The 544,293-nt window shown below is 38.4% G+C and overlaps 3 protein-coding genes across 9 annotated transcripts; all 3 read right to left on the reverse strand.

The window, feature by feature from the left end:
• Positions 1-22,644: 22,644 nt before the first annotated feature.
• Positions 22,645-98,949, reverse strand: nrp2b (neuropilin 2b). Of its 2 annotated transcripts, XM_089133314.1 has the most exons (17): positions 98,112-98,944; positions 89,859-90,033; positions 77,067-77,248; positions 66,073-66,300; positions 63,825-63,980; positions 62,790-62,959; positions 59,511-59,666; positions 48,856-49,000; positions 47,334-47,683; positions 45,783-45,927; positions 38,549-38,626; positions 36,380-36,523; positions 33,846-34,111; positions 33,624-33,720; positions 32,153-32,185; positions 26,169-26,231; positions 22,645-24,549 (listed from the first exon to the last, which is right to left on the reverse strand). In XM_089133314.1, exons 1-17 carry the CDS (start codon positions 98,179-98,181, stop codon positions 24,245-24,247), a joined length of 2,763 nt encoding a protein of 920 aa, XP_088989440.1. In that variant the 5' UTR covers positions 98,182-98,944; the 3' UTR covers positions 22,645-24,244. The 2 variants fall into 2 exon arrangements, with proteins under 2 accessions (XP_088989440.1, XP_088989441.1); XM_089133315.1 differs by lacking the exons at positions 22,645-24,549; positions 26,169-26,231 and adding an exon at positions 26,474-29,939 and having other exon boundaries at positions 98,112-98,949.
• A 33,273-nt stretch (positions 98,950-132,222) lies between these two features.
• On the reverse strand, positions 132,223-437,399 carry pard3bb (par-3 family cell polarity regulator beta b). Of its 5 annotated transcripts, none has more exons than XM_089133316.1 (23): positions 437,140-437,399; positions 436,480-436,737; positions 423,031-423,132; positions 347,114-347,297; positions 332,862-332,941; positions 317,682-317,758; positions 299,115-299,198; positions 292,539-292,664; positions 290,845-291,233; positions 287,008-287,147; positions 286,756-286,884; positions 270,242-270,427; positions 263,868-264,038; positions 257,584-257,716; positions 250,658-250,751; positions 250,059-250,147; positions 226,177-226,386; positions 220,094-220,319; positions 197,090-197,206; positions 195,106-195,387; positions 177,710-177,830; positions 141,953-142,029; positions 132,223-133,635 (listed from the first exon to the last, which is right to left on the reverse strand). In XM_089133316.1, exons 2-23 carry the CDS (start codon positions 436,594-436,596, stop codon positions 133,281-133,283), a joined length of 3,489 nt encoding a protein of 1,162 aa, XP_088989442.1. In that variant the 5' UTR covers positions 436,597-436,737; positions 437,140-437,399; the 3' UTR covers positions 132,223-133,280. The 5 variants fall into 5 exon arrangements, with proteins under 5 accessions (XP_088989442.1, XP_088989443.1, XP_039539147.2 ...); XM_089133317.1 differs by having other exon boundaries at positions 177,710-177,827; positions 299,115-299,201; XM_039683213.2 differs by having other exon boundaries at positions 299,115-299,201.
• A 47,659-nt stretch (positions 437,400-485,058) lies between these two features.
• On the reverse strand, positions 485,059-515,011 carry fn1a (fibronectin 1a). Of its 2 annotated transcripts, none has more exons than XM_039683174.2 (46): positions 514,667-515,011; positions 514,329-514,454; positions 514,041-514,178; positions 513,806-513,937; positions 513,190-513,324; positions 512,726-512,884; positions 511,147-511,344; positions 510,847-511,029; positions 509,965-510,141; positions 508,148-508,303; positions 507,928-508,056; positions 507,578-507,721; positions 505,149-505,270; positions 504,838-505,006; positions 504,464-504,649; positions 504,214-504,342; positions 503,760-503,849; positions 503,461-503,661; positions 502,063-502,341; positions 500,599-500,862; positions 500,407-500,501; positions 500,099-500,267; positions 499,920-500,006; positions 499,336-499,527; positions 498,587-498,859; positions 496,829-497,020; positions 496,651-496,740; positions 495,585-495,851; positions 495,370-495,486; positions 494,478-494,642; positions 494,207-494,362; positions 493,957-494,070; positions 492,951-493,220; positions 491,714-491,901; positions 491,238-491,325; positions 490,978-491,157; positions 490,787-490,876; positions 490,428-490,616; positions 490,193-490,282; positions 488,893-489,347; positions 488,155-488,293; positions 487,902-488,069; positions 486,543-486,668; positions 486,350-486,456; positions 486,144-486,260; positions 485,059-485,863 (listed from the first exon to the last, which is right to left on the reverse strand). In XM_039683174.2, the coding sequence occupies exons 1-46, from the start codon at positions 514,794-514,796 to the stop codon at positions 485,795-485,797; spliced, it is 7,440 nt and encodes a 2,479-aa protein (XP_039539108.2). In that variant the 5' UTR covers positions 514,797-515,011; the 3' UTR covers positions 485,059-485,794. The 2 variants fall into 2 exon arrangements, with proteins under 2 accessions (XP_039539108.2, XP_039539107.2); XM_039683173.2 differs by having other exon boundaries at positions 510,847-511,032; positions 514,667-515,009.
• Between the last annotated feature and the right edge of the window lie 29,282 nt (positions 515,012-544,293).

Consider the following 544,293-nt stretch of genomic DNA (forward strand, 5'->3'; position numbering starts at 1 on the left):
AGTGGTCAAACCAAAAAAGACATGAACATGAAGTCTGTCAAGAAGTCTTGTCAAAATCAAATCCATATCCCCTCGCATGAAGAAAACAGTCAGCTCAGATGTTTGTTCTTCGCTTCTGTTCTTACACATACACCTTACCTCACATTCTCATCCTGTAGAAACATTAGTCTGTCACAGATAACACAGAACACACTCCTGACACCCATTCAGAGTTCACCAGCGCTGAACACAGAACTAGATATGATCTCATCACATCTTGTGGTGTGGCCAAACACAAAGGGCCTTCCTGTCAGGAGTCCGCAAACCGTCCTGTCTGTGCGCAATACAAGCAGATAAGATCTCTTCTTATTAACACATTCAATTTAAACTACCTCTGAAAGGAGAAAGGAAATGCATCTATCTGTCAAATGGCCATTCGGCTGTGATTGCAATCGTAGATCTGCAGTGCAATTGTCATTGTATAAAACAGAAAATGGCAGCACAGATGTCCAATCTCAGATCACAGTAGGTGATAAAAAGTAAACCCCCTTTACAAGAGTTGTTAAAAGGTCATTCCATGGACCAAGAGCATTTTCTCTGGAAAGGGTTGAATGTTGGTCATGCTGAAGGGGTCTTTATTACCATCACCTATGCTTTACAATATTTTTAAAGTGTAATTAATTCGTCTGATGGCAGTCATTACTCCAGACTTCAGAGTCATATGATGCTTCAGAAATTCTTTGATGAATAGTAAGTTCAAAAGTACAGCATTTATTTGAAAAAAACAAACAAAAAAAAAACAAAAAAAAAAAACATTGATTTTACAAAATAAAATGTATCAATATAATGCATCCTTGCTGAATAAAAGTATTAATTAATTGAATAACTTTTGAACAGTACTGGGCATTGAGTTTAACAAATGTTATCAGGAGGCTGTTTACAAAGTTGTTCCTGACACAGCCAAGAGCAGATGTTCATTCATTAGAATAGAAGTGCATGTGTGAGTCACTGGGGGGCAGTCTATGTCTGTGGATAACACTGTTTGCAAGACTGTATGACTGTATGAAGTTCAGCAGAAATCACAAAGAGCTTATGGTAAGCTGGGGAAAATGTCAAGCACTCTCTTGGAACATATTCATTCATGAAATTATACTTGCTTCAGGATTGCTTTAATGACAAAGGAAAAACTCTGTCTGCTGATATTAACCATAGCATCCTAAAACAATGAGTGTTTTTAGAGGGAAAATAGCTGATTACAGCCATAATGACTGTTTGTGAATCAAATGCTTCTCCGAGGAGCTGGAGACACAAGGAATACTTGGAGGTAATTAATGGAAAGAAAGCATTCAAATTAGCTCTATACTCATTCATCATGAGTGCGTCCATGATCCCAAGTGAGCCATTTGACTCTCTTCAAAAACTTTTGTAACAAAGGCAAAGAACAAATGGCTGGAGATGGTGGAGGAGAACTGTGATGTGTTTGTTTATTTGTATGGGACTTTCAGTTCAATTAATGAGTTATTCTGCTCAGATTGGGAGCTGTTTCAATCAGCTGTGGGCCGAGCACTTCTCTCAGAGAAACTTGTATAGGCCTTTTATACTGGCTTCTTTCTCATCACACATCTGTTCTTCTGGAAGAGCAGATAGTTTTCATAAGCGTTCAACAATGAAGAGAAGAGAAGGAAAACAAAGGTGCAGTAACATTTACTGTTGCTCAGCAACTTTCTCTGGCGAAATCCAGTCATTTCCATGGAATTAGGAGTTTCGGGTGAAAAAGTTCCCAACAAAGATTTTGAAGTGGGTTCAAGTTGGTTACATGTTGTTCAGCACTTGGTTTGAAAGGGACTATGTGAGCTGATAACTGGACAACCAGTCTTGTTTCACTCACAAAAATTCCACAGAATTTCCAGACTGATTTCATGAAATTGCGTGTTCGTATTTCCATTTTTGGCGTGCTATCAACAAGCATAATCCCTTTCAGCGTGTTTATCAACACTGCTGACTTAATGTTACGTTACATTACCGTATACGTATATAAATATATGACCTACCTCAACCCCGTCCCTAAACCTACCTGTCACTGGGGTTAATAGCATTTATAAGTCTTCCCCTACCACCTAGGAAAAAAAAATATCGCTCCCCAGATGTAGATAGATCTACATTTTCCTTCGTTTCACTCGGACATTTAACAGCATGTATATACACGCGGAATCACTCAGACATTTAATGGCGTAGACATACATGCATAGACGCGGATACACGTGGAAAGCTCAAAATGTGTATAGATAACACGCAAGGTCCAGCGATCAGAAGTTGAAGCCTTACGGGAGCTGCCATCTTGTAGCAGAACTTCACATGCGTTAGCATTCCTATTGTCTCCCATTCATTTTGGAATCAGAATCTCTACAATAAGTCAATCCACTTCACCAGCTAATTACTCATCGATCAGTGATATCGCCATAGATATACAGCGACCGCAAAAACGGAAGTTCAAAGACAATATTCTAAAGATGACGGCGCCCACGTTTCTCTGGTGCATATAAGGTCTATTCCAAAAACAAGCTTGGCCATTTTAAGCTGGTATGACTAGCTTTGTTCCTGATTCAAGATAGGCTACCGATTTAGGCTAAGTCAATCGCTAGACCGGTCAACGACTAATTTGGATTTTCCAACAGGGATTAGTGCATAAGAACAGTAGGCTACCATGTAAATACCATGGCACATGAATATGGTAATCTATGGTAATATTGAGCCTATGCCATTCTAGACAAAAAATAAATAAATAAAAATAAATAAATGCACTGGATGGAAATAACGCTTTTGAGATCAAATGCTCCAGTCAGTAAATGTGTGGTTAGGCTACTATTTAGCTACTTAGATTAACCGGTCACATTATTTACAGTACAGGTAACACGACGTGCTGAAAAGAAGCTCAATGCGTTACTTCCACACAAACTGCCAGCGCGCTCCCACAGGACAGACTCTAGAAGCCGCTTCATTCACGTGTCACCGGTACGTCAGATTTGGCCACCACCGGGCTGGACTCTGAGGAGCAGACACTGTACCTTTCAAACACCATCGCGAGCCTCCAGCTGCCACCACCGCAACTCGGCGCAGCTCCCTGTCAGTCTGCGTGAGTGACAGCCGATCCCCCCGCGCGACGCTGATTGGCAGTGCCCGCATGGCTGATGGTGATAAAACTGGCGTGCATGCTGTTTGCGGCCGGGTGCGCGCGCTCTTCCCGCTCTTCTGTGCTGTCACTCCGCCCGCCAAGATGACGCTGCTATTGAATCCCGCCCGTTAATAACAACAATGCAATACACAGTGGGCCAACTCATCCGCATTGCATTTCCCCATCTTGTTGATTTGTTTATTTATTCGTGAATATCTTTCAGTTAACTGCGATTTTAAAATCCAAGGTGACATTTGAGGAGCACATTTCAATATGTCAATAGCCACACACATTTCACATGTCAATAGCCATAACTTCGCAATGACAACCCTGAGACAGATTGGCCCTTTGAGCTTCATGTCAGTCTTCATTACTGTCTCTACACTGAATTTTCTCACAAAGGGACAGCGTTTTTATGTGCAGCTGATCTCTGGGCCTAATTTTGGTGGAAAACCTGTGGAATGGGTTGAAACAAAACGTAAACGCAAAGCACTAAACTCTATTGTACACAAATTTGTAGATACCGTAAAAAAGTGTTTTTTAAGAAATATTTTTTAATTCAGACACAAATAAATTGATCTCAAATGACAGATTTATACTGATACAAAAGATTTGTGTTTTCAAATAAATACGTTTCTTTTGAATGTTCTATTCATCGAAAATATATATTTTGATTTCCACAAACATGTTAAGCACAGTTAAGGCTCAAAAAAATGTTCATCCAAAACATAGACCTCTAGCCTATATTGAATCAATAATAAATTATAAATGTGTTCAGCATTCTGCAACAAATATTTTTTCAGATTTTCTAGATTATTTTAAGTCACACAGGGAGTGGGCACTAATTTAACATGGCTTTGGCTTTAGTGGTGCAGGTATGACATCACTTTGTAGGCCAAAATGCAGAAAAGAGTTAGCATAGCACTTCCAGTTTCATCACCCCGAAGTAAATGGGATTTTGGTTAAAATGGCTGAAATAAGGTCTGTGGGGAACACTAGCTCAAGACACTTTCATGTTTTACTGTACAACATAAAACACATCAGTATTACCCCAGTAGTGTTTTTTTAGCCTAAATCTGTTAGCTTAGGTGTCTTGAAAAAGGTGGTTGCTAAAAAGTGGCTAAATACGATAATACGATAGTGGCTAAATAAGAGAGGATATTCCTACAGCGCTCGAATGATGTCCGTGTCTCTCAGCACCATACTGTAAGCCTACAGCTGCGTTTGAACCACAAAGGCAGACAAACTTCGCATGAGACAGACAGGATTTCATTCAGACTTAACTGCCGTTCTAACCGCCCATGAGGTACTAACAGCAGGACAGTGGCTGCGCTGACGTATCTATTGTGTTAAAGATAGTTCCCAGCATGCTGCTGCTTTGGAGACAAGCATCCACCATTCTTCTTATCTGTGTTTGGCTCGCTCACATCCTCCAGGATATTGTTAACAATTTTGATGTGACACGATTTCTTAAGATTTTTCATTTTGCCATAAAAAGTGTTTTGGCTCCGAGCAGAGGGTTCTTGCATTACACAGATCCAGGATGAGCTCCCCACATATACATTCAAATCCTATCCATATGAGGAAATCATCAAAAAGTGCTCCCAGATCAATGTACAACAAAAGGACAGCTTCTACCCACACCATGCTTTTTCCTGGTATACTCTTCATCTGTGACAAAGTGGTTTCCCGCTTCTGTTTCCATAACAACCGTTACTGAGTGTCGATTACCTAAAAGACACAGAGATGAGAGGAGCTGCAGCCTTTTTACAGGACAATTCAACAGTTTAGACTTTAGAGTATAGGTGAGACAGCTAAAAACACCTTGAAAGACTCGATCATGCATGAAGCATCCAAGGATGTTCATCATAGTGCAACACCAACTTTCCCATAACATGACCCATAAGATTAAACAATCCGAATCTTTGCAGGAATTTTACAGAATCCCTTTTTTGGTGCTTTTTGGTGGCCACTCAGTATTTCATCCCCCCCAGAGATATAGTTGAATAAAAGAGAGAACTCCTGATCTAGAAATAGTCAAAATAAGTTTTGTGGGAGATATTAAGGTTGGTGTCACCCGCGGCAGGGTTACTTATAAAAAAGCTATAAAAAAGCTCACAAATGAGATTTAAGTACACTAAAAATGAAAGAAGGCTGAGTGGAATATGACAGACTGAGAACAATCCCTTCTGTCTGCTTGCCTTTCCTCAGGCAAGGATTAACCAGCTTTAACAATATCCATATTCCATAATAAAGCCACCTGACTGCTGTGAGGAAGGCAGATCTCTAACCTCTATATCTCTAATGTCATTTTTCCTCAGGTGCATGTAGTCAAAAACTATGATTAATTTTAAATTTGATAAGCCCCCCATGGACACGCTGATTGACCTGTCTCACTTGTACATAGACTTTCGGTGAACTTTCTCTGAATTGATCATGAAATGAAAAGCAGGATTTTTGCTAAGAGAGACATTTAGTGCAAAATGTCATGTAAGGGTTACATACAAAAAAGAGTGCAAGCAGGCAGTACATTTTCCAAAGTCACAATTCTTCACAGTTCTATAGAACATGATTATAATATGCTTTTATGATGTGCAGGAAGTGCATGAGGAAAAACAAATCTTGTTTATTTTCAAATCTTTTATATTTTACGAAAAGGAAACATCTAGATTAAAATGGATGTTGTAAATTAAATCTTTGCATCACGTTGTTTGTATCATATGATATACTAGATACGTTTCAATTTAATTAAAATACAGAGTATTTTTATTTATTAAAATAGTTTTTATATCGTAATCATTCATATGTTTGTTTAAAGATATTTTATGTTTAAACTACTCTTTGTTTCAAATATCATTAATTATTTATTAATTTGCACAGTTTTTTTTCAGGGCTACACCACATGGCATTTTGGAACTACCCTGTCATAAAAAGGTCCTATTATCTGATATTTTAAGAGACTGTATCATTGACAGTCATTTTTATAAGAAATAATAAAACATTAAGGTTTCCTATATTTCAAGATTGTAATGCTTTTAATGTTTTCTTTTTTTATGCTATCAAAACCGCCAGATATTTTTTTACTTTATGCCTCTAAAAGCAATTTGAATTCAGAAACATGATCATCATACAGGTTGAAGAGTTCTATTTGACTGTCTGTAACAACAAATCTGATTGCCTGTCACAATCACTCATGTCATTCACCCTATAATAAAACTAGCTCAAGCACAATAGGCTGTATTAATATTCCAAAAAGCTGCCAATATTTAAACACAAAATGTATTTTTCTGATACACAAACTGTTTGTTTAAATGTAGAAAATGACTAAAGCAGATTTTGCTGCTTTTGCATCCGGGTGTTGCAGTGTTATGCTGAGTGCAGTTGGAGGAAGTATGGGTGTGCTTATTTTCATTGGTGGTTTCTGTGGAGCTTGACTGCAGAGTCCCAGTAGAGTGTTCTACAGAGCTGCCAGACGTGGCAAGAAGTTGAGTTTCACACATGAACACCATCCAAACAATTAGTCAAGTCCCTCTAGGGTGACATGTTTGTGTTGCATATTGTATGATAAACAGGATGTCATGTGGTCAGAACTATCATGGGGGTGTTTGTAGTGATCAGAAAAAAAAATGTCTTTAGGATAAATCACACATTCCTTGACAACAGTTTTATACTCCAGTGAGAAACAATTCTCTTAAATCCCTCTAAGCAGTGCTAAAAAATTCAATATGATCCTAACACAGCCAAATCCCTTCTCATTTTCCAGGAGTGTGGATGCTCCAATCCTAGATTCACCTCAGGGGTCTGTTCCTAATCTCACCCTGACCATCTGAGAGCATGTGAAACACCTCCATTAGATCCAGTCTGACCAGGAGAAAAGCAGACCCCCCTGTGCCGGTCCTAATCTCGGGTATTATGTCCAGTCTGGCACATCCTAGTGGATATAACACGGCCAACAAAGGGCCGAAATGCTGGAGGCATTTTCTTGAACATCATTCTTTTGAAAAAGTATGTCCACTGGCCTCAGTGATTCTCCATGGGAAACAAATTACCTCAAAATCACAAACATGTCTTCTGGCAGCACGAGTCCTGTCAAGTCAGTTAGTCAAATCACTGTTCAAAGACAGGCACATGGAAAGACCACAAAGCATTCTGTCAGAACCGTGCTTTTAATGTAAGGCACCAGGACCTTTTTTTTGATCGGGCCAGCTGCGAAGAATGGTGGTTAGCGGATGGTATGAAAAGGGCAGGTGCGTTGGCAGGCTGGGAAGGACAAGAAGGAGAGGAAAGAAGAGTGAGAGAGAAAGCAGCTGGGGCTTTCTGTCTGGCCTTATGTGCAGGGTGTGTCTTTGGGAACTGTGAACTAGGCTGCACTAAACAAAACACACACGAAAAAAAGTCCCTCTGTTGGCTTCCTCAAAAGTTTTATGAAGAGGAGGTGATCCTTTATCTTTTGTTCCAGGCATCCATAGCAGCGCTTCCATGAACATGAAAATCCTTTTGAGAGGGCACACCATGTAAGGAGTGAGGAGAAAGGGGGGCGGAGACGCTGGAAGCGACAGAGCTGAAGAACTGACATGCCGGAACGGTGAATTATTCCCGCCATCCTGACCGGCCTGAGAAAAGTCTGCTGTCTCCTCTCTCTCTGCCCTTTTATTTACCACAGACATGTACCAGCCCTCTTTGGCTTGCACATATAAATATTTAAAAAGCAACTGCTCTGTTTCATCAATCTGCGAGTCAGTTGCCATTACAGCGGGCTACATGCGGATTTGCCCTCGCTAATGGACAACTAAACAGGGGTGCCGCTTCAGGGTCTCGTTCTTTGCTTTCCACGCATACAATGACGCGTTCGTGTTCTCAGGCGTGCACGCTGGGTGAACATAAAGACAGTCCGCCCTCAAATTAAGACCTGCAGCTCCATTGCTGTTAATCCTTCCTCCCCCTCAGTGGCATGCCGTGCCAGCGCGCCGCGTAGACCTTAATAAATGTGCCGACGGTGAGCTCCAGTGAAATGTAGAGCTCATAAGAAACCAAAGAGGCTAATAAGTCAGACGCCATGTGGATTTAGTGTACAGCACACGGCGCGGTGGGATAGAGCAGCCACATATTAGAAATGCCAAAGAAATTGTTCAAATCAATCAGAGAAAGCGAGTGAAAGTCTAGAGAATGGAGGAAGAAACAATACATTTTGAATGAGAATCTTAATTTTATTTGATGTAGCCTATAAAATATCACATGCCTATATGCACATACAAAAAAAGTCATTATGTTCCCAGTCTACTTTTAAAACCGAGTCATGCAGATTGATATTAGATCATTGTATTATAATGATATTGATGAAATGTGCTGTGAATGAGGTGGCTATTACAGAGAGAGTAAAAAAAAACTAATTGTATGAGAAGCCCTCACAAGACTTGACGTTCAACGAGGTGCACAGCCATAAACTTTTGCTTTTTGTGCTTGGCAGAAGGGCTGAAGGGAACTAATATTTATGTCCATAACGAGTCTCATTGCACAGAACTGACAATACAACTAGAAATATATGCTCTCTAGTTGTGTAATATGTGTGCACCTACAGGCAATGCTGTCAATGGAGGAGTTGTACATTTTGTGTCCAATGCTCTTATTTCTGCAGCCCTTCAGCAGGTCATCGCATCAACATCACAAGCAACATCATCACAATGTTGTCATAATTGTCAATGTTGTCATAATCATCAAATGTTGTCAACAACATTCCACAAAATTTCTGGGGGTCCTCATTGACGAGTCTCTTAAGTTTAAGTGTCATATTGACCATCTTGTAAATAAACTATCAAAGTATGTTGACTTGTTCTATAAGATCAGACATTTCCTTCCTCTGTCTGCTCTTCTCATGTTGTACAAAACTCTCTTTGAACCACATCTTAATTACTGCAATGTGATATGGTGCAACACCTTTACAAGTCATCTTAAAAAACTTGAATCCTTGCAAAAGAAAGCCATTCGTGCTCTGTCCTTGTCAGAGATAAATTCCACCCCATCGGCCCTTTATTCTATGGCTTTGAGTTACTTAGACTAACTGAGCTAAATGAATATCATAACTCCTCTCTTATGTTTCAAATTGTAAATAGGCTGAATTCTAGATTGAGTAGTCTTCCTATCTCCAGCCCCCAGCACACATACCAAACAAGAATCAAACCACTTATAATTGTAAAATGTCGCCGACATGTGCACGCCAGTATGAGTGTTGTCTGCGCAGATTTGGAACAGGATTGATGATGGCCTCAAGGTGTTGCCCTCTATCTCCAACTTCAAAAGACAATTAAAAAATAATTTAATATAAACCCATATCTAATTTAATTTTGAATGACTTTTTCTCATGGATTACTGGGTTTTATGTGTATGTATGTTTTGTTATAGTACATCTGTGTGCAATTTCTAGTTATCTGGCTACAGGTGGTAACTGTGTATACCTTGTCTGTATCACTACCATTTCATAAACCATGGCCCCACCTATAAGCTTTTTTATCTTCTTTGGAGACCCATTCACTACTCAATGTATTCTGTGCCCCTAACTGTATTATTGTAATGTTATAAGAGGTATTGTGAATAAACAAATTAAAAAAATAAACTAAACCCCACAGAGCGTTAAATGCAGTGCCTAGAACAATTAGGACAAATAAGATGCAAACACACAGTTGCATGCATGCATACACTGTCCTATTATCATATCAATATAGATTTCTATTTATTTAATTTGTCTAATTTAGAATATCCTTCACTGGGCACACAGTGAGAGAATGTGTAATCTCTGGCTATAGATGCTCACCAAAGTGCCACTGTTTATTAGATGTGTTGTCATTATTGTTGAGACAGTTTAATGGAGCCACCTGTGGGCAGCCCTGACTCATCTCAGTGGAGAGCTAACAAGCCACCATTTGCCATGTTATTCTGCTAATGTTATATTGTCCTGCGCAGCCTATTAAACCCAGTCCTTTACTAAAATGTATAGTTGACAGTTTCTATTAAAATACCTTATAATAGCCTACACTGTATTTTATAAATTATACAGTCATGAGCCAAAACATTATGTGAAGTGAATATCATGGATCATCTCCTAAAAAGGCCACATTTTAAGGTCTGATTAGATTAAAAGGTAAGCAAATAATCAGTTCTCATAATCAGAGTGTTGGATGCAGGAGAAATGGGCAGGAATAAAGGTCTGAGCGACTTTGACAAGGGCCAAATTGTTATGGCAAGGCGACTGGGTCAGAGTATTTTTAAAATTTGAGGGTTGCTCCCATCCAGTAGTGGTGAAAATTTACCGATAGTGGTCTGGGGAGGGACAAATCACAAACCGGAGGGTTGGTGGTTCAATCCCCGGTTCCACCTGACCAAGTGTCGAGGTGTCCATGAGCAAGACACCAAACACCAGCTGCTCCCGATGAGCTGGATGGCGCCTTGTATGGCTGACAGCGCCGTCAGTGTATAAATGCGAGGCAAAACGTAAAGCGCTTTGGTGGCCATTTGGTCTGTTAAAGCGCTATACAAATGCAGTCTATTTACCATTTATATAACACTGTGCAAGTGGTTTTTGTATATTTTAATCCAAAAACCTTACATTTTGGACCTTTAAATGTATAACAAAAATAAGATAACGGGCAGGCTGTTCAGAATGTCTGTAATTTCCATTTTTTTGCACATGGATTATGCAAAAAATATTGTTTGTTTACTATTCTGTTCTCGATTTATAAGCAATATAAATATTTACCAATTTACTGATTAATTTAATGTTTTAACAGAGACTGACCTCTGCCTGTGGTGACGGTTTGCTGTTTGACAGCTGCTGTTTTGATTTTAATCTCTTGTTACTAATAATGACAACCCAGATTGTGAGGTTTGATCCTCTTGTCTGGCTGTCTGGGTCAAAAGAGTGGTTTGATTTAGAAGATAAAATCCATTTCTATGGTCTGTCTGCCACTGTTGCCAGGCAGGATGGAGCCATTCTGAAGTTACACAAGGAAGCAAGACTTGAGTGTTTACTGTCAAAAGGCCATAAGTTATCTTGCACTCTTGGATGGGATCAAACACATATCACAGGCAAGTTTAATCACTCAAGAACCAACTGAAGGGTTTTGAGCCACACTCCATCAAATGACTTCAGCCTCCTCAAAACCCTTCAGTTGGTGTCACCATAAACCATAACTGATGTATTTTTTCTGGATACTTACAAGGATTCTCTATTCAACATATATTGACAATTAACTGTTCATTATACATGAATATATATGTTGGTCTCGACTTGGTCTCGGTCTTAGTCTCGACTTGGTCTCGGTCTTAGTCTTGGTCTCGATACCCTCTGGTTTTGGTCTCGGTCTTGGTCTCGACTTGGTCTCGGTCTTAGTCTTGGTCTCGACCTTGGTCTCGGTCTTAGTCTTGGTCTTGTCTTGGTCTTGATACCCTCTGGTCTTGGTCTCGGTTTAGGCTGTGTTGATTACAAGTCTACTCTCAGCCGATCAGCATTATTTGTGGTTATGGCTGATGTTATTTTCCAGTGGTTCCAAAGTAATCAGTCACATGGCATTTATAGCTCAGGCTCACAAAATAAGTGGTCACAAAGTAAAGATGGCAGCATCCAGATTGTGTTACTCTAGTGTTGCATATGCTAAGTCAAGCAACTGCCATTGAGATGAATGGGCATGTTAACGGAAGACAAATCAGTTGGTAATGGCCTGTTACCAGCAAGACGTCAGCTAGAAACTCTAGCAACCATGTTTCAGTCCTGGTGCTACAGTAAATCTAAAAATTCCAAATTTCCACATGTTCGTACTGTACTGTAGTTTTTAATGGAAAATCACATCTGTGTGCAATGTGAATGATAAATCACCTTTATTTCTATCGGAGCCACTGAAGATGGCTTTCACAGACCGGTTGTTGGCATCTGGTCTTACCTTACTGAATGCCCTGGAGTTTAATTAGCAGTGGAGCCACCTGGATCTCTCTACGGAGTGAACATCTGAAACAAAAACAAATTCAGGTAGAAAAACAACCTGTTACTGCCTGCTGCTTTATCACACAGGAAAACACGAGAGGGAAGGAGGGAGATCGAGGTGCACATCTGCTAGAGTTTAATAATACCTTTGTTTTACAGGTCTGTTTCAGCTAACATGGATAGTGTTCTGTAACATACATGCACACACATCTTCCTCCTACAGAGCATGTAAATTAATGGTCACGGTAACAGCAGGTCTGTATAGGGGGAGATGTCTGAGGAAGTTTGTGTGCAGTAGAGGGGAGCATCAATGTGTGTTCACCCCGAGGCTGTGTGTGCTGTCTGCATACACTCTTAAAAACAACTCAGAGGAAATTAATGGGGAAGGAAATGAATTATGTCTCCAAACAATCGACCAGACACCGTGTTACCAAAGACTGAGAGAGTCTGCTCATCGCATGGTAAAAAAAACTCTCTAAAACACACATGTACATACTGACTGACAATTAGTGTAAAAACTGAAATAGAGAAATGAGACGGTTCATGGCCTGTAGTTAAAAAACTGAGGACATTTTATATGCCACACTGAACTCTTTCTCTCACTTTCTGAGAGTGAACAAATTGGATAGGTGTTATAGCACATGTGTGTGAAAACACCTTTCTCTGCCTGTCTCTCTCTTTGCTGATAAGTGTTTGGTGTGTGAATTCACCTATGGTAAGGCGAAGACGGTGTTGTATTCAGCAAATCAACAGGATAGTACACTTGTTGAGTGCAAGATGTGTCGAATTTAACCGTGTAGGTAATGAAGCCACAGGAGAATATGCAGTGGACCCAAAAAGGTATTAGAACACCATGCCCTTTCAAAAAGAAAGCACAAAATGTTGTGGCTTTAGCTAAAACTACTATCAGGAACTCTCAAAGGATTCACAAGGGGGTTCTAGGTGGTCTGCAGAAAATAAAAACAGAAAAACAAACCTTTTCTTGGTTTGTTAAAATGGCAATATAATCACTATAGTAAAAGTATTTGGACACTTGTTAGTGCATCATGTTGTCATGTGATGTAAATCTACACTTACTTTGATAGGACAACTGTGTTAATATATATATATATATATATATATATATATATATATATATATACTGTATATATTATGCTATAGCTTTTTATACAATATTACAATTCAATGACATTTATACATTTTGATTACTGTATACATTTTGATACTGTAAATGTGTGATGGTAAACACTATCAAAGGTTCATGGGTTAGTGTTTATGGTGCATACCTCTGTCTGCATATGTGTGTGTGGGCTGTAGTCTGAGCAGCTGGGGCCGTCAGTAATTCCTCCTCCTGAGGGGGTTGTTATTCTGCAGTTTATAGGACCATGCAGCGCTCTATTCCCTGGCTGAGACACCACCACAGAGGCAGAGATGGAAAGACCACAGAGCTCATATGCCATTCCAGAGCAATCACACACACACAGACACACACACACACACACACACACACACACACACACACCAGCGTCTTTACTTTGCATACTGGAACTCATGCAACAGACACCACCTGCATACACACATTCACAGGGGCTAAATGAAGGGCTTTGATAGGCTATGATTGATTAAACATGTCTAGCAGTGCTTACTCACTGAATGAACCTGAGAGGGAAAGTAATGATACCCCTCGATACCCACTGGAGCTGGCTAAGCTGCCCTCTGGGTAATGGTAATGTTTTCCTCTTGTGTTCCCATGGCCTTGCTGAAGCAGTGGAATGTTAAAAATAAGCCCATTAAAAGGTGGGGAAACTGCTGGGTGAGGGATGGGTTTGTGTGTGTGCACTGTGAGGGACAATAAGTAGATATTCAAACTCTGTTGAACCTTTTGCAGCTGTTTTCATACACACACAGGGCCAAAAATCTGCCATTCTGGTGGCTTTATAACTCTGTAAAACACTGGATTTTTTAAATTCTGTAAACAACCATGTGAACAGAGATGTGTGTCCTTAGCACAACTAAAGAACTGACAGAACTGTAAAAACAACAACATTTAAAAGGACTTGTATGTAAAGCATACTATAGATTTTGAATGAAATGTGTGACGTACTGGTTGTGTGACATCATCAGACATTTGGCATAATCAGGACCCACAAATATTCCCACATTGCATTATTGTACATTATAATCAACATTATATATGAAGAGTTCAGATGCAAAAGCCTCTAAGTGCCATTTGAAATTTTCTTCTAGAATGATAATTTTTATCAAGCTTGTATATTTAAGTTCAGTGATTTCACTTAAATGGCAATGATAATTACCTATTAATTGTTATTTAAGTGAAATTACTGAACTTAAATATATAAGTTTGATAAAAATCATCATTAAAGAAGAAAATTTCAAATGGCATTTAGAGGCTTTTGCATCTGAACTCTTCATATAGTAGTTTAATGTAGTACTGACTCTAAAACTCTGAAAACTTGATTTTTTTTTCCTCACCCAGTAATTTTTATTTTGGGGGACTATCCACGATACATATTGTCACTATCCACGATACGTATTGTTGCATTTTTGTATTGCGATATATTGTGGCACGATATTTTGTTACACCCCTACTAGCTTGTCATCAAAATTTATTTTCTAGATATTACCAATCACTTGGCATCACCAAGTGTGCCGCACAAGCCCTCAAAAGTGAACCCAAAGCCTCTCGATCGTCCCCCTGTGACCGGTCCTTAGGTCATAAACCCTGCCTCCCCATGTTATTCAACGGGACGTGAGACCAACTAAACAACTAAATTACACTTCACATATGCTTTATCCAAAGATAGTTTCTGTCATTAATTGTAGTTTATATCATGTTGATGTAATATCAATAGTTTGTTTTTAAAATAAGTTTGTTTTTAATTAGTTATGTGATGCTAGAAAAACGGTGCTGTGACATCATGATTGACAGCTGTGATTGGCAGGTTCTCTATGCCAAGGCAGGTTCTCATATTTTTTCATAATGTCGACTATGTGGTTAGTAGTTGTATTTACCTTAATTTAAAGAGGTACTGCAATCAGCAGACATAATTGGAGAGGAACGGAGCAGACAGAGGCCCCTTAATAAAAGTGCGGGGCGTGTGCTTGCGTTTGATTCAGGGAGAATGAGGGCGCGGATTTAATTCCTGCTCACGACTACGCATGTCTGGTCCCGAAAACGCAAGTGCGCAGACTCAAGTCCCAAGATGTCAGCGCCATATCGGGACATTGGCGGCTTCAGTTGTCTCCGATGGAAAAGAGCGAAGGGGCGACGTCCATCTTTTTTTACAGTCTATGATCGTCACCCAACACGTACATTATTGAGGACATCTCAGAATTCGATTGTTTCTATACCAAAGAAATTGTTTGTCGATTTAGCAAAGTCTCACGCTTGGTTAGAATACACTTCACAAAAACACACTGCCTTCACTGCTTTAGTGGATCTTTTCTCTCTATGTGTCATCTGTCAAACGTTTGCATTTCAAATGACAATTTCTCTGTTGCTTCTATTTAGGAAATAATTGACAATCTCACTTTGCTGTGTCGAATATCTGTCTCCTTCTTTCCAGCCATTCTGTATTCACTCTATTTCCTATAAAACTGTCTACCCAGACTTTGATGTCTAATCCAACTATCTCAAGGTAACACTAACAAAATAAAACATCACATTATTGATGCTGCAATTACAAAACTGATCTAGCAGCCCTTTCCTCACGCTCTTATTCACACACTCACATATTTACACTTACACAAACCTTATCATTTCTCCCAGTGAGACGTGAATGTGATTATCTTCTGAATAGATAATAAGCACCAAAGATGATTTATAACGCCATTATCGATGGAGGCATCAATATACAGTAATCATATTTCATAAAGTCCATTCCCTCACGACAAATGAGCGTCCAACTTTCACCAACAATATTAAATGATCGAAACATCCTGAATAATTATTTTCAAAACAATCACTGTGTGGAAAGCGAGAGAGAAAGCATTTTTACAGAAATGTAATTTGATTTTGCTGGAGGCAGATGAGTCAGAGGCTTTCGGAGAGCGGCAGGAGAAAGACTGAGTGCGAACAGCTCGCAAAAGACATCTCTAATTTTCTGACAGTTGTATGACTGGCCATTTTTAACCTGCCTTCACCCCTTCCCACATCTCCTCATTTGCATAGGGGAATAATAACCCAGAGATGTGAAACTACAGAAACAAATATGACGGTTGGTGTTAATATCACCTTGGCCATCTGAAACATAATTGCAGCACGAAGGGAAACGTGAGACATACAAAGGGCTGTCTGATCTCAGCAGCAGTTTGCACGCTGTTGCCAAATACCTCAACAGCGGCAGACAGCACATATCGCGACGAGGCTAACACTAGCTTTCATCAACCCAAACATGCCACTTATGGTGTTTAAACAACCTTTATGGAAAATAGCATAGGTCCTTCTGCCCAGTTGAAGGGAGAGGTTGGTGGGTACTTCGCACTGACATCTCCCTAAAAGGGGAGGGGGGTGCAGTAGAAGGGTAAAAAAAAAAAAAGACAGGTTGTTGCTTCGTTTTGTTCAACATGACGGTAAATCTGTTGTTAGGTAGATGTTTACATGAGCTGAAGCTAAATAGTTCTTCAGGTAGAATAATAACAGCCGCTCTCAACTGGTAATAAACAAGCACATGCTCACAAAATGAACTCAAAGACACCCTCCCTCAAGACGATTCTGGAACCTTTTGGTCTTGGAACATGATAAAATAGAAGATCTGAAAGCAGGTGTGGAATCTCTTCACAAAAATATGATACGGTCCATGTTCTTTGCCATCACATTTTCCATTCCAAATGAATTCAGTGTGGAGACAGTCAGACAATGAGAGTCAGACTTATTTGCTTTTAAAACCCCCCAAAAATAGTGAGGAAAGTTCTTTTTTTTTCTTATTTTAATTGAAAATGTTTCTCACTGTGTGACTGTGTTCTCACAGTCAGGCTCAAAACTGCCATTTTTTAGTCACAGATGTTTACCTACAAGATGTGGAAAATTACCATTTTCCAGGTTTGACCGACACTTTGCCAACATATAAAAGAATTACCAAGAGATCCTATTTCATTAGCGATATATCCTCTCACATCTATGATGGAAGATAAGGTGAAGTACCTCACCAAAAAGGAAATATCTGCGGCATATGCGAGTAATGAAAGCAGATCCTCTGAATTGCTTGAAGACAAAAAAAAAAATGCAGAGAAGTGCTCCAAACAGATGTGTACTCACGAAATGTTTGAATGGCTGTTGACAAAATACATGTCATTTAAATAATCTGTGCTTATTAATAGTTTTAGAACATTTACGGCCATCTTCGAGTAATTTCTCAAGTGCTTTTAATGCAGATTGTTGCTCCATTATTTGCTTTAAATTTTATACCGAACCTGAATGAATGATTTATGATTGCATGCAGGTTATTGCTTTACTAGTATTATGTTTTACTACCCCTAAACACAACTTTGAACAAAACAAACTGTCAGTTGGCCTGCCCTTATGAAAAATAAGTTCATTCAAGTGTGCCATTAGTATACTTCTTTTAAACTAAAAATAAGAAAGTATATTTTCAGTTTATTTTTCCTATACTTCTCAGAAGTATACTATATGTACTTCTCAGAAATATACTTCAAATTACACTTAAGTGTACTTGACTTATACTTAGAGAAAAGCAAGTATATTTGTCCTGTTCTTGTACTCAATCTTTTGATCCAGAAATACTTAAAAGTATAATTAAGCATTCAAAGTATACTTGTATAAGTATTACAGTAAAAAAGTAAACTACTAGTATACCCATAAATTCACTTGCAGTACACATGAGATACATAATTATGAACTAGTTGTGCACTTACTGTTACACTTATAGTACACTTAAACATATACTTTTATGTACTAAAAGTGGGCCAATTTAGTCCCAAGCGGTATTAAAATAGTACACTTACAAGTTTACTACTAGTACATAGTGACATTAGTATACTTACTACATAATGTATACTTAAAAATATACTTGAACATTTCTTAAGTATACTACATTAAATTAACTTGAAATATACTTCTTTTTCGTAAGGGTGTCCCTACCTTAGTAGACGGTCCCCTCTGTCATGACAACTTTCAGACTGTTTGGCATGGTAATGGATATGACAATGTTGATGTGGTCTTGGTGGATAGATCTGCCATGCTGCTGTTATTGCTTCTGCTGGTACCGCACTGGCTACTGCCAATACAAACACAACATGCTGCTGTAAGCAAGTAAAACATGCTGCTGCTGTACAAAAAAGCTTATGAATTAGAATTACCCATATCAGATGTTGGTGGAGCTGGGGCGGTTGGAGGGTTTCTGAGAGCACGCTGCAACTGCTACAGAAAATGCTGACCAGTATTTGAAGGTTGAGCACACAAGCTCATTGGCTACTAATGCATCAAAAACCAATCAGCTGTGCCGTTTAGATGTGAATGATTCGATTGCAAACGAGTTAAGGACCTATCACCCTGTGCCAAATAGAGTTTCATGACATAACTTACTGTGTTTATACCAGAAAACAGAAATTAGAAAGGTAATTAGTTATGTAAGCGAACACTACTTCAGCACTGCTGAACCTGTTAGGATTTGCTGTCCTGCCAAAACCCATTTTCATGGTAACAGATGCTTCTCTAATTAGTGGATGTCACTTGTAGGATTATGGGTAATACTTTTTTGTAAATAAATTCAGCAGTTAAAAATTAGTATTTTATTTTAAGTTGAAATAAAACTGATTTATTTATTTTACAGTATATAAAGAAATAATATGCATTCAACAATCAGTATCACTAAATACCCCAACATAAAGCATATAGCTTGCATTGATTTTGCATTAATGACTGGCTAACTGCTCTCTATTTCATTTTGATGGGGTTCACCAATTATGTAACTTGCAAATAAATTCAAACTGGACATTAAAAGCTGATTTGATTTTAAATATTTATGTTGGGTGAAAGAGACTTCCAATTGCACAGTTTTGGTGATGGACCACGTCATTTTTACAAACTATACACACAGAGCATCTGTCCCCTTTGCAGGTTTCTTGTCAGTGGCGGCTCAGTCCGTCTCCAGCCATCTGCCACTGGGAAGATGTTTGAATCTGATTCAAACGCTCGTGACAGCTCTCTACACATCCTGGTCTGTCTACTGTGTAAAACATTCAGCTGCTTCTCAAACTCATGAGAGCTATACTCTACTTTACTTTTAGCAAGAAGGCAGTGCAATGATTATTGCAAGTGCAATGCAAGCATCTCTTATGACAGCAAAGATGTTTAAGTTGAGAGTATTTTGATCTTTTAAGGGTTCCTATTATGCACCATTTTTACAAGATGCAACACAAGTCTCTGGTGTCCCCAGAATGTGGCTGTGAAGTTTATTATTTATACAATTAAAGTTTTAATTTCAGTTAGTTTTTCAATAACTGTTGTTAGTTTCGTTTTGTTTTTAGTTTTTCATTTATGTTGAAATTTCTACTCTATTTCAGTTTACGAAAAGTGTTTTTTGACCAGTGTTTTCATTTACGAAAATAACCTTGTCTGGAACAGCATATTTTCAGACACTACTTCTGATTAATGGGGATTATGAAAATAGAGTGGGTTGATTTTTACCATAGGTTGGTTGTTTACGAGCCCGATCTCATGAAAGTTCGTATAGCCCAAATGTCATTTCTCGTGGCATTTATACGGCAAAAACAGTTTTTGCGTGTATATGGTACGCGTTTTTCGTGTGCATATGATACACACTTTTTGGCGTATAATACGCACAAACTCCCCACCCCCCTCCCCCCTAAACCTACCCCAGGGTTTTTTAGTGCGTAGCATAAGCACACAAAAAAACATTTTTGGCGTGTAAATGCCACGAGAAATGACATTCGTGGTATAGATACGCATCTTCATGAGACTGTGTTGTTTTTTACACACACCATGTAAAAGCGAATTTTGCATAATAGGTTGCTTTAACATTACATGCTGGGCCAGGAACAAGAACAAATTAACAGGAGTTGCGGTTATGGCAAAATTCTCTGAATATAAGCAAAATCATTTGGCAAATCCCAGAGTCAGACATATATATAACACAGACCAGCCAGAAATGAATGACCTTTGTAATGAATAATTTCTTTCAATGCCCAGAGCTACAAAGTATATTAGATAATTTATAGATAATTTATTCTCTGCTTTTTTATTGAACCATTTAATTTTTAATGTATTTCATTGATCTTAGTGGGGCTGTTTAAACAGAGCCCAGTGTGAGCTGTAATGAGAGTATTGGCCCAAGACCGCTTTGGTTTCTGGGAAAATTGTCACAAGAAATAGCAGATATAAACAATCTCCCCAGTAATACTAATGCTTGGAGTCCAATTCAAGATCTTCTCAACCAAACAAACCTAAACATCATGTATTTTCAGAGAGTCTACAAGACTGAGTCAGCAAAGACTTTAGCCCTGATCACACTGACAAATTCCCCTGCTTCATTCTATGCCTCTCGCTCTTCCTTGATGGATGGTGGCTTGCATTTCTCAAACGTGGCGTCGCTGTTAATGAGGAAGGACGGCAGGCATCCACATGACAGCACATTCCTGAATAAGCCACATAACTGACGCTTTATGATATTATTTGGTTGGGGGCTGTCAGGATCCAGAACAACATAATTATGCACATGGATCATTAGTCAAGTCAACATCAAGCAGGAAACAAACAAATGTGCCCTTGTATCTGCAGGGATCTGGGTTTAGTCAGATATGGAGACCACTGCTGTTCTGTGATGCACAGCAAGCTGCACTAAAATGAGAGTTTTGAATGTACTGTATGCATAACTGAATATCTCATTCATGTGGTGTGATGCTGTTTCTCTATTTCTGTGTTAATTATTTGCTATGTTTATGTTTGAAGTGAAAGATCACAGTGTTAAATTTAATGAATCATTGAGGTTTTTTTTTTTCTTTTTTAAATCTCTGTCCATGTATGGAGGTTATGCGTTGGATTGGATTGTGTGTGGTCTAGTCAGTAGCGCTGTCTATAAACTGACAGTGTTTTGGAGAAGTGGCACTCACCTCTCCTCTGTCTTCCCTCAGCACAGCTGCACGGTGAGGTCGGGCGCTGAATTAAGACTGCAAACAGATTTCAATGGATTGTCTGAGATGAGCTGAACTTAAATGGGACTGAAATGGAATTGATGTAAAATTTACCTCACCAGTGTTTTGAGTTTTTCCTTCCTGCAGGATCGATGTGCAGTGAAACTCAGTAGAGCTGGAGTAAAGAGAATAGTGTGTGTAGATATATATATGTAGATGAAGAGATAGATACTGTATATAGACAGATATCATCAAATGGATTGATGATAGACAGACAGATAGATTAATGAATTAATGATATACAGAGACAGACAGATAGATATAGCAGACAGACATACAAAGGCAGATAGGTAGATAGATAGATAGATAGATAGATAGATAGATAGATAGATAGATAGATAGATAGATAGATAGATAGATAGACAAACAGACAGACAGAGAGACACAGATAATGATAGACAGATAGACAGAGCGATAGAGACAGATAGATAGAGATAGGGACAGACAAACAGACAGATTGATGGATAGATAGACAGATAGAGACACAGAAAGATAAATGGATTGATGATAGACGGACAGACAGACAGATAGATGGGGCGATAGAAACGGACAGACAGATGGATGTATAGATAGACAGACAGGCAGACAGAAAGATAAATGGATTGATGACAGACAGACAGACAGACATATTAATGGATTAATGATAGACAGAGCTAGACAAATAGATAGAGCAGACAAACAAAGGCAGATAGATAGACAGACAGACAGACAGACAGACATAAACAGATAAGTACTGATGATCGACAGACAGATAGACAGATAGATAGGGCGATAGAGACATATAGATAGAGATATGGACAGACAGACGGATGGATAGATAGACAGAGACAGAAAGATAAATGATAGACAGAGACAGACAGATAGATAGAGCAGACAGAAAAAGGCAGATAGATAGATAGACAGACAGACAGACAGACAGACAGAGATAAGTATTGATGATAGACAGACAGATTGACAGATAGGGCGATAGAGACAGATAGATAGAGATAGGGACAGACAGACAGTAGAGACAGATGGATGGATAGATAGACAGATAGAGACAGAAAGATAAATGGATTGATAATAGACAGACAGATAGATAGGGCAATAGAGACAGATAGATAGAGATAGGGACAGACAGACAGATGGATGGATAGATAGACAGATAGACTCAGAATGATAAATGGATTGATGATAGACAGACAGATTAATGGATTAATGATAGACAAAGAGACAGACATATAGATAGATCAGACAGACAAAGGCAGATAGATAGATAGATAGATAGATAGATAGATAGATAGATAGATAGATAGATAGATAGATAGATACAGATCACACCAGTCACAAGTATCGTTAATCATACTTTATTAAATAATAATAATAATAATAACAATAAAAAAAGAACTTTTTTTTCTGTACAAAGTCTACAAACAACAATTTTTGAATGTTCTGACCAGTGCCGGGATCTCCATGTCTTTTGGTGTTTGGCCTCCTGTCCCAGACAGACGAGGTAATACTATCACAGCTCTGCAGCAAAGCCAAAACAGGCCAGAGCTCCAAGGCACTTGGAAAAGAGTCAACAGAGTCCAATGAACACCGAGCTGAATACACACAATCTCTCCATTTTCACCGCTCTCTCCCCCAACAACTGAACAATCCATGTCTCCGGCTGATTTCCGCACTCCATAATAAGACAAGGCCCCTCTCCCCCCCGAACCACAAGTCAACAGAACTCCCAGCGTGGCCCTGGGGAGCGAGAGGCCAGTGGAGGTACATTTAGAAATGTACAAACATTTCCCCCATGTGCATACTCGTTCTACCACTCTCTTCACCTCTAGGTGAAACGTTCTGTGAAATTCTCACCCTTCTCCCAAGCTTACACCAAACCTGGTCTTGTTAGCCTTCATTCAGCAGCCCAAAATAAACCATGGAGTCAACAGACAGATGAAATGAAATAAAGCAAGCGCAAGGCCTGACTCCTCCAAGCCCCCAGTGGCTTTAAACCCAAGGACTGTTGTTTCATAATGGCTCTCCTCCAAAATAGTTTGCTTAAGGCTCAATTGTTTGTACATGAAAGTGGCTTGGGGATTTTCCAGCTCCTTCACCAAAGTCGCTTTGCCAGCTTGAGTCTTTGTTCCTTCAAGAATAGGGTACAGAGAGTAGGAGAGAACAGGAGATGCTCTCACTCTCTTAACACTCTTTAGCTCAGTCGCTCTGAATCCTTAGCAATCCATAGGTTGCGATAATTTAGTCAGCATAGTCTTTAACGCTATGCTTAGAAATCAAACAGTAAAAAGCAAAAAAAAAAAGGAGAAAAGAAAAGACTCGAAAGACAATCCTAATACTTCAATCTAAAAGGATTTTTTCTGAATGTAAAACAGTATTTTCTTTCCTCGTTCTCTAATGGCCACAACAAAAACATTATGCTACAGACAGACTGAACTTATGTATAAAACATTCATAAGAGGCGTTGACACCTCCAACTGGTTGTAGAAAGTGGCTAAGAATGGGATGGGAACTTAAGCAAGTCAGCAAAAAGACACGAGTCTAAACTAAAGCAAATGTTTACAATATTCTAGGCCAGGGCGTTCACACAATAGAGGCCAAGATTTCACAAGGGATCTGTCTTCTAGTCCTAGTGCATCTCTCTCTCTTCTATCTTCCATTAAGCATTATTAGATTGTATTTTTCTTTACAAATCTATAGCAATATACATTTCTTTAAAGTTCTTTTTCATTTTTGTAGCGGCAAGTCATTAGGTTGATATGTGTTGATCATGCTTCACTCCCGCTGAGCTGTCCATAGGAAGCCTCTACGCTTCCAGTGGTCCTTCCACAATCCCGGTCAGAGATCAGCCCTATATTAGCGGTGTGAGGTCCATTCACAGTTTTGGATCAGGCCGGCACCAGTTCAAAAGCGGACGGAGCGTCTCTCCCGATCGACTCCCTTCAGGCCTCAGAACAGCAGCGCTGCTGGTTGATCTTCACCTTGTGCTTGATGCCGTCGTACAGCTCGAAGTTGTAGTTCTCCAGTGTGGTGGTGTTGCGAGATGACAGGCCGTTGTAGGAGCAGGTGCAGTAGAGCAGGAGACCGGCACACACCGCCCCCAGCAGAACGCCCAGGGAACTCATGACAATGATGGTGACCAGGATGGGATCAAGAGTGTACAGCCAGGCGTTGTCTTTCTCAGAGTACCGCGTCACCGGAGGTTCTCGTGAGGGGTTGGGCGTGGTCCAGGCAGGGAAATTGAACCCTGGAAACAGGAATAGAATGTTTATCAGTTAATACATTTTGCAAGTATCAATGGGACCTAAATAGTTTTTGGATAAAAATAAACAGTAAGCTCTGAAATAAATGCAACTGACTTCACATGCCATTCATTGCAAAAGATCATTTACTCAATACTTTTGCCTTGTAACATACTTAAAATTTGTTACATTCAACGGAGTAGCTAAATTGTGTTGAATAAGACTTGTTTTCTATTCAGTAATTCAGGGTTATTCAAAAAACAAAAAACAAAACAAAACAAAAAAACCCAGTAATATTTTGAAATTTTATTGGAATTTAAAATAACTGTCTTCTATTTGACTATATTTTAAAATGTAATTTATCCCTGTGATGGAAAAGCTGAATTTTTAGCAACTTTACTCCAGTCTCCAGTGTCATACTTGGTTTAACTTAAAATAAGTGACCTTGTTATTAACTTAAAATTGAGTTAATACAACGAAGGAGATTGGTTTAATCAACAGAAACACAAAATATGTTATCTGAACCACATTGTTTATCTGAGTTTCATTTCATTATTTATTTATAAAGCACATTTAAAAACAACCCATGGTTGACCAAAGTGCTGAACAAAACAATATAGCCAAAGACAGAAGTTACAATCTATATAAATACAGTTGATTTGAAAGTTTTATTTTTTAAATCATGATGATCCTTTATTCTAATGAGCAGATGTCTAATAAAAAATGATCATGATTTTAATGGTAAAAGACTGTAAAAATGCTACAGTGAAAAACTGTTAATTGGTTAACCGAACCTTTCCTTACTATATACCGTAAATAACTGTGATAGATCTAATGGTAAATTTCATGTAATTTTACTGTAAAAATACTTTTTAAAGTGAAAATGAACAACTCATTGTATAATTTACAGTAATAAGTTAATTGACAATTGACAATAAGTTAAACTAAATTGACATTCCCACAATTCCCTGCGTGACACCACACTCCACACTTGATGTATTTTTAGTTGAAATAACTTGTGTCTTCATTGTTTTCTTAGTCTTTTTCTAATCAGTTAGGTACATTAGGGTTTTATGTGACATTTCATGTTAAATTAATGTTTATTGCCTTTTTAAAATTTCATGTGTTATCATGTGTGATGGTGTTTAATGTTTGAGTGAATGACACTGTGCAGCTTCTATATAATGGAATTAAGTTTCTTGTGGAAGAACTACGTGTGATGAGCTTCCATATATCATGTGACTCTCATTATTGCTGTGATTGATGGATGTCAGTACATTACAATGGTATGAAACAGAAATTAAATAAATTTTAAAGTTAAATCTGTAAAACCTTATTACCGTAAATTCTTGCTACCGTATTTTATACAGTAAATTTCTGGCAACCACAGCTGCCGGTATTTTACCGTAAATTGAACACATTATTTTTAAAAAGTGTATCTAAGGTTGGAAACAGCTGTGCTGCTTAATATTCGTATCTGTGATTAAAAAATATATTTTTTTATTGCAATGGCCAGGCATTTACAACTGCATGTGTGTACATACTTTCTGTTTCTGGTCCAAGACATTTGTGTTTATTATTAAAATAGACCAGTCTATGCTTGAAGGTTGATGAATAGATTTACCTTGACCAGTGCGCTCTCTGCCATTGAATAGACGATTATTTCCAAGGTCTTCAGGTCTTCGCTCTGTTTGGAAGACAAACACAACCAAAATGAAACACCCAATGTCAAATTGAAAAGAGGCTACATGAAAACAAGCTCTTTTGGTACATTCCAAGAAAACAACGTGTGCATTGTTGTTGCATGAGCCAGTAACAGCAGTGCAATGTAAGTGCACAAAATGGCCAACATAAATAGCAAAAACTGTACAAACAGCTTCAGCGTCTGTCCATCAAATACCCATAAAAAAGAGCACAAACCACTTTAGCTGCAGTTTATAGAAAAATATCACTTTATTGTAACATTCCATACAACATTTTCAATACCACGAAATTCAACAGGCTAAAATATACCTCATACTGTATGTATTTAAACAGGCTGAAAATGCTGCGTTGTAGAGAGAAAAGAAAAAGCTTATATAGATGGCAGGGTTTAAGCCCCACATTCACAAAGGACAAAAAAGTGCACAACCACAAACCCACCGGAACTTGATGCAAATTATGCATAATGTCAACATAATGAATAAAACAAATCATGTCCAGCAAACATGAGTAAACACTTCAATGGACCGAACTGATTAATCAAGTTCAAGATTTGTAGCTGGAATAGTTTACCTGTTTTTAAGCAAACATATAGAGTATACAACCTGGATTTCTTTCTTTTCTTTTACATTAAAATGCATTTTCTCCAGACGGACACTTTAGACATCGACCACCTTTTCCTGTCTCCGTCTCTGAGGAGGGGTGAGAGCATATGCTGTTTTGTGCAGGTCCTATCAGAGACAGACTCTTGGCATCATATGGGCCCCCTCTGAGTGCTTTTGCTCATTAATATCTTTTGAGAGACGGCAAAAAAAAAAATTCCAAGCAAGAATGCTTACGACAGGCTTAAAATGTAATCTGGTCCATTTACCTAATTAGAAATATGAAATGGTTCAAAGAAACCACAGTAGATTTAAAAATGTATTATGATCAGCTGACAGGTCATTTTTAAGCAAGTTAAAAATAAATAGTTAAGAGAAAAAAAATGAAAATGAAATGAAATTAATACATTCAGACTACAAAACACCATACAGAATCACCATTGTTTAGTCTGGGTTAAAAGTTTGATATAAATTCATACATTTATCATACAGGCATATGAAACATCCATGACAGAAAAATGCATCTTGCTCAAAACAAACCAGAACACGTGTCAAATGTAACTAAACGGTATAATTGCTCAAGACGAGACGAGACAATTTTGACGCTAGTATTGTTACACATTCAATTGTGGCGAGTGGGCCACAGAAACTCAGAGAAACGTGTTGCGTATCACAAATTCTGCCTTAAAAAAGTGAGAGGTTTCACAATATGGTGGTGCAACGGAGACCACATGACTCAAAACTGAACTGAACTGACGTCTCGCAAGCTACTGTGTGTCCCATCTCCCCAGAACATACTATACTGTATAGAGGATTAGGAAAAGAGGAGACAATGCTCCAACAATGTGCCAGGGTCAGGTGGTCTCTCTGGCTGTCTGCAAGAATCTTTCATGTGCTTTTGTGTTTCAAACAAACCCCTTCAGACCCAGGATTCTGCAGAGAAGGTCTATATTTAAAGCAGGCTTTTCTTTGATCTCGCCTTCTATCTCCCCACACATTCTTTCGCGAAGAGCAGATAAACGGGCGAGAAAAGGGCCAGCCTGTCCGTGATGGGGGATTATTTTCACCTATTGCCAGATGGAGGACATAATAAGATATCAGGATTTACTTTCTCCTTTCATCCCAGTTGCTTTAGATGAAGCCAAAATCGGTTGTGGCTGCCTGACAGATGCTTTCAGTAATGGATGAAGCCTCTGACTCTTTATGTGTAAAGAGGAGAATGTTTTGTTGGGGGAATTTCCATCCTGAGCTCTGATGGCGCCTATTTTTATGTGTTTGTCAGTAAACACAATGTACTTGGACAGAACATCTCAGACCATACCATGTTTTTCTTTTTTTCGGAGGTATACACCGCTACGTTTCAAGTAGCACACTAAAGAGGATTAAGCGAATACTTGCAGCACACAATTGAAGTGCATTTTAAAACAATCTCCTGCATGTTTTGATACATTAAAGAAAAAAATCTGAAGCAAGATTGTCATATGCAAATAATGCTAATAAAACAAAATGCTAATTGTTTTTTTTTTTCCCTGTCGGCTGTGTTGTTTAGTGATCCAGTAAGACATCAGCGGGTGTATTGAGTGACACTATAAAAGGCGGACTTGGGAGATGGGCTTCAGCTAACATGCTAACGTGCCAATTCGCTCCCTGAAGCAAAATCAGCTAGCGAAGCACTCCTGCTCTGTCTAACATTTGGCAGATTTACAAAGCTCTCGGCTTCTGTTCTTTTACAAGACTATGTGTAATGAAAATCTCTGGGGGAACAGCACACAAATACACATACCGCTTTAGCGTTAGCTACAAAAATAAAGTCAGTGCATCAGTTGGCTGCATATACACTTAGGTTGATCTCGGCTGAGCATGAACACGAAAGGATTAAATAATAAATGAGAACAGTGATCGGCTTGAACTAGCTCAATGCCACTGAAGCGTCTTAAGGCCAATGTTGTATCAGTCAGTCAGCCAATCAGAGGAGTAGGCTGGCTAAGGCGGGGTCATGTGACCTTTGCATATAGGCGGAAAACATACTGTGTCTCTTCAGACGTACTGTAAGTGCCAAAGCCCCAGTGACTTTCAGAAAAGAAGAGTTTATATATAGACACATATTGACAGATACTCAAAATGAACTCTGTGAAAAAGAACAAACATTCTTCAAAATGCTTTTAAGAAGCTTCATTCAATAGTCAAAGAAGGTACCAGGAGTTTTAAAATTCAGTACATTACGTGGTACCTAAGCCTTCCACACGTATCCTGATTCTCCAGCTAGAACGTTTGTCCCAGAGTGTTTGACATTCATGCTTTTGTTTCTTTGAAGCTTCTTGTCAAACTCCTCGAGCCTCAAGTGTTCCAATGAGCACATGAGATGCGGCACACATGCAAGGAACTGTTTGCCGGTTTTCCTTTTTGTTCCTGTTTTGATGCCTCACTCCAGTCGCTGTTCGCAGGCTCTCCTCTGATTCTGGCAGTGCTGCCGAGTTTTTTTTGACTGTACAATAGGATTGGTCATGAACAGGAGATTAGAGCTTTCATAGTAAGGTTCCCATCCACACACACAGCTAAAGAGCGAAGGAGGAAAGGGGGTCTCTGCCAGTCAGGATTTTGGCTGGATGTCCCTTCGGCACAGCAGATCTCCTCCTTTCCAGCACCAGAGCTCCATAAAAAAGTCGCCAACTCAGGTGCTTATATCTGTCCACGTCTTCTTCGCCTCATCCTCGGCTTTAAGGGGGCACCACGCAGGTGTCCCTGTGAAATAGTGGGATGAAGAGAGTCGTCGGTGTCTTCTCAGCACTGTGAGCAGGGCTCTTGCTTCTCTAACCTAATCGTTAGCATCGGCTCCACCCCAGGTCTGGCGAGACCCCCGGGGCCACTGCCAGCGTACTGTCCAGTGTACGTGCTCTGGTAGGACACAGAGTGCTGGCTCTTCTTGGCCGCCAGGTGGTAGCGATGGCAACACAGCACCATGACCAACGTGATGCAGCCCAGGAGGAAAATGGCGCCACCTCCGGCTATTACATAATACCAGTAGGTGGGCATGGGCTGCAGGGACACTGTCGTGTCCACAGTGGGGTCGCTCCAGCCAGGTGAGGCTCCCCCTGGTGGAGAGACACAGAAGAATTGGCTTGGGGTAGAGAGGCATGCAGACTGCATAGCTTCAAGCCATCTTGGATTGTATGTGAATGATTTTGCTCTGATTTGGTGCTGCATACAAACAAAACAAACACAGACACGCAAATGCACATGCACGTCAACGCCTGCCAGCGGCCCCTTCGCAGGGACTCGATAACTGTTTAGAGAGACTTGTGTCCTTCTAAATCACATTAAGAATGCAGACATGTGTTTCATGGGGTGTGAACAGATGATACATCTCAGATAGTTCACTTGAAATGTGCTGATGCATTGTGGAATCTGTGCTAATTTCTTATGCAACCAAATGTGAAGGTCGTAAAAGCATATTGTGTCATAAAACACCGGCTGATGTCAGCACCTTCTCTCAGCCGTTCTTTTGTAATGCCTGTATTTTGGCGATTGTGTGTGTGTGTGTGTGTGCGTGTGTGTGCTCTGTAGTTTTTCTTTCTGGGAAAGTTTTGTTTTCTTGCATGCATGGATCTGTGCCAGCTTCATCTGCCTCAAGCCAAAGTCTTCCATGAACCCAACCCAGCAGTGCATGAAAACTGCTCACCCACCACATGTGTATACACACACACACACACTCACACACACACAAACCTCCACCAATCTCTCTTTCTATTCCCTCCATGTCTTCTTACTCTCGTCTATGCATAAACACGCATGTAATCTAGGAATTTTGACTGCTATGGGAAAACGAATCTACTTACACTGGGAATCATTTCCACTTCAATTAAGAAAAAGGGAGTTAGTTACTAAAGGAATAGGATATTAGTGGGCTTGTGTGCTCCACAATCATTTAAAATGGAGTGTATGAATATTATTCCACTGCAGCTGAATCTGATTGACCGCAATCATGCAGCTGTTGGGGAATAAACATATGACATCCATAGCAGCACAGCAGCTCACACACACACCACCAGAACAATGCTTACACAAGGATGAAGTGTACCATCAACATTAGAGTGCTTTGCTGTTCTCAATGAACTACAGTAGTAGTAAATTCGGGAATGTCACCCCAGAGGAAAATGCTACTGCTAAGATATTGCTCTTTCAAACATTGTCATTGTTTAACAGCTGTATATTTATTTTATTTTAAATATTGTTTTGTTTTTTGTTTTTTACTAGTGTCATATTAATTTTCATCATCTTTTGTATATTATTGTTTATTCAACAGGTTATAATACAACTAAGGCAGGTTGTTCTGGGGTGGTCGGGGAGGGATTGAAAATGAAAAATACAATCTCTGTTAAAATAATGGCATTTGTATTTGAAATAAGTAAATAATTGAAAAAAGAAAAAAAAAGATATTGCTCTTTCATTGCTCCGGAGACTAAAATAGTTCTAAAGGAGCTCACAGAGATCATTTCTGTCATCTTTGTCTCAGATGTTTCTTAAAAATACATAAGGAAAATGATGTGTCTATTTTTAATTTTACATTCTGACCTGTGAAGCACCTTGAATAGCCATTTATTTTTTTGTATTTAAGGTGCAAAACTAAAAAAAAAAATAGGATTTACTATAATTTACTACTACATTGGTAAATATTATTATTATTATTTTCTAATAATAATAAATGAATAATAATAACATCAAGTATTATATACTACTGCTTTTATATTATTATATACTAATGAGACAATTTTTAAGGTACATTACGATTACAGAGATATTTATGCGCATAGCATGGCTTATATAATTAGCTTTAGGAAGAATTCGAGTTGTTATTGAAATGTCATGGGATGACATACGAGGGGTAAGAGACCAACTGAATCTATATGCCACATTTGATGATGTTTAGCATGATAACGACACCATATTCAGTAACACAGCACATGATGTGAGGCTACAGATGCATGCTGGGATTCAGCCCATGCTCCAAATGTCCGTATGACAATAATGATGGTGAGGACAATAACCATGATGACGGCAATGGTTTGGCATCAAGGCACCAACGTCACTGAACAACTAAACACATAAAATCGGTGTTGAATCTGACTCATTTAAACTTTGTTGTGGGATTGGAAACAGACTGTGCAGAATCCCTGTGCGCTGCTGGTGTGAAGCTTAACCAAAAATACAATGATTATCAAAAGCCCTTTAGGTGATGCAAGCTGCTAGGCAACAAGCAGGAAGCACAAACATTGGCACAGGAAATGACAATATGCCAGAAACTCACCAGTCATTTCAGGGGGGAATGCAGCGAAGGGTTCTGAAACAAGAAAAAAAAAATGGATTAAAAAAAGAAAATGGCACAAATAAAATATATTCACATAAATGACAACAGTGCAGTGGAATTCTGACATATGTGACTGAGTGTGATTAATATCATGCGAGTAAAATTCTTCTTATTCTTCGACAGAATAAATTCTTACGCACTGTGAATTCCACCCTTCTGATTGGCTAAATATATCCTAATATCCCAGGACACCTGTTTTAGTGATATCTAGGGACATTTCCTGAATTATATTCATATGTAAAATTATTAACAGAACTCATATAACTTGAAAAACTTTAACTCATCATAAGGACATTTTTTTGAGAGGGGTCTGAAAATCACAAACACAGGTTAAGGAGAAGAAATAAGATAAAAAGAGTGAAGAAGGGAGGAGAATAGGATTGGGCTGTGTGTCATTTAGCAAACTGTGCCGCGCACACACTTCAGACTGCCAGAGAAACAGAATGCCAGTTCAGAATGTTTGGAATGCAGTTGCTTTAAAAGGGAACTCTGCAGAGAGGCAGGGGACAGATTTGGCAGCGACGCAGGGGCTGGCCAATGCACAGTGAACAACTTTAATTAATAAGAGAAGTCCCAAAGCAGGGGGCCTGTGCACGTGAGCGACGGAATGACGGCTCACATCAATATCTTGATTCATAACTAATCCTATTTTTGCTGATCATTGTTTAAATATAATATGTCCTCAGAGGAAAAGCAATGTTTTTGCTCAGTAAATAACCTTCACAGCATTGTGATTGACTGGCCGTGTAGCGAAGTGCTTTGTTCGACATTAATGTCTGTTCTGTGTTTGTGAAAAGCTACACCGTAGAGAGCAGGCCTGACTGGTTATTCCCTGGCATGGCTCTGGAAAAGCTCTGTTTACAAATAAGAGAGGAGAAGGAAAAGAGACTAATGAAACATAGATTGAGATCAGAGCCCACAGGGCGAGTGTGGCCTAGTTTTCAGCTTTTTGTGTGAGCCTAGCACTTGAAAAACACTTTCTATTCGATTCATTTTTTCTTGGGCTTGAATGGGAAAAGTAAAGGAAAAGCCACAGGTATGAGGTAAGAATGGACCGTTTGGTGACAGGCAGGGTCCAAAATGATGTTTTGTCAAATCAGCCAAATCAGAAATATTTCCAACCAGCCCAGAAACAATTTTGCAGTTTAAATATAAAATAAAAAAATAAGTATTTAAAAATATATCAATATAAAAAATAAATGCAAATCCCTATGATAAATGGACATTTTTTTTTATGTATTTCAGACATAATTTAAAGAAAGGTCCCCTTTGTTTACTCGTCAAGGCATATATTACTTGCATCTGGTGCTTTGCATGTGTTCATTTAGGTCCATGGTGACAAATTTGGTGGGTGATGGTTGAAAGAGAGAAATAAAGCAAGACAAAGAAAGACCCAGGTGTTGATACTTACGTGTACACTGCTCAAGCTCGATGCTGGAGCTCATATGAATGTTGTCAACCCAGATGTGCCCTCGACTGCCTCGCTCAAAGAAGCCCTCGATGACAACCTTGCAAATTAAACAGAAAAGAAGGAGAATTAAAGACTGTATCTTTTGATTAGCTTCATTTCGATTGACACCATTACTGGTGTTCCTTCGTTACTCTCGGATTTCTATTGGATGAGTATGTGCACCTGATATTCTTTGGGGGACTGAGGCAGGATGGTGCGGCCTTCCCTCCACATGGGCCCCTGGTCTCCTTTCAGTGCCCAGAGCAGCGTCTCCTCCTGGTCATCGTCCCGGAGCAACACACGCAGACTGTCCTGACCTTCACCCTGAAGCTGATAGTAGAAGAGCAGACAGACAGGGCGGCGCTCGGGTCCCACCGATGGACTCATTAACCGTGCGCGCTGCGGCTCTGACTTAGGACTCACCTCGACGTACAGGAAATTCCCAAAATCTGTAGAGAGACAGAAACAAGTGCTGATGACATCTTTTGGTCCTAGAACAACATTCTTTCTTTTTATGTTCCAAAAACTTTCCAACCCTAATCATTACCCCTAAACCAAATCTTAAACCCTACACCAACCAGGATGTAGATCCAGGAACATGTCCTACTTATCTACTTAGTCATATCACTGTAAGCCAAATCATTGTTCCCCCCTTTTCTGTTTCTTTCTTGCCGTAACATTGCACTGAACAATCTGGCATGTTTTCTTTTATGTTGCTAAGTAATAAATAATTGAACCGGAAGAAAGCAGAAAATCATCTCAGACATTAAAGCATCCCCCCTTTAAAAGGAAAGAGTCCTTACAACGCAATCTCTGTCAGATTCCACTGTGGACGTCTCAGTAAAGCAGGAAAAAATGAATGGGAGAGGACAGAAGAGCGGAAAACAACACTCAGAAAGAAGGTTGGGAAACAGTGATCAGACTGGACAGCGTGGCACCAGAAATTACGATCATTACCCATGCTGCCTCGGCTATAATTCGAATGGTCTCACCTACACTGAAATGGCATAGTCATTTCCGTTCACCCTACTTTGACATATTTCTCATCCCAAACTTATTGAAAATACAGCACTGAAATCAGAGATCAGATCAGGCTGTCGCTGGTGTTCCTTTATGAGATGCCTACATAGATTATGCATTTAATTAAAGCAAAAGAACTTCTTCTGTTTGATCTTGGGTATACAGTACATATAAGAAAAATTAATTACCCTTTCACGGGGAAAGTTCACCGTAGCATAGACACTTTTTGGATTAGGTTGATGTGCCTGTGAGGTAACTAGAGGGCAGGGAAAGGTACTTCTGGGATTATTGTTTTTAAGTGGAACCTTCTACACCTAGAGTTAATTAGGCTGACTGCGCATTAACCCTTTCTGGCCCTCTGTTTTTCCGTTTCCTGGTTAAAACACGGGGGGTTGAACACTCTGGAATGCTCACAGTGCTGTTCCTGGGATCTACACGGCTTACTGTGATGTTGGATCGTTTTATGGGAGAGAGCTGTGCTATAAAGTGAATGAATTGAGCAGCTCTTGTCCAGGGATGCTGGGAAGCCAGAAACATGCTCCATATGCAAAAACATCACTGGCATAACTAAGTCCGTTTCCACATTGGACTTTGTGACTTTTTATCTTGTAATTACGATTTTATATTTCTTAATGCGACTTCAAATCGATCTTTTTTATTATTATTTCCTTTACTGGGAAGAAACAGGCTTCCATATAAAACATCTACTCGAATCTGGCAGTCAATGGAGAAAGTAGCTTGACCCCTTGATCGGTATAGACTCTAGCTACAGTACTAAAGCATTTCATGCAACAATACTAAGCATACTATGTGTACTTGTGTTATGAAATGCATTGAAATACCGTACATTTTTGGAAACCAACTTCGTGAGAAATCGAGTTTGAGTTTATAGAAGTTTTGTGTTAGGGGATCTACAGTGTTTGTTTGGAGTAGGTTAGGAATGTGATGTGACACCACTGGTGTTAAAGAAAGAAAGAGAGTGTGTGTGTGTGAGAGAGAGAGAGAGAGAGAGAGGGGGGCGAAAATCTTAGGATTGGGGGTGCAATTGGTTTGGGAATGGTTAAAACAGGACAGGATTCTTTCCTCTTTACTGCTGGATAGCTCTTTAAAACTTGACATATGGAAAAGAGTGCAAGATTGTTTTAACAACCTCACAAGACAGAGTACTCCAGGAAAGCAGTGAGGACATGGAGAACTGTGTGTGTGTATGTGTGTGCAGAGTTACTGAAGCACTCATCTTTTTTTTCACGTAGGGTTGATAAAGGTCAGGTAAGCTCAGGGATGTGAAGAGATGAACAAACTCCCAGAGGAAGAACGAGGATGGACTGAGAGAATGACAGATACTATTCCCAGATTTAAACCATCACATTAATTACACACCAGTAATGAGACGGATGGATGGAAAATGAGAGGTGAGCGCATGTGTGTGAGTGTGTGGATTCATAAGGAGGACAAGGGTAAAAGAAGGTCAGAAAATGTATTTTGTGCAGTACGGTCACAGTTGGTCACCATACAACACAATACTTCCTTCTGACCATCTTCTGCTGTCCCTGTTTATTTTCCTAACAATCCTTATTAATCAAGCACATTTGTCTTCTGGAAGTTCCTGATATTCCCAATGCTATACCAAAATTCCCAACGTTTTTGTTTATGTTTGAAGAGATTAGTATGTAATACTTTTATTAAGATGCACTTACTGTCAGATCCCAGTGTCAGGTCCAGACTAGGACTAGAGGAACTATACAGAGACCACTTCAGATCAGACATGGGGTCGTGGGTCCATCCACACATACTCTGCTCAAAATCACATAGACCACCCAAAGATGACAGAGTGGTGGGAGCTGGGAAGAGAGAAAGAGCAAAAATACTCATTTTCCATGACCTGTTGTAGGCTCTCCCATAACACACACATACTATATTTGTCCTATGACTATGTGTCCTACTATGTATTTCCTCATATATATATATATATATATACACATGCATACACTAGGATTATTAGGAACACCATACTAACACTGTGTTTGACCCCCTTTTACCTTTAGAACTGCCTTAATTCTATGTTGCATTGATTCAACAAGGTGCTGAAAGCACCCTTTACAAATGTTGGCCCATATTGATAGGATTGCATCTTGCAGTTGATGGAGATTTGTGGGATGCACATCCAGGGCATGAAGCTCCCGTTCCACCACATCCCAAAGATGCTCTATTAGGTTGAGATCTGGTGACTGTGGGGGCCATTTTAGTACAGTGAACTCATTGTCATGTCCAAGTAACCAATTTGAAATGATTCGATCTTTGTGACATGGTGCATTATCCTGCTGGAAGTATAGCCATCAAAGGATGGGTACATGGTGGCCATAAAGGGATGGACATGGTCAGACAATGCTCAGGTAAGCCATGGCATTTGAACGATGTCCAATTGGCACTAAGGGGCCCAATGTGTGCCAAGAAAACATCCCCCACACCATTACATCACCACCACCAGCCTGCACAGTGGTAACAAGGCATGATGTTCTCATTCTGTTTACGCCAAATTCTGACTCTATCTGAATGTCTCAACAGAAATCGAGACTCATTAGACCAGGCAACATTTTTCCAGTCTTCAACAGACTAATTTTGGTGAGCTCTTGCAAATTGTAGCCTCTTTTTTTCCTATTTGTAGTAGAGATGAGTGGTACCCAGTGGGGTCTTGTGCTGTTGTAGCCCATCCACCTCAAGGTTGTGTGTGTTGTGGCTTCACAAATGTTTTGCTGCATACCTCGGTTGTAACGAGTGGTTATTTCAGTCAAAGTCGCTCTTCTATCACCTTGAATCAGTTGGCCAATTCTCCTCTGACCTCTAGCATCAACAAGGTGTGTAATGTGTGCAGTAGCATCAACAAGGTGTGCAGTAATTAAAACAATTAAATCACATTTCTTTCCCATTCTGACATCCAGTTTGGAGTTCAGGAGATTGTCTTGACCAGGACTACACCCCAAATGCACTGAAGCAACTGCCATGTGATTGGTTGATAATTGCATTAATGAGAAATTGAACAGGTGCTCTTAATAATCCTTTAGGTGAGTGTATGTCTCATTTTACATAGACAGATTCCTGTCTCACTGTATTTATTTCCAGTTTCTACATTAAAGATTCCAGTTTCCTATGTGCATACATTTTTGTCTCACTGTATGTGCACAGAACTGTAAGAGTCTTACTGCATATAAAAGATTGCCTTTTCACTAAATGTGCAAATTCTTGCTTCACTGGAGAGATTCGTGTCTCACTGTACATTGCAGTTTCCAGTTTCATTCTTCGTAAGAGATTGCTGTCTCACTGTACGTGACAGATTCTTGTTTAACTGTAATGTACAGTATGTGCACAGATTTCAGCATCACTGTATGTGCACAGACTGGCCCTGCTGCTGGTGCTGCTGCTTTGTTAACATGCAGACACTGACAGACTCCAGTACAGCCTCATTTATATGGAGCGCTTTGCCTCAGCATTTAGAGGGCCATCCATCCAAAGGCATGCTGCTAAGCTAGTTAGCATAATGTTAGAGTTCATGCTGCGAGCCTCTACTCATCAACACATAAGTGTGTAGAAATGGAGGGGCGGCAATCTGTTATTAGAGCTCTGGGAAAAGCAAAGCTGCAATTACACAGCAGAGTACTGTAAATAAAAGTGCATGTGTGATACTAAAATTGCTTATAAAAACATTCATTAATGAAACCTGCTCTACTAGATATTCCCATTAAATCTCAGCCAAGTATTTTGTAATGTACATTGAATCGATTGGATATATTGATATTCACTCTACAGCGAGATCTGATCTTGTGCACTTTAGTAATATTTACTTTAAGTAAGGTGCTCTGTTTGATTACCTGGTGTCCTGTGGGCAGTACTTGTCACATCCTGAAGGGGAAGGGTAGGCGTAACAGTGTCAGGAATGGTAGTAGATTCTAAAATAAAGTTAAAAAAAGACATTTTAGAAATAAGCCTGAGCTTATGAGAAGAAGATCATTGTACCAGTGCTGATGAATACACAAGTCTCCCTAACTAAGACACACACGTATAGTGTCTGGCAAATACTCCTAAAATAAGAAATGACAGAATAATCATATATGATCGCACACAGGCATGCATGCACACCAGCATCTGTCCCCCAAAAGTGGCCACAGCCACCAGACACACATAAACCAGGCCGAGACCATTAAAAATGTGCACATGCACCACATGCACACATTGCGTGTTTACAATAAGAGAAATATTAGAAAACCACAACTAGAAAAAAAATTCTAACCATCTGAGAGCTATTTCCTGTGAAGTGCTCTATAGAGAGAGAGAGCATAGATTATAGCTTCATCACCACTGCCATTCCACCTAAGACAACTGCAGTTACTGTACTAGTTACCCACAATGCATTTAAAAGTGAAACCATTGCTGCCACAGCTATTTTCCATGAGTCACAACACATGACTTCCAAAGACATTATTCCCTCCTCTGACTGTCTCTCGCTCGATTTCATTTTTTTACAATACAGTTGACTTCTCCAGTTTTATTTCTCTCCACGTCTCTCGCCTATAAGTGACGTGAGTTTTGGCCAAAATGACACAAGCCAGACAGCGACAAAACAATTGCAACAGCGCTCTTACATGGTTTCTGCGGTGATAATTTGTTACGACGGAAAATGTTAAATCAGCCGTTGCATCTCTCTTCGTTCCCTGCGGGGGATCAAGCGAAGGAAGATTTAGAGACAACGAGGCGTAAATGAGTAATGATTGTCAGCTCTTAAAGTCATTAATGTCATTACTCTTAACAATTCCCTGCTTAATTGGCAAATACGTGAGTGGCGTAACACTAATCATGTAGACACTTTAGCACAACATGAAAAGGAGAGGCCTACTGTAATATTAATATGTTATTAATTTCTATAAGCGGGTGCATACATGAAAGGGATGCACCAGCTGGCGGCTTCTGACATTAAACTCTATTAATTTTCTGCCCTTTACAAATGCAATTAACCTCCTGGGAACTGAGAACTCAGTTAGGTAACACACCTTTCTTTCTTTAGTCTCACAAACATAAAGTATGACACACTCTTGTCGTGTCTAATATGCACCACTGTTCAGTAAGAATTGTTTTTATTTATGTTTTTTAAGGCTGCATTTATTTGATCATTAATGTGATTTCTATATACCCTATGTGAAATATGCTGCTAATTCCTCCTTACACCTGAAGCTCCAGCTATGGATCAGAGCAAGACATGGCAATTGATTTCCAATATGCTCTAAAGCCCTATTGATGCAGCCAATTGATCTGGATCCCAGAACTCTCTGGGCGTTGCCTGAGATTTTATCCACAGACTGATAACACATTAAGGCCACGAAATGTTTACAAGTCTCAAAGACAGACCAGACATTTACAAGCAAGGGCTGGTTTTGGGGTCACTCCTCCTCACCCTGAAGGATTAGCTTGTTTTTAACCTCTGTATTCAGGGCACAGAGCGGAGTTAGCCCTGTTTCAAGCCTCATGGGCCCCGCTGAGCCTTGGCAATCCCTGACTCAGCGGTTTATATAGCAAGATGGAAAAAATGTTCAATTACATAGAAAGCCTTGGAGTAAACATGCCCCTGGCAGGCAGACCGGCTGTACTTCAGCAGCTGACTAAGATCTTGAGCAGAGACAGGATTGCAAGGAAAAAGAAAGACTGATGTGTGTTTGGGAGATTGTGTGGCGTACCAAACAAAGAACAGGAGTCAGACCGGACCAGAAACAGTGAAAGTGATCATCAAAGTTGTTGTGGCAAATTATAACAATGTGTTCATGTACACAACCATATTAAACGAAATAGTAAGCATGCTCCAACATGCACACACACACGCACAAAAACGCATACTTAATCTCTAATCTCTGCTTATTCATAGGCAACCCAATTAAACATTTCCAACTTGAAAGACGAGGCTTTTGGCCTCCAGAATTCAAAAACAAAGCCATTTTCCAGCGGCACTGAACTAATTAAAGCTTTTGTCTCTGTTTCTTTTGAACACAGAAAGTAACAGAAGGTTTATCGTGTTATATCTCAGCTAGTAAATTCCCCAAATACAAATGCACTGATACATACTGAGTTCAGACAGGCCTGTGCTTGGCCTCTGATAAGGACTTTCATCACGAGCTCAGTTATACCAACAAATCATCTCCAGAAGATAGATATCTAATGTGCTTTACATGCCTAGAAATATTCAGGGCGAAAGTGTTCATATTCACATCAGATGTCCTCAGAGAACCCTGCTTCAAAAACAACAACGGCGATTTCAAAAAAAACAATCTTCAACCGGCCTGATAGAGAGTGAAAGCTTATCATAAACATTTTAAATCTCTTCAAAACAGTTTTTAAGTTTATACACTGCACTTAACCATGGCTAGAATGCTATGGCGGGTTGTTTAACGCCATATAACCAATCACAAACCTTCATATTTCTTGGCTTATTAAATACCATATGTAATATGTAATGAATGTAATATGTAATGAACAAAACAATAATTGGAAGTCACAGTGTCAATTAGTATTATGTTTCAGAAAATCTCAATAGATAGTGAACACAAAAATGAAAATTCCAACCCAATCTCATGAGAAAAAAGTAGCTATACTACAAGACAGAAAAAACTAAGTATAAAGGTCCACCCCAAACTTAACTAATTCACTAAAACATTACATAAAATAGTTATGAATTGCCATGAGAGTGTGTTGGAAGAACTCTGTCATCACTTGCTCACAGTCATGTCGTTCCAGACATGCATTTCTTTCTTTTTTATGCGAAACACAAAAATATGGTAATCTGAAAAATGTCTGTTTTCTTTTTGTCTGTAAAAAAGTCAAAGGGGTCCAGTATTGTTTTGGACTCCATTGACTGTCATTGCTTGGACAATAACAGCTGAAATATTCTTCAAAATATCCTAATATCATATCTGTTCTGCAGAAGAAAGAAGCTTAGGTTTAGACAGAATTGTCGTTCAGTTTCCAGTAGGAGACCTGTACTATACAAAGACTACAGTACAAAGACTGAAGATGTGCAGTATGGAAAAAGAAGAGGGGAGGAGTGGAGATCAACCTAAATATTTACACTGGGAGGATATGAAGAATGACATGTGGGCTTTGTGGGTAAATGTCTGTGTGCAAACACGGGTTGTGTAGGGGGACTACACTAAACAGAAACATGTGGATGAGAACTACAAAGCGCCATTTCAACTAGATCAGGGGAGCAATTGTCCTTCAGCTCACATGCATCCATCCTGATAGAGAAATAGCAAGGAAATATGGTGAGGGAGACCCTCGGTTTTGGCGAGAGAATGAGGTCGAGCCAGAGAGAAATGATTACACTCTCCTTGTCAAAGATGAGAAGAACAGGAAACAATATTCCATCACATCCCCAGCTGCCCCGGCAAGGAACGAAGAGTGGAACGCTAAACCACACCCACTGTTGCCTTGATGGACAGCCACAGGCCCTGAGAGTGATCAGTGTGACTGTGTACTGCACATCCTGACAGTAACAACATATACTAAAGATTCTATATCAAATAAACGCTGTTCTTTTAAACTCTCTATTCATTAAAGAATATTGGAAAACAGTAGTACTCAATTGTTAAAAACAGTTATTTTAAATTGCAATCATATTTGGCGATTTGTGTGAGAATATTTCACAATATTACTGTTTTTGATTAAATGAATGTAGTGAAAATAGAGACTTTTTTCAAAAACATGAAAAAATACAGACCCAAAACTTTTGAATGGTAAAGAATATATAATTCCCCCCAACCCTTGCGACTTTAAAACCTTCTTGGCTAAGGCAGTTAGCCTCTGTATAGCCATTCCATTCACAGCTGTTGTTTGAAGTCCTTGCTGTCTTCTATGAATTGCAGTAACACTGTGCTCCTGAATCTCAGCATCCTCACTCAGCCCGAGCGGGAGAGAAGTTTAGCCGAGCCTAGTCTCAAAGGGTTGCATGCTGTGTTGAAGGCATCTCCCTCCAGCTTCTTCAATTTTGAGATGTGCTGCACCCAGCAGAGGTCACTGTCCTCACTCTTTCTACCTCTCTCTCTCTCTCTCTCTCTCTCTCTCGATGTTGGGTCCAGCTTGACGTTGAGTCCAGTAATGAATAATAGACAAGGGTGCCTGATTGAAATATCTAAAGTCCCTCTGTGTCTTCCACAGTCTTGCTCACACAAGGTCTGTCTGCCACACCTCTGTTTATTTATTCATCAATTCATTATTTCTCTCCTTTTGTCCCTCACTCCAAATTTCCTTCCTCTAGGAGAGTGATGGGATTTGGGAACAAAATCGTTGCTTAGCTGTAGCTCAGAATAACTCCAGGAATGTATGACCTTGGTTTATGTGAGTTTGCACAGTATACAGACGTAGTATGATATAAGTATGTAATATGTATCATCAGACTGTCATTATGTGAGCAATAAGGTATGAGAAGCTGTGCTGTATCGTGAATAAGTAACGACTGAAGAGCGTTGTTAGGCATGGTGCAAAGTGGAGTATGCACACAATAAAAATATTAAAGTAAAAAATATGTATTAGTGCAACTTTCATGAAGTAAAATCACTAATAGCCTTCCTTCCACTAGAAAAAAAAAATAGTCCCTGACCGTGAACACCATCAACGTTCCAATGTGTACCGTAATATGCATGAAAGCTCAAATAAAAACAACACAGGATGGAACTGCAGTGTTGAGCAGTGATAAATAGAACCGTTGGGTGAAGCGGTCATAGCTGTGTTTTATCATGAATAAAGCACAGCTATTGACCAATCAGAATCGAGGATTGGAACTAACCGTTATATAAAATCAAATAACCCCTGGAGATCAGAACTACGACACAGAGTATATGACTTTACATTATCCTGCTTATTACAAGGCTCCTTGCCAAAAAAATGGACAGTAATATTAATTTAAAGTCTAAATTACTTTAGCATGTCAGAAGAAAGAGACTGTGGAATGATATGAGAGAAACTGGTTGCTGGGGACAATAGTCAATTATACCGCTGTGCAGTCATTATATAAAAATTCTTGATCGCAGAATGTCACAATCGACCAACCAGAATCAACTATTCCAGAGCGCCATGTAATCATAACTTCTAATAATCTCTCTTTAAATTAAATTAAATGTGTGCATGTGTGTGTTCAGTCAGTAGACGACTATGAACGCGGTGGCAGATGTGTGTGATTGGCGTAAACATCTCTGTGCAGTGAAGTGAGACTGATGTAGCCCTGTGAATATTTAACGTCTCTCTCTTTCTGCGAATCCCCACGGCCGCTCAAAATCAGAACAACAGCAGCCCCAGCCCCCGAGTCCCTCACCCTCGCTCCACAGCTGCAAACAACCACAATTTACAAAAGTACAGTTTGCTTTGGAGCACCGAATTAAGACTCACTCAAACCGTAGGTCTGTATGTTTTTTGTTGTCAAACGGCTCCTTTGAGGACCGGTACTAGTGATCACCATGGAGGTGCTTAACAGATGGTAGGAAACGAAACAGCCATAATGTCGGGGAGCTTATGTACGGAAACGAAGAAAGTACAAAAGGAAAATACACACAAATCAAAGTCACATGTAAGTATGTGTAACACGGCTGTAGCTAGGGGCGGTGTGTTTATTATTTTCAATTAAAATCTGACCGTAAAATCTAACAGGATGAGCCACATTGAAGTTGCTGCCAATATCCAATGAATACACACACCTGTGACCGCACATCATTTGCATATAAAGTTGCTAGAGGCTATGTAAACAGCCTACAGCTAGGCTAATGAACTTTATTACTCACCGGATGAATTGATTATCATTATATAATTAATCTGCTTTGTGACATGTCCAAAGTCATAGTGTAAAAAAATATCAAAACAAAACACTCAAACGCAGTTCTATATGTATTTTTGTTGCTGTCAAATGGCTCATTTGAGGACCGGTACTGGTATGGATGACTGCGGATGTGCTTAACAGATGGTAGGAAACGAAACAGCCATAATGTTGACATTCCCATCCAAAATTCAAAGTCACATGCAAGTGTATATAACTCAAGTGTGTTTGTGTGTCTCGGGATCTGTATGTGATTAGATTTACTGTGGAGATTAGGAACTGGAGCTGTAGTTTCAACAGTGAGTGGGGTAGATTGAGCCCCCTGTGTCTCGAACATCTGGTGCGCAGTTGTGCACTGCGGAGCCTTGCCGCACTGTCATCGCATTCCCTCACGCAAACATAACCGTGTGTACACAAACACAATCGGCCGTCAGTCCATTTTTCGTCACTCATTAACTCACTGGCTTTGATCCATCCCTCATTTCTTTCTTCCGCTTTGATTATAGTCTCTTTCTCTCTCTCTTGATCTTTCGCTCTTACTCATTTATGGCCCATAGGCTCTGTAAACCTGTGCCAGCATCGCACCAAGAACCGCTGATGACACATGAAGCTTTCAGCCCGGATCTCATCTTCTGCCTGCAAAGTGCCACCAACTAACCCAGAGCCAGGACCGGCTCTCTGTCTGACTTTTCATCATGTATTTTTTCCTCCTGCACTCTTGCCATGCTAATAAACCTGGGCACTCAGCCCTGAGGCTTCCCCTGGCCTCCGCCCACATCGTCCTTTCTAGCAACTCCTCTAATGCTCCTTTGCCCCTGGCGTTCCTGGAGACACAGAGCCATGAAGACAGCCCGTCGATTTCTGCCCCTCGGCCTGCCGCTTTATAAAGCCCAGGCCAGGTCCAGAGGGAGCAGTCGTGTGTCCTTTTGGCTGATCGTCACGCTGTGACAGGTAAAGGATTCAGGAGGAGGATATGTGAAGGACATCGGGGACAGAGAGCAAAGATGGAAGTGCTGCCATTAGCCAATAAATGCACACACCTGTGACCGCACATCCTTTTTTTTGTATTATTCATTAATGTGAAGTTTCTACAGGTAATGTAAACAGCCTGCAGCTAGGCTAATGAACTTTATTACTCAGCGGATGAAGAGTTTATCGTGAATATTATTAATCTGCTTTGTGTTGTCTAAAGTCAAAGAATAAAGAATGAAAACCAAAACAAAAAATACACACAATAAGAAAAAAAAAACAGGTCTTACCAGGCAAGTCACAACCCAGTATCTCCAGTCTCATTCCGATGCCGGCGGGCGACCACCTCTCAGGATACACGCGGATAAACTGGGCCACAATCTCCTCGAAGCGACGGATCTCTGGGGTGTCGTAGTGTGTGTTGCCCTCAAAAATCTGGTGGAGCAGAATCACAAAGGCACTTTAGTAAAGCTGTCTGACTGAGAGGAAAGCTAGTGGATATTCTCCGTTTTTGAGAAAGTCTCTGACGCAGCTCTGCAGCTCAGGTTTTAATTAACACCACCGTGGATGATTTCACTGGAATGTTATCAAAGCTTGCGGCATAATTGAATTCTGCTCTCCGAGTGGGAGATTAGGAATCTAGAAGTGAAATGCTGAGTCGCTGAGATGAGCAGGGAAGAATGAAGTAAGTCTGTTAATAATCTGATTCTGGTGAACTGTTCATTACTGTAGCCTTTTCAACGACCCACAATATTTAAATTAGCAAGATTAACTAATTAACCTAATTCAGCTCCAGTTAAATTCATCCCTTCAGTGCTCTGCTGGTAAAAGCAGAATATACAATGCTTAAGATGGGCGTTGACTTAACTTACTTAACCAGCTCTTGACTAAAATGGACTACCAGGTCAAACCCAGGTTCACCCAGCTGATCAACCATCCAGACCAGTGTTCCTCAAATGGTTGTGTTTGAGGCTATGTTTACACATAGCCTTACGTTGCGTTGCGTTATCACTTTTTATTCTGCGTTTAGACGAGCGTTTTGGGTGTGAAATCCGCGTGTAGATGGTGACGCAAAAGTCTGTGAAATTCAAGGTAGTATGTACTCCAGGTGGCTAAGAGTGCATACTACAACAACACGGAGCCCGCGCCCCTGCGTACAACCTTCACAGTCAAGCAGACTTTTCCGTTTTTGCCCTTTACATGGGAACGTGGCGGTGGAGCGTTTTTAAGAGTTACACTCTGGAGGGTGGTTTCACTTTTATGCGGTTTTAAGCCCCAAAAACGCCGTCGTCGTGTAAACGAAAGGCACATTCGAAAAAATATTTTTACGTTTTCACCCGCGAGCGTTCTCGTGTAAACAGGGCCTAAGCTAAACTCAGCAATCCTGAACTAGACCAACTTGAACCCGACTGGACCAGTTAAAAACTATGTTTCACTTCTAAATATCACTTTAACTCTTTAACCCAGGGTTCCTCAAAGTCGGTCCTGGATTTTCCTTTGTCTTGCAGTTTAGTTCAGACCCTGATGAAATTCACCCATCTGCAATTTTCTATTAACCTTGAAGACTTTGATTAGCTTGTTCAGGTGTGTTTGATTCAGATTGGAAGTAAACTTTGCAGGGAAGGAACCCTAGGGAACCCTGCTTGAACCTGTTTCTTAACTGATTAATATACCATAGTTTGGAAGCAGATTCAAATAATTAAATAAAAAACACTGTAATTCAGACCCAGCTCTCATTTGCTCATTTTCTAACCCATGATAACGACATTCCCATCCTTGGTTTCATTAATCTGAAAAACTTGATTGTTATGATAGCACAAAAAATCCAGTTTAGCTCTCACCTTTGGGAAATTGGTTTTGGAGTCGATGATGTAGCTCCAGTCTTTTCCATTCAAGCTGTGGGACAGTTTATACTTCCGCACGAAGGCCCGGTTCTCGGCACTGGTACTGCCGTCCACCCCGCGGGCCCCTTGCGTGATGATACCCCGTACGGTTTTGGGGACTCCCAGGTCCACCTGCAGCCATTCTTCACCGGCCACGGGCTGCGCGGGACTGGGAAACCATCCTGAGCGGCTGGCCACCAGCCGGGCGGCACCTGTGGCCCCGTGGATGTCCCTCATGGAGGAAGCTGAGATTTGAGAGTCTGGCAGGATGCCGGAGAGCATTCCCTGCATCTCGGAGCATGGAGCGTCTGAACGGAGGATGGACGAGAAGATGAGTTATGGTGAAGCAAAGGGGAATTGACATTTTAAGGCTGGAGAGATCAATGTTTCATGTTGTTATGTCATGAGAGAGGCCTTAGAGAGTAAATAATAAATAAACAGAGCATGTGAGGGTGTGTTTTTTTTTGGGTCTACGGAGTGGGTGTTTGTGTGTAGGATTTATTACAGGAAGAATTTCGTGTTCCAGGTTTGTTAGGTTCACCTCTACAGAGTTAAAAGCAAACCCACTCAGCCCAAAACAGCCATTCTCTGGCTCAGCTGCCACAAATACAAAAGCTACCACAAATAAATGATTGATTTTGGCCTATGGCTTAAACACAGAACAAAAGAACAGGAAAACAGGCTGGGGCATCTGGTTCAAGCCCATCCTAACAATCTCAGTTGAATTACACCCAGAGGTACACCCACACTCCTGACAGAAAGAGCAGTAAAACACAGATCGAGGCTAGCGGCACGAATGTGATCGATGGCTTCTCAGGCATCTTTATAGGCTTGGCAGTGCCTGATATCCCGCGAGCCGAGCATCACTCTTTTGTGGGAAAGACAGGAAGGGCAGCGACAAGCCTCACTGAGAGCAGCAGCTTGTTCTGGGCTGGATGCCCGAGGGACAACGGCCCCCGCGGGACTGCAGTAGGTCTAATATGGAGGCCAGTGGCGTGTCCGTACGTCGTTTGTGTCAGTGTTGAAAAAGACCCTGTCTCTAAAAGCGCATTTGTCCTGCTCAGTGTCGACGAAAATAGGAGCGAATCACTGTTTAATAACGTAATGATGGAGTGTGATGTCTCTGATAACATCAGTGCAAAAGCAGCTCACCTCCTTCTTCTGCTGCAGGACATGCTAAAAAAATTAGGTGACTGCTATCTCCCCATCTCCATAAATAACCAAACTCAATCAGGACCTTAAAGAGCTCTGATAAATACACATCTGAGTTCACTTGACAGGGACACAGTGGGCGTCTGGAACAATATTTGTCACGTGCTGTATCTGTGGGCCTGCTGCATATCAAAGTTCACGAGACACTCTATCTATCCATCCTTCATCACTCCCTATCTACATCAAAATAGTTTTCTTAAGGGCTGGTGAAACATTTTAAGTTGTGTTTAGACTAGGAAAAAAGTTGTGGGGTGTGAGGTTTACTGACCCGTGATTTGACAGCCGTAAAGTTCGAAGCGTAAAGCGATTCCACTCTTCCATGCCTGAGGTCGGATGCGGACAAACCGAGCTAAGACTGGCTGAGGGATCCGGTTCAGGACCACCTCTGAGGGGTCTGCGTTTGCATGGAAAACCTAAGGGAGGAGAGAGAGAGAGAGAGAGAGAGAGAGAGAGAGAGAGAGAGAGAGAGAGAGAGAGAGAGAGAGAGAGAGAGAGAGAGAGAGAGATTTACAACTATTCAGGAGATGGTTTGGCAGAGGCCACTCATTCAAAACAAACTAACCTCACAAACAAGCACAAACTCTCACACAGTAAGAGCTTCTTTACAGGGGTCAAGTGAGATTGTGACCTTAATCGCTGTCAAAATACACACACCAATGACTACACACATACTGTAGATGCCATTGTTAGCATAATAAATTCAAACTTGAAATGCTGTTTCCTCCAGAATGAGTTAAAGACCACAGAGATGGATGAGAAAGTGTGGAGAGTGTTTGAATCAGTTGTCAATTTATGGGCTTGAATATTGTCACATAAATACATAAGACCAGGCGCTACCACATGTTTTTGGGCGTTATCATCAATTACATTAGTATGTCAGATGGTTAGTATTTCAGTAGGCAGTTCACAGAGTATCATAGAAATATGCCATATGCTTCAGTCACTGCATCTTGGGATGGTGAGGATGGACAAGATGACAAGCTCTGATAGAAAATCAGAGACGTGGAATCCTTCTTCCTCAGAGAAGCGAGGCTCTGTCAGGATCTTTGTCTCCAGAGAGAGGAAGTAGGAAAGAGTAGAAAGACCAGAAAAGGGCGAGTCCTGCTCCACTGCACACACAAAAAAACAAAGCCAGGACCCTAAGGACCTGACCCATCTCAGGATCCAATGACATCCGGGCCAGCTGGCCTGGGTCAGGTCCGTCCTAGGCTGGCTTGTGCAGAGAGCGAAGGAGGAGATTAAAGGCGGATTAGAAAAATGAGAAGAAAAAAAAACCTTCCAACCTTTGGTAAATCGCCTCAATATATCACAAAATAAAAGTAGGAAACTATGAACTCAGGACCTGTGGTCATTAATCATTGTGTATATGTTTAGTTAAAAGCAGTGGAGACCTGGGGAAATTGCTCAATTTTTCACATATCCCATCATAACTCACAGATTGCTACAAATATACCTGCCATCTTTTGGCAAATGAAACATTTATATGTGGCAATATTTATAAAATAAATAAAATATTAACAATAGATAGATAGATAGACAGATAGAAGTGTGTGAGGAGAGAGAGATGCTTTAGAAGAATACGTAAGTGTGTAAAGCTGTTGTCAGCAGGAAGACGCAGACATGCATCGCAGAAATCTGCTTTTGTTTAATGACCTCATGATGGAGTGTGTGACCTTTCCCCTTCACTGCCTCTGAAGTTTTTCAACACAGCACAGTATGTGAGAGCCAAGTGGTGTGTGTGTGTGTGTGTGCCTGTGACGACTGGGGGCAAGCAGTGTATAATATATCATCTCTTTAGTGTGTGGGAGAGTCTTATTTCTCACGATTCACTGACATAACCTAACACACACCCACTTCTGAACAAAACAAACGCAGCTAGATCAAGAAGCCTGTGAAATATGAAATATTCCGGATCCATACTCATTGCAGTTGTATTTTTTTGTATAATTTATATACTATAAAATTCTTTATTCATATATGAAACTTATTTTATTATATATATATATATATATATATATATATATATATATATATATATATATACCCCCACACTATAATTACATCAAGCGTCATGTGGTTTTACTATTACTTTTCTAACCAGACTTATGATCGGCAAAAAAAAAAAAAAACTTGTTTAAAAATGTTTAAAAGGACAAAAGTTTACTGTTGTCCTTTGACTGGATGGCTCCCTTTCCTGGCTTTTGATTATCCAACCTGTTTAATCCAAACCAGCAGAAAACTATGAGCTCTGAGACTACAGATAAACAGATGAATATAACACATGGGATTTGGGACAGAAGGAACACTGGTCATTATGGATAAAATTCCAAACACCAAGAAGAGAGTATTAACCATGAAGATGCCAAAATGATCAAAAAGCACAGAAGAAACTAAAAGGCATAACAGGATTGAGCAGTCCAATTACTGCGAGGACGTTAGGGAGCAGGCTGAGATGAAGCTGGAGAACTGTGATTTCCCATTGGTCCTCTAAGACAGAGGAAAAGGGGAAGCGAGAGGAATGACAGAAATGACAAAGTCTCGGATTCTGACAGCGGCAGTCAATCTAAAGTGGAGGTGGAGTCCAATACTGCTTCTAGCCAAACATACTGTATATTAGCGATATGAAACTATACGTATGTTGTTCACTTCGCTTTTTCCCACACACGTGCTCACCTGCTAATGTTTTCTTTGCATCCCTGAGCTACACTGTCCTCTGACTGGTGTTGTGTTGACAGACACACAGGTGCTGGTAATGACAGACTCCCACACACTGAAACAGGAGAACTGCTGTCAACCCTGCTGTCACGGGCCGTCTACTGATACAAGCCCACCCTCGCACCCGTTCCCTCTATTTTTTTTGCCCTCACACCGTCATTTTTCCTGTTGTTTCTCTCTCACTATGCAACGTAATCGTTGATTGATGCACTCTCTGTGTGTGCAGGCATGCCTGTAGCCAGAGACATAACAAATGGACACTGCCGTCATCGGAAGGTTTATGCTAAATTACTTTCATGAATCATGCATTTGCGTCCGTTACTTATATCACGTTCCCTCCGGCATGGTTGCTTGTGTTTCCCAGCATGGGGAGTCTGTGGGGAGTAGCAGGTATGTGCTGTCTGTCTCAGGTGACGGTGTTTTGTATGTGAGTGCGGTTCTGAGTATATTTGGTGCTATATACAAGCAGACTTTTTTTTTTTACATTTTTCTGCTATTATGCAGAGGGTTTTTACACATTGTAAAATGTGTTAAACAAAGCTGAGAGTATTCTTATCGGCCGATGAAAGCATTATCAAACTAGCTAAATTTTGATATAAACAATATTAAAAACATAGACCAAAAAAGATCTGGGAAGCGTAGAACTAAACGTCATACAAAATCTTCACTCTCATCGACTGCCGCCTCTGTTGATACGCGAGTTGGAGTTTTGATGACAGAGAAAATCCTATAAGTAGAGATGGGCAAGTTGATTTTTGTTGTTGTTGGACACTAATGGAATTAATTATAGTGTTATTTATACATATCTTAAGCTGAGGTAATCAAACGGATCCATGTCGATAGACCTTGCATCTAACAGGTCATCATGCTTTTGCCAAGTACAAGACATGTTTCTAGATCAACATATTTTATTGATCCTGGAACAACATTCCTGTTCGAAAATGTAATCCTAACCCTTACGCTATCCCATTACTCATCCCATACATGAATAACACAGGTGTAGAAGCAACTCTGGATTGTAAGCGTAAACTTGACGTAAACTTTAAAACTTGTCTCTCAAATATGATTATTAGATTGTAATGTTGTTCCAGGATCAACAAAGATGTTGATCCAGGAACATGTTGCACTTGGTGAAATCACCATTTCCGCATCTAACACCATTGTGATATCAGTACTTAGATGCTAGCTAAACAACTACTGAATGCGCTTTTAATATTTAACTCTTTCCCTGCCATTGACAGAGTTTTCTTTCAAAATATGAGACAACGCTTCCCCACCATTGACATCATTGACATCATCATTTTCTGGCTTTCCGTGTTTTCACTGTTATACGGTAGGGGGCGTTACACATCTTCTGAAAGAGTACTAAATCTTCTGATTAAAACACAGGTAAAAAAAGAAGCAGAAACAATTGATATCATATATACAGTAAACATATGCATATTTTACATAACGCGATCATCCACATTAAACAGCATGAATCAAAACTGCCTAATGTTAATGAATGAAATGCCGAACCAGGGCGAGCTAGGACTGTGAATCTTTGGGGGTGTTGGTGGATTCAGTCTACTCCATCTGTGTTTTGATCTCCAGTCTACTCCATCATCGTTCTGAACCCCATCCAGATGTACTCTGACAAAAACACAAAATTTTGCTTTTTTTGTTTTACAAAACGAGAATGCATTAAGAATGTATTAATCTATAATACATGTTTTTGGTTAAAAGTGGAGGGTCTTGACTGTCTGTTGATAAATTGCATGTTCTGATATTCCAACAACAAAATATTATGGGGGTCATGAAATTTTGATATAAAAATTTAGTCAATATACATATAATATAAAATCGACAGTTACTTTGCAATGGTACTGTTTCAGAAAATCTTTGGAAACCTATGGAAAAGCCAGTCTTTTTTAAAAAGAGGAAAACTCCATATCCCATGTCCGATCAAGCACAGCTTTAGTAAAGAATAAACTAAAGAGAATGTGTTACGTTCATGGGTTGAAGGGAAAAGATGGATCTGAAACTGATCACAGAAGAACAACCAGCAAAGCATTTTGAGCTCTAACATCTACAAGAGGGTTGGGGTGATGCCTCCCTGTTTTCATTTTCTCCTTCACTCAGCCTCTCTTATGTTCTGACTCTGTGCCCAAGTGAAAAATGACTGACAGGAGTAAAGTGTTTCCTCCTAAATGTTAAATGCCTACTGACCTGATGTCAGCAGGACAGGCCAGATTTTGTCTGATGCAAGAACCATTGATGCAAATTCAGAGATTTTCAGGAAATATATTCAGGAAAATACAAACCTTATTTTATTACATTTTCACACATAAGTATTTATTTTGCTGATTATATTCACTTAAGATATACAGTAACCTACTGTGTTTATATTTAAACATTCACAGTAAAAACTGGTCTGCCCTTGTCTATTATTATATCACGCAATTCAACTTGTTAGTTTTGCACAGTCCTGTGAGTTACACTGATATTTAGCCAAACTTAAGGTGCACAACTTATGACTAAATAAATCAGGCTGAGACTATGAGAAATGGTTATTGAAATGTTGTACGTCATGGAGATGGACTTCTGATATGATCATACAACACTTATATATATATATATATATATATATTCATATTTTTATTCACACTTTTACAGCTCAAATGCGACTGGTGGCCATGATTCAATGTTCTTGACGAACACCAAGTCTGACATAACAATGACAATAAAGTCATAAAGACATTAAAAAAAATGTTTCAGTGCAAATCTTACAAAAAACACATGATCTTAAATGTGTTTTTTTCCCTATTTACACAAAAGGATTGTGCCATATATCTGTGCAAAAACAGGAATCTGTTGACAGCGTATATGGCCGTAGTGCTGCTGGTCTGTCTAGACAAACACACACACATACCGATCAATGAGGGCAGATGTAGATTAACTCTAATATGAATTATTGAAAAATTACGTCTGACAGTCCAGGAGTAGTACTGAAAGAACTCCTTAGAAATCCATCATCGCAGGATAACGTGTATATTGTGCGGGAATATTCATGAGGTGAAATGGGGTCCTCAGTGGGGGCCAACAGGGCAGGTTCGTATAGTGAGTAGTTCCTAAAAATTAGTTTGAATTATTCAAATGTCTGGCACAAGGGCAGCCTACTGAAATAATAAACACCTCCCAAAGTGACCCCTCTGTGAGGTTGGAGTGTGAGGACACACACACCTCCTGTGAGATGTTGTCACTGTTAATACAATAGAATTTATGGTCGCATAAAAGTGGACACGCTCTCCCACAATGCCTGACTGCTCAGGCAGGGTTACAGAAAGCCACACAACCGCACTGGGGTCTCGGGAGCTGAAAAAAAGGTGCTGTGTTCCCCGCCCTGCCCATCTTTGCCTCTGTCTGTCTTTTTGTCTTTCGTTCTCTCCATCTCTCGCTGCTTTGCATTGGCTCGCTGCCACAAGTTTTCCCTCAGACTGATGTGGCCACTGGGAAATGTGGTCAACGTTCACAGCTCTGGTCGAGTCATTACTCTCTCTCTCTCTCTCTCTCTCTTGCCCTTCTCCTGCTCTCTCCCACACCTTCATGGCCAGGATGAAGATGTTGACAGAGCAGCCGGGCTCCAGTTGGCTGCAGGCCAGTGCAGGTTCAGCCTCAGAGGAGGAGAAACACAGAGAGAAACGCACAGCAAAAGTTCTGTGACAAATTATTTTATAAGTACAAATATTCCATCTAGTCTCTAGATTAATATGAGAAAAACTGCATGTAGATTAGTTATACAAGAATTAGAACATTTAAAAGAGCTTTAGATGAGGTATGTGTGCCTATGCTGGCTCGGGGTCCCTGACGGCCATATACTCTGCTGTCATATGGTTTTGACTGATAGTTTGCTTGTGGCACAACAATAAGGGGCTCAAATACCCGAGGCCTAATTTGCTGTGTTGGTGCCATTCACTGATTGCCATATGACATATGAATGGAGCTGTTTATTGTCTAGAAAGGCTTGTGATAGGTTATGAATTTTAAATACTGGTGATACCTTTGGCGAATACTAAGCATGCATTAAAAACTTAGGTGATTTAAAATGCAAATCTAAAACATTAAAATCCCTCCAAAAAAACAAAAACAAAACAAAAACAAATTTAGTGTGGAAGCTCATCTTGTGGATTACAATGTATAAAGTAAATCCTGTTCAGAGGGAAAAAGTGTAGAATATTGATTTGGTTCCTGCTTTCCTCTTAATTCCCAGTCTACATGTGTGATTGAGTAGGAGAGATTGGAATGTGGAAACCCTCCTTCCTCGCTTTACCTTCCCTGCTGTGTTTCAGAAAAAAAAAGAAAAAAAAAACACTGGAAATTTCTGTTACAACACTTTCTCCTATCCCGGCAACATGTACACAAACAATTGTATGTACAGAACCCCTTTTCATTTGATCTGATCTTGATCTAGTCCTATAATCAGGAAATAAGCATTTTTGCATTTATGGTTCGATCCTCTCAAAATCAATGTTTTTATTTATTTATTTTTTATTTATTTTTTTTTAAACAGGTTTTTGGTTAAAGGTCTGTGGTTAACAAAAGCTTCAGATATTTTTTGATTTTATTCTATTAAAATAAATATATTAGTAATAACCCATTAGAAATAACCCGCCCGTTCTCATTCCAAGGCGTCATAAACTGACGCTTTTGCCAATGCATATACATCAACACACATGGCACCCTTTAGCGTCAATATGAGATGCAGGCGCCTAGGCGCCTCCTAGTGGTCTAACCCTAACCCTACCCCAGAACTAAACCTACCCATAACCAAAGCGTGTTATACAGACGCTAAAGGGTGCTATGTGCGTTGGATGTATACGCATTGGCAAAAGCGTTAGTATATGACGCCTTGGGATGAGAATGCTTTGTAATAACCCAAATAACTTGCTTTTGGCAACTGTATTTAAGTGTCAATACTCAAAACATGAGCAAAACGTGTAAGAATCATACACTTTTGTTGGTCACAGATTATTGTCTGCTGTAATCCAAAAGCCAATGGGAAAAAACTATTTCTGTCAAGGGAATCAGCAAATGTGGGGGTGTTTTGGAAACTTGCTCGGAAACGTGCATAATTTTTGCAATTCTGCTTAAGTTTTGGTGTAACTAGCAGCGTAGAAACGATACACTGCTGCTTTAAGTCAACTTGGAATCAGTACACAGTAATTGGAAGAACAGATGATATATATGACCCTCAGAGGTGTAAATGCTTCCTCTAAAACCACCATTTGTCACAGTGGATGAAAACCACATTTACACAACCCCACTAAAGACAGGTAACTGTGTATTTTTCTTTGAGTATGTGTGAAACGGTTTCCTCAGTTCACTGAACATCTTCAGCCTGTGCTTCATGCAGACGACTCGACTCAAAGAGCATCTATTCTCTAGTCTATGACATCACAAGGTTAAACCCTCAGTGGCACACTCCCAAAGAACAGTGGATTCCTCCCGGGATCTTGCAGCGGTCTTCCATTATCCACGCGCTCCATGTGAAGCGGAGGAATGCACAGACACGGACGAATCTGTCAGTCTGCTGTTTTGATGTCCGAGTTGATGTCATCTCCCATGACAGCGTTCTCGGCTGCTTCGCCTCAGGATTTTACACGTTAACAGACATACCATATGCTCTCTCTCTCCCTATAGAAACCCCTTGATGGTATTGTTAAATAAGCAAAGAATTTACCAGACCTTCATAATGATCTCGGTCAATGACCAGGCTGCTTAAAACGACCATGCTGACCTTAGGAGCATGTGTGGGATCTAACATGATGGACACGCTCATTTTCCCCACCAGTGGAAAAAGGATTGAGACCTTTCGACCTCCTTGCAATTTGAAACAGTATGTTTGAGAAAATAATTCTGTCATTGCATTGATGGCTTTATCCGATAGTCTCAGGAGCAAATGTGTGGAAATGTGGGATTGGCTGTACATGCATGTGTTTCTTTGTTTGTGTGTGCTGTGCTAGGTTTCCAATGAAAGAAATGTGAATTTGTAGCTCTGCTCCAAAGCTAGACAGTATTTGACGGCATCATAGCTGCCCTCCCGATTAAAAATATTTGATATATATACTATTCCAAAACGTATAAATATGCATGTGGTCATCTAAGATGTGTGGTTTTTGGCGTTGTATCACAGAGGTTGCAATCCTATAAATCAGTGCATTAAAAGTTTGGGATCGGCAAGATTTTTAAATATATTTCAAAATGTCAATTATTTAATGGCAAAGATAAATTTTCAGCATTATTACTCCAGTCTTCAGTGTCACATGATCTTTCAGAAATCAATCTAAAATGCTGATTTACTGCTCAAGAAACAATATTAAAAAAATATTGAATTATATTGTGATTTTACCTTTTTTTGGATTCTTCGATAAATTGAAAGTTTAAAAGAACAGTTTACTAGAATTAGAAGCATTTTGTGACATAGATGTCTTTACTGTCTGAATAGATGTCTTTACCTATCTATTTAATGTGTCCATGCTGAATAAAAGTATCCATGTAAAATGCTCAAGCTAACTAAAAATGACCTGGTCATTAGCGTATTAGTAGTTAGCTTAGCAACATGATATATATAAAAAACTATTTTTGCTGTGTGTAGAGTGTTTCAAATCGGTCACATATGATGTTACCCAGCTGCCTCACACTGTACCTGCTTTTATACACTGCAAAGGTTTGGAACAGAGCTGTGTGTGTGTGTGATCATCTTATCAGATCTGATTTAGCAGTGACTGAATGAGTGTGCTGCAGGTAATCTAGTAGTGAACAGAAAGAATCGCCACGGCGGTTTGAGAAGAAATTAAGTCCAGCACTGCTGATAACACACTTACGCCACACACACTTACAATGAGACTATCAGCCACCAGCCTACAGTGATCTCTTTAGCAGCTCTTCCCGTTTGTCCATATTAACACACACAATCTGTCAGTGTCCTCTGGACCAGGGACACACACACACACACCACCATCATTCGAGACCGATTAGAACCTGAGGTGGTGCTATCAAACCTAATGATCAACACACAGCACTGAAAAATAATAACCTGTCTGACTCTGAGTCCGCTAACATGACACTCACATGCAAAACTGTTTAAGTATTGCAAATTTACATTTTCATTTCAACGCCGACACACCATTTCCTGTTAATCTATATTTTGGTATTTGGCAGTATTAAAAAAAGCCATGCGTGAGCGCATTCAGTCTGCATGACAGGCATCTTGCTAGATAGCTGCTGACATAAAAATACATTTCTTCAAGGCATATGAATAAATGGTACATTATTTAATAGTACAATTTCCAAATGGACACTGATCTGTCACGTCTCCCATAAGGCGTGAATCTGCCATTTCGACACAGCGAGACTTCTTAACAAAGCTTAGCCCAAATGAAACCAAAGCCGTAAAAACACAGAGCACATTAAGGGAGGTCTGAGCTCAGAGATTTTCGGGAAGATTAAAGCCAGAGGCTATTTCAGCAGGGGGTCTAGGACTAAAGACCCTAACGCCAGTTGGTGGTGCCCAGGGTTGTACAGTATCAAGCAGGTTATTCTCAGTTTCAGCTGATGTTTTTTTTTACAGCTTCTTCCAAAACCATCACACTAACATCAGAGCTTTCACATGTTCCCCTGTCATTTAATCAACTCCATACACGATTTCCAGGGGATTTGTTAATAAATTAAGATTAGAGGAATGTACCACACGCGACGATTAGTTTTACACTCTCATCTTTTTCTGACCTCCCTTTACTTTCCTATCACTCAAACTTGGTTTTTGGGTGATGACGTCCTGTCTAATTTCTCCCCATCAGCCTGAATATGAAGACGCTGACGTAAAGAACGTTGCCATGAACGTCTATTCTGGTTCAGGCTGGTTTATGCATGACCAGCATAATCTTTCTTGTGGAAGTCTTGGGACTTAAGCTAGTTAATAAGTTTGAGGGGAACACTAACATTTTAGCTAACCCACCCCTGAAACTATACACAGTTTAGAATACAGGTAAAACGAAATAATATTTTCACCTCTAGTCATTTCAGATCTTGTCTCGTCTCTGAATCTCAAACATGTGTGTGACAGTACATCACACATTTCTGATAGATAACCAGTACAGGAAGAGAGAGAACAACTGTCTGCTTTATCTTTCACACATTCTCAAATGTGCCATTCCCGTGTGATTGTACCTTGTGATTTTTGCCGTAGCGGTAGATCATCCAGTCCTCTCCATTAGTGCTGACCTCCAGCTTAAAGCTGGTGACGAAGTAGGTCTTGAGTGTTTCTTTGGAGACGGCACCCTGGGTGGCGATGCCCGTCAGGACCTTCAGAAATTGTAGGTCCACCTGAGGAGGAAAAATGCAAAATTGTTATTAAATCTCTTTTGTGATTAAGGGAACTGTGACAGGACATTTTGTTTCTATTAACTAAGTAGTCCCGCCCACCGTGAGTTCTCATTGGTCCAAAATCCTGCTTAATATGACTTCCGATTGGTTGTGATTGTGTCATGTCACTCGGCAGTTTCACGACTAGTGTGGATGGATGAAACGCTTGTCGCTTAGAATTAGAGACTCGAACAAAACCCTAACCCTAAATATGAGCCAAGGTTTTAAAGTTTTTAATTTGTTTTATTTTAATTTTTCAGTTTGTACTTGTAATCAAGTTGCCATTAGTTTTAACTATGCGACTGTTTTCGTTTTTCCAGTGTTTTATAATTTCAGTTTATTTAGTTTTTATTTTCAGTTTATTCAGTTAATTGATATAATTTAACATTAAATCTGAAATAAAAATCTACATTTGTACAAAATGTTTCGATTTAGCTGTTGTTTTCTAAAGCAATCCGCACTAAAACCGAGGAGTGATAGGAGGGAGATAAGCCAGGAAAGCAGAGAGAGGGATGAGACAGAGGGAAGAGCTGAAAGATAGATGGAGCTGTGGGAATATGAAGCATCACCTCCCTGCAGATCATGGGCGGCAGCGAAGGTGTTATCAGAGTCTTAAGATCAATCACCTGAGCTCTGATCGATACTAACCACCTTCATTCAACTCTCCCTTTCTCCACACAGATTATCACCCTCCCTTGCTCTATGGACCCTCCCGCCATGATGATGATGATGATGATTGCGGCGCGAGAGCCGCATCCCTGCCCGTCCGCCTCCACCGCAGTGAGGTCTTTAATCAGGCATTCAGCTCCCGTCCTAGAGGAGGGCTGTTACCCATGATCCTCGGCTCTCCCTGCTCAGCGGGATGTCATCCGAACATGAGCGGGAAAACTGCAGCGTTTGTTATCTGTCAGTGAGACAGGTGTGGCTTTCACACACAGATGCAAGCACACACACACATAGTGCCTTCTGTAAAGCTGCTTAGGGCCACGGAGAAACACACCTAGACAAAAAAATCAATAGAACCCAGTACTGCTGCTAACTATTTATTCCTAGGAAAGGACCCTCATCAATCAAGTGGCTGTTACCATCAGAGCAGGCTGTGCATCATCAACCCCTGCATTCGCCCAGAGACCAGAACAAGAGAGAGAGAGACAGAGACAGAGCGAGAGAGAGAGAGAGAGAGAGAGAGAGAGAGAGAGAGAGAGAGAGAGAGAGAGAGAGAGAGAGAGAGAGAGAGAGAGAGTGAGAGAGAGTTATGCAGTCTACCACGTCTGAGAAGTGAGTCCCTGATGCATAGTAATAAAAAGACAGGGAGAGAAACAATGGGAAAATGGCACGCAAGATGTGATGAGATGTTAAAGAGATGTTCTGGGTTCAAAACAAGTTAAACTCTCTCATCAGCATCTGTGAAATCATGTTGATTACCACAGAAAATAAAATTATGTCGTCCCTCAGTAAAAAAAAAAAATAAAAATTAAAAAAAAAAAAATAAAAAAAAAAATATATATATATATATATATATATATATATATATTATTGTTGGAAGAGTGTCATGCAAAAGTTAACAGCTTTACCATGGTCATAATATTGAGCTGAAAAAATTATAACTAGCAAAATGATGGTGGTCAGTAAGTGATCTCAACAGTCATATTTTAATAGAATAGAATAGAATAGAATAGAATAGAATAGAATAGAATAGAATAGAACAGTCATTAACATTTAGCCCCAAACTGCAAGTGCCTTACAGTTTTAATTATATTTGGCAAATAAAAATAAAATAAAATAAAATGAAATAAAATAAAATAAAATAATTTTTATTTTATTATCTATTATATTTATTTTCTTAACAATAGATTGATGCAAGAATGACATCAGAACCCAGAAGTCCTGGGTTCTTCCTTTGAGATTTTCCTATAGGGTTTTATAATGTTTTTTTTTTTTTTTTTTTTTCATTTTATGTGTAAAATAAAGCCTGTGGTAAACATAACTTGACTATACTTTGACGTTTTTATTTCTACAATGTAAATTACACACACCCATAGCGAAAATGTTTTTTTAGCATATTTTCAAGCAGTTATGTACACTTTTAATAAATGAGATAAGACAGTTTTGATTGTGAGAATATGCGGATTACATTGTAGAACAAAACGTCAAAGTGTCGTCAAGTTATGTTTACCGCAGGCTTTATTTTACACATAAATTGAAAAACCACATTATACAAACCACAAAGGAAAATCTTGAAGGAACCAGCTGCAAATTCGACTTCGCCATACCTGCACCACTCCATGGGCTGCAACTTGCAAGTGCCTTACAATGGCACATCATTCCTTCCACAGATGCTTGTATTACGCCCAGAGCATTCCTTTAAGGTACCTTGATCAGTCAATTTACCCTGGGTGATTTTAATGATTATCAATGATACTCGAATCTCAAATGCATGTGCACATCTAAAACATAATGACGCCTCTCCCTCTGAACACACACACACAACAGAGCAGAGACGTCTGAGGTGAAGTATGGTCCTCGGGCATGTTGGCATTTACGACAGCTGTTTGTCAAGATGGATGTCTGGGCCGTGGACCCTGAGAGCGAGGGAGTGATGTCAGGTGTTAACAAAACACAACAGCTGTGAGCTCTACCAGAAGCCCACAATTCAGCAGCATCCTGACACAAATACGACACACCACTTAAAGTAACACCAAAAGTAATCAGTCTCATTCAAAAGGCCTGGTGTGGCACCTAACCCGAGCGGCATCCTGCCAGAATCAGAAATCTTAAATCTGTCAGTCCATTCATAAGCCTTTTCGAAATTGTAAATATGTTTGCAAAAGAGCGACGGGAACTTGCTCCTTAAGGTGATGATACACAGGTCAACTTTTTGAGCAATGTTGCTGTCAACGGGCAACCAGATGAGACACATGGCCCATGACCGATCTAAATTATCCAGAGAGAAATTAATTTCAATTTCAATTTCAATGGGAAAGTGCCCAAGCAACAATTGCTAGGCAAGATTGTCCTGCAACATTGCTCAAAAAGTTGCCCTGTGTATTATCTCTCCCTTATGTGGATGTGCAGAAACCTTACCTGGATGTATTCTTTGTTGCTGTCCTCATTGGGCGTCCATGCATTGTCTTCAAAGTTAAGTCGAGCCTGTCTTGGAGACCATCGGCCATCATAGAAGCTGGACGATGCAGAGATCTGGTCATCGCTGATCTTGCCCGTCTCCATGCCAAGAGCATTACTGCAATGGAAATCTGAGGAACACAGAGTTTTCTTAGAATGTCCTCATATGTAGTTCGTTTTATAAAGACACCCTCTTAAAGGGGTCATGAACTGGCTTTTTAAATTTCTTTATATTGTTGTCTGAGGTCAACTTATGACGTTCGCTAAGATTTTACATTCAAAAACATCAAAATGAATTTGGCTATTTTCTACCCTAGTTTTGAGCCTAGCTCATAAACGCTGGGTTTTTATGGGTGTCTCGCATTGAAGACATGGAAGTAAACGCCCACTGCTGTGAGTGGATAACAGATTTGCATATTATAATGAGTTTCAACTAAGTCATTGGGGCACATGGGGGAAATTGTTTTGAAAACTTCCAATGTTGTAAAATGGCAACCGGAATGATTCGCCTATACATGTTTGACCCAAAGTCCGTTCCCGAATCGCAGGACAATGAACCAACAACACCTCAAATACAACGGATACTTCAGCCTGTGCCAGCGTGGTAAGTTATTGTTAATTGTTTATGCTACTTCTAAAGTATCTTATTGCTCGGTAGCTTGATCCGGTTTGTCATCACGAGGTAGGCCTATGTTATTTAGCTATGCGTGTAATGCACGAATCGGTGGGCGGGGCTAAACCACCGTGTCGTTTGCTGTGCCTGGTGTCATTAAAAGCTTTTATTGGACTAACAAGGACGTTTTTAATTCTGAAACTTACAGGATATTCTTATAATATGATGACCTCTTAGATGTCAAAAGCTCAAGGAAAATTTGATTTCTCAGTTCATCACCCCTTTAAACAGCTTCAATGTAGTTAGTTTCTTTGTTACTAGCCAACCAAGTATTCAAATTTCAAAAGACTCTTCAAAGTAGAGAGCAAAAAAAGATCACATACTGTCATTGACCTCCTTGAGGGTCATGTTGTAGCGGGCGGAGAATCCATCTTTGGCCACAGCCATGTCCGTATGAAAGGACAGAGAGAGGATACCAGTGGACGACTGTATTTCAGAGGGGATTTTGGTACCGCAATGTCGTCCAATCAGGGGTCCCACTGCAAAACACAAAAATGGTTTCTCAGTGTTGGGATATGAATGGGTCTCATTTTGCTCCAGCTGGCCACTCATAAGACTAGACTGGTTATTATTTATGTGTGCCTACAACCTATACAACAGCACCTCTCTGAATTCTGGGACATTTATCTGTCAGCAGATGTATGTGATTTAGTTTGGTCAGGCTGCAAAGCTGTAGAGAGGCTGCTGTCTCACAGTAATGAATCCATCCTCCACCCTGACACACACACACACACACACATACACAGAGACTCCTGGATGGGTGAAATAGCCTAGTATCAATCAAGTACATTGATTTTCTTCTCTTTTGGAGAGGAAAGGGCTTTAATACTGCAAGTGCTTTCGAACGGTAGGTTGAAATAACTTTCCCTCTTGTCTTTGATGGTGTTGATGATCAAATCAGGTGGCTATTGTACATAACTTTGATCAGGACTCCGACTGTGTATGTGAATCTTGCTTGTCGAAAGTTGCTTACAGTCTCCCTAAAAATTATATTTCCTAAAAGTAAATGTAAATGAAATCAGGAAAATGTAAAAATAGATTCATTTTTAAAGCAAGAAATATAAAAGCACATTCGGTTACACTTTATTTTACAGTGTTATTGTTGCAGTGTAATTATATATTTAAGTACTGAGTAATCTTAAGCAACTACATGTACTTACTATATGAATAGGATTTTGTTGAAGGTTAGTTGCATGTAATTATGCATAATTTACTGTTATTACTATGGTAAGTACTGTACATGTAACATATGTAACAAGGACACTGTAAAATAAAGTGTAACCACGCATTCAAAATATTATGATATTAAGTAGTAAAAATATATGGATATATGTACTGTATATAGCATACTTTTAAGCATAGCATAGCATATTTAAGCATATTTTCCACTATATTTCCATATTTCATAAAAAGTAGAGCATATAAGAAAAATGATAATGATTTAGGAACAATTAAGCATTTTTCCACCTCATTTTTCACATTTTTATAAATAAAATCAATTAAATGTAAAAATAGGCTTCTCTTTCATGGCGAAAATCTATTAAACATAAATAATGAAAATATTATAATATAGACTATATTATAAAAGCATATATTTTTCATAAGGCAAATGATGGTGCTCAATTGAACATATTTTCCACCATATTTTCATAACAGTAATGCGTAAGGATATGGTAGTTAAAAATTAGACACATTACAGTTTAAATAACTTTTTTTTTTTTTTTTGCTTTCAAATAACAAGGAATATAATCTTGGTCAAGCTGCTTAGAGTTTATAGACCACCTTTACTGTTGTGTTTTAGTGTCTACAGTTATAGTGCGTCTGATTAGATGTGCATGTCCAATGCTACAATATGAAGCTTTACCCAGAAGCAGAAGGGCGAGGGTGGGGGCAGTACGGGGGTCTCGGGGCTGAAGCATTAATAAGACAGCTGGGGGAAAAGAGTGTATTCCACAGCTCCCCGTTCCAGACAAGGATTAAATCCTATTGCAAGTGTTATTCACGCCCCATTTTCACTTTCCTGATAAAGGTTACCATGGCTGCTGTTACACCCCGTCCCCCATCTCCTCCACCCCTCCGTGCGGAAGAGTACGGGTGCCGTGGCTTTTTGGCCCCGCCTGGCGCAGATAAGGCAAAGCAAGGCCCTGGGCTCCGCTTTCATCTGCCAACGCTCGATACTAAAATAGCTCCAGCGGCAGCCGCAGTAACAGCATGACAGCAATGCTCCTGAGTTTCATACTGGCGGAGCTGCTAGGGTAGCGGCCAACGGACGGGTGTTGCGTGTCACAGGGCAAGAGCGAACAGCTGTATAGACTGGTGGATAAACCAACCAGATGGCCCTTATAGTGTGATATTGAACGGTATGTGGATTAGAAATCATTAAGTGACCAAATTATGCACGGCAGACACGCAACATAATGATCCCGAAGCAGACAATGAGGTCAGAGGGAAATGGGAAATGCAATCCTCTTAAAGTCACGGGTGGTCTGGACTTTGGAAAACCACAGTCTAATCCAAACCCCGACTGTAAATCCAAACAGAATTCTTCGGGATTACAACATCTAGACTTACCCTGCGGAAGGCCATCCCACACCTCCAGCCAGTCGTACTTGCACTCGCCCTCCGAGCCCTGCAAGGGGTCGTTCTCCAGGTCGAAGGTCAGGAAGGTGAGGGTGACATCCATGTGAGGAGGGACGATGATGATGAAGGTGCACTCTAGATTGTGGGGGTATTTGTCAGGGAAGCCGGGCGACTCGATCACACCTGACGGACTGGTGAAGTTTCGGGAACAGTCGGAGCCTGGGGGAAGAGAAATCAGAAAATCCATGAAGACAGCAGCTGAAACACACTGTTACATGTATGTTTGAGACATGATGGTTTTGTATTGACCGAAACGTCAGAGAGTGGACTTGTTCTGGAAGGGCAGCAGAAGCACATTACTTGCTTTCTTATGTCAATCTCAGACAGGGAAAGAGACACACTCGGTAAGCTCTCTGAGAAAAACATATTGATGTGAACGAAAACGGGAACATTCATCAAAGCGGAGCTTTAAATCTGTACAGAAAAATCCTTCATCTGCAAAAGTGCTAAATTAGAATGATTTCCCATCCCTGCAGCTGCTGTCAATATTCATTTACCGCTACAGTCGGAGATAGCGCTCAGTGTTTCTCATACTGCACGTTTGCATCTACTGTAATTAAGGATGGATTTCAGTGAAACAGACACGTACAGTAGTAACGTGGTTGCGCTCAGGGCAGCAAAGAGCATGTTAAGGGGCCATCTTAAGACATGAGACTTATAAAGGTTCACATATTTGAGTCCCCACTCCCCACCATAGCATATTTTATAACATTTAGACCATTACTATATTTTTGACTTGGATATATATTAATGTACTATGATCATATGTTAAAGCTAGCTACATTTTTGTTTTGTTTCGACATGTTTTTATTCAGCAATCGAAACTTTGTTCATCAGAATTAAGCTGCGGTCATATTTCCTGTAGTTTGCCAACTTTTTTGTCCGCATGAAGGCAATTTTTTTCCCACACAGAATTTGCAACAAACTCAATTTGGTCCAGCTGATTCACGGCATTGACAGATAGAAAGCTGCCATATTTGAAAGTTACCTCTGAGCTGTATGCATTGCTACACTGTTAACAATGTACCTTTCTTCACTGCAACATTTCACTACTGTGTCTATAACTTTTCTGACAGAGAATTTCATACCAAGCTAAATCTGGGGAGCTTTTTGGAGCTTTACAGTATGAATCAACAAACAATTTAATTTTATGAAAAAGAGCAGCTTGGACATTCAGCTAAAGATCTCCTTTCGTGTTTCACAGTGGAAAGAATATCATAGTTTGCAAGAATGTGTACATTTTGGGATTTTCAATGTGCTGGCCAATGTGGGCCGGCCCGGTACAAATATCAAGTATCAAATATATATAAAACAAAGACAGAAATCATAATATTGCATTTCATTTCTACGCAAATGGATAAGGGAATCGATCGCGCGGCCGACAAGGTGTGCATTTCGTGTGAATGAATGTGACTGTCCCTCCCTGATAATTTGTTTGGTCTGCTCCGTTGCGTATCTTGAAAAACGCCCCCTTTCACGTCCTGGAAAAACACAACACAGACAGCCGCGGCGCGCAGATGAAAGCCGACTCCCTCGCGTCGTCACATGTGTCGCGGGGAAAAAAAGCTCCATTTGAACACAGAGAGAACTACAGCCAACTGTTAGCTAGAGGTAGCTGTGAAATTTATGTGTGAAATGCTTCAAATTAACAGATTATACATTTGGCGCGAAGAGTAGCAGTTCAACAGGTAGGCCCTACGCTCTGAAGGCGAAAGTTAGCTCCCCTTGACTAGTGTTGTGTTATTTAAAATAAATGTTTAAATAGCATATAGTTTTGTATTGTGTTATATTTTTATGCTATAAGTGGTGTTAAAAATATTCTGCACATTAATGAGCCAATTTGTTATGATGTGGGATGTGATGGTACGGAGGCCGAGAAAGCTCAACACGTTGTAACTGAATGAAAACGCATAGAATAAACACCTGCAAGAAAACGTCTTCATCAATTTCACAACACACGTGTGCACCAAATACTCACAACACCACCCAAATACAGAAACGCGCAAGTAACATAGACCACAATGGAAATCTTTCCAGGGGAACCAAATAAGTGACACTTACAGCTTAAAATTCTACTTTATGTATTTATTTATTTTTGCAAAACGTACAGAGATTACATTTTTATGACATACAACTTGTTTACAATATTCAAAATGTATTAACAATATGTTCAATGTCATCAGAATACAAATGAGAAAAGAACAATGAGCTGAAAACTCAACTAAATAAATAAAGATAGAGAAGAAGAACATGAAGGAAAGATATTTAATCCATTACACTGTAAAAATTGTTTCATGTTATGTTTAGTTTTTTCATAAAGAAAAGTTTCATAAGAAATATTAGGTAATGTAGGGTCCAAAGTTTTAAAGTTGAGACACATATGCACACATATTTTAGCGCTTCGTCACTTAGGCCTATTTGGTTTACCTGGAAACATTTTCTTGCGGTCTGTGTTATTTGCAGCGCGTTTCTGTATTTGGAGCACACGTGTTGTGAAACTGATGATGATGTTTTTTTTTTTTAATTTGCAGGTGTTTTTTTTTTCTATTTGCAAGTGTTTGCTTCAGTTGCAGCACGTTGGGCTTTCTCGACCACCGTACGGTGGGCTGCTGTGGGCCAGAAAGTCCAGGGCCACTTTTTGGTCCCAGTCCGCCCCTGAACGTATATATTGATTCATGCTGGGTTTAAGCCTGTGCTGGCCAGTGTTTGGCTTTGTCTCACAAGAGTTTCTTGTATGTACATGCACAGTCATGCTTCACCTTCAGCAGTGAAACACGTCCTACACACCAGCCTTTGACACCATGCACAGCATGTTAACGTGTAATGTCACCTCTTCAGAGGGATGCAGAGTCACAGAGCTCATGCTAATGCACACACCTCGACACACACATGCAGTCAAGCACATTGAACCCCATGATATCCTTCCTGTAATCTCAAAGGTTCTCTGAGGCACATGAAGTGCCACTTGTATTATTTAAAAAAAAAAAATCCTAGTGCAGACCTTAAGTGAGAACTTAAAAGAGATCTGTTGACAGGAGCTGTGGGGGCAAAACATCAGCGGATCAGAGAACAAACGTTCGGTGATCTGTGACACTGAACTCCTCAATAACTGAAACGCTTTAACTATTTCTGCGCTTGCAGAGCAGCTGCGTCGAGTCGAATCCCAACTGCACTGGCTGGGAGTGACAACTGTGTTTCACATAACCTCAAATCACCTATACACATATCTTCCTTCAGTCCTTTTGCAAAATTAACAGAGAGCTATTTAAAGTAAGAGCCGGAGACAGCAGTGTAATGTCTGAGGCCTTAATGACAGGTCAGTGACCCCGTGTGGACGGGTTTGGACCTGTCCTTGAGACTCACAGACATGCTCACCCTTTGAGTCTACAGAGACTGTAAGATACTGCAGTTTTTAGCCACATATTTTTAGGCCAAATGGTTGTGAGTTTCCTCCCAAAATTTACCCCAGTAACATTTAGTGATGACATAATCCAAACCTTGTTTTTGTCTTATTCTAAATCACAACGCTAGACCTATAATAAGTGTTTATATTCGGACTATTTCAGACCACGAGGGACGCCAACCACTGAGGAGTAGCCCAGTTGCCCAGTGCATGAGTCGTCATAGACATAAACAGAGAGAAGTTGCTCCAGTTCTTCACAATGTTCCGCAAGACACATGCAGATTTGTTTATTAAAGGCTAGAGCACCAACAGTTACATAGTGTACATTTAATAACCAAAAAGCAAATGTGGTGTGGATATACAGTATAGGTGGTCACAGAGGGATTGATTGAAGCCACCTCAGAGTAAAAACTAAAATAAAAAAGTGATTTCTCGTATTTGAGAATATTGTTCTAAAAAAAAAAACTGCTTACTCGAACACAAACTTGAGATATTACAATTATTGTAACAAAAGTTGTAATTATTTGTTAGTAAATTTTTAAAATGATTTATTTATTAAAATAAGTTAATGAATTAAGTGTGAATTTTCATTTCTTTTTTTTTTTACTGCATTCAGATTTCTCCTTGACACCCCAATACCACATACACATTTATTTTTCATAATTCCAGCTTTATATCCAACAATGTGACTATTTTATTAAGTGCATTAGCTCAAAAAGTTGATCATGTTGCCAACAAGGTCATGGGGTAAAATTGTATATACCTTGGATTCAAATGAAAGCATTTTGGATTCCTTTGGATGAAAGCATCTGCCAAATGCATAAATGTAAATGTGCACTCTAAAAGGCTGGGTTGTTTTAACCCAATTTTGGGTCAAATATGGACAAACCCATCCAGGGTTACATTTTTAAGTTACATTTGTAACCCAATGTTTGAGTTTGTCAAAATTGGGTAAAAACAACCCAGCATTTTTTAGAGTGTATATTCCCCTTTTTTGTTATTTCTTCTGAGGCGTAAACAGTTTTAGGAGAGTTTTAGGGAGTTTTAGGCTAGAGTTTTAGGGAGGTTAAGATGATAGACGAGGATGCCTGAAGCCCTTCTTAAACAGGGTGTAGAATGACCAATGTGCTCATGCACCCAGCGCTCAGTGCAGGCAGCACACATGAAATCAGGGCCTGTCTGGCACCCTAGCAGCTGAGAGAGAGAGACAGGTCCCAGAGAGACAGCAGGCCAGGGTTAATGTTACATCCTTGTGCGCTAATACAGCACACTACATCTGTTCAAGGCCTACGTGTGTGTGTGTGCGCGTTTGTATCTGTCAGATTCACATCCTCTGCAAAATGGCCTTGCATTTCCACTAGCACCTGCTTGCACACGTCAGGAGTTGAATGTTATTTCTCTTCAGCACAAAGCTCTCTTTCCTTATTGTTTCTCCCATCTGCACTGATCAGTGATATAAATACCTCATTACAACAGTATGTCTGTGTGGGTGAAACGCAGCTCTACAACAATACCCAGTGCATCTTGACACAATGACAGTGACTGATCAAGCAGTCTTATCCCTGTCCTCACTGGTAGCCTAAAAATCCACTCAAATGCTCAAACAAACCTAAACAACAAAAAGGCAACACCATTTTATATGTTTCACCAATGAGTCTACTCTGAAGCCGTTACCAAGAGTTTTCTCATCACAGACATAAAGTGCGATACAATACAAATCAGAAACTAAATTTAACTCCACAAAGGTTGTTCTTTGATGGATTGGGAAATTTTCATTTAACCATCAATTTTGTCTCATATGTGTCTCCTAAATGAAAATGACATATATTCAGATCTATTAAATGTGAAGAGTTTATTTATATATATTTAAAGATTTTAGATTTCCTTCCGCTCTGTGACACTCAAATACTACATAAATACAGTTGCGTGAAAGCATCTAGTCTGGCACGTTTGCTCCATTACTGGGTCAGATGTGCTGTCAGACTGCAACGGCGGCATTAAGCTTTACTACAGCTTATTTCTCAGATAGGCTGTGTGTGTATGTGTGTGTGTGCATGAGTATATCAGAGCGTATGAGACCCCAGCCAGTCATGCACTGACCCCTCATACTCACGCCAGCTCAGACAGTATGCCAGACCCCCGCTGAGCCTCTACTGTACTGGGCTGCGGTATGCATGAGTGACCCCGACGCCATCAGCCTTTTTGTTGGCTCTCATTAATTCATGTTTTTGAGCATGGTAAAAACAGTCCGCCTGCCTGCAGAAGGATGGGGAAACTCTCCCCCACCCCTCATCCAGTAGGGGAAAATCGCATCTGGGCAATGCGTTGGAGGCTCAGCGCTGGGATTGGCGTGCTTGGCTGGGTCTGTCTGTGGCCGGAGGGAAATGGGGGGGCTGTTATTAAGGAGCGTTACTGGGTAGAATAGGAGTGTTTGTCATGGATGAGTGAATGGGGTATGTCTGTGTGTAAGAGAGATTACAGTAGTGTGTGTGAGGTGTGCTGGCATGATTTTCATCAACGCTGATTCTATACGCATACATGAGGAATATGCCGATTTTGGGAAAATAACCAGGAAAAAAATATAAATAAATAAAATAATCCATACATGTCTTTTGTAAGTCTTTTATAGTAAAATGGTAGTTTAACAGCGAATATACACTACCGTTCAAAGGTTTGGGAATGAATTTGATCTAAAATACAGTAAAACGGTAATATTGTGAAATATTGTAATTGTCATTTTCTATTTGATAATATTTTAACTTATTCCTGTGATGCAAATCAGAATTTTTAGCATCATTATTCTGGTCTTGTGTCACATGATCCTCCAGAAATCATTCTAATATGCTGGCTTGCTGCTCAAGAAAAATATCTGATTGTTATTCCTACCCCCCAAAAAGATAAGAAAATATTTTATACAAAGATTTAAATGACAGCAAATATACAGTATATTTTTAATACATTTTATTATAAAATGTAATCTTATATTTTGGTGTGTTCCTCACAAATCTATCATAAGGCTTCAGAAAACTTGAAATATAATGCACACATTTTATGGATTACTTTTGCCATTTTGCCCATTGTATGAAAAATTGGAGCATAAAATCTCCACTTTTGTGTTCCATTAACAGCATAAAAGCGCAAGGAATGGCATGAGGGGTATAATGACTATCCATTTAAGTTAAACACAAATCCTGCACTGCACTTTTTGATTTCATTGGTTTCCTTAGGGGTTTCCAGCAGTCTCTTTTTTATCTGACAGATTGAGATTTCAAGAAGTTCTTTTTTTCCTGCATCACAACAAAATAAAACGTTTCATTGCTGTGATCTGATTGGTGAGCATTCCAGGGCATCAAATCATCTCTAGGGCAGTATCTCCATCCATTAGCCTCTCAATTCTGACAGTAGAAGGGATGCAGTCACTACTAGGCGAGCATCGCTATAGCTGTAGGGCAGTTGTACTGTGAGCTGTAATTCGCTATTCTGGAAATCCACTGATGAAGAGATGATTGGCTGAGAGTTTTAGATTGTAACTGTGGCAACAGAATCAAGTGGTTAAGGGTATGGTTGAGTAAACTAAGAGGTTATTATGAACAAGGTTCAGATCTAAGTCAGTATGTAAGGTCACTGGGCTTTCTAACACCCTGAATGCAACAACTTAATAAAGATGGCTGATGCTGACCATATAAAAACAAGAGTCTCGTTTGGGGTGTTTTCCCCTGATCCATCCCTACTTTTAGTTCTGCAAGATTGGATTCCAGACTGAAGCTCCAGCTAGATGAAGAAATAACACATCATTTTGCTCTCAAGGGCAGTGGCTGAAATCCCAGAGCGTAGTGGCACAGGTAGCTTTTGTGCGGCTCAAGGGCGACAAGATACTGATTTCCTGTGTGCAGCAGGAGGTGGAGAATTGATGCAGTGTTTCTTCCCAGCAGGCTGTGCAGCGCACGACAGACACACCTCCAGGCTATGTATTTACCCAAGATCCCTATCACTGCTAGAGAAAACTGCCCTGGCCACACCAGGACACGTCCAGTACATTCACCAATATAAATAAACAACACTTAGCCTACACTCTGGGATTCTGGGATGCGTTCCAATTGCTTCTGTCTCGTTGAATTTTCCTTCATGTTTCCCTCTCTCTTTTACTAAATATTTCATCTTTGATCCTGTTGTCCACTATATATATGGTGGACAACAGAACATTTAGTTTCTCTATGACTCGTTATTTGACTTGTGAAACGACGTGAAATACAATACGTGAAATAGATAAACATGACTCGTTATTTTATGCATATATATATATATATATATATATATCAGGATCAGAGAGTTTGATTTAAAGTCATTATCGCTGCATCCAAAATGAAACACTTCTCCTATATAGTATGCAAAAAACAGCATGCCAAAAGAGTATGCCGAATACAGAAAAACGCATCAGAAATCGCATACTTCTCGACTATTTGGTTGGCAAAGAACAGTATGTGACAAAATAAGTATATCCGAATTCACAGTACTCATAAAAGAGTAGACATGAGGCATCTGAAGAGGCTTTGTGAATGCCAGTAAATTGACATTACTGATGCTGGTAGGGTCACATGATAATGACAACATGGCGGATATGTCCAGATTATATTCATACTACACACATTCATACTATATTTTTCAATATTTTTCAGTATGCGATTTCGGATGCAGCCCTTGAATTCAAAAAACAGTATGCGAAAAGTACCCAGATGACCTACTACTTTTGCAGAGATTGTGAAGTGCTCATTTGATGAACACTTTACTAACCCATGAGGCCACGGGAGAGGATTTATGAAGGGAAGTGAAGCGATGCAACTGACGCTGGCAGGTCAGGTCACGTGACAGTAATAACATGACGTTTGTAGTACGTCCAAATTTCATTTATACTATATAGAATGTACTTTTTGAACGGTTGTGAAGTTCAAATTCAAATGTAGTACTCAGACAGTAATGCGATTTTAGACACATCGGATGTCCCTTCGAGCACTCTCAAATTGTCAGAGGATATGTATTAATGACAAATAGAGGTGTTCATGTGAATCGTCAAGTTCAATTCAATTCAAATTTCACAATACATATTGTTTCAAAGCAGCTTAATGAATTCATTTAGAGCATAACATATCGCCGGCGTTGAGTCGTTTCTTTACAGGTGTCGAGTCGTTTCTTCAAGTCATTGAGACATATACAAACACACTTAATTGTTCAAATTCAGTCCAAAAAAATCTCTTTGTCTTTGTTTTTGAACACGCACACATTCACACACACACACACACACACTCCCACACATTTTCACACGCATCTTCTGAGTATAATGAGATCTTATTAATGCCATGGCAACTGCGAGCTTCCACACGCCAACGAGTCTCATCATTTTTGCTTGTTTATGATAAAAAAAACCTGCAACCTGCCGTTGTTATAGCGTTCATCACTGTCTTTGTTCATACCTCTGCGTTGTGTTAGCCAGGTTGCTATGGAACTCTCACACTATCAGATCACACTCAACGGATTGTCATCACTTCCTCCGTAAAGCAGGAGGTGTGGGGCCTCTGTTCGCAATAAAGCGCTCACTGATATCTGTCAGCGTCGGGTGTCCACACTAATGAGCGAGTTTAGCTTGTCATCTGCCGGGTGGATCTCATTAAGGATGTGATTTTGTGTTTTAGTTCCTCAGAAGCAACTGTCACTCCAACCCAGGCCTGGCCCTCCAACTGCACACTACTAACTGGTCATTTCCGACCAATGTCTTCCTCCAGCTTCATGACAGCTGTTCCGCATGAATATCCCAGTACACTACTGTGGTGAGCTATGGAGAGACCATCACACATGTTGTGTTAGTAACCCCAGCTGCCCCCCACACCCACCCAGCCTCAGGGGAGGGTAGATCAGGAGTCAATTAAAGAGGCATTCTCGGAATGCTTTCAGAAGGTTGAAAAAGGAACAAGGGACGTCTCCGCGCTGTTTATTTTGCCCGCCAGCAGCCGCCTTGATCTGAATTTGTGCCGGTGCATGTTGACCAGGCTCCGTGAAGGAGAGAGAAATCGTACCATGTCAGAAGGCACCAGGGGTCAACTACAGTAAATCTGGTGGCTCTAAGGGCGTTCACACATACAGTAGCAAAACCCAAAGTGATTTCCCTGCAAAAAGGTTTAAAAAATGTGTGCTTTTTTTCAGCATTATTTTATTATTTCACTATGTAATAATGACAATAGAATAAGCTATGTTAAGTTATGGCCAATTGCGCAGACAATTAATAACATCAAGGTATCCAGCAGTGGGAACACGTACTAGTGACCACAGTTGTGCAAAATTTGGAATTGAAGAACTGGCCTCCTTTTAAATCAGGAATGGGAATTTGAATTGGCCACACCCCACAGGAGGTTGAATTGGAATTTTAATTAGAAAAAATATCACAGTTAATGCATTCTGGGAAATGAAGTGTACCTTCCCTAGTTTACAAAATTGCATTTATTAAATATGATGAAACATGTAAAGGACAACATTTCTTAGAGAATTTTAAAAATGTAATATAGCCTACAGTTTTGAATTTTCCATCCATCCATCCATCTACCTACGAACCTATCTAACTATTATCATATATAACTACAGTAGTACTACTATAACTAGTATCAGGCCTGAAAGGTTTCTTTTTTTTCTCTTTTTATTCAAACAATACTGTTATGGAACCATTCAAAATTTGTCTAGATGAACCTTTTTTAGTTTTTCTTTTGTTTTTTCAATTCTTTTAAACTTTACTTCCTTACATTCATATCAAATTCAAATTCTGCATCCTGTTTGCAACATCCATTCAAATTCCAATTCAGGAACTGGAAAAGCATTCTAAATTCAATTCTGAATGGTGCATAACCCTGTTGGTGAAAAACAAGATAGTGACCTCCGGCGATAAAATCATTCCAGAGGAAAGGAGATTATAGTAAACTACTGCATTAACCAATAACCCATCACAGCCTTTCCCTCCAATCCATAAAAGCCATTTGCAACTTGTCATAAATGGTAATCCTTTCTTCCGGATTCTAAACTCTCCAATCAGAGCCTTTCCCTCCAGTTTACAAAAAAAAAAATCTACACCTTTCCACCAAGTCATAAAACTGGTGGGCTGTCAATGACACGACACTCACCAATAGGGACTTTTCCCTCCGATTGACAAAAGCCAATCAACACTTCTCAGACAGGTGGGATTTGACACATTGCAGCCCATGCAGTAAGAAGTGGTGGGTAGATAAAGGAAGAGGTGAGGTACATGTTTCCTGTGTGAAAGGGAGAATTTGTGATACGTGTTAAGAGGAAATCCTGCTTGCTTTGCAGGCTCAATGGACCTACATGAACTCACCCCCATGCTGTAAACACTGTGTTAGTACAAGCGCTAAAACAGAAAACCCGTGCTTAAATCACACAGGAGAGATGCGTAAACAGCAGACGAGGCTTTGACACAACACAATATTTATGGCGAAATACATCCTACTGGGTAGCACCCGCTTACCTGTCTTATAGATTTCATAGCGCAGCGAAAACCCTGCCCCCTGGTGGGCGTAGTCTGAGACGAATTTGATGTGCAGAACGGGGCCTGAGGAGATGATCGCAGGGGGTGCGATGTTGCTGCAGTGTCTCCCCAACAGATCCGCGCTGTCTGAGTTACCGTCGCGGATCTCAATGAAGTCATACCTATGGAGAAAACCGAACACAAAGACGTCTATTCACGTTCGAATGCATGGATAACTATCAAAACGAAAGTTTATACAAGTTGTGTCATTCTCTGAACGGGTCTAGACGCAGTTGCATCACACCATTATAATGTACAAAGTGGCGGCATAAGTGCATTTCGCCATGTCACGACTTGATGAACCATTGAAACGATTTTGAAAACATTATTTTAAAGGGCACCTATTATGGAAAATTCACTTTTACATGGTGTTTGAACATAAATGTGTGTTGGCAGTGTGTGAGCAAAACCACCCTAGAATGATAAAAATCCATCCAGTAGTTTTTTTACAATCTCAATAAATCATCTGCACTGCCTCAGAACGAGCTGTTCTGAGATCCAGGTCTTTGTGACGTAGAACGGGAGACAGGGGGTTGATTGACAGTGTGGCTGTGGCCTAGACCCCGCCCTCGGTGATCTGTACACACCATCCTTCATTGTTTCAACGACGACAGCCGGTAATGTCTCTTGGAAACGTAAATTAATGTTCTGTCGTGGACTCGTGGGTTAATCCTGTTGTTGTGGCTTAAAAGTTAATCCTCAAGTGTGGATTCTTGTCTACTGTTTGCGATCCACCGTCACCTCCAGTAACAGTAAGTGTATTTTATGATTTTTGAGCAAATAGTCTTTTCAGTCAATGTCAGCCAATTCAACAACAAATGCGTCTAAAGTTATTGCCGTCGTAGGATGTCTGTGTATATAATTTAAAACCTTGTTTGTATAGTGTGTAACCACACGTTTATAAATATATATATTTTTAAAGATATTGTATTAAAAACTGCATATATGTTGGTGTTCTGTAAGTTAGCCATCTTCTCACATTTGCCACAGAAGCACCCGTATGACAAGCTAAACATGATGCCACAGGTCCCTGCATAAATGTAATTTCGCTCGTACGTAGCAAACTTTATCACAGAATGTGTATGTAGTTTCAAAAACTTGCGCTAGTGTCTGTGTGTGTGTGTGTGTGTGTGTGTGTTGGACATCCATCATTTCAAATGGGACGCTATTACAACTCTAAAGTACATAAAAGTAGCAAATAACCATACCGAGACGTACTGGTCCATTCTCATATGTTTATTCTGCCGGAGTCTCTTCATGCTATTTATATATTCCGATTCAAACGTACGGCTGAATGACATTCAAAACGGCGCGTCTCTTCACTCTCTCAGTACCGACTGCCTGCCATAGGTATCAAGTTACGCCCTCATCCAAAGGCAGGGCGGGGATATGCAGCTCATTTGCATTTAAGGTGGAATACCCCCTGAAACAGCTCATTTTTAAGCAGGCCCCAAAATGACATTTTCAAATGGTTATAATAAATTAACTGTGGGGTATTTTGAGCTGAAACTTCACAAATACATTCTGGGGACACCTGAGACCAATATTACATCTTGTAAAAAGGGGCATAATAGGTGCCCTTTAAGGTAAAAAATCTTACTTAGTGTTGCTTTAAGTGACAGCAATCTAAATGTAATGGGCATAAAATATTGATACTGATACAGATAAATAAAACATTACTAATGTTGGTAGCAATGTTTAATGCACTCCCAATTTGAGAGCAGTCCATAATAACAGTAGAGAAAGGTGTTCCCAGATCTTTGCATTACTGTAAACACAACAGATGGAGAAGACACAACACAATGTGTGTTAAAGGTACGACTCTTCTGTTCCCCCACCCCCTACTTCCTCTATTAACTCTCGAAACACTAACAGCCTTGGAAGAGAAAATTACAATGGGATTGTAGTCAAAAGGTGATTGATCTAAATTAACTATATGAAACTATGTCAATTATTCACATATTATACTTTCTGCCTACTAAATGCATTCTTTCTCTTTTAGCAAAAGAGAAGGTGTATTATCTGCTCTCATTTGAAAGGTGAATCAGAGTTTCTTTTTAAAATATTATATCAGACAAAAGGGATTCTGGGTCCAGCTGGCAGGCAGCGACAGTAAAATGCGTTGCTACTTAGCACAGCGCTGTAGTGTTAATAGGCTGAGGTTTATGTAGCTGTACTAGCAGAAGAGCGTGACTCCACACAGCATGCTGCGCCTCATTTAACCACCAATTCAGCAAGCCTGTGGACCCTCCGAACATCTGTACCCTTCAGCGCTGGAGAGTCATTGTCTAAAACACTGATCCAACTCAAGAGACGAGTGCACAGACAGAGAAATCAATGAGCCTCGAATTGGAGAAACTATGCTCGCCTCTGACATATTTATTCAGTGTGGTGTATTCCTAAAGGGCAAATGCATTGCTCTGTCATAGTTTGGGAGGCATAATGGAGTTCTCTGTTATGATTTGTTGATGTACCTACTCAAGTCTCACAGGTTTCTGCTAAAATTCCTAGAAATAGACAAACAGGTTAACTTGACTACAGTAATATTTTCAAAAAAAAAAAAAAAAAAGATATAGACACCCCTGTTTGCTTGTTGAGTGCTTGTTTTTTATGGGTTTATTTACACTACAAAAAGTTTGGTTTCAGTACATTTTTTACATGATTTTGAAAGAAGTCTCTTATGCTCACCAAGGCAGCATTTATTTGATAAAAAGACAGTAAAACACTAATATATTACAACCATTTGAAAGAACCATTTTTATTTAAGAACGCAATTTATTCCTGTGATGGTAAAGCTGAATTTTCAGCATCATGATCATTCAGAAATCATTCTGATATGCCTAATTTGCTGCTCAAGAAACATTTCTTATTATCAATGTTAAAAACTGCTCTGCTGCTTAGCATTTTTTCACCAGGATTTCTTTCATTCAAAAGAATCGCATTTAAAAAAAATAATAATTTTGCTGTCTCTTTTGATCATTTTAATTAAAGAACAAGAAGTATCAATTTCTTTCGAAATATCTTACTGACCCCAAACTCATTGATATGTAGCTATAATTACTATACTGTAATTCAAATTAAACTGGCCACAGTTTATAGGAATCTGAACTGGAATTTGGAATTAAATAAAAGTGGAAGTGTTCTTCCATCCTGATCCACTGTAAAACCCAACAAGCTGAGCTAACTCATTTCATTTGAGGAAACTGATTGCCTCAATTCATTTAAGTTTATGAAAAACAGTCATGAGTACTCTGAACTTATTTTATTCGAGTTCACTAAAACAATAATATTTCTTAAAACACAATTAAACTTTACACTGCATGTAATACTGCATATAGATGAAACTTTACTTTATTGAGTAAAAACAGTATATCAAGCCTGTAAAACATTCAAACTTGAAGGAGTAGTTCACTTTTCAAAAAAAAAAAAACTTTTGCTGATAAATCTCCTCCAAGATGTTCATGTCTTTCTTTCTTCAGTCGAAAAGAAATTAATTTTTTTTAATGAAAAAATTACAGGATTTTCTCCATATAATGGACTTCATTGGGTACCAAACGGTTCAAGGTCCAAATGACCGTTTCAGTGCAGCTTCACAGGGCTTTAAACGACACCAGATGATGAATAAGGGTCTTATCTAGCGAAATGATCACTCATTTAAAAAATAAATAAAAAAGTTTAAGTTTTATAAGCACAAATGCTCGCCTTGCTCTGTTCTGTGATGCACGTTCGTTCGTGACTCTCCTGTTCGAACTTGTTCATCAAAATGAACAAATCTTATTTCAAGTCATTTTTGAAATGACCAATCGTTTTGCTATATAAGACCCTTATTCATCGTCTGTTGTTTAAAGCCCTTTGAAGCAGCATTGAAGCTGTCATTTGGACCTTGAACCGTTTGGTTCCCAATGAAGTCCATTATATGGAGAAAATGCTGGAATGTTTTCATCAAAAACCTTCATTTCTTTTCAGCTAAAGAAAGAAAGATATGGACATCTTGGATGACTTGGGTGTGAGTAAATTATCGTCAAAAGTTTTTTTTTTTGTTTGTTTTTTTTAAGTGAACTAGTCCTTTAAATACTTTAAACTTTCCAACTTTCAGCCATCAAAGTTTGTCTCGAGTGTACTAACATCTTAATTCCTTCAACCCTGTCTGTTTGTCTTCTGTTTGAAAGGTTGTGGGGTTCACAGAATCTGTAAGAATAAAGGAGGATATCTCAGGAGCTGAAACCACCAAACACTCTCCAATCAAAGATTTGCACAGCCCTCCTCAGAGCCTCTGATAACATGTCCCACCTCAACTCGCACTTCTGTCTCTTTCCTCAAAATGACAGGACACTCTGTGATAAAGAATGAAAACAGGCAGCGAGGGAGAGATGAAAGTACAGAGTAACCATCTGAAAGATGCCAGCAGCTGTCTTTAACCTGCCTCAAACACACACCAGCACCGTCAAATAAACGTCTTGACACATAAAACACAACCACACAAACAGTATTCTGTTCCTTTTTAGTGAACTTTCAGATGCTTTTCATTTCAAATTAGCACAGAGTTAAAAGTTACTCTCACTTTTTTTATGATTCATCACAGTCACCAATTAACTACGACACAAACCCTCTTACAAAAACAACATTCACCTAACACTGAGGACACATGCTGTGTGGGACCATTGCAATCACATGGGCGGCAAACAACAACACAAACACTGGCTTGTTTCTGCAGTGGATGCGAGGGTAATACGATTTTCATGGATCTTATTCCTGAATGTTGTTACTATGGTGAATCTGTTTGGGGTGAGAATGCTGCCATTGTTGACTGACCTGAAAAATGTGTTCATACTACGTAAAAAACACATTTTTGTGTGTCAAAGACTGATTCTGTTTTCTCTGTTGGCCACTTATCCACTTGTTTTCTTTTGATCTGCCTTGTTTTCACTCTTACTTTGCACCAGCAAACTAGGGTAAACACAGGCTTTGGCACTCTGAGCCTGTGTATGTGTGTGTGCTCTCTAAATAATGTGTTTGACTTGACCACGGCAGAGTAAGTATGTGCAGATGTACCCCTCCTCCACCATCAGAGACGCATGGTAATTGCTTTTCACATGTTGTATCTATGAGCAAGTAATTTTTCAGCTCAGCTCTTTTTTTTTTATAAAGCACAATTAAAACAACATAATGTGGACCAATGTGCTGTACAATCACACAATAGACAAATAAAATATACTTTCAGACAAACAATGACTAACAACATCTGTTAAGAGACTCTTGCCACTTAGCCTACTGAACCAAACGCTAATTCAATGTAATGTAATTTAAGGTTTCATTTAAAATAACCTAAAGAAGGATCCAGTCACCACTTAATTTCAACCTGGTACTTGAAATTACTTATTAAGCATCAGACGTTCCCTGCAGACCCAGGCACAGTTTTGCAAACACATTGTAAATTTTGACTATTTTGATTTTATCTGGATTTTTTTCCAATAGCTTTTCATCAAAAACCACAGGGCATATTACACTTACACAGATACTGGACAGCTACAGGCCAGCAAACTTTTCTAATCCCACAACTATAGAATAACATATAACATTTGCATTTGTACCAAAAAAAAGTAATATCTCTGACTTTTTTGTTACTTACAAGAGAAATCGATTAAGATTCACTCCAAGCGAAAGGAAGTATCTCCCGTTTGATTGAAAGTGAATAATCACAGGCTTTGTCTAAAAACCTCAATCTCACCCAGTGGAAGAATTAAAATGCTGAAAGTGCCTCTAAAATATTAACTGCTTGTCCGAGAGCATTCCCAGACCGTGCTCATCTACCATTTGTTTGGTCGTAAAACCAGGAAAGGTATGAAGGAAGAAACAGAAGTGCTGCAATCTGAAATGTCAGAGAGAAATCTGGGACGATGGCCACAGAATCAACCGTTATACTCACAGATCTAATGGAATATTGTACAATGCAAGCATAAACACACCAATCTAACCTTCTCATACTGTATCTATATCCTTCTGGCCTGTAAGCATAGCAAAGCCTGTAATGATCATAACAGATGAATGATGTGATATGTGTGGGAGACCTGTGTGACCCCCTTGAGTCCTGTCCAGCTTCACACCATCCATCGATTCTTCATTACAGGCGGAAAACGGGCATTGATCAGAAGGACCCCTGGGGAGCCGCACAGAGTGATGATATCATCCGCTACTGTTGGTCTCACTCGAGAGGAAATCTAGCTGTGAGGTTAGACGCGCCCATTTGTCAAATCTATCATGGAAAAAGACCCACGTGGAGAGACTGAGGGGGAAGCTGCTGTGTAAAATTGTTCCTTTCATAGACGTTCACGTCAGTCACGAGCAGGCTAGTGCGTTCACACAGGGCTAGCATACTGTAGAATCACTACTGTCGCCCGTGAGGTTACTACAGGAACAAAGGCAGCTGTCTCCGTTCCCCAGCTGGAGACGGTGGGGTGTCCCGGGGTCTGTGATCACTGCTCTGCATGTGCCTGGAGTTGAGAGGTCTAAAAATGCTCTCGAGCGATCATCCGTTCGCATCTTCTTCATCACAGAAGACAATACAGAGACGTCAGCAAATGGAAGGCCTTGGCTCACCTCGTTGTAGTAAGAGTGTGAAGCTAATATATGAAGAGTTCAGATGCAAAAGCCTCTAAATGCCATTTGAAATTTTCTTCTAAAATGACCATTTTTATCAAGCTTGTATATTTAAGTTCAGTAATTTCACTTAAATGACAATTAATAGGTAATCGTCATTGCCATTTAAGGGAAATTACTGAACTTAAATATACAAGCTTGATAAAAATGGTCATTTTAGAAGAAAATTTCAAATGGCATTTAGAGGCTTTTGCATCTGAACTCTTCATATATATACATATATATATATATATATAGTCTTGAAGCCTCAGGGATGTTATCACTCGACTGAATTAATAAAATACCTGGGATGAAGGAGAATGGAATATCCATTCCTTATGTATTAATATGGTGATTATAGATAATATCAAAAACTGGAATACTGTGCCCGAGTGAGTACAATAGAGTGTAAAGTGTAGGGAAGAAAAACAGATAAAGATGAAAGAGAGAGATAGAGAAAGAGAGTGGTAAAAGATAGAGAGAAGCATGACTTTAACCTGCTCAGCCCTGTTTCTATACCCATGTCATTCCGTAGAGCATGCAGCTTTGCTGATTGTATTACAGATATATCATGATAAATCAACCCATGCTTATTATATTTATTCCACAATAATCTATTTATAATTTTTAGGAGCGGGACACATCTGATGCTGTGCCGAGGAGGCGTGGAACAATCTGATGAATTAGGGTGAAGCTGGTACCATACGACAAGTGAGATGGTGTCTTTCGTATAAGCTCTGAGCGGTACCTGTAAACCTGGATAAATTTACTTTTTTTACATTGTGTCCACCTGATGTTTCAGAGAGCACTGGTTTTCATCACATTCTCTGGCAAAAGGATAGTAACACAATACTACGTCCAAAGATGAGCTACAGACATAAAGTATGTTTCAAAAGCAGAAAGCATGAGTAGTGCACTCAAGATGCTGACAAGATCACCAGTACAGTTTATGAGTGGGAAACAGACAATTACACTGAACAAAATTATAAACGCTACACTTTTTTCAACACCGTTTTTGCCCCCATTTTTCATGAGCTGAACTTTTTCTATGTATTCAAAAGGCCTATTTCTCTCAAATATTGTTCAGAAATCTGTCTAAATCTGTGTTAGTGCTGAGCACTTACCCTTTGCAGAGATAATCCATTGACAACACAGGTGTGGCATATCAAGATGCTGATTAGCACAGGTGTGCCTTAGGCTGGCCACAATAAAAGGCCACTCTAAAATGTGCAGGTTTACTGTATTACAGTATTTTACTGTATAATATTTTTTTTTTCATGTAAAATGTGTGCGTTCTGTATTGCAATGCTAGCTTAGCAACATGCTAGCTTGAGTGGAATGTCCCATGCTGCTTTAAACACAGACTGCCTGCAAAGTGGCATTATTTCCTTTAGTAGCAAGTACTGTAACAACTCTTCCCACCTCCTGTCTCTACAGAACTGGAAATGCTGTGGAGGAAGTGTTTGCAGTGACGGCGTGGCTGGACTATCAACACTGTTTACCGCATCTATGTGTAATGAGAGAGTTGATGCTAATGTGGAAAAAAGCAATGATGAGAATTGGCCTTGGGAGATGAGTCATTTTAATCAGACACAATGTATGATGGGGAAGAAAGAGGGATCAAGGGAAGGGGAAATGGAATGAGAGAGACTAACATCAGTGATCATCACTATGTTTCATTTGTACCAGGATTTTGAACTAATCAGTACTCAGTCAGCTACCTTTACTAGAAAAACAATAATGGTGAACCAACTTCAAGCCAACAATATATCAGCCTATAAACCAGCCTGGGCCAGTATGGAAATTCATGTAAGTATGATCTGTTCTTTTCAGATGGGTGGAGGAGGAGGAATTACAAACCAGGGAGTTAAAGGAGAAATGAATGGAAAGATAAAACATAAGGGTGTGGTGGCAGACGAGCAGACTAAACTTCATGAGGTCAAAGTAGAAATCATGTGGTGCAGCCAGTTTTCAGCAAAGTGTGCATATAAACATCTGTCAGTTAGGAATGCCTGGATATGATCCCTGAGCTGCATAATTATATCTGACAGGGAAAACGCTTCAGGTTAAATAAATTAAGTATGGCGCTTAGCTGCTGATGGAGCCAGTTTGTGTCCAGTGGAAAGATACTGAGCTGTTACTACCTCGGGATCTACATGGATCAAATAAATAGTCTGCCCACAGTGACTATACCACAATATGTGTGAAGGGTGAGAGCTTACGATGCATACAGCACTATCACATCACACACATCCAAAACAAGAGCTGTTATAGTGGTATTCTCATCAGAAACGACTGACTAAATCTAAATTAAATGATTTCATTCAAGTCAAAAAATCTAATTTAATATAACTGAATAATCCTTTGTACATTCGTTTACAAGAACAAAACTATATTCACGGGTTTGCTCAAGCTGTATGAAGGCAGGGTTGAATGGTTGTATAGTCTAGTCTAGTGGAACTGTCTCATTCCACCCTGCCCTCCGTTGTGAGTCTCGACGACGGAACTGAATGGTCTCTCCAATTCACAAAGAGTTCGTAGAAACACCTCTCCAGTATGGCGTCACGTGGCAGTTTTCTCTTGCAATGCGAATGGAAGAATCAGAGGCGGCTGTGTTTAACCATGTTAATGGATAGATCATTTTACAACTTATTTATTAAATAAGTGCTTGTGTTTAATCGGCATTAACAATTGTTAACATTAACCCCAATGGAAGTCGATACTCCCAACTTTGTCCTTAATTCATCTCCCTGGCCAAGGGACAAAAACAATAATCACTAGAAACAGCAGGGAACAAGTCGGGGAGTTTAAAGTAACAAAAGATCTAGGGAGATGATTTTAGCCAAGAAAAGTCTGGCTTTGTGTTAAACAGAAGATGGTGATGTATAATTTGTGCATTTACGAGGCTTAACATTTACAGATCAGACATAACAGTAGCTTCCCCCATCTTTGTTTACAGCACAGAAATCACAGGCTGTAAATAACCATACTTAACCTTTATGTGGTACAAATGGTTACAAGGCTTCAGATAGAGAAAGAAAGGTGGAGAATAGGGTCAGTATAGTGATTAGCTTAAATATATATATATATATATATATATATATATATATATATATATATATATATATATATACGCATATAGTGGCGCCTACAGCTGTACCACTGTACTATGAGAATGCCGACTGACCTGAGAACATTTGCGTGCAAATATTTCAGCAGTTGTATCCTGTATTTCTGTTGATTCCAATCGTTTGCTATTTAATCATTGTTTTGAGCCGATTTCTTACTTTTCAATGAATTAGCCAACCATGTTTGCAAAATGTTATGAATGGATTCTCATTCATTTGGAGCGCTCTCTTACATAATCATCTGAAGCGATTTCTTGTCAGGAAAAACAAACAGACAGTACAAACAGTGTTGGATGAAGTGGATATTAACCAAAAACAATTGAAACAAAAGGCTATTTTTGAGAGTTGACTTTTTAGAAAATGTAGCTACTGCTGTGCCACGTGTATAATAAAATAATAAAAAAATATATCTAAACACACTTATTGTTTATTGCTTATATGAAGAGAAGAGACTTTGAAGAGACTCATAATGAATTTGTAATCCACAAATAAAGTACAATTTCAATATCACTAATCGAACATGTTATTTGTCCCTCCCTACACAGGCCTATACTAAGTATACTTAAAGTTCATCCAACTTAGTACACAAAAGTTCACTAAATACACTTAAAGTTATGCTTTACTACAATTTAAAAATATAAAATTAACTAAAATATACTTAGTACAAAATTAGTTGTTTCAAATTGTTTTACTCTTAAGAAATTTCTAATTCACATTTAAAACACATTTGGTAAAAAAAAAAAGAAAAACATAAAAAAAAACAGTTTAATTCAAAAAGAAAAGAAAAAAAGAAGCAATTTTGTGTTTAGTTTACTTCCCCCAGCTGTACCTAACACATACTGAATCGGGACTTAGTTTGTCTACTTAGTAGACAATAGTTTGTGTACTATTATAACTATGTATGTGTGTGTGTGTGTGTGTGTGTGTGTGTGTGTGTGCGCGTGTGTGTATAGCCATATTGTATGTCTGTACAGCCACATAGTCTATAGTGTGTAATAGCAATTTTGAAATTGAAACATATTTGTGTTCTTTAAAACATAGATGTGTTAAGGAAATTTCAAGATGCATTATCTTCTATACAAATGGGTCAATGTGACGTGTGCAAAAGGACAGAATATTATATAATATTGATTGATTCCTTTTATTGTCCTTTTCAGGAAAGGTATGTTCAGGAATGTTCTGTTCTTATCAGAAATAGATAAGTTTGCTTGCACCAAGAGCAAAACATGTATTTAGTTGTTTTTGAAATGACATATGTGTTTTATGTGTGTGTATACATAGATGAGAAGTGTTAGAATATAGGGAACTGAGAACAGTGAACGTACAAGGGGCTTTAGTCCGAAGATAAGAAAGGGAGGGGTACATTTTGGAGGCTGATCTTTTTGGATAAACTCTGGAAAGTGAGAAGATTTTTGCCCGTTCTCATATCAGACTCTGTCTGAGTGTGAGCTGCCTTTCTTGCAATAAATAATACTTATGACTTTCGAGATCTTCATTTGTTTTTTAATTGTTTTTTAAGATCTAGGTAAAGAATTTCCACGACGAGTGACACCCAGTCAACCACCTACAACACTAGCATCTAGTTTTGCGAAGACAAACAGCACACACATTTTTTTTCAAAAGATGTAAAAATCTAGTCTGAACATTAATATCGGAGCAGCAGATGGATGTGAAGATGGAAGGTTAAAAAAGAGACATCTGTTTTAAGTCTTAGATCTGGTTGTGCTAACCTGAGAACTACTGGGAAACTGTCCACTTTCCTCTTTTCCAAATGTAGCAATATGTCTGATTCAATATGGAGTTCTGTTTACTAATGGACGCGCAAAGAAATCCCCAGTGGGAGGAAAGCACGGAAAAGGATGTGTGATGTAATGGAACGTGTTGCATCTTCTTTCAATCAAGCCGAGGTGGAGGGAAAAAGAGAGACGAAAATAACAACAGTAGGCTACTATCCCGTTCTCAAACCACTAAGGGGTAAGCAAAGTGCTGGAATGAAACATATCAGACTTTCCCGTCTCTGTCTTTTGATCTCTCTCTCTCTCTCTCTCTCTCTCTCTCTCTCTCTCTCTCTCTCTTTCTCTCTCTGTGCTCACTGGAAGTGCTCAGACACTTTCAACAAAAGCTTCTAAAAAATTAATGCTCCAATTTCAACAAAGGAATGTCAAAAGCCATCCCATAAATCTCTCTTTAAAAACACTTCTATGTATAATTAATACGCCCAAAATGATAATAAATGCCAAAAGGACAAAGGGCAATATTCAGTGAGAAGAGTGAGAGAGCTGAAAGTGGCAGGTTGTGACAGGCTTTGTGGCTCTGCCGAGAAGGGTTTGTAAAACATGACTCATGAATGTCAGAGTCTTCAGTAGCAGCTGTTAATTCCCCCCGAAATTCGTCCCACTTTACGAAACACGCTTTAAAACAAATCCACCCAAACTGTGAAAATACAGTAAAACTCCATGTACCGTTATAATCCTGACCACGTTCTGTGCATTTCTGCTGCTGTCCAATAGAGGGAGGAGTCGACACAGCTGCCGGTGAAACACACGCTGAGAGCTCAAGCCTGGACGTTTTCATGATTCCCAGAAATGTGTGTCAAAGCTTTGTTTATTGTATATTTAATTAAAGTGAAGAGAGTGTGTGTAATGTCGACTAGAGCCAGACTCAGCGGGGCATCACGGAAAGGCCCAATAATCACTAGACAAGAAACATAAGCAGTCTTTTCCAAATCAACACATTTTAATGAAACTTCTACAGTTATGACTTATATTACGCATCAGAATATATTATATAAAAGAAAGAGAACAAGATTGACACGTAGCCTCTTTTGTGTGTTCGAAACGGACCCTTATCAGCGTTGTTACTGCACTGCACCGACTCTTTGTTTCTGCTTTAACCTCATCACATGGCTATGATGAATATAGTTTCATAATCTCATTCAAAAATTAGCTGTGTAGGCCATGAAGCTCACCTGCAATCCAGTTTCTCAAGCTCAAAGTGTGGGTTGAAGTTTAGGACGATGCGCTGGGACGGTTCGGGTGCCGTGATCACCCATCGGCAGTTCTGGTGGGGCGGATACTCCAGCGGGTAACCGGGTGTTGTGATGTAGCCTGCGTCACTGGCGTCCAAATGCCCACCACATGGCTCTATGGAGATGAGAGTTGAAAAATGTGATTAAGCTTCACTCAAATGCTTCAAATGCACTGTGAACTTATATTTGTATTAACCGAATCACATTAAATCATATTTTTGACTTTGAATGCTACTCAATGGTCGGTTCTCAAATTAATGAAGTGATTAAGTCCACGGCTCAACATGACACTGGTGATTCTAATTAAGACAAAGGAAATGGCTGAGCTCTGCTAGTCAATAAGCAAAGCAGTCATGGCTTACGAACTAAAAGTCTTTGTTCTGTGTTCGGATGTATAATACGAATCAACACAATCTGTTGTGTATGTCCCAGCTGTCAACTGTATCACTGACAAGCAATCTGCAAACATTAGGACACAATCTTCAGTAGTATCTTCAGAATAATAACCAGTCTATCACACAGGAAAAACTATTCAGTGACAGGAAGTGTGTCGGCATAAGGTCAAAGGTCAACCCAATGCTGTGAGGAGTGTAGTGATCAGCCACAAAGACGTCTTTCTGTGTGGAAAGCACATAGATAGTGCACTCATGCGCTCTCTCCCCTGCCTGTGTTTACCATTCTCTTCCAGAACAAGCCCTCGGCTCCCACAGCTCAAATAATTGATATGACTCTCATCCATTATTGCTCTGATCGTAATATTGAAGCACAGCTGTTTAACCTCCGCTAGAGTGTCAGCATGCACAGCTGTTTAACCTCCGCTAGAGTGTCAGCATGCACCGAACACACATGTTCGAGGAGAGGCGATGTATGAATGTTTTAAGGTGCGGAAGCACTGAATGATTCAAGATGGCTTCAAGAAGTTGCTTCAGGATATTTTGAAAATAATGTTTCATTATATAGACAAAAGCATTCGAAACATTCTTCAAAATATCGTTTCTCTGGGTTCAACACAACAGAAGATATTAAGTCATAAACTCTTAAATATGGGTTTTCTCAGCGATGCCATAGAAGAACCATTTTTTCTTTAAAAAATAATACTAAAAAACATGTTTTTCTTAGCGTGAAGAACATTTTAATAATCTAAAGAATATTTTTGTGAAATGGATAGGTTCCATGGATGTTAAAGTTTCTTCATCGAACCATCATTTTAAGAGTGTATGTACAAGTATAAAATGACATGGGGTGAGTCAATTATGACACAATTATTGTTACACAATTATGATTACAATCATATAGGTAGTGTAAAGCACAGTCACCCAAACTTCAGCAAATAACAGCCATTCTATTCAGTGGGAATGTGTGGAATTCTGTGGTGGTGATTCCGTGTGGTCCTGCTCAGCGGTTGCAGTGCACCATCAGCAACCCAGCAAGCAGGAACACACGGCATGTACTCTGCTGCATTTACTTGAAATTCACAAAAAATACACCGCAACCGGAATGCACGGAGCTGATGTTCTAGCGTCACACATAGTGGCCCAGTGGGGACGCTGGGAAGGAGTTCAGAGGAAGTGAGAGCTCTGATTGACAGTTTGAGGTCTGTGGCTGGTTTCCACAGCACTTTCTGCGAACAATTACAACTCATCTGTATTGCACACTTGATCTCTCACACTCAGTCACCGACTTTCTCACCGTCGGAAAACAAGATGGATGTGGTGAGATGCGACCTCTTCATACCTTCCAGATTTACACTGCATTCAAAGCACTATGCAACTAAACCTGACTAAATGCATCCTAATTCTTAAACTCAGCAGGCCACTCACCTCTGCTCTAACATGGCGTCTCGTTGAATATTGACTAGGGCGATTACATCAGGTGATCGCAACAACAGAATTTCAAGTGGTGACATTTTGGAAAGCTATGACGACAACTGAGGTGTGTAAAGGTAAAGGTCTGGCAACAGAAAACATGACTTCAGGACACAATAAATCAAGTCATGTACTACCAAACATTAAAAAAAGATTTCTGCATATACTGTTGTACACTTTAAAAAAATGCTGAGTTGTTTTAACCCAATTTTGTGTTATGGACATAAAATATGGACAAACCCATGTAATTTAAAATGACTGGGTTGTCCATATTTTACCCCAAAATGGGTTAAAACAACACAGCATTTTTAGAGTGTATATTAGAGATTGGTCACAATGGTCGACTTCGCTACTCAAGTAGTTGTCTAACAACAGAACACTTTTTCTTGACTACTTTTTTAAAGAAAAATATTTAAATGTTTCAATGACATGATTACATTAGCCTATATATATATATATATATATATATATATTAAAGACAACTTTTTAAAAAGTTCTATCGACGATAAAAAAAAAAGTTTTAGATTTTCAACCGTTAACATGTTTTGCTTTAGCTGTTAAACAGTTTACATCTCTGGAAGTCTTTAAATACATCCCTTCAAAAGCATCACCGCTACACGGACAAGTCATGTACTTGTCCGTGATACAGATGGTCGTCTTCGTCATTGTTTCGGATCTCATGCTGTTTCTGAGTGTCCCATCACTGCATTTTTAAGTCAGCATGTCAAGTTAAAAATAGATCCAAACCCTGTGTTCTGTTCCTGTTCTGTTGAGCCCATGTGTCTTTATGTAAATGCATCCCATCAGAATCTGAAACAAATCAACTAGTCATTCAGGCAACCGACTGACTAGTTGAATTTGGAAATATGTAGTTTTGCACCAAACACACTTCCTGCCGGCTACAGCAGAAAAATCCCAGCATCATCACTTTCTCATAAGTTCCGGGTCGATTCGTTTGTGTACCGTATGCGTGTTCTTGCAGAAAGAGGAGTAGGGTCGACAGGCTGATAGGTCTCATTAGGAGGTGTTCTTCCTCCCTAAGCACTGGACCTCAACAGAACCGGCCTGACAGTGCAGAGATTCATTTCCACTCTGAGCAGGGAAAGCGACAGATACTGCAGTAGTGTTGTGTTGCTGTGTGTGGTGGCCTCATGAATTATAGTGTCTGTACTGCTAAAGGAGTCTATCCATCTACAGTCTCTGCCACATGCTACCCCAGCAGTGCGCTGCCCTGAAGACTGGGCCGAAGTCAACACCCAGCGTGTGTGACTTTGGTTGTGTTTGCCATTCTTGTGGATGATTTACATTTTCTGTGCACCAAATACAGATGAAGGTGGTGTCTTGGGGAATGGAAACATTATTTAAACTGAAAACATAGAAAAGGTTGTTGGTTTTTCAAATTCCCTTTTAAAAGTGCACTGCTCATCAAAAAGCTTTCCACACAAAGAAATGAACAGCACTTATGTTTAAAATGATGTCTGCTCACATGAGATTAATAATAAATGCTAATAAAAGCTTACATGAAACAGGTCGCCTCAGACATGTTGAGATCACATGACCATCGTGCAACCCTTGGTTATGAAACATTTTTAAATAGTCTTTTAAATACAACTATCATTTTCAAATAACAATAACTACTAGGAGTGTTGCGTTTTAACGGAATTAACAATAATCATGATATTTAAAAATGAAATATTGTTATTGTGTTCACTAGGGACGTTGCAATATAATGGCGATAAACCATTAACCATAAACCATTAACCATAAAATGAAAAGTACACAGAGTTAAACTTATTTTTTAAATTCATACTCGATGCCAGAGGGCGCATATACTGACAATCTTCGAACAGAAAGTCCACAAGCGAGAAGTAATAAAACATAAAAGAACTTATTATTTATATTTAATGTAAGATTTTTGTAGATAGTACGATATATTGACATCCTAAATTACTTTGGCCATGATAATCATGTAGGTGAAAACCTGATATTGTGACAGCCCTTATAATTACGAACAGTGTATTTCTAAAATAGCACCAACTAAAAAAAAATCCTACATACATGCCACCAGGTGTCAATATAGGTCAAAGGCAAGTGCCTTACCAGCCAGCAAAACAAATAAAAAATGACCGTGTGCACTGCAAATTGAACAATAATAGTTGGATAAATAAATGAAAGCTGTCCAAAGTTGGGCTCAGTGTTGGCTTGCCCAAAAAAAAAAAAAAAAAACCCTGTGAAATTTCGCCCCACACTACAGTAGTATGGCCCACTGTTCAATAGAAACTAAATCTACTAACAGAGTTCATTCGATTGACAAAATGAAATCTTGGCTGAACCAATCAATAGCTTTGATTGTTGCTCAAATCAATAGTATCTTCCATCCTCACTTAGCATAAGACTCAGCACCAAAATACTCACTATTCGGCACTACCCCAGTCAGCTTGGGGTTCTGCTGAGTACACACAACAACAGCCACACATCTCATCCTGTCAGGGCTTCCGGTGTCGGCACTTTGTCAGTTCGCACAACCCCTCTCCTCTCTTCATATACGAGACGTCGGTCTCACCCCGCCTCACTTCCTGCAGGATTGAAGAGGCTGCCGGTGGATAGGCCTGCCGCCGGCCCCCTCGCTTTAGGGCCATAAGTAACTGTAAACGGTGCTGAGCAGGTGGGTGGGGGAATGAGAATGGAGCTGCATTATTTATGGGTTTCTTGCTTGTTTTGAATTTCATCCCGATAGCACTGTTTCAGCACTTTTCCAGCGCCTGCCACACGAGAGTGAGTGAACGAGTGCCTCCGCATTTGCTGGAGCGAATACAAATATCTGACCTTCTTTTAGCTGATTTACAGGCCCATTTTCTGCTGAGGGAGAGCTAATATTACCCATTACACGAGACGGAAAATAGAAGAAAACAGAGCAGTGAGCAGACATGACAACAAACCGATGTGATTTACATAATAGCAATTGTTGGTGGAGATCCTGTGCATTTACTAATTCAAACTGATTATATATATTGCAAAAACTAATGTGATGTCCATCACTCAAAGTGAAGCATGTGTTACTGCTTGGACGCTGTTGATCAAGAAACTTTACCAGTGTTTCACCAGAGGTCACATACTCTGCAAAGGACATCGGAATACATGCAATCTGAAGAGATTAGACATGGAATGCATCGCCTTGGTCTCGTCTGTGCCATTGGTATCAAACTCAGTGTTAGAGAACAGAGGATTGTGGTACATTGAGTACCCTAAACACACACACAAAGAGGTTGCCAGAAGTCCACATCTGCCTTTCATCAGCGTCAACATTCTAAAGGGCTCAGAGGAGATGCTGCTGGACGAAACCTATAACGCTACACACACACACACAAAGTGAAGCTCTAACAGACTTAAAGCAGGTGACACACATTAAGAGCTGGATGAACCACTCGAAAGTAAAACTCAGTACCAATCGCCTATAAAACCAAAGATGCGCGCATGGAAAATGAAATAAGCTCGGGGCCACTGAACAGCAAAAAAAAAAAAAAAATGAACATGACAAATGGGCTTAGCAGGGATCAGTTGAAACTTTAAAGAGATCCCATTTACTTTGTGCGCCACGGAAAACAACCAGCGCCAGGAGAGAATTGCTCTCATATTCCCTCTGAAATTCAGAATGACACGCAGCGGTCTCTATCAGGATACTGATGTGTGCTAAACCGCTAATGCAAAGCAGCTACCCGTTAAGTTTGCCCCAGTAGCTGTAGTTTCTCTGGGGTGTGTTGAGGTTCTGCGGGTGGTCAGGTGTGTCTGCACAGCTGCATAAGCATGTAATCAATCGCAGCGTTGCCTCCAGGCGCAGGTGGCCAAGGCTTTGCCAACAACACGCTCATTGCGCTCGTACCAGTAGGCGCACCAGGAAAATATGGAAGAGCATCCGGACATGCTGTCTTTCAGGCTCAAACATGTAGATTCACACGCATCCGCATGCTACCACCACACGTCTCATCTGCTCTGCAGCCACGGGAGAGGAGCTGGAAAATATCAGCGCCTGACTGGCGGAAGTCAATACGGTTTATCATTTTCACTGAGTGAACGGCTGCTGATGAATAGCTGATATTTAATCGCAGTGATGAGACACTTAGAGCTCTGCCGTTCTGTCTTATTACATTCTGTCCGCACTAGAACAAGAGGCTTCAGCCCCCCCATCGTCTAGAGTGTGCTGAGTCCAGCTCCCTCCATCAGGGCTTCCTGTCCCAGCAGTAGATGGTTAAGCCATTCTACCTCTCTCAAAACCATTCATCCATCTGATTCAGACTGTCTGAAGCTTAACAGGACTAATTAGGGCACTGTTGTCGTGTTGGAGAGATAGCTGGGCTTTTAGAAGGACCCCTGTGGAGAGCTCTCTCTTGGATCAGGTGCAGATCCTAACGCAGATCTGTTGGGTCTGGCAGCACTGTCATCGACATTTGGTTGGAAAATAAAGCTAACGCTTGTCCAAAAAAAAAAAAAAAAAAAAACTTTACTGGAGGAAAAATGTTTTGAAAGAGTAAAAAGGAAGCAACAAATTACTTCAAAGGAACGGCTTGCCTAAAAATTACACTTCCGTCTTAATTTATTCACCCCCATGGCTTTCTAACATAGAACAAAAAGGAGATGTTTGGCAGTCTCCATTCACTTTCATTGTATCAAGTAAAGATGCTATAGAAGTGAATGGTGACTGAGACTCTCAGTCACAAATGTTCTACCAAACATCTCCTTTTGTTTTCAACATGAGGGTGAGTAAATAATGACACAATATTTATTTTGGGTGAACTAATCCTCTTATAAGTAGGTTATATCGTGTGTTCCTCACAAAAAGTAAAAATAAAAATTACTCACAAGTTAGTCATGTTAAGATCTCAGTAAATCTAATGAAAAAAAGTAACAATTTTGTGAGGATGCTGGCAACTGCATATTGTTAAATTTATAGTAAATAAGTATAGAAACATGCAGAATTTCCAACAGAGACTGTAAAAAATAGTTACAAAAATCATGAGAAATATATAAATATTTGAGACGCATGAATGGTCACGTACTAGCCTACCTAGGCCAATATGAAAGCAAAAGGTGTAGAATACTACAACAGTAAAAATCCCCCTTTAAACCGTTTTGCATTAGTTTTCACTCAAGACAGAAACAAGTCTAACAAGAGACCATGTTAACTTCGTAAAAGCTAAGTTATCATTTATGTATCAAATAATTGCCAGATTTCGAGGTTAGCAGCCTATTCCACATTTTTTCCTCAATGGCGAAAATAAAGTCACCGTTACAGGATTTCTGTAATAATCCTGATTTATCAATGTATCGGTGATTGAAGTTAGTTTTACCAGTCTGGCATATTAATTAAACTCTCAGTAAAGATAGTTGGCATGCAAAACCTGTCTTTCAAATCGAGGAGCACCAGCGAGGAGAGTAAAAAAAAAAATCAGATAAAGTATTAAAATATGAAAACCACAAATTTAATCGAGCCTTCACATGTGCAAACATATATATTACAGACTGCAATTTATATTTTCATTATATTCTGTATTTGCGCTAATATTTTTTAATGATAGTCGTTGAAGGTGCCTCAAGTGCCCGCGCTAGCACAAATACAGTCGTCAAGACTAAGTAACCATGACACGGGAACACCATGACTAGAAAACACTGTAAATTATGGGTTAAGACTTCATAAGGTAAAAAAAAATACATATAGCCTATTGTATGTTTAAGGGTTTGTTTGATTTAGTTAGTGGTCTGAAGAGAATCTGCTGCGTAATTTACTCCGGAGTTTATCTGTGCGTTTTTGAGGGTGACAAAATACCCCGAATGCTTGAAAACCCAAATAGATTGTATTACACAGCTAATTAGAAAACACAAAGAAGTGCTTGGAAAATGTGCGGTGGAGTCCAGTATGAAGCGCGGCGTTTGACGGAGCTCATGCCGAGCGCGCGTCGCCTCTAGCGGGCGAGAGACTCCCAGCACACGCGGTTAGCTTTCACCCATTATCACACTAAAACCTGCTGAAACTAGTACAAAAGAAGCTCGTCGTTTTGATCATTTCATTTCAGTTTTCTTATTTGATCCCCTGTTCTATGGTTTAGTTAATAACAAGTGTTAAATATGGCATAATTGCCGTTTTTGTCTGTTAGTTGTAAGGTAATAACAGACCTATAAAATTCAATATGACCTAAAATGTCTTAAAAATTAAATATATCAATAATATGGTCCCGTGTCTTGTGCAATTTAATAACACAAACATAAAATGGAAACATGTACTGATTCAGAAAAAAAAAACAAATAAACAAATGTCAAAACAACAAAAACTTACCCTCCTCTCCATAAACTAATGCCGCACACAAAACAAGTAAAGATCCACAGAGCTTTGTGAATAAATCCATCTTTTCTGGGTGAACGTTCACCCAGTGCGTGTAGAGGAAAAGCTCAAGTTCTTGTGATGTTCTTTGAAAATGTTCTTGTCCACTGATGATGTATCCACTTGTGTCTTGTGTCTGATAACAATTTCTGCCGCCTGCTTTCTCGATATGTTTCAAAATGCTGGATGCGTAAATTCAACCCAGACGTGGCCCTTTAACATTTCCAGATATATCCTAAACAAAAGCAGCAACAACGAAAAGCGTCTGACTTTAAAACTAAACAACTTTCTGTTTAAAACCCAGAGTTAAGACCAAAACCATATTTTGGCTTGATTTCCTCGAGCTACAGCAGCGCGTGAGTGAGTGAGGTGAGCGGCGCTTTTCTCTCGCCTTCAAATTCAACTGACATGAAGCTTTTAGCCGGTCTCGTCCCCACAAAATCCACCACCAAAAGCTCTATCTCGCATTGGAAACACTGGCCACTGCGGAAAACTGTCAGGAAAGTGCAGCTCTGAAGGAGGTCCTCCGTGCAGCGAGTCCGTTACTGAAGTCTTGTGATAGAGATACTCCACGCGCTGTCTCTTTGGCACTGCGCGTCTCTGCGTTTGAGCGCTGAGTCTTCTTGCTCGGCAGCAGCATGTGGATGTAATAGTATTAAGGACGGGCGCAGCTATCGCATTACAGTCAGCACCTCGGCCCGCCTCTCCAGTCTCTGATTAAAGACCAGCCACTAGTCCCACAGTTACGCTATAAAAAGGCGAGCGAGGGAAACACAAGCGCCCACAGCCACACGGGCTCGTCAAACGCTCGTGGCTGTGCGAAACCACAGGCTGGTTTTGGAGAGGTTCTTCAAGGTGGTATACGATGTGATGTAGGCTATATATGCTGCTTACAATTGGTCACTGACAAATGATGTCCAAAATAATAAAATCCTTTAAAATAAAAAGTTCTTAGCAATACAATGTTTGTATTGGTGTTATTTTGACATATTTTGTGAAAAAATGTTAATATATATATATATAGTTGCACCACCTAGACATTTTTAATTATCCCACAAAGTCTCACAGGAATGTAAAAACAACATAACCAACATAGAACATAAAAGAGGTCTAGAATAGATCTGAAGAAAAAGAGTCACATCATTGACCGAAATATAGCAATTACGCAAGGGAACGAAAAAAAAGGAAACTGTTGTAATCATGATCATTATGTATAAGCTGTCATTATGTCCGACTGCTTGGTACATGATTGATGTTAGAAACTTAACAGTTTTGATGCCCTCCAGTTGACTTTAAGAAGAAAAGTGAAAATGCTGAGTTGAGCCATGCATTAAGGCAATGTGCATGGTAATGTGTGGCTGAGATTGAATTAATGCAAATGCTTTTGACAGCAAGCCAAGGAAAGATCAACAAGGGTATAGGGGTCAAACCCTGAGCAAAAATACAAGAAACTGAACAATCCAATAGTAAACGTTCCATGACGACAGATGTTTGACAGCAACTAAAAACATCTGTTTTTCTTTCCTCGTGACTGATGCACTGTTGAAAACAATCGCACACACAAACTTTCGGTTAAAATAAGAACAAAAAGCAGAAGTTTGTGGTCGGACGTGTGGGACACTGAAGGAGAAGAGAAAGCAGATCTTGGGAAGAGCAATGTCCCTCTGGCTCTGCCCATCCAGAGTCCTTTAATTTGGTCCTCTGCACTCAAAAACACACACGAAGACAGAAATGAGACACTAAAGTACAGCGGGAGGTTGGGGTTTAGAAAGAACGGCTAGAATCAACCTCACCAACCACACTGTGCACATCAAAGCAAGGAACCGAAACTCATGTTCTTGTGCACAGCTCTCTATATATCCACCCAACATTGGGCCAACAAGGGCCTCAACTAACTATAGTGGCTTTAATGACATGGCATTACCCAGCAGATCCTGAAATAAACTTCCCCATCTTCAACTATACTGCACACGCGCTGCACACACTGACAGCAGGCAGCTGTGGAGGAACGGGGAAGTTTTTCTTAGATTTGATGCCTTGTCAGTTTCAGGTCATGTCTTCTTGAAGTCAAATGGTTAGTCATGTGCTGTGCCACGTCTGAGCTGTTAATTCTGAGAATCAAGGAGAAAACAGGAAGCGAGGACAACTTGATTGTTTTCGCAACAATGGACTTCTTTTCATAATCACAAACCACTCAATGAGATGATTCAGAGATCAGGTCGCAGTGCTCTTATCTCTCTGAGAGTGCCGACTCCATCTTTCGGCTCTTGAGACCACTGCACTATTTGACCTGGAGGCTTGGGTCTGTCAACAGTAATGCTTGATAAAGGTTGTTCTTTTTACACAGTCTTCAGAACAGTCTTGTGGTGTCACCTATCACGGATGAGGTCAGAGTTTGGGTATAGTGAGGGCTGGTCTTGGATCAGGGCGAAATAACAGCTTCCCTTTGAAGTGTTGACAGGCCTGGCCTGTGCTGTCCACACACACCTCGACCCACAGCAGACCTGTGATCATCCATCTTATTGGCTAATGCCAGGCTGAGCATGAGGAGATCAGTGGAGAACAGTGGAGCCTCTGTACGTGGTGGTGGGGTTATCCACACTCTCAGCCTCACGGGGGAAGTGTTGAGTGTGTGTGTGTGAGTTCATGATGGCCATACAGGGCGGAAAGTCCCCGCTGCGGTCCCAGCAGTGGCTCTACTTCATCTTCTTACGCCATTTGAGCTTAAGTCCTGCTTGAGCCAAAAAAGCAGCCACTGCTGACACATCTGCTTGTTTACAGGTACCACTGTTGCCTGGAGGTCTGGAAGGAAGAAAGTACAAGAAGAAAGTTACAGAAGACATATTACGTTACATTGTTCACAAACAACGAATAAAGGAATAAACAAAAAGGGTAAAGTAAAAATCTGTTAAGTGCTGTAACAATCAAGTAAAAAGTAAATTTTTTGCACTTTGAATCTACTTAAGTCATGTTATAATACAGAAATTCGAGTCATGAATAAAAAGAAGCATTTTCATAAAATATTTATAGTTAAATATATGTATATATATAAATGAAGAGAGAATAGAATTAGGTTAAAGAAATGCTCTACAACGCAAAATTGTCAAGAGGTGCAACCAGCAAGTAAAACATATAAATACTTTATTTATTTGCTCCTTGATAACACGTGAGTTACTCATGAATATCGAGACATTTTCTTAAGGTGAATCCATTTGACGTGTACCAATTTGTTTTTATAAAATATCACAAATTTCATCACAGTATGTGCTATTTTAAAATAAGAAAATTAAGTATCATAAACAAGCCTGTTTTTTAGATACTTTCACAAAAGTGCTCTTCAGCCATGTTTGACAAATATCATTTAGGTGAATTGAGTGATCTAGCTGTAGTATATCTCACAATCATTTTGCTAATGTACATAGGGGTAGCACTAAGAAGACATTTAAAAATGAATGCGACAATCCCGAAATCAGTAAGATAGCCAGTAAAGGGATTTAAGTGCTGGAGTTACGCGATTCCTCAGTTTAGTATTAGTCAGCATTCCTACAGCTTCATTCTCAACTCTTCGTAAGTTTGAAGGAGCTCTTTGGTAAGCCAGCCAAAACACTCCTGCAGCGGTCAAATGCACGAATGAGTTTCTCACTGTCAGTGGGACAGTGAACTGCTCTAGACATATTGCATAGATTAACACCCAGATCCAATTACTCTTGGTAAGCAAGCCCTGGGGCTAAATAGTGTACCACAGCTGGAACCCGCTCTCTGCACATATCCAATCTAAAGGAGAAACACAAAAAAGTGCAGGAAACAACAGATACACAGAACTAAAGTTGAACCAGAGTCAAATCTGTTTACTATGGATCTGAGCATCAACAAAAAGAAGCTACCAGTGTTTGAATGGCAGATGAATAGCGAATTTGGTGTCTGTGGTCTCCCTCACAACTCTTATCAACTGAAATCGCTGACTGAAACAGTGAGGTTTAGTTTAGTTCACGCTTCTCTGGTGACGTGTTTTGACTGTCTCAGCATCTATTTTGTGCACACAACGTGGATAATCTTCATCCGGTAAACATGTCAGCTGTGTGGACAGTGGGGCGCACTTCACTGTGACCAAAAATGATGCTAGAATAGCTAGTTCTGCTAAAATGTTGAGAGGCAGCTTGTTGCCCAAGAAAGTTACTATGACTGGGTTACCCAGCTACCCATATTTAATTACCAAAACTTGGTAAAACTTTATTTTAAGGTGACGTAGATGCACGTAATTATGCATGTTACAAGAAACTAACCCTAAACCATTACTCTGTAGTAAGTTCATGTTGTTAAGTGATGTTACTCAGTACTTCATTTAAGTACTCTAACTACATCACCCTAAAATAAAGTTAAACTCGGAAACTATAATTTCGGTTTCAGTGTCTCAGTAAAAAAATAATTTTGGTGCATCACTAATATTCACTCATGCAAAATGTATAATAAAGACTTTTACTCATATTGTTCCGAAGTAAACAAGACAAATCACAACCTTGCATTACTCTTTCATGTCTTTCTAAATAAGTAATGCAGCCACACGCAGACAAAAGCACACACATTGATATTCTCACTCATTAAACTCACCTTTGCACAGAAGAACAGTAAATTATTATATCAGCAGCACATATACACTTGGCAACTCTCTAATGTGCCACTGTAGCTTTGCCTATTTACTGGGGACAAACACACAGCTCATCAGCCTGTCCCCATCTTCAGACGACTCTTTGAGTTATATCTTGCTTTTCTGTTTCACCCGCTGCCCACACACACACAAACATTCACATCCAGTAATCACATCCATCTTCTCTGATCTGCCTGTTTGTGTACAGAAGTTGCGCTGGGTGCAGTAAACCTAAATCTGAACGCTGTAGATCTTAGGTCCTAGTGTCTGCAGGAGCGGACTTTTATTCCCCTATTTACTGCTGTGTGTCAGCTGTGGCCGCCTCCGGCGTGATTATCACTGCAGGTTGAAGCTGTGTCCTGGGGTTCATACAGAAGAATAGTGGTGGAGGAAACTGTTCTTCTCATTATCCACAAAGCCATCCAACTCCCACATGGCCTTTTCGTCTCCATACGCTCACATTCATTTAAACCAGCCTGAAGATATAGCTACTTGCCAGCAGGAGCGGTGTGTGTTGGTCCTCGCTAATGTAACCATAAACAAGGGCAGAATTGAATTGACCTAACGTGTATATAATGTTTAAGAAATGATCAGATATTTTGATCAGAATTCAGTAAATCCAACATAGGACCTTCACAGCCGTCCTTTTATTTGAACTTAGTTGTCTTCAGATCCAGTGCAGTTCACCTTTGATCCATGAGGGGGCAGGTGTCTGCCAAGGGAGACAGATGAAAGCATGGCAGGATCAGGGAACAAACAGGAGAATTAAAGACTATTGATAAAACACTCACATCAAATGAAATGATAATGTGGACGTTCATGCTGAATCAAAAGCATAAAAGCGATGGGACGGTGTAATTTCAGTACTGTTTCAACCAACAGCAGGCTGAATTTCAGTCGTACCACAGAGGAACGAGAGACGTCCTTATTAAATAACAATATAATATCTAAACTTGATGAATCACAGTGACAAATGATATTCAGTCGTCTCTAATTATCTTCACAATAGCTCATTCCTCAGTGCGTTGACACCCTCCTCCAGAATACGGTATTAAAGGCAGCCTGCCGTATATCTGTAAACACAATTTCCTCGTCTTTGATTTGGGACTTCATTTTGTAATAACTGGATATACCCATCTCTCACATAAATGAAATTAACTGCTGGCAATTATTTGTAAGGGACTGAATGAGCTGTCAAATAACCAGAAAAAAACAGGTAAAGTGCCTCTCTAGGTAATAGTTGTATACCTCTTAATCTTAGCTTTAATTACACAACTGCAGTATCTCAGAGCCATGAAACCCATATTCACACACACACACACACACACACACATACACACACACACACACACACACTGTAATTGAAATGCCTGGGGTGAGTGCAATTGCTGATGGGTTTCTCCCCTCACCTCAAACACTGGTCACTGATAAGCCTGGGGGTCAGAGGTCAGGGTTTCTAACACTGATAAGGACGTCTGTGGAATCCCATGGAGGTGATTATGATCTAAGCAAGCTTGGAGGCCAGGGAATGTGATAGAAACCTTGATCAAATACGGAGGTCTCCTCCCTCTTACACTACTTAGTCTCCTATGCCACTGCTTATCTACAACTCAGCATGAAAGAGATGTTTGGCCCTCCAACATTTTTTTTCCCCCTATTGAGTTTCTCTTAAATTACATGTTTGGAACTAACATTCCCTTCTGTGCTGAGGTCATTCAGTTGTTTACTGTAAATACCACAGTCCAGTAGAAGCCAGCATGATGGACAAATAGGGGATTGTCCTCAGTGAAGAACGTCTCCGGGCTTTCCCCCATTCTCTGTGTCTTATCAGAAGCAGACCTCAAGGAACACAATCTGGAGTCTTTATACAAAGACATCTCATTGTTTGATTGGCAAACTTTAGTGTTCCTGTTCATTAAGAAGGGGAATGACTTTATTGGCTGGAGGAATATAGAGTGAAGCTATTTGGGCAGAAAAAGCCTTGACAGCAAAGTCTTATTTCACAACATACATCAGTGCAGGAACTACAGAGTGCTTTGATATCAGCACTTTTGTAATATATTCTTTGAGTTATGAGTATAAATGAGGGGAGTTGATGATTGTGCGTTACTGTTTGAGATTAATATTTGCAGCGGTACCCCAGGCACAGCAAGCTTGCAAATTCGTACTTTCCCAGTCAGAAGCCTTGCGATCGTAAACATTTGATTAATCAAAAGCAAACACGTAAAACAATGCAGTATAAACCGAGACAGTAATCACGTGATTGCATAATAAATGGCATGTCAAGCGAATGTTGGAGTGATGCAGCGAGCACATTTCTGCTGTGTGTTCATTGCGTGCCATCAAAGCGAGTCACCATTTGGGTAATTAATTTGAGTAATGAACACAAAATAACACACATCTGCATTTTTTTCTTGTTGGGTCATTTTTCTCTGGTCTTATGAGATGCAGTAAAATGAAATGTAATTGAAACACATGGAGTTTTACCCTGTTGCTGCAGGCTTTACATCACTGCGTATCTGATAGATTACAAAGCACTTTGTCAATTCTGATAGTCAAATCACAATTGAAATGAATTGAATAATTAAAATTTTCTAATAAATTGTTTTGATTCTGCCAAATGTTGCGGTAACTTTTTTGAAATTAAAAAAACCCTATTTCACTCATGCTCTAAAACATTACATGTAAAAAAAAAGTCTTGGCTCACTTGGCTGTGAAAGTTGCTAAATATTTATAAATACAAATGTATGGAATTTCAGATTTAAAAAAGCGTGTCAAATTAAATTAAAAGCAGTTTTACAGAGTCTGCATTCTGTGGAACAGTGATCTTAAACCATTTATTGAGGGTTAAAAAGAATGCCAATGACAATAAGACAACAGAATATGCATGATAAAAGGGCACTTAAAAGTAATGATTCACTAAACAGCATTGTTTAAGCTGAGCAGGGTGCTATGACTCTCTGAGCATACAAAGAATGGATAAAGACAGGAAAAGGAAAAGACTGAGGAAAGACTGCTTAGGATAAATGGCGTGATCGACTTAGTACCCTATATAGAAACAGAGTAAGTGAAATAACTTCTAAACGTCATAGCTTTCATATTTTAGACTTTAAGGATTGATTTAAAGATGTTAGTGTGGGCTTGAAGCTGAAAAAAAAAAAACAGGGCATGATGATGGTAATTGTGTGTGCGTGTGTGGGTGTGTGTACTTGGCCCTCAGATTCAATTTGCCATTGGAGTGTCAGTGAGATGGTTCACTGAGCATCTGATATGAGTGACTGATTAACTCAAGCTAATTGATTGAGAAGCGTCACACTGGCGAACTAAGATGGAGACAAGGGGGTCAACATCTGCTGCTTTCCCAGAAACCCCCCTGCTTTACCTTATCCCATTACCCCTCAAAACCCTCTGCTCTAATACCCACAAACCAAACACACACACACACACACACACAACTCTGGGAATCCAGCAGCCACAGGAAGTGATGTGGAAAAACTGAAGGTATGATGAAAATTGAAAGCTATAGCATTAATTTTTAATTAGATGTGATTATTTTTTGTTTCTTTTGCTGGTTTTGATCCATTCAGACAGACTGTGATTAATGTGACCTAGTGAGTAAATCAAAGCCTCACTGAAATGAAGAGCTATTGATTATTGACTTCAGCTAAACTAACAAAATGTATCAAAATGACCTTCATTCGGTGTGGGACTCATGCTGGATTAGTCTGTGGAGATTATTAGAGACAGAATGGCTGATAGTGAGGAGGTCAGAGGTTCTGTTTGAAGCTTAAATAATGGCAAAAATACAGTGGATACTTAAAAAGTCGCATTTAAAATCTCATGAATGTAAAAACCACAAAACTGAATCCAAGTGGCATTTTCAAACTAATGATGCTAGAACTCTCTCTGAATGAACTTTTCTGAGCCATTTTTCACTTTTAACCAGCTGACCTCAAATGCAAATGACACAAAATTTAAATAAATATGCTGTGTTTCATTATATGCTAAAGTTTACAGCGTCTCAAAGTGGCTCGGTTCAAAGTATGCTTCTCCACACAAACTCCATCTCTGCTTCTGTCATTTACTCTTCATTTACTATCCTGAGTAAGTCCTGAGTACTATCCTGAGTATTATAGTGTCCAGTTAGTGTATTATTGTGAGTGAACGTCTTCTTGAACAAGGGACTTGATCAAGACTTAATCAAGTCCCTTGTTCAAGAAGACGTTCACTCACAATAATACACTAACTGGACACTATAATAGGGACTGGCCTTGCTAGTACTGGGTTGGACCCTCTTTGCCTTCAGAAATTATTTACGGCATAGATTCATCAATGTGCTGGAAACATTCCTCATTTGAGGGCCATATTGTCATGATAGCATCACACAGTTGCAGCAGATTTGTCAGCTGCACATCAATGATGCGAAACACCACATCCCAAAGGTGATCTATTCGATTGAGATCTGGTGACTTTGGAGGACATTTGAGTATAGTGAACTTATTGTCATGCTCAAGAAACCAGTTTGAGATGATTTGAGCTTTGTGACATGGTGAGTTATCCTGCTGGAAGTATCAAGAATGTGTATCATTCTGGCATAAAAGAATGAGAACATGGATCCATCATGCCCTGTTACCACTGTGCAGGCTGCTGGTGGTGGTGTAATGTTGTGGGGGATGTTTTCTTGGCACAATTTAGGGCCCTTAGCGCCAATTGGGCATCGTTTAAATGCCACGGCCTACCTGAGCATTGTTTCTGACCATGTCCATCCCTTTATGGCCACCATGTACCCATCTTCTGATGTCTACTTTCAGCAGTATAATGCACCATGTCACAAAGCTCGAATCATTTCAAATTGGTTACTTGAACATGACAATGAGTTCACTGTACTAAAATGGCCCCCACAGTCACCAGATCTCAACCTAATAGAGCATCTTTGGGTTTTGGTGGAACGGGAGCTTCGTGCCCTGGATGTGCATCCAACAAATCTCCATCAACTGCACGATGCAATCCTATCAATATTGGCCAACATTTCTAAAGAGTGCTTTCAGCACCTTGTTGAATCAATGCCACATAGAATTAAGGCAGTTCTGAAGGCGAAAGGGGGTCAAACACAGTATTAGTATGGTGTTCAATCCTTTAGGTGAGTGTATATTCTTCACTATAGGGAAGAAAAGACAATAGCAAAAGACAAACTTAAGTTTCACATGATTTCCGTCAAAATTACAGTTAGATGGCAGAACTAAGACACCCGGAAATATACATTCATTTTTTATTGATTATTGTTGGGCATTGTTTGCCTTTCTTAGATCTAGAATAGAGAATAGACAAGTAGGAGGGTGAGGGAGACAGATTGGAAGGATACAAATGTGCAACCGCTCTGCATGCTGGAGCACTGCCCACTGGCTCCAATATCATTGCATATTGTATATGAACGAACCTATATTGGATCTTTTGTGCAGCCTATTCACTGATATATTTAATTTTGCTCTCATACCCATTTAATCACTTAATAACTTACCCATGCACACAAACACCTACTCAAACTAGCCTCACACCATCATTACCCACAACCAAGAAGTGTTTGCCTGTCATGCTTCAAACAGCCATGGGAGGATTTGAGTATTAGAGAAGAATTTAGCCTCTGCATTCCACATACACAGTTTCACAATCAAGCTCACACAATCACACGCACACAGATCCCAATATAATTCCATTTAAATCCTCATTGCTTTTGTGCTCTTCTGCAAGGGAGCATAATAGTCACATTATTGGCTAAAGGATCTTTGATGTGTGGACGGAGGGCTCAGTGAATGGATTCGGCAACAATCAGTGTGGTGAGCAGGGAACCTGGGGAGGTTCTCAATGCACGCTTTGATGTCCTTCTATTAGTTTAGAAAAGTGTGTGTGTGTGTGTGTGGGGGGGGGGGGGGGGGTTGGTACTAATACTATGGTTTCCATAGAATGGGAATCAGTTAGGCTTTCAAAAACAACCAACCAAATATATGGGATCCAAAATAGCATCATCAACGTGGTCCATGCAACCTGTGCATTATATTACAAGTCTTCTGAAGCCAGATGATTTTTTTTTTAATTTTTTTTTTTTTTTATGGAAATCTTAAATCTGCCATAACTTTCACTGGCACATATTTATGACTTCATAAGATATGGAACATGTCATATGGTCTTCTTTTATGATATACTTTTATTTTGCTCTGCGCTCTTTTTGAAGCTTTAAAGTTTCACTTCATTATAACTGTATGGAGAAATTCTATTATTTAAACCAAATGCAATATTTTATTTCTCCTTTTGTGTTCTAAGGATGAATGTAATTCAGCCATTCAGGTCTGGAATGACAAAGTGAGTAAAATGAATATGAATATATATATATATATATATATATATATATATATATATATATATGAAGAGTGCAATCATTTCACTAAGTGGAATTACTGAACTTAAATATACAAGCTTGATAAAAATGATCATTCTAGAAGAAAATTTCAAATGTCACTTAGAGGCTTTTGCATCTGAACTCTTCATATATATATATATATATATATATATATATATATATACATATATAGCCTATTTGGGTGAATTAATCCTTTAACAAGATACAAAACACCAACCCTTCAATATGCAAACCATAAATAAATATAATCCCTGGTTTTGAGCTGTGTTTGTTGCAAATTCAAATAAAAAGGAAAAGATAGGGAAACATTTCACACAAAGCCACAGATGCAAGAACTCCAGTATTGTTTGTCAAGAAAGTGAAAGTAAAGCTCAATTTCCATAAGAAAGGTGGCAGCAGAGAAGGAGGTACTTGACAGGTAGCTAATACACCAACTGAAAGAGGTCTGATTTATTTGAAAAAGGGAATGAGAGCTTGATGAGCTTAGGAAACCAACAGCAGACAGTAATTCCATCCAGTCTTTGTCTTTTACCGCAGAGTCCGAACAAGCTTCTTAAAATGGCACAATAGATTTAATGAAGCGCCTTTGCACACTCTAACTCTATTCTTTTATGGCATAAGCAACACCACAAGTTTTATAACAGCGCTGTAAAAGGCAGACAAAAGACAAATGGCCATTGGTAAATTACTGCGGTCCTGGGCTGAGACTGGGCACTGTAAAGTGGAGGGGGGTTATGAACAGAGCCGGAGAAGGGGAGGGTGGGGTCAAAAGAAGATGACAGCAGCCGAATCCAAGCACGCCCCCCTCCTCACTTCAAAAGCACACATGCACACACATGGCTTTCCAACTCCATCAGCTTTAATGAGTCCTGATTGGACAACATGCTGAAGCTTTTCGGGTCAAACATCAGTCTATCTTCCCATCTTTCTCTCTCTCTGAGCTTCATTACTCTCATCAAGACAGAATTCAGTGGAACGGCATCTCCAGGCATCTCTTCTAAAAAGAGTTACCAGAGTGTGAAATAACAGTGCAGATGCCCAAATACAGTGTTTTGACAGTTCTGGCCACTTGGAAAGTGATGTTTTGGGTTTCAGCATTGAATTGTTACTATGAAAATGTTACTGCTCAGACTGGCTGCTATGAAGACTTAATGGACTTCTCAGTTGTATTTAATTGAAGTATCACCTTTATCTAAGACATTTCTCTTTAAATTCCTCAGGAGAATTCAAGGTAATAAGGTTCGACACTCTACAAATTTGGTAACTGTAGTTAGTGCATTAAAATCATGAACTAATAAACCTAAGTAAATGCAAGTTAAAACTGTCCATTGCATTTTAAATAATGCAGTATCTGTATAACATTCTTTTCTTTTTTTTATTGGTCCGTGATGACCTCCAGGATCTTAGCAAATAAGCACAGGGTGAAACTTTATTAAGATCTCATTTGAAATGCTTTCTTTTCCTATGGATTTCAACATACGGTGAGAAAAGTCCCTGTAATTGTGTTTCCAGGTTTAAGCAATTTGGGGACTTCAACAGCCCCCTACTAGTCTGAGCACCCAGGGTAAAGGGTCAAAAAAATAAACAGAGCACCTTCCCTTATCAGTGATCAGAACCACCTCCCTCCAAACACACTCTCACGCTGAGCAGATAAAGCAACACACACACCTCCCACTGCATCAACACTGAGGGGGACTGTTAGTTAGACACACCCTTCTACTGTAACGCTAGATCATTTTAATGTCAAGCAGTCCGTGATGACTAATTGATAGAGTGTCGTCTGTTGTCTCGAGATCACCTGTAGTTGCCAAGTTACTAACGGCAAAAACAGACAAACCCCTTCTCTTTGACAAGACTGTTGGCGTGTGTGTGCAAATGGCTGTTAATTGATGCACACCGTCCTTTGTTTCATAATTCAAGACCTCCGTCATTATTGTGCCATTCTGAGCACAGAGTGCATCCACCCCGCCATAAACAAGCAAAATGGGCACTTTGAATAGCCTCATTTTATCATGCTGACAAGCTGTGCATGTGTGCGCGTGCATTGGGTATTGATGTACATATTTACAGAGCGTTTACGTATAAATAATTCATAAACTTTAAACAAATGTATGTAGGAATCAGACTGACTTCAGACTGTTGGGGATTACAGATTTAATTCACAGCCGCCTGTACCTGACTGCAGCGTTCATTGGACAGAACCATGTTGTTTCCAGTCAGTTTGGAGAGAACCGATACACAACAGATGTGACATTCAACTTTGGTATCCATCGGTGAGGTGCGTTTTATCTACAATCAAGCTGGGATTGTGTGTAAGCGCATGCCAGTGTCTCAGACAAGTGGTTTGGATGGTGGAGAGCTGCCAATTTGACACCACCAGGTGAGCACCTGCGTAACTGACAGCAACTCTAACAAGTCAATTATCGTCCCATGTGAGAAAATGTCAGGGTGGCTCTCGTTCCGGACCCAAACATAACCACGCTGCATCAATATGCACTTGACGTTCAGCCGATCTGTCTGAGATTTTGCAGAGAGCGACAGAGAAATGGCTTTCCCTCAAACACATAGCCAGACCGATGCACAATTGATCTGCGGCTAAAGAAGAGCATCTCGGTAAACAGACACAAACAAATAATTTAGACAAGAAAGACTCACTGCTTGAGCTCTTACTTCTCCGGAGAAGAGGAAAGAGAGACAACAAAAGAGAGGAGGATGGGAAACGTGGTGAATAGATGCTTCCGACTCCAACGTTAAGAGGATTTCGGTGGCTGGGAATGAGAGGAGATATTTGAGGAGAATTACCCTGGAATATTAAAGCGTTGACACACTCCCTCAGACTAGAGCTTCCAGGGAACCAACACACACCTTTAAGAAGCTTAGCGACTTGCCTAAATCCAACACACACGCACAAACACACACCGAAACATCTCGCAAGACTGCGTTTTAGTGTCTATGGAGAGATATGAGGTCTTTTATAGCAACCCTGATGTGTTATTTTATGTGGCACATACATCTTGGCCCACTGAGACAACACAGAGGGCGAAAGCCAAATCTCACTGTGTCAGAATGAGGCTGTTGTCCTTGCGCAGAGCCAAACGTACACTCACGCCACACTTATCTTGATCCATGGCACAGAGGGGGAAATAATGTTATTTTGTGACAAAAGCCAAAGCTAGCAATAAAAGACGTTTTTCATCCGCCACTCGAAAGACCGGGCTTTTTCTGTGTGGCGGGGAGATTGAACAACATCAGCTTGTGTTTTGTTATCAATAGCTGTATTCATGCTGACTACAAGGCTTGGTGTACCCGGCTACTACTGGTGTGCTGCCCTGTAGGGTGGGCTGGGATGGGGAGTCAGATAAGATGGGCATAAAAAGGCCAATTTTCAGCCCTGTTTGCCAGGCAGGTCAAGGATGCTGTTTGTTTGAAGGAGGGGTCACTCGTCTGTTGCTGTGTGGACACAGGAACACAAAACAGAGCCGCCTCTGTCCTCGGGTGTTTGGAAAAGATCTCTTATCTTTCTTGGTTTTGCAATTTGTCCAAGCCCAAGTAGTTCCAACCTGGATGACCTCCTAATAGAAAGCACATGGAATTTATTCTCACCTCTCAGGCATTGCTCTATGCTAAATCTTTGAAAAGCAGTCCTTGAAACCCAAAATCCTGAAACACTATTGGTAGTAGGTGTCTGGATCAAATGAGCGGTCACATTTGGCAAACTTTTGCTTTTCTCCATTGTCAGCAATCTCTAACGACGATCAATCAACCTGTCAAGGTCTTTCGGTTTTCCTGCAGTTTCGAAAAAAAAAAAAACGGTTTTAACCCCCCCCCCCTCCCTTTCTGGTGATTAGCATTAACACTCTACTTACTGAACTTAAGACTGTTCAGCAATTGGAAAAACATCTATTATGCATTCATTAGCACTGAGGCGCTGCCAAGAAGTGGAACTTCCTATATTTATACCTTGTCACTAACTATTTGTAACACGAACATGGAGGCAAGTGCTACATTAAAATTTTAACCATAATCAACATTTAGGTCAGTCTCTACACAATTATAAAATCAAATTTTCAACAGGGTTGAAGAAAAGATACATAAAACACCATTTCAACATTAAAAGTGCATTATATAGTTCTTTAGCAAATTAAAGGTATTAAAGGGTCACAGCACATCTGGAAAGATGAATGTGTATTTAAAATGGGCAATTTATGTAGAAGAAATGTGAAATTATTTTTGAATTTGGAGCTTTCTGGACTGAGAAAAGGCAGAAAATGTATTTTTGGCTAATGTGGATGAAAGACAACAACTCCCAGAATGCACTTGCTTCAATTCCCTAGGAGGCCACACGCCCTAAGTCTGCCCGAAAATATGTTTCGAGATCGCCCAAAATGTCCGGGATTCGGCTTTTGCGTTTTACAGTCGGCATTCATCATGTTTACTGTGGCGAGTGAGGGGCGCGTGGAGAACGACGCGAGGCCGGTGGCGTGATTACCGATGAGCGACCCCTGTGAGACGTAAGTTACCGGTTTCGTATCTCTCACAGATGAGCGGGAATTTTCTAAGCAATGTTAAAACACACATCAACCGATCACTCACTTTTTTAGCATTCATGTAAACACTACATTCAGATTCACCAATCAGAATGAAATCAGTTAGATTCAAAACAAAAGCTGTTTATGTAAACAATGCATGGTGAGTGCAGAAAGCAAAAGCTGAATCCCAGACATCGACGGCCGGACATGTCCGGGAAAAAGAGGACAGTAACCCCTAAAGTTACTACTCAACTTTCTCCACAGAACAAGAGCATGGTAGCTTAGTTTCCATAAACAAAATATAAATATGGCTGACACTATGTGTAATCCCAATCCTCCATAACGCATCCATCTGCATATTCAGTACCTTTGTCCTTATTTTCAAAAGGTTTCTGCCGGTGAAATCAAACACACTAGCACTTATCTGTGATAGGTCTGCTAGGCGCATTAGGTCCAACCCCCTATGGGCGGGTTTGAAAGGGTGGGATCTAGTGCTTGTAGTCTTTACAGAAATCCCCCCCTCTTACACTTCCTCCTGACGTAATATGGCGATTTTTGCTTCATTGTAGGAGGAAGTGAAAAAGGTAAATAATGGATTTCTCTCGTCTCAGGGGAAATGAGAGAGTGTTGCACGACCATTCAATAGTATGTCTGGGTTTCTAACAATGGAAATCTTAATGCAAATGAGTGGAGTGTCCCTTTAGTACAATGCCACTATGGTGTTAGACGCATGCACTACCATCTATCGACGAGAAATATTTGTTCGTTTTCTGGCTTCTAATCTTTTCTTGGTTCTTTGGGCTTACAGGTACTGATTCTCCCATTGTCTCAGCAGGTACAGTAAGTGTGTTCCGTCTTAATATCTCCAAATAACACTGCTCAGTTATAATCAAGTTTTTACATAGACGTTATCAAGATCTGTAAGTCAGACTTACCCCCAAAAACAGAGAAAAATAACAGAAAAGACTGGTGGGTTTTTTACGTATTTACATGATATTTAAAGAAAAAAAACAATGTTTTTCCCCACCTGAAATCAAACGTTTAAAGTGTGTGTAAACATACTTAACATAATAATTCTGTATTTGTACTGTCTGGGTATACGTTACACTTTATGGGTTTAGTTTTACTGTTTGTTTTAAACACATTTATTTTGAACACTCAGGTCTCTAGGTAGAGGTTACAGTATAATAAATAGAAGTCCACGCAACTATCCACAGGTCTTAGGCTATATGAAATGTCATGGAGAAATGTCACAGGTACTACTGTTAGATAAGCCAGACAATCCATGGTCCCTATCTTTCATCAGTAGTAGGAGGCTTATTAAAATGGCGAAGAATCTGAGGCTGATTATTAATACACTTTTTCTTAATTGATTGGTGTTGCCATGGTGAACTCTGGACAAACCGTGAGCAATCTTCAAACCTAAATTTGCTTTCAGCAATTAAAACTAAACATATTCAAACACACACACACACACACACACACACACACACACACACACACACACACACTCACACGCAGAACAATTGAAACACTCTCACTTTGAGCAACAAAAACACCACAGGCCCTCCCCCTCACCTTCTCTTTAATGAACGTCATCAAGGGGGTAGAGCAGTGCCAATATTTTAAAGGTCTTTTCAATAGTTCCATCTCCAACTGCATGCGATTAGCTGTAATTAGCTTATGCAGATTTTGTGTGCAGCTACATGCAGATGTTTAGAGGAGGTTGGGTGCAGCTGAGACTGATGTGCTGTGTTATTTGATGGTAGAATGACCCATCTGTGTCATATTCTCTTATTCCAACTAGACTCAATATCAGGGCCTCAAATGTTTTGGGAAGCTCTCGATACATCAGCAAAGCAACTGAGGTGCCTGGCTCATTTTCTTCTTTAAAGTGCCCCTATTATGCTATCAGAAAGGTTCCTAATTTTGTTTTGGAGGTCTCCTACAATAGGTCTACATGTATCAAGGTCAAAAAATACTTAAATTTTCTCATAATATACATCGCACATCACCTCATTTCTCGAAGAGTCTGAAAATGGTTAGTTCGAAGATAAAACTCTCTAAAAAAACTCCTTTCTGACAGCCTGCTGTGCTCTGACTGATTCTGTTCACTTTTCATAATCAACTACTTTAAATAAAATAATTCAAATTTACAACAAATATTGCCCTGCAATGCAATCTGTATGAAACCCTCCTGCCTCAGTTAATTATCGTTAACGCTTTGCATATACGTTAATGTGCTGAGGCCAGCTCCAAACAATTCATGTCCATCAACATCCCACGTTTTTTAAATTCAGAATAGACTAACGCCGTGAAACAAATTGTTGTTGATATAAGTGCAATAATTCCAAAGAATGTCAAAAAAAATGAGTGGTATGAAGGATGATCGTCTTACCACACATCCCTTTTGTCAGCACAGTTTAGGTTTAGAGTCATCATTGTGACCTTTGACCTTTCCCAGCACACAGTCTGAACCAGTGTTTCTCTGTTATTCCTGGTGCTTCAGTGAAGCAGATCTGATAATGGGCCAAGTTGGACTCATACTGGTTTAAACTGGTCACAGCCCAGTGCATTTTACTGCCTCTAACTCATCACCTGTGGAGGGTTTACACAGCAAGCTTTGAAATGAGCTAGAGCGGACCATGTGGGTAAAGACTATGAAAGCCAACAAAGGTCATTTTGTGAGATGAGGAAACCAGCCCATTTGTATGGGAACTGACCACCACATATGACGCTTGAGTAGTCCATGTGACTGAATGCTCTTGGCCATCCAGAAGGGCTCAGAAACTAGCCTCAGAAAACAAAACTAGGGTTCATTGATAAAGATGATACAGAAAGGATGCATTATGATTAATAATAATAAAAAAAAAAATATATAGAAATTTACTGTTCTCAAAATTTGTGCCGAAACATTGCCAAAACAACGTGCTGCACATAATGCAATGTCATAAGCAGTCTTTAAAGTCACGCCTGCCAGATAGATTGCCTGGTAGCCACCAGCACTCCTCGCTAATCCCTTGCTTTCCCATCAGGAACTTCAGTTCCTTTAACCTATTGCCTGGACTCATTTTTGCTTGATCACTTTCACCTGTCTCTCATTATCTGGTTTAGCTGCCAATATAAGCCCTGTGTTTTCAGTCATTCTTTGTGAAGTCTTGTATGGGTCAATACTGCATCTTTGAGTGCTGTATGGTGTTCTTGTGTCATGGTTTTTGATCTCCTGCCTGGTTTCTTGGATTATCCTGTTTTCCTCTGTTTTTCTGCCATGTTGTGTTTTTGGACAACGCATTCTCATCCTTTAGTGTCATATAGAACGCGATATGACAAAACGGCGCTATATTACGCACATGGCACCCGTTATCGTTAATATAACACACGCTGTGATGGTTAGGTTTAGGTGTGGGGTAGGGTAGTCTCATATTACGCTAAAGGATTTATGACGCCTTGGGTTCGCTTGTCATATTAACGATAAAGGGTGCCACGTGCGTAGTATGGTGCCGTTTTGTCATATAGTGTTCTATGTGACGCTAAAGGATGAGAACGGGCTGTTTTGGATTATCTGCACTGTTTTTTTTTTTTTGTTTGTTTTTTGACTATTTCCTATTTTATGGTTTATGATTCTGGATATCCCCAATAAAAGCTGCTTTTGACTTCAATCCAAGTCTCAGAGCAGTTTGTGATACTAAAAAATATTCTATACATTTTATATAAATCTTTTAAATGCTTTACACTAAAATCCAAACATTTAAAATGACTAAGATTGTTATTTCTATCAACAAAATAATTATTTCTTTTATATTAGAGTAAAAGAGGTGAAAATGCCTGAATATTAAAAAAAAGACTCACTATAATTTATGATATTTTATGACTAAAACAAACAAAAAAAAAAACTGATGATGACTGCTTTCAATGTATTTTCCCATGACCTTCCAGACAAAATGTACCGTTTCCCCCCAATAGGGTCAGGTGGCACAGAAAGTCTCCATTAGAAAAGCCAACTTTGTCAAGTCAAGTGTGTCTTTTCTAGCCTTTCCCTGGAAACTCAAATGGGGCAAAGTGATTTGTGTGTGTGAGACTGCGACTGGGCTGAGAGATAAGAGAGACAGCGAGAGAAAGAGACCTACTCGTCTGCTGACAGAGGAGTGAAGTGTCACAGTACGGCCTGGTTCTCTCAGGACAGGAAATGAGGACGGGAGGGGATCCGAGACATTAGCACGCACAGTGCTGATTCACGGCAAATTTCACCGCTGTCTTCCTCTAGTGCTGATAGCGCTGCAGAATAAAGTACTTTCCTGACAGCGTGCAGGGCCTGGGATGGCTGGGTATGCAAGCAGATATGTCTGTGCCAGAACACAACCTATGCTGCATGGGGAATTTGGGACAGAGAAGCCTCAGAACTTCTTTGGCATGAAGGCAGAGAAGCACACAGTTTAACAGAGTGTTATTCAATGGGATAGACTCAATCAAAACTTTATTTATCAATGGTGGAAATTGTTCAGACGTTGTTAACATGGACTAACAGCGCCGGGAATACATCACAAGAAACTGAATAATGCCAGAGGCTTGATATGATAAAGCAACATTTTCAGAACAAAAACAACTCAACCTGGCATGACCAACACAAAGCGATAATCACACATAAATAATTTACTCTCATTACAATCTTCGTTTTGGCAATATTTGGCAATATTTTTGCTAGTGTGGCAATACGATTCACAGTATTAGTTGATGGATATAATGTTGCAGCCTGTATGTATAATATTGTGTTGCACAACTCCAGCAAACTTATTTTCTGTTTACAATAAAATACTTCATAATATCATATAGCATACTGTTTAAAACTTTGGGGTCGGTTACAGTTTTTAATGTTTTTGAAAGAAGTCTCTTATGCTCACCAATGCTGCATTTATTTGATTAAAAATACAATATGAGCAGTAATATTGTGAAATATTGGTACAATTAATTTGTTTTCTATTTGAATGCATTTTTAAATTTTCAGCATCATTACTCTTCAATGTCATATAATCCTTCAGAAATCATTCTAATTTGCTGATTTAATGCTTAAGAAACATTTTTTATTACCAATGTTGACATTTTTTTTTAAGTTTAGGTTTGAAAGTTATATAGAACAGCATTTATGCATATTATTTTGTAACAGTTTAATGTATCCTTGCTGAATAAAATAATTAATTTTGTTCTAAAAATAAAATATATTGCTTGCCCCAAACTTTTAATCTGTAGTGTAAATGTGAATTGATTGTTATAATTAATTTATTTAGAAAACCAGATTGTGATGGTATAAAGATGCTAATTCATTTTTTTTCCTACTTAAATTCTTAATTAATTCAAAAACCAAACCCGAAGTAATTCATTAAAAATTGAGTGCATTAGCAGACCAATATTCAATCATTTGCATAAAACATGCCAAGTTGAAACAGCAAGCCAAATGTAAACCTGCAGAGGAGGAAAAAAACCTTCTGGAAAAACTTTCACACTTCGAACTACAGCAAAACATTGTAAATTGGCAAACTACAAGGTGTGTAATATTGTGTGTGTGTGTGTGTGTGTGTGTGTGTGTGTGTGTGTGTGTGTGTGTGTGTGTGTGTGTGTGTGAGATAGAGACAGAGTGTGTGGGTGTGCATGTGTGTGCGTGCGTGTGTGTGTGTGTGTGTGTGTGTGTTCAAACATTACAGATGATGAAGCTATCACTCATTTGGCTGGTAAAGAATAATTCAATCTCTCAGTAAAGTGCTAAAAATGAGAGGGCCACTCAAACAAAGAAAACACACTCAAGAAGAAAATCCAATTGAGAAAATTGGTGAGGACTGAAAAAAAAATGTCTAAGGTGAGAGTAAAATAATAAACATGACCCTGTCGTTTATTTTTACTTTAGACCTCAATTAAGTCTAATTGCATTTTTAATGAGGGTGACATTTTTCAGGCCTAATGAGACTTGCAGAGGTGAGGGCCCAGTGCCTCAAGAACTCTCTGTGTGTTTGCTGTTGGAAACCTCATACATCTCCCCTTTCTAAGAGGATTGTGCCTCTCTCTTGCTCTCCCTGCACTCTCTCGAAGCAATGTTTGTTTAAAATTACAAACCTGGAATGTTTCAAGGGCATTAGGGATGGCTTGTAGAGTAACCAAACACCCAGTAAAACAGATCAGCAGACTGTCTATGCATTGATAAAAAGAGAGGGCGAGATTTCAAACATTCTTTAGACTGTGAAAGAGAGCAAATAGGGGAGAAGAAAATAAAAAAACGGCATTAGGAGTTAAACTGCTCATAAACGAGAAACCCGAGATGCTGAAATGCAATCTGTGTCCAGGTGATAATCATTTCTCACAGCTCGGGCGTAATTACTCACATCATAGAAGGGTCATACGATCCAGTCCTCTGAGGAACGTCACATGGGCATTACACTGAAACATAAGAAACCCAAATAACGGTCATGAGTTGCTAGGGAGACATACTGAACAGTGAGACATTACACTTTTAATTCATGACTGGAGAGAGGACAGGCAGCTCTGTGTGAGTGAGTGAAGATCTAACGGAGGAAATCAGCAACTAGAACAGTCCAAGGAAATATATGTATTGCTCTGATGTTTCTCATTTCCTGTACTAACATCAGAACTTATCCATTGATTTAGACACATTAGACACTTTTTACAACCTCAAAGGTTCATTTTACGCCGGAGTTCTCCTTTAAGATGATAGCGGTATAAAATAACTTTGGTCCCACTTTATATTAAGTGGCTTTAAGTACTACTTACATTGAAAAATAAGTACAATGTACTTATTGTGCTCATGTTGTATTGTAAAACACATTTGGTGCTATTGGGGTGTGATATAGGTAAGGTTAGAGACAGGTGTGGTGGTATGGGCAGGTTTAAGGGTAGGTTTAAGTATAAAGGATGGGTCAGCTGTGTAATTACAGATGTAAGTACATAAATAAGTTACAGCTGTAATTACATGCTGGTATTTTTTAAATATAAGTACAATGTAAAAACATGTACACAATAAGTTCATTGTATCAAATTATTTGTTTCAATGTAAGTACATAGTACTTAAAGCCACTTAATATATAGTGGGACCCATAAGAGATTTGGGTAACACAAGTCATTTAATTTGATCTAGATTCCTTTTAAATACCAAAATTGTTAAATCGGGGCAAAATCTTATTGACGTTGGGGTAAATCTGAAAAGCATGAGAATCAAGCCTAAAGACTGGTCCACATTAAAATAGTTTTAAAATCTCCCTATGACCAAGACAGCACATCACACACTAAAAGATTTCATTCACAGACAACCAGAGTCCCCACTGAATACGGGAAATCTCACAAAATCTCTCACAGTCAAATGTGACTTTAGAAGTCGTTTTATGTAAATATGCTGGATATTTACCATGTGATATTGGTGTGGCCCTGACGTTCTTCCGAGCAGATTCAGTCATAAAACACCTCACAATACACAGGAAAATCTGATGAGGTAATCTGTAGAACTGTCAAGATAATCATAATTGTCAGAAGGGGAGCACTGGGTCTAAAATCATCCCGATTACCTTGTAGTGTGTGGGTGCTTAAATCCCCACACCTTCCCCATTTAATCTCATTAGTTTCAGCCCTGAACCTGGGGATCCACCATTTTGTGCACATTTTGTTCTTCTTCCTTATTTAACACACCTGATTCAGATCTTCCTAACCTTGTTAGGAAATGTCCATGAACTAAATTGTGTCAGATACGAGACATTACAATATGTGCAGAGCAGTGTGTCCCCAGGACCAGGATTGAAAATGGTCTATGACAGGGGTGCACAGTCCTGGAGATCTACCTACCTGCAGAGTTCAGATCCAACACACCCGTGTGTAATTATCAAGCGCTTATGACTTATTATAGGGAGACGAGAGGGTCTGTGGCTCTTATTCATTAGAAAAAGTGTAACGCTAACTTGGATCATGTGAGGCACCTCCTCCTATCATATGGCAGTGACGTCTGTCCTCCACTATAGTCAGTCACAGTTTATGTTACACACAGTTTCTTTTTGGATTAGAGTTTTTGTCTTGCAAATATTCTATATGTGATGTTATATTGCTAGTAAATGCACAGTAGGACTGCAATGTGTGTGTGTTTTACTGAGCGGTAAAAAGATTAGAAAAAAAAAACAGATTACTTGAATGTACACTACAATGTACATAAACCAAATATAAGATGAGATGTTTTTATAAGATTAGATGTTATATAACCATTTATAAGATTAGATGTTTTATAAGATTATATGTTATATAACCATGTATAATTTTAGATGTTGTTATGTACTTTTCTAATAGAAAGCACAAAGTAAAAATAACAATTCGGGTTCATAATGAAGAAATAGAGGAGATGGATGGGTTTAATTTTGAAGATTGTTTTAGATTCACAAATTAAATTTGATAAACATAAAAAAAGCTTTCAAAAATGGTAAGGATTAACCTAAATAGTTTTAAAATTATTAGACAATACTTAATTAGGGCATTTGTACTGTTTGTTATTACAGTTTGGACTCAAACAAGTGAATCACTATTTAAAAAAAAAAAAAAAAACTTGAAATGTTGTATAATCGGGCACTAAACATATTGGATAAAAAGCCAATTAAATGGCAACACTGCCATATTTTTTTAAAAAAAATAAATATGCATAGTTTTACAAAAAAAAAAAAATGTCATAAATAAAAATTGATTTTTAAATGTTTGCACAATAGGGCACTGTCTGTTAAAGAAACAGGATGATACAAGTTGAATCACTAGGAGTACAGCAGGTGCGAATTGTATAGGATTGATGTTGCCAAAATGAGATATAAAGTCTTTTACATTGAAAGTAAAGTGGTGTTTCAAAATAAACCAGAACTGCACGCATATTTAAATTTAATGAACGTTTGTTTTAATTAGTTATTCATGCCAGGGTTGGAAGCATCCTTAGGTAGCCTACAGTTCATTTAGGTATGTTATGTGTATGTGTATAAATTACATGCTGTGTTAGTTTTATTCTATGATTAGAAGGTTTTTTTTTTTTGGTTTTTTTGTTTAGAAAAGCCTTTAGGGATCCGAGATGCAAATTAGCTTATACTCTCGATGTGCAATCCATATTTTCTAGTTTTCGACTGGAATCATGTTTTTTTTTTTTTTTTTTAAACTTAATACAATAAATACATTTGAACCTGTTCATTAAAAAACAGCTTTATTGGGCATACATAGCATGTAATATAATTGTTGAAAGTATACATTTGAAGAGTTCAGATGCAAAAGCCTCTAAGTGCCATTTGAAATTTTCTTCTAAAATGATCATTTTTATCACGCTTGTATATTTAAGTTCAGTAATTTCACTTAAATGGCAATGAAGATTACCTATTAATTGTCATTTAAGTGAAATTACTGAACTTAAATTTACAAACTTGATAAAAATGGTCATTTTAGAAGAAAATTTCAAATGGCATTTAGAGGCTTTTGCATCTGAACTCTTCATTTATTTATTAAAATCTTTATATTTTGTTGACCTTCATTCATTAAAAAGCATTATCATTATTATTTTCCCCCAACAAGCCCCCAAGGTATTCCTACCCATCCTGTGAGCTTCAATAGGCTACAGCAGATTTATTTCTGAATAATCTGTAAGAACTTTCAGACAAAAACAGGATCACAAACATGTAAGTTCAGCAAACTTCCCTGTGAGATGCAGCACAGCGACATATGGGCCCTCTCCAGGGATCCAGGATAAACTGTGCTGCAATGCCTCCAACTCAGACCTGCTAACTGAAACATGCACGTTAACAGCAGGAGAGATGGGTGGCGTAATATGAGAGAGAGAGCCAGAGAGAAAAGAACGCCAGTAAGTCTAAGCGCCGCAGTGCTAGGTGTCATGTTGTTTACATTCACTCGGACACGGCTCTGCGTGTTCTCACCACATATCTCTCTGAGTCAACAACAAGATGGAGCAGTCCCATGTCGCACAGTGTTTCACTTCATCTGTCTAATTGTTTAAAATCGGCCATTTTCCTTCTCCAAACATGTAAATTAATCTCTTTGAAAGGGGGTTTTGAGAGATGAGCTCTAAAATACACTCAGCCAAATGGACTAGACCTGTTGAATGCCCATTACAACCAAATTCCACCAGTGCTGTTATGAAACCGAGTGACACTAATTTCTGAAATATTGTCCGCAACCTATTTCTAGCTTTTTTCCCCACTGGCATGGACTGCAAATGGATATCAGAATACAATAACGATCTGTCTGTTTGGTTTTGCAGAAAGGAATGTGTTTAAATATGCCAGGATATAAACATTTTTCAGATTTTGAGCCAGTTGAGCATTTATGTAAGCAGGAACCAATTATACTTTGCTGCACAAACACTCTGTCTTGGTGTTCTATAGTCTGACACTTCAGACACACTGAAATTGCATTCATACTCCAACTATTTTGTATTCCTGTTTTCCACACCATGTTCCAACATGAGCTCACCACACTATTTGCAAAGAGGACCGGAGAAGGCCAATATTCTTGGCCCTCTCAGCCACCAATCGGGCCAGAGAGATCTGACCCACGATGCTGTGTAGGAGGTTGCCATAGAAACTGTTTATGACAAGATGGCAATTGCCGTCAATGATATTTCTAAGGACACCCTGCTAGAAACCCCCCAAACCCAGCTCAGGAAGTGTTATCTGTACACGTTTTAACCAGAGAGGATTTAAATTTACACCCTGTTAGCAAGCAGGATAAGACTCTCCAACAGAGCGGATTAATGCGGAGAGTGCGTGAGAACGACAGAGACTTGCGCCGTCTGGCTCCCGCACGGAAACACGTCAACACCATCCGTTACCACAACGACTCCATCTCCTGTTCTCTCTGCGGTTTGAACTGAGCCAAACCGACGGAAGGAATTTATCCTTTTATTTTGCCCATTTTTTATTTAAATATGTATTTATTCCGTTATCACGAGGTACCACAAAACAACACATGTTGGTAATCTAGGCTGTAAATTATGTGGTGTAAAATCCCTTTTCTGCATTTTCTCACCCAAATAGCTGTGTGAAGAACGTAAGCGATCTTCCAGTGGCGTAAATTGCGCGTTCTCTGAGGGTTGCTCGAGAGCTCTGTATCTGTGAGGAGCAGATCTAAATGGCTTTGCCTTTTCAAATCACTCCGCTTGGACACTTCAGTGGTTTTGGATTAGGCTTCAACTTCCCTAATGCAAAACCATTTAAATGCTAGCACATGTCGACGCAGACTATTTACACCGTCACTAGCAGCTGAAGAAATTCCAAGCTTTTTCTTCAAATAAAATTTACTCTCTGGAAATGAATGCCTTTTTGACAGTAATTGTGAGATTCAAGTACAGGAGTACGCAGACAGAATGCTCCCTAGACAGCAGTAACTGGGTGCAAAAACAAAGCAATTAGCTGTAGGCTCCAGTTGGCGAAGCGTTGCTCTAGTTGCACCGTGACCGTGACGTGCGTGATGCAGAATGGAGCAGAGAAGAGTGCTGTGATCATGGCAGTAATATCCAATCAGCCCAAAGACATAGATAAAAATCTTTGTCCTGTTCAGGATTTCCTGGTTTTAAGAGGCAGATACTTAAATGATCCCAACATTTAAAAAACTGGAATGCTTTTGACGCCATTCATTTGCTTGTATAGCTCAAAATACAAAAGCAGATAACATAAAAAAAAACGTATGCATTTAAACATTTATTTTGTTTAACTTGCTATGATACACTTTAAAATAAAATTGTTGTAGAAGAATTTTATTCACACATAAGTAGCTAATAAATGTTTAAATCACAAACAAACAGCAAATAACACATTGGGCCCTACTTTAACCATCTAAGCGCGTGGTCTAAACCGCAGGGTGGAAGTGCACTTAAGGCGTGTCCAAAGATGTGCGCATGGTGTGGACCCGCTTATAGGTGCACATTACTAACAGGTCTTTTAAATAACAAAAAAAAAAATATATATATATATTGCGCCATTGGCTTTAGACCAGGTTTCAGTTTGTCAGTGATTTCAGTTGGTCAATGGCGCAGTCAATTTCAGTTGCCTTAAGATAGCAACGCGCCTGGCGATAACAATGCGCCTGAACACACCTCGTTTTCAGACCATGGGTGGAAATGCACTTGCTATTTAAATAATGTGGTGCAGGAAGTAAAAATGCTAAGTGCGTCAGGCTGAAACTAGTAAAAGACACTTGCATCATGCTTGGTGCTGCATTGCGCCGGGTGTATGATAGGTCCCATTGAATTAAACATTAGAAAGTAAAAATCTGAAATAGCATTTTTTTTTTTTTTTGTAAAAAAGAGATCAAGTATTGAATCTTACACAAAACTGTGCACTGTTAATCTAAACCAAAGGCTTCGCCAAATACGGTCTTATCATTGGGAGATTCAAGGGTCAGTGGCTCTACCATTGGAGAAAGCATATGGCTAACTTGGATAACCAATCACATTACAGTCTTGACGTCATTGAATTTCAATCATAGCTGCGCAACAGACGATCCGCAGGGTGCAGTACATAAAATATCATAAAACTGTAGCAATAATTAAAGACAGAAAAGATTAAAGAAAAATAACATCATACACCACAACAACAATCAACTCATCCATCATGAAATTAGTAGGGGTTTAACAAATCTTTTATTTGCCTTGGAGCCTGATCATGCAGTGCTTTAAAACAAACAGTAACACCTTATTTTGGATTCTATATTTTACAGGGAGAAAATGAAGAGATAACATTACAGATGTTATATATGTGATATCCTGGTATTAGTTAAACATTTAGCTGCAAGGCATGCAACCAATGATTCACTTATGCCTAAATATAAGGCATTACAATAGTCCAAGTGTGTAGAAAAAAAGCATGCAAAAATAGTCTCCAAATCTTTGCTTGAAAGAAAATGATGTGATTTGGCCAAAACATCCGTTTCTCCAGTGACAATTCTTGAGCCAACGTAGCGACGATTTCCAATGGGGAAAATACATCAAATTGGTAATCAAATTAATTAAATTAATTGGCTGAGGTTACACTGACTGTTTCCAGCACATTGCGTCCTTAATTAATTGAGGAAGCTATCGCTTCAGCATTTAAAATATACAAGGGAGATTGTGGCCTTATCTTAGTAATTTTGTGAAGAGCAAAAAACAGGAACACCTCTCAAAACACAAAAACAGGAAAAAGGAGGGATTGCCATTCTAACAATCAAGACAAGAGAGGTGAAGAAAAATGTGAACTTAGTGATTGAATGAATGAATCAGCCAAGAACAAACTAGATGAGATCAGACTTGATTTCTGAATACAGGTCAATTTGTTCCTGTTTCTTTGCATTTTGAGTGAATGAAGCAACTTGCCTCTGTGACTCTTTAGCAATCATCGGGCAAATTCCCTCACAAATAACATCAGCCTTGATGAAAGTGCGAGACGTGATGAAAGCTTGCTCGGTTTAGATGCTGAAAGTCAAGACACCACATTCATAGTCATACAACTATTTCTCCTTCTGCGATAAAGACCATTTCAAATTACTGTCTTCTCACTCACTATTCAGCTTGTTGTTGGCCAAATACTGTGTCTTAGGTTTTTCTCAACACCGGCCATGACCCTGGGGACTCTTTGGGTGAACCTGAATCATGAGACCCTTGGCAGCAAGCCTAACCACAGGAAGTAAAAAGCACAACAGCCTTCAGCTACTCTAGGAATGTGGGCCAACCTCAAGAGACAAAGGGAATATTGTATTCCTGAAAGGCCTAATAGAGAGGGAAATGAAACTATGCCAGAAATCTCGCTCTCTTTCCCAAGCTCTAATTCATTCTTGCTCTCTGGCCATTCCTCTGCACCCTGCACAATATGTCTAGGTCAAGAGTGGGCATGGCAGGGAACCTCAGCCAGAAGGGAAACAGCTGCTCCGGTGTTTGCAAGCACCATTAGACTGATACGAGGACAGGAAATGGAATTTATACCGGCCAGATGCAACTGCGCTTTAATAAGGCTGAGCCAGGCATCTTAATACTGTGTCTATGACCTTCATGGAGAATACATTTTCAGGGCTGTGGTATCAGTGATACTGTCGTCAGAACCGGTTTACACTCCTGTGAGCCTTACAGCGCAGCCATCGGCTCGCTATCAGGCCAGCGGCGTGATCGTGTGTTCTCCGTATCTCCAGGACTTCTGGGGTCTACTTCCAGAGGAAATGAAGGAGAAATGTGCATCAAGAAAGAGAAACAATGGTAACGTTTAGACAAAACGTTATGCCACAAAATTTTGCCCTCCATTCTTTTTGAAAATAAGTCTTGATATTCAATTACTGGAATATTTTTAACACAAATGTGTGATTTCTTTTTGGATTATTTTATCAAAAATACCTGACATTAGACCACAACTTATGTAGATATTATATTTATAATTTACATGAATTACTTTTTTGAAATAGTAGTTGAAATTAATTTTTGTTATGTTTTAGCTTACTTCAAGGGCATCCAAGATGTAGGCGTCTTTGTTTCCGCAGTAGTTTCAATTTTGATATTTTTTGGTCAAACCGTTCTTGTCTATCAATCATATAATGGAGGTCTATGGTCACCACCTCAAAGAGCATGCACAGAGAAGTGTGAATACTATTCGTTTTCTCACACAAACCGCTCGTTTTGTGTTTGGGCCATCAATGTGTACTTATATTTACAAGTCATTAAATCATGTTTAATTTGTACTTCTCTGTGCATGCTCTTTGAGGTGGTGACCATAGACCTCCATAATGTGACTGATAGACACAAACGGTTTGACCTCAATATATCAAAATTGAAACTACTGCGGAGACACAAAGACACCTACATCTTGGATGCCCTTGAGGTAAGCTAAAACATACCAAAAATTAATTTCAAACGGAACTATCCTTTTAAAGAAACATTATTATGTCCCGACACAAGGAAAAATACATTTACTTCTGAATGACATTTCGTCAACACCATGAGATATTTGTAAAATAATAATAAGGAAATATTTAAGTCAATCTTTATCTCGAAAATCCTTTCAACATTTCACCTTTTCAACAACGTACTGTAGCTACTTCATACAATAGATGTGTGATATTCTGTAGTAACAATTCAATATGGGGCTGAAAATCAGACTCAGAGCTTCTTGTGGTCTCAATTCATTCGTTCACTGAAGTGAATAGATTTATAAATATTTGACATTATTTTTGTATCGGAGACTGCAAAAAAGCACAAAAAACAACTATTTTGTGAGAAAATGGAAGAAGCAGGAGGTTGTACCCAAAGATAAGTGAATACCTCTGAACAAGTTGAACTGATTCAAAATAATTCCTTACGCACATAATCTGTTATTTTGTCAGGCTGTTTTGTTGCTGTACTCAAGAATCTGTGTCAAGTCAATGTGACTTGGGCTTTTGAAAGTGTTTGTATTTACTGAAATCTCACAAAAGACAAATGTAAGGTTTTAAGCATCAGTAACTACAGTACAAAAGCACCGCTGGCGACACTGAACATTCTGCTCAGAGCTTTGGAAACGTAAAAATGAGGGTTTTTATGCTGCCGTTAAGCTGTAAAGCTCGAACAGAGGGACGAGAGGAAGCAAAAACTCCAGACTGTCTGTCACAACTGTCATAAATCAGATTCCCAGCATGTATTCACACACAGACAAAAAGAAGAAAACATTCATACGCTTGCTTCTAATATAAAGTAAATTTCCAAAGGCACATAACAGTTCTCAACAAAATTTCCACTGTCTCAGAAGATAAAATCTTCAAACCAAAGAACTGCTTGGGTTGCAAATACATCAATCCAGACACTTTCTGATATTGAATTAGAAGGAGAGACAGATTGTGAGAGGGAGGATGAAAAAACGAATAGAACGAGAAAAAAAACAACGCTTCAGTATAACGTGTCTAACATTAAGCATGAGCCTAATCACCTTTTTTTTTTGCTTTATAAAATTAAATTAGTATCAAATTAATGACTCGTGTTAAAGAAATGATCCGTAGGCCTCTGAACGTGTGGCATGAATGACAGCGCAATAATTTGATCGCAGTGCGTCAAAGTCATTCTGCATATCTATGGGAGACGCTTCTTCACCACCAAAACAAGCAACTCGGACTCTCTCTCTTTCTGTCCTGTCAGCCATGACAGCGCGTGCAGCCACGCTAAATATAAATGTATAATTACAGCGGACTCAAATGCTAATTAAAACTTTGCCTAATAATAATTTTCAATAATTACACATCCCAAATGGATTCTGGGAGAGACCAACGTCTAGGCAATTATGGCGGTGTACTTTCTGCCTCTGAGATAGGCTAAATTAGCCATCCACACACAAGAACAACGAAAAACTCATCGCAAACCACAGACAAACGTTGAACAAATGATATGGGAAATTATTTTCCCATAAAAAAGGAGACAAGGACATGGAAACAGGAGAATTATCATTGTCATCATTATCATCATTTTAGATCACATTCCAATTGGATATAAAGACAATCGGATTTGGACAGACAGTTTGAATTTAGCCATAGTCAACTACTTTACATCAACATTTTAGCCATAGTCAATGCTTCATTTACTCATGTGACTGATGCTGTGCCTCTCTCTCAACCACAAACATTTTCTTTCATCAGTTTATGCACTCTTCTCTTTAACTTTTGGCAGTCTATAGAACTCAATTTTTTTTTCCCGGTGCGACCGATTAATACAACCATTTTTCAGCAGCCAAATTTGCGAGTCGGTTCAGTTCAGTGGCATTGTTTACATTCAGTTTCTCCAAAATGGCCGATTTCCAGATTGATGACGTGTAGTGAAAATCCTCTATAGCAAGCCTCTCCGAAAATCGCCTACCCGACCCTTAAGGGGGTCACACACCGGGCGCGCAGTGCCGCGTTGCGTCGCACCACGTCTAGAACAATTCACAGGTATCGCACACCGGACGCGCACATTCTATTCGCACGAGCTCAGTTTTGAATCAACTCCTGGTAGAAGTCAAGAGCTGCAAGATGAGTTTAAACTGGATGTATTATATATTTTTTATGTTAAGTGAATAAAAAAGCTGATTTTTGAACGTTATTAACCAAGTAAAAGTGTCTATCACCTTGTTAAGTCTGTTATTTTGTTGTAACGTTATCCGTTGTCTTGGCAACTATGTTAGTTACAATAGTATTTATTTAGCTAGCGTTTAGCCAACCTGAGTTTAAATATATATATGGAGCACCCCGATGATATATATATATATATATATATATATATATATATATATATATACATATACTTTCCAAATATGACTATTCAAGCTGTTAGGAATTAGGAAAATTAGGAATGTTAAATAGGCTTAAATGTATATTGCAGCACAGGGTGAAGTCAGTATGTACATTAACGACGATTTGAGACAAATAAATGCAAATTTAATATAAAACTATGCAAATGACGCTCGGTGGCGCGGCAGGGTTTTGAACACGGTCCTGAGCCGTAGCTGGGCGGCGCGGACAGACGCCGAATGACGCTGCCGGTGTGTGTACACACATAGAGAATAATCTGTTCGAATTTTGAAGACATGGCGCTGCGCAACGCGGCGCTGCACGCCCAGTGTGCGACCCCCTTTAATCTAGCCCACATTGGTGGAGTTTCACTTTTGTGCTTGCGAGGCACCTACCGGCAGACATGGGGAGGATGGGATTATTATTCAAAGCTGCAGTCCGTATATTTGGTTCCATTTTTTTCCAAAATACAAATTTGAGAAAATATATAACCAGCCAGTGTCGAAGTACAACTCACGTAAAGTTGATAATTCCATTATTGCTGCATTAGGGATTCCAATAATTTCAGTTGTATATTTGCACTTGGCTCTAAAATCTTACGGTGAATGTGTCGTCATGTATGTTGATTTCCTCGACAATTGAACATGTAGTGATTTCAGTACTGCTTGGTTGTTACATTGACCTTGAGTTGACAATTTATTGCTCAGCAGCCAATGGCGTGCATTTGGGATGGAAAAGGGGTTGTGGTTGTGAAACCTGCTTAAAAACATGTACGTTTTGTAATGTCATTTGATGCCACTAGTGGTCTCATATGACTCCCTTTAGCAAATGCCATTACACACACTAATATCTCTTTCTCTCATTCTCATTCCTCTTCTGCACAGAGCTCTAATTAATCCCGAGCAGATAATGTGGTGTGCGGCCTTTGTAATTATCACACAGAACTCTTCATTCTCCAATAGCCTGAATTTCATCTCAAATATAAAAATTGGACCATAATCACAGATGCATATCACCTCTTCATCTTAATTGATAATTACTGCTGTGTTAATTTGCAGCCATCTATTATCACACATGCAGGTTTTTATCAGGGGGCTGGGAGATAAAATTGAATCATACTGGAGGACTATTCATCTAGTTCAGTGATTCACTTCAGATATGCAGCAAGAGGTAAGTTTCAAAGTTTTAAAATGACAACTATGGTGACTAAATGTTTCAAATGCATATTTATTGAAAATGTGTTATATAAACGACAACATTTTATAGTATTAATGTATAAAGTGATACTAGGTGCACAGATCATTCTGTTTTGTAAAAAGTTACATAGACGGTTCACATGATTATTGCATTCAAAAATACTTATTTATTATGTTGCCTGAACTCTGAATGCAGAGAGAGTTTTGTGTACCGAAATACATGTGAAATCATTAAACATGAAATACTATCAAAAAAAGTAAAGAATCTTAAAACAAACCCCATTTTTGTAGGATAAAAAGGCAGGCATAGGTGTGGATTCAGGTGGGAACGCTGAAAGCCCAGGAAGACGTGCGGTTCTCATCCTTCCTCTGTGTCAGAGGTTCTTTTGACTCTCCTTTCCTTTTCCTGAAAAACAACCTCTTTTTCTTCATCTTCCTCTGTTTATATGACTTCACATTCAGGACAATTATCATGAGTGATACGATGTACTGTGGTATTTTTCACATAATATTCTCCATTTACTAAAATACTATGAAATATTATGAAATAGTTGTACTTTCTGTTTTGCATGATCAAATTTGTGTAAAAAAGTTAATATTCTACGCTGCAGTTAATAGTGACACATTGTTTTGCAACTCATACAGTGGCTTAATATCCTTCCAATAGAAGACTAAATTCAAATAGAGTATATGGAGTGCTCTAAAATAACGCCCTTTCATCCTTAACCGTGCAAGCAGACAAACATTAGAATACATATACCACAGTTTCAAATTACCATTGTAAAGATTGTACAATAATGTGCCAATAAAAAAATGGTGCTGGAATGTATTAATAACTGGATCTAGCCGATCATTTAAAGGCCAACATTTAACCTACAAACAAAAACATATGGAGAGACCGTCTGAGGGGGACTGAGCTACATTTGAATCAATGCTAATATGTAGCTTTGGCTATTGTTAGTAAAAAACACGTAAACACATTTGTAGGATAAATGTGCCTGTCCAAAATGGTGTGCACACTGGTGCTTGCTCGAGAAACATCGTACCCAAGGTAAAAAACAAAGGGTGAGGTTAAACAGCTGCCGTCATTGGACTCTTCTGTCTCGGGTCTGAGTGTCGTGCCTCTCCGTACGTATAGCGCTCTGGGCTGCTGTTGCGGTAGCCCCTGCGGTTCATGGTCTCGAAGCGAGGGCCTCGTAGGGGTATGGTGGGAGAAGGGGGCACATCCTGCCGGAGGGGGCCTCTCTGCTGCGGAGGAGGGTGATAGAACCCTGAGTCGTTCTGCCGAGGGTCCACCGGGTGAGGGTAGTTATCCCTGGGAATGTAGCTGGGGTGGTACCCTGACTGTTGGTTTGGGTAGTGCGAGGGCTCCCTGTGTCCGGCCCACGGTTGCATTGGATACTCAATAGGTTCGACTGGTGCTCTTCTGCAAGACAGGAAAGTTAAAGGAAATAAAGTTAGGATCTTGAAGAAGATGGTCAGTGTAAGCATGACTTTCCCATGATCAAACATGATTTTAACACACAATGAACACTGTTTGCATTAAGCAAGTGAGTGATCGAGAAGGTACCTATGAAGGGTGCTTCGAATTAGTCACTTGAGTTTCTCTGTTAGTTAGAATGCTACAGTACCTTAAATAGTAGCTACATATCAGTGGCGAGGCCAGGAATCTTTAAATGAGTGGACATAGGTCAAATAGGGTGGACCTTAAAGCCTACTCTTTACATCATTTTACAATACATGGGGATACAAATAGTTTGACAATTAAGATTAGATAAACGTGATTTATTGTAAGCCAAAATTTTCACAAAAACGACACAATGAAGGGAAATAATCATAGGTTGAGTGTGTGTAAAGCTGAGTCTTTCCCTGGACTAGCATGGAGTTGCTCAGTCAAAACACTACTTACTACTGCTTCTGATCATTTTTAGAGGAAAAGCTGATCATAACTGATGGTCTAGAATAGGTTTTCCCCCTAATAGTAGCATATTGGTAGCCTGGCAAGCCAGACCTATCAAGATGTTAGGTCTGGGAACTCACAATTGGCATACCTCAATCCGGGGGGCGGGATAAAAGGTTGTCTTTCAATATCCCTCTGCACGCCATAGGATAGCGCTAACCAACCAGAGCAATGAATGGCTGTGGCTGAGTGAGTCCCATGCATTTTCCCCATGGTTTTCCCTCCAGCGGAGCAAGTTGATATATTATCGTATCCGGTCGTCAAAACTCTGAACACATCATCCTTTATTAAGAATAACTTAAGTGACATTCTCTTAACTACAAGTCATCCGAGTCCCAGCCGAAGTCGAATCGAAAGACCGCTGATCGCCAGCAGCATCTTGTTTGTTTTCAAGTATCAGGGAAATCACCTATGGCAATCACGGCGCAGAACCGTCACAACTCTGCCGTCATTGTGTTAAGCCCGCCCACCAACTCTATACACGATGTGATTGGCCGGACCAGAGTTTGGTTTTTCCACTTCGAAAGCCAACGGAGAGTTGCTAGACCACACTTTGCAGCAAAACAATTTTTCCTGCCGCTAAGGTGCGTCTAGATTTCTAGGCTAGCATATTGGTGATTTGACAAATGATCCAGTTCGTATCTGTGTTTGCGCTCTGGAAAGCATCAAAGGTTTCTATTTACAACGTGCTTTTGTGTGTTGAGCAATGTATCCAGTCACTAGGAGCTTAAAGAGTTGGATCTGCAGGTTGTACAGTAAAATGCTGCAGGGATAAGGTGCCTGAGGTTGAATAGATAATACAGTAACCCCTAATCCGACCAGTGGCATTTTGTGGAGAGTGAGAAGGGACGGAGGGAGGGAGAGAGTGAGTGAGTCCTGATATCATGATCCTGTGTTACATATGCTGAGGCAAGCGTGACATACCAAGGGCCTGCAACATAAACATTTTAACACGTCTCAAGCAGATACAAATCTGGGACAGGGACTGACATGCGGTCAGGATCCCTGGAGACGGTAGACAGTCGGCCATCTCTGGTTTCCTCACACTGGCTGATTAGGGTATATTCTACGCTGTAAGGTGACACACTGCACCATAATTCAGCAAGGGGTCACCTTTCATGGCACAATTCGCATTTTTCCGGCTCTTGCGCTGCTTTGCTCTGAACACAGAGTTCCAGAGGCTTTAGCTGGCAGTTACATTACACCTCGGCTAAAAGACGGCCAGATTGAGGCCGATGAGAACGAGAGCGAAGACAAAAAGGCAGTGGGCAGTACGATCGCCCGCTCGCGCTGGGCTGCTGAATCGGCTTTCTTCCTTCCACACTTTATTTGATGATTATAAAGTTTAAAAGAGTTATTTGTAACATTATAAAAGTCTTTCCAGTCACTTTTAATCCATTTATAATCCAACTGATCCCAAACTTTTGAATGGTAGTGTATATATTTTAGCTTTATATACAGTATGGTGACCTATAGGTAACGATTAGTACGATCGTCGGCTTTTGCTGTAGTGCCGAATCAGCTGTCTTCCTTCCCCCCCTTCCCATTCTTGTCATACCTCAGGCTAGTATCAATGACAGCTTCGGCATGCCAGATGTCTTAAGGAGCCTGGATCGTTGTGTTCGACTTTCCAGACCATCCCCATTAACTTATTTACAAAGTACGTGTACGACGTGTCTGTGAACAAGCTTCCCGTCTGACGGCTCTCCGTAGTTTCAATTAGCTACTTTTAGTGCAAGACGGCCTTGTGTATGCGTTTCACACATATTGCGTTACTCCCACTGAATGTGCGTATCATCAGTCTGAATGCCCTTGACGGAAAGCGCACTCTTTCGCTGTGGTCTGGCTTCTCACTAAGGGAGGGTTTCCTGAAGACCTGGAGGGCAAGAAAACAGGCATTCCAAAAATCATCAGCATCCTCTTAATCTCTCCAAAGCTGTGACCACCCATACAGCGGGACAACTGGGCGTCTGGATTCACGTACTCCCTCCTGACCCTCTTAGTCAAACATTCGCATATCATTGGCTGTGACGTCACAGTCTCAACAGTCTCAGATAAGCAGTGTGTGTTAGCAAATTGGAGGCCAGTGAAGGCCAAAATCATCATCACTGCTAGAGATTATCAGCTTTACCACATGTGATGGCTTCATCCACCTGGTTCTGCCAGCTAACATCAAGTCTAGAACATTAACAATTAATCTTTCATGAACTTAAACCTATAGTCCTCCAACAAGCTAATACAAAACACATAGCCTACAGTGTTGATGAGGCTAGGACACAAGAGGCCTAATGGGGTGGAACATGTTCCACTGTGAATACAAGCAACAGCTGGGGAAACCAGTGGCACTGTCCATTTCACTTTCCATGAGCAGGGTACAAAATAGGGCCTGAAACTTTTTCTTTATTTAAATGGTCAGTGTATGGAGGTCCTTGAACTTCAGGAAATATCAAATGTTAACCTCAAAAGAGATTTTTTATGTTCTATAGGTTTTCCTATATTTGAAACACTGTTGTAATCAAATTTCTCCATTTTCCAAGTCATTTGCTTTATAAAAATGTTCATAAAAATGTGGGACATTTCTGGTGAAATTGTAATTAGTTAATATTCTATAGAATATGGCCCCTGTCATGCGCCCACCGTTTTTGGCTAATTTCACCCGGACGCAGTTATCGTTTTCACATCCTGTGCCATGTTGTTTAAATAGCAAATGCGTTTGTATTAATTTTAAATCTTTTTGTGTTTTCAACATTATACGTTAAGGGGTGCTGTTAAGGCATGATCATGATCATCAACATTAAACAGCCTATAAGTCAAAACCGCCTAATGAATGAAATGTCGACCCAGGATGGTGTATAGGACTGTGCAGCTTTGGGAATGTTGATGGACTTGATCTACTCCATCTATGTTTTGATCATCGTTCTGAAACCCTTCCAGATGTAGAACGACAAAAAAAAAAAAAAAAAAAAAAAAAAGATTTTCTCAGCTTTTTGCTCAAAATGTTGCCTTTTTTAATGAAACTTACCCACATTCAAGTGTTAATAAAGAAATGCAGGTTTGTTTGTTTAAAAGCAGAGGGTCTGTTCTTTCTTTTGATATAATGCTTATTCAGATATTCATACAACAAAATATTCTTGGGTCCATGAAACTTTTGTGAAAATATGAGGAAAGAGTTAAAATATTTTGTAGAATATATGCCCTACTTCTTTAATTTTGACCCCTCATGATGCCTCGCCTTTAAAAAAAAGAGAAAGCTGGGAAAACAGGAAGAGGCATCAAGTTATTTGGAAAAAGCATGTAGTCAGAGGATCAGTAAACAAGTAAGGAAGTTTAGAAACATTAAACCCATTATTTTCTAAGTATCTCATGGCAGTAAATTTACTATTCAGTCCGTGAAATCCTGATTTTTTCGTACTAAATGTGTTATAGTGGTATGTGGCCCACTGGGAAACATTTCCCTCCTGGTTTAAAGACTCTGGAGCTTGGTTGGGAATTATAAGACATTCTTAAAGTGGAGTTATTTAAATGGTTTTGGGGGCTCAACAGCTGGGAGCAGCTGTTTAGAGCACCATGGACCTTAGTCAGGGTAGACGGCATATTAATTGACTTGAATGAAAATGAAGCTGTGAGGGATAGTACAGGCTGTTCAATAAGACATACTGTCCTACGGCGATGGGTCAGCTGCCAAATAAAAGATACATAACTAACTGAATAATATATATATATTTATTAATGCAGACAAAAAAAAAAATCTGCATCGGGAGGAGTTGGGAAGTGGTAAATAAAGTCTCAAAATGAACAGATAACCACTTTGTATTTTGTCTTGTCTTGTGTTTTATTGGTCAAAATGTGCCTATAAGAAGATGTAACCCTGTTTGTATTGTAATGTTGTACTCCTGTCACCTATCAACCTTCCAAAAAAAAAAGTCAAAAAAAAAAATCCTACGTCAGCTTCAACCTTTAAGCGCCACAAAAAAGACAAAACCTACCACATACAGTACCTCAAACATTTTGAGCTTTACAAAACCATTCAGAATGATTACGGCATGATTCTCTTTTGATAGCCACATGGATATAAACAGTGCAGACTAAATTAGTCCCCTGGGAAACTCCTGCAACGTAAAGAGCTTAAAAACAAAATGATCCTCCTTCACCGAATGAACAATGAAAGGTATATTAAAAATCTGCCGCCAGTCCTCCATCACGCAGTGAGCAGATGCAGGCAAAATTATATTCGGGGACTGTTTTACCATTACTTTCAAATGGTGATGACAGCCATAAGCCAGCGTGTTTTACATAGAGACATCTTCACTGTCTCAGGGTCTTCATATCAGCCAAATTCCAAAGCGAGTAAGAGACTGCTGTCTTCATCTGGGCTTCCTAAACACATTAAGCATTTATGAAACTTGAGGTAACAAAGTTTCCCTCCTAAAATGAGATTTCATTACCAACTGAATGACTCTTTAATGACAGAGAAACAAAAACAAAAGAGCAATATAGATAAAGTGAGAAATAATGAACGATAAACGCTTCCGTCGTCCATCACCAAAGAGAAAAGAGGGGGAGAAAAAAAACAGAAGGTGCCAGCTGCTCGTTCCTCAAACCTTCATCCTGGAACATCAACTGCGGTGTTTGATTGGTGAATGTTGTCTAGAGAACGTCTGTTATCTAGTTTTTTGGCGTTTTCACTGAGGACTGTCATGTTTTGCTGCCTGTTAAGCTTCTCGCTTGAGGAGTTTGTAGCTGACACTCATTTTTTGACACGTAAACACTCAAACCAGAGTATCCTAGCTATCCTGAACAGGAGCAGCCGTAAAATAACAGCCATGTTATGGAGATTACATCAGAGCTCCTATAGTGCACCTGGCTGCAGAAGTAACACCGTGGACCATCTGAAGGTCATGCTGTTTATTCAGCTGCCCTCGGGAATCACGCACCTTACAGACACATACACAAACACACGGCCTTACTGACCCCTGGCCGTCATATAACACTGGGTTGGCTCCCACGGAGAAGACATGTCCTGGAAGGATTATTTGGTTAGAATTCTAACCTTAAATTAGGAGTGGAGAAACCAAACACAACATTCAGCTCTCATAACAAACTTGGTTAACAAGATAGGTGTCTATCCATCAGAAATGTTATTGTACGGCCTAGAATGTAAATTAGGAATGATTAAAAACGGATTATTTTGCCACATCCAATTGAACTTCAACCTTAAATCGACTGCTTCAATATCTGCAGTAACTGAAGATTCACATCACAGATGGCTTTGACAAAAGGGAAGTGAAAATGAGCAACTCTTTTACTCTTTCTCTTTTACAACACTCAGCCTTGAGAGTGTGAAATGAATAGGCGTCTGTGTGCATGTGGGAGAACTGTATGAAAGGTGTGTGACGGGTGCTACATGTCTTCAAAGATGAGTCAGGCGGTTAAGTGGTCTCATTCTCGTGAAGTTTGAAATAGATCCGTGGATTTTGCAGATCCTGCATCTCAGGCTGAGAATGGCCAAGCATGAATAATACCTCTCTGAAACCGTGCCAAATGCCCAGCTATTCCAAAACCTTGAAGCGAATTCGGAGCGCTGAATGAGTAATGATTGAGCGCATTTGCCGTAGCAAGTGAAACCATCAAAAAATTTCCGCCAGCTTCATTTAATCATTAGCCTAATATTCTCCATCTGCTACCTGCCCAGTGTGGTAATGGACGCCGGAGTTGAACGGCACTAAATGAGGTTCGCTCTGTTGAAGTCACGCTTTGCGTGCTTGTCCTGCTATTGGCTGGGACACGGTCTGGGCAGAAGCTTGCAGTTTGCAGCTTATTGGACACCTATGTGCTCACCTGTGGGAGACTTCGAACAGCAATCAGCCATCATGTCTTTTTGATGCCAACGACAATTTACAAACCTGACGCGCCTCGCAGGAGGATGAAAATTTCATGAATTTCAGAAGGAGACTAGAGAAGGAAAGAAAAGGCAGGGGGAAAAGTGAGAAATCGGACGACAGGGTGAGAAGGTCCAGCCTAGCACAGATGGTGGGTGTTGGTTGCCAGGGCAACATTGAACAGGCAGAACAATGAAAATATGGCATTATTTTCAGAGCTCTCATCAAATGTAACCTTCTTCCCTCATCATGAGCTCTTTTTTGGCATTTGCAGCATTGAAACTGACAGCTCGCTGGCTAATATAACAGATACGAGAACGATTTACTGACATTTATTCAACAGAGTCTTTTAAGCTTTCCTACGGATTGACAACAGCCGATTTTGCACTCGTTTAGACCGCAAACAAACTAAGATGTCTTCTAACAGAGAATTGTACCAGACCACTGTAACCAGTCTAAAGAGGTCTGGAAAGGCTGACCATCAGAAAAGCCATTTAGCGGGGTGTTTCTTCGTTTTTTTAAGAAAGGAATTGGTTAGTCTTAAAGCGAAAAAATAGGATGAGGAAGAATGAGTGATTGCGATTGATTTGTCCTCTACAGAACAGCTCCAAAAATGTACCTCTTGACCAGAGTTCATCGAGATGGGCCACCATCTGTGCATTCATCACCCAATTATCACTAAAACGGTCCAATGAAAGCCCTAACACAATGAAACACAACGTTGACTTGCCAAGTTAATCCAATAATCTGGAAGCAGGTGGTGAATGGACCTTCTGATTGGCTGATCTCGAGCTGAGCACACTGGGTAATTAGTGGGCGTATCAATGAACTAATGGTTATAATTAGACACACACGGAGGAGCTGCACACTCTGGTGACCAGGCCAACCTTCAGCTGACTGCGAAAACCAGTGACATCGGCGTGGGCCGGGCACAGATTTAAAACTCTTCCAGTTCGGGATGGCGTAATAATGAAAGCGAGGGTCTGCCGCTGGCGTTTTTGGCCCGGGTTTGGCCCCTTCTTTGCGTCAGCACAAAAAAACACATAATACCCTAATGAATCTAGGGACTAACAGAGGTGAGGAGCGTTATTTAAAAAGGAAATGGCTTTGAAAGTAGACCCCGGGGTGGTTGATACTAAAATCTGTTGCGATAAGCCATTTTGGAGGAGTGAAATCTTAGTTCACCCATGTAATGATGCTGCAGGGAAAATGATAAATACTTTATAAGTGTTTTAGCATTTTATTTCCATTCAATGAGTGCTATTAAAGTGCCACGCCAACACTTTTAAAAGTTCATCACTTGCAAGTTTTACATTTCTTAATGTGTCTCATTTGTTATCATCAGGTATCTGTATATAGTCTTCTGCAATCATGTGATGACAGATCTACACTTACATGTGCCAAACTCATAAACCATGACCCTCACACTAACACAAGCGCTGTTTACACAGACCAGAGAGGGCAAACAGGCTGTGGACTTTACGAGCCAACATTCACGCCTGTGCGCTTGCCTGTTTGTTTGCGCTGGCCGCCGTGGTTGGTCGGACTCTGCAATCATGGAAAGACGTGATTGAGACCGATAGAGGAGAAAAAGACAGACAGAAAGAGGCAGCCGTAACTTTAGACGGCTCCTGAAATGTGCTCTGTGATCAGGTTACAGAGCTGCGACCGCATGGCCGTCTCCCCGGAGAGGATCAGGTGAATTCCCAGGATAGGAGGGCCTCAGAAGGCAGACACTCCAGATTTAATTATATGCATTAAAGAGGATTATTCAGCTCTGCATGAGAGAGACAGATGACTACCTGCTCTCCCCCTCTCTTTCTTCACGCCTTCTACTTTTCTAGCTTTCCATCTCTCCCCGTTTGGTCACGAAGGATGCGGGATTAATGAGTTGATGTTCTTACCTGGGCAGGGAAGCATACTGTCGCTCGGCATCCTCATATCGTGGTGTCAGTCTGGGGTCAGGGTTTCTCACTGGCATCTGGTAAAGGCCAAGAAGAGAGCAGAGTGAAAAAAGAGACGAGGATGTTTACATGACACATCATATTATATTAGACTGCAATACAGCTACTGCAGTATACACATAGGGGGTGTGGTGGTGTCAACAGGGCAGTATACAGTATACACAAAGCATGTTGTGAGCAATTTTGGCTACTCCTGACAATCAAATCAATAAAAAACACAAAAGTAGCTGTAAATAATGCTCAAGATATCACAACACTGGAATGCATTTTATAGTTGACCATGATTTACTGTACATGTTACATTGAACATTGCACTACTCTTGATCTTCATATATTTTAAATTCTATAACTTAATTACATATATTTACATGAGAAAATCATACTGGTTCGGTAAGATTTTTGTTCCACACCAAGGTTGCATTTATTTAATAAAAAAAATACAGTAAGAACAGCAATATTGTGAAATATAATTACAATTTAAAATGAATGTTTTTGATTTATGATTTTTTATTTTTATGTTCATTGTTTCTATAATGTATTTTATTATAATATATTTTATATTTATCCCTGTGATAGCAAAGCTGAATTTCAGCATCCTTACTCCAGTCTTCAGTGTCACATGATCCTTCAGAAATCATTTTTATGCTGATTTGCTTCAAGAATCATTTATTAATAGTATTATTAATAGTTAACACAGTAGCTGATTAATGTTTTTGTGTAAACTGTGATGCAATTTTATTCAGGGTTCTTTGACGCATAGAAAATCATTTATTTGAAATCGAAAAGTATCATTATTTGTCTTTACTGTCACTCAATTTAAACTATCCTTGTTAAATAAAACAATTAATTTAACTTAATTAGTTAAAAATCTGTAAAGATAGCCTACTGTTCAAAATAATGTATCATTTTACGTAATTCATCATGCTATCTTAAGGTACTTAGAAATCAGATATACAGTATATTTACACATACAATCATCAAATTAATGTAAATGCAATTAAAACAAACTAAATATAACAATTTAATTATTATTTAATACAATATCTTATTTCATTGTTTAAGGTCACTATTGTGCCTGAAGAAGAACTAAGCCAATAGTTAGACAGATATAACAGCATGTAATAAAACATGTCAAATGTCTGATTCTAACTGAACTGATAAACAATAATATATATATATATATATATATATATATATATAGACAATTGTATCCCCACATTTAAAATACCTCTGGAATTTTTGCCATGTTAATTTCTGACACTCCACCTAAGCAGACACCAATATCTGTCATGTCACATTACTGTAGAGTTCGTTGTAAAGCATGAATTATCATGCGAGCGATTCATTCAAAGCCACATTCTAGACCAGCACTGGCCCTGTCACTCTCTCTGCATTCATCACAGAGTCACCTTCCCCCTGAAATACCTGCTGTGCCCTGTAATCAAGCCATGAAAGGCAGTGTGATTTGGTCACAAAGGCTGCTTATTGGGGGATTTAGTACTGGGAGTCTTGGGGAGGGGGTAAAAAGCCAGATCCCAGATTAAGTTTCTGAAAACAGGATGAAGTCTAGCAGTCCTCCAACCCTCCTGGACTAAGCCTGACTCAAGCTCAAGGAAGAGCCAGATTAACTGTGCGCATTACATTAGCAAGATGAGCAATCTCTTAAAAGACCGCCTAAACCTCCTCTCATTCAGCATGCAGATTTAGGAGTATCTCCTGTTTCCTTCCTCTAAAGGCCGACGCTTTCAACGGGATTTCGTTTGCAATCATGCTGCTTAGAGTCTGTATAAAACATTTAGAAGCAGCATCTCCCTTACAGCGCGACTTTACCCGAAAAAGCAGAAAGATGACAGAGGATAGGGACTGTGAGAATTGTACCCTGACACATATAGGCAATTTAATAAATTATAAATACTGTCATATAATCCATGAGGAAATTATTCCAGTAGATTTAGCAGGGCCTGACAGATGAAGGTTGGGGCCATTATGGAAAACTGGCTGCTTTTCCGAGGGCAATATGTGTGAAATTGTGTCATCTGTCTCAATGAGCTGATTTTAAATACACAGCTCGCCGTGCCACCACCTCTCTCTCCACCGTCCTCATAACGGCTGCCCTCCTGCCTGCATATTAGCCACATTTTTTCTCTCAGCCCCGAAAAAACCGGAATGTCTTCAGGGCTTCAATATATATGATGAAAGGACAGGCACACATTACCTGGAAAAAAAAGGATAGTTGATTGAGGGGCCAGAATGGAAGTGCTTCTGAATGAAAGAGGAAATGATCTCAGTTTCAAACAGACTCGCTCTATCTTTGCCTCTCCTTCACGCACGCAATGAACTCCATGAGCAACCGAAGTGGGCGTCTTTGAATGCTGATGATGGTGAAGATTACCATCATGTCCCTGGAGAGTTAAAGAGGAGAACTTATCTCCAAATGGAGCAGATACCACTATTTGACACAGTAGAAATACAGACCTTGGTGTTTAAAGTTCAACATTTTATGATGCTTTTTAGAACTGAATTAAGAATATCTATTATCAACATTTCTCTTGACTTTGTGCGCCATTTTGGATTTTAATTCAGCTAGTAAACTCGTTTGGTATCCATCACCACAGCAAAAAACAAACAATTTCTTTTTTGTTAAACAAAAAACAGCAACAAACGGGTTAAACAAATTTTCACTTATCTGTGAAAAAGATTCTGACATATGAATATGAGTAGGTATGTATGACTAAGTTAATTGTGATCGATGTGTGTGTGTAGGCACAGAAGCCAGTGTTTGTGTGTGGTGTGTGTGTGTGTGTGTTTGCTCAGGGGGCAACGCAGGTCTCTCTCTGGAGAGTATGCATTCATCCCTCCGCTCTGAGCTGCACAGGGCTCATGCATATGTAAAACGTAGAGATGAAATCAGTCTGATTTTACAGTTCACTGCGGGCTAGGTAAACAAATGAATGCTAGGAGGGGAGAGGTGGAGGATGGTGTGCTGGAAGGGCAGGGTGGGGTGTGTGCTGACTCACATCCTCAAACAGGCATCACCCCAGGCCTCATTAGAGTCACCTCACCTGCAGGCGCCACTAAAGAAATCTCTAGATCTGACCGCGCAAACTCTCACCCGCGACATTATCGAGGGTTTGCTCAAGCCGAGCGAAACTCGCAGGGCTGGAAATGGCACTTGTTAAATGTTAATAACTCATAAATGAGTTTATTCATGAAGAAACCTTTAGCGGCACAGATTAATCTGTCCTTTAAATGCTCTTTTAACTGACGTTGAACAAAATACGCTTTGTGATCAGCCTCCATAAATGCTAGGTACCATCAATACATTCAAATTGTGCTAACACAAGTCATACATGTCTAGTGGCACATAATGATTGATAAAGAATGTTAAATATCAAAACACAGCATACCTGGTTCTATGCGAAATAGCAAAGTTCAAGACATATGCATCTAAAATTCATGTTAGTTTCAGAAGGTATATACTGTAAATAGCAGACGTTCAGCTCCAGCAAAAAGACGCAGTGGTTAAATCCATGCTAAAGGCGTTGATTACGAATAATTACGCACAATTGTTGTCTTTCTCAAATCACACCTATCTATACAATCTTATCAAGGCTCAAAACCCTGACTTTGTCTTGCATGATCCTACAAAGCATCATCCATCTTTCTCATTTCCAGGCCTCTAATCACTTGTAGCTTCATAATCTTCCTCAAAAATTCTCAAATATCTTTTAGTCCCATCTTAACAAGACACCCAAAAGTGCGAAAAGTGTGTCATGAAAGTAAAAAAAAAAAAAATCAGGCCCAGTGGATTGTTCAGCAATCAGTCCCCATGCAGTACTCGACCTGGGGTGACGATGGGCAGCAATAAACACCGTGGCGTCTGACTGACAGACACGCTGGGTGATGTGTGTCAGAGCTAAGCTTCGTAATGACGGCCATTGGAATGGCATGGTGGGAGAGCAGACCGGTGCTGTATCCTCCATCCCACTCGTCCCTGCTCCTTCAAAGCTAATGGCCTACAGAAAGCCATTTCACGGCGTGCCGAGCAGAGGAGAGGAGAGATGAGAGGGTAATTCAGGCGGAAGAGACTGACACAGCCAGTCGTAAAGCGTCCTCCCCATCACTTCGTACACTGCACAATCCATGAGCCATCAGCGCCATTACCTGGACCTCCGTTTGCCCCGACCCACCCGTGCTGAAACTTAGTTTGAGGTATTCATACCTGACACAAGTCTAAAAATGGCAGGCCTTAAAAGTCAACATGAAGTGACATTTGAAATCATTTTCTTCCATAATGCAACATATATCAGAGTGAAGCAGGATATTTAACAAGGAAGGATTGATTTTATCATTCAGAAATTGATTGGATCATAAAAGCAAGCTTTAGAGAAAAGACTTTTTAACATTAAAGCTGAAGGTTAAATGAATAGTTTTGTCATCATTTTCTCACCTTCATGTCTAAGTTGTACAACTTTATTTCTTCTGCGATACAAAACAAAAAAAGATTCTCGGAAAAATTTGGTTTTGTCTGTACAATGAAATTCAATTAAGCCAACCTTGTTTTAGATCATTCTGGCTTTCATTTTATTGGCAAAAAAATCTTGAAAAAAAAAGTTGAAATAATGAATGTTGACTTTTTTTTAAGTTCAGGAGCATCTCCACATAATCCCCAATGATCCAGACCATTAATTGCTATTTTTGGTGTAACTTTTATTACATACAACAACTAGCATTGAATTTAGTTGAAAATTAAAGCTGCATTTCCTAAAATAGTGCTTGCCAACTGATTATCATTAAGCAATGCTTAAATATGTGAGCTGAAAAAGAGGTGGAGCAAAGCTTTAACATTCAGAATTTCATTATGATTTGCATGGAATAACAATTTTTGGTTACACTTTATTTCGATAGTCACTTTAGACGTTCTACTAATTATAAGCAACTTTTCAACTACATGTCAACTAACTCTCATTAGAGTAGTAGTATATTATAGTAGACTGTTAGGTTATGGATAAGTGTTAGGCGAATAGGAGAATAAGTTTACTTGTAGTCGCCAAGTTACTTATAGTTAGTTGAATGTCTGTTGAGGGACCAACAAAATAAAGTGTTAGCAGATATTAAGCAGACAGTCTACTAATACTCTAATGACAGTTAGTTGACATGTAGTTGAAAAGTTACTTATAGTTAGTAGAATGTCTAAAGTGACTATCGAAATAAAGTGTAACCATTTTTTTTAGTTCAATGTATGGATTATGCATAGCATAGATGACTTTAGAAAACAGCAAGCGTGCTGGGCTTTATGGGTAAAGACTGTTTGAAATGCTCTACGAGTGAAGGTGGAGAATATGCTGATGTTTTTTGACAGACCATATTTAATCTAAGACACGCTGTTCTGTCATGTGAAGGACTGGAGCGATATTAGTATCTGCATTGATAAATAGGCTCCATTACTCCATCATGTTCAGGACTCATAAAACACAGTCAGCGACAGGAAACATAAAAAGTCAGGGGAAGAAAAAAAAACTACACTGCAGACAGCTAATAACATCCAGCTCCTTTGCAATTTGTTAAAATCTGGCTTTCGCTTTGCAAAACGACAAGCTGCGGTGAAAAATGGAAAAGCCCAGAGTTTGGGCTACTTTTTCAGCTGACTCAAGTGTTTCGTCATCCATCAGTGGCCTGTGCACAAGTGTATCTCGGGCAGTCATTACTTATGATCAGACATATGATCATTTCCTGCAAAAGACATGAATAACCAAACATGTCAATTCTAACCGAAGGACGATCAGTTATTCCACTGAACTGGTCATATGAATACTGACAGCGCTCCAAACACGCACCACTTGCTTGTGGGAGTACGGGAGAGAGATGTGCAGAGAAGGATATGTCTCAATCTGTGATTGCACATGAGAACAGAGTCAGATCTGGCATAATGATGCAAGCATAACCAAAGCCCTCACTGGAACAGGCTGGTTCCCTTGGGCTGTAGTGCTGGGGCTTGCCTTCTAAGTATGTGGTATAGCGGGGGAGAAAGCCTGGGTTAGGTGCAAGATATAAATTGGAGTCAGTAGCAAAAAGGAAATCAAGTTTATGATAATATTTGTCATCATTTACTGACCCCCATAATTCCAAACATGTTTTATTTTCTTTCTTCTGCAAAATGTAAAAGAAAATATTTTGGAAATCAATCTGTTTTGGTTAGCATTGACTTATTGTATAGACAAAAACTTCTCAAAATGTTCTAATGGCTTGTTTGGTAATGCAGGTAATTTTGGTAATGTAAGTCCTGCAGGGGTCCATGAATAGACTATCATAAATGTGCCCAAATTAAATGTTCAATGCAAGGATACATTGATGAATCAATACATCAATACTATATATTTAATATGATTAGGAAGGTTTTTATATCAAATCAATTTTGTGCTTTTAAATTTTCTCTTCACCAAATAATCCTACAATAATCAAGAAAATATTAAGCAGCGCAACTTAAGCCGTTTTAACATTGATAATAATCAGTTTCTCGAGCACTAAATCAGTATATTGGACTGCATGAAGGATCATGTGACACTGAAGACCGGAGCAATGATGCTGAAAATTCAGCTTTACCAACAAATGATTAGATCTAAAAAAAAAATAATCATAATAGAAAACAGTTATTTTAAATGGTAATAATATTTTACAATATTACTGTTTATTTAATTTTTTTTACATTTATATGCAAATATATGAAAAAGAAGAACAGTGACAGTTAATACTATTTGTTAATGCTTGATGTTAACAACATATGTTATTTTGTTACTGAAAAGTTTTTAAATTGAGGGTGAGAGAACACTGGGTCTGAAGTTGAAAAATTCCTTCAAAATCCAAAACCGTTTGGCTTGAAAAAGTGTAATCTCAAACACCAATCTCTCTCTCCACAGAAACACACTCCAACGCATCCACCCACATCCAATCAGCCAAAACCACAGGCCCTCTTCTGACTGTTAATTGAGTTTAGCCAAAGTGCTGCCATTGCACAAGTGATGTGAGTTATAGATTATAAGAACCTCTCACACGGCCATCGATTCCACACGGCCCAGCGCAGGGCCAGAGAGAGCTGATGTGAGCTGAACGCTGCTTTGAGGATCTCTACCATTTAATTAAGAAGAGGAGAAGGTCAAGGGGCAGGTGTGCAGCTACGGCACTAATGCAGTGAGGTAAATATTTGTACGGCTTGTCCATGAATTAAAAGAGAAAGCGAAATGTTGCACTGCTCATAATGCATGCTGGAACTGGAGTTGAGCTGCAAATGATCAGGCCCTTCTACTGTAAAAGGGTCGCTCTCATGATAATTTGTTACAATTGTACATTTTGGCAAATTAGAGGAAAATTTGTACAATCTCATTTTATTTACATGTTTACATATGATCTGCTTGCGCACCACTGGCAGTTATGTTCAGGATGGACCTTCTTGATTAAGGCTGGCATACACTTATACTTAGGCCCCAATATACTTCAAGTGAAATCGAAGAACTGACGGGATGGCATTTCGAACAAAATCAGGCCGAAACAAAGTTTGGTTTCGTTTGGGAGTTTGAAACAGCTTGAACTTTTCGAAAAAAATAAAAAAAAATAAAACTGCTAAACACCCTTGTAACCATTGGTCTGTGGTGATTATTAGGTAATAGGTAGGTGTGTGCTGAAGCTCCGCCTTCTTTCAATTGAAAATCATTTCTGATTCATTTGGCCTGTTCAATTGGTCGTGGTCAGATGTCCGTGAGTGAAAACATGAACACACTGGAGAGCTGTTTATAGTAGAAAATAAAGTAGTACTTCTGATGAAATAAGACACTGACACGGTTTTTCATGTTTAATACGATAAAGCTGCTTGATTTTAAGCTATCTATTGTATAAAGTGATATAAATAAACGTGACGTGACTTTACTGGCCACTCCTGCAAAAATCTCCATGATGCTATGATCAGATGGTTTTCAGATCAGATGGGTGGTGTCAGAAGTTCGATAACAGTATATCGCTGCTCACGTATTTCGAAATTCGTTTTAGCCCTAAACCAAAGAATGAAAAAGAACTTTTTGAAATCTGAACAGGCATCCTATTATTGGTGATGCTGTAAATGGTTACATGGGAAAAATTGGGCTTCATACACTACACAACTGAGGATCACACACTACCAGACTTTCAAGTCCCCCTGAAAACAATAAACTCATGCAGAAACATTTGACCTATGGGTAGGAGTCGTATGACAAGTGAAAACACTGTTCTAAAATCAGCTCAAAATATTTGAGGATTTGAAATTGGTCAAATCAGACTGCCTAAAATCTTACTTTCGACAAACAGCGTTGACTTCTACTGACTGCAAATCAGGGCAAAAATATGTGTAAAAGTGTATTAGTGTATTATAAACTTTAAAGGTTTTTCTAAAAAAAATGACATTTCTGTAAAAAAAAAAAAAAAACGTGTTTCAAGAAAAAAATCGCAACCATTAATCGGATTAAAATGGTTGTTATTTGCTTTTTTTTATTACGGATTTTTTGCACAATTTTTTTTAGCCACCATCTGGGGTCCCACTTTATATTAAGTGGCTTTAAGTACTATGTACTTACATTTAAAAATAAGTACAATGTACTTATTGTGCTCATGTTGTATTGTAAAACACTTTTGGTGCTATTGAGGTGGGATACAGGTAAGGTTAGGGACAGGTGTGGTGGTATGGGTAGGTTTAAGGGTAGGTTTAAGTGTAAGGGATGGGTCAGCTGTGTAATTACAGATGTAATTACATAAATTAATTACAGCTGTAATTACATGCTTGTATTTTTTAAATATAAGTACAATGTAAAAACATGTATGAACACAATAAGTCCATTGTATCAAATTATTAATTTCAATGTAAGTACATGGTACTTAAAGCCACTTAATATATAGTGGGACCCAATCGGGTAACCAAAAATAATAACGTAAAGAAACCTGTCCAGAGTTTTGACAAAAATGTCAATGCGAAGGAATGCGATGCACTTTGAGAGGAAACGCTAGCGCTCCACCTGACGCAACCTTCTCGGCTATGATGGAAGAATTACTTGCATAGTGCATTCATGGGGAAGAAACTTGGGAGGAACCGTAACATACTGTCTATAGTACTCAAGACGACCTGTGATTCTTCACCGCAAAACTCACTTGCACCTATCCGAAAAGCTCTGGAACTCATTAATACAACTTTGGAGTCAAGCAGCGTCTGGAGTCTATGCGGTAACTGCAAGGTCATGGCCCTAAAAGCTGTCATATTTGTCATTTTTATAGGTGCCATATTTTATTTAAGAGATGCATAATGATCACATTTGAGAGTGAAAAATAACCAAAAGCTTGGTCTGTTCGTTCCAAAAAGCTATGGTATGACTTCATACAAGTAGAATTGACTTCTTTTATGTTGCGTTCATAGTGCTTTTGTGTTTTGCAGATAATAATTTTATATAATAAATATATCAGGATGTGGTGGTGAGACAATATTTATAGATTGCCCTGTCTAGACATCCAAGACAAAAAAGACAAGCATTTCCCACGTACAAATTTCCTCAACAATGCTCATGAAGGGCAGATGCATGTATTGTATCAGCAGTTGAATCTTGATTGTGAATGCAGCTCTTGTTATACGAAATCCACGGAGCGTTTTTGATAGGGCTGATAAAACAGAGCTGGCGACTCAAGCACCGACCGGCTTTTGGAACAAAAGTAGCCTTCCTGTGGCTGTGTCAGCCTGGGTCATCCTCTCTGTAAAGAGCACCTGGCCCTTAAAAACGGACAATGCGAAACATGTACAATGCTAATTCAAGTAAGGTCCTAAATGGTGTGGCATTCCTGTCTGTCTTCAGTAAGAGGAATGATAATTTTTGTGTTTGACCTTTGGTCTTTCTCAGCTCTCTCTCGCTCTCATTCGATCGGCATCAGCAACACTCAAACTCGTTCGAAATGTCACGAGGCAAAAGAAGAAAAACAAACTCATTCATTCAAGTCCACTTCTATTTGCCGCTCTCCTTTACTGCAATAATTGCTGTGGCTTGTGAAAAGCCATCAGTTTCCAACCCTAATTAGTGAGGCTCTTAACAAATTCTCTCCAGCCGTCCCTGAATACCGTTCCCACTGACAGCCATTGTGACGTCCAATAGAATCTTACCAGGCAAAAAAAAAAGATCTATTTGATAGCTTTAATTTTTCATAATTTTCTCTAATGAGGGTGCATTGATTTTAACTAGGACATGAACGCTACGAGGGAAGAGTGGGAGCTAACGCAGTGACTTCTCGCGCTCGCTCTACTGAGAATCCAACAGTAGAGCTCAGCATTTTGTTGTATATGCACTATTAAGTCACTTCATGACTTGCAATGGTTGCATTGAACAAACTTCTACAAATGCTGTCTAGTTAACGTAGAACTGTTGTGTGTTTGTTTGCTTTATATTTAAAAATCGTACCCACATGCCAAAAAGCTTGCATTAATATTCACGATATTCAAATCACGATTAATTACTGGATAATCGATAACCAATTACTGTATAGTGGCTCAGCTTGTTTTAATTTGTCTACGAGACATAATAGAGGGAATGCATTGACACGTGACTTTCCCGCGTGACAACCCCCCTCAGCCTGACCGAGTGGCAAAAGATCTGCTGCGTGTCTGGATTCAATAGGGGAAAACTGCGGAAATGCGACTAAATCGAACAATTTTATTAATTTAAACTAAATGTTGGACTCAATATAGCGTTCCTTACAACTTACTAAAGATCCAGTGATCCATGGATATTGACATGCAGCCAGGAATCGTGTTGCCTGACATTTATTGCCTGATTTCAACACCGGGGAAATAAAAGCAAGACCTAAACATAAGGCAAATTTGCCTGTGAACGCTTTATATAAATATAATATAGGTAGGTCTAAATCCGGGTGATCACTTATATCAGTGTTATATCCTATATATATCATATCGTCCAGCTCTAAAACTTTATACGTTTTTTGGTCAGTGTTAATTAAAAAAAAACATCCAATAATGCAGAATATGCAATGATAAATATTTAATTGATGAGCTGTTAATGTATTTAACAATACAAAATATACGGGTATGGTTTTACAGCTAAATTCAGCATATTGACACAAAATGATAACTGCAAATCCACCTTTGGCTGACTGGAGTCCAGTTGTTTCTGTGAATTGCAGCGATCCATTTGCTCCTCTTTCCATAGCAGTCTCTAAAAATATACCTCCGATGTTTTGTCAAATCTAGTTGTAGGCCTACAGTCAATCGCAAAGCTCTTTCCCACTTTATTTGTGTGTGTTGTGTTTGTTTTTCGCGGTATTCACGCTGAACACATATACAGCCAACGGTGACGTCACGCGCATTCCCTCTATAAGAGTCCTTCACACAAAAGAAGGTCAACAGGTAATTTTTATGGTGCGTTTTTGTTATTTTTGGAGCTCAAAAGCCCCAGTAACCATTTACTTTCACTGTGTGGAAAAAGTTGCCCGTATATTCAGCTCAAGAAACACTATTATTATTATTATTATTATCAATGTTGAAAACAGTTGCGCTGCTTGATATTTTAATGGAAACTGACACATTAAGTTTTTTTTATTACAATTTGATTAAATAATATATTGGAATTATTTGATGCCAAAAGAATTTAGTTAAAATAGAAATCTTTTGAATGCCTTTCCTGCCATTTTGATCAATTTAATGTATAACCTACTTGTTAATAAATCTTACTGACCCCAAACTCTTAAATGGTACTATGCAATGTCAAATACTAATGCAAAAGCTAGAATACAATAATGACCAAAACATTTATGGTTAAATGTTTGTAAATGGTCATTTGAACACGTTACCTTTTTTTCAACATTTCAAGTAAATGAATTATGAACAGGAATTAAAAATGAGCAATATTACATTAAACATGAATTAAAGGTATTTTTTTCGCCACCAGGCTATGCTAACCTCTTACAATAACAAAGGTGTATATTGATGACGTATATTAAGCGGAATTATGGATCTTAACTGCCAGCTGCATTTGAGTGTCTTGAATGTTGTTAGTTAGGTTGTTTGTTAGCTGTATGAGACTAAGCTAGATTAACATTAGAGAATAACATACAGATCATATTCTAACATTTCATCATGTTGAACTACATAACATTGATTAGTTTAATGTACATTTGCTCACCTGTCTAATAAAGTAACATGCAACATTCGCATCTCGGTCAAGTCAAAGTTAGTCGTGGACGAGGAGCTCTTATCTCTTAGTAACTGTATTTTAGACATACCTAATGTATTGACAAACTGAACCTTGTAGTAAAGTGTTACCAATCTTTCTTTAGAGTATCCTTGAAAAGAAGAGAAGTAGTCAACACAATATTTCCAAAAACTTCAAATCTACTGTACATCTGAACGAGTGTCAGAACTAGTCTTCTATATGAAGTCCCTTCTTCTTCTGAACTGAAATGTCAGGCATACCTCAGGGATATCCACAGGAGTGAGCGAGTGTGTGGGTTTGTGAGAGGATGTAATGGAATATGAGTGTCTACATGGTGTCAAAAAGTGGATGTGAGTATACGATTAAGTGTGAAAATGTGTGTGTTTAGCAGTAGGGAAACGGGTGTATCTTTGAGGCCTCTCTGTGAAGTGTGCTGAAACTCCCACATGTAATTAGAACAGTTTTCCTCCTACTTTACTTTCTTCCACATCCACTTAATTTTAGCAGCCGGGGTTTGTTACGTAAAACCTGGGAGAGCGTCTCAACACTGTCAGTTATGGAAGCGCTCTCTCTCTCTCTCTCTTAACAGCGCACAAGAAGATGAATCCGAAAATTATAATTACTTCAAATCTCGTATCCGTATTATAGTGTGATAACAAAAGAGTGTGTGTGGACCGAACGGGGGCTGTTTGTTTGCGTTTCCACTGGAGCGCTGATCTTCAATCGCAATCCACACTCTTGAGTTAATGCTTAATTTGAAATGTCAAATCCTTTCAGGATAAAGCCGGATAAACAGGAAAATAGGAAATGTCACATACTCAAGTCCCCGACACTCAGGCAATTAACCACATTAAAGGTCAATAACCAAATGCGTGCTGCTTTTAATGACTACTGCCTCTTCACACATCATGTTTTTTAATGGCTGCCAATGTCTATTTTTATCTAGCTTTTCTTTTCAAATGGCTACTCAAGGTGCCGATAAGAAATGTTATGTCTAGTGAGCAAAGCTCAGTGCCACTGGATACCTGGAACACATTAAATGACCTTCTTCTCTGTGTCTCTGTTTCCATTCTTATGTTCTCAACTCAAGGTTCCTTTAAGATAAATTACGAAGCCATAAATAAAAAAGCGGGTGCTGACATTCTTTAAAAGTTGGACCAATTTTTTGCTCTTCCTGGGAATTTACCTTCCTTTGTTCTCTTAATCCCTGCCAAGAACTTTTAAGATGGGAAGTCTGGAAAATGGGGGTCCTATCTGGGTGGCAATGGCTTAGAGAAATTATCTCCAGTCCTTAAACCCCCTTTTCTGTTCCACTTTCCACCTCGTTTCTGCCTTATCGCTCGTCCACCTTGAGTATTTTCCAAGGACGACCCACAATTTGAGAGGAAAAAAAACTTCTAAAAGCCAGGGCCTTTGAAATCTGATTGGCCCAGTGAAATGCATCTCTCTTAAATTACAGAGCTTCTCTGTTGTGTGTACTTTTTTTTTTTACAAATAGAAACAGCTATTTATATACTTTTGGATTTGGTAGAGTGTGATAGCGCTATCATGTTTGCACACAGATCGCTGTGTAAACGGTTCTGTACAGATATGTCTTAACTCATGGGTAGTCATGGATAGATTACAGAACTTAAAGGAGGATACTGCTAGTCTGCTTTTGAATGTGCTACTGACTTCCTTGTCATCATTTATTCATACAACTAAATAAAGATCATGTGTATGACTGACTGACTGACTGAATTGTGAAAAATGTGCTGGACGCTCTTTTCCATGCAGCTACCATGGATGGGGACTGGAGCTTTCCAGCTTCAAATATAATTCCAAAGCACCATAAACAATCATAATAGCAGTTTATTTGACTTGCAATTTATTTCACTCCTTCTAAAGCCATACAAGATATTTGAGTAAGAAACAGACTGAAATTAAGGTTGTTACTCGATGAATATATCGCCCTTCAACTGATGTGAAAGGATCACTGAGTAAATCATTTGTGATTGTCACTTTGACCAGTTTTCTGAAGAGTTCATTGAAAATATCAACCCAAAGAATGATTTATTCATGCTTGGATTATTAACAATCCAGTATTGCTACTTCGCAGACAATGTAAAGAGTTCTAGAGAAAATATCAATAATACTGTTTGTTCCTCACACAAATTAATTATAGAAATATAAATAAACAAATCTTTTCCCAAGTTAACTTGTTCATTTCGTTCGTTGAATAAACCAAATGACACGAAAAAAGATTCGTTAATTTTGATAAACGAGTTCAAACATGAGTCACGAACGCGCATCACAGAACAGAGCAAGGCGACCATTTGAGCTTATAAAACTTAAACTTTGTTTGTTTGTTTTTTCAATCGTTTCGCTTGATAAGACCCTTATTTATCGTCTGAAATCGTTTAAAGCCCTTTGAACAGTTTGCAGTTTGCACTGAAACCGAACCGGTTTTGAACCGTTGAACCGAAAAATCCTGGAATGTTTTCATCAAAAATGTCTTTTCGACTTAAGTTTTTTCTAAAAACATAAATTATATTTATGTATTGATCATGATGTAGTTATTATTGTACCAATTTTGACATTTAGGCAATTCAGAAAATATAGTTTTGTTAAATCTCGAGTATTTAAGTCATTTAAAGATAAAACAACAACACATGATCGTAAAGAATACTTAAAATGTATCTTAAAAATTCATACTGTATATTATGTGCAAACAAATTACAATGAGGTGGCTGTTTTGCAACATGGTGGAGATGTGTCGATAAAAAAGAAAATTAGTGAAAAAAGTAAACGTGCACACACACACACACGAGTGAGAGACAGAGAGATATTATGAGAAATGAAGAGAATGAAAAGGAAAAAAGTCTGTCTGTGGTTTCAAATTTTGTTGGGTATATGGGACGGCCTGTATTAGTGTGAGATTTCCCCGGCCTGGACATTTGTCCCAGTCCGCCTCTCTACTTTTCTGATACATTTATGTTGGTTTTGAATTATTGTGGAAGCTTAAAAGATCACCATTAATTATTGTATAGAAATGTGTGACCAGCACAGTCTTCAGAATTTATCCTCTTGCTCTTCCACAGAAGAAAGAAAGGGAAAATGAAGGTTTTCAGTGTATTTCTCTCCAGGTGGATTCCTTCTGTAATCAAATCTAAACATTAATTATGTTTTCCGGTGTATATGTTTTCACACAAATGTTTGTGAATATTTGTTTGAACTTCAGCCTGAGACTGACATTGTGAGAGCTGGAAGTCATCGTGTGTGCAAACATACATTTGGATGAGTGAGTGTGTGTGTGTCGGTCATGTGTCCAGACGTGTGTGTGTGTCTGATAGGGGAGCAGCTGGCTTGGCAGGCAACTTCAGATGAGGGTATAATGGGATGGAGGCTCTGCCTTGCTCTCTCCTTCATGGAGATGATTGCTAGAGAACACTTGGTTTCGAACCAGCACCCCGTGCAACACCAATTCCCAAAGCTTCCCACCGCTGCAGCCATCAACGACAGAACTCTATCTGTCAGTCTGTGCACCTCTGAAAATCACCTGTGTGCCACCTAAATCCTGCATGGAAGACAGACATATCCTACAAATCACCAGTATATTTTAATACAAGAGTGGACATTTTTAGAGTTATCATGGTTAAGGGATTTTGTTATTGATCAATATTCCCAAGATCCAGAGAATGCAGAGATGCAGAATGCAGAGAAAGTATAGCTACAGTATAACTACAGAAAATAAAATAATTACAACAATAATAATAATATATAATGATGAGCCAAAACATTATGAGCAGTCACAGGTGAAGTGAATATCGTTGACCATCTCCTAACAAGGCCACATAATAAGGTCTGGTTAGATTAGAAGGTAAGCAAATAATCAGTTCTCATAATCAGAGTGTTGGATGCAGGATAAATGGGATAAAGGTCTGAGCAACTTTGACCAGGGCCAAATTGTTATGGCAAGGCGACTGGACCAGAGTATCTCTGAAACGGCTTGAGTGTTGGTCCCGGTCAGTGTTGATGAGAATTGCGTCAAACTAGCGACAGGGTGTTGGGCGTCCAAGACTCATCGGTGCATGACGGAAATGAAGGCTATCCCTTCTGGTCCGAACCAACACAAGGTCTACTGAGGTACAAGTCACACAAAATTTAAATGATGGTTATGGGACGAATGTATCGACACAGTGCATTCTGCTGGGTATAGGGCTAGGTAGTCGCAGACCAATCAGTGTCATATGATCACCCCTGTCCATCACTGAAAGTGGCCACAATGGGCACATGACAGTCGAAAATGGACCTTAGAGCAGTGGAAGTTCGCCTGGTCCAATGAGTCCGGTTTTCTTTTACATCATGTGGACAGCAATGCAAGTATGCACCATCTACCAAGATGCAATGTGGGACGACAACAAGCCGGTGGAGGGAGTGTGATACTCCGGGAAATGTTCTGCTGGGAAACTCTGGGTCCAGTAAATTTGACACGTGCCACTTATCTCATTATTGTTGTTGACCAGGTACACTCCTTCATGACAATGGTGTTACCTGGTGGAAGTGGCCTCTTTCAGCAGGATAACGCACCCTGCCACACTGCAAACATTGTTCAGGAATGATTTGAGGAACACGATGAAGAGTTCAAGGTGTTGCTCTGGCCTCCAAAATCCCCAAGAATTCAATTCAATTGAGCATCTGTAGGGTGTGTTGGACCAACAAGTTGGATCCATAGCGGCTCCACCTTGCAACATACAGTACTTGAAGGATCTGCTGCTAACTTCGCAGTCGGCGCTGTTTTGGTAGCATGGTCATGATATTTTGGTTCATCTGTGTATGCCATTTACAAATCTTTGTCACATTTCAGCTATTTATTAATGCCTTTGAGTGTGGCTCATCCAATCAGATTTCACACATCCAGGAAGATGTAAATGTTAATCATGTGTGATACATTACTAAAAGGCTAAAGAAGCAAAAACAAACATGTTTGTTTAATAAAGAGATGTTTGGTTTTCTTCTGCGACACATTCTTGACACATACAGCACCAGCTGCAGCACTGAAAAGCTAAAAGTCCATGTTTTTAATGTGTCAGGGGAAATACTAGGGTCTTTAAGGATAATTGCTGCGTGTTCTCTTGCAGTGTGAATTTGTGCAGTTCTGACACTAAGCGTGGTTAGGCGCTGACATTCAGCTGTGTTGTAATCAGCAGCATGACGTTAAGGTGCATTACTGTCCATTACTGAAAGCCATTTAGTGCTGAACGCAGGCAGAGAGGGAGCTGAAGGAGGGTTACTGTTGTGCTGAACACTACAGAAGAGCAGGTTCATAACTGCTCCCACCGAGACGCCCATTTTAGAGGAAGACATCTAAATTAGAACGGGTCTTGAAAAACTCGTACATGAAAATGAAAGAAAATTGACTGTCGCAGACTCATTATTACACAACTTTTGAAATAACTTGATTTGTTTTGTCCAGTGGAGTGGAATGGTCCCCGAAGCACATCGCATGATGCTAAACATGTGGTGGTGGTGAGGGTAAATTCCTCGTGGACTGACTTTCACGAATTCCTCTCGTTTCATGAACTCTGGGTGGCATTAGACTCTTTGAAGATCTTGAGCAGTAATCCATGGATGTAACCTGCACCCCTCATTTTTTTCCTAAACTATCTCAGATCTCCCTAACGCTCATTAGCCAGGCGTAGAAGGCTGAACAAAGCATAGCTCCCCTCTCTCTTCCTTTCCCTGAGGCTCAATGGAGTGGTACAATTCATTCTGCGAACCCCCTAGAAATGATACAGGTCAACCCTAAGCATGAACCGCTGAGCACGACACCACTGGCCGTGAGTAAAGAGAAAGGCTGTAATGTCTTTACTTTCTCTGTTCAAGGGTCAGGAGGTCAAAGAGGTGTAGATGGTAAATTTGTTAAGAGGCATGGGGCAGACCTGACCAGTGAACCATCACACTAACACCGGGAATGCACAGCAGGCCAATTAGCAGAGAGCCTGTTGAGGAATGCAGCTGACCACAGCTGTCCACTAGATGACCAGGGCTCACAAAGCTCTCTGAGATGAAGCTCCTTTTAAGGTGAATAGAAGTAGTAGAATAGTAAAGGCCAAGAATGATAACTATGAAGATTACTATATTAGCATCCATACCAGCAGACTATATAGTTCTGTTTATTCTAAGAGCACACTGCAGTTTTGTTGTCTGCTGCTTTAATTGTTATACAGTAGTTGTGGTGTGGAGACTGCTATTCTTTTATGATTTTTTGAACACTATCATTATTATTATAGTTTATCGTTATAGTTATTGTCCTTGGTTTGAATGGGCCTTAAGTCTGAATTTTGAAGACAACATTAGCTTTGTTTCCTAAAGTTGTGAATTAAACGCGCAAAATTGGAATGTCGCATAAAACATGCGCATACTGTTTCCATCCCATGAGTTCAAGAGAACAAAATCGTCTCTTGCCACAAAACATCTGTAGAATAAATGAAAGTTACTGCAATCGGGGAAGCCACTGTGGCTCTGACGAAACACACCAACTGTTATCTTGTGTTCGTATGCCTGGTTTTTGGGAACACAATCATGTGAGACACTTCAGGGGCGTCATTTTACCAAATTATTCTTATGAAAGACTTTGGCTCAGGCATTTCAGAATAACTAAAACATTTGAGATGATGTTCAGTGAAATTGGTCTGCTTGTTGGTCCAGTTATCAATCACACTCACTGTTGAGGTAGTCACATGACTTTTTTTGTTGTGCATCGAGGGATTTATTCAGTAAATATGTTTCGTTTATTAAAATGAGCTATGCACGTTTATAGAATTTATACACATTTCCATCCAGCGTTTTTTACATTTTTTTTGTAATGTGATATCCCAAAATTTGCATAAAAATAGGTGGCTGGAAACATGGCTACAGACAACTCGTCTACAAATGAATGTGAATCAAACAAAAATGTCATAATGTACTCATTTACATTTACTAATTGTCATGTCATTATAAAATCTGTATTTCTTTGGTGGAACACACAAAGTTCCCTTCAAAACAATATTTGAAATATATCTATTGTAAAGACATAGATAGTAGACTACTTTTAGATAATCTATAAATCTTTAAAATGTGACTACTACCTTTTTTTTAATACAATATGATCCCTAAAGTTCTTTTGTGATTAATAGAAGAAAGAGAATCATACAGGTTTGGAATGACATGACGGTGATTACAGATTTTTTTTTTTTTTTAAAGAGCTTTTAAAAATGGGCCAGTTAATGGACACCTCTTGGATTGTGAAGCAGGCCGAAAGCTGCGGAACAGGTTTGAAGTATGACGGCATTTACAGTATTTGAAATAGAAATATTTTGTAGAATCTAAAATGTCTCATTGTCACCATTGAATTTGTTCTCTGAATAAATGAATGGCACTCAACAAAAGAAAAAAAGAAAGAGATTGATAACAAAGAGTGGATTAATTAGGGATGAAAAATCTTGTCCACAATTGCTTTTGAGACAAAGCTGACCGGAGATATGTAAAATTGAATCAATGCAATTGAGCTTACTCAAACACCGCATGCACAATGGAGAAGCTTGTATCTACTCAGTAAATAAAAGGCAAAATGGTCCACACTAAAGGTCAAATAGCACATATCCAGGGTAATGTGGCCATGCATCCTCAGATTGAATTTCAATTTGGGATTTGAACAGTAAGAATTGATTTCAAAGGTTTTGAATAACGCAGCAATTATTACTGACACAAACGCATTTTGAACATTGTTACTGGCTCTCTCGTTACTTTGGCTCTGAGAGTTGGCACTTCAGCTGCTGCTATGGTAACTCTAGTCTGCACAGAAGCCCAGTGCGTTGCTCCTAGCAGCAGGGCTCTCAGAAAAGCCTTCCGATCTGTTACACCGGAGGTCTTCAATTCTGCTCCTGGAGGGCTACTGTCCTGCAGTTTAGTTCCAACCGGCTTCAGCACACCTGCCTTTGTGTTTTCAAGCCTTCCTGAAGGGCCTGATGAGCTGATTCAGGTGTGTTTGATTAGGGTTGAAACTAAACTCTGCTGTACAGTGGCCCTCCAGGAGAAAGATAGAAGACCTCTGTGTTACACTATCCGTCCAGGGCCAGTCACAGAGATTTGACCTGATAACACAAATTATTAGCTGGGAATGAAAGCTTACTACTCCGTAAACACAAAACCAGGCAATGCAGGAGCATTTGTAAGTGGTCACTGTGGGTTTTGCTTTCAAATAGATGGGAGCTAACCTTTTTCCCTATCATCATGAGGATGCTGTTTATCTAAAGCATTGCTAAACTTGAATAATCATATTGGAATTAAAACATATCTAAAACACAATGCACGTCACAAAATGACGGACATCTGCCTGGTGACGTTCTAACATTTGTCAGTGAATGCTTTAGAGATGTAAAGCAGATGAGCAAGCTCTCTAAAAATGGCATCTTCTAGATGAACACACGTCATATAGACGTCTTTGTAAAATTCATGTGCGACACTATGGCTAGATGTGTGCCACAAAGAGGCTTGGCACAGTGAGTCTATCATTATACAGGCATTGTTTGGGTATGACGGTGCATCCAAAGAAAACTGATTTATGAGCTTACAAGCCACCTTAATGTATATTTGAAGATCTAAAAGAAAATCAATTGAGCTTGAGAGGTAACCACACAAAATTGTGTGACTACAGAGCCAATCATGCAAGTCAGTATTAAACAAAAATGGATATATTTATGAGGTAATCATTCCAAGTGCTCCTTCAAACGGCATTTTCGATTTTTGTTCCACTAACACTGAACTGTATGCTACCAGAAATGAACTTTTCCATGTAGGGACAATATTTGCCCCATAGAGTTGTTTTTCAGAGATATTTTTTTGCTATTAAGAAAACATATTTACAGGAATTATATTTCTAACTATATAAAAGTATACTGTGGCTCACTCTTTTATGTAAATACTTAGATCAAATAATTTCTCAACCAGACTAATTACACAACCATTCAAAATGTAGGGGTCAGTGTTTTTTCAAAGAAATTAATACATTTATTCTTTGAAGACTTTATTGAAACAAATATTTTCAACATCAAAGTATCATATTTTGCACACAAATATTAAGGAGCACATCAGCTTTCAACATTGATTATAATAATAAATCTTTCTTAAGCAGCTAATCAGCATCTTATGATGTTATGATGCTAAAAATTTAGCTTTGCCTTTACAGGGATAAATTACATTTTAAAACAGATTTTCTTTTTCTTTTTTAAATTGTAATAATATTCGACAAACTTAGTTTTAGTCTCAATTTTTGTGTCATTGTTGCCCCAAGCTCCCATTAATTTCGTACTGTCATGCACACAGGTTTACGGGATATCATACAGTAGGTAGTGAGTAAACATCTATGCTGCATCAGATAGACAGGACATAACACATTTTTCAGCTTTCAGACACAGCTACCAGATAAAGAAAAAAAAAGATGATGAATTGCAAAAGAGATCACATATTTGACTGTGTGAAGAATTAGATTCATGTTTGACTCTTTAAAAAACATGAAAGTCCAATCGGGCTCCTGGAAAGAGTGACCTTCTTTGAGAAGAGAGATAGAGAAGTGGAGCTTTTGCGATTTTTCCCCCTAATGAAAAGAACAAAGGCAGAGGAGTCCTGTGTCCTGAATTCTCATTTCTTCACTTCAGAAGCAGGGATAGAATGAGAGCGAGCACACTGTGGGTGTGACTGTGTTACGGCAGCGATGAGGCTCAGCCTGAGAGCACCATCATTATTTAGCTCAGTAAATGAGAGGAAAGGCAGGAGCTTCAGGCCTCTCATTACACAGAGCAGCAGAGGGCTCAGAGTGAAATGCGCTGTGGATATTACACACTCCTTCCTCCAGCATGTCAGGTTATTCACCTACAGATTCTGATACACTGGCCGGCAGCAGCCATAACCACCCTTGTGCTGGACAAGTCGCACTGGAAGTGCCAAGTCAAGAAAGCTGAAGCCAAAGTCTGACTAAGACGTGTGATGGAAAGAAATTCGAATGATTTAGAAAACTAACTGAAGGAAACTTAACAAGTCACAAACTTCCACTGTAGTCATGCTTGAGTCAAACAGCATATAAAACAGAACTCATTACTTCTGTAAATGCCTATAGATTCACAAACCAAGCAAACGACAGCAGAAAAGACGTTCACAGCTGAGTTGTTTAAATTACAAACATGTATGTTCTTGCTCAAAGATTAAAACGTGGGTTGTGTATACAAGCACATGATGCCTGTAATGAATCCAAATGCCATTTGAGTCTCTGAAATTACTTAAATCAACATTCATGGCACTCAAAATGACTAAGATCACTGTAAACTAAGATTAAAGTCCATAAATAAATGCAAACTTTGAGTTAAGCTGAAAAAGGCTACTAATACTTCCAGGCAGTGCTGTTAGTTATACTAGTGTAACGCTAAAGTATTCGCCCTGAACCGTCACGGTTCGGTGCATACAGTCAGATGACAAACACAGTCACTCACAGGTGATCCACACTCCAATCCAGAAGGTGCAGTAATGCAATGCTGTTTGATAACTGCCATAATAGGAAAAAGAGCAGAAGAAGAAGAGATGATCTACAGTATGCACCAACCCAAAACAAGTTCAAGTTCAGATGGCACGCAAGAGCTTGCTATAGCCTATATATACATTAAGTTTCAATAAATTTTTGTGACACGCTCCACAAACTTCACGGAAAGGAAACAGGTGGCAGCTGGAAGCGGCATCCTGTTTGTTTTCTTTATTTTGCAAAAGCACAATGTTTTGTCTTTATTGTGAGTGTAGTGCACATACACGAGTATTTAAAAAAAAAAAATAATTCACTGTTATAATGAGACAAACTCATTTGGCATTGTGCTGATTTGTGTCGTGGAATTCTCACTGCTACAGTCCAGTAAAACTATTTGAAAATCTGGAATCTGAGGGTGCAAAACAATCCAAAAATTGAAAAAATCTTCATTAAAGTTTTTCGATTTTTCTGCATCCACTCAAAAAAATCGATAGTTTTGACCCATACAATGTATTGTTAGCTATCCCACAAAAAATACCCGTGCGACTTGTGATTGGTTTTATGGTCCAGGGTCACATATGTGATGCATGTGTAAACATAATGATAAAAACAGTATATGAATAATGAACTACATTATGTTTAAAATCATTTTAGACCAAATACAGCATGCCACACCACTGCAAAATGTGAACTACCATTGATATAGTTAAGATCGGTGGTGATTCCATGTGGGAGCTTCTGCACTCTGAGCTGATCTACAGTAGCTGATCTGGCCACAAGGGCCACAGGCAGAGCCAGAACTTTTTAATCAGATTAAACGTTGCTGATGAGGTGCGGGTCAGTACTCTGAGCCCTAGTGCTGAGCGCCACGCGCTGGGCTCGAGGGTTATCACAAGCTCCCCAGACATGTTGATTGGAATCGGGCAGCGGGCCGCTCTGGGCCATGGGGAGGTTAGATTAGAAGCGCACTGCAGCCTGCACATAGAGCCTTCTGTTTTCATAAGTGATTTTCTCTCCCCTGCAGTAGATCCACCAAAGTCCCTCTTATAATCAGACGCAGATCTAACTTCACTGCTGATGAAAGCCAACGGGACACACTGCAGCCTTTCACCAGCTTTTGACCTGTATTAACGGGGCAAACCTAGGATCCGTGAGACTGGCTGGATTAAACTCATTGAATGAATAAAGCACTTTATTCTTGATGGAATTATGCTACGGTTATTTAAACAAAGGACAACGAGCATTTGGTTGCTGAACCACCCTACAGCAAAGTGCACGCTAATGCAGACACCAGAGACATTCTAAAGGGAGTGACCACTCCTACATTACATGAATGTGAGAAATCTTAATGCTCAATATGGCAGCTGTAGCCGTTTTATTTTAATGAAATAGCCAATCAGCCGTTGTTTACTCTATGTAGTACAAGGGTTTTCAAAATTCATGATGCCAAGGACCACAAATACAATGATTCCCTTATGAGGGACCCCACTGATAAATATAAAGTAATCTCTCTCTATATATATATATTTGTGTAAAAGACAAAATCAAATAATTATTTACAAAATTAAACAACTCTTTTTTACACAGCCACTGACTTGTCTTTAAAGCTGGATTAAGCTACATTATAGCCCTACATTTCAACCCGTCGAGGCCGACTTATTTACGCCGCTAGGGCCGGTCTTCGGGCCAATTTTCACTTCATAGCTCACACGCATCATGCCTGTTTTAAGCTTCTCCTCCTTTTCAAATTTTATACATTTATTCATTAAGAGATGTGCTGTGCTGGTGGAAACAACAAGAGACCATGCTAACACGACTGTCAAGACTGGCTCGCATGGTGTTTAGTGTTCAGCAGTTTTACACCTGGTCACTTGCGTTTTCTCTGATCACATTTCTGATTTGCTAAAACGGTTACATTTACAATTGGCCACATAAATGTGTCTCCAACAAATATAAATCCGATCTGTAATTGAGTTCACGCCAATGAAAGCAACAAATTTATGAGCTGCATTTTATTTATCATCACCTGGAACGTGTCTCAAACCACCTCCTGAAGTGGTTTGAGTGATCTGAAATTAAGTGACCCATTGTAAAAAGGCCCATGGAAGAATTGAGGACTGGATTCCAACCTGTGTCCAAGCAAGGGCCGTTGCGAGCAGCCTGCCTTAGCTCATCAAAAATACTTTTACTGTGGTGGTGATAAACGTTTAAACTTACATTGTGATATGCTTGCTATTTATGTTTTATATATGGCTTTTATTGTAGGCAAGTCAAGTTTTTATTTGAGAGGGTAAATTGATCAGATTGATCCACTAGCCGCTTGGTAGTCACTTTAACAAAAACGTTACAAAAAAAAGAGAAAAAAAAATGCTCCAAATATTTTTCTAAATTTACTTTAGAAATGAAAAGACATAACTACTTTGCAAAAAAAAACAAAAAAAACAACAACAACAAAAAAAACAAACAAACAAACAAAGAAAGATATTTAATGGCTGCAAATGGCTGTAAGACGAGGCTTGAGGGTCTCACGCCTGGCTAGAGTCTAGATTTTAGGCCCGTGCAGAGTGTGCATTTAAACTACATGACTTTTTAAACACAGATTTTAGTTGACTCTAATTACCGAAAAATCATAGCAAGGCTGCAGATTTTATACATTTTTGAAAATTAAATGAATATTTCATAGTGTATGATTGGCACAGACTATGAATCCATTAAGTCCAAGGATATCAAACACCAATGATATTTTGAAACGATTTTAGAACATATTCAGTTTTTATTTGTCATGCGTTTCCTAGCATCGTTTGTGACAGAGAGACTTGAAATTCAGAAAGTGTGTGTGTCCTCGGTCATTTAATGTGTGATGCCCATTTTTTCTCTGTATTCATTTAATAACTAGGTAAGTGTATGATGCCTAATGTTCTCTTGTAGTGTATTGTAGCCCTAAAGGAAGAATTTGAGAAAAAGCAGCTTCTCCAAGGAAGCGAAGAAGACAAGAGGACATCAGACCTGGTTTTGTATAAAACCCTTCACACGGATCTTCTTGGAATGAGAGCAGATTCGACTGCCACGTAGTCAATGAACAGATTCAAGCAGCTCAGCAAGGTTAACCAAGACTATAATCCAATTAAAATTCCACAATTATTACAGAGCACATGCCTCTGTCTCTTTTTCTGTCTTTCTTCCAGCCTAGACAGTCATCTGATCGATTTATCCCTGCTTTGACCTTACAAGGCAAAAGTCTGGAGAGGGAAGGCCTTCAGCACAATTTCTCTTCCTCTAAATTAAGTCCAACTTGGTTTGGCTTGTCTTATTTGGAAGGCTGTTTCCAATAGCTCACTATCTTTGGTTTGGCTTCTATCTTTTATCCATCTTCATTGGTATGTCCTTTTGTTTCTGTGTTTTTCTATTGGTATCTGTAATCCGCTTCCAGACCGCATCTCCTAGAGGCTAGAAAACGGCCACAGAGAAACTCTACTCCCCAACAGCAAACACCGACATCTGCAGAGGAACCGCATAAATCGCGTCCCTCAAATGGCAATGGTCCTCCTCCCAATGAAACCAGACCAAGAATACATGACACATCAACAACAGCCATATGTCTTATCAGCATGATCTAAACACACATCATAAATTATAATCCCACGGTCTGTAATTGTGACATGGCCCACACCCGAATCAAAACTCAGACCCAGTCTTTAATCAGACAGAAGATTTGAGTGTAGCATGTTCTCACGGGCAAGAGAAAGTGCTGAGATCCTGACGACTACGCCTCTGTGGTGCTCGCAGTGAATTGGGTGGGTCTGTGAAAAGCCTGATGGTTTTAGTCTGGTTTTAATGACCATGAGAACTTCATACATCCACTGCTTTTACACCTTACTGTGTCTAAAATAGAGTTTTGACCTTCAGACAAGCTGAAATAAGATTTTTAGGACAGGGAAGGACAAATAATGCCTAAGCTGTCTCAACAAAATTGACTTTAGTAAGTAAAGCTTTTAATGACCAAAATTATCTTCATTCCTGAGAACGTCCATATGGACAACAACATGTTTTGAGAGATAGTTAACCTTAATTTACTTACCCTCATGAAGCGAAAAGTTGAGTGATTTGTTAATTCAATAACTGCTGTGACCAGATTATTGAGTGATCGAGTTGAACTTGAGAACTGCATCACATTTGTTCTATTGACTGCATTTCAATTGATCGATTGACTGATTCATTTCTACACAATGACTTAATGATTCAGTGGCGGTTGAAAGTTAACAAAACACTGGATGAGAAGATTACCAGTGCATAACCCCTTATATCGCAGTATGTTTCTCACACACTACTTTCATATGGCTTCAGAGGACTTTGACTGTAGCACAAAAGTCTTAGGGACTATACTTTTATGGTGCTTTTTTAATCATTTTCAATCTATAAACTAAGGTTATATGGACAATATCTAAAAATGTCAAACATTTATTGTTTCATCCACAATATAGAGAAAGTTATACTGATTTAGAAAGACATGACAGTAGGGAAATATGTTTTTTGTGTATAACTCATCCCTGGGTGACCTATCTGGCAACACATCTTTGCTTCTTATTTCTTTGTCGAACAAATCTCTGTCCAACAATAATGTTTGATCAGCACTACATCTTGTGTAGTGACAGATCAACGTCACATTGTTAATTCTCTGCTTCTGATATCAGAGAAATGTGAAAACACAGTAGGTTAGTGTCTCCATTGACACATTCCTAGACACATTCCTGAGTTCTCTGAAATTCATAAAATGTTCAGATTAAAAGGAGAAAAATAAAGTCAACCATCAACATAGCGTCTGAAATCCTTCCCAGACAGGGCATTGTCCAAATATAAGCTGTAATTCCACATGTGCTCATAACATTGTTTTTTTTATTGGGGGGTTGACTGTTCTCTCAACATCTCAGGAACCTAAAAGCGTTCATTCTCCTACATTACCATTCCGGGTATTTTTGTAACTTGAGGATATGTGCTCAACAAACTGAAGCTAAATTCATTGAAGTTTACTTCCACTGTTCCCTGGCCAAGTTAAATTAAGGTTATATTGCTTGGCACACCGTGGTCCCCATGTATTTTAAACTTGAAACAATACACAGGCACAAAGGCCTTTGAATTAACCTCCTCTGTGGTAGTCTCCCCAACACCGGAGACATCAGCACTTTTTTTCCCAAAATATGTCAGGACAGGAAGCATAGATGAGAAACAACAGGCTGACCAACCAAAACATCATCTCAGACTTATTCATGACATATGGAAGAATAATACAGCTGGAGTCAATTAGAAAATATCAAATGTCAAAACAGAGTATTGGACATCACCTTCTGTTCTTTTTAGAGGGTAAATTGCAAAGTCACTATTATAAATCAATTGACTATGTCTTACAGCATAATTGAATAACTAGAAGTCCGAAAGAAATGGGAAACCGTATCACATTAACCCAGGTGAATTATGTCCGAAAGGCAGACGAAACCTCATCGGTAGCTATCATGAGCCAGACGCCCCGCTTTGATGTGACTGTTCCACCAGATAAGGTGGAAGCACCATGACATTGCGCCTGAGTCAACATCAAGCTCACCTTCACCGATAATTCACGGCAGCTCATTCTGCACCTGAAAACCCATGAGGGCTCTTTCACCCTCAGGCTGACAAGTTGAGAGAGGATAAGGAAGGTTGGGAGGAAGTTACAGTCTTTTATAGCCTTCCCCTCCTACTTTGATGCTCTCCGTTCTCCCTGTGATAATGAACTCATGTTGAGCACTTGAACTCGGTCGTTCAGTCATGCGCGTTGATGTCGATAATAGAGCGTGAGCGATTACTTCACGCAAGTCTGGGGCTCAGACTCCACAGATACGGCCGAGAGACAATTGGACCTGGTCGGCCAGGGGGAGACACGGGATCACGCCACCCGACTGAGTGTCTCCTTCGCACTAGATGTGCATTCTGTTAGGTAGAGGGTCCCATTAGGCCTGTCTGGGAAGGTAATGGATATCTGTAAGGTTGTGACCTCTGTTCAGACATAGTTACATCATCATCAGAGGGGTTACTGAGGCTCCACATCTGCCCCCGAAGCTGCACACAAGAGGGAGAGAGGGAGAGGATAACAAAACCCTCATCTGTCTTTATCACTTTCTGTCTGACGCTCTGTGATGTAAGGCGTTTTGAAGTGAAGACCGATTGCTGTGGTAAAACAACATGCTGTCTGAGACTATAAACAGGAGTGTGGGGATTAAACCGTGTTGCTCTGATCCTCTTTGAGATAAATCAAGTCTGCTGAAACATTAGTGGAACGTCGCTATAATTCAGCCCAAATTTGACAACATTCTTCAGCTATTTTTAGAGCAAATATTTGTTGGCTTTATGCCACTTTTATTGATAGAGATGATGAGCCAATGACAAACGAGTGTCCAAGATAAAGAAAAGGAAACACTAACAGCAATACTAAACATTTAAACAAGTCTATAAATTGGAGTAGAGTTAAACCACTCACACAAACAGGATGTCTCTTAAGACTCACTTGGAGAGCAGAAGCTGAACAAGTGCAAGTCTCCCATGATTTGTTTGCAATAATTTACCTTCAAAATGAGCTAATTAACAGACCATGGTCCAGATCTAGAGCCAAGACTGGTTCCATAAGGACAGTCCATCATTTGTCATAAATTCATTTAATTATAAACAATGATTTTTTTGTTGAGAAACTGAGTGTCTGAAGAGGCTTATATATCATGAAAAATGCATTTGCACAGGAATCATAATCACAGGAAACAGTGAATCATTTTGATATTTCTGCATCTTGACGATTCTCACGCACATTGACTAGCAGACATACAATGTACACTACTCCTTTACCACAAAAGTTCAGTGTAGAGATGTTTATAGAGCCGTCTTCTGTCTGTCCAACACCCAGGTTCACTTACAAGGCCAATCATTTTAATATGGCCTATCTTGGAAAAAAAAAAAAAAATTGTAATAATGTGCAAGAATGTAAACTGCAGTTAACAAAAAAAGTGTTTTCCCTCTTCAAAACGTTTTTAACAATTTGGCCAATATGATATCCTGAATGTATTGGTGTTACTGCACAACAAGCTGGATAAAAATGACAACAGCAGGTTGTTCAACTGCCTCACTTGCCAGAATGCAGGAAAAAGCCATTAAAGTCAATTAAGAGGAAAATCAGGCTAGAAATGAATTATCCAGCCCTCTAATCTCATCATAGCCATGTGGTCATCAAGAGGGCAGATTATCACTCGCAAATTACAGCAGAGTTCAACTACTCTCCCACGGGTGGCCATTTTGTTTGAGGTCAAGGTTAAAAACGAAAGTTAGAACAGTTTCAAATTCATTGAAAGAAGAAGAACAACTCGTCATTGTTTGAGCCAATTTTGTGGTGGTTGGGATGCTTTTAGTTTTCTCTGCATATTAAGGCGCCACAGGAGAAAGTATTGTGGCATCCAAAAATTACACTTCACCTAGACCCTACAAAACAAATGTCACAAACATAACTTCCGATACACTTCATTAATAGTATAGCGAAGCCATTCAGGAGTGTATGATAAATAGTTTTTAGTGCCAGTACGGACATACAGTACATATTGCCTCTATTGATGAATGAGAGAACAAAAAGTCCCCTGAATGCAAAACACAGTTCATTCAAAGAAGACAAAATACATTCTTTAATTTTTACATCAAAAACAAATAGTGAAAACAGTTTTATTGGAAAATTGCCCATACTGTTTATTGACCATAGCCATATTTTAAGAACTTGTGCAACAACTTCTCTGGTTTCTCATTGAACCAGTCCCAGATGCATGATAAACAGTGGCTTTTTCCTCTATCCATTGTTCAAGCACAACAAATATAGATTTCCCCCTCAAGAAAATCTGAATGGCACTGGCCACTCATTCACACAGAATGAGTGACAGCCACAGGACACTTTCATACATTGTTTTGCTGGAAAATTTTCCAGAACCATACTGTTGAGTTAGAAACTCTTTGGTTTTGCCAATGTGGAAACATAATCTGATTAAACATTCAAACTGTGTTAGTTTGTGGTGGGTAGTCTGAGGATGACCACATACTCTGGAACAGTTAGTTTCATTAAATCAAATAGAAGTAGAGTGCATTTCATTGCCCAGTCCCAAAAGACGCACCTTATAAAGACTTGAATTACTCTGGCTTTCAGCTTTAAGAACAGTTGTGTCAAATTTCCACATTCCAATTTAATTTGAATGGCAGTAGCTAATATAATTCAAAATTGCAATTTGAATTTAAGGATGTAGAATATACACTGAAATACACTGAATTTATTAACTAGAAAAGCAAGACAAACTTTGTTGGCGTGACAGGTTTTTAAGTTTTGAAAACGTATTAAAGATTCAAAGTTTGAAGGAATACAGGCTTTAGTATAGCCAGACGGACAGACAGACAAAGATAGAAAGTCAAAATTCAAAAATTGAAAGAGAACCATTTCTTCAAACTGAATTTCTGATTGTGGTGTCTGTGAAGTCCACAACACCACACAATGTCCCATTTGTCATTTTGCAGTCATTACTTCACTCCAAACTACTACCCAAATGGCACCCTAAGCATTCGGCACAGCACTCCTCCCAGTCTACACATGGGCTGACTTCTGTAATCAGATGTACTGTAAGTTACACAGCCACTTATATGGTGAATCAGCATCCATTTCCACCTGGCAAAAGCACATAAACAGATGTCTATGAGGTTTGTTTTAAAAACCAATGCGTCTGGACATTTAAGGGGAAAGCTAGACCAGATCTTCCTGACAGCCCTCCAAGAACTCCGTATCTGGCTTCTAACTCCCTGATGTTGCAGAGTTTGGGCTGCAGGGTGGACGCAATGGAAGGGCTTACTGACTTATTAGGGTTTCCCCATGTCTAATGTCTCATTCCCTGCTTCAGCTCCATGGATGGCCCCCAGAGAGGAAAATATGACAATGGTTGGCTTGGGTTTGTGGCAGAGCAGTCATTCCAGCAGACAGGAGCCTAAACACTAAAGCTGCTCATTGTTAAAGCCCTCAGCTGGGTCTCACGACACAATGTTGCTAATTTCGATACCTGCTTTTACATTTGAACTGGGATTCAGAACCAACATCAAAGGATCACACCACATCCTGTCCCTCTTACGGCCAAATCAACCTTGACTTTGTAAGAGCTGCTACCACGATACGCACAGCAGTACCACGAGATCTGAGGTCAAAATCCTGCTGAGGAAAATAGGAAAACACACAAGGGATGGACCACATCTTGCTCAAACCACAACTGAAGAAACCCAGTGAAATCCAGCACCCGACTGGAGAATATTAAACAAATATTCTCTGCTAACTTTTCAAGGAAAATATTTCACCACTGGCAATGGGTTTTAAGAAAGTGTGACTTGAAAAAATAAGAGTTACTGGAAATCTGTGTATTTTTGGGATATTTTCTCATTGTGTGAACAGAAGATGCAGCTGTTGACGTGTGCTGGAGACGGACCTGGATTGTGTCCCAGCTTAAGAAAAGGAAACAGCGGCTGTCCTCAGAGCAAGAGAGAGTAACTCTGACAGATTTGTGAGGTTAGTTTCTCATGGACGGAATCATTTCTCTCAGGGGGAACGAGAACGAGAGCGTGAGGACAGTCCTAGTAAATACTGCCAGCATTGACTCCTGGCTGATGTCTATCCCTCATTAGGACTGAAGCAGTTAGGCAGCAGTTGGGAGAATTATCATACCATATAAACAGTCACAAGACTACATATATATTTTTGGATGCTATTTAGATGCCTCTCTACGGCTCATTGGTTGCCTTCTCATGACTGATTCCACAAAGAGGCCTTTGAAAACATGAACAGCCTTCTTTTTTAACCCTGAAGCCCATTTGCCTACATTTTTCACTACAGAAATTGTTCATGGAGACATTAAACACTGCAGGCAACAAAAAATACAATTGTTTGTTACATAGATAGTATTACATACAGTAGTATGGCGTGCATCTTATCTCAACATCTGAGGAAGGGGCAGCACAGAACCCGCAAGACAGTAATAGCATTTGCCTTTAAGCCTTTTAACTTCCTGTTTGCTATCTTTAGACTTCCATATAAATGTATTTATTATGCATTTATGCATTTGCCAGGCGCCTTCATCCAAAGTGACTAGTGCATTCAAGGTATATGTTTTCATATTTTCAGTATGCCCTGGAAATCAAACCCATGACCTTGGTGTTGTTAACAGCTGAGCTACAGGAATGATTCCAAGATGGCACAGAATCGTGGGTACAGGTAACTTCTAGAGGGCACACAAACACATTTGTTCCAAAACCTTGTGAGCTGCCTGTGTAAGCAGTATTTTAAGGCATCATTTTAAGCCATTAAAGTCACACTCCCAACATGAAGAGGCAGCATAATTATACCGCCTACTAAGATACAATTCATTTGACTAGATTCTAAGGAAGCATCATTCCCATTATTTTATCAAAGATAGTCTTTTTATTTTTATTACAATCTGCATTTTTTGGAATAATAATATTTCCGTTGTTAAAATGAACTATTTTACCAAAAGTTTGAACATGCTATCGTTAGCTTATCAATATGCTAACATCAAATCTGTTTGGATGCTGCCTTGGAAGGTTCTTGTGGCAGCAGACAAACAAGGCAGCTCACTGGGTCTTGGAACAAACCCATTTTTATGACACAAATACTGACAAATGCCAAGCCTTAATTTCATCTGTACATCAGAAGTACTCACAAGTGAACTTGCGGTCACTGAGACCAATACACCACAGTCATGCCTGAGCAATGCAGTCACTGAGTCAGCACTGAAATTCATGGTTTGGTCGAGCAGTCATCAATCAAAGTCTATACATACTCTATATCAGCCCTGCAGTAGTCCTGTAACACACTCACACAGAACAGTAATGAACTAGTAAACACTGCAAATCTCCCCATATATATGAAAGAAAAGGAAATAGTTATGACATCAGTGCTAGGATACCCTGGCAGAGAAAAGCTAAAACATTTACTAGAAAAAAAAAGGCCTGTAAGAAAACCAAAACAAAATGATTTGCTAGAGTGGCAATAGCTGAAAGGTTCTGGTTATGGAACAGTCCAACAAAAGACATCCCAATCCAAATCTCTTAAACATTTCTCTCTGTTTACCGGGAACATCCTTGAGGGTTGATGGAGTGAGATACGTAGGCTACATAAATGTCCATAAAAGGGCTAAATCTGAAAGCAAACGAGAGGCAGCTGTAACAATAGGCAGTCATAATGTATCTGTCATGAGGAGTATTATTTATATCCGTGGTGCAGACTACATTGCAGTCACAGAATAGGGTGTGGAAACTTCAAGAGAGAGAGAGAGATTGTGTGTATAGTCACAGGATATGGCAAATTCTCTCATGTTCCCTTCAGTCAATCGTCATTGTTTCCTGGATGCAATCTTTAGGTAGTTCCAAACCGTTTCATCGTGCGAAAACTGCAGCTGATAACTTTGTTTTGCTCTGACGCAGTGTGTGTTTGTTTCCTTCAGTAGCAGAATAATTAACGCTGAATAAATAGATAAATAAGCACAGACGAGCAAACGAATAAATGCAGTGTCGACCTTAATGAGCAGGCTCGTTAGATTGGGTGATTGCTGTTTGGAGTTAGTTTAATTCGATCTGCCTCTCTAATCCCACAGCCTGCGATGCTTCATTGTTCACCGCAGCTCTTACAAAAAAAACAAACAAAAAAAAACAGACGTTAGCTCATTTGAATTTGAGAGGTATAACTATTGATCTCACACAAAGGGAATTACTCTGTGTTCTAAGTGAAAACAAATTACGCTGGTTTGTCCCAATCCTAATAATGAAAGGCACCAATGTATTTTGTGGAAGTTTCTATGAATACTGACATAAACGTTAAATTCTCTATTGGCTGAATCAAGGCAGTATAGAAAGATACTGGGGCAGTAAACTCCAATCAAGGGAAAGGTAAAGGTTCAAAATCAACTTTCTGCCACACCTACCAATGGCTGCTGTAATGAAAAGTCATAAAAAACAGTCATACATAAACACAGCGCCTAAAATGAGCACTTGCCAAGCGTAAGAAATCATCCGTGTAGGTTAGTATATGAAATGGTGTCAATGGCCAGTTGGTAACATTTTAAGAATTCTAACAATGCAATGTTGTGAGATAATGAAAGTGAACAAACGTGAACAACGCTCGCGACAGTTGACGGGCCAGCGCTGCATCATCATGAAAGTTTAAGACTTATCAATTTAAATATTCAAGCAAAAACGAGAGATCAATTAATTATTCGCGTGCTGTGAGGAAAGCTTTGTGAGCGGAAACATCCGAAGCGCGTGCCCAGAAAGCCGCATGTCAGATAGTGCGTGGATATTGAATTGAGCTCCCTTTAAATTCTTGCACTTGAATGGTCAAATTCACACACAATTAAGTCAAAATGCCCACCTTGGCGGGTATGCTAGTAAACATAGTCGGTCACGGCTTAAGTACACGTAAATGTCAATTGTCAATTTTTTGTGGTATCTAAAATGTTGGTGTCAAAACTGCCTGAATAAATTACAATTTAAAATATGTTAAAAGTTATTCTGAATTGTAATAATATTTCACAATTTATGTTTTTTACTGATTTTTTATCTTCTTTCAGCATTTTTTGTTTTTGTTTTAAACCCTACCTACCCCATATTTTTAAATGGTAGTGTATAAATTCCATTCCTAATTCAATGGTATAAATAAGCTGTTCTGTTGATAACTGACTATTCAACTTAAACCAATTCCTTATAAATTTACCATCCACTGCTGGGTTTTAAATTACTCTAAAACAACTTTGACATCCATTGGCACCTCGAAAGTTGTAATTTTGGACCCAGTGTGACGGTGAAAGTGCGTTTTATAAGTGGTGTGAGGGTTTGATGTCTTACTCTGTGTTGGTCGTACTCTGGTCCTCTCCGTCGGGCCTCCAGTTCCTCATAGGATGGAGCTGCTCCCTCTATACGAGCCTGAAGATACTCCCTCCTCAGCTGCTGGATACGGTCCATACTGCTGAAAAAATTAAATAAAAACACAATCCACTTAGCATAATAAAGAAATGTGATGGTATGGCATAGTGGCTAAAGATCTGGGCCGGTAACCAAAAGGTTATAGGTTCAAAACAGACTTTCCCTAGTCACTTTAGATAAAAGATTCTAAATGCCTACTAAATTAAATGTAATTATTCAATAATTCAAACAATAACATTATTGGCATAACATAGAAGTGGTTTATCCCCATTCAGTCAATTAGTACTACATGGGTGGCGGTTAGTCTACTTAATTGTTGAGTTGAGTTTTTTGTTTTTTAAGATGGTGTATTAACATACCTCAACTTTTAAAAATAAGTCTTAAGATCCTTGCGTTCAGTTCCACTTAGTGAAGCTCCAACTATCCCTTGTGACATTTGAACCTCTAATCTTTTGCTTACCATGCTAGATCTTCAAAGACTAGGCCCCACCACCTCCTTACATCTGCACATAGTCTCCTACGCATGAATACTATTTCCTGATGTACACATTTATAGATCTACAGTTATACGCACAAGATAACACAACCGCTCAACCCTGGCCCACTCACACCCATCCAGAACAAAGAGCCACTATTGATTTGACCAATACATCATGTGATGGATAAAAATCAAGAAGCCCAGTTTATCAGACTGCTGATATGTCCGGATTGTAACCACTTAAGAACAGTGCGGTGGCCCAGGCTACGGCTCTATCATCGCCACTTATCAGAAACAACACGGCGATGGAGCTAAAGCAGACAGAAGTAATCAATTCTGTCAAAGATAATCAACAGCCCTTTGTTACAGGCCACTTCATATGTAGCAAGAATCAACTAATCTCACACACGCAGAGAAGATTCAGCATGACGTCGTCATTTCGAAAAAAAGAGCTCCTGGTGCAGTATAAAAAACAACACACAGAAAAACCAACAATCAGATATTATATAATTTAAACTTAAAATTGAATTGAACTAACCCTTTAACATTTGGAGCACTGAAACTAAAAAAATTGAGTTAATACAAAGAAATAGATTAAGAAACTTAAAACATTGTTATCTGACCAACATTAGTGAATCTAAGTTAGTTTCCATTTGTGTTCTACAGAAGAAAGAATGTCATATGTGATTTAAAAGACATTAGGTGGGAAAATGATGGCAGAATGTTGATTTTTGGATGAACTATGCTTTTTATTCCCGTTCTACTTGTCCAAAGCTCAATAAACATCTCTGCCTTTCCAGAGACAGCAAAATGATGCCCTTATCAAACGTTCAAGAGGGGAATGTGTGATATTTCTCTTGCTCAAATATTGTGTTGTGGCACAGAACTGTGGAAGTGTGACTTGGGAGATAAAGTCCTGTCAGTCATCTCACAGCTTCTAATACACAAACACCAAAATCAATCTCTCAACGCTCGGCTAACACAAACACAACCTTTCCACAACTGTTGCTTCCCATTGTCAACACACCAAGCAGAACAGCCATGTCCGCCATCAGTGAGGGGTAAATGCAGCGATCGGACGCTGTGGGTGAGGATCCTATCATAAACATCACGCATCAGACAGTCATTTTTTTAGGACATCAACCCCTAGGGCTCAATGCCAGATGCTATTGTACTATGAATGTGCAGCTGAAAATAAACGGCAACAGAGCATAATGAGAGGGAAACGCACAATACGTTAAAAGACTGTATACACAATAGAGAGATTGTTTTGATAACCTAGATACAATATTAAATAATAGTACATATTGGACAAGCCACCTCACACATGACTTATTTAAAACATAAGTAGTAGCCAAACATTAGCCGCTCAATCTATTGGTAATGTAACCAATTATTAAAAAGTTTGTATATAATGAATATTTATTTTGTTTGTGTAAGTTTTTTTTGTTTTTTTTTAAGGAGCACTTCACCCATTTCAACAATAAACTTTTTATGAAAGTGGATCATATATGTAGTCGAAATGAATTGGGTGCCACCTTGACCGAGAAAAGACAGAAAATAACCGAAGGCCGCATTTGTATGTAAGACAACAACTCCCACAATGCACCACATTGGAGAGCTCCACAAGCCACACCCACTAACATCAGAGAAATCACTCTTGCGTCTACAAGGCTAACGTTAGCTGGTGCCAGAGTTTAAAATTAATTTCACACAAGATTTCTAGTTAGTTGGCTGTGGCGAGCAGGATGAGGGCGAGGGGCGTGAGTGATAATGAAAGACACCTGTGAGACACACTGGTCCCGCATCTCTCATGGAGTAACGGAGCCATAAAAGGAGGAGCGAGGACGGCAGATCGAGAGATGAACAGGGCTGATTTTATGTTGTGTTTTGTTTCTGTTGTGTGTAACGTTACAGCAGTCGTCAATGAGGGGCTGCTGGCATATGCTTTTGTTTTGTATTTGTTCATTTAACTACTACAATGTTTAAATGTTCGCCGCCTCCTTCTTCCCACAATAACGAACCCTGTTAACGTTACATTGGCAAACGTATTAGTGAACTCCTCGTTTGTATTTCTTTCTACATAGTGTATTACTGCTTGATACCTGGATGTTCAGTCAGGCGAAACTAGGATGGTTCACATCACAACACAAACGTCCGTATTTATAGTCGACAGAATGTTGAAAAGGGACCATCAAAATAAAGTGTTACCGATATTGCTTTTGATCTAACAATTGTGAATATTGAGAAGTATTGTTCATTGTTAGTTCATGTTAACTAATGTAGTTGACTCATGCTAACAAATGAAACCTTATTGTAAAGTGTTATCCTGAAATAAAGAAGTTGAAGTACTAAACTTCCAAAAAACAATTAAATAAAAATAAAATTACTGAAACTAGGCTTAAAATGCAAATAATAATAATAATAAATAAATTTAAAGAGAACTAGTGCAAAATATTAATAAATGCTAATAGTATATAACACATATTAAAGTAACTTTGATTGGTCCAAAATCCCACACAACACAGATGTTTTTTAAAAAAAAAGGATGACACAAATTATAAATATGAGTGCTCAACATGTAGTGAAATCTCCCTGAAGAAAACAGACTTATTTTCACAATAAAACTAAATTTATACAACTACAGAACAAGTATACTTTCATCAAAAACAAGTGTGGACTGACCACTCTATAAAATTCCCTCATTCTCCCTTTAGACGCAGAGACAGTGGAGGGATTAGATTAAGACAAAACAAATTAACATGTCTTTTTTTAAAAGCTGGTTAGGCGGACAGCGCGAGTGCCAGGCATTCCAGAGGGATGATGCTGTGGGAACGGGCCAGAGAGCTGCGACCCGGCGGCCACACGCACGCTCAAGCTCCTGAACCCGTACAGTGAGGTCTCAAAACAAACCAACCGTCTATGCAGAAACACACACAACAAGAAATGTCCCACCATGGATTAATAACACACTCCCACAAAAAAACTAGCCGACCTCTCTCCATCAAACACTGTCATAAACAGCCTTTTTCATCGGTTTTTCTTTCAGGAACAATAAAGATGCCTGTGACTCAAGCAGGCCTAATGTTGCTGCTGCAGTCCCGGAGGTGTTCCTGTTAAGCACACATTCAGACACACAAACACACTGCTCCCCCCCAAACCCCCCCCCCCCCCCCCCCCGTTTCTCTTGGCCACGCAGCATGCCATCAAATCCAACTCATGTTGTTGTAGGTCCCTGTCCAACTCATTTAAGTCACATATACATGGTAACACTTTACAATAAGGTTTCACTAGTTAACATGAAATAATAATGCACTGTACTTCTATAGCATTCTATAGCGTAATTTCAACATTTACTAATACATGATTAAAATCAAAAGTTGTACGTGTTAACATTAGTTCATGCACCGTGGAGTAACATGAACTAGCAACAAACAGCTGGATTTGTATTAACTAGTGTTAAGAAAGATTAAAAAATACAGTAACACATGTTTTGCTTATGGTTAGTTCATGTTAGTTAATAATTTACATTAACTAATGAAACCTTATTGTAATGGGTTACCATATATATATATCAAACAAAAAAAATCTGTACCTAACAATTAGTATTTTCAGCTACAAAAAAACAATGAACAATTTGGTAACATATATATTGTTGTCAATCCACTGTATATTAACAGTTAACAGACGATTACGCTCCTTTTTAAGAAAAAAAAATATGCAGATTTTTATTGAATGTGTCAATTTATGTGAATTTGAGTGAGTATTTGTCAATTTAGTACAGTATGTTCATATCTAAAAGGTTCATACTACAGGATAGCGAGCTATGGAATTTAATTACCCCTTTCTCAATTTCTACACCGAAATGCACACAAAATGTAAATTTGCAATAATTCAATTTTAATAAAAAACGTGAAACGTGAAAAGATATCTTTCACTCTACTTTTCTTGATCTTTGACAATTTAATTTCAATAATTTGACACTGCCAATGCTTAAAACAAATGTACCGTAAAATTGAAACCAATGAAGAATCAGCATTTTGCCAGAAAAATCCAAAGTAACATACTAGACATTTTAAGTGTTTTTCCAGGGAATCAAACCCATGACCTTGGGGTTGCTGTCGCCACGCTCTACCAGTTACACACCCCAACATGAATGTGATTATTGATCGTATTGTGCCATGAACGAATTGTGGCATTTTCTTTATTATTTGTGTGTTCTTGTTGTAACCAAGGCCATGTAGTAGAGAGAGAGAGAGAGAGAAAAACATAATTGGGAAAAAAACACACATTATATACCCTCAATGAGTTACGAACAACATTTCATTTTCACTTCAGCATCAACCATAAAAAAAGCCACACACACACACACACACACCAGCAAAACAAAGATGTGGCCCTCTACATGGGAGAAAAGCTCTGAGGCATCAGGGCAAGAGTTGCAGTGCGGCACAGATCAGGGTGGACCGACAGAGGTCAGACAGACAGAAACTCATCTGGGGGAGGCAGACGCAGAGTTACGCCCCTGTTACAACCCCTCCATTTTTCACTTCTCAATCTCAGCGATTGGAGAGCTGAGAGAATAGAGCGGGAAAGTGTAGCAGCATCCATCTCTCCACCACACTCCCTCACGGCTACTTTACACAATTTATGAGACACATAGCACAGAAACGAGAGAAAGAGAGAGAGAGAACAGGAGATGAAATCACATGCAAGTCTTGATCCAAATCTGGTATTGATTGGAATAGTGAATGGGTCCATAAAAAAAAAAAAAAAAAACTAATACATAAAATATTATGACCTTTTACAGCTAAATTGAAATTGACTACAATGGTGAGCGATAGCATTATGCATAAAAACCTGCTGCGGCGGTTGTCCTTCACTTTAATGGTGTCTGAAATGGGCCGATGCTGTTGATTTCTTGAGTGTGAGACTCTTTGTGGGACGGCGAGTAAAACTGCAGGTCTAGACTAGAGCGCTAATTCACAGCACAAGATCAGTAGGATCATGTCTATACAACTAGACAAGCAAAAAGCATTGCCACCTTCTAAGTCTTTCTGGGAGAGGGGGAATAAAAGCGAGCAAATCCATTATTATTAGATAATAGAAACTTAAATCTGTGTTTAATCATGTTTTTGGATATGGAGACAAAGAGACCACAGGAGAATTATAGCATCGCTAGGAAATGTACTGGAGACCAGTGGTTTTAACACATACATGTATGCTCTTTATAATATTGCACACAATAATTTTTGGGTGCCTGACATGAAATAAAAAAAAAGTGCTGTGATGTGATATAACTAAAAAAAAAATATTAAAACTTTTTCCGATTCTTTTGAAATTATTAAATATGCAGAAAGCACATTTAACATATTTATAACATATTTGGCATATTTATACTGTTAAATGTCACACTTGAAAGCATAACTACAGTGTCATTTAAAAAAGAACATTTGAAGGTAAAGTGTGATGAAATATGCTAGTTACATGATCGAAAATAGACATGTACATCTGAACCTACATTTATTTAAATGAATGATCACAAAAGAATGGTGTGCACTTCTTTTTCTCCATTTCATTTTATATGACTTTACATTTCACCACCTAGAAATAAAATGATTATCAATGATACAGATCATTTTTCACCCTTTGTCGGTAGAGCACAGTAATTTTATCTCAACTATTTATTCTAAATATAAAGTTCATTTATCCGTTTATTGCATTGACCACATGAATGATGATACGTGGATGCAAGACCGCAATCAGCTTCAAGCGAAAACATTTCAAATATAAGGATCTGAGAACACACAACAGAATAAATCAGCTTTGCTCTAAAGGTATTTGGCAGTTGGACAAACCACATACACACACACACTATAAAGCACCAAATGCGGGCATTTATTTTCGGCCTGTGGATCCCAAGCAAGCCATATCCCCTGCAGTGCCTGGGCTCTGTAGTTATGCTTACAACACTCCATCATGCAGCCATCATATCCAGAACGCCTTAATTACTGCTGCCATTTTGACTGAGCACCCTCCTCACCCTCCAAATGAATAACACCATCAATGTTTAATAAGGGTCCTGCTCTAATCAAAGACACAGGCACACACCTCTCACTCAAATACACATGCGTGCACATACACTCACCCCCGAATATACACATAGCCTGCAGTTCCAAACATAATCATAAACTCAGCTGGTCACGCACAGAGGGAACCCAACATTAATATGGCCACAGGCTATGAAACAAGGGGAGGTGGAGGAAGGGAGAGTGAGAGAATATGTTCAGAATGGCATATTACAATACTAGCTATTTACTATGTTTGCAGTGTGTATACAACAGTTCTGTATGCATGGAAAGGATGATCTGCAAAATATTAAGGAATAGCAATCACAATCATTTTTAAGTGTGACAAATTAGACCTACCAAAGTCATATTACTTGATATATTAGAAAATAATAGATATGTCTACTTGTATACCATATAGGCACGTAGACATTTAAATGAAAAATGTATCTTATGCTCAACAAAAAATAATATTTTTAATTTGAATATATTTTAAAATGTGATTTATTCCTGTATTATTCCAGCATTATTACTCCAGTCTTCTAATATGCTGATTTGTTGCTCAATAATTTAAAATCAATGTTGAACAGTTGTGCTGCTTAAACTGTGATTCAGTTTATTTTATCGATGATCAAAAGAACTGCATTTACTTGACATATAATCATTTGTAATATTATGTCTGTACTGTCACTTTTGTTCAGTTTAATGCATCCTCGTTGAATAGAAGTATTCAATTATTTAAAAAGACAGCAACAACTACCAACACAACTTTTGGAGGGTACCGCATACTACAATAGAGATATTAATAAATTGATTTGGATTCAATGAAATCCAGGAAACATATGGGCGAATCATTAGGTTGCCATTTTACAACATTGGACGTTTTCAAAAAAATTTCTTCCATGTGCATCGAAGGGTGAGTTGAAACTCATTATAATATGCAAAACTGTTATCCATTCACAGCAGTGGGCATTCACTTCCAAGTCTTCAGTGCGAGACGCCTATAAAAACCCAACATTTTTCAGTTAGGCTCAAAACTAGGGTACAAAATAGCCTATTACTTATTCATTTTGATGTTTTTGAATGCAAAAACCAAGCGAACGTCATAAGTTGACCTCAGACAACAATATAATAAAATTTAAAAAGCCAGTTCATGACCCCTTTAATGTCAATATTTTTCAATGGGTCTTAAAACATGGACATAAGAGAAAAACCACTGACGTAGCATATTGTTTGAAACGTTTATTGCAGATTTGAAAAATGATTATAATAAAAAAAAATACCAGATCGTATACAGTGTAGTATACATGCACACCATGCAGTAAGCAGTGAGAAGGGTTCAAAAGAAGGGGAGAGAAGTGGTGGGCGGCAGCGGGAATCAAATAAGGGCACTGGCTCTCCGGATAGCGTTTCCTCTGATAAGCTGAACCACAGCACCTGGTGACTAAGAAAGGCTTAATTTGCACTCTGCTCTTTCCCTCACAGAAGCTCATTCTACAGGAGTGTTACAAGAGAAAGTTCAATAAAGGGTAAAGATATTTATTTTCTCTCTCTCCTAGTGGCAGGGGAGCACGGCATTAACTACAGCCAATGGTATCGATTCCCTTGGGTCAGCGGCGTGTCTCGGTGTAACTGCGACGAGGGGGGGAATTTAGTGTTCGGCAGCGAAACAATAAGAGTTGCGATTTTATCTATTAATTTCATATACTCAAGTGACTGGGTAGTTGGCCGGCATCCCACGGAGCCTGAGAGATATTAAATGAATGGAGTCGTTAATAACAAACTAAGGGACCTTGCCGTAGTTAGATAGTTCAAAACTATCGGTCCTCATCATGTTGTTCTAATCTCATATGACTTCTGAACTTCTGTAGAACATTAAAGGAGAAATTTAGCAGAATGTTAACTTTTTCAGAGTTTTTTTTTTTAATTGCCAGTCTCCGCCAGCGTTTTTGATATTTTCACAAAAAACACATTGTCCCCAAAAAAATTTGTTGTATGAATATCTGAACATGCAATATCAAAAGAAAGAACAGAGCATGCGCTTAAAAAAAAGCTTAATGCGTTCTTTTTGAATGTCAGAAAAATCATGTTTCTTTTTTTTTTTTTACTAAGACTACAAGGTGCTATTAGAAGATGTGTAATAGCGAGTCTAAACAGTCTGGTCACCATTCACTTTTATAATATGGAAAACCGTAGCATGAACATTCTGTTAAACATCTCCTTTTGTGTTTCACAGAAGAAATAAAGACATAAGGGTTTGGAACAACATGAGCGTGAGTAAATGATGACAGAATTAGGCAGAAACACGCACACCATGTGATATGTGAAGAAGATCTCAGTTCTTTTATCCTCCATCTCACCGCATTCACATCTCTCTGTTCATCTAGTCACCCCGCAGTGAACAGTTTCCCCTCTTTGTCTCGACAAAACCCCCTGCCAGGTCTGAGGGCGGCCTCCCTCTCTGTCTATTAACCGTTGTGTGCTGGAGAGAAACTTCAGGTCAGCAGATCTTAAGAGATGGATAAATGATGGTTTAAAGCTGAAGGGGCACACATAAATCCAACAGGCATGTCTGCTTTGGACAATACAGACACAGACATCAAGAGAAACACCGAAGAGAGCCATAAGGCACAGAGCAATCTATTCCTTCATCTTTGAAATGGACCAAAAAACACTGTCGGTCCTAAAAAGCAAGACGTGCTGCTGATTTACACACTGTAAAACGAGAGACATCAATTTCTGACCTGGAGAGCAGCAGAGCAGGACATAAACGCTGGAATCAACACACAAACACACACCGAGTGCGTATGTCAAACACACTGAGGGCCGTCGGGGGGAATCTTGATGTAATCCCCCAATTTGATTCAGAGAAGCTCATTAGGTTGATAATCGGCATTCTTCTGTCAATCACACGCTCCCAAATCAAAAATCAATTCAATTCAAGCACTCTTTATCATGCCTGTTTAACACACATTATTACCGTATTATCCCAGGCCAACAACGAGAGCTTGAGTGGGTAAGCACACCTGAGAAACCAGAAGAAGAAAAGACATTGTAATCTGAATTCACTAAACATCAAAACGCTGAGGACACAATGATGCTTGAGAGATATGGTATGAAAGGTCATGCAACACACCGAGGCATGATTAAACTCACAATATATGCCAGCCTCAAACACATCATAAGCTATGTTGTCTAAATTTGTGAAAAAAAGAAAAAGAAAAAAGAAAATACTTTTCTCAAGTGCTACTTTTTAATGAGTCAGTCAAAAAGATTTCCTGGCCCTAAACTATCCAACAAATCAGCATTAAATCTGTTAGTGTCAAATGGAATAATTCAATCATTCGCATCAGATGAAAGAAAGTCCACCCTTATTTCCGCAACCTGCTTTTGAAATATGACCCACTTCATTCGGCAAGAAAGACGAGCAATTGTGAAGAGGACCACAAGGCTGCGGACGCTGTAATGGACATATCCATGTTTGGACAAGGAGAGGAAAGGACCAAACCTATCAATTTCCCACAACTCTCCCCTCGAGTAATTTTGCGACAGGCTTTGGCGGTCTAATTGGTAGACATTTTCAGAAATTAAATTTGACAACAAAAGATAGCAAGCAATGACAGGCCGGCTCCTGCGCTCCCTAAGCAGAAGTGACGGCACTTTTTAGATGTCATCTGCAATCGAGGAAATAATTTGAAGTATTTTGGCTGGTGTAACATTATTTAGACAGGCCATCAATGTTCTGCGACCCCTCCCGAGTCCTCTCGTTTGCAGGTGAAGCTCAATTTGTGCCTGGACTGTTTCATTAAAACACCAATCACACCGGCTAAGCCTTTGTACTGCAGGCAGAGTGCATTCTGGGTAGGCAAACCTGTGTCTAAGAATAAGACGGTAATCAAGTCTTCTATCCTCACTTCTAAAATTGTGCCTCAGAAAAAAAAAAGGTGTAAAATGAAAGAAAATAAAGCATTTCCCTTTCAGTCCAATCAAGCTGAGATGGAATAATGAGGAGAATATAATTTAAATCAATCTGTGATTTCTGCTTTTTAGAAATAAGCTTTCATATCCTCCTGTTTCCAAAAACAGAACGGCACAGTATGCAGTGGCATGACTTGTTGCTAAGCTACAAGATGCATCTAGAAGAAACCGCTAAGTGAATGCTTTGTGTGAGCGCACACACGTGCGCTTTTGAGTGTGCACGCTTTTTTTTCTCCTATACGTGCTTCAATGGGAGAGAGATGTGGAATTGCTTTTCTTCAATGAGTGACAGGCAGGAAGTTCTTGAACAAATATGAGAGGAGGAAATGCAGAATGAAAAAGGGGAAAATAGAATGAGGGAAGTGCTTTGAGAGGAAGAGAAAAGATCAGGGGCGGAACGCATGAGTAGCACTTGTCCGGTTCTCCAGATTAGGCCAGATGAATCATAAGGACCCAGAGAACCCACAGACCAGAAGAAACTTCCTCTATACGCTTTTATTCTCAGTCTTTCATCGTCTATTCATGTGGAGTCTGAACTTTAGGGCACACACACAAAAACTGCACAAAAAGATTTCAAAACGAACAATGAACCTCTATGAACTTTACATCGTTTTTTTTTTAGGCGAAACCAGCTTTACTTCTTTGAATGCTGATCAATTCATTCAGGTTTTCAACTTATTTAGCAAAACAAAACAAAAAGTTGCCATCAGAGAAAGTGCAAATCTTTGGTAAATTAAAAAAAATCTATCTATCTATCTATCTATCTATCTATCTATCTATCTATCTATCTATCTATCTATCTATCTATCTATCTATCTATCTATCTATCTATCTATCTATCCATCCATCCATCCATCCATCCATCCATCCATCCATCCATCCATCCATCCATCCATCCATCCATCCATCCATCCATCCATCCATCCATCCATCCATCCATCCATCCATCCATCTATTGTATACGTGTTTGTACATTTCAATAAAATATTACAGTAAGTCCATTTTTTTAATCTAAGTTAGTTGTCAATTTGGCCTTTTCTAACACAGTTACCTACATTTCTTTCAGACACATTGGAAACACATTAAATCCTCATTGAGGGAGAGATGGTGAATGAGAGAGCCAGAGAAGCGGTGTCAGGACAGGGAAGGGTTTGCAGATACGGGGAGACACTTAAGGGAGCGGGCTGGCACTCTTTAAAAGCAGCCGAGCGCGCCTGCAGCTCTCATTCAGCTCAGCAGAATGGCTGATTAATTAACGGGCAGAAAAGCACTCCAGCACTCACACAACCAACACTAAAAGCTTTTCTTTCTCCATCTAGTGATTTCTATAATTATTTTGATGGTGAGGCTGCGCTCCAGGCCCCAAGAAAGCAGGGAAGGAGGAGGTGGAAGGTACATGTGGAGATAGGGAGGGGAAAGAGTGGCTCTAACAGTGTGGCTTTTTTGGGGGCCAAATTTTTCAATGAGGTATCTGGGCACAATGGCTGCTGATGGGGGACGCAAGTAGACATTGGTAACCTGTGGAGTAGCTCTTGATGGGTTTGCACTGACCCTGGCGGGGTTACATTGAGGATTGGAGGACTGTTTGCTTAGTGCAGTGTGGGGGCTATTGTTCTCGAGCACATCCAGGACACGGCATTCAAACGGCGAGGTAGAGTGCCGAGACCTTGTAGACCATTTCTTCCTCTTATCTAACCGATTCCCCACTTTATCCTCATATGTTTGTCTATAAAAGTGTTTTTGGAGATGTGGAAGGAAAGGTTGCCAATCTCCCGCTCTCCGTTAGTCTATATAGAACTCAGTCGCCCCTGTGCAGATAAGCGAGTCACCTGTCTCCCCCTTCCCTCTACATCTGGAGGGAACAATGATTATTTTTTAATTGGAGCTGAGCAGAGCTCTGGAGAGTCTGGTTGTTATAGTAACTTTCTGTGTCGAGTGTGGCGGGTCTCTACAGAGCTGAAGGAGCAGTTCGTTTCTTCACACAGCCATTGCCAAATAGCTCCCGCTCCCTTCTCTCTCATAAGGAGAACCTCAAGAGCCCCTCACTCTTTTCTCTCACCACATTCCCCACATCCTTCACCTGCCCAGAGGAGAGAAAGAACGGAGAGAAGGAAACAAATGCCTTTGGTATTGGCTGTTTAAATGATATGTGATTTATGTCTCACAATAATTGAAATAAATAAAATTTATTGTGATGACAAAGCCGAATTTTCAGTTCCATTACTCCAGTCTTTAGTGTCACATGATCCTTCAGAAATAATCCAGATAATGATAATATCCAGATAATTAATGCAAACTCTTATATGTCATTGACACTTAAACCATGCACTACGAAGTTTCTTAATGCTACTGGGGAGTAGCTCAGTTATATTTACTTGCCAATGCCAATTTTAATTGCTTTTGTTACTTATTGAGTGGACCCAGGAAATACTAACGTAGAGGGATGTAGCTTAAGAAATTTTCCTTTCCTTTCCATTTAAACCTCAGCTTCAAAACGTCTACATCAAGTGTAATTGCATCTGAAAGATGCACTACAAGTCTGGTCTTGCCTTCAGAGACTAAATCAGTTCACAGGTTAAAATTGTGCTATACATAACTGTACTGAAAGAAGAGACAAAAACTGAGAGAAAAAAAATATCATGCACACAATCTTTTACAGCAATACGATTCTAGCAGAACAGTCAGTTTAATTTATTAAATAATTGAAATATGATATAATGTACTACACAGACATAGTTCAATGTAAAGCACCCTCTACAGTCTGTCAAGGACATGTATGGAAACAAAGTCGCAAAAACAGGTCATTAACACTGCATACATTTGCATACATATCAAAGTTATTCACAGTCTTTGCGAGCAAAGTTATCTTTCACTCACCCTTATGTAGTTCAAAACTTGTAAGACTTTATTTCTAATGTGAATCATAACAAATTATATTGTTAGAGGTTTTTATCTCCATACAATGAAAAGTAATATGTTGCAGTGTTGTTTTAGACACCATAGACTTTCATTGTACGGACACAAAAGTTCTGCAGAAGAAATGGTTTTGAATGACACACGAGTAACTGACTATATTTCCAGTTCTGGGTGAACTTGAAGGGTCAAAAGAAGATTAAAATGGTCTTAAGAAGCTTTAAAAAATAAGTACTTTATATTTTATTATAAGTGGACATGCTACAAAGAGTACAATACGATGTTTTAAGTCACCATGACATCAAATTTTTGCATCCCTCATTATCTTTAATCAAAATAACTTCCCCTCCCTCTTCTTTGATATGTTTTCTGGCACGAGAATGGGACAACCTGTCCTTCTCAAGAAGACATAACAAAAACAGCAAATGACAACCATCCAACAATCCAATCATTTCCACATGGTCAAAATCAAGTCCTGCCCTACATCGTTTCCTGTTAAAGAAGCTGTTTCACTAGGATATACATCAAAAAAGAGAAGAAAACACAATCACAACTCCCGTTTCATGTCAACTTTAAACAATCCATAAGGTAATATATATATATATACTGTATATACATACTGTAATAAAACAGTCTAGATGCAGAGAATCCTGTTGCACTTCACCACTGACCATCCAGTACAAGCCACTACACATATTGAGAGACTTTTTATGACAGTGGTGGGCATCAGGCTGCGTGTTAAACTGCCTGTCCGTCTAAATAACCGAGCCGTTTTAATGACTCTCAGAGGATGCTTTTAAATCAGACACAGGCCATACAACAGAGCAACTCTCCCGTTTAACAAACTCTTCAAATGACACGAGAGCGTGCTCACGCTGACTCCAGAGTCACTGATGCTATTCTCATTCACAATTTACCCATCAGCAGCCTATCAGCGTGAATTCACTCAAAATACTCCCCCTTATGCAGGGCAGAAATGAATATGCAGCGCTATTCAAACTCACACCGCGTGGCAGAGTGCAAAAAGATAACAGTGGGGAAATAAACCAGACTATTTTTCAATACTGAAGCTATCGGAGACACACGGCCACAGAGTCAGACATTGTAAGGTTGTACAGACTAGTTAACTAGTCCACTTTATTGCTCTGCCATGACGCTTTAAGCTTGACGTTGACTAGCCGCTGATCATGGCCTATAGAGGGCGCAACAGGATAGTAAATCTTTGAAGTCCACTTTTACGCTCCATATATTTCATTAGTTAAAGGCACACTATGCAAGAATTTAGTTTAATATAACAGATTCAATGTAATTGCGGTGGTAAACAAACTCAAATAGGGCGAATCATCCTGTTAGTAAAGCTTGGGGGGGACGCCGTTGGAAAAACCATCAATGCAAGTTTGAGAGGAGCGCACCCGACAAATCTTGCGAGAATGACAACATGCTTTACGACAACGACGTCACACACATAAACAACAACATTTGAAGGACGAAGACACTTTTCAGACGTGATACATCAATGCGATACGTCAATGATACGTCTCGACAATGGAAAAAGCTAAGAAAACGCGGTCGGAAGAGACTAGGAAAAGGAAAAGAGAATCTGACCACGTGTGGAACCGGACAAGAGTCCGAATCGGTCGGGCTTTCACTCGCCGTGAGCTAAAAAAGCAGAACTGGATGCAAGAGTGATGCTGACCTGGATGTGTAAAAGCGCCCCCTACCATATAACAGTGTGATTTATCAATAAAATTGCTTAGAAACTGAAAAGTTCTAGCATATATTTCTTAGTCACTAAATCCCACAGCTTTACTATTACTAGAGAGACGCTGCCAGGTAGAATTAATTCACATGCAAATGCTCTCTCATGCATTCATTTAAATGTAATCTTTACTGTGCTACATTATCTATTTGATTTATAATGATCAGAAATCTGTGAGGAATATAACGCCCCAAAGACAAAATAACTGTTACAAATAAGCTGTTATGTAGGAGCGCTGTTTCATATCCCATTGCTCTGCACAGAACAAACCACAATCAAGTCTCAGCTCAAGGTTCAGGCTTATTTGTTCATTAATCACGTCATCAGCGACTAGTCAACATCAACTCCATTTTAATCACATGAATGTCATTCGACCCCAGATAGCTACTACACCTTTGTCTCCATGTGGCATGCATCCTTCCCTTCAAGTTTCCTTATGACATCTTCACCCAACTACTGTATCTGACCAAAAACTGACCCATCATACAGAGACATTCCTGTTTTAAACGAATCTCCTTGTGACTCAAGGAAAATGGACATTCAGATATACATAATGTACAGGAACATGCCAGTTACTTTTGCATCATGCATAAGAGAGAAGTTTTCACTTGTATTTGTCAGTGAAAAACATAAGTTATATGTGCGATTCATTTAAAAAAGGAACTTAAATTGAACTTATCTAAATTCCAAGGCTAATGTACTTACTTCACCATAGGTGGACGCCACTGAAACATATATTGATATATTTCTGATGCTCAATCAAAAGAGTAGAAGTGCCACACGGCAGTGTCAGAGCTGAAGACTGAGCTTGTGTGTCCAACAGGAATGAGAGAATCAATATTAGAGCAGCTACTCTGTCTTCAGGTTATGAGAATTACGAATCAAGGCGAGGAAGAACTTGTTATTAAAGTGTGTTATTAGGCATTATGGGTTCTTTACGGTTGCCGAGCAACTTACTGTACTAAAATAGCATTCAAATAACAGGCATCACAGGTGTGCGTCTATCAGATATTATACAACAGATTCAAACTTGACGCATCCAATTTAGAATTGTTAAAACCAAGTAATATTATTTTTATAACAATAAAAGAAGATTGCTAGTATCTTGGCAAGTAATCTTTCTTTGTTGATGCGCAGAATGAGTAAATTCATTTGAAGCATTGGGTTTTTCAGTCTTTTTTTAATTTAGTGAATCTTTGCTTAGTAAAAGTAAGTTATTTCAACATTTTGCTGACACCAAACAATTGAAAAGAAGTGTATTTTAGACACTACAATGTGGCTATTTATTACTTGTACCACGGTGCTGTTGAATGCTTGACAAACGTTGTAAGGCGTGCAATTATTTTCAGGGAAACGCACGGCTAAAGTAGTTCCAGGCAGTTCTTGACCGCATTACAGTTCCATATTACTTCGCCAAATGATATCATTTATTTTTAAAGGTCCTAACAGACTATAACAGCAAAAGAACCAAAACCCACTGACCAAGCAAATAAATACAGTAAACAATAGGATAAAAACAAATTGTTTCCATGTTTTTTGCAACATTACGTTTTACTATGTATGGAAAGGACATTTCCTTTCTCCCACTCAAACACATACACACACAATACGGACACACTCGCAAATAAACGAGTTGTCGGCGCTGCTCTGATGATTTTTTCAGTAAAATAGTTGAACAACTTAAAAGCTACATGACATTTCTCACTAGCGAGGTAATAACGGCGCTGTTCTTGGAGCAGATAAACTGACAGTGGAGACGCAGCTGTCGAACACTGTTGAGAAACGCACAGACACTTTTCTTCAGAACTGCTTTTAGATATGAGATTAACTAATTTAATAATTGATGATCTTTAAAACAACACTGAATCAATAATGAATATATGACTTGATCTGAACAAAACCACTGTTTGAACAAAATCACTGAACAAAACCACTGTTTTAAGAACTGCAGTACAAACACTCTGTAAACAGATGAGGACTGAGAAAAATACACAAGACTGTACAATTTAACTTGAATCCTTCAGCAATCAACACAATCCCGAGGAAATCCACTCACTACATGCACTTAGGCTGGCTTAAGCAGGTTTTTTCAGCAAGGAAATATGTATATATGCATATTTACCTGTCTGCAGCAGTAGGTGGAGGGCTTCGTTGTTTGTTGACTTTGGCATACAGGCCGTCCAGAGGGTCTTCTGTGGACGGCTCTCTGCTGTGGGACACTGGGGGCGGGGGTCTCTGCGGAGAGGGGCTGCGGTTCCCGTATAGCGGTTGGGAAGGTGATACGCGCTCCCTGAAGTTGTTGATGCGGGCGTAGTTCGGGTCCAGGTCATCATCCTCCACGTCAGGTGGGGAGAACCGGTCCCGAATCTGCCGTTCCCTCAACTCCTGGTGCTTAGCCTCAATTCTTTAACATAGAATCAGTTATCGTATTTTTAGTCTGAAAGGGGGGATGTGATCTAAAATTTCAATTCTGCAAATGAGTAAACCACACAGGCAATGAGAGCGCAAATGAAAGCACTTGAACTTGAATCGTATTTACACTTTCAAGTACCGCTCCAAAAATACAATCAACTGGAAAGGTCAAGAAAGACCTTTCGGACACATCCAGCTGATTTTCCCTCTCCCTCTTTTTCCCTTTCTGTCTCTCTCAGGAGCTTCAACAGGCTCAGTCAATAAAGTCTCTCTCTGAACAAATGCCACTCTGGAACATATGGAGGAGAACAGCACGGCTCCAGCTCACACTTCACACGTTTCCAAGTCCAAATAAGCCTCGGCAAACACCACACAAAATAATGACAGCAAAAACATCCCTGCGTCTCAGCTAAATTTATCCTTTTCTCCTGTCTTTTGGCAGAATATACACGACACACCGAGAGACAGAGATAGAGAAAGGACGAGGAATCTATTGCTGTGTGCCATCTCAATAATGGACCACAACAAGCTGTCAGAGTGAATGAGATGGAAAGGGACGAAGATCTGAACCTGTGCGATAAATGTACAGTCATCCGGTCATCATCACAAAATAAACTCTGACAGGATGAACGAGACATTTTAAGTGTCTTGAATCACTTTGAAGGGATTTGTTTTGTGATAATGACCAGATTGGTTTGAGAAATTATTATATTATTAAGAAACTATAGGGAATTGATAGCCTGATCAATTTAATTTACTCATATTCATGCATTTGCCAACAGCTTCAATCTGCAGATGGTGCACTTAAGCTATACATTTTATCAGGATGTACATTAATATATTACATTTCTTGGCAACTGCAAACAGTCTTCAGTTAGTCTAATGAAACAACCCTATTATTCATCAAATTGTTAATTGTGATTATTATTTTTTAAAAATGTACTATTTATTGAGTGTATTAATACTTGTACAAACTGCAAGCATCACAACATCATTGTCACAGTTATTCATCACTGAAAGATTGCATAATATCAGAATGACTTTCAACAGATGTTGTTGGTTAAGAATATAAGTCAATCTTTCTTTTTTTTTTTTCAGATGCTATTTCAATATTTTTTTTCAATTGTGCAATGTGTTTCTGATGATGTGTTCTTGTGTCTCTTATGAGAAGTCGTCCTCTCCTCTGAGTCTTGACTCCTCCTGAATTTATTTTACTCCCAGAGGACTTTACTTGCCACTGTTTCTGTAAGGTAGCTCAAGGGATACGTAGGTAGCAATTTAGGCATCACAGTCATGGTCAAATCACAAAGGCTGTTTCTAAAGGTAGGTAGGTAGCATAATTACCAATGCCTTAAAATACTAAAAAAAAGAACTACTTAAAGTTTGCTGAGAAGGCTATCCCATAATACAGTGAGGCTATATACTATAAATATACTATATATATATATATATATATATATATATATATATATATATAATTAATTTAAAGAATTAATAATAATAAAAAAATAATAATCTAATTAAAAAAATGCACTATTGTACCTAATAAATGTGCTATGTACACTCCATTCAAAAGTTTTTAGAGCGTTTCAAATCATTCACTTACAGTATGAGGTTTCATCTCTGTTAGGATACAAGACAAGGTTTTTAGTTGTGATTCATGTGGTGTGGGGGTGTAATGACATCAGTCCTACCTTTCTCTCTCTTCCTTCATCCTCTCCAACTCCTCTTCACTCAGAATTTCTGACGTCTGCTTCTGTGCATTCATCTTCGTCTCCGTCTTGTTTTTTTCTTCTTTTTTCTTTCCAAATCTGAGAGAGAAAGAAAGAGGGGTGGTCATAGAAAGACATCACTGCATGATCACTGTTTGCAAATTACATTTATCTAGGAAAACAGCTAGTATACAGTAAATGTGTGTGTGTGTACTCTGGGGAGTTCCTAAACTGCTGTAGGGGCCAGAGCGTGTCAGTAGAGATGTTCTGTTAACATGCATCATTTCTGCACCAGTGATTGAGTCCTGCACCCGTCTCCATCTTCTTTGCTCATAGAAGGTCATTTCTCATGTGTGTTCTTGTGTCTCAAACCCACTGCCGCTCAGCCGAACAGCATCAGCGCAGTGTATCAATGTCACAGTGAGCAGAGGCCATGGCCTCCAGCTACACACACTGGGACACGTCAAAGAGCACATACACACACTGTCAGAGGAAATCACACCAGTGTCCTTTAGCAACGCACATCCGGTGCACACTCAAACACAATGATGTGATCTGATCTAAATTACACATCTGCACACAATGATCATAATATGAAAATCTTTGCAATACATTCAGCAATGGTGAAGGAGTATTTGAGCTTGACAGAGTCCTACTAAGCACTGCAGGTGGCAATTATACACGCCATGCTATCACTTAAACATAAACACAGACTCTTTTTAAATTTAAATTTCATATTTTATACATCAGGATTTTATGGCTCATATAGTGTGATATAGGAGAATATGGAGCTCATACTTGAGTAAGGAAAAAAAAAAAAACATATCTATTTATTCAGAGGCCCAAACTGAAAAAAAGCAGATGCTGATGTTTTATGGCCAAAAAGAATATCTATAAAATCTAAAGAACTATATACTATATCTCAAGAATACCATCTAAGATGATATTTAACTGCAGTAGTTTTTATTGTTGGGGTCAAAATATGTACACATTGCAAATACAATACAATGCGATGTACAAATAAATATTCCTCTAAAAGCCATGTATCATATTTGATACATTTTAACATGTTTTTCCATTACTAACAGTATAAACTATACATCAGATGACAAAAGGCATGTAACATGTTTTTTCAGTCAAGCTGTTGATCGTGTGTTTTTCTTTGTGGCTTTAGAAATTTGTGAATCAAATACAATACAGCAGGCTATCTAAAAAAGAGACATGAATGAATAAATAAGATGTGAAGGCACCAATGAATGATGAATGAATGAACGAACGAACAAAACAAAAAAGTTGAAACGAATGAAACAACAAACTAAAATGGAGGAATCACTGAACAAATTAACTAAACAGTTCAATTAGGGAGTGAATGAACAAGCAAATGAATGAACTAATTGTCTAAATAACAAACCAATTAAGGAAACAGTAAATTAATCAAGAAACCAAATAACAATCAAACAAATGAATGACAGAACAAACTAATGAAGAAATGACAGAACAAATGTAAAAATCATAAATGAGCGAACAAACAAATTAAGTATCAATGAATGAATGAACAAATGGATGAATGAACAAAGTAATGAACCAAAGAATATAACAATGAGCGCATGAAACCAAAGTAACACAGAAAATCAATTAGGGTAACAATGAATGAACAAATAAATTAATGAATGGAAAAAAAATATAAAATAATTGATGGGGGGAAAATAACAAATGGAGAAACTAAAATGCGTATAGCCAGTTTCAATCGTCTAAGGTGTGTGTATCTCTCACTCTACAGAACCTTTGAGTCATTTAAAGCAGTGCCCTCAAAAACTAGAGTTTAACACTAACACAGGAGGACTGTGTTCAGATGTTGTGGGTATTTCCAGAGGGCACAGAGTGAATAAAATGAAAGGAGTAGCAAAATACATAGGTGATTCACACTAGCCTGCAGCTCAGTCATCCAAGCCTCATCTAAGTCAACAGGTCTGTCCAGAACATTTCCCTTTTTCACTCAGTCTACACCCATTACTCAGCACTGAAGCATGGTGGATGATTCACTGCCCGTCAGCGCTCCAACCTTTCCTCTTGTTTTCAAACAAATTCCAAACAACAAACGCTATGTAGCCAAGTTGCTGATTGACACTGCCAGGAGAAGATGATTTTGAGAGAGGAAATGTTGAGATAGGAATAACAATGAACTTTCTGCCATCCAAACCAAAAGTTCGGGAATTGAGAACATTTACTGGGCATAAATATTCCTTATTGGCCATGAAACTGTATATTGGACTGAACAAATATTAAGATATTAGGACATATTTATGATCAGAAATTCACTCTGCTTATGTTTCATAAATGAGGGCCAATGATCATTTAGTTGGTCATATTGCTCAAATTGATTAGGTTACATCACCTACAACAGATAAGAGATGAGGTTTTGAGAGACAAAAATAAACGCATGTTCTATTGGGACTTTCCATAGACATTATGACTTTTACACTGTTCAAACTGTATATTATAACCTCTTACACTACCCCTACCCATCACTTAATTACATATATAATATATTGTAATTACAGTTTCCTGCAGAAATCATTCTGATAAGCTGATTTGGAGCTATATATATATACTGTATATATATATATATATATATATATATATATATATATAAATATATTACAATCAGTTTGAAACGTCCTTGATCATAATAGGCATATGTCATGAAAAAATTGAAGACCGGAAGTATATCTTTTAGTAGGGATATGGCTCTTCCGGTTAGCTTTTTACAATGGTGGAGTCCGTTAGATACAGCTAGACCAAATCTCTCCGCAACCTGCCTGAAGTCACATATGACGATGTGGTTCGGATGGTAAATGAAAACTCTCCAAGTGGGAAAGCGTGAAAGCTGAGGTCTACCTCGGATGGTTTAGACATTAGGGCTGATAATCTAAATCCTTATCGAGAAATACTGTTGACCGAAAGATAAGCACAAAAGTAAGACAGAACATCAAACATTACAGAACATGAATAAAATAATTATACAAAATTCAAAATGAATTATTTTAATCTTAACAGAAATATAAAATGAAATTATGGGAATACCTAGGTAGTAAATGTTTCAGGGCTCTGGAACATCCCTTGAAATGGCAGGTAGAGATGTTTTTATTAAAGCGTGGTGCTAAATATTATCCTAACAATCTGCACCAATTGGCGCATCGTTAAAGCGATTTAGTACACTGATAGTTTATAAAAATTGAGTGTAAAATTGCTTAACAGAGAAGTCAAGAGCTGCTGATTGTTCCACAGTGTTAAATTCATCACGCGGCAGTAAACTCTACAGGGGGTGAAGGCCTGCGGAGAAGCCAAACTGTGCTGATCATTACCAAGAAATACATCACGGCTCTCTCTCTCTCCCTGTGCCAAACATTCATTTCCTCCATGTCTAATTAAACTACCTGCTCGTAGATTAAAAAAAAATACAGCGTCTTTCTCTCACGTTTGCCTGTTAATTCACTCCCCTTCTGGTTCTCTTTGCTACGTAGGACTCTCTCTCTCCCTCTCTCTGTGTAGGCAAATCTGTATCCTCTCTGGATAACGTTTCCCTGAGGACTGAGGGAAAAGAAAAAGTCTGGGATTTAATCTTTTCTTCAGAAGATATGGGGTGAGTGAAAAAGGTGCTTTAACAGTTTCTCACTCTGACCGTCTTTAACACTTATGCACAGCAACACACACACTCACACACACACTGACACCACAAATATACAGCAAGGTTTATTTAAAGATAACCCAGATGAATGGAAAGAGCTTCAAATGAAGCGTAAAGAGGAAGAGGTTGAGATTCAAACATCTGCAGTACACAAAACTGAAAATAAACACACATGCAGATAAACACAATGACCTCAAACACACACTCGCAATGCTTCAGTGTGCTGATAAAAGGGGACCCACGGGGCATGTCTGTGTGTGATCTGAATATGATGGTATGTGGGGTGAGAGGCAGTTCACATCAATCCAAAAAGGAAAGACAAAGACAGCAAGAAAAACATGAAAAAGCTCAAAATGCTGCAGGGTAAAACTCTAAAGGCCACTTTCCCAGACACTGATTAAGCCCAGAACTACAGTGAAAGGCATAATCACTGTTGGAAATGTTTCAGAGTGATCTATGGCCAAGGAAGCACTGCTAACGGGGTAGGCACTGAAAATAAAAATGGTGCATAGAAACAATTTTCACTCAAGATATTGCTAGTATATTTCAGTAAGAAACAGCAAGTAACATATTGAATTAAACACAATTTCGAGAAATACTGAAACAGTATTTTCTTGTAAAACAATAATCTGTTTTGTGTGTGACTTAGAAAATATTTTTTGAAGTGTAGGATTTTAGGGAGGACTAACAGTGGAACGATTCACCCAAAAATCACCCCAAAGTCATTATTTACCAATCTTTGTGTTGTTGCAAACATGTTTAATACAGTAAATACAGTACATGGACACAGTTTTACACTGTTTTTTTTTCCATACAACAAAAACGAGTATATACGACTATTTTCCAACTCTTCTGATATCAAACAATAGTTTTTTTTTTTTTGTGAAGAAAATACTTTATTTAGCTAAATTCTTGCCTTTCACCATCTAAAATCTAAACACATATTCAAAATCGATGCATCAAGATGCCAGCCCATTTGATTACTGTTCTAATTTTATTACTGGTTGTTTACTAACCATTAATAATGTTTTAAATTTATATCAGTTAGGTTAGTATTTTCGCTGTAGTATCGAAATTGGAATAGAGCAGAGCTGAAAACCATACTTACAAAAGTACAGATACATTATAGCGCAAATGACTCCAAGTTACAAGTCACCAATTTCAATACTAAGGGAGTTGAAGTATTAAAGTATCTGATTTTAAGCATTTCGCTCATACTCTATGAACGTATTGGTATCGGACTCATTCTGGAAAAAGCGGTATTGGTAAGTGTTCCTAGTAACAACACTGTGACGGTCTTGGCATTGGTAAATATGAACGCCACACCTTTTCAGGTGCTTTTCTCAATTTTTGGAGGATGCTTTTTTGTAATCAAATTGTAATAAAGTCATACAGGTTTGAAACAACAAGGTAAATAATGATAATTTTCATTTTTGTGGCTAAACAGTCCCTTTAAGCATTGATTGTTTTCAATTCTTGTGAGTGATGGTGAACATGAGCTGATTTAAGCACACCTGCAGACCAGAGCAAAGCCATCTCCACTTTAATTATCTCTTCCAACTGCCTTTCCATATTCATTATGTGCTATTCCACCGAGACACACACAAACCTACACACTCACACTTTCAGGAACACTTGCACACACTTACAAACAGGAAACAAACACACACACATAAGCAAAAGGAAACTATGAAACCGATGAGAGAGTAAGCTATTCTTTTTTTTTTTTTTTTAAGAAGGACACATATTTCTATTCATTTCTCTCCATTTTTTTTTTTTCTGTTCAATTCTTTGGCAGTCGGGTCAAATTACAGCGGGATTCAGGACCCAAATAAAATAAGCTCTGGCTGAAGTGATGTCACCACTTTGACCTTTCCGAATGTCTGCCGTTCCCAACAGGGCACCGCTGAAATAATGAGACTTCGTTACCATAGCAGCTTAATAGGTGGCAGTTGTAGAAACTGAATGAGCCAATCAGAACAGAGCAATGCTAAGTACCTTCTAGCTGGCCTGAAAAATATCCACTTTAGCCAGCGAACATTCCTGACACGTCAAGCTGTTAATGGACAAAAAGTGCAAATGGGTGTTAGGCTATTAAGAACCTGGCCTTTAACAAAAGGCGGCTTGAAAAAAAAAAGGCAAAAAAAAAAAAAAAACACTTCATACATATCAATACAATGTATAAATGATAAGGAGACGTTGAATGGGCCAAGCGTTCTGATTGGCAGCGAAGCATGTTTCTGAAGAAGACTGGGTTGTTCAAAATGGCCAATTAGCAGCTGATTCTGATGAATTCATTAGCATGTTCTCAGGTAATTAGAGGAAGCGGCTGAGTGAATACTAAATATTCAACAGGAGAACAGACACTGTGCCACACAGCTCGCCGTGTTCCTCTGAAGAAGCTCATTAGCATAAACACACACACACACTCAAGTACCCATCTGCACTACTGAGAGACTGTTTCACACACACATATATATATAAATTCACACCTCCAAAATAGCCTTTCCATTATAGGAAGAAACTGAGAGATAGGTAAACACAAAGTCTTCTATTAACACACAAATTAACATATTCTCAGTGAGAAATACATTCCTCATTCATAGTTCATGTCTTTAAAGACCCCATGAGCCAGTTTGATGAATGCAGTTTTCTAGTTTCTTTTTCTATATAACTAATACAGTAAAACCTCAACAGTATGATTTATGAACAAAAGCAATGGCAATCATTTCCAGTCACTTCATCTGCAACCAATTGATTGTGGGGACAGGAAGTAAATTAAAAGCGTTAGCAAAACCAAAAGACAAACGGACAAACCTTAACTTGTGACCTGACATTGCTAGTTATTATACCAAGTGGAGTGTAATTTATTGGAGGGGTCATTCTTATTCTAGAGAGAATAGAGTGCCGAAGTTACGACATCACTCTATAGGGCAAAAGGCGGAAGTGAGTTAGCATTTTAGCACCGGTACCCTCGCTCTAATGTCTATGGGATTTTTGAATGGGTTTTTGCTAAATCTCCTGAAATAAGGTCTCTGGTGAACAAAGCCTCTAAATATTTTCACGTTTTGATCTATGACATATAGAACACACAGTTATAACCTGCTTGTGGTTTTTTAAACTTTATTGTGACTGATTTTGTTTTTAAAATCTTTATATAGGCTACAAAATGTATCAATTTTGGATTAACTTGTACAGATTGTCTTGATAGACAAAACGTGTAAGGGTCACAAGTCTTTGTTAAATACAGATCTTATTTTTTTGTGATTTTCCAAAAGTCTATGGGGAAAATGGATTGCTTTTCGACCGAGGGAACCCATGCACCGCTAGTTTCCGAGTTGTCCTTCAAAGTGACGTCATCACTTCGGCACTCTATTACACTGGAAGAACAACAACTACATATTTATTATGTGAAGGTCACATTAAATGGTCTTGGAAACCTTTTGCCTTGACCATATTTTCCACTAATACATTTTTATTAGTTAAACATAATCGCAGATCCATACTTTCAATGTTAAAATATGAAAATCCAAGTCTTCTGTTAGTATATTAACATACATGTATATTCTTATATTAATATATAATATTACCGGCAAATAGGTTTCTGTGTTTAACGGAGGAAACTAGGTGATGAAAATAAATTGATAATGGTCTGTTTTGCACAGGTCCTATAATAAAGCCAGAGGTGAGTGGTGAGAAAAAATCTCGATGTTCATGTTTAATAAATATCTCAACAGTCTGTCAAGCCCTAGAGTTAGATTTGAGAAGAAGTCAAGCTTGTCTGACAGTCCAGTGTTGGAGAGAATATATATAGATCTAAGCAAATTCTCTCTTTCAGTGCCAAGCATAAAAATGGCCAAAGAAAAGGCCTCCTGGTGTCCATGCTCTCCAGGCCAGCAGGATAACAGTGCTTAAAAGTAAGGGGAGCAGGGCAGGTTCTGGGTTAATGGCACCCCTGGTACAGGGTACGAGTGTGCGGATGGCGGGGGTTGAAAGGGCAGAGGGAGGAGAGGTGGGATCCAAGACTGTCAGCCCATCTGTTCAGCCAACACACAGGCGGAGAAACAGGGAAAACAGCGTGAAATTTCTGCTATCACTACTGCCACCATGCCAGGATCTTCATCAAAGAGCAGAGACACTGTGAGACACAAGACGACATGGATTGATGGAAAAACAAATGCAGCATGAAAGAGTGAAGGAAGTGGATGAATAGACAATGGAGAAGTACAGAATGAAAAAAAAAAAGTTGGGAGCTGATGCGCAAGTCACATGAAGCTAAATATAGATGTAACTCATTTGAGTAAATCCAGCTTTAGAACACCAATCCTGGGAATTGAATGGACAGTCCACCCAAAAATGAAAAAAAAGTCATTATTTTCATGTTGTTCCAAACTTGCATGACTTTCATTCTTCTGTGGAACATAACAACCAATTTGAAAAATGTTTCCATTGACTTCCATTGTTTAGACAAAAAAATACAATGAGAGGCAAACTATTTGGTCGTCAACATTCTGCAAAACATCATCTTCTGTGTTCAGTAGAAAGGTTTTCATTCAAGTTTGGAATGACATGACGAGGGTGAGTAAATGTTGACAACATTTTCATTTTTTGGGTTGGACTATCTCTTTAACATGTTTTATAAAACGGTTAGTTTCAGTCCTTGATTCTGATTGGTCAGTAGCTGTGTTTTCACCCAATGGTTCTATGTATCACTACACAACACTCCTATCAACGTAAAAAATATGTTCTTATTGATATTATTCTTTGAAGCTGAAGTTGAAGTGAGTGTACCTGCATTTAAAGTATATAGCATTTTCCTCCAATCAGACATTCGTTATAAAATATATGTTTGAATGTTGGCTGCGATATCTTGTCCACTTCACTTCGTGCCAAACAACACCCTTCAGCGGTGACTTGTTTACAATACAGTACAGACTCTCGTACCTTTTTGTTTATTTGCATCTAACATGTCTTGGAAAATGGCCTCAAATGTTGCGCTTTTGTGTTTTGTTTATACTCGAGATTTGCCAAAACGCTCAGTTAGTAAAATACCCATCACTATAAATTCAAGAATGACTACTTTATGTAAATGTGATTGCCAATCCCAAAACATTGTTTCTACATGCTGAGCCCTGGTCCACATGTGAGTAATACAGGTTTGAATCAGAACAGCAACAATATTATAACACCCTTATTTTCTCAATGATTTCCTATTTACTATATCAGTCCAATAAAAGGCAGAATTCTAAAACAAAAACATAAAAAGACCTAAATTAAGATAAAGAACAAGAAAGGAACAATGAAAGGGCAGATAATGAAAGAGATCAGATAATGAGTGGATGAAAGAGAAAGATGGGACAATGATCAGATGAGGGACAGGTGGACACTACTCACTCCATAGAAAGTTCCACACAAGTGCTCGTCAATAGAAAAGAAAAAGGAAAAGAAAAAAAAGAAAAAAAAGAAATCTGTTGTCCTCACATCCTCACAAACATAGCCTGCGGGGTTTCTGTGTTTTTGGCACTGGGGCCCCAGAGGGGAGGTTACAGATGCCAGGGGCCAATTTTGACTGATGTCATGTGTGTGCGTCAGTGAGACCACAAAAAAGCCTAATTCTGCTTCTCTTCATACTCCTCCAATCATCTCCATCAATGGCTCTATAATTAAATCACAATTAATTACTCTATATGGGAAGCCTTCATTAAAGCCAGTTCTCTGACAATGCTCTAACAATCAGTGCAAAAAAGAAAAAAAGTATGAATTAGGATGTCTGTTAAGGTTGTATTATGCTTTTGAAATATCCTCATCCGCAGATTTTGTAATTTCCAGTAATTTTACACTTCAATAGCAGATTCCACGCCTGTTTTTGACAGCGAACACAATAACGTGGGCCACTTGTGTTCACACAGCCAGAAAGACCCCCAGGTCACTGAGCAAGAAAAAAGAAAAGAAAAAAAAAAAAAACAACAACAACAAAAAGACTGGAGAGTCTGGGACTTGACCTGGATTACATACACTCAAACGCAGCATGCCACAATTCATTAATTCCTGTCATTTTTTTTTTTGATTGTTAGTACAGCATGGTGTCTTAATCAGTCCCCATTCCAGTCATCTGAATATTAACACGCCAATCAGACCAAAGGGCTTTTTGGCAGCAACAATACACAAACCACATACCGCTTATTCAAAGTGTGTCTCTCTGATGTACGTCCGTGAAACAACACTTATTTGCTTTGTAATATATTTTAATGCCACGCTATCCATTTTATAAATGTTCTTGATCGTATTGTAATTGATCGTATTTTTATTTATTTTTTTATCTTGTAATTTTTAATCAAAATGCTGAGGTTAATTTTTCAGGCTTAACTCTGAAGAAGACGCATGGGCATCATTTTCTTCAATAAAATAATTTGAACGTTTTGTGCTCCGGTTCTGCTCCTAGGCCTTGGGTTGTTTGAGTTGATTCCTGTGTCCTGTTCTGTGAGCGCAAACCAGGCTGAAGCGCAAGTGATCCCTTTCTGTTGTTCAATTTTCAGGCTCACTTTCAAATCTGCATCCATTCAATAACCAAACAACGGATAGAACGATGTGTTTCTCGGATGTACAGTATGTCACAATGTGGTGGAAAAGTTTTGTTGTGACTTCCATTATATTGTGACTTTAATTAAAGAAAGGAGAGAGGACAGAAAAGATATGGAAGCAGGCCAGGTTCAAACCCACATTTCTCAATTGAGCACCACAATTCGATCGGCCTAAAAAAACCCACACAGGCAGAGCGAATTTCTGTGTAAATCATATAAAAACTATTATTAGACAAATCATTGATTTAAAATGATGTAAGATTTTATGTAAGAATTTGCAAGAATTGTTTCATAAGTTCCAATGTGTTTGGAGCACCTCTAAGCCACAGCTCTGACTTTTAAGAGCATTCTTCCACTCAGCATTCTTTTCGTATCCTTCCAGGGGATGAAACAGAATTATTAATGTTAATTTCCTGTGTTGATCAGAGGCGGGACAAGAAAGAGCACCCTCATCTGGCCAGATCAAAGGCAGGGGCAAGTCAGTCTTAAATCACGCCAGACATGGTGCAGAGGACCCTCAAAGCCAGATCTGATCCACAGCTTTCTAAACTCTCCACTTCAACAGGAGGAAGTGTGAGAGATCACCCTTCCCGAAGATTGATCGCAGGGAACACCTCTTTTGACTTGATTAGAAACACATGGAAGTTGAAGGTCTATATGCTTACCACCTTTCTCGTTCCATTTCTTTCACTTTATTCTCCCAGTCATTATTTTTTTTTTCCATCTTCCTTTGCAAAAGAAGTGCTTAACCTTTTTTGCACAAGAGATCTAGGGTGAGATTTGCTTTGAGCGTCTGGGGTGAGTAATGGTGGAGGAAGCCAATCAATACCTCTTTGCCTGATGACGGCCATTCAGGGTGTAATTGCGTCGGGTGCATTTTCCTCCAAAGGAACATAACTGCCCCTTTCATCTATTCACCTTTTAGTAGACTCGACCATTTTTGGCTTTGTCTAACCCCTAATGGCTCTCAGACCCGTTTTGTCTTCTGACAGGTGCTTGAGCGCTATAGATGACAGAGGTATTAAACTAAGGACACGCATATGCAACTCCAGCAAGAGCTTCTAGACGACCTAAGGTCGGGTTGAATTACAGGAGCCGTGGGAGTCAAGGATTGTCAGCCAAAACCCCAAAGGCCGGTTTGTTTCTCTGAGGTGTGAATGCGGTCATGTGGTGACATCCCCGATACATCTGCACCAGCTGTCTGCGCCATGACTGCCTGTCCTTTTGACGCCAAACCTCCCACTGCAATAGCACCAGCCGAATCGCATGAATACATTATCGGCTTTCACCACGTCAACGTCACTTCATCGCACCTCGTCAACCAAGAATCCTGCTAATTATGTACAGACACTCTATGGTGTGTCTCCTGAACGTTGTGGAGGACAACTGCACATTAAAATGTATGTCAGAGGCTGGCAATGTTAGCGCACATTAACAAGGCACTGCTGTTCGGCTCTGGCCATCAGACTTGAACTGTAGAGTTGATCGGAGACAATCTGCTCATGGTATGGAAGAGAGACAGAGGGAGGACAGAAGGGAGGTGGCGGAAACACTTGTCTGGATCCGTACGGTGGGCGGCAGGAAGCAGAAGGAAGCAGGGCTGGATGAACAATGGAACAGACTGGCGAGCAGAACGGCTCCCCCCTGCTAAGATCCCTGGCTTCTGCTCTTGGTCACCACAAATCTTCAGAACTTCGGTAGAACTTCTCCCAGCGTTCTTCATTTGAGACTGAGGATACTTTCTCCAGTGACTAGCAGCCTCGCTCTTTTCAAACTGTTCTTCAGTGTACTTCTAAAACACAGACAAGGCTGAGGTGAAAGAAAATGTGTCCTTATTTCTTATCGGGCTGTAAAGGCTCCACCTAGGGATGGGACGATAACTGGTTTCACTATAAACCGTGAAAAAATGTACTGACGGTTAGTATTACCGTTTAAAATTTAATTATCATTAAAACCGTGTTTGATTATCGCGATTTTAATAACTCACTGAATCCTGTCGGCCAGTCTGACGCAGGCGCGCAGCACGCAATATTTTTTTAAATTACTATTCGAGAAGGAATGGCGGAAGGCAGTGACCGTGCTCAGGAGGTTTTTCAGCCTTTTAAGAGGACCAAATCTGAGGTGTGGTCATATTTTGGGTTTTACAAAAGTCCTGAGGGAAACTTGATCGAGGATGGTCACCTTGTCTGCCGAACAAAAAGTCACTACAATAGAAACACTTCAAATCTGCCGAGTTGTCTTGTGTGATCATCACCCGAACGCAAGGCAAGTTAACTTTGACCTCAATACCAAAACTACGTCTGGGAAACAATTGAGCACGAAATGTTGTTTTGAGTTGAAACATTTTATGTCACTCACTTGAAATAGACGTCAAGCTTCCGCGAAGAAAAGTTCGTAGCAAGTGGCTTTGAGCCAAAGACGAACGAACAACTTCAAACAAGACTATTATTAAGAGTGATATTTTAAGGGATAGTAAAGTATAGATACATCACGTATTAAACCGATTTAATTTTTACCACATAATTACGGGGACATATTGAATTGACAATGAGATTAGCTAATGTTTTAAATCTTACCTGTTTATGAATTCATTTTGTAAAACAATCGTCCAGACAAGATATATCACACCAATATTATCAAACTATGTAAAAAATAAATCAACTCTGATTTCATTTTTGCAATACAATCAAAAACTGGAGACGCAAGACGGCAAGTTGTATTTGAATGAAACAAGAGCGCGCGTCCGTTGTGAATGTTATGGATGTGCGCTGTGTAATAATGCGTTGCTATTGACGACGGGCATTATAAAGAAGCAAATGCCATAGAATAGAATCTTGCTTACAAAAACTGCATAGAGAGACTTGTTTTATTTGTTGTTTGTTGATTTTCAATTATAAAATGAAATTAAATGTTTTCAGTGTGAGCATCAGTTCTTTTTGAGCACTTTCATAAATTTTTTACAAAAACCGTGATAATATTGATAATCACGATTATTTTGAACACTATAATCGTGATATGAAATTTTCATACCGTCCCATCCCTAAAGACATTTTCCTCAAACCAAATTCTGAGCTGCAGCACATCCCTCAAGTCTGTTGTGCATTATTAATGACATAAACAGCAAAAAATGAAAGAAAGACACAAAGGTCTGGAACAAACATGGACAAATTTGTGGACAACATATCCTATTAGTTATTAGCTGATTATAAATGTCTTATTTATCAGTATTGGCCTATATAGGATATTTAATTGTGCATACATTTCCCATAATGCTACATTTATATTACCTTTGAAGTCATCTACAACTCACTAAAATATAGTAATAATTTAATAACACTATTAAAAGTAGCAAAAAAAAACATAATTGTTTTTAATTTATTGATTTGTTAAGTTTATTTAGACCAAATAATACATAATTGTAATATTTGCAAGTTATCGGATATAACAAAACAAATTATCGGCTCATCTTTATGTCAGTGCATCCCTATCTATAAATATTAATATGACTGTTTCCATTTCCTGTGAATTCTATTGATCCTTACCAATTGATTGGTTTACACTTTATTTTGATGGCCCTCTTTCCACTAACTATAAGTAACTTTACAACTACATGTCAACTAATTCTCATTAGAGTATTAGTAGTAGAATAAGTTTACATTAACTGGCAATGTTACTTTTAGTCAGTAGAAAGTCTGTTGGAGGACCATCACAAAGAGTTACCATTGATTCACATATCATAATCAACGCAAGTTATTATTTCTATAAACTGTCCAAACTTAGATTTAACTCATCTGACTGTGTCTGAGACTTAAAGCTTTAGTAGTGAGAAAATTGCTACAACATGGTACAAAAACCAACAAGAAAAAAGTCAGCGAGGGTGAAAATGCTATAGATTGGCCATAATGCTTCATAATGTTCCAGAAGCCCTCCATGGACTCTGAATTTGGGAAATGTCATAACCTGAATCCAGACTGAAGGTGGAGGTAAAACCCGTGAGGTCTAATCATACAAGCAGCGCAACACTAATCTGCCATGTTCATTAGGACTCGGGCTGTACATCATTAGTAGTATCCACAGAGCACCATAATGGCACAAATTACACCGTCATCCACAGCTATAATCACCCCACTTTCCACAGCCATTAAACTGTGCAAAGAAAGCCTGAGAGTCCACAGAGACTGCAAATACAGCCCAAAAAAGGCAACGATACACATTTTAGTGGGTTCGCTACATTTGGGATTTGTGAAATATCTAAAACCGTCTCTATATTGTCTACATGGTGATCTGCTCCATAAATCACCAAACATACATTACAGAAACGAAGCACAACATGTTGAAGTTAAATTAGGCTAATAGATTCTGATGGTTTCGCAAGACCTTGTTGCTCTCAAACTTTTTGATTTAAGAACCCTATTAGCCGAAACTATATGAGGTACCTGACCTCCACGGATCTAATGGTTCTTTCATTATGTCTTGTTGAATAGTTACAGTGTCACAGCTAAACCTAACAAATTTACAATCGAGACCAACTAATCATCAGTCCCTAAAGAACTGTTAACCCCTGCAGATGCAAAACCGTCTGCGACCATAAAGCTTCTGCCTGCCTGTCCTTTGAACATGAAAAATTATTATTTGTTTAAGAAAAAAAAAAAAGATTAATGCTTGTTCTGAATTAAAATACACAGCATTTTCAGTGATTAATCACTTTAATAATCGAAAATGAGTTTCATTTAGAGCTCAGGTACTTCCAACTCTCATTCGCATACTGTATCTTAGCCATCAGGATACTATGAGGTCATGTGCTCAGTAAAGTAAAACCTCTTTGTTTATACAGTACAAATAATGGAAATACTTCAGACGTTTGTGGTGCTAGACAAGTCTGGGGCACCATTCAGGCTTCAAGTACAGACTCTCCGAGCTACGTGGCAAAGACAACTGACCTCATATACACACAACATAACAGGACATGACAGGTGCTCGGCATGTTTTTGATTACTTGAGGAACATTATGAGAATATTCAACCACAAAGAGCTTTCAATTTCCTGTTTAAAACGAGGAATATGAGTTGAGAAGATGGACTTCAGAGAATTTCTCACTTGGAAAGGTGCAAATTAGCCTGAGATTACGCTGAGTGATGACATAAAAAAAAAAAAAGATGGAAAAAATGGGTAGAAATTTTCAGAACTACATTTTTATGATGAAGAATCTCATCGGCAGCCTGAAAGCATAAGAAACACAGTAAATTCTATACGGCACATTATGCCTATGATTATTAAACGATTTCCAGAAAGAATAAAAGTGAATGTTCTTGCAGCTTCCATCTCTTCCCATTCATTCCCACTTAATCTGCCATATTCTTCTGCTGATTGTTACCTTTCAGAGACTGGTCTAAGCAAGCCTGCCACATCTTCACTCTTTAATGTAATCAAAGGCAGAAACAGGCCCATATTGCAAAAAAGGATAAGTCGGAACAAGAGGCTTAGCACATACTGTAGGTGCTACAGATGGAAAAAAAAATAATAATAATAAAAAGAAAAGACCCATTCAGCAGTGGGACACACAGACCCAATCACATATTCATGCAATTTTCCATTCATCCAATCATCTTAATCAGGACATTGCATCTAGGGAATCATAGGGGAGATGATTGAACTTCCATTAAAGAGGCCTTTTAGTGATTCATATGTAGATGGAGGAGAGAACAGCAGCGGCCTGTTAGCTACTGTATTCCTCCACTCGAACCGCACGAATGAACCTCTCAGTGATACTGTTACCATGGTGAACTGAAGACTGAGACGACCATAGCCTTTCAGAGAAATAAACCTATCTCCAGATCACAGCGCTCGTAAAGGTGAGGTGGGCGCCGGCGTGGGCAGCTGTCGCCATTGACGACTTACATGAGCATGGTTTTATACTCCTAGTAGGGATTTTAAGAGAGGGAGGCCGGTCCTTGATCTAAATTCTAGACGCCCTATCATCTGATAAAGAAAGACCAGCAACGTTTCTCACATTTAAAGTTGCCTCAAGAGATATTTGGTCACTAAAGTGATGCTTGAAAATGTCATTGCATTGATTAAAAAATATCAAAGTGGCCTCTGAAACCAGGTGTAACCACATTAACAATGAACATCCACTAACGTTTGACAAACACAATGTGTCACATTGCTTTTTGTGAAATGATTTGCTTGGAAAAAACATTTATTAAAAACTAAATAAATGACAGCTTATTTATACTTTGATATATAATGCAATGACATTCATTCGTTTTTAAGCGTAAGGCAGTCTGAATAGGCAGTCATGTGTCTCTTTAGAGCTCTTGATGTGCAATGGTGTCAGGTTTTTGCTGATGAGTATCAGACTTTGTTGTTGACTTGATCTAACATACAAACATACAGCAGGAAAGACATTAGGAAATGTGTTAATTGAGAGAGAGAGACGAGGGACAAGGGGGGGCTGTCACTCCGTCAGCAGGTCTGTGAGGGAGGGATGAGGTAAGTTGCACCATCTGTGACTCCGACACTTGTTTCAGAAGCTTTTAAAGGCCATTAGCACTCTCACTAAAGGTCACAAACCATTGCCCTCACACACACACACACACACACACACACACACACACAGGTCAAGCCCATGCATACAGGCATATTCACATACTGTATACATAATCACAGATGTACAAACATGCACATACACACAATAAATCAATCTCAAGTCTAGCTAAATATGAATTTGACAACAGATGAGTTGAAGATGCCGCCAGCATGTACCTGTCAACCTCACTGAGCATCATCCTGGTGGAACGGTCCCTTTGCAAGACACAAGTAAAATATGACTATGACTCAACATTACTCCAGTGACTAAAATACTCACAGATGTGACAATAAATAAATAAAAGTGACAATTTAAAATATAGGTAGGAAATCTCTATTTGAATCCATTGTTAGTGTAATTAGATTGCATTGTTAGTGTAATTGAAAAGTTCTTCCTGCACAATTTTTGACAGACATAGGCATACACACTGCACCTACATTTTGTTGTCACTTCACCTTCTGGTGTTCAATCCTTTTCTGAACAAACACACTTTAGTTATTTATAGGAGTGACAGACACAGTCTACAGCCAAAATAACTACTCAGGTAGTGATATTGGATTTAATTCAATTCTATGCAGTAGTGTTCAGAACCAAACTGAACAACTACCTTTTAATGGTGTATATAAAATGTCATATTGGTCATTGTTAATATGTTCTTGACTGGAGTCTTTGAACGCACCTCAGTTTTTTCACCATCTTGCGCAAAGAGTGTTGCATTTTCAAAACACTGCGTCAAATTAAAAGTTCAACTTAAGACTTTGCTTATATCTGTTTTCGAATGGAAGAACAAGAATACAGGTGAACACCATATGGCAGTGCTCCCTTCACTATTTGGCATCGTTCAACTGAATCATTCATGTTGCACACAATAGTGAAGCCACATTCACAAATGCATCTTTTAAGCTAATTTATTCAATAAATCAGTTGACTAGATTAACGAATCAGTCTCAAAAAGTCAAAATAAGTTAAGTTGTATAAGATTCAACTCATTTTTAGGTCAGTTTCATGTAATTTAAGTTGAAATGACTTAAACACCCAAGTTGATTGTACTAAATTTAAGGCAGCAACTTTTTTCTTACAATGTTGAACCAGTAGGTTTTAATAAATCAGATTGTCAAATCAGTCTCAAACAGCAAATGAATAACTCTTATGAAACATTATCTTGCTTAAATACTATTTTGAGTCTTATTAACAGTGTTACCAAACATTCTTCACAAAGAAAAGATCCTCTATCACGACAGCTGTGGTGGAATTCGCTGGAAGGCAAAATGGCCAAGAGATGTGAGGAAAAATGAAAGGAGAGAGGCAGAAGAGTGAGAAAGAAAAGAAGACAGCTGGTGACAGAATGGAGGGAACAGGCCTGCTGCAGTCTCTGTTAATGGCAGTAGCATTAGTAGTGAACACTTGTTCTCTCTCTCTCCTCTACATAAACATCCACTAGGAGAAAAGCCCTATCATTACACACACGCAGAAACTTTCTCTTTCATTCTCTCTTATTCCACCACGCACTCCATCAGTATCTCATGGTTTTCAGTTAAAAAAGCTGACTTGGAAACCCGCTAACCATCTTATTCTGGTTTTATTTTTTTATTTCCCAAAATGGTACAGCACTGCCTTCAAAACTGTTTATCAAACATGGCTGTTCGAAGAGACACCCTGTTAATCTTTCGCGTTAAAAGGTAAAACTGCAAGCCACATTCCTCCCTCGCCTCTAATGGGAGACAGTCATATGCTCGGTCACAGTTTTACATGCGAGCCGAGATGCTTTGAGGAACAGCAATTTTGCTGAATTGCTTCACATTAAGGTTAATTATGTAATATTTCATTTCTGATAAAAAGTCGCAGAGTTGATGAGATAAAAGTAAAGTCTGGAAGTGTTTAATGCGTTCAAAGTGATGGCCGAGATCTGACTGCAGGAAAGATGAATAGGGAATTACTGCAAAATGAGTAAAAGTAAAGTAAAAAAAATAAAAATGCTGCTAAACACTTGTGGCTATGAGGTGCAAAGCATTGTGTGCACTGTTATATTTGCAACTGCAGGTCTCAAAGAATTGTGTGTGTTAGCCAGTGTAATGTCTGTGTGTGTTTGTGTATCACAGCAGTAAAATGAGAGGCATTTGGTAGTCCACACGGGCCTCCATCTGTCTGCAAGATGTAAAACATCCTAATGGGTCCCATCCTCCACCTGAGGCTATACCTTACCCTCCCATAGAGCTACTCCATCTTTGTCACATACTCACCCACACAAGCTATACAGTTCTATTTTAGTGCTAAATAATCACTACAATATTTTGTAGTTTTGTTTGTCACACCACTAATTTAACACTTAACACACAAACACATGTATTTAAATGTTCTAACACTAAATGTACTGTACACACAGAGGTAGGGAACACAAAGGGAGCTCAACTCACTGATTCCAAATGGAATCTGATGTTAGCATGTTGCTAAGCTAAAATTGTGATACAGACAGTGAGGATAAACATACACAGAAGACACAAGCACTGGGTAAAATCAACGATTTGATTTGATCAATACTGTACTTCTCAGCATTTAATGAAATAATTAATATCAGTAAGGGCCTATATGATGCTGTCTAGGTAGGTAGCTCACATTCAGCATCAGTGTTAGCTTAAACAGCCATGCAACTGCTACATGTATAATGCTATACCCACACAGTAAAGGGTTTTATGTTGCATCATCTTACGTATGTTCATGTTTATTGCATTATTAGTGTTAGGTGAGTTACATAATGTTTTTTTTTTTTTTTTTTGTATCTATAACACCTTTTTTATATTAGTGTTTACCTGAGCTTGTGGAAAGGCTATTTTTGACTCTACTTCAGCATGGGCCTTTGAATGCCAAGGACTGAGATACAGCGTGACATGAAAGGTTGATTTTCCTCTTTTGTCATATGTTTATTACAGAGCTACAGGGCACTATCCTGGCTTTAATGTCCCAGATTTGCAGCACTGACACACAGCTACCACCAGATCAACATGGCCACAATCTGCAAAATGGACACTAGCCAGTGACTCCCACTGGGTACTAAGTAGTGGCCAATAATATTGTATCTGAGCCAGGCAGCACAGAGAACAAAATACCATCCACACTGGCCAGCAAAAGATTTAACAGGCACATATAAAACAGAAGAAGAAACTAAGCCAGAAAATAAACTAGACAGTGACAATGTCTAGGGATTCTGACCTCAAATAAGACATTCATATTTAGTATTAGAGAACCCAAACGGTGTTTATAGCATTGGCACACTAGACAACACGATGGCTGACATTCAATTGTACAAACTGAAATACCTCTTTCAGCATCTCATTAATTAAATGAATAAATCACCCAAAAATGACCATTGCATAATAATTAACTATTTCCAAATTGTCTTCTGTTCTTTTTGGAACATGTAAAATAACAGCATACGTGTCGGTAGCAACATAAGGATGAGCAAATGATGATGAAAAGAATATTTAGTGAATTACCTATCTCTTTAAACACTGTGAAGGAAGATTGTTTCATCATTGAGAGACACTTCAGGACACTTGGAAACTGATTTACAGTTGCTGGGGCTAGAGGTCATGGTTCTCAAGGGGTGTACTTCACCTGCTCTTAACCTTTGAGGCCAGACATCACAAATACACATAATGCTAATTGAAAAGAGCAGCCAATAATTGTTCATCGATCTACAGAATGCTTGAGCTCTTTTAGTCCCTGGTTGCATGTTAAAAATATAAGGACAAATAAGGGGTCATACAAACGGAATAATGTATTAAAAAAATCTGTTAAAGTTTATTGCGTTAGCCCTTGATATTCATTAGAGCAGGTCACTTAAAGGAATAGTTCACCCAAAAATGAAAACTATCCTACAATTAATAACTTACCCTTAAGCCATCTTAGGTTTATGACTTTCTTCTTTGTTTCTCCTAAATTATGGGGTAATTTTCACTTTTGGTTGAACTATTCCTTTAAGGTACAATGGCAAAATGAACTACAGTATGTAGCCTATAAGTGTCTGTGGTAACCTTGACAATCTGACAGTTCCAAAGAATAAAGGTTTATGCAGACACACAACCTCACAATGAAAGTCATGTAAAGCAAAGACTCATCAGTTACTTTAGACAAGCATTGTAAAAATAAAAAAAGCTATGCAGGAATGCTCACAAACTTTTCTATCAACACATTTTCAGTCCATTTAATCCGTGTATATTTGGCCCATGCAGGGTGACAGGGCAATCTTGCAGGAAAGGATTCTGGGTTACGTCAGCTTTAACCGAAAGCTGTGTCAAATTCCATGGCACGCTTTGCCACCAAACGCCTCTTGAACCCACATCTCTAATCCCCGCTGCCATCCAAATATAAATAAATAAAACTACGGTGGTTTTCAATAACCTTTACATTCCTCACCCCATCAACCACTGACAAGCCAGCACATAAACGCTTATCTCCTCAGAACAACGGTGCGCATTAGAATGACTGCATGGGTGCGGGAGGAGAGCTGGCCGCAGTGGGCGCTCTGGCAGACTCTCGACAGACACAGGGAAGAGGAAAAACAGTGGGATCAGGCCGAGTCAGATTAACAGAAGCGAGAGCCACGCCGTAGCCCCCACTTCCTGACAAGTCGAGACGGTTCACCTTGAGAAAGACACCAGCTGAATCAGGTTCTCCGGCTGTTTTCCCTCTCTCTGCCATTTCTATTTCTCCCTCTCTGTTGGAATATTCGGCATGTTGTTGTAACAGCATGGTGTGCTTTTCAGTTTTCCCGGCAGCCATCCAAATTAAAACAATTATAGAGCTAATTGCCCGTTAGGTGGAGCCTGCCGGGGCGTCCATGCTCTGATTTGTAGAATCAGTCATGCGGGTCGTCCTCCACTGTGATGGAGCCGCCTGGTCTTGCTGGTGGTGGAGCCAGTGCCGGCCGGCCAGTCGATCGACGGGCAGATGGGCAGGGGTTGGCACAGGTGCCAACCGTGATGCAAATAGGCCTGGCACTGATGCAGAGTGAAGACAGGGGAGATTGAGCGCTGTGACGCAGAGACGGCGTGCCATATGGAGCTGGAGATGACTACTCTGTTTACCAGCGGTCAAAGTCGGTTACACACACGCAAGCGGGTCGAGACACTTTCAACCACGAGCATGAGCCAGCAGAACGTCCCAACAGTAACTCGAGCCAACATTCCGCCACACGACACGTGACCCAACGCCACAGCTTAGCGTGTGTCAAATTAACATCTATACTGACCTTTACATTTGTGTGGGAGAATCTTTTAATCAAACCACCCTCAAGCATAAAATAATACTTCATATGACAACGAAAATCAGATTCAATGATTTACTCACCTTTATGTTCGCTCCAAACCTGTATGACTTTATTTATTCTGCAGAATACAAAAGTATATTTACGAATGGTGCTGGTCTCTCTTTTGAGTTTTTAAGCTTCAAAAAGGCCGCAAAATTTTAAAAGTCATTATTTACAGGACACTTGTCCTAGCTCTCCTTAGAAGTCATAAGTGAAGCAGCGACATTAGATTCTTAAATGAACAGCTCTTTTGAATCGGATCTCTTCAATGATCAGTGAATTTAATGAATTGTTCGTTCTGCAAAGTGGCTCACCTGATTCTCGAGTCCAACTCACTAACGCAATCCATTCGCAACAATTAACAGGCTCACTGGGAAGATAATCATTGAATAACAACTTAACATTTTGGACAATTGGTCACAAGAAAAATGTATTCAGATAATGAAGACTTGAAATAAAGTACACAAGTCAAATGGGCCGTCTTCATGATATTTTGATGGTGCTTTTCTGTCTTTTTGAAACTTGAAACCTTCAGTCCTCATTCATTGTACTTGAATGGGGAAAAAAATGTGACCAAAATATCTTTCAAAGCATCTCCTTTTGTGTTCCAGGGAAGAAAGTAAGTCATACTTGTTAAAAAAAAAAAAAAATATATATATATATATATATATACACTGTATATATATACTGTATATGTGGGTGAGTAAATGATGACAGTATTTTCATTTTTGGGGAAACTCTTAAGAGAGGCACAACACACCAAAGACAGAAGAGGAGAGGGACAGACGAAAGGAAATACAAACACAAAGAACTAGGGTCTTACCTAAGCAACCCGAATCCTTTCTTCTTGGTCTTCTTATCCAACTCATCACCGACCTCCTCTGGTTTCTTCTTCTCTTTCTCCTTTCCTTTGCTTTTCAACTTATCTTTCTTTTTGCTTTTGGCTTTCTTCTTTTTGTCTTTCTTGTTCTCCTCATTGTCTCCCACACCTTGTCTGGAGGAGCCACTAACCGGAGTGTCTCGTCCAGAGCTCTGGTCGGACCCCTCATCTGTTTCAATACAAGCGGCAAACAGAAAATATGAACATATAGTTCCCCACAATAGGGCAGCATAACCAAAATATTCGTATTTATTGCACATTTCTTCTTGTTTATTTAACAAACTGCATAAACATCTCTACCACGTCATAAACGGCATAGGAAAATCTCAACATATTTCTATATTCACTCAGTATTTACCTTCAAATGGCCTAGTCCTAGTGTCTCAGTATCCTAGCCTATATCTCAGTTGGAGTTGAGGAAATATAAAAGATCTCTTCATAGATATTTTCCAGCTAATCTGCCCTGGAGCATCATAAATTATCATAATCTAGAGAAAAAAGAAAGAAGGGATGCAGATAACTGGATAGAAAGAGAGGGATGAAGAGGAAGAAAAAGATTAGCATTGGAAAAAGTGGGAAAAAAAGAGGCTTGGGTAACTGAGGAACCTGCTGACATAACCATCTGTTACTGGCTATCCACTGTGGGGCACTGTATGTGTGTGTGGCGATCAATTGTGGCTGCATTATGTGTCTGCGCTCTGAGATTTGTCAGATGGTGGCGGTGGTGCTGGGAGCAGATGTACGTTTACCAGGCTGCCTCAGAGAGTGTGATAAAAGAGAGATGAAGAGACGTGCGAAAAAGCATCAGTCTTTCATAAGCCTCACAGCGGCCATCTTACTAACCCTCCACTTGTAGCTCAGGGGAGGGTCCAGATAGCCCTGTACACTGTGATTTATTGATGGCTAGTTGTATCTTACAGGCCAACATATGACAAGAATACAATTAGACCGTGAAGAGACAAGTGAGATCAGGGCTGGAAACCGAAAGATTGACTACCGGTAATATGTTTTTCAATGACCGATATTGAGGCGTAGGGAGCAGGGTGACCAAAATTTACACTTACAAGGGCAAATTATACATAGAATTGCCAATAATAACTGAAACATGAGACAATATTTCTCAAAAGCTTTTGACAAAGTTGGTGGCATAACTGATACGAGGCAAACATACCAAATCTTGTAATACGCCAAGCTGATAAATTGACCAATTGAGATTCAATTTGCAGTTCTTTGGTTCTTGTACATGCATTCTTCCATTGATACAAATGTATCAGTAATCAACAGTGTAGTCAATATATCTGAATGTATGACTGTTATGAGCCAGACTTTGTGCATCCAAACATAACCATTTTAGTCCAAATTGTAAACAAATTACTCTAATGCCAGTTTAATACTACACAATGTTTTTGTTACGAGACTGTATCAGATTATGCGATTTTGACAACTAAATTCTTGTCGTGTCACGGACAAGAAACATGTCAGACTACACGTTACTTCCTGACCAATCATCACTTGCCATCTTTAACTACGTGTGTGATGTCATAGAGAAGGTGGAACTAGCGACTGACATAGAAACAAGAGTGTAAACACTACCAAAGCGATGTGTTAGCGTAATGCTAATCCCAGACAGCAAACTGACATTGAATCAACGTGGAAACGACGTCTCTCGTGACATTGAAACAACGTTGATTTGCTCATCGAATTAACGTTGAACCAACGTCAGACGCGGCATTCTTCAAAGCTAAATGAATTTGAAAATTGGTTTGCTTTCATAACGTTGAAACAACGCGTTGATTTCAAGTTGATTTTCCGTTAGTTTTGAAAGAATGACGCATCTGACGTTGGTTCAACGTTAATTCGATGAGCAAAACAATGTCAGATCAACGTTGTTTCGATGTCATATTTCCACGTTGATTCAATGTCAGTTTGCTATCTGGGATTCCAGTTGCTGAAGCTGCTATTGTTCACCACATTTATCTTTTTTCACTCTGTCATGGTAAACCTTGAGGAAACATTATAAACTCAGTAGTATTGTTGCTTTAACTCCATGAATCTTTCCTCCATCACATAATTTCACCTAGCAGCTCGTTTCGCCATGTTTGAAAGCTGTGTACAGAAGAGATTGAGATTTTGTAGTCTGAACCAGGCATTAAGAGGAGTTCACAAGAAAACTTCTCATTAAATATTAAAATCAAAAGCATTATTGTTTTTTAAATAAAATGAACGACTTTTTGTTCGACTCAACCAGGAGGCCTCAGCAAACTTCCAGGGGGGCCCAATAAGTCTTAAAATGATTTTAACTGAATTATATAATAACAATGAAAATATTAACACAAACACTAAAAAAAAAAAATAATAATAAATAAATATTTGGGGTTTATTTATTTCTACTACAACAGACCCGAGATGCATATCAGCTTGGTGCCTTTGAATATTGTTTTAGACAAATGGGGAGCCTTGGGTGATTTAATAAATAGTAGAAGAAAGTAACTTTTATGTTAAGTAAGTTAGCCCTGTAACTTTTTACATAGAAAAGGAAAACAGGAAAGTCATGAAAAATACACTTCTATTTCTTGGTGATAAAGAATATATTGCATTCAATATGACTCTGAACCAGTTCAGTCTTAACCGACAGAGATAAAACAAAATTTTAAAAACCATGCAAAACTCTCTGAGCCTCATCTACACAAACGGGTTCGAGGACAAGTCGGTTCATTCGAGACTTAGTCCAAGGCCAACAGCAGCATCCGTTTCCCCATGGCCTGATTTCTACACAAACAAACACCGATTCGCTGTTTAAACCAGCATTGAAGCGGGAGGCTCGGTAATGACTGTACAGCCGCCCTATTATTCGGAGATACAGAGGAACCTCAAAGGCCCGCTCCAGCTCCCACTTCTCTAATATGCATCAGAAAACTCTTTTGTTCGGACCAGTGCAAAGGCTTATTGTAAATATCAATCCGCTGAATACAATGCTAAACGCTGGTGGTGTGTATGTGAGGGGGAAAGGATAAAGAAAAAAAGGGGAGCTATTTCCCATCATGCTCACGTCTCAATATGAAAAAAAAAAAAAAAAACTTAAAAAGCGCAGGGCTTGATGACTTAAGAGAGCAGTACCTATGCTCTGAAAGCCTTACATAATAAAGCTATAATGACACTGCAGTGAGCTCAAAGTGAAATAATAGAAACCATTTCAAACGGAAATAAATCCCTTCCTTAAATGCCTCTCTGTTTATCATATTCACTGATGTATGGCCTTTGATATTTATATGGTTTCTTCTCCATGCGAGAAAGCCTCTTAGTAGACAGCATCGCTTTGATTTTTTTCTTTGGGCTGGTGGTGTAGTGGTTAAGGCTCAAGGCTCGCAACTGGAAGTTTCAGGTTCCAACAATGAATACATAAAATCTCATCATTTGCCATTGAATTACATTTCTTTTTTTCAAATATTTCTTCCTGAAAAGTATTCAAATAATCATTGAATGTAGCGTTCAGGAACTGGAATTGTTAAGAGAAACTATTTCACAAAGATATAAAGCAAAATCAGAATGTTTAGATCTGTCAGTGAAAATATCTGGTTTAATATCTACTTGAAAAAAAATCAAAATACCTGATTCCATAAACCTTTCAAACCTTGGTGATTAGTTCTTCCTTAAAAGCATTCTTTATTCCAGTACGAAACCTTGTAAGTATGACCGTTTCTTGGTAGACTAATAAAAACCTGCAGCCAGACTCCTGGAGTTGTGTAAAGGCTTACTTACTTACTTATAGAAGTGTGACATACCATACAAAGAAAAAAAAGAAGTGTGCTTAACTGCACTGAATGTGGACTTGTAGTGTACTTCAAATCTTAAATAGCATATTTAATAAAAAGTGTACTCACAGATATTATATTAATGAAATACAATGCCACTTAAGTGTAAATAGATAACCTTTGAGCACATGTTAAAGTAGATATTGTAATAATGTCAAATTAAAATAATATTTCAAAACCTGTTTTAACATTGAGTCATGCTTTATTGAAGTTACATACTAAAGCACATGTTAAGTACTTGATTATCATTTTATCTGGATTGTTTTTAGTCATTCTATATAGCTTAAATGTACCAAATTGCAACTTCATCATTGCAAATGTTTAATTAGATATATGTTTAAATACATGACATACGTGTTTCAATAGAAATTACATTATAGTATACTTTAGATTACAACAAATGATGTCAGTACATTCAACAGTTCATTTTAACCACATTTTAAAGACATTAAAATTAATTATGAAATAAAATATAAAGATGTCCTTAAGTACCATTTAAGTGGGTCAAAAACACTAAAAGGTCAGCTAACTGAATTTAATATAAACTAAAACATTTTAATTTAATATCAATTAACATGCAATTAAGTGTCTGGAAACATTACATTCAGTTAACACTTGAGTATATTCTTCAGTATTCTTTTTCATAAAAAAGTTCACATTTTAAAAGTATGTTACTTGTTTGTTTTCAACAAGGGTATGTATGAATAGATTGAGAAGCAATAGCATATGAATGTAAATAATCACACATGCATGCAAACACACACACTTTTTATGGAGACTTTCCATAGATATAATGATTTTTCTACTGTACAAACTGTATATTTTATCCCCTTACACTAACTCTACCCATAAACCTACCAATCACAAAAACCTTTCTGCATTTTTACATTTTTAAAACACATCACTTAGTCTGATTTATTTGCTGTTTTTCTCATGGGGGCCAAAAGATATCCCCACACGGACAAGGATTTCGGATTCATCTTTGCTGGGACATTTTGTACTCATTTACTCATACGGTTTACCTGGACCACACACACACACACACATAGGCAGATTATCCTCCCACAACAGGGGCAATAATGAGAAGTGAGTGGAACGCTGTGTGCCTAATTACTATCCTCAGTAATTAGCAATAAGCTGCCGATGTTTTCTTGACCAGAAGAACTGGTTGTGCACACGCAAGTGTATGTGTGGTATCTCAACACGATGGAAAACAGCAGATGTTTTCACACGTCCTTGATCAAATGAGAAAATGACCTGCTAATTTGTGTCAATGAATTTGTTTTTAAGCTATGAACTCTTAACTAGGTCATCCTGAGTGGCACAGTTGAACCACATCTCAGATTGAAATTTCAGAGAAAGTCTCACAACAAAGAGATCCGGTTTTATCTCGATCTCCATGAATAGGGAATTTCGATACTGAATCAGGATGTGAGTGTGGATAGGACAGGATCTTCAGCTGTGGCGTATCTGTTCGCACTGACCCTAATGAACAACCCTTCTCCTCTCTCACACTCTCTCCTTCTTTCGCCACATGTCTGTAGTCTGTCGTCTCGCGGAAGGGCCAATTAGGCTGGTGTGTGGGAAGAGGAAGCACATGACAGGGACAAAGCCAAACACTTTACTCTCAATTACTCTCCCTCAACAGGCACACACTGACTTCACTCACACACATCCTCAATCACTATACATACTGAGTTAGCACCTGTGCATAAACATGTTCAACTACAGACATCTGTGAGTCAAGGAGAATCAAAGTAACATGTTGAATATACCTGAAGCGACTGTACATGTCTTTAAAAGTCTTACTTTTTACTTAAATTACTATTATTTTATATCCTAGCATATTTCTATTCTTTCTCTTTCGATTTACACTTATTCAGTAGTTCAGGGTCAGAGTAATATATTTTTTTTCTTTAAGAAAGAGATAAATTAATCATTTTATTTAGCAAGGATGCATAAAAATGATGTGACAGTACAAACATTTATAATGTTACAAAATATTTCTATTTCAAATAAATGATGTTCTTTTGAATGTTATATTCTTTAAAAAACTATTAGTTTCCACAACAATTTGTAGCCTATACAGTTTTTTTTATGATCATTTTCAAAATAATTGGTATTAAAAAGTGGCACAAAATCTGGTGCTACGACGCACTGCACCTTTAAATCTACTGTGGTTGACAGTGTTGTTGCTGCATTGTGGGTACTCACCATCATCATCCTCTGGTGGGCCGTCATATGATTTGTCGATTGCTGCGCGGAAGCTCTCGTTGCAGCCACGCCCTCTGACCATGTGTGGGCGGGGCCTGTGGAAGGGCAGTAGCTCGTTCCTCTTGGCCTCTGTCATGGCAGTCTGCAGACTCTCTAGAGAGCTGGACTTCTTTAGGCCTAGTGTGGGTCCCAACTCCATGCCACCGCTCACTAAGACAAAACAAAGAGGAAAAATAAGAACACATATGACAAATCAACAGCCTGCCAAAAAAGCCTTTTCTTTTCATTCTTAACATCTTCTCCACAAATTTCTGCAATCAATACAGGCCAAATTAAATGTTTTCAGATCATTTTAGTTTGTCATGTAAATTTACTAATAAAGAAATGTTAAAAGTTAAAAATCTCTTATTGAATTGTTATTGCAAAAATAATAGTAGTTAAGCCAAATTGACAGCTTTTTGTGGCATAATGCCATTACCACAAAAAAGAATCAACCCTCATTTCTAAAATACGTACTTTTTTTTAGGGTCAAAGTCATGGTGGGGTACTTACAAACAGTAAATCGGGTACATTTTTGGAGGATTTAACCTCCAAGCGAGATTTGCACATTAAGTGTTTTTATACAACTATAACACTTATTTGTAAAAAAAACATGTGCATTACTTGAGTTGTAAAGCTGGTTATTTTTTTTTTCTATTTACAGCCTTTAAAGGGTTTTAGGATTTATGGTGTTGTAAAACTAGATATAACTTCACAGACATAACATTTGTGATGTATATTTTAAATCTTGTGGCTGTACTAAAATGTGGAAATCAACATTTTACAACACATGTTGTCAACTGAGCTTAACTTGTAGTAAACCTGCAATATTCCTTTATCTTCCACTGAAAGAATGACATTTGAAACAGAAGTGTCTGCGATGAAACCATTGTGTTAATAATATTGTAATTAAAAATATCAGTAACCAGACAGTTTCTAGTCCCATTGACTTCCATAGTAGAAAATATATATATACTATGGAAGTCAATGGGACCAGAAACTGTCTGGTTACTGATATTCTTCTAAATATCAGAAAATCGGCTGAATGGATGTGAAAACGGTAAAACCCAACTGTTTAACTCTGGGGGAGTTGTAAAATGAGCCTATTTCCAAAAAAAGTGGAGTATCCCTTTAGCTAAAGGTTTAAAACTACATTTTGCAGCTCAGCAATCACTGGTATTTGGAAACGTTAATAGTTCTTTGTGAAATGCTAGCTCATTTGTTTCTGTGATTTGATTGCTAATCAAAGATGGTGGGTCAATAGAGAGTAGTGGAGCGTTTCCCAAAGGCATTCTGGGAAGAAGACAAAGCAAAACGTTAATAATGTTTGAAGTGCCAAAGGTGGATCTTTATAAGGCCGAGCATATATGTGAGTGTATTGTGTCCGTGATTGTAAACACTCTCTCTCCTCTAATGAAAATGACTTTTTAAACATGCGTCTCCACAGGGAATGATGGATGAAGGCTCAACCCTGGGACTCGTTTCTCCATCAATCAGAAGCATCTTCCCTCTCTCTCTCTCTCTCTCTCTCTCTCTCTCTCTCTCTCTCTCTCTCTCTCTCTCTCTCTCTCTCTCTCTCTCTCTCTCACTCTCACTCTCACTCTCTTCTTTCTCACTGCTTTCCAACTCTGCATACCTCCATCCTTACTTTCGTCAACCCCACCCTTCTCAATACATCTCCTACACCCAGAATCATTAGCTAAAGCGCTGCAGCTCCTAGAATGCATTCATGAATCAGGAAATCATTGTATCGACAGGTGGTGCGCCTCACTGGAATTCCAATCAGTCTGGCCTGCTGCCGGCACTGGCCCCCTTTTTGTTTGGCTAATGGTCGTTTAAATGAAAGTGGAAGTGGGATCAGTCGTTTAATCTGTGTGGCCTCCAAACTGCCAGGGTAGGCCAGACGAGATGAGCCCAGCTGCATGCTTTTGGCTCTCAGGATTATGACACAGGAGAAATTTATGCACATATAAGAGAGAGAGAGAGAGAGAGAGAGAGAGAGAGAGAGAGAGAGAGAGTGAGAGAGAGAGAGAGAGAGAGAGAGAGAGAGAGAGAGAGAGAGAGAGAGAGAGAGAGAGAGAGAGAAAATGGCATGCGTAAAGACAGGTAGGCGGACGGAGACGAGGACACAGAAAGTCTCCATGTAACATTACAACAGATGACAAACTTTGAAGTTTGACAAGAAATTAAAGTCCATGAAAGGATGACAAAGGATTATACGTGGATATAGATGTGACTCGCTATGGATGGATGTATGCATGGATGGATGCATGGATGGATGCATGGATGGATGCATGGATGGGTGCATGCATGGATGCATGGATGGATGAATGCATGCATGCATGGATGCATGCATGAATGCATACATGGATGCATGTATGTATATGGTTGTATGGATGTATGCATGGATGTATGCATGCATATATGTATGGATGAATTGATGTATGGAAGGATGTACGTATGGATGGTTGTGTGGATGTATGTATGGATGGTTGTGTGGATGTATGTATGGATGGTTGTGTGGATGGTTGTGTGGATGTTATGCATGTATGGATGGATGGATGGTTTTGTGCATGTATGTATGAATGCATGCATGTATGGATGATGTTCGTATGGTCGTCTGGCCTACCCTGGCACCCTTGTTGTGTGTATGCAGCATGATGGGTGGATGGATGGATGGTTGTGTGGATGTATGGATGGATGGTTGTGAGGATGCATGTATATATGGATGGATGTATGGATGGTTGTGTGTATGTATGTATTTATGGATGGATGGATGGGATTTTTTTACCACTTTTGAAATAAGTTGTTTCTGCTCATCACATTTTTTATTTAATTTTATTTAATTTAAATCTGCTTTCATTGGCCCAAACTCAATGTGTTTTTTAAGGTTTTTTTTTATAATAAGGTCTAACACAAGCTCAAAATATGTTCAAAAGTGGATTACAGAGGTTATCTTCAAAAAAACAACAAAAAAACAACAACATCATTATGTATTCTAATTGATTTTTTTTTCTCAGCCTGTACGTGGGTCTGATTAAAGCACGCTAGTGTCCCGAAACACACATGTAAAATCTTCACCAAGCAAAAGGTTTGGAGTCCTCCAAAGAGAAGACCTCTCAAAAGTTGCTTAATTCCATCAGCAGGCCATGGGACAGAAGTAATTACGTTTGTGACACTAACTGTGCTCGTACAAAGATCATAGATGTACAGGATAGAGTATACCTTCAACTGTGAGAATGAGCATTAAGAATGGGCCACAGCCCTGACAACTTGAATTATTTTGAAAGAACAAGTTTCACTTATCAAAGGCTAATCCTGAAGTTTAACCAGAAAATACCAAAGCAAACCACTCTTAAATTGGACTTGAGCACACGGCGGTGGTGGATCATAGGGAAATGTTCATTAGCAGCAGTACGGAGCGTCAGGGAGTCGGAGAGTTCGCTGCAGCTGAGCCCCAGTCCAAACTCTGGATTTGTGCAAGAGGAGGTTTATAAATAGCAGGCCGCTGATGTACCAGCCAGCGTGACTGAAATGTTCTCTGTACGAGCACAGTTAGTGTCACAAACGTAATTACTTCTGTCCCACGGCCTGCTGATGGAATTAAGCAGCTTTTGAGAGGTCTTCTCTTTGGAGGCCTCTAAAACTTTTTGCTAGGAGGAGAAGAGTTTAAATATGTGTCTCGGGATACTAGCGTGCTTTAAAAATTAAAACATATAATAAAGATCTTTTTATGACAACCTCTGTAAATCCACTTTTTTAAGAATGATAAAATGTGAAGATATCTTGAGCTTGTGTGAACCATAGACCTTATTTTAAGCATTTAACCAAAAAACAAACAAACAAAAAAAAAAAACCTTCACAGAACACATTGACTTTGGGACAATGAAAGATGTGCAAAATTGCTAATTTAATTTAGAGTTTTGAGACTCATTCCTGCAGCAAATAACTGCCCTGAGGCATTGATAAGATGGCCGCCAAGTGAACTAACTTTGGCAGCTTCCGAAAGCTTTATATATGTTAGCCCATCTGTCACGGAATCAAAAGCACTGGATTATGGGATATCAAAGGCATTGAATAGCTGCTTTTCCACTGTCGGGCTGAACGGTTCTCATTACGCAACCGTTCCATTCTGTGCCGATCTAGGCAACCTGGTACAGTTACGGTTACATTTTCCACTCTGGAGCTAATAACCCCCGCTCTTTGAAATGCAATAGAAAAGTGTCAGTAGTTGCCTTGGTGTATATCATTATGGAGGATTATCAGGTATTTATTTTAATTGTATTATTAATTTGGGATTTGCGTCGTTTACATAGAGTGCTAAGCCAGCTACAGAGAATTTAGTAGCCAGGCAACGGACAAGTCACCAATTATGAGTTGTGACGTCACTTCATGGATTCTACCAGAACATGTTTAGCGCGGTTAGGCAACCGTGCAGATGATTCTGGTCCGAGAACAGTTTGTAACCGTGCCATACCAGGCTCAGGTGGAAACACAACTGGAAACGTCCCTTGACATTCAAAAAACTGTTTGGCCCGACGGTGGAAAAGTGGAAAAAAGCTGCTATCAAACAAAAACAAAAACAAAAAACAAGATGTCACAATCATTGGATTAGGACGTGCCTTGTCGCCTTCCTGTCGCCATATGCAGCATTTTTCAGCTTTCACAGACACTATAAAGATAGATATGTTGAGCGAATCATTTGATAGGTCAGCCGTCTTAGTGTCAGGTGTGTTCTCCTGTCACACTCTTATGAAACACTTACTCTCGGTTCATAAATGCAGTGTTCAGGAAGCAGCGTTTTGTAAGTTATACTCCTGCATACCTCATGTTCCAGAGTCTGTCAATCAAACTCAATGGTGTATTCAGGCAGGAAGAGAGGATAGAGACACATATGCCAGTTACAGTTCAGACACAATCTGACATTCTACACAGACTGTTAACCCCGTTCTCCACCCCACCGGATGGCATTCCTCACAACAGCAGGTATTAAAAACCTGTAATCCTGGGCTGTTAGGATATTTTCGCAGCGAGAGATGTATGGCTTTAATAATTGCTTACGACAGACCTTTAAAGGCATCTCATAATTACGGATCACCTATATTGGGTTAGCGTTTGTAAAGGGGTGTAGCAGGGGTCGTTGGCTCTCGGAGATTGATGGTTGTGGGCGGAGGGGTCTGTCACTTTTTGAGTGCAGGGTGATGGATGGTCACTTGCACTGGTAACCAGCACCCACAATTAAACCTTGTCCTCATACCAGCACTAGACAGTGAAACCCTCCCAGCCAGAGCTCTCATCTTATTTTGATGTAATAAAGATCGTATCGATCAATCAGAAACTCATTATGAGCTCGATCACTGTAGGCAGGGCTGGTTTTGAATGTGTGAGCGTGAGTGTCGGGCCCCACAGATCTAAGAGTGTGAGCTGAGCTGACAATGTTTCACGAACTGGACTCAACCAGGGTGTGGGATCCAATAGGGGGCCTAAAAATGTAAAGGGGGCCTTTAAGATGAAAGGATTTAAAATCCCCTGTCGTCAATAATTGTATCCATTAAAACTCATCTTCGATCACCAAAATTACTACTGTGAAGATTTAAATATCGAAATAGTCTTCCAGTGTGATTTCTTGTATATCTAAATATGTTTAGATATTCACAGTGAAAGGTAAAACTTCCGAAATCTCTGTAAACAATGAGTGACATACACGCGAGAGAGATCACTTACGGCACATGCACAGACCGAAGCGCCCGTGCCTTCAGATCACTTGGACGTGACTGTGATTACAAGAGGTAAAAACGATATAAATACTGTTCATTTTCCCGCTCATTTAGTGTCTTAGGCCATCAATGTGTACTTACATTTACGAGTCATTAAATCACGTTTAATTTGGACTTCTCTGTGCATGCTTTTTCAGGTGGACCCATGGGTGAACCCCATAAACCTCCATTATATGACCGACAGAAAAGAACGGTTTGACTTAAAAATATCAAAATTGAAAATACTGTGGAAACAAAGACACCTACATCTTGGATGCCCTTGAGGTAAGCTAAAACATATCAAAAATTAATTTCAAATGAACTATCTCTTTAAGGTTGAGAGAATGTAGTAATTGACCAAGTGGATAGATGTACATACTAAAGAGTAAAGGACCCAAAACTGATCCTTGTGGAACAGCCGTATAAACAGAACCAACTTTGGACCTATCCACCCATAAAAACAAATTGACTGCGGTCAGTGAAATAGGACTTGAACCAGTCAAGAACAGTCTCTGATAAACCAAAAACATGTTCGAGGCGAATGAATAATAGGGCATGGTCAATAGTGTCGAAGGCTGAAGTTAGTCACAGTGGTAGCTGTGCAATTTTTGAAATCCTGATTGATGGGGCTCAAATAGTTTATTTTCAATTAAGTGCTTGTTTAGTTGTGCTGCAACCACACCCTCCAAGATTTTTGACAGAAATGATAGACAATTTGAGAGATTTTTCACCTCAGAATTTTGCTTAATAATGCTGAAAATTCAGTTTAGCCATTAGGAAAAAATAAATAAATAAATAAATAAAAATAATAATATTATATATATATATATATATATATATATATATATATATATATAATTTGATTAAAATAGAAAACGAGCATTTTAAATTGCAATAATATTTCACAATATTACTATTTCTACATTATTTTGAATAAAATAAATGCAGCCTTGGTGAACATAAACTTCTTTCAAGAACATTTGGGAAAAAAACAAAAAACAAAAACAAAAAAAAAAACAACTTTTTGAAAGGTCTAGTTGTAGTTATGCAAAGCTCTAAAATACTGGTAGAAATTGTGAGTAACAAATATTTTCATAAATCAAGTGGAGAAGTCATGGGGCCTTTGAATATTGTTGTGGACAATAGGGGGCCTTTTAAAGTAAAACATTAATTAAAATGAGATTTACTGACACATTTCAGTTTATTAAATACAAATTCTTATTTTGAAACTCTAAATATGTCATTCATAAATGATTGACCAGCAGACAAATCCAGATTCAGTTTTAGTGTCTGACTCTTATAGTGACTAACACATTGTTGCATTCAGTCAAAGTCTGGAACAAAGCTAACTCAACAATCACATGTACAGTACACACAACACTGCAGCATATTTACAATCCACTGGCTAACAGAGACGAATGAATAAAAGTTAGACACCAGAAGAGGTGACTTCATCTGGATGTGTCTAAATTCATACAAGTACACCTGGGGAAATACACTAACACACACAGAGAAACAAACAGATGGCTTTCTACAGCATAAATTAATCTATCAATTCCAATTCAGCGAAATATGGCAGCTTTCAACTTGAATCAACAACAAACTCCCTCTCAATCGTGTACAGAGATTAGCGTGCGGGCACACTCAAATGAGACAGAGAGAGAGAACAGTGTGGCATCAGTGCTCTCAACAGGCCAGCGCTTGGCAGGGACTTGTATGTTTTCAAAGACAAAATTACACAAGAGACAATGAGCAGCACAGTCTGCAACATTTAGCCACATTTTCCTCAAGGCTTTCTCCACACATTTTTTGGAAAGAACTATCTTTAGGAAAATGTACGTCTGTCCTTTTTATTGCTTCTCTTTGACAGTGTAGGTCAATATGTCCCTCGCATCATCGTACACGACCATTTAAAAGTTTGGTGACTAAGATGTATTTATTTGTATATATATATATATATATATATATATTTTTTTTTTTTTGATGATAAAAAATTTCAAATAAATTCTGTTCTTTTGAACTTTCACACTAAAATGCATCTCTTCAGTTGACACACACACAGAAGATATGCTTTGGAAGAATATACCTGTTGGAAAGAAACCGAGAGATGTAAATGCCTGATGTTTGTTAAAGAGGGGGTTCTGGAACCATCCCAGCTCCTGACTGAGTGATACATGGAGAGAGGGAAACCACTCGATGAGAGCCAAAGAGAGAGAGACAGGAGAGAGAGATCTTTGCTATAGACAGTAAGCATTTATCTGTCTCTCAAACAACACACATGCCTATCTCCCTCACTCTCTCTCTCTCTCTCTCTGTGTGTGTGTGTGTGTGTGTGTGTGTGTGTGTGAGAGAGAGAGAGAGAGAGAGAGAGAGGGAGATAGGCATGTGTGTTGTTTGTGTTGTTTGCATGTATTTCATGCATTTGTTTACTGATTCATTTACTGATTATTTGTTCATCGCCTATGTAATGGCCAATGCTTTGGCAATACTGTATAAGTCATGCCATTAAAGCTCATTTGAATTTGAGAGAGAGAGAGAGAGAGAGAGAGAGAGAGAGAGAGAGAGAGAGAGAGAGAGAGAGAGAGAGAGAGAGAGAGAGAGAGAGAGAGAGAGAGAGAGAGAGAGAGAGAGAGAGAGAGAGAGAGAGAGAGAGAGAGAGAGAGAGAGAGAGAGAGAGAGAAAGTAAACTCCTGACTCAGTCTTTTAGCATTTGGAGGTAAAAAGACACAAAGACACACAGTTTAAAAAGCACTTTTTCAGCACACATGCCTTAAATACATTTACAATGTTGTGTAATGCATATGCAATGGTTCTCAACCACATTTTCAGACATTATTGGGCATTTAGCAGCAAGAAAAACTAAAAACAAAACAACCACTGAAACTTAACACCTAACACATTTTGGTTTTGGCTCAATAATTAAGTTACTTTTTTTACACACGCAACATACACATCTCTGCTACAAATTAACACCTAAAAGTTTTATTCTAGGACCGACCATTTTTGTACTGTTGCACTGAAAGTGACAGAAGTGCAAATGTTACAACTTATGCAGGGTTAATTGTAACAGACAGAGAGGGTTAGTTGTAACACTTGTGTGTAACACACATAATTCAGTACTTTTTTATTTGTATAGTTTGATATTGTTTGTGCATCTGTATAGATAGATATCCATACATCCATCCATCATCCAATCATCCTTTTATTATAGATCAATATCATGAATAGAGATATAGAAAAGGGCTGCAAAGTTTTGCAATAAATAATTGTAATTGTAATTGAATTAGATTTGTGTGTGGTAGCTGCATGTAAAATTATTATTAATAATAGTAATAACAGTAATAATAATAGAAATGAGCTTAAAATAAAAAATAAAGGGTTTATTGCATTAAAAACAGGCCATATTTTTAATAAATAAACAAGTGATCAATGCAGAGTAAACGACATTTTAAATTCCAACATTGTTTGTGAAAGTCCAACAAAGTTAAATGTATAAATTAATGCTCAAACCTGAAAAGTTTTCATTTGATTATCATTGTACACTTGTTTGTAACACTGTGCTACAACTAACCCCGCTGTGTATTACATATTTTAAGCCTAGCAAACAGTTGCTAGGAATTGTTTCAAAACAGCGCTATGTTTGAGCCAACAAGACAGTGATTAAGGCAATTTAAAGTTAGATATGGAAACGTATACACCCAACTCAGAAACCGAAAAAAAAATAATAAAAAAAAATAAAAAAATATATAATGAAAAAAATGTACTTGCATGGTGTCAAAACACTCGGAATATTATCAAACCTTCCTGCACATTCGCGGGCGACCGTCTTCTGGCAGTGAGAAAAAAAGAGTGAAAGACAACCTGCTTGATCCTGACTAACTATGTAAAAGGTCTGTGTTACATTTAACCCCGCGTTAGGTTGTGCCCTGCCCTCCCCTATTTGCATTCTTTAAATCTCCCTGCTTTCCACAGACCATCTTGAAAAATGATTTTGGGTCATGGCCAACTTGAGAACCACTGCTCTCAAAAATCAAAACAAAAAAATATGAAAAACGAATGCAATCTTCCACACGTAGAGATACATCAGCAGAGACAACATCTGAAACCATCTCCTCCATCTGCAATACAAATGATGACACACTTGCGCACACAGCCTGCATCAAGCTTTAATTTTTGCCAATTCAATTCCACTAAACTCCCTGGTCTGTTTCTGCTTATGTTCTTGGCATAACGGTTAAAACCTCAGACAGATATCCAGTGTTTTTCCAGTGGATCTGCAAAGAAAAACAAAAGCAAGGAAACGCATCTGTGAGCTCCCCGCTCGGGTCTTGTCAGCGATTTTCAGTTTGCTGTGAGATGAATGACTGAATAAAACAAGCTGTTTAACGCTAAATGATTTACGACAAACCTCTCAAACACACTTAGTGCTACAGGTTCAAAGACGCTGATGGCTGCATAACATTGAAAAACTGGCCAATCATGGTTTAGAAAAACGATTTGTCCAATCACATCGCTCTTCTCAATGTTGGGTTTTCCCAAAACTACACACAAACTTATCAAATTGCAACCAATATTTACTTTGTTTGATGTTGGATGCCTAGAATTGATCAAATTAGAATCAACATTTACTCCTGAAGGCAGGAGGTTTGGCACAACAGCCTGTGTTATTTGAGCATGACAGCACTTTCTTTGTACAGTATGTAAATCATTAGCAGAAAGAGAAAGCAGATTCGGTAAGCGAGTACACAGGACGTCTGGTTTTAATTTCTATTGTCTGTCTGACAACCTCATTTGGGCCTTACTGCACACTATTGCTTGACACCAGATGCATTTTACACATATGAAGATGATCAGAAAACAAGGGTAACAGTTCGTTAAGACTCCATCTACAATACAGAGACACAAAACACTGGAGTTCGAAAAGATATAAGATGTTAAAACTCGAAACTATTTGTTTAGAGAGAGCGGAATGATATTTTCACTGGTTTCTGACTGGTGCGGTGTGTGACCTTCCATGTCTCAGCGAGGGTCTGGATGAGCGGGGAGTTTTGAGTGGTTTAGCCCTAAGCTCTTCAGACAGAGATGGATGAGGAGTCAAATTCACAGGCGCAAACATTCTGTTTAGTGTTGCCTTGAGCAGGTGCTGGATATTACTTTGATACACACTGCTGTGCAATAAAAACTCCTGGTCCCAGGCCTGGTCCTGAACATTTACACTTTTTTTAAAAATTTATTTCTCAGAGAGAGAGAGCTGGTAAGTCCCGCCCATCCGTAAAAGTGGACCTCTAGGTTGAAAAAGCATCAATGCAAGTGAATGAGAGAAAATAATTATTTTCTGATCCAGTTTGAATCGTGCCATGAATATGAACATATGTTGTCTTGTGATTTTTTTATATCATTTCTCATGTAACGAGTTTGACAGTATTTGTATGATTCTTAGGCTAGCACTTGTGGAATAGACATAATGAGAAAGACTACACGTCGCATATGAGACGTCGCGGCATAACACATTTTCCCTCCACAAATCACGGTGCGATAATCTAAGGAATTAGATCGAGATGCCTGTTTGTTTTGTACCCAAATGTCACCCTTCAAACAATGGTTTGTTTAGCGGGATCCGTGTGCTAGTTGTGGTGACGTATATCAAACGCGTCGAAAGCAGCGAAGTGATGTGCTCTCACACAAAGTCTAACCGTATGAAAATTCTACCAGCTAAATTGTAGCATTCTTTACACGAAAAATTATCTAATAAATTCACAGACAACATATGTTCACATTCATTGCAAAATTCAAACAGGATTAGAAAATAATTATTTGCACTGACGATTTTTCAACTTAGAATTCCAGCGGGATTAGCGGAAGGGGCGGGACTTACCAGCTCTCTAAAAAAAATGAAAACTCCTCATTTACTCTATTCCATCCATACATTTAGATTCACACTTAGGGCCAGTCCCAATTCTAACCCTTACCCCTTCCCTTTCCCCTAGCCCTACCCCTTCGCCTTCCCCTTGACCCTTGAAACAGAGTGGCAATGCGTAGGGGTGAAAATATTCCCCTAAGAAATGGGACACCACTACGCCTCCGTTAAACGTCATTATAAGTCGTCGCTAGCGCCTACGTCACAGGAGATGCGCCGATGTTTATCACAACTTCCAAGATCCCGTCGACAGCTGGAGTTATCTCAGTCGCGTGGGTTACAGCTATTTTCTTGCATCTTGTGAAGTTCGCAGGAAACAACGGAGACGACGAAAATATGTTGCGGGACTATCGTTAGCAATTGTAGCGATTTTTTTTTTTTTTACAAACGTTTCTGTGAAGAAACTGACCGTAAATATGAACACAATATTGAATGTAACATAAAGCAAATCATTATTTGTCGTTATAATACTTATTAAAGCCACAAATACTTAAATTTATGGGTCTCCTTTGTCGCTTGGGCAGCCAGCCCTGGGTTAGCAGTGACACTTCTCATACCCCTTCGTTTGAAGTGTGCTCCCGAAAAATCTTCGTTTGAAGGGCTATCTGGCCCTTCACCCTAGCCCTCCCCCTCCAACCAAAAGAGAATTGGGACAGCCCTACCCCTTCACGTGGACGCGCAAAACGGAGGGGAAGGGGAAAGTGAAGGGGTAAGGGGTAGAATTGGGATTGGCCCTTAGTAGTTTCAAGATAGTCTTATTTCAAGATTTATTAAATGCTGAATAACAACAATTTTTTGGTTTGCAGAAGTATAAACTTGTCTTTCATCACAACTGCTTCAGATGGCATACATTTAGCAAACTCGGCGTGAGATGCATCATGCCTTGGCTTCATTTCTCCGGCATATTAAAAATCACAAGAAGGAGAATACAATATCTGACATTCAAATTTTCTAAACAAAGTGTTCCCTTGGTTTTGGCAAAGGATGAGTTTTCCATGACTGGAAAGGAAAGTTGGAGTGTTTGTTCTGGACCAAAGACTGCTGTGGTATTGGGGTGTGGAGGGACCTGTGGTTTCTGTATTCAGGCCAAAGTAGAAGGAGAATAGGTTTCCCAGGGTGCTTTGCGCTTACATTATGTTCTCCCTGTACTTCTGGCAAAAGACATCACACACACACACGCGCATACATAGTCTGCTAATAGAAAGTAAGACGCTGCTACGGCGCTCAAGAGCTGAGGCTTAAAAGAGAAAGAAATCTCATGCTCCTTCTCCTCACTCTTTCATCTGCACTTCAGTGCAATTAAGGAGGAAGGAGAAGGAGGAATGAAGAGGCTACTCAGAGGAAGTGGATTCAACTAGCCTCATACACTCAGACACAGACAGAGAGAGATGGGGAGCGGAAGGAGGGAGAAAAGGAGAGCTGGTGTCTAGTGAAATATACAAAAGCCTGCCAGTCCTGTATATATGGATTCATCTCTGATGATATGGACTTTGAATATGTAAAAATGTACCTTGAAAGTGACTCTCTTCATAGGCATAAACTCCACATAGCATACACAAATCGTACGAATTTGAACTTGAACCCAATGCTCTGGGGAAATCTTTCGCCCTAACAAGATATTCCTGATTGCGTGGATTGCTATTAAAACTGAAAAAAAAAAAATAAATAAAACTTGCTATTAAAACTGGATTTCGCCGGCAAAAAAAATTTTACGAGGTGGCTAATTCGTAACAATTCATACGACCTCAGTCGTACAAATTAGTACGATTTTTGCTAAATCGTACATATTTTACGAATTGGCCAATTCGTATGAATTCGTACGAATGACCTACCCCTGACCCCGCCCCTAAACATAACCGTCACGTGGGTTTAGACAAATCGTATGAATTCGTACGAGTGAGGTCGTACGAATTCGTACGAATTAGCCACTTTTTAATCACTCGTACGAATTCGTACGAATTGGTCGTGAGATAGGGTAGGACATTCTGTAGCAGTACGCTCTAGATTCACTGGAACGTAACCAGTTCAAGTTTGTTTATTACTGGACCACCGTAATGGATACAGGATCATATTGGCTACCATCCTATATGTTATTATAGATTTTTGGCACTGAATAAGTACAGGGAATCAAAACTTGTGAAGAGAAAATGTTCTCCTTATTGTGTTGGACTGTGTCCCGCATCTGGTGGCTGGATGCAGATTATTGCCTTGAGCTGCTTGGCCAGAGAGAATTATGGGAGCTCTCGGAGCAGGAGGTGTAACACAATTTTGATGGGAATTGGATTCTGAGGCTAGGAATCACGTGTGGGTGGGACCACGACTGCCAAGAGAGGCTGGGGCACAAAAAGAGGGAGGGAATATGAGGAGTGATGGGGAGAGAGCACAACGTGAGAGAAAGCAGGAAGGAGAATGGGAACCCAGTGCCGAGAAGGTTTTAGGGAGATTAAAAGCCCAGAGCGAGGGGCTCTTAAGACCATCCTGCTAATTAAATATGTCAAAGCTCATAAAGACGCATTGGGGCCTTTTCCCAGAGCCAAGCTTTACCAAACCCACCTAGTCAGCAAAGCCTTCACATCTTGTCAATAAACATTAGTCTGGGCATCAGTAAAAATCCACAAAATGGATTGGTTTATTAAACGTATTACCAATCTTTTTTTTTTTTTTTACTACAGTCTCTCTAAAGAAAAAAATGCATATGTCAAAAGAGAGTCTATCCACAAGTTTCCTACACCCCATGAGGCCTTGCGTCAAAAGTGGGCGCTTGTCTTCTGGTTTGAAGTAAACGAGCGAGAAGTGACACTCATTCATTCATTCCACTAGCGATTAATCATTAATATTTATACTAAAATGTATTATTTAATGTGTTTAACTTTTTATAAATTAAAAATGCAATGAAAATCCAGAATACAGCGTGTTTTTCCACGATGAGTTCTTTATTACAAGAAGATCAAATTGTGGCAGTTAAACTGGACGTTCGGTTATGCGCTGCGGTGCTCTGGACTGCAGCTGCGAATCGGCGTTTCTTTAAATAGAGACCCTCGTTTGTTCCTAAATGATAATAAAAAGAATCATGTTAAATAAAACCAAAATCACGATACTCAGATCCACAAACCTGTGAAGATCTGGTGCAAGGAGAACCGGTTCGGATGCCTGGTTCGAACTGTAATAGGCAATATTGTGAATATGACTAGAAAAAACACGTATACATGAGCATTCAGTCTTTTTTAGGGCCCCGTTTTTGGTTTGTTTACCTTTCTTTGGTCCGATTTGCATTCACACATCATTTGAACCACACCAGAGTTCGTTTGGAAGTGAACCGAAACCCATCTTTTTGGGGGGCTCGGTCAGCTTGTTTATGTGCACAACAGGGTCCAGATGGCAGTGTTCACGCTTATTCAAATGAACCACATTAACATAGAAATCGCATCAGTTTTTTTTTTTTTTTTCGAAACCAAACACGCCAAGAGTGAACACCCAAAAAGAACAAAAATGTGCTGTATTGAACATGTACTCTATTCAATACTATTTAAAACTTTTCCCATAATCTAATGCTAACGTAATGTAAACCACACACAAATATATATATATATATATATATATATATATATATATATATATATATATATATATATATATATATATATATATATATATATATATATATATATACAGTATATACACATGTTTTATTCTACCATATAAAATACATCAGTAATACCTCACTCTTGATTTTCTTTAAGTTTGTATGCGTCTTAAAATAGTTGGTTGCTAACAAGTGGCTAAATGAGACTACAGAGGTTGTCTGGGACATTAAAGATTATCACAGCAAATAGGCAAACTCATCTACTCACTAGTCCGCTTTTATAGCCAGTGACTGTTTTACATAAACTACTTGGTAAAGTCTTAAGTTAGTTATCTATTTATCAAATAATTCTACCTCAAACTTTCCAATTTTCAAATTTTAAATAGAGACCAAAAGACTTGTCTGAAGTTAAGTGGTAGTGATTTTTTATTTTATTTATTTATTATTATTATTATTTACTTCAGGCGATTGTATTTAGTCTTCAGAAAAAAAACATCTTAACTTCTTCTTAAAAAGTTGTATTCATTTGTGAAGATTACCGGTATCATGAACAAAACTTTTGTTGGTCACATAACATATTTTCTGTAATAATCCAAAAGTCAATAAAAAATCCTATTGAAAACTGATCATTCAAACACAAAGATTTCGAGGGCAATATTAAATTCATGAACATGAGCAATGGGAGCAAAAACACAGTAAAAACAGTAAAAATGGTCTTCTTCATGGAAACTTGTACACACCTGGAAAACAAATGCTAGCATTGCTCTCCTATTTTATATCATCCTGCACACTTCAGACGGTGGAACATTTTACAGTCGGAAGCTGAAGATATGAAATAGGAATGTCCCACATCCGACTTTGAATGAAACACAGCTTATAGCCTCTTAACAGGTCAGATGTTACATGTGTTCTCTGTGGGAGACTCATATGAGAATGATGCTCTCCCATAATACAGTCTGAATGAGGATAGAGTGAGAAAGAAAGATGAGAGTGGAAAGTCCCTAGGCTCAATCTATCATCTCACTCATTTCACTGTAACAGTGCTCAGCCCAGAGGTGAAGGTCACAAAATGGAGGAAGAGCGGGAGGGTGTGGAAAGGAGCAGTGAGGGATGAAGGAAGTAGACATCAGAAGGTAGTGAGCATCTGGTGAAAACATGTTCTATCGTCTCATGGGCCACACACACACACACATGTATGGTCCACTTACTGGACTGTGTCCATCTAGTGAGCGGCCAACATAGAAAGCATGTTGGCTATTCCACTCACTTCTAAATAGCACTATGAGACCCGGAAATGCAGCCTAGAAAGGTTCACTCGGTTTCGAGACCTTCATAGTCTCATCACAAAACACTATAATAAAGTAAATGTTCACTGGTTTACATTAAGTTTAACAATGTCAGAGAGACCTCCTGGACAAAGATTGTAATGGATTTTATTTAAAGGAGAGGCAAAGTTTGTGATGTTTTACCACCATTCAAAAGGAGCTTCGGGCAGTACACATGGTGAAGTGAAAGAATCAAGATGTTATGTATGAAACCCTTCGGTCTCCCCCTATTCGCACATCACTCTCTCTACTCTCCAGACCCACACGGCCTGCATGCTCTCTACAGGGGTCTACATGTGGCCCTCAGGGGCCAATCCATCAGACACAAGCACAAAGGGAACAAGTCTATCAGCAGGGCACTGGAGTCAGGCCGGACACAGCTGTGGGCATGAGTGTGTAAGTCCACTCTGATTCAAAGCAAGTGAGAGTGCATTCATTACCTGACTTCTGACAAAGCATACATGCTGCTTTCATCTACCATTTGGGGAGACAGATGCACTCTGGGATGAAGTAGGCCTCCTCACTCAGGTTACATATTAATCGCTACTGGCAATTAGGGTTAGGAACAGATCTTATTCAGAGCAGTTCCCTTTTTATGGAACATGATTTATAACATTTAAGACAAGATGATGATTTTAAAATGTCTTAGTGATTCCATTGTGAGCAAAACAAAACAAAGCAATAATAAATAAAATATGCACTACACCCGGGGTATATCTCAGATATGAGGGTTGAATATGGGTCTGTGTGTGTGTGTGTATGTGTAGGGGGGGGGGGGGGGGTTCATGGATACATATACATGTGTGTGGGCAGCATATGCTCTTTCCACACACCTGGCGGGAGAGAAGATTGCTTACATCAGGAAAAAAAAAAAAAAAAAAAAAAAAAACACTGCTTCCTCTTTATTTCCATACACTTGTAAACAAAGTAAAACCACATCACCAGAGGGCATGCTATTCATTTCAAGTATCACCACCGGCCAGAGAGAAAGAGAGAGTCTGTCCTGTCGCTAACAACTTTTGCTCTCAAGTTCTAACCACAATCCCCATTTAAAGCCAAGACCGATATCAGTGCAACCAATCTAGCATCAGCACTGTTCGGATAGCCACTGCTTACAGCCAACTTTAGGGCTAACATAAAACTTTACAAATTCAGCACACATTCAAACTAACATTATATTTAAAATAAATCATAAATGAAACTCCAACACCCTAAAAATCCGTCCAAATCACTAAAAAAGGGAGAGAAATGATGGCTTTGGAGAGCATGTATGGTTTACATTAGCCAACTAGTTTCTGTTCCAAACCTGCTACCCCAGAAGTGACTTGTGTACGCGTCCAAATACAAATACTAGGGCTGGAAATTGGCAGAGATTTACAGTAATTATTGAGAGCTGGGCTATAGGGGTTTGGGCCCTGTGACAAATATGATATGATGTTAAATTGAGGCAAGTGATAGTGGCAGAGGCAAGGGTAATCCACAGAAAAGGGATTTGAAGGGAGAGAGGCAAACGCCGACAAGCTAGCAGAGGCCTAGCACACAGTAATGGGTTTTCATTACATTGCAATCTCTTTTAAATAATCCTATTCATTTTTCATGAGGTCAATTTTTTCCAGCAGACGAGAGATAGAAGGCCAAATACGGCTCTCAGAGGGCTGTGATCCGTCATGTGATGACAGATTGCACAAGCTTAAAAAAGCTAGCTTAAAAACTGCTTGTGTAGATACACAAACAAACAGACAAACAGACACAAACTTCACATACTAGATGCGCTCAGAGATTTGGATGCATCGGGGTCTTAGTGAAAGGAAAGGATTTAGACATTTAAGAAGAACAAAAGCAAATTGTGGCAAATCAATCAGAAAAAGGGTGGAGGGATAATTATTTCTTAATTTTCTGTTTCAAATTGTGTGAAAGCTTATTGACTCAGCTGCAACTATAACTTGAAGATGTTGTGCGTGTTTTCTGGCACCAGCGATTCTGGGTTTGAAACAATGTGCTATTGTGTGGAAAAATTGGCTTATCTTTTGTTCTGACTACAATGATGTGCAGGGAGCTTTAGCCAATCAGCTTACAGAAACCAATGTCACGTCCCACAAAAGTTTTCACACAAATGCAATTTTAGACTGAAATGTTTCTCTCTCTCACCGGGAGAGATATTATTTGGAAAGGATATTGTTTCAGAAGCATTCGGATACATTTACAATACATGCCTAGTGAAAAAAAAAAAAAAAAAATATTAAAATAAAAAACTGACTTACCCAAGTCAAAATATCCTGATATTATAGTATTTATACACCATATGATAAATAGTCACTAGGGTCAAAGGATTGGTTACACCAATATGTCATCAACCAGGTCACAATAGTAAGTCTGAACCATTAGAAAATTAATAAGTCAAATTAAAGGTATAGTTCACCAAAAAATATAAATATGTCCTCATTTACTCACCTTCATGTTGTTCCAAACCTGTATGACTATTTCCTCTGCGGAACATAACACAATAATTTGAAAATTGCCATGAGGGTGAGTAAATGATGACATAATTTAAATTTTTTGGGTGAACCATCATTCATGTTCGTAGCACAAATGGTGTGGGACGACATTTGTGTGATTTTAGACCAATAGGATTTCAGTGGGTGGAGCTACCGGGGACAACAGCAGAAACAGAGACCTGAGCCTCCACCAAAATGCAACAAATGGCATTGAAAGTATGAAGGTGAAAATAAAGACTGTCTGTTGTCTAACCAAAGTGTACCGTCCATCAAAGAACTGTACCGTCTGAAGCACATTCATTGTACAATGTCCATCCCTTTTAAACAATTATTTCCTGTTTTTCTGTTCGGCTCATTTCTAAAACAGAATGAGGATAATAGTGTTTTCCAGCTTTTCAAATCTAATTCTGATTCCAGAAACAGGGTTAAAACAATACAAAATAGGTCAATGAATAATGCTTCTCAGGAAAGACATTCACTGATCGAGCAAAATGTATTCCTACTCGGCTAGTGCGAACAAAAGCTCAGGAGAATAACACACTATGGCCTTGGACCTCCACACAAAGATGAAAGACAAGCATTTAGGACAGTTTCTGATCAAAGAAGCCGGGAATAAAGAACTCTGAGTGGAAGTATTCATCTTGAAGTGCAATTGTACGTGAACATGGGGATGAAGCATTTTCTCTGGAGAGGCTAGTATTAGGTTAATGCGAGAAACGCTGTTATGCTAGTACCTAATTTACTCACTGCAGCGGTTATTCAGACTGAGCTATTTCTTGTTTTCGTCTATTGAATGATCACATACTGTATATAAGCATTTATGCAATATGGTTGGTAATCAGCATAGGGTTCCTGATTTGATACAGACTCACAAGTTCTTGATTCAATTTGTTTTGATGGAGATTTACTACAAGGTGGGAACTATACACATCATTTTTAACAAAAAAGCTCAAACATCCATCAAAGCATATATATATATATATATATATATATATATATATATATATTAAAAATAAAATAAATAAATCTTTACCCAGCCCTATTTAGAAATACTTAATTTTATAAGGTTGTGGTGAAAAAGTCAGCCATGGCCAATGACCACCATAATGGGCATCTATACTGTAGTTGCGGATGAGTGTCAAGATCAGGTAAGAGAAATAACAAATGGCTCTACATCCATTGTTCCTCCATGATGTCACATACTGTATAAACCCGTCACATTGTTTTAAATGAGGACAGTCTTTTGCTGTGTGTTTATTGGAAAAAAAAAAAAAAAGACGAAACACACATACTTACTTACACCATCCTGATAATGAAAGCCAATCAATTGTTGGCATAGTCGACTGCCGGCATCGAAACATTACTTTGCGAGAACCAAATATGGAAAACTAATGAAGTGTAATTGAAATTCTGCTGCATCCAGCATTTTACGAGTGTGAAATATTTCTCATTCAGTGTGTTATGGGAAAAAGCCGAGCTAATAGGGTCATCCTTAGCTAATGTGTGAAAATGTGCTGCACTGTTCAATTCTCATGGTGAGCGTTCAATTTTTAGAGCCGTCGCACCCATCAACCCAGTGCAGAAAATGACTTGCAAAAGCGGCCGTCTCATTTCTGTTTTAGTGATCCTTCATTCCTCAGAGGCAGTCATCCAGTGGACGCTCTTTCCTCTCTCACAACGTCTCTCTCTCTTCTCGTCTGCACCTCCAGCACCTCTATAATCTCCTCTCTCGCTCTCATTATTCCTTTTCTTTCCTGCCTCCATCCTGAGGGAGGAAAGGTGGGAGAAGACTGTCATTGTTCTCCCCTGCGGCTCTTTGCAAAAAAAAAAAAAAAACTTGATAAGACACAAACCAATGGACTCCATTAAACTGCTCCCTGTCTGAATATCTGCTGCAGGTATTGGCGTCATAAAGCTAGTCTCCAACATTTGGCAGACTAAAGAGAAGAATAGGGGTTGAGACATGATCTGAAAATTGTAGAAACTGGTAACTGGTGTTTGAACCAAAGTTATGGTCACCCACAAGAAGTTATGGTCAGAGTTCGCAAAAAAAAAAAAAAAAAAAAAGCACAAAAAGCAAGCCTGGGTCATAATTGTCAAAAAAAAAATGTATATATATATATATATATATATATATATATATAATTATTATTATTACATTCACGTTGTTTTAGTACACATTTTATTAAATACCGTAATAAAAAAAAGTTCTTATTAAAAATTAAATTGATCATGTTTTGTATTGATCAGTTGCATGGAAAAATGTATGTATACCACACACACAGACACACTCAAAGGATTAGGTTTTTTTTTATTGATTTGTTCTTTGTAAGTTTCGTAAAAAATCGCATAGCCACTCCAAAACAGTTACTGAATCTTCAATGGACGATGTAAACCGGGACAATTTACTTTATAGCCCCCATCAACACTTACAAAAGAAGACTGGTGTACTTTCTACACTCTTCATTAATGAAGTTACTGGCCTGACAACCGGTCAGGAAAACAAATTGCCACTAAAGCAGTCATATCAGCACATGCACCATAATCAAAAGCCATTACTGCAGCTGTAAACCTAAATCTAGCCTACAGGTTTATATCCTCACGGCTATTCCTGCTTCCCAAGGAACCCAGAGAAAAAGACGGTGGCATAATTCACTTGATTTCTTTCCTTTTAATGTGCCTACGCTCAGGTGAATATGAGCGTACACCAAAAAAATTCAATTAAAAAAAACTATTCAAACTTTATATTATTCATGAACTAAAGGGGGCTCTCTTTATTGGTTATGTATTATTAATACCCTAGCGCTCGTATCAAAGACGATCCAATTTCATATCCAGCACTTGAAACCAAATTACAGTGGGCTTTTTATTCATAGTTGAATTGGACCGTGGGTCTTGCTCAGGCTGGCCATTGTGCCCACTATAGCTACAGTTGCCACGGTCACATGAGAGCAGCCCCCGTCCGCCCTCATCATATTGAGCTCTTCAATACTTTCACTATTGTTTTTTTTAAAGCCATCATGTGACACAGATGTGGTCTGTAGCTGTGGCTGATGTATCAGATATAGAGCGCCGCTGATTAGATTTTCAAGGTAATGTTGGAACACGAGAGATTAATTGTGTTACAGTGAGGAGGAACATTGATTCATCCCCCACCATGCACTTAGACAAGTCCGTCCACATTTCACATTGAAGAGATTAGTAGAACATGGATGGTTTCCTCTCACCTTAATATGATACATTTAAAATATATACTGTTTTATATATATGGAATCCACTTAAAGGTACATTATGGAATTAAATTTGTGTCAAAAAATATTAAATATACCATTTGAAAGTTTGGGGTTAGTAAGACCTTCTTTTTTCTTTCAAACATGTCTCATATGCTCTCCAAGGCTTCATTTATTTGACCAAAAAAAAAAAAAAAAAAAAAAATCTGCAAAAAACAAGTAATATTGTGAAATAGTGTTCAAATTTTAAATGACTGCTATCTATTTGAATATGTTTTAAACTGTATTTTATTCAGGCTTGCAGAGAGGGAGCAGATCCGTTCTATGAGGAACTGGAGGCCCGACGGAGAGGACCAGAAGACGGCCCACTCAGAGTAAAGGCCCATTCATACCATGGATGATAACTATAATAATAAACATCTTTCTAAATATACAAAAATAGCAGAGTCCACACCACAACTATAACAATGACGGCACAGTGAAACGATATTGTTGGAAACACTTTCAGAAGGATGAACCATAAAAACACTGACAGCCAATCAGAATCCATCCTGCTTTAAGAGCTCAAGCATTTACAGTGGCTGATGACACAACGTCAGTGAGTACTTACAACCAGGCTTGCGTGACAAAACCAGTCCCGTTGAAACTATCTCAATGGCTTCATCCCGTGGACTAAAGAAACAACCCACGGTGTAAAACTAGCACAATTCCCTGAAAAACACTGAGGACTTGGCAACACTGCATAGAATAAACTGTCTATAGTTATAAGTTATCTTTATAGTTCAAGTTCTTGGTGTGAATGGACCGCAATACATCAAACATACACACCACGCATAAAACACACTCATCACACAGAGTCCAGAATTTACACTCAACAAACCTCAATGGAAGTCGAGATTAGAGAACATTAAAATCAGCAGGGGCTGGTACATTTATAAGAAACAGGTTTAAGTTGAACAATTCATTATCAGCAAAAGCTAACAGAAAAGCAAAAAGATCTCTTTGACATGAACAAAACAGTTCAAAAGTTTGGGGTAACTGCATTTATATATATATACTGTATATATATATATATATATATATATATATATATATATATATATATATATATATATATATATATATACAGTAAAAAATATTGTCAAATATAACAATAACTATTTTCTATTTGAATACATTTTAAAATGTATCGTATTCCTGATGACAAAGCCTTGCTGAATAAATGTTTTAATTTCTTTCAAAAATAAATTACTGACCTCAAATGTTTTAAGGATAGTGTACACTGTATAGTAAATAAACGTGGTAACTTATTTGTTAACATCTTGGTTACCTTAAGTTTCAAATTTTTGTTTAAGAGTTTTTTGGTGAGTGTAATCAGTGAGTTTGGTGAGTTTTTTTTTTTTTTTAAGTATCCTTTTTGTCATTTATATTGATAGGGCAGAATAGAAATGGCAGAAATGTAGAAAAGTATAGAAAAGGAAAAGATGGAGAGAATGAAGACTTATGGAGAAATTGCATAATAACTTGAATGTCTTACCGAGATCCATGCTCTTAGAAGACTTCACATGATTCTGCTGAACTCCGTCAGTCAAAGAAGTGTCAGCTGAATGAAGACCTGAACTCAGACTGGAACACACACACACACATTTCTTCAGTATCTCTTTTCAACAGTATGGAGTCACTGCTTATAACAAGGAATAGGCATTGTGTGACTACTCATTTTTACTAGTCACACAGAAAAGTACTGTAGGTAGTGGGTCAGTGTTTACTGTACGTAAATCAATCACCATTCCATATATTCCTCTTGCACTGTAATAAACTTTTTAAAAATTGTCATGCCTCACTCATAAAGTTGACACTTAATTAGTTAGGATGGGTTAAAATAATTGAAGACTGTGAACACTAAAATTAACTCACACCACAGTATTTGGCATATAATTCAAAACACAAATGTTTACATAGCTATACTGGGATACAGTTTGTTGACAGAGGAAGTATCCTCCTGCTTTCGCTATGCATTGACAAAAACTCAAGCCACGTGACCAAGTGGTGTCAAAATGAATCGACTAAATGAAAATCCCTACAAGGAAAAAGAGACGTGTTTGTCAAATTTGGTCCAAGGCAAATCCATGTTACCTCTGCTGAAGCTTCAGGCTGTCCTGTCCATGAGGATTAGCTGCGAAGCCTTCATCATCCCCCTCCTCCATGTGACTGTATCCCCCATTTGAAACTGTGAGAGAATGAGCAAACCACAGAGAGAGAAAAGCAATCATTAGAGCTCTGTGGAAATATTATGCAGGCTCATTTAAGAGGGGTCTGCTGGGGTCAGGCCAGCGGTGGAAAAAGGTGACAGTCTGGCTCCAGCGCTGACACGGACAGACAGAGATGGAGACCATTATCAGCTCCAACACACTGCAATCTCCACTCACCTTTAATGATCTTACACTCCTATGATAATGGGACTGAGGCTTCGGATTGACTTGATTTTTCTCTAAGCTTGGTTAAGCTTGTAAGAATGTGTGTGCCTGACAGAGACTGTGACTCTATAACATATATATATATATATATATATGTGTGTGTGTGTGTGTGTGTGTGTGTGTGTGTGTGTGTGTGTGTGTGTGTGTGTGTGTGTGTGTGTGTGTGTGTGTGTGTATTTACTATTATTGGTACATTTATTCCTATTTTTCATCTTTATCCTTCTTAATTAGTCTTGTTTAAAGAGATACTCCACTTTTATTTGGAAATAGGCTCATTTTACAATTCCCCCAGAGTTAAACAGTTGGGTTTTACCGTTTTTGAATCCATTCAGCCGAATTTCTGATGTTTAGAAGAATATCAGTAAACAGACAGTTTCTGGTCTCATTGACTTCCATAGTATATATTTTTTTCTTACTATGGAAGTCAATGGGACTAGAAACTGTCTGGTCACTGATATTCTTCTAAATATCAAGATCGGCTGAATGGATTCGAAAATGGTAAAACTCAACTGTTTAACTGTGTGTGTGTGTGTGTGTGGGGGGGGGGGGGGGGGTAGAGTATCCAATAATAAAATTGGAGTATCCCTTTAATGCTACTATTACTGTTATTTACTAGTTTATTTATTTCAAAAAGTTTTTTCAGGTTTTTTTTTTGTTTTTGTTTTTTTGTTTTTTTTTTGACAAGCACTTCACTTTTCCAGGTGAGTCAAGAGTCTTTCTAGAGCTGGCCGCCCGGCCAAACTGAGCGATCAGGGGAGAAGGGCCTCAGGGAGGTGACCAAGAACTAGATGGTCACTTTGACAGAGCTCTAGCGTTTCTCAGTGGAGAGAGGGCACATGACAGCCCGCCTGGAGTTTGCCAAAATTTGGCAAAAATTTGGCACCCGAAGGACTGAAAGAAACAAAGATTGAACTCTTTGGCCTGAATGGCAAGCGTCATGTCAGGAGGAAACCAGGGACCACTCATCACCTGGCCAATACCATCCCTACAGTGGGCATGTTTTTCAGTGGCAGGAACTGGGAAGACTAGTCAAAATCAGGGGGAGGATGAATGCAGCAATGTGCAGAGACATCCTTGGTGAAAACCTCTTCCAGAGCGCTCTGGACATCTGACTGGGGCGACGGTTCATCTTCTAACAGGACAACGACCCTAAGCATAAAGCAATGATAACAACGGAGCGGCTAAGGGACAACTCTTTGAATGTCCTTGAATGGCCCAGCCAGAGCCCAGACTTGAACCCGATTGAACATCCCTGGAGAGATCTGAAAATGGCTGTGCACCCATCCAAACCTGATGGAGTTTGAGAGGTTCATCAAAGAAGAATGGGAGAAACTGCCCCAAAATTGGTGTGCCAAGCTTGTAGCATCATACTCAAAAATACCAAAGGTGCTTCAAAAAAGTATTGAGCAAAGGCTATGAATGATTATGTACATGAGATTTTTTACAACTTTTTAAAACAAACTTCTTTCACATTGTCATTATGGGGAATTGCTCATAGAATTTTGAGGAACATAATTAATTTATTCCATTTTGGAATAAGGCTGTAACATAACAAAAATGTGGAAAAAAAATTCTTCAAATTTCTTGTCTCCTTGCTGAATAAAAGTATTATTTTTTCAATTGTTAATTCATTTTCTTTCAAAAAATTGTCACAAAACAATGGAATTATATGCTTATACTCCTATTTTCACTATATGCAAGTACATTTATTTAATGCTAATAAAACCTACTAAACGGAAAATGAAATCCACTAATGAAAGAAGCGAGTTACATAGTGATTGTTAATGAGTCTATATATTTGTTTGTGTGATATATATATACTGTGTTGGCAACAAACAGCACAACAGAATGTGTAGAGGAGATGAATGACACAGGAAGTGCAGTTAGCAGGATGATGCAGTGATTGTGCACTCGGTTCATGTCTCATTTCCTTAAACAGACGACACACTACTGTTGCCTGGCTCTCTAAAACCACCTGCTGCAGAAAAAGACACAATGAGCTGTTTCTGAATGTGTGTGTGTGTGTGTGTGTGTGTGTGTGTTTATAACTCAAGGACATTTTATGCGAATTACCCAAAACTCTCATTAGTTGATTTTGTTTTCAATTACAGTATCTAAAGCCCCACATGACAAAGACACAAAGACCTTATTAATGTCTGTTAGGCCAAATAGTGCAGAACCAAGACAAAGGCTGGAGGTCTTTGTCTGAGAGCCACTGATGTAGAATTCAAAACAAATGCCTCAGATTCCCAGACACTTAGCAAACGCATTTTACATACAATCTACAGTGCGAACACAGTCATGAACAGTTCTAGAGATAGACTGACCTTGTAATCATTTCCTACTTAATTTCCCAGTCAACTGCATACAGAGTGTATGCTGGCTGTGTAAAAAATAAAAATAAATAAATAAATAAAACATGACAATAGTTAATTTTGGGGAACTTGGAAAAAAAAATCAATAGTCCAATAACACAAAAATGTACGATTTTTAACTTCTTCCGGTATGGTTGCTGGGATATGGATAGCACGTTGTTCTCTGTCTTCTTGATGGAGTGTCTGTGTTTTGGCGAAGTGGAGCTGGATATCGGTCCTGACAATCACATAGATCAGAGCGCCCCACCCAGCAGAACTTCATCATTACTCATCAGATTGCACTGGGATGACTGCTTATTAGTATTATATATCTCATCTGTTTGTGTGCTGCACAACTGCCATAATACATCATGTGCACAGATGCATACGTGCGCGCTTGCTCACTCACACACATGAACATGCACACACTTGAGAGATGAACTGATGTTGGAGTGAATGGAAAAAATGGATGTGTATTGCACACGAAAACACGTACACACGTTTGCAGCCATACACACCCACGATTATTTATCTACTAAAGTGTGGCGTAGCCGAAATGAAATAAGTTGTTCCTTCAGAAGATGATGGATCAATGGCTCTTCCAGCTAAAACAGGGTTATTAATCCTAAACGGTGTGGGCTACCAGACCTCTAGCCCTGCAATAGCAAGACACATTCTTATGTAAAACATTAACTGAAATAAAAGCCATGTTTCTCTCTGAGAAGGCTGCGTATGAATCTATTACCACAGGCACTGGACAGATTTAATATTTCACATCTGCACACAATATTCATAATGACAGTAAGCGGAACAGAGGAGATTTTGTTGCACGAGTATTACTATGAGAACATTTACTGTTAGAAAAATTGTTTGTGTTAAAAAAATGTAAATTCTCAGTACAGCAGATGTGCTAACTGAATGTTAAAGTCATCAAATTTCACTCATTTCTGTAGTCTGAAGTTACTTTACAAAACATGACCATTAACTGAACCTAATAATGAAAGATACTGTTTTTTTTTTTGTTTGTTTGTTTTTGCATGATTGATTTGAGCGACAGCAAAAACCTCAATTTTGTTGGGGATTTGACATATCCCAGAAATAATTTTAAAGATCGCTTCACCTGGAAAATATCAATTGTGTCCAAACATCAGATACTGTATGTATCCCAAGCATACATGCATTCTAAATCAGAAATATCTTAAAAGACATTTTCTAAATTTCTATTTAAAAAAAAGAAAGAGAGATGTCTCCATGATGTACATGTGCTGTTAGGGATGTTGCCAAAAAAAATTAGATATTTCAATCTTTTCCTATTTAAGTAGACAGGAACTGGACTAGCATGGCTAGAAATAACCAATGAAGGGAGTAGTCAAGATGGCCGCCGAGTGAGATCCAAGACATTGACAGATGTCACCACAAATAGCTAGTTTTCAACAGAAGGCATGCAAGGAACTAGATATAAGTGAGCCTTTCAAGCAATTATTCGAGTTATTTTTAGAGCTATGCATGTGCGCAAACACATTTAGCTGCCCATACATTCCAATCAAACACGCAACATATTGTCTTTCTACCTCTTACTTCATGTTTTCTCTCCGTTTTCCTCTGAATGTATATATATATGGATATAGTAGCAATCGTTTGGTACCATGCATAAAATACAGATTATTATTATCATCTGATACATCACTGCAAGTAGCGGCACAGTACGTTTTGCTAAGGATGTCAAGAAAGGGCAGAGATAAAGCAAATAAACAAAAATATTCCTAATTTAAACTCCCATAAACTCAAAGTTCATCTTCTCATGAAGGCGTTAGAGGGCAGAGAAAAACTCGTCCCACACCAGAGATGGACAGAGTTCAGAAACAGTAATATTCATATCATCCCACACTTCCGCCCTCTCCTCAGCTCCCGGCCCACTGTTATCCAGGGTTATAATTAGAGCGATTCTCTCGAGAAGCACCACTTCAAAAGCAAACACAATACACATACATATGTACGAAATCATTAGCTTTCATTTACAGCTCAAACATCTACCAGTAAATTACTTCCCTCAGCCCAAATGGATATGCCAAAAAGAAGAAGAAAAAAAAAAATTCAGCACTCTCTTGATGAGGGCATTATGCATTTTAAATTGTTTGTTACGCTATGATGCGACGGACTGCATTACTGTTGCGCCTGTGGAAACATGGCCCAGATAAAGCACGCATCAACTTAATGATTTCAAGGTCAGGGGCGAGAGAAACCAACGCAAACACACAATCAAAGCACGAGCCGAGGGCTTGGTTTCCTTTTTTTCCCCCCCGCTCTCCTTGCTGTCATAATTTCTTTGCTTAGGAGACAACCGTACCTAGAACCACTTCCTGTCAGAAAGGAATATTTTTTGAACTCCATATTTATGAATGTGGGAGCATCGGTCTATCAAGGAAATAAACAAAGGGCAGAAGCGCAAGGTGTCAGGGAGGGGGAGATATGAATCTGATGCAGCTGATATTAGACTATTTGTTTTATTTCCTAGAATTGTGCTCACTGGGAATCCCAATGAGTACAGTGTGTGCGAAATGCGTTCCTCTGGAAAAAGCGGCAGACGAGTAAAGCAGGCAGCTACTCTAAGCCCCTTTCTCTATCTCTGCCGGTCTTTAGTTGTGTTGAAATCCTGCAGGAGGAGTGTTACTCTTTCATGTTCGGTTAAAGGGATGGTCCAAACGACAGGCTATGCACATAGGCATTTCACATGAAAAGAATTGCAAATGTGCCCCAATTCTCAGACGAGTTAAACTTCAAGTTCTTAATACAGCTGTGATAAAAGGGTCTTTCCAGGCATGAGAGCGAGCGAAAGAAAGACAAAGAAAGATAGCGCATGTATGACAAGCACACTGTATCGTTAGTGACAGACATTCATGTACAAACATATTTCCAGTATGGCACATGGACAGACTCAGACAATTGCTCTGTTACAAAAACGGTATTTAAAAAGGCTTTAATATGTTTCAGCTCTCATAAGGCAACTCAATCTATAGAATGAAACTGATTAAATACTGTTATATATATTATGCCTGCGCTGATAAGCAGATGATTGGCTTTCCAGTGGGAGGGGCGGGGCACGTGCATACAACCGCCATCTTTGGTGTAACGGGTTTTCTGTAAATAGTTGTATTGAGGATTGAGGAAGTGGCATGTCTCTATATAAATTGTCTCTGTAATTGATAAATGACCAATAATATAACAATTTTATAAAATTGTGCCTCAATATATTAAAAATAAAACATTACAATTTTAAATCAGTAATTTTAAACACTGCAAATGACACCAATGGTGTGAGGACCCTATTGGAATTGCTTTGTTTATTTAAAATGTAATTTATTCCTGTTATGTTTCATGATCATTGCTAGCCTGGGAAAACCCAGACAACTTCCGGCAAATTTAGATTTGCTCTGAAAGTTAGTCTGGCAAAAAGGTCCTTCAAGCCCATTTCCAATCCTTCAAAATCGCGGCCCCCAATCAGAAACGTTGGGGCGGGCTTTACTCGATGACGACCGCTGGGATTTTGAAGCAGATTTTGTAGCCTACATTACAAAAAAGGATGCCGCCGTCGAACATCACTAGTTCAACTATCAACTATCGCGTCTGTTTTAAGCGATTTGAATGTTTCCTTTTTGTTAAAAACCGAGCAAACAATACCACTCGGAGATGTTTCTCCGCCGGCCGCCACTCAGCATACGTTATCTCCTTCATCGCTCTGATTGGTTTTAGGTCTACCCGCAACATCCGTTGGTGACACCCCTCTGGAAATGATTTGTCTATGACGCTTTTCCAGACCATAACTCAGTTACAACTGAGAATGGTCTGGTTTTAACCAGGCTAGATCATTGCTCCAGTCTTCAGTCTCACATTATTCTTCAGAAATCATTCTAATATGCTGACTTGCTTCTTAAAAATCATTTTCTTAAAATCATTATTACCAATGTTAAGAATTCTTTATATGTATGCTTTTCATTCAGCACATGCTATTTTGTGTTCAGATATCAAAAGTAATATTTGTTTTGACCACATTAAGGTCAAAATGAAAAGTCAAACTTTATCAGTCTAGCTGATGAAAAGGCAATCTGCAAGCAAATGCGCTGCAGACGACAGAAATACATTAGCACTAGATATCTGGGTGGCCTTCCCCTTGAAAGTCTCATTCCCGCACGGACCGACTGTGAGATAAAGACACAGCGAGCCCATCACTCACCCGCACATCGCTCATAGATGCTGTTCATCACCATGGGGGGCTGAGCGCCGCCGTCTGATTGGCCGAGGTGCCCTGCCTGTCCCACGCAGCTATCAAAGGATCGATTGAGAATTCGCCGTGCTTCCTGGAACTCCTGCGAGAGAAAATGAGAGAAGCAGTGTCACCGTATCGATTTTGCTTGTGAATTATGGAAACAGAAGAGGCAAATCTGAGCACAGGGATAGGTAAAGACTTTCAAATAGCAGGCCGATCGTTACGCCGGCTTTGGCATTCATCACAAAACAAATACCACATTGAAACTCAGGTTTTGGAGGAAGAAAGAGAACAAAGAGATAAAAATGGCGCAAGAATCTGCTCCTGGAAGAGCTCTTAATTCATCTGATTAGTCTAGATGTCAGTGGCATGAAGGATTTAAGCCACTCGCACAGATGTTACAGATTTTCTGTCTCTTTCCCCAAGAGAGAAAAAAAAAAAACCCAGAATGGTAATTCATTTCATTATCTTGCCCCCAGGCCTGAAGCGCCACTATGAAATATGTTAATTCGATTGGCAGATTTGGAATGCTGGAGAGAGGCAGGGTGCAGCGCATCAGATGGGTCTTCTAATGGCCTGTTCGGATACTGTGGATCATTAGGAAAGCAAACCGCTCACATAAAATATTGTAAATAAAGGTGTGTGTGTGTGTGGTTGGACCTGAGGGTATGAAGGTCTGAAAACAGCAATTATGGAGAAGGCCAAGAAGTCATGTCTCCACTGGAATAGAGGGCACCTGTTATGTTTAAACATTCATGTTTTAATGTTAAGAATTGGCTGAGGTGAACGGGCAATATGTAGAAGGCTAAAGGCTGGAATATACTTCACTTGCCAACTTTTAAAATGAGCATCATACACAAAACAAGTGTAGAACAAACCAGGCTTTCAAGTCGTTCTAAACACAAACAAGCACAGAAACATGCACTTCGCTGGAATAAAATGCATGATGAATTAAATTGTTCAAACATGTCTGACTGGATGGAATCAGTCTGTGAAGCAATAAAAAAAAAAAAAAAAAAAATCAGAATTATACACTACCTGATTTTCTGTGAAATCCGACAACTGTGACTACTGGCTCGGACTTTTGGAAACTAGCACCAATACATCCAGACTGCAAAATTGAACGCTAAAAGCCCAGGTATTTTTAATTTTCCACGTTCCACTCTCAAAGTTTACTCAATCGCAGATGAGCGCAGATGGATACGTTCGACAAGTACAAAGAAACAGGAACCAAAACAAAAACAATGGAAGCTTGAACAATGGATGAATAATATGCTGATCTGATTACTGTTTTTGGAAAAGCATGTTGTTTCGACAAATTCTTTGACAAACTCTTCACAGTATACCACTGTGCGTATTGCCACCAAGTGGACTTTTCCGTCTCAACATTCAACGCATACAGTCACAAAAATTGGTCTGCACATGGACGGCGTGCGTAGACCATCCCGGTGACAAAAATGACATCACACGGTCAGTGCACAGACCGTTGCGGAAACCAAATGGCTGTAATACTGTACAGAGATACTGGACAATAGTGTTGTGTAGAACTAAATCAGTAGTGTTTTGGGTGCAAGAAAGCTTGACTAACATCTTGAGTGGACTTTGGGGGAAAATCAAATGGTAGAGAAGTGTATAATATGGGCCTTTTAATGTCAACGACAGTAAGAGCAGGTCTGTGGAGGAGGTGGCCTGTGGGGAACAGAACGCAGGCTTGCCAGGAGAAGAAACAGTGATGGCGACTAAATGAGATTACAGGAGGGGATCAATGAGGATTCCCCAGCCAACTTTTCCATTTCCCTTATAATATTTATCAGGATAAAAAAGGAGGACACAGAGCTTGCAATTTTGAGAGGATGCGATTCTGAAAACGCTGCTGAATCAATAAAAATTAACAGGAACTTTTGGGGTTGAGGAGAGGGAGTGTAAAACGTGTTTTAGGAGGTTAATGCTGTGGATGGAGGGATGCTGGGATGGGAATGTACTGTAGTTGCGCTGCAGTTTAACCAGGAGCTCAGAGGTCCAGATTAGCCATTTATTTCCTACCTCATCCGGACAAGAGCACAGTCCTTTAGTTAAGGCCAGAATGCACCAAGTTGGGACAACTGTCAATGTGTGATGTGACAATCACAGCCCAAAATAACATATGTATTGCTTAACATACAGCTATTTGGAGTGGGATTTTGGAGCAATGAAATTTCACTGTGATAAAACAAAAACAAAACAAAGCAAACAACGCCTTGAAGTTCGCAGCTGAATTCAGAATTGAATTGAAAATGCATCGTAAGCTAAGTCAAGGAACCAAAATTAAAATGTACATTTCGAATGAATAAAACCACTGTAAATGTAGAACTAGGGAATTTTCTGATATACTTTTACAATTTGTATATTATGAAATAAAATTGTCAATATCTATCTTATAAAACTGAAAATGTGTGAACATTTTGTGATGCTGTGTAACCAAATTATTTGTGGCTGTATTCAATTTAACAATAATAATAACAACGCATAATTTGTTAATATTTTTGAGCAAACCTTAGTGCTACTGATTAATGAAATTCCTTTGCAGTTTCTTAATTATTTTCCTAACTTTGTCATTCCAGTTCAACTTCCTATAAGGTGTGGCCTGTTCAATTCATATTTACACTCATAGAACACACCATGAACAAAAAATAGAAAGATAACTATAACAATAACTATATTAGCATACACAGCCACAATTCTGTTTACGTTCCATTTACTATAAATGAGCCTGCCGCTTTGAATGCTTGAGGTCGAGTGAATTCTGATTGGCTGTATTTCTTGTTCATCGTCTGAAAAAAATAATAATAATCTGAAAGTGATTCCAACAATATTACAATAATCTCGTTATTATTAAAGCTGTGGTGTGGATTTCCATATTCTCCTTGAATTAGAACAATTATTAAAATGTTATCAATATAATATGTCCTATCAACGTGGCTTTATATTCATAATTCTGCACAACCCTACTGCTTAGGACCGCGTTAAACTGAATGAACCAGCACAATTTGGGTAACAATCTGTCTGTGTTTGTGGTCTGCTGTAAGCTTTTTGTGATGAGAGGTCAACCAGTATTTCATTTATAGACAGGCTGAGAATGACGCAAAACGACACTGGTCAGAGGGATGAAAGGTATGTCATTTCCCACAGCCTCTATCTTAAAGTGTTCACCATCCTCAGACACTGCTCTCTCTGTCCGTTACCCTCATCTACAGCCCTCTGCTCGAGGTCCCATCCACAAAAACTCCTCAGACTCCACTTACATCTTATTCAGCATCACAAAGCGTACAGTTCAACATGCTGTGAAAGACAAAAGTGGCTTGGCAGGTCTGAGCGACCGCCTGCAGCAGCAGCAAACTTCACAGCGATCCTCTGGCACAGTCTCTAGGGCACAGATCATGTGGGCTCTCCCTGGGCTACTTTTCATTATTAATGCCCACGCTGTAATGAGATTATGACAGGGTTGTTTAGATGGCTCTCGGAGAGAAACAGTGAGAAGGATTGATTAGATCAGACTGTGGTATAATAGTATTTAGTCTGCAGAGTGAAGAGAGATGACACCGCCATGGCACAATTCCATAAAAACATTATTACCGGTTTTATTACCTTTTTCCTTTTTTTTGGATTTAAAAAAATCTGAAATAAATATAAATGAAACTATATATATATATATATATATATATATATATATATATATATATATATATATATATATACTGTATATATATACATATATATATATATATATATATATACTGTATATATACACACACACACACACACACACACACACACACACACACACTCACACACATACATATACACATATACATATATATTATATTATTATACTAAAAATGACTAAAAATTATATTAAAACATTGATATATATATATATATATATATATATATATATATATATACACACACACACATACTGTATACACACACATATACTGTACATAAATGTACATTTATTTGAAAAATAAAATAAATAAATCTAATTGTTGTAAATAAATAATGTATCCTATTTTTATTTATTTATTTTATTTATTATGTACCAATATTAACATCCAAATGAATGAAATTATTTAAATCAGAATTTTGAATAATTTCACTGAACTGGCATGAAAATGCACTTACCAACTCTAACTCTACAAAAACTGATGTTTAAATGAGAGAAACTATTTAATAGCCAAATAAAAAAGTCATTAAAATCATCACTATTTTCGCCACGTCACTTATTTTTAAATTACCAACAGAATGGTCTCAAAAATAGCGTAAAAATTCAATACATCAGCCAACTCTACCTGGTCCCATATCCAAAAAAGCTTTTAGGTACTTTTTATTTTATTTTATTATTATTATTATAGAAGAAAGACTCAAGAGCTGTTCCAGGAGCTTTCAAACGAGGCAATATCTGTTTTTTTTTTTTTTTTTATCTCTATTGCTTTCCTCCTACTCTCCTTCCTCTAACAGTTTGCCTGCTTTTTCATGAATTTTCTTAGAGAATTAGCCAAACCTGGACTGGGATTGTGAGTGTGCATGAAGCCTGTCTTTGATGTCTCTAAAAAAGTGCCCATAATTAGCCAAGTTAGGTCAGGAGACATGGACACAGCATATTCAAGCTAGAACACATCAGCATGTGTATTCCCAGAAGCTCACAGAGACACTGGAGAAAAGACCCACAAAAAAGTCTGTAAAGAATTAAAACTGGCTCCAGGCTTGAAGATAACTTTTTAGACTTTATTTATTAGAGCTAGAAAGAATAAAAATGCTACAACAGGCCGAAATTTATTAAATAGTAAAAACCACATAATATAAAGAAATAAAATCTTAAACAATACATCCTCTTAATGCCTTGTGGGTGTAGAAACTAATCTCCCATTTATTACAGGATAAAGCTCTTATTTGTGGTACAAAAAGCATGCTGAGCAATATTTCACCGTCAGTCCAATGCTAGTTTCACCTCAGGACCAAAATTCCATTCTCCTGCATCTGGCTTGCATGATCTATCGATCTGAACCCAGCGACAAGCTCTCTGGTCCTATACAAAATCACAATCTGTCCCCCATCCATTCATGTTTCTTTTCTTTCTCCCATCCACCAACTAACATCTCATCCCACCTCTACACACTAGGGTCAACGGCATCCCATCGGCCCTGACTCGATTCTGCGTCCCATTGGCAGCCATGACGAGGGCATCCACAGCCCATAAAGCATAATAAACATGAATCTTTATTTTATGAGAACAATAACACCCTGGCCTGGCCATGCCCATTCCTCCCAGCCTGTCACTCTGAACAAAGAGCCCCCAGTAACCATCAATCCATGCGGCCAGAGGGGCAGCTCCTTTGTGTATCCTAATTACACACCACTTTAGAGCAGTTGGAGGCCTTGGGGTGGAGTGTGTCAGCACGTGTGTGTGCATGTGTGAGATATAGAGGGAATCCTGGGGTGAGCATATGGCTGCTCTCGAACCCAGGTGCAGGGGAGGAGAAAAGGCTAAAACATCCCGCTGGAGGCGAATTCCACCAGCACAGAGGAAATGATGGAGAAAGTTTAAGGATGTGGAGAACTAATGGCAATTACCAGCCATTCTGACTAGCTTTTATGACGTGGCGAGCATCTGTCTGCACCCAGTCTTAAATCGACAAACGCTTGTCAAGTACAAATCATTAAAACACAATCATGGATTATTTTTGTCTAGATAGACGTATCAAAATTGTTTGAATGACTGGAAGCTGCTTTATGGTGATATTAACAAGCATCAATGTGCCAGTGAGGTAGAATGGAGATTTCAACTTTATTGTGAATGAGTTAAACAGTGTCCCAAGGAGATCATCAAATGCCAGTAAGCATTTACTCTAATAACTCTAACAAAATCTATTTTCGTGTGACATATTAAAATGAAGAATGTATTTATATATGTACACTTGCATGCCATCTAGGTGGATAACATTTGGTTAACTTTGGCAGTTCCACCGTTTGATACGTTTGGGTACATTCATTCTTAACTTTCGTAAAAAAATTCGTAATTTTTAATTACATAAAATCAACATAAATACACTATGTGCATTTTAACATACCTGATGCATGCTTTTGACAAGATTTTCAAATTTCTTGACAAACATTATTTGTCACTGACCCAAACACCGAAGCAGGTTTAAGCCAGGAGAAGAAAAAAGAGTGCTACGATCAAAGCTAAATGTGTTCTAGAAGTAAGTACATACCTGGTTAGGTTGTACTAAAGCACGGAGCACCACCAACTGGATCATTCCTCTCAGGTTCCCCTCCATGGACATGGATCTCCGCAGGGTCTCCATGGCTTCATGGTTGGACTTCCCCAAGAGCGGTTCACCATTGACAGCAATCAGTTGGTCATTGATATGTAGACGCCCATCCTAAGCAAAAAAGACAGAATCAAAAGTCAGAATCTTTATTTAGTGTCACAAGACTATTGCCAACAGTTTGAGCTTTGACTTCAACAATGAATCAGACCAGCAAGCTTCCATTTATAGTTCAACCCCAAAAATGAAAATTATGTCATCATTTCCCCCATGACATTCCAAACATGTATGAGTGGAACATATTTTGAGAATATGTTGATCATACAATGGAAGTCAATAGGGTCCAATATATATATATATATATATATATATATATTCATATAAAAAAGTCAGTCATAGCTATGTTCCCATCCACCTACTTGTATATGCATTTTGGGATATCACATTAAAAAAAAAAAGAACTGCTGGATGGAAACAGCAAGATGCACATAGATTCTAAAAACTGACTTTGAGTAGGATACATTTCTTATCCAATAAGGGCAAGTACATGAAAGAGAACTTAATTTCCTATAGTCTCTATCTTAATGTGTTCACCATCCTCAGACACTACCCATTACACTACATCAAGACCAGCGCTAATATACAGCTAGAATTGGGGCTCTTTTGTCCATCAGAAGACCTTGACAATGTCCTACTTTCATCACATCTCTGATGTATTTCCTCACATTCTGCAAAACTCTCTGCTCTCCAAAGGCATATTATCCTCGGTTGAGGCTATAGGGGCATGCTGTCAAGGAGTAGATTTCCCTCAATTCATAAGCTCTGTCTCTCTGGTACAGTATAAGCACATTATAAGGCATGCATATTACATGGCATATAAAAAGCTCTAAAGTTCATTACAATTAATATTAATTAGTGTTTTCACTGCAGAGGCCTGTGATCTGCTTCCTCTGTCTCCGGGTGAGAGAGAAAGAGAGCTGAGAGTCACATGAGGGTTAACGCAAGAACTTGCAAAATGCCTCAGATGTACAAGCAAAGATGCTGATCATTAGTGAACCGTACAAACTAAAGATGATGAAGTAACTATGCTTGATATCAAGTAAATCAGAATGTTTGCTGTGACTCCATCCACACTGAAGACTTAATCTTACCTTTAATACAGCAAAACGCACAATTTTTAACCACAAAATAGATATTTTTGATTTTGTTTAGGTTCCCCATTTATCTAATCCTATGAAACTATGCATAATTGAATAATAAATAAAAAAGACAGTTCAATAAGCTTTAACACTTGAAGTGCCAGAATTCCAAAACTACTAGAACGGCCACAAACGGTCATTTTGACCGTTAGATTCAAAGTGTTCATTTCTTTGACGAATAATTTTCGTAATTATTTTCGTCAACCACATTCTTTCAAAGACGGAAACGAGACGATAACTAAATAAAAACTAGGTTTGAATGACAAACTATGACGAAAATGAGAAGCGGTCAAAAGGCTAATAATAATAATAGGACTAGCAGAACTGTTAGTGAACAGCCCATGCAGCAAAACAAACAGCGCAGGACAGGGCAGCAGAGCTCACCAGGATCATCTGATATGAATGGATCCGCCGTGTCTGATGATAGCAGCCGTCTCTTTTTCCTTGATGTGAACTCTGACTCTGAATCACTCTCTGATGATATATAGCCTATAACGTAAGTATTGATAACTGTAGTCTGGTTTTGTTTGCTTATTTCTGATCAACAACTAATGTAGAAATTATTATATAGCAAACACCGCTACAGAGGTGACAGGACAGACTATTGACAGTTGAGAGAGAGACCACGATCAACCGCGGGATATTTAACAAAAAAAATATCGCGAAATTCAGTGCGGTCAATATGACCGTCTATGGCTGAAATAAGTAAATATGTTCATTTGTTTTGTTTTGCCTTACGTTTACGTAACTTAATTTATATGAAAATCATTTTAAATGAAAATACAGACAATTTTAGGAAAAGTCAGGTACCAGCAGGATTTTATTATTTTTTTCAACAAAGTTATTGTAGATATAAAATTCAAAACGGTCAAAATGACCGTTGTGGCCGTTCTAGTGTTAAAGGTGACATAGTATGCCCCTTTTCACAAGATGTATTATAAATCCTGTATTATAAATCTATGGTGTGCCTAGAATATTTCTGTAAAATGTCAGCTCAAAATACCCCCCAGATAATTTATTATAGCTTGTCAAAGTTGCCCCTTTTTGGCAGTGACCAAATTCACACCGTTTTCGTGTGTGTCCCTTTAAATGCAAATTAGCTGCTGATCCCCACCCCCGTTCAGAAGACAGCCGGTCATTTTACAGAAGCTTCGGATACTCCAGCAATAACAAATGTGAATGAAATGTGGATACATGGATGTAGTTGTTGTGGAGTTACATTGACTCCTCTCATCGACTTGCATGTACTGTCATGTTCAACTTTAACACAAGTCGACAGTTCCCTGAGATCTTTATAAGACAGCGGTGTTATTTTTTGGCCAAATAGTGTTCTGTTCTTGTCTCTGCAGCCAACAACAGAACAGTTTTCATGCTTTGCTTGAACTTTTGCCATTGCGTTAGAACTAGTTACACTGTTGTCGCTTGCGTAAACCAAATGGCAGCGTTGTGAAGATTGAGGTGAGGCGATATTATAATAAGATTCCCTTCCTACATCAGAAGGGGAGCAAATTCAGATCGGCTTGATTTTTGAAATGCATGCAGAGAAAGGCTTACCAATACAAAGTTACAGGGTTGTCATATTTTTTTTTTTTTTTTTTTACGTTTTTACGGTTGGTAGATGCACAGGGCACCCGATTATAGAACTTAAACACAGAAAAAGTCAAATTTTCATTAAATTTCCCCTTTAACTTCAAATAATTGATTATGCAATACATAGGCTATATCGCAGATTAAAAACATTGGAGCTGGAGGTAGGTTTTGAAATCTTTATAGTCCATGTCATCACAATTTTTCTATGGGAAAAAAAATAATGGTATTCATTTTCCAGACTGTCGTGCCCTATAGAGGTATCAGAGTATCACACTGTTAATCACAATTTACAGAAATAACACACCCACACAAACTCTATGAGCCCTGGCAGTGTGCACTTTGTGCCCTTGCTCTCTGTAAATGAAGGAGATATGCTTTCATTACAGAGGCCTTTGGGTGAAAAGATGTCCTGTCTTCATGACATTGGAGTCACAGAGAATTAAGGATCCTTATTAAAGCCATGATCTAATTTTCAAACTTGATTCTGTGAAATCACACAATCTATCTGCAGTCTGCTGTGCTCTTTCTTACATTCTTTCTCCACTTAAATGTATAATCATTTAATAGAGGCAGTATTGATATTCCTCAATCATTTTGCTTAGGGTTTGTTTATTAACCATATAATAATCATATATATCATACTTATACAAAAAAAAATCATCCAGAATGTCTTAATATGCAGATGCATGCAAGCAACCAAAAATCAGCCTTCCTTCAGGAAATCCAACCCTGTAGTTAATTTTGCTTATCTATTATACTCAATGCTGAATGTCTGTAATACACATCAATGGTAGATGTTTAGAAAATGGGAGCACAATTTTAACCACCAATTCAGAACTTAAGAGAACAAATGTAACAATTTAATAAATAAAACCTCATTGCGCTCTCAATTTATGCAGATTGGGCACCGATTTGGCAGTATGGTGGCAATATATCCATGTGTAATATAACTAAAGAGTAACAGTTCAAATTTTTAATTCATCTCCAAATGACCTCATTACGAAGACAATGAGTTTAAGTTTAATTCAAGCTATTCTCTGCATTATCTAAAGTCCAAAGTAGAACAGGGAGATTTTGTTCACCTTACTTGGAAATGTATACATAAAGCCTACTGGATACAGATTTGTAGAAGACTAACTTATACTCAATACATGATGTGACCTCAATCCACTTTATTTTTTTTTTGTTAGGTATCGCTGATAATATTGATTCAGAACACACTGGTCTTCATGCTAGATCAGAGAAATATACTGCAGGGCCAAAAAGTCAGAAATGACCAATTTGGAAACACAAAATTGCAGCTATTGTCAAAAATTACTACACTCAAAACACTACTACACTCAAACAAATAATAATGATGTGAAACAACTCTTCACTGCATTTACAGTATACAATAAGTTTTAAACTCCCTAACTTTGTATGATGTTTAGGCAACTAATCTAGAACTGAAAGCTACCCACATTTGAAAACTCTTTATCTGCTGAAATGAGCCCAGGGGCAAATCAATAGTGCTGAAGGACAGAAGGACAAGAGAATGAGACGCTCAAGGACAAGTTCAGTGCAAACTAACTGCTGTTTTACACTGCGTTTCCCTCAGTTTTGTAAGTGCAAGCCAACAACAACTTTGCAAGTAGACGCTGCTGTTCACCCCAACCTTTTCTTGCCTTCCCACTTCGGCTCTGGGGAGAAAACGCATCCCACCCACAGACTCAGGACGCTTCCAACTCATTAATATGGGCTTGGAGAGTTTTTAATTAGCATTAATGTGCTGGAGCTAACACAAGCAGCGTTTCTGAACTCTCTTACTGGGGACTGGATAGGGAATTACAATTAGAAGTGTTCCACTGTGCTGGGACTCAAGTATGAGAACTCACGTGCATCACCTTGCAGTGGCTCTCTCTACCCCCGTCTGAACGGGATGATCTGACTCTAAAGCTTCAAAGTGATAGAGATTTAAGAAGTTATTTTCTTTCTACACAACCCCCGGAACCCAAAAGCGGCTTTTTTTCAACCTAAAGGCCTGACAAAGCAGAGTGAGAAGATGCTTCAGTTAGGTACAAATCAAACCCTTATCTTCACAAGTAAACTTCACACACTCGCACACATAAATGCGAATGCTTTGGGCACACATATATACAGTACAAATCCACATATATGACAAGCGCATTTTCCCATGGCTGAGTTAAGCAGTAGCTGGAAGAATTTTATAGAGACTGGTTTGAAGAAGATCAGCTATAAACATTCTGTTACTTATTCTGTGGTAAAGGGGAAACAAAACCCAGAGTGTGCAGACTTCTAGTCATTTGAACACCTGCAAAAAACAACATATAATCGAGATTGTTATTTAACCAAATGGGCACAACCAACCAATCTGTCGTCAATACTATGCGAATGAATGTGAAACTGGAACATGAACAGGTGCAGCTGAAAAAAAAACATGTTAGTACAGACAGAAAGATGAGCCTATGGAAATACTCAGCACCCTGCTGACAGTCCCGATCCCGTCTGTTAAGGTCAAATGAAACCTGATTTAGTGGAAGGGACAGAGGTCAGAGGTCAAGGGAACCAAAACACATGCCAAGAGTAGCTAACAGGGATCATGACCTATTTACAGTCTTAACTCACAACCCTGAAGCCATGTGTAACACTGTGAGGACATCTATTAGGCTGTCATCAGTGTCTCCTGTCATATAGAAAGCATATAAAGAAGTGGTTTGCTTGCATTATAGTTATAAAACATCAGTTGTGCTCAAAATTAAGTTTGGGGTCTGTACAATTTATTTATTTTTTTATTTTTTTTCTAAGTCTCTTGTGCTCACAAAGGCTGCATTTATTTGAACTAAAATACAGTAAAAACAGTAATATTGTGAAAATTGTTATAATTTAAAATAACAAATGAAATTACATTCAAATAGAACATTTATTTATTTATTTATTTATTTATTCGTGTGCTGGCAAACAATATTTTCAGCATCCATTACTGCAGTCTTCAGTGTCACATGATCTTTCAGTTACATTCTTTATTATTATCAATATTGAAAACAGTTGTGCTCCTTAATTTTTTTTTTTCCTGGAAACTTTTGTTTGTGGAAACAGTGATGATGAATAATGTGTAATGATTAATAAAGAACAGCATTTATTTGTAAACGTGTTTTTTGGTTGGGTTCGTAATTTGGGGGTTAGTAAGTTAATTTTAGTTTTTTAAATGAAGCCCCTGCTTTTGAACAGTGTATATTTTAACACTATATTTGGACACTTTCTGGCTCTCACTTGTTAAACATGTTCAGTGTTAATGAAAATGAGATTGGGACTCGATTGTCCTTATGCATGTAATGAAATTCACACAATTTAAGTGTTTGGGGCCACTGTACATCATGATTATGGCTTAGAGGTTAAAGGTATGGGCTTTACGAATAAGGGGTAGGTTAAAATTCATGACCCACCACTGCAATCCCATGAAAAAAACAAGTGACATTTTCTTTCCCGTTTTGTCATATGCATCTGCCCAATGTAAATGTGCTGTTTTACCTTAAAAGCTGCTCCTCCATGGATTATGGACTTGATAAAGATGCCCAGGTCCTCGCCGGTCTCTCGGGACTTATTACCTTTCAGGCTGACCCCTAACCCAGCTGAGCCCGAGTCATTGAGCGGGACCTCAAACATCAGCTGCTCCTTTCCTTCCTCAGAAAGCAGCAAGCGGGCTTGCTCCTCTTTCTGATGGGAAAACAACAATGACGAAAGAGAATGAGACGAGGAAAAAGACAGGTCATTCCATTCAAACATAAAAAGCCCACTATTTTAGCAGAGAATAGCTCAACCTTTTCATGCCTCTTTTCTGCCTGTGATGGCAATGGGGTCATTTAGAAACATAATCCATTCTCCATTATGTAGTCCACACTCTCAGCTCCCCACTGCATTCTCCCTCCCGCTTTTCCCCATTTCCTTTTCTTTTCTCTTTGTCTGTTCTCTTGCCATAATGATGCTAAGATTACCTGTACATCTCTTCAGCGAAAGTTTGTTTTAAAATGAATGTTAATAAAAAGGGAGGGAACATTTTTATTATTATATCTATGTGGTAAAAATAATATGTCGCCACGGGAACAGGCTTTCTTTGCAGAGAAGAATGAAGAAGAGCAAATGAAGGAGAAAATGGTTTTGAAAAAGGTCTGAAAGTAGTAGTGTTTGATCTATATAATGGCATAGCATAGTAGTGTCAGTTAGAAATACATAATAAGAGAGAGAAAGAGAGAAAGATGTTGACGCCAAAGTGTCTAACAGTGTTTTAATGGTGCAAGTGGAACATCCAAAATCTTTCTCTGGGCATCTCGAATCTCCCGGTCCCAAAGAGCATGTTCGATGAGACTGATGTTGAAAAGATCAGTCACGTGAAAAAGAAAGGACATACATTTTAAATTATATGGTTTTACATACAATATTAGAACATAATAAAAATCATCTGGTTCTTGGTAGGTCATAAAATGAGGTAAATACAACCTCAAATGGACAACACCACATTACATATTACACTGTCATTATTTATTTAACAAAAACAAGGCCAAAATAGAGAACCAATGGGTGACAAGCTAAGTACACCCTTACTGCTTCCATAGGAATTAAGAGGGTAAGTAGCAGTCAGGCGCTGCTGACCAAACATCTTTGATTAACAGTACTCCTGTTTACGGCCTTCATTTGTGTGTTAGTTAGCACAATGCCAAGGAGGAAAGCATTCAGCAATGATCTTAGAGAAGCAATCATTGCTGCCATCTGGGAAGGGTTATACAGCCATTTAGAAACAATTTGAAGTACATCGTTCTACAGTGAGGAAGAATATTCACACATTTAGGACAGTTGCCAATCTTCCCAGGAGTGGATGCCTCAACAAATTCACATCTGTGCACTGTTCAGAGAAACTCCAAAAAACCCTAGAGCTACATCTCGGACCGCAGGCTTCAATTAACATGTTAAATGTTGAAGTTCATGACAGCACAATTCTGAACAAGTATGGTTTGATTGGAAGGGTTGCCAGAAAAAGAACACGGCAGCATGGCCTAGGTTTGCAAATTTGCATCTGAACAATGTCCTTTGAACAGAAAAGTCCAAAGTGGAGATGTTTGGCCATAATGCACAAATAATCCACGATTGAAAACCAAACACAGCCAATCAGCACAAACACCTCATACTAACGGTCAAGCATGGTGGTGGAGGGGTGATGATTTGGGCTTGTTTTAAAGCCACAGGAACTGGGCACCTTGCAGTCGTTGAGTCGACCATGAACTCCTTTGTACACCAAAGTATTCTAGAGTCAAAAGTGAAGCCATCTGTTCGACAGCTAAAGCTTGGCCGAAACTGGGCCATGCAACAATATTCCTAAAAACACCAGCAAATCTACACCAGAATGCTTGAAAAAGAAACAAATCAAGGTGTTGCACTGGACCACTCAAAGTCCAGACCTCAACTTGGTGTGCTTGCGCACATGCCCACAAACCTTAATGACTTGATGCAATGTTGTAGAGAAGATTGGGGCAAAAATTCATCAAGAACAAAGTGAGAGACTGATAGTCATACAGAAAATGATTAATTCAAGTTATAGTGGCTAAAAGTGGCTCTGCAAGCAACTAAGTCACAGAGTGTACTTTCGTTTGACACCCATGGCTTCTCCATTTCGGGTTTACTTTTGTTAAATAAATAATGGCACAATGTAATACTGTTGTATTTACCTATTTTTTAAGACCAGATTAACATGTAAAACGAAATGTGTGATAATTTTGGCTAATAACTCAGACTTCAAAAGCATAGAAAATAGCCCCTCATTCCACCAGACAGTACAAGACACATGATGCACAAGCAGTAGTGTACATTATGCTTGAACTTACAGGAACTGTGAGGACAGTAAATATTACGAAACATTATTGCAAGAATGAACAGGATTGAGAAGACCAGCTAAGACGGAGTATGTGTGGGTCAGCAAGGCTTGGTTTATCTCGGTTTACTGTGGGATTGCAGGTTTTGAAAGTATTAGTGTAAAGCACTCACAAACAAACACACACACACAGACACACGACTCAGCAACTCTGTGAATTTCTGTGAAGACTGAAAAATACAGCTGATTGTGTGTCATATATAGAGGAATTGGAGGAAAAGGCGATGGGGTTTAGGGAATTTAACCCTTAGAAGATGCCCTGAATGCCCTCAAACTAACTTCCAAATGTCAGAGTGACCAAATTGTACGGTACGTGTCAGAACTGTTCAAACACACACATCAAACTATATATATATATATATAATTATTTATGTACCAAAGGCATTTTCAAATGACCTGGATACAGGTGTGAGCGAATTTTCTGAATAACCACCCTCTCATTTGTTGATCAACACATGTGTTTGAGTAACTAAACCCAAATGAAAGGCAGCAAGACCATCCATGTGAATCCATAATGAAGACAAATCTCTGGGATCACAGCAAGTCTATCAGCTGGGGAAATCATAGGGCTAAAGCCTGCTGTGTGAACAACTAGCAGCGCTCCTGTATGCTAACAGTCGTGATATTTCACAGCGGAGCCCCCTGCCAGGACCCTGCTCTGAATCGAAATGCCACATCGCATTTCCTTCAGCCATTTTCCCTTGGCTAGAAAAAGGTTTATCAGTCAGCATGTACCGCAGCATAAGACATGTGTCTCCAGAACAAGTCTTTCTCCAATGAGCTTTATTGTTTTAATCATTGTGACAAGCAAAGTCATTCAAACTGCAATTCTGACAAAGGGCGTAAGTGTTTGAATAAGCACCATCTATATGTCTTAGGCTTGCATTGTCTAATCTGCATATGCAACATCTGTTCCTCCGCCGTGAAAAGCGTCTTAATGATGAACAAGATGTATGATGTCATCAGCCGAAGCAGATGGATCACCGTCATCTAAAGGTACAGCAGCGAATGATATTCTGAGGGCTTAAAGATGAGCAGATACGCAGCTGTTCGTTCAGGAAATCACACTGTCTCTCATAACCTCTCGCTCTCTCTGTGTCAGTCACTCACAAACACATGCAGACTTCAGGTCTCTATTGTTTGAGGGTGAACAGACAGGTCCCTAAGAATTATTGTGCTCCAGGGAGACAGGAACAGGAAGTGGGGAGGTTCTCTAGGGAACAGGGATGCCATCAGACCTCTGCGGTCTCTGTGAGTGAGCGTTATACAATGGCTAGAGTAAACAAAGCTTGTAAGACCACAAAAGACCTTCTGTGGAAAACTATCTGTTACATGTGATGTATAACTTATCCACCTGGGGAGCAATATTTTTTTCTGATACTCATTGGGGGGGATTGCAGGAAGTGCAATGAGGTTTAAAACAGTGGACAGATGGATGTTCTTTTCAAAAGAGACTCATGCCAAACCAAAGCGGTGGCTTGGAAGGGATATCTTCATCAAGGAACCATGCAATTACGGCCAAGGACTTGGTTGTGTTTGACCACAAAAGTTCTGAAAATGCAGACATGGGAGGATTGTGGGAATGTGTTGCAAAATCAGAAGGAAATGTCTCTCCGATCATCTGATCAACAGAATATTCAGAAGACAAAATTCTATCTTACTTGTTTGCATTATTTTTCTTGCATCTATTAAAGAAAATGCATTAATAAAATATACCAAATGTATACATTTGTATGTGTGTATTAAATGATTAAATGTATAGACTTATTAAAATGCAATCATAGCTGAATTAAAACATTTATTTTTTAAATATTAATGTATATATATATATACATTATGAACAATTAAAAATATTAATTAAAAACTATAACACTATATCAATAAAAAATAAAATAATACTGCTTTATGGTCAACATCATTCTTATGTCACTGACCCAAATATGTATTTAGAAAAAAACAGCACTGCAACAGACTGACATATTCAGAATTACCATGTATTCACCTCTGGAATGCAATGATTTACGAATTACCCACATTTGGATACTCTTCTGTCAATGCCCTGTGCAAGCGCCTGCCTTTCCCATACAGAATTCATTGATAACACTTGCTCATGTTCCAACTCAGCTCACACCAGTGCACATCTAGGGTTAGCCAACCTCAACACTTCCTAATGAGAATGTTTATGTGTCAGTCCCCTTAATGGGCTACAAGACTCAGCAGTCGTCCACAGGACCGCTGCTATGACCAAATTCATCAGTCTGAGCCGAGTGCTGCTGTTAATGACCAAGTGAGAGTGAGAAACTGTCCCACAGGTTCGCTTTTAGATCAAGGGAAAGAGATGCACAAACACACAGACAATCTAAATGCTGAAATTCGTAAAACAACGTACACTACTTTATGGAATTATTCTTACAATGATGATTTTGCCATTGGCTATTGCATCAGCCACTCATGTAGGTCTTGTACAAATGACAACACGTTTTGCTTATGGGTGATAGTGTGCACTTGTCAAGCTTGAATGATATTTCAATCTCACTCCGGTTAAACATCCATTCTGGATTCCCTTTCTGAATAAATTTGCCAACGTTTTTTTTTTTTTTTTTTTTCTTGTGGTTTCTGCATGATTGGCCCACAACTGTCAAAACTCGTGAAAGACAAACAAGCTCAGGTGTCTCATTAAAGTCTGTCTCAGATTAAGTTTTACACCCACTGTATCAAATGAGTTTAGCTGAAAAGTGAATTGCAAGAATAATGACCCCTCTAGCAATATTCATTATAATGCCAAAATATATCTTTATTTCTTTGGTGTCGATAATAAGGAACACTTGAGAAACAGAGCTCTAATAAGTGTAGCTCTTGTCACCTACTATATATATATATATATATATATATGTAGAGTTCAGATGCAAAAGCCTCTAAATGCCATTTGAAATTTTCTTCTAGAATGGTCATTTTTATCAAGCTTGTATATTTAAGTTCAGTAATTTCACTTAAATGACAATTAATAGGTAATCTTCATTGCCATTTAAGTGAAATTACCGAACTTAAATATACAAGCTTGATAAAAATTATCATTTTAGAAGAAAATTTCAAATGGCACTTAGAGGCTTTTGCATCTGAACTCTTCATATATATATATATATATATATATATCGGTGCTAGATTGGTGCTAGACACGGTGCTAGATTGTCCCATCCATTTCCCCTCAATAGTGTTCTGCAGAGAATGATTCAACCCATGAAGGGGGAAGGAAGAATGAGGAAGACGAAACATGGTAGCAAAGACATCAACCTTCACTGTTAGTCTATCTGTCATTGATTTGCTCAAAACTCCCTCCTTTTGTTTGCCCATAGGGTCTCGGCAAATCCGGACTCAAGGCCAGAGAGAGAGAGAGAGAGAGTGTCTGTGTCAGACACTTAATGCAGCATGTAGTGAGACAGCAAACACACACTGAGCTTTAATGGTCACTTTAGCTTTATAGTGTTGAACAGACTGAAAAGACAAAACAAAAAAAAAAAACAGGCGTTTTATCGGAGTCTGGTAACAGCATAGAACAAAGAGAGACTGTTAAAGAGGAAGTGAGAGAGACTCTCCTAGACAATCAATGATGCGATGTTAAACAAGAGCAGAATTGATTCACTTGTTGTGCTTGGCATGTAAAAAAAAACCACAGTAAACATTTAGTTCTGACAGTGCTGAAGGCCTGTAGCTTTGGCACATAACGCACAGTCATAGTAAGAATCGAATTTAGTTGCACAAAGGCGACCAATTATGCAAAATTCACTTTTACATGATGTTTGAACATAAGTGTGTCGACAGTGTGTACACACAACCACCTTTTAAATGGTAAAAATCCACCAAATCTTCTTTTTGGAAACCCCATAAATCTTAAGCAGTGTGTCAGAATAAGCCTTTTTCAGATTCTACATGTTTTAACCGTGATCTTATGAGAACAAAAAATACACTACCCACAATCCTAAGTGTAACAGCAACGTCTTCTGACTGATCCAACTCGCTGTTACCATAGAAACACGTCATGAGCTGTACACAGTCCGCCATGTTTGTCATCTCGCCAGAGCATTTAACTGCAGCATTCAAGTAAGAAATGTATTCTTACTAAAGCTACTAAAATTATTCAATCAAGAACAGTGAGTGATTTTTATTTTTATTTTATTTTTTACTTCAAAAGAGAGAAAGGAGCATTATTCTAATGTTCTGCGGTATATCTTCCATCTGAAAATAATATTTTGGTTTATCTAAAAGAGTCAACTTTGGTTTCTTCAACTTTTGGTTTCTTTAGGGAATTTTAAATTGCTTTATCAAACATTTAAAAGAAAAAGAGGAAATCATGTACTTTCCCCACACAAACAGCACATGCATCTGTATCATTTCGCTCTCATAAGGCGGAAGAAAATTCCAGTGGTCTTCTCTGCCTGAGGGCATTTCTGTTCCAATCCGACAAAGACGTACATTCAACTGAGACTAATTGCATTAACCAACAGCAAGAAGTATAGTGCTGTCATTCACACAAAACTGGAAAAATAAGAAATAATGTATTACCCCGAGTCTTATACTGTCTCTTCATAATTGACACAGTATTAGATATTACGCAAAACACAATCCAACTACATAAGTGAGTGCAGCTGGGCTGGTATTAGTTGCAGCAGGTCTGTAAGCACTGCAAAAGCCTGGATAAACAGAGCTGAGAGCCGACCGACCGGCCGGCCGGCACGCTGAGGATCTTGAGGGAAAAGCAGGATTTAATGTGAGGGAGTGTAGGCAAGCTGCACTGGTCAGACATGAACTCACTGAGACATACGGCCAGATGGATATCTGCTCGTCCTGAGCCGGTGAGGTCATACTGATGCCAGAATCATGCCAGCGTGCATCCTGACAATACTTCAACTAGTTTAATGAAGCACAGTGTTGATAAAAATATGACAAACAAATGCACGGCTATATTAACAAAGAAAAAAAAAATACTGTTGAAAATAATCTAATAATAGATACAATCTGGGAATTGAAGCGTTTTGCTTTCAGGTTAATTATCTCACCTAAGCAAATCCTATATTATAGTAATCAGATATATTGTATTACAAAAAACAAAAAGTATGATTAAAATGTGCTCTTACAACATATTAAAACACAGACAATAAGTAACTCAGACAAAAAAACAACAACACCACAACATCGTGTTGCAATAGTCATAAAAAATCATAATATTATTTCAGGAGATCAGGCATGGCAAAAAAAATAATTCAATTTAAAAGATATTTTAACAAAACAAAATATATTTAAATACCACGATATTTAAGATACTAAAGATAATCTAAAAACTATGAATCAAACAGAAAACTTAATAATCTCTTTGTAACAGAAAGCTACACTGATGTGTTCACGTTTTTTTTTTTTCCTACTGGATTAACCATAGAAATTTTACACACAAAACAGCACTTATGTTTGACTGCCGCTGATCTATTCACAGAATTGTGAAAAAAAAAAAAACAACAACAATAAAAAACAAATGCAAGCTGATCTGCAAATGTAATTTATTCAGAGAAAAGCAGCTTTTGTGTGTGTGTGAAGCATGCAAAGACTCAAATTATATCATCAATAGGAGTTCACTTCCATGATTTAGAATGAACTGTATAACTGCAAACCATAGTTCACTGCACACCAGATCAGCAATTTCCAGAGAAACCGAGTCAGAAAAAAATCTTCCACACCAACTAAACGAACTCAACATGAACCACAAACTGGTGTGAAAGCACTATAAAAGCTCAGTTGTTTTTTTTTTTTTTTTAGTAGAGCTTAGCGGATCCTCTGTAATGCTGATTCGCTTTCGCTGATAATCAAACCCTGCTCAAAAAGCACATGACTCCAGCCCATGGTGGCTTTTATTGAGTGTGGATCAAAGGCCCAGTTCTGATTGGGGGAAAAAATGTGTGTGTATATAATATATATATATATGTGTGTGTGTGTGTGTGTGTGTGTGTGTGTGTGTGTGTGTGTGTGTGTGTGTGTGTGTGTATATTGCAAGAGGGAGCTCAGGTCATTGTGCTCTACATCTCCAGCATGTTTCTAAAATGATTATTTCACACTCTACCACCTTTCCGCACTGAGCAGGTGGTGAATTGAGCGTGTATGTTTGGGGTGATGAGATGTCTTTGTAGTACATTCTGTACATGCATTAAGAGAGAGCAGCAGATGGTAGAGGAAGGTTTGGGATAGAGTCATGCCACCATTAAATATATACCCACTATCACCCACACCACAGCATCTTCAGTGTTGGCGGTAGGATGGGGCTAGATCTTACAATGGAACTGAATACACTGAGCTGACTTCAGCTGAACAATGACACCATTTTTATTTTTTGACCTGCTTCACAGTCGAACTGAACTCTGTTTGCATCAGTGAATCATTATTTTCCTGTTGATCACTGTAAAGCAGCTTTAAAACAACCTATATTGTATAAAGCGCTATAAAAATAAAGGTGACTTGACTAAATTACACAGGCGCCTTTGACCATTTGCCTCATCTGCTTTTACAGCTCCTCATACCCAGTTTGTTTGTCTTTTTAAAAGAACATTAACTTTTAAAACCACGTCTCAAGAACCTGCACTCTTTTCTAAGTTGTTTGTGTGTTTAAAAGCACAAACACAATATCTGTTCATTTAGTAGAATCAAACTTAACTCTAATCACAGGTTTGCTAATGAAATTTAAATCAGAGATGCTATTAAAAAAATCTTAAAGGAATAGTTCACCTAAAAATGAAAACTCTATCATCATTTGCTCGCCCTCAAGTTGTTTCAAACCTGTATTCGTTTCTTACTTCTGTTGAACACAAAGAAATATGTTTTGAAGAATGTTGGTAACCAGACAGTTGATGGATCCCATTGACTTCCTTAAGAAAAAAAAAAATACTATGGAAGTCAATGGGATCCATCAACTGTCTGGTTACCAACATTCTTCAAAATATATAACTTGAGGGCAAGTAAATAATGACAGAATTTTATTTTTTAAAGGAGTAGTTCACTTAAAAAAAAAAAAAAAAAAAAAAAAAAAAAAATTGCTGATAATTTCACCCCATGTCATCCAAGATGTCCATGTCTTTCTTTCTTCAGTCGAAAAGAAATTAAGGTTTTTGATGAAAACATTCCAGGATTTTCTCCATATGATGGACTTCAGTTGGCACCAAACGGTTCAAGGTCCAAATGAGAGTTTCAGTGCAGCTTCAAAGGGCTTTAAACGACACCAGACGATGAATAATGGTCTTATCTAGCGAAACGATTGGTCATTTAAAAAATAAATAAATAAGTTTAAGTTTTAGAAGCACAAATGCTCGCCTTGCTCTGTTCTGTGATGAGCGTTCATGACTCTCCAATTCAAACTCATTCGTCAAAATGAAAATATCTTGTTTTGAGTCATGACTCGAAGGGTCCTAGATAAGACCCTTATTCATCGTCTGGTGTCACCGCACTCACACTAACAATTTCTGATATACTTAGAAACTAAATTATGTATTAAAACAGGAATGATGAGAATTTTAAATATTGAGAATGAGGCTTAAATTTATCACCTACAAAATCATTGTAATCCTATGTTAAACTTTGAACATCCCTTGAATATGCAACATTTGTCCCCCTCTCTCTCTGACTTTTACTTAAAGCCATCAGCATTTCATTCGACTTCATTTCACCAATGGAGTACATACCCTGATCATAATCAGGTTTCAGCATCAACAAATACCCACTGCCTTTCATCAGGCCCAATTACCTCTTCACTAGGAGCCGAATACATTTCCCCATTTAATATGAGGTCTCCAAGAGCCATGCGTGCGATGGCGAGAGCCTTGTGTGGAGTACGATAAACCTCTCGGCTTACGGCACACATGCTAAAGTGCACTTTTTACCCCATGCATGCATATGGAAAGGACCATTCACCTTGCAGACCGCAGCATCATTAAAGGCAACACAGGGGTAAAAGCACAAACACTCACATAACCTCTTAAACAGAGACATTTCTATGACCGCTCCGATGGAAGCCGACGGCCACAAAGGCTAAGAGTGAAGTTTGTCCGTGAGTAAATGGATTCTGTTTAAGTGGAGATGAAAGCAAACCATTGAGACGAGGACGCTGTAAAAGACTAAGGGGTCTGGATTGACGTCCGTAACCCCGCCACTCAGGAAGCGGCTTTATTTACTCGTAAAGAGGCCAAGACTGGAAACCAGGCCTCGTGGGCCCGAGACTTCAGAGGGCTGCTGATGCCAACATCAAAGGTTTATTGAGGAAGTAATGCAGGTAGTAACAAGAAGTTCTGGATATGAGATTAAGTAGCGGAGAGGCCAGCGTCCCGGCTGGTTCCACTTCCTCGGTTTGTGTAGGACGAGCCAAAGAGGGGAACGCTGTCACAACAGCATTATCGCATGTGCTAACCGCTCGTCTTCACAGCTGGAGTTCTGGGAGAGATAAGGCTTTGTCAGGACCCTTATTACCCAGCCTGGTGCCATTGTTAGCAGGCTGTTTTGAAGTACACAAAGCCGCCTGTTTGAAGGGGTGCGAGGGTCTTTTGTTACATGCTCCGCACTTCATTTTTAATCTGCCTCTGTCGTGCAAAAACACCACAAACCGAACAGGAAATGAGTCCTCATTCTTTCTCTTTTGTTCATAGAGTCATATCTAATATCACTATTACTATTTCATCCAGACAAAGCTCTATCCCCCACCGGGCGGCCGTGCTATTGGAGAGAGATTATGGCTGACTGTGCGAGGGGTGTGTGAGGTCCTCGGTGTGTGGCTTTTGAAGAGCGGAGGAAGGTCGTAAGACTCTTTCTGCAACAGCTCACCTGGCAGATTTAGAGCGCCCAACCCACCTGCCGATTCTCCTTTCCCCTCTTCGCATGGGCCAAACTACCGTCGCGTGTGTCTTCAGTGAGACATCACTGCACATGGTGCCGCAAAGCAAGTCTTCATCACTCTCAAGCAAACTCATCCTGTCATTCCATTCACATGGCATCATCTCTATCAAACTCTTCTATCTCTTGACTGTCTGAAGCCTGTCATCTGCAGACTGATACGACAAGAGCTCTATTCATTGGCCAACGCAGAAATCTAGAGTGCAGGGTAGCCAATAAAATGTAGATATACGCTACTGTTCAAATGTTAAAAGAAATTAAAGTCACCATGAAATCAAAATGAACTTTTTTTAATGAAATATTGCAGTTTTTATTATAAATTATTTGTCCGTGCACATCCAACGATCCAATCAGTTCCCGATGGACAAAATCAAGTCTCGACCTGCCTTATTTTCTCTTCTCGAGAAGCTGTTTCACTTGGATATACGTCACAATAAGATAGAAACACGACTGTTTTATTTAAACTGTAATATTCAGCAAGGACGAATCAAAGAACCCTAAAATGAAACTCGTATCAGTTTCCACAAAAAATATTAGCTACAACTGTTCTGCAACATAGATATTAATAAGAAATGCTTATTTTTACTGAGCAGCAAATCAGCATATTATAATTATTTCTATTCTATTCATTCAAGCGTATTCATCATTTTACAATGCTGATGTAAGACATCTGACTCCTTAGCTGTTATAGGTAAATAACTGGAAGTATAACAATGCAGTAAATTGTAAAACTATTTGTGGTACAAACCAGTGTGTTTTTAATTACAACAATAAATTAACATAATATGGTAAGAAATTCTAGTTTGTTATATCAAGCAGCATAACAAGCTGTTTTGTACAGATTCAATTTAAAGGTAGATGATGATACCAGATGTATTTATTTTCTTAGTTACATACTTTTTAATATTTATATATATATATATATATATATATATATGTATAACCTTAAAAGTGTTTGCAACCTTTACCTTATATTGTTTCTGCTCTTAATGCTCTCGCATTCCTCTCTTTGCAGCTTTGTTTCTAAGATTGACAATGACAGCTTTCCCTACCTTCTGTCACCATCTTTTTCTTCCCTCAGCCCTTTCCTTCTCTCCACCTACCTTTTTTTTCATTGTCTCATCATCCGTCACTCCTCTATCAGGGTTTCCATCTCCTTTGCCTTTTTTTTACATTTCAATCACTCGCTCTTTCAGCTTTTGCTCTTAAAATGTATCTACAGTCATCTTTCACTGTCTGTTAGCTATTCTTCCCATACATTAATCTCCCTGACTACCATATCTCAGTCCAGACAGTCCAGTCACACACAGAGCTGTCATTCCATCAGTCACAGAGTCAAGAAAACAGTTTAGAAATGCAAAGCTCAATGTTTGTCGCCTGCAAAATCCAGCGATTGCTCACTAACCAAGTAAAATCATTACTGTCACCACACATAAGGTGCACAATTTTGTACATTTGGGAGGCCTACGCGTTTATTTCAATCCACTGAAGGGAATTAATCTCCTGTGTGCAAGCAGAACTAGTGGTTTGTGGGTAATGAGTCGCAGTCATGCTTCAGACCACTGCATACTAACTAATCAGTGAGAATGATGCAGTGAAGGGTGCGTTCAACAGCATGCAGGAGTGTCATAATTGAACAGTGAGAATTTACTAGAACAATGTGCAAACAATAGTGAATTTTCTTTAATAAGGTGAAATTTGATGTAATAATTTACCACATCACCATAAAGTGGCCTTCTTTGGGAAATGTGGGTGATATTCTACTAACCAGCACACATGGAGAGGACAGTGAAAAATGCTCACAAAATATAATCTGGATTAAAGGTGCAGTTATTTTGAGAAATGATGATCGCTAACATTTGTATTTGTATTGTGTTTAATTTGACATTATTTTTCAGAAATGTATGTCCATTTATATATAACTTATTGAAAAAAAAACAAAAAAACTAAACTTTTCAAATGTGCCATTGGTCTAACCTAAATTTGGAGAGTAAATGTGTTTACATGCATCTAACATGCAAGAATAAGATGGATATATCAGATGCATATGTGTGCATTTATATATAACATATATAACAAACATACTACTTTTACTTTGAATGTGATTAATCAAGATTAATCGTTGCTCAGCGCTAATTTAATTATAAAATGTAAAATTGCACATGTAAAATTATGTTTAAAATACATATTTTAAATTGTAATATTTCACAATCCTGGTATTACTATATACTGTGTATATATATACAGTATATATATATATATACAGTATATATATATTTTATATAATATATACATTTTTTTATAAATAAATGCAGCTTTGGTCAGCATGAAAGCCTTTTTTCAAAAACATTTTTGAATAGTAGTGCACACACATTAACATATATATAAACAATAATTTTTAAATGTAATTCATTACTTCTAAATTTCACTGTAAATTGTGTGCAACTCCAAAGACTTGACTTTTATAGTGCAAAAAGCTCATAGTTTGCTTAACCCCAACTATTGAGTCGAAATTCCTCTCATGCTGCAGTGAATTTATCTAAATAAATACATGAAATATGTTGACAATGGAGGCTGTAGCTCATTTCCTTCATGGGGCCAAAGTTTGAGTGGCACTGCTATGGTTACAGCCAAGTGTGCGGGGTTCTCAGCATTTGATTATTTACAGAAAGTGCTGAGTGGGGCAGAATTTGGATGATTGTGGATCGACGGGCACTAAGCTGAGGGAGATACAGGAAAAGCCAACACACAGCTGCACAGTTGTAGTGCCTGACTTCACACAGGCCCGCATGCTCCAGCACTTCCCGTTGGAGCGCCCTGACCTCATGCGCCACTTCCTGCCCAGCACTGAATCAACAAGCATCGATAAGAGCAGGAAACCAGTCTACAAGGTGGGCAGAAGGGTGTGTGTAAAGAGGTCAGCGCTCCGGCGGCGGGTGCGTAAGTCGCCAGGTTCATCAGGAAAGATATCAAAGAGACAAAAACAAAGGGAGGGAAAGTTGAGGGGAGAGAGAGTGACAGGTGAAGACGTCTGAACATCCGAACAGACAAAAGCTAGCATACTTACACGTCCTACGAGGGTTGAGACAAAGGCAGGAAGCTCAGGACTTCCCGTCCTCAAGGCTTGAGGAACTACAGCGTGACTATGATCTTCCACGGCTAAGACAGCAAAAAGAGCTCAGTTGGGCTTTAGAGACAGGCATGACTGTGCAGAGAAATGTGTCCTCAGAGACACATGATATCACTGCAAATGACCCAAATAACATGCCACTACATTTCCTGTTGGACCTTACAGTCTCCAATGCAGTCTGTGCATTGTCTTAAAGCTCCATTATCTATTTGGGGTTGTTTGATTCAGTGCTTAAACATCTGAAATGGTCAATTAAAGGCTGTGGGTTCGAACCTGCAGTGATGCAAGACACTTAAACCGGAAACAAAAATAGACATATTTTGAATATTCTTTCATCATTTTTGTCCATCCATTGAAAGTCCAAGCAAACAAAAAGGAATCCTAAAAGTAATCCGTATAAATCAAACTTATCAATCAAGTTTAATCCAAGTTCTCCAAAGAGATCATTCATTTATATGATGTTTTAATTCAGGCTTTTATTCACATTTAACACTGATCAATGCACATACATATACACATAAAATATAGTAAACACAGAAGCTTAACTGAACTTGCTTGACGTGAGAACAATTGGTGTTCTTTCTCTTAAAAAATATCTGAATTTGTCTTCCAAAGATTAACTAAAATGAACCAGGTTTGGAACAAGGAGAGGGTGAGTTGTAATTTTTGATAGTAGAATCTTAATTTTTGGATTAACTGTCCCTTGAACATGTAATTTCTCTAGAAGGCCTGTCACTATAAAAACGGTGTAAACAAAAATATCATCAAAATTCTAACAATGTGGGGAAAGCTTGAGAGAAACACAATCCAGGAGAAAGATTATATGAAAATGGTGAATAGAGGTACTGGAGTGTGTAAAAAGTGGAAGTTTAGAGTAGAGACCTAATTGCGGAGTAGTGGGGTTGCGGGAGAATGAAATGACTTGTGGACTCCCACAAAATAAAAATCTCTCAAATAAAAATATCTAAAAACAAATAAATTATTATTAACCTATTGCACAAAAGCAACAGGTTTTACAGGCGCAAACATAAGCCCTGGTCTGAACCTTGTCAAGCCTGCTGCTGCTGCTGCTTCTGATTGCTTTTAGAGGGAAAAGTTGTGCATAACTGCTGGTCTGGGATCAGTTTTCTCTGTAAAACTAGCTTATTGACGAAGCTTTTGGCAAACAATCCAATGCGTATTTGTGTTTGCACTCTGAAGTGCGTCAAAGGTTTCTATTTACAACGTTTTGCTGCATTGAGCAATGTAACCAATCCCAAAAAACATCTGTTGATTTCTTGAACACATTGGCTAATCAGAGGTGTTTAAGTTTAGTTTTTACCTCTCATTGTATCAAATGAAATTCTAGACACATATGTAAATAAATAACTAACTGTGCAGTGTAAACATCGTCATTGATTATAACGGAACTGTGTGAGATCACGATTAACTAAAATGGGTGAACTTTTTTATGAGATTACAAAGGGAGCGCTCTTTGCACGCTTTCTGCCTTGCCAAATCACACATGGAGCAGCCAACGCTTGTTTTCTGTTAAAATGAACCATGGTTTGTGAATGTGGATGCATTAATAACAAATCATTTATCGGGAGCGTTTATGCTGGGATGTGTAGGTTGTGGCTACAATGAAAAATCCATCCCACACAGGTTTCTTGTTTAGAGGCTGAAAACTCGTCAGTGTTTCCTGCAACATTACTTTGAAACTACAGCGTCATGCTGAAACCGCATCTTCCTATTGAAATCCCTTTGCAGGCTACACACATACACACAAAAAAACAATCAAACAAGCACTGGAACCAGTGCAATCCAACTCACATAGAAATTATATAAGAAACACTGCACCATCTTGCACACACAAACCAAGCCACTTGCAGTGTTCATTATTAGGGTGTTTGTTTTGAATATTCAAGCATTGTGTTTTGTGCAATTCGTGCACTAGGAAGGAAGAAAAGACCAAGAGAGGAAAAGACTTTAAGAAAGGTTTATTAGCAATGAATAGGAAGAGGTGTAGATGACTGAAGAACTGATGACTGTAGCGCTGCATTAGATTTACTGTAGTTAGACAGAGAAGACTCTTACCAGCTCACGTGGAAGGAACATGTCTTCCTGTCTGGCCACAACCAGACACACACTGTCCCCATGTTTAGTACTGCGTAACATGGCCACCAGTTCCTCTTGAGAGCGGCCTGTAATGTCCACACCGTTCACCTGAACACACGCATGCACACGTTTCAATGGATTTCATATGCAACGTCACACTGATGTGAAATAAAAGAGTTTTTCCATTTAAAGTAGTCTCGCATTACTATCTTACACTAGAACGAGACTCACTTCTAGTATCCTGTCACCAGACTGCAGGCGGCCATCTTTGACAGCAGCTCCTCTTGGTAAGATGTTTTTCACGAGGATGGGGCCGGGCCCGTGCACTGAAGAATCTCTGGTCACAACGGTGAAGCCCAGACCTTCAGGACCTGCGAGGAGATCAGAGTTTAAAACGATTGACATTCGAAACCCAATTAGTCTGAAATAATGCGCTAATTTGTGTGTGAAGCCTATTCTCTACGCAGTCAGCACGCTTATGCCAGCGAGGAGTCTGTGAAAGAGCCCACCATCTACAAAGATTTACGTCATACTTGAAGTATCATTTGGGTATATTAACAACTGCTGTGTAAAAGAAAAAAAAAAGAAATGTAATACTTTTATTCAGCAAGGACGCATCAAATTGATCAAGTAACAGTAAAGACATTTACAATGTGACAAAATTGTATTTCACATAAATGAAATGTAGCCAGCACTTCATGCCTGCATTATAAACAACTCAAACCTCAAATAATCATTAGACAGTCTCTATAAAATCCCTCATAGACTATACTGTACATTGGGGTGGGTCTGTCAGAGGCCTGTCAGGGAGAGTCGGGCTGATAAAGGCTGTCCTTGTGCGAGACTCAGATTAGAGTCCCCTGGCTTCAGAAACTGAAGTTTAATTTCACACCTTAAGTTTAATATTACCCTGTAGGTATTGTGATTACCATTGTTGGTATTTTCTTAGATGTATCCATGTGTCTATACTCTGTTTTATTTTACCTCGTAGGTAATTGATTACCATTGTTGGTATTATTATAATTGTTACCTGAGTTCATGATCATGGTGCGTATTTAGGATATGTTTTGTTTTGTTTTGGTATTGTTTTGCCTTGATGAGGGAGAAAGGGTTTCCCTTCCTTCCCTTCTCATGTTTTCATTTATGTACTTATATTCAGAATTGCTATCGAGTATTATGATATTGTGTAAGGAAGTAATTATTATTGTTTTGTTTTTCCTGTTTTTGGTAACCGGGGTGGGTTCAAATAAGTTTGACTTCTATCCACTCCGTTTCGAGCAATAGATTTAGGTTTGGTTAAAGTCGATGTAAATATTATGAATTTAAAGGCTTGTACAGATTAACCAAAATGCTGCGCATTGCCTTGTCATGTGTAACTGTATATTGCTCGAAATAAATAAACAAACAAACAAACAAACAAACATATGAGCACATTTCAAAAAGGCGGAGTGACAAGGACATGCAAAAAGAGATCCAGAGTGAATGTATATGAAAGACCGAATCAGAGACTTTGCGCAAGCAAACATCGAAAGCGAGAGGGAGAGATAATGTTAAAAACCATACGCATTTCTTAAAGCAAACAACACCTTGACCCACAACAGAAAGGTCATTAGACATATAAAAATGACCTCCCGAAACTGACATTTACACTCTTCAGATGAAATTCAACAGTTCCACAAATCTTGGTTTAAAAAATAAGCATCTAACAAGAAATCATGCGTGTGATTCCTTTCAGCCCAGATATTAGAGGAGGCTACTGTCTAACACAGGTGGTGGTCCATTTAAACCGTGCTGCCGCCTTGACCTGTGCATATTGCTTCTTACGGCGTTCTTGATGCTGTCAAGGATGACTGATAGGTAGATTAGAGAATGGGCTATAGCCCCCCGTGTGACACGAGGCACGTCTTTGGTCGGATATTTCCGGTCCTGTCCCTGAGCTCAGGGATAAAATGATGGACAGAGCATGTGGGTGAAGACACTAAAGGGTAGACGGCCTCAGGGCCAGTGGTTGTTCTTTAACACGCTATGCATCAGACTTCAGAGGACAATACATATCGAAGCCAGTTTGTGGAAAAATTGACGGCATTTTTTTGCTCGTCATTTAGCACAATCGTTTTACGGTCAGCACTTTTTTGTTCCAGCAATGAATTTATATCATCATTAATGGCAGAATCAATAAGAACTTAATAGACTTTGCAGCCTGAAATTATAGCTTCATTCATTCGGTTAGACTGCCAAACCCCCCGACTACAAATTTGACCAATGTTAGAGTGAGGGGAGAGAATCATATTAAAAGAAAGTACATTCATTTATAAGATCTTGAAGGAATTCCATTGCTCAATATATATATATATATATATATATATATATATATTTAGTTTTAATGTACTATGTAAGAATTATGTTTTATTTACTTTTTTAAACTGGGGCCCAAGGACAAATAAAAACAAAAATAAAATAAAAATTAACTAAAACTATAAAAAATTTAAAATGTTACAAAAAAAAGTCAGTAATCTCAGGTCTTACTACACTGTTAAAAACAAACGAAAAGAAAAAAAAACATGTTTTTTGAGTAACACAAATCCTACAATATTTAAAGCTACAGCCGCAGTTTTTCCTCTTTATCGCCATCTCTGTTCGAAATCTGCAATTGTAGTTATTCACGGAATTGTCAACTTTGCGCGAGTTGTACTTCGACATGGCACAGCGCGGATGAACATAATGTTTGAGGAGAGTGTGCATCTGTCAGTCACCACGCCAGTGTGTCATTCAGTATGATTGTTATTTTTGGAAGTATGACCAACATTATAATTTTCACCAAAAAAATGTCATCTGAACAAGTAACATCCATGCATTGAATAAAACATTGTTTAAATTGTGTTTAAACATGCATATGTCTATAAAAGAGTGTATATGTGTACAAAGAGAATCACAATGCTGACGAAACTTTTTTTAAATAAAAGTTGCTGATAACTTCTGAATTTGAAATACCGCAGTGGATCAGTTGCGCACTATAAACGCAGCATATGTGAAAGCACTATAGCGTGTGCTGCCCCTGTACCTCACACATGTAACACGTCACGTCTCTGGCATAGACTATAGTATTTAAAATAGCACGCATATGCATTAGTTAGATTCTCAATTTAATTTACAGAGTATCCCTGCAAAGTTTAGAGACTAAGATTAGTGTGTGTCTGGGTGGGGGGTGGACAATGATAACATTCATTGGCACAACCATAAATTAAAGATAACTTTCTTAAACCCAAATTGGAAAGTGTTTGAACAATGTTTGTCAAGCTTGTTCAAAGAACCATGAACCATTATCGCACATGCACCTGTGTAATAGTCCTTCAGACGCTAACAGTTTACAGGCCGTTATGGTTAGCGTTACAAAAACTTCAGACACTAAATAGACCTTTCTACTGACTCGGTTCACATCTGCAGTCCTCATGCCTCCTGCAGCAGGACTCTGGCATGTTCACGCTGGTGATCAGGGACCCTGGACATCTCTCTCACAGTGTTTTTTTCAGAGCAATAAACTGCCCAATACAGGGAGACAAGAAGGACCATCCTTGCAGTGCCAAACCGCATGTGACCATATGTCCCCCCAGAAATGTTCAAGAACATGCAAATGCCTTGGTTAAAATCAAGCAGGAACTGCCAAATCTGCAGATTTGAGGATGAGACCCACATAAAGCAGCTGGTGGACACAACAGATAGAGACACAGATACAGCTATTGATTTTGCTCAGGGACTCATTATTTCTCTAAATGCCAGTGAAATTTGTTTAGTTTATGTCTCAGTAGTTGAATCTTTGATGTCCACACAAATATGTAAAATGCTTGAAAAGCAGCTTGTTTTTTTGCTTAGTTTATATGTACACAGATACCAAAATTGTACATCAATTTATTGTTATTCATTTAAAATTTACTGAATAAGAAATGTGCAGTTGCCAGGAATTTATTGGCTGAATGAGGCATTTATCCTTTAGTGAAAAATCTGAATGCAGTATTGAATTTAAGTTGTCAACAATTCGTTTTTTACAGTGTATCTTTCCCAGTTGTTTACCTTTCTTAAGGTCGATTCTGAGTCTCTTTCCACCCTTTTTGTTTTGGATTTGAAGAGGTGAGGGTCCCAAGCTGTTTTTTAGGAGGGGGCTTTCGGCATTCTTGCCTCTGGGGGTGGGAGAGAGGCTGACGGGTAATGGAGAGCCCAGAGAGCGACTCTCAGGACTGCTGCTGGACTCGGCTTGCCATCCTGAGGAAGACTCCACAGGCCTCACCGTAGGCTTCACCTTCAGCGGCGGAGGGTCTTTCGTCCGTATGGATGCATCAGGGTTTTCGGAGTTGAAGAGGTGGCCGATCAGAGTCTTCTCAAAGCGTTCTTTATTAAAAACTGGAACAACTTCTAAACGAACGATGGGTGAACGCATGGCTTGACGGAATATTTCCTGTGCTCTGGTAAAAGACAAGGGAGAGAGAGATAAGGGACACACGATATAAAAAAAGCAATTAAGAGACAATCATTTTTTTTATAATTATTTGCAGGTTATTTGATGAAATAAATGAACCTGGAAACTAAAAAGGAGGGAAATTGTAATATAGTGAATAGTCTTGGTTTAGATAAAACTCACTCTGACATTTATTCTGACAGCATAATTGGGGTTATGACTAATGAGTCCTTCGCATTACAAATGACAAAGCAATCCACCTCCTTCATTTTTGCTCGACTGATTTAATTTTAAAACCGTCCATCCATCCTGAGCCTAATAAGATTAATGTGACCTTCTACTAGTTAGAAGTAATTCTCCTAAGCAGAAATATGTATATACAACGTATGCATAAATGTACATAATGACCATGGAACAACTGGGTAATGTTTCAATAGGTATGGAAAGATCTTTAGACTGAACTTAGTTAAGTCTATACGAGGAGCATTTTATGTTCCTTTCTATTATGTCCCGATATGTAAAGCCATAGAATTCAATAGTATGTCCTTTCTTTTTCACATGACTGTATATGATGGATGTATAATCTTGTTGATCTGTTTTCTCTCTATCTTGAGTTTGCTATGAAACATGAGCAGGCAACATTTTTTTTCTCCCTCAAGGCAAGGCATTACCAACATTATAAAACCCCATAGGAAAATCTCAAAAGAGCCAATGGTGAATTAGAGTTCCTGGTTCTGATGCCATACACCACTGTTTTTTTTTTTTTTTATTATTATTATTTTTATATACAAATACAATTCAGACAGCAGAATTGTGAACTGTAGTGTATTTACATACATCATTTATCTATTTTATTTGGTGACACTTGTAGTATAGAAGTATCAGGCTTCTCTGAAACTGACACAAATCTAACATAATACATTGAAAACTGACCCAAAACCAGATGATTTGTCGGGCCCTGACGGCTTTGGTTTGGGTAGCAGATCTCTAATCAGCATGACAGTGTGCAGTAATGCAGTGTAAGAGAAGGAGATCTGCTATACACAGCAAACAGAGCTCAGCAAATGACCATGACGGCTGAAAGGGCTCTGAAGCCATGAATTGAGTGTTTTTCTCCTTTTGAAACCAGTCCAAGAGTTGACCGCCACAAACAGAGCACAACAATGGACACCATGCTTGTTTTTACAACCATAACATGAAAAAATAGGTCTAAAAACTAAGTTACACGACAGGAAGGAAATGATGTCAGGAAGTAGAGACAGAGAAAGCAGACCAGAAGGTGAAGCAGAAATGCTTCAGTTCAGAGACTCACTGTGAAAAGGATTTGTCCAATAATTCAGCATCATTAATTTTAACGATACACTCATCGTCATGAAAGATGCCTTCTCTTTTCGAGCGACTGTTCTCCTCCACGCCTCGAATGTGCAGGCCTAGAGCCCTGAAAGAGAGCAAACCATAAATTACCAACAAAATAGAGCACAGCACCAGCCAGCCAGCAAACAGGATGCACTAGTGTAACATAATAGAACAACAACACATGACAAATACTAATAATTACACAGTAATTGCATAGTGATTACAAAAAGTACTATTCAAGTAATAACATCAATACTGTCCACACAAGTGTAGTTCTGAAATGGGGAAAAGACTATGCATTTGGTCTGAGTACATCACACTGTTTCATCTTATATATATATATATATATATATATATATATATATATATATATATATATATATTAGTGCTGTCAAACGATTAAAATATTTAAACACGATTAATCGCATTAATGTCATAGTTAACTCACGATTAATCGCAATTAATTACACATCTCTATCTATTCTAAATGTTTCTTGATTTCGTTTTGTCCCATTATATTTTTTTTCTAATTTTAATGCTCTTATCAACATGGAAAAGTGGGTCGGCTTGCAAATGTGTATTTATTTATTTATTTATTATTATTATTATTATTTTTTTATTGAAAACAACATTGGCTTATACTGTGTTCAAATTCACACTAGAATTCTCACTTGGAGCAAATAATCTCTCACACAATGTAACACTGTCCATCAATAAAAGGGTGAAAGAAATACCGACGAGGTCCTGATATTGACGAGGGGGCGGAGATCACACATAACACTTTGGTCTTGTCAGTGGAATTTGGCAAAATGTCAAAGTATAATTTCCATTCAGAATCTTACTGGCATCCATTTCGGCGTCCCGCGCTCATCATCCACTCAAAACGTAACGTCAACCAACTATTTGGCCGGCTCATAAGCCCAAACGAGTGTGTGTGGCGTGCCTGTTGTTTTGTTTCCGGTCTAGCTAGATCCGCTTGCGCTTTGGTCGACGAAGCAACAAAACGTCCTCGCGCAGCACAAGCCATTGTAATTAATGGGTTTCATAGCGCAGCGCACGTCGCGTCCTGTTGCAGAAGCATGTGAAAGAAATCGACAAAATTTGCTCGGCCAAAAAGACTGTTAATCGCACGATGAAAAAAATAATAAAATAACGCCGTTAAAATGGGTTTGCGTTAACGCCGTTAATAACGCGTTTAACTGACAGCCCTAATCTATATATATATATATATATATATATATATATATATATAGTAAAATGTATTTTACTTCCTTGCTATTTTTCTTTCTTTAATCTATATATCCATCAATCTATCCATCCTTCAACCAATCAATCAATCAATCTATCTATCTATCTATCTATCTATCTATCTATCTATCTATCTATCTATCTATCTATCTATCTATCTATCTATCTATCTATCTATCTATCTATCTATCTATCTATCTATCACTTAATGTATCTATCAATGTATCCATCAATCAATGTAGCTATCAATCTATTTATCTATATATCTGTCCATCCGTCCATCCATCCATCCATCTACCTATCTACCTCAGCTGTATAAAATATCAATAAAACCTTCTCGCTATTTACAGACTGAAAACCATTAGGTTTATGTTTTGCTTTATTGTCCTCCTTTTGCCCTCCTGAGCGCAATACAAAACTCACATACACAGACCGCTTGGCAAAACACAAGACAGCAGCACTATGGTTGGCAGTGATAAAGGCTATCAGGCTGGAGAAACTCATAAAGCAGGAGAATGGCAGCATGTATTAATCCCCCAGTCTTCATCCGCAGGCACCTCACACGAGCCCATTCAATGAATAACACATTCATGCATTACAGTGGGCCACAGCAGTGTCTGGCAAATTATAGAATATACCTTTGCAGAAATGTAGATGGAGATTTGGGGAGACACACTGGACTGAAATTGTTTCTTCAGTGAAGTGATATTTGACTGGAGGGATAAAGGTGAAGTTTTGGGTGAGTGTATGAAAGAGACTAAGCATATTTGTCGTCTGCTACTGACAGCCAGCAAACACAGCAGGAACAACAATAACTTGTGTGTGTATGATTCTACTCATCACTAAAAACATTTGCATGTCCACAGCTGCAGTTTAAAATCATTACTCCAGTCTTCAGTTTCACATGATCCTTCAGAAATCATTCTAATATGCTGATTTGGAGCTCAATAGATATTTCTTACGGAAGCAATAAGGTACGAGAGGTTGTTCTGTATCGTGAATAAGTAACGAATGAAGGGCGTTGTTAGGCATGATGCGAAGCAGAGTATGGTAACCGCTTTTATAAAACGGTTGCCGCACAATAAAAATATTAAAGTAAAAAAAAATGTATTAATGCAACTTTCATGAAGTAAAATTTCTAAAAGCCTTCCCACCGCTAGAAAAAAAAATAGTCCCTGACCGTGAACAGCAATAACATTCCAATGTGTAATATGCATGAAAGCTCAAATTAAAACAACACAGGAACTGCAGTGTTGCGCAGTGATGCATAGAACCATTGGGTGAAGTGGTCATTCAGTGTACAACATCTGTCACTTGGCTGTATACCCTTTCAAAATGTGCACCTTTGTACCTTATTTAACCCTAAAGAGTGCATATTACCTTAAAGAAACATATCAATACCTGAAGTATTAGTAGCATTTGAAAGGGTACTGCCCCAGTGACAGCTTTTATAACTCTTTTGTACTATATTTTATTACATCACATTAAATTCATGAAAAAAATTATATAAAAATGTATCTAAAGATGAAGAAACAGCCTAACTCCAAGAATACGTTACCACTGCATCTTATTCAGCATTTTCAACTGGTCCTCTAGTAAAAATGAGTAGTCACAAGCTCTAATATAAACTAATAACGTCTCATATTATCACCTCCAGACTAAACAAAAAGATCAATAACAAAAACAAGCATGCGGAAAAACTTCAATAACACACCGGAGGTCAGATTAGCGGCATAGAATGCGTATGAAGAGAAAGACGCATGGTCTGGAGCGAATTACCCTTGTGTTGGTGTAAGACGCGAGAGTGTGACCTGCTAACGCTCAGGAAGGATCTCTTCACCCCTCCATTAGATGTGCTAAAGGCTTCCCGTCCACATGAAGTCACTCTGCATTAGCCAGCAGGCTTGTTTACGTTATCGTTAGCCTCTCGTTTGGAGAACATTAAGGCTAGTCTTAAGATGGGTTGACCTTTGACACGCAGAGAGAGAGAGGGGGCACGGCATGTCTAAAGGAAACAGATGGAGGTTACGGCCTGTGGGGGACATGAGTAAGGGGGATGAGGGAGAGAAACGAGAAGAAAAAGGCTCAATCCTACAGGGAGATATCTGTCTTTATTAAGACTCCTGTGCTGTCTCAGTCCCTCGTGACTCTCTCTGATGACTCAGTTTCGGTCAGAAAGAGAAAGACTTATTTAGTGCATGACAGACAGTAGAAGCGCTCGACCGTAAAAAACATCTGGTCATTAAATGAGCCATAAGTTCAGGTGAGGTGAATGTTAGCTGAAGTAACTCAGAAATTGCACTTTGTGATTATGTGACCTCCAATAGCCTGTCTTCCACCGGCCAAATCAGGACAACAATATATTCTGCACAAAAACTCCAAACTATATACGCTAATGCAGCTAGGAATGTAACAGCAAGTATGCTCTGGTCAATAATGATTAGAAGATTATATTCATGTTCTATATTCAATCTAAGCAAACACACAAGGGATGGGAGGTCCAATATGTTGAACTTTTATAATGACAGGGTGATTTTGTGAAAAACATTTGCACACGTAAATATTGTATTAAAAAATAAAATGACTTTCAGTTGCTATTACTAAAGTGCACTTGCTTGAATAACACATAATATATACATTTATACATATTTGTATTAATTCAGCAAGTCTGTTCTCTACTTATACTTTTTTTTCCAACAGACACTGAAAGATCGATATCAGTTAACCACTAATTCAATATAAATATTGAATATAATAACCGATATTTTAAATCTATACTATTTTGTTTACATAAAAAAGTTATACAATTTAGTTACGGTATACAATATTTAATAACAGTAACAGTATAATTTACTGAAAAAGTATGAAGCAGCACAACTGCTGTCAACATTAATATTGATAAATATTTCTTGAGCATCAAACCAGCATATCAGAATGATTTCTGAAGGTTCATGTGACAATGAAGACTGGAGCAATGATGCTGTAAATTCAGCTTTGACATCATAGGAATTGATTTTCATACTCAATATATAAAATAGTTCGCAATTGTACTATTTGTGCTGTGTTACTGCTCAAATAAATGCAGCCTTGAGCATAGAAGACTTAAAAAAATATTACTGACAACACATTTCTGAACGGTCGTGTACTACAAACTAAAAATAATAATAATGCTGATATGGCCATCAAAGTACAGTACATCAAAAACTATAGCTGGTGATAAACAATGGAGAAAGTATTGTGGCAGAACATGTAACATTTAAATCTAAATTTGCAGAAACTTCTGTTTCGCAAATGGTCTCCCCCACCCTTACCGCTGAAGTACTTAACTTTTAACCCCTCTAACTCACCCCTACAAAACGCTGTGATGAGTTTCCCTGAGCCAGCAGCAGTCGATGCTGACCCCACAGCCCTGCTCCTGTCTTCAAAGAGAGCTGCGGGTTTATATACTGCTGACCCACTGGAAATACCAGCTGATGACCACAGGATGCCCAGCTCTCTACCACAGGAACACACTTTCACTTACTCTCGCTACCTGTTTCCCCCCGAAGTCCACAACATCAGCACATGAACTCACATATACTGTGGCTGTCCATATTTTTAAAATGCCTATTCAGTGTTCAACAACTTGGCTTGGATGAACAGTGAACTATACAGGTGCACAAAGAAACCAGATCATTTACATACAAAGTCTTAAAGTCACAATGAAATCAAAATAGACAACATTTAACTTCTCAATGCACATTTATGTTAGTTTATTGTTCAGGAAAAAAAGGGTTTGCCTTTGTGATGTTTTACCAAAATGTAGATTTTTTTTTCTTCCTTCAAAGAAACTTTTGTTCTAAGTTAAAAAAAAAAAAAAAAAAAAACATATTAAATTAAAATGATCAAAAACAAACAAACCAAAAAACATAATTTAATAGAAATTTAATTCAATTAAACAAGTAAAAATAAACAATTTTAAAGTAAATAATTACAAAATTAATAATAACTTTTTTATATATATTTTCGCCTGCCCTGTATTTTAATAAATCTCCTGATATGGACTTGAAAATTAAAATAATCTTTTAAAATTAAAATGTAAAAAATCTATCCAGAGATATAAACAATGCAATTTTACTGCAATTTATTTGAGCGGCAGAATAAAATAAGTTAAACATAAATATATAAATGTATATATATATATATATATATATATATATATATATATATATATATATATGAAGAGTTCAGATGCAAAAGCCTCTAAATGCCATTTGAAATGTTCTTCTAAAATGATCATTTTTATCAAGCTTATATATTCAAGTTCAATAATTTCACTTAAATAACAATTAATAGGTAATCCTCATTGCAATTTAACTGAAATTACTGAACTTAAATATACAAGTTCGATAAAAATGATCATTCTAGAAGAAAATTTCAAATGGCACTTAGAGGCTTTTGCATCTGAACTCTTCATATATATATATATATATATATATATATATACATGGAATTGAAAAAAAGTTATAACAAATAAATAATGCACTAAACTAATGCAAAACACACATACAATATATATGCATGTATATGTTATGTAATTTTTTTTTCACCCCACAGAATCTTCTGTTCTGGGTTGTGAAATTAAAATAATCATTTAAAATTAAAATGTGACCCCTCATTTGCTTAGAAAGATTAAATACATCAGTTTTGGAATAATTCAACGACCCCATGAATAATGGATGAAATTCAGAATATCTTTCCTATTAAAAAAAATGAAGTTGAGAGGAGACTGTAGAAGGGTTGGTCCCATAAATAAAATTCTTACAATACATTACAGTCATGAACTAAGATTAGCTAATTGCTAATCTGCTGCAGGTGGGAAAAAATACAAACAAACAAACAAAAACACAACTATGAGTCATCAACTTGGTCAGTTTTCCCATAAAAGAAAGACTTTAAATTAGCATTTCTGCTAAATGTTATGTTTGACAACCTTAAGTGGTACACTAGCATATAGACTATATAGATCTAAAATCTAAAAAGACTATCACACCCCACTTCTGGTTCATGACTTCAAAAGCAAGAGAGCAGCACAGAACATTCCCCCAATCATTCCCATAACATCCCCCCCCCCAAAAAAAAAAAAAAAAAGCTCTGACTGAATGCAGTGGAGCTTTAGATTTCTCTACTGCACATAACGGTGCTTTAGGTAAGACATGCATCATGAAGAGAGAGAGAGAGTGTGTTTGTGTGTGTATGTGTATGAGGAGGAAAGAGAGTGAGAAATGTGCAGTGTTGAACTAACCTTCCGCTGAGAGAGGAACAGTACGGCACCACGTGTATTCCTAGAGGCCCTTGTTCTCCTGAAATCTCCACCGTCTTTGTGAGGCTGCTGCACACACACAAAAACATAACCCATCAGTCACTTTATTAAGTCGTCAGACAGCACAGCATAAACCTGTGTAAACTCACTGTCTCCTGGCCCTCAGATCTCCTACACACGCGGGTGCCGAGCCGCAGTACATGTCTGTGAATTAGTCAGCTCCCTACCACATGATACTGTTTTCCTACATTCCCTGCTGAAATAGTTTCCGTGATATCTGCCTTTCTGACTAATTTTCAAATGTTCCTTTTTTTTCTGTTTTCCCATATTCAGCAGTTAATGTTCTTGGCATGTGGTGTGATGATATAGAAGGAGTGGAAGTGGATAGCTGTGGACAGAATGGTCCGTTTCACTGAGGCAGCGATCATCCGCCTTTAATCCACAACTAATAGCTCTTCATGAAGGAATATTTGCAGAGTCATACATGACTGAGTACAGTTAGGATGGAGGAGAGAGAGAGAGAGAGAGAGAGAGAGAGAGAGAGAGAGAGAGAGAGAGAGAGAGAATGACTTTGTAAACATGGTACATCAAACTCGTATAGACCCCTTTTGCGCCGACGTCACAGTTACGTCACGGCGCTAGCTGGAGGCAAAACAAAGTGAAAACTGGAGGCGGTCAATGCAAAACAGCACAGATTCGGCTACATAATAAGGAGCTTAAATAATTGTTACTATTGTTAAATGTCATCTTGTTGTGTTGTTTGGTGCAAGAATTGATGAAAAATGAATATGCTGTATCTGGAACTTTTATTTCTAGAAAATATTCACATCATTAAAATCGCACTGTAATGTCACTCTTTACATTGTCGTGGTCTCGGCGCTGACTCGGCAGAACTGCGGATCATACACACAAGTCTTGTACAGGACCATATAGGCATCTAAAGATTCATATGCCCTCAGTTTCTCTTTAAAATCGGTTTCTCTATAAGGTAGGAGTAGAAGTCAGGCCACTCAACCGAGGTAACGTACGTTAATCCTGTCAGATCATCCATGCATTGAGTGAGCGTGTAGGCGGCTACAGGTCGGCCAATCTCGTTCTGTCCGTTAAAAATAACTTTTGGAAATAACAATCCTTCATGAAAACCACAAAAAAAAGAATAATCATTCTAGGTTAATGCATTATTTTTTTTATCAACACTTGAATGTGGGTAATTTTCTTTAAATAAATAAAAAAACATTGAGCAAAAAGCTGAGAAAATCACATTTCTGCCAGACTAATTCAGATCTGATTCAGGACGATGATAAAAACATAGCTCGTCCTGGGTCGACATTTAATTCAGTAACAGTTTTGATTTATATACCGTTTAACGTTGATGATCGCATTATTTTACATTTGCATTATGTAGATGTGTGATAGCATCCCCTACCGTATAACAGTGAAAACACGTAACACAGTCTCATCCCAAAAAGTCATGTAACTGACGTTTTGGGATGTATTTTGACCATACGTCAATATCCGCCTTTTTAGGGCCCCCTTAAACGTCGGTAGATGGCGATCCCGGGCCGTCATACAACTGACGCTTTACCTTCAACGTCAGTTAGGTGACGGGTTAGGTTTAGGGTTAGGTTTAGGTATGGGGTAGAGTTAGGATCCCATAACCTCATCTACCGACGTTTAAGGGGGCCCTAAAAAGGCGAATATTGACGTATGGTCAAAAGACGTCCCAAAACGTCAGTTATATGACGTCTTGGGATGAGACCGGGTTGAAACACGTAAAGCCATAAATTTCCATCAATGGCGCGGAAATCATTGTCTTATAAATTATGGTAAGTTGTTCTATTGCATTATGTTGTTTTTATTGGACCACAAAAGGATTTTTTTTTTTAATACCCCGCTTGTCCATATAATGGCAGTAAATAGCGACCAGCATCAAGCTTTTTAAAAAACACACGAAATTTTTACAGAATGATTCCATGTGACAAGTGCCGTAAATTGCTAGTGTTCTTGGGGTAAACGACAGGGTATGGTGAAAAACAAAGCAAAATTTCACATATTATTTAGTTGGACTTGTGTGCAAAGCTGCATGATTTGCGCAAATGTGATCCTATTAGCGCCACAGTTTATCCCAATTTGTCCAGAAAAACCAAGAGTTAAGAGAAAGATTGATAAATGGGCAACATCTTTGAGGGATGGGTTGACTTCTTTGGTCCATCAGGTGTGAGTGAGCATGAAGTGTTATAGTAAAACACTGCAATTTAAAGAATGTGTGAAGAGTCTCTTTTCCTGAGGCCTTTACTTTCAACACAAACAGGCATTTAGACCAATAATTTACCAGTGCGTGTGTGTGAGGTCTCAATGACTTCAGCAGGCTGACCACACACACACACACACAAACATAAAAAACACCCTTCCCCAGGCCCCTGTTTGACTTTCATTCTTTCATTTTCCTGAGGTATGTAGTGCAGATTGTGTCTGACTGTTATCTAAGAGCCTAATTGGAGAAAGAGCTGAGACTGTTGAGATGCTAATGCAGGAGAGAGCTGCCTGCCCAGAGCTCAGAGGACTCAACACCGATAATCTACCACAGCACAGATAACTCTGTCCGAGAGAGAGAGAGAGAGAGAGAGAGAGAGAGATGGGGTTTAAACACAATCACCAAGAGATGGAAACTGCAAACAACAACAACAACAAAGACGGGGGAAAAAACTGTGGTAAGCATGAGTAAATCCTGTGAAGTGCAGTTTCATCAACTCACCAGAAGTTTCGTTAATCAAGGTCGGCTCAAATAAGACATTTCAAAGAGACTCAACTCCTTGAGGAGGGGTGAAGGAGACCTGAAATAATTGGGGTGATCAGCACTCTTCTATTTTGCATTTCCTCTTTTACTCTCCATTTCCATGATCATCCAAAGATGTTATATTCTAGATTACATACAGTGCACTATCCACTTATTCTTTGGACTATGAGCCATTTATTGTTCAAAGTGAATTTCATATTGTTTTTTGTCATCCACCTTCATGGCCTGATAGATACACTACACAAGGAAAGCTGCAACGGTTGAAATGCAAGTACATAAAGTGTCTAACATCCCACACTTTGCTTTTTCCGGTTCCTTAAGTGCATCATCCGGGTATTTGAAGTGCACTTGTTGGAATTTTCAGTGTGAACACGCTACTCACACTATCTATACAAAAGGCCAATTGGAATCAAATCATTCCAATTGATAAATCTGGATGTAGTGTTTACATGACCGCTAAATTAAGTGATTGGGTTGATGTGCGTGTTTGTCACAAGATACAACCCAGAAGATTTTTTTGACATGCGTTCACTGTACGAATATACAGAGATTCCCACTGTTTGCGCATACTAACCACTCTTACATTGCTTTTTTAATTTTTTTTCCTTTAAGAGCAGACTTAATATGTATCTATTTCGGGTCCCGATTCGGAGGCGACGAGTACATGAAGCTTTGTACTGTTCTGCTTGTATTTATCAAGCAATAAAAACCCTTCACGCACCCAAAACAATGCGTCTTTGGATGACAATCCGAAACAAGGACTGATGGGATGTTTCCCATACCTCATAGACAATGAGTAGGAAGAAAATTTTAGAACGACACAACAGTCATTTATGACAATTCATTCAACAAAAACAACAGCTTGTTTCACGCGTACGTCAATCGACATTTGTAGTACTTTCCAGTTTCGGTTTTCAATCCAATCAATAAGGTTTAAACCACTCCTTATAATCTGAATTAAATCGTAACTTTAATTCCAATTGGAATGGTTGCATTTAACTTTTATTTTTACAGTGCTACTAGTCCAATTATAATCAGATCAATTATTATTATCATTATCAATAATAATAATTATCGAATGATTTAAGGACTCGATTCACACCAGAATTCAATGCAAGCATGATTCAAATCAGCATAGTAGAATGATTCCTGAAGGATCATGTGATACTGAAAATTGGAGTAATGGCTGTTACAATTTATATTGTATTTAATAATAATAATAAAAAAAAATGTCCACCATATTCCATCCTTAGATTATCTTCTATGAAAAGGCTACAATTTGAAGCAATATGGCCTAAATGAGGGACAGCATAATGAAGTCGCCTACCTTTTGTATCAGCCTACCAATGATACTAGAACTTTGGAACAGAGCTCAGAACCCTAATTTCTTTCCTCCATTACCTCACTCCTACTTTTCCTCTTTAGTTAGTCCAGCATCAATAGGCAAACAAATGAACGGTGGAAAAAAGCATACCACATCATCTAAAGACGAGGACCGCGGATGAAAGGATGGCTGTGAAGCAGGAAAGGGCCACTTGAGCAGGTGTCCTCTTTATTTACCTACTCTCTCTTCAAGACAGACAGAAGGTACAAAAAAGGGAAATAAAAGGCATATAGGAATAAAAGAGAGCAAATTACCAAAGCTCTCTCGTCTTTTCAACTCGCCATCTTCAAAGTGCTGAGCTTCACCAGCTTTGCACAAATAAGAGCTGTGGTTCAGATTAACAGTCTCTCTTGTGATTGTGTATGGAGCCGAGTGTGGGTCCGCTTTACGCGAGTTCCTGGAGAAACATGCGATATTTCTCTTCTGAATGAAGGACTATTTGAATACAGATGCCGTTTCTTTATGCGACGGCTATTGTGTTGTGGATTCAGGGATGTCTGATGTAGGCTGGAGAGGATTGAGTAATGGAAAAAGTAAGTGAAGAGGTGTGAACAAGGCTGTGTGTTTACCTGTGAGTGTTTAACCCAGAGTAAAGCTCCCCTACAGGGTTGAAATAATCCTCCTATTCAGAAGGACTTTAATTCGGCCTCACAATCAGGGATCCAGTCACTCAACAGGGGTGCGGAAAGCACTGCATGTACTACCTGCTCTCAGTCCTCAGTCTCCTGCGACTAATATACCAGACTCACAGCATTAAAGGAGGACTAATGTTAAACCTGTTTACCATCAGAATATATGGAGGTGCAGACAGAACTTACTTAAACAGCATTTTGCAAATACACAACAATTGGGAAGTCACTTTAGAGTAATATTTCATCTCAACAAATACTCAAGAGAGCAGTCTTATGTCTATTCACTGCATCTGTGCATTAATTTCAATGGTAACGGTAATGCACAAGCAATGTGTATTATTCCGAACAACGTACTAGTTCACAAAAAAATACAAAAAAAGTCAGTTTTCACTCATCCCCTATTACATTCTAAAGCTGTTTGGTTCTTTCAACAAACAAACTTTCAATACAAGATGAGTAAATGGAAACTGAGCCTGTCAGGCTCCAAAAAAAGACCAAAATAAGCACCATAAATGTGCTAATTTGAGCTATTTTCCCCAGACATACTACAATGAGGAAAATAAGTATTTGAACACCCTGCTAATTTTGCAAGTTCTCCCACTTAGAAATCATGGAGCGGTCTGAAATTGTCATTGTAGGTGCATGTCCACTGTGAGAGACATAATCTAAAAAAAAAAAAAAAAAAAGATACAGTTGCAAATAAGTATTTGAACACCTGAGAAAATCAATGTTACTATTTGGTACAGTAGGCTTTGTTTGCAATTAGAGAGGCCAAACATTTCCTAAAATTTTGTACACACTGCAGGAGGGATTTTGGCCGACTCCTCCACACAGATCTTCTCTAGATCAGTCAGGTTTCTGGCCCGCCATGTTGTTTAAGTAGCAAATGCATTTGCACCCATCTGTTCACCCATGGGCGTGCTGGTCTGAAAACGATGTGTGTTCAATTGTTGCATTGTTGACGCGTTGCTATTTTGAGGCAAATGAAATAGACTGCGACAATGACCAACAAAAACCTGATCTAAAGTCAATGCTGCAGTATTTTTGTAAAGGGCGCATTAGTAATGTGCGCCTATAGGCTGGTCTACAAAAACATGCCAAATATTACACATAAAAGGATTACAATGTAAATAAGATATGTAAGATATGGTGGAATCCAGCTTGTCCCGTAGATGGTCTGCTTGCGCGCTAGAGAAGCGTTCAGTCTTTCCGTTTGCGAATTCCACCATGTAAATAGCAATCCGCCATAGCGTGAGTGCAACTGGGTTTTAAAGGGACTGATAGATGAGAGACTGATTGGTTTATTGCACTTTTAGACTATTGTGCCAGGTGCACCAACAATTCTTCCCATCGTTAAACTAGCAAAAGTGGATATGCACTTGCGCCATGCGTTTTAGACCCTTGTTGTTTACATATGAATCACAATTATTAAAAATCACTACCTAGCTAATAACCAAAAATAGCTACATTTTGTCATAAGATCAGGTTGCAAAGCCTTCGATATGACTTTCAATAAATCTCCACAAAGACTCTGCAAACCTGGAGGCCAACAAATTAAAAAATTCCCCAACCTGAGATCACAATCGGAAGTCTGAGTCTATCATTCGAGCCGCAGGATGTATATAAGGCGCTCACTGCCATGCTGTCAGTCAGACTCTCAAGCTCAAGCTCAAAATGGGGCTCTCAGCGCACCCCCCATCACCGTCATCATCATACCACAGTATCGATCTGACGCGCCGTTGACACCATCACAATGTGGCTCTAATCCACTACGATACTGACCGCTGAGCCCCAGATTACTCTTTTCATTACTTCAATTACCTTTCACTTGAGAACAGCTCTCGGTTAATTGATTCAAGAGAGATTGCATGCTTTCTATTAGAAAATCTTAAGCACCCAGGTATAAATCTTGTGGCAGAAACTAATACAAGGCAAATCTTTGATACTGCTGTTTATCTTTGCTGAAATTAAAGTCCCAGAGGCAGCGTGTCTGAAATGTTATCCCGCAGACTGAATCGAGATCAGTTAAGAGGAAATGCGGAGTTAGACACAGAAGTCGAGCTCAACGCTGATGGGGTTAGAGTTTAAGATTTTCTCACTGTCTCTCTGATAAAGCGGATGGTTATCAGCGGGTCTGTGTGTGATTGGCAGAGAGGGTGATGAGAGGATGATGATAAACGGGTGTCAGTGTGAAAGAGGCCCGAGGGGTTGACAGCACGGAGTCAACGGCACAATGGCACAGCAGATAAGAGCGCACAGATGAGTCTGTGGCCCGTCAGAATGACTACACAGAGAAAGACAGATAGATGAAGGGAAAGAAGGGAAAACAGACAGAGGGAGAGAAACAACAAAGGTGGAGAAGTGAAGTGCTTATGGAGAAGGGGCCTCAGTGGCAGACGCCAATGACACAATAAGATGATGAAGTGATGGGAGATGGCAATACAACAGCCAGGTGCAAAAAAGCCATATGAGACACACATACAGAGGAAATATAAAACAGTCTGAGAGAAATGAAGAAAGTGAAGAGGAAAAAAAAGACGACTAAGACTGTGATGGTAGCTTCAGACAGACTGATAATAACGAGTTGGAGACATTAAGTTTACTACTGAGCATTGTGTTTCAATGTATCTATTCAAAACTCTGATTCCATTAATTATTTGAATCATTAAAAATATACATTACTACAATTAAAAAAAAAAAAAAAAAAAAACTTTTGCTGATAATTTACTCACCCCATGTCATCATAATTTACTCACCAAGATGTCCATGTCTTTCTTTCTTCAGTCGAAAAGAAATAAAGGTTTTTGATGAAAACATTCCAAGATTTTTCTCCATATAATGGACTTCATTGGTTAATTTAAAAAAATAAATAAACAAGTTTAAGTTTTATAAGCACAAATGCTCGTTCTTGACTCTCCTGTTTGAACTCATTCATGACTCGAACTCGAAATGACTCAAAAATATTAGTATCCATTATATGGAGAAAAATCCTGTAATGTTTTCATCAAAAACCTTAATTTCTTTTCAACTGAAGAAAGAGAGACATTGACATCTTGGATGACATGGGGGTGAGTAAATTATCAGCAAAAGTTTATTTATTTATTTTTTTTTTTTAAGTGAACTAATCCTTTAATATCTCAGTGGCAAAGCATGTCTAGCGGTTTTCCAAAGTTACTAGCCACTCAGCATTTTTACTGGCCACAATTTTGACATCGATACATGCGGGAAAACTGGCATGTACATATTTGTAATATTATCTCATAATTTGACAGCAGGTATATTAGGCTGCTGTCACTTTAAGACCTGACACACGGACCCATTACACTGCTACAAAGGTGTTTTGTTTTTGTTTTTTACCGTAAAAAAAAGTCTATTCATATCGAGCTTCAATCATGAAACACAGGCAGTAAATATCAAGGTAAATCATTGGTAAAACAATTCTCATGTTTTACAATTCTCAACTGTCGCACTCAATTCAAAGCAACAATTTATTTGAGAATAGATGTACCAATGATTTACATAGAAATACTTCATGCTTGTGTTTCATGAATGAGGTCCACTGAGTAATTTTTTGTCGTTGTTTTATCACAAAAAGTGAAACTGCATCCCTGGAAAATGCATTCCTGTAGACTTTATTCAGAGAAAGTTCACTTCGCAGCATTTTTTTTAAGTCACTGGGAAAAAAGGCCAATAAGATATAAGCTTTCAGGGCATGATTTAAGAAATTCATTATTATATTATATTTATTCCAATTTGTTTCCAATTTTTCAAAAACTCTCATTTTGCGCTTCACGGAAGAAAAAGTCTGATGGCTTTGAAACGACTTGGGGGTGAGTGAAGTATTCCTTTAAGGTGACCAACCATAAAACCTACTGAACACTTCCTTGGAATTGCACATTCCTACAACATCTAACTGTTATTAGCAAAGTGCTGGTCATACTTATGGCTTTCAATTTCTATATTCAAAGTGCAAATGATAATTCATTTTTTCCCTCTCAATTTCAAGGATCATTTGCCGAGAGCATAGAGCATCCAGTATTCCTCACAGTGATGACACAGCCGGTTGCTATGGTGAGAGTCTGGTGTAAGACGTGGTAAAGGAGTCATGCTGAGAGGAAGTGACCCTATCAGCCCTCTTTACTGTCCGTCTGTGCTCTGAATGTGCTTTGGGAGATTTTTGACTCTTGCAAAATCCTTTCTGTTGCAAATAAAGATAAATCCTTAAAGATATACAACTATGTGTCTAACTTAAGAATTCAAACAATCAAATTCATATAGATTTAGGACATATTATAACAAAGATTACAATTTCCAAAATCACCAGAATGCTTACACTGAGATATGACCTCCAACAGAATGAAAGCAGGCAATATAAAAATAAAAAAAAATCAATAAAAACGCAATTTTTAAATAAAAAAAACTTGCCACATAGTGAACAAAGTTATTCAAAGTTATTACAGAGTTAATTTTACAAAAAAAAAAAAAAAAAAAAAACTTGTGAATAAGTCTACATAACAGTTTGTTTACTAGTACAAGGTAAGAGGAACACATGCCTCCACACATCTACACATAATAATACTCCATTCATAGGCTACTACAATTGACCCAGAATTCCCTGTGTGACGCTTCACATTTGATGTATTTATGTTAAAATATCTTTGTTTTTTTTAAATTTTTTTTTTTGGTAGTTGTTTTCTAATCAGTTACTGTAGGGTTTTAAGTTTCATCAAATGTTGTTAAATTTATGTTTATTGCATATGCTTACCATGATGGAGTTTAGTATTTGAGTGAATGACGTGTGCACACCTCCTATATATTATTAGTAGTTACTGCATCTTGAGGGAAAGCTGCTTTCGATTCTCTTTGATTCATCATGTGACTTTCATATCACCACCTGTTTTTTGGTGGTTGTCAGTGTATTACAAAAGGAACAAAACAGATATTTGTACCTTATTAGGTTGAAATATTAACATTATATAAGTAAACAAACTATGTTTTTTACTGTAAATTTAAGTTTCATATGGAAAATCTCAAATGTAGCAACCGCATTTTAAATTTAGTGTGTATATATATATATTGGATATATATATATATATATATATATATATATTGGATTTGGATATATATATATAATGTCTTAAAGGGTTAATCCACTGTTTGTTTTTTTCATATTTTGACTCGGCGCAGTAATATCACTCGTGAAAAGTCCTCTCACACTCTCCGAAGTGATGATATCACTGCGCCGAGTCCATAGATATATGTGCGCCGAGTCGAAGTGCTCCCAAGCACTTGCTATGGTATTCCACCATACAATATAGTTATCCACTTTACAAGCTTAGACAAGCGCAACATTTTATTTTGTGTCACCGGCCTAGGTCGAGTTACACTACTCAGGCAATTGTATTTAAATAGGGAAAACATGGAGGTGTTTGGTCGCTTCTCTGCTTGGCCCATATTGAATGAACTGGGCTAAGTTAAGTGGGATCAAAATGTCTCGCGCACAGTGGCGCAAAAAGTGGGTATGCGCTATATGCGGCGCATAGGGGCGCAGCACAATGGGGGGCGCCAAAGCGATGGTAAAAAAAAAAAAAAAAAAAAAATTATATATAGGCTACAACGGCAGCTATTTCTATATGTAGCTGCCGTTGTGCGTTTCTAAATCATTTCTGCATTCCTTCAATGTTATATAAAATTTTAGAGGACTAACAGCCAGGCTAGAGTAGGCGCCCTCATGGAGAAGGGGGGCGGGTAATATCGCGAGCGGGCGGGGGCGCCGTGAGCTCTGAGCGAGCAGGTACGAGTAGTGAGTTGTCGTCGAAAAAGATGGATAAAACAAAATGCTGTGGTGCTCAAAATAGAAAAAGAAAGAGAGAAAAGGAGATGGCATGTCAATTGATGCGACAGCACCTAAATAACTGCATGCATTGCTGAAATCCAACAGGTAGGATTTAAAATGTGACATCCAGGCATGGCTATCTATATCTCGGTGGCCATCGGAACTGAGATTCCCGTTGGGCCGACGTGCTTTTCAGACAATACATTTCATCCTTTTTTAATTTATTTGTCTTAACGGCCCACAAAACTCATACATCGGCGGCCCATTTGTTTGTTTGTTGTTTGTTTTTGTTTTGTTTTTTGCTTAATTGGCGGCGCTGTGCTGGTGTAATGCATTGGTCAAAAAAAGTCAGCTTTAGTTTTTTTTTTTCTGACACACTGGCCCATGAAATATGTCATTATGCGCAAGTATCTTTCAAGTATAGAAATTAGTGCAAAACTAATTATGAAAGTTTCCTTTATTTTTCTGTGCATTTGTTTTACAATAGCCTTTATGGCAATTACTATCATGGGATTAATATTATAACTATTATTTTGTAGTAGTGTAAGTTATACAGACACTAACTAAAAGAGGATCAAAATTTTCTCTGTTTAATTTGCACCCTGAATATGGGTTGGAGCTTTTAATTTTGAACTCTCAAAGTGCACCAGTCTGCTGAATTTAACATTACAAAACACAAAATTTTCTTACGGGGGAGCATGCCCCCGAACCCCCCTAGAGAAACAGAGGTCCACCTACCACAGTTTTACCTAAAATCCTGTGAGAAACACTGGTATTGTTGTTACAATGGAGCTTTTTTCTTAGGGGGGGTTCATCAAGGTGGAGTAGCTATAGTTTAATTGTGTTAATAAACGACAATTTTGCACTTATTTTTTTCTGTTAGCTCTCATTTCTTCCTACTCACTTATTACACAGCACACTTACATTACATTTATTTTATTTTTATTTATTTATTTATTTATTTATTTTTTTTTTTTTTTTTTTGGGGGGGCGCTAAAATTGTTGCTGCATACCCCTCCGAAACTGGGTAGTTGCGCCCCTGCTCGCGCACCAGAACGATTGAGTGGACGCACTGAGACGAGAAAGGTATGTATCAACTCGTCTTAGTTAAGAGAATAATATAGTTTAATATGAAAAAAACGGTGGAGTATCCCTTTAAAAGCAATGCCATCCACACCACCATGGCCCTGTCTAAAGAGTGTGTTGCTGTTGTACAGGAACAGAGAGTGTATCACAAGTGTCGATCAGAGGTTTTGAAGGCCGAGTGTGTGCCTTCAGAAGCGCTCTGGGATTCAGAGGAGGCTGGCGAGAGAGTCTCTAATCCCAGACTGGCTCATTAGTCATCTCTCTCCTTGATTAATGCATGTGTTTGTTTGTGTTGTGTGAGCCCTTCCCCTCTGCTTTCTGAAGCTACTTAATGAATAATCATTTTATATGCAAGTGCCACAAAGCCTTGATCTTCTCAATGAGGAGCAGGGAAATTGGAATGTTAGCTAATGATATGATAAAAGGAAGAGAAAGAGAGAGAGAGAGAGAGAGAAATAAAACAGATTAAACAACAAAAACAACAACATGTACAGTGTACAGTGGGGTCTAAAAGTGTAAGACCTCAATGAAAATCTAAGATTTTTCAATTCAAACCTGGAGATAAATAAAAATTATTTAAAAACAAAAGAACATGTATGATGTAAAATGAAAGAAGAAATGACAGATTCTGGAATATTTCTAGATCGCTAGTGATGTATAGATGGTCAGATGTGCATTTCCACTGAAGCACAAACCGCTCTTTGGATCATTCTCAAATCAGGCTGGAGAACATGATCATCTGGTTTATTACATATACATCAATGTATCATATATGCATTACTTTTTTAATTCAGCTTTCTACTTCAATTGTTCTGATAATAACGTTCACATTTGTAGTGGCAGTTATGTTATTAAACTAAAAAAGAATGTAAAAAAATATAATCATTTTTTATGAGACTAGTGGTCTCACATCTTTGCTTACTTTCACATTTGATCAATTCAATGCATCCCAAAAAATGTAAAGTATAAAATTCTTTAAAAAACGCCTGACCCAAAACTTTTGAAGGATATGACACACACACACACACAGAGAGAGAGAGAGAGAGAGAGAGAGAGAGAGAGAGAGAGAGAGAGAGAGAGAGAGAGAGAGAGAGAGAGAGAGAGAGAGAGAGACTTTGACTTTTAAACCCCTTTTATTTAAAACAATTTAGGGTTTTAAGAAAAACATTTTTTTTTTTTTTTACACAAAATACATTATAAAACAACAGCCATTTTACCAATTAAAAACTAAACTTCCATACTCACTCACATTCACCAATGCCTCTCTCACACCCCATCTCCATTCAAACATAGCAACATTATCAGTGTATTTATAATATGTATACTCAATGGTCACACGAGATTCTATTAAAGACTTAAACATAGCTTTCATATCAACTTCTTTTCCTGTATTTTTACACTGGTGGGATTTCAAAATGGCTAACTTAGCTTGGCCAATTAAAAAATTGGCAAGAACACACTGTTGTTGCCATGACTTTCTATATTGATACCCTAATATAAACAAGGTTTTATTATATAAAAACCCTAATTTTGTAATCAATTTTTCGAGTACTGCAAATAAAGGACCAAGCCTTGGACATTCAAAAAACATATGAAAGACAGTATCATGAGCATTACAGAAGGGACATGACAGAACAATCTTATTGAACTTTGATACCAAACTATTTGAGGCTATAGCACAATGGAGTACTCTCCACTGAAGATCTCCGCATCTCTTGGAGATAGGAGGTTTATACAATACTCTCCATGATGGATGTACTTTGTCACACATAGAGATCTTATCCCTCCATTTGGTATCTGTTTTTCCTCGCAAATGTCCAACATGCACAGATTTAACACAAATATAATAAAGATTTTTCTTTGCCACATTATGAAAAAAAGAATCCCCATATCCCTTCAACAATGTAGTCTGGTTTAAATTACCCCCAACTCCTCCATCTTTGGGGGTCACCTTCAGCTCAGGGAAGTTCTGAGGTGTAAAACCATCTACCAGGGTTGAGTTTACACAGGACATTAATATAGGGGGCAAAGCATCTCTAATACACTTAATTATCCTATCCACAGTTCTTAGAGATTTTAATTTAACCTGTGCAGCAAGTGACAAAACAGTTCGCCACTGACATTGTGTCAAATCAATTAAATCCATAACTTTACTAATTCCAGCATTTAAAAAAAGTGGAACAAAACAAGACACATTAGATGGTAGCTTTATAAGAGGATTAAAAAACAAGGGCTCTGAAATCCCATAATGCACCTCTTCTGTTCTTGAAAAGTTGAAATACTTCCATGATTTAATTACTGACATGTAAAAATTAGTGAAGAAACCGTGTGTTTTTTCCTCAAAAGGCTTTTCCATTAAGAACAACTGTTTATCTAGGCCTATCCCACCTAAATCTGATAGTATAGATAGCCCAAATGTAACCCATCGTAAAGGATTAGAACAATACAAAAGCCTCTGTAATGTTTGTAATCTCATTGCTAGTATTTTTGACTCTATGTGTATTAGTCCTTGACCTCCCTCAGCCACCGGAAGATAAAGTATACCAGGAATAAGCCAATGATGACCGTTCCAAAAAAAATCCACAAAAGCTTTTTGAATGGTAATAAGCAACTCTTTAGGAGGATTTAAAACAGTTACTCTGTGCCACAGCATTGAGGCAGCCAGATTATTGATAATCAAGCACCTCCCCCTAAAAGAAAGCTGTGGTAGAAGCCAACGCCACTTCTGCAATCTGCCGATCACCCGATTTGCTAATCCCTCCCAATTCTTTTCAGTATATTGGGCCGTCCCAAAAAAAACACCAAGTACTTTAAATCCATCTTGAACCCATTTACACTGTTGTGGCAATTGAGGTGGTCCTATATCCACCCAGTCTCCCAACAAGAAGGATGTACATTTATCCCAATTAATACGAGCAGATGTAGCTTTCTGGAACTTATTCAAACAAGAAATAAGATTAGTAACATCATTAGTGCTCTTGATTATTACTGTAACATCATCCGCGTAAGCTGTAAGTGTCACTGGGGCCTCTTCTGGAAAACCTGGGACACCGATACCACACAGCTGCTTCCTCAGCATAACTAGCAGAGGTTCAATGGAAATAGAGTACAGAAGACCAGACAGAGGGCATCCTTGTCTTATTCCCCTAGTCACAGAGAAAGGTCTAGTTAAAGACCCATTAATACGCAACATACTGTAAATGTCACTGTATAGGAGCTTGACAAGAGAAATAAAATTTGCACCAAAACCAAAAGCTTCAAGGGTCTTGAACAAATAATGATGGTCCACCCTGTCGAAAGCTTTTTCCTGATCCAAGGAAAATAATCCAATGTCCAGTTTGTGCCTTTGTGCAACTGAAATAATATCTCTTACGAGAAAAAGATTATCAAAAATTGTGCGTTTAGGGACACAAAATGACTGATCTTCATGGATTACCTCAGACATATATTTTTTAAGCCTATTAGTTAGTGTTTTAGATAAAATTTTAAAATCAACACAGATCAGTGACACTGGTCTCCAGTTTTTAAGGAACCCAAGATCTCCTTTTTTTGGGATCAATGTTATGATTGCCCTCCGACAACTTAATGGAAGTTTCCCACGGTTAAAGCTTTCCAGGAAGACTGCATACAAGTCCTCTCCAATCAAATTCCAGCAGCCACGATAGAATTCAGATGAAAGACCGTCCAGACCAGGCGACTTCCCAGGACTCAGCTCCTGGACGGCAAGAGAAAGTTCAGCAAAAGATATAGGGCTCTCAAGGATAAGCTGATCTTCCTCTGATAACTGTGGTAGATCACATAAAAGTTGTTCTGCTGCTGATCTATCACATGGTTCAGCAGAGTATAGGTCCTCATAAAAGGAAAGTGCATGAGTGCGGATGTCCTGTTGGTCAGTTGTCACACCTCCTTGTGGTAAATTCAGTTTATGGAAGTACTTATGTTCTCTTGGTTTTTTTTCCAGACCAAAGAAGAATGCAGAGGGAGTGTCCATTTCATTTAATTGAGAATATCTGGTCCTTAAGAGGGCTGCTCTTCCTTGCTCCTCCAACAAAGTCTTTAGAAGGAACTTATTCCTCTCAATAGAATCAGCAGAGTCACCATGGTTACTTTGTCTCAGAATGTCCTCTTCAAGAGATCTCATTTTTTCTTTGAGAGTTCTGGTGTTATGAGCAGTATATTGTTGGCAAAACAACTTAATATGCACTTTGCCTATGTCCCACCACTGACTTAATAAAGGAAAACTACATCTCTCCTCTCTCCAAGATTGCCAAAAAAGGCCAAAAGAGTGAATGAAAGAGTGATCCTGTAGTAATCTGTTGTTAAAATGCCAGTGTGATTTGTGATTTTTAGAAGACAGGACAGAGACAGCGACGGAGATATAATGGTGGTCAGATAGAAAAGATGGTACTATTAGGCTATTATAAAATCTACCACTATTACTTCTGGCAACGTAAAACCGATCAAGTCTCGCTCCAGACAAAGAATTTGAGTTTACTTTTAACCAGGTATACTGCTTGACCTCAGGAAAATTATCTCTCCATATATCAACAAGATCATGATAACCAATAACATTTTTTAAAGATTTTGCAGAACTTGAGTGAGGCTCATCATGATTCCTATCTAAATCAGGGTTTACAGTACAGTTAAAATCACCTCCAACTACCACAACATTATCCTGTGGGCACTGTGACAAGGCATCTGATAGCTTTTCAAAAAACAACTTACGCTCTTGCCCAACATTTGGAGCATATACATTAAAAAAAGAAAACCCTATTTGTCCAACCATAATATCTGCTCTTAAAAGTCGACCAGGTATTATCTCGAACATAACTGGTTGATTTAAGATACATGAAGAAAAAAGCATGGCGACACCAGCACTAAGATTAGTTCCATGACTCATTATAATATTTCCCTTCCAATCACACTTCCACTGTGTCTGATTTTGTAAATCAGAATGAGTCTCTTGGAGCATAATAATGTCTGCCTTTTTAAGTTGTAAATAATTAAACAAAGCAAGTCTCTTTGTTGTGTCCCGACATCCATTGATGTTAAAAGATCCAATATTTAGGGATGCCATGGAAAAATAAATGACAGGGTATCCAAAAACCCAAAAAAATAAACTGACAATCATGATCCTCATTATCTTTGAGCCGAGCTTTTAATCTTTTTTTTAACAGTGCTCAGGTATTTTTTGAGCCTGTAGCGTTTAGGCTGATCAAGCTCCTCCAGTGTTGCCTTTCTCATTACCATCGTACATGAATCAACAAAGAGCTGTAAATCTGGGAAGTATTTCTCAAGTTTTGGTTTTCGCTGGTTAAAGGTATTGTCCAAGAAATGATTAATTTGACTAACAGTGTAATAAGGATGTTTTAATTTAAAATCATAAACATTCTCTGCAGGCCCTCCCTGAGAATTTGCAAAAGTAAAAGGTTCTGCTATCTCAGAAGTGTCACTATCAGAATCCATCTCACTTCCTTCTAACACACCAGGATCACCCTGAGACAGGCTAAATCCCGATGCCTGCGAATCGACCAATACTCCACCAGGCATCACGAACTCAGCCCTCTCTACTGCTCTCTCCGATTCACCGATTTCACCGGCGGGATCTGCGTCAGCGCGCTCAACTTCAGCGCTCCCAACCCCAACGCGCTCAACCCCAGCGCGCGCAAACTCAGCACTCCCAACCCCAACGCACTCAACCTCAGTGCGCGCAAACTCAGCACTCCCAACCCCAACGCGCTCAACCCCAGCGCGCGCAAACTCAGCACTCCCAACCCCAACGCGCTCAACCTCAGTGCGCGCAACTTCAGCCCGCACTGTGCTGTCGCTCACACTTTCAACGGTATTCACGGAAAAAAGTATCAAATCATCAACATGATCGTTCGTTATAGGCTCATCTACACCTTCTCTATCTACAGAGAGAGAAGGCGCTACAACCTGGTCAATTCTGTCACTGACACCATCATTACTTACTGTAGCAGAAAGCAATTGTTCCGTAGAATTATTTCGCTCATTCACATTAGGGTTAGCCTCATCATTCATTGAACATACCAGTTTTGTATGACCGTACTTCCCACAAGTAAAACACCTCATTGATTCAGTACTGATATAAATGGTGTAATCTTTACCCAGCACTGTGGTTTTCGCTGACGTATTCAAGGACTTAAATTCCGAATTCAGGATCATGAAAGTCTGACGTCTAAATGACATCACATGTTTGAGGTCTGGATTTTTTGTTCCTAAAGGAATCATTTTAATCGGCCCAACTAGTTTACCATAGCGTCCTAACAAACGCTCGAGTGATTCTTTGGAAATGAATGGGGGCACATTCGAAAGGATAACCTTCTTGGAAGGACTCGACAATGGCAAAACTGATAAAAAAGTATCTCTAACGGATAAACCAAATTCAACTAAATGCTGAACCAAAGAGACCTCTTTCAAAAAGACAACGACAGCCTTGTTCATCCTTGATGCGGACACAATATTACAAGCACCAATTTCGCTGCTGATCGCAACCAGACAATCCTCAACTGTTATGGACTCATCAGGTAAACATTTGCACCCGTGTTGAGCGGTTAAAGAAACGCAACCATCTGAATTTGTCCCCATTTTCCACCCTTGGGTGAAAAACCCTGCAACAATTAAATGAACACTAACCCAAAATACCTAAAATAAATAAAGGGAAAAGGAAAAAAAAAAACCAACTCACTCAACCACGCCGCACTCAGACGCTCACACACTCCTCAGATGCCCGCACATGCGCACACACTCAGAGAGAGAGAGAGAGAGAGAGAGAGAGAGAGAGACTTCTTACTTGACACCAAAAGGGCCAGATTTGTTGTTGCCGGTTTCCTTGGCTGTAAAGTCCATGTCAGCCTGTACATGCATCCCCTACAAAAACAGGTCAAATATGCAGAAAACCATGAGAAACTGCAAAAAAAGGAAGAAAAATGACAATAAACTGCATAAGCCAAACAAATATGCAAAATTATTAACATTAATAGGATGACTCACAATGTTACTCAGAAGGTTACACTTTATTTTAAGGTGTCCGTGTCACAGTGTAATCAGGGCCTAAAACTAACACTCGTCAAGCGCCAAATGAGAGTAAAAATCAGATGGCGAGTATATGAAATTGTGTCAAAGTGAACAAACGCAAACGACGCTCGGGACAGGTGATGAAAAATCCTGAAGTATCACTTTAAGTTAATGTACTGTAAATAGCTCTTAAAGTGACAGCAGCCTATTCCTAAAATTGAATGTAAAATGTAATAAAATCAACAAAAGAAAAAGAAAAAGAACTTGCAGCTCTTTACTGAATAACTTTTGTAAATTTAATGAGGATTAACCTAGGTGTTTCATGGCTGGTAAAAAATATTTAGAGCCAGTAAATTTTCCTGTTACTGGCCATTGGCCAAGTTTAAGTACTCAGTAATATTAATGAACTATACTTACTTTAGGGTTAGGTTTAGGATAAGAGTTTTATTTAGAGATAGCTGTATGTAATAATGCATCATTTACTGTCATTACACTGTTAAGTACATGCAACGTGTAACAAGCACACAGTAAAATAAAGTGTTACCTAACGTAAATGCATAAACAAGCAGACGTGTGATTTCAGTATATATTTTTAAAAGTAAAAAAAAAAAACTATTAAGACTATTTCAGCTTTGCACATCTTAAAAAGTCAACGCATATGGTGGGAGATGTGACTAGACAACCAAATACGTCTGTTTGATGCACATTCATAGAACAACATTTAAAAAGCACAGATGGGATGCAAGAACAAATCCTTTATGAAAACCCCTAAAAAACACTTACAAAGAACATAAAGTAGGAAAATACATTTAATGGTAAAATAAACAGGCAATAAATGCAAATGCTAGCTAATGACGAGCAGAACGAGTCTCCTTTATATCTCCCTATGAAAAAGAGCCACATAATAGGACGTTATTTTACTTGCCAACCGGTTGCAAAGGCTCTAGGGAGGAATTTCGTCTGACAGAAATGACTGCTGATTTGAGCATTAAAAGACCATTAGAGCGGATGTGCCAGAACTGATGAATTTCTCTCAAGAAAAACACCAAATTTATCTCATGTCAGGATTTGAGAATGATCATTAGTCATGTAGCTGCTTTTACTAGCGCATGAGTGTGTGTCGCATTGTGTTGCGGTAATTACAAATATGTGCCACGTATGTGTGTAAACGTGGTTTGTAACAGGATAATGACTTGCCCAAGGAATATCAACATGTGTGTCCAATGAAATGCAATAATTAATTGTATGTGTCATTTCGGGCTTCACTTGGATGGCTATGTTTATACCGAAGACATCATTTAGCAGATGTTATGCCAAGCTTATCTGATTTTGTGCACACAGACATGGGCATTAATGAGAACAACTGTAACAAACGGTGTGAAAACATTGCTTTAATCAACCGAGAGGTGTCTACTGACCACAGCAGTAATATATAGTATGTAGTTTTGAGCCGGGACAGTGGGGGTGATGTCCGTAGGGAGGGCCGGTCACTCAGATGTATCGAGCAGCAGAAATGCATCATGCTGCCCTTCAGCTCTGACAGAAAGTCTGGCAGGGGTCAGCATGAGCAGAAAGCCCTAATGTACTTGCCTGTAACCTCTGACCCCATTAGCACCTGTCAATCAAACCCCTGCATCTCAAAATGGCCCTCTAGAAAGCTAAAAGTGTGATTTAAGGAATGAGGTCAGACTCAAAAGCTTTGAGACGAAAGGAGCAGGACGTTTAATATACCATGCGGGAAGCCCAATAACGCTTCATTTTCTTTCAATAGCCAGAATTCTCTGTATAGGTGTGAGTCATAACCTAAAAGAGTATTTGAAATGTTCAAATTGAACATTGAATTTTTGAATTTTAGGGAAGGTATGATTGGAGACATACCACATGCTGAGAGGGTTATGCGAGTTTGCTTGTCTACTGTATATATAGGTGTTTCATCGTTTTAAATCGTGTTCTTTTGTGATAATATTGTATCATTACCATAGGTGTCACGGGTGGGACATGTCCCCACCACTTTTTGCCAGGGTCGATTTTGTCCCCACCACTTTTGAAACATCTCGCAGCACAGATGTACCAATACAAATAAAACATCCAGTTAATAGCATTCGTTTCATTTGTTTGTTAAATAACAGGCGATCTAGCACTGAAACGCGCGGAAACGCGCTTCAATCCTTCAATTCCTTCCGGTGAAATAAAAAAAAATAATAATTCTCACAAACGTGTCCCTGTTTCTCTTGGTTCTAATTCCGCTCTCGTATATTTTTTTTCCCTCATCAAAACATATACAACCACTGATAATAAACATTGTATCAATTCAACCACTGATAAACATTATTGGTTTTGATGAGGGGAAAATAAAACTATACGAGTGCGGATTAGAACCCCGAACCTTCCGAGTCTCGACACGCTAGGCAAAAATTCTACCACTGGACCATCACTGCACATACGCAAGAAAGGGCGTATATACTCTATATACTCACTATACGAACAACATATTAGTTCGAACAATTACACCCAAAGTACCAACACATTTTTGGTTGGACATCACATCTTTGAGCTCATTTGTATTTATGTACATCAGGAAGCTACAGGACATCGTCTTTCAAAACATGACCTACTCGAAAGAGAAAAAAGAATCAATGCATCATTGTACCCAGCACTTTTGAAAATGGCTTTCCGAGTACGTCTCTATCCCCAGCACATTTCAAACCAAACTGATGCCCATGATCATTACTTTGGGCACATGTATCACTATTTTTGATGGGTGCATTTAAACAACATCATAATGTTCAAAGATAATTTCCAAGTCAAGAAACAGATTGTCTAAATCTACAGAAACATTTTTCAAACTCTCTTGAGAATTTGCTGCTATATTAGTCAGGATCAATTTATGATATTGAGATACAGTAGAGATACATTTGAAATGTTAGCCTAACAGATCTGCACGTCTGCATAGATTACTCAAGTAAATATTTAAATACAAAGCTACATTCGAATATTAAACTCTGTGAACAATTAACTTTGCTATTAAACTGCTATAAACTATAAGTGCTGCAGTTGTGTTCCAAAGTTAATGTTTTTGTCATTTACCAGCTGAAAAAAAATTTCAAGTTATTCAAATGATATCGCCGTCATTATTGATTAAGTTTTGATGTAGACTCTGCTGTTTTTTAAGAGCTAATTTAGCCCTAGTTACAAATAGAGCCATTTTTTCACTTAATGGTTATAGTTATCATGATATAGTACTATTCTTTATGTGAATGGAATTTTAAATAGTTCTGCTAACATTTATTTACACTCATGTCATTCCAAATTCCATTCACACTTTCGTTTCATTCTATCAAATCTATCATTTGGACTATCTTATATTCACAAAACAAGGCAACTCAATTGCCAACCTCATTTATCAGGGTTTCCTACGCAAACAGGTTAGACAAAATTATAACAGAGATCATTAACAAAAACAGTGGTTTTCTAAAACCAATTTATAACATACAAAAGTATCAAATTTAAGATTTAAGATAGCTAAAGCATCAAGATGATCAGGTACCAGCTGTAAAACTGAAGAGAGGTTGGTATTTCCAGTAAAAGGATTCAGCATGTACTGTAGGCTTGAACGTCTTTTTTACTTTACCATACGGCCTTTGTAAGAAACACTGGGTTTGAAAATGGAGCTTAAGGCACTACATAAACTACTGAATGTTAAATGTGTCTTCAAGTGCCAACCCAGGCACTGAAGAGACTACAAGCATTAACTCTTCATCATCCTGAAAGCTGACATAACCAGCATGTGCAGTTATGTCAAAACGCCTACTTTCATAAACGAGGCACTGCAAACAATTAACCGAACAGTGACAACTGATGGCTTGTTCCCTTGTTAATACACACAAAACATATTTTTAATGGGCACGCACAAGGTACATTAACACCCACCATGAAAAAAAAAGAAAGAAAATGAAAACAAGAGCGAGTCTGTGATTCATTCTCCTCTCATTTTTAATGATTAGTTTGTGCCGTTTGAGTCACGGTTTGGTGCTGTTGCTAATTAAAGAACAAAAGCATTAATCTAGCGGCTGACTGATGATCTGATGAACATGTCACCGGTTTTATTTGCTCGTAGTGCCTGATCTCCTCACGCTGACCCTTGTCTAATGAATAACACGGATGGAGCTTGCAGTAATGGAACGGTGCCGAACAAAGAGACCGTGACAACCTTGATAGACCCGAAAGGGGAAGCAAACACACTGGAGGGTATGATGGGATACATACCACATGCTGAGAGGGTTATGAGAGTTTGCTTGTCTATATATAGGTGTTTCATCGTTTTAACCAAGGCGAACATCACATTTCTGTCTTCTAAATGAAGACATCTGTTCCAATTACTAGTTCAAGCTGATGATGGTTATCAGGCTATGAGCAGCACGTTTCAAATGTACTTGTACATTACACTCAATGCAGCTCGGTTGTGCTTCAGCATTTAATATGTGGATGAGACGTACAACCGAATGAATAGCATTGTTTGGATTCGTGAAAAACAAAGCAGATGTGCTGAAAATCAAACTATAAGCAAAAAAAATATGGATCACAAAGTAATATGAAATACACTGACATGGCGTTACCATGTTTTTGGACATTCTACCCTGATGTTCTTTGAAATACCTTTGGGGTACAATCCAAATACCAAAGTACATGAAAATAGTAAACATTAAAGAGATGATTCACCCACAAACCGCTGTTGTTCAAAACGCATTAGACTTTCATTCGTTCATCTTCAAAATAAAAATGATAGATGAGATGAAATCTGTCCCTCCTTTAAACACACCAAAACTTTCAAAAGGTTCAAAGTTTCACCAAAATTTCAAAAAGTTCATACATGATAAAAGTAAGCCATATGAATCAAGTGGTTTAATTCAAGTGTTTTAATTCAACTTTATAGGAACAGATTTTATTTAGACTTTTGTCATAGATACAATGATCCACGCAGATACATAGAGCCCATCAAATGCTTGCTTGGTGCACTTGACAAGCTCAATTCATTTGGATTCCTTAGGTATTGTATAAACGCTGTGAAGCATCAAAGTTTTGGGGGGATGGACTTCACAATATGTGAATAAAAGCCCAAATTAAATCTATTCATCATATAAAGAGATCTTGTCTCTTCAGAAAATTTGGACTAAACCGCTCAAATCATTCTGATAGGTTTTACAATCTCTTTATTAACTCTTTTTAAGCATCAAAGTGGTAGTTTTGTAGCTGTCAAAGAAGGGGCAGAAAGCTCCCAGATGTCATTAAAAGATCCGTTCCAAAGATGAACGAAAGTTTTATGGGTTTGGAACGACGAGGGTGAGTAATGAATGACAGGTTTTTATTTTTGGGTGAACTATCCCTTTAAGATGTACTTAAGTAGCATGGTATATCTAACCATCATAGTGCCATGTTATTGCCATATAAACATCTCAGTCTGTTCCTAAAACAAAGGATATCATTTGGATTCAACATATTTTGATTACATGGACCACTTTTATAGTGCTTTTCTGTCCATTTTGGAGTTTGGAAGTACACTTTCATTGTATGGAAGTTTCACAGAAGAAAACAAATACAGAGAATATAACAATGACACATTTATTAAGTAATGGCGAGTGAAAAGAAATAATTTCAGGTGAACTATTCCTTTAAAGACAAATTATTTAAACCTTATTCAGTGAGACAAAGAATAGTCAAGGATTGAAGTTTACAAGCTTTGTCTGTTTTTGTCTATTCCCATTGACACAGCAGGTGAGGCCATGCATGAGCAAAGGCGGAAAGAACCTCTGTCAACAATATTCCACCAATTCCTCACAGGAAGTGTGGTGTTATTTACCATCAAACACACACACACTCAAACTTCCCCCACAGGAAGAGAGGCATCACAGCTCTAACAAGTGATACATTTAAACTATCACTTCTTGGTGACTATTAAACCCAGAGGGTTCAAGCTACAAAAAATACTCCCAGAGCAATTAGCAAGCACTGAGATCCTCCCAGAGGGCGACTGTTCTAATTATGGCAGGACAGACTAATAAACACGCATGCGACAGATCACAGACCAGAAAAAAAGCTTAAAGAAGATGTGAAACACAAACAATAGCCTTAAAAAAAGGTACCATTTTGGTACAGGCCAATAAAGACACTATTACAAAATAAACCTCTTCAGGTTAAAAACAAGGCTTTGTTGCATACAGCTGACTAACAAAGCTCTCTGGAATACTTGCTTGTCAATCATTGCATTCAGTGTCCACATTTTTCCTAATTATCACAATCATCCATGGCAACACTATATAAGCTTATCTGGGTAAATGAAACGGGTGCTAATTTCATGTCTGATACAATATACATAAGCATAACTGCTGCCATTTTGCACTTAATTTGATTGTGGTGACAATGACTATAAATTATATTGTAATTTTGTATCTTTTTTAATGTTCCACAGAAGACAGTTGTCATCCAGATGTGGAACAAAATGAAGGCGAATGAATGACAAAATAATGCATTATAAAATCTATAAAATCTGCTAGCAACAAAAAACACTGCAACAATATTACAGTAGTACTAATTAATTACAGTAAATAGTACATTTTTGGGGGAACAATCCCTATAGATAATATATAACTGATTTGATAACTCACATCAATATTGCATGTAGACATATTTGTTTAGCAAGTTAAAAATAGCCATTTAATAAGCAAGAAAATATAATTAAATGGCTTTTAAAGGGATTTTTTTATAGTCGAATACTGTTGCAAAAAAAAAAAAAAATCCCTCTCCTGATCACTGTCGCAGTTTACAGTATTTAGCTATAGCTGTGACTGAACATTATTACTTACAGTCTTGACAAAAGTGTTTTCCAAAAAATAAAAATCAGTTGGAATATCTATTGTATCTATTTTATAATGGTTAATTTGAAGAAAGAAAGAAAAAAAAACGTGGGTTTAAGGCTGGGTAATGTACTGGATATTTAGTGGTGATTAAACATCCATTAGTTAAAGACGACCACCTAAATACTGGAATAAAATGGCACTAATTATCCAAAAGAATTGTTGCGTCCAAACTAATTACATCTCAAAATCACTTAAAATAATGGCCTGTGAAAACTCAAATAGAGTCTGTGGCAAATTATGGATCACTGACACCCACCAATTTGGCTTTTAAGATCCTTTTAGCACTTCTTTTGTCTTTGGAAAGAGTTTGAAATATCTGCCTATGCTCTTCAGTGGGAGGTGAGGGCACACACAAGGGCCATTGCTCTCTCTTTTCCAACCACTTACTTCAGCTGAAAAAGGGCAAGTGACAATCTGAACAATTACACGGGACTATTACCTCAATCAGGTATGGAGTAGTGTGGACTCTCTCTTTCTCTGCCCATCTTCCTCCCTCTCTAGGGGTTTGCAGTATAGAAGGGTGCAATGCTCAGTGCATTAGTGAGCTCTAACCCTGTTATTTCTCAGACACACTCGCTTATTATGGACACATCGCATGTTCCAACAGCCAAGATGAGAAACACTCTCAAGACAGGTCTAGCAGAGAAGACGAAAGAGAGAGGTGGAGATGTGTGATGGACCATGATGAAGACCGGTAGGTCAAAGAGTCGGAAACGCCTCCAAAACCTAGTGAACGACCCCTTAGTATTGTGTCCCATTTAGAAAATTATTTGAAATGCCTTTGAAATAACAATTCAGTTCTTGAACAGGGTTATTAGTTGACAAAAACCATAAAAAAATAGCTATTAGAAAGAAAAATAGTTAAATACACCTAAATAGCCTACTTATGTGTTAAAATGTCCGTCTTTGCAAGTAAACATGGTCCTGTTTGTCTTAAGTGAATGTAAACAGTTGAGAAAGAAAGCACAAGTATTCTAGAGCCATGCAGTCGGTCTTAAAGTGACAGCATCCAAATATAACTGCTGTCATTTTATAATCAAAATGTTTCTCAATGTACTTTTGAAATTGTTTTCTTGATATCATAATGCTATTTTTTGTTCGTTTCACCAAGTATAGTGTAATAATATTAGATATGGGTCATCTTTAAAAGATGATGTAAGCTGGTCCTCAAAAATATTGGACATGTATATCAAGACCTGCAGTGTAAATGTGGCCTTTCTTCACATGTATTCATAGGTTTTGCCAAATGGGGCGAAATACAATAGCCATGCAATATACGGTTTCTGTACAATCTCTTTTAGTTCTGCCATTGAGTGAAATCTGTGAATAATGCCTCAGAATATTATTGCTGAAATAAATTAATGCTCATCCACTGAATAGAAAAACTAACGAACATGACAATACCAATGAAAAAAGCTTCTTATTGAGATTACAGAGATTAGGGCAGACAATATCTGATTTAACAATAGGTATACATTACACATTATCAGCTGTACATAGTTTTGACTACTAGTGAGTGCAAAGAACGTTGAACTACAGTTCCAACATGTCAACGTTACATGCTTTCTAAAGATCAAGAAAAATCTTAGTCTGCTGTAAAACTGTAAAAGCTACTGCGTGTGTAACACGTGCGTAGATTGTTAACTTGGGAGTGACATAAACGAGAAGTGAAAATCCCAGTAATGGTCTCCTGCCACGTTCTTATGTTTCTTTGTTCAGGTTCTCACTCTTTCTGTCACACACAAACACGTATCTCCTCCAGCTGTACATAAGCCTTCATCAAATGAAAAGTGCCAGTTTAATTACACCCAAAAGGCTGAAAGAGAAAGAGGGAGAGGGAGAGAGGGAGAAAGCGAGACAGAGAAATTGATGTTAATTGGGGGTTTGTGAATGAGAGGCTGTTGGATTAAAAGCAGAGCCGTTTTAATTTGAGATCATGTATCCCTTTTGAGTGTCATTTTAACGAAGCATGTGAGAAAGCAGAGTGTGAGAGTTCACGGTACATACAGGAGTATAAGACAGCGAGAGGCCAAGCTAATCAAGTACAAGTCAGGCGTTGACGTCACAAGGCATCTAACAAACACAAGGAAACACCCTCATCTAAAGTTTTCATTGGTCATGTCAATCAATGTACTGAGTGCCTACACCAAACACTGATACCTAAACCCACCCGTCACTGTAACCTTAACCAATGAAATCGAATGCACTGACGTTCGGGGGGGAAAATTATGACATTATGACATGTGTATACCCTGACAGTAATTTGTCAATTCACATACATAAGAATTTTGCAACTTGACACATTAATATAATATAAATATAATATAAAGCCATTTTATGTGTGCTATTTTACTTCAAATGTGAGTGCAATGAATGTTGAATTCATTCCAGCTTTCTTTTCTTTGTATCCATCAAGCTCCATTTAAATATATATACTGTATATATATATACAGTATATATATACACATACACACACACACACACACACACACACACACACAGTATATATAATGACATTGTAATTCTATAAATCATAAATTTTTCATAATAAATGGTAAAACATATATTCCACACCCCTAGACTGATTTATTTGTATTTTATACTTTTTTGCATGTTAATCATTAAACATTGTGTCTTTCTGTGTGAGCTGAGGTCAGAATGTCACCTATGGTCTAGAACTACCACTCCAGTGACATCAACACATTGAATTTCATGGCTGAGATTAACATGAAACTAATACTGCCATATTTCTTCATTCAGGTTTTACACAGTGACAGGAAGTTGAGATGAGATGTGTGGGGTTCGATTTTGCGGGTCACTCAGTATTACTGATATTCTAGAGCAGCGGTCAGGAACCTAGGGCTTGGGAGTTGCACCTGGCTCTTTGACAAAAATCATGCGTCAAAAATCAGGTCTCGCACTCTTTACTGTTAGGTAAAACACTTTATCGTGAGGAAGATATTACAAATATTGTATTTTTCTTCTCTCACACACACACAAGTAGATGATTTATGTGACCCAGGTGATAACTTAACCTCACCGTGAAAGCCCTGAACAATTAATTCCATATTGCAACTTATTTATTGTTTGTTGCATATGTATTTGGGTTTTTTTTAGATTATATATATATTCTTGTTATTGTTTTTTTCTGTGGCTCTTTGGTAAAAAAAGGTTCCCGACTCCTATTCAAGAGAGTGCCGTAAGAGCTGAACCAGTGCTACAAATCCCGACTTAGTGCTTTGCAATTAAAGTCAAGTCAAGTCATCCTCATTTATAGTGCTTTTAACAATGTAGATTGTTTCAAAGCAGCTTTACAGAGATAAACTTAATACAATTTAAGGAAACAAAGATTGGTTTGGTTTTATAGTGGTTCTTGAATAATGTTATTTTCCAGCTAAAGTTAGTTTTGATTGATTCACTTCCGTTGAAATGATCATTTGCTAATAAATTACAGGCCGCTAAGATAACACTGTTCTCTCTAAAAAGAATTTAAACACGAACCCTTGATAAACACTGATGATGTTCACATAAAGAATTGATTCTGTAGTTATATGCATTTGAATATATGTGTGTATATTCCCTACAAACCATGCCTAACCAAACTACTTGTCTTACCTATAAATTTTGATACCGAATTATTTTAATTTATTTTATCTTATCACTTCGGGCTTAAACAACTATTGGTGAATTTTGTGTTGGCGGGTAAAATATTTTTAATATTAGTAGTTTTCTGAACTTTACTTCTTTACTTAATAACATGTATTAAAATAATAATAATAATAATAATAATATAGTATTATATAAATACAAAATTTGTGGTTGGTCTCTTAAATGGTACATTCACCCAAACATGAAAATTCTATTATCATTCACTCACCCTCAAGATGTTCTAAACCTCTATGAGATTCTGTTGAACTCAAAAGATGATATTTTGAAGAATGTTGGTAACCAAACATTAGCTGGTCCCTATTGATTTCCATAGTATGGAAAAATAAAAACTATGAAAGTCAATGGTTACCAGAAACATTTTGTTACATTTGGTTACCAACGTTCTTCCAAATATATTATTTTGTGTTCAACAGACAAAAAAAAACAAAACAAAAAAACTCATATAGGTTTAGAAGAACTTGAGGATGAATAAATGAACAGAATTTTATTTTGGGGTTTAACTAACCCTTAAACATATCAGAGAATCACTTCCTGTCTAACTGGGCAGATTTTTGCAAATTTTGGCTCGAAGAATCTTGGCAAGAAGAAACAATGTGAACCTTTCTGTTATTAATTAACAAAACAAAACAAAAACTAAAGTAACATAAAGTGTGCTTATCCAGAGGACACTGGACGACTTATGTGCATCAAAGGTATATGAACCCCAACAATTAAAAACTCTAATCCCCGATGAGAGGCGTACGGTGCCGGCTGACCCTCTCGGAAACACTGAGCTGGCCAGTGGGACTGCGGGGTGAGGTCCCTGGGTTCACACTCGGACCACCAACATAACAACCAGCAAAGATAAAAACAAATCCACATATCTAATTGGTTCTTAAGGGACTTTAACGTTATGTGGGTATAAAAATAGACTAGGCCACAAAAGACAAATATATCCCAGTGGAATCTCTGTCTCTCATGACTAATATCTGCAGAAATATATTCGCAAATGACAGTTTCCAAGGTTACAAACTTTATCTTGCTGTCTCCATCCTCTGCAGTTCTGATTTTAAATTGAAAACTATTAGTTTTACAGAGGGTTTAGATAATAATGTGAGAAATGATGGTAGATGGTTTGTGGTCCATTTACTACAGTGCAGGGAGGTGCACAGGAGTAGTCTGCAATAAATACTCTTCAAAATAGACACTTTCAAACTTTATTTCTTACAAGATTACAGTTCCGAGTTATTAAACTGGTGGAAAAGTGCTCTACTAGCCTGCCCACTGGGACCAAACCACAGTTTGAAACACCAAGATTAGATATGAGCTCTCAGAAGTGCAGACGCCTTGCTAAGCAAATTTTCACCAACAATTTACCCAAGGCATTTATGAAAGATTTACATAAACATTTGCGGTTACATACTTTTAAGGTGTCCGTTTTACAGTGTAATTATGCCTTTAAAGTACTGAGTAATAATAATTAACTACATGTGCTTACTGTTTTATGTGTTTTATGTATTGTTTCTGTGCCATGTTTCATTGGTGGTGGTTGAGGAGATTCCCCCATTCCATATGTGAAGTGCTTTGAGGTCACACAAAAAGCGCTATATAAATGTATTTAATTATTATTAGTATTATTATTGTGTTTGTAGGCCTTTGTAGTTTTTAATGTTGATAAGTCCCTGATTGTTCGCTTGTGTATCTTGTTAGTCTCATTAACCCTTGTGTATATATCCCTTGTGTTTCTTGTGGCTTGTCGATGACTGAATCCAAAAACTTAGTCAGCTGACTTGTTGCCTCGCTGCCCTATCAGGCACTTTGCCGGCAGCATTTGTGCACGAAGGTACGTCTCGAAACTGATTTCTGACAGACTTCTGAGGCAGCGTAAAGGTTTAATCATCTATAGCAAAATAAGAGCGAGCTTTGGTGAAACCTAAGCAAATATTTAATTACTACAGTGGTAATTTATCACTAGAAATGACATCAGAAGTGGAAAACGTTGGTTAAAAAAAAGTACAGTTTACACAAAAACAACCGCAACTGTCATCTTTCTTTTTATAGCCCAACAGTCACCAAATGGAACCCATAGGATTGTGGGATATCAAAGGCAGCAAAGTATACATCTATGCTGCCTTCAAAAATCGATCAGATCTCAAGAGACAAGAAGTGAAGATATTGGAATCGGATGTGTCACAACTGCCACACTACCATTCAAAAATGGATTTTGGCTGCTGCAATGTGGATCTTTATGTTAATAATCAAAAAGTCTAGCAATGCAAGACTACCCTCTCCCACATCAGAAAAAGTGCAAACAAGGCTAAACTGAACAAGCAACAGCCCACCATCCGGCCTAAATCATTTTTTCCATATTCCACTGCAAAACCATTTATGTGTGTGTATCAGTGAAGGCGATATGTCTATGAGTTTGTGTGTTTGACAGAAAGAGAGCAGAGAACCTCAATCTCTGATGTGCCACAGGTGCTGTAAACCCTGCAGGAAATAAAGCTTCTTAAATACAATGAAAACACAGGAGTCAGCCAGCCGGCTGCTAAATAACATACAGGCGATGAAGGGGAGAGATGAAGGAAGCACGGAGCAGAATAAGGGAAAAGGAAACGGGGACGGCCGCAGGTGTGAGGGCACCCAAGAAAAATGCTTTAATGTGTAATGAATATCTAAGGAAGAAGGCCAAAACAACAAAGGGAAGACGACAAAGGTCTTGCGGACAGAGACCGAGGCCGAAGCACTGGAATCAAATTGCAGGAAGGAAGAGTCTCTGTTTGGCAATGTTTGTGGAGCGTTCCGGAACACTGATAGAGGTGTGTGAGCGTGAGCACATTATACTCTTGAGGTTCCGCTGTCCGCTTCACATTCCTGTCACCGGTGAAGAGCGGGAGTTCCCTTAACCCTGCAGGGAGAGCTGGGGGTGAAAGACGCTGGAGGTCTTCCGACCCCGGAGGAAAGGGATAACCTCATCCATCTTGGTACTGAGGCTTTATCTGTCAGGTTGTGTTGAAGTTATGTGTCGTGCCGCAGGTTTCCTGCCCGTCTGAGGGTGCGCAGACAAAAGGAACATTTCTCATCAGACACAGTGCCACTTGATACTGCAGGAATGTCTCTGCTCTGATCTCAGCTTATAACAGCCATGGAGAACAGAACCCCCAATAAATCATACACAGGACCTAAACCCACTCAGAGTAACAGAGAAAACACTAATTAATTTCCAGCATGGTGTCGGCCACTTACATCTGTCACTCAGCTGCTACTACTACATGTAATGGTCTATTCGTGCATATACACACACACACACACACTAAAAACCCACTTGCAACTGGTTGTAAACCTGTGGCCAGGTACAGAAAAAAGGAATAAAGCAAAAAGAAACAAAATAGAAAGGCACAAAAAATGAACTTCAGAGTGAGAATGAGGACAGAAAGGAGAGAAAGAAAGAGAGGTGAAGTACATTAAAGCCATCCACGATGCTCCAATAAAAGGCTCTGAATGAGCAGAGTGGTAATCATAAAAAAAACTCCATCTATTCTGAGCCAGTCCATTAAGCAGGCGGGGGGAGAGCGAGACAGTCCATTAAGCAGACCAGGGGGGAGAGAGAGCACGCAAGAGAGAAACAAATGGCTATACTTCACTAACTCCACAAAGCTCCGTAAATGCATTCAACACACTGTAGCAATACAGCTCTGCTCAAATGCCATTTCATCAGAACATTGGGGCTATTCTAGATGAGCATTTTATTGAGGGAGGAGAAGAAAAAAAATGAGCAAATGAATGAAAATGCAACAAAAGAGATGGGATGCTTATAAAAGAACACAAAATAGTGAATCGATGTCTCGCTGCTGGTTTTAGTCTGGAAGCCTTAATGGAAACCTTGAGACAAAGACCTTCTGGGAAAATAAACCAGCAACAACAACAAAACCCTTCCTCATTAAGAATAAGTTAGAATGCAGTAAGAACCTTTTGGTTTAAGTATGTTTTCAGCTGAATATTATTTCAAAGGTGATGTGTGTCTGGCAACACCACCACCAAACACCACTTGAGGCTTAGAAAACACACTTTTGTAGATTTAACATATTACATTGTAACTAAACATTATGTATACCAATGTTTATATTTGGAAAAATCTCAATGCCACACTAAAAAAACAGCTCAGACCAGTTTGGTTCGAGGGTGCAATTTAAACGCTACATGAGTTGGACACCACCTGTATGTCCTGCTTAGCTTGATGTTTCCAGCACGGCCCATCAGGTTGTAAGTATTTATAGCAGACTCCATTATAGACATAATGGTAATCTATATTAATAGTTGTTAGCTTTTATATTGTTATGTGGTGACGAGATCAGCACTCTCATGGTGTTTTGAGTGTATTATTGTGGTTTTACCATGGCTCTGCCATTCATATCTTCCATCTGAGGAGGTCCAAGAGCAGAATCACTACTGCTCCGTACTAGTAGAGGAGTACCTGAAAAAAAAAACATAAAATAAAATATTAATAAAAACAAATCATTTTGTACGTAGAGATATATATGTTTTAGTAAAATTGTATATAGGGAATTGTACTGTTTATTATAATTTATTGTTATATACAGAACTTTTTTTTGCAAGAAAATGACACTTTTAATCAGCAAGGATACATTAAATTGAGTTGTGCAGTAAGGACTTAAATTGTTTAAAAAAAGGTTGCTGTACTTTTGAACTTTCTATTTTTAAAGAATTAAAAAAATGTATTTCCTTAAAAATATTATTCAGCACAACTGTTTTCAACATTGATAATAAGAAGAAATAATTCTTGAGCATCAAATCAGCATATTATACAGAAATGATTTCTGAAGGATCATGTGACGAGTAATGATGCTGAACATTCAGCGTTGATAAAAAGAATTAAAAAGACATTTTAAAATATAATAAAAAAGAAAATAGTTATATTGTAAAAACATTTCACATTATTACTGTTTTACTTCATTTTGATCAAATAAAAGCAATATTGTTGAGCATAAGATACTTTTCAAGATCAGAAAAATCATATAACCCCAAACTTTTGAACAGTATTGAATAGTCCACTTTAGACATTTAGTTAGTTAAATATTATTCTTGATGTTCACACAATGAAAACACACATTTTTAACTATGTTTTCCTTTCTATTATATACATTTGGAGTCTACAGTTTAGTTGGAATGATATATTCTCAACTGAATAGTATGCGTCTACCATCAATATACTACATTATGAACACATTTTTTTCATAATTGTCTTCTCTTTACCCCAGAATATGGTTTCATGACTGGACATGAACGTTTGTATGATCGGCTACATTCCTCCGGCTCAGAAGCAGAAGCTGACTCTGAACCCTGAGTTAAACACAGTTTACATCTCACTTATTCACACTTCAGTGGAATGGGGCACGTCAAGCACCCTGCAAGAGAGTGAGGGAGGAAAAAAAAAACTTGACAGCGTTTCAAGAAGGTTTAAGGGAATATTTTGTTCTTTTTTCTGCACAGCAAACAGCAGCTGTCTGGGTGTCAGAGGCTCTGACACGACGCTTTGTAAATTCCAGTCTGCTGCCTCCCTCAAGCACGCCGCATACATTTTCAGACCTGTTGCCTTCCATCAATAGTTTAAAATGCCTTTAACCGTTCAGGTAGGCAACAGCTCTCACTACACATGACCTCAGATGATTCTCCGCTGACATTGCAACTGAATAAAATTAGAGGCAAACATATACGAAAAAAAAACGGTTACAACATTCCTAAAATATAAACGAAGCTGTACACTTTCATCTATAAATGTATACTCTGAAAAATATATGTTTTATTTATATATGAAGAGTTCAGATGCAAAAGCCTCTAAATGCCATTTGAAATTTTCTTCTTTAATTATGATTTTTTATCAAACTTGTATATTTAAGTTCAGTAATTTCACTTAAATAACAATTAATAGGTAATTATCATTGCCATTTAAGTGAAATTACTGAACTTAAATATACAAGTTTGGTAAAAATCATCATTAAAGAAGAAAATTTCAAAATTGAGCAGCTTAATATTTTGTAGAAACCATTATACATGCATATGTGTTTATATAAGAATAGCAAGAAATAGAAATCTTTTGAAACATTATAATTTTCTTTACAGTCACTTTTAATCAATTTAACGCATAATCAATAAACTTACCGACCCCAAACTTTGACAGTATATTATGACCTCTGTTTTGATTTATGTGTGTCTTTAGAAAAATTTAATTGTGTATTTAGTTGCGTTGCTTCGTTTAGCACGCATGACTAAAGACTAAAGAAAAAAAATCGACTTTCCTTAGGCTGAGCACACTGCTGACCCCCTGCTGTATTAACTCATCTTTGGGTCTTCATTCAAACCTGAACATTCTCACAAGCCCTCAACTCATTCTCCACTGCCTAATAAAGCTCAGGATCTACCGGGATCAAAGCCCCCAGGGCTGTCCCTCGGCCTTGCTTTCAATGCAACTATAAGGAAACACGGTTCGATTCCAGACCTCCTGCTGTTTAGAGGGACAGCCAGTGTGCTGCTCCTCTCCATTCAGTCAATTATGTCTAACAACCAACCCAACAGAAGAGCATGACTTCATAATCCAGTAGAATGATCCTAATATATAACCGTTCATGAGCATGAATACAGATAAACAAGTTTAATAAAGCACCGTGTAAACTGAAAGAGAGGACATTGTGCTCTGAACTATGATCTATCCAATGCTCTACTACAGACAAACTAATTTAGAAAAAATGATCAATTAAGCAATAGCCAGTAAACTGCATCAGACCTGACACACATGATGCATGTCTGACATCCTATTTATCACAAATCATTAGTCATTTCAGAGCTTTTAACTCATATAAGACTGGGCTTACGAGGACGTTCGCCAAAAAATGTGTTTTTGTCTGTTCAAGGACGTCAAGATACAAAAGAGCACTAAATGAGGTTCTGCAGTGCTGTCTGTGAAGTGACTTTATGTGCGCACATTTTGTATGTGTATTCACAGAAAGCCATTTGACAGACAGCGTGCCAGAATCACATTGAGTAAGTTGATCATCAGCAAGTGTGATGCCCTCTATAAAAGCAGAAATTTGGGCAGTTTGCCTGTCTAGAGGGTTTATGTTAGGTGTATGTTAACACAATGACAAGGAGGAAAGACATCAGCGATCATCTTAAAGAAGCAATTGTTGCTGCCATCAATCTACACTAAGAAGGGTGATATGCCCAACCAATTTGAACAATTTTATTCTGCAGTAAGGAAGATTATTGACAAGTGGAAAACATTTAAGACAGTTGCCAATCTTCCTAGGGGTGGATGTCCCAAGCAAATTCACCCCAAGGTCAGACCGTGCAATGCTAAGAGAAATTTGCAAAAACCTCAAGCATGGTCTCAGACTCTACAGGGATAAGTTAACATGTTAAATGTTAAAGTTCAAAACAGTACAATTTGAGAAAGACTGAACAAGTATGAGAGAAGGCTTCTTCTCTCTAAAAAGAACATGACAGCATGACTTAGGTTTGCAAAGTCGCATCTGAACAATGTCCTTTGGACAGGCGAGCCCAAAGTGGAGATGTTTAATGCATAATGCAAGGCGCCACGTTTGGAGAAAACCAAACACAGCAAATCAGCACAAACACCTCATACTAACCATTAAGCATGGTGGAGGGGTGTTGATTTGGGATTGTTTTGGAGACACAGGAACTGGGCACCTTGCAGTGACTGAGTCGACTATGAACTCCTCTGAATACCAATTTGAGGCCATCAGGCCTAATTGGGCCATGTAACAAGACAATGATCCCAAGCACACCAGTAAATCTACACCAGAATGCCTAAAAGAAAAGAATCAAGTGTTGTATGGCCCAGTCAAAGTCCAGACCTCAACCCGATTGAAATGCTGTGGGACCTTAAGAGAGCTGTGGATAAATAAATGCCTGCAAACCTCAATAAACTGATGCAACGTTGTAAACAATTGTGAGCCAATGATGTGAGAGACTGACAACGTCATATAGAATGTGATTCGTTCAAGGTATTACTGTTAACAGAAAAGCTCTGACTGGGGATATAATTATTTAAATCTGGCAACTGTAAGCTTGAATATTTTACATGTTGATATACCGGTAGTCACAGTTATCGTTTAATGACGTGGGTATCGTCTCTCATCGTCTTGTCTTGGTCAGGGGGAAAAAAAGTCGTCAACAAACATAGTTTTCAATAACGAAATTAACACAGCGACACAACACAGAATGGTGTGGCAAACCAATCAACACGACGCATTCATCTTCGGTCACCCTTACAGTCACCCCAAATGGTGCGCACTGTTCAAAAAAACTAAACAAAAAAATGGATGACAAGTCGGGTCTGTACATGAAATTTAAGACCCCCTTATCGGAAATTTCAGATTTTAAGACATTTTCAGACCTTAAAAAGCTAAATTTTTATTTAAGACGTTTTAAGACTTTTTAAGGACCCACAGGGACCCTGTTAAAGCTGGCTCTACAAGCAACTGAATCATAGGGTGTACTTACTTTCCCACCCATTTGGGCTTTACTTTTGTTAAATAAATAATGACAGTGTAATATGTTATGTATAGTTGATCATCTATGGATTTTTTTTTTTTTTTTCACATTTTTAGTCAAACCAAATGATTTGTATTATGTCTTGAAATACAAAACCATGGAATTGAAAAGGGTGTACTTTATTGTTCACATGACTGTAAACACATTTTATCAGAAAAAAAAAAAAGACTAAATTCAGATAGACCATCAAAGCAGGAATATGTTGTTTGAAGAATAAGATGGTGTAATTACAACATCTACCAGCAGAAGCCTGGTGTGCACCCCTGCTCCATACTCTTCTGTGTTCCTATATGACTTCCTGTGTTATAAGATTAGTTCCTTTCTTTTCATTCTCTTGTAGAAAGAATAAAGTTATTCCTCAACCAGGAATTAAATTCAGATGGCAATCACCCAAAGAGACAGTGAAAAAGAACTGAACCATGACTGTGGATTTATGAAACGTCATCCTGAGTTTTTCTCATCATCAGACAGAAAAAAAAAAGCAGACAGCGATAGAGAAAGAGAAAAAGATACAGACAGACAGAATTGTAAGGATCTCCTCTGGCGGTCGAAAGGGCCTTCCTGTGGGGCTTGTCTCTGTCACACAGTGTGTGGATCTCTGCTTTAATCCCAGTCTAATCAAAACTCTTCAATACAGAGCACTGACACCCTGAACAAATGAGTCACACCAAGACTGACAATAAAACAGAATGAGAACAACTATTTACAGTAACCACTATAAATATAATCATATTCAAAGTCTGAGTATCACCCATAAACACATTTTTAAAGAAGATTAGGTCAACATTAAAGGTGAAGTGTGACATGTAATTGTTTATTTATTTTTAAATGTAAAAATATTCTCTCCTATCCCATTTCAATGTGCACATACAACTACACAGAATTCATAGATTGATTCTGCTGAAAATATTCCAGCTGTGGATTGTTTGCCTTTAAAAACACTTAAACGAAGGTGTATCCTATTTTGACCCCTAAATGCAAATGAAAAAAATTAAGAAACAAAACACTTACTTATAATTTTCCAACCTTTCACTGAGCACCATAATTAAACTGTTTTTGATACTGCACCTATAAGATGTCTGCGTACTGTAAATAGCTTCTTTTCTGATTGGCGGGACTTTTTGCATTGCGTAAAATTCACATTGTATTTCATCAAGGTGAACCAATTTATGAATAAAAAATGCGCATGTGTGAACTCAAGTGATTCCTTATTTTCATAATGTCTCCTTTCACTGCAAAAATTTTAAAAAACAAAAATGTAAATAAATAAATCTTACTCAGTACTTGTCTTGACTTCCAGTACAAATATCTTAGATCAAGATACATTTACTTGAGAAACAAAATACCTGCCAAAAATAAATAAACTGTATTGACTTTCTTACTGTTTTGGCAGACTTTGTTCTAGTTTATGCAAAAACATGCTTAATTTAGACAAATCTTTCAGGAAAAAAAGACAACATCTAATGTAATTTTTCCTCAGAAGTAAATGCATCTTCATTTAAGAGAGTTTAGATGTTTGTACTGGGAAAACAAGACAAAAATACTGAATAAAAGTGTTTATGCAGCCTACTTTCTATGCTATTTCAACCCCTCAGTCCATTTCTCAATGTTCTAGATTTAAAAGACGTCCGAGTTAAGCACCTTTCCATCATCATATGAGCAGTGGAATCTCAATTCAGCAGACATCCATTAAGCATCAGAGTTAAGCAGCTATGTCCTACAATGACAAGGAACAAGAGTGAACACCTTAAGCACAATTAGAAAGACTGGCCTTCCATCCCATAGTTCTTCAGCATCCATCACTCTCAGTCATGAGCTTTGCGTGATGGTTTCACTGGATGTGCACATGACTCACTAGCTTATTCCACAGTCTCAGATCAGTGCTCCAGTTCCTATTGGTCGGACGAAAGCCGAAGGCCATTAAAGTAAAGGGTAACTGATGGTGTGTCAGCACCATGATGAGTTTAGATTTAGACTCATGGGATCAAGGCAGATGGAGACAAGAGGGACGTTCTGCTCTGTGGTCTAAAACCGTAGGCCTGAAGGGTCTTTACTCATCACTGTTTCTCTTCATCTTTATCTCTTCATATAATGAAATGCTTAAATGATCCAACAGACTCAACCTCAGGATATTAATCCCCTGGGGTTTCACTAAACCCACAGAAAATGTATAGACATATGTCAAAAATATTTGTAGGGTCAAGTATTGATCCTTATTGAAAGAACACCCGGGATGCACTTAAATCTGGAGATATTGATGAAACCTAACCATAACAAAAAAGAAATCAATGCTCTTTTCAATCTCATCATTCACAATGTGTTTTAGGGATAGAGGCACAGTGTGTGTTTGGGGGGGGGAGGAGCGAATTATTCGAAAAATAAGGCTTTTAGAAGTGTGGCAACAACATGACTGCATGTATAACATTAATGTATTACAACCATACGGACAAAGAGAAGAGCTGTGGAAAAATTGCCTCGGATTTGAAAGTACGGGGTGAATGTAGAAATCTGCTAGCGCTATAAGCTAACATGCTTTTGTCTAGCGTTAGCTAATACTGTTAACAGATATTGAAACGGCAGCTAACAATCGCACCTCCAGTACTTGCTGAAAAACAGACAAACCATTTCATTTATATCTTTTTCAGCAAAAGATCACGTGAGGTGCTCCCTCTGGCATGATATTTTTAATATCTTGTAATGTGTGATGATGTGCCACGATTTTTTTAAATCTTGTTGTATGTGTATGTTTGAGATTTGAGATTCTCATGTACATGACTGCAACCAAATTTTAGAATCAGTTCGATTTTTAAAACTGATTTTAAAGATCCCAAAAACCAAATGTGGGCTGTTATTCGTGGAAAATCCCCTTGGCTGCAACTCTCAGCTTTCTGACTGATTTAAGACAGAAAAGACATCCTGACTTCCACCAGAACTCAGATGATGTACAGATGTCTTAATTTACAGTTACAGCCTGTCAATAAAGACAATGCTGGACATTGTTAGTCAAGTTTAACAACATTTTACAAGATTTCTGCACATCATCAGAGAGCCCCGTGAACTATGGGAGTTTACAGAGATGTCATGGAACAATTCCTAAACATGTCAGAAGTGATAAAAGCGCACAGGTTCGTCTGTGTAGAAGATAACCGCTCTGCCAGACTTCCACACGCAGATCTTAACCACAAGGCCTCAGGTGACACTTGCCAGACGCCCTACAGTGGAAAGAGACCTCTGAGTTAAACCATGTACTTCCTCTCTCCTTCATCTGACTCGTCCTAAATCACAATCAGTCTCATGCCGTCCTATTTCTTGCTTTCGCATCCCTGCTTTTGCATCCCTCGTTCTCTCCCCCTGGCCCATCTCACGCCTGACAGCATGACAAATGCTGTGTTAGACACTCGGCTGCCATGCGGCCTGTTTCGGATTAGGCAGGAGATCGCGGCAGAGATGTTTACACTGCCCATCAGTGCCGGTACTTCAGCAGACTGCAAGGTCAAGATGGAAGAGAGAGACCTGTGCACATGGTCAATGGGGAGAGGTTGAGAGTGGCAGAGGTAATTTTAAACAGCAGCTCCTGAGGGACACATTACATACAAGGCCAATAGAGAGACACGAGGGTGAGACAGCGTCAATGAGAACAACACTGAGAAGATTGGACGACTGAGAGAAATGATCTCAAACTGATTTGTTTAATCTGACAGTTTGTTTCAAAGAACCAGTCAAAAATGATCCCTGATTCAACTAAATCACTATTCAGATGTGTTTTCGTCTATGTTTTTATTTTTTTTAATGAAAAATATGGTTCACCTAACCCCCAGGTCTTTCTTCTGCAGAACACAAAAGATGATGGTAACAGTTTTACCGACCATTGACTTCCATTATATGGACCATAAAACAGAAGAAAAAAAGTCAAACAGGATTGGAATGACATGAGTGTGAGTAAATTAAGAGGCATCATCTTCATTTTTGAGTGAACTATCCCTTTAATTAATGGTGTTTATCACTTATTTTCAATTAATAATTGATCCCAAGCACACAATTAACTTATTTCCATTTAATTCATTTAATAACAATAGGCAAGACATTACAACTATGAAACAGTGTTTTATTATATTTTAGCTTCCATCCTTTGACTACTGTACAGTTCTGAAATTATTGTTTTTATTAATATTTATCTTTGCAATGAAGGCCCAATTTATCTGCTATCAGATACAAAAATTAGACAAAAATTGTCAAGCGCGTCCAATGTTGTAACTGTTATTGTACATTGAGTCGAACGGTGCTTGATGAATTCAACGGGTTATCCATTTAACAGAGTTACTCCCAAAGTCTGAATGCTTTGCTATTCAGATCAATCAAATAACATTTTTCCCAGTGTTTGATTTTTATTAGAAACCAACAGGTTTCTTTTAGTTATGTCCAAAAGTCTTTAAAAATGTCAAAAATATTTCTTTTTGCTACTTTTCAAAAGCGTTTTATGTGTCTATTGTATTGTTTTACCCTTGTCCCATATTTGAAACTAGAACTTAACAGAACACTTTTTATGATGTCATTCAGCAAAGCTTTAATTTTGTCAAATCATGTAAGTGTGAAAAATGTAATGACCCAAAAACTCTGTATAAATTGTAATTTCCACCACAATGCTTTTAAACATAATACATGTTTAAAAGAGTTGAGATGTGATTTTTCATGGCTTTCAAAAAAACAAAGATTAATATCCTGTTGGACATTCTCAACAGACTAATTAAACAAATTAGTAAGAGTTTGAAAAATGTTTAGGGAGTTTTTTTTTTATTGAAAGTCAAAAGTTCCCGTAGTTGAAGAAACACCCATAAGCTCAGAACTGCGCTAGTAATTATTCAGCAGCCCAACAATGTCACTTCCTCTCAAAATGAGCATTTTCAATTTTCACATGCCAATTATTTCCCACGCAAGAATGCAGAGCAACTTTAGTGTTTCTCCAACTTAATATTAAAAGTGATCCCCATGAGTGATGAGAACTGTCTAAAGGCTGCTCCAGTGTGACAAACTAATTAAAGTCTTTCACATGCTTTAACTCAAGCATTCTAATGCCAGATATTTAACATGCTGAATGTTTAAACGTGTCGGAAAGACACAAACCTCTCCCTTCTAACAGCTCACGTCTCATTAGATATCACTGAAATAGCTGTGGAACAACCACATGCATGTCTGATCTAATAAAACAAACAATGTATCTTTCCAACAAAAGATAAGCAAAGTTAACTGCAGTTGAGCAAAAGAGAAGAAACGAAGAAACGATTCATAAGTCCTGACCAGAACCAGAGCAGCCGAATGAACATTCTACCAAACTACACTGATGAAATCATTTCAAGCACACTAGAAAATGCACAGGATGTGAGTATGTGGGGAATCTCTACTAGTGAGAGTGTGTGTACTCACTGACAGACTCCAGATGACACTGCTGGTCTCAATAGACCTCTGGGCATACTTATCAAAGCAGACATCACTCGTGCAAACATATGTGTGCTAAACAGCCCACAGTGCCACAACAACATCCCTTCAAATCAAATTAAAATGATCTATGAGTTCACATACTCACTGATTGAACATGTAAACAGTCACGTCTGGCACGCCAATACCCCAAAAACAACTTAAAATGCTGGAAAAACCTATGATGCATTACCCTTTCCTCTAATGACATACTCTATAAATGCAAACAAATGCAGATGCAAACATAGTCCCTCTGAACATACAGCGAGGCACAAAATATAAGCAACTAATCAAATTGCTGATATATATTTTTTTTTTTAATTAGACGTCTCCTTTCTGTTTTTCTCCCCAACACATTCATAATAATTACTTTTACCAATGGCAAGCTTTATACATGTGCATGAGTGCTTAAAATAGGCCTACATATTTCAAAGACTCACAATCTTATTGACCCTAAAATTTTTAGCTGAAGATACAGGGGTTGGACAATGAAACTGAAACACTGGCCAATGTTGGAGGTTTCACATCTATATGCCTGGCGGCCAATCTGCAGAGTGAAGCACGGGTGGATCAGTGATGGTTTGAGCTCCAATATCATGACAATCCTGATTGTATTTGATGGACACGGCACTGCCGAGGACTACCAAACCCTTCTGGAGGATCATGAGCACCTGATGCTCAAACCGTGTATCAGCATGATCATGCACCAACACACACAGCAAGACTTGTGACAGAAGGGTTTGATGAAGATGAAAGTGACGTTGAACATCTCCCATGGTCTGACAGTCACCAGATCTGAATATTATTGAGGTGTTTTGGAGGAGCGAGTCCACCAGCATCATATAGTGACCTGGACACTCTTCTGGAAGAGGAACGGCTCATAATCCCTCTGGTCACTGTGAAGGACTTCTATCTGTCAATTGGTGCTGTATTTGGATGCAAAATGAGGCCCTCACCATTCTAACAAATTATTGTGTAGTAAAACCAGGTGTTTCAGTTTTTTTGTCCAACCCCTGTACATATTAAGCTGTAATACACATTAAATATTTTTTTTAATTATATTTAATTGCAAATTACAAAATGGTTTAAATATATAGCTATAAACATACAGTATATACAAGTTTAACTAACTTTAATTTGCTCAGCTGGATTGTCTCCAAACTATTGATCCACGATGACAGAGTAACCCGGAAGCGAAGACAAAACCGATCGTATAACTGGCCATTAATCTTTAAACAAATTCCCAATATAATGCCCCATGTGGCATGAGAAAGTAATCTGTCCTTATATGTTTTAACTCTTCCAACATGCTTTGGAATACATGCAACTAAACACGAAAGCTATGAACAATGTATTCAAAATGCTGAAACTGATTTTTTTTTTCTGCTTTGTGAATTAATTGGGGTAATAAAACAAACCTACAGAGCATAAAATAGCATTAGAGAGCTGCTCTGGTAACAGGGATTTCCCAGGTCATCGTATAACTAAATGAAAGGTGGCTGATTGGATTGTGAAGATGTGTGCACTTCCTGTGTTCACGGATGACTGAGTGCTGAGCATTCATTTGGATTGCAGGAATAATCCACTAAGAGAGGCAGGTCAGGCCGTATTTGGGGAAATACCAGGGTGTGTGTCGCCTTGATTTGGAAGGTGGTTTCTTAATGATAAATCGTGCAGGGATCATGAGTTTCATTTCATTCAGTTAAACATTTGGAGAGTATGTAGAATATTTCAGTAGCACCTCATTGCAGTTCACAAGATCCAGGGGGCGGAGTTGGATCCAGATCTAAGGGGTGGAGATGGGTAGGATTAGGGGTGGGGTTAGGGATCAGGGGGTGGAGCTGGGTAGAATTAGGGATCGGGGTGGAGATGGGTAAGATTAGGGGTGGGGTTAGGGATCAGATTAGGGATTAGGGGGTGGAGATGGGTAGGATTAGGGGTGGGGTTAGGGATCAGGGGGTGGAGATGGGTAGCATTAGGGGTGGGGTTAGGGATCAGATTAGGGATTAGGGGGTGGAGATGGGTAGGATTAGGGGTGGGGTTAGGGATCAGGGGGTGGAGATGGGTAGGATTAGGGGTGGGGTTAGGGATCAGGGGGTGGAGATGGGTAGGTTTAGGTATATGTAAGGTGGGAGGAGTTGGATCTGGATCTAAATCCTCCTTGTGTATTTCGAGAACCATCTCGAATATTTTGCAACCAGATCACGAACGGAGATTGTTTGTTATAATCTTTGGGTTATCTTCCTTCACATTTCACACTGCTCATAATTACTGGGGTTAACAATTTATCCTGGGTATTGATAAACTACAGTAGCACACCGTTAAATCCAAAACCCTGGGTTAACGTCATCATATGTATTGAACGCTGCACTCCACACAATATGTTTAAAAGATAAAGGATCTAGAATTGCGCTTCCTCATGTTGCCGACTGTAATATGAACATTTTCCTGAATTGAAAAAGGTTAGAATGAAATACTCTTCTTCACTCCAATTGTCATGTTTTCTGTCATTGACATTTTTATCCTCAAACGCTGAAACTATTGTATATACAGCGTGCTGTGTTTCTGTAACTGTTCAAAGCATGTGAATATGAGGCACGCTATTGGTTGTCGGTTGCTAAGAATCTAGTCATAATATGCATCTTTCCACACTGCACAAGTTTTGCACCGCAACGCAGTGTTAACACCGCAAAATCTGTCCTATAACCCTGCTTCTAAATACAAGTGTTCCTTTACCCAGGTTAGTGTAGTGTTCAGAACGACGATTCTCTGGGGTTAAGTGTAGTGCTGCAGGGATAATGTATTTTTGTAGGCCAAAACCCAAAAACAAGCACTGAGGGTCAATTGGTTTGTTAAATGGATTTTTGAATACATGCCTGAAATAAGGTCTGTGGTGAACACAAGCTCAAGATATTTTTATGTTTATTCTACGACACAAAATACATCAGTAATAAAGCTTTTACAGAACTTGTTTTGAAATAAGTGGATGCTAACAAGTGGCTAAATGGGACAACAGAGTTTGTCTAGGGCACAAAACGGCATCATCCGAATAGGTAAACTCAACTTATCGAATCACTAGTCGCTTTCTAACTAAAATTTTCAGGAAAACTATTTTTAAAACATAGACTGAAAGAGTTTTTGGAAGATTAATGGTGGTCACACTGAAGTCGTGTGACCGTGTTATAGTTCGTTAAAAGCTTACATTTGGCTTTTTACTTCCGCCTAGTGTATTTAGTCTTCAAAATTCATTGAATTTGCATTAATATTAATTTGTAAAGATTATCATGATGAACAAACCTGTAAGAATCATAAAGCTTTGTTGGCCACAGAGTTTTGTTTTGCAATAATACAAAAGCCGGTGGAAAAATCCTATTGTAATAATCCTACTTTGTCATGTTACTGAACTCCGTGCAAAGCAACAAAAATACGTGACCACTACAGCATTCTATGAAATACACGTTAATATCAGGTGTAAAATCACCTAGAGACCCCTGCATTCTGCTAGACGGAGCGCACGGAGCGGTTCATGTTCAGTGTGTGTGTGAACATCTCCTTTGAGTTACAATTTCAAACGCTCTCCTACCACTTTCTCTCCCCACTCTAACATCATGTCTGCATATACAGAGGCACGTGTGATCTCTCTTTTTAACAAATGATCCAGATACAGATGTATGTCAGACCCTATCGACGTGACAAACGGCATATTTACAGCCGTGGAAAATGAAAGAGGAAAAGATCAGTCAACTGACACCTCCACCTTGAAGTAGAGACGAGGAAACTCGAGCACTTCCCAAGAATGCCTGGATCGCAAAAGAAAAAGCCGCTTTTCCAGTACGCTGAACTTTGCGAGCCCCGTGTCTACTTTTACAATGAAACTTAAAACACAAAGGGGCAGATTTACAAGGAGACACAAAGACGCTCACACATACGAACATACATGCACACGATTCCTCGGCTTATTTTACCAAGGATTTAATTTCAGAGTGTAAACATGTTCTAAATCATACACACACTCTGACATTTAGAACAAATATGTGTGCATGTTCTATATTGGAGGTGTGCATGACATCAGACAGAGGTGAAACCAGCCCAGATGAAAAACACATGGTTCCCCCCAAGGTGCAGTACTACAGAACCAAATGAAGTATTCCAGACCCGTTCGAAATAAGAGAAAATGTCTTTGTCCAAAACAAATTGAAAAAATGTCTGATTTTTTTAAGTTCTTCTCAGCAGAAACTGTTCTCTCTGATAGTGAAATTTTTCAGGCAGTGTTTTAAAGATATGAGACACAAAGGTTGGTTAAGGTGAACTGTTTGTTAAAAGTGATACTTCAATATGAGCAAGTGCTGTAATGCAGAGAGAACACTTTCATTTGTTCATAGCTACACGAGTGAGTCAGAGCATTTCAAGCTTAATCCAGGGCCCGATTATGCTATATAATATCATCTCTCATAGTGGCAGTCTATTATTTCACTCACCATTAAGCATGTGTTTGATCACAGCTCTGTTTTTCTAATGGGAATGCATTACTTTATTTCTGTTTTTTACTGACTGTACTTGTATCGTTTTATTGCATACATACTGGACTTGAGGGCAGAGGAGTTGACTTCAATTTCTCCTCCTTTGATTGGCTGGAAGCATGCGAGTTCAGAGTCATAGGGTTCAGGGCTGGACTGTCCCGTTAGGCTGCTACTTGTCCTTGTTCCATTCCCGGGACTCATGGCGCCCCTCTGCTGGGCCTCCTGTTCCTCGTACACTGCGATCAGCTGCGGGACACACAGCAATGTAAAATTCAGAGCAGATACAGTCAATATATACAAAGAAAGACACAATTATAGTTCTTTTTCTATAAGAGAATTGATCTGTGAGCTCTAATAATTTAATTAATATAATGCTGGCATGATCAATGCATATATATATATGAGGATATATAAAAGGATATAAGGATTTTCAAAAACCCTTTTAGCCTAAAATCAAAGTTTATGATGTTGTGATTCACCTTGTAGCCAGTTGAATTGGTTCATGGCTTACAACTCTTTAACAAAGACTTCCAAAATGAATGGGAAAAATTGTTCTGGAACCAAGGCCACTCAAAAAGTGAGCATGCATTGTTGCAAATACAATAGAAAAACAAGAAATAATGATCATGAGAAAATAGACACAGACATGACCAGCATATTATGACATTATAACCCAGACAGTTCCTTATTAAATAGCAAGATAGCTAAGGTCTACATATAGCAAAGGTTGTACACAACATTTCTGAAGTTACCGTAGCTACATTAAAATTGCCATGAGTAAGAATTGAGGTAAAAGTATCCAAAAATGAGCAACAAGCATCAAAAAATTTGACACGAAATAAGGGCGATGATATCATTTAAAAAAAAAAATGACAAGTTATAGTGCTGCAGCATATTAGAATTATTTTTGAAGGATCATGTGACACTGAAGAATGGCGTAATCGTAATGTCTGCTAAAAATTCTATATTTGTAATATTTCAATTTACCATTTTTTTTTACAAATAACTGCAGTCTTTTAAGAATAATGTTACACAAGTCTCCAAAATGTTGAAAGGTAGTGGAGTGTCAGCAAGCTGTTTTACAGTATAAATCAGAGTGCATTTAGAGAATAAAATAATGAACTATAATTATGTAGAAATAAACTTTTAATACTCAGGCAGCAAAATAGTACCCAATATATTTTACACCAAACAATACACACTGGCCTTTATTACCTTGTGCATCAGAACGCGATAGAGGACATCTAAGAAGCCCAGCATGGCTAGTGTTTTAGGTTAAACTCAGCAAGCGATGCTATCCATTTACTTCACGATGAGGGTGTGAGGCCTGCCAGTTAAATACATGCTTCTCACTGACACTGCATTAGACTTCTGCCGCACTGCTGTTCTAGGGGCCTCCATGAATGTGAGTCTGTGTATGTAGAGCAATGTGTGCATGTGAATGAATGCAGTAAGAGACAGAAAGAGGAGTTTGCTGGTAAAGCCATAGGCTTCCTGTCTGAACGAGACACCAGGAGAGTAAACATATAAATAAACCATACACAATGTGACATTCAGGAAAATGTGAATGTGAGTGTGTGTGTATATACTTAAATAAGAGAGTGCTGTAGCCAGGATCCAAAATATTTCTTTATCAAATATGAAACATTTTTGCATATATTTTTTTTTTTTTATTATTATTCATCTACATCCTTATGACAATGGGATTTTCAGATGTAATTTGCCTTGCTTAGAAACAAATAGTGCAGGTCATTGTGTCATTCATAACATTCTCATCTGCCACAGAAATGTAAATAACCATTGATTCTAAATGTGTTACTTGTATTATTAATAAAAGTAGTACGGTAGTAGTAAGAGTATTGCCGTATAAATAAATACTCCACATACATTTTTTTTTTTTTTACTCGCCATTCATCAAAGATTCCAAAGTTTACACAAAAAAAGCAGCCCAAAAGGGAGTCGTGTTCCATAAATAATTTGTCCATGTTTTTGTGTTCCCTCGCAAAACTTTTATGTTGAGCGAACTCAACAATTTTGTAAGGGACCACAACAACAATGAAATATTTTTTTCCTCCTATGTCATATTTTTCCCTTTAGGGCTCCGTACAACTGTTTTCAACATTGATATAATAATAAGAAATGTTTGTCAAGCACTAAATCAGCAAGTTAGAAATGATTTCTGAGGGATCATGTGACACTGACTGAAGACTTGAGTAATGATGCTGAAAATAATATACAAATAGAAAACAGTTATTTTAAAATGTTAAAATATGTAACAATATTAATGTTTATTTCGATCAAATAAATGCAGCCTTCATTAGCATAAGAGACTACTTTAAAAAACTTTCAAAGAAAATCAATAGTATGGTAGTGTACAGTATGTGCCATCACAATAAAATATCTTGAATAAAAAACAAAGTTTATCATCCTAGATAAAATAAAACTTTGCATTCAAAACAACTTCTGAAGTTTAAATAAATCCTGCGGTAGGATTTATCTTTGGAGGTGTCCTTCACAGAAAAGGCAGTCCCAGAATGCACTTACACTTGAATTGTAATGCAATGTTTGTTTGTTTGTTTGTTTGTTTTTGTGTGTGTGTGTGTGTGTGTGTGTGTGTGTGTGTGTGTGTGTGTGTGTGTGTGTGTGTGTGTGTGTGTGTGTACTTGTCTACCTATCTAAGAGGGGACTTTGGTGTCGTTACACACTCACCAACAGGGGACCGCCGAGGGAAGTGGGGACATTTTTCAAGTCCCCTGTTAGCTATGCCTTAAAACATGTTAAAATCAACTAAAAAACGCTCTGGTGAATTTTTTTAACTTTTGACCAAGTGGGGACTTACACATGTGTGTGTGTTTAAGCCCATACTCAGCAGCGCTCCTGTAGGCTGGAGCAGGAACTGCAGTGGCCCATTAACACACGTCGTTCACACTTCTCTATTGTCTGAATGGCTGGCTGTCCCAAAGCCTCTGAGACTGTAGAGCTGCTTAGTTAAGGTACTTTCAGTAAATTTAATAACCCCACGCTAGTAATCATTAGTTAAGCAATAGTAAATGCTTAACTAATGAAAATACAATTATTAAAACACATTATATATATGCTTTTAAAACAATATTAAAGAATTTATAGCTTTATAGCTGTCTTTATAAATTGCTGATTATTGGTTTAAAAGCATATCTATAATGTGTTTTAATCATTTTAATTCCATGCTTTATTAATGAACAATTTATGATTTCTAAATGAAGTATAGCATTATCAACCATAATAATAAACCAATATAAAGTTATTTAGGAGTTGTCAGTGGTTTATAAGATCACTTAGAAAGTGAGTAAATGATTAATAAACTATTTCAATGTGCATTCATGTATCTTATTATTCAGACATATAGTAATAGTTACTTAGTGTGTAAATACATTTTTAACATGTATTTCTACTGTAATCCAAGGTTAATTCAGGTAGTTATCAACCATTTAGTAGTGGTCAGTTTACTATTTTGTGAGCTCATCTAAAGTGAGGATCTGTTATGCCTTGTAATGCATTTATAAAAGAGATTTCAAAGGCTCAGTTAAATATTTGTATGTTCTTTTATGTTCAAAGTGTTGTGTTTGTTTCCTTTTTCTGTTTAGAAGAGAACTGAGCCTTTAAATCTAATTTATGAATGCTTTACAAGATATAACTATTCCTCACTTTAGATGAGCTGCCAAAAAAAGTTAACTGACCACTACTAAATGCTTAACTTCTTGCATTTACTACATTTAAATACACTTAAGTGACCTCATGAATCACTGACAACTCCTAAATAACTGGTTTGTAAATAATGTTATTCTTCATTAGGAAATTATAAATTGATCATTAATAAAGTATGAAAATACAATGATTAAACACAATATTATGCTTCTAAATAAAGAATAAAGCATTTACACAAGAATAGAGCATTTATAGCTGTATTTATAAACTTCTTATTAATGTCTATTAATGCTTTATAAATTACAGATAAACTATTTACTAATGATTAACTAATGATTAATAGCATGCAGTTATTATGAAGTGCCCAGCGGCAACAGTTCGAAAGCAGAGGCGAGAAGACGCCTCTTATCATTCATAATATTATTTTTTTCTTATTTAACGCTCTCTCTTCATAGATACTGTCTATGCTTGGTTATAGCAGTCCCTAACAATTTACTTGCCATTGTTACTTTTCTTAATAATTTTACCTCAGTAGCAATTCCATACTAACAAATAATACAGAATATCATAACACTTTCGATGAAATTCCTATAAAACATCAGAAGCTTTATGTTGTGGACAATACAGGAAAGTTATTGCTTTAAAAAATTAATTCTCTGTTGTGGCTTTATACTTACAGTATATGATTGGTCCACATATCCCATTTAAGCTTATTGCCTACTGATAAGTTGTATTTGACAAATATACAAATAGTTGTATTTGACTATATTTTACATTTTACAAGCAGTTTTGACTGATATGTGTGCACTGTAAAACAATTATTGTTGGTTTAACTTAAAAAATGAAGTTACCTGGTTGCCTTGAAACTTTACGTTCATTGAAATTGAAAAATTTCAAAATCTTCAAAGGAGATTGATTTTATAATCAGAAACTCAAAATATTATGTTATCTGAACCACATACATTATCTAAGTTGATTTGACAGAAGAAACAACGTTATGATAACAAATCATGATTTTTTTTTTTTTACAGTGTATATTACTTTAGTTTGAAAATTACTTCAATTATCTTTTTAACAGTTAACTGGTTTCAATCTTATTTATGGAACAGAAAGTTTTTGTTCAGGATAGGTCATTTCTTCTGTTCTGTCGCTCACCTCCACAGGGATCGATCTCGGCGCCCTCCCTTTACTCGTTCTACATGCTACCATTGGGTTCTATATTTTAATAAGACATGGTGTTTCCTTCCATTCTTATGCTGAAGACACCAAAATATATACACCTATTGAGAGAAATGATCTGTCTGCTTCCATTTCTCTTTTATTATGCTAAGATGAGGTTACATCTTTGCTTGCAAAAAAATTGTGTCTTTAAATGAACACAAAACTGAGGTGATAGTTTTCCCCACTGATAATTTTAAGACCACCAGCATCGCTTTGAGGAGCTTCTCTGCATTCAGATCTATGCGGGATTAGGTGTGCTTTTAGATGGGCCTTCAAAACGTGATAAATATCTTCCGTAACTGCATCTAGTTTATCAACTCAATAAAATCAAGCAGAAATATCTCTTTAAGGTATAATTGCAGGTCTCCACACAAGCTAAACTGTACATGATCTAGACTCTAGATAAATAAAATGCAATGGCAGCAGTAAGTCTGGGGAATGCTTATAATTCTCCTTTTGGTTTCAATTATGAACATGTTTCAATTCTTTTTAACAAGGCATATATTTCATAATACAATTATAAAAAGCTATAACATTATTTGATATTAGCATATTAGCAGCAGTATATAACAGTATATTAGCAGCAATTACACATTGTTCCCTTTACCATCAAACTGGAGAGCCTCTTTTCTGTAATGAAAGACCAATCTTATGGGTTGTGGTCCCTCATATTGGCCAATATCAGTAAAAAAAACAAAAAAAACAACAACCTTGTTTTCCTTAGGGCTTAAATTACCCAGATTTGTTTATTTTTTTATCATTACATTTTTATCCTGACTGACATCAGGTGATGCTTGTAACCCAATCATAATCTGTTAACCCACAACATTAGAATGTTATATTCCCATTAAATTAAATTAAATTAGAATGTATTTATTTCTAAATACTTATCACTTTTTTAAGCTCTTCACTTCAGCTTCACTGCAGTACATTCCACATTCAAAACGCATTAAAACTACCAAAACACATCATTCATACATATAATAAACCAAACCGTTCTCATCCTTTAACGTCATAGAACGCTATATGCAAAAATGGCGCTATACTACACACATGGCACCCTTTATCATTAATATAACACGCGAACCCAAGTCGTCATAAATCCTTTAGCGTAAATATGATACGCAGACCCTACCCCACACCTAAACTTAGCTCTCACAGCGCGTGTTATATTAATGATAACGGGTGCCATGTGCGTAGTATAGCGCCGTTTTTGCATATAGCGTTCTATATGACGTTAAAGGATCAGAATGCGTTGAATAAACACACACACACAACAGGCAGCAATATGCACTATTTTTTGCTGTTCAGAATTCGTTGGTTCATGTTTATATGAAAGACTTGGACTTGTTTACGTGTTTAGTTAATTCTTAATTTTTCTGTTTTTTTTTTGTTTGTTTTTTTAGATTCAGAATATGTTTCAGTGTAAAATACGGTAGAAATATCTTATTCGTTTGTCTGTTGATAAGTTTTGAACTTAAATAACAGTCTTGGAAATAATATCTAAGCATGTGCAAATTGGCCTGTACAGTAGATCAAGTTTTGTTTGCCAGAAATCAATTCATGTAAATTGAAAGATCTCAGTTTAGTCAATACTGATCGTGTGATCACTGAGTGAAGAGTTTTGAGAAGTTGTTCAATGTTGTATTATGTTCAGAGTTTTAGCAGTGTTGTGTCGAAGTGAAATATGTAGTTTGGAAGATGTAGTCACTGAATGCATTAATACAACTCTAAAAAGAAAAACAACAACAAAAAAGCAACCTGTAATAGCAGCTGCAAATGGGGCCTTATTTATCACTCAGAAAGAATTAGCGTTAAACACATTTACACAAACTCTAGACACAGAAGGATCATATGTTCCCCACATCACACCAGGACATTTCACTCAAAATTGTGAAATATTTCACTCATTAAGTGTTTGATTTACTCATTCAACTGATGTTCAAAACAACTGTGTAGTTACAGTGCTGCAAAAAAATGCAGACATGTTTCTTTATAAAATAGCAGACACAATACCACTGATATTGAAAAAAAAAGATCTAAATCAACTTCTAGGTTTGGGTGAAGTGAGAGGGTCACAAAGACAGAACTAAAAACCTAATTTGTCAAATAAACTCTAAAAATAAAAGATATTCAAGACTGTGGTATAAATAATTGGATGATCTGACCGTAACTCATACTATCCTTGATTTTCTAACTTAGGACATTTCCTTTGTGTGTGATTACACCGCCCTCCCCCACACTAATTAACATATCAATGCAAGATGGCTTGAAGGTGTCTAGGTGAAGTGGCCTGAGTGCTTACAAATACAACTACCAATGTTCAAGTATCTGTGCAACTTCTCAAATAAACTACAATAAACTAGAGAAAACGTTGGGATTTACCCTTCCAAATTTATTTTGTAACATATTCTTTTGTAAAAATGTATTTAATAAATAAATAAAAACAAGAAGTAAACTACTGTTAACTGCAGTTTGTTACATTATCCATGTTTACAATACTGTAATCCCTGGTACTGTCGATGAACAGAAATCAAAAGATCAAGGGACAAATTATCAGTATATTTTCTAGAATCTCGGAGTGAAATGGGCTTATGTGACAAACTGTGGATCATTTAATTTTGCTTTGGAATTTTTTTATTCAATGGCGTCTTTCAATTTACATGAATGTATTTCACACTTAACACAAACAACAACAGAACTTTATGTTCTATAAAGACCAAATTGCACATCTTTACATTCTCCAATCAAAACTGATGTTCAAAACCTAACACAACATGAATAAGACCAAAATTTGCAATATTTATACAGTAATACCATTTTGAAATATAATCTGAATTAAAAACAAAACAAAAAACCAATTATATTTAACTAAACACCTCCACAAGTGTTTGTGTTAGTCTCAGTTTAATCACCAATTTAATCTATACAAAAGGGGAAAATTAGGAATAATTTTGTGCAGTATTGTAAACATGGATAATGTAACAAACTGCAGTTAACAGTAGATAGTCTAATTCTTGTATTTATTTATTTTTTAAATACATTTTTACAAAAGAAAACATTACAAAATAAATTTGGAAGGGTAAATCCCAGCATTTTCTCTAGTTTATTGTAGTTTATTTGAGAAGTTGCACAGATACTTGAACATTGGTAGCTGTATTTGTAAGCGCTCAGGCCACTTCACCTAGACACCTTCCAGCCATCTTGCATTGATATGTTAATTAGTGTGGGGGAGGGCGATGCAATCACACACAAAGGAAATGTCCTAAGTTAGAAAATCAAGGATAGTATGAGTTATGGTCAGATCATCCAATTATTTATACCACAGTCTTGAATATCTTTTATTTTTAGAGTTTATTTGACAAATTAGGTTTTTAGTTCTGTCTCTGTGACCCTCTCACTTCACCCAAACCTAGAAGTTGATTTAGATCTTTTTTTTTCAATATCAGTGGTATTGTGTCTGCTATTTTATAAAGAAACATGTCTGCATTTTTTTGCAGCACTGTAACTACACAGTTGTTTTGAACATCAGTTGAATGAGTAAATCAAACACTTAATGAGTGAAATATTTCACAATTTTGAGTGAAATGTCCTGGTGTGATGTGGGGAACATATGATCCTTCTGTGTCTAGAGTTTGTGTAAATGTGTTTAACGCTAATTCTTTCTGAGTGATAAATAAGGCCCCATTTGCAGCTGCTATTACAGGTTGCTTTTTTGTTGTTGTTTTTCTTTTTAGAGTTGTATTAATGCATTCAGTGACTACATCTTCCAAACTACATATTTCACTTCGACACAACACTGCTAAAACTCTGAACATAATACAACATTGAACAACTTCTCAAAACTCTTCACTCAGTGATCACACGATCAGTCTTGGCTAAACTAAGATCTTTCAATTTACATGAATTGATTTCTGGCAAACAAAACTTGATTTACTGTACAGGCACATGCTTACATATTATTTCCAAGACTGTTATTTAAGTTCAAAACTTATCAACAGACAAACGAATAAGATATTTCTACCGTATTTCACACTGAAACATATTCTAAATCTAAAAAAAAACTGAAAAATTAAGAAGTAACTAAACACATACACAAGTCTTAGTCTTTCATGTAAACATGAACCATGTAAAATGCTTGACATTCTGTCCCCCTCACTTTTGAAATGATTGCTACGCCCCTGATTCCACATCCCCCCACACTCATTTACATTTCAATGCAGGATGGCTTTTTGAAGGTGTTTTAGGTAAACTGGTCTGAGCGCTTACAAATACAGCTACCAATGTTCAAGTATCTGTGCAACTTCTCAAATAAAAACTAGATGCAGTTGATAAACTGCAGTTACGGAAGATATTTATCACGTTTTGAAGGCCCATCTAAAAGCACACCTAATCCCGCATAGATCTGAATGCAGAGAAGCTCCTCAAAGCGATGCTGGTGGTCTTAAAATTATCAGTGGGGAAAACTATCACCTCAGTTTTGTGTTCATTTAAAGACACAATTTTTTTGCAAGCCAAGATGTAACCTCATCTTAGCATAATAAAAGAGAAATGGAAGCAGACGTCTCGGTTACGTATGTAACCCTCGTTCCCTGAGTAGGGAACGGAGACGTTACGTCAGAAGTGACGGAGATTGGGGGTTTCGCATAGAAAGCCAATCCTCTTCGAGTATTTAAACACGAGCCAATGGCATGCAATGCCTTGGGGCTGCGGAAATTTGCATAGCGTACTCCGCCCTACTCCGTGAGTATAAAAGGAGGAAGTGAACGCAACCGCAGTATGTCTTCGCTGAGGAGCCAAGACTGAACTCGGCATCTACCCAGCGATACAGCAGAAGTGGCAGGGAGACGTAACGTCTCCGTTCCCTACTCAGGGAACGAGGGTTACATACGTAACCGAGACGTTCCCTTTCGTAGTCACTTCGAGTTACGTCAGAAGTGACGGAGATTGGGGGTCTGTGCCATCACGCCAACTTCAGGCTGTCTTCCAGTGCCCTGCGAAAGTCTGAACCCCCGAGCCTTACCTGTTTTCCTTAGGGGATCCGACTTAACACAGGATTACCAAGGTACACTGGGAAACATCTCCCGAAGGGGACATGCTACCAGCTGCCTACCGAAGGGAGGACTTACGAATACACATATGGCCACATAGGAACACATATGGAATCACTGGAGCACCAACCGCAGGTGGCTACTAATTTCAGCTCCAGGGGTGGCAGATGGCTTGCCAAGGGAAGACACATGCTCAGAGAGGCTTACAGTGGATAATACACATGAGACGGTTACCAAGGGGGAACCGTACGCATGGAGGCACCTAGCCAGCATCCAGAGCCACAGCAGTGGTGCCCGCATCGTCGGTGCTGGAGGACTCAAGGCTTCAATGGAAGAACTGAGGAAATATCACACTTATCCAGTCCGGGGAGTGGAGTGGCGAGCAAGCGAAGACACCTGAGCGGATCCAGAACTGGCCGAAACGAGTACGTGAGAGGATACCGGCTCAATTCGCAGATTATAGAATCTGGCGAAGGTGTTGGGTGTCGCCCAGCCTGCAGCTCTGCAGATGTCTGTTAGCGAGGCGCCGTGCGCTAAAGCCCAAGAGGAGGCCACACTCCGAGTGGAATGGGCCGTCACACCAAGGGGGCACGGAAGGCCTTGCTGCTGGTAAGACAAAGCAATGGCATCCACAATCCAGTGGGACAGCCGTTGCTTTGAGAGAGCTCTTCCCTTCTGGCTCCCTCCATGACAGACAAAGAGCTGGTCTGAGGTCCTGAAACACTGCGTTCTGTCGACATAGGTGCGGAGAGCACGTACCGGACAGAGCAGTGCCAAGGCTGGGTCTGCCTCCTCCGGGGGCAGCGCTTGCAGGTTCACCACCTGGTCCCGGAAGGGAGTGGTGGGAACCTTGGGCACATATCCAGGCCGGGGTCTCAGGATCACGTGAGAGTAAGCCGGCCCGAACTCCAGGCACGCTTCGTCAACGGAGAATGCGTGCAGGTCCCCCACCCTCTTGATGGAGGCCAATGCAACCAGGAGCGCTGTCTTCATGGACAGAAACTTTAACTCTACCGATTGCAAAGGCTCAAAGGGATGCCTCTGCAGAGCACTTAAAACTACCGAGAGGTCCCAAGAGGGTACGAGGGGAGGACGAGGCGGATGCAGCCTCCTCGCTCCCCTCAGGAACCTGATGACCAGGTCGTGCTTCCCTAAGGACTTACCTTCCACTGCTTCATGAGAAGCGGCAATGGCCGCGACGTAAACCTTAAGGGTGGAGGGCGACAGCCTGCGCTCCAACCCTTCTTGCAGGAAGGAAAGCACGACACTGATCGAACATCTCCGGGGGTCTTCTCCGCGAGAAGAGCACCAATTGACGAAGAGGTTCCACTTCAACGCATAAAGGTGTCTCGTGGACGACGCTCTTGCGGAAGTGATGGTTGCCGCCACCGCAGGTGGCAGCGAACTCAAACCTGCCTCGTCCCGTCCAGGAGCCACACGTGCAGCCTCCAAAGATCGGGACGAGGGTGCCACAGAGTGCCCCGTCTCTGAGAGAGTAGGTCTGGTCTCAGAGGAATAGGCCAAGGAGGTGCTGTCGCGAGGAGCATGAGATCGGAGAACCACGTCTTGGTGGGCCAGTAGGGGGCTACCAGCAAGACCTGCTCCTCGTCCTCCTTGATCTTGCACAACACCCGTGCAAGGAGGCTCACTGGGGGAAACGCATACTTGCGTGGGCCCCGTGGCCAGCTGTGCGCCAGCGCATCCGAGCCGAGAGTGCCGCGGGTCAGAGAATAAAACTGGGCGCAGTGGGACGAGTCCCGAGAGGCGAACAGGTCTATCTGTGCCTCCCCGAACTCGTCCCAAATCAGCTGGACCGACTGGGGATGGAGTCGCCACTCGCCGGAGATGGGGCGGACCCGGGACAGCTCGTCGGCTGCCCAGTTCCGGTCTCCAGGAATGTAAACTGCACGAAGGGACCTCAGGTGCTTCTGACTCCATATCAAGAGGTGGCGGGCGAGCTGCGACAACTGGCGTGAGCGTAGACCCCCCTGGTGGTTGATGTACGCTACTGCCGTAGTGTTGTCTGAGCGGACAAGCACATGCTGGCCCTTGAGCAACGCTCGGAAGCGGCGAAGGGCGAGCCGTACTGCCAACAGCTCGAGGCAATTGATGTGCATGAGGCGCTGGGCTCCTGTCCAGGAACCGGCGGCTGCATGCCCATTGCACATGGCACCCCAACCCGTGGTAGATGCATCCGTGGAGACAACGAGATGCCTGGAAACTCGCTGAATAGGGACGCCGGTCCGTAAAAAGCTGAGGTTCGACCACGGGAAGAAGGTTCGGCGGCACGCTGGAGTTACTGGAACTCGGAGCGAGCCGCGATGCCATGCCCACCTCGGGACTCGATCGCGAAGCCACAGCTGAAGCGGTCTCATATGAAGCAAACCGAGCGGCGTTGCCGCGGCCGCGGATGCCATATGCCCCAGGAGCCTCTGAAATAGTTTCAGTGGAACCGCACTCTTGCCCTCGAACTGTCGAAGACAAGTCAGCAGTGAGTGCGCGCGCTCGTTCGTGAGCTGCGCGGACATGGCGACCGAGTCTATCTCCATGCCGAGAAAAGAGATCCTCTGCACGGGGCAAAGTTAGCTCTTCTCCCGGTTGACCCGAAGGCCCAAACGGGCTAGGTGCCGGAGCACCAAGTCTCTGTGTTCGCAAAGCTGAGCTCGAGAGTGTGCTAGTATCAGCCAGTCGTCGAGATAATTCAGGATGCGAACCCCGTGTTCGCGAAGGGGAACAAGGGCTGCCTCGACGATCTTCGTGAAGACGCGAGGGGACAGAGCTAACCCGAATGGGAGAACGGCGTACTGATATGCCTGGCCCTCGAAGGCAAACCGAAGAAACGGTCTGTGTCGAGGTAAGATGGACACATGGAAGTACGCGTCCTTCAGGTCGATCGCTGCAAACCAATCCTGATACCGAACACATTCGAAAATGCGTTTGGCCGTGAGCATTTTGAACGGTAGTCGATGGAGAGAACGGTTCAAAATGCGCAGGTCCAGGATCGGTCGTAACCCACCGGTCTTCTTGGGGACAATGAAGTAGGGGCTGTAAAACCCGGACTTCACCTCGGCTGGAGGGACCGTCTCGATTGCACCCTTCGCCAGCAGGGTCGCAATCTCCGCTCTCAGGACTGGGGCATTGCCACCACCGTGCGAACTGAATCGCGTAGCCGAATCTGATCGTTCTGATGACCCAGCGGGATATCCCGGGAAGCGCTAGCCAGGCTTCCAGGAAATGAGCCAACGGGGTCATGCGAACCACAGACGTCCCCCCGGAGGGGCAGCGGTGCGGGTCGACTGGCACGCGTGCAGGGGTTACCCCGCTCGGATGCGTCGAAGCCCGCTCCCCGACAGAAGGGACCAGGGAAAGCGGAGCGTTCCACGGGGGTCTGTTCTGCCGGGGGTCTGGCGACAGAGGGGGAAGGGATTGGTGTAGCCCGGGGACGACACACGCACCCTTCCGCGCCCTCAGAGACAGAGAGGAGTGTGTGGGCTGACGCACGGGGGCATCGAGCGCACCCACTCCAGTCTGTGAGCTCAGTGAGGATGTCAAGTCTTTCTTTAACCAGTTCAGGGTGCTGCCCACCCGTGGGTGAGCAGCGGGGAGCTGAGAACAAAAGATTCTCCCCCGGCCCTCCACCGGGGGAAGGAGGGGGCCTGCTACCGCCTCCTGAGAAAGACTCGAGATCGTCACTGAGCGGCCCGTGTCAGGATCTTCGCTTGGCCTGGCGTTTAGCGGGGCGAGCGGCCTGAGGGGGCTGAGACGCCGGCCTGCGGCCTCCTCGACGCCGGGGCCCGGGTGAAGGCTGCTGCTGGGGCCGGGCGGGAGGGAGGGGAGCCGCAGGGGGGCGTCCTCGGCGGCGAGCAGAGGGAGGCACCTGCGCCGATGACTGGGTGGAGGCAGCAGCTGGTCGTCGGGGCAGGATGTGTTTAATGGCCTCCGTCTGCTTCTGGGCGGTGGAGCACTGCTGGGCGAAGTCCTCGACCGCACCGCCGAAAAGGCCAACCTGGGAGAGCGGAGCGACGAGCAGACGAGTCCGCTCAGCGCTCCGCGTGTCCGCCAGGTTGAGCCAGAGATGGCGCTCCTGAACCACCGAAGTGGCCATCACCTGACCGACGGCGCGAGCGGCCACTTTCGTTGCCCGGAGAGCAAGGTCAGTGGCGGACCGCAGATCTTTAAATGCCGTCGAGTCAGTCCCGCCCTCGTGCATGTCTCTGAGCATCTTCGCTTGGAAGACCTGCAAAGTGCTCATGGCATGCAAAGCGGAAGCCGCCTGTCCCGCCGCTCTATAGGCTCGCGCCGCCATAGCAGACGAGAACCCACAGGCTTTGGATGGGTGCTTAGGAGGACCACGGGTGGAGGCGCTCTGTGGACACAGCTGCATCGCAACAGAGCGCTCCACCGGGGGCATCCCAGTGTACCCACGGGCGGCCCCACCGTCGAGGGGGGGAAAGGCGGGGGAGAGATCGCGCTCTCGAGTGGACAAAGGAGCCCCCCAAGAGCGCGATAACTCCGCATGCAGCTCGGGGAAAAAAGGTATTGGAGTTGGCCGTGGCCTTGCGGCGGCAGCTTTGTCCAGATACCAGTTATCCATCCGCGAGAGATCGGGGCAGGATGGAGGTTTCCATTCTAGCCCGATACTCCCAGCGGCTCGAGACAGCATGGCCGTCAGCTCGGGATCTGACACGGGCAACGCTGGCACTCCCGAAGGGGGCAACGCAGCCGCATCTTCCTCTCCCGAGGACTCAAGCCCGCCTAGTGATGCTGTGATAGACATCACATCATCATCTGGAGCGCTGCTCGAAGCAGCCGGTGCCGCCGAAGAGACAACCGACCGAGTCGCGCTAGCGCTCGCTGGCTCACGCACTGAGGCGGGAGGTGTGGCCCGAGGAATCGTCGGGGCTTTATCCCACACCGTCACCGTTAGATCGCCGGGTCCCCGAGTCGACGGGCCCCCTTCCGTGAAGGAAGCCGATCGAGTAGGGGGGACCGGGGCTCTCACTCTAGTGAGATCATTGAGCCTCGACCTCAGTGTGGAGATGGTCATGCTCCCACAGAAGGAACATGAGTCATCCACGAACGCTGCTGCTGCATGCTGAATGCCCAGGCATACAAAGCAGCGTTCGTGACCATCAGATGACGACAGAAATCTACCACATCCAGAAGGGCACGGGCGAACCATCTTTAAAAAGACGTGCCGCGTGCAGCTCTTTCACTTTCACTTTTATGAGAAAGGAGAAATTCACTCTTTCAGCGCTGAAGCTGCCAGGGAGAAGTGCAAAGTCTGGCAGACCACTGCTCAGATCGCAGGCAATGCAAAATCTCGCTGGGTACCGCCGTCACACCAACACTGAAGAGGACGCTCGTTCTCGAAGAGTCTTGAATCAGCTTTTAGGAGTGAAGAGGTTCTCTTGGCTCCGAAGCGAAAACATACTGCGGTTGCGTTCACTTCCTCCTTTTATACTCACGGAGTAGGGCGGAGTACGCTATGCAAATTTCCGCAGCCCCAAGGCATTGCATGCCATTGGCTCGTGTTTAAATACTCGAAGAGGATTGGCTTTCTATGCGAAACCCCCAATCTCCGTCACTTCTGACGTAACTCGAAGTGACTACGAAAGGGAACGGATCATTTCTCTCAATAGGTGTATATACGTATATTGTGGTGTCTTCAGCATAAGAATGGAAGGAAACACCATGTCTTATTAAAATATAGAACCCAATGGTAGCATGTAGAACGAGTAAAGGGAGGGCGCCGAGATCGATCCCTGTGGAGGTGAGCGACAGAACAGAAGAAATGACCTATCCTGAACAAAAACTTTCTGTTCCATAAATAAGATTGAAACCAGTTAACAGTTAAAAAGATAATTGAAGTAATTTTCAAACTAAAGCAGTGTTCATTTTGACAACAAATTTTGATTTAGTTTTAGTCTTTTGACTAAAATGCCATTTAGTTTGTCATATTTTAGTCATCTGAATTGTTTTAGTCTAGTTTTAGTCAACGAAATTCAATATGATTTTAGCAGCCTGGTCTCATTGTTAATACGTAGGTATTTTAAGTTTTTTGCAAAGATAGAAAACATACTTTTTTGTACTTTTGGATAGATGCTGAAATGTATAATATATACGTATTTGCAACATTTAAAAGTAACATTATTATGTTTTTACAGCTACAAAACGTTAAGTATTTACGTATATTCTATGTCATAAAGATATCTGTATATATCCCTTTTTACCATTTTATGTAAGATCCCATAACCCTAATCCCAAACCTAAACATAACTACACTGTAAACGATTTCTGTTGTTTTCACAGGATTATACAGTTTTTGTCAACAGTTTCTTACTGTATAATCTATGTACAGTAAGTTACAGTAGAATTTAGTTGTTTTCACAGTATTATTTTGTTTTTTCAACAATTATGTACTGTGCACACAGTTGACAGTATGTTACTGTAGAATTTCAATGCATTCTGGGAAATTATCAGTTACTGTTAATCTAAATACAGCAGTGCAAACTGACCGCGAAAAACTCGACACACAGTTCCACGGGTAAAATTGCTAGACCTCTAATGTTATTATTCTTACATTAAAAAAAAAGAAATGTAGCACGCCTTGAACAGCCTTAATTCAGTGTGCATGAGAGCGCATTTGAATTTTGAAAGAGTTTGTCGTGTCAGTGGTGCCGCTGTCTTTTCTGCCGACCAGGAACTTCTTCATCTGGTAAGTAATAATTATTATGGATTCTTGCTATAACTTTAAAGTTATATAGAATAGCTGACCACAATTTCTGTATTCAATTTAATCTATTCTAGACATTTTACTATAAGATGTACAATTTGACACTCTTCAATGTAACCTAGGGACATGTTACTGTCAATTTAAATACATAAGTACGAAATGACTGCGAAAAATAACCACAACAAGCTGCCATTTTATGAAGAACTCTTCAGTTCCCTTATTCCCTCTGTGAGAGCGTGCAGGCTGTGCATCGCGCCGCTGTCGTCTGCAATGTTTTCGCCATAGCCTACATATGATATATCTGGTTAGTAATTATATATTTTATGCAAACCATATCAGTTACTTACATTAACGGATTAAGGTTATTGGCCGCGGCATGAACTATATGAAGTTACTTGATTAAATGTGATTTTATTAACATGTATATCATATATAGCCTCTTATAAGGTCAAAATGGTCTAATCAGTTTTGTTATTTACCACGTTATGTCGGTGGAAACGCCTGCACGTTCATTATTTTATAACTTTATAGGGTTGGGAATTGAAAATCGATAAATGTATCCTTAAATCTGATATCCAAGGTTAGGATTCGGATTAGCCTATTGTTATAAAATTAAAGTTTCGATTCCTCTTATTGATTTTTTCACGCTTATTTTTGTGTAAATCCTGACCTGGCAATCTGCTATTTAAGTTAACGTTAATGTTTACCTCAGTGACAGTCTCTACCGCAGCGCCCAAAAAGTGCAGTTTTGTCCAAATACAAAGCTATGTGTGACATTTACAGTATTGTCTGATATCGTAATTGTTTTTATAACTATGTGTAAACTGACATGTAACGTTACTTATTTGAAGGGAAAGACGCCCTGTCAAGCTTCTTTTGTCATACGATGTATCTTAGTATCACACAAGCAAGATTGACGTTTTCACGTGACCGTAAATGAATTGATTTTAAACAGTCCAACAAACAAGATAGTATTAAGTGAATTACACTTTAGACATCATTTTGTCTGTTTTTGCTGTTTAGCTAAAAAAAAACAACAACAGCAAAAACGCTTTTACTGTAAAAACGTCTCGTCTGTTCTCCTTTTCCACAGGTGTGAGCTGTGCATATTAAGAAGACCCCATCCATCTTGACGACCGATGAATTGTAAATCTAATCTAATTTAATTATTCTATTTATCCAACTACTACTACTATACCTTGGCCAAATACTGACCCACTGAGAACATTTTAAACAGATTATTTGCTATCTGTGAATTTTGAACAGATAATTGCCTATCTGCAAGTTGTTAAGAATTGTTCTGGTTCAGTTGCATAAAAGCTTGGATAGAGAACTTCCTATTGCAAATGTTAGAACATTAAGTCTGCATATAAATGATTATTAATACCGTAATGCAAGTTTTTCATGGCACATGTGCATGATGATATTGTTTTGTGTTTAGATTTTTTTAAAGGACACTGGATAACACACTCTAAAAAATGCTTGGTTGTTTTAACCCAACTTTTGGCCAAATATGGACAAACCCAGCCGTTGGGTTAAATTTTTACATTGCATTTTTAAGCCAACATTTGGTTTTGTCCATATTCTACCCAAAAATTGGGTTAAAACAACCCAGAATTTTTTTAGAGTGCAACTTGTCATTTTGTAATACTCATCTGGATTGGTGGTTTACTCGTCAAAGCTAGTTTATACATTTCTCCCAGCCCTGCAAATCTGGTCCTCTAGTTATAAAGGAGCCCAAAACCCTTTAAAATCAGCAACAGACCAGTCTGACCAGTTAGACAGTCTATCTCAAACCAATAGACTATCTAGTTTAAGCCCCCCCCCCCTTTCTAATAGATTGATCAGATAGCGCCCCTTTAATCTTTTCTATTTTACCTGTTCATAATCATTTTTGCATGAATTGAAACGCATGATTGTTCATGATTTTCATGCATGATTTAAATTGTATTATATTACATTATTATTATTCATGTATTTAATTTTATTCATGTATTTAAATGTATATATGTAAATGTAATGTGTTTGAAAATACACAATAAACCTTGAGCAGTTAAAGCTTCAATTGTTCTTTTTTCTATTTCCTATAGTGCTACTGTGCAACCTGTAGAATATGTAGAAAATCCATAGAAATATTATTTTAACTGTTAAATAATACTCTATTTCTACGGATTTTCTACATATTCTACAGGTTACACAGTAGCACCAAATAAATACAATAACATTTCATAACTGTATAATACTATACAGTATTATTAAAAATTAACAGTGTAATACTGTACTTTAATATGGTAAGAAATTACAGTAAAATAATGTTATTTGATTTTACAGTATGCTTAACAGTACTGTAGTTAGTGTTAAAGTAATTTTATTGTTGAATGAAATACAGCAAGTACTGGATAATTGTTGCCAGTAAGTTACTGTTAATTTGACAAGACATTTTTTTACAGTGTATTTTATACAGAATATAAAAAAAGGATAAAACATAATGGACAGATGTGTTGGGAAATGGCAGTTCTATTAACAATATGGCATTAAAATATATTTTGAGCCACCAATCCTACTCCTACCCCTAAACCTACCCCTAACAATTCGTTAAAACTACGTAAACTAACGTTACAATGGGCTATATGCACGCATAAGTTCCGCATTTGACGTAAGGATGCTCGTCCATTTCCGGTTGTGTAGATTAAAGCAGAGGAAAACCGGAGAAAACGGGATTATGGCAGAGTCTTCAATATTTACTGTCCTCCCGTCTTTGAAACGAAACGTACATACGTTTAGATGTAATTTTATATATAGTTATGTTTATTTAATATAATTTTAAAAAGAAGCATAAACACAACGAGGGGTGTCTGTTTTATCTGTTTTTGTGACTGACGTTTCATTAGTATAACCATGGAGTATAAAATTCAATATAAATTCTCGGTATTGCATTGGACTCTACGATCGGCGGAAGTTATCGAGCATCCCTAATGCTTCACCGGAAATAACGCCGTGCATAGAGCCCATTATGAAGAAAAACGTGACTAACAGAAAAGTATAATCACAATAATATATTTATTGCGAAAATGTCAAAACCGCTACCAAAAGCCGTTCACATGAAGATGCTTTGCAGTCGCAGTCCTCTCTGGCAACATTGTAATTAGTTAATCAATGAAAATGTTCATCCGGCTTCAGTTCGCAGCTTCGCACTATTTCAAAAGAACTAAACCAACCGTCACAGTCCTTCATGTCTCAATCTGTGATGAGGCAGGGAAGAGCTAATGACCATTTGATATCTCTGCCGTAAAACACGACGTATCGCTTCTCAAGGGCGTGATTTTTGAATTTGAATTCATCACCAGCGCGGGATTTGACGTGTACGGTTGCTGCTGAGAATGGAGGCGAAGATCACGACTGGATAAAAGGTTGAATTAGGATTTTTTTCTTGTAAACAACGTAGGCTATGGATTCTCAAGATTTGGATTACATCAAACTAATAAAATTGATGTCTTTTGTGAATTTATGTTTTGTTTTATAGGAGAAAACACTTTCTGTGCCTCACGGCAAATAAACTATATTACAAAATGGTTAAACGAGTAAAGTTAAAGAATGTATTTTTAAGGTTTTATAGTGTATTGTTTAACACCATGCAGGCGAAACGAGCAAAATGTTAATATTTATGAGTATTATATCAATAAATGAGACTGAAAACGTAATGAATAAGACAGTTGAATGCAATAGAGTCAAAACATAATGCTACGATTTTAATATGCATAAATTGTGATATGTACAAATATGTACATCGGTGGATTTGTTCAAATGTAAATAAATTACGTTTTTGTGCTGTCAATAACGTAAATATTTTACATTTTAGTTCTGTAAATACGTCAGTATAATACGTTTCTGCGCATATAAAACGTAATTATATGTACGTATGATAGAACTACACTTTACGTACAAATGCATACGTATTCTCATGAGATCACATTGGATTTTAGTCGACTAAAATATAATGGGTTTAGTTAAATTGTAATGCGTTAATTTAGAATTTAGAATAGAATAAAATGTACAAACCCATACACTCCCGAAGAAAACATCTATTAACCTATTAATATAAATGATTTAAAAGTCTGAACATGCAATACAGATACGGATTTAACTACTGTGATTTAAAAAATATCTTAAAATTAAATAAAAACCACTTTTCCTAAAGTACAACACAGCCTCATCAATGGATGATATACAGTATGCATTCTTTATAACCATGCATACATCCTTCTTTATTCTTTCAAGCAGAAATATTCTTTGTGTAAATTAAATATAATTAATCCTTATTATACTAAAGCTATTAACAAACTGTGATTGCTTTTCTCTTTTTCTTTGGTTGCTTGATCAATATTAAGGACACAGACCACATTATGTTTGTTGCCACTTTCACTTTAAGACGTCGGATTATTTCCAATGACATGCGGATCCAATCGCACTGATGCACATCCGATACACTCACAACTGTTTAAGACATAACCGACATAATTTACATGAATACTGTCCAAAGCGGACATTTAAAGCACTCAATAACCTTGCCCCTTCATATTTATTGGACCTTCTTAATATCTATATTCAACGCATTCTCACCCCAAGGCGTCACCTTTGACCATGCTTCAATATTTGACGTTTTAGGCGCCCTTTAGCGTCACTTACATGACGCGATCCTAATGCGTCCTCTAACTGACGCTAAAGGAAAGCGTCTGTTAGAGGACGCGGTTAGGTTTAGGTGTGGGGTGGGGGTAGGGTACACGCGATCCTAGGGCGTCATTTAACTGACGCTAAAGGGCGCCTAAAGCGTCAGATATTGAAGCATGTCCAAATGCTTCCCAAGGCGTCAGTTAGGTGACGCCTTGGGAGTGAGAATGGGCTGCTATATTCGATCTCGGACTTTAAGATCGTCTTCCTCGCTCACTCTTGTTCTCCCTAGAACCCGCACTACTTCTATGGGGTCCCGGGCTTTTAGTTTTGCAGCTCCTTATTTATGGAACCTGCTGCCACAGGATGTGCGAAACAGTGAAAGTATTCATGTTTTTAAATCTTGCCTTAAGACCCATCTTTTCCGGCAGGCTTTTATGTTTTATGTGATTTATATATATATATATATATGTGTGTGTATTAGGGCTGGGCAAAAAAATAGATTTTTCGATTAATCGGTTTTTAAAATGTGGCCGATTCAAAATCGATTCTCAACGGCCTCGAATCGATTTTTTCCATACAAAGGGCTCGCGGACGCGGTGCGGCGTCTTCTCGTCTCACTGCACTAGGCAAGCACTAAGCGCTGCAGCTGTCGATACACACTCGCGTTTAGGAGTCGGGACACGACGAAATATTCACTTGCACAATCGGGCCAGCATTGCATCGTAACCTATGATGGTAACTAACGTTTATAATTTTCACGTCTTTTTAAGTTTTAGTTTAAACATTCAAGCGATATTAAACCATCCCGTGCTCGCGCACTCTCAGAGATGTCTTTCACTGCGTGCACATACAGTAAAGCCAATCCGCCTCAAACAGCTCGCCTGAAACAAACGTTTTATCCCTGGATTATATCGCTTTAACAGTTAAAAACACGCGACATAATGTCAAAACTCTGGTATTGGTGAGTAACCTCGTAAAGACAGTCTAATGTCTTAAATAAGCATTAAACGCGTGTGACAGACAGACAGTACAAATGAGACAGGGATCCGTTCTTAAAGTGAACGCAGCCATATGTGTCTGTCATTAATTCTGTTGAATTAAAACAATAGAATATAGCATTAATTCTAAGCAATCAGAATTAATAGCCTTTGTATTTAATTCAGTCTTGGACTAAAAAGACTATCCAGTGTTATTTTACATTGGATTACTTTATTCAGTTTCTGTAGTATTTCTGACATACCAAAAAAACTCTTTATTCTATTCTATTTATTTGCTACTTTTTTCAGTTTAATTCGAAGATTGAAATCAAGCTTCCATGTGTTACTTAAACTCTTAACAAAAAAACAAAACAAAAAAAAACATTTAGGTAAGATCAACGTAAAAAAAAAAGTCTAAATATTTTTATTTTTATTTATCTATATCTATCTCAAACATAAAATAACATAATCCTGTTTGATCAAGCTGTGTGACTGTTCTGACTTTTTTTGCATATTGCATCAAAATCCTGTCTTTTCTTTGTCTGCATTTAGTGTATCTAAAATAAAAAGAGTTTTATATACAGGTTTGTGGCTCTTAAAAAACTTTTGCTGGTAATTTACTCACCCCCATGTCATCCAAGATGTCCATATTTTTCTTTCCTCAGTCGAAAAGAAATTAAGGTTTTTGATGAAAACATTCCAGGATTTTTCTCCATATAATGGACTTACATGGGAACCAGACGGTCCAAGGTCGAAAAGACAGTTAATAACAGTTTCAGATGCAGCAGACGATGAATAAGGGTCTTATCATGCGAAACGATCGGTTATTTCAAAACTTATTCCAAAAATGTAACTTTTCTAAGGACAAATGCTAGCCTTGCTCTATTCTGTGAGGCGCGTTTGTAACGTCACGTAATACGTAATTACGTTCAAAAGGTCACGGGCGACGTAGCCGGAAGTACAGAATCAAAATCGTCCGACATCGCTGTTTTACCTTTTAATTACTTTTTTGTAAACAGCGTTTGAGTTAGTTTGCACGTTCAACCTATGCGTTCAACTTGTAAACACTGCCTCTGTACTTACGGCTACGTCGCCGTGACCTTTTGAATGTAATCCTGCTGCCGCCACAGAGTGCCATTTAGTTTTATATAAAGTTTAAATTATTTTGTTGTCTCAAATCGTTGATAATGTATACTGACTTTGCCCTATGCTGCAATAAATTTAGTTTTGCATTCATTTACATAAATCAGCTGCTTGAATGACAATTGCTGATGTAATTGGGTTTTCATGTGAGATTCTCAATTCATTCAGTTAACTGATGCTCTGAGGTAGTTTTCAGACTGCAGACTCAGCAACGATTGTATTTAATTGTACAGTACAATTATAACATAGAACAAACATCTTCATTTCATGTCATTAAACATAACAATATTGCTGGCCATACACTGATGAGAAGGTGAGTCCGGTGTGCGATACTTGGAGTTGTCCTAGACGTGGCGAAGCGCTGCGCTTCTCATTCGGTGTGCGACCCCCTTTACGGATGTGTATTTCACTGCCACTTCAATTCACTGTTCACACACACACACAAAGTCCCCACTTGGTTGGATAGATATCATTCAGAAAGTTCCCTCTTGGCTAGTGTGCAACGACACTTCTGTGTTAATACATGTATATGTTAGTAATATAGACGTGTGTGTGCAATGGCACATAACTATGGCAAGTAAATTGTTAGGGACTGCATAACAAAGCATAGAAAGTATATATGAAGAGAGAGCGTTAAATAAGAAAAATAGTATATATATATATATATATATATATATATATATATATATATATATACATAATGTATATAATAGATATATAATTTAACTGTAATGAAGACATATTTCACTGCCAGTTCACACACACAAAGTCCCCGCTTGATTGGATAGATATCGTTCAGAATGTCCCCTCTTTGCCAGTGTACAGCGACACTGCTGTTAGTAGTATAGAAATATATAGTTTTAGATCGGTAAGATTGTTTATGTTTTTAAAAGAAGTCTCTTCTGCTCACCAAGGCTGAAATTATTTGATAAAAAAAAACAGTAATATTGTGAAATATTATTACAATTTAAAACAGCGTTTTTCTATGTGAATATATATATATATAATATATATATAATATATATATATATATATATATATATAATGTATATAATAGATATATAATGTAAGCGTAATTAAGAAAAATTTCACTGCCAGTTCACACACACACACAAAGTCCCCACTTGGTTGGATAGATATCGTTCAGAATGTCCCCTCTTTGCCAGTGTACAGCGACACTGCTGTTAGTAGTATAGAAATATATAGTTTTAGATCGGTAAGATTGTTTATGTTTTTAAAAGAAGTCTCTTCTGCTCACCAAGGCTGAAATTATTTGATAAAAAAAAACAGTAATATTGTGAAATATTATTACAATTTAAAACAGCGTTTTTCTATGTGAATATATATATATATATATATATATATAATGTATATAATAGATATATAATGTAAGCGTAATTAAGAAAGATTTCACTGCCAGTTCACACACACACACAAAGTCCCCACTTGGTTGGATAGATATCGTTCAGAATGTCCCCTCTTCGCCAGTGTGGAGCGACACTGTTGTTAGTAATATAGAAATGTATAGTTTTAGATCGGTAAGATTGTTTATGTTTTTTAAGAAGTCTCTTCTGCTCACCAAGGCTGCAATTATTTGATTAAAAAAAACAGTAATATTGTGAAATATTATTACAATTTAAAACAGCGTTTTTCTATGTGAATATATATATATATATATATATATATATATATATATATATATATATATAATGTATATAATAGATATATAATGTAAGCGTAATTAAGAAAGATTTCACTGCCAGTTCACACACACACAAAGTCCCCACTTGGTTGGATAGATATCGTTCAGAATGTCCCCTCTTTGCCAGTGTACAGCGACACTGCTGTTAGTAATATAGAAATATATAGATCGGTAAGATTGTTTATGTTTTTAAAAGAAGTCTCTTCTGCTCACCAAGGCTGAAATTATTTGATAAAAAAAACAGTAATATTGTGAAATATTATTACAATTTAAAACAGCGTTTTTCTATGTGAATATATATATATATATATATATATATATATATAATGTATATAATAGATATATAATGTAAGCGTAATTAAGAAAGATTTCACTGCCAGTTCACACACACAAAGTCCCCGCTTGGTTGGATAGATATCGTTCAGAATGTCCCCTCTTTGCCAGTGTGGAGCGACACTGCTGTTAGTAATATAGAAATGTATAGTTTTAGATCGGTAAGATTGTTTGTGTTTTTTAAGAAGTCTCTTCTGCTCACCAAGGCTGCAATTATTTGATAAAAAAAAAACAGTAATATTGTGAAATATTATTACAATTTAAAACAGCGTTTTTCTATGTGAATATATATATATATATAATGTATATAATAGATATATAATGTAAGCGTAATTAAGAAAGATTTCACTGCCAGTTCACACACACAAAGTCCCCGCTTGATTGGATAGATATCGTTCAGAATGTCCCCTCTTTGCCAGTGTACAGCAACACTGCTGTTAGTAGTATAGAAATATATAGTTTTAGATCGGTAAGATTGTTTATGTTTTTAAAAGAAGTCTCTTCTGCTCACCAAGGCTGAAATTATTTGATAAAAAAAAACAGTAATATTGTGAAATATTATTACAATTTAAAACAGCGTTTTTCTATGTGAATATATATATATATAATATATATATATATATATATATATATATATAATGTATATAATAGATATATAATGTAAGCGTAATTAAGAAAGATTTCACTGCCAGTTCACACACACACACAAAGTCCCCACTTGGTTGGATAGATATCGTTCAGAATGTCCCCTCTTTGCCAGTGTACAGCGACACTGCTGTTAGTAATATAGAAATATATAGTTTTAGATCGGTAAGATTGTTTATGTTTTTAAAAGAAGTCTCTTCTGCTCACCAAGGCTGAAATTATTTGATAAAAAAAACAGTAATATTGTGAAATATTATTACAATTTAAAACAGCGTTTTTCTATGTGAATATATATATATATATATATATATATATATATATATATATATATATATATATATAATGTATATAATAGATATATAATGTAAGCGTAATTAAGAAAGATTTCACTGCCAGTTCACACACACACACAAAGTCCCCACTTGGTTGGATAGATATCGTTCAGAATGTCCCCTCTTCGCCAGTGTGGAGCGACACTGTTGTTAGTAATATAGAAATGTATAGTTTTAGATCGGTAAGATTGTTTATGTTTTTTAAGAAGTCTCTTCTGCTCACCACGGCTGCAATTATTTGATAAAAAAAAACAGTAATATTGTGAAATATTATTACAATTTAAAACAGCGTTTTTCTATGTGAATATATATATATATATATATATATATATATATAATGTATATAATAGATATATAATGTAAGCGTAATTAAGAAAGATTTCACTGCCAGTTCACACACACACAAAGTCCCCACTTGGTTGGATAGATATCGTTCAGAATGTCCCCTCTTTGCCAGTGTACAGCGACACTGCTGTTAGTAATATAGAAATATATAGATCGGTAAGATTGTTTATGTTTTTAAAAGAAGTCTCTTCTGCTCACCAAGGCTGAAATTATTTGATAAAAAAAACAGTAATATTGTGAAATATTATTACAATTTAAAACAGCGTTTTTCTATGTGAATATATATATATATATATATATATATATATATATATATATATATATATATAATGTATATAATAGATATATAATGTAAGCGTAATTAAGAAAGATTTCACTGCCAGTTCACACACACAAAGTCCCCGCTTGGTTGGATAGATATCGTTCAGAATGTCCCCTCTTTGCCAGTGTGGAGCGACACTGCTGTTAGTAATATAGAAATGTATAGTTTTAGATCGGTAAGATTGTTTGTGTTTTTTAAGAAGTCTCTTCTGCTCACCAAGGCTGCAATTATTTGATAAAAAAAAACAGTAATATTGTGAAATATTATTACAATTTAAAACAGCGTTTTTCTATGTGAATATATATATATATATATATATATAATGTATATAATAGATATATAATGTAAGCGGAATTAAGAAATATTTCACTGCCAGTTCACACACACACAAAGTCCCCACTTGGTTGGATAGATATCATTCAGAATGTCCCCTCTTTGCCAGTGTACAGCGACACTGCTGTTAGTAGTATAGAAATATATAGTTTTAGATCGGTAAGATTGTTTATGTTTTTAAAAGAAGTCTCTTCTGCTCACCAAGGCTGAAATTATTTGATAAAAAAAACAGTAATATTGTGAAATATTATTACAATTTAAAACAGCGTTTTTCTATGTGAATATATATATATATATATATAATGTATATAATAGATATATAATGTAAGCGTAATTAAGAAAGATTTCACTGCCAGTTCACACACACAAAGTCCCCGCTTGGTTGGATAGATATCGTTCAGAATGTCCCCTCTTTGCCAGTGTGGAGCGACACTGCTGTTAGTAATATAGAAATGTATAGTTTTAGATCGGTAAGATTGTTTGTGTTTTTTAAGAAGTCTCTTCTGCTCACCAAGGCTGCAATTATTTGATTAAAAAAAACAGTAATATTGTGAAATATTATTACAATTTAAAACAGCGTTTTTCTATGTGAATATATATATATATATATATATATATATATATATATATATATATATATAATGTATATAATAGATATATAATGTAAGCGGAATTAAGAAATATTTCACTGCCAGTTCACACACACACAAAGTCCCCACTTGGTTGGATAGATATCATTCAGAATGTCCCCTCTTTGCCAGTGTACAGCGACACTGCTGTGTAGCAATATAGACATGTATATGTTTGAGCATTATATAATGACACACCCACACACACACACATATATGTGTATAAGTATGTATAAGTTACAAAATGAAGACAAGATTTCACTGCCAGTTCACTTCACTGTTCACACAGACATACAGTTTAATTGCAGGCTATATGAGTCCCCTGTTGGTAAGGTAGACATCGGCCAGAGTTTCAGGTCCCCACTTGGCATGTTTTTTTAAAAATAAAAAAATGCATATTTAAAGTTATATTATGAAAAAAGACCTTAAAAGAGAATTTTGTACGTCATTTTTGTTTCTTCAAAATGACCAGAAACACTAGTCCCCTCTTGGCCAGTGTAGAGTGATAGTCCCCTTTTAGTAATATAGACGTGTATGTGTGTGTGTGTGTGTGTGTGTGAAATGAAACCCATCCAAATCAGTCATTTATCAGTCATAATTTGAGGAGAAAAACAGCAGAGGCACTTGACAAAGATGAAACTTTCTTTCAATGTTAATGCACCATCAAATTAAGTATACTTTGAAAGGCTACAGGTTCGACTGTACGCATACGGTGGCATTCGCACAAAAAAACAGTATAGTTTGCCTTTTTTCCTCCATTCTGTTGCCTGATGGGTTCCTTGCCATGTTGGCTTGGCTTTTGGCTTGCTTAGTTGGGAACATTTAATATTCAACAATATTACTGATCTACTTAAGGTGGACGTTGATGCAATTTTCTTCTAGAAACAAAACTTGTGAAGCTGCTTTGATACAATCTGCATAGTAAAAAGCGCTAGATAAATAAAGGTGACTTGACTTGACATTGGGGTTTAAGATTTCACACAGTTAGCTTAGCAACATGCTAACAAAAACACTAAATCAATTGTGAGTTGAGCAGTAATCTATTTTGGAGCTGCTTGGTACCTGTACAGCGATCAAAATTAGTCACATTTGACGCTAAACTCAATTTGGATGTTGTCTATGTAGGCAACAGACAGCAAGTCAGCTCAGTGGATTTTGGAACAGAGCTATCAATAGGAACCTCTCATTTCCAACTTATATGTGCCACTTAGCATTACACTTAAGGCAATCCTCACCTCCCCTCAACCAAAACCTCTTCATCTGTCCATCCATCCATCCATTCCATCCATCCATCCATCACTGATTGCTATCATTCCTTTCCCAAGATCGAAACCCTTATTTCTGATTACACACTGCTATTCCTGACAGATCTTCATGGCCAGAACCTCTCCACACACACACACACACACACACACACACACACACACATGCTGCAGAAGGGCTGGGGCATGATCAGTGTGGAAGGGTTTTGATTTATTCACAGAGGCAGGAGAGGAGAGAAACACTTCCTCTGTACCAGAGGGAGGAGAAAGCATGGAGCTTTAGAAATGTCATCAATCTGCTCACCCTGAGAGAGAGAGAGAGAGAGAGAGAGAGAGAGAGAGAGAGAGAGAGAGAGAGAGAGAGAGAGAGAGAGAGAGAGATAGAGAGAGAGAGAAAGAACAGGAAAGAGAGCAAAGGGGTTTCACGCTAATATTTCTCTTTCCTGCTCTCTCTCTGGCTCTGTGTGATGTCTCATTTATTGCTAGCAGAATGTCGGCCCTCCATTAAAAAATAGCTAGGCCAGCGTCCGAGGAGAAAGTGTAACCCATCTATGAAAGGAGGCAGGATTCAATTCAGTTTCATCTTAACACCACCAAACACACACGCAAACCATCCAAGTAAACAACGCAATACCAAACACATGTGTAACATCAGCCACACTATTAGTACTTGAATAAAGAGAGTGACACGGTTTGTGCTACACACGTGAACAATACCTCAAATCATGCAACTTGCTAAGAAGAGGCGTGCAATTATAGAACTTTGACAAGCAGTCAGAGTTAAGATTTTCACCTGAAAGACAACAAACTAAGTGATAAAAAACATCTGGACATATTTGGAAGGAGGGATCGAGCTACAGTAGCCTATATGTCACAGAGATGTACTGATATATGGTCGATTTATAAATCAAAAGTGGTATTAATTACTTTAATTTTTTTTTAAGACCGGCAGCAAAGGTAATCTCATGTACCAAAAAGGTAGAAATGAGCATGCACAATTTTAAAAATACAATATTGCTTGATTTCAATAATTTACAAAAAAAAAAAAACTCAGAAAGACAGATGGACACCACAGCTCTACTACGTGACTGAGCACAAGTGACAACTGCTAGGCCACAGCCTCTGTTGTTTTACCTCTAAACATATGATCCACATAGCTAATAGTCCTAATAAACATTGGCTAAAATGAAAAAGCAAGAGTCATCTTGTTTCTTGAGGTGTAATTAGATGAACTCTAAGCAAACCTGAGGAAATTAAGACACGTGGGCCCAGGAACAAGCCCGCAGCAGACTGCAACTCAATACTGCCACTTATTTTAACCCAGGCCATTTAATCACAGCACTACCTCTATACAAGGAGAGCAAATGTGTCCAAACTTACTTTAACCAAATGAGCTAAATCCATCAGCTCGATTACCCAATCATGGGCCCACTGGACCTGGTCTAGTTCACTTTACCATGCAAGAATCAGTAACCCCTTACACAACCTTCAGGCTTCACGGGAAACCAATACTGAAGTGTTCAGACTCCAAAATTGGATCAATAGTTTGTTATCAAGTGGAACTGCCCAACAGGGTAAATAGCCACCTCTTTCTCTCTATCCTTAGATAGTCTGAGTCCTCACAATAAACCAGACAACAGCATTTTACTTGTCATCCTACAATTTAAACAACAAAGTTCACTTATACAGAGCTCTTCATACTCTCAGCCCGAACTGTAAGTGTTTAAACATGGATTATCAGCTAGCACATCGATATCTCATTCAGCGGGGGTTTGAGTGGCACAGTCGCTGTCTGAACGCTGATGACTGTTATTTCTGTAGCAGTCTAGAAGCATTAATTACCAATATGACGGTTTAAACCGAGACAGACACAAAGAGGTCACAGACACACGGTCACACAGGCACTTGTACAAGGGACAGAAAGCAGCACACAAATACACAGGAGAGCACACTCGCACAGGTGTGTAAAAGGCGCGAGATCGATGGCAAATTACATCTGACAGCGGAATCAGAACCTGTCAAGCACAATAACAAAACTGACTCTATTAGTGCAAGGAGACAATGAGAGAGGAGGAAAATAGTGGGCTGCTCCCTCCCTCCATGAAGGCTGAGGCGTCCGCGAGTGACACCACAGTGAAAGTTCAGACACGTCAAATGGATTCAAGCAAATTAATTAATGTTAAGTGTCAGAGACAGCTCTCAAGCACAAGTAGTAACCAAAGCCACAATATATGGGTACCGAACTGGTTACTGACTGATACTGAAAGACTCATCTGCATATGCTTTAAATTGGGCTGTAGGGGTGTGACGGTTATTGTATAACCGTGAGACCGACGTTTATAGTTGAACAGCGTCATCAGAAATCTATAACCGCCAAAACCGTGTTATTAAAATATCTTGCAGATAAGGTTATATAGGCTACTAATATCAGTGTTGGAGAGTAACGGAATACATGCACCGGCGTTACGTATTCAGAAAACCAATGAGTAACAGTAGCTCCAGAGAACATAAATATTCATTTTATTCGGTGTTTCGTGTTTACATTTATGAGGACAAAACAATGTTACGGATGTGACCGGTCTGAAAGCGACACTAAAAGACGTGACATTTAAACACAGAGACATCCATCAGAAAACCTTTCTTTAAAGTGAATTTTGTTTTGTATTAATTGTAACTTAATTTGAATCAATGTTTCATCAACCAATTGCCTGGATTTAATAAATAAGTAGTACATTTAGCAGATGATAGATAATCATGGAACGGAGGCGCCGGAGCGTGAAATGGAGCTAGTCTCATAAATGAACCGAAACTCAGCTTATAATGTAGCTTACTTGCCTCACAGACATGTCTACTTTTAAACAGAAAGAAAACAGACTACAGACTGCTCTCTAGTTATGCAATCCATAGGAAATGTGCATTTCTCTCTGGCGCGTTCACTACTGCGAAGATCGCGAGTCAGCATCGTCAACTTCATCTTTGCAGCTGATACTGACAAATTCAGTTAAGGATTTGTTTACTGTTTGTGATTCATCTAATGGAAAGCACATTCACTGCTAGTTGTCTTACTGTTGATTTAAAATAAACCAAGTTATCCTATAACAGACGAACGTCGCAATGTTTTATACATTTTATAATGCATTACAGTCTAGTATTGTGTATTCAGGGCTTAAAGGACAACTCCGGCGCAAAATGAACCTTTAGTCTAATTACACATTGTTTCCTAGTCAACCGTTATCTGAGATTTGTTTTCATGATTGCCGAATGTAAATAGTTTTATCTCTAAAAACAGTTTAGCCTATAACGCTAGTATAATGCTAGTATATAGGGCATAGAGTAATGACACATAAAAATCGCTTGTTATTACCACTAAAAAGGCTCAAAATATCCCCACACCAAAACGACAGCATAAAAAGAGTCCCTACATTCAAACCGAAGCATTGAGAACTTTGTCAGTGTCCATACAGTTTAATAAGCAGATGTATGTAGGATTTGAATGTAGGGACCCTTGTTATGCTGTCGTTTTGGTGTGGGGCTATTTTGAGCCTTGTTAGTGGTAATAACAAGCGATTTTTATTTGTCATTACTCTATGCCCTATATACTAGCATTGAACTAGCGTTATAGGCTAAACTGTTTTTAGAGATAAAACTATTTACATTCGGCAATCATGAAAACAAATCTCAGATAACGGTTGACTAGGTAGCAATGTGTAATTAGACCAAAGGTTCATTTTGCGCCGGAGTTGTCCTTTAAGCAAAGAACACATAGTCTTAGTGTTAGCACGTTGTAGCAAGTCTTGGATGGATTTTTTTTCACCAAGATCATCAGATTCAGTGATTTTCTTCTCTCTAAAAACTGCATTTGATGTTGACTTAGAATTTAGCCAAAAGGTGGCATCTTAAAATCTATAATAGTCATGCTGCCTACATTTTTTAGCATTTGTGTCAGGATCACACCTATAAAGCCTTAAAATGCAGCCTATGTAGGCGGCTCACTAAGTTTGGAACAGAGTCAGAGAGTAGAGAGAAACACAAAAAGAGCTGAAAGGAGAGAAAAAATAAATGAGATGGTGTTAAAATGAGAAAGAAAAAATGAGAAGAACATTCAGGGCTGAGGTGTAGAAACCCCATTTATGAGAAAGCAGTTCACCTATGTCCAGCGCCCACAAACATCAATAAAACGTGTGTTCACTCCATCCTCCTACTAATCAAAACTGGTTATTGCTGATTCATATCCCCTTCCTAATCAATAGGATGTTAATCAACTAAATGTAGTGTCATGCTGGTGGTTAGTGCAGACTCTCAAATATGCTGCTCTGCTGTTTGCTGGATGGAGTTTGCATAAAACAGTCATGAATCAGGACACAGGCTTTGTGGAGTCAGCACGGGGAGTTACTACTTCATTACTGAAGAAGCCAGTATCTGATTCAAATGAGGTCCAGCAAGAGAGAAAAGAAAAAAAAAAAAAAAGGAAAGTACTTAACTGAGATAAACGCACCTGCCTTCCAGTAAGATAAGATGTTTAGGCAAATTTTCTTAACATCAATTTTACAAGAGAGAAGTTTACAAGTACAAGTGATTCAGGACAAATTATAACAACTTGCAACAATAACATTGTACACTTCTGATGTAGTAGACGCAGAAATAGGTGAACAAGTGAAGTGAAAAAAATAGGGAAGTGAGAGACTAGTATGTCCTACTGTATTAAGGTCTAATACAAACATTACTAAACTTTTATTTATATATATATATATATATATATATATATACATATATATATAGAAAATAAGTATTGACACCTAACCCCAGGTATAATACAGTACTTTTGAACTGAATTGCAATGTTTCTTCTGCAAAATTGCCAAACAGTACGGTACAAGACATTACTAAACTTCACCGGCTGAACTATTGACACCTAGGGGCACAACAGTAAAACATGTCAAAAAAAATGTCTAAAGGTTATGCCTATAACCTCTGTTCCCTGTGAGCAAATTGCATTTTCCATACCAAATTAAGGCCGACACAAAAATGTCAAAGATGGCAGTTTCACTGAAATGTCAAAACACTGCCCGTTCGGGTCACACACGTTTATTCCCTACGGCCACTGCCCAATAATGTAATTACTCACTCTCATGTTGTTCCAACCCCGTAAGACTTTCTTGAACAAGAAGTCTTACCGTGATCTTCGGAACACAAATTAAGATAAGTTTCAATAAATCTGAGAGCTGGATCTCTTCTCCATAGGCTTCTAAGGGATTGAAACCTGCCGGCCTAGAAAAGTTATTAAAGACATCATTAAAATAGTCAATCTTAAGTTTATCAAGTGACAAGAATACTTTTTGTGTGAAAAACAAAACCAAAAAAACTTTATTCCACTATTCAATTCCTTCTGTGTGGGCCTCTGACGCGAGTTCACATAGTGTAACAGCGCAGCGCTTCTGTGTTGTAGGTCACATGCATCACACACATGACCAGCGTCAGCTAATAGTGAGCCTACGTGTGACGTACAACACAGAAGTTAATATAACAACACAAATACAGAGTGACTGAAGTTCAGAGCTATAATCTCAATGACTCGCTAAAGTGAGAGGAGAACTGCTGCTCTAATTGAAGGTGGCTATCAAGGTGGCCCGAAGAGGGCCAACACTTGACTTTGTAGTTATATCTGGAGCTTGACAGAGCGGTGGCCTCAGTAGAATAACTCTGGATAGGGAGGAAGCCATCTCACACAAAAATTACGCTCAACAGCTTAACATACACAGCACAGGGTGGCTGTGAGGGTTTGGGTTGTATATCCTCTTCACCCTCATCAGCCATCTCAAGTATCAACGCTTTTCCATTTTCAGTTCGACTCGACTCGGCTCGCCTCGACTCGCTTTTCACTCCGTTTTCCATTGCAGACAGTAACGCCACAAATAGTAGGTCGTCATAGCGGAAAAAAAAAAATCGGTCGTCATAGTGACGCCTTTCGTTCCTCGCTGCCCTATCAAGCTCTCGCTGGATCCTCTCTTCGGCAACCAAACAAACGAAAGTCTGCACCTCCTTGTTTGACCACGGCGTATTCTTCCAAGTTGCCATAATAATAGTAGTAAGTTTAGAAACTATCTCTGGCCAAACTATTTAAAAATGGCGGGGATAATCTGGATACTCCATCTGGCGCGTGCAATGTTGACACAGTGAATGGTGACGATTCTCTCTGACCAATCAGAAGTCTGCATTATTTTCACGTCACATTTTAGAAGCTCACCTTAGCTCGCTCAGAACCTCGCCAGAGGTGATCCCCAAAAAAAGTACCCGAAAGCAGGTACAGGTACAACTTTTACACAGTAGAAAACCAAACATTGCGAGCCGAGCCGAGTCGAGTTGAGCTGGTACTGTGTAGTGGAAAAGCACCATTAGACAAGGACGCACACACTTCCTCAAGCGTTTTTCACAAGCCAAGATAATCTGTTTTTTTAGTTTTCTGGTTGAAGCATACAAACAGTCCCTGAAGGATGAAATGATGTTGACATGTTCTCTGGGCTCCCCATATACTTCTGGGTCACACTAGTAGTGATGTCATAGGCTGTCACAGGCCAATAAATTGTTATGATTAGATAAGCATTTCAGACACCGGTTCACGTAGAGTGGTTTCCCAAAGCATCATGGACGCAGTGAGAGTTCCCTTTCGAAAGGGAACTTATTTTTAATGTTTCGTCTGCTGAACTAATCAAAACCCTGCTAGACAATAAACTGGCTAAAAGACATAGCTTTAATATTTTGTCTTCTAAACCATCAATGCCTAAATACAAAATAAGCTGCAAAATATATCACTTTAGCGATGCGTGTATCCGCGATATACACATCACAGGACAGCTGTCACCTTAATACTTGTGAGAATAACAGCTCACCATCCCTCCAACTTTGCTGCCATCTTCCATATTCACTGTGACCCAACAACTACCAGTATGTAAAATCTGGAGTTGGAGTGACTCCCATCAGCACAGAGTTGTGACAAATGTTGATCTAGAGTGACATAAAAGTCGCATGAATTCCGATATGATCAATTTATTAGTCACTGAATAATTTATTCAAGAGATTTGTTCAAAAAAACACTGATTCATCCAGTATTGAAACAAATAAAGCATTTGAATGAGTCACTGAATCATTCATTCAAACCATTTTTTTTAAATATTGACTGCAGAAATTAATATTTTCTCAGTACCTCTAGTTCATTACATGTTATTATGCTTGTCTGCTCAGAATTGTGATTATTTCTTTTAAAAAAAATGTGACTCCGTCTATCCAAAATCAAGCAGCTCGGAATGTCCAGGCAAACAAAAGTAAGAAACTCAAGGAAAGATATATTTTCAAAGTTTCGTTGGCTTGACAATAAACACCATTGTAGTCAAACTAAATTATCCTTTCCATGATATATCAAAACAATAGACTTCGAGCCTAATGTGAGAGTGCTTTTAAGAGTGCGCTTCTTGCAACTCACACACTCAGACTCTCATCATAATGGAAAAATAACTGTGTTTATCTGCATGTTTGGTATAATTTCAAGAAGGACAGGAAATCACTTGGATGTGTTTATTATGAAATCTTCTTATCTTAACTTTGTAAGACTCAACCAGCACAACCAGACTCCATTATGTTTACTGACACTGTGCTCTATATCTGCCAAAGAAAACACGTCCATCAAGCCCACCCAAGCCAACCCAACCCACACTGATCAATTTTGGAGGGCTTTGAATTGCACGCTCTCGAAAAATCAACATGATTTTACGAGAGATACCTGAGGACAGTCCCACAGAAAGTGAGCTTTATGTTTGCTTGTCTAGGCTAAACTGTCACGCTGTGTGAACCACAACCTAGCAGTTACCACATGTTCTCCGACACCATTTGTATGGCACATGTGAGCAACAATCGTTTGAATCCACCACTTGCAACATTTCCAAGCTGAACTGTATCCCTCTCTGTTCCCATAATTTCCTGTGAGATTGTCAACCACATGTAGCATTTTTAAGCTGAAGTTTGTAATTTCTGTGGCACTAAACCAAACCATCCATAAGCAATTGGTCAGCCAAACAGATAGTCCGGCCCCAAACTCATGCAATTGCTTGAGCAAAGTCAGCGTTCACACATTTTGCCGGTTTAAATTAAATCGGGATAAGAGAAAGAAAAAAAAAAATCCCCAAAACATAAATGAATAATTTAATCCCAAAAATGAGAATGTCAAAATTCCTCCTTCCAGTTCTTTTGGACTGTGAAGGACAAAATATCTTTTAATTAGCCGAAACTTGAAGAAACAAATGTTTTGCCCCTCTAAACATCATCACTGTGTGTGTGTAGTAACACTAATGAGTGTTCACTGATGTACATCTGTGTTTCCTAAATGTTAGCCTGTCATCACCCACTCTTCATGTCTCTACCTGCCCTTTAACCTGCTTTATATGAAAATAGAGATGTTGCAGAGATGTGAAAGGAAAGCCAGCTCATTGTTCCATCTAAAACACACACATAAAACACACAAACACTGAGCATAGATTAACAGCACCACCTAGCTCCTGCAAAGGATAACTGCATTCCACCCACAACACTTTGCTCTCTCTGACACACACACACGCACACACACAGGTTTATCTGGGGACTTTCCATAAACACAAACATTTTTATACTGCACAAACTGTATATATTCTACCTCCTAACCCTAAACACAACCCTCGTGGAAAACATTCTTCATTTGTACATTTAAAAAAATGATTTATGAGGCGTTTTCCTTGTGGGGACCAAAAAATAAATAAATAAATAATATTTTTTATATATATATATATATATATATATATTATTTATTTATTATTTATTTTTTATTTATTTTTTTTTGTATGTATGTATGTATATATATATATATACATGCATACATACATTTACACACACACACACATACATTTACTTGATTTCAGCTTGCCTGGCCAATATTTCTCATGTAAAATGTAAAAAAATGTAATGATAGACATAAAAAAAAATATGAAAATAGAAAAAAATTCTAATTCAAACTATAAAAACTATAATATCTCAATGACACTAAATTCCCAACCAGCCGCAATGAGACAGATTTTAGAAGTAATTTGCACAAAGCAATGGTTTACCGTGTCTGGTGTGTAAGGACTTGACTGACCTGAACCCTTATTGCATTTGGGATGAATTTTAACACAGACTATGAGTCAATCTCCCAACAATAAGACCTCACTCATACACTCTGTCTGCAATAGAACAAATCTCTGCATCCATGTTCCAATTAGTGAAGAACATTAACAGAGAAGTGAAAAGGTACCTGATAATGAGGTGTCCACCTACTTACCATCCGGAAACTGTGCATCACTGTGCCATGTTGCTGCCTGCCATGGTATTTCTTGTCAGGGATCCTGCGGCAATCATAGTACAACCAGTAAAACCCTTTGGTTCTGTCTCTCTTAGTGATTGATGGGAGGTCACACACACACACTCCTACAGCCTCTTTATGCCTCAATTCTGCTTTTGTTTAAATGTCAATTCAAAAGTGTTTCCTTTTCTCTTCAGAACCTCTTTGACAGGATCGGCTCAGTCTGTAGTAAACCCACGCGCACACACACACACACACAGACAAAGCACATCATTCCCAGTGTAATTACCACGCTGTCTGACTGTACACAGCATTTAAAAATCCCTGTGTATCCTGCAGCGCCTGTATAAACCCTGCAGTCAGAAATCACTGTATGGGGAGCTTTCAACTATACACTGGGATTCTTTTCACTCAGTCTGAATGCATTACTTGAAATAAAAAAGGCAAACAGAAAATATTGGTCAGAGCTGGTTATATTTGGATTTCTATTTGTGGATGTGATGGTGGTTTCTGAGATGCCTGAAAATATAATGTGGTGATAGCAGGGTACAATGATAATATCTATGGTAATTCTTTTCATAAACGTGAATAGAAAATTGAAAACAGATGAAAAATATATGGGGGAAACGAACTGCGTAAACAAAAGCAACAATTGTCACAAAATAAATGTTCCCTTGGTTATACTGTGCTGCCAATTTTTGTTCACGTTTCTTTTTATTTTCATCCAAAATGTTTTCTTGGGTATCTTTTCCAGGTTGTTTGCTTGAGACTCACATTATGAGTACAGTTGTATGCAGAGCAATATAGGGAGTCACATTATATATATATAGTATATATATATATATATATATATATATATATATATATATAAGAGCAAATCTATCAATCTATCTATCTATCTATCTATCTATCTATCTATCTATCTATCTATCTATCTATCTATCTATCTATCTATCTATCTATCTATCTATCTATCTATCTATCTATCTATCTATCTATCTATCTATCTATCTATGTGTTGTCAAAAGTACTGACATCAGTACCAAGTCAGTACTGAAATTTTGAAAATGTGATGCTTTGAGCGCTGTTGAGTGGAATTTTTAACACCTCTGATTGGCCAATTGCATGCGCTCATCGAACATGTCTGTGATTGGCTACAATGATCAACGCACTAGAGCGTTTGAGAGCACATGGAAGTGTACGAAATTCTTTTGAATGCACAAGCAGGCATCTATCAGCAGACCAGTATGTATATGTGCAAGGGCTCGGTTAAAAGTGTCATAGTATATTTACAACACGTTTTTTTTTTGTTTTTTTTAAGTGCTGATTACAGTAGCCAATCACAGACATATTTAATGAGCATGTGAGCACAATGGTCAATCAGAGGTATTTACTACTCAAAGTGTAACATTTTTATTTATTTTTTTCAGTACCGACTTGGTACCAAAGTTGCTACTTTTTGACAACACTACTATCTATCCATCTATCTATCCTACTATCTATCTGTCAAAAACTGGGCCTGTATTAAAATATGAAAAGTAATGCATAATCTGAATTCTGCAGAAAGCACTGTTGTAATGTTCAAAAGAAACACATGCCAGAACCGAAGTACCATTACCAGAAAACTGTAGTCATATCATTGCTGTTTGTGTCAGTAAAAGTTTGCTGCATTAATGAATAGATCAATACACAAGCAACAGAATTGGTGAACCTGCATTTTTTTTCAAGTGTCTTAAAAATTAAAAAGCTAATAAAAATACGGTTATTTCATGAGGAAAAAACACCTACAGACACCGAAGACAGCTGAGCTCCACAAGCAATGAATTGTCAGTATAGCTTGCCTGATGTATTTCACATTTTTTTATGAATCTAAAGGAAACCGTATCATATGCGTGTGTGTCCTGATGGACTGCACACATTAGCAAGAGCAATCGACAGGTCAGATATTTGATTGTACAATAAACAGAAGATCAATGGTTCCATGTCACTGTGAGCTCCTGCACAAGGCCAAAGTCAAGCGCTTCCACCACATTCTCGTTGGCAATCTCCGGAAATGCTTTTCCTTCATCGATTCCCTTTCCTTCTCATTAAATAGCCCAGAAAACAAGTCTATGAAAAGGTGCTTTGCAGCAAACTTCTTTTAACCCATCGGGTAGTACGTCTGTGTCTTGTAAATGGAATTCATTCAAATGCATCTAATCCGTGACTGGGTTGAGAACAAGGGTGCCAGACTAAAGCGAGTCTAACCCAGCCACATTACCAATCCAATCAAGGTGAAACCGTTTCAATTAACATAACTCAGTTCAGTTCAGTCTTTATTGTCCCACCTGGGGAAATTTGATTTGCAATAGGGTTAAAAAGGGTTGTATAACGGCCGTTAAGAACAACGGCCGTTATACAACCTTTTTTGTTCGTCTAAAAGTACTCAATAGTTGAAATGGTAGCCTCAACAATCTATCGTTTTGAGGAGCAGCTTAAGCTCAGTACAAATTTAGGGCATTAATTGCCATGGGTGCAAAGGAAAACTTGTATCTGTTAGTTTTTATTTTGGGCAATATGTATCTTCTCCCAGAGGGGAGAAGAACAAATTCCTCCAACAGAGGGTGGTCAGAGCTATCTATGATAGTCTAAGCCTTACATATAACTTGTCTTTTATAGATGTCTGCCAAGGAAAGTTTAGTTCCAATTATTTTGCTGGCTACCTTAAATGTTAGACAGTTTATTTTTGCTTTGTACCGTAAAATTCCCATACCAAGCTATGCAACAAAAAGTTAGAGTCATCAAAGTTGTCCACATTAAACGTATTCAGTCTGCACAGAAAATGAAGCCTCTGAAGACCCTTCTTGTAGACGGCATAAGTGTTAAGGTCAAAGTTTAAATTTTTTTGTCAATGACAATAAGTGAGCCCTTGATTATTGTTGAAGAGGTAGAGTGGAGAGTCTTTTTCTGAAGTCTATGACCATCTTTTTGGTTTTAAGGACATTTAACTTTAACAAGTGGTGGTCACACCAGTCAACAAAGTCGTTCAAAACAGGCCCATGGTCAACCTCTCCAGACTGACTAGTACTCCATCATCCGCAAACTTCAGAAGAAACCTGTTATTGTGGTGACTCCTACAGTTATTTGTATATAGGAGATACAATAGGACACACACCTGGGGTGAGCCTGCAGATTAGTGTTGGGCGATATGCTCCATTTTCATATCGTCCTATCGTCAGCCTGTGAGATCGGCGATACACGATATTATCGTGAGGGGGCGGGGCTAACTTATTTGATTATTAACTTGATTATTTAGCCTACTCATTAATTTGCTTGTTTTATTAGCCTACTTCGTTTTATATACGAGAATCTTTTTTCTATTTTGCTAGCAAAGGTGGAGTGTTTATTAATAGGATCAGGTTATTTCCTGGTATAGTGAGGTAAAAAAAGAGATCCTAATCCTTTTGTTTGTCAACGGGAAATTTACGGACACATTAGCCTATTCTCATGCCGTTACATGCAGCATTTTGACTAGGGCCTATTTCTGCACGAGATGAAAACACGTTTTAATAATTTCTTGGGTCAGAAAAAGTCGGAGTTTGCGATATGTGTCCCCCTACCAGTGCGCTCTCTGCGCACTTCACATGCGCACTTCATTAAGCACGAAGTACGCGGGTTAATGTGTTTTAAATGCCGGGAGAAACAAGAGCAAGGGCCAAACGTCTAGCTGAGTCGATCGGTTTATACTTATACTTATGACTTGACTCTGATAAAGGAAACGGACATGACCACATGCATTGTCAAGTTTATTCAACATAATCAGGTTAAGAACGTCGTCGCATGACGCATGTAAACGCGCTCAATCTCTGAAAGTGAAAGTAAAAACGGACTGCTTTCGGCATCTGCATTAACGCCGCGTTCCCTCAGAGACGACGATGATAACGGTAACTAATAATACTATTTTAGTGATATTATTATTAATACTATTTAGTAATTGTATTGTTTTTAGTGTTGGTGTCATTAAACGTTTTGTTAATGTGTTACGGAAACAAATACTGACGAACAACGATGCCGTTTTCATCTTGGATCTGTAGGAAATTGAATTTTGCATCTGTTAAAACGAGCACTTCATAATTTGTGAATGGATCACCTTGCAATTATATTTTGATGTGGGATGTTTTTTAGTCTGTTTTAAAAACATTCTCTTAGAGGAGTCCTCATTAGTGCGTGTGTTGTTGCAATTGTTATGAGGTGATGTCGTTGTAAATTTAGGCAAGGCAAATTAATTGTAGTTCCTAATATTAATTTAATAATAATACTAGCTTTATAATAATAATAATAGGCCTAATAATAATAATTTAATACATTATGGTAAAACGAGCCAAATATCGTATTGATATCGTCAAAGGCATCTGCCATCGGCGATATGTCAGACTATCGTCGATACACGATACTATCGTCTATCGGCACAACCCTACTGTAGATGACAATCACTTCTGAGATAGAACGCCATTAACGCTGACTGACAGGGGCCTCAATGTTAAAAAAAAAATCCAGTACCCATTTTACTATACCTAGATCAAGGTTAAACGAGGACACAAGTTTCCTGACTACAAAGTGTGTTTGGATTGCCTTAAATCCTGATGAAAAATCAGCAAATAAAAGCATTGCATGTTTTTTTTTTTTTCCCCATCAAGATACTTATAAAGAATATTAAGTAAGGTAGTAGTAGCATGGTCTACTCTATAAACCATATGCTAATTGCATTGGGTCAAGCATGCCATGAACCTTTACAGACAGGATTTTCTTGAGTAATCTCTCAAAGGTCTTCATCACTATTGATGTTAGGGCTACATACCTGAGGTCATTAAGCTCTTTTGGGTATCTGTTCTTGGCCACAGACTTTTAGAAATGTACCAATTATCCTATCAGGGCCAGAGCTCTTTCCAATATTACATTTGTTAAACACAGATCTAACACAATGGCCACTGATTGAAGGTTGAGAGGAGGCTGTACAATCAATCAAAATGATCACTATGCGCATTTGTAAAATCATGTTCGTCTCTAAAACATAAATACAAATCATTTAGAGCATTCACAAGCTCTGTTTGAATTAAAACCATCAATGGAGATTGATCTATTATATGTATTTTGCTGGAACGGCATGGCTTTCATGCCATCCCATTGAGCTTTAAACTATGAAACTTATCCTCTATTTTGCTCTTATATTGAAGTTTAGCCATTTTAGTTGCATATGTTGTCTCTTTTTTGGCTTCTGCCGTGCCCTCCTCCTCACCATGTAGAAAGGCATTATGTTTCTTGTGCAGTGCATCCTTTACTGCTTTATCTAACCAAGGTTTGTTATTTGGAAACTCCTTCACCCATTTAGTTGGGATAATAGAGTCCTTTAGGTAAAGAATATAAGAGGAAACTACCTCAACCGTATCATCAAGCTCAGTAGATGAGTTGATAAAAACATGCCAGTCTGTGCTTTCAAGGGCTCCTCTGAGTTCCTCAACAGCATTTTCAGTCCCATTTCCACTTCTCTTGTAGTTGCCCCTTTTGAGGAGTGTCTTGTAAGTTGGAATGAGAGAGATAGTGTTGTAGTCAAAGGAACCAAGAGGAGACAGAGCTACGGATTTACGTAAATGCACCTTTAACTGAACCATAACATAGGTCGATAGTTTTGTTCAGTCTGGTAGGGCATGAGATATACTGATAGAAGTTGCTCATTGATTGAAGATTACAATGATTCAAAACACCAAGAATAAAATAAGGGGCATCAGGAGAGAGGAACTGAAGCGTATGCATCACTTCGTGAATCGTTGCCACTGTGGCTTTTGTGTTAGCTTTGGGGTGTATATACACAACAGTGACAAATATTTGAGGTAATTCACGAGGCAGATAGAAGAGGCGCACAGACACTGACAGCAACTCAATGTCCGCGGTACACACAGACTCTCTGACAGTGACGTTTTTACACCAGCGTTGGTTGACATAGGCAGACACCACCACTTGGGATTTCCCTGTGACGTCAGCGTCTCTGTAAAGCCTGATCAGCGCACCAAAGCCACTGAGAGTCAACTCAGTCTCTAAATCTGCAGAAGTAAGCCAGGTCTCAATGAAGGTCATGATGCAAGTGTGTCTGTATTTCTCCAAGTGCCTGACGTTAGCTTCGATCTCTTCTATCTTGTTCCTGATACACTGGGCATTACAAAGTAGTATGGAGGGGAGGGGTAAACGGTTAAGTCCCAGACGCTTAAACCTCTGCCTGACGCCTCCCTGTCTTCCCGGTTTTAGCACTTTGCATTTTCTGTCCCGTGTAGTAAAATTGTCATTGTCAATAAAGATGTCTTATTTAAATAAGTCCAAGTGTGTTGGTAGCTGGTGTTGGTCTTTTAGGCTCAGTAGAAACCCTTGTGGTTGCTGAATTCTGCCCAAATGCAGATGGCAAGGATCAAACAGACACTGCACTACAGCAAACACAGTCCCCGTGACAATAAGAAGCAGTAATTCCATTTCAGTCTTTTAGAGCAACGAACAAGGAAGCAGAAGTATGTTTCGGCTTGACGATTACTAACGACATTAAAAGAAAAGCAACATTTAAACAAAACAAACAGACCACTACTACACGTCGCTACTCACGCAGCATTATCTTGCGCCATCTTGATAACTCATTAATCAGTCACATTTATCTGGTTTACCTGATCATATCCACCAGCTTCTACACAAACATGCAACACAAACAGGTGAGACACATCCAACCCTTTAGCTTAACCACAGAACTCATGAGTTTAAAGGTGCACAGTGTATTTTTTTTTTGGTTTAAAATGAACCAAATTTAAATAATTGATCAATACATTATCAATTCTTCTTCCAAAATGTGCTTTTGTCTTACCATGATTTAGGGGTGCGCTGATCCGATATTAAGTATCGGTATTACTCCGATACTGGCCAAAATCACTGGATCGGATACTGGAGGATTGCTTCGGAGTATAACACCTGAGTGTCATGCCGTAAAGAGAGATGATCAGCATGTGTCACACAGGGTTGCCAGGTTTTTACAACAAAACCCACCCAATTACTACCCAAAACAAGCCCAATCACATTTTAAGGAAGGGAGGTGGACTTGGCAACACTGGCATCACATGAACAGTAGATATAACGTGAGTGAGAGGTGAGACCTGTCAGCAGTTTTTATGTCAGCTGTGTGGAGTTATTTTAAACTCAAGGAAGATAAATCCAAAGCAGAGTGCAATTTATGCAACGCAAGCGTTTCTAAAGGTGGCAGCAGCATTGGAAACTTCAACGCCACGATCTTGATTAAAAACACTTACAGAAGCATCATGGAAAGGAGTATGCTGAATTTATACAGGTAACGAGTGGCAAGGAGAAAAGTGTGTATACTAATTTTTAGACGCTGTCGAGAGGGGAATGCCATAGTGAGTTTAGCAGCTTCTGTCTACGAGTCAAAATTGAAACTACTGCGGAAACAAAGACACCTACATCTTGGATGCCCTCGAGGTAAGCTGTAACATGCCAAAAATTAATTTCAAAGTAATTCGGGTATTAAACAACTATCCCTTTAATACCCGGTTCTGGTTAAGACTGAGAATGTATAGTTTTGTACATCCTTATTCCACAGCATATTTATCTTTGTCTCTGTTCTCTTGTTAGGCTGTTAGATTCATGTCCTCTGAACGCCACCAGTGGAGATCCACTAGATGCAGCGCTTCTGTTAACTGCCGTACATTACAGCTGTTGTTATTATTTATAATGACTCATAAAAACAAGAGGTAAACCCCTCATAAATCACATAAGCCAGGAGGCGTAGTGAGCTCCGGCAGGTCTTATTTCTTACATCTCACACAAATACAACCACCCTAATTCATCACGGCCATGCAGCTAACACGTCGGACACCCTACTATATCTCCGCTCCTCCAATTCCGCCCCTTCATTTCTTTGTTCGTTCGTTCGGCCCCTCTTGACTATGTCGTGTCCACATGGGCGCCGAGGAGAAAATGGAAAGCATGATTAACCCGTAGCCGGAGCTGATCCCTAACCTGTAGGACACCGGCAGCCTGAATGGGTGCTTTCACAGGGTGTCCGTGCCTGAGGAAAGCATGCTTTGTTTTTACAGCATGGCTGCTTTATGATGCTGAAAAAAGCCTTATTAGCACTGGAGTAATTGACAAGTCATTTCCAGCAGTCCTTGGGCTATTTTTCCTGATTGCTCATGCAAGTTTTCTATTTCACTTTTTTTTTTTGCCCTTCACCCTTATTTCTTTCTTTCACTCGCTTAACGATCAAGTAAATGATTCCGTTTTCCACCAAGGTCTCACTTAAATTTTGTTAGCTTGCATCCAAAAATACCTGATGGCTGCCAAAATTCAGGTGATTCTCAATGTAGGTACAATTGCCTCTTTTTCTTTCATGTAAATTAGACTGTTGGCATTTCTGGAAAGCAAAGGCAATGAGAAGTCAAAATCCCAACTGGGTAATTGACTTTTTTTAATAAACTTAACATTTAAAATTTAAATTTTAGGTAAAATTGTAAATTAATGTATAATGGACAACTGTCTTGGAAAAAAAAAAAAAAAAAAAAAAAAAACAACACTTCAACTATAAAACTAATTTGTCTTCACTAACTTCTTGACTTACTTATTTAAGAATTATTAATATAATTAAGTATTTATTATTTTGAATTAGGTTTCAAAATTATATTTTTATATTTCCAGTTTTCGTACCTTTGTGCTTTTGTCACTTTTTTCTATATATGTTATATATATATATATATTAGGGCTGTGCAAAAATGAATTGCGATTAATCGCATCCAAAATAAAAGTCTGTGTTTACATAATATATGTGTGTGTGTTGTGTGTGCTGTATGTAATTATTTTGTATATATAAATACCTATGCATGCATGTATATATTTAAGAATTATATGCACTTAAATTATGTATATATATATATATATATATATATACTGTATATATATATATATAAATATTTTATATATGAATAACACATTTTCTTAAATATATACATGCATGTGTTTGTATTTATGTATACAAAATAGTTATATACAGCACACACAAATATATTATGTAAACACAGACTTTTATTCTGGATGTGATTAATCGCAATTAATTTTTGTATATATATATACTATTTCTATAGTAATTTTAGCACCATTTCAGTTAGTTGCCAAGGCAGCATTTCTCATTTAAATCTTTCTTCTATTAACGAAATGGATTTTTAATGGTTTTAGTTAATAACAACCACACTGGTCATTTTAAATGGTCCTGTGGTGTGTCTAAATGTACCATATCCTCTTCTCAAATAATATGATGTCAAAGCAGCTAAGTGCATAATAATTATTTTAGAAAAACTATAAAATTATGTTTAAAATGTTTAGTATGTATAGTGTATGTATAGCATTTGATTTGTCATACCCAATTCAACAATCTTACTCTAAATTTTCACTAAAATAAAGTGTTTACTGCATCTGTTTTGGCGTGCTCAGCATCTCTGCATCCACAGGATTAATCAATAGAGCACAAATAATGAAATTCAAAAAACCTGTGGAACTCCATGCAACTTTTCATCTTAATCTTTAGTTTCATTCGTCAGTGGGAAACAGAGATCATCCCAAGGCCAATCAATGAGGGAGTCCAGCAGCCGTCAGCATTCCACTCAGCCAATGCTTCATCTATTTCACTGGCATATTCTCAATATGTCTAATGTGAGGAAGATTTATAAAATGTCAACCTTGTGAAAGCTGAAACTACAAAGCTGTCTAATCAGGTTCAACAAGCAATACAATATTTAAAGCGATGCGTCCAAACGGTTTATTGATTGCATACAACAGGGTGATGCAGGGATGACATTTTTGTAGGCCGAAATCCGGAAATGTGTTAGCATTTTAGCACTTCCAGTTTCATTGTCCTGTACGTCAATTGTTTTTGTTGTTGTTATTTTTTAACAGGTTTCTGGTTAAATGCTTGAAATAAGATCTGTGGTGAACACAAGCTCAGGAGTCAGGATATTTCCATGTTTTATTCTAAGATATAAAATACATCAGTAATGCCCACATTTTTTTTTTTTTTGCTTTTACATGGTGGTTGCTAACAAGTAGCTAAATGAGAGATTGTCAGGACATTAAACGTCATCAGACGAACGGGTAGACTCGTCTACTGACTAGTCGCTTTCACAACCTCACTCTTGCAGACTATTATAGCTCGAACTTTAAGGGAAAAAAAGTTTTTAAACAAATACTGAATAGTGAAAACGTTAGAAGCTTAGTGAATGTGATGGTGAACTGATGTAATGCAACCGTGGTGTAGTTCATTTATACTATGTTTAGCTTTTTACTTCTGTAGATTGTATTTAGGCTTTAAATGTATAAAAGTTTTGTTCATTTGTGAAGATTATCACAATTAACTTGTAAGAATCATAAATTTCGTTTGGTCACACAGACCTTATTTTCGGCAATAATCCAAAAGCCAATTGGGTTTTTGACGAGGGAACCAGGTTGATGCTAACTTCCAGCGAGCTGGCATACAATTACCTTGCACCACTAAAGTAAACTAAGTGACAATAGGAGTTTAACAACTATATTGAGACCCCCTTCGTGATAATAAAAAATTCAAGTAGCATTCATTTATAACACCATTAAAACATTTGGGGTAGGTAAGACTTTTGCATTTGCACATGGTTTTTCTTAAAGCATATTATTAAAACACCACATAGACATATAGTTGTGCTGGGCGTTATGACAAAAAAAAAAAATTATATCACTGTATTTTTCCAAATTATGAAACGGCTGTACACAAAGCAACGCAGTGCTCAAAAACGCTGCTTTTTCAGGAATGATAAAGAAAGATTCAATAAAAATAACGTCAAAAATAACATTTTTTACACGCCATGTTTTGACTTTGAAATGTGCAGTGCTCATGTTTAATTCAACAATATGAAAGCCTTTTTGAAAATCTACTTGGGGTGGTCAGTGTGGATTTTGCAAACCAAAAGGAAACACTGTAATATAACTTGACAGCTATCAATTATAGTTTAACCTATATTCACTTAGTACCACATACAGTTGTGCCCTCACCACAGTGCAACAGTGAAAAGGGACCCCTCTCAAAGAGTGTGTTTGCGCTGCGTTTGATCCGAACGTTGTACACCTGTATTGCGGCATATTAAAAACTCATAACATAACAAAAATAAACACGGTAATCGGTATGAACCGGTATACCGCCCAGCACTAATATCTAGACAAATAAAAAACATTAAATGCTGGATTCTCACCACAGGGGGACTTTAAATAAGCGGAAGAATCAAATCCAAATTTATTGTGAACATTTACTGCGAGATAAATAACACTACAATAATCATCCAACAGCTGAGAACTAATATTGCCATAATAAAAATTAAATAACACCCTACATTAAGCCATTCAGTAAAAAAGACTGCACTTCATAATAGGGCTGTCAAACGATTAAACACGATTAATCGCATCCAAAATAAAAGTTTGTGTTTACATAATATATGTGGGTGCACTCACTGTAGGGCTGCAACTAACGATTATTTTGATAATCGATTAATCGGACGATTATTTTTTCGATTAATCGATTAATCGGATAAAAAAATTTATTTCATTTTTTTGTTTATTATAACTAAATAAAACCCTAAAAACCACACTCTTTTGTGTGTTAAACAATCTTCTTAATACAGACAACTTCATTATATAGAAAAACAACAAATAAAAAATATATATATGACCATAACCTATGACAAAAATGCTATTGTAAACTAGATTAGTGGATAACTCAGAAAAACTTAGCCTAGAAAAATCACAAGTGCACAATAATTTTATAAAATCTGAACATTTAGTGAAAAAAACATTCCTTAGTGGGGAAAAAATAAGAGACAATAAGTGTAGCACTAACTCTGGTAAAACGTTACACATTGCTCTTTGTATTGTTGTTATACATTCATGAAAAACATCGTAAAAATCAGATGCACAGCTGTCTAGTGAGAAAGCAATATTGACTGTGTATTATACAGTATCTTTGCAATAGTTTATTAAGCCTTTTCTTTTAGCAGTTTTAAATTTCAGTTAGGCTACTGTGCACGTAAAGAACAATTATAGTAGAAAGTGATTAACTTACAGCAATAAAAGTCTAGCAAGATAGTCATTATATTACGAAACCATAGACCTTTATCTACGGCTCAATTATAATAATAACATTGAATCATCTTGGAAAGAGTTTCATCATGTTAACTGTTGTAACGCGACGCGCTGTTTGAACACCGAATAGAGAATGACTGACAGCCGCAGTGGAGGGAAAAGCTTACGTTAACTTGAATTTAATGACTTAAATATACATTTCTATCTCACATTATACTACAGTATGGCTTCATAAAGTATACACGATTAACGCAGGTCACCTATTTTGGTTTCAAAACGGCGAATTTGCCGAAAGGTGAATGATTTTCGTGTATGCTGCATATTGATAGCGGTTTCCTGATGCCCGCAAATTAGTTCAAACTCACGGAATCAAAAGTGCGCATGCGAGACAGAAGATAATGTGCTCCAAACCGTCCGTGTTGCGCACAGACCGGCGAAGGAGAGAGACTGCGTGTGTGCCTCATGAAGCGCATGTAAGAAGCGCATGTAGCATGTAAACAATCCCCGTGACGTAATCAGACCAACTAATCGATAATGACATTCGTTGACAACGATTTTCATAATCGATTATAATCGATTTTATCGATTAGTTGTTGCAGCCCTAACTCACTGTGTATAATTATTTTGTATATGAAGAGTTCAGATGCAAAAGCCTCTAAATGCCATTTGAAATTTTCTTCTAGAATGGTCATTTTTATCAAACTTGTATATTTAAGTTCAGTAATTTCACTTAAATAACAATTAATAGGTAATTATCATTGCCATTTAAGTGAAATCACTGAACTTGCATATACAAGCTTGATAAAAATGATCATTTTAGAAGAAAATTTCAAATGGCACTTAGAGGCTTTTGCATCTGAACTCTTCATATATACATGAAAATATTTCTTAAATATATACATGTATGTGTGTGTATTTATATATATAAAATAATTATACACAGTACACCTACATATATTATGTAAACACAGACTTCTATTTTGGATGTGATTAATCGTTTGACAACCCTACTTCATAATATCCCATCAAACACAGACAAACCGAAAGCCATTTCACAGCATCCTCTCTGGTGGAAGTTCACACTCTGTAAAGTTCACACCAAAGTATGGACCATAAAGCCCATCAGCACGGGACCCTTATTGAGAATGATGGAGGTGAGCTGGGTTCAGAGGCATTAGGCAGTCTGGCTGCTCAGACATAAACAAACACTGCAGTATTAGCACCTAACGGCCCCACTCAGATCAGCGCGCCATTAACCTCCCCTTTGCCTTTTACTCTTATTTGCTGTTCGAGTGCAAATACAGTAGGGCAAACAAAACATCTTCTCATGTTCATGAAAAGAAAGACCACCTGTTTGATCAGCACACTGGGTGGTTAGTCTATCGATGAGCGGATATGAACATAGTGTTATGGATTTGGCTGCCTAAACACTGGAGTGCTAAAGGTCAACACCAAGAATTCTCTCCATCAATAGACATACGCTGCATCACCTGATGCTAATCAACCAGGTCACCCTGATGGCCCCCTAACCAATAACACTAAGCTGGTTTAACTTCTCCAACAGGTCACTAGTGTCAAAACCATTTTCGTGTTTAAACTGCAGAAGACCTAATAAGTGAGATAAAAAACGTCTGTTGTTTGTCCATGCTGGTTCACATGAACTGTTTCCACTGACCTTGGCAGTGCTAATCCTTGAATGTGTGCAATGTCTCCTTCAGGGTCAGATGATTGTTGTGTCTTTGGGGGTTAATGAATCCAGCAGTCTAAAAAAGACCTGGACCTTCTCATGCAACAACACAATGATTCTTTTCACACGTATATCCTTTAGCCATGCAGATACAGGCCTCTCTCCAAATCTGATTCAACTAATGACATAAAAACATATTTCTGCAAACAATTAGTTGTGCCAAAAGACAAATGGCGGACTTACGTCATTGTCTGAAAAATGTTTGGACATCTGAATGAAACCAAAAATAAACAGGCCTGTTCAGAGCAAGTCATGATAAGAAACAATAAATATGCAAAATGTGAAACAAATGTTTAACATCTATAAACTATCTTTGCTACCAACATTTTTTACACAGTTCAACATGAGTGTGAGTAAATTATGACAAATTTGACATTTTTGGATGGGCCATCCCTTCAAAATAAATTAAGCTCACAGTAAAAAAAAAACAAGAGGGACATTCAGCTTTATTTTAAAATTCAGAAATGCTGCAAATCTCCCTTAAAGGGGAACTCTGGTGCAAAATGAACCTTTGGTCTAATAACACATTGGTACAAAGTCAACCGTTCTCTGAGATTTGTTTTCATGATAATCAAATGTAAAGTGTTTTATCTCTTAAAACTGTTTAGCGTATAACGCTAGTATATCGGGTAAAGTGTAATAAAATAAAAAAATCGCTAGTTAATACCACTAACAAGGCTTAAAAAAGCCCAACACTAACACAGTAACATAATGAGGGTCCCTAGATGAAAACCAAAGCATTGAGAACTTTGTAAGTGTACAGACAGGCTATTTTGAGCCTTGTTAGTGGTATTAGCTAGCGTTTTTTATTTTCCAATACTCTATGCCCTATACTAGCGTTATACGCTAAACAGTTTTTAGAGATAAACTCTGAGATTTGTTTCATGATAATCAAATGTAAAGAGAACAGTTGACTAGGTACCAAAGTGTTATTAGACCAAAGGTTCATTTTGTGCCAGAGTTTTCCTTTAAGGCATAAACCAGTCTACACAAATACATGAGTGTGAATTTCACTGCATTCTGAATAGGTGTCAGAATGTAATTCATGTTGCATTCTCAGCACTGCCACCAGAGCTAAAGTGGACATAAGCACAAATTGTGTTTTTCTACAGTAAAAAAAAAAAACTGTCAAGGTGGAGCAACTGTTTAAAGATAATCTCTGAGCAAGTTGATATGTTTGTCCTACCAGAAAAACATCATGTACTGTATATGGCATAGACATTTGAAGATAAATCTATCACTCACTTCAGTACCACCAGACCAGAGCATGTCAAGTGTATTAAATATGATTGTGTACTTGCAATATGTCAAGTATTCCCATCTGCATGCATGTGTAATATATATTTATTCTATAAGAGTTATGATGGTCAGGTCTTTATGGAAGGATTATGGCCCAAAATAAGCTTTAGGCAAACCACAATTATGTATTATAACTTTGCCGGTGTTGACTGGGCTATTGCTCTGCCCCAGCAAATCCCAGAGAATAACTTTTGTAAGGCTATTCAAGCTTGAGCTTGATAGGCATCCAAAATAATTGCATTGTCACAAACCAAATGCGCAGCCCGCTGTTTTCTAATCCTTGTGTTGAAACTGTATGCTGCATTAACGTGTACCAAATCTCTTGGCTTCAGTAACTCTTAAGCAAAGCAAACACTTGGGTTATGTGAAGGTTATGTGGCACTCGACTGCTGTCATTTAGTTTTGCAGATGGCACAACGAGTCCCTTTAGAGCCACATAGAGAGCATATGACCAATCCGAGGTAAAATATTTATAAAGATCCAACCAAAACTGACTGAGTGAAGTGTTATAAATCTTACGAGCAATCTCTCTAATCGCCCTCATGCTCATGAATACATGCTGAATCCTAAAACAACCAATTAAAAGAGCTCATTCAAAATATATGCTGACTAACAGCTCATAATAAACTCTCCATATCCATTTATATCAACAGTCTTTAATGTAGTAATCAGGATATTGATGCATTAATTATGGATCAGGATCAAGGCGAGCGGGGAAATTACAGCCAACAGCTGTTCAGAGAGTATGCGCTGGCTTCAGTATTCATGCTTCAAAAAGGGCAGAGCATTCTAGTGCAGTCCACTAAACGTATCCCCTCTTCCAGTGGTCCATGTTGCCTGGAAACTGCCTTAATAGCAAATCCATTTTAATATCCTTTCATATGTATTCCAAATGTATTATTCAAACGTTTAATATCTTTTTAAACTCCCTCTGGGTAGTTACGACTATTAGAATCTGCCTTCATTCTGTTTTCGCCCCTCTCGCTTATTCACTCATTCCTTTGTTTTCTCCATCTCTTCCTCTTGTGCCCTAAGGGGAGACAAGGTGACGACTCGTTCTAGGGCTCTTTATCAAAATCTTTCTGGAGGAGAGAGTGTGCTTTCATTCGGAGAGACTGAAGAGGTGGATATGAGACTGAAGAGATCCTCAAGATTTAGGGGCCGTTCACACTGGACAGAACATAAAAGAAGAATTTGAGGAATGTTGGTGACCGAACAGTTTCGGCTCCCATTGAAATAGAAAAATACGATGGTAGTCAATGAGAACGATGAGAATGAGAATGCCTTCTTTTTCCGTAGAAGAAAGTCAGTCATACAGGTTTGGAGGGTAAGGTGGAAATTATGAATTTCGGAGTGGATTATCCTTTTAATTTACAGGTAAAATCTTCACAAGCAATCCATTCAAAATGTTTATCCCATCCCAGGCTCATCTGATTTTTCAAAACTGAAACTGTCCCACTGTGTCGCATTAAATCGCATATAAAAGGCATAACTATTTTTTACTTCACATGAGCCGAAAACAAGGAAGTTTTCAGCTCTGAAATTCACATGATAGGGAATTTCAGAGCTGAAAACTTCCTTGTTTTTCCAAAAAACAGCTTTTTTTTCCCAGGGAACAACTCGTTTTAGAATGTAGACCGCCTCTGCAGAAGATGAGCACTGACGTGTTAGTGAGATGACCTAATGTGAGATGGCCTAGGATCCTAGGCTAATGTTAGAAATGTGGTTATTTATTTTCAACAATGTGAAAGTCTCAGTAGAGTATTATTTGTTTGTTCGATACATTTCAAAATGGAATTTTTGGTAAATCAGTTGCAATTTCGGCTCAAGCTTTGCAAATATGATCTGTGACCAATGATTTCTGATATGAAATGATTCATGCGCAGTCAATTGTTCTTTGTCTATGCGTCAGTAAATCAAACCAGCAACTAAATGGTCAACTTAACATTGTTTCCCTAAATGCACTCCAGGAAACTTTATAAAACAATGCAGTTCATGAGAACTTTGACTGGGCCACAATTAGAAATGCACCGATTACAATTTTCTACGCCGATTCCGATTTCCGATTTTCATTGACTTTGACCTGCCGATACCGATTTTACCACTTTTTTATTTTCAATAACACAAACATTTATTTTCTATATATTTTTTTTTTATAAAACACTTTTACTGGGTACATTTTATTTTCTGACATACTCCAGTTCTTGTTAAAACACACAACATGCAAATTCTGTGCATTTTCGGCACTTTTAAATCTTTTTTTTTTTTTTAGATCTCTACATGTGGTTTCTACTGATGTTGCACGAGGTTAATCATGCATCGCCCGAGTGCATTTGAATAAAATGGCATAAAATCTGCATATGTTAGATTGACCGGCCGGTCACCGGTCATGGCCGATCACGTGAAAATTGTCCGGTTCTGTTCACGCACCGGTCAATCGGTGCATCTCTAGGCACAATGCTGAAAAAAAGACAGCCAAAAAAATATATAAATATAGCTATTATATCAGCCACCCTGCTGCTCTCTAAATAAAGGTAATTAAAACCCTATATTGGTCAAACACTACAAGGGAAATAAACACAACAGGTATTTGAGACCCCAAAATCACTGTAGGGATTTGTGTGCCTGACTGCCTGTGTAGATCTAAACTCTTCCAGGGATATTGAAGACAGGACGCCACCTGAGCCACAATGAAATGAATCTCAATAAAATGCTACCTGGAGTGATTTAAAAAAACAAAAACAATTGAGAGATGGAGTAATTACGGCTTATTCACAGCCGTCTACAGCAAGGGCCTCCTCCTAACCCTGCCATCCTTCTTGCCTCCACACAAGCTGTCTGTTGCCATGGTGAACAAAACTCCTGTTTACCACTCAGCATGACCCAGCTGTTTACAACTGTAGCGGATAGAGAAAGACAGTTGTCTGCACACACACAGCCTAATATGTGCAAAATTAACAAAATAACTTGCTTTCAAAAGATAGTTCATCCAAAAAAATAATGTAATTATGTCATGATTTACTCACCATCTATAATTTCCTCTACGACTCGTTTGGCTGGCTCGATACTAGCCTATATGATGCAAGTTTCACCAAATCCACAATTATCTCACACTGCCGCCCAACTAAACATGCCACCATTAAGGTTGTGCACTGGTTAAGTCAGTCCTTTAAAAGGTGAAAAAAGTGCAGCCGGGTCCCAGGGGAGCCAGAGAAAGGTAATGAGGGCGATCCTTTAGATGTTACCCTTCACTCTGCACTCTTTTAATTAGTCTGCTGATCAGACATAATGAAGTGGAAATGCCATTTCACATTTTTAAAGGTACTTCTACATAGCAAACCTGGGTAACAATGTCCATCTATCCGTCTAAAGCATATCTTGAGTAATAACAATGTCTGGTGAGTTGATCATTATAGGTAAAAGGTGCAAAACGTCTGATTATTAACATTCAAAAGCCCCACAAATGAAACCTTAAATGTGGTCCATGATCAGCAGCAGAGGGGTGAGTTTTCAGTCTACAGGCGAGAGAATCACACCCTCCTCAAGGTGAATGACAGGAATTATGGGCTGCTTCTTCAGGGCAATCCATCTGAGGTCAGGCAATTAGAAAACCCTCTTATCATAGCTCATGTAACTAAAAGGTTTCAGGCTGTCTGAGTTAAATCACCGTGTCAATGTATGTTAATCTAAGGTTTTCTTTGCCACGTTTAAAGCGGATTCAGCCACCCTAAACCTTAATTTCCAAGCCTTTTTATTCACCCTTTCATATAGAAGAACACTGAATGGCCTGTCATCTAAAGCATCGTAACCTGAAACGTTCTGTCTGTCTAAAGTCTTGGTTTAATACAGGTGGTAAAATAATTTCGGTATAGAAATGCCCTTGAATTTCTACAAACCCCTTACGGAAATCAAGCGAGAGCATGACATAATTCACGTAAGCTTTTAAGGAATAATTCAAGGCCATAAACCCGACTTTATGACAGACAGACAGACAGACAGACCAATATTTTTCACTGAAAATGTTGACATCCGTAAATTTTTTTTTTTTTTTTTTCCACTAAATCCCTGATCTGGTTCACAAAAGCGGTGTAAAGATTTAATCTTGAATCTGATTTGATAATTCAGTCGTAGCAATTAACAGCTCACTGGAGGGGAAGTAGCTCACATTTCAGTCTGATCGTGTTCCTCAAACAAAGCAATCATATGACACAGCAGATAAGTCGTATAAATCACTTTTAAGATATATTCATTGCACATGTTTTGAAGCTTGAAAGATCCAGTCCATGTTTATAGCAATTGCATGGAAAACAGCAACCAGCACATCTTCAAAAAAACTTTGTGTGTTCCTAACGCCATGAGGGTGAGTAAACGATCAAAGAACTGTAATTTTTAAATAAACCCATTTTTAAAAAATCCTCTGAAGAGGTCTCATTTGAACTGTTGATTTGAAATATGATTTCCACACCCCAGAGATGATAATTCAAACTGGCAATTTTGATGGGCAACCATCTAATCAGGTGAAACCATTCATTAAGGCAATTAATTACTTTGATAGAGCCATCGGGAGATGAATATAATAACAACAGAGCCAGCTTTTCAAAGTAATGTAGACAGCATGGTCCCAGGTGCTGTTTTTCTCTTTAATTGAGGGTGAAAGACCATAAAGAGTCTACCTTTAACATTTCATTCACTCTTCCAATTAACCCTGTGTGCTGGTACAGGGACGTACAGACCTCCTGCCTGCTGCTTTCAAGAAGTGTGACTTAAAGATTATTTTAGTCATTAATAAAGGGGAGAAAGGGGACATATAGGGCAGTGAGAAAACACAGTGACAAAGGTCCACACAGACCAGACGCAACATTAGAAGTAAGCTCTTAAAGGAGTAGTTCACTTTTAAAAAAAAAACTTTTGCTGATAATTTACTCACCCCCATGTCATCCAAGATGTCCATGTCTTTTTTTCTTAAGTCGAAACAAAATTAAGGTTTTTGATGAAAACATTCCAGGATTTTTCTCCATATAATGCACTTTACTAGGCACCAAGCGGTACAAGGTCCAAAAGACAGTTTCAGATTCGGTAGCAAATTAAGTTTTATGAGCTCAAATGCTTATTGCTCTGTTCTGTGATGTACGTTCGTGACTCTCCTGTTCGAACTCGTTCATCAAAATGAACGAATCTTTTTCCGAGTCAATTTGTTCATTTCGTTCGTTGAATTAATCAAATGACTCGAAAAAAGATTTGTTCATTTTGATGAACGAGTTTGAACAGGAGAGTCACGAACGAGCATCACAGAACAGAGCAAGGCGATCATTTCATTTGAGCTTATAAAACTTAAACTTTGTTATCTTAAATGATCGTTTCGCTTGATAAGACCCTTATTCATCGTCTGGAATCGTTTAAAGGCTTTGAACAGTTTGCAGTTTGCACTGAAACTGTCTTTTGGACCTTGAACCGTTTGGTTACCAGTAAAGTGCATTATATGGAGAAAAATCCTGGAATGTTTTCAGCAAAAGTTTTTTTTTTAAAGTGAACTACTCCTTTAAAGCTGGATCATGTTGTATTTTATATGGACTATTAGCGTTATAGGCTAGTGCTGTTACTATTGATCATCATACTTAAAAAATTCTGTCATCATTTACTCAACCTTATGTCTTTTCAAAGATTTGGTGACCTGTGACTGGCAAAAAAAAAACAACAACAAAAAAAACAGTGAAGCCATATCTAAAGACTTGGTGGTCCGGTAAACCACAAAATCGCAACCACAAAAACAGCATAGTGAGCTTTTCAAAAAAGCTTCTATCGACCTTAAAAAGCAACCTGACAAAAAAAATGATAATAAAAAAATACTAAAGATTTTTGACAATCACTCTAATATTAATTGAACTACAGAATAAAGTGGAGTGGAAATATAATAAAAAAGGGCAGATTTGTGGTCTTTAGGTCCCAACTGAGACCTGCCATTCCACCCGTTTTTAACATGTTTATCATTCATTACTGGAAGAGATTCAAACGTCTGTGGTGTAAATGCAGCTCTATGCATTAACCAGATGGTTGAGTCACTTTCAGGGTAGTGAAAGTAACTGCACAACATTAAAATTCACAGAAAATTAAATTAGCTTTAAGAATTATTCCACTTCACCGCCCCAGGATTGTGCATAACACAATTAAAAACACCTTCCCTTTGGCAAACCCAACACAAAATGGGTCCATGAATTAGCACAATGAATTAAAACCTCCATTTAATATAATTTCCTCTTATTTTTATTGCTATTACCCCAGATGCAGGGACGTAAGCAATCAAAGTAATGGAACATTACAATTGAATCTAAAAGTCAAGTATGGTCCCTGTCTTCAGCGTGTAAAGTTACGGTCATAAAATGCAATTCAAAAGATTTAGATAGACGTTTCGGTGAGGGTGACGTGACACGTATTTCTACGGCCATTAAAAATCACGGTGCCGAACTCTAGTGTGATGAACTCTCAGCGAGAGATAATGCTCCGCTCACCTCTAACATCTCCCTCCATTAGTGTGTAATGAACAGCGTGGTTTGAAAGCGCAGCCATTAGATGGAATGTATTTCTCCCCGTTCTCGCATCCCACAGACGACGCCGGGTCAAAGGGGGCGGAGCCACGTGCTCCATTGTGTTGATTAAGAAGACGAATAATCATCCAGAACATAACATCCTAGTGTGAAGCAACTAACGAGGAACATGCTGTTTTATAAGGGGTCTCTCGTAAAACAATTTTGATTTGAATGCAGTCATAATCTCCAGCATTTGCATCTTTTGAAAACAATAGAAGATATGTCTGCATTATGATACTTCTGCAGCATGTGGGTCTAATTCAGTAAATCAACGGCAGGGTTAAGCAAGGTTCAGCCAACACAATAGTGTAACGCTAAGCCATTACACTGCATTGCCCATGGCGACCAGCTAGTTTTCATTGGCAATGGTTCAGTACAGCCAAACCGCAGTCCATTTACATTGAGGGACAACACATTATGCCCAGAATATCCATAATGCTGCAGGTTCTAGACATTTAAAAAAGCAATAAAGAGTGTCAGAATTGAAATGTCACTCTCCGGCTGACCAAAAGGTTAAATCGAAGTTTTATGAAGCTTAAAATAAATAAACAAGATGTATAAACAACAGACACAGTGACTCATCTTAAGTTAATAGAGAACTGAAATCAACATTCACATTTAGCAGACGCTTTTATCCAAAGCGACTTACATCTGAGGACTAAAAACAAGTAATTTGTGAATGTTCTAGAGAGTACCGTACAGATAATAAAATGTGACGTGAACACTGCAGATCATTGATTGGTCAGACAGAATCGTCACTAGCATCATTGTATCTGCAAGACATCAAACCCGCTAGATTTAAATAGCCAGTAACAGCCACCGCAGTAGCACCCGTTTTAAAATTACTTGCTTGACCTTTTTTAAAGAAAAAAGAAAGAAAAAAAAACGTCCAAAAAAGAAATGGCTGAATTGTGGTCAGTGGACGAAGTGCAGACGATCCTCTCATTGGTTGCCGAGGAGCGGATAAACTATAACGATCAGTCTATAATCCCACCCACTGCGGTACTAACTGCAGTGGAAAAGCGAAGCGAGCCGAACCGTGACCCGCCACGTCAAGCCGTACTGAGCTATACCGAGCCATACCATGCAGTGGAAAAGCACCAATAGAAAACAGTTATGTTATACAGTATATTGTCGCATTACATACTGTACATACACCACAAAGTCTTGGTAAGTATAAAGTGCTTTCAAAAACCTTATCGACCCCAAACCTTAGAACGTTGGTTTATGCCCTAAATATTTACGCTTACAAAGAAAAACTAGACGAACAAGACAAAAAAAAAAATAAATCATAAAAGTTGCTTATGAAAGAATACAAGACAAACAACCGCCGGTATTACCAATAACATAAGAGTGAGCCTGATGAAATGAAGGAAATTATGTGGCATTCTCGATAATTGCCATAATACTTCTCATTACAGCTCTCAGCCTCATCCATGCTGTTTTTTGTTCCAGAAAATGAACATGTGGGGCCCAACATAAATGAGACCAACTCCACACGGTCCCCCACATGAAGGCTTCTACACACACACACACACTTTCTCTCAGCTCTGAATTATGTCTATTTTCAGGGGAGACTCATGAAGAGGCCAATTACCCAGCGCCCCCTCCTCTCACTACCTCCCCATCATCATTCTCAGCGGGAGGAGTGGACTGGCTGTCAGCCTGACAGAACAGCCTCTCAGCGTCCTGGTGTGTCCACAAGTTCCCTGGTCCTCCAAGCCCCCCCGCCGAGAGATGGGGGGGGGGGGGGGTAGAGAAGGGGAAAAAATCCATACAACCTATTCACAGTGACGGAGAATGGGAGAAATGAGGAGAGTTAGTCATAGGACTCATTTCCTAAATGAGTGACAATTACCCGAATTATCTTAACAACCCAACATCAAACCCAGTACTGAGTCTTTGTGCGCCTGAATCAAAAGGTGGCATTTTGGCAGTTTTTGGTAGTTTTCAGGTTCAAAGCACCAAATAAAAGGTGCAGTTTTTTTTTCTTAAAAGGGCCTGGTCAAAAAAACACCCCTCTATCCCTTCAAATCTGGACGTTAATAATTCGGATGAATATGTTTGTTTTAAAGGAAAAAAGCCATTCATATCTCATCATTCATAATTTCATATATACACCAATATACCTGAAACATTGTTAATATATGTTTTGTTTCGTTTTTTATGGTGAATTACTGGCAACCATAGCTTCTGGTTTTCTACCAGAGAATATGCTTTGCATATTCTACTCCAAACTCACAGATCAATAGATTACTATCAAACAAATAAATGTTAAGTTAATTGTTCAAACTTAATATTAAAAGCCACATAGCTATTAAAAATGCAGGATCTTGTAAAATTTTATAATGCACAGTTTATGTTCAAAGTGTATCATTATCTATTACCTGCGAACATTCAAAATATGTTTTCTCATAAGGAGCAGTCGTACAGTTTGAGAGGATGTGGAAACTTTGTGGTACCCAAGGCGTGTTCCACCAGGAGGAGTTTTTCTATGTCTGTTTGTGGGGTTACTTTGTGGAATAATCTGGGGATTGAATTAAAGCAGTGTCAAGGCATTCACAATTTCAAACGTCTCTACAAACAAAAGGTCTGGTGCCATTACAATGACAATGTGGTTTGATTGTATTTATGTTGTGTGGATTGTTGGATTAATTGTCATTTATTTACCCTTGTGGTATTTCCTCTACCATTGTTGGTAGTTGTTTGTCACTATGTTCTCTTGAGGTACTCAATTTACCATTGTTGGTATTTAAAAAATTATTGTTATGTACCCTTGTGGTATTTCGTATACCATTGTTGGTATTTGATAATCATTAGCTGTGGAAATATCTGTAAATTATTAATATGCATGGTACGAGTGTTTGGTTTTGACTTATGCATTCACTGTTTCTAAATGAGGTATTATTTCTATTACTATCATTATTATTATTATTACTTTCTCTTTGAGATCGTCGATGAAGGAAGCTGATATTTTTTTTTTTGTTATTGTGTAAAATATGTAATAGACTGGGGTGGGGTTTAATAAGTTTTACTTCTTCCCACTCCATTTCAAGCATAAGTGTTAAAAGTTATTTTATTGTCTATCTTTTCTGTTGTCACACTATCTTGCTTGAAATAAATAAATAAATAAATAAACATATTGTGACATCTTTACCAGCATGTTTAGGATCCACCCCATACTGTCCCCACTACTTTTAAAACAAAGCGATTTCCTGATTTCTAAATCAAATTGCTGAAAGCCATGAACATTCATCTCCTCCCCCCTTACTAAACGAACATTTTCCCAAAGCTTAATGGACTAATTTATATTAACACTAATTAACATGAGCATTGCATTATTTATAAGGTATACATTACAAGCAGGACTAAGATACATGAAGGCCTCTTAGAGGAGAAAAGATGGAAACCTTTGATGCACAGCTACAAAACGCCACACTATTATTTACAAATTATCAGCATCATTTTTTCCTCGACGGCTGTGGCGCTTGCTAATTAACTGGCGCATACGGAGAGGTGGAGCACTCAGATAGGGCCACAGTTCCAAAAGCATTTCTGTGAAATTACATTTCTAATTTCTTAATTACTGTTATTTTCTTTCTCACACATGGGAGATATCCAACTCAGAAACACGGATGAACGCAATTAATTTTACGCCTATATTTTTTTCAAAGCCGAGCAGAACGGAAGCCATTTTCCGTGTCACCTGCGCATTTCAAAACCCGAGATTTGATTCTTTGAAAAGGGTTTTGCCACTTGTCAGAATCTTAGTAATTTCAGTCATATTAATCAAGATGAGTGCATAAGGTTCAAAGGGCCCAGTTGCAGCGTTTTTACTGATTATAATGCACTAGAAAACCTGCTTCTGCATATTTTAAATATATATTCAGTAATGAGGTTATAAACAATACGAAGCCCAGTCTCTTATTCTCTTTACTGATGTTGGGGGAAACCTGAGGAATTGTGTGAAATTAATTCAAACATGGTAAAAAACTGCTGAAACTAACACATGCTTATTGGTGACTGAAGCATAGTTAATAAGTCAAAATGGGATTGTACAGTTTAGTAAAAGTTGTACATTCAAATTCAGTGGAGATCTGTTAAACAAGCATGTGTTTTAGAAATCTAAGGTGGTTATACTATGTTTTTGGACACCTATTTACTATGTTAAGGAACTTTGGTGTACCATGCAAATATCATTACCATCCGAAACCATTACTGTATCATGACAGCCCAATTCTGTTTTGTAAAGCAGCACTTTCAAAGAAAGGTCCTCAATCCAACAGAGCACTTCACCTTCCCTTGGTTTAAGTCGTCACACTCTAGCGTTTCTCCACGGGCCTTCAAAAGTTCTCTAACCTTCTGAAGTGGACAAAGAGAGACGGAAGGAGAGTTCACAATGTAGAGAGGATTTGGACTGAGACAAAAGCCTGTGAGAATAAAGCCCTCCTCTCTGTCTGGACGTCTGGCGGGTCTCAGACACACACACATCCTGAGCCCTAAAACTCCTGCCAGCTCATACTTCTGCTTACAGCCGAGCCCTGGAGTGCTGAGTCCATTCCAGATCCACTACACTAAACGTCCCACACACTCACTTATCAACGACTTGAACTCGGAGAATCAATTCCCATTGAAGTGCTGTTGACAGGCATGTGAACCTTGCTGGATTTAATTCACATTTAATTTAGTCTAACATTAGACGTTTATGATAATTGATCACATTTCATTGAAATCTCATGTGACATCACAGGCCGTTCAGTGCAATGCTCAATATTGCGTCACACTTTCAGTTAAAAAAGCCAATCAATTTTTTTGGTAAAGACATATAATAAATATTATTAAGAGCTAATAAACATTAGCTGGACCAACCTGAAAAATAATGATTTCTGACACAGAGAAATAATATTTAATTAAGGTTGTACAAGAGCAAATTATTTATTTGCGCTAAAATTTTTGAAAATAATGTTGATAGCATAGCAAAAACACACTAACACATGCTAACATACTTAACACACTCATATAATACTTAAAAATCCATTTAAATATTAAATAAAAGAATAAAATGGCATATAGCCTTTAATTATAATTTTTATGCAAGATTGTGGCCAAAACTGGTACTGCAATCACATTCAAATTACAGTAGAGCGGAGGATTTATCTTTTCTTATCAATATTGTTGATGGATTCATATGTCAACAACAATAAAAAGGCTGGTATATTCGACTGCACAGGTTCAATATTTCCTATCTGTTTACATTCACTTAGTCGGGATGTAATGAACATTTCTAAATGCATCTTATTAATCCTATTGTGAATTATTCATTCATTCATGCATGTTTAATTTTTTAAAATTACTTTTATCATTTTTAATAAAGATTTTATAACTGAACTCCGCGGCGGGAGCTGGTATAATTGTCTTTTGAGCTTGGTTTTATAATGCTAAGATGCACCCTTGTACTTCTCCCAGTCACGTTCTGAAAAAACACTGCCAACTTTAACAAAGTGTATATGCTATTCAGGTACGGCTGATTAAATGGTAAAAGTGCACAGAAAATGTACTTCAAGAAAGGATTTTGTCATAGAGGAACATGTGCGAACTGCTAGGCCATCCAGACTCCAGCAACCCAGCGCTCATCTGGTTTTCATCGATGCATCATTCTACACATTTGCACACATGACACAACCTGACTCCTGTCAGCGATCACAAAAAGATTTCACAACGCACTATTATTGACTCAACACTTCATTTAAGATGGCTCCATTTCCTCAAGTCTCATCCCCAGAAAAAGAGAGAAGAGGAATGGGAGGGGGGTCTCTTCCATTCCCTTCACTGCTAGACCGTGACCATATCATACCGGCTCCATTATCAGAGTTCAAGCCCAGAGTAAAGTCACGCTCACGAGTCCCTCCCAAATCGCTCACGTCTGTTTCGCTTGAGTAGATGATAAATTAAAGCCTCAGAACAAAAACAAAAACACTTCGGGGGGAGAGCACAGGGAGCAGAGTCAATACCCATCCACTATCGCTCTAAACGACCATAAATTAAAACCTACGGACCACACAGGGGGGTCGGGATCTCTTCAACGGCGTTTTTCCACCCTCAATGCTTCACAGCCGATTGCTTTGAAGGAATCTTTGAATTTATGGCCGGGATGAACCCCGCAGTATGACGGGTGGCAGCCCAGAGGCCTGTGGGAGGAAGATCACGGCTAAATTGCCAGGACGAGACGAGATGGCCTCTCTGGTCCAGGCCGGCTGTGCAGTGTTAGTTCCTGCTGGGCCTGGGTTTCAGATGCCGTCGCCCCTGCCAGCTCCAACACCATTATTTCCATCCATCAGCTCCTGCTGAATATTCATCAGCTCTTGCAAGCGGCCCGACCAATGGGGCAGTGAGCCTGCTGGGGGTTAATGGCGATTGGATGAGAGCGAGTGCGGTAATCAAATCACATAGCCTTTCACGTCTCGGCTTCTGCAGCGAGGAGACAGCGGCACTGCTGAGAAGCAAGAATGGCTGTTAATTAATCTTGATTAACCTATTTAATTAGCATTAAGTGAGATTTTAAGGAGGCCTCACTGTAATCAGTTTAAAAGAACAATCCCCATCTAAACCCAACAAAGAGAAGGAAGAGACTGACGAAACAGGGCTCTCATCTTACATGTTATCTTTTACACACACGCTATCTCTCCAGCCCTGAAGAGGGCTGATTTATGGTACTATGGAGTGTTTAATTACTCCAGATGAAGCACACAGACGTTCTAATCCCTCCAAATGTCGAAGATTTTACCCAGCGTAATATTGCCATGGCTACCCACTCGTACACGCATACACTGTGTCTAAGTGGTACTGCCTCAGGCCAAATACATGCAAACGAAGTTATACACACTACTGAAGTCTTTTTTCATAACAGACATACAGTACCATATGAAAATTATCTAGACTGGTATGCAGCATGTTTTAACATAAATAATAGGCACAGACAGAACACAACCGTTTAAGGATTCACTGTTCACTGCTGCTAAGAACTACATTATGAAAGGATCTTCATTTACTTGAAATAACTGGCTAAGTAAGAGATGAACTTATCAATGATTTGCTGATATCGACTGACAATTGTTTAGCAAGCCGAATTAGACAATTACAACGTAGACCCATATATACGACACAGTCATATGATTTTACTGTTACATTATCAGAACAGGAGAAATTTGTCACTATCTCACAATCATCGTAAAGTACTTTATAATAGAAAAGAGAATTTTCCAACAAATATATTTCTTGTATTATACTGTATTATATATTATATTTATTATATTTTATTACTATTAATAATAATAATACTTAACAATAAATCATAAATGGTGTAAATCCTATTTTTTTTACAAAATTAATAAAATAAATGGCCAGAATACACAATGTTTACAATATACAAATACTACTATTATTAATAATAAAATAAATGGCAATCAATATGAAATAATAATATATAAATAAACAAGCAATCGTCAAACATTATACTCAAACATTATTAATAATTAATTGTAAATAAAATGGTGCAAATCAAATTTTTCAACAAAAAATAAATAATCAAAAAGATGTAAATAAATTGTGCATCCCCCATTTATTTATTTGAAATTATTATCATATTTTTATAGTATCATTATTATTATTAGTATTAATATAATTACAAATAAAAACAATAACAAAGTAAAATTTTTAAAAAGTATAAAATCACTTGATAAATTAATTAACATAATAAATTATTTTGGCCTTGAGTACCTCTCTAATGGGAAGAGAAAAATCACTGAACACTCATCAATCATACACTTTTAAAAGGAAATCAATTCTGGTCTGGTCGATAGGCTGTTCTCTCCAATCAAGACACTGATGTGCAAGTGCAAGATAAACACCAGAACATTCTGTTCAAATCAGAAATGCAACAATCCACCAAGTCCGAGACCTAAACACTTCCTACTTAGCAGTAGGCACACGATTACATCCTCACACTCAGATATGCCACAAGACAAATTGACATAGATTTAGACAATGGTAAACTTTCTGATCTTCAGTGAGTGAAACCAATGTCACTGTGAGCGGTTTAAATGACTCCCCTAATGCGAGCCTCTAGAGCCGGAGAATCAGAAGATGTGAACGCCATGGACCGATATAGCCAGTGTGACTCCAGTAAGACTTACTGGAGTCACAAATGACAAGTGCCTTAAAGCGCTAACACTCCACTCAGTGTGAGATGAACATTATCAAGGTTTCAGGCAAGACTAGACCGAGACAGCCTTGAACAAATCTTAACACGCTCAGACAATGTGAAACACTGAGTTAAAAAAAATAAAATAAATAGAAGACAAGAGTTAGTCTAGCAAAGCTGTCAAGACACAGTGAGCTACGAGAGCGTGAGTATCTGCAGTACAGCGAGCCGAGAGCGTGTGATTGATTTGAGGCCGGTCAGTCCGTCTGCCTGCCCTCGGTCCGTGATGAATGACTGGAGCTTTTAATTAACCTCCTGCACACACATCAATATTATTCACACACACATTACTCCGTTTTCCCTGCTCTCCCATTACACCGTAACCTTTAAGATACAGTTGTGGGGCTGTTTTTGAAATACCATGAGAAATGAAAAATTGTAAATACTGTGTAAAAAGTGTAGCGGAAAATCTATAAAGGAGTGTTTTTGCTTTGCCCTTTTTGCTTCGTTTTAATCTTGTTTTTTTGCACAAGTGGCTAATGCAGAATGTTTAAATCTGGACAAGAAACATCATCTATGCTATGAATGATCTGTAGAGGGCAGAAAGGAGCGAGTGTGCCAGACTACTCGACCCAGAACTATAGACACGGCTGTAAAACATGTCGGCAGCACAGATTCAGATGAATATTCTAACATCGTTCTCTGTTCATATATTGATGAGAGTGTTGACTAATGTACCATCTTTTGCCTTCAGTTGAATGTGAAGAAGAGCTGTGAGAATATCATCAACACATTCAGGCATCTGTGAGTGTGTGAGAGTGTGTGTGCGTGCTAAGGGACGTTTCAGAAGAAAACTAAATATGAAAGATGAACCAGAGCAAGCACATCTTCACACCAGGCAGACTAAAATAGCTGATTTGTTCTAAAACCTGTTTGACTTTCCTATCTTTCTTCTGTGATATTTTCTAGACATTTCAAAGAATGTTCACACTTGAGTGAGGAACAGAAACTTAATTCACCCAAAAATTACAATTCTGTCCTAACGTACATTCCAAATCTAAATGACTTTTGAAAAGGTGAGTTTTAAAGGTGAGGAATGTTGTACTATTGTATTAATAAAATTGTAATATTAATATTGTAGGAAGGAATAACAGCAACAAAACAATGGATTTAGCTTTCCTGTAGCTCAAACAGTAGAGCGTTGGTACTTGTAACGCCAAGGTCATGGATTCGTTTCCCAGAGAAAGCAAGAATTGATAAGACTATAAATGTGTACCTTGAAATGCAATGCAAGTCGGTTTGGATTAAAGCGTCTGTCAAATGCATAAATGCAAATTCCAAGTCTTATACAGCAATAAGTTCTTTGTGTGAGAAACGGGCCAAAAATGCTATATTTTCTCAAGATTTTCAGTCAAAAGCAACTTAAATTTCAGCATGTTCCTCACATAAATCTATCATATGGCTTTAGAAGACTGAATATTGTTGTATAGTGTTCTTTATCTTTTTTGAAGTTTGACAGTTCTGGTCACCAGACGCTATTATTGTATGCGAAACTACATCACCATTCCTCAACTTGTCTCCTCTTGTGTTAAATAGAAGAATGATGTTGGATAAATGAAAACATTTTTAGTAATCGGGCGCAGACAATAGCTTATAAAATTTGATTGGTGGTCATAAGTTGTTTTTTCTTTTCAGAGACGACGACAGCAACCCTACAGAAATGCACATTCGTTCCTCCACAAAAGTCAAAACTTAACATCCAAATCAGGTAGATCATTGATTGTCATAAAATTCAATCTACTGTTGCTAAACTAACAGGACATAATACAAAGAGACGAAGAAAAAGAAAAATTACCCACTGCTCTTTAATAGATTTAATCTGCACTTTTTACAGTAAAGTCTATGCAGTGTTGTTTTACATTGGCAACTTTCTGTTGTTGTTGTTGTTGTTTTCACAAGAATACTTGCTAAGCTTTAAGCAGTTCCTAATCACCTCGAAAAGCAAATGGATTATGTTGCGCCTGTTGCTCGCCAATAAGTAATAGTGTAGTTTATATGATAAAATAGTAGTATACATATAGTTTAATAGTAGTTCACCCAAAAATGAAAATTCTGTCAGTAATTACTCACCCTAATATTGTTGCAACCCCGTAATACTTCCGCTCATCTTCGGAACACAAATTAAGATTTTTTTTTATTAAATCTGAGAGTTGTCTCACACCACCATAGGCTTCTATTGCAACTGAAACTTGCATGCCCAGAAAGTTATTAAAGACATAGTTAAAATAGTCCAAATGACTACAATGGCTCAATCATAAGTTTATCGAGCGGCGATAATACTTTGTGCGCAAAAATAAATAAATAATGACTTTATTCAACTATTGATTTTCTTCTGTGTGGTCATCTGATGCGAGTTCACACAGTATACCAGCGCAGTGGTTCTGTGTTGTACGTCAGAACATAGGCTCACTATTGACCAGCATCACACACATCAAACAAATGACCAGCGTCGGCCAATAGTCAGCCTACAAAAAAATGAGAATACAGACTACAGGCCAAAGCAAGCATACCTTATAATCTTCCTTTAGGTTGCGTGTGTTTAAGCAGTCGAGTGGTATGCTAGCTTCATTACAAAGGGAGTGGCAGAGTAATTACAGGAATACGGCTTGTGTTGTTGTTGACAGAGGACGATCTGACACCCTAACTAGACGAATGGCACATTCCACAAATGGAAACACACACCATATGTGGCAGTTCTGAAAAACTGATTTCAAAAGTACATTTAGTAGCACATGCTTTAAAGTCATTATAAATGCTGCTCTAAAATAATAAAAAAGAAAATGCTGCAGCACTGTACAGAATTATTCTGAAAGAAAGAAAATCGTACTCCTGGCTTTCAAAAAGCAAAGAATAGTTATTGGATCACCAGGATACAGTAACGCAGGCAGTGACATTTGGGAAGTTGTCACCATGGCAACATCACTACAGTGAGAGCTCATTCCTTATCCCAGTCTGGATTTATGAGTAAATACACGCTCTAACAGAATAAAGGCACAATACCAACAGGGGACTGTGTGCAAGTGTGAGAATGGAAAAATAGTGAAGAGTGAGTTCATGCTTGTATGTGTGTTTGTGTTTGTAATGCAGTGAATTACAGCACAGAATATTCCTACAAATTAATGTTCAATAAAAGACACCACCAATGTTTCCAGCACTGCTGTTCTCCAACTAAATACACATGTAAAAAAAAAAAAAGAAAAAAGAAATCACAGGTTATTTTACCCAATCTGTGAGCCTACAGTCTGAATTGAATGCAGTGGTCTTTTTTATTTCATGTACTGTGAAATAAAAGCAAGATCACATGTCTCAGTTACTGAATCAACATCATATTCACCACAGATCACAGTTTTGTGTTTTCTACTTTCTGAAGCTTAAATCAGTATTATTTGAAGGTCACATTTGCAGTTTTTGGCAATAAAATGTTCATTTTATAAATTATTTCAACATCAAATCATATGCAGAACTTAACACATTTTTTGGCTCAGTCCATTAATTTATTATTATTATTTTTTTTAACTTTAACATTTTTAACTGGTCCTGCCAAATATTTCACAGGCTTTTTCTCATTTCATTAACATTAATGACACACAGTATGTTGTCACAATACTGGAATTTCAAACTTTGATACAATACCTTTAAGTTAAAAGAATCAGTATTTGATACCATTTTCGATAACACACTGAAAAAACTGTGCATATAAGGTCATATAAATATTTTCATTTTTTTTTTAATTTTGTCCATCTATTGAAAGTCTAGGCTATCAAAAATGTATTCTGAAGAGATCACTTTATATGATAAATATTAAGGTTTTTTATATATATGAAGAGTTCAGATGCAAAAGCCTCTAAATGCCATTTGAAATTTTCTTCTTTAATGATGATTTTTATCAAGCTTGTATATTTAAGTTCAGTGATTTCACTTAAATGGCAATGATAATTACCTATTAATTGTTATTTAAGTGAAATTACTGAACTTAAATATACAAGTTTGATAAAAATCATCATTAAAGAAGAAAATTTCAAATGGCATTTAGAGGCTTTTGCATCTGAACTCTTCATATAAACATTGTTCAATTACCATTACAATTATCTCACAAATATTTGCTAACTCAATGGATTAACAATGGGCTAATTTTGTTGCAATCGCTTACACACAGCACAAGCAAGCTTGATTTCAAATGGTAAGTTGAATTTTAAAAAGACATGCAAACAGTAATAAACTAAGAACAAATAAACAAATTACTAACAAAATAGCACAAATAAATACAATAAAATAAAGATAAAAATGAAATAGACTGCTTTATTTTTTTCCAAGTAGGTCTAAACGTAGTATTAAGGTAAGAAACTGAATAAAAAAAAAAAATCTTTGAATGATTAGAATTATGCATAGTCACACCAACACTATTTAACCGGAGTGAATGAGAGGATTGAATGGGTATGTGCAAGCTGCACTCAGAAAACCAAAATCATATGAATACAAAATTGAGTTCCCTTTCACGCTTTAAAATTGCTTAAATACTGTGCATATTCTATCTACTTTCATAACAATGCACCACTGGTCCGATTAGGCCTTTGACAATTCTGTCTAGTGGTCAACCGATATATAACCAAGGAAAATATATCTGCCGATTTATGGCATTTTTCAAATATTGACATCAGCCGTAAAGTTGTTCTGTTTCGTAAATGTGTCGGAAATGGGACTTTAATTTTGACAGCACTGAGAATGCCACCACCTGAATACACAAAGCTCCCCGTCTCTGTCTTCATTAGTTTTCGGTTTCTGTTTAACAGTTCAGTCTTATATGTTATTAGATAGCCTTTTACAATTCTGTCAAGAGGTCAACCGATATATCACCAAGGCCAATATATCAGCCGTTAAGTTTTTCTGTGTGGCTGATGTGACGAAAGAAAGTAAACCATATACGAAAAAGTATTATAGTATTTGCTTTTATATTATAAGTAATAGAAAGGCAAACTACATGATAGCATTTGCTCTTATATTAGTAATAGAAAGGAAAACTTCACAACATTCAGTAAACTATGAACAAAATTCAGCAAAAAAAAACATTTGTGAGAGTTGTTGTCAGATTTCATTGGTGATTTCTATAATGAAATGTATTCGTAAGTTTGGTGAGCAGCTTTGGAGGATTTGATTCAAAGAACTGCACTTGCATGACTGAAATAGCTGCCTGAGAGGCGTTTCAAATATGCCCGCCAATATGCCTGAAATTACTTGTCTTAAAGAAACTTTGGCAACATTTAGTTGGCCACTATGCCATATTCATATCATCTTTACTTTGGTGTATGTAAAATGAGTGTTGCTTTGTCTGCACCACCCATTTTTGACCGGCCATCAAAAAATCTCTGTCTTGTGTCCTTTTTATCAAAACCTTAATATGTGAACAGTTCATTATTCTGTGCTGCCTGCTCTCTGTAAGTGTGGTTTAAAGAAGCAAGTTTTCTGTAGCATATAGTTAAGGAGGCATAATTAAATGCATTCATTTCTTTTTAAAGTATTACTTTTTTATCCTAAACATGGTACCAAAATAGTATTGTTTTTATAGGCATAGTTAGGGCCAATTATAGAGGGTCTGAATGCTGAAACATTAGGCACTATCCTTAAGTTAATAGTCCCACTCATAATCTTTAAATCATGACAAATTTTTTATCTTTCATATGCAAATTATTCCTCCCTGTGGCTAAAGCCTATAAAACACTTCCACACTTTGATTATAAAGCGGTATCCCAGAAATCATCTTGCTCAGAGAGAGAAAGAGAGAGAGAGAGCGTGCCACATATAATGCCTTGTGCCTTCACTTCTATTAATTAGTGTGCAGAAATCAAAAGCTTTGCATCTGATGTCTGAGAGAATTCAATTAGGAGGCAAATGCCCTTTTGTGTTATCGAGTTAGGAGCGGCCACACAGCTCAATATAATAACCTCCATATAGAGAAAGGACAAACAGAATACCCAAGGGCTCATTGAAGAGACCACTCTTTTCTGAGAGAGGGTGGTCCAAATGGCCTCCTCTCAAGCAAATGTCAACGATGCGCTTTCCATATGAAACGGTGAACCTTATGCTCGGTTTCCATTATAAACAGTGAATGAGCATCATGTCCATAAAAAGATATAAATACATTATGGTTACAATTTATCAAAACTTCCATTTAAAAACGTACTTTACAGTAATGGCATATTTAATATTTTCTACTTTTTTCACAGCATATATATTTGGCACATTTGACATTACAACCTAACCTGTGATTTTTCATATTCATGTGATTTTGTTTTCCATAAATTCACACGTTTTCTCACAACTTCTCGACAAATCTTCTCACATTTGCGAGAGTAAATGTGTTCTGGTGTTCTTTCCTCTGTTGTTTTGTTTCTCTGGAATTAATTACATTGAATGGGTTGGACTATGAAAAGCAAAATGCATCTTGCTAATGCTTCATAGTTTTATTATACCACTGGACCAAACAACTACTTGAACACAAGAACAAAGCCAAAGAAAACCTTCCATTTATCAGATTTCTTAATGAATTTATGAGCTGGATAACATGAAATAAAACACAACACATCTTCTAAAGTGTCTTCACTGGCTAAAATATAAAAAATAAACATACATTGTGAACACTGCAATTCTATTCACAAGAATAACTCTTATTAACCAGTTTCATCTATATCATTCTTGCAAATTATTCCTTGAGTTCACAAGTGGATACTGAATTAAAATCCCATTCACTTACCAAACTAATTTAAACAACAATAAAAATGTTACAAAACAGTATTTTTGTTTGAGGATAAGAACAGCTATAATTTTGTAATTTAGGTGGGTGGAGGAAGAACTCCCTAAATTATATAGTAAACATTGAATTGGGTTTAGCACCATAATGTATACTTTAAGCGGCTGAGGATGTAAAGTGCATTCCAAGCTAAAAGCACTAAGTAACCATATTAGAACAATAAGGCCACTTTTTGACAATCAGACTATGCTTTAACATTTTGCTTGCCATTATTCTTCATAGAGATCAGGTATGGAAATCAGTAGAGGGAAGGATTATTGTTACTAGATCCATTTATAAAGTGATTCTTCTCTGAGTATGTCTCCACATATAACATAACATGAACCTTGTGGATTCCAATATTTATACCCGACTGTTTCCTTACCTTGTCCTTGTCCTCCACTAGGTCTGTTAGCACATCATCAGGGTCAAGAATACCCCCATCACAGTATTCAACATGGTGGGTTCGTACCAGGAAATCTCCCTCCTATAAAACAAAGCATCAGTGTGAATTATCAGCAATACAACATGTGTATTGACCTCAGACTTATCAGTTAATCAGGTTTCCCACCGTGATCTCTAAACTGTAACTATGCTCTATAAATACAATGGCTTGAGTCTGCCCATCAGGGCAAACAATACTCTGTGTGTCTGTGCTCACATCAGAGCAGTGTGTAATCAGGAGACTCTGGTGAACAAGCAGCATTGGTCGTCTTTCATTGTTATAGTGCTAGTCTTCCCACACAACTCCTCTACAAGGGGAGTGCCACAAGGCTCTATCATGAGTCCAATGGACTTTTCTGATTAATGCTGACAAAACACAAAGCAGAAGACATTAACATATCATCAAACCCTTGTGATTTCAAAACCTTTTCTACCAGGTCCCAGAGACTAATGTGATGTTACTCAAATCTGAGCTCCAAATGTCAGCTTAAGCTTATGCCAAGAAGTGAAGAATAAACAAGACATCTGCACAACAAATGGCTTGATTCCTTCTTGCACCTGATCTTATGTCATTACATCTAACTTTTTGGCTGCATATATGCTGCAGGCTCACTTAACACAAAACAACTTAGAGTTGATTGATTTCAGGCAATGCCATGTAGAAAAGTAAAGGAACTGGAGTGGGAGGTATGTTGTGCATAAACTGTGTTTGCCTTGGCTTGGATACCTGTAAAACTTCATTAGCCGCGTTTCCACTGCCGGGCTAGGGCTGGGCCAGAGCTAACAGCGAGCCGGGCCGAGCTAGTGGCCTCGGGCCTCAAGCACCGGGCTTGCGTTTCCACTGCCGGGCCAGTAGCCCCACAGCGCTGCCCCAGACCCCACCCCTAACACGCCTTTCTGGATCAAACGTCATAAAACCCAACCCATTTCAGCGGGTATTATGAATTAATTTATTTTTTAAATTAGGAAGATAGCATGTATATTAACTCAATTGCCGTAGTGGCTGCAATAGTGTCCCGATACCAGTACAGGCGATTCTCCATTTCAAGCAGCGATTTTTTGCGCGATATAACAAGTAGCCTAGGGCTGCGGGCACGTTTTCAAGTTATTCATTAATCGTTAACCGAGGCCCATCGGTTAATACTCGGTGCATAGTGTGCGCGCCGCAACCTCGAGATACAGAGTAAAAAATTTTAACACCTTTAATAACTGATTGGACCCCATTTGAAACGAAATTTATTTATAGAAATAAAACGCGGCAAGTACGGAGCAGTTAAAGCCACATTTCCATCCCTTCAAACTGAAATTGCCAATTGAAAATAAGCAAATAAACGTCCATTTCACAAAAACTCCGTGTCTGCAAATAATAATAATAATAATAACCATCATCATCATTATTGTAACATTTTATTAGGCTGCATATGTAGAAGACGCCTTTATCCAAAAAAGGAACAGAGCACAAATAAACACAATATTTTTGACAAATATCAGCGCATATCCAGTGTGTGTGGAGCACGCACTGATGGCTGCGAGACGCCCATGTGAACAGTTTCATTGCATTTCTTTCAGTGGAAACAACTTAAAATACTCTTTAATTTCTGGTCATACAGAAAATAATAATACATTATTCGCAAATAAATTTATTTATAACAAGAAAACGTTGTGCTTTAACAATTAATCAAGGCGCGCTTCATGATCTCCGTGAACTGAAGCGCGAGACCTGAAACAGCCACCGCATTCGAATTTGTTCGTTTTATATTGGACATTTAAATGTCCAATTTAAAACGAACAAATTCGAATCGAAAGCCAATATCTTCTATGTTTATGTAGCTTAATTTCTCTCTAAATGTGCATCCGGAGATGGAGATATGTTTTTAGCCGAAAATCATTTAGAAAACAATAGTTTATTAATAAACAATTAATGCCTCGTTATTTTATATTATTTTATTATCAGACACATTTATTATAGCCTATAAATCACTGCAGGGAAAATATAATTTCCAGGTTCTAATTTGGCCTCAGAAAACCAGTAAAATATATATTTTTTTCATATTAATTTGTCAAATATTTTAAATGTTTAAGGGGCAAAAAATCAAACAAATATCTGAAAATTCGTCGATATGTAGCTATATATAGCCTATATATTGTAGGCCTACAGTTCAAATTAAAATGTTATGCAATTTTAAACGGTCAATCGGTTAAACATGGACACCCCTATGTGCATCTTGCTTCAGATCATAACGTTCCATAACACCGATAAACTCCGCCTTTTACCTTGAGCACGCCTCTAGCCCGAGCTGGCCCCCTCTGGCCCAAGGTATTCGACGGGCCAGAAATCCTGGCCGTTGGCCCTGAGGAAGCCCCGATCAAGCCCCGGAAGTGACAGTGGAAACGCGACTGGCCCTGGCACGCACTAGCACGGCCCGGCCCTGGCCCGGCAGTGGAAACGCGGCTATTGATATGTGAAACATGACTTTGATATGGGCCTACCCTGTTTAACTTGGCTGTTGCAGGACGGCAGAGCTGTCAGCTCTCAATAGACAAACTGAGATCATGTGTATTAGTCATACATTTACACAATGTTCATTTAAAAGCCAAGTCACTCAGCACTACAGAAAAACAGTCACCAGATTTGACCTTCTCTCAGTACATACTGACATACATGAGCACAAACATGACTTGGATAAATATATAATATCTTTAACATATTGTAGATAAAGAAAACCAACGATTGGCCATTACCGGCATGATATATGATGGCTCAAATCCAAATGGCGGATGCACTAATTGCAGGTATTTATAATATGCTAAATTGACTCCTTTTGCACTCAGGGGCAAAGGCTCACAATAATGAGAATGCAAATATATTTTGTGAACCATTTGAACTGATCAGGTGAAAGGTTAGTGTACTTTTGTTTCAATTCTCGAACTTACAAGTGAGCTAATGTTGACCATATTTCTTGGAAACATTATGCTTTAACACAACTGTCATAATCATTATCTAAATAAACGTATGCTGCAGTATTGGTGCTGTGAAACACCAGTCTAATTAACAAGTTCACAGTCTCAAGAACATTTGAATAAGTTCGAGAAAGTGAACCGTCACTTAAATAAATGCAGCACAAAGAAGAGTGTTATCACGAAACAATCTCTTTTTGAAAAGTTGTATTTTTTATATCACTCCTGTGTCATTAGTTAGTAGTTTAGTCATTAGTAAAATATACAAGTATATTTTAAACAAGACACTCTCATGAGATTTATCCCAAAAAAAAGTTGTTACAATGGGCATTTTTGCTCATGCTTTAAGCATAAACCAAAATGGCAATGCAACAAGAAAAAATGCAATTATATTCCAGACAGATTTCTGTGTTTATAATTTATGCAGTTTTGCTGCTCAGAATGTTTAGATATTTTACTAAAAAAAGACAAAAGAAAAACACAGAAATGGCAATCAAGTCATTTTTCATGACAAAACAATATATTACCATCTCCATCTTTACAATGATGTCTCTTTAGGCATTTAGAGGTTTACTAAAAAGTCCAGATTTTATCATCACCACACATACTATTTCCTTAATATGCTGTCTCTTCTATGCCAGTAGTGTCATATTAGAATACTAAAGACCCCCAATGCATCACAAAAAGCTTGTATTTCACTCAAACAATAAAACCCATGACACTGGATCCCATATGATCTCATCTCACACAACCCATGAGCAAAATGACATTTGACAGTGAACGCACCTGTTTAATCATGATTTCATCTAAATGAGCCCAGAGCTTTTCAATGCAAGCAGCGAGGCAGGGTGAATGAGGGTGAGATGAAGGCCGTGAGCCTGGCAGATTCTGGCATTCAACAAAGGGCGACAGTGTGCCAGTCTATGGGAATAATGCTGTATTACATGCAACATTAAGGCCTATTCCCAGCTATGAGAACATTGAATGAGGATACGCGTGTAGTGGGAGATAGCGAGGCTGCACTGTAATGAAACGATGGAAATCTCTGGAACATTTTGCCATTTTTACCCTGATGACGGTGAGCAGTGGGGTTCCTGCTGTATTTCTATGATTGCTTTCGTTGGTGCAGGGTCCATTACCAAGCCTAACATCATTACCAGACTCATAAACAGTAATGATGATCGTGATGGTGATAATGATGCAATAAGACGTTGTCCATCTCCGAGAAAGATCTTGCACTTTCTGGTCAAATATGAAAATACCAATTTCGCTGTGAATTGAATTTAATAAACATTCCAATTTCTGACCCACACCTCATTTTCTGTTATGGACTGTAATATAGCCTGAATGAAATTAGATACTTTATATAAAGGTAGCACAATTGAAATTAATATTTTCCAGGGCACAGAGGACAATGTGAAGGGGCATGTATGAGGGTAATCAGTACTTCAATGAGTCTAAGAAACAGAGGAAGAGTCCTGATCAGACAGCGTATCTGGATTCCCAGAGTCCTATTCAAGCATTGTGTTGCAAGTTCACCAGCACTAATACAACAATCAGGAAACCAACCCACATTAATACACCATGGCACACAATATCACTTGAAAACACACACACACACACACACACCTTTCCATCCAGCAAGACTGGAAAACACGGTCTTGTCCACAATACACAAGAAATGGCCAATAGTATGTGGATACTAGAGATGTGCAAAAAAAAAAAAAAAAAAAAAAAAAAAAAAAAAAGAAAAGTTGACTAGTCGGTGGGTTGGTTAAATTAATAGTTGACCATCTTAAGGAAGGCCAGTGAGATAAGTGTGGTTACAGATATGACTCCAATCGTAGATCACTCCCAATAGTGTAATATATGCATACGGACATTACTCTGTTGGCGTACTGTTTTTTGCATACCATATTGTAGGGAAGTATTCAATTTCGGACGCAACGATTGTCACAGAAAAAAATGACCCTAGAAACATGTTCTGGAAGCAAAATAAAATATTGATGTAATAGCATGCTTATAGAAAAAAAAATCAGGTTCAAAAAGGCACAAAAATCCAAAACCCAATCCTAACCAGAACAACAAACGCTAAACAAAACCCAAACTCAGGCCTAATTACACATTTGGTTTATTCCAAGAAATGTCTTCAAAGAGGGCACTATCCCTCCAAATGTCACAGTAAACAATGACTACAGACAGATAAAACCACAATGGTGGATGTGGATCCACAGAAAATACCACATTAGAGCAAGTTGTGCAGCCAAAACCGCCTGAATCGCTGAAGGCTGAACGGAGGTACTTCACAAGGACTTCTTGAGGTCCAGAGGTAGTTTCCATCACAAACCTTGCACCTAGCATGGGATGCTTCTCACTGAGAGCAGATGCTAACCGACTCGGTCTCCGAGGCATGCTAATTGTTTTCTTACTGGCACACGTCCAGGCTTTTGCATGTTATCAGCTGCTTTGGCAGCCAACTCAGCACTCGTGCATCTGGCATTCCTGAGCTTAATGAAAAAACAGCAGCACAACTCCGGCCTACGTCTGCCTGGGTAATTAAGTGTCCACTTTCAATGGCCTGATAACTTCCTGAGTGACTCCCAAGCACTTCCTCAAACCATTTACTGCCTCTGAACAAAGGCCTCCAGACATGCTAAATATGTAGAACCTACAACTCAAGCACATTTCTTAGTCCGGAACATTCTTGAGAGCGCTGGCTGAAGATCACAGGCGCCTTTTCTTCTCGCTGGAAACCGTCATGTCCGGGTCAATGGAAAACACCTCGTTGAATATAACAAAACACAAAGCAATACAGAAAGCGGATGGGCCGTAGTATGCACGCTGCAGAAATTAGACAGCAAATCCTCAAAGTGGAAACCACACTCTTTTCAAGTGATAGCTGATGTATGGCACCATTTAAAAGGCTGAAGATTAGCGCAACTAAATCTAGGGCATTTCTCGTTCACTTTAATCCTGAAACGCATTAAATGCATAATTACACAGCTGCAGGAAAATGTTTCAGATTAGCATAACAAAAAAAAAACACACAAGAATGTGAGCTACAGAGACTTCAATGGCGGAGAAGGAAATCTGGTAATTAACAACACTTCTCGTCGCTCTATCGGGCGAGATAACGCGCAGCCAAGCAGTTGTGCTCCAAGCTGTGAGAGCTAGCTAAGAGGTCGAACTGTCCACAAATATGAAACGCAGAGAGCAAGGCTACAGCTTAACCTCTATTAACTTGCAGGCATTTGGACAAGTTGAGAGCCTCCTGTGCAACAAAGCCTACACGCAATTATCCCGTCCATAAAACTAGGCCAAAGTGAATGGGAAAACATTTGGTAGAGCAGTGGTCTGCAACTGGTGGGTCATGACCCAAAATGGTGGCAGGTCTGTTATGGTCATGGACAGTGGGGGAAAACAATGCTCAATGCAAATAACCACTTAACCATGCAAAACAATTAGGCTTATCAACTTTTTAAATGAGCACAAACAGTTACTTTATGTATTGTTGCTGCTGTCAAAGGCCATGTGACCATGTACAAAACATATTGCAAGGTACAAATAAATACAATGTTGGCACTGTGTTGGTTTGCAATTGTTAACTTGATGTTTAATATGAAATTTGGCTCCTAAGACAAAATGAAAGGAATTTGCAAAACTACATTCAAAACTGAAAAGTCATTGGGTTATCTAAACAATTCATCAACAAGTTGTCCATAATGAGGCTCTGTATAATTAGGTTAACATTCTTTGGGGGCGTTCTTGCGCTTACAGTGGACTATTCAAAAGTCCAACAGGAATGGTCTTGAAATTGATCATTAAACACATTCTTTTTGTAAACAAGCAGTGTTTCGCAGGGGAAAATTTGAAAGTTGCAGCTTCTTTGAACGGGTTTAACATACTAGTGCCATTGAATATTTGAGACTGGGTGTGTTTAGTGCCATGCTTTGATTAAAAACTGGACTGCTATACACTTCACAATTAAATGGTGACATGTTACATTTGCAAGGTGTACTTTTAATTAAGTAAAACTTTATTATTAGAAATCAACCTAAAAATGTCCCGCTAACTGTTTCGACATCAGAAGTTTCCTTAAAATACGATAAAGAACAAAGAGTAAAAAGAACAAAGAAATTGTCCCTTTAGGCTTTACGTATTCTGTAAAAAAGTTAGCAAACTGTTTAAATGGCTACTTCTAAAATTAAAAAAGTTACTGGATTCACCAAAATTCACAAAGTTTGTGGCCTCACAACCCTCTACAATGTAAGTAAATCATTGCAGGTCATAGGGTGTGCCGACAGGCATGCCAAAATGTGAATTTAAACACATTTAGATATATCGAAATCATCTTCCATTGTGATTTCCTGTATATCTAAATATGTATAGATCTTCACACTGAAAGGTAAAACTTCCGAAATCTCTATGTAAACAATGAGTGACGTAGACACGCAAGCAATCTCTTCCGGCGCATGCGCAGACCAAAGCGCCCGTGCAGTCATATCAGTTGTTCATGGTAACAAGAGGTAAAAAAAACGATATAAATGCGTTTCGTGTCTTAGGCCATCAACGTGGACTTACATTTATGAGTCATTAAATCATGTTTAATTTCGACTTCTCTGTGCATGTTCTTTGAGGTGGGCCCCATAAATCTTCTTTATATGACTGATAGACAACAAAGGTTTGACCAAAAAATATCAAAATTGAAAATACTGTGGAAATAAAGACACCTACATCTTGGATACCCTTGAGGTAAGATAAAGCATATCAAAAATTTATTTCAAGCGAAACTATCCTTTTAAATTGCCAAGAGAAATAATCTACTACATTCTACAACCGAAATTCACCACTAACATGCTGAAATCCTGCTAATGTCCAAGCATTTCAAACAGATAATCAGGGATAGTAAACTCATCATCACTAAGCTTTCTGATGTGATAAGATGAAGCCTTCACTAAGCACCAGTAATTAAATAATTATGGATCCCAAAGGCTGAATTAAAATTTGCAGTATGACAGCACAAAACAAGTACAAAAACAAGGTAATCACAATGGTAATCAATGAATAAGCTATAAGGCGAAACAGCAACCCCAAATCATTCACGCGTGTTCAGCAAAACTTCCCGGCAAATATTGAATTGTACTGGCACTGAATTCAAGCTTCAGATTGCGTGGCAGAGCCGTGAAGTCCGTGAAAGGTTCAAAGACCACACTGATTGATGAGGGTGTTAGTATTCCTGCAAACATAATGCTCCGTTTGTTCTGCATTTTGTGCTGTAAGCGCAGAGATGTGATTTGTGAAGCCTCCCCGCATTCATGAATAAATGCAACATTATGATTATTAACTCTATTAATGAAACTTCAAGGGAAACCTGAAGGACATTAGTTACCAGCAGCTCTGAATCATACAGTCTCAACAGGGAAAAGAACCAAGTAATGAAAACAATCTATCACAAAGATCGATTATACCGCCTTCTCAGTACTGACAAACCATACTGCGGTACAACGCTTCCAATCATAAACGGAACACAAGTAAACTTAATATTACTGCGCTGCATAGTACTATTCATGAAGCTAATACCATTATACATCACTGTTTGAGAGTGTGTAAATTGTGTGCATGCTTGCATGGACCCTCTTCTTTTTATTCTGGCTATTTAAATCAAAATGAAAATTCTGTCTTTGTTGCTATATCAACCACTGGTACTTTTTATATCAATACTAAATCAATATCCTATAGCTACAATAATGGTCCATGACTAGAGAAAATCTAGTTAATATGCCATATTCTTCGAAATTTATAATCATGTTGGTGTCATAAAACAAATAAGAAAAATTTCAATTTAAAAAGAAAATGCTAAAAGTGTCATGTGGAGTAACAATCAACATTTCAGGAGACTTTTTGTTATTTTGTTATGTTGGTTGCACCACACGACTTTCACAGACAAATGTTTATTAATCAGCACTAAAGCAATTTGGTTAACAAAAAAAATAAATTTCAGACATTAAAAACATGATAATCGTACCCGTGTAATTCACCATATGGATAAATTACATTTGAATGTATTTTTGAATAAATTTGTTTAGGCTATGTTCAGGAAGCAGGTAAATGTGGCCATATGGTCATATGACTCATATCTGTTTATGTCTTGACAGTGTGAACAGCATGGAATCTGATCTTTTCAATTGTGATTTGGGTCACTTCCATATGGTACTAAATACGAAAGGTGAAGGACAGCGAGAACTCATAACTATTACAGTGACACCTATACAAGCAAAACATCATACATGTTTGAAAACGCTTATCTCTTTAAAAGTTTTTTCACATCTTCATCTTTGTTTTTTATACTACCTGCGCATAAATCCGCTGGCTTCCACAGCAGATCACACAATAAATAAGCGAGTAATCTCTTACCTTAACGCCCTCCGTGTTTACTTCCGTATGACGTCTTTTTATTGTTCCTTTGCGCATGCGGGCCAGATTCAAAATAACAATGTGAACAAAAACAAAAAAATCGGATGTCAACAATAAGTCGGATTTGACCACTAGGCTTGAACGTATGTGTGAACGTAGCCTAATAGATCCAGACTAGGGCTGGAACTGACAATTATTTTTCAATCGATGAATCTATTGTTTATGTAAACTATTGTTTATTTTCTGAATGGTCGATTAACCCTTTGGTTGATTTAATAAATAATAACCGTAACTACTAATCAACGCATGAAATTTTACCTAATGATATGAAGGTGTTTACTATAGCTGTGTTCACAGTCACTTTTAGGGATTTACAGTGTGAATCCTGAATTTTATTTTATTTTTTCAGGAGATTAAGGTAACTGCTTAAATGTGTCCATTCAGCTGTTTGATCAACTGCATTCTAACTAACTAACCAACCATAGCGGTAATGATACCGACAGTATCAAGCATGGCGGTGTCCATAAAACCATAAGGTTTTACAATTATTGACATCATGGTGGGCCAGATATTGTTGTAATAACGGCATTCCCAGGAGCCGGCATAAATGTGGAACATAAACAGCATGACAAGTCAAAGCATTCCACTCAAATTGACTAATTTATGTAACTGATGTAAACGATTTCATCAATGCATCATTCCAGCCCTAATCCAGACCAACAAAATGAGCATAATGTCATTGACACTAAAGGTTTTCAATGACATTAAGCTCAAAATTTCACAGTCAAAATCCAGTCATTCTAATAGGAATCCATTTGAACAGGTTTCGCGTGAGGCTGAAAAAAAAAATCAAGATCGGTAATTGATCGAATCGTGAAATTTGCGTCAATGCCCATTGCCCAGCCCTAATATTTAGAACAGTGCAACACTTTTCGTGACCCTCAACCAACTACGGAAACTCTGCAGGGGCCAAACAACAGACATTCACCCTGGCCTGGAAATGAGGCCCCTGAGACAGCAGCCAATCAGGATCCCTCAAAGAGCTCCATCCATCCTCACCGAGGCCTCGTGTGCGTCACTAGCCCACGCTTCTATTCCCCTGAGACTAACAGCCAATAACACTGAGCTGACGGGAATAACAAACACACAAATAAAGTCTAGGCACGCACATATACATGTCTGAGAGAAAGGACGTGCCCATCCGAAATAAAATAAAAATCGCCTGAGCTTAGCTCGACACGCAGTGGCCCCTAAGAGTAAACGCCTGATAAGATCTCGCACATCGATTGCCTACTAAAACCAAGCAATACCTCGATCCAACTGGCAATCTCTTGTCAGAGCCCTGACCTGCCAAATCCATCGCATGATATTACGGGGCAATATGCAGTACGAGGCCACCGCCACCCCGGGTTTGATCACTAAACCAACTTCGGAACAAAATGCGAAGACCGTCTGCCATCAGTCAAATTGACCATTCTAAAGACAAAGCAATAACACAGTAAATTGTAAGGCGAGGAAGTCGCACAGCAATCTACAGGCTCATTTGGGCCCAGCGACTCCTGGAGCGATGCAAGATGAAAAGCCTGTTGTTTATTAGAAGCCCATCTAAACCCTAATGCTCCGGGAGAGGGCCGAATCCACGTCTGCGTCGGCCCAGGGGGGGATTCGTGGGATCCGGCGAGAATGGGTGCCACTCAAACTGATGTACTATTTAAATAATGAAGCTCAAGCAGCAATGAAGGAGATATCTGATGAGGGGGCAGAGGGTCAGCGCTCAGGGGGGAGAACGCCTGACGCGTTTTAACTCTGATTTGCATTTATCACATAGAAAAAATTGGACATGGCGCATCTGCACCCGACTTCATAAAATCAGTTTTGCGGATTCCTGTCATCAGAGAAAGGCACTTATGAACCCTTTTTAAATTTGACAATAATAAGAGTGAAGGTCGACATTTCAGCTCCCATCAGGCTCAGAGCACGTGACTAACAGGTTTAAAATTAATGAATGAGGTCTTTACAGTTCACTCAATCCCATAAGATAAAGCATACATTTTTGATCATCCTCTAATTAAATGTAAAACCAAATATAAAAATTACAATAATGTAGCATGTGCTAATCCCACTGTGATTTCAGCTGTAGCCTACTGTTAAAGTAAGGCTTAATTAGCAAATCACAGAATTATTATTAACCTTTATAAAGATGAACAAGATGTGGAACAAAACACTTTAGGCCTGAAGGACTAGTTCACCTAAAAATGAATCTTCTGTCATCATTTACTCATGTCATTCTTTGCCTTTTCTTTTTATTCAGTATTGCGATATGGTTACCCATTTTAGGGTATGTTTACATGACAATGATGGTAGGGCTGTGCAATTAATCATATTTCGATTTTGTCATATAACGATTATGAAGTAAAACGATTATTGTGCAGCTGCATCACTTAATATGAATACTACCATCTACTTGAAAAACCTAAAGCACTGTTTGTTTAATTTCTATTTTTTGCTGGGGTTTTTTTGTACCGAAATTAGTTTCTTTGTTCTTAAATTATTGCTGACTGTTTAATAGTCTTTTGTAACGGTTTTGAGGAGGATTTTTCTTACATGAACCTAGTTTTTGCTGAAGTACCAATAATTGTGAAATTTTACTGATATTTAAAATTACTCATATCATGAAATAAGACTTTGATCATATCACCCACCAATAACAGTGTTAAATATTTGTGATTTCAATATTCACCAAAATAATCGTGACTATGATTGTTGCCATAATCGAGCAGCCCTACCGTTTTTATGTACTAAAAACAGTATACAGATTACAGACATTGTCAAAACGATCCCAGTTCACACGGATCCACGAACATGACTAAAAACGCTGCATTACTCATGCAAGGCCAGTAGTTGGCGATGTCGCGCTACATGCCTATAGACTGAACATGTAGGCCTAATACACAAGCGCATGACGTAATAGTTTTCACACATTTGCATTTTTGTAGTTTACGTGGAGATGATACCGGTAATGTTTTCAAAAAACGTGCACTTTGAAACTTGTTTTCAAGATTGTGTTTTTAGGCCCCCAAACTGCCAAATCGCAGAAAAAGTTTTACGTTTTTAGTTGAGAATGGTGTAGTGTAAACAAGCTGGACTTTCATAAAAAATATGAAATATAATTCAATACTTATATTTAGAAATTGTCAATACTTATATTTCAAATTGACAGTAAAAACTGTTATACTGTTTATATATTTTTTTTTTCAAATAAATGCTGTTCTTTTTAACTTTCTATTCAGAAAAAAAAAATTACAAATTTTCAGACACAATATTAAGCAGCAAAATGTATAATAATAATTAGAAATGTTTCTTGAGCAGCAAATCAGCATATTAGAATGATTTATGAAAGATCATGTGACACTGAAGAGTGATGATGCTGAAACTTACTTTACATTCTAAAATAGATTGTACAAAACAGTTTTTGAAACATTAATAATATTTCAAAATTAGTTTGTTTTGGGGTTTTTTACATTTTTTAAATGCAGCCTTAGTTGGTGAGCATAAGAGCCTTCTTTCAAAAACATTTCATTTTGTATAATGACGATAAAACTTTTTGAATTATACATTTTTGGTTATCCTTGGACTCAACTGCACTCAACCAATAAAAAAATTAAAATTCTGTCATCATTTACTCGCCCTACCTGTACAATTTTCTTTCTTCTGCTGAACACAAAAGACGATATTTTGAAGAACGATTGAAACCAAACAGTTGTTTGGCACCATTGACTTCCATAGTAGAAAAAAAAAATAGGAAACCATTGAAGTCAATGGTACCAAAGTTCCAGTCATTCTTCAAAATATCTTCCTTTGTGTTCAGCAGAAGAAAGAAACTCAAAGGTATGGATGAGTAAATGATGACAGAATTTTCAGAACCTCAAACTTGGTCTCTTCATCTTGGTTTGTGTTTCATTAAATAAAGCAAATCCGGCCATCTCTTTATTATATCTGATAATAATGTGTAACTCACCTGCTCTAGTAGCTTTCTGTATCTCTGGGTGGCTTGCTGAATGAGATCTCGAACTGTCCAGCCTTCCTTACATGGGACAACAACACCAGTCCTTCCAAAACTCACTGTCACTTTCATTTTTAATCCAGAAAGGGGATGATGAATCCAGATGTGTCCCTAAACAAACTCCAGCAGCAGGTGTGTGTGCTTGTGTATCTTCAGTCAGGCTGCACACTGCTTTTCTGCATCAAACTTTACTGCTTCAAACACTGCATTATACTATAGAAAGAAAAACAAATACTTTAAGTGTAAAACAAATAAAATCAGATGTTTTAGTAAGATGTTTACTAACTAGAAAGCATTGTTTACTAAACTGTTTAATAAAACAGCATGCAGTGCGTTAAATAGCAACAGCTGGTGGGAAGTTTTAAACAGAGTCGGTGCACTTCGATGTAAATACATTTTCGGGCTGGTTTTATTATTACAGTTAGAGATGAGAATGGTAACTTAGTGTCCCGTTGAACCCAGTTGGCTAACGGTTAGCTCTGAGGGCAACACTTTTACTTTGTAAACTCACCGAAAACTTTTAAAATATGAAAATGCGCCGAAATCAAAAGTTAAACACGTATACATTACGCGTGCGTGTATTTCGATTTCATATCAAACCTATTTTGCACTTACTTGGCATATTATGGAGAGGCGAGAAGATTAGCGGCAAAAAAACTTTGTCGCAGTGTTGTTGAATACCCTCACAAATCATCATGCAGTCACGCTGTCTTTATACAAGCTCCCACTTTATCGATGATCAACGAGAATTTACTAAAGACACTGAATATGTGTGAATGGCTTTTGCATCAGTATTTTGCCCGGATGGAGTTGCGCCATTCCTAAAGTTCCCGAGCAGCTTCCAGCAGTGTTATCCCAACATACAGAGCGGGGCCACACAACTTTATTAAAGGGCCAGAACACATCTGCTCGTGGACCACTGCAGGACACTCATCACGCTATGCTAACTGTTGTTATAATACCATATGTACACATTTCACATGTTTGCCTGTATCACTACAACACTGTGCTGTTTCCAATGGTAACAATGAGCCATATCCTACTTATTGTTATGCTAACAAATAAATAAAATGATAAATGTACAAATCAGTAAATAAATAAACAGCATGTGTAAAAAATAACTTTTAAAATAAATAATAAATGAATAAATAAAATGGGTCTTGTTGAAAACATGAATAAATAAACAAACAGCATAGGTAAAAAATAAATAAATAAAATAAAAATAAATAGGTCTATTAATATAAAAAACTATATAAATGCTGTTCGTTTTCTCACACAAACAGCTCGTTTCATGTCTTAGGCCATCAATGTGTACTTACATTTACGAGTCATTAAATCATGTTTAATTTCGACTTCTCTACGCATGCTCTTTGAGGTGGTGACCATAGACCTGCATTATATGACTGACAGACAAGAACGGTTTGACCTAAAAATATCAAATTTGAAACTACTGCGGAAACAAAAACACCTACATCTCGGATGCCCTTGAGGTAAGCTAAAACATACCAAAAATGTATTTCAAAGTGAACTATCCCTTTAAGCCTTCTCTTTGAGACTGGGGCTATCACAAATAATTCAATAGTCTACTTGAATTTGCTATCAAGTATAGTATAGGCCTATAATATTTGTTTCTGTGGCTGAATTTGAAATTGCACTACTGATTAGTATTTCTGCCATTTAAAGATATTTAACCAAACCAAAATGTTATGAATACCAAAAAAAATGCACATGTCATACTTAAAGGGATAGTTAACCCATGAATGCAAATTCTGTCATCATTTTCTCATCCTCAAGTTGTTCCAAACATTTATGAGTTTGTTTCTCTCTTCTATTGAACTCAAAAGAAGATTGCTTTGACAGCTGACGTTAGCCATTGACTTACATAGGGGAAAAATACTATGGAAGTCAATGGCTACCTGAACTATAAGACAAGTGTCAAATATTTAATTAAGATAGCTGAAACAAACTATTCTCAGGACAAGAGATATTTATCAAAAATGCCAGGCCGAAGAAAGTTCTGATGCATAATATTAATAGTAATTTTCTGATTTATTCAGAAATCTATCTATCCATCCTTCTGTCTATCCATTCATCCACGGTTTCATCCATCCTTCTGTCCATCTGTCTGTGTGTTGATCACTGCTGGAGAGGAATAATGGGAAAAAGGGAACACACACACTCTCTCTCTCATAAGCGATAAACATTGTAACACATATAATATCTGTTTTCTGGGTCATGAAATAAAACTTTCACTTGAAAAACTTTCAATTGCTAATGAGACCCCGAAGTGAACGCAGAAAACTTGGAGGTTGGTGTTGAATAATTAAAATGTGTCCAATGAAACAATGATATGTAATGCAGACATAATATTAGCTTGAGAAAAAGATTTCATGAAAAAAGAATCAATGATAATCGTTAGACACCGGGGGCGGTTACACCTGGAGCTTACAATGTTTTATTGAACCTTGCTGTTATGCAAGAGTTAGTTATTACAATACGAGGTGCAAGGAGCCGGGCTACGTGTTTTAATTGTGCAAATCAATTAATTGAGCAGCCTGTGTTTTCTGCAGTGATTCTTCATTCTTTAGGGGCTTTGCATATGATTACACCATCAGCACGTTTTATTTTTAGATCCAAAACAAGCCACGATCCCGAGATAATAGTATTCTACAAAAACAATTTCCATTCCATTGTGTTTCCATTATAAACACAGCCCTCGTTTATTTGCTGGAGTGAGATGGTTGAAAAGATTTGTTTTGTTTCTTCCTATCACTCCTTTCTTTACAGCAGTCAAATAGCTCCTTCTCCTGTGTTAATAAAACCAAAAAATGGCCCTTTCCTCTGGTCTGTTCCACTAATGCTAACTCTGTCTTCATTACACTCGATAAGCAAAACATTAAAGTAGGTTAGTGTTATAGGGCATTGCTATTTAGGATTACAGGATTATAGTTAGATAGTGCTACTATAGGCTATACAGAAATAAGATCTGGTCTAATTTTGTATGCATGTAAAAGCCTGCATATCAAATAAAGAATCAGATGTTTGATTATCGGACAGTTCACAGAGAAACCTGGGGTTAATTGCTGTGCTTAAAGATATTTTAAACTCTGACATCATTCATTATTCGTTATCGTTCAAAACTGTGATTTTTTTTCTCTCTGTGTAACTCAAATAGAGAATAAATGCGCCATCTTTGATTTTTAATGAGAATGAAAGCGAGGCTGTGAGGGATAGACATGCATCTCTTCAATGGGCTGTACTGTTATTTAATGTGTTTTCGTTTTGTTCTGCTCATGAAACTCATGAAATTTTAGTTGACAAATATACCGACAATATAAGCTGTGGAAAATTGTAAGTAATCTAGCCGCTTAATTCAGCTTTTTACAGCGGATGCCATTGGAAACACGGTAAGTCTATCCCTCAGCCTCACTTTCATACCTGTCATGGCGCAGCTCTGAATAAGGTCTATTTCAATTTAAAAACATGGATGTACACAATATGTGCATTGTATCAAATTATTTATTTTAATGTTAGTAATAACACCCAATTGTTCACCTAATAATCTTTTTTAATGAAGATTGTGGTTTTATGGAGATTATAGGAAAATTATGTTTCTTTTTTTCAATCAAGTGTAATCAGAAATGGCTTGTCCACTTGGTATTGTTCAAACTCCTATGAAAATGATTGGACTGAAAGATTATCCCAGTATTCAGACACTGTATGATACATTAAATGAGACTAAAAGGATTTTAAGTGACCCGTCTCATGTACTCTATCCCTGTTATGAACTCTTGGCACCTGAAAAAAAGGTTTAGAACTCTCCATTATAAACCAAAAAGGTTTAAAAACTAGTTTGTGCCGGTATCCAGAGTGTTGAACATGGATTAGCGACATCTGGTGTGTATGAATATTTTGTGTAAATGTACCAGGTTCAGTCGAATTCAAAAAAGTATATTAATATTTCCATATAAAGTTGGGCCCTAAATTTTAAAGAAAACTATTTTATGCTGTTGTTGCCTCTCTTATTGACCATCTGACAATTCTTTAATAACCAAGCTACTTTAAGTATTACATTTTTACTTTATATTCAAAGCACTTACCTTTGAGTCAGAAAGATTATTCAGAGAGTATTCATACACAAAGCAACTACTAATAAAACATTTGCGCACAAGGCATGTCATGTATAGTATTAGATTGACTATGTGAATGATGTCAAACAGATATAATAATTCAAAAGCAGTTATTTTTATTGGTATCAGAAGTCACTGAAAATGATCAGTGTAATTTCATTCAGAGACATTTCCCATCGACTGAGTGTCATAATAGGCTGCTTTTAGACCTGATATGTAAATTTGACCTCCCATTTGTATGCAAATTACCAGTGTAGCCTATTTGACATTGGCAAGCAATGTGTTTACATTTGCTGGATGTGCAATATCGCTACCACTTTACAGTATTATCAAACGGCCATGTCAATACTGCTGAATAAATGTGCAAGTCAGATGACTTACACCTGCCTTAACAAAAAACACACAAGAGCGATAAGTGTCAGATGATAAGCAAATACAATCTCAAATTTAAAGCGGTGCATCTCAAACGAAACCATAACAAATATCCATAAAATGGAGCTTATGTGTTGTACGTTTGAGAGGTTGCATTATCATCCAGAGAATCTATAATGGAAGGTGTGATTGACATGTATGGTAGGTCTGCATGGCTGCTTGTCTAGACCTGACCCCTGCAGATCCATGGCCTGGTGTAAATGCATTCCCACTGTTCGGCAGATACAGCGAGAGCAAATCAATGTGTCTGTGCAACATGTCCAAGCTGAGGAGTAGCAATGGGGGGTCTTCGTCCCCGAAGACTTCCCACTGAAACATTAGATTTTCCCCTTTAATTTCCAGTTATGTGGCGTTTTAAAGCGAACCAGCATCATTAAAAGTTACTATAGATTGAGATTTTGCACATGGGTTTTCTAATATGGGGTTTCTCAATTTATGAGTAAAATAAGGTCTGTGTGGTAAATATAACTTGATGATAGTTCATAGTTAACGGTTCCTAAACGCTGTAACTAAAAGCTGTTAAGACCGGTCTACGTGACTGGCGGTTGTTGGTGAGCCTGGGTCAGGTCAGTTTGAGCTTTTATTTAATGGAATTTGTTAATGGTAAAGAATACACAACAACATTATTTTGGTTTAATAAACTTTATTTAAACTTTCGCTTGGAGTTAAGTGCGCACACTCTTTAACGTTTCGTTTAAGTTTATTCTTACCGTTCTTTTTGTTTGTTTGTTTGATACGTCTGCGTCCCGTGAGCTGGTGCACCATCAAAAGGGGTTCGAGTGGAAACATTAGATGTATTTATATGGTTCTGGCCGATGATCGGGCCACAACCATTCCGGTTTCTTCTCCGGGGGAACTCCCTCACTGTCTATGGAAACTCCACCTTTATGAGGCAAAAAAAAAAAAAAAAATTATAATTATTAATGTTTATTACGAAATATTGTGGAAACCGTTATACATGTTTAAGGAATCTTTGATTAATAGAAAGTTTAAAAGAACAGCATTTTTTTCCAAATAGAATTTTTTTTTTTAATTATGTCTTTAACGTTTTGATCAATTTAATGCATCCTTGATGAATAAAAGTAAAAAAAAAATATTTGACCTTAAACTTTTGAATGATATACTGCACCTTGTCTTGTTTTTTGTAAATTGATCTACAGATTCTACTTAAAACCACCAAACATATCTCAGTCGGGAATCAATGTTGCCAGTGCCACTTGCTTGCTCATAGATTCCAGCCTGTCATGCCTCCATGTGCAGCCAATGTGAATCGAAATGGACTTATTCAATAACAAATTCATGATGTAGAATACAGAGTGCCATCATTCTGTTTTGCTTTCCTCTTTGTCTTGTCAAGGTGAATACAAAATAATCTCACTTACTCATGAAGACAGAATGTGAGCGTGAAATGCAGTTGCTTATATATAGAAGAAATGTTGAAGAAACACTCTCAGTTAGTGCCAGCATTAAGCTGCATCATTCAGATCACGTCTAGAAGGAATCTAATCTGCAGTCATTTAGTAGGATGTCGTTAACCACCTACATATTATCTGGCTCCCTTTAAGAGTCAACTAAAAGTTAACATTAAGAATTTAGCAATGCTAAATATCATCCAAAAAGTTAACTGCAACCTCACTTTCCACCTCACATGTGTAGCAATAGAGATTCTGCATCCGGAATATTTCTCCAGTTAATGCTGGCTAGCAAATGCTAATGAATGCCATATGTCTGTATGTGTAAGGACACACCACTGAAACAAAAGACGACGAAAGGGGAAAATGTTTGTGACAGAGCTATGCAATGTAAGCTAAATCTAGCATTGCTGAAAGGATTAAAGAGCATGGAGAAACACAGCCTCATATAATGCTCCAGGAGTCTGATGCAACACTGCAAATAATCTTTCCCTTAGACATCACTGTACCTCTGTCAGATCTTCTTATTCTGAAAGGGACTTTTCCCATTGTTTTAGCGTTTAGTGGGATGGTATTATTTTCCACCCTTGTCTCGCACCTGACATCTTTGCATATGCGAAGCAGACGCGAGGTCCTTCAGTCTTAAAGGAACACTCCGACTTTTTGGGACTTTAGCCTATTCACCTTATCCCCCAGAGTTAGATAAGTCCATACATACCTTTTTCATCTCCGTGCGTGCTATAAGTCTGTTTGACGCACCCACCGCTAGCCTAGCTTAGCACAAAGACTGGATGTGAATGGTTGCAGCTTTCATACTAATCCAAATGAGTGGTAAAATAACGCAAACGTTTTCCTATTTACATGTTGTGATTTGTATAGTCACAGAGTGTACAAATAACAAAGTCAAATGAGACACAGACATCTTTTAACCGTAAAAAAACCTGGGAACTATTCTCTGAAGGCGAAGCACTGCTACTTTGACGGAGTGATAACCGCATCACCTGAGACACGCCGTGGTGAGGAGCGGAGAGTTCGCTCGGTGTTTGGGTAACAGAGTCAGCAATTTATAAATAGTAAAAGCGTAGTTTAGAGTCATGGGTTTTCGCTCTATTGTAAATAGCTGCGACAGTAAACAGGGGAGGTAATACCATGTTTCACAGAATTCGCTGACTGGATGAAGAAATGGCTAACTTACTTACTCTGGATATTGATCCAAACACACCTAAATAGATTATCAAGGGACATTATGTTTGCTCGGTAGCCTACATTTCAATGAGGACGACTGTTTTGAAAAAAATGGAATTTGCCACACGGACCATAATGTGCTGAAGGATACGGCCATAGCACAGACAGGACAAGTGGATCACCTGCGGCTGAGGTAAGTGTTCCGTCATGTTTTTAGATGACCTACTGTAACATGCCATTAGCCAGATCTAACGTTAGTGACACTATTATATGATTAGGGTATGAATATGTTTTTATCTTGATGCGGCGCGGACGCGCTTGGAAAAAAACGACCGCGTTGAACTTGCACCCTGCGCGCGGCGCGCCTGGTTGCAAAATTTGAAATAACCATGGAAATAACGAACTTGAGCGTGCAAAAGGGTACGATAGGCTGTGAGTTCATTGTGCAAAAACAATTTGTGCTATTACTTTCCCCTTCTATCCTATAGTAATGCAATTATACTGTATATTATATGCTGTTGAATACATTTGGTTCAACTAATAAATTGCATTTAAAATATATTGATTCCTGTAATAATAATAATTTATTCATGTTCTGTGATATTTATAAATCTGGATGCGTTTTTGTTTGGAATTCAATGAAACATGGTACTGTATTACCTGGTCTCCCCTTTTTATTGTCACAGCTCATACAATAAAGCAAACACCCATGATAAACTATGCTTTTCTATCTAACGTTAGTAATTGCTGACTCTTTACTCCAACACTGAGCGAACTCTGCTCCTCGTCACGGTGCGTCTCAGGTGATGGTTCACTCTGCCCAAGTAGCAGTACTTCGCCTTCAGAAAATATAGTATTTATACTGTTAAAAGATGTCTGTGTCTCATATGGCCTTGAAATTTGTACACTCTGTGACTATACAAATCACAACATGTAAATAGGAAAACGTTTGCGTTATTTTGTCACTCATTTGGATTAGTATGAAAGCTGCAACCATTCACATCCAGTCTTTGTGCTAAGCTAGGCTAGCGGTGGGTGCGTCAAACAGACTTATAGCATGCACGGAGATGAAAAAGGTATGTATGGACTTATCTAACTCTGGGGGATAAGGTGAATAGGCTAAAGTCCCAAAAAGTCGGAGTGTTCCTTTAAATGTTCCCTAATGCCATTGACTTTCATCTTTCTTCTTGACTCTTCATCAACTAAAATAGACATGCGTTAGAATCACATAAGGTTTCTCACACTCCGAAACAGCGCATGAGTGTTACCAAGGAGTTATATTCACCGGGAGAATTGCAGGAACACGTATGCTTGCACCTGTGCCTAATAGACCAAATTAGCACCTTGTCACATAAGACTGAATTTTTTTTGTGCGCATTTCCGACTATCACTGAAGGTGTAGAAAATAGGCAGTAATTACGTCTATCGGCAAAGGGGGCCTTTATGCAATTAATTAGGTGTATCATAATAGGAAAAGAAAATGGTTAAATCATCTTCTTCTTGATTTAGTGGTGTTGAACCATGGCAGTGAGTCATATTAAACAGGCTGCCTCCATATCAGGAGAAAGGAAAATGGTGCATAATAATCAAGAATGTTTGATGCTATGAAAAATGGATGTCAACGTAGCCAGCTGAAATGTTCCCCAGACATGCCCTCTTTTTATTGTGGATTTAAATCAGGCTGCAAAATGAAACAATAGCTAATTTACTAGATTGTTCAACATTATATAATCACATAGCCTATGTTTATGTTTGGCTCTGTGTATAGTAGGCTAGTAAGCCCAGGATTACAGTGGATAACAAAGGGAGTCTTCAATTGAGAATGAGGAGTCACGTGTCTATTTGGGCGGGGTCTGAGCCGGTCGGCCATGATGGTAGGAGACACTATCGGTTACCAGGGGCAACGCCTTTAGAACCCATAGACGCAACTAAACATTCCAGAGCTCTTAAATTTTCGCGCATTTATTATTTTGGCAGGACAGAGACGGATACGAGAAAAAAAGGAAGAAAGTAAAGCAATGCTAAAAGATAAGCCGAAAGAAAAGGGACCTTACAGGAACAAACTGTAGTGCAACAAACAAAGTGCAAAATAGCAGTATTTGGAGAAGCACCATCAATATATTTGTTCTTTTGCACTAATAACAGTATTATTATTTTATTATTATTATGTTGTCCATGAAACTTATGTTGTCCAAATAGCCTATATATTTCAGTTCTCAATAAATATTGTTAAGCCATATCAAGTTGTTTCAAACATTTATTTCAATGAAATAAAAAAGTAATGAACAAGGCACTCAAACAACACTTTTGCATATGTTCGTTAAGGCACAGCAAACAGTGAAAATCGTATACTAAAGGCATCAGCAAACCCAGCAATCCGGCGTCTCCTCGTCAGATCAGACTCTCTCTGCTGTGTCAATTTCGGTTAGCCCTACAACTTAATTCCATTGTTCCTATGTTTTCCATATGTATCGTGTGAGTTACTGGAGGAGTTTTTAACGCAGCAGTTACTTCCAGGCATGGTAAAACAGTGTGGTATTGCGAGAAACTCCCGAGCTAAAAACACACGTAATCAATACTGTTTTGCCGTGGGAATCCTACCAACATGGCGGAAAGGGGAGGGGCACTGTAAAATGACGTCAACTCCTCATTCTCAATAGTAATTTCCACCATAACCATGCCATACCGGACAAAGGGATAGTACCCAAAACAATTCTGTCATCATTAACTCACCCTCAAGTTGTTTCAAACCTGTATGAGTTTCTTTCTTTTGCTGAACACAAAAGATATTTTGATGATTGTGTGTTGATGGACCCATAATATGGACCCAATCGGGCGCCATCAACTGTTTGGTTACTGACAATCTTCAAAATATCTTATTTTGTGTTCAGCAGAAGAAAGAACAGGTTTGGAACAACTTGAGGGTGAGTTAATGATGACAGAATTTTCATTTTTGGGTGAACTATCCCTTTAAAAGCCAGGGAGAGTAATCAACTGAACATAAACAGGTGCATGGAACTAATTGACAAACAAGGATAACATGGAAAACAGAACCAAAACAGAACATGTTACAGTGTCATTACAATTTAATCTTTTTTTTTAAGTTTTAGAAACTTAAAATGACATTTTAGAAGTTTAAAAAATAGAACTTTTAGATACTATACATTCTTTTCACAGAAGTATAAGCATCACAACCGTTTTCAACATCGATTATGATAACTAATGATAATTTTTTGTGTGCATCAAATCAGCATATTAGAATGATTTCTGAATCATCATGTGACCCTGAAGACTGACACAATGAGAGAAAACTCAACTTTACTCAGGAATAAATTACAATTTATAACATATTTAAATAGAAAGCAGTTCTTTTAAATCGTAATATTATTTCACAATATTCCTGGTTTTACTGTATTATTTTTTTTTAAATCTAATTAAACACAGCTTGGTCAGAATAAGATACTTCTTTAAAAGACAACTTTCTTTTGTTTAAAACCACACTCTACTTCATTTTTTTCAAAAATTGACTTTTCCCCCTTCAGTGTGTCATTTTTAATTCATAGATAATAAGAATGGAAATTTCAGTGAAATATTGACCACTGTACTGGCAATATATCCCCAGTCCCCTGAAGCAAATAAATATAAACACGTAAACCCACAATAAAAAATGACACACAGTAAATGTTTTTTATTATTGTGATCTTTGCAATATCTGCAATATCCATAGGAAAGAATAACAGAATAAAGGTAGCTTGGAGAGCTTTATAATCTGGTGAATGGGGAATGCTGACTTATTATTTTCCTCCAGGTCCTTCTTGTATCCACTGGGACGAGAAGGCCACAAGAGTAGATCTTTGGTTCAATTGGCGTAGAGCAAAAAATAAAATATAAATAAATAAAGAGTTAATCTGTGGGCCAGAAATGAAACACTTACTTCCAAGGTCACCCCTCTTGTGCTCCACAAACATATTACACATTCTCATGCATGAGGCAATTCACTTTTCTGTTTATAGAGAGGCACATGTGGACCTAAAAGAATTAAAACTCAGATTTTTCCAACCTTCCCCCATCTTTCTATATTTCTCCACCCAACCTCTTGAAGAGGTCACAATCATCTTGATCCATCATAAAATGATTTTCTCAGCTGTAACAGCACCAAACAGACTGTATTAAGTTATGCAAATCTATTAATTGAAATCCCAGACCAACCTGACATTCCACTTGACCCTACTGGTCTATGGAAAGGAAAAGCAATCCTCATGAAGGGTGGAAATGTGTTTTGCCATTTGCAAAAAATTATTAAATGAGAAATGAGACTTGAAATATGAAAAATATTCAGAATATGTCAAAATAATAGAAGCATCTAGTTTCAGATGCAGATTGTTTTCATATACTTTATAGCCTCATATTAATGTTACTATGATACGGTATTGTCATTCCTCTGACCAGAAGACCGTGCCCGCAGCTGAATCATCCATCCATCCATTTTCCAAATCGCTGGTCCAATGTGGCTACAGCGTAATATCATACAGGTATAAGTGCCTTTTATTAATGAATTATTTTGTTTTTGGAATTGTGATTTGTTTTGCACTTCTCGGCCACCATACGACAGCCCTGCCGGCGCACCCAGTGTTCAAATTCACACACTCGTTTTCATTCACTCCTTCACGTGGACTATATTAGTGGACTAATGTAGGGAATAGTGAATGAGGGTATAAGGGACGATTTCAAACAAACCCAGGGATTAAACAAAGGAAGAGAAACTAAACTAAGCAAAAAAATATTGGACGGTTATACATTTTATTATTCACATCTGAAAATATCACCAATTCTTTATTTCCTGCTTTGGTGTTAGTACAAAGCCCTTCACAGTGGCAGTTGCTGATCCTCACAAACTGTGATTTATGACCTGCACTGTTCCATGGAGCTCAACGTCTTCCTCTGTGAATATTGACCTGTGTGTGGTGACCTTGTGATATTTCTGGACTTGCTCTGACGCTCAAGTAGGCTAATCAACAAATGGTCAGGGACAATATAGCGGTTTTGATTACATTGTGGGTGTGATAGCTAGCTATCAACATCAACTCAATAAAAACACTTCCACTGTATGTGTTTAAATTACACGTCGCTATGAGTGCAGGGTTGCTATGGTTACAGTGGATGTAACAATATCTCTCTGTGTTTGTTCCCACATATTTGCTGTATTATGTTTTTATGTTATTTTAAATTGTGTCATGCACGGTTTACCAGAGAGTGGTAACATGCTAGAAATTCATCTAGCACAAACAACACAAAAACAGCTGCCTACATTAAGTTCAATTCGAAAACGTAGATGAGCTGAATTCAAGTAATTGTCTGTACGAACTGCGTTTTGAATTATTTTTAAATAACATAATAAATCACGTCATTGATCACATCATGTAGCATGCAACGACTCGCAGAGAATAAATTGACGTTCCTCCAGACGAGTTAGCCAGACAGAGCGCCCTATCTTTATGGTAAACAGCGCCCTCTTAAGGTCACTGAATCATCATCATGCCAAACAAAACAGCAAGCTGTCAGAGCCAAGAGAACCAACACATAAACACTTTTTTTTCATTTACATACATTAAGAAGCTCTCCCAAAATTTGTCATTTGCATGCATGATATGCTCACATATCTCATATGAGTGCTGGTATGCTCAGGTGATGTGAGAGGAGAGAGAGCAGTGCAGAAGTTGCTTAATTAAACATGCGATGCAGTTTTTTTTAAACAGATATTTCCTTTGGTTTCCCCCTGATTTTAATTAGTCTCCCACATATGTATCAGAAAGCATTTGTTTCTTTCAGAGGATTAAAAAAAATCTCCACATGAAGCCAGCAGTGGTGTTAAAGTCATGAGTCTTAAGGGTTAAAAGAGAGCAGATCACATACAACTAATTGAAACCTTTAAAAAAACAAGAGCTGGTGGAGACTGGAGAGGTGTATGAAAATAATTAAAAGTAAGTTATTGCAATTGCTCTACCTTGTGTTTATGGTATGGCTGCCTAGTTTTACACACACGCATGCGCACACATATTGTGTTTTCATGTTTTATGGGGATTTTCCATAGACATAATTGTTTTCATACAGTACAAATTGTTTAGTCTATGTCAGTAAACCTACCCATCAGAGAAAAATTTCTGCATTTTTACATTTAAAAAAAAAACATCACTAAGTATGATTTATAAGCTGTTTCCCTGTATTGCTATCTTATTTTGTCCCCTATTTTGTAGGGTTTACCATCCAGGACACAAACACACACACACACACACACACACACACACACACACACACACACACACACACACACACACACGCACACACACACACACACACACACACACACACACGCACACCTGGTGTATTGAATGCTAAGACCTCTTTTCAAGATTTTTTCACTTCAGCCTCTGCTAACACACAATCAGCAAAAATCTCTTCTTTCTATTTGACTTCTCCAGGTCCTCCTGGGACAATTTCCAAAGATCAGGTTTGATATCTTTCCAAACTGCATGAATAAACATTACAGACTGTATGAAATACATTTAAAATACGGAGCTGAAGTTCATAATCCCCCTGTGCATTGAATACAGTGTTTACCTATTCCACTGAGCTTTAGAAGAGTCTGCCTGTTATCAATCTGCATTTCCTAAGCATTAAATTCCCCACCCTTGTTCTGTTCACTGTGCCTAAGAATCCAGATTATGAAGTCACTGTACCCTCCTTTGAGTAACAGTATAAAAAGAATCTGAGAAGAGAACTCTGAAAAACTCAAACTCTATAAAAAGCAATATTTTCAGCAGAGACATCTCTTTTTTGACACATTTAGATAAACTTCAGGAAGAGCATAAAATATGCCACCATGGTGAAGAGGGTTGTCACAGTGCAAGCAATTCAACTAGATTTTAAATTTGACCTGGTCAAAACGGTCCTAAGACTTCACAGTTGGAGAAAATCACTTTGACTTGGCATTCAGGCCTGTTGTGACCTTTTACTGTCAAAACTGAAAACGTTTTCCAAACACTGTAGATATAACATGGACCAAATGGCTGTAGAAAAAAAAAAAACAATGTTTCACTCTGCTTTAGTTTAAATGAATGTCAATGCATTATATGCATACTTAAAAGATCATTTCTTAAACATCACTATACAAAGGCTCCGTTCCAAAACCTAGTGCACTACTTTGCTGCCTTCTGTCTTCACAGGAAGCAGTTTTTAAATAAGCAGTGAAATGAAATCTCACAAGTACTGTACTGTGTGTGTGTGTTTTGGAGTAGGCTATAGGCAACATCTCTGTAGGCTACATCACACAAATCCCTGTTCTTGCACTCCACTCACAGCTGATTTCAAAAAATGAGTCACAAACTATTCACCATTCACTACTTTGGTGTGGGCTACACATTTTATAATGTTTTTTTTTTGTCATCCAATTTTTGAGTCTGATAGTTCCTCCCCTTCCACTACCTAAAAAAAGCTTTCAACAGTTGAATGCATGTAGTGTCCAACATTCAACATGAATTTTCAGACACAACTCACATATTCATACAAGAAAATGGGATAGAATGATAAATACGTACGAAAATTGAGATGCACCAAAATGAATTTGACGTTAGCATGTTGCTATAAGCTAACAACAAACCATAAATAAGCAAAAAGCTGCACACAAAACCACAAATATTAGTACACTAGTCCATTTGTCATTACATTGAACATTTTAGTTAATTTCTCCCGCTTTCTCCGCCATCTTGAATGAACTTTTTCGACTTGTCACAGACTAAGTGTACTTATAAGATTACCTTCTTTGTGAAACTTCCACTTCCCTCTTTTTTCCTCCTCTCTAAAGGCCCCGATAACTCACAGCAAAGTTTTTTTTAGTTCTTCCCGTAGAGGTTAAAAGTTCAAGAACTTTTCAGCGGTATACTGTTAGCAAACATCTGACGCCGCCTGCACTGAAAGCAGGATTTAGATGAATCATGAATATGTTCAAATGTGCTGCGTAATTTCCTTTCAATAACAAAATAAACACAACAGTTGAGAAAGCATCTGATCATAGCAAACTCTGAATAGAGTGCCGAAGTGATGACGTCACTTTGTAGGACAACTCGGAAGTTAGCGGCGTGTGGGTTCCCTCGATCGAAAAGCTATGAATTTTCCCCATAGACTTTTGGAAAATCGCAAAAAACAAGATCTGTGTTCAACAAAGAGTTGTGACCCTTACACGTTTTGTTTATCAAAATAATCTTTACAAGTTACTCTAAAATGTATACATTTTGAAGCCTATATAAAGTTTTTAAAAAACACAAGCAGGTTATAACTGTGTGTTCTATGTCATAGATCAAAACGTGAAAATATTTAGAGGCTTTGTTCACCACAGACCTTATTTCAGGCGATTTAGCAAAAACCAACCCGATCTCACGACCAAGTCGTACGAATTCGACGAATGATTAAAAAGTGGCTAATTCGTAACAATTCATACGACCTCACTCGTACGAATTAATACGATTTTGCTAAATCGTACATATTTTACGAATTGGCCAATTCGTATGAATTCGTACGAATGACCTACCCCTTACCCCGCCCCTAAACTTAACCATCACGTGAGTTTAGACAAATCGTATGAATTAGTACGAATTAGACACTTTTTAATCATGCGTCGAATTCGTACGAATTGGTCGTGAGATAGTGTTGGCAAAAACCCAATCAAAAATCTCATAGACGTTAAAGCAAAATTATATGTCGAAAATAAAAAAGGCATGGCTATTCTTTTCAGTGAGAGAGAGAGTTTTGGAGGGCAGAAGAGTTACACTTTCAAAGTAGCTTTAAAATCATCTCAAGTAATGCTGTTATTATAGCTCCTCAAACCCTGCTTTGTATGCCAAATTTAGTTCATGCATCGTTCGGCCAACATGAATTTTAATGTGACATCTTTTTCACACATGCTCGATATCTCCCACTCTACTAGCATAATCTAAACAAATCTACCTCCTCAATAGAAAATCTTTGGATCTGGCTCAACTATCCAGTGGTTTCCGACTGTGGTTTCCATGGTTTCGAGATGACACCATCTTGATCTTGGCATGGTGCTATCGCAGCACGGCCCTGGGAGAGGCCCAGGAGTGGGAATAGATAATTGGAGAAAAGGTAACATGACATTCTAAGATGAGAGCTCCAGCCACGTCCATAAAAATATGACCTCTTCAACGAGGCAGGACCTGGATGTACCAAATGAAACTCGTTCTTTTTGCCTTGCATCCCTCTCAGATTATAAAAGAAAAAAAGGGGAGGGATGTGGTGATGGTGGTGGGGGGTTATGGATAGTTCTGGCAACCAAACATATTGGCTTGTCACATAAGGAAAACAAAATCCCCTCAGGCAATTTGGCTGTCAACGGATAATCCGTCATAAGTTGTAGGATTTGTGTGAGGAGAGGAGCAATATCACGGCCATGGTCCAGGAAAGGGGCTCAGGGAGTCTTAATTATGGAGCCTGAGCTCTCCTGAATGTCAAACGGTCCCCTCAAAGACCCTTCTGTGTGAACCAATGTAGGCCGGTTCGCCACACCTCAGTCTGGTATAGCTAAAAGAAAGCTGATGCTAAGAAGAGAGCTTCAATTAAATTAAAACAATATCATTCATGTGGTTCTGATGATGTAATTTCCTATGGCATCAGAGCTCATGAGATTAGCCAAAGCCACTTGAAGGCAAGCCCGTAAGCTTGGCCGAAAAGAAAAAGGCGTAACACCTGCTAACGCTGCGGTAAGCAGGGAAAAAGACAAAAGACCGTTTTTTTAATGGATGTCAATGGAAGTGAGGCTTCACTATGGTGAATAAACCAATTCTGTGAGGAAATAGCTTAATTAATCGAAAGCCCATCGGCTAACCTTTAACCTCTTTGCTCTTAAACATTGTTTTTGCACTGATCTGTTTATAAAATTTACACTGAAAAAAAAAATGCTGTTTTATAAGAGTAGTCATGGACAATTGTGCAACAGGTTTGATTCAGTTTACAGCACTTCTCATTCATTTCTGGAAACAGTGATTGACTGTTGCACAACTCTGAATGAAATTCAGGCTGCATCCCAAAACTTAGGCAGAGAGTCAGTGTTTGTGCACAAAGGTACCTCACGAAACTGATTTCGGACAGACTTCGGAGGCAGCGTAACAGTTCAATGATCAACAGCAAAATACAGCGAGCTTCAGTGAATACTAAGAGAACATTTAATGACTAGTAATTTCTCGCTAGAAATGACACCATAAGTGGAAAACGTTCAACAAAAATACATTCACATGTAAACTGACCACCGGCCGCAACTTTCAGACGCCATCTTTATTTTTCTAGCACAACTGTCACAGAATGGAAAGCACAAGATTGCGGAATATAAAAGGTTGTGATGGATACATCTATGGTACCTTCAAAAATTGATCAGATGAAGGTCTCTCAGGAGACAGGAAGTGAAACTAACACTGAATTCAGACGTGCCTTGATGCATCCTATACCTTGCAATGCGTCCTCCGAAGGCAGAATCTGTAAGTTTTCGGATGAAGCCTCAATGACGTCAAGGTTTATCAAGACACACTTGATCCAATCAGAACGTTATGCGTTTTACAATGGTAGAGCCACCGACCCTCGTATCTCCCTATATATAAGACCATCCCTGGAATGACAAATGTGGAAGATTTCAATTGAGAGTTCCCTTCGATTTTATATTGTTTTCTAATATAAAAAAAAATGTTTGAAAAAAACAATATAGCAGATAGGAAGGCATTATCTTGATGTTTTGAGACGAGTCTCCTGTTTATAGTTACAACCTGGCCAAATCCAACCTTGGAAAAGCAGTGTGTTGGTGTGTGTGTTAGTCTTCTTGGTTGCAGGTTAAGGAACCACTGGCATTATTGGAGATTGACTGAGTTGTTGTTGTTCTGGACATACTGGCGCCCAGCAACCCAAATCTGCGACCTGGAAGGTCATAACAAGCCTCTGAGTGTCAGATATGCTTCCGTCTATCTGTATATGTGTGGAAAATTACTGTGTTTATCTAATTTTTTTTATAATTCTGACTCCAGGTCTTTATTCTTCATATCTGGTTCTGGGTCTTTGGCCTTATACTATCATATATTTTATAAGTCAAAAGCAACAACATATTTTATTAAAACTGTTTAGAGTCTGTCGAGATATATGTAAATGTCAGATCTTTTAGTCTGAGCAATAGAGCTTGAAAAATTAGACATGCATGCATATAATAGTGATCGTAAAGTGAAATCCAGACCCATAAGTGAAGCTGGTATGTGGCGATGCGCACATTTCACAACAGCTGCCGCTAATTAAACATTCATGCTTAGGTTCCTGTGAAAATCCTGTTTGTTGGTGAATTCTGGGGAGGGCTGGGGAAACGCAGCGAGCATAAGGTGCCGAGAATGCGACTTGTGGAATTGTCAGTTTGCGTCCTCCAGTAGAGCCATGTGGTAATGAATCACACACACACTTTTAAAAGGAGCTGCTAAGTAAAAGGATGGTGTGAACATTTAGTATGATAATTTTCATTTACAAACCAGATAAAAATGTAGTTGTCCCTACTTGCTCCGAGAAAAATATTTATGAATTATTTTAAATTACCTTTCAGCAGTAGAGCTGATGGGGTTGGTTCGAGTTGTATATACAGGCTCAAACCAATGTAATTTTACGATCTTAATATCCTGCAAGGATGAAATGGAAATACAATAGAAGTAACAGTAAATGGATTTAATCTTTCCGCTGTTGTAAATGTTGTTTAGCAATATAGATGCAGTAGTGAAACAATGATGTGGATTGTATTATTCATCTGTAGCATGTTACCTGAAAACCACATACATCAAAGTACCCTTGGGCAATAATATAACAAAATAAAAAAAATAAAAATCTGCAAACATAATTAAAAATACTTAATTATCCAAAGTCCAGAAGCACTGTAACAGTGCTTTTGCATGTACATTAGTAATTTTTGGGTGTTTTTTAAACTAGGGCGAGGGGGGTTTTATGAGGGATTTTCATAAATGGTCTGCGACAAGAGTAAAACATTGATATAACTCCGTTTTAGGCCTACTTGCAATCTCTGAAAGAAACAATTGCATTGCACTTTTACTATTTTTTTTTTCTTTTCTTATGAGCAGGCAGGTGTCGATACAACTCAGTGCTTTTCCAGATTACAAGCTGGACTCATTAACAGAGGAAACAAGACAAATGGACTGGAGATCGGGAGGAGACCCCATGATGTCTCATTCGAGCTGTTCAAATCATTTCTGGCACAGTGTGAGTCATTTTATTTGAAATCCAGCAGTATCGCGCAGCAGCATGTCCAGGTGTTGGGGAATAGGTGAGTTAAAATCAAAGTGGTGGGTTCTAGTATGAGGTCAGGCATTTCAGGAGAAAGCTCTGTGTCTAAAGCTGTAAAAATAGTGTTGGTTTAACTTTAAAAAAGTAGGTTTCCTGGTTGCCTTAACATTTTGAGTCCATGGAAATATATATATAATTTTTAGTTAATACAATAAAGGACATGCGTTTCATCAACAGAAACTCAAACTATGGTATCTGAACCACATTAATCATCTAAGTTGATTTGAAAACAAATAGTTTTGTTTTGTTACAGTGTGTGGATACCGTCGAATTACTCTGGAGAGAACAATCACTGTCCAGTTCAAAACCTACAAACTGTATTAATTAGACATTTTGCAAAAAAGCACTGCAAGTGCATTCACATTTAGAAATATGTTACAATACGCTTTAATGCAATCGTTTAAAGTCTTGATTTTGTTCTTTGGGTGTAGTCAAATATATGGTTTCATGCTTGACTGTTCAAAAAACACCTTTTTCATGTATTCTTACATTATTACAGCTCCTCTATCCCCAGTCTGGGCGTACAATGGGCAAACACACCGTTTCAATGAAGCCCATACGAAATGTGCTGTGATTGGTTAGCTGGCCCAGTGAGCTGTGATTGGCCCAGCTTTGATTGACACCGCTTAGCTCATATCCCCTTCATTACAGCCAGCCTTACTCACTCAAATGTAAATAGCCCATTAAAGATGGAATCAATTTCAAACCAATTCAAGCCTGATTTACTGTAGACTTAATAATGATATAATAATAATGTTAACAGACAAGAGGATCATGCAGAACGGATTTAATTCATGGACTATGCAAGCACAGATTTCACAGGACATTTCAGAGTGGTAGCCTAAGTTAATTTTGTTCTGTTTTTGTAAGTACTGTACTGTAGTTTAGATACAATGTTATACACCATTTAATCATGATATTTGTCGGAAAACTATGGTAAACCAAACAGTAACTGACACCTTTTTTGCATATATTTGGTGGGCGGAGATTATTTAAATTAGGAACATTATGACTTCATAAGAAAAAAAATCGTGTTGTAGTCCAAAAGAGCCTTTTGTTGTAGTTCTTGAAAAGTGGATTCTAATAAATAAAATATCTCCTTTTGGAGTGGACTTTGAGCTTTGTAATCTTGCAGATGTTTTTAATGTTCAAAACGGCAACATCACAGACTATCTAAGGTTAAATAAAAGTGAAGAAGCATAATAGGAACCCTTTAAATTGTATCGGTTATGAAATCGCTAACCCTCAGTATATTTAATCGTGTTCTTCTTTCACAAGATTATAATGTTTCCATCATGTAAACTATTTTTTACTCATAACAATATTTTATGCACATTTTCTCTCATTTATTATTAGACGTGAGGAGAATAGAACAAGATACTGAATTATATACTGGAGAAAAAAGCAGCATTGATTAGCCAATTCAATTACACTCCTTTCAAGTCTGATATATTGATACACAAATATTTTTACTTAACTTTAAATGCATTACACCCGGATGCCAGTATTCTTTATTTCCCACGCTAAAAAAATCCTGGAAAATCACTTACAAAGGGCTCCGGTTTCCGTAATGATCTGTTAAAATCAATGGTCTGAGACCAAGGATGAGAAAAAAAAAAAAGAAGTTCTCGATTCTTTTGCTTCGTGGACCCCGACGCATTTCACAATGATTTATTAAACCGGCGGGAAGCGTACAGCTTCGGTTTAAAGGAGAGCGTGTTTGTCTTTGAAAGGGCGCCATTTTACAAAATAATTAATGCCGTTTTAGTTGGTGCACCCGGCCTATAGGAGCACCATTCGGTTTAGATCTTTGCTATGGTCCATTAAATATGAAACTTTGCTGGATCCAGGCACAAAACTCCCTTTAATTAAGCCTACATGCTACATCACACCAGTGCTAGCTGCTTTTAAAGGACAATTCCGTTTTTACTCCGTGACAGACGACTAATGCAGTGACATGGAACAGCGGTACTCTAATGCATGACGGCCGGCACCAAAGAGAGTGCACAACACAGCACATTTTACCTTTCTTTTGCAAAGAATGGGCTTCCCATAATGGGTTTTGGAACATTAGGAAGAAAATAGAAAGTGAGGCCGAGATGGGAGGGAGAGACGAAGAATATGCCACGTCTGCTTGGAAGAACAAAGAGCTGATTAAATTACTTTAAGCTTTTATCCCTTACATCTAATCAGAGATGAGAGGTGCTGTTTTTCACACCTTGTCTGTGTGTGCGAGTGTGTGTTTTTTGTGTGACATTTTCGTTTGGCTTATTTAAATTTGACAGTCTAATGGCTCGATGCGGCCACTCTCTACACCTTCCTGCAACCTTTTTTCTTCCGTGCCCCTCTCCACCTCTCACACGCTCTTTTCTCATTAAAGCTCTTGGTCAACATGCTGAGATGCAGGGCCACTGTAATGGTTCCAGCCTTCAGGAAATTGCAAATGCCCCATAATGAAATATCGCAATCCCTGGACGTAAATCAATGGAGTAGAGGATGAGGCGTCCTCCATCAAAAGACAGTAATACCATCCTCCTCCAGAATGGCTGATTGGTGATGATGGAGAAGAGTCCTTCTCGTTTTGTTAAGTTCCTTTTCATTCTGTCCTCTTATCCGGCCCGGTGGCCTGCCGATAATGGAAAACAGCGCCCGTGTGTCCAGGTTCATGATGATGACCAGGGACAAACAGAATGAATTAGGCCTGCTTAGACAAAAAAGAAAAAAACTCTAGAATAGCGGCGGTTGTGGTTATGTGAAAAATAAGCACTTTACCTTGAGGAGGATGGGCGGCACGGCTGAAGGACCAATGTTACTGTAAATGAGCAATTCGGTCCTGCTGAATAAGATTTCAAGAGATCTGTCCATGAGGACACACAGTACTGACGAATGAATGGACACTACAAATGATCAATATCCTCCCTCACTCTATAACAATGCTCAGTGTGTGTAATGTTAAGATAGGAAGTAAATTAGATTCTGAATAAAATCTGTAAGTATTTCTGAAAGCACATACAATATACTTTCTGCTAGTACGGTTGTATGTAGTAAATAAATAAAATACAAAATTAAAGCTGCAACTGGTTTGTAAATAATGCTATACTTCATTTAGAAATGATACTGTCAAATGTTCATTAATAAAGTATGAAAATACAATTATTAAACACATTACAGATATGCTTATAAATCAATACTGTATTTATAAACTGCTTATTAATGCTTTTTAAATAATGAATTAACTGTTTACTAATGCTTTACTAATTATTAATAGCTTGCAATTATTATAAAGTGTTACCAACTCTTAAACAGAGCTACCGATGGTGATTAAACCTAACGATCGCAAAGTTAGCTCAGATAACGTCCAATCGTGCAAACTATTATTATTATTGTATTCTCCAATTGTTAATGTTATCAACATTGTGTAACTGTCTATTTAAGGCTATAATCTGCCACCTGCAGCATCGTCACATGTGATATAGCCTACTAGCCGGGACTCTTTTACATAAAAAAGACGTGACGTAATGATGCAAAGAAGAACGACGGCAAGCTCGTATTTCCCGCGGAAAGCTACCAGTATACCGCTCAAATTAGAACACATTATTACAAGCTTACCGCTGTGAATCGGTGAATCGGGTTAGTAGATAGTTTTGAACACCAGCTGGTTATGTACTTGCCAAAAAATTGATTTTGTTAAATTTTTAACCAAGAAAAGTTACGGACAGCAGCTTTAAATAAGTTCATTATATAAAACGAGTCTTTTTAGAAACTAGTCTTTTCAGGACTAAACCTCTCAACTCATATGGATTAGTTTTACAATCTCTTTATAGACTTTTTTAAGCATCAACATGGTAGATGTATAGTTGTCAATAGAGGGACAGAAAGCTCTCAAATTTCATCAAAAAGATCTTCAATTGCGCTACGAAGTTGAACGAAAGTCTTACGGGTTTGGAACGACATTAAGTTAAGAGTAATTAATGACAGAATTGACATTTTTTGGTGCGCAGAACTGAGAGTCGAGTCATGATTTAAGAGGACAGTGATAATTTGGGAGGGCCAAGCTGTGCTTGTTAAATAAGTTAGCTGGTTTCCAACTCCTGGTGACTAAAGCTTCTATAATCCCACTCAGCACCACTGGATTAGAAAAAGCACGGGGCTAATGAACTCTGCATGGATGCTCCCATTACAGGCCGTGCTGAGATAATAGAGCAAATGTGTAGGAGGGAAAGCTTGCCATCCTCCACTTACATCCTCTTACTCCCCATCACTCGTGACCTGGAAGACGTCTGGACTAATCATCGGGTTTGTAAGCCACTTCTAAAGCAGAGGTAAGTCCCAACCCCTGCCTAGATGGAATCGGAACGGCGCAGCGAGAAACAAAATGAGCCAGTCCGTCCAACCAAGACAGACTCTGAAAATTCAGCTCCGGCATCCGCAGGATAGCTGTTTACCTGGTCGCCATGAGCCCGGAGCACGGTGGGGACAAAAGGGACAGAAACCTCTGCCACAGACGAGCTCTGTGGGGAGGGGATTGCACTACACCTGATTGGATGATTGATGGCAGCAGGAGATCCAATCAGGGCCTTTCAGCGAGTACAGTTTGTTTAAGTGGACTGGCAGAAGGTATTTCAGTCTGTCTGGCCCAGCAGGGTCGACATTTGGATTGCACGTTCCTGTTAGATGAGGGAGGAAGAGATGGGTTGGGTTGAACGGCGCAAAGCGCTGTATACCAGCAAGTTACCGTCGCCGACTGCCAATAAAACCCTCATAACCATGGCAACTGGCGAACAGAACGCATGCAGGCCCTCTTTTCGAATGTTATTGGCGCACACGTCCAAAGCTTTGCTTTATTTTTCTTAAGCAAACAGCTGTCTCTTGTTCCAGGGGGAGCATAGACCACTGTAGATTCTCCTTGTTTAATGAGCGGTTTGACAGGAAACGTCTTCACCCAGGGGGCTTTCGAGGAGCCGCTCGACTGGGAAAACATGCCGCTGCCAGCCCAGCTCCACCCTCACGCAATTAATCACAAATTCAATTGCCTAAACATCTGACGGGAAGGATCAAAGACATGAGATGTGAAATTGGTTGAAGATCGGTTTGACAGAGCTTATCCTTAACTCAGTCTTGCAAAACAATGCTCTTTTAACGTGATCTCCCCCCTCAGGAGGTGCCATTGTTTGCACCCATCATCATTTGTGAAGAAAAAAAAAAAGCTGCTATGTCATAATTCTGACAGTATGTAGGTGTTGCTAATGGTTTCTGTTGGGAATGTTTTCAAAATGAAATGGGTTCGGTGTTGCGTGTCATTTTCGGTCATTGTATCTGTCTTCCGTGGCGTTGTATTTCCACAAGTCATTGATCTGTATTGGACAGAAAACATTCTGCATTACGTGCAAGAATTCTAATAGATCCGAGAAAGATTACAAAAGCTTTCGCCGTGTAACCCAGTGAAACAACTATTGATTCGGTCACGGTAGCTGGTTTGCAACGGCGACAGGTGTAAGTGTTAGAGATATGCCCAGGATGAAACTCATTTTGCTTTCAAACCTATAAATCTACACTCGTGGACTCAGTGGTGTTTTTACACAGTGCATGGCTGTTGACATATACAGTACAAGAAGCTTTCAAACGGTGTCCTTTCACACACACACACACACACACACACAAAGTACTTTACAAATGTCAGAACTACAGCAATAATCAATGCCTACACTAAAAAAAAGAGGCTGGGGTGTTTCAACTCATGTTCGGGTCAAATATGGACTAACATTTAGTGCATTTAGTGATATGAAAGTGAAATGGGTCAGTGACCAAAGCAAGTGTCAAAAATAGAAAAATATCTTAGTTTAAAATCCCACATGGATTTTATATATTGCACCACTTTAATTTTTTTAAATATTAACAAGCAGTATTGCTAAAATATTGCTTTCTGAGAAAAAATATTTGTATATTAATAATAACAATATGAATGGATTATTTTTAAATAAATAAATCTTAAAAAAAGAGTTCAACGTCATTACTTCAGCATTTCACGTTATATTCAATGTGTTACTTGCTAATACTTTGTGAAATTTACTAACATTTTCTGAAAGTCCCACCCCAACATACTACCAGGTGAAAATATATAGAAAATCCAGCTTCCTCTATGTTGGTAGTTATCAGAATGTTCACAGATCATTAATCAGAGATGGGTTTGTGTGTGTACTGTAGTTTGTGTGTTTTAGAGAGGAGAGAGTTTAATAATCACTAAGGTGAAATTCACACCGGGATTCCACCTCCAACCAACGATGCCTCGAATAACCCATCCGTGAAATGTATCAACACATGGAAATAAGGTTGTGTATAGCCTATATTTGTAGCCTACACTATTTGCTTAATGTTTATTCATTACTCTGTTTTCAGCTGCGGCTGGAGAATGCATTGCGGTGAAGGTGGGGTTGTGTTTATGCACAATCCAAAAGGTTTGTTTCAAGAAGTCACTTCCTGCAAACTCAAAATTAGAATTCTACTGGCAAATCAGAAGGAACACTTGAGTCGCTCGATCAGCAGAGCAGACAGACAGGGCACTAGAGGTCATTGTGTTATATTGCTGGTTCATTACAGTATTCAGAGGAGGGGTAACCCCATCTATTAAACAGTGCCATCTAGTGGTGGAGAGTGAGAAGACAGTAGGTTACATTCAACTGAATGTGCTATCACAATATCAACACATGGGAATTAAATTCACACATGTATGACTGAAGAGGTACTTTGCTTTTGAACAATAAGTAAGCTGTGATTTATTTCATATAGAAGATTTTAAGATGTCGATTTAAAGATCAGTGGGGTGAATTTTTGAAGTTGCAGTATCATTATAAAACATCATAACCAGAAATGTTGGCATGATTATGGACTACAATCAGGGATTAAACTGGGTTGCAACAGCACACCTTTAATAAAAAATAAATAAAATAAAATAAAAATTCTTAGAGATAATATTACAAATAAATAATTACATTTATTTATTATTATAATCTTTAAAATCATCGTATTATTAGATATATAGAATTACATTGTTTAAATGGGGTTTGCTTTTCTTTTTAACTTTTTGTGCCCCGTCCATCAGACGGATTAAAAAGCGCGCTATTTTAATTTGATCCATCGAACAACAGTGTAAAGTCTTCAATTATGTAATAATGGTGTTTAGTAAAGGAGCTAAATGAAAAAGTACATTCTCTACATTTTTATTAACAATCCAGTTCTGAAATTACTTAATTCTCTACCCTACTTTTTAAATATTAAACATAATATTCTGAGAATCGCATGTGAGAGTTACAGGTTGCTAAAAGAAAGAAAGAAAAAAAAAGTGTGATGTGTACAAATGAATTATTTATAAGAACTGCAATATATATGAGACATGGAAATAGATCAAATATATATGCAAATAAAATCATGAAACAACATTAGAATAATTCCCCTTATGCAATAAATAAATAAATAAATAAATAAAATAATAATAAAGGGTTGCACTTTATTTTAAGCTGGCATATGCATTGTATTTACACAAATAATATTAATTAACTACATGTACTTACTATAGAGTTACAGTAGGGTTAGGTTCAGGGTTAGTTACTTGTAATTGTGCATAATGTACTGTTATTACCATAGTAATATGCAGTAACATGTAATTATGACACTTATTATGACAATATACCTATATATATATAGACCTATATATACACCGAATCGTGCAAATCAGTAGATACTAATCAAATATGCTAATCAGTACATGGCTACCTAACACACTTCTGAACATAAAACCTAAAAACAAAATTTTATGGAAAAAAGAAAAAATGCAGAAAAAAGGTGTGACGTTCAGGTTACACTCATATTTTCAATTTCCACGTTTACCTCAAAATGAAGGAACCTATCTAGGCCTACCATAAAAGAGAGGCTTTGAGAGAGGGACATTCCATAAAAATGGATGCAATTCTGTAGAATGACCCATGTAATATCACTACAAAGAGTTGTATGAGCACTTGTCAGCTCCATCAGCTCACACGTCAACTCTATCGGACATAAAACCTGACAGAGTTGACAAAACTGAATGTTTCCACCTTAACCATGTGTTGTACAGTGGAGAAATTTAGTTTTTTCCCTCAGTTGTAGCTGTCTTAATTAACATATAAATGATTTATCTCACAACTATTCACAGAAACTATTACACCGGGATGACGGATTTGACATGTTAAAGCTGTGACTGCAGAGACATCAACAGTTTGACTGTGTCCTACTGTGAGATCCATAATGATCAGTAAATAGGAAAGGGGTCCTCAGAGTTAAAGATGACCATGACATTGCCTGACTTATTTAGAATAATAGAATATCCAAACAGAGTTGACATAAAGGACACAACTTTGACTGGCATTGTGTTCTCTGTGCATGCTCTTTGACCTGCATTATATGACTGATAGACAACAACGGTTTGACCGAAAAAAGTAAAAAAATGAAAATATTGTGGAAACAAAGACACCTACATCTTGGATGCCCTTGGGGTAAGCCAAAACATATCAAAAATTAATTTCAAAGTGAACTCAAAAGGAGGGGCAATACTGGCACCTGTTGGATCCTCACTCTGTGCACTTAAAGTTGGCAAAACTGAAGAAAACAAGGCTTGATTGGGCATTTCCCATCAGAATCACGCACAAAAGTCAGCATCATTCCTCACCACATTAACAGAGGCCAGACAGAGTGCTTAAATCAACCCGAGAAGAGAGGGAGAAGCAACACAAGCACAAAAACACAAGTCATTAGGCATTCCTCCGTTTCCTTGACATTATTGCGTTTGTGGATGCGTTCTGCGGGGGCTGTAACGGACGAGAGGAATCATCCGTCAGGGGCTGATTATGTAATTTGGGGGTAATTGCCCCCTCCCGCCCCCCATCCCTCCTCAGAGCTTGCGGTACGGTGTGACTGTGATGTCTGCTTCGTGCTAACAGGCACTAATAATTCTGTTTATCTGAACCGGCTGCCATATGCATATCCGCCCTGTTCCTCTGGCAATCAAATTACAGTCACCCTACAATAAATCACTGACAAACTGTTTATTAAACAAAGAGGCTGCGATTGCATTAGTAATGACAGAGATTAATTTGGGCTCTGTTGTGTACCAGAGAGTGCGGCCCCCTGGGCTTGAAGTTTTATGCATAATTTGATGCATGACTTTTCTATGTGTGCTTGATGCAGTGTTGCGACTGAGGTGGCAGAAGGTAAACACTTGTGAGTGACCTCACACCATCAAAGGTTCACTATATTCTCATAATGGAAGAGTTTAGAGATGCATCATTTAAATTAGAGACCAACTTCATAATCACAGGACATTATAAAGAGAGGTAACGTGATATAGGCCTATTATGGCGTAAAGATGTGACTGATGCGTCAGCGAATTCACAGCATTTTATTACGACTCGTTATAATGTTATTTGATAAGATTTTCATAAGTTGTTTTTATTAAAAATTTATAGATGTTTATGTTAAATGTTAAATAAATGTTTGGTTTAATTTGGCACATTCTCATGAACTAAAATGTTTCTTTCAATGACTAAAATTAGATTGCATTCAGAGTAACACTTTTTAAAATGAATATGATATCACAAAATATTGACAAACTTATTCTTGCCAAAAGACAAAATTTGTGATTTAAACAATAAATCTAAAATTAGAGTATTAATAGACTATTAGTAGACTGGTTGGGTTAAGGTTAAAATAAGTTGACATGTACAGTAGGCCTATTGTATAGTCAGTATGTCTGTTGAAGGAGCATCACAATAAAGTATTAGTAGATATAAGCAGACGGTCTACTAATACTCTAATTAGAGTTAGTTGACACATAGTTGCAGACGTACTTTTAGTCAACAGAATGTTCAAAAGGGGCCATCAAAATGAACTGTCACGGATTAACTGATTTTAAATGTATTATTTATTTTATCGGTTTTCGGCCAAGTGCATTCTGAGTTTTAGGTTTTGGCTCAGAATTTTCATTTCGGTGCATCCTGAGTCCAAATGATTGTATTTTGTCAACTTCAACAGATATCCAGATAATCAGAACAAAGTAATTGTGTCACGGAGGTGACATGAATGTTTTTACATTAGAAATTACTTTACAGAGAATTTATATAAAAACTTTTTGCCAAGACAAAAAGTGAGCATACACTCTGACTTAGAGAATGAATGAAGGAAGGAAAGAAGGAAGGAAGGAATGATAATTCAAATTGAATTAAATTCAGCAGCTATAAGTGTAATTTTCAATGTAACATCTATTTTTTTCAGAATGAATTACCCATAATACTTATCATACACATGAACAACATAGTCATGAAAACATTGAAGATCAATACTTGAAAGACAATATACAGTAATTTTATGTTTAATTTAAATAAATTAACTTGCACATTCCTGAAATTAATTTTGATAAATAATTCTTCCTGTCATGCAAATTCAAATTTTAATTCATCATCCTGTGCAGTATGACCAATTCAGTTTCTCAAATTTAACACTCATGCAGTCTAAAGAACCAATAGAGTATATTCTGAATTTTGCCCAATCCAGGCATACACAGTTCCCAAAAGCTATACATTCTGCCATGAACCATCTCTGCAGCCCATTGGACAGTGGCCACGTCGCCACCAAAGGGCGTCCTTGGCACGCACACACACATTCATGTTTTATAAGGATTTTCGATAGACATAATGATTTTTAGACTGTACAAACTGTATATTCTCTCTCCTAAACCCTAAACCTACCCATCACAGAAAACTTTCCGCATTTTCACATTATCAAAAAACATCACTTAGTATGATTTACAAGCTGTTTTCCTCATTGGGGACAAAAAAAAAAATCCCCACAAGGACAAGGATTTCAGATATTGTCATCTTTGTGGGGACATTTTGTCACCATAATGTAGGGTTTACCAGGCCACACACACAAACACAACAGATAATGTTTTATTACAGTATAACACATATGGGCTGAGATGTGCATCTCCGTACAGTGGTTACTGCTGATCAGCTCTCTCCACTCTCGTTAAAGGGACTCAGACCAGCTGGTGGTGGAGGGAGAGAGGGGGAGGGCTGCATTTGGGGAGTATTTGCCTCATATTCTCCGGGCCAGATGGGTGCTGATTATTGGGAACAAAGCTAGAGACACTATGAAGCCAATTTGAAGTTCCCCTGGGGCCCATATACAGCCTATTAGCAAAATCCAATTGAAAATGGAGCACAGGACCCTATTAGAGGGATGTTTTTGGCATGCACGATGCTTTCCCTGTCACAAGGGCCTGAGATATGCATATATGTGCCCGATCTGGAACTACTGCATTAAGAATATGGGGAAAGGAGATGCATTTATCTGTAAATGGTGCATCTTCAAGCTGAACTGTTTAAGTTTTCACAGTGAGTGAGTGCTTCCCCAAAGGCATCATAGAGTTTGATCTCAACACCCGGAGACTCTAATGAGAGACAGTTGTTAAATAGGACTCAATTACCCTCAATATCTAAACTTGAGCATCATACACAATGGAATTAATTAGATATTGTCTTCCACGCCTTGTGGAAATGCATAGCGATATCCACTGAACTGTTGAGACCTTCTCCCGTACTTTCAGTTAAGGACTCATTACTTTCCTGCTCGTCAAAGTTGGTTGGGAGTTCAGGTAGGGGATTCGCAACTTGTGGGGCACGTTAGTCGTATGCTGTGCGTTAACCTTGTCTGGCACATTTTTCCGACATTCTGCGGTTGAGATACTAGTGGGAGCTCCTGCGGCAGTGAGCAGATGTGTCCGGGTGTCTCTCAACATGTTTTTGTAAAAGTAAAACGCTAGGCTGGTCTTAAATATTTCACTGGGATTTAAATATTTCACAATTAGCCTACCTCTTACACACCACACCAAATTAATATAATATAACACCAAATGAAAGCGTAAAAACAATTAATAATTTGAAACAGGTTTCCCAAACACTACAACCATTTTTTTGCTTGGCAACAAACAAACAGCAAGTATGTTAATATGCACTTTAACTTTTATATTTATTCATTTAGCTGATGCTTTTATCAAAAGTGACCAAAGGTGTGAGAGACTTTAAAAGTTATAGTTAACTTTAAAAGTTAGAGTTTAGTTGACTAAAACATTTTAAAATGTCACATTAAGAACATTTTGACCTCAAAAAGTTGAGCTTAATCAACATGCCTCTCTTCTTCTTAAAGTAGATAAAATGGATGTAGAAACAGATAAGTTATTCTATACTGTGACAAACATCAAGAGTAAAATTGATTATCCCTATGAAAAATGTAGGAAGAGGACTAGAGGACTTGGTTTGTTTATTGATTGGATGGACTGACTGACTGCAAGCTCGCAATTGGTTGTAAGAAAGGGGTGGGGTTTAAACAGACGAATGATTGGAAGTCCAGAAAACATCACTTTAGAGATTGCATCTTCTTTACTCCAAATATATTCTTTGGTAATTAACATTATTCTACAAAAACTGTTGACTGATCTTGACTTACCTATTGAATCAGGAATATTCCTTTATCGGACAGGGATAACACTAGCCCATTCTTATCCCAAGGCGTCATCTGGGAAGCATTTTGACCATGCTTCAATATCTGACGCTTTAGGCACCCTTTAGCGTCAGTTAGATGACGCCCATGTAACTGACGCTAAAGGGTGCCTAAAGCGTCAGATATTGAAGCATGGTCAAAATTGTCAGTTAGATGACGCCTTGGGATGAGAATGCGTTGAAAAGACAGAGGTGACAAAATGCTCAATTACGCATTGTGTCATGTATGCATGGACCGAGATATGAAAACTACAGTTCAATTATGACTGTGCATGAATGAACTGATAGTCACCAAATCAACCTACTTAATCTCTGGATAATAAAACGGGATTCGAGAAAAGGTTTTAAGCAACTGAAAATCACACCATTCGCCTTAAAACAGAAAAGGTCTATAAGGTTCTTCTGTTCACTAAATGGCTTTAATACAAATTGCCAGCAGTCTACAAGCCTAATATGCCCCGCAAATTGCAAGCTTTGGTCTGTCAATCACAAGAACCATGAGGTCCAACCCCAATCACTCTATCATTATGGATATGTCCGAAGGGGGTTGTCGTTGTTATGGACAGTCAGCAATTACAGGCACTCCTACCAAATGACTAATGAACCACCATCGATAACTTGTAACCCAGGGCCTGACATTGGCATTAAACAACCAGAGTCAGCAAATTTTGCCCTTCTCCTTTTATCTTATATATCTCTTGAGCTTTTAAGGCCTAAATGGTAGAGGAGGGGTCTTATACAGTATATGCATGGGAACTGATCCTGGAGCTGTGAGAGAGGTGATGGCCATGCTAATGAACTTTAGTTAATCCTGACATTACCAGTCCAATCACACTTTGTGCTAAGAATCTTTTAAACCACTATCACTCTCCTGAGACTATCATCATAACCATGAGAAGGTTAATTAGCATTTCACATATAACCTCTCTTTAAGCATAATTACCAACAAAGGAGGCAGTTACTTTGAACAGCGAGATGGAAAGTTTTACTGGGAGAGTTGTGATATTTAAGATTCATGATGTGATACCATAGATGTGTCACATGTATAAAACTCTAAATGAGTCATATCACATTTCTGTTCACTTATGGTTCCACTTCAAGCTTCAAGTCAAGGTTTATGAGACCAAAAAAAAAAAAAAATCATAATTCAGTTTAACATGACGGCGAATGTCTATAACGTCCTCACATTTGAAATTAATACTCACAGGTTACAGGTTTACTCAATAAAATTATAGTTTGCACTAAAGCTGGGTGATATCCAGAATGAGCAATAATATAAGTATAATATATATAATATAATATAATATATTACAATATAATATAATATAATTATAATATAATATAATATATAATAATGAACAACTATAAGAAGTTTGTACAATACGAAATAAACTAGCAAACATTTCAGTCAAAAGAAGCTACATAGGCATTGCTTAAGTAGGCCTACAGCATTATCACCCAAATCTCACAACTCCCTAAATAGACGCTTTCATGAGAAATAAACTGCAAATTTGAGGTTTAAACAACTTCATGACACAACAGTAGTATTTTGAAAAATGATTGTTGGTTTTCTCCTCCTCCATTGTTGTTCACTGGGAGAAATGATGCCTATCTAGATCAATATGAAGTGACAGTCGATAGGGATATCAGTATGATACATATCACAGAGTGTTAATATATATCCACGCAGTGCAGGACTGCTTTAGGTTATTTGGCACTTTAGAGTTATGAAAGAGAAAATAAAGCAAAGGACAGGGATATTAAAAGAAGTGTAATAAACTGTGAAACTTATTTATTATTTGTTTGTTTATTTATTTATTCATTCATTGTTGGTGAGGCCAATGTCGACTTCTAAACTGAGGCTCAAGAATGTTTGTCATTTATCATACTTTACAAAAGCTCTTCAAAGATTTGTCTAAAGCACCATTTACAAATTGAATTTTTGTCCTGTATCAATCCATAAATCTAATTTGTCTGGGAGCTTCTGAGCGCTTCCTCTTTAACCAGAAATATACAGACATTTATGGAGTGATCCTAATAGACACTTAACATACCCAGATGGCTCTAAAGAAGAGAATGAACATGATACCTTCTACAAAGTACAGAGCACTCCAAGAAATCCACCCTATACTGTAAAGTGGACAGTGAAATGAAAAACACATGCCTGCTTTGATCTCTCCTTCCAACATGCTCTTATATAAACGGATAATGTATCAGAGAAATGGAATTTCAGCAATCTGATAAACACATCGCTCTCAGATCTCAAAATCCATGCAAACATAACCGCAGAGGTAAACAAACACTGCATTTCTTTCTCATGTGGTTGGGGAAGAACTGGCAGTTACATGAAGTTTGATCTACAGGAATGAGTTCATGTGTGCATACTCCATATGTGACTAAAAGAGATGTCTTCTGACTTCATAGCTTGAGTCAGAAGATTTGAGTGAGATGTTTTTCAGCACATCCAGAAAAAGAGTCTGCATATTGATCGAATCTCCTCGAAAGCTTCCACAGGCCCAAAGAAGATATCTGCTCTTGATTTTGTCTCGGCACCTGGGGATTCTTTACCCAAGAGTGTAGAAATCCCATCTCAGCCTCTCAAATTGATTCTCTGAGAGAAAGATGAAACAATAAACAGGGACAAACAGAGGAAGCCCCAGGGAATGGAATGTACCAAGTCGGCCCACTGCAAACCTCCTTTGAGTCAATTACAATGAAAAGGAATGGCAGACTTCTCGACTCGTAAGCAGAATTCTTATGCAAAACACCTCTGAACTGATATCATATATAAAGCATGATTCAGTCACGGTAAAGTCTTTAACCTGAGCGCAGTGAGCTGAGCTGGTGAAATCATTAAAGACAGTCTCTTCAGAGGCACATGAGACGAGAGGTTTTCCCACCTCACTGCATTTCTTCCCAGATGACCACCATTAAAGAGCAAGTAAAACAGTGTCCTTTTTTTTATGGCGCTAAGCCTATTTCCAGCTGCTGAGGAAAACTACATGTGTGCTCGAGGCAGAAAAGTGGTAAAAGAGTAAGTTCTCTTCAGTCAGAGTACTTTCAGGACAGTTTGCTCCTCTAATCTCCTCTATACCACAGTAAGCCAAAATTAATGTCATACACAAGCCTCACTTTTGAAAGGCAGCACGTCAGCAAAAATGTAATCTTTAGACACACATACACACTTCCAGTCCTTTTTTTTTTCCGCTGGCACAATAGCTTCAATTTATAGAGACAAATTCACACATCTGGTTTCTTCCTTTTGGTTTTTGACACAATTCTATTTTCACTTCTACAAGCCAGCACATCAGCAGCAAAAAACAATAAGTGTGTGTTAAAACGGCACACATATGAATAGCATGGTGAAAACACGCACGCACACACACACACATACACACATTCTTTACTGAGAAAGCAAGCCAATGTGTCATGTATCTATCTAATTTCTGTCTCATATTTGAGGGAACTACCTACATAGTCATCTGAGGTGGCAAGGTGGGCAGTGTCTCCTCAGAACAATGGGATGGTAAAAAAGCAATCCACAGTAAAATAAATAAATAAACAAAACAATGCAAATATTACAAAACATGATTTTAAAAGTGTATGAATCACTCGTTTGTTCTAAATGCCCAAACAGCGACAACCGCAGGTAAAGTTACGGTGGGAGTCCGCGTCTCCTCCCCTGAACCCATTGAATTTTTATAGACCCCTGACAGTGTGCAGTGGGTTCAACCAGCCCGTTCTCATCCTTTAACGTCATATAGAACGCTATATGACAAAACGGCGCTATACTACGCACATCGTTAATATAACATGCGAACCCAAGACGTTATAAATCCTTTAGCGTGAATATGACACGCACACCCTACCCCACACCTAAACTTAGCCCTCACAGCACGTGTTATATTAACGATAACGGGTGCCATGTGCGTAGTATAGCGCCGTTTTGTCATATAGCGTTCTATATGACGTTTAAGGATGAGAATGCGTTGGTTCAACCCGATCTCACGACCAAGTCGTACGAATTCGACGAATGATTAAAAAGTGGCTAATTCGTAACAATTCATACGACCTCACTCATACGAATTAATACGATTTTGCTCAATCGTACATATTTTTCGAATTGGCCAATTCGTATGAATTCGTACGAATGACCTACCCCTTACCCCGCCCCTAAACCTAACCATCACGTGGGTTTAGACCAATCGTACGAATTAGTACGAGTGAGGTCGTACGAATCAGTACAAATTAGCCACTTTTTAATCATGCGTCGAATTCGTACGAATTGGTCGTGAGATATGGTACTCGATCCAAACCAAAAACACGATTTGTAAAAATGCGATTTGTGAAAAATGCGTCTACTTCCTGTCTGAATTACGTCAAAACAATTTGTTCAAACATTTGTTAGACCCCATTTAAGAAATACAGATACAAGTGTGTTTGTTTGTGTTTGTTTACATTTAATATTTCATTTTCCAAAGATGTGTCGTACTTAACTACTTATTTCAGCATATTTTAACAAATGGCTGCATTTGAGAAACACAGATGATATATTATTTATTCATAAATTAATTAATTCCTTCCATCCTTCGTTCATAACTTCCTTCCACCATTCATTCATTCTGTCCCTCACTCACTTGTCTACTGCAATTGCTGATTAAGGAATATGGGATTGACCTTCCAGTCTTGTTCATCAGCAGATTATGGTAAAACAAAATTTAAAAAAAAATTCCAAGATGTCATCTTTTACTTCAGAGAATTCACTCTCCAGGACATTCCTGATGGCATTTGATCACAGTTCATCGGAAGAAAAGCATGCTCTGTCAACTCCCCACAGAATCTGTATCTCTGTGATTGTTAACCCATGTGTGAACTTTTCTCTTCTGAAGTGTAGGAAACACAGAAGTGAAGACCAGGAGATATGGTTGTATCTTCAGCAGGATTCTTTATTGAGAACACAAGCTGCTGGTATCTCCAGTCATTAAGTCAAGTCTGACTAAGGCAGTATACATTGTAGTTTATATACATTTAGATACATTGTGATGAGACACAATTGAACAAAGCATGTAAATGAATTATACAAATTTAGAAATCTGACCTAGACTAAGAGTGATACCAATCAACACAACTATTCAAACTGAGCCAGGAGAAAGGGACTGGCAGGACTCTCTTGCTGAGACAGGAATATCACAATAGAAACACTAATGACCCCTACTTTGGTGCTGAACAACATAACTGTGCACACACCTTAACCAGAACACACACAGCCTTAACCAGCACACACACAAAATATAAATAAATAAACAATCATGCTTGCCTACAGTAAGTTGGTCTTTTCAGCAAGAGTGAGACACACTGAAATGCTATATAAGAATAAAGAGAGAGACAGTAAAGAGTAAAAGAGATATGTTGAGTGCCGTGTTTCTGACTGAGGGTCCCTCTGGACGGATACTGGGCTGCTATGATTGGAAAAGTAATTATTGGGCTGTGTGGAGCATCAAGGTGAGTGACAAGCTGAGCTAGAGGCTCTAAGGCTGACTGTGTCAACCACTGCACTGCCACAGGGCCCGGTCTCCATGGGCATGTCAAGCCTTAGACTGTGCCTAACCCCTCTGACACCCATTCAAGGACAAGAGCTTATTCATTTAGTTCCTCCCTTAAAACCACTTAAATATAGCTTTCTCCTCTGTGAAGAAGGGTATGGGGAGATCAGGGTGCAGAGGTGAGTAACTGTGGCACAAGAGGTGAAGTGCTGCTCTCTAGATAATAATAAGTGACAGCCAAACTTCTGAGTGAAGGTTCATCACTCTCACAAGAGAGTGTTCAGAAAAGCCTTTGACATTCTAAAGTGTCAGAATACAAACGTAGACTTGCCTTGATTAAATCCATGAAGCAGGTTAAGTGCTAACCTCTACAACTGGTTTAGGGTACGTTTACACGACAACGATGTCTTAAAAACTGAAAATTTCTTCCTTTAGGTTTTTGAGACGTCAACACTATCAAAACAATACAGTTCACAAGTATCCGCGAAAACGCTGCATTATTCACACCAGGCCAGTAGTTGGCGATGTCACTTGGTAAAGAGACACTACACGCCTAGACTGAACACGTAATACACATGCGCATGACGTTACTGTTTTCACAAATTGGCGTTTTTGTAGTTTATGGAGACAATAAATGTATTGTTTTCAAAAACTTGCACTTTGAAAACCATTCTCAAAAGTTTGCGTTTTCAGCCCCCCAAAATGCTGTTGCCATGTAAATGAATGTCACAAATCTAATTGCATTGTTGTTTTAAACAAATAACATAAATTACTAATTCAAAAATAAAATAGGAAGTTACACAATTTGACATTTTATAACCTGAACTAAATTTGCCTCAAAAGGTCAAATTATCTGATATTTTAAGAGATTTATTGATCATGACACACAATTAAAGTAAGAGTCTGCAAGAGAAGGTTGGTTGCACCATGTGATTTTGTTGGCCACAGCATATGACTTTGATTTGGTGGACAACTATTAATAATTAATTAGCTGTTAAAATATTATTTTTCCTAACTAATGTAATCAAATGACTATGGAAAACTACTAATATTTTTTTCCCTATTGTTATATCCGTAACAGTTTTACACTACCATTTTTGAAATGCTACACCCATATCAAAATTATTAATGTGATTAGTAATTCATTCAGAAACTAAAAACTGGTTAATCAGAGAAAAAATCTATTCAAGGCACTATGTATGAATTGCATTTTTAATGTAATTAATATGGATTAAAATGAGCATTGTGTCAATAACTCTTCAATATGAATTCTTAAATGCAGCATGCATAAACATGGGCCCGTGTTTGCTTTGTGTATCCATACCCTTCATTTATATCAAAGGCCTCTATCAAAAGAATGGTGTTATACATTCTTGAAAAAGATACCAGAATTTAAAATAAGAATTTAAATATTAATAAACTATAGCTAATATATTTCAGTCACAGCATGGTTTCAACATGCTAATTTACCGAACCATGTAGAACTGGATGGAAAGTACAAATCGAATATCGTCCATATGTAAGGTTTTCTGATCACAGTACAAACACATGAACAGTCCTAAAAGCTTCTAGAGTTTCTTTTCTTCGCATACAAATAAAAAGTCAACAGAAGTTGACTTTTAACAAAAACCTATTAATGCAGTTTCATTTTCAGCTATTTCACAGAGAAAGTTTCCACCTTCCGATGGGACGTTGGGAGTTCTCTGCAAAAGTTCAAGTACGTCTGTAGCTCTTGACCCCTGTTTGGAGAGCCTAACATCAATGGCAGAGGGTCACTGGTGTTTGGGTTCAACAATTGTTGTTCACTGAAGCCTTCGGTCATCACAAAGACCCCAACCTCACCAGTCCAATATGAAAGTCTAAAATTAATCTTACAGATGGTCGACCATGCAAGCATTACAGGATAGGGCCGCCATTAAATTTGTATGGATCACCTTCAGTAAGAATTTAGACCTTGCAAGAGAGTTTAGTAGAGTTACAGTATAGTAAACATACTTTCCCACAAGTGGATGTGATTCAGTGTCAATAAATGCATTGATTGATCAATTGATTCATTCATTCATTTATTCATAAATATTAAGTTTTGACATTGCACAGCCTGAACTAACCTTGCCTTGTCATAAAAAGGTTAAATTATCTGATATTTTAAGAGACAGGGAGACTCTCTATGACATTGTTTCCTGTTTTATGTTTTTTACTGCATGTAGATTGCATCACATGACTATTTTGGTGGACATTTTTTGCAAATAGGCTATCATAAGGGTGGATTTCAGGGGCTCAGACTGCAAGACTGCCGAATGACAAAAGAAAAGTTGTCAGCAAGATGGTAGACAACTGCACATTTCTTGTCTATTTCCATCCACTGATATGTATACCAACGACGGAAACGGGCGCAGTTACAATAGGTTAATGTGGGAGAGCGTTGCTATATAGAAAGTGACAATATTGTATTGCAATAGGTAGCAATTCAAAGTCAATATCAAATCAAAACTAGTTGTAGCAGATTATTTGTCATTGAAAAGGTTTAATGACAAAATATGATTATGGTTACACTTAAAGTAGTTACAAAATACAGTAGATGTATGAGATGGTGATAACTTATACCAATATTCTTACCCAGCATGTAAAATGTTACCTGAGAGAGAGAGAGACCCAAGAATATGAAGAGAGCCCAAGAAATGGACCCAGAGAAGGAGAGAGCCAGAGCAGTTACAATCTTCTTTTATCCTTTCCCTGACCATGTGACTCAAACCCAAATGTGAGACATTCAAATGGACCAATCAGATAAATATAACTGATAATCCCCCATGGTACTAAAGGTATGACAATTCATAGACCCCTGAAGTACACACATCTTGGCCTACAAGCCTTGATCACTATCAGCCCCGCAATTCCAAAGGGGAAAGAGGGGGTGGAAAAGAGTAAAGCAAATGTCTTTGTTCATTTCAAATATCTTGGATTGTCTTTTTTTTTTCCTTTCCTAAAAACAGAATTGTGCAGTATGTTTCCTTGTGAAGCATGCGGTAATATTCCGAGAAAATGAACAAGTACAAGCTATATTTAGCCATAGATAGGAAGCCAAGAAAACAATTAAATTTATCGGCTATTGGCGAGCTTACCTTTACCCCTCCTCCCTTCCTCCTGTCTTTCCACACAACCCTGAGCACGTCAGACACATTTATCTTTCCATTTTTAATATCATGCTCTAATTATTTACTCTTCAGGTGTATTAAAGTTGAGCTGAATAGTGACTAGATCCGCCTTGTTAGCTTTAATTACTTTTCTTTGTTGGTCCCTTTAATGAATGAGCCGAGCAAAATTAAAAATGCGTAATGAAATGAAACCCAAACGGCATACAGTGCGCCACGTTTCCTTGAGATGGGTGCGAGCGGGGGCGGAAAACACGGGAATAAATAATAATTTATTCCTGTAACGTTGAACCATTTAGTGAAGTTATCATCATCATAGCCGTCTCGGTTTGAACTAATACACCAGTTGAAGAAACAGCAAGCCCTCCCATTTGTTTCAGAGGTTTTTTTCCCATGCATCGAAAAAGATTGTTTGTCAAGATTATGCATGACATTAGAAATGTCAGATGCCTCATGCATAAAGGAGACGGATGTCAGTATGCGGCGAGGAGGTGGAGAAGAGCAGAGGTAGGAGGGAGATGAATGTCAGCCATGGAAAAACAAACGGCGCCCGCAAGCCTGCGCACCGTCTCCGCACAGAATTAAACCCAAATTCATCAACTAACAGCCTGCCTTATTCCAGAGTCCACAATGGAGCCAAGCAGCCATTTAGATGCAAGTTAACAAGTGAAACTGCTCTTTTCAGGGCTGATGGTTTGTCTAAATGCTAATTTATGTTCAAAAAGCGCTCTACATTCCAAAGGCATTATGTGTAGACTCAGACAGACTGCAGCAGAGACATCAAACTGCTCTCAGACCGAGTGTTATGCTCTGCTGGAAGGTTATTTTCCCCCACTGGCCAAAGCGAGATTGGATTTCAGTAATGAAACCGGCTAATAATGCTCATTATACCCTTAATCTGGGAACAAATTTGTTTTTTAATAACACAGCGATTCATACGTGTAATTAAAAAGTAACTTGGCATTTGTCACCCCAAATTAAACAAATACAGCTTGACTCATGTGGAACCAAAACGGTGACTGAAAACATAACCATGACTAAATAAATTATGTGGCAAAAACTATTATGTCACATCTGGAAAAAAAAAAGTAGGCCTACTGTTAAAATATGCATGAACGTTCCAGAATCCAACAGCTGGAATCGTTGAAGCATATGGAAGTCAGAAACAGGGTTTTTCTTTTGTGTTTGCCACGTCATTGAGGGAGGACAAGTGTGTGTCTCTGATGCTAAGTTTCAGATTGAGGCATCGGGTGGACACCAGGGAAGAGTAAAGCTTTCTGATTCTGTTGAACTCTACAGTTCACATTGTGAAGTCAGAGCTACTGATCTGGGGTCAGGTGAAGTTTAGACTTTATAAAAGAAATGATTCTCTTTTAATTTCCTGTCTCTCTGCTAAGGAAAGATCGAGTCCGCAGGTTAATCCTGCAAATCAGCACATCTGTAACCAAAACTCACAGACAAAGAGAAGACATTTTCCTTTTTCATGACAGGTCATTTAAAGAACAGAATGCACAAAGTAATCCGTTACAAGCCAAAAGATCAATTTTCTTGATTTGGTGTTTCATTGCAGAGATGAAACTCCTTCAGATAACGTCTTAATACCCTGTTTCACTACTCTTCTGAAAAGAAAAATGGAAATGTGGCGTGAATACGTTAACGTCTTACAGTCTGTGCTGCAATCTGGAGAGAATGGAAAGTCGAGAAAGACCAACTGACACATTTCAGCAGGCAGGCAGGCTGTACACACACACACACACACACACACACTGGCCATGTTGCTGTGAAGGACACAGATCCCTCTGCCATGCAGCCATATGAATCCTGGCTGTGTAGGGTGAGACAGATAGTGAGAGCAGAGAATAATTCACATGGTGAACAGATGAAGGGTTATCTGTCCATATTTTGCTGCATAAATCTCAGAATATGGGCCTGCTGGGGTAAAAAGGAAAGGGAAAAAAAAAGAGAAAAGCACCCAGGATTTGGCTCTTAGTCTGTCCATATAAGATGGAAGAGGCTGCATTTAAGAATTTTGCAGTAGAGCCATACTGACAATGAATGCTATACTGAGACAAATACTGAAAAAAGAAAAATACTGAATGCTATATTTGAGATAAATCAGACACAATTATTTGTTATATTTAACAAATAAACTTTAAACCCCCTCTCCCAACCACAAAACAAGGTGCCTGGGACAACGACCCAAAATGATCAAACCAGGCCACACATGGTTTCACGTTAAAAAATAATGTAAAAAGTCAACTCTGTAATGCCCATAAAAAGGGTCTCCTCCACATTCATTCATAGAAAGCCTTCTATGAAGGAACATGTATATCTCCAGGAAATTTGTGTGCAAAATTATTGCTGCCTTGTGTAGTATATTTTGTATTGTATACAATTTTATGCATATTTTATGATAGAACCACCAATTAAAGTAACATCAACTACAGTATACCATGTTTGGTATCTGCGAATCTGTATTATGATAATCTAAATAATCATGTATATTATATGTTGATACCAATGCAATTAGTACTACAATAATCTTTAAACATCAACATCACCCAATCTAGTTTCACATGCAAATACCATGCTTGAAGACAAAGAGTCAACTTCTTATTGGTTCGCTCATCTCCAGAAGGTATCATATCTTCACACTTTAAAGATCACTAATCACAAGATTATGGAAGATTCTGAGAAATTCTGGTGTGAAGATGATGCTGAGCTAGTCTTCTATATAACACAGTCTCATCCCAAAACTTCATAACTGACGTCTTGGGACGTCTTTTGACCATACGTCAACATCCGCCTTTTTAGGGTACACTTAAACGTCGGTTAAATGACGATCCCGGGCCGTCATACAACTGACGCTTTACCTTTAACGTCCCCTAAGTTTGTGCCAGGCTACGGCCTTGTCTTTCCATTCACCAAAGATTCCAACTGGTTCTCTTTCATCAAGACAACATCAGCAAAGATCAACTGGAGCCATTGCATCAGGGAAGTTTTATTCAAATGAGCGAGGCATGCAAGTATCAACCTTAGTCTCATTATTTGATACATTAAGTATCCCTACCCCTTTTTAAATAATGGTGTGTTAAAACTAAGAAACTGATGGCTTGCTCAAGGCTGTTGGTCTGCTGAATTTCAAACAATGCTATGACTTCTCGCTTTCCAGTTTCCTGCTTCATCTCTATTTCCATTGCTACTGTATGCATGTATGTTTGTGTATGTTAGATTAGGCCAAGGGTTTCGTCTAGTTAATAAAGTCTTGTTCGTGTCACATGTAAAGTTGTTTGTGGTTCATGCTCATATACTGGAGTACCTCATGCAGATTTTGACTATACGCTCTGAATAGTATTGTACAGTAAAAAGTCATGTTCCTTACCCCGGAAATTAACATCTCTTAGAATTAATAAATAATTAATACTGAGCATTTGCTTGATGAATAGGTTGGTTGGTTGTGGTATTAATTCTGCTACATTAAGTTAATTGGTAAGTTATTAACCAATCCACATTTTTTAAATAATTTATAATGAATTATAATTAATTATTCATGTTTCTCTTGAGCTAATTTGCTATGACTGCTATTTAACGAAAGACCAGTCAACTAAAATGTTAACCACCTCATTGCCACACAGACACACACACCAAAGACGGCCGAGGAATTTCCTCCTCCTTTGCCAAATCAAATATTTGGCCCTCCATACATCATAGAGCATCTGACATTAAGTAGCTCACTGCGTCACGGCAGGGTAGAGAGGAAGGCCCACGGACTCGCCACAGATTGATTTATAGAAACATAAGGCAGTAAATCACCAGCCATAGGGCGATAGCGCCTAACGGGGCTCCAATAACAGGCCGGCAGCCAAATCACTGTGTGAGTAATCTATCAAGACCTGTTACAGTCAGACGCAAGCAAGTACAGGGGGTCTACAACCTCAGTTATGTCTCTGAGACACCAGTGTTGTTGTCACATTGTTGTAGAGAGACCATCTCCCATCACAGGCCATGTAATTCCTTTTATCTTTGAGAGAATGAACTTTCTTTAAGACGAGCAAATGGAATTCGAAACTTTCACCTGCAATTTTCTGAAACAGGGAACAAGGCAGAGATAGATATTCTTTAGCTAGAAGTTAAATTGTCGAACTAAACCGGGGATTAAAACGGGATGAACCAACTCCAAAATGTGTGTAAAAAGGTAATCACTTGGTAGCTTAAGAAGCCATATAACTCCAATTACATAGACCTAACAGCTCTCATAAACATGTTCCTTAATTAAGATCTGAAAGAGCAGGCAGCATGGAATGAATGGGAATGGATGAGAGAATTGAATTAGTGCATAGACAGGAGTTCCGGAGGCTCCGGACACTGCGGATCCTCAGCCATTGTAATGCCCTGCACTGATAACACATTTCCAGGAAATAAACAATGAATCACAACTGAACATAGCATGATCAGATAACATGCACAGAAACAAATGAAATGCTGAAAAGGTCACGTAACCCATTGAGAAAAACAAGTACATTTACTTTTTAAAAAAAGAGTATTTATGAGAGGCAAAGTGAACGAATAATGTTTTTGGTCAATTAATTGCATGTTAATTGCGATTAAATAAAATGTATTATGGTTTACATTTATTTTAATCACAATTAGTGCTTTTTTTACTTACTTTAGTATGACATTTGTATGTGTAATTTCATTATTACTACTATTGTCCATGAAATATGGTTCCAAATACTGGCATTTTATTGTCACATCAGTCCACTTCAGAGGATAATGGTAAATATTATAGAATTACTTGGTGCATCAACACTTTGGCATTTTACATGTATGTACGGAATTAAAAGCAGAATGACATATAAAGAAGAAAGTGATATATTATACAAGTAAGGGTCAAAGGTCATCACCTGTCACACCTTTAATGGTTCAATATCGCTTCCTGTATACTGTATGCGAGTCACACTGATTAAAAGAGTCAAAACACCAGCTTCTGCTAATTAAAATAGCTTCTTTTCAGAGCTAATATTGATTAGAATCATTTGTGTAGCAATCACATGTAATGAGGACCCACAAAGCGTACGCATAGAGTCCGAGCATTCATCACTCAGACCACTGCAGACTCATAAATCTTAACAGTTTTTACACAAAACCATTGGCCATTGATCACTTCCATACTTGAAAGCAAGACTCCAGGAAAACAGTGAGAGTGCTAGGAAAGATTAATAGAGATGTGTTGGTCATACACACAAATGGCATATAAATTAATTGATGGACAAGCTGGGAAATACAGACTAATCAATCACATTCCCAAAGATGGATGAGAGTATTGGCAATGGAGAGATGTAATCTTGAACAACACAATGGAAATTACCATTTTACTTCTTTCGAGCTTCACACGCTCTGTGGCTTCAAATAACACTCTTATGATTTAAAGTGAACCGGTGGATCCCTCATTAAAGCCTTAGATTATAGACTACTTTCAAGTCAAATTAATTCAGAACGAATGGTCAACGTTATTTTAAAAGACTGAAAATACTGAGCCTGAATGTGGTGTTTAATCCTCCCAAGAAATCCTTGAAAAAGAAATGTGATTATCATTTCATATCTTAATGGTGGCAAATGAAATTGCACGTTTCCATTAAAGACAATCAGATGTGGTTGAGATTGTTATTCTCCTTGGCTGCACCTCAGCAAACCTGAGCATGGTCTGTTTAGAGTTTCAGATGAACTGGGTTGAATCCAATAAGACAGGGCAAGGCCAAAACTTACATTAGTAACAGAGATAAGAAAACTAACTAACCTTACCTTGGGCAACAATGTAGAGTGGAGTGGCATCTCAATGAACTGGCGTAGCCTAATAACAATGATGAAAATAAGTTGTCTTCTGCAATCCATTGACTGAATGTTGGATGTGATTATGAAATATATGTCAAAGGAAAACAATACAAGTGAATGGAACAGTTGATTCATTGAATATGTCCAATACAAACACACCTGAGAAACATGGCAGGATGTAGGGTGAGAAGGCAGTCCCAAACTGAGTGAAGAGCAATACTGCCCTCTGCTGTGGAAAACTGACAATTTGTGCCTTATTTTGACAGTTTAGCAACAGGATCATTCATGCTTGGAGGATTTTGGACTGACCAGGTTTGTTGAAAAACAAAATGTTAAAATGTCTCATCTGAGGGAGAAAATCAGAACACACACTACACTGGTTAAGCTCAGGCCTCAAATTGTACATGTAGCATATGAAACTTTCTACCCTGTTACAAGACATTTGACAGCCTTATGTAACAGTGTGGATGTTTGAAGCTACTGTAATAAAGCATGTTAGGAAAGAACAACATGCTAGCAGAAGTTTAACATTCAGGAAAGTTTATTAGATTTAGAAAATCCATTTTAAAAAAGAAGAAGAAGAAGCAGCATTTTCATGTCTGGTGTAAATCTGGTGTAAAGTCTTCTTAAAATGGGGAAAAGAGAGAAAGGTTTATGACTAGGCTTCTTCCGAAATCGCATAATTCCTTACTAAATAGTAGGTGAAAAACAGTATGTGACAAAAGTAGAATGTCCGAATTCACAATACTCATAAAAGAGGAGCCAAAATGTACCCAGATGACCAACTTCTTCAGGTAAGTTCTGAACTGTGCATGCGCTGGACACTTTACTATCCCATGAGGCCACATGTGGAGGATTTTTGAATAGCAGTGATGCTGTAACTGATGCTAGGTCACATGATAACGAAAGCATGGCGGATGTAGTATGTCCAGATTACATTCATACTAGACACACTCATACAGAACAGCGGCCGTGGAGTAAGTACTCAAGAGAGTATGCGATTTCCGATCCTTTGTTCCTTTGTTCTTGGGTTTGCTTTCCCTCCAAAGAAATGATGTAGCTTTAGCAAGATTTCGAGCATATGCTAAAGATTTTAAAGGGTAGTACAAATGTTACAGAGAACCCCGCTTAAAATGCAGGATCTCTAGATGGAAGTGAATGTTGTGATGTTATTTCCATCAAGAGGTGCATACATTTTTGTTCAAGATCTTGAATTGAGAAAATGCAAAAGTCCAGCACTCTGCAAATCCCAAAGACCTTCACATTCTTTCCCAATTTGAGCCTGATGAATCTTGATATTGTCATCCTGACCTGGAAAATGGCCATGATGTTCTCCCTACATGGTTGTCTAAGAAATGAAAAGCTACACACTCCATAGTTAGGGTTAGAAGAACTATTGAATCTGCTCCTGAATATGTTACTATGAAATGGTTTTCAATGAAGATATTTGATGATGTGATATGTACATTAGCTGATCTGAGCTCAAAAGCAAACCCCCCTTTGTCCTGAGGCTTTTCAAATGTAAATGAAAACTAGATTCCAATTAAATGTGTCCAGTCTCAAGAGGAGCCAGCGATAGGATCTGTTTGAGAAGAAATTCATGGCTAAATCACCGGTAGCCAACCATTTTCTGTAACATGGGAACACAAATTAGAATAATCTTCAAGAAGAAACAAACAAAGTGAAGGATTTCACTCAAAGAGAAATTCCTGCCTTATAGTCATATTTCCATGCATGGCTTCAGCTCTATTCAAGCCAACCTCCATCTGTCCATGCAATAGAAATCACTGAAGGATAAATATCTGAAGAGTTCCACTCAAACATGCTTCCATTCAACAATACGGGAAGCTTTTTACAAATAGACTTTGAATCACAAACATTGTAAAAAAAATGTTTTTATTAAAAAGTATTTTTGTCCACAGTAGTTAAGACTTTGGCACCTAAAACACAAACAAATAAACAGTATACACCCATAATCTGCATTCCATCAAAACCATCCATAAAAAGGGATAAATAAAAGAAAAAAAAGTTCACTTCTTCATTAACACAGTGCTTTCCTTTGCCTCCTGGCAGACACAAAGGCCACAGATTTCAACCAACCAATCAGATTAGGGAGGGGCGAATATTACATCATACAAAAAGGATGCCTACAAGGCACAAAGGTTCTCATTGTAAGACAGTGCTTGTTTTAGAAAAGAACACCAATAAAAGTTATCACTGACAAAAATACACAAAAAAGTCATTAAAAAAACACAATCAAACAATAGGCAATAATACTGAAAAACACAAAGGCAAGATGCGTTGATTCTCTGCTGATGTTCCACTGATTTGAGTTTCCAGCGTATACGATGTCAACAGCCAATTTTCAAACCAGTGGAATCTCGGTGTAGATGGATGGTGTCCTTCCATCCACTGTGCAGAGGGAGACTGGCTGCAGACTCAACCAATCAGAAGAGTGAGAAGTTTTGTCTCTGGGCGTGATGTCACAGGTGGAAGCAGCAGGACAGAGTTTGCAGTGTGAGTGAAAATAAGGACAGAGAGGCACCGAGGGTGCTAGATACAGTCTCTGGGGGTCGTGTCCTCTCCAGTATTGGGCAAAACTGATATGCGCATTTATTCTAGAGGGCTCTGGGCATCTGCTAACAGGTCCGGTCTAAGGCACTCAATGGGACATTGGATGTTCTGTAGGGTAAAAGTAAAAAATTACACTTGTTTTATGGCAAAATCCAAAACATTTACAAAATCGACAGATATTAAAATCTATGTGATGATGAAATAAATGCTGCCTTGGTGAGCAGAAGAGACCTCTTCCCAAGCCCAAATTTTTAAACTGTAATGTATAGTGCATAATAATAAATATTATAAGCTATAATTACCCTCAAATCTGATTTTCATCAAAGATTCATCAAATTTTTCTATTTTTTACTCAACAATTTGGGTCTCACATCTATAAAAGACTCACTAGTTTGCGTAGGGCGTTCTCTCTGTATCGGTCGAAAGCATCAGTACGCACTGGAGGCTGAATGAGGTCCGCGTCAACTTCAGTACCAGGACGACGACAGTTCTCACAACGCCAGCCCTGCAGACAGAGACAGCATGGTTTTAAACATGGCAATATATATATATATATATATAGTGTTGAAACTAGGACATAGGACCTAGTGTTACCTGTTGTCCCCCATAGCAGGTACAGGTGCAAATGGCTCCGAGATACTCCTTCTGCCACTGGTTGCCAACCTGGTACAACTTCCCCTCATCATAACAGGTGGATTCAACTACAGCAGACAATGATCGTCAATCAACTAACCGATTTACAACTACAATTAAATATTCAAAGTTGCAAGAAAAAAAATACACTTACGGGGTTCACATTTAAACTCTCCTTTCCCGTTTCCCAGACAGGAGCAGCTCATCATGTGACCGTTCTCAGCGTGGCGGTCCCACTTCTCGCCAATTCGATAGTTGTGGCCATTGTCATGGCACCACTCTGTAGATTAAGAGATGCGTGAAGGTTGGCATATAAACTCTCAGAAGTGTGTGGAGAAAGACATTTGAGTTTCCAGTGTATTCATCCTTCACACACATTCATGGTTATTGCATTTAATAAGCTGGTCTCAGAGTTTAATATCATCTGGTTAAAGACTGACAATACAAATCTGAGACATGAGCCACCTCATCTCTGACTGTCATGTTTGAAAACCTCTACAAACATGTCTGGAAAAAGCTAACATGGGCAAAAGTATGGAGGCAAAACTTAGTTTATATTTCACAAAAGATCTCAAGTGTACTAATTATTTTAGTTTTTAAAGTTATTTTCTTATATTCCAATATAAGAAATCCTTTTCTTCCCTATTGTGATATATAACCGAGTACTGCTTAAAGCGCGTGTCGGAAAACGAAAGTTCTTAGAGTAAATACTATAGGCTATAATCTGCATGTGTACACAGCTTTTTTTCAAATGGCGGGTGCTGGTGTTTCGCATGCGTTCGGCCAATCAGAATTACGTCATTGGTAGTTCATATTGTGCTGGGTTACGCTGAAGTAGGACATAATTAAAGGTGCTCTAAGCGATGTCACACGTTTTTTAGGCCCAACCATTTTTTGTCACATACAGCAAACATCTCCTCACTATCCGCTAGCCTGTCCCCTAAACACACTGTAAAAAAACGCGGTCTATGCAGACAACCCAGGCTCCACAAATGGCAACAAAAACAAACTGCGGCAACACACTCCACGAAACATAACAAACTTTTCCAGCCAATAACTGACAAGTAGGCTCTGGGGGTGGGGCTTGGGGGGGGGGGGGGGGGCTTTGTTTGAAAATACTTTAAACGTCAACAAGTCATATCACGTCACCCGACATCGCTTAGAGCACCTTTAAGTTCCCTCAAAAGGCCGTTCCTAGAACTAAACTTGTTCCCAGTTCCCAGCATGCTAAAAAGCGAGTATTTCCTAGTTCTAGGAACAATGAAACGGTTCCTGTGGTGCGAAAAATCCTAATAAGTCCATTTATCGTGCACTTTAATCTTTAAAACTTTGCAGACTGTTTACTGTACATTCACAAACAGCTATATTACACGCTACATGAAAGGTTATATCCAAAGAAAAAGCATAAGAGGGGCACTTTGAACAAACATAACATTATTAAAATGGTAAACGGTTGCCCATGCTAGAGTGAGAAGAGGTGTTTAGCATTTAGCGGCACTGCTCATTCACTCACTGGATGAATCACATCTGAAATGACCACTGCCGAGGCCAAGGCACTTGCACCAGAGTTTAAAGCCTGTCTCAGACATGCGCTCCCACTCAGCACCCACTTCATGGTAGGTGGCAGTGAATGTATCGTAGCACAAATCCTTGCTTGAGGGAGTCACTCCAGCTCCTGGAACTAAAACATATGAGGGATCAAGATCAAGTAAGTAAACTTCTGAAATGTGGTTGTGTGAAATTTGTTTGGCTTTTGAATGATTTACCACTGTTTCCAACAGTCACAACATCATCGAGGACTTTCTGTTTTTGGTCTCCGTTGACAGACTCCACAAGAACATTATAGGAGGCACCAGAGGTGAGGCCGATCAGTGTAGCGCTAGTAGATGTACCAGGCAGACGCATCTGAAGGGGAGAGAGCATTCGAATTGATAATCACTGAAAATATCATACCATGAAAGAAATATGTACACATCAACAGCTAGAAGTTGCATTAGTTTCCAAACAGGTAATTTTGCACTCTGATTTTTAAACTTTTACATTTAATACAATTAATTACATAATATTTTTTCAAAATGAATACATTTCTTAATAGCAGTAAATCAGAATGATTTCTAAATTAGATCACAAGATCATGTGACTGAAGACTGGATTAATAATAATAAAATAAAATGTATATATATATATATATATATATATATATATATATATATAATAAATGCATTAAAAAAAACTCTTATCCTCAAATGTTTGAACAGTATGTGCATATATAAAATACTTAATTAATTATATAAATAATTATTATTAAATAAAGAATAGTAATTTCATTTGAAACATCCTTCTGCATGTGGTTCAAATTAACTTTTTTACTGGCCATTGTTTTAATGGTGTAATGTTTTAAAAGATCTTGATTTGGGGTTTAATTAGCAAGTGTTGAATTGATTGATAACTAGTATTTCTATATAGGAGTGGCAATATTAAATATCGTCAGATAGTTTACTCACCTGGAAGCTCTTCTCATTGATTTCTGTGATGGGACTGCATGACACCACATACTCTGAGGTGTGCGGCACAGGTTGCCATATGATTGTGGTCTGGGTCTGAGATTCCTGGGGCAGGTTTGTCTCATTGTAAAGGCCACCAAAGGGGAAGCCTGGTTCAGGGCCCTCATTCACCTTCACCACTGGCACTCTCTGGCCATCTGCTCCTGGCAGAGGGATGTAGACCAGGGGCTCGCGGTGGTTTGGGGGATGAGGATGCTGGCCGTTGTTTCCCAGGTTGAAGCTCTGATATTCAGTGTAGATGTGTTGGCCCTGCTGCCCCAGTGTGTTGTGTCGGTTTGGCCCCAGCATTTGCACGTGGTTGTTGAAGTGGTCATTGTCCTCGGGGACATCTAGTATGTCATGACGGGGCCGGCTGGGGTCGGGGAGCTGAGGGAGCAGCTGGTGACTTTCCAGTTCTAGCAGAAAAATTGTGTTAGGGGCAACCAAATGAGTAATGCAATAGCACCTTTTTACCAGCAGAGGCCAATGTAAAGCACATTTCATTTATTCGACCAACCTTGCATTTCTTTCTTTTAAATTAGGTACTCAATGTAACTTTTCTTTATTCAAAATGTTCTGCGGATACATCATTAAAAAAAGCTAGAGCAGCAAAAGTTACATAGTGTAGTTTTAAAGCAATTCAAAAATTAGTAGCTTTAAAGTCTTTCTTTCAAAATAAAAGCTCCGAATTTGCTTTGTAATGTGTATTAATAGCTTAGTTGAAATTAATTATAAAATGCATTATAATATAAACAGTTTGACTGCAAATAACACCACCAAAATACTTAAAATATTCATTTGCAACATGTAGATGTGGAAGTGCACTATAGTTCCAAAGTTTGGGGTCAGCACGTGTTCTTTTATTAATAAATTATTTAAAAAAAATAATAATATAAACATATTATTAATATTTTTATACAGCAAGAAAGCATCCAATTGATTAAAAGTGACAGTAAAGACATTTATAATGTAAAAAAATATATATATTTCAAATAAATGCTGTTCTTTTGAACTTTCTATAGGATCCTGAAAAGAAAATAATTTATTTAAAATCAATATTTTCTACAAAATATTAAGCAGCACAACTGTTTTCTGTTTACTGTTTTTATAATAATAACAAATATTTCTTATGCAGCAAATCATCATATTAGAATCATTTCTGTTTATACTTAATTTTCGATAGAAAATATTTATAATTTTACTGACCCCAAACTGTTGAACAGTAGTTAAAATAAAAAAAGGTTATTAAAGGTGTACTCACGAGTTTTTGCCTTTCCAGTCAGTGGAGTGCTTCTCTGAGCATTATTTAATGCAACAATCTTGATAACGTACTCAGTGCCTGGTTTCAAACCTACACGTACAGACCACAAAAATGTTTGTTTACAAAAAAAGAGAATTCAATGGCGAGCTGTCTAAACAAAAGTTTAAATAAATTTAAATAAGGAGAAACAAATGGTAGAACACAATGAAAGGCATAAACTGAGAAAAAGCAGTACCAGAGATATAAGCGAAGGTCCTGCCAGCCTGGGGTCGAGGGGTCAACTCTTTAGGACGGTCTCCAGCCTCCTCATAGGTCACGTAGTATCCAGTGATAGTGCTTCGTGGAGGCTCCCAGGTGAAAGAGATCGAAGTAGAAGTCAGAGAGGTGAAATGGAGGTTCGTAGGTGGGCTAATAACTGGTTTCGCTGGAAAAAAAATATTAAAGGTGCAGTCTGTAAGAATTACAACTAGTGGTCGAAATAGGTACTTCAGTCGAATTCAAAATAACAGAGATCGTCGTGTTTTCCATGTGAACCTTTAAAGCAATTGTATAATATAATATAATATAATATAATATATAAAATATAATAAGAACCTGTAGTAGCTGTAAGAGTGAAAGGCTCACTACGTCCATTTCCATTCAGAGTATAGATATTGATCTTATAATTGGTTCCTGGCTCCAGACCTTTGGGACACAGAAGCATATGATCATAAAAATAGGACTTGCCAAGCAAATGATGCAGCCTGTTATATAAGTTGCTGTAACTGTGTGGAGTTGTACAGTACCAGTAATCGTGTGGGTGCGTGAATCCGGTTCGATGGTTCTCTGGATAGGATTATGGCCGCCCATGGTTGGTGTGGCTTCTACCAGGAAGCCTGAGATAGTCTCGGTCTTAGAGCGCCAGGTGAGAGTGATGGAGGAGTCCTTCACATTGGATATACGGACACGTCGAGGTGGACTGATGTCTGGGAAAATGAGATCTAGATTGAGTTTTGGCCAGCACACACATGAAGAATGTGGGTTTTGATTTAGAGACGTGGCTTACTGTCAGGTGTTGTGACTTCTCCCTTGACACGGCGGCTGGTGAGAGAGTTCTTCACACCGTAAACCTCCACTTCATAATCAGTGCCAGGCTATAAACACACACAAGGGGGAAAAAATGAAGCTAAGCCTTGAAAACGTGCTCCACAAAATAGCATATAATTTTCTGAAACAATCTGGCGAAGGCTTTAATCTTTGATCTACCCACTGACCAAAATGACAAGGTAGATATAGAATGTGAGGTTGGCTTGATGGAGATTAACATTGCTTTGAGTACCAGTAACCCACAACCACAGCTAAAATCAAGAGTAAATGCCTGAAAACTTGAGGAACAGCTGTTTCAATAGTGATCTTTCCATGAAACCCCACAATGATGTTTATAAGGGCTACTTTCTATCATTAAAAGTGTGTTGCAAAGACTCCAAGGAATGAAGTAGTTTGAAGTAGAATGAACTTCTTCAGTATGAGATGAGTATTCACCATGAGTCCAGTGGCGTGGAACTCAGTGGAGTCAGGGGCGATGTTGTCCTCTTTAGTGGGGCCGTTCTTGTTCTTGGGGGTGATGGCCACACGGTAACCTGTCAGCCTGGCGTTAGAGGAAGACCAGGAGACAGTGAAGGATGTTGGACCCACCTGGGAGAAGTACAGACTGGTGGGTCCAGGAATAGCTACAGAAACAAAAGAGAAGATTAAAAGAAACATTAATTATATTATCAGATATTTCTGAAGAACGTTCAGTGGCTAAAAAACAAAAATAAAAAAAATAAAAATGTTTTTGAGTTTCTTATGCTCAACAAGGCTGCATATATTTGATCAAAATACAGTAAAAACAGTAATATTGTGAAATATTATTACAATTTAAAATGTATAATGAATGAACATTAGTTATATTGTAACTAAGGTGGATGCTGCACATTGGTGGTGGTTGAGGAGATCCCCCCTTCTATGTGAAGCGCTTTGAGTGTCTAGAAAAGCGCTATATAAATGTAACAAATTATTATTATTATTATTATTATATTAGTTAATGTACTGAATTTTCAGCATCAGCATCTCCAGTCTTCAGCGTCACATGATCCTTCAGAAATCATTCTAATATACTGATTTGATGCTCTAGAAACACTTATTATTATTATCAATGTTGAAAACACTTGTGCTGCTTGATATTTTTGTGAAAATATTTACAGGATTTGTTTTTTGACAAACAGAAGGTTTAAAAGAACAGCATTTATTTGCAATTGTAAAATAACAAAGGTCTTTACTGGCACTTTTGATCAAATTAGTGCATCATTGCCGAATAAAAAATATAATAAAAAAAAAATAAATAAAAACCATACTGACCTAAAACATTTGAAATAATAATAATAATAACAACAACAATACAAAATAGGTAGCCTCATCCCATTCATTTATAAATCTTGCATCGTATCAATCATTGCATCATTGTTCATAAAACAGTGCAAAACTTGTGCATCAAAGATTTATAGTGTGAACTGATTAAATAGTAATAATAAGCAGTACTACTACTAATAATAATTAATTAAAAACAAATATACATAAATATATTTAATATAGGCTACAGATTAAATTAGAATTCTATATTAATGCAAATATTTAAAATATAATTATGCAAGTAAATGATTATTATAGTTAGAAAGACTGAATATAAATGCAAGTCAGGGGACATGTTATTAAATAGTGCAGTTGTTGAATGTAATACCTGTTGTCTGAGTGCCCACCAGAGGAGGGCTGGGGGTCCGGTCATGCAGTGCGATGACTTTAACAGTGTATTCTGTGCCCGGTCTGAGGTCACGGATCACTGCAGACTCCTCCTCTCCATTGAGGACAGGGAACAGCTCTCTCTCTCCCTCCTCTGGACTGTAGTACAACACTCTGTAAGAGGAGACCACGCCATCAGGACTCTCCCAGGAGATGCGCATGGAGGTTGAGTCCACGTCACTGAAGGACAGGTCTTTGGGTTTGTCCACCGCTAGAGAGAGTGAGAGATTTGAAATTATGAATTCATCTGTTTCAATTAAACCTGATGTCATTACATCTGCACTGTTATAATCACAAGCACTTTTTAATATTTACAAACAATGAATAGATTGTGAATTGATACCATGTTTTGACACTTTCATGTCAAATTTAATATCCTTTGTGAAATTTAAGTGTGCTAAATTCTATATTGAATGTGCACTTGTAGTGCGCCTCAACTATTAAAAGCATATATAAAAATGAAAAAAAACTGTACTTCCAAATTATTTAATATTAATGAAATAAAAGGTTTACTTAAGTGTACTTCATGACATTTTGTGTGACAACACACTTTTGTGCACATTTTATAATATCATATTAAACATTAACTTTAAAAGTACATTTTAAATTATTATGTTAACAATTTTTAGTGCTATAAAGAAGTGCTCTTATTTTGATGTGCGGACATTCTGAAGCACATGTGACGGACTTTTATAATTTAAAATTTAGTGTGTTATTCTGTATTGCCTTTTTTTTTGTCTTTGTCAAAAAAGCATTAACATACATGTAACCAATAATAGATTTTAATTTAATTACGATTAAATGTAAGATAACATTATTTTATATTATTTTAAAGTACATTATTTCCAGTACTCTTTTTAAAAGTATGCTAAAGGGTACGTCTGTTTCATAAGGGATCCAATGATCACTTTCATCCTTCTACTATTTTTCTCAGTTTGTACACCTACTTGTGAGTACATTTTCGACCAGAGGGGGGCTCTCTCCATCCTGGCCCAGAGCGTAGACGCTGACAGTGTACTCCGCAGTCGGCATCAGGCCAGAGAACGTCATTTCAGTCTGGTCTGGATTTACATAAAAAAACAAACAAAAAAAACCCCACAAACTTAACTTTCACTTTGACAACATTATTTCCTTCATTTCAAATGTACATAAGAGAAGGCACAACACACTATTTGTATTGAGAGTGATATACGTTACCTGGTGCCACCACTTCAGAGAAAACTGGTCCCTGTCCATTTAGTGGAGTTCCTGTGACACGATATCCTGTGATGGGACCAACTGCTGGGCTCCAGCGTACAGTAATAGTGTTGTCCTTCACATCAGTCACCTCCATCCCTAGTGGAGACTCAATATCTGTTTAGAAAAGAAGTACATTTATACATTTTTGACTTCCTAAATCCTTAAAAACCTCTGACAAACTAGTGAACAAAGGCCTGAAAGACTCAGATTCTTAGATGTATTGGTTTACCTGTTCTATGTATAACATGGATGGGGGTGCTGGACGCAGGGCTGTCCCCTCTGCCGGTCACAGCGTAAACAGTGATGGTGTAATCGGTGCCTGGACGTAGGCCTTCAATAGTGGCAGTGGACTGTGAGCCGGGGACAGTAAATTCCAGAGGAGCGTCAAACCCTCCTGCATGGGAAAAGTTATAATGATTTAGCCAACGGCAGACAAAATCTCTTCACACCAACACATATATTCAGTGCAAAAATTGGATAAATGACTGTTAATGCATCTGTTCACATCAGACCAGCGCGATTATTTGCGCACAGTCAATGCAACAGACTATTATTATTATTATTATTATTTATTTTATTTTTTGCAGAGGGGTTCTAATTACTTTTCTATATCACACTGTGAATAAAACTGGCCCACTAAACAAATAAATGGACATTACATCGTTATTTTTATGATGACTAAAATGTTTGGAATTTAATTTAATTTACACATAACTGCATAAATATTATTACGAATGTGGTGTATAAGCTAAGCTATCAGGCTAATTGGGCCTCTGTATGCTATGCTAGTACATAAGCTAACTAAAACAGGAAACAATGGCAGAAAATATGCAAATACTGTTTGTCTTCATAAAAAAGCAGGTGTTAGGAATGTAAACCAAAAGTAACCAAAGTAGTACCAAAGTAACCATTCTATTTATGCACAGAGAGTGAATTAGTATTTTAGTTCAGTCCATCTGCTGTCCATCTCCAGTTTTTTACAAACTGGTCTGAACATGCAGACCAAATGCATGACTTAATCAACCAATGAAACACGCTTGAAATAGGATGTCCCGCTGAATATTCGTGTTGGTGTGAACTCAACAACATTATTTGATCAACAACAGGATCCAATGACCTACCTGACTCTCCGTGCGTGATCCTGTAATACCTCACAGTGACCGAGGGGGCGTCCCAACGAACTGTGATGCTGGTTGGTGTCGAGGAAATGACTTCCAGATCAGTGGGGGCATCAGAGACTAAGAGAAATAGTGATGAGAGACAATTAGTACAATAATAAGATCTAAAGTGAGCCGCGATGAGAAGTCAAAAGAGAGGAAGAGATGTAGCAGCATACTGGTAGACTGGGTTCCAGTTAAAGGCAGACTCTCGCGGGATCCGCTGACGGCATAGACGTTGATGCTGTACTCTGTCTCCGGGGTCAGGCCTGTGAGGGTGAAATGGCTTCTTGATGGAGGCAGTCTCTCCTCCTTAGCACGCCCCCCACTGGTCATTTGGTGTTGGATACGGTATCCCGAGATAACGGCCTGAGGAGCCTGCCAGCGCACAGTGAAGGAGTTGGTGCCGACATCAGAGAACTGCAGCCCGACAGGAGCGTCAAGGACTGTGAAGTAAAATGTATGACTTAGTCAACCAATGAAACAGGCTTGAAATTGGATGATCCCGTTTGTAATGGAAACCCTTCCTATTTTCATGTCAAAACCCATGCTGCTTGAGACAATAAATAAATGTAATAAAATAAGGACATAACATAAAAATAACTAAAGCATTGAAAAAAAATATTGAAATAAAATGCACTTTACATGTACTTACTATATTAATAACAGTAAATTATGCATAATTACACGCAACAGGCTACTATCACGTGACTAAGCTCTTTTGGTTGAGCCGCACTATAATGGGCATATGTCAGACCGGCTATGCTGCTCTACATTTCTCAAGGAGCGCTTATGCATGTGTCTGCACGCTATGCTGGCCCATAATTTTCCACAATCTTGTTCCCCGACTCGGGGACTCATGGAGTGGATGCTCCGCGAGCACGGCGTTGACAAATTATTCTCGTAGCGTAAGCTAACTTACGCAATACGAGAGAACCTCTCATAAGAGAACGTATCGGTTACCTACTGTAACCTCGGTTCTCTCTAGACACTCTCGCCACAAGTGACTTTCGCTTCAGTTGATGAAAACCAGAGAATCAGCCACCAAGCCCTGCTTATTATGGGTAGGTGTTTTTTTTTTCATGTTTTCTAAAATTTTAAGGGATATTTCATTTCATTTTACGCACAGAAATAAAAGGCTAATTACAGTAACAGAAATGTGTTTGGTCTACACTAAACAATATCTCCCAGAATAGAACATATTGCCTGCATTGAAGCTCTGTGAAGAAAAAAAATCATTATTACCTGTTCTCTGGGTGCCAATCGCAGGTGAGCTCTCTCTCTCCTCATAGACACAAATCACACTCACCAGGTACTCAGTGTTGGGAACAAGATCTAAAAATCAGAAACAACTTTTCATTAGTGACACTAAAGACAGGACTACACAAACAAACTTATATCAATTCTGCTGTACGTCACGTACGGTGAAGAACGACAAAATTTTCGCTTCCTTCTACAGTGCGCTCAGTGGTGTCATCGTCGTCATCGACTGGATGATAGTGGATGATGTAGCGATCGATATCAGAGGATTTGGGGACCTGAGGGGCATTCCAGGATACCAGCATACTGTCTGCAGTCACTCCAGTGAAGGACAGGCCAGATGGGGCAGGGACAGCTAAAAGAGACAGAAGGCAAATGCAATTTTTTTTTTTTTTACATTTAAAAGCAGTTGTGTTTTGGAAGCATCAAAAAATTGGTAAAACATCTACAAGAACATAATGAAATATTTTCAGTGTCCCATTTGTGGAAGGCTCTCAACTGGTCTTATTTTAGTATTATTTATATTCTATTATAGTATTTTTATTTCAGTTTTTTAAAAAGCACCCAGTAGAGGACAGAATTAGAAAATAAGGACCATTCAAGAGGTCAGACCAAGAATATGTTTATGTGAACAGCAGAAGTCACCCATACTGATGCCATGTGGGTCTACACATCAGTTTTCTCCAGACAAAAAGAGAGTGAGGAAGAAAGAGACATAAAATAGTGTGGTAGAGAGTGAGGGAAAAAATGAGAGCAAGAAGGAAAGAAGGATAAAGTGCTGCAACAAGAAACAGCTGCAAGTTTTTCCTTAATCCACTTTCAAACAGGGATATGGCTGCCATATGTATATAAAGAAATACTCTAGCAACAAAGAACTGGAATGTTCAACAAGTATGAAGACACAGATTTACTGCACATTCATTTGGGCCAACAGGTCATTAAATTCACAGGTTTTTCTTCACTTAAAGATGCACAATATATGTGTATATATATTGTACTATATATTTTTACTCCCAAACAACATCCAACTCTAACCCATTTTTTTTTTTTAAATATGCTTTGTGTCAGACTCAGTAAGATTTTTTTGGAAGGAGTTGATGCTTATGATCAATTTAATGCATCATTAGTGAATAAGTAAAATAAAGATAATTTATATATGCAATTTATAATGTTACAAAATATTTACATTCAAATAAATGCTGTTCTTTTGAATTTTTTTCAGAAATAAAAATCACGGGTTCCACAAAAATATTAAGAAATAACAATATTAATCATATATTATCATCTTATCATAATCAGCATACTGTATACGAATGATTTCTGAAGGATCACGTGATCAGTGATGATGCTGAAAATTAAGCTTTTTAGTTCACAGGAATAAATTACATTTTAAAATATATTCAAATAGAAAGCAATTCACTATATAAATAAATTCTTAGTTACTACTATATTTTTTAACAAATAAATGCAGCCTAAATGCAATTCTTTCAAAAAAATAAAAATAAATATTACTGATCCAAAACCTTTGAATGATATAGTATATATGAAGAGTTCAGATGCAAAAGCCTCTAAATGCCATTTGAAATTTTCTTCTTTAATGATGATTTTTATCAATCTTGTATATTTAAGTTCAGTAATTTCACTTAAATAACAATTAATAGGTAATTATCATCGCCATTTAAGTGAAATCACTGAACTTAAATATACAAGATTGATAAAAATCATCATTAAAGAAGAAAATTTCAAATGGCATTTAGAGGCTTTTGCATCTGAACTCTTCATATAATAAAGAAAAAAATAGTTTGGTGTAAACAAAATTAAACATGTAAACTTTTTTAAATCCTTATTTTTCATCATATGTAAAGTCTTCAAGACATTTTTTTCAGATTTTTTTCCCCTACAAGTTCCCCACACTCTTTACCTGTTTGCTGGGTGATGGTGATGGGTTCACTCTCTCCGTTTTCCGTGACTGTGGTGACGGTGATGTCATAATCAATCCCCGGCTCCAGACCGTGCACGGTATAAAAGCCTGTCGTGGGCTCCACAAATTCAACAAAGATTGGGACACTGTCCCCTGCAGCCAACACCGTGATGCGGTAGCCCGTAATGGCGGTGGAGTTAAGAGGACTCCAGCTAAGGCCAATAGTGGAGTCAGTGATGTTGACGAAGTTAAAATCAGTTATTTTGGGCACATCTGGGGAGGAGAGAAGGTGACAGAGGCCCAACACAGACAGAGACACAAGACAAAGTGGCGGAGGTAAGTCATCAGCCCAAAAAACAGATCCTTCATGGTTCATGTTGTGAATTCTGAACCATGGGGATGAGCATTAGGAATTTGTGAGTATATAATAGCAGAGTTCCAAATTTTTTTTTTTTTTTTTAATTAAAATACAGACCAAAATTGTGAAAGAAACTGAGCAAATGTTCTGTTTGCCAAAATCGGCTGACAACAGAAACATATGCTGATTTTATTGTTGCTTCACATTTTTTGGTCATTATTAAGAAAGCAATGTGTATTTAGTAATCTGCATGTTCTCTGTATTTAATGCCTCAATAGGCATTAAAAGCAAGTACTGCACTGATTTACAATACACATGCTTAAGCAAAGTAACTGATGCAAAATTATTGAGGTACAGGGTGATTTGTCTTTCAAAAAGCTCTTATGCCTACCCGGAGTGACAGTGCTGGAAACAGGAACGCTCTCCATATCATCCTTCACAGTAAACACGCTGACGTTGTATTCCACTCCTGGACTTAGGTTCTCTAACGTACACGAGTTCTGTCCCGCCTTCACAAACTCCTCCACAGAGTTCCCTTGCTGTCCTTTGGTGGGGGTGCAGGTCACTCTGTATCCCGTGATGTCTACGGGAACAGAACAAGTGTTGCCAAGGGAATACATGAGCTCATTTGAGAGAGTGCTTCAGATTCTTTCATTACACAGTAATCCTGCATTTTTTATTTTATTTCCATGACTTTTCAAGCTGTTTGTAATTACTGGAACACAGTCGCTGCATCCGAAAGCGAATACTCCCCTACTACATACTATGCAAAAAGAGTATGCCAAAAGTACGCAAAAAGAGTAGTATGTCCAAATATATAGTATTCACAATTTGATTGACAGTAGTCCTAGAGGCAAAGTGGTTTCAAATGAGGAGTTCTATCATATGGGAGGAATATCTTGAGCGAAGAAAAAAAAAAAAAAAAAAGATATACAATAATTTCCACACTTGAATTTTAGCACCCTTGATACTAACCTGGAATTTTAGCATCATTCCACTGAACAGTCAGCTCTCCGGTGTTCGGGTTGGACTCCAGATTCAGATCCGTGGGTGGAGAAAGAGCTGTAAACAGATAAAACAGTGTGAGAAACTTCTCTCCCACACTGCCACATCTTTAATAGGCTCAATATAATAAGAACAGAAAATTCGCTTACGAGTGACCACCCGTCGAGTGATGGGGTTGCCGTGCTCATGACCGCTGATGATGGGCTGGACGCTGTAGGTGTACTCAACTCCAGGGGTTAGACCTGAGATGACGACACTACCAGACTCGGAGATCTCATCCCTAGGGGCTTCTCCACCTTGGCTGGGCCTCACGGTTAACTGCGGAGCAAAATTAAACCGTAATCATTGTGTATTGAGTTTGTCAGAATGTGAGAAATGTCAAAAGCCTGTTTACACACTAGCTATTAAAGCAAAAAGTAGTGGCTTGTGTCTCTGGTACGTTTCAACGGCAACCTACTTTGTATCCAATTTTAGGCACAGGGATCCAGGAGACAACGATGGAAGTGTCTGTGACATCAGTGCTGAAGTAAGGAGCATTTCCCATTGGCTGAACTAAAAGCCAGAAAATACAGAACTATTGCTTTAGAACTTGTGGTTAATGATTTGTGAATGCATTTGGAAGTGTTTTGATAGGCAAAGAGAAACTCACGTGTGGCGAATGTGGCGAGGGACCCCTCACTAAGCACATTGCCTTTTTCTGCATGCAGAGTGGCAGTGTACACCGTATCAGGCAGCAAGTTGAGGATGGTGTACTGTGACAAGCGGGCAGGGATACGCAGCTGTTTGGGGTTTGAGCCCTCAACAGTCAGGAAAAGTTTGTAACCTGTGATTTGAGCCCTAGGAGCTGACCAGATGATTACAGTACTGTCCTCAGTAATGTTAGCGAAATGAATATTGGTGGGTTGGTCAGGCTCTGTGAAGAGAAATATGTACAGGGTTAGCATGCATCATAGTGCCTAAAATGGTTACACTTTATTTTGATGGTCCACTTTAGATATTCTGTTGACTATAAGGTAATGTCACACCTACATGTCAACAAACTCAGTCTCTCAACAGAGTATAAGTTGAGTAGACTGTTAGGGTAAGGGACTGTTAGACTGTAAGGTTAGTTGAATAAGGGGTTAGGGTAAGAATAATTTGGCATGCACTTGCAAAGTTACTTATAGTAAGTGGAATGTCTGTTTGGGGACCATCACGATAAAGAGTTAGTAGATTTTAAGCAGACAGTCTACACATACTCTAATGAGAGTTAGTTGACATGAAGGCGCAACATTACTTATAGTCAACACAATGTCTAAAGGCCAGGACGAACCGGGACAAGCCGACGGTTGGGCAGACAATCTGACAACGTTGGACTACCAGCGAGCGTCTGTCGGGTTAGTTTTTGCGCCGGCAGTTTGCCCATTTAGCATTGTTGAAATTGGGCGTTGGGGCCTTTTGGTGATAGTGGGAACTCTGATTGGATGTTCAGTTTAGCGAACAAGTCAGAGAATGAGAATTAAAGCGAAGTGATTAAAGAGAGCACGTCAAGACATCACAGACAGAATGATGATCTAATGTTATGGTATGTTATCCTACTCGTGCATTTCAAAACGCATACATTTTCATAACAACATCAGCCCCATAAATTGAAGAAAGCCATCAACATAACTGATATTCAAAATGGTAAGCAAGCAAGCACTGCTTTGTTTATGTTTTGTATATCTGCATACCTTGTATGTATATATATATATATCCTTGATATATATATATCCTTGTTTCAGTTTCTCTTTGAATGATAAATTCAAACCATTGATCAGGAGCTTAGGTTTGATTTTGAAATGGTTGGGGACGGTTCATTTCTTACACAGACGCATGTGCTAGTAGTCTGTGCTGTAGTCTGTGCTGTGTGATGATCAAGCACAGCTTTTTGGTCCAGACGCAGCCGACGCGAGGCGACAGTGAATAACATGTCTAGTTCTTTGAAATAGGCTTTGTGTGTCCCAGGATTATTATTTTATATTGCTTTTATTATATTATATTGCAATGTTGTCTCTCAAGTAAATTATTTTTATATTTATAAATATTTTACATTTATATGCATATTTATTTTAATAATAAAAAAAATCCTCACTTGTAGCTTGTTCTCCAACCAGTGGCTCGCTCTCTTCACCCGATTTGAGAGTAAAGATGAAGAAACGGTAGAGGGTTCCAGGTTGGAGCTGTGTGATCTCAGCGTAGGCGTTCTGTGTCAACGGGAGCGGGATTTCTCTCTCGGTCAGTCCATCTGGGCCCACCTCACCCACAGAAACACGGTACCCAGACACCTCAGTGGATGGGCCGGACCAGGTGATTGCGATCTTAGAGTCAGACACCCCAAAGAACTGCAGATCAGTTGGAGAGGGTACTTCCTCTGTGGATAGAAAACATTTGTATTTCTTCATTCAGACCTTGGAATACAATTCTATTCTAATACTTTCAGGAAATAAAAAGGTTGCTCTTTAACAAAACATAACCATGACCCTTTTTTTGAGTCATAAACCTGATTCTGAATGACCTCGTTCCTTTGAAGGGCTTAACTTTATTGTAGCCTCTCATTCAGACATGTGTTTACCATTCTGTAAAAGTTGCTCATCTGAGCAAAGGAATTCAGACACCCTACCGACAGACCAGACGGCCTGACAGGGAAAAGAATAATAGGCTTTCAGGACTGTTTGTTTTAGAAGCAGTCATAATATTTTAGCAGACATCAAAAACCTCATTACATGTGAAGTCGAACTGTTGAAACCTTTTTGTAGCATTTACACCTTCAAGGAATCTGAGCATACTATAAAAGTCAATGTGAACATATATTAGATAAAACGTTCTCATTGAGACTCAGACAGTTTTGTAAACTTGCAATGTTTGCTGATTTACCAGATCAGTATGAAATAGTCAGAACTCTGTCATTTTCTCCAAGCCAACCCCACAAAATCCAAATACACACACTTTCGACATATTACCCTATAAGGATTCACAGGCGTTTGGACGCCGAGTCGCTGACTCAACTCAAATGTGATCTTATCTTTGGCCTGCCAGACAAAACACCTAAATCTACTCAAAAGAAAACAATAAAAAGACATTTATGGCTTGATGACTTCATGCTATGTTTCCACTGCACCCCAAAGATCAAACCATTTGTTAAACAGAAGTTATTATCTTCAGATGTATCCTGACACACATTTGAGGTCATGTAACACATCTCGTCTTTAAAGATGTGGGTGAATCTCATAAAACCGGTCAAGAACAGGTCTAAGTCATAATTCACCTAAAATCAAAAATAATATTAACTAAATAAAATAGAAGCCTGTTTTAGGAACATCACAGATTTTTCAATGTCACACCATTATAAGTATTTACAGTATTATAATTTATATATATAGAAGAGTATTAAAACTCTTAATAGTCATAAAAATAGGCTTCATTTTTTTATGTAAAATGATGGATTTTTTATTGATGTTTTTCAAGATTCACCCATGTAGTGATTTCATACCTGCCAGTGGTTCTCCAGCAGTGGTGACCTGAACAAAAATAGGTTCACTCTCCAGACTCTCTTCCACTGAGTAGATGCTGATGTTATAGAGCAGACCAGGGCGAAGGTCACCCAGGGTCACTGAGGTGGCAGTGTTAGGCAGGTTCAGCTCAGTGCTGCCAGAACTGCCCTCTTCAGATGGGGTGTACACCACACGGTAACCTAAATATACAAGAAATACACTTATCATCTGTATTTTATGTACAATTTATATATAGGTCACATAATGGTTTGTTTTACTAAAGACAGCCTGTGTTTACCTGTGATAGGAGCCACAGGTTTAGACCAGCTGATAATCATAGAGGTCTCCCCCACATCTTCTACTTCATGATCAGAAGGAGCATCAGGAGCTGCGGAAGCATTAGCCAAAACATAAGCCAAAATGATCACATCATCATACAATCAAATACTGCAAGTAAGAGTATTTGTGAGTGGAAGATGTTGGGTTGTTTTAAAGACCACGCCGAACACGTGTTAGAAATCAGGAATGGTGAGAGAACATTGCGCTTGGTGCGTTTTTCATCTTCAAACCAAACTTTAAATTTTAAATCCTGTTTGGCTATTCCTACACTGTTTCCTGCTGAATATTTAACAACTTTAAAAAATATGTCAAGTCATATATTGCTTTTTCAGTAGGTTCGATTTTTATAATATTATAAAGAGGATGAAAGAGGAAGAGAGAACAAGAAAAACCAAGAAAGACAAAAGGTTCACCTGTAGTCTGGGAAGTGGTAAGGATCAGGTTGGGTTCTCCTTCTCCTGTCACTTCATACACATTTACAGTATACTTTCTTCCTGGGAGAAGTTCACTGATGTTCACGGATGTAGCCGTATGAGGAAGGTCTGGAAACGGATTTCAAACATTGACATATTTAACTTCCACAAAATTAATTGAGGACAAATGAGGTTTACTAGTCTCATTTGGCTAAACCAATGACACTACACTTGAGATGCACATACTGACCCAAGATCATGGGCTGTCCTGTCTGGCCTCCCTCCTCACTCAGCTCATATTCCACCCTGAATCCAGACACTGTGTCAGACGCGGACACCCAAGAGATGACGAAACTGCTGGAAGTGATCTCAGTCACAGACTCAGAGGTGTCCACCATCGGAGGGGGCTGAGTGGTAAATCCCTCAGAGGTAGCCACTAGGAAAGATAAGGAAAGGGGTACATTAGCAAACATACTCTTGCTGTTTTTGGATACATTAAGTCCCATTGAAAAACTTGCTGATGAAATGCTGATGTTATGCTTGAAATCTGTGGTTTCACAAACACATGCACATGCACGTTTAATGAACGAGACACATAGCCAGTAGCACAGTTGGATAACCTACATGAGCCATGCACAGTGGAGAAATCAAAGCGAGTGGTTTCTCTTCGTCCAAAACGCAGGATGCTGATGAGTTGACCCTCGTAAGTGACTCCTGGCTTCAGTCCTGCAATGGTGTATGAGTTCAGATGACCTGGAATAGTGACCTCCATCCATTGGGTATGGGTGTTTTTCTGTTTAAAATAAGTAGGTTGCAGTTCAACTATCACACACTACTGTGTATTAGATAAATAACCACTCTAATTTAATCAGAATTCAATTTGATTCAAAGAGCAAAGGCCTACTAAAGTTTATAGTGTCTCAAAAGAGACTCACCGGTCTCCATTTGAGTATGTACTGTGTGATGTGTGCAGAAGCTGGGGCGTTCCATTGGATGGGGTGGGAGTTGGGCTGGTTGCCAGATTCTGATATAATCACCTGCACTGGACGATTACCACCTGATAGAGGTATATAAAATATTCAGAATTTAAATCATTGAATTGCAAATTACAATACGTAAAAGATGTCTTAAGAGAATATCATGCCAGTAGCTCATCATGCTAATACTTTAAAACAACAAACACAGAATATTTGAACAATGTTTTCACAACTCGCATATTGAGAACAAACCGAGATGTTTTCTGGCCTAAAAAAAAATATGTTAAGGTGTTCTAGGAGAGAAAAAAAAAATGTTTGTAGCGTTAGTGTGTTCTGTTCCTTTTGGGAAACGCTGAAATGGGAAACGTAGCACTAGCTTGTGAGATTCTTACCACAGTTTCAGCACTAAGACATGAGGATGAGAGGACCACCACAGTCTCAGGCTTTCAAAACCTTTGAATCCAGAAACCCTCAGCAACTTTTATGATTAATAAATCTCTATTATTTATCAACAAAATTTCTCAACACTGTATTTAAAACTAATTTTTCATCAACTGTCTTCTAGCCTCATATAGCAATATCCTGAAATTGCTTCTGATTTCAATGTGGTCTCCATTTTTCCCAATTACAGCCATGAGGGTAGTCTGTGTACAGCACTTAAAGTTCACTTAGTCTGCATTACGTTCCGCTAGCCTGCACCAGCCTCACTCCCACTGTTCCCAGCCTTCTCACAGCTGGACGCCATTACTGCGGGATATTGCTCTGGGGTTGCTTTCACTCAATGAGCAAAGGGAGCACTTCTGACCTCAACAAGCTCTCACAAAGAGGGAAAACTTTATTAATGCAGACCTTGTCAGATCTTGTGGGGGAATTTAGTGGTTGTGTATAAATACACAGTATTAACAACCAATTTATTTTGTGATAGAAAGGAATAAATTAATATAAACAACACACTTTACTGGTCATTAGTGATGGCCAATATGACCAAAATCCCGGTACTAAAACGTAGTTTTATATCATATTGTATGATATTCACTATACCGTTAAGAAGTTTAGGGTCTTCTTTTAGAAGAAATTAACACTTTTACTCAGCAAAGGATACATTACATTGATCAAAAGTGACAGTAAGGACATTTACAATATTACAAAATATTTAGATTTCCAATAAATGCTGTTCTTTCGAACTTTCTATTCACCAAAGATTTCTGAAAGATCACGTGACACTGAAGACTGGTGTAATGACTACTGTAATTTAAGCTTTGCCCTCACAGATTACATTTTACAATCCACTACTAATATATATATATTATTGTAATCATATTTTTACAACATGAATGCTTTTTTTTTTGCAGTGTTTTTTTTATCAAATAAATGCAGCTTTGGAGAGCATAAGAGATGGACATAAAACAAAAATCCAACACCAAACTTTTGAAAGGTAGTGTATGGATCACATAACAAGCCAACAAATGATAAGACAGCACAGAACCAGCTTTATAGTATCATAATAGGACTCAAAATAATAGTGAATTACAAATATAACTGGATGATTTGAATTCATCGTCAAATAGGCAAAATATGTACAAATCAACAAAGCTGTCTAGACTGGAAGAGTATGCTCTAGTTTTCTTCTTAATCTTAGATGTATTTTTTTTTTTCATGACCAGTTAACACATTTCTGTTTAGCAGTGTATGAGTATGTGTATGTATCCTGATGTCTACATAAAGAATTGGGCAATAAAGAAAGGACAATAAAGTTACGTTTCTACCATCATTCCATCCAGCCCTAGTTGTTGGTTTTCCTCTACAAAAGTTCTGTGGAAACCATTAACAATGGAAAGAACATAATCTCTGAATTACTTTACAGATGCTGTGCAAGCAGAAAAAGTAACAGGTTTGGTTGAAATTCAAACTAATTCTCAACACAGGACGAAATAAACTCAAAGGCAAACAATCAGTGCCAAAATGGCTGCAGGGGGTGATTTAGACAGCTGTGTTGATTGGGTGTGTGCCTTTTTCCATCCAGGGAACTTCAAAAGAACAGACGGCAAACACAAGGCATGGGCCCACCCAAATCAAGGTGTGGATGAGGGCATCTTAAAACCAACATCCTTGATTTCAAACGCAGAGGACAAGCATTTGTCCGTTGTAAAAGAAAAGATCACAAGGAAGAGCAAATCCTAAATCACCACTCCAACAAAACACCTGGGAGAAATGGCAAACAGCACACTTGCTCTCAGTAAACATCTGGAAGCCTTTGACTTCCAAACCTCTTCCCACCCATGCCCACAAGACTACTTATAGCAATGCACAGTGTGACCCACATACGAGAGAGAGAGGGAACATGTGCCTCATAAAAAATATCTTCCAAAAAGATGCTGTTTACTCACCAGAGAAAGACTGCTGAGGCTCACAGCTCAACTCTCCAATGCCATTTCCATAGCAGTGACATCTGTAGTGGATTCCATGAATGAGTTTGTCCCAGGACTCTCCAATCTGATAGAACACTCTAGTCTCTGGCTCTTGGCACTGATCTGGAAATGGAAATCGGAGTAACACGGTCATTTTCCAATCATTAGCTCGGTCATTTATAGGGAAAAAGGCTAAATCTGCTAATCCTAAGGCTACAATTTAGAGGAAGAGGCACTCTAATTGTTTCAAGAACAGTTCATTTAAGCAAATAAAGACAAATTATCCATTTCAGTTCTAATTGATGAAACCATAGATGTGGCTGGCTCACCAATAGCATCACACTTCCAGCGTCCACGGCCTTGACCAAAACAGCTGCAGTTCATCATGTAGCCTTCCTCATGCTGTTTAGTGAAAGTCTGATTTACTTCATAGGTCAAATTATCCACAATGCACTGGTCTGAAAGAAGAAAATACATGCATGAACATATAAATAATGGCTATATTTCCTATAAACTCATCACTTATAAATGGGAGATGACAAAGCTCACCTTTGATTTGTGAGTAGGCAATGCAACTCCATTCTCCACGGCCATTGCCCACACACGTACAGCGCATCATGTGACCCAGAACATCATGGCGTCTGTCCCACTGATCTCCCAGACGATACATCACACCCTCGCCAGTGGTACACACCTCCTCATGAGCTGGTGGAAACCCCATCGACATTATTCACAAACCTTCACATTCAAATTCACCTCAACTGTCTCTTCTCAAAATTTAAGGTGGATTAGCCAATGAGACAAGAACATATCTCTTTTGGTTTTGGAAGCACTTGATGACTTTTCCCAAAAACAACCCTCTAACTCCTTCAAAGAACAACATTAAAGGCCTGTTCACATCAAAAACAATAACTATTGTGGAAACTTGAAGGGGTACCTAGGCTTGTCCCGATAATTGATTAATCGTTTGATCCTGGTTATTTAATCAAATTGCAACAAAGACCATTCTTCATATGGAATAAAGTTTTGAATGGAGGCACAGAAAGATACACATTTTTTTTTTTTTTTTTTACTTGTGTTGCGAAGGCGAGCGAAAGTCTCTCACGACACCAGGGTGAGTGATTAATGACTGAATTTTCTTTAAATCATCAATAACATTATTTGTATGACAATTAATCAGCACAAAATCCATAATGCTGACAGGCGTAGGAGTGACATTTGTAGCTTTTAAGTTAACACCAAATTGAATAATTTAGTTTGAGGAAGAGACCAAATCCAGTTAATTGAATTTTTAATGGCCAAAAGAGTAATTAGGGGGTCAATTAGGGTCAAACAGCTAAAACTCAATTCTAATGACCATAGATCCATTAAGCCCAAGGCAGTTCCTCACAAACAGCCTCATTGTTTCAACTGGGATATTACTGATTGGTGTATCTTGTTAATAAAAGAGGATTAGAGTGAAGAAATATCTCCAAGGTTAAGAGTGGAGGAGGGCTACACAGCTGCCCTGGAGAGCAGCCAGATATATATGCTCTACTGCCAGCCAGACTCTGGTCCAAAGCCAACCTCTCTCCGTCTGCAGCCCCGCACAGCTGAGGGGCCACGGCTATCACAGACGGGCAGAAATCTGTGATTAAACAATAGCTGCAGCTTCCAAAGTACACGTTTTTAAAGTTCTTTTCCACATTGTTCATATTCAATATGGCAAGTAATATATTACTTATTATACTGAGGGGAAAAAAAAACATGATGCATGATAATGGTTCCTGTGTTGAGACAGAAATCTCTACCCCCTACAAAACAAACATGTCAAAGAAACACAAAGAGCAGCTCTGGTTTCAATCTATGTCAGATCACTAAATCTCATAAACTCCCCAGGGTTCGCCTGGCTCTAACTGGCACCTTGGTGACAGAGACACCCATCAAAGCTCAGGCAGAATGAGGTGTTTATGTAAATATGGCTGAATAGGTGCGGAGTGATCTTTATTCCACGTAGTTAACATCCTCATCTTAACTGTTACCAGATTTTCTCCAACACCGAAAACAAGGTAAAATCTGAGACACATGAAATGCCCCTTATTTTATACATTCAGTCTTTTTGCTGATATCCCTCAAGTAAGGAAAAGCATGGGACATGGACTCCAACGTTCCTCAATATCTTAGTAGAAGTGTAAGTGTAAAGATCAACTTAGGTCATGATAGTTTTGAGAAACGCAGCCCTAGATACTTACAGGAATAAAGTGCCTTTTATGACATTATAGTTCTCCATCTTCATGTGTCAAGCTCCAGTCAAGTCCTAACCAGTTACTATCTCTCTCTCTCTCTCTGGCTTCAACATTTATTGCTAGAGTAAAACTGGCACTTACCTGCCATGGGACAGAAGCCAAACCGCTGCTCTTGGTCATAGTTATAAGTTGTGCCGCACCATTTCATGCCATCTCTCCTGCCGTCAGCCGTGCAGTCGGTGTAGTTACGGCCGTTGTAGAGGAACGGGAACTGACAGAGTGCACCATTGGAGTTTCCTCCTCTGGTTGTGACCATAACTAAAAATAAAAATATTTACCAGTGAAAAACTGTAGCAGTTCCAAGGAGAGGTTTTGACTTCCAAAAAATGACAGGGATAATCCATTAAAAAGAGCCTGCTTATGGGTACATGGCTCATTCAGGGCTTGAACCAACAACCTTGAACCAACAGCCCTGTGCTTTAACCACACCACTATAAATGACACGAATGGTAAATCAAAAGAGATGTAGATATGAAATAAAATCTAATGTAAATCAAACTAGATATCCACATATTTTTTTTAAAGAATTGCACTAGCAGTTTTAAAGAAATTAATGCTCTCATTCAGCAAAGATACATTGAAGTGACCGTGAAGGCATTTATAATGGTACAAAAATCTATTTCAAATAAATGCCTGTTCTATACAAAAGGCACTACGGTTTCCTTTAAAATATTAAGCAGCACAACAGTTTTCAACATTGATAAGAAATGTTTGCAATATTTCTTGAGCACCAAATAAGCATATTACAATGATTTCTAAAGGATCGTGTGACTGAAAACTATAAGGAGGCTGAAATTCAGCTTTGCCATCACAGTACATTTTAAAAATAGAAAACTTTAATTGATTTTTTTTTTTTTTTTTTTTTGCAATAGTGTTTTTTACTGTATTTTTTATCAAATAAATGCAGCCTTGGTTGTCAAGACACATACCGAGCCCAAACTTTTGAACTGTAGTATATATTACCATGGTTGTTGGTACAGAAGGAATACTTGTAGTCCTTTTCAAAGTCAGATGAGGTGCTGCACCAGAGCTGCCCATCACTGCGTCCCTCGGACGTGCAGGAGTAGAATGTTTTCCCCATGAACACAAAAGGGAAAACACACGGCTGCCCACCTGAGGTCCCACCATACACCTGGGACTGGCTCTCTACTGTATGCACACATCAGAAAAGAGACAATGAAAAAAAAATCGTTCAAAGTGAACCGCAGCAGCAGATTCAATCACATAAAACCGCAGACAAACCTAATGAATGAAGACACTAACCTGAGTCTTCACAGCTGACACCATTCCCTAAGCATGTACACAGCATCTGTTTGCTGCCTTGGGTCTTGATCCAACGCATTCCCAGGGCGTAGGAAATGCCTGCGTCTGTCAGACAGGATCCCTCCGCGGGGTGTTCAGGCACCACATGTGGCGGGTACACCACAGGCTGGACATTGGTCACCACACGAGACCCAGTACCTAGAGCACAAAACAACACATGAGGATACACATTTTTGTCTCTACATCCATACACTGATTCTCAACCACTAGGAGGCCACTGCACACAAGCAGGGGGTATTTAATTTGAATTATTTTAACATAATCTTAACTAAAATGCCAAAAAAATAAAATTATATATAAGATATACAGCTCTCAAATTAAATATGGTGGACATGATGTTCTGTCATGAGACATTTAATGCCACTGACATCCAACCTGAACCATTTGCTCCATATTTGCTCAATATTATCATCAGTGAACAATGATTTCTGCCTCATTCACAAAGCAATTTTATGATTTCAAAACACTTAAAAATGTAGGGCACATTTTTTTTATTTTCTATCTATGCCAGCAAAACTTTCATTGCAAAGTCATAGAACACAGATTTAAGAGTGCATCAGCTAAATAAATCAGATGGTTTATGCCAAAGAAGTAGACTAATGGCTAATTTGGAAGCAGACGCAAGATACATCCATATTCTGAAATAAACACCTACAATAGCTTATTTATTCTGGCACACGTAGTTAGCCATAGTGAACCTACTGTATGTCGACAGAAGAGATCCCCGTCTAGGCACAGTATGGTCTAAAGCACAGTAAGTGTGTGTAGAACAGGAAAAAAAAGAAACAAAATGGATGAAGTTTGCTACTCCTGTCTCATGTGCTTTATTGCTGCTTACTAACTCCTTATGCAGGTTTGTGTCAAGCCATTTGTTAGTCTGGTTGTTTGATGAGAAAGAGATGGAACGTAGTTGCAAATAAAACCTTTAAGAACTTGTACAACTGTAGCAGCAGATAACTCTTATTCTGTAGCGCGGAACTGAGGAACAACTGATGCCGGTAATCCTAAACCTACCAACACTAGGTGAGGGGAATAATTTGGCGGGGGGCAGAATTCGGCACCGGCACTGTTTAATGTTTGGCTGACCAATCAGCAGAAAGGGGCGTTTCATTCCTGCCCACAGAGATCGAACATTTAAGCTGTTTATTATTTTCAAGCCCTGAACATAAAAACGAAAAATCAAGCACAATTGCTTTTTGTTTTAATGAAAAATGCATTCATTTTTTTTGTGTAGTTTTTCTACTTTCAATATTAAATAAAAAAAATAATGAATGAAAGATATACAGATTTTTTTTTTGTTTATATTTTACAATATTTTGTCACCACATTTTACATTTTAGTACTATGTCCTTTTGTCATTTAGTAGTTGTATTATTTTTATTTAGATTTAATTCAGCTTCAGTAATTTTAGTAATAAAACTTCAACAAACTTACTTTATTTCAGTTAGGCAAGATTTCGATTTTTTTTAATTAATGTAATATCTAAATTTCATTTCACAAAAAAATGTGAGCTTCTTACCCAGGCTAGTGGTGTGCAGTGATGCATGTCTCTCACACTTCCACTCTCCACGTCCATTTCCAGTACACAAACACTGTAGCACATGTCCACGAGAATCTGTCTTGCTCCACGTGTCTCCGATCCGGTAAGAAGTGCGTGTGTCCTGGTCGTTACAGCGGTCTGTGATGCAAAAACAATCATACAATGCAGATGTTTCTCATCAGAAACCATGTTGTGGTTCTTCATCACAAACAACATAACTGGTTAAGCTCTTCTGAGTAAATTTTTTTTAATAAAACACAGTAAAGTTAAAGCTTTTCCCTCTTCTTCCCAGTTAAAAAGAGTTCTTGCGCTGATGGCAGAGGTTTAAATGCACTTTGATTGGATAATTAAAGTAAAATCCAGTTGGACAGAGGGAAGACTGGGAAAGGGAGTTTTGTGTGGTATGGACTGTTCCACTATTCTTAAAGGGGTGGAGTTCTTACTTCTGGATGTGCATGTAATCCGTCCACTTCCTTCTCCAAGGCAGGTGCAGTCCACCATCATCCAGCCTTGGTAGGGTTTCTCCCAGGTCTCACCAACCATGTAGGACATGCCAGTATTGTCGTAACAGCGCTCCGCTATCAAGCAAAACAATAAAAAGGGTTTAATAACATGATGTTAATACTACTAATATGACACATCTCATTTCCTTTTCACCATGAACAAAACCACTGTAATTACTTTAAAGACCCCATTAGATCATTTGATGATTGCAGAATCTTTCTTGTGTCAACATATTTCTTATTGGAACTGGAACTTTGGGCAGTAAAAATTAAAGGGCCGATAAAAAAGTTTGTTATTAACAATCATTTACTGCTTGCTAGTTGATTACAGAAGGTATTAAGGCAAAAGAAATTCTCATTCTAGGGAGCATTTTATTGGATAAAAATCTGTGCAGTGCAGGATGAGTCCATTTTCCTATAAGTGAAAGTCATTTTAAATGCATATATCTGCTAAAAATGATCTGCTAGTAATGTTTAAACATATACTATCATATATCACACAGAAAAAAAGCCATAAAAATTCTCAGCTTGATAGACGTTAAATTCCCAAACTCACCAACAGGTTTGCAGGTCCACTCTCCTTTCCCATTTCCCAAACAGACACACTCCAGCATGTAGTCTCCAGTGTCATGGGGTCTCTTCCATGTGTCTCCAATCTTGTAGGAGTGCCCTCCCTCATGACAGCGGTCTACAACAGAGTCCAAGAAGGTAAACAGCAGCAGCACAACTCCCAAAAGTATAATTCCCAAAGTGTGGTTAAGTACAGTGAAGGAAAGTTCCAGTCTACCCACTTGCAATGGTGCAACTGATTTTTCCTCTGCCAGAGCCAATGCAAGTACAGTCCCAGATCATCCCATCCTTGGGCCTCTCATAAGTCTCTCCAACCCGATAGGAGCGAGTGTTTACTTTGTCATAGCAGGTCTCTTCAGCTGGGAAAAGACATGGACCCTTTGTTCTTCACACTATTCAGTACTTCAAACTTAACTTGTCATATATCTATATGGTTATTAATTAAGTCAGGAAACATTAATTCCAGTGCCATGTGTCCCAAAGAATACAACCAATGTAAAGTCACTCACCATCAGGCTTCGATTTACACTTTATACCAGAAACTCCATGACAAGTGCAGATCAGTGTGCTGCCCAGATAACTGCGCTCCCATTGCTCTCCAACTCCATACAACTGACTATTTTCAACACAGCCATCTGCAGAGGACACAACAAAACCGTTCTGAGCTATAAAATATTTTAACTTTCTCAACAAAAAAAAAAAACAACGATCGCACAAAGAAAACGAAAAAACGAATTCCCATTTTCCAGCTTTCAAGTAACGATTTGCGTGCGTAAAACCACGTAATTGCCCATTTGGCCATTTCAAAACAATCAAAACAAAAACAAACAAATGGAGGACCGCATACCTTGGGACACGGAAGACACCGAGTGTTCCTGAGCTTGTCTCCGATGTTTCCCCGTTCCTTTCGGCATACATTGCACAGTGCAGGCGAGCAAAGCCACTGCCAACGCCGTGCCCAATGGGCCACCGGTCATTTTCACAGGTGATGTGAGATGAAACAGTATACCAGTAGTCAAACCTTCCTTTCCAAGCAATGGAGGTTCGAGGAGACACAGTAATACACTGGCTGCGGGATTCAGGGTCACTACAGCCGCTTTCAGTCGCCAAGTTCCCTCCCTGTGCGTCTTGCCCCTCCAGCTCTTGCGCACACCTCTGCGGAGAGCTCAGATGTGCGGAGCGCTTTTATTTGACCTCAACATTCCGCCCTGGAGGAGGAACTACCCGTGCACACGCGTATGAGAGCGTCGACTAGCCCTGCACACAGACACCCAATCTGAAGCTCGCTTTTTGCGTAAAACGTTTGGGCTGATACTGAATCCAAACTTGGCTTTTGTACTTGGCATTTGCTTTACAAATATTGTTAACCCAACACGCCAGTGTTCAATAATGACCCGAATCTGTCCGTTTAAGGAAGACTGTACTAATCTAATAGAGATCAGGCTACAGTTGGAGTGCATGGATGTCCAATGTCCCATTCACAGATGGTTCAGGGCTGCACCCATCTGAAACCAATTAGACAAACTCTTAACTTTAATAATACTTCCTTGGTGGTAAAAAAAGAGTAATTCTCAGTTTACTGTCACCCCTAAAAAAATGCATAAAGATTGAAAGAGGACTTAGTATAAATAAATCACAATTAAATAAAATACAAATAATTTCAGTTCTGAGTTTGGCTATTATTTACCAGCATACTAAAATTATTGAACCATCTATCGTTGATAATAATGATGGTTTATTTTTTTCCCTCCTTAAAAGTGGTTTAGGAAGCCATTTTGTAATTATAAATGTAATACACTTAAAAAAAACATGCTGCCTTAATTTTTATTACAGTTGCTACAGTAAAATGACATTAAACTGACTTGAAAATGAGTTGAATGTCATATAACTTGAAAAAGTAAAGTTTAAATGGCTCAACTTATTTTGATGGGTTGAAGTAATGTAAAAAAACATTTGTTTTCATATCTGTATACAATCAAGATTTGAAACCTTTTTCAGAGGGGAAACACAAGAATGCATTACAAATCATATCACTAAATATGTTCCAAACATGATAGCAATGGTCTCAGTAAGCAGTGACCATGCTGTGATCTCACATACAGGCTATATTTGCTAGAGTGAGGGTAAATACAGTAACAATGTATTTCTTTTGAACTATTCTGCTACTCACAGCTTGATGGATCTAGCTCTGTATATATGTCTAATCTTTAAGGCATCTTGCAGGTCATTCATGAAAATGCAGGACTGATGTCAACACCCTCTCATTTTAAAACTGTATCCCCCTCTCTCTATGAATGGAGATCACTATGCTGACAGAGCTCCCATTTAAAAATCATCAGACTTTAAGAAACTTCTTTATGAGCTTTCTGTGTTTGCAATATACCACCATGTAATTCAGTCCTCCATATGATGAGATGAGACAGATTGCTCTTTAACAGATGATTCGGTGAATTCCAGGCAAGATGTTTGGTCTGACTCATGCTTTATTCTACATGTCTGTCTCCCCGCTGTTCCCTCAGTCTTTCTTTATCCTCCCCCAGGATAAGTGTAATCTATGCTTATGAGCTGATATGCAAGATATCTTTCTCTTTCTCTCTCCTAATGGGCTTATAAAGACTTCTGTCCACAAAGTTTTAACAACATTTTGCTGCTTTTTAAACATCTCAGTTAATCCAGTTTTCTCCTTTGAATTTGGATGACTCTCTCTACATGTTCTTTTGTGGTTTCTCAATGCAACCCACCTTGTCATTGATGAGGTACATGGTCTGTATGAATCAGTTTTCATTTTCTCAAAATTTGTCTTTTTATGAGCACACATTGAGGTTAGTCTTCCTGCACTTTTGGTTTCTCTGTATCTGAAACCACTGGCGGTAGTGAGTGGGTTCTTGTTTGGGGGATTTTTGAGGAAAAGTGAGAAGTAGCAGAGATTGAACCTAAAGCTGCTGCGTCATGGAGGTCATCGCACAAAGAGTGAACCTATGAGATATGACTCCTCTAACATCTGGCTGCATTGGCTATGACTCAATGAATGACTCAAAGCCAGTGTTTTTGTGCAAAGCTACACAATTCGAGAAACATCCATAGATCATGAAAATGTTGGCAGTTGACAGATGTGTTCAGGAAAGACACACTTTAGCTTTAGCACTTCAGGTTTCGTTGTCCTGAAGTCAATGAGTTTTTTTAATAGGTTTTTCGTTAAATGCTTGAAATAAGGTCTATGTTTAATGCTAGCTCAAGATATGTTCACGCGTTATTCTACAACATGAAATACATCACTAACATCAGTAATACCCTCTTGAAAGTTTTTTCATGAAATAAGTGGTAGCTCAGAAGTGGCTGGGACTACCGAGATTGTGTTTTTATAATCACGCTCTTGCAAACTATAAACTCGAACTTTCAGGAAAAATGTTTTTGGCAATGGAAAAATCCTATTGGATTTTTGTCTAGAGAAAGGCAAACCTCCAGACTGGCCTATAAAAATACATAATCCCTGCACCACCATTTGTTGATTTGTTGCTCAATAATTAATAATTAATAATTTTTTTTTTTTGTGGAAACAGTGATACTTTTTTCAGGATTCTTTAATGAATAGAAAGTTAGAAAAGGACTGTATTTGTTTGAAATGTCTTCACTTTTGATCAATTTAATGCATCCTTGCTGAATATAAGCCAGCAAAAAAAAAAATAATAATAAAAAAAAAATTGTATGGCGCCACACTAATAAACAACGTTCCCAGAAGTCCCTAACCCTCCCCATATAACGCATCACATTTGATTAGATTAATCTGTCATTATGTGGACTTCTGTTTTGCCTCGTTGACAAACAGTTTTCAGAAATTTCCAATTTCAGTCTTTGCCCAATTATTCCTCATGTAAACAGAAACTTTACTTTCACGCGTACTGCTCACATTGAAACATCTGCCTGAGAATATTTCCAAGATGCCACCCAGCGAACTGATGTGAATTAAAGGGACAGGACTTTGGTAACGGCTAGTATAAGCTCTTTGTAATCTCCACATCTCTGCAGTGTATGACATAATTCTCCCAGAGGACAGGGGTGGGGTACAGCTGCAACCCCCAACAACTTTACCCAGACATCTCTAAACTCCTGCAACCCCCACAGAATCCACAAAATCACATCTAACTGCTGCTTTCTGCCTCCAAACGTATTTTCTTCTTCTTCTTTCTTTCTTTTTTTTTTTTTTTTTTGGCTCTGTTTAGGGGACTCAAGAGGGATGTGTGTGGATATGAGAACTAATATAACAGTTTCTGTTTGATCCTGAATTTTGTGCAGTTTTCCTCTTAAAATAAAAATACTACCCATAAAAACACTTGTGTGGAATAGTTGCACTGCACTCTAAAAATTGCAGTTTTTTTTTAACCCAACTTTGTGTCAAATTTGGGCAAACCCAGCCATTGGGTTACATTTTTTAATTACATTTTTAACCCAATGTTTGGGTTTGTCCATTTTTGACCCAAAGTTGGGTTAAAACAATCCAGCATTTTTAGAGTGTGCTAAAACTTAAAAAAAAGTGAGTGTTTGTAATGCTTTTCAATTTTAAGTTTTGTCAACTCAAATAGGTTATCCAAGTCACTTTGTCCACGAATATTTATTTATTTACAGTGTTGGTTCTGCATTTGGGGCAGAGAGAGACACAAATTTATCAAATTACTTGCCACAGGAAGTTACAAGTCGGTTAGAGGGGCGTTTGTTTATTTCAACAAACTCTCCATGCACGTCAAATCGGCTTGTGTTCTGATGTCTTTATTGTATGTCTCTCTGCATGTTTGTGTTCATGCATGCGCCTGTTCATTGTGTGTGTTTTTTTTTTAATTTTTATAATATGGGTACAGATGGGTCAGAGGGTAATCTAAAAGACACATATACCATCTTTACTTAATTTTCATCACCATGACAACCCAGATGTGCATTTAGTCAGTGATTTCTCAGAATTTCCTTTCCATAGTCTGAAAGTCTGCACAGATGAGGGAGGTTATCCCTAGTACATCAAAACACGCATAGAACTTCCGCGAAAGGAATGCTTAATAAGTTGTTGAGTCATTTTTTTTTCTTTCTGGAAAACTTCTACAGAAAAAGTGGCTGATGTTTGTGGGTGGAAGTTCATACACTGTCCTACACCCCTGAGATTTGTGACTCAGAAGAGAATGTGCTAGTGGTTTGTGAATGGGCTATGGTCTGACCTTTCGTTCATTAACCCTTGTGTTCTGTTTAGACTACCTTCACTGTCTTATGTTTGTGTCCCAGAGACCCCAATAATTAATTTGCAAATATAACGTATAATTGATTTAAAGCTGTAGTCCGTAGCTTTTTGGGGGTTAAAAATGATCCAAAATACATATTTGAGAAAATACATAACCAGCCAGTGTTCAAAACTATCTGCTTGCCTTAGCTTGATTCAAAGCAGTAAGCTTGTAATAATGTTTTTAATTCCAGTGGTGCTGGTGGATTTCCGTGGGAAGTTCGAGCATGTCTTTGCATCATTACAGTATTTCACATCTGTACACATAAAGAAGGAGTCTCGGCTAGTAGGCTATTTTGCATGTGAGGAAGTTGGAGGTGGAGATTTACAGCCTTTTCTCACACTTGATATAATTAAACTTATCAATTTGATGGCGGATCAAGAAAGGTTCAAATGATAATCACTAGTAACAACAGATTTACCCACTGTAAAATGCAAAAGACTTAGTTCAGATTTTGGAGTGGCTACAGAAAAAAAGAGACTGCAACCGGACCCATGCGAAAACAAGGATACATATCGGAAGGACATCACATGTATGTAGTCACGCAATGCTGACGTTGTTAATATTAACAATTTGAGAACAAAGTATAATTTGCATGATTTTGCGTGATGTGAAAACTTATAAGCGATTGTTAGATTTAATCAGCACGATAGAACCAGAACAAAAGTGGATGTTTCTTACTAGTTCATATGACGTTTTCTGGTGAAAATTATTATGTTGGTCATACTTCCAAAAAGAATAATTTGTGATTCTAAATGCCAGTATCCACACCGGCACGGTGGCTGACAGCCTCACACAGTCTCCTCAAACATTGTGTTCATGCGTGCTGTGCCATGTCGAGTGTGTTGAAGTACAACTCAAGTAAAGTGGATAATTCGAATGACTGCAATTGCAGATTTCGAACATAGATGGCGACAAACAGGAAAAACGCTGGACTGCAGCTTTAAACAGACAATTTTAAGCTTTAAACCTCTGTCATATACCTGATGCAATTGTCAATAATGTGTCTGTTATGCAGTTCAGGGCGGTCAGTATGTTGGTGCAACTAGTGCGACTCCTGCTTCTCGAAAGGACAGAGAGGGGCACCCCACTCCCATTCCCCCTAGAGGCCGATAATGAATGAGGGGGAACTCGCAAATTTAACTTTTAATGACTTCTGCATTCTCAGAATTATTCAGACTCCTGAACAGAATCCCTCACAACAGCACAAAACTGCAAAATAAGTATTGTGTCAAGCACACATCATGCAACTAATCAAGGGCTTCATTAGTCGCACCAGGCCAGGTGTGCTCGAGCTAGAACTTGAAATATCTAAGCTGGCTAGCTTTGTTGATGGCCACGTTTGACTGCATAGAAATATGGCGAAGTCAAAAGACGAAAAGTTAAGAGAAGATATCATCACCCTTCACAAATAAGGAACAGGAGATTGCGAAGGAACTAAATGTTCCTAGAGACACAGTTGGAAGCAGAGTTTGCAAGTTCAAAGTTAAAGGAAGGTTACACTACCTGAACAACAGGGTAGAAAAAGGAAGCTATCAAAGTCTGCAACCTGATTTCTGAGAAGGCAGGTTCAGAAAAATCACTGAGTGACTGTAAAAGACCTGCAACAAGACTTGGTAGCAACAGGCACTGAAGTCTCAGCCTGCACAGTAAGGTGCAAATGCATGCCAGAACTGATGTAGCCTATTTGCTCAAAATCATATAAATAAGCCACAGAGGTTTTAGGATTCTGTTCTGTGGAACGATGAAACAAAACGGTGGAACTTTTGGCCCCTATGGATCAGCAGTATTTCTAGAGGAAGAAGAATGAAGCGTATACATAAAATAACCCTCTGCCTACAGTTAAGCATGGTGGTGGCTCATGGTGCTCTGGGGCTGCTTTGCATCCTGCACTGGAAACATGCTGCATGTGGAAGGCAAGATGGATTCATGGAAATATCAGGAAATCCTGGGAGAAAACATCATGCTGTCAGTTAGGAAACTGAAGCTTGGTCATCATTGGACCTTACAACAGGACAATGAACCCAAGCATACCACAAATTCAACCAAGGCTTCTTGGTTGCAAAAGAAGTTCTGGAAGATTCAGCCGTGTTCATCACAGTCACCTGACTTGAACCCTGTAGAAAATCTCTGGTGGGATTTGAAGAAGGCGGTTGCAGCGGATAAACCCAAGAATATTACTGAACTAAAGGCCATTGCTCATGAGGAATGGGATAATATTCCTACGCTGCCAGACGCTGGTGTCTGGTATCTTGTTTGCAGCAGGTCATAACAGCAAAAGGGTGTTCTACTAAGTACCAAAGATGCTTGGCATGAAGGGGTTGAATAATTTAGAGACTACAGAAGTCATTAAAATGTGCATTTTCAGTTGAATTTGGGGAAACCACTTGAATTGTTGTCTTGAGCTATTTCAATGACTGATGTTTGATTTGTTCATTGCAAACAGATGAAAGTTTGTAAATGTTGGCAGTAAACCCGATTTGCAATGGGGATTGAATAATTCCGATTATAACTTAAGATGGCAATCAAATTCATAAAAATGTCAATGCGATCATCAGAAATGTTGACTTTGAACATTGGGATTAATAAAGAGAGGCTTCAAATATATTATACTGTATATAATACATCTCTTACAAAAGAAAAGTTGCCCAACACATGGGGTGGAGTGAACAAACCACAAATTCAGTGTTTTGCAACAATGGAAATGTTTTGTGGAAAGAGGAATGGGCGGAGGGGAAAACTGCTCAAATGAGGCCAGGGTGAATCCAACAGAGCCCCTGCTGAGATGATAAAGTGACCCTTTATCCCCGATGAGAGGCACCTTCACCACTGATCCCAATCTCATGCAGACAGCCCTCTTTCACAAAACAATAGCTTGTTATTTTTGTCCTGGCAGATGATCTGAGATTGGTCACTTTTACCCAGCACTACACCTACACCTGCTTTCAGCTAGTCCACCATTCCACCAGAGCTGCAAGCACAGCAAAATCAAGTTTGAGAGGGAGAGAAACAATTTTTGGCTGTGTTCTCTCCTATCCTGTTTAATGAACCTAAATTATCCGCAGATAAAAGCATGGGAGGCAGTTCTTGAGTGCACTACTCTGGACCGACAAAGTAATGTTTGTCTAGCATAAATCACAAAATAACACTTATTTCTTTTTTATCCTGGATTAACTTTAATACCTATCACATATACAAGAACATCTTAACCTTATATAGTAATGTGCTTAATGTAAACTTACACATGGTTTAGAGAAAAACATTTTAGGAGAAGCATTTGAGTAAGGCACATTGCACATATAAGTTGATATTACAAACAACAATACATAACGACTCTTTTCAAACTGTTATATTTATAATTTAACTCATGCTGTGCGTTTTGTGAGTCGCTGGTGCAAACTGATCAATGGCAACCATAAATTAAAGCTGTGTTTAAAGCCCTAATAGGTGCGTAAGTACTTGTTTGCTTGAGATTTATGAGTTTTTGGACCTTTAAGGAAAATCTAATCTTGTTAGTTCCTGACATGTGGTATGGAGAGTTCTTTAATATGTTTTTGTTTCTCAGACGTTTCCCAGAAGAGTATTGCTAGATATTCCTAGGGGTTGGTTTTAAAGGATAGTGAGAAAGATGCATTTCAGGAAAACTGGCAAATATTGTAAAGGAAAAACAATGAGACAATTTTGAAACCGATAATAATAATTCAGTACAGACTCAGACACACTAAACCCCATAAACTACACAAACCATTGAAATGAAGTATGTGCATGAGTGGAACTATTACTCAGTGCCATAATTCAACCAATGTTATGTCATATAACAGCGTCTGTGGGCAATTTGAGTGGAAATCCTGAGACATGGATAAACACCTGCATGTCATTCCAGATGGTGCTGCGGATCTGCAGGGCTAGTAATGAGAGAATTTCCTTGCACTGGAAGGCCAATAGTGTATAGTGACAGGCATCACGAGGAAAATTTGTGGAGTTCTTTATTGCTATAGCACTCTGAATCATTACATTTCCATCTTCAAAAAGGACTCGTACACCACCCACCAGGGTTGGAAAGTTGGATTAAGCTCCCAGAAGGAATGTAATTCAAAATGACAAAAACATGGTTCATCTAGTCAATGAATCTCTCTGTCTCGTTGTACAATTAGGGAATTACATCATGTTGTCAACTGTTGTGTGCGTGAGATAAATCGTAATTCCCAGACTGGGATTTAAGGACATCCCAAGATGCCAAAAAGACATCATTAAACAGTTGGTTTGAACGGCACTCCAAAAGTGTTCATGTTTATTACCAGTATTGGGATTTTTTGTTTGTACCCCCTCGCTTGTCTGAGGGTGAGTCTCAATCAGCTCCCTATATTGTGTACATGAATCCAGGCACTGGTAAGGACACTGGCTCACTACACATTGGGAAAGTGATTACTCAGTTTTACATCACATTACAGTGTCACTGTGCAACATTCTAGAACGTCACCACTGTTGGGTAACAGAGTTGTGTAAACACATTGTTCTGTTATATATCCTTACAACATTTAAGCCAAATATTAATTATAAATGTTAACTAGATGTGTACACTAGAAGTTTCATGATTCAGAAATAGGGCGCAATCCGGTAAGGGAGCATTGTGAGCTATGTTTTTTTTTTTTCATTGTGATATTTTTCAGGGAACCAAAGTTCCAGCTTTTGAAATGGAACTTAATTAATATATTATATTAATTTGTCCCTAAATATGTTTTAGGTTTAAGGTTCTAGGCCATTTTGGGTCCTGTTACAGTGGTGTCGTGCCATATGTTAGTGGGTATGCCATATCGCATGCCAACAAATAATACAATATTTTGCATGTCAGACCTTATAATTATTGTGTACCACCCAGTTTTTCACAGGTCTATCAAATAAGTATTTAACTAATTATATTATAGTATAAATTATCTGTTGCACCATAGGACAGTTTTAGGGTTTAGCCTTGAAGACTGTTTCCCATTTGTTTGCACAAACTGAGGTCAAAATGACTGTTATTCGTATAAATTACATGTCATTGAATTCTGTGCATAGACACCCCTAAACACATTTGATTACAGTTTGGTGTAAAATGCTGTTATATGTGATTACCTTTTATAAATGATATAAAGTTCACTGTTTTGTGTGTGTGTTTTAAACACCACATCTATCAGATATCCAGTCATCATGGGTGTAAATGGCGATCTGTCTCACATGATATTCGGATCACCCAAGGCGGATGTTAATACCAGGTGTACACAGGGGAGGGCCTAAGGGTCCTGGGCTAACGGGCCCACCATGTCTATCAAAGCGGCCTCACCCACCTGTCTGTAAGGCCTTACTTAAACCTTCTTCCTGTTTAATTTATTACATGTTTCGTAAGATGCCTGCAGATTAAAGGCTCCGGTATGTTTTATCACCATCTGTTTGATGTGTGTGTGTAACACCGAGAGATGTTGAAAACAGACAGTGTGATGAGGTGCGGGTGCTTTCTGAAAAGCATTATTCAGTATTAAATTCAGGGGTGGTACTGTGGTGTAGTGGTATGAGGTCTGTTTTAGGCTGGAATCCTTCAATGGCAACCATCATACTCTTAAAGGGAATTCACCCCAAAATGAAAACGTTGCTTACTAACTCATGTCATTCCACACTCTCGAAAAGAAAACTTCAAAAGAACCTTCAAGGGGAGTTTTATTCATAGCCAATTCAACATTTAAGGCCAATTCATGCTTCACCGACAGACACAGACAAACGCTTGACAGTCACCAGAATACAACATGTCACTTCTCAGACATTCTAATTCCAAGTCATCATGTTCAATCATTGAAAACAAGCTATGGCAAATGCAAACAGAGTGATCCGACAAAACCCGTCAAAGTGTGAATTGGCCTTGGAATTGTTTTATGGATCATCAAATGAATTGGGGGTTATCAAATTATCCTCTAATATGTTGCACAGGAGAGGGTAACTATGTCATACAGGTTTAGAACAACATGCCACAAAACTGAATATTTGGGTGAACTATGCTAGACACGTTAGCCTACTTCTGAAGAATCTCACTTATGAAAGTGAGAATCTGAAATGTCATCAAAATTACTTCTAACATTATAATCCAAAATGATGGAGACTGGCCTGTCTAGTGCCATTTTTATCCAACTGTAAAAAAAAAAATAAAAAAATAAAAGGAGACGTGAAACTTACTTATTGTAATTGTAACATTTATCATTATTTATTGCTGTTGTGGTTACAGTGAAATCACTAACAGTCATTATGTAAAATGACTTGAAACAACAGATGTTGTGGGCGTGTTTGCATTAAAACAACACAGATTACCTATTAGCAGTGTCCCTTGTGCAAACACTTGCTCCAGGGGTGCTGTTCTTGTGATAAGAGTTCATTAGCAGGCTTAAACTTAGAGTGAATAAGACCAACTGTCCCGCATTTCTCAGTAAATGCGTTTAGCTTTTGTGGTGTCCCTTTTCAAAATCATGCAAGCAAATATGCAGTTTAGATAAACAATTCTATGGTCAGGAACTTCAACACTCTGTTGTGAGGGTTTTTGGGATAAATAACAATGCAAACAAAGAAGCTTAGATAGAAGGTTTAAAAACAAATCTGGGATTTGTAACTAGAAACCACTGGTAAAAGCCAAAGAACACACATCTGAATGACAAAGCAATGACCGCAATGCAACAGACCACACACTAATGATGTTTACACAATGTGCGTACATGGATTATCGATGGTTTTGTCATTGCTCCATTGCCGTACATTTGCCTATGTTTGACTGCATGGGCTATTGACGTTCTAGCTATGATGCTAACTGTGAGCATTTCTCTTCTTTATAGATGTTTTTTTTTTTTTTACTTTCAAATTATGTTACAGGTATTGTCAAAGAATAAAAAATGTCAGGAAACATTACCTGAAGGATTCACCATCATTTAGTTGAGGCAGTGAAGGCTAGCAGGGAACATTTTCAGAACTGGGGCTAACATTCTGGCAAGGTTCTCTCAAAGTTATGAACAAATATTTTTCCAATAATGTTAATATAACATTATTTTAAAGTTATCTGGTCTTTATAATGTTCTTAAAACACTGACACAAAAACTTTATTTATAGTATAGCTGGATGTTTGTCTAACATTTTTTAAATGTTACCTAACTGTCCTAGTTAGAGTCTCATTTTTCAAATGATACTCTTACTCTCATATTTTTTTTTATGTTAAACCCATAGTAATTTATTAAAATATCGTTAGATAACATGCATAGCTTATTTATTTGCTTATAACTTCACCCTAAATAATGTGAAATGAGTGAGGACATACACCTGTTTTCTAAAATGGCCTTTTTTGTCATCTGCTCACATTTTCACCCATTTGCTGATGTTTCCTTCAGGAAACAAACAACCCACTGACTCTATTTACTCACAGACCCAAGTGGATCCCAGCAGAGAGGAGAGCATCCTCTGTGAATCTTTTAGTTAGTTATACACTCCAAAGGAAGAAGGGGAGGGAGCATTCTGACACTGTCTGTCACGTTCTGACATGCAAATCTGATAGACCGCTGCAGATAAAGCCGGGGTGGGTTATATGAGTCCTGCTCGGCTCCCCTTAGGAATAAAATCCTTTTCTGGCAGATCAGCATTACCGCAAACTTCAAGGGCCAGTTCGGGCGCATCTAGATAAGCGCTTTACAATTGCTGCTCCTCAGGGGATGAAAATGCAAGACAAGCTCAACAGGGACTCCACCTTATCAAGTTCCTGCTGCATGGGGCATTTCCGGTGAAAAGTAAACTAACTTTTAGTTTTTTAGTGCAAATTTGACATTACATTTTTATAGAAAGCCAATCTTAAGAAGATAGTTCGGCCAAAAATGAAAAATATGTCATCACTTACTCTCCCTCAAGTTGTTCCAAACCTTTCAATGTTCTGCTGAACACAAACAAAGATATTTTGAAGAATGTTGGTAACCAAACAGTTCAGCCCGTTCTCATCCTTTAACGTCATATAGAACGCTATATGCAAAAACGGCGCTATACTACGCACATGGCACCCTTTATCGTTAATATAACACGCGAACCCAAGACGTTATAAATCCTTTAGCGTGAATATGACACGCACACCCTACCCCACACCTAAACTTAGCCCTCACAGCGCGTGTTATATTAACGATAACGGGTGCCATGTGCGTAGTATAGCGCCGTTTTGTCATATTGCGTTCTATATGACGTTAAAGGATGAGAATGCGTTAAACAGTTGATGGGCCCCATAAACTTCCATAGTATTTTTTTCATCCATACTATGGAAGAAAACTTGTTTGGTTACCAACATTCTTGAAAATATCTTTCTTTGTGTTCAGCAAAACAAAGAAACTTGTACAGGTTCAGAAGAATTTGATGATTTGGATCCCATTTACTTTCATTGTGTGAGCAAAATTGTTTTCAAAATATCTTTTTTTCGGATGATCCACAGAAGCAATCATACAAGTTTGGAACTACATGAGTAAAGTCTTTTTTTTTTTTTGTTGTTGTCATGTAAAATTGTAAACTACCACATTTTTGTGGCTTATACTCTTTAAAAGAAAGCTAATCAGTGTTAATAACTTGCTTTAGTGAATGGGAAACTTCACTTAATTTGGATTGTATTTGTTTGCTTTGTGCATTTCCCATGCAGAGGTAAATGGGCCTCATAAATCTTTTTAAAATAAAAAAGCACTTTCTCACATCAGTTCAAAGCAGGGCCGTACTACGTCCCAGGGACAAATTATGTGACTGGGCACCTACCCCCCTTACCCTCCCCCAATATACTTGGCGATGAAATGTAATGACGCATTTAGTGGGTTCACCCAAGTCAGAGGGCCCAGGACAACATTTCCTGCTCTCTGCCCTTCATGAAGAGGGTCAAATTGATTCAGCAATTTTTTTTCAGTTTTTCTATTCTTTACATTAATAAATATTTAATCTCTGTGTGAAAGAACTCAATTGATCATGCTCTCCGCAGGCTGTGGAGTTCCCCATGTCGGATTTAGGTGAGTGCTAAACTTCTTTCAGGGAACATTGAAATTAATCAAAAGGTCTTTACTGTATACTGTTAAACTGAGCGATTGGATTACAAATGCAGAAAGTATAGTGCAAAGGGTGAAGAATTAAAAAGCAAACAAGAAAGAACAGATCTACAGGCTGAAAGAGAGATTTTATTGTGTAAGATGAGCTATGAGGTGGTTCTCGGGGGACGTAAAGAGCGGAAACACACAACACTTCATATCCTTCCCAGAGAACGCTGTAATTACAGATGTTTAAAGTCCATTCAACAAGCGATGAGTTGCTACATGTTAAGACACAAAGTGACCTACTAAGAAGCAGGAATCTCTCTCTCTTTCTCTCACGTTCTTTCTTTCCTCAGTATGTCCTCTGACCTTGACTTGCCTGACGCTGCAAGCCGTGTTGTTTCCACCCCCAATGGGAAGTTGAGCAAAGAACAAAGGTCAACACACTTATGTGATAAATTAGCATCTGGACACTCCTTTAAAACCAACCTGTAAGCGCTTTAGCATTTAGAGTCCCACATGGAATCCAAACCAGTCAATAGAGCCATTGTTAGAGCTAGTTATTGATGTGACATCCAATAATACTTCATCATGTGACCCCAGGGAATCTTCTGGAGTAATGTATGAGATTTGTGTGCAATTGACTATAGAGATGAGGGAGACTGTGATTTATACTGGATAGCATGGCTCTTCCCCTCTAAAAACAAATATATGTTGAGTTTTGAATCTGGAGGATTATACTTGGGATTCAAAATGGATAATTAATGATAATGGATAAAAAGCTATTCAGTATCTTTGATTGGATATATATTAATTGCTGATGAACAATGAAGAATGTAATTTATTTTTTTTTGTCCTGCTGAAAGGACTCTCCAATGCAATTTATACTTTGAAATGGGCCATGATATTTTGTATATAGTATACATTTTGAGGCAATAAGCAATGTCTGGGAGTTACATTACATCCACAATAAGCACATAAATAGAAAGTCATTTGTTCTAAAATGCATCTTCATAAACATAATTTTCCATGGGAGATTCGGACAGGAAGTCCACCAGACATGTTTGTGGCTTTTCCACATTTGGCAAAACTTGTGTGAACCACTTGTGTGAGACTTGGTGACCAACTTAAAAAACAGATGAATCATATACAGTAAGAAGCCCACTTGAACATTTACTGGCAATTTGTAAGACTGATATGGGTAACATTAGCTGATGCAAATGGGTATGTTTTCTTTCAGAGGTGGCAAGCTCCTAGTGACTCAGTCCATGGGGTCCAGACAGGATACTAACAGTGCCCAATGTCCTTCTTCAACACCCCCTCAGTCTCCATGCACTTTTCCTTTGCTAAGAACCGACACCATGGAAAGTGCTGGCCTTTCTGTGAGTAGGGGTTTGTCCCTTTGGGGTTGGTGACCTTCAACTTCATCAAAATAGCATCTATGGAAAGTAACTTTATTTTATTGTAATTAAAATGGGGAGAGATAAACTAACCCGACCACCCCTTAAAAAAAATGTCCATCACGCTTAACTATTCTTTATGTGTCTCCTGGGTAAATGGCATCTTTTGTCTTGTCTATTAATTTAATTAAAAAAATTAATCCATACTCTGTATTCTTCTTCATCTTTAACTGATCTTTATCATCTTTAAGAAGAAAAAAGTCCCTTTTAAAGAATGAAATTCTTAAAAAAAAATCTTCCCGATTAAAGGGATAGTCCACCCCAAAATGAAAATGAGTTAATCAGTTACTCACCCTGTTGTTCCAAACCCATGAGACTTTCGTTCATCTTCAGAACAGAAATTTTAATGAAATCTGAGATATTTCTGTCCCTCTATTGAAAGTCTGTTCACCCAAAACTCTGAAGTTTGAGCCTCCAAATATATATATATATATATATATATATATATATATATATATATATATATAGAGAGAGAGAGAGAGAGAGAGAGAGAGATACAGATATAGATATACAGAGAGTGCAATGGCAGACCCTCATGACTGTTAGGGTGGTGCAAATTCTCAATTACTTAAGGATATTTATAAGTTCATATTTCATAATATTTGCAAAAAAAAACAAACAAAACAAAAACAACGTTTTACCATAAAAAAATATTGAAATCTTTTGTGAAAATAATGATTTAGATGTGTATTCAATGTGTTAAGATGTGTTACTTTTTACATGACAATTTTAGAGTCCATTAAAGGTATAGTCCACCCAAAAATTTAAATTCTTTCATCAATTACTCAACCTCATATCCTTTCAAACCCATAAGACTTTTTTCATCTTCAGGACACAAATTAAGATCCTTTTGATGAAATGTGTTTATCTATGTTCTTCAAGCCATCTCAGCTATTTTCATAAGAATAGTGAATATAATGCAGCGTTATATACCAGTGGAGTTCAGGTTCCTTGGCTCTGTCGCATAGGAACTGCTTGCTTTGTTGCCTCTGGCTTGTACTTAATATTTAACAATATTATTGATCCGTTAGTATACTGACGCTTTTGAACTGAACAAGGACATCATTGTTTTTCTACAGATCTGCTTTATAGAGGAGATTAATTATAATTTAATAGTTGTTGATCTTTACAATGGAACTGATTCAACATTGAGCTGACTTCAGCTTGAACAATGATTTTCTGTATTTGACAATTTATAATTTTCCTGTTATCACTGTTAAGCTGCTTTGAAAAAAACTGGATTGTATAAAGCACTATATAAATAACGGTGACTTAACTTGACTTGACTTGTAACTCTGAGGTATACATGAGGTATTTCTCCATAAAAGGTTTCCTTAGAACAAACTATTTTTACACCTTCCCATTACATAGAACCATGTCTTCAATTTGTTGCACATCACATCTGTTGACAGCATTTACATGAAGCTTATCAGACCTCAGTGCTATGTGTTCCATAGAGAGTCATCAAACATGCCGAAAATGACAGTTATCAGCACACATACATGGTGAAGACTGAAGAGATCTGCGCACTGGTGTGAAGTAAAATCACGCAGACCTCCTAATGAAGTACAACACACACACACACAAAGCCATACTAAATGACTTCCATGTGTACTCAGACACAGCTGTCACTGACTGCCATTATTGTTTATGGAGTTTCTATAATTTCCCACACCATAGCACAAGACACCCCTGCTATTCCTCTTATGAGGTTTGTGTGTCTAAACACTGTATTCTGCCCCTCAGCGTCTCACAGAATGCGTGCTGGAGAGTGAAAAGACGAGACTGATGTCATACACATAAATATTTTCGGAGAGAGTAATAGACACAGAAAAGGGAAGCAGTGGGTTTGCTTAATAAATAATGAAATAGAAAGCGTGAAGGGCTGATTGCTGGCACGGAGGAGGGCGACCTCGTCTCTTTAATCGATTACATACAGGCTGTGATGAATGAAATGCAAGAAGAGGCCCTGCCTGCACGTCTACAGAGGGGTGAAGAAAAGAAAAACAGAGACATAAGAGACAGGGAAACTAAAGGGAAAGTGAGAATTAGAGAGGCAGCAAAAACAGAGGACTATAAAGGGGTTCAACTTGAAGACAAAGTTAGGAGTTTGGACAGTGGGAGAGAGAGATACGGCAGAGACAGAATCAGAGATAAGAGGCGTTCGCCCTGATCCTATGGCAGCTGTGTGTGTGTGTGAGGGAAAAACCCTCTGTACAGGGATTACTGACTTTAGTCATGGACATTCTGCAGACTTTGGGAAATTCTTTGCAGAACGCACCAGAAAAAAAGTCAAAAGACAGACTCTTGGGCCTGGGTAATACTTCCTGTATGAGAAAAGTTTTGGCTCATTGCCTGTTGAGTCAGCTAGAGTAAAAGTAGCCTGTTCATTTCTCTGGATTCACATTTTTCATTTATATATTATTTTTATGAGCTAAATATTAATACTTCATGTATGTCCATCCCAGAAACCTCATAAATTGCATTACACATGTTTAAACAATTAAAGAAATTGTTCACCCCAAATTTCGATCCTTTAGCTACTCACATTGAAATAAAAAGGAGAAATATTGAAGATTGTGATGGTCAGCTATTTCTGGATCTGCTCAAGAAGAATTTCCAGACAAAAACTACTTACATTTTGGTTATTTTGAAGTTTGAATGCTTCAATCATTATTCATTATAATTGCATGGTAAAAAGTGAACAGAATAGACTTTTGTGTTCCTCCAAAGAATGAAAGTCATGGGTTTGGAATGACGTGAGGGTAATGATGACAGAACTGTTTAAGGGTGAACAATTCCATTAAGGAAATTTCAGATCAGAAGACTGACTAAAATGCAGACATCATCACATTTTGAATGTTAGGAATCCTCTGTATAGATTTACATTATTTTTTTTCACATCCTTTTTGACCTTAGCAACATGGGTGTGTTTCATAACATACATTGCCATACACACTCACTGCTGCCTGATGAGCAATCTTGACTAACATGTTTGTCTCACTTCCATTGGTATTTATACAGTAGATCAAACTTAACTTAACTCCAAATGTGGTTGAGTTTTAACCATAGAGCTCTGCAGGCTCCCTAAGCATCTCACCGGTCCCATTAGACCAGCATGTCTCTCATACGGCCAAAGACTGTTAGTGAAGGGTCTGGCTGCAGCCATGGTTACAAAGATGATCATAGTTATGTGTTTTCCCCCTGATGTCATTGTGACCTGAGTCAAAGACTATTTCAGCTAGCCGGTGGTCAGAATTTATATGGTAATGTGTGTAGCGGGCGTTTTAAGTAATGGATAAGTGAGAGTTAAGATGGATACAACATTTTGGAAAGAATCAATGGTCTATGAAAGTCTGGACAGTGTGGGTTATGATTGTGGAATGTGGACATGTGGACGGGAAGAAAAATACCAAATAAGATCTATTTTAAATTATAATTGTTTCTCCAAAACAGCAATGAGATTAAATGGACAGTGAAATGAGACTTTCTTAGAAAAATGACGTAGTAACAGTGATGGGGCCTAACAAAGTGAGTGAAATGAATGGACCTGTGTTCAGTTTCCAGCATGGTATAGTGCTATGGAAGCAACTACAAGCTAATCATATTTTGAGGTGCAGTTAAGCTATTCTTTTGAAAAAATACTTGGCTATGAAAGCTTACAAATCTTACTATTCAGAGCTGTTCAGGCACAAAGGGCAAGCCATTGGACTAAGATGGTGGGTGGTCGCCAATGCAATATCCCAGCCTGTATGTAACACTGAATGGGACTGATGAACACCGAGAATGGAAGGATGGTTTCAGAATTATGCAGGATTATGAGACTGGAGTATGCAGCCAGGAGAATGTGTCAGCTTTGCTGTTCTTTGGGGTATTCTGAATACATCCCGGATATTACTCATAAAGGCTCCAGATGAGTTAAGGACCGTCTGTCCAGTGAAGTGCCCTACTGGTTACATGGGAAGACATATAGGCCACTTTGCCTGTTCAATTGGGAACAAGGGTTGCATTTCAAAGGGAAGCTTACACTGTAGTAGAAACCCATGGCCATGGGACTGGCATTGGCTGTCCCAGAGCCTCGGGTGGAAGATGAAGGCAGCGAGGCTGTAGCAGGCACAGTGGAGGATGATAGAGAGTTAGGAGATGAGGATGAAGTGGGCATGCTGTTTGACTGCAAGGGCGAGAGTGTACTGCAATTTAGGTAACTCTGCTGGGTTCATGGTCATGGTCAAGTCTTCTGTCAGGTATGGAAACAGAGAGACTGACGAATGAAAAGTGTAGATCCCAAATGCACGATTTTGGGAGTTTTTCAATAAAATATTACTGAAACTGAATCCAGATCAAGAGCATAGAAATAAAGACGAACTGAATACAATTAACACTCTTTTCATTCAGCTTTTCAATCAAATGTGTCGGAAAAGAGGGTTAACAGCTATGCACACGGTGTTGTGTCACATAAACAAGACTTAACAAGGAACTGACAAAACTAAAGGCTTTACATAAAAAGAACGCAAATAATGAGTGGGGAACAAGTATGTGCCTTTAGAAGTCCACTGAGGTGCATCTGCATAATGTGAGGATGGACTGGGGAGAAAGTGACAGCGCTACATACTGTATAGGACAAAGAGCAGACAGTGTCTTTGTTACCTGGCTTGAGTGTGTGCAATACAACAATAAATCAGCGATTATTTGGTTGCGCTACATCTCTAATCATTGGAAAAATAGCTTTTTCCTGGAAAAGCTGAAAGCTGAAGCTAAGTAATTTTATTTCTGTCTTCAACAAATGGATTGCACAAAGACTAAGTTACATCACACCAGTCTGAGCTACCACTTTGAATCTGTCTGACAAATCATTCACTGAATGAACTCAGTCAATGCATCATTATTCAATGCAGATTAGGTTGCAATTACTTCCCACCAAGGTTTTTTAAAGGATTTTTTCTTTTCTAAATTATATATTTTTTTCATTACATTTATAGGGGAACTTGTCAGAGACCGAGCAACTTGTAAGAGTATCTCTTCTGTAGAACTTAATAAGAATGAGGATGTTTCTGTGATGTCAACAGAGGTTTATTTAGCCTCAGGCTGGTGATGTCAGTATGCGAGTCACTGTCTGACAGCTCAAGGTAATATAGAGCTGTCTATAAGATAAAAGTCGACAGGTAAAAGTCATGGAACAACGTCAATATGTGCTTCTGTCTGTCCCAAACACATGCCCCCAGGTGAAATGCCACAGCACACAGATTAGATCTTGCTGAAAGACGTCATGCCTTGAAATACAACCTAACCTGTCTATGCAATCATCGTCATTTCTAGTAAAATACAGAAGCCTTAATGACTCTATAATAAGCTTAAAACTAAGTAATGGTACTTGTTTTTATACATGTAAACTCTATATTCATTTATACATAGATACTCCATCAGAATAAATTAGCTCATTCAATTACAGTTATATCCAAAAGTAAGTGATTATGTTTTGACTGAAATGTTATGAACAGCAGGTATGCTAATTATTTTTCATTTGCAGTTGCTCATTATCATTTAAAAGAGACGTGGACCGAAACCAATTGCTGTAAACAGAGCTGTTTTTGAGGAGATGTTGTTTTACACATCCATTGAGGAATTTGAAGCAAAATATGTTACAAACTTTACATGAAGACCCTAAAGAATAATACCAACTTGTGGAAAATTGGCAAATTTCCTTCTTTGTGGGCCTCGAGTGAGTTCACTAGTAACAGCGTAAGCTTCTGTTGTTGTACGTCACACGCATCACACACATGACCAGCGTCGGCCAATAGTGAGCCTTTCGTGTGAAGTAGCTCTACGCTATCACACTATGTTAACTGACTAGAGGCCTACAGAGAAGGAAATGAGGAAAGTCGCTATTTTTGTTTGTTTTTGCGGTCAAAAACATTCTCGTCGCTTGATAAACTTAAGATTGAGCTACTGTAGTCACTAGGACTATTTTAACAATGTCTTTAATAACTTTTTGGGGCCGGCAAGTTTCAATCCCTTAGAAGCCTATGGAGGAGTGATCCAGCTCTCAGATTTAATCAAAAATATCTTAATTGTATTCCGAAGATGAACGAAGGTCTTATGGGGTTGGAACAACATGGCTGAATTTTAATTTTTGGGTAAACTAACCCATGATCTGACTTAGAACTGCACATTTCTGACATTACTTTGACACAGTCACCTCAGATTACACTAAATTGAAATGATAATGTACAGTAGAAACGTACTTTCTGTAAAGCTGCTTTGTAACAATATGTATTGTGAAAAGGGCTATACAAATAAATGTTGAATTGAACTTCATAATAAAAAAAGATATTTGTTTTATCTTTCACGGCAGTAGTAATGTGTGGGGCGTTCCTATACAGGATGCACTGCACTAAAGTATCTTGCTGAGTTCAGTAATTATCTGACTGTACTGTGCAGATGCTTTAATGTGTACAAATAAATCATACCATTAAAAGGAAGATTCCTCTTCAATTATAGCCTTTTATCCACCACACAAGGCTCCTCTACGGTCGACCTCTACCAGCCTGCCAGCCCTGGGCGTTCACTCAGTTTGTGAGTGAATTCAGCTGTGTATATGTCTGTGATATCTTGGTATTTCTTCAAATTGGGGCACATTTGTTCCCACAAAGTTAGATTTTTATTAAAACAGTTAAATTTTTCGATTCAAACTTTACAAATATTGTTATAGAAATATGACATTGAAACTATACTGAGAACTTCTATGATGTTATTTATTTTTGTCATTGTTACAACATACTGGTAGTTCTCTTACGAGAGGTTCTCTCGTACAGCTTAATATCTTACGCTAGGGGAAAACTTGCGGCAGCATGCAGACATAGGCAAGACGGCTCGCGTGCCTATTGGCTGTCCAACTGCTTATCGAGAGAGGCCCTTGGTGAAGTGAGATCCAATGGGGGCACTTCACGCCCACTACAACATGTACCGCCGAGACGTAAGTGGCCTGGGCCTATACATACAGCTCGATGGGCTGAAGGTCACGCATCGCTGGATCCAGAGTGAAAAAGCCTTGCATCTGAAGCCGCTGACCTTCAGTTGCCATACTTGCTACGCTTTCCAGCGTATCCTTTTACTCTGCCTGTGTGTTTGCCGCTGCGACTCTCACTCTCTCTATCTAAAAGAGCAACGTCTTTTTTAAGATGTCTCGTTCCTGTGGCTGGTGCGATCATGCAGCTCTCGCGCTCGCTGATGGCAGCTGCAATCGTTGCGAGCTATTGCCCATGGTGACTATGAGGACTTGCAAAAGCTCGCTGGTTTGCCCGTCAGCTTTACTCAAGTCACTCAACGACATACAACAGCCGCTGTCCACCGCCGCTTCTGCCAATAATGACGACTAAATAGCTGCATCTGTAGAGGAGGCCAGCTGCTCTATACTGGCGTCAGACAGTGAGGATTGGGCAAGCTCTGTGGACCTCCCCCTCTCTGCCTGCGAGTCATCAGGGAAACGGGCCAGCATCGAACCCGAGCTGATGCGTCTGCTCTCACAGGCCGTGTCAAGCCTCGGCCTTGAGTGGGTGACACCCGCACAGCCCGCGCACAACCCACTGATGGATGTTTCCTGCAAAGGGACTGCACTCCATTGTCTTCTAGTCCTGCACGTTTTCTTCCTTAGCTTCATGAAGAAGTCATGAAATGTAGTGAATGTTAAGCCCCACAGGTTTTGCCACACTTACTCTCTTTCAGGGAGTCGAGCGTGGCCAGGCTACCTGCCGTGATCAGCACGCCCCCCGCCTCAAACACTGCAAGCACAGCATTTACATTACAGCACACCAAAGCTCTCTGGTCACCATGTTGCGGACAGAGCCCAGATCTCATTCTACCCTTATTCATGCAAATACGTGGGCAAAGCTTCCCGGGGTATCAGAATGGGTGCTGAACATTATAAAAAGAGGCTATTTGCTGCAGTAGCTCATCTACTTCGAGCCGAAATAGCGAAACTATTGAGCAATGGGGCCATAGAGCCTTTATCTCAAGCTCAGAACGAAGGGGATCTATACAGCAGATATGTTCTGTTCATGTTCTGTTCGCCAGTTCAGAATGCTCACAACCAGGAAAATCGCGCAGATTTGCCAAAAGGACTGGTTTATGTCAATAGATCTGAAGGACGCGTATTAGCGTAAGATATTATGCAGTAAGCGATCCCTCTTCTAGAGAGAACCGAGGTTACGTTAGTAACCGAGTACGTTTTTGCTGTTGATTTGGTTATTTATTTTTTTATTTAATTGTTATGTCATTTCCACCACAGTCAACAATTTGTCCCAATAAATGTTACTGTGAAACTACAAGTTGTATATTTAGGATACATACAATCTTAAAATGCTATGAGGTTCCATTGTTTTCATACAAATGTCCAAAATGTCATTTAAATCACCATAATCTACAAACAAACACAATTCATTCATTTGAATGGAAATGTTGACAAATTCGATTTGGGACTTTTGGAATGAACATCCATTTGTTATATACGCCAGCCACTTAATTACAGTAGGTACACCTTGCTAGTATTCGACCCATTTTTCCTCCGAACTGCTTTAATTCTTCACAGATTCAACAAGGTGCTTGAAACTTTCCTCAGATTTTGGTCCGTATTGACATGACGATATCAACCCTAGAGATGGTAAACCAACAATCACCACGCCACATTCATAGTCACTTTAAGAACCTTTCTTGACTATTGTAATGTTCATTTTGACCGTCAGCAGATCATCTTAACCATTAAATACATAGAGCTTAAATACATTGAGTTGCTGATTGGCTGATTAGATATTTGCATTGATGATCAATTGAACAGGTGTATCATAACAGGAGCCAGTGAGTTGAGCATTTAAATACTCAAGATAATGAACAAGAAACAAGTGGTGAACATAATCAGCAACAAAGGGAACAAATGAAAACATACCATTGCTGAATCTGAAATTGCCCCCTAAACCCTCAATCATTATTCCCTTTACGTTAGTCCACTAATACTGTTCATTTGAAGGAGTGAATGAAAACAAGCGTAACATCGTCTGTACACTCATTATTGTGGTGCAATGTGGGATTGAATGAGTGCACTCAATAAAGTCCACTATGTTTTCAGACCCCACTATAAATGGCTGTACCCTCAAATAATGCCCTATTTGAGGGTATAGAGGGCAAATAATCATCAAACTAAGAGTCTCTAAACACAAACAACCAAAACCTTGATGTCACTATCATTTACTTTAAATAAATAAATGAATAAAATATTGTCATTGTATGGCAACTGGATTAAAAAAAAAACTTCTTAAATGTCACAAAGTTAAACATTTGTTTTGTTTTGTGTGTGCCTACATTCATAGGTAATTAGACGTTTTTGAAAGCTCTCTTCTTTTTTTCCAGTTACGTGGCAGTCTGAATTTCTCTGTTTCTTTCAAACACGTTTTCCTACTGCTGTCAGCATGAGGTTATTGTTATACGGAACGGTTTGGTATTTCAAGGTCACAGAGACAGTTTTGGTGAGAGCCAGTTTTCCATGGGAACATACACACAATCAAATGAGCATTAGTTTTGCAGGACAACTGACACAGTCAGATTAACATAGCATAGATCGGGATTTATCAAACTTTTTTGAACCAAGGACTCCTTTCATACCTCGGAAATGATCATTAATCCCCTCTCCTTAATAAAGCATTACAAATTACATAATATAATCTGTACCCATCTTTGCAAAGTTAGAATATTTGGAATTAACCTCTAACATGACATACTAGAATTATAATAGATTTTAGATTTTATCTTGCTGTTTTTGTCTTTACAAAATGCTGTGATTTATCTCAGAGCTGATTGGAATTGGTTTGGTAAAAAAAAAAAAAAAAAAGGTTAATGAGAAAAAAATACACTACTGTTAAAAAGTTTGGTGTCGGTAAGGTTTTTTGTGTGCTTTTGAAAAAGAAATATTTTTGCTCATCAAGGCTACATTTTTTGATCAAAAATACAGTAAAAACTACTAAAAGATGAGAGAAATGACTACTGGAAAAATGAAGATTGCTGTTTTACTCTACAATATTGCCTGTCGCAGGTTTGGAATGAGATTTTGTTTACAATTCTGCAGATCATTTGCCTGTTTAAGACAGAACTCCGGGGTTCTACAGACACATTAAAATTCAAACCTGACACATATCTCAAGCACATACCATGTGGATGCATACGGCAGTAAAGCTTTCTCTTCTGAATGTTTATATCCATTCAGAGGGCCTCTCTTAAACAAAACTCTCCGCTCACCTCTCTCCCCGAGCTCTTGTGACATAACTGCACATTTCACCCTCTAAAACACATCTGGATTTCTGCTCTGCTCCAAAAAAGACTGTTTCACTACTCAAATCAGCTTAAACCAAACTGTTTAAATCAGTGAATAGCATCAGAAATCGCCAGAGTCAATGCCAATATGCTTACGTGCAAAATTTCAGATTCAGTATGGTCCAGTCTCACGGGAACGGAGCATAATGGCTTTCATTTGTGGGCTACGTCAACTGACCCAAATAAGTCTAATGTTTCATGAGGGGGGTAGTGTGAGCTTGGCCAAAGGGGTCAGTTTAGGTTGTGGTGATATAAAGCAGAGTAGAGCCAGGCTGTAGATAAGGACACAGCAAATGAGTCAACTGGATTGATTTAAAGCTGGTTATCCTACCTCAGTCTGGTGACCTGACTCCTCTGTTGTTTAGGAAGGAAATGGCAAAGTAGATTGTAGATTTAAAGGGATACTCCACTTTTTTTAGGAAATAGGCTCATTTTACCACTCCCCCAGAGTTAAACAGTTGAGTTTTACCGTTTTCAAATGCATTCAGCGGATTTTCTGATATTTAGAAGAATATCAGAAACCAGCAGTTTCTGGTCTAATTGACTTCCACAGTAGGAAAAAAATATACTATGGAAGTCAATGAGACCAGAAACTGTCTGGTTACTGATATTCTTCTACATATCAAAAAATCGGCTTAATACATTTGAAAACGGTAAAACTCAACTGTTTAACTCTGGGGGAGTGGTAAAATGAGCCTATTTCCTAAAAAAGTGGAGTATCCCTTTAACATGATTTATGTCCTCGGACAAAATTTCTTCAACCAAATGTGTATGCAATGGCGCTGGACTAGGCTGTTAGAATGCATTGACATACATTTCGTACCATTAAGATGTAAACCCATGTGAAAAAGACACATTAGTAGTGAGTGCACTTCAAATTTTCAAAGTATACTTTTTTTAAAACCTGTACTTGCAAATATTAATAAAAGGCCACTTACGGGTATGAAAGTGTTATTAATTAAGTAAAAGGCCACTCGAGTGTATTTAAAGCTGAGGTCCACAATTTTTCCTCGTTGTCACAATCTCTGTTCGGAATCTGCAATTATTCGCAGAATTATAAACTTTACATGAACTGTACCTCGGCACGGCACAGCGTGGATGAATCCAATGTTTTGAGGAGAATGTGCAGCTGTCAGTCGCCGCGCCGGTGTGGATACTATCATTTGGTATTACAGATTCTACTTTTTGGAAGTATGACCAACATAACAATTTTATGTATAATGTGGTTTCTGTTACTCCTGTGTTTTTGATTAAATTCCTGTTGCCCGGTTCGCCTTGTCTCCTCGTGCTTCCTGGTCACCACACACCTGATCATTTAAGATGTACCAAAAATACTCTTATGTTGAGATAATTTCATGTAATATGAATTTAAACTATAATACATTTAATAATAAATAATTCCATTTAGTCCATACTTTATTTTCTAATGTTATAATGTGTGATACATACATAATATGTACTCTAAATTTTATTTATTTTAAATTGTATTTATGTATTCCTGAATTATGTAAATGATTAAAGATTTTACCCATTTTCCTTTTCCAATTAAAAAAGATCATTAAAGACAGCGGGCCGGGGAAAATAAGCAGTATTTGGAATAATTTGCACATGTGATAAGCAGCATTTTTTCTTACCTACAGCGACCTTTCACCTTTTGCCCTCTGAAGTAATACATCTGTTTGTGATCCAACATGCCTGGGGCTACAAGTTCTCTCTTTCACTGTGATGCAAAACCTTTAACTCATAATTTTTCAGATATTTTTCAAGAATAGAGAGATATCATCCCAACATGCTAGGGCCTTATGAGGAGAACTTATTTTCATTCAGAAAGACTGATATTTATTTATTTCACTGCACCAAGTAAGAGGCCAGTGTCCAATCATTGATGGCTTTAAGCCACAGACCACATTCCCTCAATAAGGAAACACTGCATGGCCCCCTCAGAGCAGAAGCAAGGATCATATATTAAATTCCTTTTCTTCTTTCAGAAACAAATTTAACCACAAAAAAACGTACTTGCTCCAGCCTAGAAATCCCTCACTACTTTCTCAATAAAGACAAATATGGAAAAAAGCATATATACGGTGAACTACAGAAAGCTCTGAGCTTTCAGTCACGTGATATGTGTAAAGAGTTTTTAATGAAAACAAATGGCACTGGTCCTAAAGCAGGGCCTTGAGGGGCTCCATACTTTACTGTTGTGTTTTGTTTTCAAAGATTTGATTGGTTATGCTGCTACAAAAAGATAACAATTACGTTCGATTTCAACCTAGTAGTAAATGCACTAATATCAACTTGATATCTGTCTCTTCATCAACATATTGTAGAGGTCAAGATTTGGTATTCTAAACGACAACTAACATGAATGTGCTGAAGAATAAGATGGCAATGTTGGCACAGTGTAAACTCTGATTTTTTCCCCCTACAAAATCATTATGTCATTTTTCTATTTAGCTAATAAGGTTATAGTTCAGTACTATTACTATGCTTAGGCTGTGTGTCCACCAAAGCGTTTTTAGCCAGCTGAAAAATTTCATCACACAGAAGCCAAGCTGTGTTGTTCAAAGATCGCCAGCTCCATCTCTGTTATAACTTCATGTGACTTTTAACCGTGACTAAGAAATGGCTGACAAATTGAGTAACTTGATCAGTAACCTAAATTATCGATTGGGGATTATTTCCATGGACAAGTGTGACTCAAGAAAACAGAAACTTTGGAAACCCCTATTAGGTTGAAATTTGCTGTGCAGCTTATGAAAATGAATGTGCTGCCAATGATAATAATTCTGCTATTGTGATTGAATCCGCCCCCTTCACCTTACAGATGTTTTTATGCCCAAACAGCAACATTACACACTAACTAAAGTTGAAAAAACATGATAGGACCCCTTTAAACTAACACATTATGCCACTCACATGATCACTCGCATCCTTATTATAAGGAAAATGGAGAGATGTCTGGCTCCACGTCTATTTAGCTCATAGAGAGAAACAGGTCTGGCTGCTCTCTTTGCCAAGTGTTCTTATGATGAGAAAACCATTCTCACATCCCTCATAGTCTGTTAAACGCACTTACATTGGCACACAATGGTATTATACATACAGTATATACAGTGGCACCAAAAACTATTTGGACACTTTTGTTGTTGATATGCAGGGTAATGTCAAAATTTGAGGCCAGATGGTACACTGCATATATTCCATTATTTAGCTTGAATGAGTTCAGGACGAATAAAAGCCAGCAACCAACTTTCTGCATTCACATTTGGTCTAAAAATGAAGCTATCATTTCTGTTATAATTCACCATAATTCCAATGAGACTGGATGGTTTCTGTATAAAAAACAGACAGTCGCTCAGCTTTAATTTCAGGATCAATATATACCACTTACCTCTGCTGATTCTGTAGGCGCTGTCTGAGTTCATCTGAAACCCTCTCCCCCAGCTCCACCTGCCTAGATCTGCTTTCTCAATCATTTACAAAGAAACAGCAAGTAACACACTGAATCAAGTGGGAAATTTGAAGCGGTTTAAATTGAAAAAAAAAAAAATAAATAAAAAAAACCATACTCCAATAATCTGTTTTATTTACAATTTTTTACAGTGTATAGCAGTATAAACTTAAGCATCTCAGCTGTAGAATTGTGTGAATTGAAGAAAGTACTAAATCCACGGTGGCAGGATTTGACATGAAATAAAGTTCAGAAAGACAGAGTAAAAGTGAGAAAAGAGTGGAAAAAGAGATAGTACTCTATCTCTATCTCTATATAGTACTCTACTTTGTCAAAGCTGATATGAAGCTGGACTCGTGCAGTAATTACAGTCATTATGAAATACAATCACATTTCCTTCATAGGGATAAAATGCTCCTATTTTTCTCTGTCTGTGAGGAGGTGAATGGGGGCAGATCATTTTTCATAGACAGATCCTGAGATGATGTAAGCTGTAAAGAGTTGGAACCTGTCCTTTGGTCATGGATGAACATTTCCAGCAATTGCTAGAGGGACGGGACAACAAAGCCAGGACTATCACACTCATGCACACACACATACACTGACATGAGCAGACACACACACAAACACATAATCAGAACAAGGTGTTTCTGCTGGCCTTCAGCACTGCGAGAAAGCCAAGCTTGAAGACTCAGAAGATTTATAATAAAACCCCTCCTCCTCCTCTTTACACTGCTTTCTCAATCTCTCTCTTTCTCTGCTCCACATCTGTTTTTTGGCCCCTCACATCAGGCCCAGGAGACAACAATATATAGGTCAACGTGCACAGCTGAAACTATGACCACACTCACTTATTATCTGATAGAAGAACATTAAACAGACAAGCAGAGGGTTGCGAA

Source organism: Pimephales promelas, chromosome 7, assembly GCF_988280905.1.
Source record: "Pimephales promelas chromosome 7, fPimPro1.hap1.1, whole genome shotgun sequence".
NCBI classification, from domain to species: domain Eukaryota; kingdom Metazoa; phylum Chordata; class Actinopteri; order Cypriniformes; family Leuciscidae; genus Pimephales; species Pimephales promelas.

Excerpts from the sequence above, each read along its gene's own strand:
- nrp2b (XM_089133314.1), bottom strand. The coding sequence starts at position 98,181 with ATGGATTTATTCACAAAGCTCTGTGGATCTTTACTTGTTTTGTGTGCG. Across the intron at positions 32,186-33,623 it reads CGAGCTTGAGCAGTGTACAC|AACCCTTCGCTGCATTCCCC; the intron begins GTAAGTATCAAC and ends TTCTTGTTTCAG. Across the intron at positions 26,232-32,152 it reads ATTCCCCCCTGAAATGACTG|AGCGAAGACCTGAAGACCTT; the intron begins GTGAGTTTCTGG and ends TCTTCCAAACAG.
- fn1a (XM_039683173.2), bottom strand. The coding sequence starts at position 514,796 with ATGACCGGTGGCCCATTGGGCACGGCGTTGGCAGTGGCTTTGCTCGCC. Across the intron at positions 503,662-503,759 it reads ACCTGTGGCTCCTATCACAG|GTTACCGTGTGGTGTACACC; the intron begins GTAAACACAGGC and ends TTGTATATTTAG. Across the intron at positions 498,860-499,335 it reads TTCCAGCACTGTCACTCCGG|ATGTGCCCAAAATAACTGAT; the intron begins GTAGGCATAAGA and ends TCTCCTCCCCAG.
- pard3bb (XM_039683213.2), bottom strand. The coding sequence starts at position 436,596 with ATGAAAGTGACAGTGAGTTTTGGAAGGACTGGTGTTGTTGTCCCATGT. Across the intron at positions 423,133-436,479 it reads ACAGAAAGCTACTAGAGCAG|GAGGGAGATTTCCTGGTACG; the intron begins GTGAGTTACACA and ends TTTGTTTTATAG. Across the intron at positions 291,234-292,538 it reads TTGGACAAATCCTTTTCACA|AGCACAGGAAATATTCCGTC; the intron begins GTGAGTCTCTGA and ends GTCTTTTACCAG.